Below are 576,716 nucleotides of genomic sequence, written 5' to 3' on the forward strand. Positions count from 1 at the left end.
GGGGGATTAGCTGGGTAAAGATGTGGGGTTGCAGAATTAGGGTCTGGGTGGGATTGTGGTCGGTGCAGACTTGACGGGCCGAATAGCCTCCTCCTGCACTGTAAGGATTCTATGAATTTTAAAGATAGTGTCAAGCAGAACTATATTTATACATCCCAGGAATTTCAGTTTTAATACAGAATCACTTTGAAATAAAAATGAAATCTTTAAGCCATGAGGAAATTAGTGCAACTTTTTTTCTGCTAGTTGTCTGAAGTAGAAACCTAACACTTTCTGTTCATTGTGGCTCAGTTGGTTTAAATTTATTTATTAGTGTCACAATAGGCTTACATTAACAGTGCAATGAAGTTACTGTGAAAATCCCCTAGTCGCCGCACTCCAGTGCCTGTTCAGGTACACTGAGGTAGAGTTTAGCATAGCCAATGCACCTAACCAGCATGTTTTTTGGACTATGGGAGGAAACCAGAACATCCGAAGGAAACCCACGCAACCACGGGGAAAACATGCAAATTCTACAGACGGTGACCTAAGCCGGGAATTGAACCTGGGTCCCTGGCACTGTGAGGCAGTAGTGCTAACCATTGTACCACCATTGGTAGCACTCTCACTTGACTTAGAAGGTTGTGTGTTCAAGTTCTACTCCAGGATGCGAATGCAACAATCAAAGCTGGCATTCTAGTGCAGTACTTGTGTGTGAGATGAGTGTGTATGTGGGGCAGGAGTGGGGAAGGGGTTTTTGAAGGTGCTGTCTTTTCGATGAGCCATCAAACCCTATCAGCACTATTTTGACTAATTGGGAAGTTATTTCTGGTTTTCTGCCTGATACTTATCCTCAGTCAACTTCATCAAAACAGGTCATTTGATTATTATCACATTGCTGCTCCTTCTGATTGGCTCACAAATCAGTTGGGACTCATTTAATTTTTGTCCTGTAGGGAGAAAGTGTCCATTCCAAATTTGGGTTTAAAGTCCTTAAGAAACTTGCTTTGCAGAAATTGGCCGCTGTGTTTCTTACATTATGATGTGGAGATGCCGGTGTTGGACTGGGATAAACACAGTAAGAAGTCTCACAGGTTAAAGTCCAACAGGGTTTTTTCAACCTGGTGTTGTGAGATTTCTTACTTTCTTACATTACAACAGTGACCATGCCTCAGAAGTACTAAAATGACTATCAAAGGCGCTATATAAATATGTGTCTTTTTGTTTTTCTTAAGGACTTTAAAACCAAATTTGGAATGGACATTTTCTCCCTACAGGACAAAAATTAAATGAGTCCCAACTGATTTGTTAGCCAATCAGAAGGAGCAAAGGTACCATGAATTGAGCTGGTGTAGATACCAGAGTATAAACTCTGTCACAGAGGGTGTACCTCAATTACAAGTTGATCTCCCCTCTTGAATTTATAGCCATTCAAACCTCCCCCCACTCCTCGACACTCTTAGATAGTCACTATAGTCGGTCATTGAAAGCCAACACGTTTGCCTGCCAACATTTAGCTTCCTATACACACTCAATGCAACAATGCAGACCCTACATGGAAGAAGCAGATCACTGCCAATTCACAAATAGGACTAGGTTTTACATTTTTCATCTGGGTGAGGGGAAGAGAAATGGAGTGGTCTGCTCACCCCTGACCCCCGCCTTCTCATCTCATCCAATCAAACATTAGATGACCGGGAAGGATGCCTATTAGAAGTGCAAAGTGGCGGGGCCTTCAAACCCAATTGGTATAACAAGTTGAGGCATTGTGAATACAAGTTGCTGTCTAAATCTTTCTTAATTTTATATATGGCCGGCTCCAAAGAATTAAAGAGAAAGAGATGTGAAAAAGCATATAGATATTGCCACCTTTACCAACGGAATTTACTGCCACATTTAATCATGTCCCAATCTCAGGCATTTTCTTCTATCCTAGTGTCACCTCATTACACCTGCCGTAAAACACTTCCCAGACTTCTTTTCACTTCCGACATCCAAGAATGCAATGGGTAATGAAAAACTACAGATGATTAGGTCCATAACTAGCTCAGTAACATTATTTTTTTTGGCTTATTGACAGTTTAAAACATGTACAGGAATAGGAAACCAAGCAAAAAAGTAAGGTTTTACTAATGATTGTGAACAGCTTGTTTGATGCCTCGGTTATGAAGGTTATGAACCTTTGGTTACTGTAGTGATTATCCTTTAAGAATCAATCTGCAGAGTAGATATGACTCCGGGAACCAATGAATACCAGGGTAAGTGAGGGCTTCTGTACTCAGAATCATCTCAGGAGCTGATTGTAACGATGAAGCCGCAGGCCTCTGTATAGATTTAACCTGTAAGTAAACAAATTGTGTTTCCCATAAATCTGCGAATGAGCATCTTTACAGTCACTGAGAAAAGTAAAAGAAAATTGTATAGTTTAGAAGCCTGCTCACTTTTTGTAATTTCGGAGACTGGTGTGATGATGTTGTATTACCCACGCAATGTCACCACATTATTTTACCTTCATGTGGGAGGGCAGCCTGTCTAATTTGCAGCCATTACATCCAGTCCAAAGAGTCAGCAGAAGACTCTGATTTCATTTCTGCCAATTAATTAATGTGACACCCAATCTATTCGGCCTTCAACAGATTTCTTGCATTGCAGTTATTAACAGATTGTGAGTTGGAATACTAGTATAATGGCATACTATGTTGCAGCAGTTCCATAGATATATTTCCACTGTCCCCTCACTGATGAATAAATGAACTTGCATAGTTGGACATAACCAGCCAAGCTATTAAAGGGTACAACTGCCAAAAATAACTACTGGTTGTTAAATTTTGAATGGAAATTTATTTCCTTAGAATCTGATTGGGAGTAAACTATACAATTTTCTTTTACTTACCTCAGCAATAAAAGATTCATAACTTTCTTAACCAAGGCTATGACCAAATTGTTCACAATCATTAATAAAATCCTACAATGTTTTGGTTTTTTGCCACTGTGCATGTTTCAGACTGTTAATAATACTAGAAAAATAAAGCTAGAAAATGTCAAATCTAATTTTGCTCACCAGTTTAACCATTCTGGATATTAATACTCAGAACATAATCGAATCACTGAACTGTGATTAGATGTGATTATTTAAATTCTCCTCTGCTCTACTGGAATTGGAATCAATGCAGATTCACATCACAAATGATAAATTACAATTCCTTTTTCCAATTTCTCATCCACATGTTGCCCCGTGGCACCATTATCTGAAAACAAACAGCACCCAACTCTACCTCACCACCATATCTTTAAAATCCCTCCATTGTCTGTATATTGTCAGACTGCTTATCCAAAATCTGGTATTAGAAGAGCAGAATTTTCCTCCAACTAAATAATGAGAAGACTGGAGTGATTGCATTCAACTTCTGCTATAAGTTCCAATCCCTTGTCTCCAACTTCCTCCCTCCCCGACAACTATCTGAGGCTGAATCAGACAGTTCACAACCTTGGTGTCAACTTATTTCACTTTTTCGGATCCCATAATATTGTCCAACTCATATCTGCCTCAATTCAGGGCAGCACTGTGGCACAGTAGTTAGCACTGCTGCCTCACAGTTCCAGGGACCCTGGTTCAATTCTGGCCTTGGGTGACTGTGTGGAGTTTACACAATCTCCCTATGTCTGCATGGGTTTCTTCTGGGTGTTCTGGTTTCCTCCCACAATCCAAAGATGTGTAGGTTAGATGGATTGGCCATGGTAAACATGTGGGGTTACAGGAATAGGGCAGGGTAGAGGGCTAGGGTAAGACACAATATCAGAGATTCAGTGCAGACTCAATGGGCCAAATAGCTTCTTCTGCACTGTAGAAATTCTATGATCTGTTACTGGAATTCTCATACATACCTTTGTAAACTTTTCCAATGTACCCTTAGCTGCCCTCCTACATTCTGCCCTCTGCAAACTTGAGCTTATACAAATCTTCACCATTTATATTCCAACTCACACCAATTCCTGTACCTCCATCATCTTTGTGCTTGCTGATCGAGTCGCTTCTATTCAGTAATACCTTGATTTCAAAATTCTCATTCAGTTTTCAAACCTTCTATGGCCTCACCTCTCTCTATGTAATCTTCTCCAGCTCTATAAGTCTTGAGTTATTAGTACTCCACCATTCTGGGCTCTTGTGAATCCCTGATTTTAATGCTCCACCATTGGCAATCGTGTCCTCAACTGTCTCGACCCCAAGTTCTAGAATTCCCTCCTTAATTTTAACCTTCCTTCTTTAAGATGCTGCTTAAAATTTAGTCCTTTGACCATGCTTTTGCTCATCTGCCATTATCTCTCCTTTTGTGACGTGACGGCAGATTTTATTTGATAACGTTTCTGTGAAGCATTTTGGGATATTTTATGAAGTTAAAGATGCTGTACGAATATAAGTAATCATTGATTTAGCAACTGCTGAGAAAATAGGTTGGATAATTTTCATTTTCCCAGTCTGAAACAACATCTGGAAAATGGGACAAGATAGATAAGAATTCCCAAGGCTCTGGGCACCAAGAACCTACAGGGATCATTCATGCCCTCACTCAATCCCTCGTGATCCATTAAAGCAGAAGGGTGTAGCAAAATGTGTGAAAAAAATGACTCATTGAATATTTACACACTGCATTAATGATAAATCTTTTTTACATTAGTTGTTTTTGTATTTTTATATTTGGTTATCCATAAATAAAATTAAAATGTACGTCATACCTTTGCAAACTTTAAAGGCAAGTGTTGATATTCATATTGAAACAAGTCTGTCTACACTGTCTTGCTCCCTTCTGGTTAGAGTTTTAAATGATGGACTATTCTGATCTAACAGTTGCATGCATCAAGCTGTGTTATCAGAACTCCATATTTGCAAGTATTAGAGCACAGACCTGTAGACTCCTGAATTAATCCTCCCTCTTGTTCCAGTTACTAGTAAAGCATGCTTCTACATTCCCAGACAGTGTAGGAGATAATTAGCCCTGGGATCTCATCAGCAAAGAACAAACAAAGAACAAAGAACAGTACAGCACAGGAAACAGGCCCTTCGGCCCTCCAAGCCTGTGCCGCTCCTTGGTCCAACTAGACCAATCGTTTGTATCCCTCCATTCCCAGGCTGCTCATGTGACTATCCAGGTAAGTCTTAAACGATGTCAGCGTGCCTGCCTCCACCACCCTACTTGGCAGCGCATTCCAGGCCCCCACCACCCTCTGTGTAAAAAACGTCCCTCTGATGTCTGAGTTATACTTCGCCCCTCTCAGCTTGAGCCCGTGACCCCTCGTGATCGTCACCTCCGACCTGGGAAAAAGCTTCCCACTGTTCACCCTATCTATACCCTTCATAATCTTGTATACCTCTATTAGATCTCCCCTCATTCTCCGTCTTTCCAAGGAGAACAACCCCAGTCTACCCAATCTCTCCTCATAGCTAAGACCCTCCATACCAGGCAACATCCTGGTAAACCTTCTCTGCACTCTCTCCAATGCCTCCATGTCCTTCTGGTAGTGCGGCGACCAGAACTGGACGCAGTACTCCAAATGCGGCCTAACCAGCGTTCTATACAGCTGCATCATCAGACTCCAGCTTTTATACTCTATACCCCGTCCTATAAAGGCAAGCATACCATATGCCTTCTTCACCACCTTCTCCACCTGTGTTGCCACCTTCAAGGATTTGTGGACTTGCACACCTAGGTCCCTCTGTGTTTCTATACTCCTGATGACTCTGCCATTTATTGTATAACTCCTCCCGACATTATTTCTTCCAAAATGCATCACTTCGCATTTATCCGGATTAAATTCCATCTGCCACCTCTCCGCCCAATTTTCCAGCCTATCTATATCCTGCTGTATTGCCCGACAATGCTCTTCGCTATCCGCAATTCCAGCCATCTTTGTGTCATCCGCAAACTTGCTGATTACACCAGTTACACCTTCTTCCAAATCATTTATATATATCACAAATAGCAGAGGTCCCAGTACAGAGCCCTGCGGAACACCACTGGTCACAGACCTCCAGCCGGAAAAAGACCCTTCGACCACTACCCTCTGTCTCCTATGGCCAAGCCAGTTCTCCACCCATCGAGCCACTTCTCCTTGTATCCCATGAGCCTTAACCTTCTTAACCAACCTGCCATGTGGGACTTTGTCAAATGCCTTACTGAAATCCATATAGACGACATCCACGGCCCTTCCTTCATCAACCGTTTTTGTCACTTCCTCAAAAAACTCCACCAAATTTGTAAGGCACGACCTCCCTCTTACAAAACCATGCTGTCTGTCACTAATGAGATTGGGTTTAACTTTTATATTGCAGCCATTATGGTCCTCAAGTCCATATCTTTGTCTCATCGATCATTTTAAGAAAAACGTAAGTATTCTTCCTTTCAGATAAGAACCAGAACCTTAAGGAGCTCCTGGATCCCATTTGATCTCTTTCTGCTTACTCTATCTCCCAACTTCCAGCCTCATCTGGAAACTCTGACACGTTTTACCATCCTCACCACCTTCCTTTTTCTGACTGATTAATTTGATCACATCAAAGGCCTTCATTTTTTTTTCTTCTGTGCCCTCACTATATGTGAGATGTGATTGCAGTGACAGTGGAGATTCACCAGGATGTTGCCTGGGATGGAGGACTTGAGCCAAAAGGAAAGACTAGATTGACTTGGATTGTTTTCTTTATAGCAAAGAAGGCTGAGGAGGGGACATGATTGAGGTGTATAAGATTATGAGAGGTATGGATAGAGTAAATAAGAAGCAACTGTTTTCTTTGGTTGAGGGGTCAATCATGAGAGGCTATAGTTTTAGGGTAAAGGGCAGGGGATCCAGAGGAGATTTGTGAAAAAGTATTTTCCACTCAGAGGGTGGTGGGAATCTGGAATGTACTGCCTGGGAAAGTAGTGGAGGCTGAAAATTTACAACCTTTGAAAATATTTGGAAGAGCATTTGAAACATCATAACATTCAAAGATATGGGATGAGTGCTGAAAAATGGGATTACCACGACTTTAGCGGTAGTTATTGTTGGTGCAGATGGGCTGAAAAGCCTTTTCTGTGCTGTACGACTCTATGACTAAAGACTCTATAAGAACATTTCAACTTAACATAACGCTGAACATTTCCACCATCTTTGCCTTGAGGAACCGCACCTCATATTTCAATAGGCACTTCACAAATCAGGTCTAAAACTGAATTCAACACCTTTAGATCATAAACACTACTTCCACGTTCTCAGAGATCAGGTGCTTGCAATGGCTCTACTTGTAGTGTTTACTCTTCTTCTTGACCCAACCTTAGTTCCTATAAGTCCTATTGACACTCAATTATTTCCTCACACAATCAATGTGTTTTCCATTTAATCAGTCCTGACTACTTTCCTGTCACAGATTGTCCCTTAGTTTTTTTGCCTACCCACCCTATTTTCTTAACTTTGTATTCACTTATAATCTGTTAAATCTCGAGCTTCTTTCAATTCTGAAGAGAGATTGTTGGCCTGAAACATTAAATGTCTGGCCTGTTGAGTATTTCTAGTATTTTTGATCTTTCCTTCAAATTTACAGCATCTGTGGCATTTTTGCATTTGCTTCCACCTATTTTGAATGAGAAGATGTAACCAAACCCCAATGTCTCCAGCTCCTGGATCTTTTCCTCTGGCTCTTTATCCCCTCTCAATCTTATTACTTAAAGCTACTGCTGCAATATCAGCCAATTTGACTTTTCCCATTCCTCTTATTTTAATCTAACTCCCTCTGATGCTGTAGTATTACCTTGGTTTCAACTCTGACATTATCTCAAACCTACTTGGGCTGTGAGTGCTATTGTTATATGCCAGAAGGACTGCCATCTGGCTGAGATCAAATGTCAATTATTTGATTTCTCTTATTTCCCTCTGGACCACAATCCCAATACTAAACATTGAACCATAATTCCCTCATGTCACCTCGTCCTGATTTTTTTATTTGACCCACCCAACCCTCTCATTCTCCCCATTACTCTAATCTCTTGGGCTAAATTTTTTTTCCACAGTTCCCAACCTCATTATAGCTTATGTCTAGATCCTCTTCAAAATACTGTACATAAACAGAACTATCCCAGTAGCCATAATGACTCCAATTTTAACTCCTTCTGCCTGCTCCAAATTGGACAGGAGATCAATTAAAATGATCAGGCTGCCTTTCCGCCATGTCCCGATCTTAACTTGTTCTTTTTAGCAGGTGAGCAGGACACCGACAGGAAGGCAGCTGGATCCTCCTTTAAATATACATATCTGTTCAATGATGTCAATTCTAGTTGGAGGTTGAAGTTTGGGAGAAGTGTTGCCCTCACCTTCAGACCATACCTGCTGGGAGCTACAAAATGGTCACAAGAGGTTCAGGTATATCACGCTAAAAAAAATATATTTTAGGTTGTGAGCTATGAGGAACACCCGTGTTGCAAAAGGAAGCCTTCAGCTTTCCATCCCTCTCCTTCCTGTCACAAAAATGATAGGGTCCCATTGCCCTCATCTCCCATCCCACTAGCCTCTGAGTGGGCAGATTAACTTGTGCTATTTCTGCCACCTACAACATCAGCCCATCATTATGATGTGTTTCCTAAGGCTGTCTGCTTTCTCGGACTTTCCATTCAGAACACCTCTGTACGTTCTTCCATTGCCTTGACTGCTGTTTACCTGACACTTTCACGGTCAACTCTAGCAGGGATTCCTGTTCATTCAGTATCTCTGAACACCACCTCCATTTTATCTATACATGCTCCAATCAAGTATGTGGTATTCAATTCCACCCTATGATCTTGCCTACACTGCTTTGACAAATCAATTTTGTTTGCAAGATTCTAACTTCCCTATGTGGCTCTTCACTTCAACAACCCCCTCCCTCCTCTCCCCACTCCCCCCCACTCCCACCATTCATTTCCACTTACAGTATCCTACACCATTGTATCTAAGATCAATGCCAGCTTCAATTTTTCATGGCCATACTTTTAGTATTCTGGTCTGTACACTAATTTCAGACCTTGATTATTCCCCCTATTTTCCTCCCTGTTTCTTTCGTTCAATAGCATCTGTATGCAAAGTAGATTAGCAGTTGGTTGAAGCATTCAGCTCAAATTCTTGCTTCCTAACTGAGGGGAACAAATTGACAATAGGAAAATGAACAGACAATAGGAAAACCCATTGATTAGAAATTAATTAGCACGCCACAAGTCAACAAAACATACAAACATATGAATTAGGAGCAGGAATAGGTCGCTCGACCCTTCGAGCCTACTCCATCATTCACTCAGATCATGGCTGATCTGACTATAACCTCAACTCTACATTCCTGCCTATTCCTGATAACCTTTCACCTCCTTGCTTATCAAGAATCTATCTACCTCTGTCTTAAAATATTCAAAGCCTCTGTTTCCACTGTCTCTTCAGGAAAAGAGTTCCAAAGACTCACGACCCACTCAGAGAAAAAAATTCTGCTTGTCTGTGTCTTAAATGAGCAATCATTTATTTTTAAAGTGACCCTGTAGTCCTAGATTTTCTTGCAAGAGGAAACATCTCTTCCACATCCACCCTGCCAAGACCCCTCAGGATCTTGTATGTTTCAATTAAGTTGCTCCTGACTCCGCTAAACTCCAATAGGTACAAGCCTAGCCTCTCTAACCTTTTCTCCTGAAAAAACTAGCCCATTCCAGATATTAGTCTACTAAACCTCTCTGAATTGCTTCCAGTGCATTTACATTCTTCCTTATATAAGGAGGCCAATATTGTACACAGTATTCCAGATGTGGTCTTACTGATGTCCTGTATAACTGAAGCAATTTTGCTTGCAATAAGCAATAACATCCTATTAGCTTTCCTAATTACTTGCTGTACCTGCACACTAACCTTTTGCAATGCATGCATTTGGACTCCCAAATCCCTCTGCATCTCAGCGCTCTGTAATCTCTATCTATTTAGATAAAATGCTTCTTTATTATTCATCCCGCCAAAACAATTTCACATTTTCCCACATTGTAATCCATTTGCCAAATCTTTGTCTGCACACTTACCCTATCTATTTCCCTTGTAGCCTCCTTATGACTTCTTCACAACTTAATTTCCAACGAAAAAATTGTCTCATCAGAAAATTTAGCAATCATAACTTAGGTCCCTTCATCCAAGTCATTTATAGAAATGATAAAAAGTTGAGGCCCAGCACTGATTCCTGTGGCACACTACTCATTACATCTTGACAACTAAAAAAGTTTCTGAGAGAAATAAATTCTGCTCCTCTGTGTCTTAAATGGGCAATTTTGCACCTACTCACTGTTTCCTGTTAGCTAGCCAATCTTTTATCCATGCCACTACGTTACGCCTCACACCATGAGCTTTCTTCTGCAATCATCTTTGAATGCCTTCTGGAAATCTAAATACAATACATCAACTGGTTTCCCTTTACCCACAACACATGTTACTTCTTCAAAGAACTCCAATAAATTGGTAAACCTGATTTCCCTTTCACAAAAATATGTTGATTGTGCTTGATTATCCTAATTTTTTTCTAAGTGCTGTGCTATAATGTCTTTAATAATAGCTTGTAACATTTTCCCTATGACAGATGTTATGTAACTGGCCTGTAGTTCCTGCTTTCTGTCTCCTTTTTTGAATAAATGAGTTACATTTGCTATTTTCCAACAGAACAGCACTTTCCTGAATCTAGGGAATTTGGAAAATTCAAACTAATAGATGAGATAGCTCACAAGCCACTTCCTTAAAGACCCTAGGATGAAATCACTCTGGACCCGGTGACTTGTCAGCCTGCAGCTCCACCAGTTTGCTCAGTAACACTTCACCGATCATTATCATTTTCTTGAGTTCCATTCTATTTCTTGATTTACAGCTAATTCTGGGAATTTACTTTCTTTCCCCCATAGTGAAGATTGACATTAACCTGTTCAATTCATCTGCCATTTCCTTATTAATTGAAACTGCAGCAATGTGAATTTTGCCACTTTCCAGGCAGTCTCTCTGAGTAAGGTTGATAACTTCAAACCAATTGATGGTGAATTAGGACAATTATGTTGTTCCACAAAGAATAGGTTTGAGGTTGTCCACATTAACCAAGATGTATAGAACTGTTGGGGGACGTTCAGAGCATCATCTATGTGGTTTTCCAGCTAGTTCCAAAAAATTAACTCACCTTCGTTTCTGAATTCTCAGATTTAAAAAATATATAGTGCATTACTTAGTTCTGGTTTCCATCAATTTAGAGTTTTTGTAATTATACTTTCTCTTTTCTTTAGCATTCATACGTGTTATTGTAACGACTAGTAACCTGGATTTTAAAATCAAAATGTAAAGAAATTTAAAAGCTGCTTTAAGAATTGGACAGAGCACAATTTCAATCCCATTGCCCAGAAACAGGCAAGTAAGCCCCCGAATGTCCAGCCAATATATAACCCCTGTGCATTCAGTATCTGCCGGCATAGGAGAGTGGAGTAGCAGGTAATTCCTTGTTGATAGAATCACCTCTGTCTAATGATAAATTCGTATTACTAATCTTGAAACATTTGAAGTAAGGTAGCCTGTCTGAATGTTAATAGTGAAATCACGCAAATTTAACTCACTTTTTTTTCCTAAGATTTTAAACCCTAATATTCTTATTGCAATCCATAAGCTGTTTATTTTAATATAATAAGCTAACATAAAATAAATCATAACAGAATGATAAACCAGCATATGCATAAACTGTTTAATGTAATAAGCTAACTTATAATAAAATAAATCAAAGACGAATGATTTATTGAGAAACCAGCATATCCATAAACTGTTGATTTTAATAAGTTCACTTATATTTTAAAAAATCATAAAATAATGATTTATTGATAAACTAGCATATCAAAGGGAGAAAGTTAAGTATTTGGAGCTGTTTTATTTCTATCACAACATTGCAATGATTGTTGCTCCTTTGAGCTTCTTATTCTATGTGCTGTGAACCGCGGGGATCGTTTGTTCGCACCGGAACCTTTGTGCGTGCGGTTTTACGTGGGCGAACAGTACGGCTGTGGCACGGGAAGATGGAGGTGCCGGAGGAAGAAGCTATTCGCGAGTTCGTGACAGTTACGGGCGTCGAGGAGGAGCGGGCTCGCTTCTACCTGGAGTCCGCGGACTGGGATCTGCAGGTCAGGCCGGTATTTGGGGGGGAAGCCCGAGGGTGGCTCATCCCGCCGGCAGTGGGGCCGCAAGTTTGGGCCTGTGGGTAGTGTCCTGTTAAATGGCGCCGGGTTAGCGCGGTTCCCCCCTCCCCCGGTCCCTACCCCCTTTTTAATAATGTGACCCGGCTCAGGGGCCGCAAAATGCCGGCCCGATTCGGCTCCCCCATTGATCGGGTTGAGTCCCGGGGTGTTTTTTTTATTTTGAATGGTGATTCAGCATTTTCTTTTAGCCGCAGTGCGGGAGCCAGGCCTGCATGAGGGGATGATCTGGGTTCAGTGAGTCAGTGGCCCTGGATGGAGGATAGCTGCAAATGGGGGTGGGGTTGTGATTGTGGACAAAGCTTTGCCCGGTGTTACTATCAAGTTAAAGAACTGTGACCCATGTAGGAACTTGGTGACCAGGCTTTATTGGTAGATTAGCTTATTAAAAAAAATGCTATCTACTGCAGGGAGGGAGGGATTTAGTCTGTAATGACCCCCACACAGCATTTTGAGAGAGAGTCAGCCTTGTCCATTAAAGTCCCTGACACCCAAGATCTTGATCAAAGTGCTGGTCACCAGAAAAGGGAGGCGATGGCCTATTGATATTACCATTAATTGAGAAACTCAGCTGATAATTCTAAGGACCCGGCTTTGAATCCCACCACGGCAGATGGTGGAATTTAGAACATAGAACATTACAGCGCAGTACAGGCCCTTCGGCCCTCGATGTTGCGCCGACCAGTGGAACCAATCTAAAGCCCCTCTAATCTACACTATTCCAATATCATCCATATGTTTATCCAATAACCATTTGAATGCTCTTAATGTTGACGAGTCCACTACTGCTGCAGGCAGGGCATTCCACGCCCTTACTACTCTCTGAGTAAAGAACCTACCTCTAACATCTGTCCTATAATCTCTCACCCCTCAATTTAAAGCTATGTCCCCTCGTGCTAGCCATCACCATCCGAGGAAAAAGGCTCTCACTGTCCACCCTATCTAATCCTCTGATCATCTTGTATGCCTCTATTAAGTCACCTCTTAACCTTCTTCTCTCTAACGAAAACAACCTCAAGCCCCTCAGCCTTTCCTCATACGATTTTCCCACCATACCAGGCAACATCCTGGTAAATCTCCTCTGCACCCTTTCCAACACTTCCACATCTTTCCTATAATACGGCGACCAGAACTGAACGCAATACTCCAAAAGCGGCCGCACCAGAGTTTTGTACAGTTGCAGCATGACCACCTGGCTCCGAAACTCAATCCCTCTACCAATAAAAGCTAACACACCGTACGCCTTCTTAACAACCCTATCAACCTGGGTGCCAACTTTCAGGGATCTATGCACATGGACACCCAGATCCCTCTGTTCATCCACACTACCAAGTATCTTGCCACTAGCCCAGTACTCTGTATTCCTGTTACTTCTTCCAAAGTGAATCACCTCACACTTTTCCGCATTAAACTCCATTTGCTACCTCTCAGCCCAGCTCTGCAGCTTATCTATGTCCCCCTGTAACCTGCCACTTCCCTCTGCACTGTTTACAACTCCACCGACTTTAGTGTCATCCGCAAATTTACTAATCCATCCTTCCACGCCCTCATCCAGGTCATTAATAAAAATGACAAACAGCAGTGGCCCCAAAACAGATCCTTGCGGTACACCACTAGTAACTGAACTCCAGGATGAATATTTCCCATCAACCACCACCCTCTGTTTTCTTACAGTAGCCAATTCCTGATCCAAACCACTAAATCACCCTCAATCCCATGTGTCTGTATTTTCTGCAAAAGCTTACCATGGGGAACCTTATCAAACGCTTTGCTGAAATCCATATACACCACATCAACTGCTTTACCCTCATCCACCTCTTTGGTCACCTTCTCAAAGAAAGGCATGACCGACCCTTCACAAAACCGTGCTGACTATCCCTAATCAAATTATTCCTTTCGAGGTGATTATAAATCCTATCTCTTATAATCCTTTCCAAAACTTTGCCCACAACAGAAGTAAGGCTCACCGGTCTATAATTACCAGGGTTGTCCCTACTCCCCTACTTGAACAAGGGGACAGTATTTGCTATCCTCCAGTCTGGCACTGTTCCTGTAGACAATGACGACACAAAGATCAAAGCCAAAGGTTCTGCAATCTCCTCTCTAGCCTCCCAGAGAATCCTCGGATAAATCCCATCCGGCCCAGCGGACTTATCTATTTTTACCCTTTCCAGAATTGCTAACAACACCTCCTCATGAACATCAATCCCATCCAGTCCAACAGCCTGCATCTCAGTACTCCCCTCGACAACACTGTCCCTCTCCAGTGTGAATACCGATGAAAAATATTCATTTAGTGCCCCTCCTATCTCTTCAGACTCCACGCATAACTTCCCACTACTTTGAATTCAATAAAAATTATCTGGAATTAAGAATCTACTGATGATCATGAAACTATTGCTAATTGTTGGAGAAATCCATCTGGTTTACTAATGTCCTTTACTGGGCGGCATGGTGGCGCAGCAGTGGTTAGCACTGCTGTCTCACAATGCCAAGGACGTGGATTTGATTCCCGGCTTGGGTCACTGTCTGTGTGAAGATTGCACATTCTCCCTGTGTCTGTGTGGATTTCCTCCGGGTGCTCCGATTTCCTCCCACAGTCCAAAGATGTGTGGGTTAGGTGGATTGGCCATGCTAGTGAGGGGGACTAGCTAGGGTAAGAGCATGGGGTAGGTAGGGCCTGGGTGGAATTGTGGTGGGTGCAGACTCGATGGGCCAAATGACTTCCTTCTGCACCGAAGGATTCTTTGAAAAGTCTGGTATCTGGCATTGGATTCGGACAACTAGAACATCAGGGGGATCAGTATTATCACCAATCTGCCTTCTGCCAAGTAAAAGCAGGTGTCAGTAATGACACTTATGAGAAACCAAGGCTTAGGATGGCTTCTATCACATGTTGATAGTTGAATCTCACATGTTCAAACACAACTAGGGTTGGATGCTAACTGTCTAGCAAGCAAAGGCTCAAACTGTCATTGTCTAGTGGCTGTTGAGTGTTTGGGGGGGGGAGAGGGTGGGGTGGGGTGGGGGGGAGAGGGTGGGGGGGTGGAAATGGGCAGACTGTCTAGGGACAACCTGGCTTCAAGGATGATGCCCGTATTGATAATGAAGTAGAACAAATGCATCTCAAATGGCAACTTTGCTAAATCTGATCACTGAATCAGAACGGTCTCCTGAATGACAAGCACTGTTTGTGATCACCGAATTGACTCATTGATGGGAAGCGAATGACTTGTCACTGGAATTAAGATTTGTCTAATTTCACACAGCCCATAAACCCACAAGTAAATGTCTTAATGGATAGACTTGACCTAAGCAGACAAGCAGCTCAAAGTTGGCATAAGCTCTAACTTTTAAAAAAAGATGTATTAAAACTTCCACACCACTTCCCCCTCACTTATTTAGCTACCTGGGCAGGCTTGGCTATTGCCAAGCTTCACCAAAATTCTGAGTTGAAGAAAGATGTGCCCTTTTGGGGAGGGTACGCTCTCTATAATTAGGCAAACAGATATTAAAGGCAGTTGGAGTTCTCAGTTTAATTTGGAGATTAGGTTGGATTAAGCAGCTGCCTGTTACTGGGCTGACTGAAAACCAAAGGGAAAATCTCTAGAAAACTGAGTACATAGGATATGTGGTGCAGAAACAGTCCATGCCTGTTTATGCTCCACTCAAGTGTAAGAATAAAAGTGGACCCTTGTGTTTTTTAAAGTTCTAAGTCATGATCCAATTATACAGATAAAGCTATAATTGAAAAGCTCAAAAATCAGAACTTTTCCACTGAAAAGTTAGGGAGGAATCTTATTGTGGATTTCAAAATTATGATAGGTTTTGAGAGCATATATAGTGCTCTCAAATAGTACATTTTTGGGCTACTTCAGCAAGGAGGCTTAGACTCAGGAATACTGTGGAGAATGAAAGGGGAAATTCAAAGTTTTTCGACTCGGGCATTGATTATTTCATCACAAGTCACTGAGACAAATACCACTTGTTAAAAGACAATGGATAGGTATTCAAATAGAGGAAATTTAAAAATTACAAGGAATGGAAATGGGATAAAAGTTGACAATTCTAGTTATAAAGCCAACACATGTACAATAGAGTAAAAAGCCGACTGCTGTGAATCTCAATAAATGGGAAAGTGAAACAATTGAAGATAAGTTACCTTTAGAGAAAAGCCCCAGGAAGAAGATGAGGAAGCTTAAAAGAGCAAAGAACAAAATGAGAGAAACTGTAGTTAAAGTTTATTTATTAGTCACAAGTAAGGCTCATTTTGTTCTTTGTAGATAAAAAGATTTAGATGGAAGAAAATGTTTTAAAAGCAAAGAGCAATCAAATTATTTTGATGTAGACAATGACTTCCTCGGACCATAGAAATATTTTTCCATTCAGAGTGGAACTTAATTTGACAAACCCCTGCTTCAGTCCTGACCTATCAAGAGTGCTGCTTGGAACTCCGACAGCATCAACTGCCTTCAGTCAAATGACTGTTCTCCATCTGTTAGCCCAGAAATTCAATATTGGTAGGTTATTTGACAAGGAGGTAATGGAGGAGAGCTGTGTCTCATTCTGACTCCATATCAGCACTCTCCAGCAAGAGTTACTGGATACTGAGATCCCTGGTTGAATTTACTCCGAGCTGGCCTAGAACACCGAATCCATTTGTAGCATTCCCCTGCTATCACCATTTGTTGAGGTCAGCTAATTTGCAGACTTTAAATTGATTTGGTGTACTTCTGGTCTGTACGCAGACTAACTTAACATTTGAGGATGAGCAATGTTATATTTTAATCCTTTTTTGATTCATGAGATTTGGTATAGATAATGCACCATGTCCTTGAATTCACTGGTTTAATAAACAAATTCAGATTTGATTGGCTCAGAAAATGCAGTAGAGAATTACTGGCTGCTAAACATTTTCAACAGCCATGAATAGTTACGATATGCTTAACATCAGATTCCTGCTGCATCTTTTCTGAACATCAAATGAAATGCTCATCTTGCATTTCAAGGATGCAACATTGATAATCCAATCATTTTGCCTTCATATGAAATCTCTGAAGCATTCCATGGGGATATAATGGCCTAAAGAAACCAAGAGATCCTGTCAGGACAGGCTATCGTTTTTATATTAAGCCTGAAATGCAAATATTTGTACAACCACAATAAAGTTAACTTGAAGTTTAAGGAAGGGCTTCAGTATTGTATGTTTGGTTGCAGCTCGCCCTGGGCAGCTTTTATGAAGAAGGCGGTGACGATGATGTGATAACTCTTCCACAGCCTGAACCCAGTACAGGTTCAAGGACCATAGCACCAAGGTGAGAGCTTTATGCTTGTGTCAGACTTTGTGCAATTGTTAGTGCTTTCCTATTTCATTATTCTCCTCTACCATCTCATTAGCTTTTGAAACTTGCTGGGCCATTGATCTGCTGTCATATCTGGTTTTGGCCCAAATACCTAATCTTTGTGCTAACTTTAATTTTCCAATGCAGCCCACTGGGTAGTGACTGGAACAGGAGATTTGCAGCTAAGTGACCTGCTAAAACAAAATGCTGTATCTCTGCACCATACACTAAAATGGTTGGGAAATAAGAATATCCCACTGGTGTAGCAAGTAGTGCCTGTCTGAAGATAAAATCAGTGATTGAGATAGAAAGTGTTACGCTCACCATCTAACTCTTGCTGACCTAGGTGCACTCTTTGCCAACAGCGGATGTCAAACAATGAAAAAAGTTCCATTTCCTTTAGCACAGGCATTTTATTGTAATGAGCACTATAAAATAAACACAAAGTCAAGACTTGATGTTCCATCCCACGAACTTGCATTTCACAGCTGTTTGTACTTGCTACCACCAAGGTTAACTTTTAAAACCTGTTCAAGGATATGTAGCTTTTAATTTGAATCCAAATTATATTGTGGTTAATTACATTTTTGAGGCAAAGCTTAACAGTGGAGCTGCCAGGATTTATCTTTAACACTAGCAGTACCAAATCTGTTTGTTTCATTTTTCTGATGGCCAAGAGTACAAAAACTAATTGTAATATAATTGGTTATATATCTTCAACAATTGTTAGTTACTGGAGATATGCAAACCCTGTGAAACTACAAGGGTTGTGAAAAGATTCCCTGATTTGGACACGTGGTGTGTAAGCATATTGGGATAGCTGAGAATGTTGAAGTCATTGATTATTTTATTTACCTTCATCTCTGTTTCCTTTATAACAGCATCCTCTGCCTCAATCCTCATTTATTCCATCTCAGATTTTACTTTTTGCTGCTCTGTTTGCTGGTGTAGTTGAATGATATATCCAGAAATGGCTTAACATTTCTGTTCGTGTGCAACATATAGGCCATGTCGCCTTGCACCTTCTTGAAAAAAATCTTTATCACCAGGCGATGGTCAGTTACCATGCTGAGACCCTTCTGGGACACTGGAATAAATGTTTAGTCATTGTGTGTGTGGGGGGGTGGGGGGGACACGTCAATTAATTTGTGATGAGCAGGGCAGTATGGGTATATGTGAAAAGAGTAACTTAATAATTAATCTTGTACGGGATCAAAAGGGCATTGTTCTGGGGTAGGTAGGTTGTGTTTGCAGTGGGGTTTGTACTTAAAGAGCAGTAGAAAGTGGCCAATATTGCAGAAAAATGAGACATGTCAGAGCTTTTCATTTTGCACTCATCAGGACACTATGCAAGATATCAATGTACGGTGAAATAGCAATTCATACTGTATGAGAAGAGCATGCTAATCAGTTGGCAAGTGGACTCCGGTGGAGGTGTTGCCATGGACATTGCATCAGGTGATGGTGACCAACAGTTAACTGCCAAGCATTGTTTAAAATTTAATCCAAGCAGCTCGACCCTGATTGGTCAAGCTTGCATGATGAGCAAATGGCTTGGGTCGTATTTACAAGGTTGACAATAAGACCGATCTTATAATGTGTGCAAACATGTAAGCTTAATGCTGAAATACGGTGCATCAAAGGCACCTTGCAGGATAATGGCTACGCTGATAGATTTGCTCTGTATATCGCACAAACCCACTAACAAGCCCAACACCATCCCCAAAAAGTATGCAGTCTACCTCAGATTACCTTGGAAGAGCAAGGTATCTCAAATTTGAGGAACAGATGAAGCTTGCACTGCTACTGTGTAGTAGTGGTATTGACCACTAATAGGATGCTGTCATCAAGAAACAAGTAATGTGGTATATGAATTTCAGTGCCAGTGTGATGGTAGGTATATAGGCCATATGTCCCAAAGACTGTACCCAACCAGTCCCTGCTTACAAAACTCAAAACTGTGTCCCAACATTAGATTTGATTCCATGATTGGACAATATTTGCTAAATAATACTCAGTATGCTAGGGATTATGCTGACAGCCAATTTAAGATGTCAGTCAAACTTGCAGTATGGTGCATTTGCGTGTACTGGCAGTAGCATCTATTAATACAGAGAGTCTGGTTCTTTGTTAAATCAGTGAATTCAAGAATATTTACTCACCTTGCATCTGTTTCAGCTAAGCAAAATTACTTGGTCATAAATTTCGAACAATGCTTGGCAGCTAACGGTTGGTCACCATCGTTTGGTTCATTCTCCGTGGCAACGTCTCGAGCAAGCAGAGTCCACTTGCCAACCATTCTCGGATAAATTGTTGTTTTTGCCTTGTATTAGTATTGTTGCATAGTGCCCTGATGAGTGCCAGACCAAAAGCTTCGACATGTGTTTTTTTTCAGCAATACTCAAGTTCTGTACTGACAAACAAATATTATAAAGCATCCAGTGTTGTAAATACAGATGTCGTTCATCAGTCTTGATGACAGCATCATAATCATGTAATGTGTTTTGCTAAGTAGCACATTATTTAACAGCGCACTCCTGCTATATTTTGATGCCGATTTGTGTCAGATAAAATCTATTTATTGATTCTTGCTTTCATTTCTATCTGGCTCTAGCTCAGTTTTTAACATATCATCAGATCATTCTTCATAAGCCAGTTTTCTATGCCTAGCTGCCTTCACTTTCGCCTAGTAGAAAGATGAGAATTAATCCTTCTTTAGGAAATGAAGAATATTTTTTGATAAAATGGTAAGTAAATAATCAAGTGAAATATCCTTTACCTAATTATTGTAATGTATCTCCTATATTTAAATTATAGTGATGCCCGAGTAACCTCATTCAGAGATTTATGGCATGAAGAGAAAGACGATGAAGATGACGAGGGCCAAAGGTCTGCAAATCAATCAATTTCTCAACTATAATTTTGTCATTCTCTGTACGTTGCACTGGAGTCGTTTCCCTATCAGAATACCCAATATATCTTTTTCATGTTGTCACTTGCACTATTGCATAAATATCCAAAGGGCAATTAATTGCAGTACTATGGGGAAAGATCATTGGATTAATTGAAAAGTGCATGCATAATGGGCTGAATGGCCTCCTCCTGTTTTGCATTATCCTCTGATTCTAGAGTATAAAATACAGACAGTTGACACAGTTGCGCAGTGTTTCTGCTAAGTTTGCTAGGATTAGCAATGATACGCCCAGCGAAGTGTACACCAGAAAACGTCCTGATAATTTGTTCTAATCCATTACTATCTGATAACTGTATTATGGCCTGTACCTATTTGATTTCCTTCATCTTTGGGGTGGTTGTTGTGGCCAAATTTTACCAACCTGATGGGGATCTGCCCCTTGTTATTTACTAGATGGGAAACTCTCACTTATTTGTAGATTCTTAAATGTTTAGTTCAGATCAATGTGAACGCTTGTACACCTCATTACCCTATCCGTTGCTAATAATACGAGGAGGCAAGTTCAGGTCAGGAATTATGTAGGTGTAGTTGTATATGATTCGACAGACGTTAACCCAAATTGTATTCCGAAACACACAAACAGCACAGTGGTTAGCACTGCTGTCTCTCAGCACCAGGGACCCAGTTTGATTCCCGGCTTGAGTCACTGTCTGTGTGGAGTTTGCACGTTCTCCCCATGTCTGCGTGTGTTTCCTCCGGGTGCTCTGATTTTCTCCCACAGTCTGAAAGACGTGCTGGTCAGGTGCATTGGCCATGCTAAATTCTCCCACAGTGTACCCGAACAGGCGCCGGAGTGTGGCGACTAGGAGAATTTCACAGTAACTTAATTGCAGTGTTAATGTAAGCCTTACTTGTGACTAATAAATAAACTTTACTAAATATAAGTTTGATTAACAATCCTCCTTTTTTTTTATCCCATTCTTTGAGGATATAGTGATTAATCTTCAGGTCACTAAGGTTAATTTGTCCAACAGGATTCAAAATCATAACTATTGTAACTTTATGTATTCTTGAGGAAGCTGAGTACCATTTTTATCTAATTGAAGTTTCAAATCATGTGGGGCTGTTAACTAATGCAGGATTTGGTTTTATTTTATTGCTGTGTTACACTACATATGGATTTAAATGTCTATCGCTTTGTATGCTATTAATTCCAAGATTGCGCAGGTAGAGCTTCTTTGGCTTCTCACAGCTGCATAGATGGAGGTAGATTGCTTGCACCCCCCCCCCCCCCCCCCCCCCCCAAATGTGTTTCTTTGGCCCACTTACTGCTGTGGCTATGGATTAGAGTCGAATGGGTTCAAACTTGTGAAGGATGTCACAATTTGGAAACAAACATCCTTTTGATAGAATATTGTGAGAGTCCTGATCTTAAGTCTGATACTGTGTAAATAAGTTTACTTTTCAGGTTTTTTTTCTAAAACTATTCATTAAACTGCTTTATTGACTTTAAAACCTGCATTTTATATTTTTAGTTTTGAAACTTCATATTTATGTAGTGGAGGAATTACTGTTTAGTATCTGGAAATAGTTCAAAGCTGAAACTTTGTGCTTACTGTGTACTTGTGCAAATGCAGTTTGTGGCAGCATTGGTTAATCCTGTAATAGCAAAAGTAACTATTGCATAATGTCCCTTTGTTAGAAGTTAGGTGAACCGTTATATCTGAAATCTAAAGTATGCCATTGAACAAATTGTACTGAAAGGAAAAAGTTGGAATTGTTTGTTTTATACTATTGAAGTACTATATTCATCAGTATGGTACTGAAAATATGAAGGAGATTGCATGTTCCTTGAGGATGTAGCTGCAAAATGATTATATATAAATATCTATTATTTTAAAGATTTTATGCTGGTGGATCTGAAAGAAGTGGCCAGCAAATTGTTGGTCCTCCAAAAAAGAAGAATTCTAATGAAGTAGTAGAAGATCTGTTTAAAGGGGCAAAAGAACATGGTGCGGTTGCTGTTGAGCGAGCCGGCAAAAGTCCTGGAGAATCCAGCAAATCTAAAGTATGTATGGTATTAAAAGCCAGCAGGCAGAGTTTTAGGGTGGCTTGCAGGCCTGTAACTTCCTTGCCGATCATCACAGTAACTGGACTGATGTTATACAAATGCTGATTCATACTGATAATCAATTGTTCCACAGTGTTGGGTTTATTATAGTCCAGCGTCAAGCGTTTTGCATTTTATTTCCCCACAATTGTTTGTTTTTTCCTGTTCATTCCCAAGTTTCTCCCATTATAATTGGATACGAGCCTGTAACTAGTGATTCAAATTAGTCTGTGATGATTTTTTTAAAATGAGACTTTATCTTCAAATTGTTTATATAGATTACTCTCAATTGTGGGCAGCCATGCCACAAATACTGTACTGGATTCTGATGCAGAATTTGATCAGGAGTGTTGTGTAAATTTGCCTCGAGCTGCCAGACTTCCTACAAGCCTGACTACAAAGCTTTATTGCCGACAAATCAGCAAAGATCTTGGATTTAATTCTATAATGATTTTTGAAGAAGATTTGCATATCTATTCTTTTCTAAATGATTTTTTTTATCACCACTTCCAAAAATAATGCCCGCAGGCTTTCACTTGAGCTAACCTCTCATAGTCTATGCTTCATTCAAAACTCTGCTGTCTGCATTCTAATCCACACTAACACTTATGCCCAATCTCCTTGCAGATCTTCATTACAGAGTATTGCACAGAAACCATTCATTCAGCCCAAAGGGTTGATGTTCGTGCTCCCCCAAACCTCTTCCCATTCTTTATTTAATCCCATTAACAGATCCTTCTGTTCCTTCCTCCCTGATGTTTTTCTGGCTCCTGCTTAAATGCATCGATGCTAGTCACCTCAACCACTTCTAGTAACGAGTTGCACATTCCAACTGCTCACTGGGTAAAGAAATTTCTCCTATCCTCATTGGATTCATTAGTGACTATATTGTATGCATTAATGGCCCCTAGTTCTTATTGTCTGCCCCCCCCCCCACCACCACACACACACACACACACACACACACACACACAGGTAGCAACATCACCTCTATGTCCACCCTATTAAATCCTTTCATAATCTTAAAGATCTCCATTAAGTCACCCCTAAGTCTTTTTCTAAAAGAAAAGGGGTCCCAATTATTCAATTTTGTGATTGGTGTAATCTCCTTAGTTCTGGTATCTTCTCGTAAACATTTTTACTACTACTTCAGTGCATTCAGTTTTTTGAAATATGGAGATTACAAGTACTCATCAACTCCCTTCCAAGTCTCCTGAAAAATCTATGGCTTCAACCTAATCCTACATTTGTAACCTCCTCTTGCCCTTTGTTGTAACCCTTGTTCTTTGGTTGTGTGATTTTTGGAATTCTGTGTATCCTCCATTGGTGGTGCAACCTTTTAGCTATATTCGTTTTGCTCTCGATACCCTGTTTTGCATTTGGTTTTAAAAGGTTTAATGCCATTGAAAGAATGCTCTGTGGTTGTGACATATGCTATATTACTACAAATTAGATCTATCCGTTACTCCTTGACACCTCATTCTGCGGTGCCTTAGAATGCTTCTACGTTAAAGGTTTGTTGGGACATCGTAGGCAAACCTGAGCCTCAAATGTTCATATGTGAACATTTGCCCCAATCAGATTTATTTGGTAGAGAAAAGGAATTGGCATCGTGTATTTCTTTTTATATTTCATTTTCTCTCCTCTTGATCCTGTTCAACCCAACACTGCTGAGGTCGACCATAGCACCCCACTTACAGCTATCTTAATATTGACTGGAATTGAACAATGCTATGCTGGTAGTATGCATTTCCCCACTTAGCACATGCTCTATGTACAACAACTTGATTCCTTGGGTAGCAAATTAATTTTGTTAATATGTTAACTTGCATTTTAGTTGGGTAACTGAGGGAATCTAACCTTTTGATATGACTGCTGTAGTTGCCCTAAACGCAAGAAGGCAGACTTCATATTCAATAAGTTTTCTTTTTACCGAGCTGGGAAACTTTATTTTTTTTTCTCTTTCAAAGCCATTTGGTGGTGGTGGTTACCGTTTGGGAGCAACTGAAGGAGAACAGTCTGCATATGTTACAGGGGAGAGGAGACCAGAGACAGCACAAGATGTGAGTTTTATAAGAAGGTGCTTTCTGGCTTCAGCTTAAAGTCATGAATAAACCATTCAGTTTGAACAATTTTAATTTGTATGGAAAGATTAGAAACATTTTTACATTGTTAATCGACCTGTATTTTATCTAGTGGATGACCCTTTGCATCATGAATCTTCTTTGAAACTTTTTCCTTTCAGTCCAAACACTTGTAGAGTTATGTTAATTTTTTCCCCCCCGAATGTCACAATCATAAGTCTATCCTGCAGTAGTGTAAAGCATATTTCAAAGATGTAAAAGTGTCTCTAATTAGGTTCCTGGCCAGTTTTAAGTACTCTCTCTCCAATTTTAAATTGGCAGGAATTTCCAGTGTTCTCCTTTCTTAATTCTCTAGATGTGGACAACAGATGAGACAGGATTTATTACCTATCCCTAGTTGTTTTGGAGGCATTTATATCAACTGCTCTGGTTTAACTTTGGGTCACATGTAGACCAAACCAGTTAGGAGTGGCAGCTCCCACCAAGAATGAATCAGTTCGATTTTTTTTTTTTTGTCAGCCTAAAAATTCTCAGATTTGAACCCTGAGTTTCTAGTCCATGGCTATAAGCACAAGACTACTGTACCTCTAAAAAGAGGAAAGAAGAAACTTATTAAATGCAGTTCCTTGAAGTGATTTTATTACACTCATAGTGTGACTCATGTTATAGGAAATGTTAATCTTTAGAGCAAAATAGTAAATGACTTATTACGAACATTTAAATTTGAAATTGAGGTGAGCATCAAATTAAACTTGATTTCTTGCTTTGTTTTATTTCCAGTTGTTGTTTCCATTGTTTAATTTAGATCAGATGTTGTTTGGAATGTTGCCGATGTTCAGTTCGTGACCTCGTGCAGGGTTTAGGGCAGTGATGTCACAAGAAACTGAAACTTAGTTATGTGGAATTTTACATCTGTAAATTCTGGCAGTTAGATAAGGAATCAGTTTGCCTGTCAGTCTTAATGTAATTATCTAGATAGCACTGTCTCTTTAAAAGAAAACTGGATTCCATCTCTTTCTGAATGTTGTTCAACAGGTTCATGTCATACTGAAGCTCTGGAAAAGTGGTTTCAGTGTTGATGACGGTGAGCTGAGAAATTACACTGACCCTGCCAATGCCCAATTCCTAGAAGCTATTAGGCGAGGGTAAGTGACCTATTTCACAAGGCTGGTCATACATGGCTATGTTAAAATTCAGTGGTATAAAGGTTGCTCAAGGTGCATTAGAAAAGTTACTCTGGTTATAAATATAAAGTGATTGCTCCTGGATAAGTTCTAGCCGCAGGAGCAAAATGTACTTATCTGACCAATATGTCCAGTTAAAACATGGGGATGCAGCTTTATGTGATGAACTTCCGATCTCAGGATGGTATATACTGGAGGTGCCTTCTAAGATGTACTACAGGAACCCTTGGAAGTCCTGACTACATGTGAATTGTTCAGAAAGTTTGGACTTCCAATGGGCAGTTCCCCTGCATCTGGAACCCTCAGAAAAAATCTCCAACTCTAGAGTCGGAGATTCCAGATGATTCCGACTTGCTTACCTGAATGGTTAACCAGGAAACATTAGGAAAGAAAAGCAATTACAACTCTTGGGTAACTTTACAACTGACCCTCTGATCATTGAACACACTGAACCGTGCCACCCTATCCAGCTGGCATCCTACCATCCCACCACTCTACCCAAATACCTTGCACTCATTCACTAACAGTGTAAACCAATTTGATGTTGCAAAAGTTTTCAGTGCATTAGTGAATGAAGACTTCCAAAATACAGCATGGCTAGGCTTCCCTGCCAATCCTGCAATATGAGGACGGACTCCCAGAGTAGACCATGTCACGTGGGAACAGGAGTGTGGGTCATTCAATCCCTTGAGCCTGTTCTGCCATTGATTGAGGTGATGGCTGATCTGTATCTTCACTCCATTCACTTTTTAGGTTCCATATCTTTTATACCCTCTGTCTAGCAATAATTCCTGCATCTCAGAAATAGATGTATTTACTTGAACTAGCATCTATCACTTTCTGTGGGAGAGTGTTCCAAATTTCTACCACCCTTTGCACGTAGATGTGTTTTCTGATTTCTCCCCAGCATGGACTGGCTCTGATTTGTAAGGCTGTATCCCTCTCTTCTGGACTGTTTCACCAGTGGAAAATACCTCTCTCTCAGTTTCTTTCAAAATCCTAAAAAGCACCATCAAATCGCCCCTTAACTTTCTACGTTCCACTGAATACAAGCCTAAAGCCCAGTTTGTGTATTCTATCCTCATAACCGAGACCGTTGCATTTTGAATATCTTCATGATTCTGAAATGGCATTTTTATTCTTTTTCAAGGTAGCTCGTCCTCCTCTGATGTCATATCTGGTCCATTCTCTTATTGCAGAGGAAAGCAGTTTTAAGGAAATAAAAATGATCAATTCTAGCAAAATATTTTTTCTGACCTTCTCTTCAATCATCATGTTAATGTGGATTAGAATTATAGAATCCCTACAGTGCAGAAGGAGGCCATTCGGCCCATCGAGCCTCCCCCAACAATGATCCCACCCAGGCCCTATCCCTGTAACCCCATATATTTACCCTGCTAATTCCCCTGACACTAATGGATAATTTAGCATGGCCAATCCACCTAACTCGCACATCTTTTGGACTGTGGGAGGAAACCAGAGCACCCGGAGGAAACCCACGTAGACACAGGGAGAATGCACAGACAGTGACCCAAGCCGGGAATCGAACCGGGTCCCTGGCACTGTGAGGCAGCAGTGTTAACCTGTGCCACCGTGCTGCCCTTTATATGCTTTGATTTTTTTTTCTGCCTTGGTTATCATTATTTTAGCAGTCTCCAACATTTACAAATTAAACTAGATAATTTGAAGCTTTCTTGGTGTAAGTAGGGAGTGCTCTTTCATTCACTGCAGATGGTTGGGGGAGTGTCAGTAATGCTGATCAGAGCTCTTATCTGGATCTAGGTTCTTTCGGTCTAGAACATAATAAAGTTTTGGATGATCCAATTTATTCTGGAATGTTTGATACACTATAGGTAATAGAGCAGCTAACAAAATTGAAAATTATTCTATTCTTTGGGCCACTCATTTGAATAAGTATGAAGAATCTCCTGTCAGGGTGTTGCTAACACAGTAAGAAGTCTAACAACACAAGGTTAAAGTCCAACAGGTTTATTTGGTAGCAAACGCCACTAGCTTTTGGAGCGTGCTGCTCCTTCGTCAGGTGGAGTGGGAGATCTGAGATTGAGCAGATCTCCCAGTCCACCTGACGAAGGAGCAGCATGCTCTGAAAGCTAGTGGCGTTTGCTACCAAATAAACCTGTTTGGACTTTAACTTGGTGTTGTCAGACTTACTGTGTTTAGCCCAGTCCAACGCCGGCATCTCCACATCGGGGTGTTGCTAAAGCTAGTTACCATATAATTTCCATATGTCATTGTTTTGTTACACATGCAAGATGAGGTGCATGTGTTAGTACATTGAAAGCTCAGTCAAGTTAGTCTCTCTCGTAACCCTGAGAATTCTCACCTCGCGCTGAGAATTCTCACCTCCTGATTTTGGTGGTATAGCAGTGCAACTCATTTGACTTCAGGAGGAAGTTAAGGTTGCCTGCTTTCAGAACAATTCCAAAATACTTTGCAGAAATTATTTTGTACTTTTTATATGGAGCATTAAACTGTTAAGTTTCAGTTCCTGATGCTGTTTCTTATTTCTTTTATTGAGTGTCCTTCATTCTGCTATTTGCAGTGAGATTCCACTGGAGTTGCGAAGATTGGCCCGAGGTGGACAGGTAAACCTGGACATGGAAGACCACAGAGATCAAGATTTTGTAAAATCAAGGGCTGTGTTTAAGGCATTTGGAGGAGAAGGACAGAAGTTGGGGAGGTAAATGTAGTAACCTTGTACAGGTATTTTTTTTTAAGTCGAAACTTTAAACCACTTTTAACACCTGTATGGGATTCAATTTAAATGTGATTCACTAAATTGCTGCAGTTAATCAGTGTGAAACAGTGGTAATTGGGAATAGTAATGTTGTTGAGTTCAATGTATTTTTTGACTTCTTCAATTTGGTCAATTCCCAGTGGAAGTCTTTCCTCAATAGGTGTGAAGGTTCAGGTGAAATTGGTTGAGAATTCGTTGCGTTTATCTACCCAAAATGAAGAATGAAACAGTTGGCCCTCTACTGATTGGTTTTACAGGAGGATGGGAATTGATATGTCATCAACTTTTGATTTGATTTATTATTGTCGCGTGTTTTAGTATACAGTGAAAAGTATTGTTTCTTGTGCGCTATGCAGACAAAGCATACCGTTCATAGAGAAGGAAAGGCGAGAGTGCAGAATATAGTGTTACAGTCATAGCTAGGGTGTAGAGAAAGATCGACTTAATGCATGGTAGGTCCATTCAGAAGTCTGATGGCAGCAGGAAAGAAGCTGTTCTTGAGTCAGTTGGTACATGACCTCAGACCTTTGTATTCTTTTCCCAACAGAAGAAAGTGGAAGAGAGAATGTCTGGGGTGTGTGGGGTCCTTAATTATGCTGGCTGCTTTGCCAAGGCAGCAGGAAGCGTAGACAGTATTAGTGGATGGGAGGTTGGTTTGCATGATGGATTGGGCTACATTCACGACCTTTTGTAGTTTCTTGCGGTCTTGGGCAGAGCAGGAGCCATACCAAGCTGTAATACAACCAGAAAAAATGCTTTCTATGGTGCATCTGTAAACGTTGGTGAGAGTCATAGCTGACATGCCAAATTTCCTTAGTTTTCTGAGAAAGTAGAGGTGTTGGTGGGCTTTCTTAACTGTAGTGTCAGCAGAGGGGGACCAAGACAGGTTGTTGGTGATCTGGGCACCTTAAATCTCTCGACCATTTCTACTTCGTCCCTGTTGATGTAGACAGGGGCATATTCTCCACTACGTTTCTTGAAGTCAATGAAAATCTCCTTTGTTTTGTTGACATTGAGGGAGAGATTATTGTCACTGCAGCAGTTCACCAGATTCTCTATCTCATTCCTGTTCTCTGTCTTATCATTGTTTGAGATCCGACCCACTACAGTGGTGTCATCAGCAAACTTGAAAATCGAGTTGGTGGGGCATCTGACCACACAGTCTTAGGTGTCTAAGGAGTATAGTAGGGAGCTGAGAACACAGCCTTGTGGGGCACCAGTGTTGAGGATGATCGTGGAGGAGGTGTTGTTGCCTATCCTTACTAATTGTGGTCTGTGGGTTAGGAAGTTCAGGATCCAGTCACAGAGGGAGGTGCCGAGCCCAGGCCATGAAGTTTGGAGATGCTTTTAGATTTATTCAGTTTTTTTCACATTCTTGGATGTGTCCCAAATTTCTGACCTTTATCATTGGTTAGCCAAACAAATGTCCCTGATAAGTAATCACAACATGGACGCATCCATCATGCCATCTGGTGAGGATGAGAAATGCAGAATCAAACTCTGCAAAGAGTCAGACTTTCCCATAGGGAGGGAAGTTCAATCCTTCTGGGGCTTGCTAAGAACTCTGGTGGTGACGGTGGTAGTAGTATGAACATAAGGATTAGGAGTAGGCCCCTCGAGCCTGCTCCACCATTCAATAAGATCATGGCTGAACTGATTATAACCTCAACTCCACATTGCTGCCTACCTCCAATAACCTGCAATTGAAATACATTAATATGTTGAGGTGTAAATAGTGGGTTGGCAGTGTAGAACCTGGTTATTGCTGAAGAAAGACATTTTTTTTGTCAAAGCCTTTTTTTTCTTGCACTCATCAGGACAATTCACAATAACACCAATGTAAGGGAAACCACAAATGTATACTGTATAAGACAAGTGCTGATTGATTGTTGGTAGAGCATTCTGTTAGTGGAGATACCACATGTGTTCCTACTGCATAGTAACAACGTGAAACAGCTAACTTCACTTGTTGCTCAAATTTTTGACACCTTTCCTTTCTAGGGTAATCTGAGCAACAGGTGAAGCCAACTGTTACACGCTGCTACTCTGCAGCACAAGTGATATGCATCACTAACAGGATGCTGCTGTCAAGCCAAAAAGATGTTCTGCCATCTATCACACAAACGAGTAACATAATATATGAATTTCAGTGCTGCTGTGATGCTAGATATGTAGGCTGTATGTCCCAAAGACTGGGCGGATCATAGAAACATAGAAACCCTACAGTGCAGAAGGAGGCCATTCGGCCCATCGAGTCCGCACCGACCACAATCCCACCCAGGCCCTACCCCCACACATTTTACCCGCTAATCCCTCCAACCTACGCATCCCAGGACTCTAAGGGACAATCTTTAACCTGGCCAATCAACCTAACCCGCACATCTTTGGACTGTGGGAGGAAACCGGAGCACCCGGAGGAAACCCACGCAGACACGAGGAGAATGTGCAAACTCCACACAGACAGTGACCCGAGCCGGGAATCGAACCCGGGACCCTGGAGCTGTGAAGCAGCAGTGCTAACCACTGTGCTACCGTGCCGCCCCAATCATGTGAAACAACATGTCCATTGCAAACAGCAGAAGGGACATGGTACAGGCCACAACCATAATCAATCAGCTCATGCTTGCAAAAGTCAAACACAGTATCCAGCATGGGTGGCACAGTGGTTAGCACTGCTGCCTCACAGTGCCAAGGACCTGGATTCAATTCTGGCCTCTGGTGATTGTGTGGAGTTTGCACATTCTCCCCATGTCTGTGTGGGTTTCCTCCCACAGTCCAAAAGATGTGTGGATTAGGTTGATTGTGGGATTGTTGACGGTGATGGCCTAATGGGCCGAATGGTTTTCTGTATTGGCACTGTATTGATTCTATGATTATATGTGACCCTGCGATTGGACAACCTTTGCTATATGATCCTTAGTGTACTAAGAATTACGTTGACGACCCATTTAAGTTTCAGTCAGGCTGGCAGGGTTGCACACTTGTGTGTTCTAGAAGCTATGTATATTAATAAACCGGGCCCAGTTCTATGCAGACAAATAGAACATGTACACGCGTTGTGTCTGTTTCAGCTAAACAGAATAAGTGGCAGCCATTTGCTGATTTATTTCTCAAGGTAGCACCTTGATCAATCAAAGTCAAGCTGTTGGTTAAATTTCAAAATGCTTGGCAGTTAACTGTCTGTCACCATGAACTGTTGCATTCTCCATGGCAACACCCCAACCAACCAGAGTTCATTTATCAACCAATTCGCACTCATACCAGTATAAATTTGTTTCCCTTACCTTGGTATTCTTGTGAATTGTCCTGATGGGCACAAGGCAAAAAGCTTTCCACAATACTGATGAGGTGTGTGGGAAAAGGTGTAAGAGTTAAAATAAAATCCAGAGGATGTGGGGGATTCTCAATTTTTTTATTCTTTCAATGGATTTGGATGTTTCTGGCAAGGCCCTTGCGAAGGTGGTGGTGAGCTGCCTCCTTGAACTGCTGTAGTCCATGTAGCATACCTACAGTTATGTTAGAGGGAGTCCCAAGATTTTGTTCCTGGAACAGGGAAGGAATGGCAATATAGGTCCAAGTCAGCATGATTTCTGGCTTGAAGGGGAACCTGCAGTTGATGGGGTTCTGATGGAAGTTGCTGCTGAAATAGCTGTGGTGAGTTGTTTCAATGCATCTTTATTTGGGGCAGCACGGTGGCATTGTGGTTAGCAGTGCTGCCTCACAGCACCAGGGACCTGGGTTCAATTCCGACCTCGGGTGACTGTCTGTATGGAGTTTGCACATTCTCCCCATGTCTATGTGGATTTTCTCTGGTTTCCTCCCACGGTCTAAAGGTGTGCGGGTTAGGCTGATTAGTCATGCTAAATTGCCCCTTAGTGTCAGGGTGACTAGCAGGGTAAATACATGGTGTTACGGGGATAGGGCCTAAGTGCGATTGTTGGTGCAGGCTCGAAGGGCCAAATGGAGGCCTCCTACACTGTAGGAATTCTACGGTACACACTGCGGCCACTGAACGCCAGGAGTGGTGGGAATGAATGTTTAAGGTGGTGGATAGAGTGCCAATCAAGTGGGCTGCTTTGTCTTGGATGGTATCAAGCTCCTTGAGTGTTGTTGGAGCTGCATTCATACAGGCAAGTGGAGAGTATTCCATTTACACTCTTGACTTGTGCCTTGTAGATAGTGGACAGACTTTGTGGAGTCAGGATGTGACTTACCCTCGTGTTACTGAACCAGCAATAGCTAGTACAGAACTAGCAGAATAACTAGAAGAACAATGAGAATATCAAACAATCCTTGATGTGTTTTGTACATTGAGCAGCAATTAGGTTGCAAATTTACTTTTTATTTCATTGTACCATTTTGGGAAATGTAGCCACAGTGGATACACTAAGGATTGAAAATCTACAGTATAATGTTTTAACATCACTACAGTTCTGTTGTGCCATCTTTTGAGAGTTGTGAAATCTGCTCAAACTTTGACAAGGGCTACTTTCCACTGTTAGAAACATAAGTGAGAATAAAACTAGTTTTCACAGGAAGATTAACAAAGGAAGCATTGCTCCCAATTTTCGCTCTGACTTCTGTTTTTTTTGTGCTTGGCCAACTTGTTGCACTCCATGATCCCCTTAAGAATGATGTGCGACCATGCATGCACAGATCTTGAAAGAATCATTTCTGTTTGTTTCCTTTGTGGCATATTCCCAATTGCTGGTCCGTCTTGCACCCCTACAGCTTAGAGGGAATATTGTTTGATTGACATATCATACGTGGATCACTTGTGTTTCTGTAGTCAGCAGCAGTCATCATATTGCAGTGCCCATAAAATCAAAAACATTTTCCAAATCCAATTTCTCCGCTACATTTGATGGTTTGCCAGTTTATACAAAAATAATAATAATTCCATACAAAATGCCACTTACAGCAAAAAGAAATAATCTGTTTTGTTATCAGGCTGTTGCATTTCTTTTAAGTTTCTTGGCAGTTTCCCTTTTGTGGGGTTGGGAGGGGTAAGCTTGTATACAAAAGGACACTGACAGTGCTCTAATGCTGTGACTGGCAGTGCTCTATTATGGTAATGAAACTGTTCTTTTGTACCATTGTTTATTGGTTGTGTTATGAATGGGGACCGGCAAGGTGGGTGGTTGCAACATTGCCCCCTTCTTTCATACAGCAAAGGAGGGACAAAGAAAATAGCGCAGAGACCACAGAGAAATAAATGGTGCCTCATAAGGGTTCCAGAGTCTAAAATAAAAGTCCAATGAGATATTCATTTACTGAGGTCAGCAGGTTGAAAACTGATGCTGTATAATTCAATTTTCCTGTGGTGTTGACTTCACACGATGAGAGAGGCATGCAGCGGGTCTTGCAGGTGATGGTACAAACTTCCAGTAGAAACAGTGTAGATGAGGCCAGGCATTCAACGTGGGCGGACTCCCTTTTCTGCGATGTTGCTGGTTAGATGGTAAAATGGCAGACTGAGCTTGCGGTTCCACAAGGCAATATTACTTGTTTCACAAGCAAGAGATCCATGTCCCATGATACTCGCCTCTCCACATTGTCTTTAATGTGTATTCCTCATCTGGGTCCTCAAGATTCTTAAATGCCCCAACCATTGAGAATTGAAAGGATAGTCGTGGGACCCTTTGCCCTCGCAGATGAGTAGACTGTGGTTGGTCAAGCTGGGTTATGAAATGCAGATTACCTTTGTACAGTTCTTTGAATTTGGTCTTTGCAACCCACAAGGGGGTCATTGGTGTTTCTTCAGGGAAAATAAGGTGCACATTTCTTCGAAACTGCCAGGCAGCCCCTTTTGTTCGAGGGTCACATACAGGCATAGATTCAGCCATTTTAAAAGATCTTTGTCCGGTTCTTAATATTGAAATAGCCGTGAGGATATCTATTTATATTTTATAAAACTATACAGTGAGATCTTTGTCCCCTCACAGTTGGTATTATGTATTATCAACTGTATATAAATGTGGCTAAATTATATTGAGAAATAATCATAAGTAAGTTTACTTTTACAAGCTAGCATTGGCAATACTTTCATTCCTCCCCCCCCCCCCTTCTGCTCTCATGGATTCTTTCCTCTACACTCTGACCAGTTGCATAGTCTGAACCTGGTCTGCTGCTTATATCTTTCAATCTTGCTCAAAATTAAAATTGCATTCTATCCTCACCAATGCTACTTGAGTTTCCATAGCACCACCCAACTACCTCTAGCCCTACATTACAAAGAACAAAGAAAATTACAGCACAAGAACAGGCCCTTCAGCCCTCCAAGCCTGTACCGACCATGCTGTCCGACTGAACTAAAACCCCCTACTCTCCCGGGGACCATATCACTCTATTCCCATCCTATTCACCGTATTTGTCAAGATGCCCCTTAAAAGTTACTATCGTATCTACTTCCACTACCTCCCCTGGCAGCGAGTTCCAGGCACCCACCACCCTCTGTGTAAAAAAAATAAATAAATTGCCGAGTACATCTTTTAAACCTTGCCCCTCGCACCTTAAACCAATGCCTCCTAGTAATTGACTCTTCCACCCTGGGGAAAAAGCTTCTGACTATTCACTCTGTCCATGCCACTCATAATCTTGTAGACTTTTATCAGGTCACCCCTCGACCTCCGTCGTTCCTGTGAGAACAAACCAAGTTTCTCCAACCTCTCCTTATAGCTAATACTCTCCAAACCAGGTAACATCCGACTAAATTTTTTCTGCACCCACTCCAAAGCCTCCACATCCTTCTGGTAGTGTGGCGACCAGAATTGAACACTATATTCCAAAGGCGGCCTAACTAAAGTTCTATAAAGCTGCAACAAGACTTGTCAATTTTTAAGCTCAATGTCCCAGCCAATGAAGGCAAGCATGCTGTATGCCTTCTTGACTACCTTCTCCACCTGCGTTGCCACTTTCAGTGACCTGTGTACATGTACACCCAAATCCTTCTGCCAATCAATACTCTTAAGGGTTCTGCCATTTACTGCTTATTTCCCATCTGTATTAGATCTTCCAAAATGCATTACCTCACATTTGTCCAGATTAAATTCCATTTGCCATCTCTCCGCCCAAGTCTCCAACTGTTCTATAATCCTGCTGTATTCTCTGATGGTCCTCATCGCTATCCCCAATTCCACCAAACTTTCTATCGTCCGCAAACTTACTAATCAAACCAGTTACATTTTCCTCAAATCATTTAGATTACTGCAACCTTTAAATCAGCCCTCACCTTCCCAAGACTTAACTATTTGAGTGCTCTCCTTGCTGATTTCCTATTCTTTCCGCTTTAGAAACTAAATCTAGCCACTTGTATTCTGCTTTGATTATTCTTCCCTATCCTTGCTGATCTATATTTGTTTACTGACCCTCAACACATTTATATTTAAAATCTTTGTCTATTAATTTCTTCATAATTGTGCCCCATTCTTATCTCTGATCTGCTTTGGGCTTGTTCGTTTCTGGAACAGTCCATTCTTACTCTGAACTCTTGTGCTTTTACCAATGTTGATGGCAAAGTCTTGAACTGTCTCAGCCCTTCTATCTGGAGCTCATTTCCTGAATCTCTAATGTTCATTTATCTTTATACAAATCTCAAATATCTTTATCTAAATTGCTTATCACTTCCCCTGAAGCTCCCATCCTAGACTGTCATCGATCTGCTTCCATCTATTTATGAATTGCCAAATTGTTGTCACTGCTTGCCTCCCTTTTTCTCATCCTGCCGAAATGAGTTGTTTCCACATGGCTCCCACAGGAAGTGCAGCTGATCAGTGTCTCTATTGTTAACTCAGTACCAGCTTTTGCAGCAACAACTTCCTTTTGGAGCCTCTTTGGACTCAAATAGTTTTTGTGTTAATAGTATCCCATCTATTGCGATCAGTATATGTACCTCAGAACATGTCCCTATAACATGGTCCTGTTCTATGCCATCTTTACACTTTTGTATTCCTTGCGCACCTTCCTGTCTTGGAGATTTGCTTGTGTTCATCTTGGGCCAAAGAATTTATCTATTTTATTCTTCTACCTACTGCACTGTTGTCCTTACCCCAGGTGATATACTGATCGCAATAGATTTATTTCATGACAACACAGAGGATATTATTCTATTAATACTTCACATGCAATCTTCCCTGCTAACCAGCTTTACATTTAATCTTCCCTGCTAACCAGTTTTACTTTTCCAGTGCGTAGAAAAGTAAAACTGGTTAACAGGGAAGATTAAACGTAAAGCTGGTTAGAGGGAAGATTGCATGTGAAGTATTAATGGAATAATATCCTCTGTGTTGTCATGAAATAAGACAGTGAGGATCTAGGTAAATGAGTAGTAGAGAGAGACGAGACAGAGCAGGGAAGAATCTTTTTTTTTCTCTTTTGATTGCACCCACTCATTTGCACGGCAGGCGTTTCTGTTCTGTAGTTCAAGACAAGAGAAGCCTTTTGACTTGCGCTCGTTTCCCCCCCCCAAAGCCACCCAAAAAAAGTCACTGCATCTAACTTGCTGATTAAATGATTCTGGAGTCTTTGCCTCCAGAACTCTACTGATAAAAGACCATTGCAGTCGTTAGTTGAACTATGTGGGGAAATGCTTCCTTAAGTCCTAAATCACCATTTAACAGTTTGTACATATATCTCAGAAAGAAGTCTCACAACACCAGGTTAAAATTCAACAAGTTTATTTGGAATCACGAGCTTTCGGAGCGCTGCTCCTTCACCAGGTGAGTGTTAATAGTATCCCATCTATTGCGATCCATATATGTACCACTCGCCTGATAAAGGAGCAGCACGCCGAAAGCTCGTGATTCCAAATAAACCTGTTGGACTTTAATCTGGTGTTGTGAGACTTCTTACTGTGCCCACCCCAGTCCAATATCTCCTTCACCTGCAGTCTTCATATGACTTGAAATACTGCCTTTGATTTGACTTAACCTTTTCTGTTCAGTCAAATGTATGAGGTCGCTTTGCATTTGTCTTCTTTTAAATTGGCAAAGGAATCTTTTTAAGCTTTCCATGTAGCATAATGTTTTGAATCGGCTTCTTGGCCCCTCTCTACATTACTTCCATTGATTGGATGTTTCATTTGTGCCTTACCAAGGGAGGCAATGTTGCAGTGGTATTGTAACTGGACTAGTAATCCAGAGACCCAGGGTAATGCTCTGGAGACCTGGGTTAGAATCTGACCACGGTGATGGTGAAATTTGAATCCAGTAAAAAAAAACTTGAACGCATCTGGTTCACTAAAGTCCTTTTAAGGAAGGAAATCTGCTGTCTGCCCTACATGTGGCTCCACATCTAAAACATGGTTGACTCTTAAAAATGCCTTCTGAAATGACCTGAGATGGGCAATAACTGATGCCCACCCACATCCCAATGAATTAATATATATATTTCGGTTCAAAATTTGTATTTCTGTTTCATCAAAGTTTCAAATTCTGGTATAAATTTATAAGACACAAGACGTTTTAGTGGACCTTGTATTTTTTTTCCCCCGACGGTTGTGTGTGATGCTTCTTGTAATCACTCTGAAGTTGATTTGCTCAACAAAATGCACCAGTACTACTCGTTCTCGTCTGAGGATTGCTTTATCCCAAATCATGTTAAATTTAATTATGTCATGGTTTATGTCACCGTGGATTTATTTTAAAAAAAATCATTTTACATGATGTGGGCGTCACTGGCTACACCAGTGTTTAATGCCCATCCCTAGTTGCCCTTCAGAAGGTGGTGGTGAGCTGCCACCTTAAACCGCTGCAATGCTACTTTTTCTGTTGTTGTTATGCGTCACTTACTATTACCAAATAAAAGTGCCTTTCCTGGAAGCCAGTCATGCGTTACATGATGTTTATCGCCTCAGATTCTTCTTTGGAAAATCTCAGTTTATAATGGGTTGGTAAAAATTCCCCTGAATTTTCTGTTTTGAATTGATTTATCTTCTCTCTGCATACAATGCCCTTCCCTTTTCACTTTAATGCTTTGTTGCATACTTGCAGCTATTTTCACTCCAGATGTACTATATATTTCCAATCAGAATTTGTTGGGAAAGATATTCTCTACCAGTGATGGGGCTCCCTGATGTGTTGAATCACTTTGTCTTCATGCCTGTCTGTTTATATGTATAACTGTAAGAGATTAAACCTAGTCATTAAAACATGCCTTTTCTTGCTTTCCTGCCAGTAACTGCTGCTATTTGTTAATGTTAGGGGACTACAATCTGACCTTGTTTGAGATTAAACTTTTGAACCATATAAGGTTGTTTCATATTTTGGATCACATGCATTTGCAGTTGATTTTGTTCACTCCGCACACCCTTACCTTTTCTGCTCACTGTATTGGTGTTTGAGTTGTTAAAGGACCTTGAGAACAATTTGGGGAAACAGACCCTTTTTTTTATTTCATAGTGCCACACCCCAGCTAGTCAGTACAACCTCTCCAGCACAACAAGCAGAAAATGAAGCAAAGGCAAGTTCTTCTGTTAATGTAAATGAACTACAGCCCACCACTAGTATCCAGATACGGCTTGCGGATGGAGGACGCCTCGTTCAGAAGTTTAATCACACGCATAGGTAAGATAATGATATACAGCATTTTCAAGCTCATTCCCTATTTTCAGAAGAGAATTGACATCGCTAATTGTCTTAGTGGCCTGTGTGTGCAAAGTCACCCAGCTATGCAATGTTGGACATTTTGTTTTGTTTCCCATGTCCCGGCAATAGCTGCTGCATTATAGCTCGAGTGCTATAAAAATGTTTACACTGATCTGGCTTCCATGCCGCATAGAAATCCTTGCAATAATGATAAAATGTGAAAGAAAATGTCGTATTTCTCCAGTTTCTCAAAGGTGATGACTTTTCATAAAATACTAGAATCCCTACAGTGCAGAAGGAGGCCATTCAGCCCATCGAGACTGCACGAGCTTTCCAACAGAGCATCTTACTCGGGCCCTATCCCTGTAACCACATTTTTCCCGCTAATTCCCCGAACCTATACATCTTTAGACGCGAAGGGACAATTTAGTGTGTCCAATCAACCTAACCTGAACGTCTTTGGACTGTGGGAGGAAACCCACACAGACACGGAAAAAATGTGCAAACTCCACACAGTCACCCAAGGCTGGGATTGAACCCAAGTCCCTGGCACCGTGAGGCAGCAGTGCTAACTACTGTGGCACAGTGTCGCTTCAATTCATTTTTACTGAAGTTCAAGGTACGTCTTTCAGTACCTCATTTCAGGCATATAATTTAGTGTGAATCTAGGCATGAATGTTGAGCTATTTCACCAAGGATATCATTTGATCATTCCCTCCTGAGGTCAATTCAGAATACACCACAATATGTTTTCTGCTCTGTCCCTTGAGGTCTGAGGCTGGTATGGAACACCTATCAGCATCTGAGCTAGCTAACACATCTCAGAAAATATATTGTACTTTTGGCCATTTTAGTCTATGTGCCCAGTCCATGCATTTCCCAAGCTTCAGCAAAACAGTATAACTCTTTGGCCTATTATTGGGTTGAACTTTCAGCAACTGTCCCTTCCCCTTTGCTAAATATCATTTGAGAATTGGAAAGGTAATTGACCAAAACTAATTGTAAAATACTGTACGAAGTATTCTCAAGAGGTTGGCTTTTCATGTTTGGTTTCCAATGAAAGAATCACAACTGAGTTTCTAAACATGACAGTAATGCATTTATTTCTCTGGATCTTAATCCAAGTTTTAAAATACTCACTTTAAAATTTTTATTCTTGTTTTCAAATTGCTCCATGTCCTGGCCCCACTGTAAACTCTTCCATTCTACAATCCTCAGATGTCTGCACTTCTCTAATTCTGGCATCTCAAGCATTCCTAATTGGTAATCACACCTTTAGTTGTCTAGGCCCTGAATTCCAGAATCCCTTCCTTGAACCCTTCTGCCCCTCCATCTCGCTTTCCTCCTTTAAAACGCCCTTTTAAAAACAAATTCTTTGAACAAGCTTTTAGTCACCTGCCTTAATATCTCCTAACATGACTTGGTGTCATCTTTTGTTTTATAATGCTTTTGTGAAGTACCTTGATGTCTTATTATGCTATGGGTGCTATATAAATCGAAGTTGTTTTGAAATACAGCGACTCTTTCATGACAGCCATTTGTACAAGCAACAGCTCTCAAATTTTCCATATTCCCATGAGGTAAATTATGAGCAAACCTTGTTCCCGTGATATCTACTGTGAGTACACTAATGGAGTTTTTAGCTTCCGCTTAAAAGCACTGGAATAATTCCCTCATTTTAGTATCTCACAAAATAACTTTACCTGAACAATTTAGCACGTGCAATAGTGCACTGTAGCGTCAGCTTAGATTGTGTGCTTGCACCTGACACTGTTTTCCAATACCTCCCCAGTTGATCATTCTTTATGTCTTGAGTGTTAGAGAATGAATATTTGCAGCCAATTCAACCATTCTGCAAAGGTATTCGAACTGAACTCTTATCAATATCCTCACCCAACAACCAAAGAACTCCACTTTTCCAGCAGTAGACACTGGAAAACAGTCAGAAGAAACCAACTTCTCCTGCCACTTTATTTGAAATCAGCTAACAATGTATAAATCCTGATTTTTGTCTAAGTAAGTCAGTCACTCCTTGGATTAAACTCATTGAGCCATCAAGTGAGCAAATCCATTGGAAAAGAAACAAGTGCCTGATTTAGACCAAATTTTGGACTTATTGACAGTATCATAAACTATATCAGGAAGAGGTTGATCATTCTCGCATCCTCTCTTTTTAAAAATTTTAAGGAATTCAATCTGTGCAGAAAACCTGGAATTTGTTTTGAACATTTTTGAGGAAAAGTAACTTTTTTTTTCTTCTACAGTGTTGAGGATATTCGACATTTTATTATTGATGCCCGACCAGCTCTGGCATATACTTCTTTTGTGCTGATGACCACTTTCCCTAGTAAAGAGCTGACAAACGAGAATGAGACCCTGAAAGATGCCAATCTGCTGAATGCTGTAATAGTACAGAGGCTGAAATGAATGCACCGCTCCATCAAACCTCATGTTTGTGGAGTATTTGAACTGTTCGGACTTTGTTAGTTTAACTCACTGGTTGTGATAAATTGAAGAAACTGCTTTTAAATGAAACTGTTCACCCTTAGAGAGTTATTCAAGTAATAACATGTGAGCATTCAGTTACACAGCTTTAAGCGTGACTTTGTGATATAAACCTTAATTGCGTATTCTGATTTGTAATTTTTTTTGCGATTTTTAAGTGAAAATATTATACATTAAAGTTCCAATCCACAAATATAAGTTGATGCAATCCTACTAACTTCTATTTTCTTGTGACTGCTGTTGTACTGGGGATGGGACTGTAGCTTGATTGAATTGCATTCTAAAATTAATTTCAAACTTAAAACATTCTATGTTGTGAGATGGGCCATGTACCCAGCATTGTTCATTTTGTACATTACTGCATCAAATGAATAATCTGAGCAGAGTGTTACTGTGAGTTTTATTTTCAGCCTGGATAATGACTTTCTTTGCTGCATGGTGGAACAGTTTCCAAAAGTGTTTTTTTTTAGAACATTGCCTATTGTCCATCAAAGTTACTAGGAATTCAATATCAGCAAATAGTTAGAAAGCTTCTCCTTGTTCTCCTGTATCTATAATTAGCTCATACCAGAGAAACCAGCTACTTGTCTCATCAAGATTCTTTGTCTTTCTCCATGTGTCACATTCCACTTTGCTTTTAGATTCCCAGTACCATTGTAATTTTTTTCAAAACTCCCTTTTAAAAATAACCGGGAATGCTATTTTAATCTGTTTTATATTCCAGTCACATTCCAAAGAATTTTCTTTCTCATTGCCTCTTTATCATAAATGTTTGCCTTCTCTCTAAAGGTCAATTGAATAACCAAGTAACCCTTCATAATCTTAAACATCTTGAGTGGAATTGTGAACAGAATAGGTGACCAAAGTATCAGTTTTACACTGTCTAAAGCTCCCTCCAACACAACTGAGATTTTGGAGGATGTGAGATTTGTCTGCATGTTCCACAGTTTGGTGTTATTGCTTTATTGTTGAAAAGTGCCTTGATCTCTGAAGCATGTATGGCAATCTTTACTGCATCTGTCCATTTCTGATTAGAGAACAAAAACATCATTTACTGTGATCTGTTGTATTAAGCAGTGTGTGTGTTGGCTAAAAGAGTCCTACTTTATTTTGATGCGCACAACAGTAACAATTTACAAATTATAACACTTGGTAATACCCAAGGTATTTGTAGAGTGGTATCACAAAGCAGGACAGCACAGAATGGAGATGCACTTCATAGTGGGACTTTAAAGGAATTCGGGAAGAATTGGTGTCGCTGAGGTAGTTGAAGATTTTGGCAGAGAGTTTAATTTTAATTTTCAAAGGGATAGAGTTTCTGCTGGTTTGTACTTGTATTACCAGTGCTAAATAGGCAAAGTCAGCCAAGTTATTGGAAAAGTTCAGGGAATTTTTTGATTTACATGTTTTTCCAGATTGGCCCGTTCCCATTAAAATTAACCAGAGCCCCAGATTGAAGTAAGAAGATGGTGAGGTTCTTTTTGCTAATTACGCCCATTTGCAACTATTTGAGACAGCTCTTCAAATTGAGATTTTTAAAGCCCATAGACCTAAGTGTATGTGTTTAAGGTTTTTACATTTAAAAAAAATACTAAGACTGATGAGTGTGCACCAATGAAACTAGTAAAATATTCAGTATAGTTTTTTTAGACGTTTGTAGGGATTTAAAATCTGATCACTCAGATGGAGGATTGGACATTTATTTAAAAATTCTTATTTTTTGTGATAAACCCATTTATTGCAGTACTTTAAAAAATATATCAAATAGTTTTAAAGATACAGAACTACCCTGACTTGCACTGGTTCATAGCGTTTACATTTGTGACTATGTGAAGGCAAAACTTAAACCATAACTTCACCGGAAAACAGTACTATTGAATGTGCAAGTTATGCTTATTTTACCATTTGTGCCCAAAGCTGAAACTATTTCAATGATTTTTTTATCCATTCTGGAGCTGCAAAGTTTATAAATGTAGCTAATTAGCAACTGTTTGTTACAGGTACTGTAGGCAATACCTCAACAGAGTAACTTTGTTTCATTTCTGATTTGTTTTCCTGATTTTTACTATTTGAAAAGTTACCCTTCTGAATCGCTTCTCGGCCTTTTGGCTAAGATCAAGTGTAGTATGGAGAGGATGCTGCACTTGGTTGAGGTCATTGGGTTGCATTGAGGTTTCATATGAAGCAATTTTTAAAAGCGGCATCTCGGCCTTTAGGCTAAGATGCAAATGAGCCCAAGTCTTGGAGGAGGAACCTCCCCCTTCTCCAATCAGCTTGGCTCATGTAGATCGGGCCCAGGACAGGGTGGTTTGGTCACTTGCCCTGTCCTGTCAGCCTGGATCTGAAATGTCTCAACTTGTTGAGACTCTGAATTGGATTTGATTTGATTGAATTGGAAAAGTATTTTAAAAAAAGAAACTTGAATATATATAGTGCCTGATCACACAGGAAGTCCTAAACTAATTTACATTTTTAAAAGCAATTCATTCAGATATAATTACTGTTTTGTAAGCAAACCTGACAGCTAATTCAATAGCTTCAAGAATAGCAACGATGAGCTGTGTGTTGAAACATTTGGTAATGATTATCGGGCCATGCACCTCAAGGAAGATTCCTAAAAGGCAACTTTAAATCCTAGTGAATGTGCCCATATTAGCTCTGCTCAGTCATGCTGTTCATTTTATTTAGTCGAAGGGAAATTGTTGCATAACTAACCCTTAATACCTCAAAAGTAATGAAGCAGAACTCGTGTATATACATCAACTCACTTAGTGCAAAGGGGGTTAGGGAGGGAGGAGGATTTTCTTGCAAGCCTGCTCCTGGACTTGGCCAAGTTGGCCATCAACAGGTCCAGGGAGTCCTCCAACCTGACTGTCTGCCTCTCTACTATTATTATATTTGAGGCTGGGCAGCCCTGGGGAAGGAGCATGTAGTGTCCAGCAGTACCCTCCAGGTCTTTTATGATCAGTTGGGGGCGCTGGGGCTGGAGTGCATCATCACCCCCAGAAATGGCATTTTTGTTTAGTTTTAAGTTTCCTTTGAGGTTTTGATTTTGTTTTGTTAGTGGCCCACCAGGAGTTTTTACCTTTCTATCATTTTGATTTATTGATATCTTAAAAAGAGTATATGATTTGAAAATGAACCCCAGAGATAACATGAGGAAATTTTTCTTGCACAAATGATCGTGAAAGCATCCATCTGGAAGGATTTGGAAATTAAACAGTTTGAGATATCATAATTGTAGCATAGGATGGGGAGAAACATGTGACTGTAGACATGGTTCCAAAAGTTTTTAACCATGGGTTTTCTTTGTGTCTGAATCTGTTGTCGACTGATCATTATTAGTCAACAATTCAATTTTATGTTGACTATCAAGATGGTAGAGGCAAAATATATGGGACTTCATCTAGCAATTCCCATGTTCTTGACGCAATTATTCATGGGCAGTATTCAGATGAAAATATATTATCAATAACAATTCTAAATATCAAAAATAGGAATGCTTCTCTTTGTGTGGCCTTTCTATATTCATTCGAAACCTCAGTTCACTTTTTAAATGGGTGGTTGTGAATTTAAATCATTGCATGGAAAGATGTGGTCATTTTCTGGCGCTAGCCCACAAATTAGAGTGATATAGCACGAGAGATGGCCTGCTTTTTGGGCACTGTTCATAGGCAGACGCCTTAGTAAAGCTATCCAATTAGTCTGACTCCCCTGCTATTTCCCATGACCCTGTAATTATTAAGTACTTATCCAAATCACTTTTGAATGTTACTGTTGAATTGGCTAACAAACACTTTCAGCTAGTTTGTTTTCAAGGTCATAACTTGCTGTGTTTTTAAAAAAAAATTTCTTATGCGAATCACCGTAAATCTGTGTCCCCTGGCCACTCTGGCGCTAAATAAGTAAGAAATTAACAGACTTGAGGGGTAGAATTTTCAGGATGGCAAGCAGTCAGCACTCACCATCCTGAGAGTCGGCGCCTAATGCACAGCTGTTGACTCTTGCACTCCAGCTGCCATTTCACGCTCAAGTGACCATTGATTGGCAGTGTGAAGGACTTCCATCCACCATTGGAAGGAAGTCCTGATTGGCCAACAGCTCTTCAACCTGGTCAGGCACAGCACTGCAGTGGCCAGAAGTGGTACTGCAGCATTCTGCCTGGGACGAAGTCCCAAGAGGGGAGGGGGTGCAGAGAGAGGGACCTAGAGCTCCAATGTCCCAGAAGAGAGGGCGTCCCAAATCTTGAGAGGGCCTTCAGAGTGAGCCTCCCTCCTGCCCGAGATGGGGAAAGCTGGAAATGTATGTTTCCCACCTTGTACCTGTCGGCCTAAACATTGACTTAATAGCCACTGAGAGCCTTAATAGATGGATGGGTGGGTTTAATTCTCTCTCTCCCCCCCGGTGTGAAATTGCATCTAGGTTCGGGCAGATGGGTTTCTGGAGGGAATCCTGTCCATTAAATTTTATGTTCCCACCTCCTGAGAACCCACCTTGAGAATGTAAAATTCTGCCCAAGGAATCTATGGGAAGACTGGAAAAATGGGCAAAAACATAGCAGATGAAAGTTAATGCAGAAAAGTATGAAGTGATACATTTTAAATGGTGTAATATACAGGAGATGCAGGAACAGAGACACCTGGTGGCGTATGTGACAATATAATAAAAGCAAAATACTGCAGATGCTGGAATCTGAAACAATTAGAAAATGCTAGAAATTCTCAGCAGGTCTGACAGCATCTGTGGGGAGAGAATAGAGCCAATGTTTCGAGTCTAGATGACCCTTCAGAGCTGAGAGCAAAGAGAATAAATTCTATTGGAGCGAAGAGCAGTACTTTTTCAGGATAGACATTCCTAGAAGAGAAGTGGCAGTGAGTTAAACACTAAGATGAAAACAAAATACTGCAGGTGCTGGGACCTGAAACAAAAACAGAAAATGCTGGAAAATCTGCTGTCAGACCTGCTGAGATTTTCCAGCATTTTCTGTTTTTGTTTCAGATTCCAGCATCCGCAGTATTTTGCTTTTATCTTAGTAAAGTAAAGTTTATTTATTAGTCACAAGTAAGGCTTACATTAACACTGCAATGAAGTTACTGTGACATTCCTCTTGTCGCCACAGTCTGGCGCCTGTTCGGGTCAATGCACCTAACCAGCACATCTTTCAGAACGTGGGAGGAAACTGGAGCACTCGGAGGAAACCCACGCAGATGTAGGGAGAACATGCAAACTCCACACAGGCAGTGACCCAAGCTGGGAATCGAGCCCAGGTCCCTGGCGCTGTGAGGCAGTAGTGCTAACCACTGTGCTGCCGTGCTGCCTGTTTAACTCTGCCACTTCTCTTCTAGGAATGCTTTCCCTGAAGAAGTACTGCTCTTCTCTCTGACAGAATTTATTCACTTTGCTCTCAGCTCTGACGAAGGGTCATCTAGACTCAAAATGTTGGCTCTATTCTGCCACCATAGATCTGGTGTATAACAAATTCTTTTAGGTGGCAACACAAGTATTTAAAAAAACATGGGATCCTTGCCTTTATTTACAAAAAACAAGGAAGTAACACCAAACCTTTATAAAACACTTCTGGACACTGGTTAGGAGTGATTTTAAAATTTTGATGAATGTCCAAAAGAGATATATTAGAAATTAGAATTGGCAATTTAATTAATTCGTGGGACGAGGGCATCACTGGCTGGCCAGCATTTATTGTCCATCCCCTGTTGCCCTTGAGAAGGTGGTGGTGAGCTGCCTTCTCGAATCGCTGCAGTCCATGTGCTGTGGGTTGACCCACAATGCCGTTAGGGAGGGAATTCCAGAATGTGGGATATCAGTTATGTAGAGACTGGAGAAGCCGAAGTTGTTTTCCTTTGAGCAGAAAGATTTAGGGGATATTTGAAACGAGTGTTCAAAATCATGAATCGTTCTGATATAAGTTTTCCAATGCTGGAACCAGAGGAAACAGGTTTAAGGTGATTTGCAAAACAACCGGAGGTGACACAAGGAAACTTTTACACAGTAAGTTATGATCATAAAAGCGCCACCTGAAAGTGTTTGAAAGCCGATTCAACAGTCACATTAGTAGGGAAATAAATTGCAGGGTTATGGAGAAGCAAGAGGGAAGTGGGACTTATTTGATAGCGTTACCAAGAAATCTTACTGTACTATATCATCCTATGGTTCTATTTAGTAATTTGTGGGCTAGGACCAGAAAATGACCATGATGGTGACTGGTTCTGGTCTCTTGTTATCATAAATTTTAATTGGTTCACCAATGACAACTATGCTATCAGGTGCCCTGGTCACAACCTCTGGAATTCCTTTTGTAAATCTCTCTACCCCTCCTCCTTTAAGGTGCTCTTTAAAATCTATTTTTGAATTTTGTGAGGTGTTGTATTTTGGAAAGTCAAATCCAGGTAGGACTTTCACGGCGAATGGTAGAACCTTAGGGAGTATCGTGGAACAGAGGGACCTTGGAGTTCAGGTGCACAGTTCTCTAAAGGTGGAGTCACAGGGAGATCAGACAGTGAAGAAGGCTTTCGGCATGTCAGCCTTCATCAGGGCATTGAGTATACAAGTTAGGAAGTTATATTGCAGTTGTACAGAACGCTGGTGAGGTTGCATCTGGTGTATTGTGTTCAGTTTTGGTCGCCTTGCTATAGGAAAGATTTTATTAAACTGGAGAGAGTACAGAAGAGATTTACATGGATGTTGCCAGGACTCAAGGGACTGAATTATAGGAAGAGATTGGACAGGCTAGGACTTTTTTCTTTGGAGCTTAGAAGACTGAGGGGTGATCTTATAGAGGTGCATAAGATCATGAGAGGCATGGATAGGGTGAATGCACTCAGTCTTTTTTCCAGGGTTGGGGAATTGAGAACTAGAGAGCATAGGTTTAAGTTAAGAGGGGAAAGAATTAATGGGAACCTGATGTGCAATTTTTTTACACAGAGGGTGGTACGTATGTGGAGTGAGCTGCCGGAGGAAGTGGTTGAGGCAGGGACATTGACAACATTTAAAAGGCATTTGGACAGATACATGGATAGGAAAGGTTTACAGGGATATGGACCAAATGCAGAAAAATGGGATTAGCTCAGATGGGCATTTTGGTCGGCATGTGCCAGTTTGGGCCGAAGGGCCTGTCTCCGTGCCGTAGATTCTATGATTCTATGACCAAGCTTTGGTGATTGTTATATCTCCATAAGTCGTAGAAGCAGAAATAGGCCATTCAATCCATTGAGTATGCTCTGCCATTCAATGAGATCATGACTGATCTGATAATCTTCAACTCCACTTTCCTGCCTTATCCCCATGACCCCTGATTCCCTTACTTATTAAAAATCTTTTCATCTCAGCCTTGAACATATTTAATGATTCAGCCTCTACAATTCTCTGCAGTAAAGGATTCCACGGATTCACTACCCTCTGAGATCAGAAATTCCCATTGAATGGGCAACCCCTTACTCTGAGATGATGTTCTCTGGTCCTTGAGTCTCGATGTGGAGATGCCGGCGTTGGACTGGGGTAAACACAGTAAGAAGTTTAACAACACCAGGTTAAAGTCCAACAGGTTTATTTGGTAGCAAAGTGGCTTTTGCTACCAAATAAACCTGTTGGACTTTAACCTGGTGTTGTTAAACTTCTTACCTTGAGTCTCCCACAAGGGGAAACAATCTCTCAGCATTTACCCTGTCAAGTCCCTGAGAATCCTATATGTCTCAGGAAGTCACCTCTCATTCTTCTAAACTCCAATGAGTACAAGCCTACCTCTCAACTTCTCCTCAGAAGAAAATTCCTCCATACCTGGAATCAACCTAGTGAACCTTCTCTGGGCTGCTTCCAATACCAGCATATCTTTCTTCAGATAAGGAGACCAAAACTGTTCACAGTATTCCAAGTGTGGTCTAACTAATGCCTTGAATAGTTTAAGCAAGAGTTCCTTATTTTTACACTCCATTCCCAAGGCCAACGTTCCATTTGCCTTCTCAATTACCTGCTGAACTTGCATTCTAGCTTTTTGTGATGCATGCACGTGGACCCCCAAATCCGTCCATGCTGTAGCTTTCTGCAGTCATTATTTAAATATTCAGCTCCTTTATTCTTCCTACCAAAGTGCATAACTTCACATTTTCCTCTGTTATATTCTATCTGCCAAGTTTTTGCCCATTCACCCAACCTGTCTATATCCCTCTGTAGGCTCTTTGTGTCATTGTCACCACTTGTCTTCCATCAATTTTTGTGTCATCCACAAACTTGCCAATAGTACATCTCCTTACGTGGCTCGGTTTGAAAAACCCCTGGTGAAACATCTTGGAATGTTTTACTATGTTAAAGACTCAATATAAATGCAAGTTTTTGTTGTAGTAGTAGGCACTGTGGGACATTTGCTGCATAATCAATGGAGGTGCTGGATTATTAATTTTGGGACCTTTGTTTGGAGTGGATCTTTCATCCTCCTTTTGACGGCCCTTGTGATAGTTTGTTCTGGTGCCACTGCATAAACTCTGTTACTTTATTGGTCTAATTGAAACATGTCCTATCCCAGGATCAAGCAAAACCACTAAGATACCAGTCGGTCCAAGTAAAGAACAATTTAACATCACACTGGTGTAACTGGTTGACGCTAAACTAACCGTACATTGTGAGCACACTATAGTACATTCATAGAAACAAGAAGCAGGAGTAGGCCATCCGGCCCTTCGAGCCTGCTCCGCCATTCATTTTTATCATGGCTGATCATCAAATTCAATATCCTAATCCTGCCTTCCCCACCCCTCCCATCCCTTGATCCGTTTAGCTCCAAGAGCAATATTTAACTTGAAATCACACAATGTTTTGGTCTCAACTACATTCTACGGTAGTGAATTCTACAGATTCGCCACCCTCTGGGTGAAGAAATGTCTCCTCACCTCCCCTTATCCTCAAACTATGACCCCTGGGTCTGGACTCTCCCACCATTGGGATAAAGATACAAAAGTCTGAAGTCACATACCAACCGACTTAAGAACAGCTTCTTCCCTGCTGCCATCAGACTTTTGAATGGATCTACCTTGTATTAAGTTGATCTTTCCTTTCTCTACATCCTAGTTATTGGCTGTAACACTACATTCTGCACTCCTTTCCTTCTCGATGAACGGTATACTTTGTACAGCGTGCAAGAAACAATACCTTTCACTGTAAACTAATACATGTGACAATAATAAATCAAATCATGGGGAACATTCTTTCTGAATCTAACTTAACTTATAAAACCCTGTTAGAATTTTATAAATTTCTATGAGATCTCGTCTCTAGTGAATATAATCCTAACCGATTTAGTCTCTCCTCAGGTTCTCTGTATTAAATTGGTGCTTTGGTATGTGCTAGTTGAAATCTTCATATTTGGAAGTACTCGGTAAATGAATGGGGCTCATCAGGAATCCTCGGATTGTAATAAATGGAACAGCCGACCAGAGGCGCAGTTGCACTGTGTATTTAAAATGACAAATTAAAAGCTGTTGTACATTGTTAATATCAACATTCAAACGAAACGCGCAAAATGTTCGACTGGTATCTTTTTATTAAAATGTACTTTTCTAGTTGGTGTGTAAAATAAACTTGAGCAAGACTTTAAAGAGAAAGTTGGACCTGAAGCTACTGTCTGATAGGGGATCTGGAGCAAGTGGGGTGTCTCAGCTCCACCCTTGATGCGTGGGACAGACAAAAAAAACAAAAACATCCATCCGGACTGGAGGGCAGTAGCGGAGCCGCTCTAAGCCCCGGGTTCGCCAGCACCAACTCGGAGGGTGGGCTTTGCTTCCCCCACCCCCCTGGCGGCTCGGTGACGCTGCTCTGGTCGCGGCTCGATCACAATCCTCAGCCGTGTGACGAGGCGACGCCTGTGCCTGAAGCCGCTGGGAGGAGACGAGCCAGTCCTCTCGGCTGCGGGATGGGGTCTGAAGAGCGGAGCCTGGTCGATAAGTTGCTGGAGAGGGAGAGGGAGGAGGAGGAAGACGAGGACCAGGACCACCCCCCTCAACCCGGGGGCTCAGTGCGTGTCCTGCAGGTGAGAGAGAAAGAGGAAAAAACATGTTAACATAACCAGCTCCTGTATTAGAGTGAAAAGCGGAACTGAAAATTTAAACCGAGAAAATCCATGCAAATGCCCATCTTCTAAGAGAGATAATAGATAGCTGACCTTCCACAGTGCAGGGGTTTTGTGCTAATTCAAGCCCCTTCAGTGTTAATCCAGAAAAATTTAATTCATTTCAGAAAATTAAGCTGAGCAGCTGAAGCTTTGAAACAAGACATCAGGTCAGTGTGAGCAGTAACTAGAGCAACAGGTGATACAATTTGCTTAAGTATTTCCTTAGGGCAGTGTGCATGAGTTGACTTGGAGTGAGACCAGGAACAGACTTGACTCTGTGAAGCATTCCATAATGAAACAGTGACAAGCCTCACAACACTAGGTGAAAGTCCAACAGGTTTATGAGGGGACGCAAGTTAAAAGTGAGGGATGGGAGGTTTAGGAGGGATTTGAGGAAAACCTTTTTTACCCAGAAGGTGGTGACGGTCTGGAATGTGCTGCCTGGGAGGGTGGTGCTGGCAGAGTACCTCACATCCTTTAAGAAGTATCTGGGTGAGTACTTGGCACGCCATAACATTCAAGGCTGTGGGCCAGGTGCTGGCAAGTGGGATTAGATGGGCAGGTTAGATGGGCATTTCATGTGTTGGTGCAGACTCGATGGGCCGAAGGGTCTCTTCTGCGCTGTAGTGTTCCGTGATTTGGAATCACGAGCTTTTGGAGCATTGCTCCTTCGTCAGGTGGAGTCTCACTCCATCTGATGAAGGAGCAGCGCTCCGAAAGCTCGTGATACCAAATAAACGTGTTGGACTTTAACCTGGTGTTTGTTGTGAAACTTCTTACCGTGCCTACCTCAGTCCAATTCAGGCATCGCCACATCATAGTGAAATAGCCCAGTGTTTGTCAAACTTAGTTTTGTTTGTAGGACCCTTAGGATTTCAACTTGATTAGTAATTAAGGACTCTTCCCACTCTTCTCCTGCCCTCCAAACATTACAATCTTCAAATCTTGTAAATGTAAAGAATAATTTAATAATACTCTTTTGAACCAAGATGAACTCACCTGCTCCCTTGATATTAATGGGTCTGCCTGGTTATTTTTGTGTTCCTCCTGATGCTCCTAAACACACGTTCCCCCGGTCCACGAGCCCACTGTGGTGAATATGTGGCAGCTGGACTTTACGCCCTATCTCCCTGCACCAGGGCTCACGCTGAAGCTGCTGCTGACCATCCTTGACTGCAATACCTGACCATGGTGCACTTTTCACTCCTACCCACCTGTAGGACCATAAGACACAAGAGCAGAATTAGGCCACTTGGCCCATCGAGTCTGCTCCACCATTCAATCATGGCTGATATTTTTCTCATCCTCATTGTCCTGCCTTTTCCCCATAACCCCTGATCCCCTTATTAATCAAGAACCTATCTATCTCTGTCTTAAAGACACTCAATGACTTGGCCTCCACAGACTTCAGCGGCAAAGAGTTCCACAGATTCACCACTCCCTGGCTGAAGAAATTCTTCCTCATCTCTGTTTTAAAAGATTGCCCCTTTAGCCTGAGGTGGTGCCCTCTGGTTCTAGTTTTTCCTACTAGTGGAAACATCCTCTCCACGTCCACTCTATCCAGGCCTTGCAGTATCCTATAAGTTTAAATAAGATCCCCCCCCCCCCCATCCTTCTAAACTCCAATGAGTACAGACCCAGAGTCCTAACCGTTCCTCATACGACAAGCTCTTCATTCCAGGGATCATTCTTGTGAACCTCCTCTGGACCCTTTCCAAAGCCAGCACATCCTTCCTTAGATATGGGGCCCAAAACTGCTCACAATACTCCAAATGGGGATAGATCAGAGCCTTCTACAGTCTCAGAAGTACATCCCTGCTATTGTATTCTCGCCCTCTCGACATGAATGCTAACATTGCATTTGCCTTCTTAACTGCCAACTGAACCTGCACGTTAACCTGAAGAGAATCTTGAACGATGACTCCCAAGTCCCTTTGTGTTTCTGATTTCCCAAGCATTTTCCCATTTAGAAAATAGGCTATGCCTCCATTCCTCCTTCCAAAGTGCATAACCTCACACTTTTCCACATTGTATTCCATCTGCCATTTTTTGCCCACTCTCCCAACCTGTCCAAGTCTTTCTGCAGCCCCCCTGCTTCCTCAATACCACCTGTCCCTCTACATATCTTTGTATCATCTGCAAACTTAGCAACAGTGCCTTCAGTTCCTTCCTCCAAATCGTTAATGTATATTGTGAAAAGTTGTGACCCCAGCACTGACCCCTGAAGCACACCACTAGTCACCAGCTGTCATCCTGAAAAAGATCTCTTTATCCCCACTCTCTGTCTTCTGCCAGTCAACCTATCCTCTATCCATAGCAGGACCTTACCCTTAACACCATGGGGACTTATTTAACAGTCTCCGATGCAGCACCTTGTCAAAGGCCTTCTGGAAATCTAAATAAATCACGTCCACTGGTTCTCCTTTATCTAACTTCCATGTTACCTTCTCAAAGAAAGTAGGGTCAGCACTGCTCAATCAGTGTTTTATATGATTTACAGACCTTTTGGAACATGTCTGTGGGTCTCAAGGGGTCTGTGGCCCACTGTTTCAGAACTACTGAGACAATTAACCTTACTGTTTCTCTCTGAGCGCTACCGAACAAGAATGGTTATCTGGGCAATGTACCAAAATGTTGTTGGTGATTGTGGAACAAGATCCTCCCAGTAAGAGTCAGTACCTTTGCAATAGCAGGAAGAATAGAAAGGGAAATTAACATTATGCCTAGGATAACTTGATCTTCATTCTAACCCTCTGTTTGATTCTATTTCTTAAGAGAACTCCTTTGCCCTCCCTCCCAGACCTTTAACTCTTTTTCTCTGTCCTCTCTCCACAGAAGGGCAATGGACGAGCACTTCCATTCTGCCGGAAGCTCTGTTTTGCTGTGGGAGGTGCACCATATCAAATGACAGGAAATGCTATTGGCTTCTTCCTCCAGATCTTCCTGCTGGATGTGGTTCAGGTAAGATCCATTCTCACAAATTATTCCAGTCCATTTCCAGGTTTGTAGTCATCTCTTCAGTGATGTCATGAACTAGAGTCATAGAGATATACAGCCGGGACGCAGGCCCTTCGGTCCAACTCATCTTTGCTGGTCAGGTTTCCTATACTGAACTAATCCCATTTGCATATATTTGGCCCACAACAATGTAAACCTTTCCTATTCATGTACCTGTTCAAATATATTTTAAATGTTGTAATTGTATCCACCTCTATCACCTCCTCTGGCAGCTCATCCCATTTGTGCATCACCCTCTGTGTGGAAAAAGTTCCCCCGCAGGTCCTTTTTATATCTTTCACGTTGGCACAGTGGTTAGCACTGCTGCCTCACAGTGCCAGGGACCCAGGTTTGATTCCCGATTTGGGTCACTGTCTGTGTGGAGAATGCACATTTGTCCTGTGTGTGCGTGGGTTTCCTCTGGGTGCTCCGGTTTCCTCCCACAGTGCGAAAGACATGCTGGTTAGGTGCATTGGCCATGCTAAATTCACCCTCAGTGTACTCGAACAGGTGTCGGAGTGTGGCGACTGGGGGATTTTCACAGTGACTTCATTGCAGTGTTAATGTAAGCCTACTTGTCACACTAATAAACTTTAAACTCACCTCAAACTTATGCCCTCTAGTTTTGGACTTCCCTACCCTGGGGAAAAGACCTTGGCTATTCACCTTATCTATGCCCCTCATGATTTTATAAACCTTTATAAGGTCACCCCTCATCCTCCTATGCTCCAGGGAAATAAGTCCCAGCCTATCCAGCCTCTCTTTATAATTTTAGCCCTCCAGTCCCAGTAACATCCTTGTAAATCGTTTTTGCATCCTTTCCAGTTTATCCTTCCTATAGTAGGACGAGCAGAATTGTACACACTACTCCAAATGTAGCTTTAACTAGTGACTAGAATATTTTGTGACAAATTAGGAAATAAAATTCACTAAATTTATTCAAATCTGTGAAATTGTAGTTAAAGTCTCAACTAGTTCCCCAGTGTCCTTCAGGAATGGGAACTGGCCACCTCTAACCAGTTTGGTCTATTTGTGATTCTAATCCAGTAGGATGTGGTTGACCCTTAATACCCTCTGAAGTGGCTTAACAAACCTGAGAGTTCTACACCACTGTAATATAATCTTTTATTATATCTAATATATATCTGACACATCACGTTGGTTGGTGGGAAATGGAAAAGGAAAAGCAAATGACCCTTCTCGGCCTACACCTGATATGCCTACCAAATAGGAGCAGGAGTGGGTCATATGCCACTTGAACTCCTCCGCCAATCAATAAGATCAAGACTGAACTTTGACCTCAACTTCACTTTCTTGCTCAATTTCCATTCCATCAATTAGTGTTCAAAGCTATTATTGATCTCAGTCTTAAACATAGTCAACAACTGACAATCCACAGTCCTGTGGGTTAGAGAATTCCAAAGATTTACAACCCTCTGAGTGAAGACGTTTGTCCTCATCTCAGTCCAAAATTAGCATCTCCTCAACCTGGTGCTGTGCTCCCTAGTTCTGGACTCCCCAACGAGTGGCAACAGCCACTTAGCGTCAACTGTGCCAAACTGTTTCAGGATCTTGAGTTCCAATGAGATCATCCCCGTGATCCAGAGAATACAGGCTCACTCTATCCAATTGTTCCTCCTAAGTCAGCCCCCTCATCCCAGGAATCAAGAATCTGCTTTGAAACTTCTGAAGTAAATATATCCTTCCATGGGTACAGAGATCAAAACTGTACACAGTGCTCCAGATTCTCACAAAACCATGTACAATTGCAGCAAGACTTCCTTACTTTTGCCCTCCAGCCCCCTTGCAATAAAAGCCAACGTATCGTTTGCCTTCCTAATTGCTTGTTGAACCTGTTTGTTAACAATGTGTTTCACATATCAGGAACACCAAATCAAACAGAGCATCACATTTCATAATTTCTCACAAAAATCAGAAAATTAAAGAATGCTTTTTTTTTATTCTTCCAAACAAAATGAATAAGCTCTTATTTTCCCATATTATACTCCACTTGCCACCACCTTGTCCACTCGCTTAATGTTCCTCACATCTTGCTTTCCCATCTAGCTTTGTATCACGAGCAAACTTTGGGTATATTACACTCTGTTCCTTTATCTAAGTCATTAATATGGATTGCAAATAGCTGAGACCTTAGCACTGATCCCTGTGGCACCCCATTAGTAACCTCACTAACCTGCCAACTTAAATTACCCAATTATTCATAGTCTCTGTTTATTTTCTGATTTTTAACACATCCTCTATCCTTCCGAATATATTATCCGAACCCATAAGCCTTTATCTTCCTTTCAAGTGCCACCTTACTGAATTCTTTTGGAAATCCAAGTGTACTGTATCTAATGGATCTCTGCTACCCTGCTAGTTACGTACACAAATAACTCTCATTTGTTAAATACAGTTTTCTTTTCATATAACCATGTTGACTTTGTCTAATCATATTTTTGGCCTTGTGATTTTTAAAATTGTGCTGTTACCACTTCCTGTTACCTTTCTGTAACAGCAGTATATACAGGATACATTGCAGCAACTCACCAGACTTTAATCATTAAACATTTTTTTAACTAGATGCATGTGTCGGATATTGCTAAAGTTCAAGTTTGTGGTTTATCTTAGACTTCTACATTGGCTAACACTATAATATGCAATAACAGGACAGAACGTACTTCAGTTAAATGTTGCAACCTGTATTTTCTTCTATGCTGTCATAAGGTTAATCCTTGTTTCCCATTTCCTCTGTTCCACTTTTGATACAGTAAGAAGTTTAACAACACCAGGTTAAAGTCCAACAGGTTTATTTGGTAGCAAATGCCACTAGCTTTCGGAGCGCTGCCCCTTCGTCAGGTGGAGTGGAGAAATGCTCACAAACAGGGCATACAGAGACACAAACTCAATTTACAGAATAATGATTGGAATGCAGTCTTTACAGATAATCAAGTCTTAAAGGTATAAACAATGTGAATGGAGGGAGCATTAAGCACAGGCTAAAGAGATGTGTATTGTCTCCAGACAGGACAGCCAGTGAGATTCTGCAAGTCCAGACAAGCTGTGGGGGTTACAGATAGTGTGACATGAACCCAAGATCCCGGTTGAGGCTGTCCTCATGTGTGCGGAACTTGGCTATCAGTTTCTGCTCAGCGACTCTGCGCTGTCGTGTGTCATGAAGGCCACCTTGGAGAACACTTACGCGAAGATCAGAGGCCGAATGCCCGTGACCGCTGAAGTGCTCCCCAACAGTAAGAGAACAGTCTTGCCTGGTAATTGTCGAGCGGTGTTCATTCATCCGTTGTCGTAGCGTCTGCATGGTTTGCCCAATGTACCATGCCTCGGGACATCCTTTCCTGCAGCGTATCAGGTAGACAACGTTGGCCAAGTTGCAAGAGTATGTACCGTGTATCTGGTGGATGGTGTTCTCACGTGAGATGATGACATCCGTGTCGATGATCCGACATGTCTTGCAGAGGTTGCTGTGGCAGGGTTGTGTGGTGTCGTGGTCACTGTTCTCCTGAAGGCTGGGTAGTTTGCTGCGGACAATGGTCTATTTGAGGTTGTGCGGTTGTTTGAAGGCAAGAAGTGGGGGTGTGGGGATTCCTAAGCATCTCCTCCGGAGCCTTCAACATATCATTGATGAAGACGAACATCTCGCCAAGGCCATCTCCACATCATCTCACGTGAGAACACCATCCACCAGATACACGGTACATACTCTTGCAACTCGGCCAGCGTTGTCTAACTGATACGCTGCAGGAAAGGATGTCCCGAGGCATGGTACATTGGGGAAACCATGCAGACGCTACGACAACGGATGAATGAACACCGCTCAACAATCACCAGGCAAGACTGTTCTCTTCCTGTTGGGGAGCACTTCAGCGGTCACGGGCATTCGACCTCTGATCTTCGCGTAAGCGTTCTCCAAGGCGGCCTTCACGACACACGACAGCGCAGAGTTGCTGAGCAGAAACCGATAGCGAAGTTCCGCACACATGAGGACAGCCTCAACCGGGATCTTGGGTTCATGTCACACTATCTGTAACCCCCACAGCTTGTCTGGACTTGCAGAATCTCACTGGCTGTCCTGTCTGGAGACAATACACATCTCTTTAACCTGTGCTTAATGCTCCCTCCATTCACATTGTTTGTACCTTTAAGACTTGATTATCAGTAAAGACTGCATTCCAATCATTATTCTGTAAATTGAGTTTGTGTCTCTGTATGCTCTGTTTGTGAGCATTTCTCCACTCCACCTGACGAAGGGACAGCCTGTTCCGAAAGCTAGTGGCATTTGCTACCAAATAAACCTGTTGGACTTTAACCTGGTGTTGTTAAACTTCTTACTGTGTTTACCCCAGTCCAACGTCGGCATCTCCACATCACCACTTTTGATAACCAGACTTTCAGCCACTTATTACCCTTTCCCATTGGAAATGAATCACTGAATCATCCACTTTAATGTCTTCTGTTTCTCAAAGTCTTCATCACAATTCTTCTGATTACATTTCCTTTTGTCACTTGTCCTATTTCTTATACTTTCCCTTTTCCCCCTCTAGATGGATATCCACTGATTCTCACCTTTCCTGCGAAGCATTTTGAGCTGCCTTTGGCGTCCCACCTTCTCTCCGGGGTCACTTCCATACCTACTTCTCTGACCTCTTCCAGTCCGATAACCATCTGAGATCTCTGCGCTCGTACTCCGACCTCTTGTGATTTTTAATCATGGCACCATTGGGAACCCTACCTTCAGCTGCCTATTCCCTATTCTGGAATCCCTTCTCTAAATCGGCGGCATGGTGGCACCGTAGTTAACACTGCTGCTTCACAACACCAGGGACCTGGGTTCAATTCTGGCCTCAGGTGACTGTGTGGAGTTTGCATGTTCTTTCCATGTCTGCGTGGGTTTCCTCCCACAGTCCAAAGATGTGCAGGTTAGGTTGATTAGCCATGCTAAACTGCCCGTAGTGTATCGGTTGGGAGGATTGGCTATGCTAAATGTTTACCAGGATGTTGCCTGATCTATTAGCTATGAGGAGAGGTTGGATAAACTCAGTTTGTTCTCACTGGAACGGCAGAGCTTGAAGGGTGACCTGATAGAGATTTATAAGATTATGAGTGGCATGGAGAGTGGATAGTCAGATGCTCTTTCCTTGGGTAGAAAAATCAAGTACTAGGGGACATGGGTTTAAGATGGGTGGGGAAAAGTTTAGAGGAGATGTGCGAGGCAAGTTTTTTTTACACAGGGCAGTGAATGTCTGGAACACGCTGCCCAGGAGGTGGTGGGAGCAGGTATGATAGAGGCATCTAGACAGATACATGAATAGGATGGGAATGGAAGGGTCTGGACTCCGTAAGTGCATACGGTTTTAGTTTAGGCAGGCATCATGATCGGTGCAGTTGGAGGGCCGAAGGGCCTGTTCTGTGCTGTACTATTCTTTACTCAATTTTCTTTGTTGATAAATTGCCCCTTGGTGTCAAGGGGATTAGAAGTGTAAATTCATGGGGTTACGGGATAGGGCCTGGGTGAGATTGTTGTCAGTGCAGGCTTGATCGGTCGAATGGCCTCCTTCTGCACTGTAGGGATTCTATGAAATCCCTTTATCTCTCCCGCTGCCTTCAGGCTGCCCCTTCAAATCCACTTTTCTCTTTTTATCATTGTCCTTAAATACAGAATTTATAGTTAGTCTTTCAACAAAAGACTTTAACAAAATCAAAACTTCCCACACTGGAAGAAGCTATGTAAAGCAAAAACAGGCCTGGGAGTAGAAATACAGATAACTGTCAAACGGCTAGCCTTGTGACGACCTTATGGTCATAGTGTGTGAAAGTCTAATTGAGATTTGTCTTCTCCCAAGTTGAAAAGGCAGCTTTACATCTGATGGACTCAACATATTTCAAGGAATCAGGAATCTCTTTTCTTGAAATCTGCCTGCTGTAATTTTAGCATCCATCATCAACGAAAAAGCTTCCTAACTACCAGGAAAATGTCCTTGTTTAGGATCAGTGTTTTGCAGCAGTACAATAATTGTTTCATCCTTGAGTTTACATTTGTGTGATGGTTCATCCATTTGGAGTTAGACTGTCTAGAAACATGGAGCATATAGACTGTTATAATTTTATTGTCTGTAGTATCAAAGCTTATGTATTTTAATTTACCTGACAGCCTTTCTAGAGCTTTCATGTTCTAATCTGGCAAATCTTCATTTTTTCGCACAAAATATAGCTTTTGAATAATTTGTATCAAAGAATTCTCCTCACTATTTTGCCACACTTAACAAATTCTCATCATTTCATCAACCCTCTCCATCTCATTCCATCCCCATCCTGCTCTTGGCATCCACATCAATCTCACCTTATGGAAACAATCTCTCCAATTAGGGTAACTTTGTTGCTGGGCTCCCCTTACTTTCTGCTATTTTTGTTCTCCGCCACTCTGCTACTGCCTCCACCAACTGTTGGCAACTGCTTGTATATGACATGGCTCCAGTCTTTCACACACCTCATGCGCCTCTGCATAATGCTGCCCATCAAATAAATCCATCAACATCCACACCCCTTTAAATTATCAATTTATTATTATCACATGTAATAACATACAGTGAAAAGTATTGTTTCTTGCGCGCTATATAGACAAAACATACTGTTCGTAGAGAAGGAAATGAGAGAGTGCAGAATGTAGTGTTACAGTCCTAGCTAGGGTGTAGAGAAAGATCAACTTAATGCAAGGTAGGTCCATTCAAAAGTCTGACAGCAGCAGGGAAGAGGCTGTTCTTGAGTTGGTTGGTACGTGACCTCAGACTTTTGTATCTTTTTCCCGAAGGAAGAAGGTGAAAGAGAGAGTGTCCAGGGTTTGTGGGGTCCTTAATTATGCTGGCTGCTTTGCCAAGGCAGTGGGAAGTGTAGACATAGTCAATGGATGGGAGGCTGGTTTGCATGATGGATTGGGCTACATTCACGGCCTTTTGTAGTTTCTTGCGGTCTTGGGAAGAGCAGGAGCCATACCAAGCTGCGATACAACCAGAAAGAATGCTTTCTATGCTGCATCTGTAAAAGTTGGTGAGAGTCGTAGCTGACATGCCAAATTTCCTTAGTCTTCTGAGAAAGTAGAAGCGTTGGTGGGCTTTCTTAACTATAGTGTCAGCATGGGGGGGACCAGGACAGGTTGTTGTCGGACAGGCAAAAGCTATTCTCAATATAGCTTTGCATTTTGTATCGAATTAAACGATTGAAGGGTTTGTGATGACTTTTGGGTCCTTCAGTACTATTGCAGTTGAGAGTTTGAATCACTGACTGCTCACCACAGTGCAGGGTCCACATGTATATGATGACACTTATTTTGTGCATTTATGAATCTTCTCTCTCTTTCAGATGGAGGCTTTCTATGCATCTCTGATTTTATTCATTGGTCGAGTTTGGGATGCTTTCACTGATCCCATTGTTGGATTCCTCGTCAGCAAAAGCAGGAGAACAAGATTTGGCAAGTTGCTTCCTTGGTGAGGATATCTTGCATGGGGTTTATTATGGTATCTAGTGGAATACAAGAAGCAGTACATCTGCAGCTGATCTCTTGATGTTACAGGCTGCTTACTAAAGTAATTATTTAAAGAAGCATCAACTATTAATTGAAACAAGTCCTCTAATTCTCTCTTGCGGCTTTAAGCTCTGTACTTTTAAATTGAAAGACTGCTGAGTTATTAGACTGAGGACAACCATCTGATAATGTCAAATCAAGCAGCTACTTCAGTTTAAAATAATTGGATCCATAGTCTTTAATGATGCAAAGAACTGACTTAAAGACCTGTGACTATCTGATTCTCCATCATTTATCCTTTTAAAGGAATTATAAATGTATATTGTTGAAAATGTTTTTTAGCTCCTCATCAATACCATCTATAATCTGCCTTTTTACCTTTTATTAATACTAACTCTACTTTGATTTAACTAACTTTTAAACTATTTCCAGTCCCCTTGACCATTTAAGTTTGAAAATCTTTCAAAACATGTATTCTTTCAGATCTTGTGGTTAATTATTTCTTCGATCCAATTTCAAAAACACATCCAGAATACCGTGTTTACTACTGTTTGTTTAGAAAATTTCATACCCAAGATTTACTACTTGATCTGCTCGTTCAGATTGTTATCAAACTGTGTACACGGGGGAGAAGTATTTTTGGTAGAACAAAACTGGACTGCAATGAGAACTATTTATTGAAACACAAATTGAAGATGGAATAAATGTGGCTGGAAAGTTGTGCTGAACTTTCACCAACCGATATTCTGAACAATATTGGTGCATCAACAAAACCAAACAGCAGTCATTCGGTGATGGGACTAATAATTTGTGAATTAATCGCTAGTAAATGCACAACTGTGAGAACTCACAAACAACATTGTATCGTGGAGCACTGGATCTGGGGATTGATAAGTGAACAGTAATGGACTCTGGATGAAATGACACTGCAACTAAAAATTTGGAACTAAATTTTATAAGCATACCATTTGCTGTGAATAACTCCCTTCTCATCTGTCTCTTTCTCTAGGATATTGTTTTCCATGCCGTTTGGAGTTGCTTCTTATTTCCTGTTATGGTTCAGTCCTTCTTACACAATGTCCTGGAAATACAGCTTCTTCTGGTATCTTATGACCTACTGCGCATTTCATACCTGCATGAGTGTAAGTTTTACACCCCGAAGCCAATAAGACATTTGCATCCACCCAGCAGTTATGGGAATGTGACTGGTTGATGTTTCCATATCTAAGAATCAGGCAGCCAGCATATCTCTTTGCACCTGGACATTGGGATCCAGCTCCCTCTTGAATGCCTCAATTGAACCTGCTTCCATCACACTGTCTGGCAGTATATTCCAGGTCCTAATCATTTGCTGTGTGCAAAGGATTTTCCTCATGTTGCCATTGCTTCTTTTGCTAATTCCCTTAAATCTGTGGCGTCTTGTTCTTGATCCTTATACCAAGGGACTAGCATTTCCCTATTTACTTTATCCAGACCCCTCATGATTTTGAAAACCACTATCAAACCTCATCTCAACCTTCTCTTCAAAGAAAATAGCCTTAAGTTCTCCAATCCATCCATGCATCTGAAGTGCCTCATCCATTCTCATGATTTTTTTTCTGCATTCACTCTAATATCTTGACATCTTTGCTAAAGTGTGGCGGCTGAACTGGAAGCAATACATCAGTTGAGACCAAACCAGTATTCTATACACATTTAACATAACTTCCTTGCACTTATACTCTACATCCAGCCCTATTAATAAATCTTAGGATGCTGTCTGCTTTATTGACTGCACACTCCACCTGTTCCACCACCCTCAATGATTTTTGCACATATACATCCAAGTACCTCTGCCTCTGAATCCTCTTTAGAATTGTACCTTCTGTTTTATATTGTCTTTCTGCATTCTTCCTACAAAATGAATCATTTCACACTTCTCAGCATTAAATATAACCTGCTGCTCTTCCAGCCTGCCACATCCTTTTTTGAAGTTCTACATTATCGTCCTCACAGTTCACAATGGTTGCAAGTTTTGTATCATGCACGCATTTTGAAATTGTGCCAAGGTCTAGATCATTAATATATATCAGAAAGAGCAGAGGTCCCGACACTGGCCCTGGAGAACTCCCCTACAAACTTGCTCCAGTCCAAAAATCATTCACCAATCATGACTCCAATTCCTGTTGCTCAGCCAGTTTCATATCCATACGATTCCTATTTGTTCCATAAGCTCTAATTTTGTTCAAGTCTCTTTTGCAGCACTTTATCAAATGACTTCTTGAAGTCACATACACCACATCAACAGCTTTACCCTCATTGACCTCTGTTACCTCATCAAAAAAACTGCTAGCAAGTTAGTCAAACATGATTTGCCCTTAACAAATCCATACTGGCTTTTTTAAAATTAACCTGCATTTGCCCAAGTGATTATTAATTTTGTCCCAAATTATTATTTCTAGAAGTTTGCACCAAAATTAAACTGACCTGCAGTTAATGAGTTTATCTTTACACCCTTTTTTAGCAAAGATATAACACTTGCATTCCTCCAGTCCTCTGGCACATTCCTGAGTCTAGTTAAGAAAGACTGGAAAATAATGGCCAGTGCCTCTGCAATTTCCGCTCTCTCTTTGTAACTTTTGTTGCATTCTGTCTATTCTCGGAGCCTTATCAACTGTAAATGCCATCCTATATCCTATCCATGATCACCTTTTCAATGTTAAACTCTTCACACATCTGAATTACCTCCTCTTTCACCATGACCTGTGCAGCATCTTGTTCCTTGATCTCTGCCTTCATGCTTGCATCACCTTTTTTGGCCCTTAATTCACCCTACTCCTCCTCCCACCATCCTTTTATTATTTATAGGCCTCTAGAAAACATTTGGATTCTCTTTTATATTTGCTGCTGGTCTCTTTTCGTAATCTCTCTTTGCTTCTCTTATTTGATTTTTCACTTCACCTGTGAACTTTCTATCTTCAGCCTGGTTCATGGTTGTACGGTGCACCTGACATCTGTCATAAACACACTTTTTCTTCTTCATCTTAATCTCGACCTCTTTTGTTCATGGAGCTCTGGATCCATTTGCCCTGCCTTCCCTCTTCCTGGAAATATATCTTGCCTGTGCCCAAACTCTCTCCTCTAAAGGCAGCCCATTGTCTGGATACGATTTTGCCAACCTTTGATACCAATTGATCAGGCCAGATCTATTGTCAAATTGATCAGGCCAGATCCATTGTCAAATTGATCAGGCCAGATCCATTGTCAAATTGATCAGGCCAGATCCATTGTCAAATTGATCAGGCCAGATCCATTGTCAAAACAAAGGTGCAACAACATTGCCCAGTGTCATTTATAGGCCATCAACCATTGGGAAGGATGCAGAGGAACAAATTTGCAAGGAACTTACAGAGGAACTAGAATTATAGAGTAGTTATAATGGGAGACTTTAATTATCTGAGCATAGGCTGAGATAGGGATAGTGTAAAAGGCAGAGGGGGGGGCAAGAGTTTACTTGAATGTTCAGGAAAACTTTCTACAGCAGCATTTCCTGTCCAATGAGAAAGGAGGCATTGCTTGGGAATAAGGTGGGCTAAGTGGATCCAATGTCAGTAGGGGAGCAGTTTGTGGACTGTGGACATTGTATCATAAGGTTTAAGTTGGCTATGGAAAAGGGGCAAGAGAAAATTCAGAGAATGCATCTACCGCATGAGTTATATGCAAAAGACTACTTTCTCTACACGGTCCCATCGACATTAAATCGGGTTTGGATGCAAAGTAAAGCTGCTTTTGCACTGTGCCATCAAATATTTCCAGATTGCCTAACAATGTGTCTTATCGGTATTAAGATGGACACTGATGCTATTTTAATAATTTTTTAGTATCCATTCATGGGATGTGGGCACCACTGGCAAGACCAGCATTAATATCCCATCACTAATTGCCCCTGAGAAGATGGCCTGAGCTGCCTTCTTAAACCACTGCAGTCCAAGTGGCATAGGTATTACCATAGTGCTGTTAGGAAGGGAGTTGAGCATGAGTTCACTCTCCACACCATCCATGCAGATTGCCACTTTTGAGAGGTTTCTTGCAGTTGACTCTTACCATAGTTGTCACTTTGTCCACGTCTAAACTCTTCTGGCTGATGTCTCCATTTGCAACTGAAAATCAGTGGATTCAAGTTTCCCATGCAGTTTTCTAGAGAGCACTCTCTTTTGAAGTCACCATTCACAGCTCAGCTAAATTTCTAACAAGTGTTCTGCAGTGAGATTTGACAGTCACGCTTAGCAGTCGGGGCAGCATGGTGGCACAGTGATTAACACTGCTGCCTCACAGCCAGGGACCTGAGTTCAATTTCTGGATGGGGTCACTGTCTGTGCAGAGTCTGCACGTTCTCCCCGTATCTGCTTGGGTTTCCCCTGGGTGCTCTGGTTTCCTCCCACAGTCCAAAAGACATGCTGGTTAGGTACATTGGCCATGTTAAATTCTCCCTCAATGTACTCGAACAGGCGCTGGAGTATGATGAATAGGAGATTTTCCCAGTAACTTCATTGCAGTGCTAATGTAAGCCTACTTGTGACATTAATAAATAAACTTAACTTTAGTACAGGAGAGATCAAAACAACTAGCACAGGAGCTATTCTTTTCCTGGCCCAATAGGTATGCCAGATGTGTCGCTGAGGTAATTGACAGAAAAACCAAAAACAAAATTAATTGAGCTGAAGCATTGTTGAGGAAATTATTAATGCTATGATGCTACTTACAATTATTGCTTTTGCAACAACACAAGTAGAGTGAGTCATATAAAACCCATCACCGAGATGGTTGAGATCACTTAATATACCTCACGATTGATTATATCTCTGTTTACTTTGACTGAAACTGAGAGTGAAGGATGACTCCAGCATTTGTCATCTCCCCACAGCATCGATATATCTATGTAGTGTCTTTCTTCTTCAAGACCAGTTGCAAGTTCTTTTTTTTTTGGAGCCATGAGTTAATATAATAACTGCCTTTATTTTTAGAGTTTCTGTACTTGCTTACTTGCCAGGGTGTGCAAATGCAATAAGAGTGTGGCCAGCGTTTGAGGGGAGATGATGTATTTAACTTGTGTTATATAAATAATCTTCTGGACATTGTGAAAACAATCATCTGAATATTAGGTTTTTAAAAGTAAACGATTGAACAGAAGGCCACTTAGAAACTTGAATTGGAAAAGATTTGTTAAGATTTGTGTGTGATTCTTCATCAAGCCTTCTGATTTTAGGATTAAAAGCCACTGTGGGTCTGGTATGATACAGGAAACGTCTCTTCCTATATCGGTAGGTAGTTTCAGTGTTTGGTGCAGCGTCAGACCTGTGCCATCAGCTAAGGAAGCAACAACTGGCACCTTTAACAGGGATGAACCTCCCAAGGTGTCACTGAGAGGGAAGATCAGGAAAAAAATGGATGTTGTGCAGGAACGGATCTTAAGAGTGGCAATGAAAAGGCATTTTTCGATGGTTGTTCAAAGTGGAGAGGGAGATGAAGAAGCAGTGAGTTCCAGAGCTTGGCCCCAAGTTTTGATATAGCCGTTAATAGTGCAGTAAATGGGGAAAATGCACAAAGCGATGGGCAATAAATGTGGCCTTGTCAGTGCGACCACATCCAAGAGCAAATATTTTTCACGCAGAGTGTGGTGGGTGCCTGGAACATGGTGCCCGAGGAGCTGGTGGAAGCAGGCACATTAGTGACATTTCAGAGGCGTCTGGATGGGTACATGACTAGAGGGATGCAGACATTTTTTTTTAGTTTAGTTAGGGCATCATGTTTAGCACAGGCTTGGAGGGCCAAAGGGCCTGTTCTTGTGCTGTACTTTACTTTGTTCTTTGAACAGCTTTATAGCATTTTAGAAATATGTCAGTTGAACGTCTAAAGTTTGGTGAGCTGTGTCCAGAGGGCTTTTGGGGCGGGAGGCCATGAGTTAAAGAAGCCTAGTATCTATCCACTTGCAAGGTCAGACGTTATGTCAGTCTAACATCTTGTCTGAAAAACGATACGTCTGACAGTACAGCACTCCCTCAATTCTGGTCATGTCCCGCTCAAGTCTTGCAGCTGGGCCTGAACCCTCAACCTTCTGACTCTGAGGCAAGAGCACTATCAAGTGAGTCATGGCTGAATATGATGATGGATTATCAATTTCTAATTGTGTTTTGAGGAATTGTTCTGAATTCTTATGTCTCTGTAGTGTTTCCATGTGCCCTATTCTGCTCTAACCATGTTTCTCGGCGGTAACCAGCGTGACAGAGATTCAGCGACTGCATACAGTAAGTACTGATTTTCCCTTCAGTTGGAATTTAAAATATTCCAATCTTTCCACTGCTGAGAATTTCATAAGACCGTAAGACACAGGAGCAGAAATAGGCCATTCAGCCCATCGAGTCTGTTTTGCCATTCAGTGAGATCATGACAGATCTGATATAATAATTCTCAACTCCACTTTCCTGTCTTATCCTCATACTCTTGATTCCCTGACTGATTAAAAATTGTTCATCTCAGCCTTGAATATGCTTAACGACCAGTGTCTATAACTCTCTGTGGTAAAGAATACCACAGATTCACTACCGTCTGAAAGGAGAAATTCCTCCTCATCTCTGTTTTAAATGGGTAACCCCTTATTCTGAGATTATGACCCTAGACCATCCCTCGAGGGGAAACTACCTCTCAGTATCTATCCTGTCAAGCCCCCTGAGAATCTTGTATATAAGGTCACCTCTCATTCTTCTAAACCCCATTGAGTATAGGCTCAACCTCTCCTCATAAGAAAATTCCTCAATTTCTGGGATCAACCTCCCCTTCATAGTGTAGGACATTTAGACTTGCATCCCCGCAAGAGTTTTTTAAAAAGTGCAAAGATATGTGTTCAAAGTGTGAAGCAAAAGATATTTTCATCCCACTAGATTATCTTGATATAGACTTGTGAAAAAGATATAGGCTCCTGAAAAATGTAAAAACCAAGCGGTGAGAAGTTGTAAAGCTAAGGGGTTATTATCAAACTGTTACTAGTTAGGAGACAGCTAAGTGATGAACCATTTATGTGTGGGTGTCTGTCTCCTTTCAGGGATGGGAGTGGAGGTTCTCGCAACCCTGGCTGGAGCTGCTATTCAGGGTCAAATTGTGGGTGCATATCACACGCAAACTGCAGAAACATGTCGCATGATGCAGAATGGAACAGCACTCAACAACACCTCTCCATTGGTAAACAGCCTCAATAACACGGTCAGTACTGCTCACATTACTATCTTTGGTGTATTGCAAGTTATTTTGACTTGGCTATGTTCTGAGATGGAAGGACATCACGTCGTGCCACGTTCACCGCTGAAATATGTTCAGAATAAATCAGCATCTCACTTCTTCTTTAATGAACAATTTGCATTTATGTGCAGTGCCTTTTAATGTCGGAGAATGCCCCAGGTATGTAACAAAAGCAGAGTAAGACAGAAATGGACCCTGCAGGAGACTGTGGGCCCGATTTTACCATTGCGTCGCGCCTGTTTTCGGGCGCAAAAACGTGGTAAAGTTGGGTGTGATGGCCACTTTACCGAGACCCGGGAATGGCCGCGATCCGATTCGTACCCGAAACGGGCGCAACGGCGATTTAAATGCATTTGCATGCATTTCAATTGAATTAATGAACTGCCCGCCCAACTTTATCAATATTTCCCCCTTTACCACCGTGTTCGCCGATCCGGAATCGAGCCGAAATGGACCTGCTGAATAATAGTCTGGTTCGGGCACTCCAGCTGTTGAAGAGGCGAGTTCAGAGCTTCCAACGGCTCTCTGACTCAGATCAGTGGTCGGGGGCGGGGGGGGGTGGGTGGGTCAGATCATTCTCTGGGGGGGGGGAGGGAGGTGGGCCCGATCATTCTCTGGTGGAGAGGAGGAAGGCCCGATCGTTGGGGGGGAGGAGTGGGGAGGAGGAGGATGGCAGGTGTACCTCAGGTGGGGGGGGGGGGGGGAGTGAGGCCAGATCGTTCTGGGATGCGGGTAAGATGTATCGCTGGTTGCGGAGGTGGGGGGGAGGTCAGATGGTTCTCTGGTGGGGGGGGGGGGGTGGGCAGGGGTGTCTGCTGCCACTCTGCGGGCGATCGGTGGGAGGAGAACGGGGCAGGGGGTCGCGATCAGTCTGGATGGCGGGGGGGGGTGTTGGGTGGATAAGGGGGACAGTGATGTCTGTGGGGACCATTGCTCCCGTTTTTCGCTCCTGGGCCGCTTTCTCCGCTTTCTGCGGCCCTGGAGCGATCTGACACGGGCGTGCTTTTTCAAATTTTCTTTCTAACTGCGCATGTGCAGTTCAGAGCTCCGATCGTTCTGGGTGCACTAAGCCCCGCCCACAACACGATTCAGACCCGCGATTTATTTTTCAGGTTGAGTGCGTATGGGGGCGCCTGAAAGCAGATTTCAAAGTCTGACCTGAATTACGCCCAGATTCAGCACTTAGAATGAAAATGGTAAAATCAGGCCCTGTGTGTTTGAATTCTAGCAGAGTCAACAACCTACCTGCATATAAAATTTGTACATTGAATTTCTTCTTGTGCTGCCATTTGGAATGTTCTCTGATATAACAAAATCTAAGAAAAGGATGCTGCATCCTGTTGCAGAATGCTTTATTCACATTCAAATCCCAGGTCCAACGTGTTGGGTTTGGCGCAGATCCCCTTGAATGTCATAGAAACATAGAAGATAGGAGCAGGAGGAGGCCATCTGGCCCTTCGAGCCTGCTCCGTCATTCATTACGATCATGGCTGATCATCCAACTCAATAGCCTAATCCTGCTTTTTTCCCATTCACCCCAAGTGCTACATCCAGCTACCTCTTGAATACATTCAATGTTTTGGCATCAACTACTTCCTGTGATAATGAATTCCACAGGCTCACCACTCTTTGGGTGAAGAAATGTCTCCTCACCTCCATCCTAAATGGTCTACCCTGAATCCTCAGACTGTGAGCATCAAACTGTTTCCTACTTGGAGCTCAAAGTTTGGCATTATAGGAAGAGAAGTTCTTTGCAACATTAAAACCTTTTTAAAAAAAATTAACACAACCCGTAATTTCATGAGTGAGCCACAGATGGGTCTGTCTTAGAGTTTTGTTTTCTCAATAGAATGTATTTTTTATTGAACATTTGAATTGTTTGAAATCTTTCCCATGTTTTATTTATCACCATACCTTTTAGTGTATTTATGTAGTCAACCTTAGCCAGTTTTCCCCTCTGGAACTGGCTTTGTTTAAACTTAATATGACATTCAAAGGCATTACGATGACTATATACCAGTGGATCTTTTACTATGACTAATTAACCCTGCCTCATTACACCAATACTAGATTTAAGATAGCTTTATCCCTAGTCGGTTCCACAACATAATGCTGTCAATGGCAAAGTGATGTGACCCGGTATAAGTAGAAAGCAGATGGGGATGTTGGGGAGATTGTGTGACCCAGAGCGTGGCCCAATTGTTGTGCAATGAAGTTTCTTTATTGAACCTTTTTCTTTGATTTACTTTGTGAAGTTAGTTATTTTATTGTTTGCAACTGAAGTATCCGTACTGCCGATGAACATAATATTTCAGAGAGGCCGACAGAATGGCAGAGGAAGGGGGTTAGCCCTGATAGTAAAGGATGAGATCAGGACATTAGTGAGAAAAAAATCTGGCCACAGAAGATGTTGAGATAGAATCAGTATGGGTAGAGTAAGAAGTCTCACAGCACCAGGTTAACTTCCAACAGGTTTATTTGGAATCATGAGCTTTCGGAGCACTGCTCCTTCATCAGGTGACTCACGAAAACTCGTGATTCCAAATAATCCTGTTGGACTTTAACCGGGTGTTGAGATTTCTTACTGTGCCCATCCCAGTCCAACACCGGCATCTCCACAGTATGGGTAGAAATTAAGAATAGCAAAAAGTCAGAAAATTCTGACTAACTGTAATTATGCCATTTGAAAGAGCATTAAACAAGAAATTATTGAAGTTCATAGCAAAGGCAATGTAACAAGTGTGAGGAACTTTAATCTCCTTATGACTGGCTGGGACAATGAAATTGGCAAAGGTAGTTTACTAAATGAGTTTTCATGACAGCAATATGTTGTGGAACTGACTAGGGATAAAGCTATTTTAAATCTAGTTATTGGTGTAATGAGGCAGGGTTAATTAGTCATAGTAAAAGATCCACTGGCATATAGGATCATAATGCCATTGAATTTCATATTAAGTTTAAACAAAGCCAGTTCCAGAGGGGACAATTGGCTAAGGTTGACTACATAAATGCACTAAAAGGTATGGTGATAAATAAAACATGGGTAAGATTTACAACAAAAACTCTAAGAAAGACGCATCTGTAGCTCACTCGTGAAATTATGGGTTGTGTTAATTTTTTTTAAAAGGAGGCTTTAATGTTGCAAAGAATAGTAGCAAGTCTGAGGATTGAGAGTGTTCTAGAAACCAGCAAAGGGCCACCAAAAAGTTGATTAAACAGGAAAAAATAAAATATGAGTAAACTAGCCAGAAATATAAAAACAGACTGTAAGAGCTTTTATAAGTATGTAAAAAAGAAGAGTAGCTAAAGTAAACATTGGTCGCTAAGAGGCAGAGACAGGAGAAAATATCACGGGGAATGAGGAAATGGCAGATCTAGAAATGGATGGTAATCTAGAGGTTACCTCAGGGAAATTGAGGTAATTAATATCAGCAAAGAAAAAATTTTGCAGAAACTTAAGGAACTAAAAACCAACAATTCCCAGGACCTGATGACCTATACTCTGGGATTCTAAAAGTGATAATTGCAAGATAGAGGATGCATTTGCTATGATTTTCCAAAATTCTTTAGAATCTGTGTTAGAATCTATCATTAAGGATATTATAAATGCACTTAAAAATGATAGTATGATTAGAACAAGTCAACAAATAGAAATCCTGTTTGACAAATTTATTAGAGTTTTTGAGGATGTTATAGTCGGGTAGATAAAGGGGAACCGGTACATGTATACCTAAATTTCCAAAATGCATTTGATATCATGCCACAGAAAAGGTTAATAAACAAGATCAGAGCTCAAAGAGTAGGGGGTAATATATTAGCAAAGTTAGAGTTAATGGATAGGAGGCAAAGAGTGGACATAAGTATGCCTTTTTCAAATTGGCAGAGTGTCGCTGGAACCTCAGATATTTGCAATCTATATTAATTAAATTACTCTCTGGCTCTTTATCTAAGTTTGCTGATAATATAAAGCAAGGTGGAAAGATGCACTGTGAAGAGAACAGGACAAGGTTGCAAAGAGATGATTTAGACAGGTTAAGTGAGTTTGGCAACAAGCAGGCAGATGGAGTTTAATGTGGGGGAGTTTGAAGTCATTCACTTTGGTCATAAGAGTAGAAAAGCTGAATATTTTTTAAAGGTTGTGAAATTTGTAAATGATTATGTTTTAAAGAGATTTGAGTTTGCTCATACAAGGAAAGCAGAAAGTTGGTATGCAGGGTAACCAAAAGGCGTTTGATAAGGTGCCCCATAAAAGGCTGCTGAAGAAGATTAGGGCACACGGAGTTGGGGGTAGTGTGTTAAAGTGGATTGGGGACTGGCTATCCGACAGGAAGCAAAGAGTCGGAATAAATGGGTGTTTTTCCGGTTGGAGGAAGGTAACTAGTGGCGTGCCGCAGGGATCGGTACTCGGGCCGCAACTATTTACCATTTATATAGATGATCTGGAGGAGGGGACGGAGTGTAGGGTAACGAAGTTTGCAGACGACACAAAGATAAGTGGAAAAGTGAATCGTGTGGAGGACGGAGAAGATCTGCAGAGAGATTTGGACAGGCTGAGTGAGTGGGCGAGGATATGGCAAATGGAGTATAACGTTGATAAATGCGAGGTTATACACTTTGGAGGAAATAATAACAAATGGGATTACTATCTCAATGGAAACAAATTTAAACATGCTACCGTGCAAAGGGACCTGGGGGTCCTTGTGCATGAGACGCAAAAGCCCAGTCTGCAGGTACAACAGGTGATCAAGAAGGCAAATGGGATGTTGGCCTATATTGCGAGGGGGATAGAATATAAAAGCAGGGATGTCTTGATGCACCTGTACAGGGCATTGGTGAGGCCGCAGCTGGAATACTGTGTGCAGTATTGGTCCCCTTATATGAGGAAAGATATATTGGCATTGGAGGGAGTGCAGAGAAGGTTCACCAGGTTGATACCGGAGATGAGGGGTTTGGATTATGAGGAGAGGCTGAGGAGATTGGGTTTGTACTCGTTGGAGTTTAGAAGGATGAGGGGGGATCTTATGGAGACTTATAAGATAATGCGGGGGCTGGATAGGGTGGAGGCGGAGAGATTCTTTCCACTTAGTAAGGAAGTTAAAACTAGAGGACACAGCCTCAAAATAAAGGGGGGTCGGTTTAAGACAGAGTTGAGGAGGAACTTCTTCTCCCAGAGGGTGGTGAATCTCTGGAATTCTCTGCCCACTGAGGTGGTGGAGGCTACCTCGCTGAATATGTTTAAAGCGCGGATGGATGGATTCCTGATCGGTAAGGGAATTAAGGGTTATGGGGATCAGGCGGGTAAGTGGTACTGATCCACGTCAGATCAGCCATGATCTTATTGAATGGCGGGGCAGGCTCGAGGGGCTAGATGGCCTACTCCTGCTCCTATTTCTTATGTTCTTATGTTCTTATGTAACAGCAAGCAATTAGGAAGACAAATGGCATATAAAAAAACCAAAAATGCTGGAAAGACTCCAAGTGTGACCGCATCTGCGGAGAGAGAAACAGACTTAATGTTTGGATCGAGTCCGTATGACTCTTTTTCCACTCGGGTGACCTGCTGAGATTTTCCAGCATTATCTGTTTTTATTTCAGGTTTCCAGCATCTGCAGTATTTTGTTTTAATTTTAGGGTAAATGGAGTTTTGGGCTTTATTGTAAGAGATTGGAGTACAAGAATAAAGATGACTTGCTACAATTATACAGGGCTTTGGTGAGATCACAGTTAGATTACCATGTGTGGTGTTAGGCATTTTTGGGAAGGGTATCCTTGTACTGGAGGTGGCACAGGGAAGGTTCGCTAAATTGGTTCCTAAGATGAGGAGGATGGGAGGCTGAGTGATATCAGCCCGATCTAGAATCACAAAATCCCTACAGTGCAGAAGGAGGCCTTTCAGTCCATTGAGCCTACACCAACAATAGTCCCACCTAGGCCCTATCTCCAGTGCCAGGGAGAACATGCAAATTCCACACTGAAATTTACCTGAGGCTGGAATCGAACCCAGGTCCCTGGCGCTGTGAGACAGCAGTGCTAACCACTGTGCCACGTGCTGCCCACATATTCTTTGGAGTTTAGAAAAATGCGAGGCAATCTCATTGAAACATGCAAGATTGTCCCTCCTGGTGTCTAGTCCCTTGGTTATAGACACTTGCTGTTTCCGATCCTCCTGCTATTGTTTGCACCATTCTTATTGCCCTTGCATCTATTTAGGTCCCAAACATGGTTTAGGGAAGAGTTGAGGAATGATCCTTGGAGTTAGGTGATATGAGGAGAGACTGAAGAAAGTTGCATTTTTCAGCTTTAAAGGAGGTAAATGCAAAATGATGTGTGAAAAGTGGATATGATAGTAAATTTTATAAAAAAAGAGAATACAGTAAACAACCACAACCATAGCACATTTGGGACTCATTAAAACACTTCTTCACACAGCGAGTGATCAGTAAATGGAATGGCCACCTGGTTAAGATGGTGGAGCCAAAAATCATCTGTTCAGTTGATTGAGATTTGAGTAGCTGAGGTTTTGTGGGAGGGTATCTGTGGGGATATTGTGGATAGTTAAACCAGACTGCACTGAGGGGCTTTTCCTTTTGTTTTTGAAACTTGTGAGCATTAGGGGCATCCCTGTAAGAAATGTATTTTCCTCTTTTTCCATAGAAGTGGGCCTACATGCTGGCAGCCATGGTGATCGGGAGCCTTTACTTTCTCTGTTCGTTGATTCTGTTACTTGGAGTAAAGGAGCACACGGGTAAGTGGCTGGGCTGAGATTGATGGACTTGGATGTGGAAATGGCAGGCATGCAAATCAAGTTCATCCACCATCATGCTAAAACTCTTAACTGCCAGCTGGAGTCTGGTGATGTGGAGCTTTGTTCCCCTTTTAGTTTTGTTTCTTGTCATCAAATGTTTCTCTCTTTCCTTTCTCTCCATCAGGCACCGGCTCCTACTGGGCTCCACAGCCTTCTATTACTTTATCCAAGTGTCCATTCTTCATGTGTGAACTCAGCAAGTGAATGCAGCCTGGGGTTTTGATTGTGGAGAGTGCCACAGCCAAGCTTACGGTGGCATAATTTGACGTCCATACAGCTGAACTTTCTTGTTGGGATAGTGATCAGGAACAGAAAACTGGTTGAATTTTCCAGTTTGTTGCTCCAGGAAGCTGGGCAGTTCTTTTTTTAAAAATATTTTGCAAGACTAGGTATCCCTGGCCGGGCCAATGATTATTGCCCTTGAAAAGGTTGTTGATGGGCTGCCTTCTTGAATCGATGAAGCCCAACAAAAGTTAATGTTCTAACTTGTGCCCCAGCTGAGATCAGCTGCCTCAACAGACACCTATTCCAAATGTTCACAGTCCTTAGCCAGATTTTTTACTTTTTATATTGGTTTGCTCTAGTCCCTTTCTCCCCTCTACACCCTTCACATGCGTATGTCTCCATTGATCCCAAGCACCAATTCTCAACAAGAAGCCAGGAAAGCAGACCTACTCCCTGCTAGATAGTCGTTCCTGTACTATTTTCATTACACAAATACTCTCCTAAAATGAGAGAGCCTGATTCAGTTTCAAACAATCGCCATGATGGTGATGACAATCAAGCTCCTATCTTCTTTGCGTATTTTCCTAACAAGATAACTGGTTGTCTCACGAATAGGATGATATCAGTTATATTGTAAATCTGGATGTCAAATGGATGGTTCCTGCAAATAGGCCACATGCTCCAAGTTGTAAGTCCTTTATGTTCACTACAAGATTTTGACAGATATATTGAGTGATCTCAAATCGCTGATCAATTGCAATGTTAAAATATTTTTTTGAATATAACTATAAATTGAAAATGGATAATGTGACCTGTTGCAGAATTCTAGCATGAGATTGGCCAGGTTTGCACATTGTGTAATTCAAATATCTTCAGATGTTTGACTGTGCTCATGTGTGTATTGATTGGCTGTTTTGTGATTATTACAGGTTGCTTTGCTCCTAAAGAACATTTCCGCGTTTCATACATAACGGGCCTGAAACTGGTTATGAGTCACAAGCCGTACCTGAGCCTCACCTTTGGCTTTCTGTTTATCTCACTGGCTTTTCAGGTACTGAGAAAGAATATATTTGTTGGTCATCTGGACTTTCATATCATTTCTGAATATAAGAACATAGAAAACTTATTATCCAATGTTTCTGAAACATGACTATTATAAAGAAAATCAAGGAAACTAAAACGCTTCCAAATAAATTTGACAGTCTTTAATTTCTCTGGCCGTAATCTTAGCACCCTTCACGCCGGTGGGATTTTTCCATCCCGTTGCAGTGAACGGAGATTTGGCTGGCTGCCAAATTCCCTGACTTTGCTGCAGCGGGAGCGTGGCATGAACGGCAGGTAAGATCGCACCCTCAGAGTTTGGTCATAAATCCACCATGTAGTCTGGTGCTACACAATTCTTAGGGATGCTTGAGGGCTATTCACAAGGGTGGGTGTGGAGTGAATGTTTTCTCTTGGAGAAACTAGAATTAGGGCTCACTGTTTAAAAATAAGAGGTCACTCCCTAAAGACGGCGATGCGGAGAAATTATTTCTGAGGGTTGTGAGTCTCTTGAACTCTCTTCCTCAAAAGTCAGTGGAAGCAGAATCTTTGAAGGTTTTGCAGGCAGAGCTGGATACGTTCTTGACTGGCAAGAGGGTGAAAGGTTATCAGGGGTAGGCAGGAATGTGGGCTCGAGCCACGATCATATTGAATGGCAGAGCAGACTCGAGGGGCCAAGTGGCCTACTCCTGCTCCTAATTCATATGTTCATGATGCATACAAAGAAAGCTCTAAGTTCCACCTGTGCTGAATTAACTGATCTCCAAGGTGGTACTAGGAGCACTAGTATCCTGAGGTTAAGAAGATGACAATGATCTGGTGCTTTCCTTTCCTGAATACTACCTCGTGACCTTTGCAGGAAGGTGCATTTGTCAACTGAATGAGGACAGAGTTGAATTCAGCTGTGATGCAAGACTTTTTTCACCACCATCACCTGCGGGGGTCCCCCCCACTCCCCACCCCCTCCCGGCCCCACATACATACACACGCACACATACACACACACCTCTTCCCTTTGAACCTATAGCCCACTGACCTTCTGTCGAGGCTCATGAAAAAATGACTATTTTGCAAGGCTTTGGAGGGTAGATGGTACTAGTCTGCTCTAAACAGTTTATGCTAGGGTAAAAGTCAAATGTGATTTCTGTATTAAGCTGGGGTGTTGAAAATTCCCCCCACTGGAACTTGAGTGTTTGCAGTTAGGCTGTGAGTTCAATGAGGAAAAGAGCCTGCATGAGTCTAGTAAGTGCGGTTTACTTTACATCAAAATCTCATGAGTCCAAAGATGTGCGGGTAAGGTGGATTGGCCATGCTAAATTTCCCCTTAGTGTCAGGGGGACTCGCTAGGGTAAATGCATGGGGTTATGAGGAGAGGGCCTGGGTAGGATTGTGGTCGATGCAGACTCGATGGGCTGAATGGCCTCCTTCTGCACTGTAGGATTCTATGATTCTAATGTAATATTTCTCCACTTTGCTTCACCATACAGCTCGTCCAGAATAATTTTGCTTTGTTTTGCACCCATGCTGCCAATTTGGGCAACCACTTTCAGCACATCATCTTTGTGATTCTGGTAGGTAAAGATTTCCTTGCATCATCATTTCTTAAGGAACCATTGTGACCAATTTATTAAATGCATTTCAGTTAAAATATATTTAAACGCCATCTGTTTTGTGCCAATGGTACAGTGGCTTTACTTGTTTGCTTACATTATATGGGTACTCATTTGTTATTTGACTTGGACATTTTTCAATGTCCTATACATCTATTGCATGGTTACAATGTGTGAGCATCAAAACCCATATCAATTCAGTCCCCATTTATCTAAGAATCATCCACTTCTATATTGGATTTATAGAAATTTACAGTTATGTTATATGTCAGTTAAATTTCTTGAATTAGTTGGGGATTTGTTGCTTATCATCATCCACTCAGTAACCTTCCACTTCAATTGCTTGAAAGCAATTTGTAGAGCCTTTTATTGGTACTTTATTCCTAATCAAAAAAGCCAATTAAGTCTATTCAGAGTCCCCACATGAGGGACAAACCAGATCCAAGCTGACAGGACAAGGAGATATATCTCATCTTGAGCTTGATCAAAGCAAGATCCAAGCTGACGGGATGAGGCATTACACTCCCTCACGGCTCGATCTAATGTTTCATCTTAGCCAAAAGGCCAAGATGGCTTTAAAATATGGCATCAGGTGAAGCCTCAGTTTAGCCTCATTGGCTACCCTGACCGCTTACACTTGATCTTAGCCAAATGGCTGAGAAGAATTTGTAGAGTCTTGAGGGCAGATAATCTCATCAGTTTTAAATTTTCCAACACAAAAACAAAAAGTGCTGGAAAATCTCAGCAGGTCCGACAGCATCTGTGGAGAGAGAATAGAACCAACGTTTCAAGTCTAAATGACCCTTTGTCAGAGCTCTGAAGGGTCATTTTAGAGTCAGACCTGCTGAGATTTTCCAGCATTTTCAGTTTTTGTTTCAGATTCCAGCATCTGCAGTATTTTGCTTTTATCTTAAATTTTCCAAAGCTATTTCTCTACAGCGATTGTGAAATGATCAGATTAGTCACTCTGAAAGGCACCAATTTTGCGCAATTAGAAAAAAAGAATTGGGCAAAATCATGATCTAGATAAAAACACTCATCATACAAAATATCAAGTCATAACTGTTATTGCATAAGGTTATTTGTTGGTTTTTGGGGTAAATTTGCCACCTCCTTGTCATTCAGTCTCACCTTAGTGGATTCTGCACCATTGCAAGTGTTATCTGAATGCATGTCAAAGCGTAGTATTTAATTTTTAAAAGGATTTTCCATTTAATGTATTTAAATCTGCACATGCACAAGAATAGACCCGAATAAGAGAAAGGAGTTGTATACAATTGCTGCTGAGTTTTAGTATAACGGTTATAAGTAGTTGCCATTTTAATGGGATAAATTGGACAGCAACTTCTGCAGTATGCGCATGCAGGAAGACCTCAACTTTACAACCTTTGAGTTATGATGAACTGTACATTTATATATGCGTCTTAACATTCTGTGCCACCCCATCTATATGGCTAGACAGGTCATACCATCTATATTAAGTTGGAAACAAGTATTTTATTCTTTCAAATTTTTTTAACACAACTGACATGATTTTATACATTTGCATTGTTTTAAATATGCACTCAGACTCACAGTAGTTCAAGGTTATCAGCCAACTGATAGTAATTGACAGCTTCATTATATCCCCCATACTAACCTTGAATGCAACTTTTTGTAGTGGAGAAGTTCAAAATCTTCCAAAGGAACATGATTTTGAGCATTACCAGAAAAGCGGAATTTGGAGAAGGGAACATAGCTCAGGGCAAAAACAATTCTAAATTTGTTGTCTAAGGCCCTTGCTATACTAGCTTCCTGCCTTCACTGCAGTATCTAAGATAACTTCCACTTCCTGAGGTTGCAGTGTTAAATGTAGGAGTTTCAATTGTGAACCAACTCTTTTGAATGTAACTTCTTAGCTTATCTCACATTATTTAGTGTTGTTACTCTTTAAAGAGTCTGGCAACCTTCAGTACGGAATAGTTTGTTAGAAGTTGTACAACAATGTGCAGTTTACAAGAGTCCCTTTGAATTCAACCAGTTAACACCAAAATCTGCCAAACCCATTTTGTTAAGATAGCCCATTTGAATTGGTCCCTGTCAAAACTTCTACACTTTTACATCTTAGTTACTCAGCATCATAATGTGCTGATAGGTACAGCAAATGTCACTGGACGTTTGGATAGGGCTTGAAACCAATTTGTATCTCATCCTCTGTCATAGAACATCGCAGAGGTGAAGTCTTGTTTACCACTGTGACTCACCAGAGAAATGCAATGTTAATACTGGTTTAGTGTTCTTATCCCGATATAAAAAACAGGAATATCCATCCAATTGGTCTGTTATTTGTTAACAAAACACCAAGAATATCCATCACCAAGCAATGTATAGCTACCTGGTGGTAGAATGTTTCACCAGGTTATTTAACAATCCCAGCCTCATCCTTTCCATCATGTATTTACTTTTCATTCTAATATGCAGACTTTTTAAAATTCTGGCTTTATGATGTATTAATGACTCACTCCTCTGTTTTTGGCACTGTGGCAATTATATGCTTTCTTCCTAAAGGCAGCAAATTTTCAGTTCTTTGAGGAACAATATCTTGTGATGTTACCTCCTCTTCCCCGCTGGTGATGGTCAATTTCAGTTGTGTATGAAACAGGAATTGAACTAAAAATGCTGAGTATACTAAAGGTCAACAATTTAAGGAAGACAGCATCGTGTTTTGTTTTATTTTTATCTCTATTCAGCAAAAGTCATCCTCTAACTGTTTGATGCTGCTGAAATTACTACTTGTCATATCCCAAAGATCCCTTTGCTCTATTTCTAATTTAAAAGAATGAGCTGTTATTTTTTTTCCTTTTGTTTTCCTGTAGATCTCTGCAACTGTCATGGTTCCATTCTGGCAGTGGGTCTTGGTAAAGTTTGGAAAGAAAATAGCGTTGTTTGTGGGACTGATCGTGAGTTAATTTGTTCATTGACCAGAGTTAAATTCTTTCTCGTTTTTTCTGTCTGCCTTAGAAAACATGAGAATGAGACACATGTTTCTGGCTCTACTGTCTGTGCAGTAGTCTGCTTTAACCCGTGGGCCACTGTGTAACGGCTGAGTCACTGCTGAGAATTTCTGATTATTTTGTTATTTATTTGTTTTGCTATTGTGTGTGTTTGTGTCTGTGCGTTTATGTGTGCTCTTTTTTATAGACACACACTGATAACTTCATCTGGGGACGCAACAGAGGGGACAATTTTATGTTTGAATTAATCATTAATTAACCCAGTGAAAATCTGCGTGGTGAATTTAGTTGAGATTTTTTTTTAGTGCGTGTTCAGTACATTTGCAAGTTATTTTGATAAAGTCATCAGCACTTGCTGGTTCTCAGGAGAGAAACTATTATAAGTATTATTTTAAAAAAGGGACAAAGCCCATAAGAGTTCTCCTTGTAAAGAAATACATCCCTGCAGAGCGAGCATTTTCAATGTACCAAAGTCATTTATAAATCTCTCAATTTAAATGTTTATTTGTGTCATTCATTGCACTGATCTGCTCCTGTGCAAAGGTTGGTTTGCATGGTTTTAGATATCCTAATGCTGACCTGGGAAAACCCTTGTGTTAATTCCAGCTGATATTGAACACATTTATTATTGCATTCGCCACCTGCAGCAATGTAATATTTTGCTACGGTATTTCACTGTATTTCTAATTCTATGAGAAGAGAATGTCTCAGTGCAGTACAAGAGCTGATGAGACAAATGGTATTCACTAAAAGAAAGTTCCTGTCAATTATTTGTCAGAGCTTCATTACCTTCAGACTAAATGAATACAGTGTTGCTTGGTACCTAACCATCAGCACATTCTGATTGTTGGGAGAGAAAATATTCTAAGTATTTTTTTGATGAAGAGGCAATGCCCCCAAGAGTTCTCCTTGTAAAGAAATACATCCCTGCAGAGCGAGCAATTTCAATGTACCAAAGTCATTTAAAAATCTCTCAATTTAAATGGTTATTTATGCCATTCAATGCATTGATCTGCTCCTGTGCAAGGCTTGGTTTGCATGGTTTTAGATATCCTAATGCTGACCTGGAAAAACCCTCATGTTAATTCCAGATGACATGGAACACATTTATTATTGCATTCGCCACCTGCAGTGATGCCTACACCTGTGTGTAGGGGTGTGTGTGTGCGTGGGTTGGTGTGTGATCTTTGAAAAATATAATATAAGATGAAGGTACAAGGTACTACATCCTTAGCAAATCCCACCAGAATGCATCGTTTTATCTTAAAATTCTGCCGGTTTCTGTTCATTCACATTTGGGCTTGGGTGCATATTAACCTCTATGTGAAATATCCTTCATGTTAATTATGTAATCTATTCACTGTACTGGCTGTTAATATTTTATTTTGATCAGTAATTCTTAAATTTATTCATTAGTAAGAAATGTAATTTGTGATCTCCCCATTAAAAATGAGATGCTTTGGCACACTGCAGCTTCTGTGAAAGTATCACTATAACATTGCCAGTTTTAGCTGGAGGCATTCGGTGTTTGTCCATGTTAGCAATTAGTCCACAAAGGAGGATGAATAGCAATGTTACAGATAAGGAGGGACCATCATTGTCAATTGTGGGGTAACTGCTGCTCAGTTTGAGTGACATTATACATTGGTGGGTTCCTCAAAGTGCAGTCCATGCTCCATTCCCTTAGCTGAGGTAAAGGTTTGAAGTTTATTAGTCACAAGTAAGGCTTACATTAGCACTGCAATGAAGTTGCTGTGAAATTCCCCTAGTTGCCACAGTCCAGTGCCTGTTCAGGACAATACACTTAACCTAAGGTACTTGGAAATTCGGGGACCAAAGGAAGTAAGTCAATTCTACAGTTTTCCAAAGAGAAGAATTGTGGTGATAGAAAAGGTCGATTGAGGCCACTACTTAACCCCTATTGCTCCAAAGCCAATTCTAACCTTAGAACCTAAAGGTCAAACCTTGCGATGAACCTCATATTTGACCTAAATATTTTTTGATAAAATTAACACTTTTACATTAGGCACAAACCATTTTGTCAGTAGTAGTGTTGAAAAAATGCCTACACCACTGGTAATAGTGTTTGGTGTGTGTACGTGTACACGTGTATGATATTTATCAATACCAGGAGATGGGAATGCAAGACACGCCACCAGACTGCACAGTTGTATCGTTGGGATCGAGTGTATATTAACTTCTTTCTGAACTATCCTTCATGTTACTAATATAATCTATTCAATGTATTGACTGTTACTATTTTGTTTTCATCAGTAATTCTTACATTTCTCACTAATGAATAAGTTTAACTTGTGATCTCACCACTAAAAATGGGATGCTATTCACAACACTGATCCCTGTCTTCTCTTTTCTCTCTCTGTCTCTTGCTCTCAGTGGTATATTCCACCTTTGATCGTCATCGCTACAGTTAATGGTAATCTGCCAGTTATTATAGTCATGGCCATCGCTGCTGGTGCTAGCCTTGCCGTTGCTTTCTTGTTACCATGGTAAGTTTGTGCAATCACTGATGTTGTGCTTTAGATTGAACCTTTGATCCAAAGGGGCTCAAATAATGAGTTGAATAACCGAATGACTGTTGCACAGATTCCTGTTTCTCCTCTTGAATTGGAAAAGACAAGTAGAGCATAAAAGAAATGAGGGATTTTGTACTTCTGACCATGTTACCATGCTGTAGGGTGACACTGTGGTTAGCACTGCTGCCTCACAGTGCCGGGGTTCAATTCCGGCCTTGGGAGACAGTCTATCTGTGTGGAGTTTGCATGTTCTCCCCATGTCTGCAAGGGCTTCCTCAAGGTGCTCCGGTTTCCGCCCACAGTCCAAAGATTTGCAGGTTAGGAGAATTGGCTGTGCTAAATTGTATCTGAAGATGTGCAGGTGAGGGGGATTAGTGGGGTAAATATGTGGGGTTGCTGGGATAGGACCTGGGTAAGATGGGCTTTCAAAGAGTTGGTGTAGACTTGATGGGCCAAATGGCCTCCGTCTGCACTGTAGGGATTCTATGACAGGTTATATTCTATTCACCAGCCTCATGTACATCTATCATTACAGGTCAAGTGTCAAGTATGAAATCTGAAACCACTGTATTTCAGATAATTTCCGTTTTGAAACTTGTATTACAATAGACGAGGCTAGTCACAGTCTAAAGTAAATAAAATGACTGGAAAAGTAAGATGTACCTCTGAATAATAAATACAGGGGACCTGAAAATTTCTTTTTGACATGTTCGCCACAAAAATAGCAAGTGCAGGCAAACAACTAGTCTCAAACGTTCCTGCTGCTACTTTTTGTGTAATGATTTTACTTGAAAATAAATTGTGCTGTGGGTTTACTATGGTCTGACAGCATGGTGTTCTTCATATTTTAGAGTGGGAAGGGGAGTGGTGGGCAACCCAGAAATCTCCAGTGTAAAATACCAAGATACAATCATAGAAAATCCCTGCATAAGGAAGCCATTTGACTCATCGAGCCTGCAGTGACAACAATTCCATCCAGGCCCTATCCCTGTAACCCTACGCATTTACTCTGCTAGTCCCCCTTACACTAAGGGGCAATTTAGCATGGCCAATCATCCTAACATAGAAACCCTACAGTACAGAAAGAGGCCATTCGGTCCATCGAGTCTGCACCGACCACAATCCCACCCAGGCCCTACCCCCATATCCCTACATATTTACCCACTAACCCCTCTAACCTACGCATCTCAGGACACTAAGGGCAATTTTTAGCATGGCCAATCAACCTAACCCGCACATTTTTGGACTGTGGGAGGAAACAGGAGCACCCGGAGGAAACCCACACAAACACGAGGAGAATGTGCAAACTCCACACACAGTGACCTGAGCCAGGAATCAAACCCAGGTCCCTGGAGCTGTGAAACAGTAATGCTAACCACTGTGCTTCTGTGCCGCCCACCTGCACGTCTTTGGACTGCGGGAGGAAATCGGAGCACCCGCAGGAAACCCACACAATGTGTAAACTCCACACAAACCAGTGACCCGAGGCCAGAATTGAACCCAGGTTCCGGTGCTGTGAGACAGCAGTGCTAACCACTGTGCCATCCCAGATAAAAGGATAGCAGCACGCTGGTGAATTTGTATGGTGTGTAAGAGACCAGTAAGAACCTATTTATAGGAATCACTGGTCTGTTTATGGAGAGGTCCATCTGCAATAGCATCAGTGCCGATTCACATTTGGCAAATAGGAACTTCATTTGTATTTGCACCGTGCCTTTCTCCTTTGCCTGTCCGTCATGTGTCCCAGACAAGAAGGATATCTGATTATTCTGAATTTTTTCTCCAGGTCGATGCTGCCAGATGTAGTGGATGATTTCAGAGTGAAGAACCCTCATTGCGTAGACCTGGAACCATTGTTCTATTCCTTCTATGTGTTCTTCACTAAATTTGCTGCTGGGGCTTCCCTTGGATTTTCTACCTTATGTTTGCAGTACGTGAGCATTTTATATTTTCATACATTAATTTGATTCTATGCCTTTTTACTGTGTTTAAGCTTTGTTTCTTTCATAATTCTGGGTGCTATTCACGAATTAGGTCCTGAAGTTCTCAGTAACTATTGGCATGTTTAGTAATAGTGTTTAGTCATTTGTACAGTTTTCCTTTCATTTTTTTGAATGGTTGCATTCTCGGCATTGAAATTGAGCCTGCCTAGGGAGTTGAGATGTCATAGGTGATGATAATAGAGTGTGGTCATCAAAGTAGACCAATGCTCACCTACCTGAGAGCTATAAATGCCAAACATGCAATGACGTAGCTGTTAAATAGATTGTGATAATGGCAAAGAAGAATCATAGAATCCCTACAGTGCAGAAGGACGCCATTTGGCACATTGAGTCGGCACCGACCCTCTGAAGAGCATCCCACCCAGGCCCACCCCCTTGCCTCATCCCCGCAATCCAGGATATTCACCACAGCTAATCCACCTAACATACACATTAGGGACAATTTAGCATGGCCACTTCACCTAACCTGTACATCTTTCGGACTGTGGAAGGAAACCGGAGCACCCGGAAAAAAACTCATGCAGGCACTGAGAGAACGTGCAAACTTCACAGAGACAGTGACGCAATGCCGAACAAAGAACAATACACCACAGGAACAGGCCCTTCGGCCCTCCAAGTCCGCGCCGCTCCCCGGTCCAGGATTGAATCCAGAATCCAGGATCCCCGCCCAATTTTCCAGCCTATCTACATCCTAATATCCTATCCACCGAGCTGTCCCTCACAGATACGATGCTTTGTTCATCACAACACAACCGAAATCAAACCTGGGTCCCTGGAGCTGTGAGGCAGCAGTGCTAACCACCATGCCACCCTTCAGAATATAATCGATCGATCATTTAGAACGTTTCCATTTCAAAAAGGGATGGTCTCGGACCAAAAAATAATTTGGTCAAGTGAACCAAAACACTCAAGATCAGTAAATAAAGCATCATTGTGCTCCAAAGGCAAAAATGTGACACCATTTGTTTTCAAACACACAGCAAGATGGACTGACAAGGTTCTGAATTGGGTAAAATTCAAAGACAGCTTGAGTAGGAAGCAGTGTCAGCTCTGAATATTGCCGGATTAAATAGGATTGGTTAATTGAATGGTTTCCAAGTTTACAGAGGGGACCACAAGTGTATGCACGAGTCTGATGATGTGCAGAACACACGGACAGTGCCTTTTTTTAGTTAAAACTTCCTGGAATCCCATTCAACATCTGGCCACGATCACTACCTCACTGCTTGGCGAGGGTGAGAACCTAGCTATATCCGGGGTCTTTGGGAACAGTACCTGGAGCAGTTATAGGGGGGTTATCACAGCGCGCAATCAGAAGGCTGGAGATACTTGACCGTATCTGGCTAGTTAGCTCTTTACATTGTGGGTGCACTGCCAGGCTTCAGACAGTGCGGATCTCCTCTTGACCTGATGCTAAGATTACATTGGGGCACCAAATTACATCATCAGACCATTTTAAATAGTTGCCTGTCTGCTTTTTAATGGATATCTGTGAACTGAATCACTGACAATAATAACAGGCAGGAATCCAATTGGTTGGAGGAACCATTTTTATTCTCAAGAGCCCCAGAGGCAGAGGGGAATGATTAAAATCGAGTTCCAAAGTCACTGATTGTTGAACTGAGACTAGCCAGATTTAGGGGTGAGGGATTTAGGACAAATTGAATAGGATTATTTAGCTACAGGGTGATTGTTGGGGAGAAAAATAAGGTTGGTTAATTTTAATGTTGGTCCCCACCAATCGGGTGGTTGTTAGGGTCCTCGTACATTTTTAACTGAGTATAATACTTCCACCGACTTCTCGCCCTTGTATCAGCGAGTACGCGTGCATCATCTATCATAATTACCTCATACGGTCCACACCACTGCAATTGGAAACCGCTGTGCTCTGGACTATTACCCTTTCACCGTATTGTGGTACTTTTTATTTTTTAAGTTACAGATCTTTCTCTAAATCCTGCACTGCCTGTCAATCTAACATTTTTGCTTACAATGCTGTCTTACTCCTTCACATCTTGTCTCATTTATTATTTTTGATCACTACTTTATCTTTAGCTCTTAAGTGGGATGATCTGTGCACCAGGAAAATCCACTACTCCTTTTTAGACTCCTGCTTCATAGAACATAGAACATTACAGTGCAGTACAGGCCCTTCGGCCCTCGATGTTGCGCCGACCAGTGGTACCAATCTAAAGCCCCTCTAATCTACACTATTCCAATATCATCCATATGTTTATCCAATAACCACTTGAATGCTCTCAACGTTGACGAGTCCACCACTGCTGCAGGCAGGGCATTCCACGCCTTTACTACTCTCTGAGTAAAGAACCTACCTCTAACATCTGTCCTATATCTCTCACCCCTCAATTTAAAGCTATGTCCCCTCGTGCTAGCCAACACCATCCGAGGAAAAAGGCTCTCACTATCCACCCTATCTAATCCTCTGATCATCTTGTATGCCTCTATTAAGTCACCTCTTAACCTTCTTCTCTCTAACGAAAACAACCTCAAGCCCCTCAGCCTTTCCTCATACGATTTTCCCACCATACCAGGCAACATCCTGGTAAATCTCCTCTGCACCCTTTCCAACACTCCCACATCTTTCCTATAATACGGCGACCAGAACTGAACGCAATACTCCAAAAGCGGCCGCACCAGAGTTTTGTACAGTTGCAGCATGACCTCCTGGCTCCGAAACGCAATCCCTCTACCAATAAAAGCTAACACACCGTACGCCTTCTTAACAACCCTATCAACCTGGGTGCCAACTTTCAGGGATCTATGCACATGGACACCCAGATCCCTCTGTTCATCCACACTACCAAGTATCTTACCATTAGCCCAGTACTCTGTATTCCTGTTACTCCTTCCAAAGTGAATCACCTCACACTTTTCCGCATTAAACTCCATTTGCCACCTCTCAGCCCAGCTCTGCAGCTTATCTATGTCCTCTGTAACCTGCTACTTCCCTCCGCACTGTCTACAACTCCACCGACTTTAGTGTCATCCGCAAATTTACTAATCCATCCTTCCACGCCCTCATCCAAGTCATTAATAAAAATGACAAACAGCAGTGGCCCCAAAACAGATCCTTGCGGTACACCACGAGTAACTGAACTCCAGGATGAATATTTCCCATCAACCACCACCCTCTGTTTTCTTACAGTAGCCAATTCCTGATCCAAACCACTAAATCACCCTCAATCCCATGTGTCCGTATTTTCTGCAAAAGCTTACCATGGGGAACCTTATCAAACGCTTTGCTGAAATCCATATACACCACATCAACCGCTTTACCTTCATCCACCTCTTTGGTCACCTTCTCAAAGAACTCAATCAGGTTTGTGAGGCACGACCTACCCTTCACAAAACCGTGCTGACTATCCCTAATCAAATTATTCCTTTCGAGGTGATTATAAATCCTATCTCTTATAATCCTTTCCAATACTTTGCCCACAACAGAAGTAAGGCTCACCAGTCTATAATTACCAGGGTTGTCCCTACTCCCCTTCTTGAACAAGGAGACAACATTTGCTATCCTCCAGTCTTCTGGCACTGTTCCTGTAGACAATGACGACACAAAGATCAAAGCCAAAGGCTCTGCAATCTCCTCTCTAGCCTCCCAGAGAATCCTAGGATAAATCCCATCTGGCCCAGGGGACTTATCTATTTTTACCCTTTCCAGAATTGCTAACACCTCCTTATGAACATCAATCCCACCCAGTCCAACAGTCTGCATCTCAGTACTCCTCTCAACAACACTGTCCCTCTCCAGCGTGAATACTGACGAAAAATATTCATTTAGTGCCTCTCCTATCTCTTCAGACTCCATGCACAACTTCCCACTCCTGTCCTTGACTGGCCCTAATCTTACCCTAGCCATTCTTTTACTCCTGACATACCTATAGAAAACTTTAGGGTTTTCCTTGATCCTATCCGCCAAAGACTTCTCATGTCCCCTCCTGGCTCTTCTTAACTCTTTCTTTAGGTCCTTCCTGGCTAACTTGTAACTCCCAAGCGCCCTAACTGAGCCTTCATGTCTCATCTTAACATAAGTCTCCTTCTTCCTCTTCACAAGAGATTCAACCTCCTTAGTAAACCGCGGTTCCCTCACACGTCTGCTTCCTCCCTGCCTGACAGGTACATATTTATCAAGGACGTGTAGTAGCTGTTCCTTGAACAAGTTCCACATTACAATTGTGCCCATCCCCTGCAGTTTCCTTCCCCAACCTATTCCAGCTAAATCTCGCCTAATCGCATCATAATTTCCTTTCCCCCAGCTATAACTTTTGCCCTTTGGTATATACCTATCCTTTTCCATTGCTAAAGTAAACGTAATCGAATTGTGGTCACTGTCACCAAAGTGCTCACCTACCTCCAAATCTAACACCTGGCCTGGTTCATTACCCAGTACCAAATCCAATGTGGCCTCGCCTCTTGTTGGTCTATCTACATACTGCGTCAGGAAGCCTTCCTGCACACACTGGACAAAAACCGACCCCTCTAAAGTACTCAAACTATAGCTTTTCCGGTCAATATTTGTAAAGTTAAAGTCCCCCAGTACAACTACCCTGTTACTCCTCTTATAATTTAAAGTTTATTAATACATTAACACTGCAATGAAGTCACTGTGAAAATCCCCTAGTGGTCACACTCTGGCGCCTGTTTGGGTACACTGAGGGAGAACTTAGCATGGCCAATGCACCTAACCAGCACGTCTTTCAAACTGTGGGAGGAAACCGGAGCATATGGAGGAAACTGTGCAGACTGGGGGAGAATGTGCAAACTCCACACAGTGACCCGAGCTGGGAATCGAACCCGGGTCCCTAGCATTGAGGCAGCAGTGCTAACCACTGTGCTACCTTGCTGCTGCCAAATTTGTGTTAAGTATTAAATATTAACTTGAATATGATCTCTGAATGATTAGATCGATGCTGCCTTCTCCCTGTCATTCCCGACCTGCCAACCACTTCACTCAAAATCATTCCAAATGACATCATACTTAAAATATTCTCCAGTTCTCTTTTTATCCATCTTATGGATATTCCTCATCAGGTACCTTGCCACTAGACCTTTAATAGTTCCCATCCAAATTAATTCCCCTTTGTTTTTTAACACGTACTGATGTGTTTAATTCTGTCCCAATTGGTTTGAAATCAGTTTCTCTATGGAGATTGTGCCAGTGTCTTGTTCACTGTGGCCCCATTAACCATTTCATGCCATATTGTCAAGTAGTGTGCATGTCTGAGACCTGCTCTTCAATGTATAATTGAAATATCATGCCAACACCTTCTTGACTCTCGGGCGACTTATCAAAAGATTTTGAAGTCTTCGCTCGTCTCTCCACGTATGGTCGAGGGGCCTCAGGTGGCGGTCAGAGTATCAAATTCTGTTGTCTTAAAAAAACATAGACAAAGACGCAAATATCACCAAGAGAAAGCTATCCATTTACTAGCCCATCTATAGCTTCCTTTCACTAGAATATACATCACTGCCAGATCAAAATATTCCATTGAATTGAATTGCACTCAATATCCCAATTCCCATTTGCTGTTTAATTTCTGGTCCCTATCTTCTACCCATGATTACTTGTGCTTCGTAATATCTTTAAAACAGAAATCAATCATTTCTATTTGATTCCAGGTTGCTTGTTCTTTGCCCTAAATAGAACTTGCTAACAGCACAATTTTTCCTATGTCAAACTTTTTCCAAATTCTAACAACAGTGTCATTAGCTTTCAAATGTCCACTAATGCCCACCTCATCTCTTCTTGAACAGAAACTTTGTTCTTAATTCCATAGAGACCACCTAAACTGCTTGTATGTCATCTTTTTCTTAGAATCCCTTTAAATGTCTTTTTAGTCACCAGTGTCGTTCTTGTTATCCATCAAGTAATTCCATTCTACCCTGTTCAACTAGTGCCCACCCTGTTCTTGGCTCTCCATTCACTCTACTGTAACCCAAAGACAAACAGGGTCACATCAGCACCATTCCCTAATGGCTCTTCTATTACCCTGTTCACTTTCTCATCTGCACATCACATACATGGTCCTTTCCTTCAATGTTCATCTATCGCACTGGGCTATTCCCCTGGTCCCTAACTATTGTAATCCTCCCATTTATGGTGCACAGTAAATTTTTCCTTTGAAAAGTTGTTTAACAGTGGTGAATGCAAATCTTGCACTTCCCCCATCAATTCTATATTTTGTAACTCCTTTATAGATGTCCTCTCCCCTTTTTCTAGATTTGGAATAGGGCTGACTATTGCTGCAATGCTGGAACTCTGCAAACAAATTCTCAAATGCCTTGAAGCTATTGCAAATATTATTCCATTTGCAGTTGGCTGCCACAAAAAATCCATTCTGCTTGGAGCAGAATGGATTAATTCATCTAAACATACCTGACAATTGCATACTTTAAAATCTTGTAATTCCCAATTCTTGCAAAAATACATACACCTTCAGCTGTCAGTGGCTAGAGTTAATTCTCTGCAAGCTTGAAAAGGGGTGGAGTAAAAGTTCTCAAATTGACGTCATTACATCATCACTCGTCTGTTTTTTTATCTCTAACAAGTACTCGGGACCCAGGACTGATTCCATTTCTCAGATATAGATATAACTTCTCTGGGGGTTTGGTCTGTATGGGGAACTGATCTCGCCTTTTAAATTCCATTCCTCAGAATTCAATTCTAGAATTTTTCTTTTCATTGTACCAAATTGTATCGAGAATATATCTTTTGACCTGACAAGTTTTCACCCAAAATCAATCCAACACAGGATTTGCCATAATCATCTTAACTATCCCAAATTTTGATTAACCCTACCAAATTAAAACTACCACATTCTCACACTTATTTCAAATTCCTCCAGCCTACGCTTAAAATGTCCACATTTCATTGCTTCCCATAAATCTGCCATTACAAATTAACATAGACACATGAGTTTCCAGGCAATTTAGAAACAAATAAACTGTAGACTGTAATAATTAACTTTTCTACAAAACTTTAAAGGCTGCGGAGTGAGCCAAGAAAACACACAGTTGCGTCACTTCACGTCATTAAAAAAAACCTCTAACCACACAGAACAAAATTGATTTTTTTTAACCTTATTCATTTTGTTATGCTCCTCAACAATTTTTTAAAATCAGCTTTGGTTAGGGATAGGTAACTCCTGTAATATCCCCAGTCTCCCTGACGTAGTAAAAGGCGTCCTTATGACATTCCTTGTCTGGGTCTGTTCGCGCTGTGCCTTCATCACCCTTTGATAAGGGGCCATCCATACCATGGGTATGGGACCACTTATACAGAGCTGGATGGCCCCTTTTTCCCAATTCTCTCATTGTTCTTGGCATTCGGCTGCTGTAAGTCCAGATAAGCCACAGTGGCAGTCTCAGTTGTTATCACTTATTTGAGCCTCACAGCACTTTTTACTGCGCAGTGCATTTTGCCAATTAATTTGCAATCTTTCCGGCTGAGGCAGAGTGATATTATTCCTTTTCCTCCCCATTCAGTAACTATAACTCAAGTTCTGCCTGCTTGGATTCAGCTTTTCCTGGTTTCAACATGTCTATTTGATTTAAGGTATCAAAACAGTTATAAAAGACAAACAAAAGTTCTAAAAGGTTTGCGCAAAATAGTGACCCCCCCCCCCCCCCCACCACAGAAAACCTCACAGTACTTTGTTTCCCTGCACCCGCTCAGAAGGAGTTAGTGACTAACTGCACTCTGTACCCTCCCACCCCCTCAGGAGCATAGCTTCTCAAAATGTACTTTGCTATCTCCAGCCCTAGGAGCATAACTTCACAAAACGTAGTTCACTGTCTCCAGCCCTCTACTGCAGAGCTCTTCCTGACGCTCCAGAAAGGAACTTCACATTGATGTAATTCATTCCCTTTGGAGTCCTGAGAGAGGAACTTCACAATGATGTACTCCACTCCTCTAACACACACCCTTAATATGATCTGGTTTTACTCTGAATCCGGATCTGCCTGTTTGTCAGCTAAACTCCAGCCAGGAGTATAATCAAAGATAATACTCACCAAACTGAGGTGCTGCCATTGCATCCAGCCAGAGCAACCATCCTCTTTGTTAGGGAGAAACATGCAGTTATTCAGCTATAGTGTACTTCACACTCTCACTCTCCATCCAGTCATTTATAGTTGAGATCTTGTTACAAGAAATTCCATTATCAAGAAATTTGGTAACCAAAGGATACAGATTTAAAATGGTTGGCGAAAGAAATAGAGGGGAGTTTTTATTTTGATTTTTGTTTTTTGATGCAATGAGCTAAGGTGATCTGGAATTCTCTGCCTGAAACAAAGGTAGAAGCAGATTAATGGTAACTTTGTAAATCTGAAAAGGAGCATGTCTGCAGAGCTTTGTGGAAAGTGCAGGGAGGTTGGATTAACCCAGTTGCTGTGTCAAAGAGCCGGCGCGTGCATAATGAACTGAACAGGCACCTTCTGTGCTGTACAAGGAGGGAATTTTAACATGGGTAAGGTGAGTGTGAGGGATTTGTTGCAGATGGGGAGTTAAAGTGGAGAGTGAAAACAAATTCATGCTAGTCAGGAACCTGACTCCCAATCTGCTGACTTTTGGGTTTTACGGAAATGAGACAAGCGGCAAGTAGCTAACCAGCTCCCAGACGGTACAAGGCATTTAAAATATGATAAAGAGGCTAAAAGCCTCATTTAATGAGTCTGTAGGCTGGAGTGAGTGGGGCCAGATTGCCAAGGCATTGGGAAAACCCAGCAGCTGAAACAAAGTGAGGGAAGAATTGGGGAAAGTTTAAATCAAGTTCCTTCACACCACTGCTTATGGGACAAGCATTAATGCTTCCCTCAAGGGGATATAACTGAGTTAACAGATCAGTGAATTTTTATCAGAATGTGCCACGTTTCTGTGACAATTTATTTCTCACATCCTGTCTCTTCCCTTTATCTCTATTTTATCTCTGATCTCACGATATTATTAAATTACTTCCAAATCGGCGCGCTAATATTTTGACCTTTTGTGAGGAGCCTCATACAATACCTTATAGAAGTCCATATTGACAATATTTAGAGACTCTTCTACTCACTGGATCTCAAAAAAAATGCAACAAACATAAAATCATAGAATTCTACAGGGCAGAAGCTGGCCATTCGGTCCATCGAGTCTGCACCGACCACAATCCCACCCAGCCCTATCCCTACAAACCCCATGCATTTACCGTAGCTAGTCCCTCCGACACTAAGGGGCAATTTAGCATGGCCAATCCACCAAACCTGCACATCTTTGGACTGTGGGAGGAAACCGGAGCACCCAGAGGAAACCCACGCAGACACTGGGAGAACGTGCAAACTCCACACAGACAGTGACCCAAGCCGGGAATCGAACCCGGGTCCCTGATGCTGTGAGGCAGCTGTGCTAACCACTGTGCCATAGACATGACCTACTCTTCACAAAGTGAAGTTGGTGAGTTGCTTTGATCTGCTTACTCACCCTGTCTTCGTCGATTTAGCTTAATATCAATTGTGGAGAAGTTAATAGAATCTGACAAGCCTGTAGTTACCTGGTTTATCCCTCCCTTCTTAAATTGTTGTGAGGCATTTGCAACTTTCCAATCCAAACCTGAATCTATCATTTCTAATGCACCTGCAGTTTGTCTCCTCCATATACTTTATATTCTGCGAGAAGCTATTCCATAAGAGGACCTACTTGTGTCAACACAAGTCAGGAAGGGAAGTCCAGAGACGAATTCTTGGTCATAGTGCGATCCAAGTGTGGCAAACTTAGTGTTAACAGAAGTAAGCTGGTCGGTCTTAAGGCCTTAGGAGGAACTGAAACAGGGTTCAAGCCCAGTTATGATGAATTCGAACTCTGCTTCGAGCTCATCAAGATAGGATTATCAGTGAATGAAAGGAAGTCAACCTACATGGTTCTAAGCAATGTAAGTCTCCATGTGCAATACCAGCTGGTTAATGTCTCGGCATTTTTTTTGGACTGGACTGTTGCTGCAATAGAATTATTGAATCCCTACAGCACAGAAGGAGGCCATTCAGCCCATTGTGCCTGCACCAACAACAATCCCACTCGAGCTCTATCCCCGTAACCCCATGTATTTAGCCTGCTAATCCCCCTGGCAATAAATGATAATTTACCAGGCCAATCAACCTAACCTGCACATCTTTGGTCTGTGGGAGAAAACTGGAGCACCCGGAGGAAACCCATGCAGATACGGGAAGAGCATGCAAACTCCATACAGACAGTGACCCAAGGCCAGAATTGAACCTAGGTCCTTGGAGCTGTGAGTCAGCAGTGCTAACCACGGTGTCACCCTGCTGCCCTGCAATCTCCTGTCAATTTTTTTGCTGTAGAATAATCACAACCCATTTTATACTTTCCTATCTGGTTCTAAGGCAGTAAATCAGGCAAATTTCACAGGAGCCTCTACTGTACATTGTCAACAGTCATAATAAGTACCGACTAAACGCAACACATCTTGAACTCCGTTTGGAGCTTTTATGAATAAAGCATTGTGACACTGTTTGCTGATGATGAATAATATTGAATAGCCCATATGATTAGCGATGGGGCGGCACAGTGGTTAGCACTACTGCCTCACAGCGCCAGGGACCCAGGTTCAATTCCCGGCTTGGGTCACTGTCTGTCTGGAGTCTGCACGTTCTCCCCGTGTCTGCATGGGTTTCCTCTGGGTGCTCTGGTTTCCTCACACAGTCCAAAGATGTACTGGGTAGGTGGATTGGCCATGCTTAATTGCCCCTTAGTGTACCTGAACAGGTGCCGGAGTGTGGCGACTAGGGATTTTCACAGTAACTTCATTGCAATGTGAATGTAAGCCTACTTATGACAATTAAATAAATGGTATATTAGTTTATCCCAGAACTAATGAGCTTGTAATCTTTTAAGATTTATTGATTTCTTTTTCGGAAAGAAGAATACTAGAAGCATTACTAAAAGAGCTAAATGAAGATTAAAACAGCAATTATAATTTAACCTAACTGAGAAAATATGAGCTGTGAATCACTTGCTATCCCTCTAATCACTTTTGGTGCTAATTGTCTATCAGCTGGTAGACGATGAAGATAAACAACATTATTCCTGCAAGGGAAAATCTAATCCACTCCAATGAGCTTCCCATGTGCTTACAGGTCTTGGGAAAGGGTTGAGGCCCATGGATCCTGACACCATGCCCTGGGTTTTCAATCTCTAATCCAAGAAGGCCTGGATTATTTTCGGATCCCGGCCCTGCGCTACATCAGTGTCACTGACGTGACGGGATTTTGATATGCAAAGCCTCTAATTGAGTTTTTTCTTTAATTCATTTGTGGGACATGGGTGTCGCTGGCCGGCCAGCATTTATTGCTCATCCTTAGTTGCCCTTGAGAAGGTGGTGGTGAATCGCTGCAGTCCATGTGCTGTGGGTTGCCGTTAGGGAGGGAATTCCAGGATTTTGACCCAGCAACTGCGAAGGAATGGTGAAATATTTCCAAGTCAGGATGGTGAGTGGCTTGGAGGGGAATTTGCGGGTGGTAGTGTTCCCATTTACCTGCTGCCGTTGTCCTTCTAAATGGAAGTGGTCGTGGGTTTGGAAGGTGCTGTCTAAGGATCTTTGATGAATTGTTGCAGTGTATCTTGTAGATAGTTCAGAGCTCAATTAATGGTTCTGGGTGTTGCCTAGAAGCACTAACTGACACTGAAGGCGATTCTCAAAAGCACACAGCAGCTAAGACCAGGTTTGCCATTGCCTTGCAGAATGGAGCAGGCAAGAGCGCAGAGGGCCATCAACCTCAATCTAAACAGGTACCCAAAGACTCACTGATCAGGAAATGGATCTGCTCGGCTTAAATGATGGCATCCCTGTCATAGCACTTGAGCACCTCAGTTTGAATTTTGCCTTTCTTTTTCAAGGCTTTCAATCAGCAGCAACAATAAATAATGGCTCCCGCTCTGCTGCTGACTGCTGCATACTAACCAGTCCCAGATCATTCGCTGCTCTTGTTCTCGGCTTGGAAAATTTGATTCTGTTCATCTCCAGCCGGCCATCAAGCTCTTAATGAGCTTAATGGTGAGTTAAATTGAGACACTGGGGTTGCCAGCTGCCCTACCTCTTGGTCCTCACTTTGAAAATTGCAGCATGTTCTGGAGGTATTAGAAGGTTGACACGCCATGTGAGAATGCCACTTTCAAAGCGTGCCTCCACTTGGTGTTTGAAAAGCCATCAACATGTGTCTTAGTGTCACTCTGTTAGCACAAACAGACATGTACCACACCTCATGCCACCTCAGGGCAGCACGGTGGCACAGTGGTTAGCGCTGCCTCACAGCGCCAGGGATCCGAGTTCGATTCCCGGCTTGGGTCACTGTCTGTGTGGATGCACACTCTCCCTGTGTCTGGGTTTCCCCTGGGTGCTCCAGTTTCCTCCTACAGTCCAAAGATGTGCGGGTTAGGTGGATTGGCCATGCTAAATTGCCTCTTTCTATCAGGGGGACTAGCTAGGCTAAATGCATGGTGTTACGGGGATTGGGCCTGGTGGGATTATGGTCGGTGCAGACTCAATGGGCCGAATGGCCGCCTCCTCCACTGTAGGATTTTGTATTTCCATAGAACATGATGCAAACTGGCTGAACTCCAGCAGTGTGATGAGGGTGTTGTCTGGAGGATGCTTCCCACTTGAACTGAATGTTGCGTTGACAAGCAAATGAATCTAAGCTGCCATTCATTTTAAATTTATTCATTGATATTCGTGTAAGGGAGATGTACAAAGGTGGGTGCTGATTCATTGTAATGTGCAGTGTTCTAGAATAACACAGATACTTCAGTGCAGGGTGGGAAGGGGGGTGGTGCAAAGAGTAAATACTGACTTGGGGCTGGATTTTTGCCACTGACACAGGTAGGTCAAGTTCAGAAACTTCCCCACTCACTAGACCTGCTTCAGTAAAAAGGACTTCGAAACATGGCATTTTGTCTGGAGGAACAGGATAGAATAGAGCCAATCGGAGCATGGTTGTGGGCTTCTAACCAATGTGGGCTGGTTAGAAACTCACCTCTCTGGGACTTTGTTCGAGTTGTTTTATAAATTGTTAGGCCCTCTAGCCTTTGTTCCTCATACTTATCATGCCAACTGATTCCCACCCCTCTCTCATGGTCCTTCATGCCCTCCAGGCTTACTCAACAACCAACTTGCTCAATATCCACCATTGACAGACCTCAGGAGCCATGTGGAGATGAGAAAAATAATCCAAACAATCAAAGGTATCTCCTCCCTTACACACTTGATAGTGAAAAAAACCCCATTCATAGAATTCATGCACTGTCCCTAAATCTCCTCAAGTGGTTAATCTTTTATAAAACTAAGCAAAATTCTGTTCAGTGCCAACATCAAAGACAGCTAATCCTTTAATAGCTTCTTTAAGCTGCCAGTCAAACTGTGAACTCAGAAACACGGGCTGATATAATTGTAGCTTTTTAAAACTCAGCCAAACATTCATGATGACGTATTGATAGCCCTTGTGGAAATGTCAATGGAGAGCTATATTGAAACTGCACGACTAGATGCAACTATTTTCTATCCTGTACCTGTCAATCTGCACTGTAGGGATTCTATGATTCTAAACAAGCTGTCCAGCAGAGGGATTTTAACTTTAACAGTCACAGCCTGTTTTTTTTTTAAGTTTAAAAAATGGGGCATTTAAGTAACTTAAGATTTGTTTAACTGTAATGATCTGATCAGGAGTACTTGGATCTACTCTACTAATTTGTAATCCCCATCCTGTGGGTTATGGCCCTGATGAGTTCAGGTTTCCTGCTCTGTTCCCTTTCCCTTGCTAGAAAATATTAGATCCGTGGGAAATTGGAGTGGGACTTCTGCATTTCAGTCCCCCCCCGCTGCCATTTTTTTAAGGATCCGTGGAGTTTACCAGACTTTGAAAAATTCCATCCCAAATGTCTTATTGCATCATCTAGTCCTTTCATGAGTTTGTATGTTCTTCGTCATGTATGTAATGGTATACAGTATCATTGTTTGTGCATAGAGCCTTTCATAATATATGCCATATTACAAACACCAGGAGCTCATCGGAGTTCTATTATTTGTGTCTGCTCAGTTTTTCAGGTTACAGACCAGGTTCCTGTACATACATTGCAGCTGTGGCAATGACACTGAAGATGCTGATAGCTCCAGTCCCAATAACCCTGCTACTGATCGGTTTAGTAATATTTTATTTTTATCCAATAAATGAAGCACGAAGAAAAGAGTTAAAGGTGGAGCTTGAAGGAGTTGTGTAAGTGTCTGGTATATAATCTCTCTAAATCTTTCAGTTTTCTACATGTTGGAGAGTAGAAATGAATGAAACAGTGATTTGGCTCAAGCCTAGTTCAAACGGGTTCCATTTATTGTGAAGCTTTATTGACATTTCACCGTATAGTAGCACTCTCTTTACATACATTATCTTCAGTCGGAAAGAGGGAATAACTAATAAACATGCCGTTAACTGAGACTGTGCTCATGTTAAAAGTAGCAACTGCCTGGGATTATCTCACAAGAAAATAACAGAACAAAAGTTATCCATTCCACCTCAAACCTCTTTTCAAAATACGTGCCATATTAGCGACCCCTCATCTATCTAACCCCTCTGAGGGAATGTTTTCATTCCCCGATTCTCAAAGGTAAATGTGCAAAATTCCATCCTCAAATCTCCATTTTTCTTTTAAACACAAACTGATGTTGCAGTTGGATAACATTTCAATATGTGTCGCTGATTTATTTTTCCTGAAGCATTGTCAGAACATTTGAGTGTTTCCATTACCTATGAGATTGTTGGGAGTTGTGACCGTAGAATAAGATCAGATACTTCCACTCAATCTGAGCAGAAAATGGGAGAATTGCACAATGCACTGTATAGTCTGATCGTGTTCTGTCACGTATATGATACAGGGCGAGTGCTGGGCAGGTTTCTAAGGCAAAGAGTTTGTGGTTTTTTTGGATGAAAGAATTATCCTTGGCCAAAATGTAGCACGAGTGTCCAATTTGGATGTGCGGAAATGAAGTAAGTGTTTTAACATCTTCGCAGAAGAGTAAGTTGGAGAATAATTTAGTTGCTAACTTATCTGTAGTTTGGAATTTGGGGCTAGTTAGTAAATGGGTTTTTGCAAATGTCCCATAGTAGCAGCCTCTTTTGTAGCAAAAAAGAATTAAAGTAAGAAAATGTATTCAATTCCACAGAATTTGAAAGAGAATGAAAATGGAAATTACATTTCCTTGCCAAATCTGAAATTAAAAGTGCCCCAAATTGGTTTTAAAGTATTGTTTTGGTGTAACTAGCTGGATATGAAGATGAGCTAATGTAAGAATTATTTTTCAATCGCTTATCCTTTCTCACTTTTTGAATATAATTTCATTTCTGCGAACTCTCAGTTCTCTCCCTCCAGTGCTCTCAGCTGAACTGCTTGAGTTTCTGTGAGTTTTTGTCAAGGTTCCAGCCTGTCCCTCCTCCAAAGAGCTGGTGTGCGGGTTAAACAGCAGCTTTATATGCAGTTGGGAAATCACATGATTTCTGTGGGTGTAGAGAATTAAGTATGCTTTACAAAAGGGAAACATTACATTGACAGCTGGCAATTTATTTTATCTTGAGTCCAGTGTTGTGGAGGTTTTTTTTTCCATGTGTCCCTTATGCCATTGCTTAACCAGAGAATCTCTACATCGCAGAGAGAGGTCATTTGGCCCTTCGAGTCTGCACCAATTTTCTGAAGGAGCAGTCCATAGCCCCACATATTTACCCAACCAACACATCTTTGGACACTAAAGGGCAATTTAGCATGGCCAATGCACCTAACCAGCACATCTTTGGACTGTGGGAAGAACACCCGGAGTAAACCCACGCAGACATGGGAAGAACATGCAAACTCCACACACCCCAATTGTACCCGGGTCCCTGGCACTGTGTCGCCCTGAATAGTTTGATTGAATTGAAGGTGAAAAGATTAGAATCGAATATTCTATATGTGTTGCAAGATATATTTGGTTATGTCTCCCTGTAATATTGCTCTTTATTTTTGTCCTCTGGACCATTACTCCCTTTGGGGCAGAGGCAAAGGAACTGCTTTCCTATGGCCAATCCTGCTGTTTACCCAGCTGCCAGGATGCAAGAAGCTGTGCCCAGTGAGAACTATGTTTCCATTCACTGTAGCACAGTGGTTAGCACTGCTGTCTCATGGTGCCAGGGACCCGGGTTCAGTTCCGGCCTCAGGTGACTGTGTGGAGTTTGTATGTTCTCCCCATGTCTGCGTGGGTTTCCTTCAGGTGCTCTGGTTTCCTCCTCCACTCGGGTTAGATTGACTGGCCATTGTAAATTGCCCCTTTGTGTGAGAGGGATTAGCAGGGTAAATATGCGGGGTTACAGGGATATATGGTGCCTGGGTGGGATTGTTGTCAGTGCAGGCCCGATGGACCGAATGGCCTCCTTTTGCACTGTAGTGATTCAATGATTCTAGTTACTGTCTTTCCGAAGCAATATGGCTAAAAGTCAGCAGAGTTGGGAGTAAAGTGGAGGGAGAATTAATCATGCACTTGCAGAACTATATCACTGTTCTAATACACTATGCCAGTGAACCCTGAAGCTAACTTCTGGTACACATTGAGGAGCTATTCAGAGCTCATGGCGGTAACTATTTTTAAAAAGTTGTAAGTTACACTATTACTTTGGAAATTACAGTCTCCAAACACAAAGGCAATTGAAGGACCTGAAAAGATCCGAGAGAAAACTTATTTCTCGAGGAATTAAGGGCTATGGGGAAAGAGCGGGTAAATGGAGTTGAAATCAACCATGATTGAATGGTGGAGTGGACTCGATGGGCCGAATGGCCTTACTTCCGCTCCTATTTCTTATGGTCTTATGGTCTAAAACCTTTGTGCTGGTGGCCTGAATCGTACTGTTAGTTATTGTGTAATTTTATAAATGATGATTTTGTCTCTTTGCCGCGCAGAAAAAACTGGGAAATGGAACTGGAGGAAAATACGCTTTAATAACAAGTGCATCCATTGTATCAACTGTGACCTTTGTGGATTCTGGCTTCAGTTGGATTGAGATGCAGAATTCTTGGAATGCAGATGTGTGGGTTCGTGGTCACCAGATTGCGTCTCCTTGTGTAAATAACCAAATGTGGCTCGTTATGGAGCTGTCGCATAGAAGGCAGCACCAAAATGGAGGCTGAAGAGGACCTCCTCAACCCAGACATTATCTCTTTACCCACCACAGCTATCCCACAAGCTGAAACCAAAATAAAGGGAGTTTATATCTTTAGTTTTTTACTTTAAGAAAGAAAACGTTTCCCAGTTTGTATCAAACCGCACGCTAAACTCAACCCTCTGCAGGACAACTTCCTGACGAGAGCTGTGCAAACTCTGGTGCTTGAACTGAGGTGTGCGTGTCTTGTTTCTCTTCTGCCTCACCCCTTCATCACAAGATGTGCTTTACCTCATAATTCAGGTCACTGGTTTGTGCCTTTTACTGAAAATGAACAGAATGCGGAATGTGATCCCACTTTCTGGTTACACGTTCACCGTCTCGTGTAATAAAAACAATTCGACTTATTCAGTTAATCAGCTGCCCAAGTAATAAATGGATGAAATTATAGAATGCTATCTGCACCAAAACAAACAATTTAAAAGCAAAATAATTACACGTAACAAACAAACTGCATTGTCTTTTCAGCTACTGTAAACCGATAGTTAAAAGGCCTTGATTGTTAGCAGATTGGTTCCTCCAGTCACACTGACCAACACAGGAACAGGATTAACTGCATTTTGCAGCAAACTTTAACTCCTTTTAACCAAAGATATTCATAATACTCATAAGTGCTGCCATAAACAACACTCGAGCATAGGAATCAAACTGTGTGGGAGAGGCCTGGCTCAAATCAATGCTGTAATCATTGCCTAGGAACCAAACCCTCTTTTGCATTTTAGTTTCTGCATTGAGCCATTGCCTATTGTGACTTGTGTGACAACAAAGCCATATCACACTGAGGTTAATAGCGATTTGTTTTTAAAAATAAAATTAAATCGGTACACTTGAGACAAAGGTTGATAGATTCTCGTTGTTTCTAGGGGGACAATGTAAAGTTTCAACTTGTGAATCAAAATGAAAATGATATAAAATATATAGTTATAGGAGTAAGGATTTTGCCGTGGGATGTGTAAATATTGGATTGTTACTTTGGCAATGTTACAGGATTTTAAAAAGAAATTTGAAGATAACTTGAACTCTTGATTTAAGGATGATTCATTCTGTTGTTTTTTTTAACCTTGCTGCACAGTTGGTGGTAATTCTGAAAATATTCTCTTGCTATTGGAATTCTTTTTAGAGCATTGATGTAATCTGTGTTCTAAGCAGCTTCTTGGGCAGGAAGCTAAACACGACCACTTCCTGCCCATATTCATGAATCAGATTTGCTGACAGTAAAAAGAATTGAGCCGAGTGTCTGCATTGGACACAAAAGGACATTGGACAATGGGTAACCTTTCAGTGCTGACCCAAAGAACCAATTGGATTGTTAATGTTTTTCGTCACAGAGTAGGTGTGAAATATAGCTGAAGACAAATTAAAGATGTAATTTAGAGAACGTAGTCAGGTATTCATTTACATTAGACAGTGAAGAGACTTGCAAAAATGGGAGCAAGTCCAATGAGCAAAATGGTTTTATTCGGTCAGGCAACCCAAGCCAGTGGTTGTAACCAATAACAAATGTAATCACTCAAATAGGAGGGTGAAGGAGGCAAGATTATGTTGATGAATAAATACCTCTCTTTAAAGCAACAAAGGAAAATTTCCAGGACAAGAACCAAAGCAAGCCAGTTTAATATTGACCAGACTATTACTGTATAGGAAGCATAATCCCAGACACAATTTGTATCATGGTATTTCTACTCATTCTTTATGTCTATTGTATATGTTTAGGAAATAATTGATAATTTATTGTAACTATTTCTGAAAGCTTGGTTCTGTAAAAGAATTTGCTGAAAGTTTATATTTTGTATTCTGCAGTCTCCAGGTGGGGGTATGATGTACACTTTCTGTGCACAATATTTATATATTAAAAAAAAGTCACTTTTGTTGCTTCTTAACTATTTTAACTTCAACTTGTACTATGAGTAGGTGGGCCTGCAGATTTACATAGATTTCAAATTGATTTCATGTTTTCACTTAAACAATAATTCCAAGTTTTCATACACAACCCTACAGCTTTGAGCTAGAAATGTACAACAGCTTATTCTTTAAATATAGTGCACCTCTAATTTTTGAAAGTTTACCAATCCCATATGCTTTCAAGCCAAAGAGCATGTCATTCAGCTCATTCAATGGCAAGAATATACTTTTTATTCATAAAATTTCTGCAAGAGTATTACAAACATCCATCACACACAGTGCAATAGTTCTCTACATACATCATGTTGCACTGTGAGGTGCTTCAATACGGGCAAAGAAACATTGCAGACGTTTCAACATGGTCATTACCCATGATGCAAAAGTACTTAAGTTGTCAACATTCAGTGGCTTGTATTTGTATTACTGCTACTACCTTGTTGAAGGGACCTGTGAAAACCCATTCCAACTGTTCCACATCTTAGGCTTACTTTAGAATCATAGAATCCCTATAGTGCAGAAGAAGGCCATTCAGCCCACTGCATAGACAACAATCCCACCCAGGCCGTAACCCCGTACCTTTAACCTGTTAGTCCCTCTGACACTAAGGGCAATTTAGCATAGGCTATCCACCTAACCTGCACATCTTTGGAGTGTGGGAGGAAATGGGAGCACCCGGAGGAAACCCACGCAGACATGGGGAGAATGTGTGGACTCCACACGGGCAGTGACCCAAGGCCAGAATGGAACCTGGATCTCTGGCCCTGTGAGGCAGCAGTGCCACTGTGCCGCCCCCTTACTTTAACAAAGCCTCTGTGAAGAATCTTTGTGTAGTGATTTACAGTGTACCACTTTTACTAAGTATAAAAGAAAATAAGATTACAACCCGATAGCGCTTTTCACTTCCTTCAAAGCAACATCCTCCACACACAATTACTTTCCATCAGTAAATGTAAATTATGCAGACTCCATTATTTTTGTTACCTTGACCTTGAGGAAGAATTAATTTTATGTAAACTTGAAAAAGGTTCATGGTGATCAATAATTCGAATGGACTTTGAGTAGTGATGGCAAAATAACCTTGAACCATTTAAGAAACAATTAGAGATAGCACTCAGCAGCTGACCTAGATGCAGGAAGTAAGATGACTAACATTTCTCATTTACCAATCCACCTTTCTCACCTCCAGAGCGAACTGCAGATTATATTTTAATGAGGTTTGAAGCAAGTCCAATACACTGAATTGCACTTCATCATAGAATCGCTACAGTGCAGAGGAAGGCCATTCGGCCCATCGAGTCTGCACCGACACTCTGAAAGAGCATCTTACCCAGGCCCACCCCATCCCTGTAACCCCACTAATTCTCCTAGTCTACACATCTTAGGACACGAAGGGGCAATTTAGCATAGCCAACCCACCTAACCTAACCACATCTTTGGACTGTGGGAGGAAACCAGAGCACCCGGAAGAAACCCATGCAGACACGGGGAGAACATACAAACACCACACAGGCAGTCACCCAAGGCTGAAATTGAACCCAGGTCCTTGGCATTGTGAGACAGCAGTGCTAACCACTGTGCCACTTACAGCAAAACTTCAGGCACTTTCCAAATAATGTTTTTACTCTGATTCACTAAACTCCTCACTATGTATTGGATATGTAGATCCATCAGAAACTCATGGACATGTACTATTTCAATGAAATTAATGACTTTTCATGGACCTTCGGAAAGGGGGATGAAAATATAAACGTATAAAATATATTGGGCCAGATTCTCCGACCTCGGCCACAGCTGGGATTCTCCGGTCCCGCTGGAGTGAACAGAGATTTGGCTGAGCACCCATTCTCGCTGACAGCAGCGGTGGAGCACGAACGACCAGAGAATTCTTGTCACGTCCCAATCTGTTTTAGTTTTTAAACAACTTGAATGTATATAATATAAAAACAGATATTCTCACCAGGTCAGGCAGCATCTGTGAAGAGAGAAAAAGAGAGATCACATCGCGGGTTAATGACCCGTCTAATCTGCTTCATTCTTCCTATTCCCGCAGAGGAAACTTACCAATTTGAATCATATCACAGTTGATTGTTTTAATGGTTCCTTTGTTGTAAGAATATAGGGCAAGAAGTATTGCCTCTTAACTAAACTGGCAATCCCACTCAGTGGGGCCACCTGATAGCCAGTGTGGGAAATGGGTCACAATGACATTTAACTTGATTTCAATGAGTCATTTGGCTTCTTATCTCTTGCTTCACTGCACACTTGTGCCACGTGCGTAAGAAAGATCATAACCTGGCACTGGCTGTCTGATGAAGCAATGACTGAGTTAGCACAGTGGAGGCTTGTGGTGGGAGTTGGGAAATGTGAGGGAGTTTTGTAACACATCTTGCGCAAGTAGTGGCTAGTGCACTCTGAGAGAGTGGGAGCAAATTGTATACTTACAGTTACCATAATTACGGATCATCTTCAACCAATGCCCAATGGGTTCAACTGTATTCAATGGCACAGTGGTAGCCCCCCTGCTGCTGGACCAGAAGCTCTGCATTTGAGTCCAATGCAAGGACTTGTTGGCCATGGAAAGGGTGTTCATAATGCAGTTCAGCAGCTGATAATCAGCTCTAGAATCCTTCCCCCATTATTCCCCAAAAGGAAAAACAGTGTGGCTGTGGAGATACACTTTTAATAAAATGGTGCACCATTGTTTGTCACTATACTATGACAGGAAACTTTGTCCCCCATAGCATGTAATTTGATTTTAATCTTCCATTTCTGAAGCAAATTATTTCTTCCAAATTTGACCTGTTGACCAGAAAAGGAAATACTATGATTTTGCCACATTTTAGCAAAGCCTTTGACAAGGCCCCACATGGGAGATTGATTGAGAAAGTTGAAGCACATGCAATTCAGGGAAATTTGGAGAAATGGATCTGAACCTGGCTTAGTAATGGGACACAAAGGATGCTGGTAGAAGGCTGTTTGAGTGATTGGAGACCAATCTCCAGTGGCGTACCACAAGGTTCAATGCTGGTCCCACATTGTTTTGTGTATACAGAAATGATATAGATGAGAATGTGAGGGGAATGATAAGTAAGTTTGCAGATTACACCAAGATTGGTAGGGTGATTAATAGTGAAGAAGTAGGCCGTAGGTTACAGGCAGATATAGATGGGTTGGTCAGATAGGTAGGACAGTGGCAGATGGTATTTAACCCTGAAAAATGGAAAAAGTAACAAGACAAGAGAGTATTTAATGAATGGCAGGACATTAGGAAGCTCAGAGGAACAGATGGTTCTTGGGGTATTTATTCACAGATCCTTGAAGGCGGCAGTGAAGGAAAAATAGGGAAATTAAGAAGGCATATGGGACACTTGCTTTTATCAGCCATTGTCAGAGTATAAGAGTAATGAGGTTATGCTGGAGCTGTGCAGAACATTAGTTAGGCCACAGCTGGAGTAGTGTGTGCAGTTCTGGTCACCTCATTTTAGGAAGAATGTGATTGCACGAGAGGGGATACAGAGGAGATTCACCAGGATGTTGCCTGGGATGGAGCATCTGACCTGTAAGGAGAGATTGAATAGGCATGGATTGTTTTCTTTAGAGCAGCAAAGCCCAAGAGCGGACATGATTGAGATGTGTAAAATTATAAGGGGAATGGACAGGGTGAATAGGAAGCAATTGTTCCCTTTGTTTGAGGGGTCAATCACGAGGGGGCATAGTTTTAGGGTGAGGGGTAGGAGATTCAGACGGGATTTGAAAAAAAAGAATTTCCACTCAGAGGGTGGTAAGAATCTGAAATGCATTGCCCGGGAAAGTGGCGGAGGCCAGAAACGTTACAACCTTAAAGAAGTATTTGGATGAGCACTTGGAATATCATAACAAAGAACAAAGAACAGTACAGCACAGGAAACAGGCCCTTCAGCACTCCAAGCCTGTGCTGCTCCTTGGTCCAACTAGACCATTCGTTTGTATCCCTCCATTCCCAGACTGCTCCTGTGACTATCCAGGTAAGTCTTAAACAATGTCAGCGTGTCTGCCTCCACCACCCTACTTGGCAGCGCATTCCAGGCCCCCACCACTCTCTGTGTAAAAAACGTCCCTCTGATATCTGAGTTATACCTCGCCCCTCTCACCTTGAGCCCGTGACCTCTCATGATCGTCACCTCCGACCTGGGAAAAAGCTTCCCACTGTTCACCCTATCTATACCCTTCATAATTTTGTACACCTCTATTAGGTCTCCCCTCATTCTCTGTCTTTCCAGGGAGAACAAGCCCAGTTTACCCAATCTCTCCTCATAGCTAAGACCCTCCATACCAGGCAACATCCTGGTAAACCTTCTCTGCACTCTCTCTAAAGCCTCCACATCCTTCTGGTAGTGCGGCGACTAGAACTGGACGCAGTACTCCAAATGTGGCCTAACCAGCGTTCTATACAGCTGCAACATCAGACTCCAGCTTTTATACTCTATACCCCGTCCTATAAGGCAAGCATACCATATGCCTTCTTCACCACCTTCTCCACCTGTGCTGCCACCTTCAAGGATTTGTGGACTTGCACACCTAGGTCCCTCTGTGTTTCTATACTCTTGATGGCTCTGCCATTTATTGTATAACTCCCCCCTACATTAGTTCTTCCAAAATGCATCACTTCGCATTTATCTGGATTAAATTCCATCTGCCATTTCTCCGCCCGATTTTCCAGCCTATCTATATCCTGCTGTATTGTCCGACAATGTTCATCGCTATCCGCAAGTCTAGCCATCTTCGTGTCATCCGCAAACTTGCTGATAACACCAGTTACACCTTCCAAATCATTTCTATATATCACAAATAGCAGAGGTCCCAGTACAGAGCCCTGCGGAACATCACTGGTCACAGACCTCCAGCCAGAAAAAGACCCTTCGACTGTTACCCTCTGTCTCCTGTGGCCAAGCCAGTTTTCTACCCATCTAGCCACCTCTCCTTGTATCCCATGAGCCTTAACCTTCTTAACCAACCTGCCATGAGGGACTTTGTCAAATGCCTTACTGAAATCCATATTGACGACATCCACGGCCCTTCCTTCATCAACCGTTTTTGTCACTTCCTCAAAAAACTCCACCAAATTTGTAAGGCACGACCTCCCTCTTACAAAACCATGCTGTCTGTCACTAATGAGATTGTTCTGTTCTAAATGCGCATACATCCTGTCTCTAAGAATCCTTTCCAACAACTTCCCTACCATGGACGTCAAGCTCACTGGCCTATAATTTCCTGGGTTATCCCTGATACCCTTCTTAAATAACGGTACTACATTCGCTATCCTCAAATCCTCAGGGACCTCACCTGTGTCCAATGAAGAGACAAAGATTTCCGTCAGAGGCCCAGCAATTACATCTCTTGTCTCCCTGAGCAGTCTAGGATAGATGCCATCAGGCCCTGGGGATTTGTCAGTTTTAATGTTACCTAAAAAACCTAACACTTACTCCCTTGTAATAGAGATTCTCTCTAACAGGTCAACACCTCCCTCTGAGACACTCCCAGTCAACAAGTCCCTCTCCTTTGTGAATACCGATGCAAAGTATTCATTTAGGATCTCCCCTATTCCCTTGGATTCTAAGCATAATTCCCCTCCTTTGTCCCTGAGAGGTCCGACTTTTCCCCTGACAACTCTTTTGTTCCTAACATATGAACAAAATGCCTTAGGATTCTCCTTAATGCTATCTGCCAAGAACCTTTCGTGACCTCTTTTTGCCCTTCTAACTCCCCGTTTGAGTTCTTTCCTACTCTCTCTGTATTCCTCCAGAGCTCCATCTGTTTTCAGTTGCCTGGACCTAACGTACGCCTCTCTTTTCTTTTTGATCAGATCCTCAATTTCCCTGGTTATCCACGGCTCTCGAATCCTACCTTTCCTATCCTTCCTTTTTACAGGCACATGCCTGTCCTGCAGCCCTATCAACTGTTCCTTAAAAGACTCCCACATGCCAGACGTGGACTTACCCCCGAACAGTCTCTCCCAATCAACGGCCACCAATTCCTGCCTAATCTGGCTATAGTTAGCCTTCCCCCAATTTAGCACCCTACCCTTAGGACAACACTCGTCCTTGTCCATTACTATCCTAAAGTTAACAGAGTTGTGGTCACTATAACATTCAAGGATACGGGACAAGAGCTTGAAAATGGGATTAGCATGGCTTTAGTGGCAGTTAGTAGGCTCAATGGGCCGAAGGGCCTTTTCTGCACTGTACAACTCTGTGACCCTCACACACCCGCCCCCCCCTCGCCCCCGTGAGTCAGGTGCAGCAACTTTAGCGTGAGACTGAAAGTTATTTACAAACGCCATCAAGTGAACAAATGAAGAATTACATAAGCTGGCGTGCAATGAAAAATAAATTTTGGGGAGCGCTGCTTGAAACTGTTGCAGAATGGCTCAGACATTTCTCTGGGGTTTTCAGTTCGTAAGTAACCTGCACTGTAGCTATTGGAAGCCTCTTCTGCAGCTTGTAAAGTTCAAATGTGAAATAAACTGGGGAAACTCAATTCTGCCTTGGTGTGAGGCCCCAGCACAAAACCGCTCCTAATTTGGCAATATACCAATTTGGACCCAGCGTGAAAATGGAAACTTTCACACTCACGGAATACGAACACTCCTAGGAAACTAGACTGACAGCATTTTCTTGGTATAGCATAGAAAAGTTACCAGACTGCCTCTTGCGATGAATGTAGCATCACAGTCAAATCAAATTAATCAACCCCGTGCCAATATCACTGAAGGCAATATGGTCCAAATCTATTTTTTAAAAAGAAACTGGCTTAGAGACAGCACTAACAGATCCAGGCACCTTCGGGAAGATTTTATTTTGCCTCATATGCATTATTTACCTGATGAGAGGACACAGGGAGGATGACCAACAATGGGCAGGTTATTGTCGTGTAGCAGCTAACGATTTCATCATAGAATCCTTACAGAGCAGAAGGAGATCATTCGGCCCATAGCGCCTGCACCGACAACAATCCCCACCCAGCCCCTATCCCCACAACCCCACGTATTTACCCTGCTAATCCCCCTGATCTACACATCTTGGGACACTAAGGGGCAATTTAGCATGGCCAATCAACCTAACCCACACATCTTTGAATTGTGAGAGGAAATTGGAGCACCCGGAGGAAACCCAAGCAGACACGGGGAGAATGTGAAAACTCTATGCAGTCACCCGAGGCCAGAATTGAACCGGGTCCCTGGCGCTGTGAGGCAGCAGTGCTAACCACTGTGCAGCCGTGCTGCCCCCAAACTCTTCTGCTAATTTTAGTGGTGAGCACCAATGGCAGGTGGTATTGACGCAAGTGGCCTATGTACGAAACACAAATGTCAAAGGATTCCTTGTGAACGGCCACTAAATTTCCTTCCCTGCCAGATTTATGAGTCTTCATTTCACAACAAAGATACAACACCAACAGAACAAAAACACTTATCAAATAATGTCACCAGTGACAAACCTTTAGTGTTTGTTCCTTCATGTCTCCTCATTGTCCTAGCCTCGTACTTTTATTATTTTCCCACAGTTGTTGGCCTCCCTGTTTCTCTAGAGACAACGGGTGTGCACCAATGGCGCATGCCTGGGGGGAATATATGGGGGTTTTGGGTTGCCCTGTTGTCAGAATCCCCCCATCCCCCCAGCCTTGCCAATGGAGTCCAAAGAAGTGCAAAGCATGATGTTTGGCACCAGTTTGGCTTCAGGAGCTAACGGAACATGCTCCATTACAATGCACACATTCACACACACAGACGGCAATTTACTGTAGCCAATCCACCTCACCTGCACCTCTTTGGATAGAAGGCTATTGTACTTTCATGAGGATCTTTCAGATGACTGTGTGGCAGTTGATCTTAATCAGTCCTGAGCCTCCAGGACCAAGCTGGAGAGTGCAGCATCTGAGTGTGAGCTGTCATCTGGTTCAGCTGCCTGTGTGGCACCAACAAGGCACTGGCAAAAGGTTTTATGGGGGAGTAGGTGTGCTGTCACCCTAAAGATGTGTCTCGCCCATGGGGTCCAGAAAAACTCTCCTCGGACACTGTATATGTTAACAGAGTGTAGGAGTAATGTAATGCTCTTACTTGCAACAGTGGCCCCCTAAATCAGGTTGGTAGCTATAAACTGTCCAATACAGTGTAGTGAGCTGTCATGGAAGCTACCATAGCTATCAGCAGATGCGCCACCGTGATACGTCACTGCATTGCTCAATCCGATCATATTGGATGGAGGGTGAGGTCACTGATTGTATCTGAGTCCTCTGCAGCAGAAACTATCTTCAAGAGTCCAGCCTACTGAAAAAGTCTGATGGTCACCGATCAGGAAATGCTAAGTGCAGTGGACAGCCTGCCAGCAAGCCTGCACATAATGCTGTGGAACATGGAAGAGTACGACTCCAACTTGTCTCCAGGTTCTGCGATGAAGGGGGTCGTAAAGGGAATGGAGAATGAAAGGGGTCATGGGGGGGCATGAAGGGGCTACGAAGGGGGTGGAGCATGAAGGAGTCATGGGGGGCATGAAGAGGGTGAACATGAAGGGGAACCCAGGCATACACGTTTCCATCTTCTTTTGGCAAAAAGATGCAAACGTTTGAGGTCACGTACCAACCAACTCAAGAACAGCTTCTTCCCTGCTGCTATCAGACTTTTGAATGGACTTACCTTATATTAAATTGATCTTTCTCTACATCCAAGCTATGACTGCAACGCTACATTCTGCAACCTCTCCTTTCCTTCTCTATGAACGGTATGCTTTGCCTGTATAGAGCGCAAGAAACAATACTTTTCATTGTATACTACATGTGACAATAATAAATCAAATCAAATCGAGTTGAAGAAAAGGGCATGGGGGGTTGAAAGGGGTCATGAAGTGGGGCGGGGTGGGGGCATGAAGAGGGACCCATTGGGATGGCCCCAATGCCGGCGATCTATGCTTGGGGGGGTGGTGGAGAAACATGTCTTCAATGAGGGGAGGGGGTCCCAAAGACAGTGGGGGAGTCTTCATTTTCACTTTGAGATTAGAGCACCCTTTAAAAATCATTGTGAAGTTGGGCTTGCCGGTGTGTTTAGGCCCTGTCCCTCTCAGAATTGGTGCAAAACTCGCCCCTCTCCCAAAAAATGACTAAGGGTGGGAAAATTGTGGTGATGGTTTTTTCATCCAAAATTACACTTAGTAAGTTTTTTGGGAAAGTACACCCTTGGTAAAGTGGGCTGCAATGATTGTAGAAGTATGATGGGAAGTGGGGTGGAAAGCTTTGTGATTGTTGTACATAACAAAGCTGCGATTGGTACAGTTACGATCAGAGAGTATCAGAGCAGTCTTCTGAATCTCATCAACCCTTGTGAGATCATTAACTTTGTTGCAGTATTACTGAACTGCCCTAAAGACAATGACCCTGGCATTGACAAGCTCTGCTATTGCTTTCCACTGGTTGGTTGAGTAGATGCCTAGAGAGATTTCTGTCCTCCGCAGGGGGAAGAGGGTCTCTCACCTCCTCGCGGCTTCTTCCACCAGTGCCTCCAACGCAGCATGGAATAACATCAATACCTGCTTATTTCTCCATCAGTGATTTTTCGGCAGAAGTTACATCCTGGTGCCTGCAAGTTGTTTTAACCTTCTCTCTAAAATGCGCTGTCTGCCTTTAAATGTCTTCATAGACAATCAATATTGTCTCTTTATCCAATTGACTTACAAGCAGTGTGGAAAATGCTCGCTGTGCATCAGCATCATTACAAACAGCTGGTCATAAAAATACTGTGTACCATGCACAGCTCACTTTCAATTGGATTCTAAGCCCATTAACATTTACCTTTACACACAAGGGTAGAAAATCATGCAGCCCTTCCCACTGATTGTGAATTTAGGGTTCCCCAGGGCTAATTCTAATGGTTCCTTGCTTTTTCCTCCTCTAAGTAATTATCTGGTAGCTTTGTAAATACTTTCACCAATTTAATATTGAATGACACTCATGAAAACAAATTCTACATCCTCTAACTTTCATTGTGCTTTTTCCTTTATTCAGCATTTATTAGATTATGACCTTTTGATGTTGATTTGCCTATCAATGGAAATGATCTACTTAAAATGAAAAATCATCATTTCCATTTCTTCTGTCAACCATCACCCCCCATCTTCTCAGTTCAAGAAAATATTTGTTCTAGTTCTCTTTATGAATATCCATGGCCTTTATCTGACTCCCATACACATTACCTATTAAGCACCCTCATTACTGAATGTCTGTGCCCATTACTAATAGGTATACTGGTTACATAATGCCTGTACCCATTACCTAATATGTATGCTCATTCCTAACATCCATATGCATTATCTCATGTCCATGCTCATTAAATAATGGCAGTATTTAGTAATGTCCACACCCATAATAATTACAATGTCCATTATCTCATCCCATATTCATTCCCAGTGGCCATGTTGAAATTACAATATTCATACCCATAAATAAAAGTGCATACAATTCTCTGAATATGGCCTAACCAATGCTTTGTATAATTTATTATTCTTTACTCTTGGACACTGTGCCTCAAGTTATAAAACCCAAAATGATATTAGACATTTTTACATCTTTTTCCTACCAGTACTTGCAAGAATCAAATTTCTATTCACAGTATGCATTCCCGCATACATATATATACATATACCACACACATTCATTTTTGCAATCTTGTGGAGATTTTATAGATAACCTTTGAAAACCTAATTGCACTATAACTATTTGATTGCCTTCAAAGGTTAGAGAGGTTTTTCTCAATTTCTAATATCCAGTGAGCAGGGTCTATGGGCAGATGCAAACAGGAGTATCTTCACCTCCTGCCCAGTCCTGTGGCCCCATAGACATTTAACATCCATTATTGATTATCTCGAGAAGAAACAACCACTCACATCTGGGGTGGATGCTGCACCTTCAACAGCTGTTGACCAATCGGATCTTTGCTTCCAGCAGTGCCATCAGGAACAATGGCCGCAACTGGAACGCCACTCAGTCCCCCAGCAACATTCATCGCTAGGCAAGTGAGGCTGGGGGTGTGAGGGAGGGGGGGTGGGGGAGGGAGGGGGGGTGGGGGAGGGCAATTGCCAGGACCAGGCAGCCAGGCTCAAGTGAGGGGAAGGGGGCAAGCAGCATTGGAAGCCATGGTTAAATATGTGGCCTGCTACTGAGACTAATAATAAACCATGAGGTCAGTGGTAGTCATGTAACTGGAACAGTTTATTAACATGTCTTAATCCCATCACAGTCAGCTTAAAACTGACAAGGCGAGGTCCACCCAGGGTGGAGCTCGAGTCCTAGGTCACCTGGCCCATTCTCTTAAAGGGGCATGCCCCCAACATACAGAACAGACAGGAAAAGGGGAGGAGAAAAGCTGAAGTGTTTGGAGCTTGGGGAATGAGGCCTTCTATCGCAGCAGCATCCAGTAAAGAAGGCACCCCACCCTCCTTTTCCTGCCCAAAGCCAAAAGGGTGTTAACTGCCAGGTTTTCCACCTGTTGCTGGCCTCAGCTTGGTGCCTGTGAAATAGTGGCATTAATTAGAACCATAGAAACTCAACAGTGTAGAATGAAGCAATTGGGCCCATCAAATCTGTACTGACTCTCTGAAAGAGCATCTTACCCAGGCCAACCACCCCACCCTATCCCTGGCCACTTGAGGGCAGCAATCAGCACAAGGGTGGTCAGTTTGTCCAACAGTTCAACCGCTGCTCATAACATTGTGGCAACGCAGGCAGGTAGGCATCAGGGAGGCCTCTTATGGCATTTTATGGCTCCCTCCCACTTGCAAATCCACCTCTTTGGAAGAGTAAAATTTTGCCTCATGTCTATTTGAACCTCCACTGCTTCTACTGTCAACTGTGCGTAGGGGCTAGCTCATTTTATTCCATCTGGTCTTCAGGGAGAAGTACTGATCAGAGAGAATGAGACATTGGTCCAATATGCTTATAATTTGCTTACATCAGTATTTTTTTGAAACCCATTTCAGTTACAAGTGTACATCTGGGTGCATCACTTTTTAAAAATAGTTTCAAAATATAGTTGCCGCTTTTGTAGTAATTTATACTCACCAACGTAAGTAATTATGGTTAATTTGCAGTCGGCTATTTCTCCATTTGGGTCCCAATGTTCTTAGCAGGAATATTTCAATGCTAAATCACAGGTCTGCAGAACACTCAGACCTTAATATCATTTGATCAAAGTTTCATCTCCTTTTTGGGTTTGCAGGTCAGTGCCAATTATCTTCATCTCGACTCACTATCCTAGTCTGTCATTTTCTGTATCTCTATTTAAATGTTTCCCAGAAAAGAAGAAAACATCAGCCTCTACCACATATACGCCTATAATAGTCAATCTGATATATATTCAAATAATGGTCAATCTCATATCTACTCGAGTAATGGTAAGAAATGGCACCTACACAGCCAGGTTCAAACTTGTCATTGAAATTGCAGAACAGAGAAATAATTGTGCAGCAGCTAGAGAGGTTGGGATATCAGAGAAGAACATTAGCAATTGGAGGAAGCTCTCTACACAGATTAGACAAGAGTACACATGCAAACAGTTCTTGCTTTGGCACATTCTATGATCTGACACAAAGGATGGTGTTTTATGCTCTGGTCCAGATCTTGTTTGGAGGCAGGAGGGGATTTAATTGGTTGGGATAGCGGTGGTTGGGGATACTACTACCTTGCTGATTGAATCTCTGATGGGAAGGCGTGTGAACAGCCTTCACACCTTACTGCCAATTAAGGCCCTTAAATGAACGATTAATGCACACTTCAGGACATTTTCTTCCCACCATTGCTATTAACCAGTGGCTGGGTGGGCCTGTCACCACACGGGAGCGTGATGAGCGACCTGTGTAAGATTATTTGTGGTCTCTTGGGGGGCTTTGCTCAAAGGCACTCATTGCCTAATTGAGGGAACTGGTATTGCCCACTCCACTGCGAAACTGACCCGCAAACCGCCCCCCACCCCGGCATCTCTTAACTTTGGCCTGAGTCACTCCACGACCCAGGACCTCCGGTGAGTGTTTTTCCCACAGTTGCAACCACTTCTTCAGTGACACTGCTGAATGAAAAAGCTGTCGGCTTCACTCCTGGGGTCCCAATTCCATGATAGATCCACTTCTCAACAGCCCAATTGGCTCATAATACAGAGGCTGTTCCCACAAAGAGGCAGCATCAACTCCCCTGTCCACAGAGCTCAGACTACCATCCCTTCCATAAAATTCCCCAAAATAAACCCATGCAGATATTCCATTTTCAATTTGAGTGGTAACATCGTGCGGTTTTATTAATACTGCTACAATGTGGTTACCACAAAAAATTAAAACAATTTCTAATGTGTCTAGTCTACCATCAGTGAGCAACCTGATTTTAAATAACTTAAAATGGCTTTAAAATCAATTGTTAGTTTCATGGTGCACAGAAATCAGTTTCTATACATATTTAAAAGCTTTAAAAGTTAGTCACTTCAGCTTAAATGTAAGAGTCTCCTTGAAGGACCCCAAATGGGAGCAATTAGTGGAAAGGTGCGATGATAATGAATTCAATCTGGGGACACAGCTGCTTTTGTGGGCAGAGGTAGCTTTCAGTTCATTGTCTTAAACAGGATGACCAACTACGCATATTTTAAGGGATTGTCCCTTGTTTTCACTGTTTATTCTCTGGGGGCCATCTTGGTCCTGTGGTAATTTAAACAGGACCTAGTTTTAAGGCTGATAAAATTGGATATCCTAAATTAAAGAATTGGGCATATTAAAATCAAACACAGTCAAACCTCGGGCAGGCCAATTGTACAAATACACAAACATGTCTGGGCCTGACCCATCAAAGGTCATTGTAGTCTACTGATACTTAGCAGGAGATCATTGCACCCCATTGAAATGCACCAGCCTATTGTTAGAAGCCCAGATCGGGCCAGACTTTCTGTCACCAAGAGTTCCTGCAGTTACCTCATCTGATAACAGGTTACATGTAAGCAACAGCATGGAGATGGACACCTTGGGACAGACCCTGGTGTCCTGTCAGGCAGACATCAAGAAACCCACTGGGTTTTGGAACTCCCTCCTGGGACCTCATTGGCTGGAAGCCAGAGAAGTTTCCGGAAAGGCAAGCAGGCAGGGGGATAAAGGGACACATTTCAGACACACCAGGAGTGAAGCCTCGACGAGGGAGGTGACCTTGACCATCCGGAAGACTGACCAGAGAAGGAAGGAAGGAAGGAAGAACCTGCCATCGAGGTTCACCTTCGTGATGACGGACCAGAGGGACTCAGAGAATCGAGCCTGCAGTTTAACCAAACCATCTTTACGGGTAGTATACTTGAATCTGGGGTATCCTCTTGTTTTATGTGGGTAATTTAAGGGTTAATAGTGTTATTATTAATAAACTTGTTGAACCTTTACTTGTGTTTACTCTTTGTCCATCTTGCAAATAAGGGCACCGGGGTAAAACCTTGGAGCAAGTAAACTGGTCGAAAGTATCTGAGAATTAACAGGTACAACAGTCCCTTATTTCTAGAACAACACGTGGGAGTCTTGGGTTCGAGCGTTCTGAACGGGATTGCAAGCGAGTTATCCAGCAGAGAAATGATAATGTTTGTGACCCAATAAGATATGTTGTAAGTTTTAGTTGATTTTAACTCCTCTTCCTCGCCATTATGGTCTCAAGGCCCACCTCCCCCACCAAGCCACTTCCATAATCACCAGCTAGCATCCTCCACCCGTGCGTGAAGTTTCCCTGATTTTATTTCATAAGAGTTGGTTGCCCTGATCTAAATTCTATTTGCATTGAATGTGTCAAGTGCTTGAAATGATTCAAATCTTTTGCACTAGTTTTTAAAAAATTCATTCACACGATGTGGGTGTGGCTGGCTGGGTCAACATTTATTGCCCATTCTTAATTGCCATTCAATTGAATGGCTTGCCAGGGCACTTCAGAATCAACCACATTGCTATGGATCTGGAGTCACATGTAGGCCAGACCAGGTAAAGACACCAGAATTTCCTCCCCTAAAGGACATTAGTGAACCAGATGGGTTTTTAAATGACAATTTCATGGTCATCATTAGACATTTAATTCCAAACCTTAGGATGAAGAATTCATGGAAATAGCAGTGCAACCTAATAGGAACTCTTCCCCAGAAGGTACAGAGCAGCATGGTGTCAAAAGATGTTTTGGAACACAAGGCATTTTTAAAATGTTTTAATTACTAGCAGATGTCAAAAATTCAACTTTAAAAAAAGCATATGACAGAAATCAGTCAAATAACTAAGTAGGCAATTATTTTTGTAAGTTATTGTTTATTCTTTACATCTAGCACCTTAAGATGTATTTCTTGGAAAATAATTTAGTTGCCGTAAAAAGAACTCAGTCAATGATGTCCATTTTGCGTGCTTAAATTTTGGCATAACATCTTTGTGTTTGAATTATTTTGCAGTGCCCATAGTTTGCTAACATGTTCCTGAAATCCTCATCTAGCTCATCATAAGTCTTCAAGTCATTCAGCTGATATTCAGAACTATTGAAAATGAACACCACAGGTTGATGATGGTGGGGATTACTCGCATCTGAAACATGTCGAACCAAGTCACTGAGGCAAGCAAATAAATCAGTAATGCTAGAGATTAAAATGGAAACTTTAACATGCGCAGCTTCCTTCAGACTTGGGTGATGCCAGAGCCTTTGTCAGTCAGGGAGGGTAGGCTGGGTAGAGCTGTCAACAGTTCTGAACACCTCCCGAATGCTACACTTTCCCCACACATTCCTTCATTTTCGCAATGAATATGGGGGTTTGTCCCTTTGAGTTCAACGGGCAATATTTCAACTTTTAACCTTTGAAGTGCTACAGAAATAAGTCTTTTCACATCAGTCAAAAAGCACAATTACAATTTTTAAAAAAGTTCAAGAATGCAAGGAACTGAGAAACATTCTGCAGTTCTCTCTAAATCTACTTTGGGATATTTTACACCACAAATGCACAGAAAATCATTTCATAAAGAGTACATGATAAGATACATAGAATGCAGACAACTGTTTAGTACTCAGAAGTTAATATTAAAGAGAAATAATTTAAAAAATAGAAAGGAAAGGGAATAATAGTCAAAATGTCTTTTTCAAACTGATACTGACATTTCTCCTTACTCTTAAGTGTGCTTAACGCTGCTTGATTCCACAGTCTACTGTAAACAGAACAGCGAGCTTTAAGACTAATATTCTTAAAGGTTATAGACAAATATTTATTGAAGACACAGTAAAATTTTAATAACATCTTTAAAAAAGGTTTCAGTCTTGTAACTGATGTCTATAGTAGAGCTTGATTTCATCAGTGCTAAGGTGACAGACAGTTTCAACACCATTGCAAGAAAGTTACATTTACAAAAACAAATATTCAGTTCTTGTTTGAAATATTTGTAAGAATCAATATATCATTAATACACAAGCTTAGCCAGACAAACACTTATAATGATAACAATTTACTTGCAACAATGTTCCTCAAAAAACATTTTACGTCCATAAAAATGTTAAGAGATAAATGTTTGCAATATATTGTTGGGTAAGTTCAGTAATTCCTGCTCCTACAGGGGCCAGCACACAAAGGTGCTGTGGATTGGAGGGCGACAATATTTTCTAGTCACTTGGTAGTATAGAACTTCAGTATGGCCAAAACAAAAGACATGTTATCAAAGCTTTTTGTCTTGCACTCATCAGGACAGTTTGCAAGAATACCAATAGCAAAGAAAACCACATTTTATACTGCGTGAGAAAAGTGTGCTGATTGATTGGCAAGTGGTAGAGGCATTGCCATGGAGAATGCATCAGGGAACAGTTAACTGCCAGGTTTTTGTGCAAAGTCAAACCAAACAGATTGACTGCGGTCGGTCAACTTATTGCCATGGGGAATGAACCACGGAATGGCTGTCCCCCAAGCTTTTGTTTAGTTGAGAAAAGTTGCAATGTGTGGACATGCTCCTTCTGTCCGCAAGGGACTGGCCCGAGTGTGTGATTATATGTAGCTCCGAGCACGCATAAGTGAGCCACACTGTGAGCCCGACTGATAATCTTAAATAGGTTTTCAGTGCAATTCTTAACAATCAAGATTGTTGAGTAAGTGTTTTCCAATGTTGGCATCACATCTAATGTTGGAGATTGTGTTGAGTTTTGCAAGTACGACTGGTTGGGTATGGTCAGTACTTTGCCTGTTGTGAGCAGCTAAAGGGATGTATTATTTGATTCAGTTCCATGCGATTGCCCTTATTGGCAACCTCGTAAATAGGGCCTGAGCCATTTGCTGACTGTGCAAGCTTGACACTGAAAAAGGGCACACCAAGGCCGTCCTGTGTGACTATGGCTACCCTAATCAGATCATTGCTTGCTGTAAGTTGTGCAAACTCATGAATGTGTTTAATGTTACCACTTGGTCCTGAAAACTGACCGCTCAATCTCAGAAATTTGAATAATACATGAAAATAGCAGTTTCATGCTATTACAACACTGCAGCAACACAAGTGGTTTCCTTCACTAGCAGGATGCTGCCCTCAAGCTAAAAAGATGATCTGCCTATCACTCAAATTAGTAATGTGGTTTATTAATTTCAGTGCCAATATGAATCGAATAGGAATGTAAGCCAAATGTCACAAAGACTGGTGAATCACATCAAACAGCATGTCCCTTTTGCTGTTCACAACAGGCAAAGTACAAACCATCCCAATCAACCCATGCTTGAGAAAGTCAACATAGTGTACAACATGACATTTGATCCCACGGTTGGACAGCACTTGCTAATCAATCCTATGAGACCATAATCCTATAAGAACATTGTCAGAGAATACAGCAAGATATAGATAGGCTGGAACATTGGGCAGAGTAATGGCAGATGGAATTTAATCCAGATAAATGCGAAGTGATGCATTTCAGTAGATCTAATGTAAGGGGAAGCTATACAATAAATGGCAGAACCATCAGGAGTATAGACACACAGAGGGACCTGGGTGTACAAGTCCACAGATCCTTAAAGGTGACAGCACAGGTGGAGAGGGTGGTGAAGAAGGCATATGGCATGCTTGCCTTTATCGGACGGGGCATAGAATATAAAAGTTGGCATATGATGTTGCAGCTGTATAGAACGATGGTTAGGCCACATTTGGAATACTGCGTCCAGTTCTGGTCGCCGCACTACCAGAAGGACGTGGAGGCTTTGGAGAGAGTACAGAGAAGGTTTACCAGGATGTTGCCTGGCATGGAGGGTCTTAGCTATGAGGAGAGATTGGGTAAACTGGGGTTGTTCTCCCTGGAAAGACGGAGGATGAGGGGCGACCTAATAGAGGTGTATAAAATTATGATGGGCATAGATAGAGTGAACAGTGGAAAGCTTTTTCCCAGGTTGGAGGTGACGAACACAAGGGGTCACAGGTTCAAGGTGAGGGGGGGGCAAGGTTCAACACAGGTGTCTCGAGGACGTATTTTACACAGAGGGTGGTGGGGGCCTGGAATGCACTGCCAAGCAAGGTGATTCAGGCGGACACGCTGGGATCATTTAAGACTTATCTAGATAACCACATGAACAGACTGGGAATAGAAGGATACAAAAGAATGGTCTAGTGGGCACATGAGCGGCGCAGGCTTGGAGGGCCGAAGGGCCTGTTCCTGTGCTGTATTGTTCTTTGTTCTATAAGACATAGGAGCAGAATTAGGCCCATCGAGTCTGCTCCGCCATTCAATCATGGCTGATTTTTTTTCTCATCCCCATTCTCCTGCCTTTTCCCCATAACCCCTGATCGCCTTATTAATCAAGAACCTATCTATCTCTGTCCCAAAGACACTCAATGACCTGGCATTCACAGCCTTCTGCGGCAAAGAGTTCCGCAGATTCAACACTCTTTGGCTGAAGAAATGCCTCCTCATCTGTTTTAAAGGATCATCCCTTTAGCCTCAGGTTGTGCCCTCTGGTTCTAGTTTTTCTTACTAGTGGAAACATCCTCTCCACGTCCACTCTATCCAGGCCTCGTAGTATCCTGAAAGTTTCAATAAGATCCCCCTCATCCTTCTAAACTTCAACGAGTACAGACCCAGAGTCCTCAACCGCTCCTCACACAACAAGCTCTTCATTCCAGGGATTATTCTTGTGAACCTCCTCTGGACCCCTTCCAAGGCCAGCACATCCTTCCTTAGATATGGGTCCCTGATTGTGCTAAGGAGGACGCTGGCAACCAATGTAAGATCATCAGTTGGGCTCACAGTGTGACTCACTTATGCATGCTAGAAGTTATATATATTCGCACACAGGGTCTTGTCCTTTGCAGTCAGCAGAAGCATATCCATGCATTGTGCCTTTTTCAACTAAGCAAAAGCTCGAAGGACAGCCATTCGATGGTCCATTCCTCATGGCAATGTCTTGATCAATCGGAGTCAACCGGTTTGGTTTGAATTTGAACAAAAACTTGGTAGTTAACTGTTTTTGGTGCATTCCTCATGGCAATGTATCTACCACTTAAGTCCACTTACCAAGCAATCAGCACTCTCTTTGCATGCAAAATAAATTGTTAAAGGCAAAGTACTGAAACAAAAACAGAAAATGCTGGAGAAGCTCATCAGGCCTGACATCATCTGTGGAGGGCTAATAGAGCCAACATCTCGAGTCTGGATGATCCTTCATCAGAGAGGATGAAGGGTCATCCAGACTCGAAATACTGGCTCTATTCTCTCTCCACAGATTCTGTCAGACCTGCTGAGTTTCTTCAGCATTTTCAATATAAATCATTGTTCCCTTCACTATTGCTACTCCTGTGAACTGTTCTGATGAATGCAAGCTGAAAAACTTCAAAAGCATGTAGCTATTCCAACAACACAATATTTTAGCTCTATCGTTACTCCTTTCAAAGATTCAGATCAGAGCAGGAATTATTCAATTTACTCTTCAGAATTTAAACTATTTATTTATAATGTGTTCCAGTAGTAGCTACTAGAATGACATGACTTTTTAAAATCTCAAACAACATTACAATTAGTGCATGTCTACTAACTAGGTACATGGTTAAAAAAGTAACTTCTTACAATCTAGAATGACCAACCAACTGATGAATAGTTCTGCTTGTACATGTCAGAAAATGTTCTTTAAAAAGAATCAAGTATTTTAGTTTTAAGAAGTTGTAAAACATGCCACAAACAGCTTTGTCTGTGCTTCAATGTTGAGAGTTTCTTAAAAATAACTTTTCGATTCTTCTAGTCTGCTAGAAGTTTTGACTTTCTTCATCTTTAGACCAGATGTTTGGCAGACATGTATGCCCAGTTACTAACAACCTGGAATATCACATTCAGACAGACCCAATCTCCTACTCACCCAAAATTCATCTCAGATTAACCCACATATCGCAAACACAAATGATTTTATACAAAAATAAAATACTATGCATGGTGGAAATCTGATGTAAAAGCAGAAAAATGCTGGAAATATTCAGCAAGTCTGGCAAAACTTGGAGAGAGAGGAACCAAGTTACCGTTTCAGGTCTGTGGCCTTTCATCAGAACTGAAATGTTAGAAACATAATAGGCTTTGAGCAGGCTAAAGGAGGGAGGGTGGGAAAAGGAACTTCGGGATGATGTCACTAAACGTCAAAAGGTTTATTGGTGCCAAGGCCAAAGTGTGCGGTACTGGGACAAATAAAGAAATTTTAAAAAGGTGAGACTGGAAGAAATGCGAATGTCCAGATCCTGAATAGTTATCATCCAAAAGGAAAGAAAAGAGAAACAAAGCAGCAGAAAAAAAATGGAAACAAAATGGTTGAGATTTAAAATTGTTGAACTTAAATGTTGAATTTGGAACACTGTTAAGTGCTGAATTGAAAGCTGAGTTGCTGTTCCCCAAGATTGTGTTGAGCTTCACTGGAAGACTGCAGCAATTTGAGGGGCAGAAAGGTCAGAGTTGGAGCGATGGAGAGAATTAAAATACTGCAATAGGAGGCTGGAAGATTGGGGTCAGCTTTCTGAACTCAACAAAAATGTCCCACCAAGCGGCCACTCAGCCTGTGTTCAGGCTCCCCCATGTGGAGGAGACCACATTGTGAGCAGTGAATACTCAGTGTACTCCATTGAAAACAAAAGCAAATCGCTGTTTAATCTGGAAGGGGTGTTTGGGGCCTTGGACATTGGGAAGGGAGGGGACAAAAGGGTCGGAGTACTCTTCTGAGTTTGCATGAAAAGGTGCCATTGAAAGGGGAAGGGTTTTGATGGGGGTGACCAGGGCCTCGCAGCTTGGGGGACAGCCATTCTCTGGTTCATTCCCCAAGACAATTTACAGAGGGAATTGTCTCTTAAGACTGCTGAAAGGGGAGAAGATGTCACTGGTAGTGGCATCAGGCAGGAGGTGGCTGAAGTGGCAGAGGATGATCTGATATTGTGGAGCCTGGTGGGTAGAAGGTGAGGACAATGGGAACACTATTGCGGCTCAAGGTCGGGGGGAGGGGGGTCGGGAAGGGATGACAGCAGAATTGTCTGAAATAGAATGGACACAGTCCATGGTCCCAGCAACCACTGAGGTATGAGAAGAGGTTGGGTGGTGGGGGGAATCCTCAGTTGAGGAATAAAGTAAACATATCAGATGTGCTAGAATAGAACAGATGCAAATTTGTTTATACAAAGTGAAGAAATTATTTTTAATAAATTTATATTAAAATTAAGACAATTTCAAAGATGACGGGTGGATTCTCTGGCCATTCATGCCGGTGGGATTCTCTAGCCCCGCCGCAGTGAATGGAGATTTGGCTGAGTGTCAAATCCTCCATCCTTGCTGGCATCAGGGCGTGGATGGCCGGAGAATTCCAGCCAGTTTCCAGGTCCCAATTTTATCAATGAGTTTAAAGTCACTTCAGCCGATCTTCCAGTCAAATTAATCAGAGTGAACAAATCAGCAAGAAAGAAGATTTTAAAGTGTATTAACAATTAGGTGGATCAATTGGTGAAGTTTCAATAATGGCTGCTTTCCTGACCTCCCTTCATGTAGCATTCCAGTTTGTACTGACTTAAATTCTAAACCACTCGAATCAACTTCATTGATGGACAGAAAAGTAGTGAATATTTACAAGATATAATTCTACGTATTATACAGAAGCTGGTCTTTCTCGATCATGTGTATCTCAAAGCTGTCTAGAAATAATGGTGCCAGAGGCTGGACAGACATGCAAGTCCTTGAAACAAAGCAGTATCCTCAGAATAGGGCTGGTTATCGATGAAATCATCACTCTCTATTAAATATTAATTCACTTCCCTCCCATTTCAAACAAGGCCTTATTCTATAAAGGTCTTCGCCAGTCAATTCATCCCTTCCAATTACATTCTTTTACGGTTATTTCCCTTGCATTGGTGCTCCAGTATTACAAATTTTCTTTCACCCTGCTTTTCATTTTCCAAACTAATTGCCAGTGGCTGAATCTTGCATGGGGTTATCAGCAAACTAAAACTTGCTTTGATAACGGAAATGTTCTGAAATCCAGGTGCTTCATCAAAAAAAAATGCACCTTGTTCCTCTGCTAGAATCAGTCAGTTCCTGTATTTCAAGAGCACTGCATTCCAAAATGACGTCTTGTGGACAAAGTGAGGCATTGCTTTGAGTTACAGTAGATAGTCTAATAACCAGTGGAAGAGGTTCTCCACTCTCATTTACATAAGTGATCCTTGATAGTTTACTTTTCTGTTAAAATTCCCCAACAGTGCAAAACATTCTATCTACATCAGCCTTATTCAGTCTTGAAGGCTAAAATTGAAATCCGGTCGATAATCATACAGGTTTTCACCTTGCGCGCGCGCACAAAGTTTCAAGTTGTTGCCATATGATGCTGCTGCTGAAGTCAGCCTTTTTCCAGAAGTCTAGCCTTCCCATCCTTCCCAGAGTTGTCCTCTGAAATAAAACATAAAAACAGGCTCAAAACAATAAACAAATAGATTTCAAAACACTAACTGGCCTCAACCATTCTTTTCCACATTAAATTTAGAATCGAGGCTGATGGTATCTCGAGACAAAATGTACTACATAAAGTCCGACCAAGGAAAGGGTTCTTTTTTTAATGAATGAAGGAATGATGGTTTCAGTTTGGACAGAATGATATATCACTGCTTGCCTTACCTTGAGGAACATGAATGTATTGCTTCAATTTTAGAAAGGATAAAATAAAAGTGAGGACAAGAATCCCAAGCGCGCCCCTTAATTGAAATTGTGATTTTTGGTAACCCATTTCTAATGTTCCGGTATTCCAATCGGGAGATAAGTCCATCTTGCGGCCAAAAAAAGGCTGGAATCCTCCCACTCCACCCACCACTGGAATTTTAGCGGGTGGGGTTGCGGAGAATGTGAAACGCCGTTGACGGTCGGGCGGGAATTTCCGGCTTTGAGACCAGCACAGCCAGAGAATTCCGCCCACAAAATTTCTAGAATGACTATTCTGTAAGCTAGTCTATGTCAGCTTGAAATTCTAAGGCAAATTTCGCTTTTGAACCTTACTTAAATGCTGCCGGCAAGTTTAATTGGCAAAGCCTGCTGGCGGGTGGATGCGCCTTTAAAGGTTCATCAATAGTCTGCTAGATTTTTGTTTGCTCAGAATTTTTACTTTCACTCGCACAAAACCTACCTCTTCCAACACTTTCTTTCCTAAATCCATTTGAGCTTGCATCTGGAGTTGGATTAGCACCACTTCGAAATAATTTACAACTGAATTGGACCTGACAATGAAAGCTGGCTCCACAGACACATACATGCAGTAGATAACACTCCACAGTTGCCAGCAACCTTGAGATATCTCGCTCAAATGGCCATTCTTCAGGTTTGAGTCTTGGTAATGTTGATGGGCTACATAATTGAGAGAGTAACTCTGCTTCTATTGATCTCACATTCCTAAATACAAACTTACCTGTTTGCTTCTCTAGTGCACAAACTAACCTTCAATGCTGTTAAGTGCATTGCATGATCAAGCCAGTACTCTGTTGAAATAGAAAATGTGGTCCTGCATACATTACAGGACACTGATTTGAATTTTAAATGTGTGCTCACAACACTCTGGTGGGCATTCTGACACCTAGTGATAGTCACAGCGGCTTTGGGAACAGGACAGTAAGTCATTCACCACCATCTCCGAGGCACTATAGTCCTGTTTCTGCCACAGTGCAGGCGTTACCCCAATATTGAAGAATGCAGAGAAAGAAAACCATGCAAGTTCCAACACAATAAGGCAAGTAAATGAGTGAAGCTTACCTGTTTCCAGCAACCGCCAGCAAGCACCTTAAGGACTGTTGCTTAGGCTGCTCTAGACCCTGAGAAACTGAGTACAACCTACTCTACCGAGATTTTGCTAAATTTGATATTAGGTTCTTAAAACAGGTGCTAGGTCCTGATGAGCATTGTCCAGGGGCCTTTTGCCTGTTTCAGGCAGGCACCCCGGACATTGGGAAGCTGCCAGCAAATAGCTTGGCAGAGGTTGTGCTCATACTTCTCCCTGGAAATTGGGAATGATGGTGGATTAAACCCCCCTCCACCCCACGCCACAAGTGACGCTGCATCTTAAAAATAAAAAAAAACTCAACACAACGGAAACAATGGAGGGAAATTAAATGTGTAATATGAAAGGTGGTTAGTAAAGGTTGCCACACCAACAGCAGTTCAAATAAAACAGAAACAAACTCACAAACTTTATAAATGCATGCAGTGTTTTAGCAGGCTAATCCAGCAGAAGAGAAATAAAGAATGTTTTGAGTTCTGCTTCACTGAGAAATTAGTGCTGGTGAAAAAAAAAGGTAAAAAGATAGTTGTTAGGATTATGGAATCATAAAGTGAAACAGTTACCACACATTCCACAGTACAATGTAAATCAGTGTATTTTTGGTTTAATTCATGAAAGGTCTTGCATGCTGTCGCACACTTCCTGTTACAATTCAATGCCAGGCAAGTTAAAAAGAATTCTCGGAGCCCTGAGCACCAAGGAATTTTTGGGGTCTGCCACATATTGCATAAACCGCATTCCGCCACCATCCTCCGCCCCAGCGCCCCCACCCCGCAGCAATCCTGCTTCCCGTGATGCATGGTGAAATGGATGAAACAACAGCCCCATAGAATGGTCACAACCATAAAACAAATGGCATCACAATATATATGGATGGCACGGTGGCACAGTGGTTAGCACTGCTGCCTCACAGCGCCAAAGACCCGGGTTCAATTCTAGCCTCGGGTGGAGTTCTATTCCACTCGGGTGAAATTCTAGTCTGTGTGGAGTTTGCACTTTCTCCCAGTGTCTGCGAACGTTTCCTCCCACAGTCCAAAGATGTGTGAGTTAGGTTGATTGGCCATGCTAAATTGACCCTCGTGTCAGGGATTAGTAGGGCAAATGTGTGGGGTTACAGGAATAGGGCCTGGTGGGATTGTGATTGGTGCCGACTCGATGGGCTGAATGGCTTCCTTCTGCACTGTAGGGATTCTATGATTAAACAAAGGGAACTGATCTAACAGTTAGGTGCAGCTTTTCTGTATTATGATGAGTTTACCTGGCCTCGGATGTGGCTGGACCCCCCAAGGACACTGCAATAATCATCCCTTGCTTTAGTATAAAATTATCCCCAGTACTTCCACTCGTAACACTTAATGGGTGGGCAAAATTATTCAAGACAAATTTAATCAGCTCATCTATTCAATCATGTCTAACTGGATCATTCTTGGCTGTGGTTAACTTCCATTCTTGGCATGATTTCTCAAAAATGTCAGCAAGACACATTATTGTTAACTCTGGCTGGACAGTTTCCAGATTTCATCACACCACCTTTCATCTCCCACCAGTCTGACCAGTCAAACAACCTTGATTCTTGCATGTTCAATATTGTTCATGACCAATAAATAAAATTGTTCACAGAAACTTAAAAAAATACTTTTTCTTGATCCCATCGTCAGTTTTCTGCAAGAAAATATTGAAGATGGATCTTTAGTTCATGGAGACTACCGGAGAAAGATGGAAGTTTATATTATATCCACTCGAACCAACAATACCATCCATACATCTTCAGTAATGTTAATTGACTTCTTTCCCAGACTGCCATACCCAATCTGTACAATCCGTGTTGGTCCTCTAATATTTTAGATTCTGCAAGTTAACACCCCTTCCCCCGCCCCCCAACTTTAAAACAGTGGGACCCCATCCCAGAGTTCCTATATCCCTATATTCCCCTCCTCATCCCTTTCAACATGTCTTCTCCTCATGGCAGCACAAGGCTGGGACCTGTTGCATTGGGATCTCAGCTTAAGTTTAGGCATTCCTAGTGGACACCTATTGAACCTACAGAGCAGCAGTAGGCTGGGGCACCATGGATTTTTAGGACTGTGTACTGTCAATTAACTGGTGGCCCTACATTGTCTGGAGTGGTTCCATTCTCTTCCTTGCTTGCTCTTGTATTGGAAGCAGCTTGCAGCCCACTTATTTAGTTGTCATTACCACTTGTTCATTTATTGGTTGGTTTCCTATCTGTTCAGTTGTGAATATGTTGCTGTTTTACAAAAAATGGTGTTTCAGCAAATCAAATGCAAGTGTGATGCTTTCAACCGCAGCACTTTGAATTTGACAGATGCTAAGGCAAATCTAAGATCTAAATTTAAGTAGATAAATGTAAGTCATGTGTGAGTAACTGTTTCTTTGAGTAGTCCATCCAAGTACATATTTTATAGCACACTAAATCTAGGAAGGATTTATTAATTTGAAATAAAATAGAGAAAGTGCAACATCAGTCCATGCTGAGGTCAGGCTTTGCATGCAAAAAAAAAAGTTAGCAAGCAACTTGCTGTAGCAGTAGAGTTGTAGACAAATCTATTGGAGCATTTCTCACACAACTCACAGGGATTTGGTGTTTGGTCTCTTCGTTTTGGGCCATTTCCGACGCTGATATTGCCTGGTGTTTAAGCAGCAAAGACAAAGAAAAGCTTAGCATCTCAAAATACAAACTCAAAAGGGAAACAGTCATGGAAGTGCTGATGAATGTAACCTTCTTGGTGACATTATGGACCTCTGAGATACCAGTTTCCATATTAAGATCTGGGATGCAAATTCAACCCACCCAGACAAAGAATCAACTGAGAAGAATCATCTTAAAAATAGAATGTTTTCAATACTTACTGATAACAGTCTTTAGCTAACGTCTTATCATACCACATGATCTCCCACATTGATAGCTCCATGCTTATGCAGAAAGGATGCTTGCAACTCTGGATGGAGCGATTGTGGAAGACAAGTAGTTTGGAACAATGATGCTTATTCTGAGCAATAAAATTGTCCCCAAAATACATTTGTAGGTGTAGAAGCATTGGTTATTAACAAGATAGATTGATTATTTACTACTTTCGCGACATGGACACAGTGAAGTACATGCTCACGTGGAAACAGTGTGAAATTATTTGTAAAACAGGATATGAGTGAACTTCTTTTTTTGTGAACACTGAAAAGTGTAGCGCCATCTGAGAACCTGTTTTTAAGTATTAAGAAACGTGCATAATGTTGATGATAATGGAAGGCCAGTCATATACTGAACAAAACAATTTACAATTTGGAAGCCTAAATCTTCAACTGTCCAATTTTACTTGGAATGTCCAATTTTGTGAATGCATTTCAATTCTGCTCTGTGAATTGACATCCCTGATATTTGACGCCGTGGATCCCAAGATTTCCATTTACAATTAGGAGTGGCGGGGGCGGGGGGGGAGGGGGGAATCATGCAAGTCTGAAATATTGAATGTGTTTTTGTTTCCTTCTCAGGAATTGTATTTTGTTTTAAGGATTAAATTAACCTGGACACAAGTTGGGCTAAAACTATAAATCTATTTACAAGGAACACATTCACAATTTTGCAACGCACGAAAAGCAGACATTTTCTCCCAAAATGTTAATCTTGTTATCTTCATTAGCGTGAAAAAACATTTACTGGGCCCTTAATTTGCATTTTGAAGATTAAAGTCATTAGAAGAACAAGTATTGGCATAAAACAGAATATTGGGTAAATTCATGGGCTACTCATAATGAAATGAACTGTCCCCAATTTTAAGGGCATCTATTTCTGTTGGCAGGTAGGGAGATATAAGAATATATTGGCCAGAAATTTACCATTCCACCTGCCATGAAAATTGGAGCGGGCAAGGGGCGGACCATGGAAAGGTTCAAGGACCCCCGGCAGGATTTTACAGTTCGGGATGAGCAAGGCGATAAAATTCTGCTCATTGTCTCACAGAATATGATTGTTATGCCTGTGCTTTCCTTTTCTTGAAGATTGGTTGGCGCCAATGGTTATGATAGGTTAGAAATTATGGTTAGAGGTACTTGGACAAAGGCTTACCATACCCATATGTTATCCCTTTGTCTATTGTTTTAATGGGGGTATTAAGCCAGGTTTCAAATAGTGAACAGAAGAATATTATATTAAACGCTTTTCCACTGAATTCAGCAATCATTTTCAGTCTGATGTTAACTGGAATTAAGATGGGAAGCAAATCATAAACTCACCAGAAATTGCATTATTTGGAAGTGTAACACCAGAAAGAGGATGTCTAGATTTATTTACATAATGAGAACTTAATTCTTGAGAACATATATGTTAAAGGATTCCAATTAATTTGGGCATCAAGGTGGAATTCAATGAAGGAAGGAAGGGAGAAGGTGTTTAAAGCGGGGAAATCAAGGCTTGGATTATGCTCTGAGGTGTAAGGAACCTGCAAATGTTGGGGGTGAGCTCATCTTTGATTGGCCCGCTAGTTCTGCTTTAATTTTTGAGGAGGGATCTCCACTCCTCAGAAACCTGCCAGCCAATCAGTGACTGGCAGCTCTGTAGTACCAGCATCTGGTGGCTACTGTCGGTACTGCAGGAGACGCAGGAAGAAGAGAAGCCACAAATTCTCCAAACCCTGGGTAATTCAAGGTCATGATGTGGAGATGCCGGCGTTGGGCTGGGGTGAACACAGTAAGAGTTTTAACAACACCAGGTTAAATCCCAACAGGTTTATTTGGTAGCAAATACCATTAGCTTTCGGAGCGCTGCTCCTTTCCACTCCATCTGATGAAGGAGCAGCGCTCCGAAAGCTAATGGTATTTGCTACCAAATGAACCTGTTGGACTTTAACCTGGTGTTGTTAAAACTCTTACTGTATCCAAGGTCACACCAGAGCCAGGCTGGCAGGGCTTGGTCAGGTGGTTGGGGGCACGCTGGGCAAGGCAGGGTGTGGAGATGGGAGTTGCATGTGGGGAGGGTAACTCTGGGGTGAGAGGCCTCTGATAGGTGTGTGTATAAAATATAAGTGAGCTGGTTAACCAACTGACATCATGCTTATGTTAATAACTCACATTTGGTTATGATAGGTTAGAAATTATGGTTAGAGGTATTTGGACAAAGGCTTACCATACCCATAGGTTATCCCTTTGTCTATTGTTTTAATGGGGGTATTAAGCCAGGTTTCAAATAATGAACAGAAGAATATTATATTAAACGCTTTTCCACTGAATTCAACAATCATTTTCAGTCTGATGTTAACTGGAATTAAGATGGGAAGCAAATCATAAACTCACCGGAAATTGTATTATTTGGAAGTGTGACAAATGTGATAGTTTCCAAATATTGAGTGGAAACCTAAGGCCTGGATGAGGGCAAATCGAAGACCTGGGAGAAGACCACTGGAGGCTTGGATGGGTGAAGAGGTCAGAGGATTGTGGGGAGAGATTCGTGGCCTGAGGGTGTGGGGAGATTGAAGGGCTGGGGGAGTGTGTTCAAAGATCTCTGGGGTTGGGTAGAAATTAGTGGCCTAAGGGATTAGTCAGTGGGGTTGGGGGGAGGATAATCAAAGGCCTTGGCGAGGTGAAGGGCATATTGGTGTCTGATTGTGGGAATTGACAAGATAGGTCTGCTGAATCCAGCAGGTAAATGGAAAGGCATTTACCTCATGATCCAGCAGTCACTTGCCTCAATATAGCTTTCAGTTTTCCCGAGACTTTGGAAACCTGGCCGGTCAGGGTTAAATTTCAAATAGTGAATAGAAATAAGGCAACAGTCTCATTGCAGCATTTAAAGTGCAACCCATATCCTGCTGCTTCCCATCTTGCCTCAATTGGGACCTGGGTTCTTGCCCAGGGACCTGGGTTCAATTCCAGTCTTGGGTCACTGTCTGTGTGGAGTTTGCACATTCTCCCAGTGTCTGTGTGGGTTTCCTCCGGGTGCTCTGGTTTCCTCCCACATTCCAAAGATGTGCAGATTAGGTGGACTGGCCATGCAAAATTGACCCTAGTGTCGGGAGATTAACGGGGTAAAAAAAAAAGTGGGGTTACGGGAATAGGGCCTGGGTGAGATTGTGGTTGGTGCACACACGATGGGCCGAGTGGCCTCCTTCTGCACTGTAGGGATTCTAAATCAAGAAGTTGACAGGTTGGAAGGCATTGGGGTGGGGGGGGGGATTCAGATTTCTAACATGATAGACCTGGGGCCCAACCCAAACCTGACCATTTCTGAGACTTAAAATTCCACAAATACCGTGGCTGGAATTTTCTGGCTGTTCATGTCTCGCCACCACTGCAAGCGGGAACGGAGAATTTGCCACTCAGCCAAATCTCCGTTGACTACTCACCGGCGTGAACGGCCAGAAAATTCCAGCCTCCACCATTGATTGCAAATAGGCAGAAATATTCGTCAGTAAAAATAAAACTCTATTAGATGAAAAGAAGCGAGAATCCTTTAGATTAAACAAAGTTACCTGTACTGATTGAAGTTTTCTTCATCTTTTCCTCCTACACAGGGAAACACAGCAATTTTGAGAACAATTAAGAGATCACCAACCATGCTTACATTTAAACAGTGACATGTTGCTTCACACAGAATGGACACAAATGCCTAGACTTTCACTATGGTTAAGATCCCATCGTGGAAAATCATAAATCCACCCCTGAACATTGCACTTTCCATTCTCGTAGGGGTGGGGCACATTTCATATATACTTATTTTATGGAGGTAGCTGTACATTTAAGTCACAAGCTGCCTCCACTCTCATTGGATTTTGGTAGCCTAGGAGTATGGATCCCCAAGTATGTAAACATGTTGTGGGTTCATTTATTGAGATTAGGCACATGAGAATAGATATACATTGGTATAAAGCTTAAATACATTAGAGGCATATGTGTGTGTGTGTTGTACTCAAAGGAAAAGTGAAACTAAGACTGAATCACATAATCTCATGCAGATACCCCTAATAGGCATATTACAACACTGTTCTGGACCCCTTCTGCCAAAGCCTGAAGGTCCTGCTTAGAAAAACATGGGGCAGCTGGACCCATCCTTTTCCAAGTGTCTCCTCGGTGTGACTTTCTGTGCATTCAAATGTAAAGTGAAAAGGGACGTCAGCCATTTAGATGACAATGCTCTCATTTACATCTGTGTGCTTTCATACACTCACAATTTTCACCACACCATCCATGATTACTAGTAAGGTTTGTTGGTGAAAATGGTTCTACCACACGCTTGTTACCATGCATGTTATGGCTATGACTCCAATTGGCATGCGGTATTCTGTGACCACTGACAGCCCCTACTAGTCCCCCCCCCCCCCCCCCCCCCCCCCCGCTTAGTCACTGTTTTGCTGTGACAGAGTGGTCAAGGGTCAACCTGATAGATGGGTGGCAAGAGGGCAAGTGGATCGGATAATGAGCATGGCACTGTTCATCATTTATCCGCCCACTTGAGTCTTGGCAGCTAACTGCATGATTGCATAATATTTGTATCAGGTAGTAATAGGCAAGATGTTGCCATCTCCATGGCTGTGTCTTGAGAATCCACTCTGTGTTTTCACTGGTTCAGTGGAGTACACTTTGATTAGGCAGCAACAATGACAATTCTCCCACATGGAAAGCCCAGGATGGGCCATTTGTTCCAGGGTCAGTTAACAGTTGGACATTTTTAAAGGTCAGGTTCAAAGCTGTCTCCGCGCATCTGATCTGGGAGCAGACATCTGGGCCAAAGTAAACCAAGAAAGAAAACAGAATTGGGAATAATTAATATGAGCTTGGAAGCATTGATTTTCTCACATATTTTCAGCTTCTAGGTTCAAATAGAATGATCTATTGCTCCAAACATTTAGCTAGTTCACTGAAAGAGTGCTGAGATTTATAACAAACTATTTCGCCCTTTGGCTGGTTTAATCCCTGTGGAAGTTAATATTGATGTGATATGGGAAATGAACTCCACGTCTAGTTAATTATTCTGTCAGTGTCATCCATAAATTTTAATAAGGGCATTAACTTCTGAATCACTTGTACCACCAAGTTAACAGCTCCCTGATGTAATTACCATAATTAATTTGCACTCAACTACAATATTTTAACTGAACTATTAACCAGCCTTTCATTTTCTACAGTGTGTTCCATAAATTACAAACTTAAAGACCATGAATAATTAATTCTTCTCACCTGTTCAGAAGTAAAATAATTAATTTTAAGTATAAAATCTCCAAGATGTGGTAGCCATCAATGCATGCACCATAATGAGAATATCAAAAAGTATCTGTACCTGTGTTCATATTCCTGGTCCGTGGGTTACACTGTTTAAAGCCACGGCAGGTTCGTAATTCCATAAGTTGTACATGTAACTGGTTCAAAACATCTCGATCCAATGTGTTCACTGCATTCATCAGCTAAAAATGGAAAATATGAACTTTGATTAAAGGGAACGGCAATTATTTCTGCATTAAAATAATTTAATTTGGACTGCACCACCGGGGTTGACACATCAGGATCCCATTATGTATTGGAGGGCACATGCAGTCCACCCTGGTAAATGCTCATTTCCCTGGCTTAAAGGATTACTATTGTATTAGCCACAGTTCAGTGCTGGCGTAATTTTTCAAGAAGCAGTTTGGGAGACTTCACCGACATTGTGAAACAGGTCTCATATTCATAGAATCCTACAGTGCAGAGGGAGGCCATTCGGCCCATCGAGTCCGCACCCACCACAATCCCACCTAGGTCCAATCCCCGTAACCCCATGCATTTAACCCAGCTAGTCCCCTGACACCAAGGGGCAATTTAGCATGACCAATCCACCTAACTCATACATCTTTGGACTGTGGGAGGAAACCGGAGCACCCGGAGGAAACCCACGGAGACATGGGGAGAACGTGCAAACTCCACACAGACAGTCACCCAAGCCGGGAACTGAACTGAGGTCCCTGGCGCTGTGAGGCAGCAGTGCTAAGCACTGTGCCACCATGCCGCCCGAATATTATTCAGTAATTAAGGTGTATCAGAACCCATTTACAAGTTAGTTCGTTTGGAGGATGTCTGTCCATGTTAGCTTCATTCACAAAATCTGTCCACAGGGGTGGACAGAGGCTGTTGGTTTGCTCATGTTTTCAAATCTGTTTTCCAGGCAGCATTGATCAAGTTTGTGCAATTATAACTTCGGAAAGGTTCTTCAAGGTGAAAATTCTTTTAACAGGATCAGTATTTTTGCCATTTAAAGCTCTGTCCAAGACTGCAAGAAACTACAAAGGGTTGTGAATGTACATTACACAAACCAGCCTCCCATCTATTGACTCCATCTACATTTCCTGCTACCTCAGGGAAGCAGCCAGCATAATCAAGGACCCCACGCACCCCTGACATTCTCTCTTTCACCTTCTGCCATTGGGAAAAAGATACAAAAGTCTGAGGTCACATACCAACCGACTCAAGAACAGCTTCTTCCCTGCTGCTGTCAGACTTGTACCTTGGGCTGATCTTTCTCTTCACCCTACCTGTAACTGCAACACTATATTCTGCACCCTATCTTTTCCTGCCCTTCTCCCCATGTACTCTATGAACGGTAGCTTTTGTCTGTACAGTAAGCAAGAATCAATATTTTTCACTGTATCCCAATACATGTGACAATAATAAACCAAATAAAATCAAGTAGATACAGCAATACAGACAGTGCCAAGGGTTGTGAGGATTGGAATAAAAGTGTTGAATTTTTATTTACTTGTAAGGGGTGGGGGGAATCCAAATGGCAGAGGGAATTTGGCAATCAGGACCACTGGAACTCCACTGTGTGCACCCACGTGCATGGTGTTACCAATGTGTTCCCTGCTGAAGGGCCAGTCTTGCTTAAAAGGTTGGCCACCAGTTGGAGTGCGGTTAGAGAGGAATGTGGGGAGGGGTGCATGGAGATTGTGAGCAAAGGCCATATGGAGATGGAATAGATATATTGGTCAGAGGTCTGAGGGAGAGATTTGGAATTCTGCGAGGATAGGTCAGATTATCAGAGGCCTTGGGATGGGGGGTAGATGGGGGCAGAGTTGGGGAGTGGTCATCAGAAGCCTTGAGGAAGTCAGGACCCTGAGGGGGATGCTTGAAGCCACAGCTGCAGTCCAAGTCAGCGGTTGGAGAATAGCCCTTCACGTGTCTGTGATTTAACTAAGACCTACCATCTGTGTTCTTAGCAAACAAATTCTGCAGTCCATAAATTTCCTGTAGGTAAATACCTATTTCTGAAGTCTCAATGATAGCAGTCACAGAGCTTGTGATTAAACATTGTTTTGGACTTGGTCCCTCACTTCTTTGCAATACCCCTGCAGAGACATGTGAACATTCCCACTCACTTCATGGCTCTTTGTGTACAAGTAGACATGGCAACGAGTTGTATGAATTACTGCGTCTGTATCAAGCATGAGTCAGAACATTATTAAGCATTCCCAACACTGAAATAGGTTTGCCCAACAAGTCCATTCCAGTGTTCATGATCCACATTAGCTTCCGCCCACCCATCTTCATCTAACCCCATCAATATATACTTATATTACTTCCTCCCTCATGTGCTTATCTAACCTCCCCTTGAATGTATCTATATACCTTTACTCCCTACGATAGCGATTTCCGCATTCTATCAATACACAGGATAGAATTTTTCTTTTCCTGATTTTCCTAAATTTATTACCGACTATCATATATTTACAAGCTCTGGTTTTCACCCTGGTTTCACCTGCAAGTGGTAACATTTTCCCCACATCTAACCTCTCAAACCATCTCATAATCTTGAATATTTTGATTAGGTCACTTCTCAGTTCTCTCTTTTCTGGAGAAAATAGCCCAGGCCTCTTAAATCTTTTCTACTAGGTTATAACCTTTCAGATACCCTCTGTTGTCATCCTGGTAAAACATTTTTAGATCTTCTCCAGTACATCTATATCCTTTTTATAATATGGAGACCAGAACGGTTCACAATACACCATGTATTAATACTCAAGTATTATAAGCATTAAGCTGATCTTTTGCTACACCCTAGCTATGACTGTAACACTTCATTCTGCACTCTCTCCTTTCCTTCCCTATGTACTGTATGCTTTGGCATGTACAGCGCACAAGAAACAATACTTTTCACTGTATACTAATACATGTGACAATAATAAATCTAATCAAATCAAAAAAGTGTGGTGTAACCAAGGCTACAGTACTAACTCCCCAGTGCAGGCAATTAGTAACTTTTAGTAAGGGGCACCGGGTGATATTCGTAACTGAAAGGGAGCAAGTGAACGGGAGAGGATGCCACAAACAAGGGATTGGTATCCACTGGGCCTGTCTTTAGATGAAAGTTGATAGACAAGCACAAGGTATTAGGTTCAACCTAAGTGTCACTATGAGCAACCTGCAGAAGGTTTGTGCAGCAGACCACCTCGAACATCACTGTGTCCTGTTGGAGGGATTTGCTGAAATGCAGAGTACCATTAATCTAGTGTCAATTCATGGAGCAATAATTATTTTCATTCAAAACAGCTGCTTAGCCCCCGCACAGATTTTGCTGCAAGTTGCCAGCTTTTGCGAAAATCCGAAAATTAAGCACCAATACTGGGAGGTGACTTGGGTTGTTTTCATTCAATGCCATTACCCTGGACAGCCAAAGTCGTTGCAACATTTCAGATAGTGTCAGTGGAGCTGATGATCCATTTTACCTGGTAAGGATCCGTGTTGAGGTCAAAGTACTCCAGGAAACCTGTGGCAAACTCACAGAACAGGAAATTGTGGGTCTCATTGTAGGTCCTCAAGCACCAGTAAGTGTTGTTATTTGCACTGGTACAAGCACAGAATGGTCCCACTAAAACAGGAGATAAGTTTGATAAAGAAATAAAATGTCAGTTCCAGATATGTGATGATGGCACGCACCTCCTCTTTAGTACTTCCATTTCTTTCAGACTAATACCCAATATCAGCTTGTGAATGAACCAATATTTCCTGACATTGAAGATCTAAGTCAGATCTAAGATTCAGCTCCTGCCAAAATCCTTACTCTTGTCACCTCACTCAAATTGAATTTGTTTAAACTTTAAACTCCACTCAAGTTGAATTTGATGATAGGTAACCTGGCTCTTCTGCTTTGATGATGTGGAGATGCCGGCGTTGGACTGGGGTAAACTCGGCAAGAGTTTTATCAACACCAGGTTAAAGTCCAACAGGTTTATTTGGTAGCAAATGCCATTAGCTTTCGGAGCGCTGCTCCTTCGTCAGGTAAGTGGGAGTTCTGTTCACAAACAGGGCATATAAAGACACAAACTCAATTTACAAAATAATGGTTGGAATGCAAATCTTTACAGGTAATCAAGTCTTAAAGGTACAGACAATGTGAGTGGAGAGAGCGTTAAGCACAGGTTAAAGAGATGTGTATTGCCTCCAGACCGGACAGTTAGTGAGATTTTGCAAGCCCAGGCAAGTCGTGGGGGTTACAGATAGTGAGACATGAACCCAAGATCCCAGTTGAGGCTGTCCTCATGTGTGCAGAACTTGGCTATCAGTCTCTGCTCAGCAACTCTGCGCTGTCGTGTGTCGTGAAGGTCGCCTTGGAGAACGCGTGCCTGGGCTTGCAAAATCCCACCAACTGTCCTGTCCGGAGACAACACACATCCCCCCAACCCGTGCCCAACGCTCCCCCCACCACACCGCCAAGACCCGACTACCTGCAAAGACTTGCACTCCAACCACCACCCCGCAAATTGAGTCTGCGTCTCCACATGCCCTGCCTTGTGTACCTTTAAGACTTGATTACCTGTAAAGATTTGCATTCCAACCATTATTTTGTAAATTGAGTTTGTGTCTTTATATGCCCTGTTTGTGAACAGAACTCCCACTTACCTGACGAAGGAGCAGCGCTCCGAAAGCTAATGGCATTTGCTACCAAATAAACCTGTTGGACTTTAACCTGGTGTTGTTAATACTCTTACTGTCTTCTGCTTTCAGCCAGAGCTGAGCTCCAAACCTCATATTCCCCCCATCAAAAGTATTTCCTTCCATCAATGTCTTCCAACTGTCTCCACTGTTATTGAAGCACTTATCCATGTTATTCATAGAATCCCTACAGTGCAGAAGGAGGCCATTCAGCCCATCGAGTTGTTCTTGGCTTTACATTGGAATTAATTAATTCTCTCCTTGATGTATCCCTAAGTTGTATCCTGCAGAAAGCACAATTTGATTAAAACTCCTCATTTTATTTGCCCCGAATCCTACATGTCTATCAACCTTATCCTTGCTAACATTCACCCATCTTCACCCTGACAGTCATTTTAAGCTCTTCATTTATAAATTCCTTCGACAACTCATCTTCCTCTATCCCCAAAACCTTCTTCAATCTTATATATTTTCCTGTGTCTTAAGTCCTCCAACTTTTCCTTCCGTGCACCTATCCTTACTCTATTTCATTCTCAGTGGCAAGGGCATCATTCACCTCAGCATGACAGGGAGGCGATGGCCTAGTGGTATTATCGCTAGACTATTAATCGAGAAACTCAGCTAACATTCCGCGGACCGGGGTTCGAATCCCACTACGGCAGATGGTGGAATTTGAATTCAGTAAAAAAATATCTGGAATTAAGAATCTACCGATGACCATGAAACCATCGTCAATTGTCGGAAAAACCAATCTGGTTCACTAATATCCTTCAGGGAAAGAAATCTGCTGTCCTTACCTGATCTGGCTTACATGTAACTTTAAAGCCACAGCGATGTTGTTGCCTCTCAACTGCCCTGGGGCAACTAGGGATGGGCAATAAATGCTGGCCAGCTAGCGATGCCCATGTCCCAAGACCGAATTTAAAAAATGACTCTGGAACTCATCTCGAAACCTCCTATTTTGCAACCCCTCTCCCCATCTTTAGTGGTCTTCTTGAAGCTTATTCATTTGAGTATGATTTAGGTCCATTCTCCTCATGCTTTCACTACACTTCAGCATCAGTTTAATCCCATGTGAAATCCCTTGGACCATTTTCTCCTTTAAAGGTGCATGTAAATGTAAGTGATTCTTGTTCTCTTCTGGGTTTACTATTGGAGCTGCTTTATGCAAGTCTGATTTAGGTCAGCCTGGTTCACTACAGCTCAGTTTAGATTGCAATCTGCTGACCTCTAATTTTCTGCCCTGTGAGCTTACATGTCCAATATGGGGGCGTCTGCCAGTGTTGGTTGTCGTGTGTGAAACAGGTGAGGCCAGGCATGCTGCATGTATCGTTATTTCTCAGCCTCTTCAGCATTTTTCGCAGCTTCTTTCTTTTTCTCTCATCCTTAAACATCCAGACATTTTCGTTCTTATCCTGGTTTCCTTTCCTACAGTTAAGAGCAGAAGAAGGAACAGAAAGTTAGAATACGCGAATCACTTTGACCTATGCTTTTAGACACTCCTTTCTAATTGAGGGATGTGGTGGGCAGCTTTAATGTTATTTAGTCTTTTACTTCTTGTACTCATTAACCAGTGTTAATACTTTTGGATATTCTCAAGATCTGATAAGTTATGTTAACTGCACGCTAATTTAAATGGTAACTCAAAATATCTTCTACCAATGTGTAATAGTAAGCAGATATTAGGAGGTGGGGTGGCCCTATTCGGGACAAAGAAAGTGCTATATATTTAGAGGGGCAGGGTGAGGTCAGAATACTTGATGTGTATTTTGTATCGGGGTTTACCAAGGAACAGGATGCTGACAACAATATCAGTGGAAGTGAGGCTGGGGCGAAAATAGATATAAAAGGATGTGGGAGGTTACTGAAGGTTGTGGGAGTGGAGATAGCAGAAGGGCTTGCCATAATTTTCCAATCTTTTCTGGATACAGGGAGAGATGCCAGATTGGAAAATTGATGATGATAAACCCTTGTTCAAGAAAGGGCTTAGACCATTCCTAGTAACTGCAGGCCACTCAGTTTAAGATCTGACTGTGGGTAGGAAACAATAATCTGGGGGAAAAAAGAGCAGGCATTTGGAGAAGTTTCAATTAATTAAGGAGAGCCAGCATAAATTCTGGTAAATTCTGCTAGCCTATCCTGTTGACATCAATTGGTTTGTCACATCTCGAGGTTTGGCTCTCATCAGCAAATTTAGAAAACAGTGGTCCATGCATTGATCCTTGGGAAACACCTTGGGTAGCATCCTTTCTTCTGAAAAGCAACTGATAAAGGGTAGTACAGAACTCCTGGTATAAAGGTCCTTGTTTTTAATTTATTATAGTAAGTAGACTAGGTTAAGGAGAAGATTACAAATCCTTATATATAGAATAAGGATTCAAATTGTGCCTAATACAATATATGCAAAGGTATTATCTATTAATCACATATAATCATTAATAATGAATTTTTAAACAAGTATTGTAACTAAAATGTAGTTTTAAATGTGTTTGTGAGTCTTGGCCAAACAATGATCCATTTGCTCAGCATGGTGGGAAGTAGACAGCAGCAGACATGCCACATTCTTTGAGACAATGAAGCATAGTGAGCAGTTCATTCTTATCAGCATGGGTTAGGCATCTGCAAGTTAATCAGGGGTCAGGAATGAATGGGAGTATATTCACAGCTGGTTAGCAAGAGACTGGTGCTGTCTCTTGGGCTGCTAAGAAGGGGCTGGATTTAAGCAAGAGAACTAACTCCTGTACCAGTTAAAATATGCAGATGTTAACAGTAGCCTTGAACATACTGGATTTACGTAGTTAGGCTTTCTAGTAACGAGGGAAGGATTTTCAGGTACAATGGACTAGTAAGCTCCTATTCCTGCTGACAGGTGGAACATTATTGACTAAGGTAATACTGTGTAATATTGTAATTAGGCCCTCCAGTTTGGATGACAGGCTGGGTGGGGAATTGAAGTGTTCAGAAGAGTACATCAATCTCACATTTGTATTGTTACAACAGAGAGGATAGTCAGAACTGACGGTCTTCTCTCCTGATGCATGCATTAGTAATAAACGTATTTTCATTTTTTAACTACATGCTGTCTTTTATAGTCTTTGTATTGGTTGAATGAGACCAGCTGAGTACAAGACACGCTAGTGAGACACCTCAGAAAATTCCTCTTACAACAACCATTTACTGTGTGACTCACCAATACCTGTTATTAAGCCTACTTTTATCCAAGCTGACACTGACCCTCCAATTCAATAGTCTCAATTTTGTTAGCTAACCTTTCATGTGGTACTTTGTCAATTGCTTTCTTAAAATCCATAAAGACATTATTCGCTGCATTTATTTAATCAGCTTTCGCTGTTCCTTTATCAAAACTTAAATTAGTCAAAAATGATCTGCCTTTTATAAACTCTAGACATGGAACTTGGTTCTAGACAGACTGCAGACATACTCCAATATCTAATTTATACTTGTTCATTAGTACTACATCTAAACAGGTTACAGAGAAGGCACATTGTCCCTAGGCATGATTTAAACCTCTCTTTCTCAAGAGTCTCACACATGACTGACTAATGTCAGTGGTACACCATCATCCACATCATACATTAGCATTTCCCATCTATCAATCGTTTAGACATTTGAAGGTGGCAGGGCATGTTGAGGGAGTAGTCAGCAAAGAATATGGGATCTTGGGCTTCATAAAAAGAGGTATGGAGTACAAAAGCAGGGAAGTTATGCTGAACTTGTATAAAGCTCTGGTTAGGCCACAACAAGAGTACTGCATCTCATTCTGAGCACCACATTTTAGGAAGAATACAAGAGTCGTCGGGAGAGTTCAGAGATTTGTTCGAATGATTCTGGGGATGAGTGAATTAAGCTACAAGTTTACGTTGGAGGAGCTGCAGTTAATCTTCTTGGAGTAACAGGAGCTTCAGGGGAGATTTGAGAGAGCTATACAAGATTAAGACCGATCATGAGAGCTATACAAAATAAAATAGACAAAGAAATCTGTTCCCAAAAGCTGATGGTACAATGGCAAGGGGTCATAGATTACAGGCTTTGGACAAGAGATGCAGGGAATGCGAGAAAGAAATATTTTGCACAATGAATGATAACAACCCCAAACTCATTGCATAGGAGGGCAGTGGAAACAGGCAATGAATGATTTCAAAAGGAAACTGGATAGGCATTTGAGGAAAGTAAATTTGCAGGGGTACATGGATAATGGAACTGACTGGACTATGCTACAGAGAGTCGGCATGGCCTCAGTGGGCCAAATGGCCTCCTTCTGTGCCATAATGATTCTATTATATGAACATCTCAGGTTTTCAATTGCTTAAATAGTTCGAACTCATTTGCAATGTAACCAAACCAGTTTGTACAATAAAGGTTTACTGAATGGGGTTGACAACTTTGTTTAGCTTCAATATTTTGCATAAAATTCTTTGAAAACGTTCTGAAGTAATTGGTGTTTATTTTTCTGGTTTCATTTACAAACAAGATGATTTTGCAAGATTGGAAATCTAAAACAACGATTTAAATGTTTGTATTATTTTAACGCAATAGGCTTCTCATAGTCATCAAGCCAAATGTTTATGGCTAATTTGTGACTCTATTCCTGGAGAACAGCTGGTGGAAGCAGCATTGAGGTTTGAGAGACAATTTTTAATGGCATATTTGTGTCGCTCTAAAAATTGAGCATAATAATAATCATCATAATTATCTAAGTATATATAATCTTCTTAGATTTAATGTTGTTGAATGGGACAGGAAATTTCAGGCATTTGGGGATAGATTCTTAACTTGCACTGACGTAAAACCCATAGTTAGAGAATGACTGCCAGTTTTACATCTGGGAGGCAGACTGTAGAACAATCCCATCGACAGGCGGGAATTGGTCACTTTATTAACAATCACAGATTTCATCCTCCGTGACAGAGAAGCTTTAAGCATTTTTCAGCTTCACTGGACAACATATTGTGCAATTGGTTTTCTGATCAATAGCTCATAAACACATCCTTTTAAAACCCTCTATCAAGTGTCACCACATCTTGCCTGCAGGTCCTCCCATCTTACAACACCAGAAAAAAAAGGGCGAGTGATCAAGTCTGAGGAGGACGAGTGGAACGTATCCTGCACCAAAAAAAAGGAAATTAGGGGCGGCGCAGCGGTTAGCACTGCTACCTCACAGCGCCAGGGATCCCCGGGTTCAATTCCAGCCTCGGGGTGTTAGTGTGGAGTTTACATGTTCTCCCCATGCTTTCATGGGTTTCCTCCAGATGGTCTGGTTTCCTCCCACAGTCCAAAGATGTCCAGGTTAGGTTGATTGGCTATGTGAAAGAGCTCCTTAGTATCAGGGGGGCTAGAAAGGTAAATAGGTGGGGTTATGGGGATAGAGGCTGGGTGGGATTGTTGTCAGTGCAGGTTCGATGGGCCAAATGGACTGTAGGGATTCAATAAATTTTTTGAAGTTATCGTCAAGACCCACGTGGGTACACATAGCAATACCTTTTACTTGGAGGAAGTAATTGGAGTTAAGAGAAGTTGTTCAATGTGAGAAAAGATGGAGGATAGTGAATGGAGAATTTTTGCTGGATTAAAGGAAGTAGTGGGGCACCATCAGACGGCACAGACAGAGGGTGGAGGTGAGGATAGGTTAGATGTCCACGGTGAAGACCAGAAAGTTAGTTCCCGCTCACCTTCTTGCCTCAACAACTTCAGAGCATGAACTCTCCCCTCCATCTTCATCCCATTTCCACTTATTTTATTTCATTCTCTTTCTTCTTTTCATCTCATTCATCCATTTTTATCATCCTTCTTTCTCGTTTCCATATTTCCACTTCTCCATTCCCGCTCTACTTCTTGCATCCCCGCCCCCCCCCCCGAAACAACCCCCCACCCCTCTCCCTTCATGCCAACTGTCTTAACCATCTGTACCTCTGATCTGCCATTCACACATTCTGATCCCTTAATAGACACTTTTAGCACCCTTTTATCCTTGGGCAGTGCCAGCCTAGCCCCCTGGCACTGCCCATGGGGGAAACTGGCAATGCCCAAGGCACAGTTTGGCACTGCCCACTGGGCATTGGGCAGTGCCAAGGGGGCAAGCCAGAGGGGGTAGGAACTAATAGGGGCAGGAATGGTGGGGCCCAGCTGCCACTCTGCCAGAAGATTGCAGGCAGAGGGAGGGAAGGGACAATTGGGGCTGGCCATCCAGGTTAGAGGGAGGAATCGGGCTGTCAGGGTGGTCGGGAACACCAGAGATTGGGAGTCAGGACTGCGGGGGTGGGGAGCGGTTGGGGAGATTGGAGCTGGCAAGGTGGCGGGGCGGACATTGGGGCTTTCCTGGAGATGTTCGGGAGGCCAGCGATCGGGGAGTGGTGGGGGTCAGAGGGGCAACGATGTGGGGGTCACAGGGCTGGCCAGTGATTGGGAAGCTGGCAGTGTGGGCCACTGTGAGTGCGCCGATCTCCACTCTGACAGATTGATGCATGCGCAGTGGCCCGCTCAGCGCTATGCTGCTGGCCCCTCGGGCCGGAGTAGGCCCCACCCCTGGATTTTCAGAGTGAATCTCGCTAGGGCACTCTGCAGTGCTGAGACTGTGGAAGATTCATCCTGAAAATCATGCTAAAAAAAATCAGTTGGATTTACTCCACTTTTCACGTGAATTTCGCACTTGGAATTTTTTGGGGAGAATCACCCGCAAAGTCTTTGATCACAGGGAGGAAAAATCTGCATTACAGTTCATTTATTTATGTCACACTCAAATTACATCCTCACATTTTTCCAATGCAATTATAAACCATTACCATTTTCAGGCTAATCTGCAGCAAAGATAGTTGTTGAAAGGAATCTTTTTATAGGCAATTAGGATCTCTATAAAGATACATCACAGATTGTAGTTCATTAATGGTCTCATCCATACATCTCATTGAATCATAGAATAATACAGTGCAGAAGGAGGACATTAGGTCCATCAAGTCTGCACCGACCACAATCCCAACCAGTCCCCCAGCCCCACAACCCCATGTATTTATCCTGCCATTCCCCCTGAGACTAAGAGGCAATTTAGCATGACCAATCCACCTAACCCACACATCTTTGGCGATTGGGAGGAAACCGGGGCACCTGGAGGAAGCCCACGCAGACACAGGGAGAATGTGCAAACTCCACACAGTGACCCGAGGCCAGAATTGAACCTGGGGTCTCTGGTGCTGTGAGACAGCAGTGCTACCCACTGTGCTACTGTGCCGCCCCCACTGAGGCTTGATAGAACAGTGCCCAGAACTGCATGACCACGCAACTGCCCACTGCAGGACCATCCATCGCAGCCCTATTGTTTTCATTTCCTAACCCTACTTAAAAAGCTTTGTTGGTAACTGGACAATTGAAAATCTCAGAAGACATTGCATTCGCTGTCTCGCAGCCCAGAGGCCTTGCTGGAGAAGTGGAAGTCAGGAGAACATGTCTCTGTCCTCCTGACTCCTTAAAACAGGTTTAAGTAACCTGTAAAGGTGTTGATTGGTAAAGACAAATTTGTTGGACTACTGAATAATAAGATGTGTGTTTAAATGTTTGATTAACAAGATTACTTAGTTGGATATCAAAGAATTGATTTATTTACCCTTTATGTAGTCTAAAATATATCTGCCCTAAGGACTTGAAAATTCCATTTCAAACTTTTTTTCCCAAAGTCTTAAACAGCCTATTGATATTTTGGCTCATGGTGCGTGACACATGACATTCCCTATGACAGGACAGCAGATCATTAGGAGTGGAAACATATTTTATTTTAAACTCAGTGCTCTGGTGAATATTTCTAATTTTCTTAAAATTTTGCCCAGTTCTGTTACAGACTAAAATCATTGTTGTCAACAATAGTGGACAAAAGTATTTATGGGAGGCTTCTCTCATTATTATTATTCACAGTAATTTTTAATCTCACGTGCTATAGGAATAATTGAAATGATGCAGTGGCTTCTTTAGTAGCAAAAACATTATTCCACACATGATGGCAGTTTAACTTTAAAGCACTTTAAAAACTTTAACTTTAAAGGTTTTAAGTGTTAGCATGTAGTCAAGCATCACAGAAGCAACAAGATATTTTCTGCTTAATATTTAGATGAGGACTTCAGATCATTTGCAAATAAACAACTCCAAAGCAGCAAACAATTCCAACCACCACGTTTAATAATGGATTTAATTTTCAACAAATCTGATTGTGAAGCTATGCCATTTAACTGCGTCATTTCTGTGGGTTACTTGATCAAAGCAGAAGCTAATAAAAACAATTGCTAAGGTTTGGATTCAATTGTTCGTGGTGATTAGACAAACGGTCCTGGTCCCCCCATGCCGACACTATAGTTAAGAAAGCTCACCAACACCTCTAATTTCTCAGAAGATTAAGGAAATTTGGCATGTCAGCTACGACTCTCACCAACTTTTACAGATGCACCATAGAAAGCATTCTTTCTGGTTGTATCACAGCTGGGTATGGCTCCTGCTCTGCCCAAGACCGCAAGGATCTACAAAAGGTCATGAATGTAGCCCAATCCATTAAGCGAACCAGCCTCCCATCCATTGACTCTGTCTACACTTCCTGCTGCCTCGGCAAAGCAGCCAGCAAAATTAAGGACCCCACGCACCCTGGACATTCTCTCTTCCACCTGTTCCTTCAGGTGGTCACGTACCAATCGACTCAAGAACAGCTTCTTCCCTGCTGCTGTCAGACTTTTGAATGGACTTACCTTGCATTAAGTTGATCTTTCTCTACACCCTAACTATGACTGTAACACTCTGCACTGTCTCGTTTCCTTCTCTATGAACGGTATGTTTTGTCTGTATAGCGCGCAAGAAACAATACTTTTCACTGTATGATAATACATGTGACAATAATAAATCAAATCAAATCAAATCAAACCAAGAGGGTGACCCTCCTCAAGCCAATGCACACCCTGCTTGCAAAAGGTCAGAGAAGGTTAAAGTGGGATGGAGAGCTACGGTTTGTGAAATATTTAGATCCATGGTAAATTGGAGCTTTGAGGTATAAAATTGAAGTACAAAGGAGCTGATCTTATGGAAAATATCACTGGACATTTGGGACCTCTACAATAGCATATTACTTAGTTATCAAAGTTAATAAGGAACTTACTTGAAGGGATGATTAGCTCCTTTATGCTTGAGCTTTCCTTTCATTCCCTTATGTTTGGAGGGAAAACTACAACAAAGAACACAAAGAGAATGGCACAAACATATTTTGTATGCAATGTAAATAGCTGCGTGAATGGTTAATCACATGGTTCATCATTATTATTGACTTCTTATCCCATGTAAAGCATACGTTAAGAGTACATGGCAAAAGTTATGGATGCTATTGAAAGCTATCTGTTGCTGTGACCTATAGCTCTACAGCATGCCATTCTTTAAGAAATGATTGAATATTACGAATGACCTTCCACCAAGTTACCACATCCCAGGCCCCATCTCCAAGATTACATTTTTAAATATTGATTTTACCAGAAAGCATTGTTGTACACATGGGTACCAGTAATGGACTGGTTGTGAGTATACCTGTTGCTACAGGATTCTGCAAATGTCAATTATACCTGTATTTTTTGAAGTCACCACCATCACCAGATTAAAACACAAAGACATAAGAAATAGGGGCAGAAGAAAGTTACTTGAGCCTGTTTCACCATTCAGTATGATTATGGCTAGACATCTACCTCCAATCCATTATCCTGCCTGGTCCTCGATCTCTCAATTCCCCAGAGAGATTGAGACTGAGGTTGATAGATTTTTGAAAATACTCAACGATGGAGTATCCACATTTATCTGTGGTTGATAAGTCCAAATATTCACAGCTTCTCGGTCCAAAGTGACCTGAGGCTATGCGTTCATGTTCTAGATTCCTCAGCCAGGGAAAACAACCTCTCAGTGTCAACCTTCTCAAGCCCCTTCAGAATCTTCTGTTTCAATGAGATCACCTCTGCACACAGAGGTGAGGTATGACCTCACCCAAGCACTGTATAATTGTAGCAAAACGTCCTTATTCTTGTACTCCCATTCCCTTGTAATAAAGAACAATATGCAATTTGCCTTCCGAACTGCTTGTGGTACATGCGTGCTAACTTTGCATTCCTTGTATGAGCACACTCAAGTCTCAATGAACACCAACATTACAACTTTTAAAATATTCTGTTTATCTATTCTTATGACCAGAGTGAATATCCTCACACTTCTCCACATTATACTGCAACTGACACCTTTTTTCACACTTACTTAGCCTGTCTCATCTCTTTTCATCCTCTTTGAGTCCTCTTCAAAGTTTATAATCCCACCTAATTTTGTATTATGAGCAGATTTAGATACATTACTTAGTTTCTCTGTCAAAGTCATTAATATAGATGGTAAATATCTGAGGCCCAGCCCTGATCCTTGAGGTACTCCACTTATTGCAGCCTGCCAACTTGGAAATGCCCCACTTCTCCTACTCTTTGTTTCTGTCCATTGACCAATCCTTCAGTCATGTTAATATATTACCTCCAACTCCTTGAGCCCTCATCTTGCATATTAACCTTATTGTATGACACCTTATCAAACGACTTTTACAAAACCAAGTCTATTAACTACTGTTTCCCATTTATCTATTCTACTTGTTACATCCACGAAAAACGTTTGTCAATCACAGTTTCTCATTCATACAATCACGTTGTTTGTGTCTAATCATTCAATGATTTGCTAAGTGCATTATCGATTCCTGTATGCTCTGCCTGAAGCCAGGTCCTTGGCTCATTGTCTGCTGATGCTTCATCCTGACCTGTTTTCTTGGCAGTTTTTGTCAATGGCCTTCCACTCTCGGGGAAAGGACAAGAAGACAGGTTCCAAGTCCTACCTCAGCCAGAATGGGAATCAAACCCATGCTGTTGATGTTATTCTGAACCACACATCAACCATTTAGCCAACTGAGTTAGCAAGCCCCCAAATGCATAATTAGGCTTTAATACATTCCAGCATTTTCCTGATGACTGATGTCAGGCTAACTGGTCTTTAGTTTCCTGTTTGCCCGTTCTCTCCTCTGAACAGTGCTATTATATTTAATATCCTTCAAACCACCGGAACCACTTTAGAAAGCAAGGACTTTTGGAAAATCATTACCAGTGCATCCATTACCTCTGCAGGTACCTCTTTTAGAACCCTAGATGAAGGCCATAAGGTCCCAATGGATTTGGTGGCTTTCAGTCCCTTAAGTTTCTACAATACTTTTTCTTTGCTGATATTGATTGCCTCAAGTTCCTCACTCTTATTGGACCCTTGACTATTGCCTATTTGTGGTATGAAATTTGTGTCTCCTACTGGGAAGACAGACAGACACAAATACCGGAATTTTACCGGCACGCCCGCCCTAATTCTGAGGCTCGCAGAACGGAATTCTCCCTTGACCTCGGGCGGGATTTTACAAGCCTAGCCTGAGCGAGTTTGTAAAATCCCAGCATCAAAGCGGGATGTTACGGCCTCACTCATCTCAAACCCATAAAATCCCACTCGAAGTCAACGGATCTTTCCATGGTCTGCCCCTCACCCGCACCTCTTTCCATGGCGGGCAGGATGTACTGTTTATTAATTGCTGTACACTTTAGTCCATTCACCTGATCAACCTTAGGCAGCTCTTTCCTCATACCTATGTAAATGGGTTTTGCTTAAGATTTTTTGGGGGGATTAGAGTATGTCACTTTCAAACTTAATTGGCAGGACTTTTAGCCCCAGGTGGGTACAAGCCCAGTTGGCTATGGAAATTTGCATTGCTGGCCAACCTGATGATTTCCTAAAATTATTCCAGCCCGAGGCCATTTTCTGGGCTGGCGTGAATGGAGCCCAGTAAGTGTGGCTTTTGCTAGCAAATAAACCTGTTGGACTTTAACCTGGTGTTGTTAAACTTCTTACTGTGTTTACCCCAGTCCAACGCCGGCATCTCCACATCGTGAATGAAGCCAGCAGGCCTACTCCCCTAAAAGTGACGGGTAGCTAATAAAGCTAGCTAACAGCCTATTAAGACAATTTTTCAGTTGGCCTCTGGGCCCTGGAGGCACTGGGGAAAGGTCCAGCCTCCGCAATAATGACCTGGCTGCTGATTGTATTTTTTATTTAAAAGTTGAAAATGTTGGAGAGAGGGTGCCTCCATCTTAAGGTGCCCTGTCCTCCTCTTACCTGAAAAAGGTAGCGCTTCTTCTTCAGTACTTCAGGGCCTCCTTTTAGCCCTCCAACTTTGAGGGCTTGCCCACCATCCTTTATTTGATGGAGGGCCATCTCTCTGACCACTAACTGGCCAATTCACGAAAAATCATGGTAGGTGACTGTACCCCAAAGAGTTCAAGCTCTTGACCCCCATGAAGAAAATCTTGTTCAATATGGAATTTGACAGGAATATAAAACAATCAGAAACACAAATTTATTTTTTTTACCCTTCTTGCTTTTATGGAAAAAATGCATTCATAAACACGGTCCAGGGTTGAAAATGTCCAGAACTATTTCACCAATAAAGTGTATTATAGCGACCACTGGTTAACCCTGCTCCTTACCACGTATAAGCATGTGGGGTGAGGGGAGGTGGCCTCATCAGTACATGCTGGGCTCTAATATTTTTGGTGCCAGTTTGCAAAGATAGGGATGAGAATGCAGGAAAAGAGGAACAGGCCAGCAACAAGTGCGTCCAGCTCAGTCAGAATTTCATTAGGCTCCATCTGTTCAAACAATGGTTGATTTAAAGCATAGACAGGTAAATTTTATGAGGAATGTGGGCCTGTTGCACTGTTACGAAAATGATCTACCAAACACACAGAAAGCTGTGTCAAGAGGCTGGAATTAAATTCCGACATGTCAACCCGTGGGAACACCCATTCTGAGCAGGTTTGAGAGGACTGAGGATCTGCCTGAAGCAGGCTCTGGCCACGTCAGAATCCAGTGTATGCAGGTCCCAGACAATTTTCCACCTCCTCCATTGCACACCTGGTAGACGTACACTGGGCGTAGGCTGTTGCATCCTGCAGGAATTAGGATCTGAGTAATAACTCACTGTACCATCCGGTGGTATAAATGTACATTCATGATGTGAGTTTATCAGGGAAGGACGAGACAGAAAGTAACCCAGACAACACTTAGGCACTTCCTAGGGTTTTGTTACACAACAGCTTTGGCTGTCACATTAGTTCAGCTCACCCTGTCTACTCTTGGTGTGGGGCACGCTAGACAGAACCAAACCAAACCAATAGGGAAAAAAAGTACCAGTAAAATGGAATGGTGATGGGAAGGGGAAGAGAAAATTATTAATTAGCCATGTTATCATTTTTAATGATAAGTGGTAATGTCAATCCATTGTTCAAAATGTCTTATTACATTGAATATATTTGGGAAATCCGTATGAAAATTAATATATCTAAAGACAACTATCCCAATGGAGGAAGGTGCAATTTCAAAACGAACCTCATCTTCGAACAGTCACAATCTTCAGGTCTTTTTTTCTTTAAGTGACCCCTGACCTCTCGTAAATTCTTTATTTTAGTTTGAAGGGTTTCAATCTAAGGACAGAGGCAAAGGGACAATTACCTACTTATAGAATTCAACCACCGCAAGCAAGCTTTTGTGTGGTGCACATAGTACAAAACAAACCTCTATTCATTACATTTGCAACAATGTTCCACTCCCTGAATAAATAAGATAACTTGAAACAACCCAGCAAATCCGCAGTTACTGACAGACTACGCTGAACTTGCCCTGATGTGTACCCTGTCCAAGTTATTTATTTAATTGAGAGCAGAAATAGCTAGAGGGTGTAACAAAGAGGAAATAATATAGAAAATTCTTCCCCGAAGCCCAAGGACAATCAAGCAAAAACCCTAAGACATCAGTTTAATAAATACAATCTACATAACTCAACACTGATTGACTGCAATTCACAGGCACCATTCCACTGACCCCAATACGATTAGGTTAATATGGTTCCAGACAGTATTTTATCATCCTCATCAATACTTATAACCTTTATCCAGTTCTGTACAAGTATTCATCTAGCTCCTTTTTCTAAATGTGTAACTGACGTAGCATTAACTGCTGGGAGCTTACTGCATATATCTACTGCTCTGTGGGGAAAAAGACACTGCTAATCTGAAGTCTTGCTTGAGGCTTGTTCACTTTATACTTGTCTCCTCTATTTTTCTGGTCCTGTTAAAGCTATCTGTTTGATCAGAAAACAACCATTTTGAAGTATGGTATTTTTCATTGAAACAATTTAGTCTATTAATTCATAAGAGTTATTAAAATAATTTACAGAATTCAATGATACCTTATAACATAAATTTTTTGAGTCAACACAGAAATTAATCTCAACTACAAATCAGCTAATTATCTTGGCCTGAAAGTAAGATTTGCAATTTAGGCATTTAGCAAATTCAATGAAAATGTTCGAATGAATTATGAATTAAAAATATTTTTACACAAAAATATTCCAAACTATACATTATGCATGGCAAGAATAATTTGGCATTAATAATTTATTTTGAGGTTCCTGAAATTATTTACATTTTTCACTTGTCTGATAAATATCCATGCGAAAAATACTATTATAATTATTTCTCTGTACTAACCTCATGATCAATGTGCAGTTTATGATCCTTCCATGCTTGGAGTGATTTGTATAGATCTCTGTCACAGTGAACAGTCTCATTGGCCAATATGTAGCACCTATAATAATAACAAAACAAAATTGTGTAGTTGCTTGCTGTTATTCAACACATTCACTGTATTCTGTAGTATTGTGATAGTCAGTAGCACTGCATCATGACAACATTGTATAAGACCATAAGATATAGGAGCAGAATTAGGCCATATGGCCCATCAAGTCTGCTCCGCCATTCAATCCTGGCTCTTATGATCCTCATCTCCATTCTCCTGTCTTCTCCCCGTAACCCTTGATCCCCTTATTGATCAAGAACCTATCTATATATCTGTCTTAAAGCAATATAGCACTCCAAGGTGTTTCACTAAAGCGTTAGAAAGCAAAATTTTAAATCAAGCCATGTAAGGTGACATTAGGACAGATGGTCAAAAGTTTGCTTAAAGAGGTAGGTATTACAGAGCATCTTAAAGAAGGAAAGAGCAGTAGAGAGGTAGACTTACTGAGGGAATACAGAGCTTAGGGCTTTAGCACTTGAAGGACAGTCACCAATGCTGGAGCAACCAAAATGGGCATGCTCAAGAGGCCAGAATTAAAGGAGGTTGTATAGCATGGCGATACAGTGGTTAGTACTGCTTCCTCACAGTGCCAGGGACCCAGGTTCAATTCTGGCCTTGGGTCATTGTCTGTGTGGAATTTGCACGTCCCCCCCATGTCTGCTTGGGTTTCCTCTGTTTGATTGGCCATGCTAAATTGCCCCTTAATGTCATGGGGACTAGCAGGGTAAGTATGTGGGTTACAGGGATAGGGGCTGAGTGGGATTGTTTTCGGTGCAGGCTTGATGGGTTGAATGGCCTCTGTACTGTAGGGATTCTATGATTTTAACTGGAGAAGATTACAGAGAAAAGTAAGAGAAAGTCAATGAGGAGAATTGGAAACAAGGCTGGAAAGTTTAAGAGCGAGGTGTTGCTCAACTGGGAGCCACTGTAGGTCAGTGAGCACATGGGTGATAGGTGATTGGGACCTTGGTGCAAGTTAAGACAGATGTAGCGGAGTTTTGGATAACCTCAAGGGTGGATATTTGGAGGCCATGATGTGGGGATGCCGGCGTTGGACTGGGGTAAACACAGTAAGAGTTTTAACAACACCAGGTTAAAGTCCAACAGGTTTATTTGGCAGCAAATGCCATTAGCTTTCGGAGCACTGCTCCTTCGTCAGATGGAGTGGAAATCTGCTCTCAAACAGGGCACAGAGACAAAATCAAGTTATGGAATACTGATTAGAATGCGAATCTCTTCAGCCAACCAGGTCTTAAAGATACAGACAATGTGAGTGGAGGGAGCATTAAGCACAGGTTAAAGAGATGTGTATTGTCTCCAGACAGGACAGCCACTGAGATTCTGCAAGTCCAGGAGACAAGCTGTGGGGGTTACAGATAGTGTGACATAAACCCAACATCCCGGTTTAGGCCGTCCTCATGTGTGCGGAACTTGGCTATCAGTTTCTGCTCAGCGAATCTGCACTGTCGTGTGTTGTGAAGGCCACCTTGGAGAATGCTTACCCGAAGATCAGAGGCTGAATGCACGGGGGGGGGGGGCTGCCAGTCTGCGGCCGATTGGTGGGGAGGGAGGGGGCAGGGGGATCTGCCGCCACTCTGAGGGCGATCCCTCCTCCCCACCGGAGGAACGAATCCCTCCTGCCAGAGTGGACGTGCGGCCATGCCATCCCACAAAACCTTCAGGGTGAAGCGATTCCTCACTAAGAAGATGAAGCAGAACCGGCCGATTCCACAGTGGATCCACATGAAAACCGGCTACAAGATCAGTACAAGTCCAAGAGGAGACAGTGGAGAAGGACTAAGCTGCGCCTGTAAAGGGATACACCATCACTGGTACACTACCAGCCACAGATTACTCTTCCCTGCAGGGGCAAGAGAGCGGGAGAGATGGCTGTGGCTGATAGTGTACCAGTGATGCAGAGTTGGGCGCGTGGTTCATTAAGTCAATTTCAATGCATGCAAATGCATTTAAATCGTCGGGCCGCCCAATTCGGGCTCGGGCCGGACCCGTGCCCAAATCGGAAGTCGGTAAAGCCGCAACCTGTTTGGAATCGGGTGCGGATCGCGGTATAGGCCCGACGCCCAGCTTTACCGCGATTTCGCGCCTGGAAATGGGTGCGAAGCTTTGGTAAAATCGGGCCCATACATTGTAATACTCAAGTCTAGTGGTAACAAAACCATGAATAAGGTTTTCTGCAGCAGATGAATTGAGACAGGAGCAAAGCCAAGTAATGTTACAGAGATGGAAATAGATGGTCTTAGTGATGGTGTGGATAGATGGTTGGAACGTCATCTCTGGGTAAAATATGACACCAAGGTTGCGAATACCCTGATTTATCTTCAGAAAGTTGCCAGGGCGAGGGATGGAACCGGTAGCTCGGGAACTTAATATTTAACTGAAGGAAAATTCTACTTATCCAGTACTGGATATCAGACAAGCAATCCGATAATTTCGTGATAGTGGTGGAGTTGAGAGAGATGGTGGTTAGGTAGAAGTGGGTGTTGTCACTGTACATGTGAAAACTGACACTGTATTTCCAGACAATGTGGCCAAGGAGCAACGAGAAACAGGACAGGGCCATGGATAGATAGATAGTCAACATCTTTTCCCAAAGGTAGGGGAGTCTAAAACTAGACGGCATAGGTTTAAGGTGAGAGGGGAGAGATACAAAAGGGTCCACAGAGGGTAGTGAGTGTCTGGAACAAGCTGCCAGAGGTAGTAGTAGAGGCAGGTGCAATTTTGTCTTTAAAAAGCATTCAGACAGGAACATGGATAAGATGGGTATGGAGGGATATTGTCCAAATGCAGGCAATTGGGGCAAGTTTAGTGGTTTAAAAAAAAGGGTGGCATGGACAAGTTGGGCCAAAGGGCCTGTTTCCATGCTGTAAACCTCTATGACTCTATGATAGATCCTTGAAAAACATCAAAAGTAACAATGCAGGAGCTGATGCTTGCAGGTGATTGTATGGCTATGATTAGATGGTTCAGAATGGAAGGAAGCCAGTGCAGCTATGTAATATCACAGAACATAAGGCCCATAAAGGAGTACATAGATCAAGCTTCTTGGCTTCTGTGCTGGTGATTGGTATATGAATGATATCAGGTGCGGATGAAGGAATGGATTTTGGGGAATAATAGCTCGTTTGAATAAACAGGGAAAATTGTTGGCAACTTACTTATGTGTGACTTTAATTGAACTTGGTACAATTAATTCATTACTATTGCCAATGCCACTGCTTTCAGCCATGTTCTCTTCTTCCTCGTCAGCTACATCGTGTCGTTTAGTGAAGTTCTTTGGCACAACTGGGTCAAATCCCTCGTCCAGATCCAGATCATACACTTCTCCCTCAAGTTCAATGGATACTGAACGGATGGACCTGTTCCTTATGTAGCTTTGCTTAAACTCTGAAAGTAAACACAGAAGTATTAATTGATAAGAGTTGACAAATGAAGCTAAGAAATTCACTGTTGAATGTGGTAATGACCAGATATCAGACTTTGAGACATTGTGATCACAGACTGCGGAGGATGTGATGAGATGGCAGTGGGGTATACAAAGGAGGATTCACTGCTTAGGTTCATTCTTTTACCATACACTTCCTCAGTGTAAACACTTGCCTGGTCATGTTTTGTTGACACCGCACCTACTGTTACAAGATCCTTTGAATCACGATGAACAATGCCATGGGAAATATGCTAGCAATATTTTTATAAACAGGGAGGCAGGATTTTCTGCTGCCATTACGCCCAATGTTGGGCTTATTTGGGGTCAGCAAGGGTGAAAAGCCCAACAGCTCTGATGAGGGGTCATCCTGACTCGAAACATTGGCTCTATTCTCTCTCCACAGATGCTGTCAGACCTGCTGAGTTTTTCCAGCATTATCTGTTTTTGTTTCAGATTCTAGCATCCGCAGTATTTTGCCTTTTTGAACAACATCATTGCTGGTCATCAACACTTAGAATTATAAAAATCCTACGGTGCAGAAAGAGGCCATTCAGCCCATCGTGTCTGCACCGACCACAATCCTACACAGGCCCTATCCCCAAAACCCCATGCATTTATCCCAGCTAGTCCCCCTGACAATAAGGGGCAATTTAGCATGGCCAATCCACCTAACCCACATACCTTTGGACAGTGGGAGGAAACCGGAGCACCCGGAGGAAACCCAGGCAGACACGGGGGAAACGTGCAAACTCCACACAGACAGTGACCCAAGCCGGGAATTGAACCTGGGTTCACAGCACTGTGAGGCAGCAGTGCTAACCACACCGTAACCATCAGTGATGGGAGTGGTTGAATTCATCCTCCCAGGTATGGGCATGGCTATTAAATGTGGGTGATAATGGTGGAACAACATCGGGTATTCCTTTTCCGGTGTTTGTTTGTCACCATGGCGATGCAGTCGGTATTGCTCTGGGTAGAAAAATGGAATAAAAAATGTAAACAGAGGGAGCCATGATGCATTATGGGACAACAAGAGGCGAGGCCACATTGGATTTGGTACTGGGTAATGAACCAGGCCAGGTGTTAGATTTGGAGGTAAGTGAGCACTTTGGTGACAGTGACCACAATTCGATTACGTTTACCTTAGCAATGGAAAAGGATAGGTATATACCAAAGGGCAAGAGTTATAGCTGGGGGAAAGGAAATTATGATGCGATTAGGCGAGATTTCGCTGGCATAGGTTGGGGAAGGAAACTGCAGGGGATGGGCACAATTATAATGTGGAACTTGTTCAAGGAACAGCTACTACGCGTCCTTGATAAATATGTACCCGTCAGGCAGGGAGGAAGCAGACGTGTGAGGGAACCGCGGTTTACTAAGGAGGTTGAATCTCTTGTGAAGAGGAAGAAGGAGACTTATGTTAAGATGAGACGTGAAGGCTCAGTTAGGGCACTTGAGAGTTACAAGTTAGCCAGGAAGGACCTAAAGAAAGAGTTAAGAAGAGCCAGGAGGGGACATGAGAAGTCCTTGGCAGGTAGGATCAAGGAAAACCCTAAAGCTTTCTATAGGTATGTCAGGAGTAAAAGAATGACTAGGGTAAGATTAGGGCCAGTCAAGGACAGGAGTGAGAAGTTGTGCGTGGAGTCTGAAGAGATAGGAGAGGCACTAAATGAATATTTTTCGTCGGTATTCACACTGGAGAGGGACAGTGTTGTCGAGGGGAGTACTGAGATGCAGGCTGTTGGACTGGGTGGGATTGATGTTCATAAGGAGGTGGTGTTAGCAATTCTGGAAAGGGTAAAAATAGATAAGTCCCCTGGGCCGGATGGAATTTATCCTAGGATTCTCTGGGAGGCTAGAGAGGAGATTGCAGAGCCTTTGGCTTTGATCTTTGTGTCGTCATTGTCTACAGGAACAGTGCCAGAAGACTGGAGGATAGCAAATGTTGTCCCCTTGTTCAAGAAGGGGAGTAGGGACAACCCTGGTAATTATAGACCGGTGAGCCTTGCTTCTGTTGTGGGCAAAGTATTGGAAAGGATTATAAGAGATAGGATTTATAATCACCTCGAAAGGAATAATTTGATTAGGGATAGTCAGCACGGTTTTGTGAAGGGTAGGTCGTGCCTCACAAACCTTATTGAGTTCTTTGAGAAGGTGACCAAAGAGGTGGATGAGGGTAAAGCGGTTGATGTGGTGTATATGGATTTCAGCAAAGTGTTTGATAAGGTTCCCCATGGTAAGCTTTAGCAGAAAATACGGACACATGGGATTGAGGGTGATTTAGTGGTTTGGATCAGGAATTGGCTAGCTGTAAGAAAACAGAGGGTGGTGGTTGATGGGAAATATTCATCCTGGAGTTCAGTTACTAGTGGTGTACCGCAAGGATCTGTTTTGGGGCCACTGCTGTTTGTCATTTTTATTAATGACCTGGATGAGGGCGTGGAAGGCTGGATTAGTAAATTTGGGAATGACACTAAAGTCGGTGCAGTTGTAGACAGTGCGGAGGGAAGTGGCAGGTTACAGAGGGACATAGATAAGCTGCAGAGCTGGGCTGAGAGGTGGCAAATGGAGTTTAATGCGGAAAAGTGTGAGGTGATTCACTTTGGAAGGAGTAACAGGAATACAGAGTACTGGGCTAATGGCAAGATACTTGGTAGTGTGGATGAACAGAGGGATCTGGGTGTCCATGTGCATAGATCCCTGAAAGTTGGCACCCAGGTTGATAGGGTTGTTAAGAAGGCGTACGGTGTGTTAGCTTTTATTGGTAGAGGGATTGAGTTTCGGAGCCAGGAGGTCATGCTGCAACTGTACAAGACTCTGGTGCGGCCGCATTTGGAGTATTGCGTTCAGTTCTGGTCGCCATATTATAGGAAAGATGTGGAAGTGTTGGAAAGGGTGCAGAGGAGATTTACCAGGATGTTGCCTGGTATGGTGGGAAAATCGTATGAGGAAAGGCTGAGGGGCTTGAGGTTGTTTTCGTCAGAGAGAAGAAGGTTAAGAGGTGACTTAATAGAGGCATACAAGATGATCAGAGGATTAGATAGGGTGGATAGTGAGAGCCTTTTTCCTTGGATGGTGATGGCTAGCACGAGGGGACATAGCTTTAAATTGAGGGGTGAGAGATATAGGACAGATGTTAGAGATACGTTCTTTACTCAGAGAGTAGTAAGGGCGTGGAATGCCCTGCCTGCAACAGTAGTGGACTCGTCAACATTTAGAGCATTCAAATGGTCATTGGATAAACATATGGATGATATTGGAATAGTGTAGATTAGAGGGGCTTTAGATTGGTTCCACTGGTCGGCGCAACATCGAGGGCCGAAGGGCCTGTACTGCGCTGTAATGATCTATGTTCTATTATACTCCTTTCTCCCTGAATCTTAAAATCTGAAAAATTGTGCTCCTCTTACCAGCCAGATTCTCCTTTTGCACCACCCCCCCTCCCCCCCCTCCCCCCCCCCGCCCCAGAACAAAGGACTAAAATCATGATTGGGAATGACAGAATGGCAAAAGAAAAGTTAAAGCTATGATGGAAACAAGGAAGCTAATATTGGAAATGTATTCTGAAAGTCGATGCTTCCTAATATAGGCCATGTGCAGAATGTGCTGCATTCTAGAAGTGTCATAGAATCCCTACAGTGCAGAGGAAGCTATTCAGTCCATCGAGTCTGCACCGACCTTACAGCAGAGCATCTTACCCAGGCCCACCCCCCTTCCCAAATCTGTAACCACATGTATTTACCCCACTAATCCCCCTAACCTACACATTTTGAGACAATAAGGGGCAATTTTAGCATGGCCAAACCACCTAACCTGCATATCTTTGGAATGTGGGAGGAAACTGGAGCACCCGGGGGAACCCCATGCAGATACTGGGAGAATGTACAAACTCCACACAGACAGTCGCCCAAGGCCGGAATTGAACCCGGGTCCTTGGCGCTGTGAGGCAGCAGTGCTAACCACTGTGCTGCACGATCAACTCACCAATTGAACTAAACCAGTTTTATTTTAAGCTTAAGAACTTTATACAGTTGGGTCTTCAGCTACCGTCTTTGGCACAGTAAGGAAGAGAACTGAACCACTATGGGAAAATACAATAACATGGAAATCCAGCTGGAGGAAGGAGCAAAGAAAGGCTAAAGGAAACTAAAATATAAAATATGATAGAAGGGTCAAAAGTAGGTTAGACATTGAAAAATAAATGGGGATGAGAGGAGTTTGAAAAAAGATTAATACGACTAGTTGTACATGAGCTAGCTGGGACAAAACATTTACTAAAAGTAACAGAATAACGTGAACAAAACACTGGAAGGTAAGAAGAGAATTGAAGGAAAGGGAACCAATGTTTGTCTTTCACTTTTTGAAGATAATGTTACAGTTCTACTGCTTCTCCAAGGGATAAATATGTCTCAAGATTCTGTGTCTTGATTCCAGTCCAATATTGACCTGAGCTACCATTGCCATTGCATAAAATAACCCCTAGGTGTCACTAGAAGACAGCAAAACTGAGCCAAGGGAAGGGCTTCTCGTCTCTTGCTTCCCCAGGAATTGCCAGTTAGATAGAATAATGCATTCACATCCTGCAATATGAAATAAGCAGAACATTTTACGTTATTAAACACAGTTATACAAGGGAAGTTGCAAGCTGCTCTGAACATTTGCGGTAGGAGGTGGAAATTGAGGGTTCAGAAGCCGAGATAGGTGGCACACCACCTGCCCCATTCTTTACCCCACAACCTCCACTCCAGAGCATGAGACTCGGTAAGATTTTAATTTCTGGGCCTCAGTTGAATGTTCAGCACTGACTCTCACCCAGTACCAGTTGACAGGAGTCAGAATTCACTGGGGATACAGGGGTGGTTGTGGTAGTGCTGTGAGGTTGCTGCTGAGGTTCACTGAAATATTCAATGACAAGAAATGTGAGGAAGGTCCATGGTTGTGGGAGGGTGACAGGATTAGAGAAATAATGTGAGAGGCCTAAGACTTTGGTTGGAGCCAGGAAGGGCACTCCTGCTACAAGGGACCTATAAAAAGTTTTAAAAAATTATTTGGTCCTTTTGTGGGCACGATATTCATAGAATCATACAAGCCCTACAGTGCAGAAGGAGGCCATTCTGCTCATCGAGCCTGCACTGACAGCAATCCCACCCAGGCCCTATACCTGTAAACCCACATATTTACCTCACTAATCCCTCTTTACACAAAGGGGCAATTGAGCATGGCCAATCAACCTAACCTGCACATCTTTGGACTGTGCAAGGAAACTGGAGCACCGAGTGGAAATCCATGCAGGCATGGAGAGAACATGCAAACTCCACACAGTCACCTGAGGCTGGAATCAAACCTGGGTCCCTGACGCTGTGAGGCAGCAGTGCAAACCACTGTGCCACCCTTCCTTTACAGCCTGGTCTGAGACAGCATGCCCCTTGGTCTGGTCCACAATTAAAATGGTGCGCATCCTATGATGTCACTCCTTTGGGGCGTGTGGCCTTTCCATGCTGAATTCAGCAAGTTACAGGGTGGCAAAGAGGCAGGAATATATTAGCCACACAGCACAAACACCTCTGCCATTTTAATTCCCTGCTGATACCATGGTCAGGGACAGTCGGTTAAAAATCTGGCCTTGAATAAGCTCATGTTTCATTTTGAGTAAATCTCTAATTTTCATGATTTATAACTGCAAGCGATTAATCATTGTAATGATTCAATAACATGGCTGTACTGTTTGCTGTGTTTAATAGATTGAATAATCAACAATCAAGATATGAATAGATAATTTCCTACTCTTGACACACAAGAATCCAACATGGATATTTTAACAATGTTTTGGCAGCTGTAGGAATAAGCCATTTTATTTGTATTATAGTTTTTTAGGTTGGTTTTAAATGTTGTGGCATTTAATATATATATTTTTTAGTAAAGCACATGCCTCAAAGTGGGATCATTAATATAGTTTTCCCAAACTGCGCACTCTCGTGCTTAATTTAACCTTGCAGCAGCAAGTCACCAACATATAGGCTTGTAAGTGGATATGCTATCCTAATGCTTTATTTTTAAACAGTACAAGCACATGGGTAGCACAGTGGTTAGCACTGCTGCCTCACAGCATCAGAGACCTGGGTTCGATTCCCGGCTTGGGTCACTGTCTGTGCGGAGTTTGCACGTTTTCCCCATGTCTGCGTGGGTTTCCTCTGGGTGCTCCGGTTTCCTCCCACTGTCCGAAAGACATGCTGGTTAGGTGCACTGGCCATGTTAAATGCTCCCTCAGTGTACCCGAACAGGTGCCAGAGTGTGGCGACTAGGGGAGTTTCACAGTAATGTCATTGCAGTGCTAATGTAAAGCCAACTTACGACACTAATAAATAAACTTTAAGAAAATCAATTGCTTACTTCTCTTGGAGAAAAGTGTCTGTTTCTGTCGCGGTGCTGGGCTCATTTTGGATCCATTTTCTTCACAATCACAGTCTCCTTCATCAGTATTGTAATACTTGGACTGGAAACGGCTAGATCTCTTCTTGTCAGAAGCTGCCATGACAGCCATTCCTTTGCACTTATGAAGTCGGAGCTTTCCTGTGGAATCCTCCACGCACTGCCATTTCTACAATAACAATCACTTTGTTAGATTGTAGTAAATGACCTAGGTTGCTAAGCAGCATGGATTTTGATTTGATTTATTATTGTCACATGTATTAACATACAGTGAAAAGTATTGTTTCTTACACGCTATACAGATAAAGCATACCGTTCATAGAGAAGGAAACGAGGGAGTGCAGAATGTGTTACAGTCATAGTTAGGGTGTAGAGAAAGATCAACTTAATGCAAGGTAAGTCCATTCAAAAGTCTGACAACAGCAAGGAAAAAGCTGTTCTTGAGTCAGTTGGTACGTGACCTCAGACTTTTGTATTTTGGATTTTTTAATTTAAGAAAAATTCATTAAAACGTTGAGCTCCATCGAGTACTGGCTTAGTTTTCACAGGAATAGGGAGGAATGAGAAAATAAAATCAAGTTTCTTGTTTTCTATCCAGCAAACCTTGCTGGAAACAGGGAGGTTAAGTGGGGTGTGGTCTAATCTCCTCTCTAATTAAATAGATAAATAGCTAGCTGGTAATTATGTCTGGGTTCTCATATGAAGAATAATGACTGGGGTAAACTACCTGATGATTGCTACGCCCATGGAGAAGTGTTTGTGGTTACCCTGAAGTGGGAGAGAAAAAATTGGGAGGAGAGTGTTAATTCCAGGTTGACATGTGGCAACCCACTGCACTGTGCCACGGGGCAGCCCACTGCACTGTGCCACGGGGCAACCCACTGCACTGTGCCACGGGGCAACCCACTGCACTGCGCCACGGGGCAACCCACTGCACTGCGCCACGGGGCAACCCACTGCACTGCGCCACGGGGCAGCCCACTGCACTGCGCCACGGGGAAGCCCACTGCACTGCGCCACGGGGAAGCCCACTGCACTGCGCCACGGGGCAGCCCACTGCACTGCGCCACGGGGCAGCCCACTGCACTGCGCCACGGGGCAGCCCACTGCACTGCGCCACGGGGCAGCCCACTGCACTGCGCCACGGGGCAGCCCACTGCACTGCGCCACGGGGCAGCCCACTGCACTGCGCCACGGGGCAGCCCACTGCACTGCGCCACGGGGCAGCCCACTGCACTGCGCCACGGGGCAGCCCACTGCACTGCGCCACGGGGCAGCCCACTGCACTGCGCCACGGGGCAGCCCACTGCACTGCGCCACGGGGCAGCCCACTGCACTGCGCCACGGGGCAGCCCACTGCACTGCGCCACGGGGCAGCCCACTGCACTGCGCCACGGGGCAGCCCACTGCACTGCGTCACGGGGCAACCCACTGCACTGTGCCACAGGGGATCAAGATGAATGCATACGGGGGAGTCAATTTAGAACAGAGTTGAGGAGGAACTTCTTCTCCCAGAGGGTAGTGAATCTTTGGAATTCTCTGCCCAATGAAGCAGTAGAGGCTACCGCGTTAAATGTGTTTAAGTCACAGATAGTTAGATTTTTAACCAATCAGGGAATTAAGGGTTATGGGGAGCGGGCGGGTCAGTGGAACTGAACCCACTATCAGATCAGTCATGATCTTATTGAATGGCGGAGCAGGCTTGAGGGGCTAGATGGCCTACTCCTGCTCCTATTTCTTATGTTCTTATGTGTCAACAATTCACACAAAAGTCTCATTCATATCATAAAAGGGACAAGGGGTTAAAATTGAAGCCACTCCGAGTTACTTTGACGCACTGCAGTTATCAGGGATACTGGAAAAGTGTTGCTAAGTAAGTGACTGTGGGGCAGTGTCACTCATCAGTGAGCAAGTCTCTGTCCAACTGGAGAATCATTACCACCAGAAAGGTGGAAAGATAATTTCAAATATAAAACAGAGTTCTTCAAACAAAACCCTTTGAAAAATCAAAGATTTAAAACCGGAAATGATAATGAATGCATCCTGTTCAGAAAGGCATTTATATCGAGGTGCAGGCTTCATGACATGGTGGGGTTATGAGGCAGAGTTAAAAGCCAATGCAGGAGACTAAAGCAATCATTACATTATTATGACTGAACGTATTTGTGGTGCAGCTTTTAATCCATTTACACTCAGAAAATTTGCATTCCGCTTACCCAGTGCTTTGCATTGTGAGGCTTACCATTCTACCTTTTGGTCTAATACTCTTCTAACTGCAAGTACACCGGGGGGGCTAAATTGAATCCACCCCCAAAAAGGGGCGCCAGGACCATGATGCACAATAACTGCCCATCGATTCCAATGCAGGCAGCACAGCAACTTGGTTCTGCCTGCTCATTTGAATGAAGACAGTGAACTCTAAGTTGCATGGACATTGTGCTGGAGCTTTTGGTGGAGTAGATGGAAAAGCGGAAGGATGCCTTGTTTCTTCAGAGGAAAAGGCTGCACTCTGGACACACGATCTAAAGGCAGTGAGAACAGATCGTACTGGACAGCGATGTCAAGAGTCAAGCTGCGTATTCCAGCCAAGTAGCCTCATCCATATCCCATTTCACCACTCCCCCATCTTTAATCTCACGACAATCTCCATCATTCACAACTGATAGTTAACATGCATATGTTTCACCTCACACTCATACACTCAGCACTGTCGAGAGCCTCATACCCACATCTCACATGTTGCAAACACTACCAGCTATTCAACCATGACAGACACACCAGCCAAACAAATTGCATGACATTCGATGACACACCTTGCTCTCGTTTGCAGGGTGAGGTGGCGCACAAACAGGGGCAGCAAGAGCTCAGTGGAGCAAGATGGGCAATGCCCATTTGTCCATCATCCATTGAGGGGACAGATGCTGGCCAATGGTGGGGTTGAAACTGACGTACCTAATCCTCCTCCTCACATTCCACTTGCCCTCCACCCCCATCCCCTGGTTTACAAGCTGCGTTTAGTGTAAACATATCACTCTTATTTTCTCCCCACACCACAAGCATCTGCTGTGCAATTCAGATTGCTGCCAGCATGGCTGTAGATTCCAGTGTTCAAAGGAGCTTTTTCAAGTTTTCACAGATATTCAACAATCTGTCCTTCAACAAATTACCAGGGTTGCTGAGGCATTGCCAGTAACTCCATGAAGCATGAGCGTGCTGCGCTCCCTAAGGAAGACAGAATTCTTCTTCCCACAGCTGCCATGTATTCCTCCAGTGCCCCTGCTGCTGCCTGTCAGCCAGCCAGTCCAGACTGCTGTCACCCATACTGAGATGGTGCAATGTGTAGGGAGGTACTGTAGGCTCAGAGCAGCTCAAGCTTGTGCTCTAAGGTAATCTGCCACAAACTATTATAGTTAACCCTTTATGGGACTTTGTCTAACATACTCCATTACACTACAGTTCCCCCCTCCAACTCTCTGTTCTGACTTTAACATTCTCCAATTTCCCTGGAAACCCAAAGCTTCAGTCTCCTAGTCATTCGGAACGTTTCATTGTTTTGAAGTCTTCTGGGAAATGTAGGTTGTGATTTTCCAGCCACGTTGTTCCAGGTGCAGAATGTATTAGAGCGGAGAGGGGCTGGAGATTCGCGGCTGAGTGGTTTGGTGCATTCTGCACTGGTGTGAAACCTCATCGTTATCTTTCCACCCACCACCCCCAGAAGTAATCTAATCAGCAGATTTAAACGAGTATTTTAATATACTGGGTGCGATCTTCCCAACACCATTCTGGCGTAACTAGTGGCTCGTTGAGCTCTGTAGAGTTGTTTTTAGAAATTTTGCCAATTGATTCACCATTCCCCTGAAGCTTTGTAACTCTGTAATGTTCTGTGGAGCAGGAAATTCCTTTATGATTCTGGTCTTTATTCCTGATGTACTCACTACGCGACCAAGAAGCCTCAGCTTGAGTAGACCTGTGTATCAATACATCATCCATATGACAAATAACTCTATGTAAGCCCTCTATCACCAATTATGTGCTTATATATAATTTCTCCAACAAAATTGAAAGGATTTTGAACTTGCCGACATCTTAAATTACAAAGCCCACATGACCACTTATTTACCCAAGAGAAGGCTATTTTTGAAGTGTTAGAAAGAAAGAATATAGATATCTATAGGGGTTTAATGATCTCAGGATATCCTAAAGTGCTTTCTCGTCAACAAAGTGTTTTGAAGTCACTGTTGAAATATATCCATCATCATAGAATCCCTACAGTGCAGAAGGAGGCCATTCAGCCCATTGAATCTGCACCGACCACAATCCCAACCAGGCCCTATTCCTGTAACCGCACGCATTTACCCTGCTAATCCTCCTGACACTAGGGTCAATTTAGCATGGCCAATCAACCTAACCCGCACATCTTTGGCTGTGGGAGGAAACCGGAACACCCGGAGGAAACCCACGCACACACGCGGAGAATGTGCAAACTCCACACAGTGACCCGAGGCCGGAATTGAACCCAGATCCCTGGCACTGTGAGGCAGCAGTGCTAACCACTGTGCCACCCTCATGGTGGAGGTTGTGGCAGAGTTTATTTTAAAAAGCTGTTGGTAATGCTTTTGTTGCTTTACTAAGTTAGCATGAGAAAGACTTTAATGGTAAACCTGCCTTCTCAGAAGGATAAGAAAGATCCTCAGGCACTATCCAAAGAGGAGAGGAGTTCTAATGGCCTGTTCAACATTTACCCTTCAACAAAAATCACTAAAATGGATTATCTGCTCATGATCACATTGCATGTGGGACCTTGCTATGGGCAAATTGGCACCCAGGTTCCTTGTATTACAACATTTCTGTGCTTCAATGGCCGAGGTCATAAACACCATTATATAAATGCAACTATTTTCTTTTTCTTTAGACTTCCTGAAAAAAATCCACATGGGAGGCTATTGCTTAAAACTGTGGGTGAGTTAAATAAGACTCTGAGATGCATAGTGAATTTGTCGAAAATGAGAAAGGAACTGGTATGAGGTATGGAAATTATGTTGGATGGGGACTTGCGTTGGCAGGGGGTGGGGGGGGGGGCGCGGAAGGGGTGCCTCCAGTAGTGATGCCGGAATCCCTACTGCTTCCAGTTTACTTAATCAACCATCACAACTTCAAACGTGCAATGCAAGTTGATTGGATTTGTAGATGATACTGAACAATAGATAGTTGAATCTAATGAGTTGCACATACAAAGTGATATTTACAGTGTAGGGCAGGGCAGTGGAAGTAATCAGATGCAGTAACAGGAGACCAAAGGCATCCATGGGAAGAGGAGTGAGATATGTCAAACGGTCTCTATCACTGGTACCTAACTTTGTGAAATGAATTGTGAATTATGTTGATCTATGGGTGGGCGGCACAGTGGCACAGTGATTAGCAGTGCCGCCTCACAACGCCAAGGACCCAGGTTCAATTCCAGCCTCGGGCGACTGAGCGGAATTTGTACGTTCTCTGTGTCTGCGTGGGTTTCCTCTGGGTACTCTGGTCTCCCACAGTCCAAAAGATGTACGGGTTAGGTTGATAGGCCTTGCTAAATTACCCCTCAGTGTCAGGGGGATTAGCAGGGTAAATGTGTGAGGTTAGAGGAATAGGGCCTGGGTGGTTGGTACAGACTCGATGGGCTGAATGGCCTCCTTCTGTACTGTAGGGGTTTTATGATTCCATCTCAGCAAAGTTTGGATTGTCAGATTGACAGCACCATGCATTAAGGATTGAGCTGATGCAGCTTTATCTGTGTCTGATAGCAAAATGCTGGTTATGTTGTGCTTGGATTAGAAGTTCTGAGCTATAGGAGTGATTGGGAAAGTTGACTGGTTTGCTGGAAAAATATCGTGGAAGCTACTGCGTGTGAAGATCATCATTGCCATCAACATCTACACCCACACTAAACAGCAAAAGATTCAATCATTTTGCTTGGCTTCTGGACATCTGACATTCTCCACTCCAATCAAACAAATAAATGACAGCCTATATCAGATTTTAAGTTTTTCAGTGCTTGCAGCATTTTTATTGAATGCATTTCACATTGCCCCTTGTGTGCTGTGGACTTGTTGGCTTTGCTTGTGGTTTCCTACTAAATGTCTCCCAGGTGACAGAGTAGCTCTGATGGATTGCTGCAGAGCCAGCTGATGAGCTACAGGAAATACATATATATGTGCTTAATCCTGATGTACCCCACGTCAGTGCTCAGGGCTTTGTCTGCTGCAGTCAGTCCCTGTGCATTCAATGTTTCAGAGCTGGTGCCTTCTATCACACTGCCACAAACTACCACTGACATGAATACTAACTTGCAGGTCCTGCGCTGCTAAGCCGTGGCTCATCTGCTACTACTTCTAGAGACCATGTACAGTCTGAGTTCACCAGAATGATTCCAGGGTCAGGAAACTATAGTTAGGACCAGTGATTTGAGATACTTAGGACCATTTCCACAAGAGCAGTGAGGCCAAGGGGAAATCTGAATTGCCCCTCAGTGTCCCGGGATATGTAGGTTAGCGGGATTAGCGGGATAAATATGTGGGGATAGGGCTTAGGTCGGATTGTTGTTGGTGCAGACTCGATGGTCCAAATGGCCTCCTTCTGCACTGTAGGGATTTTATGAAATAGAAATTTTAACCTTATGAGCGGGTGAAGGGGAAATGATTATTTCTACTGGTTGGAGAGTAATTGATGTGAAATTTAGTAAAGGTCTCAAAGTGAGTGAGCATATCGTATGTTTATGAGTAGATAACATACTTACTCATCTGGTGTTACACTCTCCTTTTCTGCACTATAGTGCACCTGTATACAATCTGTGTATTTTCACACACTGATGGCACATGTTGTGCAAGTCACTGGATGGATATATGACTAATAGGGCACATAACACCAGTCCCATCTCTGTGATTTCAACGCCTTCCAGGTTTCTCTTCCCCATGGAGGATAGTTATTTTCGGTCATGTCAGTCAGCACCTGCTACAACAATTTATATTCATCGAACAATCCTCATTGATGCAAAACAGGGATTAGGGCTAAAAATAATGAGGTAAAGTGTTAGTCAGGTTTTAGGAGTAGCTATGACAAGGGGAAAGAGAGAGACAAAAAGAACTTTGGAATATGGACTGTGATGGCTGAAACCTCTGTCACTAATGAGGGGGCAGGGGAGAGAGAGGTGCCTCATGGGTTTGAGTCAGAGATTGAAGTGTGTGGAGCTGGGGCAAGGGGCTGCAGGAATGGTGCAGTAAGGTCACAAGGATTTGAAAATGATGATTTTAAAAATGGATGTAGTGGGAGCATAACAGCACTGGAAAGAATAGGAAAAAAATAAATGCACAGTGCTTCATGTGGAAGATGATATGAAGCTTGCAGTTCTGGAAAAGTTAGACATTCAGTGCTTATGGCCCCAGCAATTACACTTATGCAGATGGATCAGATCAATCTCCAACCTGATAGGATAAATGTTGCCGTTTTCATTTCCAATATCTATATCATTCTTATCTGTGTTAACATTTTAATGCTTTAGTAAAACACAACATAATAGCTGAAAGCAAAATACTGCAGATGCTGGAAGCTGAAACAAAAACAGAAACTGCTGGAAAATCTCAGCAGGTCTGACAGCATCCGTGGAGAGAGAATAGTGCCAATGTTTCGGCTCAGGATGACCCTTCATCAGAGCAAACTTACAGCTATTACTTCCTTTAATACGGTGGCACGATGGATCAGTGGTTAGAACTGCTGCCTCACAGCGCCAGGGACCCGGGTTCAATTCCAGCCTCAGATCACTGTCTGTGTGGAGTTTGCACGTTCTCCCCGTGTCTGCATGAGTTTCCTCCGGGTGCTCCGGTTTCCTCCCACACTCTAAAAGATGTGCAGATTAGGTTGATTGGTCATGCTAAATTGCCCCTTACTGTCAGGGGACTAGCAGGGCAAATACATGGGGTTATGGAGATAGGGCCTGGGTGGGATTGTTGTCGGTGCAGGCTCAATGGGCCGAATGGCCTCCTTCTGTACTGTAGGGATTCTATGATTTTAATGTTCACATGTACCTTGTATTGCTACCCTATAGCAATATTTAGCATTATTTATACTTTACCTTTCTTTTGCTTTTCATTAGTGCCTGTTAATCTTTCTGATCCTCCTGCTTTTTGATTTGCCTCTTTAGGTGACAAAAGAAAATCAAACTTCTTGCTCTGTCGCATGCCCAGGACTGAATTCTTATGCCAATACTCTGATTATGATATTCCATTATAGATGTAGCCTGAACATGTTGGGTCTGATCTGTAAATCTGATCTGATTGTTTGAACTTGCTGATCCATTTCTCTCCACACTTTGGCACTGCAGAATATTTACTCCAATTAAGCGATCATTAACTCCTTGGCAGGGGTTGAAGGGTCATTACCGCAGGTGCATTGTAACTGGCCATTTTTCATTACAGCTGACACAATAATACTTTCCAGAATTGCATGTTTCAAATCCACATTAGCAATTATTGAGTAATTTTGTCAGGTGATGAGTTATGATTTTTTTTAAATAAAGAGAAAATCTAATCAGTAGAGTTAGCTGAAAAGGAAAATTATTAGAATTTAAAACATATATTTTCTAAGTATTTTCCTGTTTGCTTTTTATATCTCCCCCGATTAATTCTTTCAAATGGTTCACTAAGTAGCCATGATTTACTTTAGCTAATTAGAAATATATTTTTGAGAGCTGAAAATGGAGAGAAACGTATTTGGATCTAATCCATCTTCTTAACTTTGAGTTGTCATTACGATTCTTATTCATGTCTCACAGAATAATGGAATTTAGTGAAGGAGAAATTACAGGGAACTGTGAAGTTATCTATGATGCAGTTAAAGAGAAACTAGACAAACATATGAGAGAAAAGGGAATAGAGGATTGTGCTGATATATTTAGACAATGAAAGATGGGAAGATGTTTGAGTGGGCATGAACTGGTTGGGCAGAGTGGCCTGTTTCTATGCTATATACCCTTTGTAATGCTATGGGGTTTTTGAAAAACCACACATGATGTGGAGTGTATCTTGTCAATAGCTGGCTAAATTATATGCAGACATTTTGGGTGACCCGGTGGGAAAGTGGTTAGCAGTGCTGCCTCACAATATCAGGGACCCAGGTTCGATTCTGGCCTTAGGTGACTGTATGGAGCGTGCGTGTTCTCCCTGTGTCTGTGTGGGTTTCCTCCCACAGTCCAAAGATGTGCAGGCTAGGTGGATTGGCCATGGTAAATTGTCCCTTAGTGTCCCAAGATGTGTAGGTTAGTTGGGTTAGCCATGGTAAATGTGTGGAGTTGCAGGGATAGGGCGAGTGAGAGGGTTTGTGTAAGATACTCTGTCAGAGAGTAGGTGCAGACTCAATGGGCTGAATGGCCTCTTCTGCATTGTAGGGATTCTATGATTTTACGCAGATGTCATTTACTCTGCAAAATGTCTCGATCAGTGACCAAGAATCAGTTTGTTACCTCATTTCACAACCCATAGAACATTTCAAATAATTATTAGTACTAATTAACCATTTTGAGAAAGATGGTGTAATCTGACAATTTACCAACAGAAATGTAATTGTTATTAGCACAACATTCCTTCATTTATTCACATCTGAAATCAAAACTAAAAATTTTTATATCAATAGTTGCTACACTTCATTTAAGCAAAATTAAAACCTAGAGTCCGAGAATATTAGCAAATCAAGGTTGGTTTTCCACAATATGCCAGGAAAAGGTAATTGTGAAGAAAACATAATTTATTTTTGAATATGCTTTTACACAGGTGCATAAATCTGAAATATAAATAGAAACTAAATTAAAACAACAACTTACATTTATATAGCACCCTTAAGGTAGAAGAGAGAGGAGGGAGGCAACAAGTAGAGGGGTTGAGAAAGGGAATTAGAGAGCCTCAGAGTGCCACTGAAACGGAGTCAATGGAGCAGGTAATTGGGTGAGATGAGCACAAGAGAGGGCTTTGAGTTTCTCTAGGGTTTCAGCCCACCTTTTGCTGAAGTTACAGCAGGACACCAGAAGAAGTGCCAGGTAATTGACTCTGCCTTGGTGATAAGAATTTGCTAATCCTCCAGTGCTGTTCCTGGAGGCGAAAGTAGAGGGTGCAGGAGATAAAGGGTAAAGGAGGGAGTTGGTCGTGGAGAAGGGAAGCCTACAGGTACCTTCACGCTCCAGGCCAATCTTAGATTAGTAGCAGTTTCAGTAGAGAAAAGGCTTGATACAATCCAAGGCTTGCATGTTGGCTAGCTGAAGGAATATGCGGCAGATACGCTCAAGTAGAAATATTCCAGATTACCAATCAAATCCTCAGAGGATTTTTTTTAAAGCCAGATATACGATTGCTCTGAAATTCCTACTGCACAATAATTCAGCACGGAAACTTTGCTTTGGGAACTTCCTTGGAACTGTTCCCAATTTACCACTGCAACCTCACTGGATGTGCAATGTGTGTGTATAACAAGGCTCACTTTCAGTGAAGTTACAGTTGTGGGGTAGCAGCAGCTCCAAGGAAATTCCTGGTCTTTGCCTTGCAGTGAATGCTTTATCTGCCTGAAATTTGGGAAGTGCTGCAAGGTTTCTGTGTTCTGAAATATATTTGATCTCATTGTAGCCTTCTCTATTCCACAAGAAGGTGTTATAATATCCAAATCTATCCTCATAAATAGTTTCCCATCCCTGACCTCATACTGGTCAATTTATGCTGTTAGTTTACAATTATAGAAAGAGTATTAATATTTCATGCAGTGAGTTTCCTTCCTCTACTATGAAGGTGGGATGCTGAAGCCATTAACATGTCCTACTGCACATGGCTCCCACTACGAATGCTCCTCAGAATGTGTTGAAGAGTACCTTAAAATGTGTGTGAAAAATAATATATGTGGGCAGAAGCAGACTTCCAACAAAACAAACTGTGGATAGGCACGGGACCCCACTAATAGCGAGGGCCCCAAACTGGCCAGTAGCTGTCAGGGTTCCAATCAGACCTTGATAGCTCTATATTTGCTGCTAGGCTCATCTTGAGCCTATCAACAGGCAATGCAGAGCAACATTAGGCGCCAGTCAAGTTCCTTTCGAAGGGGAAACACCGATTTGAAGTCGCTGAGGTGACTTCGTTCGCGACAAGTGCCTTTGTGATCTGAGCTCATTGTTCCATGGTGGAAAGGGAAGCACTGTTCAAAGCCATATCAGTCAAACAGCGCAACACCCACCCTTAAGTGTGTGAGCGGCCAGTAAGAAACGCTAATCTGTCCCACCAGTGCTTTGAGGCTGGTAAATGCACATACACAGTAGGAGTTAATGCCTCCTCACTCAAAATTAGTTTTGGGAAGGGAGAAAACCAGTTTAAACCGCAAAACTTTCGTTTGGAAATGGTATTGCAGCATTTAATTACTGACGCGAGCAACATTCAATTAGGGAACTGCTGCAAAGTGCTGTGTTTTCAGTCACATTTTACATTTCCACATCCAATGATGCAGCAGGAGATGAATGTGGTCACTGTAGGTGTTTCTGCGGAGAAGCTCATTTAAACCAGGCTTCACATAAATAGTTTAAGGCTTTTTAATGAGACGTGTTTAGATCTGTTTGTAGCCCGTCAAATGCTATTGATAAGGACATATGTATGTATGTAAGAGAGAAAGGTTGGGAGATGTGTGTGTATGTGTTTTTATATAATCTCAATTGATTGTGGTCTAATGTGTGTACAAACACTGCTTCAAGTTCTGGATTGAATTTTTAAAAAATACATGGCCAAAGTCCAAGCCAACAGCACCACTGCCCAGGTAACAATGTGGTTAAACAAAACGGTGGTGGTGGGGAGGAAACATGGCTTGGTAGCAAAAGTAGAGTGTGGTCTGGTTTGAAATGTTTCAGGGGGTTATCCTAGTTTTCAATTTCACTTGCAAGCAATGAAAGATTATTTTAAGTCTACATTGACTTGTAATGCTAAAATTGGCCTTAGCGTGAGGGTGAATAGAAACTGAGCAGCATTTTGATTTTCCTCGAACTCTATGTATTGTAATTCTCGGGGATTAGTGTTTGTGCCACAGAGGAAAGAATCAGCGAATTATTTATTATTATGAGGGGGCACTTTGCGCCAATCTCGTTACTTTCAGGGCAAGCTGAGTAAGTGAGGGGCTACCTGTGGCTTTAAGTGTTCTCTGTTGATATCTCGAACTCACTCCCACTGCTGATTATGTAACTGAGCTGAAAAAGTCAGGAAGTACCACGTTAGCAGATAAATACTGAAAGGATGAGTTCAAAACTGCCTGCAGGTTTGTGTGGGTTCACAATGTTATTTACTGTCTCATGAAATGAGATGGGTTCGATCAATGTTGTTTTGTTTATAAAAATTAAAAAAAACTTTATCAAGGGCATGTATTGAATTCTCTTTTAATATCCCGGCATAATTTGTTCACCAAAAGATTGGCCAGAGGGGTGTGACATCATTGCAGGCGGGACATCATGTCATTGGGGGTGTCATTGGGGGGAGGGCCCAGAAATTAAGGTGCGCTTGGGGCCCCAGGAAGTGTAAGTTCACCACTGTATGTGGGGCTAGGAGAAGCAGCAGTGTAGAATAGCCTCTGCCATTGGCATTCTGGAATCACCATGCTAATAAACACAATCCTCCCTCTGCCCTCACCACACTACCCACCACTGATACACAACCTTACCCGCCCCCCCCCTCAACATCCCTACACTGCACAAGCACAGCTCCTCCGGCCAGAACCCATTTGCAGTCAGCTGAATGGCCTCCAGATTGCTCAATCGTTGTGAATGTAGCCCAGTCCATCACGCAAACCAGCTTCCCATCCATTGACTCTCGACACTTCCCGCCTCGGAAAAGCAGCCAGCATAATTGAAGACCCCACGCACCCCAGATATACTCTCTTCCACCTTCTTCCGCCGGGAAAAAGATAAAAAAAAGTTTGAGGTCATGTATCAACAGACTCGAGAACAGCTTCTTCCTTGTTGCCATCAGACCTTTGAATGGACCTACCTCGCACTAAGATGATCTTTCTCTACATTATGACTATAACACTACATTCTGCACTCTCTTGTTTCCTTCTCTATGAACAGTATGCTTTGTCTGTATAGCATGCAAGAATCAATACTTCCCACTGTATAGTAATACATGTGACAATGATAAATCAAATCAAAATCAATATTGCACCAGTTGCATCATTACACCCGTTTAGAACAAACAGTTGGCTAGTTCTAATTAAATGAGTCCCAGACTTTGAAATGGATAAGAATTCCTGATGCACCTCACATTTATATTGCCAACCATCGAGCTAAAAGGATGATAGATTGCAATCGGGTGCGAATCTACGAATAAAAGAGTAATTTCTAGCTTTAGATCAAAACTATGTGGAATATGGCCACCACTATACGCACACACAGTGGGACTGTAGGTTATCAGTCCTGCATTAAGCGTACTGAATATATATATAACTAAATTGGAGCAGCCTGATCCTCTCTGCGTCTTTCAGCTCTACCACAAAATTGAATTCATGCAAATGAAGGCCTGCAGCAGCAACATTAACGCACCATACTCTCTGCAGCACACTTTGCATAATAATCCACATTATGGTTGTAAATTATTCTTTGCAGCCACAATGTTAACATTTAATTACGTTTAAAAGGTAATTTTCAACTCTCTTGGGATTCTGATCTTTAACGTAGCAATGTCAGTGATAGTTTGTTAAAATTTGTGTTATAAAGTCTGACAAAGGAATTGCTTTGGCCATCTGTGATACAATTACTGGGATGAATGTAATGTTGCACTTCATTGGTAGGCCAAGACTGCTCTTTCCCCGCTCAGGGGATCGCACTTAACATGCTGCAGCTAAACCAGAAGCTTTACTGAAATTATTTCAAATGGATTTGAAATAAACCCTGTAGATGTTCTGAATTCTTAGCTAGCAGGTTGCAGAATTCTAACTTCAGTCTCAGTAAAAAAAGGCATTTATTACACAAATCTTTTACGTGTGTTTAAACACAAATCAGTAATCTAGAAATGTAATATTTCTATGAGAAATACATTTTATATATATATATATATATATATATATATGGCACTGGAGCACAGTGGTTATCACTGCTGCCTCAGTGCCAGCGACCTGAGTTCAATTTCTGGCTCGGGTCACTGTCTGTGCGGAGTCTGCACGTTCTCCCCGTGTCTGCGTGGGTTTCCTTCGGGTGCTCCGGTTTCCTCTCACAGTCCGAAAGATGTGCTGATTAGGTGCATTGGCCATGCTAAATTCTCCCTCAGTGTACCCGAACAGTGTGGCAACCAGGGGATATTCTCAGTAACTTAATTGCACTGTTAATGTTAGCCTGCTTGTGACACTAATAAATAAATAATTACATATACGTACAGATTTGGCTCACTGGGTAATTGCATTGCATGTTGTGATGTTTTAAACAGAACAGGACGATCCTAGATCTGCTCTGTACTGAAGAGTCTGGTTTCAATGGAACAGGATGAGTAGTGTGCTGCCACTCTGTCATTGACAAGACTATAAAGGGGGGGGGGGGAGAAGAGTTGCGCGTTTGGGGGTGGGGCGGGGGGGTAGGGAGAATGGTGTTAAGTCAGTTTCCTCAGGCCTGATTGCAATCAGTACTCCCTCGTTGATGATAGGCTGAATTTGGGTCTTGAGAGAACTGTGATGCATTTAACCTTTAAGTGTGCACATCAATAATGGTCAGTTGGCAAGGCAGCAGAGGGAAATAAATGCACTCAATAGTGAGATAAAATAGCGGAGGTAAAAGAAGTGGATCCTATGGAAACAAGGAGGTAACATGCATAAGTATTGTGGATAGAAATCTTCACTGTGAAAAAAAAATCCAAGCTAACTCTGGAAGTATATAATAAAACAATAGAAAAGCAGAACAGTTTGCTCGATTAAGATAAACCAAAACAAAAAGGTATCCGAGAACAGGAATTTACTTGAATGGGAGGCACCAACCAAAGTAAAAGTGATTGAGCTTAGAGTCAGAGTTGATTAATATATGGGTTAGCTGCTTTGAGAATTCGTTTGTAAAGGAAGCCACAAGAGACAATGCTCATCTTGACCTAGTAATCATAAATGATGCTGATGATATGCAGGAAATGTAAAGTTGCAGCATTCCTACAAGCGTGATCAAGTTTAATGTGATCAGGGATTTAGGTTTACAAAAGGGCAGGAGCAAGATTTAGAACTTTAAATACAAAGCAATGAGGGTAGAATTAAAATAAACGGATTGGGAAGGAACTGTCTTCAATTTTTCAAGTAGAAGAAGAAATGTCAACAAAGCCAATGGAATATTAAACTATACAGCGAGTACAAACGAGAAGGAATTGCGACCAAATTATACAAGCGCTCCGCAAGTTTTCTTGGAGGTCAATGGAATCAAAAATCAGAAGGTGGCGATATGATCAGCTAATACCCCATTTGCCCTACTGCCAAGAGTTCAGTTACTTCCAAGGAATGATTAGAGCTTTCAAAGAACTTCCAGTGTTGGAAGGTTGGGTGTTGGGGGTGGGGTGGAGGGGGCATTAATATAAGACAGCCATTAACTTATCAAATAACAAATTATTTACACTACAGGTGCTGAGACGACAAAATTCACAGTCACATGGCACTGGATTATACGCTAATGCTCCCTGCACCACAAGGTAAATTTCTGGGGCAAACTCACCTCCGTTTGGCTGGTTTGCCCCTGTAATTTCTTTGGGGGGAGGGGGGGGGGCAATGGCCTTTCTATTAACATGTAGCAGGACTTTTGTTGGTTTCCAGAGAAAGCCCTCTTTCACAGAGCTGCTGGCCAATTGGAGGTCAGTAGCCCTACCCCAATAAACGATAGCAGGGATTGCAATGCACAATTGACTTCCAGCTGCATTCAAATGTCATGCTGTATGCTAACTTAAATGATTGTAGCATGCAGCCCGACGCTGATCACGCTGCTAAGCTACTGCACCACACAGCAGGGAACCCAGGTTTTTGTGAGGCCAGCATAATTTTACAGCTATCAGAAAGCTTTTAAAAGGGAAGGTGCATTCCAGCTCAGCAGATACTAGAATGGCTGGCAATGTTTGAGCTGCAAGAGTGATTAACAATGCAACACGAGAGAGAGAATCCTCAAAGATTCTTTAATGTTACCGAAGGTGGAGTGGAGAAGAACGAAGGACAAAGAACAGTACAGCACAGGAAACAGGCCCTTCGGCCCTCCAAGCCTGTGCCACTCCTTGGTCCAACTAGACCAATCGTTTGTATCCCTCCATTCCCAGGCTGCTCATGTGACTATCCAGGTAAGTCTTAAATGATGTCAGCGTGTCTGCCTCCACCACCCTACTTGGCAGCGCATTCCAGGCCCCCACCACCCTCTGTGTAAAAAACATCCCTCTAATATCTGAGTTATACTTCACCCCTCTCACCTTGAGCCCGTGACCCCTCGTGATCGTCACTTCTGATCTGGGAAAAAGCTTCCCACCGTTCACACTATCTATCCCCTTCATAATCCTGTACACCTCTATTAGATCTCCCCTCATTCTCCGTCTTTCCAGGGAGAACAACCCCAGTTTACCCAATCTCTCCTCATAGCTAAGACCCTCCATACCAGGCAACATCCTGGTAAACCTTTTCTGCACTCTCTCTAACACTCTAACACATCCACGTCCTTCTGGTAGTGCGGCGACCAGAACTGGACGCAGTACTCCAAATGTGGCCTAACCAGCGTTCTATACAGCTGCATCATCAGACTCCAGCTTTTATACTCTATGCCCCGTCCTATAAAGGCAAGCATACCATATGCCTTCTTCACCACCTTCTCCACCTGTGTTGCCACCTTCAAGGATTTGTGGACTTGCACACCTAGGTCTCTATACTCTTGATGACTCTGCCATTTATTGTATAACTCCTCCCTACATTATTTCTTCCAAAATGCATCACTTCGCATTTATCCGGATTAAATTCCATCTGGATAGAGATGTCCTCTATTCAAAGGGAGACAGGTAGTCCTCCAAAAATACATTACAAAAGGTATTGAGAATAGATATTCACTGCAATTAATGCCAACAGTGCAGCCCAGATAACCTGGATGCAGTTGGGTAAAAGATCAGTGATGTCACTTAAGTGGTCAAGGTTAATGAACCCGTTTTAAAATGCCATATCCTACCAACTGCACCACCATCACTCAATGTATCCAGTCACTCAGCTCCCAACAATCACTATCTATTACGACTCATACCTCACATTCATACTTTCACCTCACCTTCAGCTGAACACTGCTCACACATACATCTCACAGCGTTTTTTTATTCATTCATGGGACATGGGCGTCGCTCGCTAGCCAGCATTTATTGCCCATACCTAGTTGCTCGAGGGCAGTTGAGAGTCCACATTACTGTGGCTCTGGAGTCACATGTAGGCCAGACTAGTAAGGATGGCAGATTTCCTTCTCTACAGGACATTATGGATTGTTTTTCCAACAATCAACAATGGTTTCATGGTCATCAATAAATTCTTAATTCCAGATTTTTTTATTGAATTCAAATTCCACCATTTGCTATGGTGGGATTCGATTCTGGGTCCCCAGAATATTAGCCGAGTTTCTGGATTAATAGTCTAATGATAATACCACTAGGCCATCACCTCCCCTTGTGCACAGTGCCAGCTATTCAATCATGATAGCCAAAAACACCCAAACACCTTCACTAACCCACTTCCCTCTTTCTTGCAGGACAGGGTGGCAAAAAGCTAAAGACAGCAGCACTTAAACAATTGGGGACAAGCATTGTTACAGGTCCTCAACCTGATGGAGACAATGTATCACATCATTATCTGTAGACTTCAGCATCATTAAACAACTTATCTTTATGTTTCTCTATGCTTGGATGTTACTGATTGATAACTGTTGCATTCTTGTGAACTTTACAATTTATGTTCCATTGAGTTCAAAACCAATCCAGACAGATTAAATGAAGTGTGTCTCATTCAATCTGACAGCTGTTAAAAGCTTGAAATGAGATGAGCCAGGATAGGTTCAGGGCAGCCTCAAGTGGGAGAGAGCCTACAACACAAAATTGCCTTTGAATTCATTACTAATAGGCATCACTACATGACTAAGTACAATTTACTCTTCAGATTTTCTGGCTGCAATCATTATTCATAATTCTTAATTAACGGATTGAAAACCAAGTTTCATTTTTTAAAAAGGTTAATGTAAATTGACAGAATAAAATGTCAATAATTCTAATTTCCATAGAATTCACACAATTTTTTAACTTAAATCTTGGTGTTATTATTCCTACTTAGAGAATACTAATCCTTTCTGGGGGCACTACCATTCTTCTCTTTATCCGCCAAGCTATGTCCATTGATGGTTTTCATTCCCTACCACGCATCCAGACTGTGCTAGTTACGTGTTATGGGTCTTTCAATGTAAATGCACGTAATCACGGTAAATGATGTGCAATTACATACGAGCCTCTATTAAAGAATTAACCAAGATTCTTGACAGTTCCTTTGAAGACACTTGCATGTATGATCAGTTTTACAGCTTTGTCATGCAATTCACCAGCTTCAGTGATGGGATGCACTTACCTGACCAAATTGCTCACAAGGTGTCTGGTATTCTGCTTTCTGGCAAAGATCTTTTACTCTTTCATATTTAGGTAGAAAATTTTCCTCCTGCGTGTTCTTACTCTCGTCTCTCTTGTGCAGAAGTTTACTAACAAAACAAAACACCGCTGCTCTAGTATTTGCCATCACAATGATGAAAAGAATAACTTGAAAATCCTGCAATTATGTTCAAAAAATCCTTTTAACAACATACCCTCTTTCCACAAGAAAAGAATCTCGCCAAATCTTTGTCTTCTTGTTGGAGTTGAACCTGAAAATATATTTATAGTTACATTATTGAACTGAATTCATGTTTATATGTTCTATTAATGCAACTGAAACCTGTGTGTAATTGGCATTCCTGTTTTAGACACAGTATAATATCAACAATCAAAGCAGAGACCTGACTGAAATTAATCTGCTTTAGTGAAGGCTGGGTTACTGCTAGCTACATTTAATCTATAGCCTCATGGAAATTATAGAACAATTAACATTACCACTGATCTAAAAACCACCGAGCTATAAGAACAAACTTCCATGTTTTAAAAAGCAAAATACTTTGAATGTTGGAAATCTGAAGCAAGAGTGCCGAAAATAGTCAGCAGGTCAGGCAGCATCTGCAGAGAAAGAAACAGAGTTAGCGAGAGGTCATCAGCCTGAAACTTTAACTCGGAGTGGAATCTCAACACTTTGGTTCCTGCCAGAAGAGCAGCACCACTTTCAGTTTGGAACCTGAATCTCTGATCAGCATGCCCAGTAATTGCTCTTGACGAGAGAAGATCAATTGTAATCTTCCCGCCAGGCTCCCCAATCCAATCTCATCAGTCACTAGCAATGCATGCCCACCTGCTCCACTAGAAAGGAGGTTGTTTTCCAAGAGGCAGCAGATATCAGCATAGCGAGCCGAGCCGATTCTCTGTCTGTAGGCTCTCGGTTGGATCTCAGTGTCCATCCCCTTTGCTCTGGTTGAAATGAGGAGAAGACAGTTGCTGTCACGGGTGTGCCCTTGCTAATGGTGATGTTGCTTCTGCTTGCCGCTCAACAGATGTGTAAAGTACAGCTGCTAAAGTTTCCCACATGCTGTGGTGAAGGGTAGCAGCAAGGAAGTGCAGCTGAAGGTGAGGAAAGTGCCATACAGATTGAGTGCCTTCCAAGAACTTGGCAATCGTTTGTCAAGAAGTGAAAATACTGTCTCTGAGAAGTGCTTTGAGCAGCAGTAGCTCAATGATCGTGGCTGCAGTTCTTCAGATTCACTGGTCAAAGCCTTCCCAGCTTATCCGTTTCACTGAGGAAGCTCCTACTACTGTGCATGTGCCTCGGTGACCCCGGTGGTTAACTGACAAGTTGGGAAACATGTTCCCTGGCTGGGAAATCCAGGATTCAGGGTTGAAGCTTCTCATAATTGGCTTGACAACCTCAAACATGTCTTAGGCTACTTGTCCAATGGACCCAGGAAGATTGCCGGCTCCCTTCAATCATCTTCCATGTAAAGTTGGAAGCGGGTGGGATCATGATTGGATCCCGACCCAATGTCCTCGGATATTCTCACTTTGCTCACCCCTGAATGGGCTGGGACAATTCTGGCGTCTGTTTGTTTCTCTATAGATGCTGCCAGATCTGCAGAATACTTCTAACATTATCAGCTTACGTATCGTGCTAGCTCAGAAAAAGCTGCACTGTTTTTTGGAGCTGAGAGTTATGATCATCCTGTAGTGTAACTGGTTAGTTACATGCTGTGCCATTACACTGGCTATTTAATTAGTTCCCATAATGATGCAAGTGACAACATCAATGCATATGGCCACATAATGGAAAATATTCAGACTAATGATTTGACAGGCAAAGTAGCAAAACCGACCCGCACAGTAGAACAATTGTGAAAAATAAACAAGCATTTCATGGCTTTGAAAATATAGAATTTAAACAAATGATGAGGTATTAAAATAGACCCCTTTAAAAGACAGGTGGAATTTTCCCATCCTGCAGGAATTGTAGCAGGTGGGACATGAACCATGCAAAGGTCCATTGACCTCAGGCGGGATTTTCCAGTCTTGAGGCGAATGGGGTCGGAAAATCCCACCCAATAATTATTCCGCTTGAATGCTACATCTCACATAATTTATCTCCTTAAAAAGGAGAGGAGGTGTTCGAAACTTTTATTCCTCTTTGGAGTTTGGCCTTTCTCTGCTACTAATATTAAAGTTAAAGTTTTATTTATTAGTCACAAGTAAGCTCACATTCACACTGCAATGAAGTTACTGTGAAAATCCCCGAGTCGCCATACCTGCCTGTTTGGGTACACAGAGGGGGAATTTAGCATGGCCAATACAACGAACCAGCATGTCTTTCAGACTGTGGGAGGAAACCGGAGCACCCGGAGGAAACCCACGCAGACACGGGGAGACTCCGCACAGACAGTGACCCAAGCAGGGAACTAACCACTGTGCCACCCAATTCTTGTTTCTCCTACTAGAGTTTCTGGAGCTGGATTCCCCAAGTACCTTGAAAACAGTAACTCGGAAAAACGGGAAATTTACCACCTTCCTCAAAATAACCAGTATTGAGCTTGTTTTCAGGTAGTTGATGTAGAAGCCAATGGAGGTAGATTGTTGGCCATCATCTGTGTATCAAACAATTGCTACCGAACAGCCACTCACTATAGAAATTCCATAACTTTTACATTTATTTTCAATGCAAACGGAATTCCGACATTTTCAGGAAATGATGCTTAGTACTAAACCCCAGTTTTTAAACTATTTGATATGCCCAAAACAATGCATAGACTATACAGTTTCCTTCACACAGCTCCCCATTCAAATACACTTTGCTTCGTCAGTTCTTTCCCCTATTATATTCATGATGATTGATTAGAATAACTTTGGGAGTTGCGGCTGAAGGCCATGACTGTGCATTCAAAAATATAAATGCTTAAAGTTGTCTGGTAAATACTCTTCCTTTGATCAAGTTTTCATTATTCTTTCTTATTGATCAGATGTTTGCCTGACATAACAGCAAAGACAATAACTCAATAGTATACACAGCATCTCTATAAAGTTCAGATTCATGTGTTTAAGTTTTCCTTGGCAAAGTGGACAGAACTGTGCAATGGGATCCCTAGAACAAAGGAAAAATCCTGACGAATCTAGTCGTTCCATGTAGTAAACTGGAATTTAATTAATTCAGCCAGTTACTATACCCTAATGGCGTTCATGATAAACAGGCCCAGAATATGATTGAAAACTGCAATTAAAAATCTCATTCTTCATAATAGGAGCAGAATTTGGCTTAATTAGTATGTATAAAACTACATATATTAATACGCAAGGCACTTTGCAGACAGAAAAAAATACGTGCACACACCAGCCAGAATTTTACCGCCCCATCCACCACGGGAATTGGAGTCGGTGAGGGGTGGACAATGGGAAGGTCTGTTGACCTCAGGGGGGGATTTTACGTTTTCAGGGTGAGCGAGGCCATAAAATCCCATCCATTGTGCCTGTTTCAGCTAAACAAAATAAGTGAGAGCCATTCACTGGTTTATTCCCCAGGGCAATGCCTTGATTAAACAGTGTCAAATTATCTGGTTTAAATTTCAAACAATGCTTGGTAGTTAATTGTTGGTCATCGTCACCTAGTGCATTCTCCTTTGCAACATCTCTGCTGATCAGAGTCCACTTGCCAACCAATCAGCACTCTCCCCTCATACAGTGTAAGTTATTGTTTTCCCCTTATAGTGGTATTCTTGCGAGGTGTCCAGATGAGTACAAGACAAAAAGCTTTGACATGTCTCTTTTTTCAGCAATATTCTAGCATAAAACTGTCGTCCACTTACCTGTTGACAGGTTTTTCAGTGTCGAGAAGCTTCAAAATAGATTTGCCATCCATGTCAGCTGGAATGTCTAGGCCTGCAATGTCTAAAATTGTTGGGGCAAGATCTATGTTTAGAACGAGTTGAGGAATTCTGGAAATAAAGAACAAAAAAAAAACTTTACGCTTCGGAACTGATTGTTATACTTCAACATTCAGAAGGTCCTGACTAACCTGCTAGAACAGCTAAAGTTGCTTACAGTAATCATGGGATTAACCAAGTAAGATTCTCTCAGGACATTACAATGCTGTAACCTCCGCTCCTTCAGTCTAAAGCACAATGAGGTAGGAAATCGTTGCATACTTGCAAGTCACCAGTAAGTTGAAAATTGAATGAATAATTGACTGAAATTGAATCTAGTCAATTAAAGTGGGAAAGAATTTAAGGCATTGTCACAGTACCCGAATTCAAATGGCTATGCTGGACCATTTGCTGGTATAGTCGATGAATCCATCTGATTCTGGTCATATGTGCACACTTAATATAACAGCATTATGGCCAGTTGAGAGGAGAAATGTTGTTTTACTTTTTCTCCATAAACACAGCAGTAACAACCAACTGAAGCACTCCACTGCCACTGCACTGAAGATTTATTAGCTGACTGGGATTAAAGCTGGAGCTTCCCTGGACTATACAGATCAGCTACTAAGCCTCTGGGGAAACTCATAGTCTCATGAAAATGAGCTAAAATCATTATAATCAACTTTAATATCCTGTTTTTTTCCCCTCTAGATATGTTTCGCTTTTTCTCAAGCACTCACTGATAATGAGCTCATAGAAACTACCGTAATTGGGATAACTCTTAAATTATATGTATGACTTTAGTCATTCTGCTATTAACTCAAAGAGTTCTTGTTTATCCTAGGGTCTCCTTGGTATAAGAAATACTTTCCATAAGTAGCTAATGGCAGAAATCTTTCACTCTCATACCATCAGGGGCTAGTGACTTGCCTCATTTACTATCACTTGTTCTACACAGCAATTTGTTTCATTAACACCAATGTGATGTCACATTATGTGAGTCAGAAATGATTTAAACTGAAGCGGCACGGTGGCACAATGGTTAGCACTGCTGCCTCAAGCGCCAGGGACCTGGATTCAATTCCGGCCTTGGGTCACTGTCTGTGTGGCGTTTACGCGTTCTCCCGGTGTTTGCGTGGGTTTCCTCCGAGTGCTCTGGTTTACTCCCACGCTCCAAAGATGTGCGGGTTAGGTTTATTGGCCATGTCAAATTGCCCCTTAGTATCAGGGGGACTAGCAGGGTAAATATGTGGGGTTAGAAGGATAGGGCCTGGGTGGGATTGTTGTCGGTGCAGGCTTGATGGGTCAAATAGTCTCCTTCTGCATTGTACGGCTTCTATGATTCTATGAACATCCTATACAAAAAGTTTGCTTCATGCATTATCTACCTTCAAACACAAGGGTTTGGGCAAATCTCTGTCCCACTGTTGCCCATGGTTTTCAGGACAGCACAGTAAGAAGTTTAACAACACCAGGTTAAAGTCCAACAGGTTTATTTGGTAGCAAAAGCCACAAGCTTTCGGAGCCTTAAATTCCTTCTTCAGGTGAGTGGGAATTCTGTTTTCTTTTCAGGAGAGCCACAGTGAATCTTTAATAATTCAGCAGTTCTGGTTTCATTTCAGCTTCAGAAAATGCATAAAATTGTATTATTATTAGATGTTGGCATTGAACATGCAATCTGCACTCCACCATTTTCCATTATTGTTGTACTATTAAACTGGGATGAAGCTTGCTTTTTTTTAATATCTAACAATTCCAATCCTCCTTATTGCATACACAAAGAAAAGCCAATTAAATATACAATTTGCATTTGCCCAGAAATAAAGAAACAATCTAGCTGCTAAAACATTTCAGGTCAGTTCGATCATACTGCATCTATTTCAGGTGATTATTATGACTTTGTGTGATTTACACAATACTGCAGCGAAAATCCAAAGGACAGGATTTTTATCCTTGAGGCAGTCGGGAGCGTTGGAAAATTTCCTGGCTCAGACCACCCACCTCGAGGGAACGTGCTTGCGCATACCCACCCCCTTAATTGCTGGGGGTGAGTGTGCACTGGGGTCAGGTCAGACGACCTAGGTATAAATGTGGAGGCAGCCATAGGGGAGCGGGGGAAAGGCCCACCTTGCTGCTGCAGGACTTTTCCCCAGTGAAAAAGAAAACACAAAGGCCATCTATCCCTCACCCACACCATCCAAACAATTCCTACATCCCATTCATGCCACCTCAAGCTCCCTTTCCATACTCTATGTCTCCTTATGCTCTCTTGCCAAGCTCAGCCCTTCCACCCACTTCCTATATCCCCTCTGGCTCCCTATGCCAAGCTCTGCCTATCCATCCACTCACTGTGCCTCCTCTTGTTCCTTATTATGTATACTGGGCTGGGAGCCTAGACAGCCATTTTAATAATGGAACACATTCTCCAGAGGAAATATTGTTTGATTGACAGCTGAGACATTTGATCTCTGCTGTCAATTTTACAATGTTTGTTAACAAAACATAAATTATTTCAAGGGCTTGTGGCTTCTGAAACTTCAAAGGGTTTGGAGTTTGGTCCAGACTTATTTTTTCAAGTGTAGGAAAATGTTATCAATGGATTACTATTTTTCAAGGCTATTTTTTGGCAAATCCAACTATACACTATAGTGTTCATTGGTTCTAGTAAGTGTACAGTGGATCAATGGGCCTGAAAGTGGAGTGTTGGCATGGGGGCATGAGGGGACATAATGGGTGGGTGGAAGGGCAGAACTTGGCATGGGAGCATGAGGGGCCTTGGAGCATGAAGGGTGGGTGGAAGGACAGAGCTTGGAATAAGGGGAATGAGGGAGACCTTATCAAATTCCTTTTAAAAGGTTCTGTCATGTAGATTAAGGTTCACAATTCCTCTAAGAGACTGTTATCCAAGACTCTTTGAAATCTTGCCCAATACTCCATGAAAATTGTGGAGGAGTAGGAGATGCCTATCTCTACAATGAAGCCGGCCATGTCAGAAGTGCTGGATAAAGTCACTCCCGAAAATTAGGCAGCTCAGGAATGGGGTCGGGGATCCTGGAATCGGAACTCACCCATTATTTTGAGGTTGACTTGGTTAAAATCCAAATCAAAGACTATGCTGGCAAAATTTTATCATGTACAAACTTTTCAAAATGCCTTATATTTAACTAATTACGGCAGTACAGAGGCTGTTGTTTCGACAAACACTGCAGAATTCTGCTATGTACGATAAAAAGCTGAGGCCAGTGACTCTGTTTTCGTTTGGGAAATACTAGTTTAATCTCTCTAGTGTACTTTGAATAGTGTGCTGTGATCTTTAGCATCTATCTGAATCACTGGAGACCAAGATAAGGTTTGTTGCTTCCACTAGCATTTACTTAGTGTTACAGTGGATTGTTCATCAGCTTAGACTATGTACACTAAACATCCTCTGATTCAGGAATTGCTGCCAAATTAGCCAAACTGTTCCACAGCTAAATTGAAGCATGGTTAATAAAAATATCAAATTAAGTTTCTGTTTTATATGTAAAAATAACACGATGTCTAAAATTAACATCACAAAAGCATAGAATAGAATAGAATCCCTACAGGAAGTGGCTATTCGGCCCATCGAATCTGCACTGACAACATTCCCACCTCGGCCCTATCCCCGTAACCCCAAGTATTTATCCTGCTAATCCCCCTGGCACCAAGAGGTGTGGCCAATCCACCTAATCTGCACATCTTTGAAGTGTGGGAGGAAACCATAGCACTTGAAGGAAACTCACGCAGACACGGGGAGAACGTGCAAACTCCACACAGTGACCCAAGCCAGAAATTGAATCCAGCTGTGAGGTAGCAGTGCTAACCACTGAGCCACCGTGCCGTCCAAAATGGGCTGGATTTGCCCAACGTGGTGGCAAACATGGCAACTGGGCCCACTTAATTGTGGGAGAGGTCCTACATTAGCCTCCCAGCAGTGGCAACAAATGGTGGAATGGGCTGGTGTGGGATTCCTGGCCACTGATAGCCGGATGTCAATTATGCTCATTAATAAACCAACCAATTGATGCCCATTGTCCCTGCACCCACCATAATTTAGCAGTGGCTCAGGAATTAAGTAGGGGCCGCAAGGCTTTACCAAGGCTGCCCAGCGAGCAGAGTTGGGTTTTTGCCAGTGGCCTGCAGGGACTAAATGGAGATCACTCATTATTTGGGGGTGTCGGTCCGACTGGGGTACTTAGTATCGGGCAGGGGAAAGCCACTGAAATCCAACTCCCCTGCCCGTGCCTCCAATCCTCTCCCCACCACCAGCCTTTCCTTCGACCCCCTGCATCTTGCCTTCACTTTCTTCTGGAGTTCCAAAATGATCCTGGGCTTTTGGTGGGTGTGTTACTGCCGGCAGCTACCCCTGCTGGTGCTGGCAGCATAAGAAGCTGCCGGTCTCTGACTGATGTTTGATTCTATCAGGCCTGCTGCACAGAATTGATAGGGCTTCCCTGCCAGTTCCCTGACTGGTCGCTGAGACCCCTACTGATCAGACAAACCCCCAGCCGCTGATATCAACAGAAGTCATTGTACATTTAAACCAATTGGTTGCTGTGATCAAAATAGGTGTCCTCAGAAGTGAACACATGGAGTTTCTACTGTCCAACTGATGGACTTTTAGTTCCAAGACCTACTCCAACTAATATGCAGGTACAATTATTTAATAATATCTTACATTGATCCTGCCTCCACATTTGGACCTCGCATGAAAAATGGCACTCGGATGTCAATCTCATATGGCATCGATTTTCCTTTCACAAGGCCAAATTGTCCGATGTGATAGCCGTGGTCTGCTGTGTAAATGATGTATGTGTTGTCCACTTCTCCTGTCTCAATGAGCATGTTATAGAGCTGAAAGATCAATGTAAACAGTTAGTGGAACTAATGTACAATTTAACCTCTTCTGCGCCATCTTTTTCCAGGTACTGCTACATATTCATTGTTACTCTACTTTACTCAAATGTAACCTTTAATTCTAAGAAGTATTTTGTTATCTTTTAATTGTACTAGCTTGCTCTGTGCTATTAATAGAATCCAGGGAGCAATTGATCCATCAGCGCTTCCACTGACTTGCTGAGCTTACTCACCTAATTAGCAGTAAGAAGCCTCACTGCATTCACAGTCCTTATTATGTCCTTCACCATTCCCTTCCTTCTGTATTAAATTCTATATCAGTGACATCCTGCCAGTGTAAACTAACTAGCTCTAATGAAGAGAGATCAAACACCAAACTCTCAGATGTTTAAAAAGTGATGCATATATTTATAGGTTGTAGATTGACATAAAATCTCTTGATACCCTCTGCTGATTGGGCATTCCCTCAATCTGTCATTCCCGCAGTGGCTTCAGGTGAGTTCATGGAAGGTTGCTATCGCTCATTTGTGGCTGGGTGTTTGAGCCCCAGAGGTCTGGCTGCAGATTGCTATGTTTCAGCTTGCGGGCACTGTACTGGCTGATGGAGTGGCATTGGAACAAGCATGCTGATATGGTGAGAGAGGTCAGTACGTTCCAATTCCGTCGTCCCACTGCCTCACATCACCACGCCCCTCATGGGGTTGGAGTTCATTTATAATCTGTGGGAGGGAAGGCAGCAGAGAATTAATGACTCCCTAGAATTCCCTATCCACTTGCTCCAGTAATCCGTCCAAGGTGGTCCTCTGCCTCCCCAAGCTTGGGCTTGAGCCTAAGTTCTGTATGGAAATCATTTGAGCTTCCAAAGCTGCACAGTGTCCAATCACCGAGTTCTGTTGCTGGTGTGCTCCACTGGGGTTGCCAATCTTTCCAAGATAGAATGCAGAAGGCATGCGAGATGATATCACACACGCTTTCATGTGAGACCAGCAATTCTCCTTTAATTTCTGGACCTTTGAAGTCCTCAACAAACCTGGTAGAGGACCTAACCCTCTGGTTAATTATCTCTTGGGATGTTCAAACCATTATTATCTGCTCCTGGAAGTGGTGTGACATGTGCTCAAGATGTTTTTGCTGACTTCAAGATTTCTGAACAAACCCATTTCTCCTAGACATGGGCATGCTAGTCGGCATCCCCTTGGAACACTGTGTGGCTTGGAGAATGGACAGAGGCCATGCAGAACAAGACAAGCTACTGGAAGAGGAAGGAGGAGGGGAGAAAGGCTTTCATTGAGAGGCCATATCCACCCAGGATGCTCAGGGAGCAAGTGTCCTGCCTAAACCTCAGCAGGAAAACATTTGTGAAAATGCTATCGTCTCTTTTTGAACATTCCGAGTGAAATTTGCCACTACTACAGCCACAATCACATCCTCAGAGCAAAATAAAGATGACAGTGCCTGTGGCTGTGGAAGTGACCAGGGCCATGAACATGTCTGTGTTTGGCTTCTTCCGGGTGAGAGTTGGAGATGTTTGCAACATTTTTAAGTTTGCCATTTATTATTCCATAAGTGAGTTTACTGAGACTTCACTCAATACGGGCAAACAATATTTCATTGGTGGTCGCCAAAGAGAAACAGACAGAGTAAGTATACAACTTCACTAGCATTGCAGGTTTTCACATGTTGCAGGGTGCCAGTGACTGCAAACACATCATTTGGAAGGCACTTCATACCAAGTCTTCCCTATACCAGACCAAAAGAGTTTTCACTTCCTAACATCCAACTGGCGAGTGACCATAGACAGGGGGTCATACAGATCAATGCTTAGTATTCTGGCAACAATCGCAATGTCTTCACTCTTCAGTCTGATGTGGCTGTTGCATTTGAGTCACTCGGGCAAACTAAAGAGTTACTCGGTGAAAAGGGCTATCTACTATTGATATGGCTGATGGTTCTGTATTGCAACCCATGTGTGCATGTACAGCACAATACAAGCTAAGCTGCCATGGAATTTAAAATACCATTGAAATAATACTTCTGCTGCTATAGACCCTCTGGAGTTGCCCTGCAGGACTCAACTGATGTGTGTTAAGACTCATGATGGTCTGCCACATACTGTATCGACTCACCATCACAAGGGTTTACCGTCACATACCGCAGCCAGCTATATGGTGAGCAGCTAAGGGAAGGATAAGGGTGAGAACAAGGGTAGGGAGAGCAGTCAGTATCAAGTTGTAAAGGGAACGTCATGAAATCTTTTGAGGACGTAACACAGAGAGTGGGATTTTACGGTCTCCCTCGATTGAAGACCGGAAAATCCCGCCCGAGGTCAATGGACATTTCCATTGTCCACCCCTTGCCCGCTCTGATTCTGTGGTGGGCGGGGCGGTAGAATTCCAGTGTGAGTGTCAATAAGAGTACTGTATTTGAGGTAGTCTACCTGGATTTTATCAAAGCTTTTGACAAGGTGCCACATGGCGGACTGGTCAGAAAACTAAAAGCCCATGAGATTCAAGGAAAAGTGGCAAGTCAGATCCACTTGTCAAAGGGCAATAGTATTTTTCTGTCAGAAAGACTGTTTGCAGCTTAGGTGAGCACCTCAATGTCTGGTATTTTATCCTGCTATCAGAAGCTTCAGAACAGGGGAAAGTGGTTGATCATCTGAGCATGATCCTGGTGCACGGTCTCAATCTCGCATGCACAGAGAAAAGCAGGCAAGGCTGTTGCTCCAAAGACTTTCAGTTTGGTAGGTGGACTTACTCCTCTTCATTCCCAGACCGATATCGGAAAACACCAGGTGCTCACCCCAGCTGGCATGTCAAACATCCACATCACATTGGCACAGTAACAACTGAGTTAGGCTGGTCAAGTAGCTAGAACGCCTGACACTCACTCACCAAAGCAAACCTTCAATGGCAAGCTTGATTTTGGGGTGCACTGTCACAGAAGTCAAAGGAAGCATTAAAAAAGACATTCCGAAGACTTAAATTAGGGGTTTCAATATTGACTTTAAGTGCTGGCAGAAGCTCGTCCAAGAGAGGGTACAAAGCAGCTTTACAAGGATGTAGTCAGGACTGGAAATTTCAGTTATTTGGAAAGAGTTGGGTTATATTCTTTAGACAGAGGAAGCTGAAGGTATATTATTGAGGAATATAAAATTATGAGATGAGGTGAATGTGAAGCGAAGATGCATTCAATGACTTTGACCACTTATGTGAGGTCATTGAACTTCATGCAACACTATATCCAGGTGCTCAGGGATTGAATCCCAGCGTGGATCTCCACAGCCATCTGCTCCCATTGACTTCTGAATGTGCCTGGTGGATCTTACCAACCCTTGCAGATACAGGGCATTGCTCCTTCTTCACCAAGGACTCCAGGGATTATCCCACGTTGAACTATTCTTCAATGTTTCCCAGATACGAGTCACTTTCTGTGCAACTGCTAGCATCTGCACCAGTCGCAATGCACCCCGTCATTAAGGAGGTGCAGATCACTGAGAGGCTGGTTTTAATTGGTGCAAGACACTCAATATTGCTGTTGATGCATCCAACAGTACAGTCAGCACTGAATGGGCGCGGAGATAGGTAAGCAGTGCGAAGATGGTGACTGCCATCGCACTTCCCATGACCATTTTCAAGGGATATCAAATTTAACCCCCATCTTTTCTAATCAATCAAGGGTATTGACCGTTTCCAGTGTAAACTCATTTATTTGTATTATTGAATGCTATGCTTACAAAAGTATTTTCGCTGTGGCTTTTGCTGATGGCATTATTCACTTGTTAAAAGAAGTCATTTTGGTAGCACAGATGGGCATACGCAGCAAACAATGTATGTAAAGCATCTGATTATTACATTAGGTTTCCAAATACATGGTTAACAAATTAAATTGCAAAATGAAAACAGAAAAGCTAGAAGCGCACAGCAGGACAAACAGCAGCTATGGGGAGCAGACAGTCTGGGTTTCAGGTACATAGCATCTGCCAGAGCTGCTGAGTGGAGACAGCCATATGATGCCAGTTGGAGTTTTTGTCTGGTCCCTTAGGTTGCGGCAGGCATTGGAATCCTGCAGCCGTTTCCCACACTCCGTCAGTTGGGAAAGCACAATACTGTGATACCACCGGGCGCCTGCCTCAGACAGTTAAATTAAGCTGGCCCTGAAAACTTGCCAAATCAACGCTGAATCCATCGGTCAGGCAATTCACTAAATTCCGGCTGGAAACTTCACTGGCAACAAAAATCTGACCATTTTTCTTAGCTTGCTTCATAAGAGTTACATTATGGTTGATGCCACGTTGTGTGGGGTCACCTGATCCACATCCAACTGAACAGTTCAGTTTTATTCCTCTCACGTTTGATAATGCTAACCACAATTGTTTTTTTTTCCTGCTCTATCTCTTGGAAACACATCACAGTGGGGATAGGACTCGTGCTATCCTGTGCACAAAATGCTTGCCCGATGGTGATGCTTAATAAAGTGGTGATAACAATACAAAGTGCTCTAAATGCATGTTACTTACAGGCAGAGTCTCTTACTGGAATGATTTGTCTCAGCAGTACAGTATTATGCTGGATGATTCTTTTTTCCCCAAATGAGTCATCAGGAAAAAAATGCTTTTATAAATCGTTTAAGGGGAGTGGAGATTATTTAAGTAAACCTGTTGAAAGGGAACTCAGCTCTCTACAAACCCATTGATGTAAAGTGATACCAAAGTAATAATACTGCTTTTAGGGCAGCACGGTGGCACAGTGGTTAGCACTGCTGCCTCACAGCGCCAGAGACCTGGGCTCAATTCCGGCTTTGGATCAGTGTGTGTGTGGAGTTTGCACATTCTCCCCATGTCGGCATGGGTTTCCTCCAGGTGCTCCGGTTTCCTCCCACAGTCCAAAGATGCTCGGGTTAGGTTGATTGGCCATGCTAAATTGCCCCTTGGTGTCAGGGGGACAAGCAGGGTAAATACGTGGAGTTACGGGATAGAGCCTAGGTGAGATTGTTGTCAGTGCAGGCTCGATGGGCTGAATGGCCTCCTTCTGCATTGAAGGATTCTATGATTCTTTTTTGAACATGGTCAGTTTCATTATTCAATTATGGAATGAAATGTTGGGTTGACTAGCAAGCAAGATGATCTCAACCTGGGGAAGAGAAGTGACATGATGGGTCACTTGATCTACTTTTGCGTAATGTTTATTGGGAAGCTCTCTTTCACACTGTTATACCGTAATGGTGCACCAATCTACCTTGTGTCATAACAGTGACAGTGCTTGTTAGAGGGCGAGTAAACACAATATCTCGCCCCTTGCCTGAGGTGTGGTGATCCTCAGGTTAAATTACTACCGACCAAGCTCTCCCCCTCAAAGGGGAGAGCAACCTCTGGTCATCTGGGACGATGGCAACTCTAGCTTTTTTACTTATTGTTTGAATTGGCAATTTGCCGAATACCTGTATGGTCAAAAAATAAAAACATTTTAATATTAAGCATTTGTAGTTGTCCTGTAAACGTACCTTTTCCATCGATTCATCCACGGACATTAAAGTTTGCAGCCGCTTCCTCTGCAGCATGTTGGTGAACTCCATGTGGATGGGTTTCATTGGGCCAGTATATCTCATGATCCAGTGCTTGTCTGGATTGGGTGCATAATTATAGCTGGGGGTGCTGCAGATGTAATTTTAAAAATACATTAATCATAAAGATTTCTACAGACTGGGATTTGATAAGCAGATAGATATAGATTATCAGCTAGATCCCTTCTTTCTGGTCATAAGAAGAACAAAGAACAAAGAAACTTACAGCACAGGAACAGGCCCTTCGGCCCTCCAAGCCTGCACCGACCATGCTGCCCGACTGAACTAAAACCCCCTACCCTTCCGGGGACCATATCCCTCTTTTCCCATCCTATTCATGTATTTGTCAAGACGTCCCTTAAAAGTCACTACTGTATCCACTTCCACTACCTCCCCTGGCAACGAGTTCCAGGCACCCACCACCCTCTGTGTAAAAAATCTGCCTCGTACATCTCCTTTAAACCTTGCCCCTCGCACCTTAAACCTGTGCCCCTAGTAATTGACTCTTCCACCCTGGGAAAAAGCTATCCACTCTGTCCATGCCTCTCATAATCTTGTAGACTTCTATCAGGTCGCCCCTCAACCTCCGTCGTTCAGTGAGAACAAACCAAGTTTCTCCAACCTCTCCTCATAGCTAATGCCCTCCATACCAGCCAACATCATAGTAAATCTTTTCTGTACCCTCTCCAAAGCCTCCACATTCTCCTAGTAGTGTGGCAACCAGAATTGAACACTATATTCCAAGTGCGGCCTAACTAAGGTTCTATAAAGCTGCAACATGACTTGCCAATTTTTAAACTCAATACCCCGGCCGATGAAGGCAAGAATGTCATATGCCTTCTTGACTACCTTCCCCACCTGCATTGCCACTTTCAGTGACCTGTGTAACTGTACACTCAGATCCCTTTGCCTATCAATACTCGTAAGGGTTTTGCCATTTACTGTATATTTCCTATCTGTATTAGACCTTCCAAAATGCATCTTTAATGTCATCTTTAATCTTAGCTCTCCTGTTTTTAAGATCACCTCTAGATTTCTGTTCCTCCACTTTCTTCATATACTTCACTTTCAGAATTTGCTCCTCCACCCCTTCACTGCTCTTTTCCCCCAAATTAACATTATGGGTGGGATTCTCTGGCCGCGCTCACCCCAAAACTGGAGAATCCCACCCGAGGTCAATGGACCTTTGTGTGCTCCACCCCCTCACCCCCACCCGCTATGATTCCCATGGCGGGCGGGACGGGAAAATTCACCCCCACATATTTCCTTGCAGTTCAGGGAACTGTATGTGCTGCCTGCTCTGCTAACCTGTCCATGCCCTAGCTGCATTCGCTTGCATTATTTCTTTAGAGTTTGCCATGACAACTAATTTAGTATCTTCTAAAAACTTGTGCCTATGCCTAAATTATTTACATAACGAGAGAATAACAGAGGTTCTAGCACAAATCTCAATGGGACACCACTATTTACATCCTGCCAATTCAAATCCATTTATTTACTCCTACTGCGTTTTCTGTGTTCTAGCATTCACTGTGTTTGTTTAGTTACATTCTCTTTTACACCATATGCATCAGTTTTCACCATCTTTTATGTGTCTTCTGAAAATTCATTTTTCTAACATTAACTGAATCGCATATATCTATTTTCTGCAAATAATTCAACAATAATCTACTCTAGCTTGCCTTCTACAAATCCATCCTGTCCATCCCTAATTAACCTGTGCATTTGAGTGTCTTCACTAATTTCCCCCGCATATGGAATGTAGAATTTTACCCAACCAATTTAAGATTAGAGTCCCAATACTAACACAGGGCAGGAATCAGGAATCCAGGACCTGTACAACAGCTCATTTAACTCTCACCCAAAGCTAACAAGGTTGATGTCAAGGCACATGAGGGTGACTATTTAATGGGATTAGACATTAATGACGAGCTGTGGAAATGGTTCTGAGCCAAGATGCGGCTGCAGAGTTTGAGACATGACCGCCATTTAAATTACAGCCCAGCTGCTATGTGATGGGAAATCTTCCTTTGGCTAAATTCAGGCAGGTTAAGATGATGGTGGTGGTGGTGCTGGTAGGAATGTGTTGGAAACATATTCTGAACTCACCCTGCTGTCAGGTTAGCCGTCAGTCTGCTCCATTCCTGATGTGGAGATGCCGGCGTTAGACTGGGGTGGGCACAGTAAGAAGTCTCTCAACACCAGGTTAAAATCCAACAGGTTTATTTAGTAGCATGAGCTTTCGGAGCGCTGCTCCTTCATCACTCACCTGATAAAGGAGCAGTGTTCCAAAAGCTCGTGATACCAAATAAACCTGTTGGACTTTAACCTGGTATTGTGAGACTTCTTACTGTGCTCCATTCCTGCCATTTGAGGGGGGGGGGGGTTAAAATCAGGCCTTAAATTTCCCTGTAATGTAGTTTAACTATCATTTTTGATCTAATTCCTGTATGTCAATTTGTAGGCCCCCAATTCACTTACAGGCGGGATAGGTTGACATAAGAATAAATACATTCATAGACAGTAACAGAGAGATGCTTTGGTACATAAAAACATGTGGCTAGAGTGAATAGAGAAGTACCTAGTTATAGACAGACAGGCAACGAGAGATTGATAGTTAAACATGCAAAGTTAGATAGTGAGGTACATAAATAGTTAGAGAGTTAGGCAGAGTGGGATAGATAATGAGATATAAAGGTAGAGGAATAGTAATTTATAGCAAATATAGATAGACAGACAGAGTACTGTATTTGTATCAGGCTAGAGAATGCTGCATGTCGATGATTGATATTTGTGAATATATGTGTCTCTGAAACAATCAATGAAATGTAAAGAAATGACCAGTTGCAATGATAGACTATCAAAGGAGCACAGCTATGACAAAGACAGACAGCTATGTGACAGCCTATTGAAAATTAACTCAGGTTTCTGACACACAATAAGGCAGGATCAATACCCGTCTTCATAACATCAAAAAATATTAACAAAGATATTCTAAAAAGCAGAACCACATTAAGTTTACTGTAAGACATACAAAATAATGAAATCAAGAACACAAAAGAAAATGTAGACTGAGAAAATATATTTATCCATCACTCCTTTTCCATTTAAAGTCAATATCTAATTACTTCAGCAGTCACTTTCACAACACTTACTGAAATGTTACTTTAATGAAACATCATTTCTTTTGCACATTGCTGGGAGAAAATTACTTGAGCATTGTTAATACCTAGCACTCCAACTTTTTACTTAGAACATATTGATCGAGCTTCTCTTAAGTGTCCATTGATGTAAAGTCATCAGCTATATGAACATATGAAATTGGAGCAGGAGCAAGCCATTCGGCCCCTTGAACCTTCTCCACTATTCAATAAGATCATGGCTGATCTGTTTGTGTTTCAAGTTCCACATTCCCATCTACCCCCGATAACGTTAGATTTGGAATCAATCTACTTCCACCTTAAAAATATTCAATGATCCCACCTCCACTTTCTTCTGAAGCAGAGTTCCAAAGTCGCACAATCCCCTGACAGAATAAAAAAATCCCCTCATTTCTGTCCTGTTAGGGCAACCCCTAATTATAAAACATTGCCTCCTAGTTCTGGGCGCACCCATAAGAGGAAAGATCCTTTCCACGTCCACCTTGTCAATACCATTCAGGATTTTATATACTTTATTAAAGTCACTCACGATTCTAAACTCCAGTGGAAATAAGCCCAGGCTGTCAAACCTTTTCTGCCTCCTATCTCCTCAAGCTGTTTCCAGACAACTCTCCTCTAAAGGTAAATAAACCATAGGCCAGAATTTTACGATCTCACCACGGCGTGTCTCCCACCGGCAGATGCGATGGGCCGTTTAAAATGCCGTTTCCTTCGGTGAGACTGTAATTTCCAGCTGGGTGTGAGGGGGCCATAAAACCTGGCCATAATTTTGGAATAATTGCACGAGGTCTTGTGCATTTTCTTTGCTTGTACTCCAGACCCATGCTTATGGTTAAAGAGAAATAGTGTGTTGAATGTATTTTTATCATTATTATGAAATCACTACCAAGTCCCTTTCAGTTTTTCTCCAGTAACAGTGAGTTCAATTGGCCTCATCATTGATCTGTGCATTGTCAAAATAACTTTGACATCTTGTAATCCAATGGCTTCAAGATGCACGCTGTTCTTTTTTAAAAAACTATTAATTACCTCACAATGACAGAATGCTTTTGAAGTATGGTCAATAATTGCTCCAAAAATCTTTTGCTTTTCAACTTCCAGCAATGGAAATTCTTCTTGTCTTATATGCATTATAACATCTTGTCCGCATGGGATTTTTGGTTAAGTTAAATTGGGCCAGAATTTACCTTGAAAACAATAGGGAGGCTAATAGTGCTCATGTGCAAATCAGATTCAATTCACCGTACTAATTTACAGTTCCTGCTTCAGACTTGGTGTTGATCCTTAGCAATCTTCAATGTGATTTGTTAAGGAAACACATCTGGTTCACTAATGTCCTTTAGAGAAGGAAAGCTGCTACTCTAATTGGTATGGCCTACTTATGACTCCAGACCCTTGACAATGTGGGCAACTCTTAACTACTCTCTGAAATAGCCGAACAACTCACCCATGTCAAGGGCAATTAGGGTTGGGCCATATCCCATACAATAATAAACTACAAAATAATTTGGGAAGAACAGAGAAGACATCGGAAATCTGGATTTTGGCCATTCATATTCGTTTTCAGATAATGGAATTTATCAAGCACATTTCAAGATTTTATGTTTAAATTATTTTTATTCTAGGAGTGGGATTTATCTAAATCTAAAATTTAGTTGCTATAGACTACAGAAAGATTGGGGGGGGGGTGGTGGGAACATGGGAAGGGTGTTTGTTGCAAATGATTCAAAGCTATAGCTTTGATTAACAATTTGATCAGCCAATCATTGAATAATAGAACTGAGAGAAAAGTAAGAGGTCATTCTATATCTATCGCTTTCTTAAGTAGGCAGTCTGTTGGGAATATGAAACAATCAGTGACAGATAGAGAGTTCTCTTTCTAAGGTCAATGAGACAGAGACCATTAACTGGTGATATATTTAACCCTTCACAGTCAGGGGCATTTATTTATTAACAGGGCGGCACGATGGCACAGTGGTTTGCTCTGCTGACCTCACAGCACCAGGGACCCAGGTTCAATTCCAGCCTCGGCCACTATCTGAGTGGAGTTTGCACATTTTCCCCATGTCTGCGTGGGTTTCCTCCAGATGCTCCAGTTTCCAATCACAGTCCAAAGGTGTGTGGATTAGGTTGATTGGCCATGCTAAATTGACCCTAGTGTGGGGTCACAGGAATAGGGCCTGGGTGGGATTGTGGTCGGTCCAGACTCGGTGGGCCGAATGGCCTCCTTCCCTATTGTAGGGATTCTATGATTTAACTTCCTGATGTTACGTATAGTAGGAAAATAGGCCTTCCACAAAAAGACTAATTTCTAGTTATCCTTCAGTTTCCAAGTAAAATAAACCAGTTTATTGGTTTATAATTGGCTTCATGTCACTAAAGTGCTTTCAGTCACTTATAAACAGCAGCATGCAGTGGTATTTACAGGGGTGGAATATTAATGATCCCCATGTCATTAATTCAAAATTAGACCTTCCCTGCTTCCTCGCTCTGTTCCCCACGAGACGTTGTAGGGTTGTCAGTCCCCTCCCTCAGTCCATTCCCTTTCACAGCTGACACCCGATCTCAATGCATCAATCCCCATCGTTCAACAAAGCTCCTTTACATGATCAGTTCAAATTCATCAGGAAGCTTACCTTGTCTACTACAAGGTAATCTTGTAGTTACCTTTATTTACCCAGTTGTGAATCTGAAGGCTTATTTCTTGCTTGCCTCATATTTAATACCAAAGTTACAGTGTAATCTGGTCAAGCTGTGTTTTATTGACTATGCATGACATGCTGGTGTAGTAAAAAGCTGTCCCTGCCACTGACAGAAAGTTGACATTTTGTCTTCACTCCATCAAGTGTCCCCCCGCCTACCCTATTCCCTGTCTCGGGATGTTCACAAGATTCTATCCGCAGTATGTGGGAACTGGTGGACAACAGGACAGCCCTGGAATGCTACATCTGCAGGAAATGTCTCCGCATTGAGTCCCTCCAATTGTTCAATTGGAGATCAGTTAGAGACAATCTGATACACAATGCAGAGGGAGAAGGTTTTGAACTTTTTTCTTCAGTGTATAGTCAAACCTCAGAGCAATGCTCTTGTGCAGTGGGATGTGAGACAGGGGGAATATCAGTTAGCAGGTTAGGGAGATCTAGTGGAGGTGCAGATGAAAGTCCTGCTGACATTTTTCTTATCCAACAGATACTACGTAGCTGCTGCCTATGAAGAAAACAATGAAGGCTGTTTGTTTTCATGTTTCTTCTAATCCTCTTATTAACCCACTGCAGTCTGGCTGTGCTTGTTTTAGTAAAAATGGAATATATCTTCCATCTTTTAGAACAGACATTTACCCATTCTATTTGCCTGTTGTTTTAATTTTAAGAATGGCTTGACAATCATATTGTGCAAGGCTATTCTCAAGTTTATTTATTCTCATAGTTCCAAAATTTGCTTTTACAAATACCTGTACTATCAAATTATTGTTAGCCTTCATTTGGACTCAATATTAATGTCTTCTTCCCAGGGTAGGGGAATCCAAAACTAGACAGCAGAGGTTTAAGGTGTGAGGGGAAAGGTTTAAAAGGGACCTGAAGGACAACTTGTTCACACAGAGGGTAGTGCGCATATGGAACGAGCTGCCAGAGGAAGTGGTAGAGGCAAGTACATTAACAACATTTAAAATACATTTGGACAGGTACATGGATGGGAAAGGTTTAGAGGGATTTGGGCCAAATGGAGGCAAATGAGACTAGTTCAATATAGGAAACCTGCTCATCATGGACAAGTTGAGTCGAAGGGCCTGTTTCCATGCTGTATATTTCTATAACTCTATAAGAGGTGACAACACAATTCAAGCTGAGCTGACCCCCATTATCATGTTATATTGACTCCAGTTCTGCCTCTCTTTATCTCACAGAGGGAGGTATTGGGGTGCAATAGGCAGCATCCTTGCCTCTGAGCCAGAAGCCCCAGGTCAAACTTTCACTCCATAACTGGACAGTCAAGGAAGGTGCGTTCATAATATGTTCAAACGGTTTCAAACGATTATGAACCTGCCAATCCTTCCAACTCACACCAATGGCAGGCAGTAAAAAGGGGAGAGCTTCCTGGTCAGCTATGCAATGGAAAGAAAGTGGGAGCCTCTACCATGACTATCCAGGCCACAACATGCATGTAAGAAGTGCTTGTTGCCACAGCAAGTCAGACTCCCTGAGTGATCTGTAACACGTCACGTCCACTTCACAGAGATTAAGTAATACTTTGATGAATTAAAACCATAAAATAAAAACTGAGTATCCCTAATGGCCTGGAAAATTTAACCAGTTAATAGCTGAACCATAAAGACTAGGAAGGTCCAGATTTGATTTCTAGTTTCTGCTTAGTTAACTGTTCTCAGTTGGGTGGCATTATGGACGTTAAATTTGTCATCAATGCCTGAGTATGGGATGGGAGCATTGGTCAGCCTTTTCGCTTCTTTAGTAAAACATCAAACCCGAGCTAAAATTTGTATGTTTTGTCACAGAGAAGCTGCGTCACGCTGTTGTTCAATGATCCTAATCTAGTATTGGATAACTTGCTGAAACTCACTGTCTGGGCTTCATAACAGTAGTCACTCAAGTTTTTACTGAGAGTGAGTGGCACTCATAAAACCAGACTTCAGCTGAATGCCTTCAGAGGAGATATTCAGCAACCAAAAAAGTATACATGATCAGAATTAATTCCACCTTGGCACTGACATAAACAAGGCTCACCTCAATGGTAAATCTAACACTGGTACAGATTGAAACAAGTGGATGCCTGCCAGGATAAATTGCTTCTTCCTACCACCCGTCACTTTCCTCATCTCCCCAGCAGGTAGTATGTTCAACAAATCTGTCTGCCTGCACGTGGAACATTTACTGTGCTCACAGATGTAGCAAAGGCACTTTTGTTCCAAACACAAACATGAGCATTCGTGAAGTGTCTCGGCAATATAAGCAGGGCAGTCCCACTAAATTGGCATGTATCCATGCATGGACTTTCACTTGGCAGTAACACTGAAAAACCAGCACTCCAATGTCAGTTTCTTACTGGCATCCAAAAGCTCAGTTCAGAGCCATCCAGGCAGTATTATTGTGCCAGCTTTTCTGCTGCCCTGTCATCTCCGCTACTGGACTCCTCGGATAACTTGGTGCATATTATGATACGCAGATGACAACCTAATTTCTGCCTTGAATGCATGGTTCTGACACATGGATGTAGATTTAATACAAGGATCTATTTGCACTGACATTTCTAAGCATATCAGACAGAACAAAAATGTGGCTTAAGTTCAGGCTGTATTACAAAAACTGATCTATCCAAGATGCTGCTAACAGACAAAGGATTTTGTTAGCTTACAGAACTGGCATGATGGTGACAGATGCAGTGCTTAGAATCAGAAACAAATTGCTATGCGACACATAATCCCCTTTCACTTAGTAAGTGACTTGCATGCCATAACCTTGGGTTTGATGCCGACATGACAGGCAGGATAGGTAGCTCAATCATACAGTGCAGAAGAGGCCATTCAGCCTATTGAGGCTGCGCTGACTGTCGGAAAGAGCATCCCACCCAGACCCAACCCCGCCCTATCCCTGAATAATGCACGTTTACCACGGCCAATCCACCTAACCTACACATCTTTGGACACTAAGGGGCAATTTAGCATGGCCAATTCACCCAACCTGCACACTAGTTAAATATGAGGAACATGCCTCCAATACGTTGTACAAACACCTACTGTCTTTTTTATGGTGCAGATATCATGGTGTGTAACTGTCCCACTCTGAAGAGAGAGGCCATTGCATTAACATATTTAAGTTCAACTCCCACTGCGCAATTCACTGTTTCAACATGGGTTTCCCTGGGGTTGGAAAATCTGGGAATGAAATGAAAGCAGGCACTGAACTCTCGTCCTCAAAAGGCAGTGGAAGCAGAGCCTTTGAATATTTTTAAGACAGAGCTGGATAAATTATTGATTAACAAAGGGGTGAAAGGTTATTGGGGAATGTACGGTTGAGGTTACAATCAGATCAGCTACGATTTTATTGAATGCAGGAGCAGGCTTGAGGGGCCAAGTGGCCTACTCCTGCTCCTGTGTTCTTTTGTAGATCTAGTGCCAGCTCTCCAAGGTAAGTGCCTTTTCCAGAACTACAAACAGGGCAGAAGGAGCAGGAATGCTCTGTGGGAGAGTTCAGCCTTCTTCCTGTTGCTCACAGTCACTCTCTCCCTCCTGCCATGATTGGTGGCCTCCCCCACTTCAGCACCAATGATTAATCTCTCTCCTGCTCCCCATTAACCTCCAACTTGCCAGCTTCTTCAGCTATTTCAGCCTTTCCCATCTTGCTCCATATTGACCTGCACTCTCCACTCTCCACTATCTGCTCAGGTACACTGAAGGAGAATTTAGCTTGGCCAATGTATCTAACCAGCTTGTCTTTCGGACTGTGGGAGGAAACCAGAGCACCTGGAAGAACCCATGCAGACACGGCAACATTTCCGAAGTTCTTTGTCCAGAGAGTGTCATCACCATGCCCCGTGTTGCCTTGGTAACTGTTGTTATTCCATTTTGGTTGTTGGGGACTAATAGACCTCTGTGATTGATGGTAGTTCTGTACTGAGTACAGCTGGTGAGATCCCTTGTCCCCCACCGCCCAAATATTGTGAAGGAGCTGATTAATTAGTTGAACACATATGTCTGTAGTTGTATATCTGAGATTTTTTCAACACCACCCTCGAGTTGCCAACTGTACAATTGTGGGTCATTCTTTCGTCCTGGTACCTGTAAGTTTTAGGGCAAATCCTCCATGATTAAAAAACCCAGGGATAAGGAAAATGGCCGACTGGTTGTCAGGAACCTTTACAGCCACATGAATATGCAAGAGGCTGGGAATAACGAGAAGGTCGAGACAGGGATAATCTAATCAACAGGAAACAAAGGAGAAACCATGGCCAGCAGACAAGGAGTAAATAGCCCAGCAGCAAGACAATGAGAACAGAGATCATTCCATCCACAGACAACATCAATGACTCAGCTCGCTGATGGGATTCCAATCAGGATGACTCAGAGAACATTTAAAAGACATTAAAATGTCAATTAAGGGCGGTCCCGACAGTTCCGGCCCTTTTTGTCCCAGTCAATCAAAACTACCAATGATCAGAAACTGTTTTGTGTGAGAGAATCACTGGTTCAGGTTTTAAAAAGGGACAAGCAAGCTCTGGCTCTCCTCTCTCCACTCTCTTCTCCTGTTCCTGGCCTCCTCTCATTTGTCTCCAGCACGCAGCCCGAAGCCCACTGAGCAATTTAAACTAGGATTGTGAGTATCCTCCGGTAATTCGCGAAGTTCCCGAGATCATCATAGTGGATGAGGCTTTGGGGAAAGGGGGGGGGGGGGGCTTTTGCATGCACCTGTCATAGTTTAAGACACTGGTAAACTTGTGTAAAGTAAGCATTCTCGTTGTGTCCGTTTTAGTATTCCTTCCATAGCTATAGTCTTATAGAGCATAAGGCATTGTGTGTTGTTTTCCTGGTGTTTGGTGATCTTGACCTTGATGTTTTAACAAATATATATATATCTTTGACTTCCATTGGAGTCCGTTTTGATCTTTTCAATTTCTCACCAACGATCTCTGACCAAGTCACAATATTAAATATCCCTTACCATAATTCCGGAGTCTAGAACTGAGGGTACTCTGGGCGCTTCGAAACCACCCACTCAGGAAAGGCTGCCAGGTAGTGGATAGGCAGCAGTTTCCTTTTCTCTCTCTTGGGAGCGCTACTCTGGTGAAGTAGACGCAAGGTGGCCGTTGTTCCTTCGGCGAGAGAGAGAATCACTCGGGCATTGGTGGGGTTTGGGTAACGGAGAACCAAACCTAAAATAAGCCCAGTGGAGTTAAAAAGAGGGATCCCACTACATACCTGAAATTTGTTTGGTCGGATCTTGCACAGTTTGGTTCACTGAAGGCTTCAGTTTATTGTGTGTTTTCAAGGTGTGGACTCAACTGGAATCTCGCCCTTCAATTCAGCTCTAATATGAAAATTTTCCTGTAGAACACTGACCCTTGGATCATGCATGTCATTGCACTGATGTGGTCGAAAATCCTCTTGTGGTTTATTTGAATATCATCTCCCTTTCTCTGGCATCTTCTGTATCTCTCTTTCTGAGGTCTTTGTCTGCCCTCCCTCTGGAGTCTTTTTGTTGCCAATTCTCTGTTTGCACATTCAGCCCAAGCTTTAGACTTGCTCCAGTTGACAGGAGTGGCTGTTGCATCTCATTTAGATCTGGAACTCAAGATTTTCCTTCTTGCCATAGCATTGGGCCACCAGAAAAAAATATCCTCTCAGTATGAGTCTTGTGCAATCACATAGCCTTAATCTTACTTCTAGGGGCTTTATTTTCAGATTGCTATGTTCAGCCACTTTGCACAGGACGTTACTGAGAAAGAGCAGCGCGGTGGCAAAGTGGTTAGAACTGCTGCCACACAGCGGTAGGGACCCGGGTTCAATTTCGGCTTTGGATGACTGTGTGGCGTATGCAAGTTCTCCCCGTGTCTGCGTGGGTTTCCTCCAGTGCTTTGGTTTTCTCCCACAGTCACAAAGATCTGTAGGTTAGATGGATTGGCGATGCTAAATTGCCCCTTAGGGTCCCAAGATGTGTAGGCCTGAGTAAGATGCTCTGTCAGAGTCAGTGCACTGTAAGGGTTCAACGGGCAGGATTTTATGGCCTCGATCAAGTGAGACTGAGAATTTCTGTCCAAGGTCAACGGACATTTCCGTTGTCTGTTCTTCGCCCGTTCCAATTATATGAAGAGCTATTTATAAAAATAAGCCAAATTGTTCTTTTGACATCAGTTAAACAGATATGAACAACATTTTAAACTCATCTGAAATAATTTATTGTTTCAAATAGCTGTTTGCCCTTAATATTTCCGCTAATCTTTTTCCTTTTATCGCTTCCTTTCTGTGGTTAGCTTCCCATTCTTGGAGCATTTTATCACAAGTAGGAGTGGCTCCTTCAAAACCTCATCCAAATTAAATTCTTCTTGCAAAACCCAGGCAGGGTGCTGTGGGATATTATGCCATGAGGGCTAACCCAATTGTTTGTACCTGTTCCATGTGGTTTTCATGCAGGTATGCGTCCAGAAGAAATCACTGGTTTCAAAGAAAGATCTTTTCTCAGCTAAATTATCCCCATGGCTTTTTACAAGGATATTCTGCAGGGAGAATAAGGTGATTTGCTGAATTCCCTGTCACATCACAGCAGAAGTGACTGGCTAACTCAGCAACTTTGCGGATGAACCTGGGGGTCTTGCTGGTCTACATTGCTCAATACCACAGCATAAAATAAACTCTACTTCCTCAATTAACCACATAAGAGAACCAGTCTTAGCATTAATCTACAATGGACTGCTTGTACGTTGCTTAAAGGTCTAAATAATAGAAGTACAGGGTGGGATTTTACAACCTCATTCGTCCCAAAATCATAAAATAATCCCGCCCAAGGTCAACGGATCTTTCCATGGTCCGCCCCTCGCCAGCTCCGATTCCCGTGGTGGGCGGGACAGTAAAATTCAGGCCATGATGTCTACTGCATCTCATGGATTGTTACAAGACTGAATTATAACATTGTTAACACTCACATGTGCTGGGAAGCATTGGGGAAGAGGTTGGAGAATTGTGGAGCTGAGTCCTCTGGCCCATGGGGTGCTGCATGACTGATCAACATCATAACCGGTCTGTGTGGATAAATCTTCTTGGATAATTTAAAGTAATCGATGCTGTCATTTGTCATCAAATCCGTCAGGTAATCCTATCAAAACAGAAATATAATGCATTAAGAGTTAAATTTGCGAAGAAATATTTTTTGAACAAAGCACAATAAGAAAATTCTCAGTTTCAAAGCTTTTCCTTCCATACTGTTGAGACTCTCTTCATTGCTCAAACTAGGGAAGGATTTTTGGGTCCCAACTCTATACCACATCTGCATCAACCACCCAACACTTTCTCCATAATTAGATCTCCTAATTTGGCCGGTGTGTTTCCCGGCACCCAGTTACTGGTAAGGAGATGGCGGGAAAACTCAAGGATAGAATTTCAGAGGTTGTCCCAAGGTGGCTGCAGGAGCGGTCACTATTGAGAAAGGCAGGTAAACAGTACTGAGGCAAAAACATGTTTTATGGGTTTAGACCAGAGGAGAAATTTGGAGATATTTGGTAGTTGAAAAAGATGGAGAATTTGAGTTTTTAATAGCCTATTTAAAATAAACAGGATGATACCTGCGTTAAAATAGTAAACAGAGGACTGATATATAAGTATTGAGCAGAATACTCCGAGATCAGTACCCCGATGTCAGGTGCATTTTTGGGTCCTGGCCTTGCGTTTCTGTTAGCATTTTACACCCAACATGATTGTGGACATATGTTCAGTTAGTTGCCAGTGTCTTCGCTCACCATTCAACCAAGGTGGGCAGGTGGGCTCCGAAGGGTGGAAGGCCAATAGAAGGTCCTTCAGCACAGAGAGGAGCAACCCCACCAAAGGTACTCACTACTGAAGGGTGTAAGAGGTAAAGGGAGCACCTCAAGGTGGAGACATTCCCCCAAATTTTAAAACATTTCTTCAATAGAACTGGCCACAACTGCTAGGGAGCCACCATGGAGGAGGAACCCCTTCAGAGGGCAGCCTGTGGCTGCAACTGCGGCCATTTATCAGCTGCAACTTCTCAGGGAAGGTGTGGGGCAAGGCTTCCTTTAAAAAGTCAACCAGAGTGTTGTCCCCACCACCCCCGAATCTGATGCCAGGAGGCTGCACCTATCTGTGGCCAGGTTTCCACTCCATCTGACGAAGGAGCAGCGCTCCGAAAGCTAATGGTGTTTGCTACCAAATAAACCTGTTGGACTTTAACCTGGTGTTGTTAAAACTCTTACCAGGTTCCAACTACCATGGGAAGCTCATCTGGGAAATTCCAATTGGTGATGAGAGGGGAGCATTATAAAGTTCAGTAATATGCCTGATTGGCTACTTACTGCTAATGGATAAGCAGTCGTTTCCCACTGGAACTGTGTCCCAAATTAGCAGGAAAATGCCGACAGCTGCCGGCCAGGGTCGGGAAGTTATGGGCATGACAGTCACTGATCCCATCTCCTCCCAAGCTCAAAAATTCTGCCATTAAAAGTTAATCTGTTCATATTGGCAACATTAATTTCTAGGCTAATTTTTCAATGATCTAACATCTTAATAAGTAGAGAAGGTCAGAAGGCTATCGCTTCAGGGGGAGCTTTTATATTCTACACATAAGAATATTAAAATGGGCACTGGAGTGTATTTTTAGATGAATAATCAAGATAAGGCCAGATGTTTTTTCTGGAGCAGTGACTCCAGGGAATACTTTGAAAGACTTTTGAAGCCTCCCTAAACTTTCCTCAAGAACACATGAATGATATGACCTGTCAAGCCTGCTCTGCTATTCAATGTCATCGATGATCTTGGGTTTCAAGTTCATTTTCTCACCTGCTCCCCATATCCCTTAATTCCTTAGAGACCAAAGATCTGTCTATCCCAGCCTTAAATGTAATCATCCACAACCCTCAGGGTTAGAAAATTCCAAAGGTTCACAAGCATTTGAGTGAAGTAATTTCTCCTCATGTCAGTCATAACTGATTGATCCCTTATCACGAAACTGCAGGAACGTGAAGTGTTTCCCGCTGTAGAAGCTGGCGGGACAACATGCCAAATCTTCCAGCCCAGACCTAAATTAATTATGCACAGCATATTCAGTGGTGGGGCGGGCCTGGATGGTCTGCCATAGTGTCTGGGCGCCAGATTGAAAAGATGCACAACATCACTGACCCACTATTGAAGAAAGAAGGTGGACCTCCCAGAAATGAAGATGGATCTCCAGCAACATTCTGAAACTGGAAGATGGAGCCCCTCCAGAACACCAAATCTGGAAATTCCACCTGCAGATGTTTCCTTGACCCGCTGCTGCAGTAGTCCAGGGTCCAGGGTTGCGGGCAGCCTCCATCCTAAACTCTGGGGGTAGCTCCAGGCATTGCTCAGGTGAGTATCAACATTCACATGCCATGTTGTTCCAAACATGATCATGCTGGCATGTTCTCTTGCCGGCACTGCGGATCATTGAGCGGGGCTGGGCGGGGGAGGGGGGTCAGGCCTTCATCTGCGCTCCGTTAATGGGATACAAATGAGGTTCACGCCAGCCTCCAGCTGGTTTTCTCACCCACCATGGAGGGCACCAACGGCAGATCCTGCTGCAAATTCAGGCTAGCATGAAACGGATTTCTGGACCTCCAACCAGATTCTTCCCTCCAACCAGATTCTTTCCCCCCTCCCCCCCATGCGTCCCATCGAACCTACCAGTAAGGGCAATGGGAGAATTCCGCTTGAAGTTTCCAAAGAGCGACAAGCAGATGAGGAAGATTACTATCAAGTTTTAGGAGAAAAGCGGTGATTTAGTTTCTTGCTTTCATTCTCCTCCTCACACATCAACCAGATGAGAAAATTGTAAATGGAAGACAATCTTGTCCATCAAATAATGTTAAGAAAACTTTTGCTTGCACCATAAATTGTATCAAAAAGTAATTTAATACCTTCTTCATGAATCCACACACCTTTAAAGACATGACTTCAATCGTTTATCTATGTTCTAACAGTTAATTTGAACTGAAGGAACCTACCATTTGAATGTTTTCCTGCAGATTATTAACAAGACCGCGTATGCATCTGTGCTAAATAATGCAGCAGTTACTTTGCTGACCTATATTCTAGTGCTGAAATGTAGGGCATTAATCATTTTCCTACACACCCACTGTAGTTCTGAAAATCTGCAGTACAAATTAAATTGCGGCTAAAGTAGTTGTTAGGTGTAATGCCACACAGGATAAGAGTAGAGTTATTGGTGTGGTTATCAGGTGGAATCTCTGCAACAAGTGTCGGCCAGACTCTCAATGGCCATATTGCAATTTGATTCCAGTGTGTGTCAAAGTCAAGTGAGCAAAATGCCTTTCAGGAGGCTTTTGCTTGGGTTACATACCATGTGAAATATAACCTGAGTCAAATGTGAAGTAAGGTTTGTAAAATCTTCAGGTCATCTGTTGGGAGTCTTGGTACTTCAATTTAGCCCTGAGTTTTTAATATGAAGAAGATTTAGACAGTGCCATCTGTAATCTGGTATGATTAAGATATACATGCATGCACTACCTGATGGTCAATTGCATGATCACAATATAGCTAGTCTCTGATGTGCCTGGAACTCTACATCTACCAGTTTCATGATATAATGTTAATCTTTAAATCGAGTTGAATAACCTCAATATATATCTATATTCAAGCACATGTATTCGCACACTGGTATGTACACAGTAATTTCTGAAAACATAATTATGTTTAATCACTGTGGTGTTCTGTATACATGACTGAATCAACCAGTAAGAGAAGAATGACTTGAGGGTTCTGTTCTCTAGATGCTCGATGGTTGATATTCATAGAATCATTCAGCACGGAAGAGGCCCTTCAGGCTATCAAGTCCGCACTGACACATTAGAAACACCTGAAGTCCCACCTAATCCCATCTGCCAGCATTTGGCCCATAGCCCTGAATGTTATGATGTGCCAGGTGCTCATCCAGATACTTTTTAAAGGATGTGAGGCAATCCGCCTCCACCACCTTCCCAGGCAGCGCATTCCAGACCATCACCACCCTCTGGGTAAAAAAGTTTTTCCTCACATCTCCCTTAAACATCCTGCCCCTCAGCTTGAACCTATGTTCCCTTGTGACTGACCCTTCAACTAAGGGGAATAGCTGCTCCTGATTCACTCTGTCCATGCCTCTCATAATCTTGTACGCCATGATCAGGTCACCCCTCAATCTTCTCTGCTTCAACAAAAACAACCCAAGCCTATCCAACCTCGTTTCATAACTTAAATGTTCCATCCCAGGTAGATATTGGCCCAAGATTTTCCTACAATCCTGAGATCTACGACTTTGACTGTAACTGCAGCCAACTGTGTGTTCTTCCATATTTTCTGACATACAGAGAAAGAATATTGAATAGCAGTTGTCATTTCCCCCCAGTAATCCATGCATTAACTGCATGGTAATGTTGGGCCTGATTTTACCATTTTGATTCTAAGTGCTGAATCTGGGCGTGATTCAGATCCAACTTGTAAACCCTATTCTCCGGCGCCCCTATACGCACTCAGCCTGAAAAAAAAAGCAGTGATTCTGAATCGGGCTGCATAAGCCTCTAGGCGGGGCTTATCTTGCCCGAAACACTGCTGCTCCGATCGGAGTCTTCAACTGCGCACGCACAGTGAAAATAATTTGAAAAACACTCCCCTGCCACATCGCTCCTGGGTCGGAAAAAGCAGGAGCGATGGCCCCACAGACATTGTCCCATCCCCACAACATAACTATCCCCCTTATCCATCCACCCACCCCGCTATCCAGATCGATCGCAACCCCCTGTCCCACTTCCCCCCCCCCGATCGCCCGCAGAGCGGCAGGGGACTCCCCCGCCCCCCCCCCCGCACTGATCGCCCGCAGAGTGGCAGTGGACCCCACTGCCCCAGTCTCCCCCTCTCCCCCCCCAACCAGAGATCCATCTGGCCCACCTCCCTCCTTCTCTCTCCCCCCCCACCACAGAACAATCAGGCCTCCCTCCTCCTTCTTCCCCCACCAGAGATCCATCTGGCCCGCCTCCCTCCTCACCCCCCCGCCCACCAGAGAGCGATCAAACTCGCCTCCCTCCCCCTCCACACCACCACCGATCTGAGTCAGAGAGCCGCTGGAAGCTCTGAACTTACCTCCTCAGAAGCTGGAGCATCCGAAACAGACTTTTTGATGAGCATGTCTGTTTCGTGCTGATTCTGAATGAGCAAACGCAGTGGTGAAGAGGGGAGTGCTGGCAAGGTTGGGCGTCCAGCTCATTAAGTCAATTTAAATGCATGCATATGCAATTAAATGGCCGTCGCACCCGTTTCGGGCACGGTCCCGATCACGTCCATTTTCGGGCTTTGGTAAAGGGGGAATCAGCGCGGACCCGGGCGCAGATCGGGCTATTCATCTCACGCGCGACTTTACTAAGTTTTAGCGCCCAAAAATGGGCACAACACAATGGTAAAATTGGGCACGTTAGGTGTTAAAATTGTCTTTTAATCCAAATCTCAAGTGCGCCACCCCCACCAGGTCAATGGCTTGCTGATGAAACTGCTCACCCGGCTTCCATTTAAAGCATGTTATCAAACTGAGTGCAGACACTCCACGGGTTTGCTCAGCATGTTCTTTCTAGTCTTGGACCAAGTTTCAGGTTTTTATTTGTTTCAGACATACAAATTAGGCCATTCGATCCTGGTCCACCTTTCAATAAGAACATGGCTGATCTGATTGTAACTTCAACCCCACACTCTTGCCTACCCCCAATAACCTTTAACCTCCTGGGTTCATCAAGAATCTTATCGCGCTCAGTCTTAAAAATATTCAAAGCCACTGCCTCCACTACCTTTTGAGGAAGAGTTCCAGAGATTCACGACCCTCTGAGAGGAAACATTTCTCCTCATCTCTGTCTTAAATGAGTGACCCCTAGTTTTTCAACAGTCAGTCCTGTTCTAGATTCTCTGACACGAGGAAACATCCTCTCCACATCCACCCTGGCAATACCCCTCAGGATTTGAAAAGTTTTAATCGAGTCACCTCTTATTCTTCTGAACTCTAGTGGATACAAACCCAGCCTCTCCAACTTTCCTCATAAGGCAACCAAACCATTTCTGGTATTAATCTAGTAAACCTTGTCTGAACTGCTTTGAATGCACTTAACATCATTCCTTAAATAAGGAGACCAATACTGTACACGATACTCCAGATGTGGTCTCACCAATGCCCTGTGCAACTGAAGCATAACCTCCCTACTTTGCAATCAATTGCCCTCACTATAAATGATAACATTCTATTATCTTTCCTAATTGATTGCTGTACCTATACACTCACCTTTCGTGATTCATGCACTCGGACAATCAGATCCCACTGCACCTCAGAGCTTTGCAATCTCTCACCATTTAGATAATAAGCTTCATTTTTATTCTTCCTGCCAAAATGCACAATTGTCTATGTTATACTCCATTTGCCAGACTTTTGCCCAAACACTTAACCTATATATGTCTTTTTGCCGCCTCCTTACGTCCTCTCTGCAATTTACTTTCCTATCTATCTTTGGATTTTCAGCAGATTTATCTTCAGCCCCTTCATCAAAGTCAGCTATATAAATTGAAAAATTGGAGGCCCCAGCACTAATCCCTGTGGCACACCACTTGTCACAAACTACCAACCAGAAAAAGATCAATATATGTTAACGCTGTTTCCTGTTAGTTAGCCAATCATCAATCCATGCCACTATGATAGAATACACCATGAGCTTTTATTTTAAACAAGAATCTTTGAAGTGGCAGCTTATCAAATACCTTCTGGAAATCTAAGTACAATACATCCACTGGTTCCCCTTTATCCACAACACATCTGAAATCTTCAAAGAGCTTATCCATTAACTATATACTTACTAATTACTATATACTTAATAATAACTATATACTATACAATTACTAAGGTCAGCAGTGCTATTGTCCTCGAGTCTAAATGTTAACAGCTTCAAACATGGTGAAAATAAAGTGAAATCATGATTATCGTATAAGATATGTGGAAAAAGGTTTAATTTTATTTGAGAAGTCCATCTATAGAATCCTACAGTGTAGAAAGAGGTCATTTGGCCCATCGAGTCTGCACTGATCACAATTCCGCCGAGGCCCTATCCCCATAACCCCATGCTTAACTAGAGTTAATCTCCCGACACTAAGGAGCAATTTGGCATGGCCAATCCACCTAACCCGCACATCTTTGGACTGTGGGGGAAAACTGGAGCATCCAGAGGAAATTCATGCAGACACGGGGAGCATGTGCAAATTCTACAGAGACAGTGACCCAAGCCAGAAATCGAACCCGGGTCCCTGGTGCTGTGAGGCAGCAGTGCTAACCACAGTGCTATCGTGCCACCCCGTATGCAGGAAAGGAGAAAATGTAAGGCTGCCAGTGTTGTATACATAAATGTGCTGAGCAAGTACTGTGCGCATAAATGATAGAAAAATATAAAAAGGTTGATTACTTTGAGTTTATGAAATTGCAAATGAGAGAAATGCCTGATGGATTTTTATTTTCCCCCTGATCAGATTAAGGTTGCCCTCTTGGGTTAAAAATCATATTTAAATATACCATTATTCAAACTGTTTTTGCATCTCTGGCTTCATTGCCAAGAAATTTGGCTTTATGCTGCTTCTAATCTTATGGTGCTATCAGACTATTTTGTTAGCATTACACAGGTGTGCGGCAGTAATTAGACAAGTAAATCAATGAAAAAGCATGCTTGTGAGGAGGGAAAGCACGTGATAAATGAGAGAACTTGTGCTGAAAGGAAAATATGATTTTGACTTCACTCATGTTGGGTGGCACAGTGGTTCGCACTGGTGCCTCACAGTGCCAGGGACCTGGGTTCAATTCCGGCTTCGGGTCACTGTCTGAGTGGAGTTTGCGCATTCTCCCCTGTGTCTGCGTGGGTTTCCCCTAGGTGCTCCAGTTTCCTCCCACAGTCCAAAGATGTGTGGGTTAGGTGGATTGGCCATGCTAAATTGCCCATTAGTGTCAGGAGGACTAGCAGGGTGAATCCATGGGGTTGCGGGGATGGAGCCTGGGTGGGATTGTTGTCGGTGCAGACTCGATGGGCCGGGTGGTCTCCTTCTGCACTGTAGGGATTCTATGATTCTATGAAATACAGAGGTCAGTTCAATCTGGAAAAACAAGTGACACATTCCTGCCTATTATTTTACATGGGAACTTCATGGCATTTTAACAGATGAGATATATAAAGTGAGATAAAAGACACATCCAGCGAGTCTTTTGTAGAATTTATGGAAGAATTTTGTAATAATGTGGTCCCACTGTATTCAAAGAAATCTACCTCATGTTTGGAGGTGGGACAGTAACACTGTCCCAAATTTGTGGCAGCACTGGTCCCATTTGAGTTTATTTTTAAATTTTTTCTTTAATAATGGGGTCACTGTATAACTACAAAGACACTTGTGGCTGAGTGTCAGCAATTTTAATAAGAACAAGAAGGAAAGCTTATCTTAGCTGTCTAAAGCAAGAGCATTTGTTGGGCAGTTAATTATTTAAATTTCATTTATTGAAAATTATGTAGACATTATGCTTCCAGTATGAATATCTCATGGTGTTTACCAAATATAACACACAGCCATTTTATTAATCTCAGCCACATGCTGTGACGTTTAGTTAAAACTAAATATTTTGTATTTAGCTGCTTCTACTTCTTAAACAGTTTGATGCTGAAGCTCTTCAAGAGGGCTTTAGGGTTATGACCACAGAATCTCTACAGTGCCGACAGAGGCCATTCGGCCCATCAAGTCTGCATCGACTCTCCAAAAGTGCATCCCACCCAGGCCCTCACCTGCACCCTATCCCTGTAACCCTGTGCATTTATCGTGGCTAATCCACCTAACCCGCACGTCTTTGGAGCGTGGGAGGAAACTGGAGCACCCGGAGGAAACCCACACAGACATGGGGAGAACGTGCAAACTCCACCCAGACAGACAGTCACCCGAGGCCAGGATTGAACCCCGGTCCCTGGCGCTGTGAGGCAGCAGTGCCAACCACTGTGCCACCCCAACTAGGACAGAACAGAATTTCTCTCTGCCCCATTCCAGAAGTCAGAGTCGGGGCATCATCAACTTTTCAGTGAGTGCCCAAGACGTTATTGGCACAACTTTCCGCAACGCAAGTAAGACAGCTGTGTAAGGTCTTAAAAACTATTTCAAATCTCTCATTTTGTATATGCTGATTTGTCAATGGGAAATTGATTGTCCTGTGCAGAAAAACTGATCTTTGCAAATTTTCAGCAGGATCAGATCCTAGCAAGCAATTACACTGGCTTTACATTGGAAAACATTTTGCCGGGGTTAATGGAAATGGAAATGACAACAATTCCAATGGAAATCATTCTGCGAATCGTGCCTTTTTCTGTGATTTTAAGATGATGGTTATTACAAAGTGCCCATCCCAATTTCAGAACCAGATTAACATCTGCAGAAGAGTGGTGATTGGGTAAACACCAAACCTTCTCTTTAAGTCAGCCTGTTTCAAGACGTTTCCTTTTAATGTTGTTTATTTTTTTGGGGACTGATTTTCCAATTTGCGTTGCCATTTTTGCTTGAATGTTCTTTGGTCCTACCCCTCCCCTCTGCTGCGTTCTGGGCAAGTTGCCACCATGGTCTGATGCCAGGGCCAACATCAAGGCTGTGGGGGGAGATCGAGGCCCCAGACCCTGGGGCAGGTGTGCAGGGCAGGGAACCTGACTTAAAAGCTCAGTCAGTACAGTCACTGTCTCCTGGAGAGATTTCATGGCAGCTTGGAATGGGGAGCTGCCGACTGGGCTGTGCAGCATGAGTAACCCGAGTGGGTGTGGGTGAGTGTGTGGAGGGAGTGTGGCCCCTTACTCAATCTCTGGGAAAGGAGGGAGAGAACGAGTAGGAAAGGGAAGAAAGCAGAAAGGAGAGAGAGAGAGAGAGAAGCAGAGTGGGAATGGAGAGAGAAAGACAGGGTGAAGAAAGAGGGTGTGTGGGTAACGAGCAAAAGAGAAAGAGAGTGGAAAGGAGAGAGAGAGACAGGGTGGAAAATGAGACGGAAAAAAAGGTGGAAAAGAGAAAGAGAGAAAAAGGGAGTGGGAATGGAGGGACAGATTGGGAAAGGAGAGAGAGAGAGACACACACACACAGAGTGAGAAATGAGAGTGACAGAAAGGGAAAGGGAAGGAAAAGAGAGAGAGAGAGACAGACAGACAGACAGAATGGGAAATAAGAAAGAGAGACTGAGGGCAGAAAATTTTTGGCCATGTTCTGCCCAAAACCAGAAAATCCCACCCGAGATCAACGGACCTCTGCTTGGTTCCCCCCCCCCCCCCCACCCAACCCCTACAATTCCCATGTGGGCGAGATGGGAAAACTCCCCCCTTTGCAAGGAGAGAGACAGAGTGAAAGCAAATAAATGGTTGAATGAATATTCAGGAGTGCTGCGGATGAGACACAGAAGCTATGTTACTTGTGTGGGAAATTTAAAGTACGCTTACTTTAAATTTATAAAGTATTTCTATTATATTCAGTGATTTATTTTATTTTGCAAGCTATTCTAGCTAGGAGTGCACAGTGCTGCATGTTTACGATACACTACGTTAACTTGTATGTTTGTTTTTCCAGGTGAGAAATGTCCGATTCCTATGGGAACAATGATTCACTTTAAGTTCTGATTTTCAGGAACATAACCATAACTTTGTGAGGACTTAAGTCCCTCCCAAACTCCTCCCTTGTTAATCCAGACAATGGGGTTCACTTCCCGCTAGAAAGGAGAGCTTTCAGGATTTATGTACTTGAATAGAAAAGCATGATTTAAAGGGAATTGCAGCATTTTGGGTAAAAGAGCAAGAGAAAAAGTAATTCCTCTCCAATTTATCAAGAATTGCACTCATGAATATTTACTTTCTCAATGCTGAACTTTGCCTCAGATCTTTTAGGGGAATTAGAATTTCTGTATGTGTTGTGTGTGTGCTATGTAAAGGTACTGTATCAGCATTGACCTACATGTGAAATTTTGTTGCAACATAAATCCCAGTATTCGTCGAGAATCCAGCTGGAAATACTGAATTCTATAAACTGTACAGCATTTGTAACAACTCACAAGACTGTTAAATAGCTGGTAAGTGGGATACAACAACTTTCTAGGTGCCCAGATCCACCAACAACCTGTTCTGGTCCCTCCACACCGACGCCAAAGTTAAGAAAGCCCACCAATGCCTCTACCTCCTCAGGACCCTCACCAACTTTTCCAGATACACCATTGAAAGCATCCTTTCCGGCTGGAACGAAGCCCAATCCATCACAGAAACCAGCATCCCATCCATTGGCTCTGTCTATATTTCCCACTGCCTCGGAAAAGCAGCCAGCATAATCTAGGACCCCCATGCACCCCGGACATTCACTCTTCCACCTTCTTCCGTCGGGATAAAGGTACAAAAGTCTGAGGTCACGTACCAACCAACTCAAGAACAACTTCTTCCCTGCTGCCATCAGACTTTTGAATGGACCTACCTCATATTAAGTTGATCTTTCTCTACACCCTAGCTATGAATGTAACACTACATTCTGCATCCTCTCCTTTCCCTCGCTATGAACGGTATGCTTTGTCTGTATAGCGCGCAAGAACTAATACTTTTCACTGTATATCAATACATGTGATAATAATAAATCAAATCAATGCTATGGTTAGCAGAACTATAACTTTTGTACCAGGTGCATTACTGAGCCGAGCATTGTCTGAGAGTCGTTGCTTGAACATGGCAAAAATGCAATAGACAAGTACCTTTGAGTAGTCAAATCCATGCTTCTCCTTTACACCGTTTCTATTGAGCGTGTAATTGTAAAACCGCGAATTCTTTACTAATCCAACCCACTCACGCCAACCAGGTGGAATGTAGCTGCCATTGTACTCATTCAGATACTTCCCAAAGAAAGCTGGAATACAAAAGGAGGAAATTAAATATCATCTAGTTCCAACAGCTGTGCATTTAGCCTGCTGCATTCAACAGATCCCATTAACAGATTAGCAAATGCAGGGTGCCGAACAGTTCATTTTCAGAGATCTGCATCAAAAGGTCTCGAGTTGTTCCCAAGTCTCTGTTGACGTCATGCAGTTACCAGCTGCCAGGAGGTATATGCAGTTGACCTCGTAGAGCAGAAATTGCTTGGTTGATCCTATCTGGCCTGGTATAAATTTCACTGGAATTATCTCAAACCAATCCGGGAACCTGCCGAAGTGTCTAGTTTCTAGAATGGCCTTGAGATTTGCATTTCCCTACACTCAGCACTCACTCCTTGGCCTCACAAAAATCGAGCATAAGGTTGGAGGCTGAAATGACCAGTGGGAAGAGCCTCCCAGTAGCCTGATTGATGACCAATGGGTGAGAGGGAATTGTGGGTTGGGAGGGGAGGGGTCCCAGACCGAGATTGTAAAGAGAGCTTTTTTTTTAACTAACTGGTTTATTTATAGATTTGACTCATTTGCAATGGATTATTGTTGAAAGTCAATTTCTGTGTTCTGGGAGGTGGAGGTCGCCAGGCTGGACAGAGCAGGAATGCCAATTTCCTGGCCGATTGGGCCTGGTGAGTAGACAAGATGTGCTTGTAATTGTGCAGGGTTTGAACCAGCAAATTGAGTGCCATCCCCCTAACTCTGCAAAGTTTGGAAGGATCGATGTTTGAGGGAACAAACAAGCAGATTTCCAGTGAGTACCAGGATCATGGCTCATGGAAATTCATCCTGTTTGATTTGTACAGTAACCTCTTGTCCTATCCTGAGAGGAGTGCCCCATCTCCATTCAGCATCTCTGCAGAGAACAGAAAACACGAGGTGTGAACATTAAAAGATCACCAAATGAGATGTAGCCAACCTTTACTCTTCAAATCCTGAATGTTTAATAATTACAGCCCTAGCAAAGAATCATGATTTGCAAACAAATAATTTGTCAACTATGGTACTTAGGGCGGTACTCTTGGTTTAATCTTAGCAGTATCCTCTCCAAGTCAAAGGTTGAGAGTTCAATGTCCGTTCCAGAAACTAGGAAGGACGGCACAGTGGTTAGCACTGCTGTCTCACAGCACTAGGGACCCGGGTTCAATTCCAGCCTTGGGTGACTGTGTGGAGTTTGCATGTTCATAGAATCATAGAAACACTACAGTGCAGAAAGAGGCCATTCGGCCCATCGAGTCTGCACCGACAACAATCCCACCCTATCCCCAGCACCCCACATATTTACCCCATTAATCCCTCTAACCTACGCATCCCGGGACACTAAGGGGCAATTTAGTATGGCCAATCAACCTAAATGCACATCTTTGGACTGTGGGAGGAAACCGGAGCACCTGGAGGAAACCCACGCAAACACGGGGAGAATGTGCAAATTCCACACAAGGAGTGACCCAAACCGGGAATCGAACCCAGGTCCCTGGAGCTCTGAGGCAGCAGTGCTAACCACCGTGCCACTATGCCGCTGTGTTCTCCCCGTGTCTGCATGGGCTTTCTCCAGGTGTCCTGTTTCCTCCCACAATCCAAAGATATGTAGGGTAGATGGATTGGCAATGCTGAATTGCCTCTTAATGTCCAACAATGTGTAGGATTAGCCGTGGTAAATGTGCTGGGTTACAGTGATAGGATTTGGGGCGGGCTTAGGTAAAATGCTCTTTCAGAGAGTTGGTGTTGACCCAATGGGCCAAATGGCCTCCTTTTGCACCGTAGGGATTCTATGGCTCTATAATCTTGGTTGACACTTCAATGGAGTATTGAGAGGGATGTTGATCCAAGTTAGATTTAGAAAAACTTTTTATTTATCACTTCGAGCTCTGACCCCTTTGCAAAGGATGTCTGTATTCATGTGCAGGGGGGGAGGGTACATACTTGCAGAAATACCAGATTTCTGGGCAGTTTGTATTAACTTGGCAATCCTACACAAATTGAAGAGTGTTCAATGTCTGCTGTCATTTCTGGTGGAAGAAAGCTGGAACTTAGAACAAGCTGCTAATCCAATTTCTCTATCCCACCCACCCAATACTGGAGGCACACTGGACAAAATCTGAGCTGCATTGCTTCAACACAGCTGGTATCACTGGAAAGTAGAGCAAATTATGTTAGTAAAAACATCGAAAATTAGATTTTAAAGAGAAATTAACTATTCAATATAGGATATATTTTTAAATAAAAGTGGTTAAAATCATCAAACAGAAAGGAATATGTGCAGTAAAATGGCAGATATATCTTATGTAGTTTTGTATTACAGGTCAAAATCATTACAGGACAACTATGTTGGATATCAAAAGTTAAGAAATGACAATATTTGGGCTCGTCTCAGTATCATACTTTGTGAGTTGAAAATTAGGAGAAAATATCAATCCTGGGAGCATGAAATTTCTAAAACTGTATGCACCACTTAGAAACATAGAAACTAGAAGCAGGAGTAGGCCATTGGGCCTTCGAGCCTGCTCCGCCATTCATTATGATCATGGCTGATCATCAAATTCAATATCCTGATCCTGCCTTCCCCCCATTTCCCTTGATCCATTTAGCCCTAAGAGCTACTAAAAGTTTCTTTTTGAAATATTGAAATCACTTGGGGTTACGACGTGACAAAATAATGCAAAAACTATTAGCTTCAATCCACTAATGGCTAAAGAGTGGACAAAGTCAGTCCAAAACCCTACAATCTCACTGGAATATAATTTGTTTCCAGTTAATCAAAAGGCACAAAGTTTGTTTTCTCTTTGAGAAATTTCATGTGGGAGTGTCTTACTTTTCTGTAGCTCTCAAAATAGTTATCCATTTTGTGTCCCGGATCATATATTAAATTATTTTCAACATTTTGAAGGATGTATGTTGCATGGTACAGTTGAATGGAAGCACAAGTGCACAGAAGATATCATCAACATTATCTTCCGTATGAACTGAACACGAATCTTATTTGATGTGCTGTAAGTGAAAATTTCTGACCATTAGACAAGACGTGCATTGTGGGCTGATTTGACTGGACCTCACTGGTTGATTTCAAAATGCAGTCTTTAGTGCTTTTGTGTGTATGCCAAAAACAAACTAGGTTTTGTGAATAGCTTAATTGAAAACAGATTCTTGATTCGAGATGGAGCCCTGATCCCAATTCCATTAAAACCACAGGTGGTATGTAATTTTACAAAGCAAAGGTTCATAGAATGTCACAGCAGGGTAGGGTGTTGGGCCATCATTCTCAATTTTGAGTTTCTGAAAGAGTTATTTAGTGCCAATAACGTGTCCTTTTTTAAATTCATTTACGGGACATGGGTGTCGCTGGCTGACTAGCATTTATTGCCTCCCCCTAGTTGCCCGAGGGCAGTTGAGAGTCAATCACATTGCTGTGGCTCTGGAGTCACATGTAGGCCAGACTGGGTAAGGACGGCAGATTTCCACCCCTAAAGGACATTAGTGAACCAGATGGGTTTTTCCGACCATCGACAATGGTTTTCACGGTCATCATTAGATTTTTAATTCCAGATATTTTTATTGAATTCAAATTCCACGCATCTGCCATGGCGGGATTCAAACCTGGGTCCCCAGAACATTAGCTGAGTTTCTGGATTAATACTCTAGCGATTATACCACCAGGCCATCGCCTTCCCTTTTCCCATAACCATTTAATATTTTCTTTCTGTAGTGCTTACCTTTTAAAACCTATTATGCACTAGCTTTCACTAGTTGTTGCTGCTATTTTCTAACAAATTTTAGGCTAGAATTTTAACAGGGACAGAATTCCCACCATTGGGGCTAAGGAGACCTTGCTTTGGCAGATGGCAGAATTTTGTTCACAGCACCAATTCGCAGTTGCCACTGGGACTGCAACCATTATTAAGGAGCGCGGCTCCCAAGAATACTTATCCACTTAGCTTTAAAAACCTATTATAGATTTTATTTTCACCAATTACTGCTAAAGTATTTACTTTCAAACAAATTTTAGGCCAGTGGACTGGAAGCTCAGCAGCGCCATTTGCTCGTGGTGGTCATTGCTGGAGCTGCACATGCAGGATAAGAGGTGTCATCCTTAATGTATACGAGCTTGAGAACAGAAGCCATTTCATGCACCGTTTGGAATACGGTGTCAGTAATATTTCATTGAAATCGGGTGGAGCTTGATACCTGTAAGAAAGCCATTCACTGTAAGAAACAGCAGTGAATAAGTAAAACTTCAGTCTGCAACTTTGTACTGGACATTGATCACAGGGCGAGTCATCATTGCTTTGAATATTCAAATGCCATCTCCTATGGAGATGAAGGGAGATGTGAAAATAACCTGGAAGTTCTTCCAGTTGCAATGGTGGAATTATGAAATTGCCAGTTAGACAAGAAAAGTGGATAAGTTAGCAACTCTTATCAGTGGTGAGGAAAGAGCACAACAAGCTGTTTTGCATTCTAGACCTCCGTTTGGGGCTGAAAAGCCAGTCTTGAGAAATTTGAGGGGCCCAGAACACCTACTTTGACCCCTACACTAATGTTATTTCTGAACATTTGATTTGATTTATTATTGTCACATGTATTGGTATACAGTGAAAAGTATGGTTTCTTGCTCATTATAGAGACAAAGCATACCGTTCATAGTGAAGGAAACGAGAGAGTGCAGAATGTACTGTTACAGTCTTAACTAGGGTGTAGAGAAGAATCAACTTAATGGCAAGGTAGGTCCATTCAAAAGTCTGACAGCAGCAGGGAAGAAGCTGTTCTTGAGTCTGTTGGTACGTGACCTCAGACTTTTGTATCTTTTTCCTGACAGAAGAAGGTGGAAGAGGGAATGTCCAGGGTGCGTGGGGTCCTTAATTATGCTGGCTGCTTTGCCGAGGCAGGGGAAGTGTAGACAGAGTCAAATGATGGGAGGCTGGTTTGCATGATGGATTGGGCTACATTCATGACCTTTTGTAGTTTCTTACGGTCTTGGGCAGAACAGGAGCCATACCAAGCTGTGATTCAACCAGAAAGAATGCTTTCTATGATGCATCTGTGAAAGTTGGTGAAAGTTGTAGCTGACATGCCAAAGTTCCTTAGTCTTCTGAGAAAGTAGAGGCGTTGGTGGACTTTCTTAACTATAACGTTGACATGGGGGACCAGGACAGGTTGTTGGTGATCTGGACACTTAAAAACTTGAAGCTCTCGACCCTTTCTACTTCGTCCCCGTTGATGTAGACAAAAGCATGTTCTCCACTACGCTTCCTAAAGTCGATGACAATCGCCTTCATTTTGTTGACATTGAGGGAGAGATTATTGTTGCCGCACCAGTTCACCAGATTCTCTATCTCATTCCTGTACTCTGTCTCGTCATTGTTTGAGATCCGACCCACTACAGTGGTGTCGTCAGCAAACTTGAAAATCGAGTTGGAGCGGAAATTGGCCACACTGTCATAGGTGTATAAGGGGTATAATGGGGGCTGAGAACACAGCCTTGTGGGGCACCAGTTTTGAGGATGATTGTGGAGGTGTTGTTGCCTGTCCTTACTGATTATGGTCTTTGGGTTAAGAAGTTCAGGATCCAATCGCAGAAGGAGGGGCCGAGGCCCAGGCCACGGAGCTTAGAGATGAGTTTCATAGGAATAATGGTGTTGAAGGCTGAGCTGTAGTCAATAAATAGGAGTCTGACTTCGGTGTCTTTGTTATCTAGGTGTTCCAGAGCTGAGTGCAGGGCCAGGGAGATGGCATCTGCTGTGGACCTGTTGCAGTGGTAGGCGAACCGTAGTGGATCCAGGCAGTCCGGGAGGCTGGAATTGATTTGTGTCATGACTAACCTTTCAAAGCACTTCATAATGATGGATGTCAGAGCCACCGGGCGATAGTCGTTAAGGCACGCTGACTGGCTTTTCAGCCATTTCATCCAATCCTTTTCTCATGTTCACCACCAGAACTCAGGAAGAGGGGAAAAGTATTGGTCTGTACGTGACTGCACTAAGACGTCAGGCTGAATCTCGTGAGTTTGAGCAACTGAAGGATAATCTGATCAGAGATAGATAGGATATCATAGGAGCAAAAGATCCCGCTGTGAAAGCATATTTGCTGACAGAAGAGAACCTTACATGCAAGAAAACTATTGACATATACAGAAGCTCTGAGGTTATTAATCATCAACTGGAGAATATTAACAGAGAAACAAATGACGCTGTGTATTATGCTGAGATGCAGTCTAGGATTTACAAGTGTAAGACAAGGGAGAAGTGGAAGAAATATTTACAGGAGTACCAGCAAAAGTATCGAGGCAGATTATAGGGTGCAAGTATTGTGAAGGACACCACACAAAAGAAAAGGAAACATGTCCAGCCCAGGGAAAACAGTTCTCTAAGTGCAAGAATCTGAATCACTTTGCACGCAAGTGCTTTCATAGAAACCCTACAGTGCAGAAGGAGGCCATTCGGCCCATCGAGTCTGCACCGACCACAATCCCACCCAGGCCCTACCCCCACATATTTTACCCACTAAGCCCCCTAACCTACACATCCCAGGATTCTAAGGGGCAATTTTTTTTTTAACCTGGCCAATCAACCTAACCTGCACATCTTTGGACTGTGGGAGGAAACTGGAGCACCCGGAGGAAACCCACGCAGACACGAGGAGAATGTGCAAACTCCACACAGATAGTGACCCGAGCCGGGAATCGAACTCGGGACCCTGGAGCTGTGAAGCAGCAGTGCTAACCACTGCGCTACCGTGCCGCCCTGGAAAGAAGTAAAGCAAGCCCAAGGTCAGCTGCTGAAGCAATATCGGATGATGATTTCAATGAATCTACACCTCAGAACAGATTGGCACCACCATGTCTCAAGGTAACAAATGATTTAATGATGACTGTAAAAGGAGTTAATGTAAAGCATCAGACAGACACTGTGTTATGCCCAATATCATGAACTTCACAAACTTGTCTGAAGTTGCTCAAGATGGCAAGGTGGATTGGCCATGCTAAATTGCCCCTTAGTATCCCAAGATGTGTAGGTTAGATAGATTCAGTAAGAAGTTTAACAACACCAGGTTAAAGTCCAACAGGTTTATTTGGTAGCAAAAGCCACACAAGCTTTCGAGGCTCTGAGCCCCTTCTTCAGGTGAGTGGGAATTCTGTTCACAAACAGAACTTATAAGACACAGACTCAATTTACATGAATAATGGTTGGAATGCGAATACTTACAACTAATCCAGTCTTTAAGAAACAAAACAATGGGAGTGGAGAGAGCATCAAGACAGGCTAAAAAGATGTGTATTGTCTCCAGACAAGACAGCCAGTGAAACTCTGCAGGTCCACGCAACTGTGGGAGTTACAAATAGTGTGACATAAATTCTGATTCTAGGATCGCATGATAAAGACTCAGGAGGAAAAAAGCAGAAATATTTATGTGAAATAGTGTGACATAAACCCAATATCCCGGTTGAGGCCGTCCTTGTGTGTGCGGAACCTGGCTATCAGTTTCTGCTCCGCGACTCTGCGCTGTCGTGTGTCGCGAAGGCCGCCTTGGAGAACGCTTACCCGAATATCAGAGGCCGAATGCCCGTGACCGCTGAAGTGCTCCCCAACAGGAAGAGAACAGTCTTGCCTGGTGATTGTCGAGCGGTGTTCATTCATCCGTTGTCGCAGCGTCTGCATAGTTTCCCCAATGTACCATGCCTCGGGACATCCTTTCTTGCAGCGTATCAGGTAGACAACGTTGGCCGAGTTGCAAGAGTATGTACCGTGTACCTGGTGGATGGTGTTCTCACGTGAGATGATGGCATCTGTGTCGATGATCCGGCACGTCTTGCAGAGGTTGCTGTGGCAGGGTTGTGTGGTGTCTTGGTCACTGTTCTCCTGAAGGCTGGGTAGTTTGCTGCGGACAATGGTCTGTTTGAGGTTGTGCGGTTGTTTGAAGGCAAGAAGTGGGGGTGTGGGGATGGCCTTGGCGAGATGTTCGTCTTCATCAATGACATGTTGAAGGCTCCGGAGGAGATGCCGTAGCTTCTCCGCTCCGGGGAAGTACTGGACAACGAAGGGTACTCTGTCCACTGTGTCCCGTGTTTGTCTTCTGAGGAGGTCGGTGCGGTTTTTCGCTGTGGCGCGTTGGAACTGTTGATCAATGAGTCTAGCGCCATATCCTGTTCTTATGAGGGCATCTTTCAGCGTCTGGAGGTGTCTGTTGCGATCCTCCTCATCCGAGCAGATCCTGTGTATACGGAGGGCTTGTCCGTAGGGGATGGCTTCTTTAACGTGTTTAGGGTGGAAGCTGGAGAAGTGGAGCATCGTGAGGTTATCCGTGGGCTTGCGGTACAGTGAGGTGCTGAGGTGACCGTCCTTAATGGAGATGCGCGTGTCCAAGAATGCAACCGATTCCGGAGAGTAGTCTATGGTGAGCCTGATGGTGGGATGGAACTTGTTGATGTCATCATAGAGTTGTTTCAGTGATTGTTCACCATGAGTCCAAAGGAAGAAAATGTCATCGATGTATCTAGTGTATAGCACCGGTTGAAGGTCCCGTGCGGTGAAGAAGTCTTGTTCGAACCTGTGCATGAAGATGTTGGCATATTGAGGTGCAAATTTGGTCCCCATGGCTGTTCCGTGTGTCTGGATGAAGAACTGGTTGTTGAAGGTGAAGATATTGTGGTCCAGGATGATTGTGGTCCAGGATGATAGATTAGCCATGGGGAATGTGTAGGATTACGGGGAAAGGACGGGGGAAGAGGGACTGGGTAAGATATTCCGTCAGGGAGTCAGTGCAGACTTGACAGGCCAAATGGCCTCTTCTGCACTGTAGGGATTTGATGATTCTATGATTTTATGATTCTATGACAACCCAAAAATGATGCCACTGAACATAAAATTGAGGCTATATAATGGAATGATGCTTATCCTGAGAGGACAGACTGAGCTGAGAGCCTGATGTAATGAGAAGAGAGAAGAAATACAATTCCAAATAAAATTCTCTTATCTCAGTGGAAACAAGTCAAATGCTTAGACAGCTAGCCCTCCAGAGCAGGTCTGTAATGTTTTGCACAGCACAAAGCCATGAAAAAATGCTAGAGAATTACAAAGATGTTCGTGAGTCCTGGATGCCTTCCTCATGAATATCATCTTAAAGTAAATGAGAGCATGCAAATAACATAGCATCTTCCAAGGAGAGTTCCAGCTGTCCTCAAGTCTAGCTTGAAAGATAAAGGAGCGTGAAAAGATGGGAGTAAATAAGAAAATGAGAATCCTACAGGCTGGATCAGCAGCAGTGACAAATACTGGAAAGCTGAGAGTGGGCATAGATCCAAAGGACCTCAATAAAGCTTTGAAGAGATCTCGCTACTCCATGCCAACTATTAAAGAAATTCTGTCTTAATTTGCTGAGGCAAAGGTCTTAACTACTCTAGATGTGAAGGATGAATGCAGGCAAGTGGAGTTGGATGAAAGCAGCAGTTTCCTGACCAAGTTCTGGATGCCATTAAGGAGGTACAGATGGTTGTGCATGCTGTTTGACATTTCTATTGCTCTGGAAGTGTATCAATACTGACAGCATGAGACAGTCAATGATCTTCCAGGAGTGGAAGCAATTGTAGATGATCTGCTAGTCTATACATATGGAGATAGGATGGAAGAAGCCATCACAGATCATGATCAGAGTCTAGTGACTCTGTTATCGAGAGCTCACCAGATGAAACAAAAGCTGAAGAAGAAGAAACCCCTGCAACTAAGATGACTGAAGTCAAGTACATAGATCGTGCACTGACAATAAAATGAGTTTGCCCTGATCCTGATAAAGTGAGAGCAGTAGCAGAGTTACAGCAACCAACAGATGTGAAGACAATGCAATGACTTTTGGATTTGTGAACTGCCGAGCTAGGTTCTTATCCAATTTGTCATCAGAGTGTGGACCTCTACACAAGCCCACTGCAAAGGATGTTCAGTGGTATTGGGCACAGAGCAAGAAGCAGCTTTCACCTGTATTAAACAACGAGTGATGGCAATGCCAGTGATGAGGTACAACAATGTTAACAATGAAATCACCCTGTAATGTGATGCCAACAAGAGAGGACTTGGAGTAACCCTCAGGAGAGAGAAAGTGATATACAGGTTTAACCATAAGCAACTTCAAAGTGGCTTTCTCAAACCACTTCTACTGGCTCTAAAACATCTGCAAGGGATGTTACTTTGTTTGCAGAGACATCATTTGGAAGTGAAGTACAAGCAAGGGAAGCGGATGTACATTGTTGACATACTGTCCACAGCTCCACACCCTTTGAAAAAAATTGATGATGCTACTAGAGTGTGAAATCTTCCAGATCCACTCAGAAGCAGCAGCATGACATGTTCTGGAGGTCATCAACCCAGCAGAGACAAATATGAAAGACAAGGATCTTGCTCAGATCAAGCAAAAGACACAATGTGATGCAACTCTCCAAGGGCTGCAGGAGGTGGTGATGCAAGACCACATGTGTTGTGAGAAGAGAGCATTGGGAATACAGGAGTGAAGTTATGTTTGTACAAAACAAGTAGAGTCATCATTCCTTAAGGAAATGAGGAAAGAGATGTTGAAACACATTCAAGCAAGCCATCAAGGAATCGGGTCTAGACTGAAGTAAGCAAAAGAAGTGCTTACTGGCCAAACATGAACAATGAGATTAAGGACCACAGCAGCCAGTGCAGTGCTTGTAATGAACATCAAGCTCAGTAAGCTAAAGAGCTGCTCATGACGTCCCAGACAGACCATGGATGGAGCTTGGAATAGATTTCTTCACTTTCTTTGGAACCAAGTATCTCATCACCGCCAACTACTCTTCAGACCACTGGGAATGAGGAAAGCTGATGTCAATGACCACCAGTGAGATCTTAGAATGCTCAAAAGCACATTCCAGTCGTTATGGTTTCTGACATCGTGATGAGTGACAATGGTACTCAGTTCATGAGTGAAGAATTCATGCGCTTTGTAAATGATTGGGAAATTCAGCACCACTCATCATCTCCACACCACCCCCTGTCAATTGCAAAGGCAGTGAAGCAGTGAAATTGGCAAAGGTATTGGCAAAGAATAGAGTTGATCTAGCACAAACGTGTACAAGCTCATTCTACAATGGAGAAACACACTTGTTCAAGGCATGGATGATAGTCCAGTTCAGCAACTAATGTCATGCCAAACCCAAACTACTCTTCCAATGGCTTAAAAAAAAGCTACTCAAGTTCGAAGTTGTAACAAGAGTCAGCGACAAAATCAAAGTGAAATTACAGAAAGCTAATTTTCACTATGATAAAGCTGCCAATTAGTTTGAGAATCCAAGAGCCAGAGCACAAACATTCAATGATCTCAACAAAAGTCAGCTCACTTGGCAACTTGGGATCCGTATAGAGAGGTTGTCACCTCGATTGTACACGGTGAATGTGAACGATCAGATCTGTCACCATAATCTCAGACATGTACATGGAACTGAAGAAGCTGCTTCTTCACAGTAGCTGATGAAGAAGCAGTGAGTTCACCAAACACACAGGAACTGAACACCTATCAGTCCCAGAGGTCAACTGTTCCTCAACAGAGGGAATGGGTCAGCAGCAACATCTACCACAGCAGCAACACTCGCCATGGCAGTGAAATTCCCCAGAGAGGCAACACCACCCCAGCAACGAGCACACACCAGACAAACAACCAATAAAAACCTGCACCCACACAACTGGAAGATCAGCATAAGCTAAACATTGTGACTGTGTAGGAACAAATAAAGGTGGGTAATCTAGAGTGACCCGTACATGCATGATGATTTTCATTGTAGACCCATTGCTGGAATTTTACCACCTCGCCCGCCCTGGCGAGGCTCGCAGAACGGCATTCTCCATTGGCCTCGGGCGGGATCTTACAAGCCTCGGGCAGGCGAGGCGGTAAAATTCCAGCACATATATGTGCCGGACTTGCAACTGCAAATGATAGTGTATGCAAGCTGTTTATTTCTTTTTTGTGGAAAGGGGGATATTTGGAAAAGCGCCTTTGTACAATGGGCCTTGGTATAGTCTTACCATAGTTTGTGACCTCGGAAGCCATTCTTGGTGTATAAAGGCTTCAAAGGAGGAGCCATTTCATCCACCACTTGGGACATGGTAAGTGGGGTAAGAAATAACAGGGACCAGTCAGGCTGGGCTGGATGACCAAGATGCAGAGGTGTTCGTGGTCAACAGTTATTGCCATTGTGGAGGGTTTGACCATTGCAGCTGGGAACTCCTCTTGGGTCATAGAGTGAGTGACTTTACCCCCACATGGTAATGTCCCTCCACCCACTGGCAAAATAACCCTGGAGATGTGAAGTGTCTCTTAATTGGTCACTTATCTTTCCCGCCACTGGGAAAATGGCAAGGTGGCCGGAAGATGTCGGCCATGCCACCCGATACCTTCCTGAGCCATGTTGCCACCCTTTTTGTCTCTCAGCCCATCCTCCAAATGGCTGATAAAATTCAACCAATAATGTGAAAACATTTCTCCTCCCTCTCCTTTTATCCTTTAGATGAGGGACTTTACCCTCCAGTTCCAAATCATCAACCTGTGGAAATAATTTTATCCTATTTCCCTTGTTAAAATTCCACATAACTTTGCACAGGTGGAACCTATTTTTGAACCTGTTCAAAATATTTGTAGTTTCTCTTGTATATTCTGAAAAGGATAGTGATTGTTGAGTGTCTTAGAAGGGGCTATTCATGATCGTAATGTATAGATACTCCTGGAGGCAAGGATGTTGCTAACCTCCACCTTTTATTTGACATACTAACTATGTACATTACAGACTTAGTATGAGACTACATAAAACTTCCTCCACGTTCAGTTGAAGTGATCTTACATCACTGATCACGTAGAATATTTATTTACATATTCAATATTAACCCATTACATACTAGTTCAGATTCTTATAAATATATTATCCTACATCTTGCCCTAAAGTTTCTGTCTTCATCAGCAGGTTGCAGAGATAAATGTTGAGGTTTCACCAATCTCCCCAACCTTATTCTCAGCTGCGGACTGTATAGGAATCAAGTTCTCTATCTTCCTCTCAAACTCTGTAGAGTAGTATGTGAATCATCAGAGACTATTGGTTATCTGTCCAGGTTGTTTTCCTGATCAAATGGGTAGTTAGTCCATTCCATTGATGGTTCTCTTCCCCTGGTTACATGTATGCTGCTGCTTATCCTCACTATCTCATTTTCAGTCTCCACGAGATAAGATCTCCGATTTTGTATCTTTTCACGTGGCCGTCTCAATTCTGCTCTCTAATCCAGATTGATTCATCTGATTGGAATTTAGGTAAATCATGCATTCTGTGGCATTGATTGTAATTTCTGGTTTGATTTGCATGATATTTCTCCTCCTCCCCTACTCTCTTTACATCTGCTATTTTGAGACATGGCATGAGTGTATGTGGAAGAATAGGATGTTGAGTGCTCCTTCCCATCAGGAATCTGATGGTGCCAAGCAGTCCTGAAGCGTTACGGAATGGTAACTCAATGCGGCTAAGTTGATATCATCAATCTTTTTGAACAAAGATTTTATCATTCACAAGCCTGTTTCAGAACCCCCCCCCAAACCCCAATTTGCCTGTGGGCACCTGGGTGAGCTCGTTGTGCAGACAAATCCGCAGTCTGTCATCAATTTCTCAAACTATTTGTTTGCCAAATGTGGGCCATTGTCTAAAATGACAAGATCAGGAATGCCATATGTGGCAAAAGATTCTTTTAGCGAATTAATAACATCTTGAGCAGTTGAAGATTTTTAATCTCAATTCATCTGGGGTAATAGTAAACAACTGTATGAATGTCTTCCTCTTCAGCTTGAAAAGGAACATTCCGAGACATCCCACGGTCTGCCTGGAAATGAATATACCATCAGTGGTTCTTTTTGCTCTTGGCAATGGATTGTACTGTGATATAGCTCAAAATTATTTTGTCAAATGACTTTGAGATCTCTAGCCACTGGACTAACTTCCGAGCACTAGTACAATACCTCGTAGTGCCTGGATGTCCCTGGTGTATTCTTTGAAGAAACCTGAGACCGAGGACTCTTGGTATGATCAAACTCTCGACGACACTGAGATGCCTTCACTGCTCAAACTTTTATTTCAGGATAGAGGGTTTGGAACAGATCGTGGCCATCCATTTGTATAGTATTTTCTAATTTTAGCACATTCTTCACTTGCTGTTTGTTTTTGCTCAGATTCCATTCAGCCTCTGTGCTGCTGCTGGTAGGAATGTTGTCATTAATGAGGTATATGAATCTATGTCCTCAATGAAATTTACGTCCTCCTATTTAGGTTTCTCAACACAAATGTGTGACAATGCATTTTATGTTTGCCTTGGACATATTCATCTATCGATTTTTTGCTTAATACAAGCTGTTCTTCCATGTAATGGTTTTGTGGTCCCTTCAGCTGCTATCTCTGGAAAATCTTCTGCCTTGTTTTCTCTATGTTGTCACATAGTTCGATTAGGTGTTGGTTCTCCTGCTTCTGTCTTCACAAGAACTCCAAATAGTTTTGGGAATTCTCTCCTGAATTCTGTTGACTTTTCTGGGCTGCCCAATTCATCATCTTTACATATGAGTGCAAACATTTGGATTTAACAATGAATATTCTGAGTTGTGGATCACATACAGAATTTTTGTGATTGCTTTTCCTTTCTATTGGAGTTTAGCAGTCAACTGCCCCTTGACCTTCAGCTGAGTGCCTCCTGTGCCTTAAAGTCTTATGCTAAATTGAAACTCCGGTGTCCAAATTAAAATTTGTATTGCAGCTGTTGACCATTATATCTGTGCTCCAATAGTTCCGATCTGATCCCATAATTTCTCCTAAGAATGGCACTTCATTATCTATTTCATTTTTGACCTCTTGAATTGTAGGTGATTTTAATTGTTTCTCTTTTAATTTTTGTGTTAGGAGCATTTTTCTGTGGCATACCATTTTAAAATAGCCTCTCTTCTTGCAGTAATAGCACTGCACAATTTTGGTGGGACATTTTTTGTGCCCGTACAGTCTTTTCCCATCACACTGAGAACACTGAATAATGCTCGCTACCGTGTGCTCTTTTCTGATTTTGGATTCAGTGTGCTGTTACTTCTAACACAAAAATTAAAAGAGAAACAATTAAAATCACCTACAATTCAAGAGGTCAAAAATGAAATAGATTTTCCTCCAAATTGCACTGTGTCAGCTGTTTTTCTCCATAGGATTTCTCTCTTGTGTCAAATAAAAATCTGGCTATGCTTTCACGCCTCTGCACAGCTTTCAATAGGATCAAATCATTCTTTGACTGTCAAAAATCTGATAACTTCTCTTCTAAGATTCCTATGACAATGGGATCCTGAATTAATCTGTCTTTCAGGGCTTCGCTGGCATGTTTGATGGCAGACATGGTGGGAGGATATGGTGGGAGGGCCAGAAATCAGTTGCTCGCTGGCATGAATTTACTGCAGGATCTCCCACTGGTGCCCACCATGATGGGCATCTGCGGAATCTACCTAAAATCTACCTCGTCCCTCTTCCTATCTATGTTGTTGATACCTATATGGATAATGACCACCTGCTGTCAAACCTACCCCGCCTCCCCCCCCTCAGCCGGCAAAGAGCCCTGCAGGTGCTCAGTGCCATTAAAATTTAAGTTTATTTATTTGTGTCACAAGTAGGTTTACATTAACACTGCAATGAAGTGACTGTGAAAATCCCCTGGTCGCCACGCTCTGGAGCCTGTTTGGGTACACTGAGGGAGAATAAGCATGGCCAATGCACCTAACCAGCACGTCTTTTGGACTGTGGGAGGAAACAGGAGCACCTGGAGGAAATCCACGCAGACTCAGGGAGGACGTGCAGACTCCGCACAGACAGTGACCGAAGCTGGGAATCAAACCCAGGACTCCGGTGCTGTGAGACAGCAGTGCTAACCACTGTGCCACCGTGCTGCCCCAAATGAATGGCACCAGACAGGCAAGATTTGCCATCCTTGATTCATATTTGTGATCACAGAAACACCTGTCTGCTCTCCTAATCATAAAATTCTCTATCATGATTACTTTTCAATCCTCCTCCCTACCCCCCTTGTACAGCTAAGCCAGCCATGGTGCTACAGATCTAGCAGTGGCTGCACTCCCCAGAGAAACCCTCACTTGTTCCAATCTTATAGGATTTTGATAAATGATATGAAAAACCTACAGCTGGTACACCTCAATGCACACTCTAATAACTCGTTTACTTACTGACATTCAGCTATCTGACTCAAATTGTGAATGTGGTTAACAATTTTATGTTGAAGCAGAAAAAGAAGTGGTTTCAGTAAAGTTATTTAGCTAGCCTTTCACCTGTGTCTTTTTTTCAGGACCAGCAACTGGCAACTTTGAGGTTATTGCTATTATTAAATCAAAACTTTAGTAAGGCAGAAATAAGTTATTTAAAGTGGTCGTCTCTGAATAACAAAGCAAACATGCCCCCGGCTATTTTTTGTTTAAGCAGAGAGTGTTTCAGTAATTGTCAGACTAAGTTCCTAAGCATTATTTTAGGCAAATTCAGTAGCTCAAGAGAGAACTTTTAACAATTTTAATGATGGCAAAATGACTAAACACTTTAATGGTATATTCTCAGTGCAAATCAAATACTCCATGCATGGAATCAATAGAGACATCAGCAGGAGCCCAATAAAAACATCATGAAGGAAGTGGGTATGATACAAAGTATAACTCAATATCAGCAGGATATCTGGTAAAAAAAAATAATCCGCATGGAAATAACTCCAAAATTAATTTCTCTCGTTTGAAAACGACAAAAAAAGCATCTTGTCCCAATATTTATAGAGCCGCAGAAAATGACCTCCACTTAAACTAACATTTTCAACATTACCAATAACAGTTATTTCCCTGACAGCAATGATTGTTATTTGTTTAGAAGACCAGTATCTGTTTTGTAACTGCCCATAAGCTCAGTAGTTATATTAGAACACAACGTTCAAGACTCTGCTTATCCCAGTTATTTTGAGAAGTTTAAGGTTTTGCATTGTCCAGTCTCAGATTAGGGGAAGAGCTTGATTTTTGTGAGTGATCGCAGCGTTAAATAAAGTTATATGGTATTGTTAAGAACTGGTGGCTGAAGCGAACCAGGTGAGTTAGGGGAAGAGAAATTTCTCATTGAAACATTGGGGGCGATTCTCCCATCCCGACCTGCAACTTTTCTGGCGGACCGGGGTTGGAGATGCGCGTGGCTGGCCTTGTTCCGGAATTTGCACATGCGCCGGGAACGCATGCGCATCTCCCAGAGCTGGAGGACGGTCACAGGCCAGACCATGCTGGAAACCGGCGGGAAGGCAGGTAAATAATTTGAATCTTTTTTTAATATGCAGTTCACAGAGTGGGGAGGTTCAAGTGAGAAGGCGAACTGACAAAACAGTCGTGATCTAGAACAATGAAGGGTCTACCACTATTTACATCAGCAGCCTGTCCCTCTCAGCGCAAGAGTGATCCTTACCCTTCAAAGAGTGGTAAGAACGTGGAACTCACTACCACAGGGAATAATTTTGATCCTCTGTCTGATAACTTGTATCTTGTGCCATAAGAGATCGTTATTTACAACTGATATCAATTTGGCTGAAAGCCAATAAAGTCATGTTTTTTAACCTTGGTTTAAAATTAGAAAGTTTGGGTGCTCACTGCATATTTACAGGGACTAAATTGTACCGCAATTGCTGTCTAGACATGAAACATCTGCCAATGCCCATCTTCATTTAAGCAACACTAAAATGTCCATATGGTACAGTATTTACAGACTGATTTTAGTGACTAACATTCTTCAGAAAGTTTCATGAGAGCTAAATTAACTGAACATCTGTGTATGATGAGAGTACCAAGCAATGTTCTGTGGACACTGAAAATAACATAAGCTTGACCATTTTTCATAATTGTATTTATGAATGCTGTGTTTTGTAATTTTAGAGAAGCTTAATATCACCTTCATGACTCGATCAAACTCCGTGAGGTATGAATATGGCTGTGTCCGCTATACTCTAATTTTAATCAGAAAATCTTGGAGCTTCCTGGTTTGTATGGTTCAGTTACTCACCATGAAAACTTGCTAGGATTTCAGGAAAGATGCATAATTATTTTTCTTTAACTTTTGCAGGTTTACACTCCCCACTTCTATCAAGGTAGAATATAGCGACAATTGGAAAAGATTGCACCAATTCACCTGTGGTCAGTGTTAACTTTTAGTGCTGAAATCAGTGAGTTATATGGCATAGAAGGAGGCCATTTAGCTCATTGAGTTCATGATAGTTCTCCATGCAGCAATCCCCTCACACCCATTCCCCCACTCTATTCCTGTAGCTCTGAGGTTCACTTCTCTCATGTGCCTATCCAATTTCAATTTGAAATTTGGTTGCTTCCTCCACTCTTGTGGGCAGAGGGTTCCAGGTCATTGCCACTTGCTGCATCAAAATGTTCTTTGTGCATCTCTTGCACAAAAATTTAAATCTGTATCTCTAGGTTCTTGTATCATCAGCTAATGAGAACAACTTATCTAAACTTGCCATAACCTATTACACCTGCAGCAGACCTCCTCTCAACCTCCTTTGCTCCGATGAGAGCAACCCCAGTTTCTCCCATCTAAATTTGTAGCTAATTTTCTTGATCCCTGAAACCATTCTGGTAATCACCTTGGCAACTTCTCCAGGACTCTCACATCCATTCTAAAACATGGTGGCTAGAACTGGATACAATACTCTCGTCAATATATATATGTGGTGGTTCTAGCATTAATGCTTGGGGAACACCATTTTCTACCATCTCTCAGTTTGAAAAACAACCATTTACCATCACTCGCTGTTTTCTGACCTTCAGCTATTTTTAAAAATCCAATCTGACCCTCCGATTCTATAGCCATTAATTTTATTAATCCAAACTGACCCTATGATTCTATAGCTATTAATTTTATTAGCCCCACCAATGGGAAACCCACACTGGGGGTATGCTATCAGCAGGACCAAGGATCTGTCTCAGAGTGATACTTAAGAAGAGTGACAGAGCAACCATCCGTTCTTCATTGTCTAACAATGGCTCTTAACTTAGAATAATTTATGTCAGCAATGGAAGAATTGATTTTGTGTTCATATGACCGAAATTAACTTCAGATCAGAAATCTTAATCCAAGAACCAAGGAGAAATAAGACAGTCTGGAAACAAATAGAACAGAAGACCCATGTGTGGGCTTTCCTCTCTCCACCTATTTTTACAAGCTTGAACCCTGTCTGTTATTAGGGTTAGGGTTGCAGGCAGGGATTTTAAAAGAATTCAGTTCAACAGCTGCTGTCTCTGGAAGAACAGATAAAGCCTTCACCTACATCTTTAAACCATGTTGATACTAAAACCAGAAGGACCACCAAGCTCATCCTAGACCTATCAAAGTCATCAATCTATGTAAGCAGTACCGGTTGTGCGCGTGTGCGTACATGTTACAATAAATATCATCGTTTTATTTTCAGAAAAACTCATAAAAACATGTCCGTTTGTATCTTTTACAGTCACAGTACACAAATAGTTGAACACACACTGCATTAAGGGGCATACCCTTTCAAAAACAAAACCTGCTGTGGTCAAATGAGGAGTGGCAGAAAAATCAACCATTTCACCTCCCCTGACCTGATCATAACAATGGCCATGTTACTCAGCTGCTGGGGTTTTACGAAACTTGGAATGGTGTCCCTGTTGAAATTGTAGTTTCATTAAGCCTTGGACATCATCTAGTTGATAACATGGTGCTCATAATTAGTGCCATTGGACACAGTAAACTAAAGTAGCTTAACGTTATATATAAAGCTGTTCATAAAGTTGATGGCTTTACATAAGCCTTTAACTACATCATAGCAATTATATAAGATTATTTTGTAAATTACAACTGTACCAGTGGAGCAGCCCACTCTAATCCCATTTCCGTACTTTTCACATATATCGATTTACCAATGATAAAAAAGATGAGAAAACTTTCAGCTATCTTCTAAAATGCTTTTGAGATTTTTATTGGAATGATACACTTTCTGACACCCATTATTTAGTTACTAACATTGCTAATTAGAGCTGTCAACGTGCATTCGATAACAGGGCAGCATGATAGCACAGTGGTTAGCACTGCTGCCTCACAGCGCCAAGGGCCCAGGTTCGATTCCTGGCTTGGGTCACTGTCTATGTGGAGTTTGCACATTCTCCGTGTCAGGATGGGTTTCCTCCGGGTGCTCCGGTTTCCTCCCACAGTCCAAAGATGTGCGGGTTAGGTGGATTGGCCATGTTAAATTGCCCCTTAGTGTCGCGGGATTAGCAGGGTAAATGCATGGAGTTGTGAGGATAGGGCCTGGGTGGGATTGCGGTTGGTGCAGACTTGATGGGCCGAATGGCCTCCTTCTGCACTGTCGGGATTCTATGATTCTATGAACATTATGTTTTTGTTTGAATGAGAAGAGGGCTTCTTTTCCTCATAAATATTCAGATTATTTAAGATTTATCATGAAATACCATGAAGGAGTTGCAAATTCCTTGGATAACATACCTGTCCTATAACCAGTGCTGTTCAGATACACAGCAAATGTCCGCTGCTCATGTGTGGCCTGCCAGGAGGAAGATGAGCAGTTCTCATTGTTTGTGTAGGTATTGTGGTTGTGGACATATTTCCCTGTCAACATGGAAGATCTTGAAGGGCAGCACATGGGTGTTGTCACAAACGCATTTGTGAAGTGGGCCCCTCCTTGTTCCATGATCTTCCTGGTCTTGTTCATCACTTCCAAAGATCCTAGAAACATAAAAAATTGATATCACAATTACAGAATTAAAGTTTTCAACATCAACAACAAAAATTAAGCTTGGTTTTTCTGTGAAGAAAAAAACTCCTGGTGTCTGATTTTGCCTTGGAGTAATAGTGTAAAACATTCAGAGGGCTCATAACGGGCAGCTGACTCATTATCTCCCATTTTACATTCTCACCCAAAGTTAAAATTACCCCACTTTGTAACAGATTGCATTTCTTTCGTACCTCTAAATAGCACTTTCATAGAATTTGCCATTATCAAGGAAGCAATTACGAGTTGCCATGGCCATAATCATATCCACAACTCTACCTCCAATACTGAATGTAACTTCAGAGTCTACAGATCACTAGACCAAAACCAGACTTGCAGTTTTCCCCAGACACAGATAAGTACCACTGCCCTCTAATCTGTGCTGTCCATATTTTCCTTTAAGTTCTTAACTTTTTCAGTAATTACATTTTCTCGATTGCAGAGTTTTGTTTTGCTATTCCTGGATAAGATTGTCTCAACATCAACCAGGCTCTCTGGACGCATGCCTGGCTGAACCATTTCTTATCTATCTGCCCTCTTGAAGTCTAGGAAGGCCAGTCTAAGTCTTGACCCCCAATATTTCCTTCACCTATTCCCAATTCCAAAGATCCTCAGGCCCATCCTGCTCTTTAATTCAGCCTATTGCTTGATCATCATCCACTTGCTTAAGACCATAGGACATAGGAGCAGAATTAGGCCACTCGGCCCATTGAGTCTGCTCCGCCATTCAATCATGGTTGATACTTTTCTCATCCCCATTCTCCTGCCCTTTCCCCATAATCCCTGATCCCCTTATTAATCAAAGAACAAAGAACAGCACAGCACAGGAAACAGGCCCTTCGGCCCTCCAAGCCTGTGCTGCTCCTTGGTCCAACTAGACCAATCGTTTGTATCCCTCCATTCCCAGGCTGCTCATGTGACTATCCAGGTAAGTCTTAAACGATGTCAGCATGCCTGCCTCCACCACCCTACTTGGCAGTGCATTCCAGGCCCCCACCACCTTCTGTGTAAAAAACGTCCCTCTGATATCTGAGTTATACTTCGCCCCTCTCACCTTGAGCCCATGACCCCTCATGATCGTCACCTCCGACCTGGGAAAAAGCTTCCCACTGTTCACCCTATCTATACCCTTCATAATCTTGTACACCTCTATTAGATCTCCCCTCATTCTCTGTCTTTCCAGGGAGAACAACCCCAGTTTACCCAATCTCTCCTCATAGCTAAGACCCTCCATACCAGGCAACATCCTGGTAAACCTTCTCTGCACTCTCTCCAACGCCTCCACGTCTTTCTGGTAGTGCGGCGACCAGAACTGGACGCAGTACTCCAAATGTGGCCTAACCAGCGTTCTATACAGCTGCATCATCAGACTCCAGCTTTTATACTCTATACCCCGTCCTATAAAGGCAAGCATACCATATGCCTTCCTCACCACCTTCTCCACCTGTGTTGCCACCTTCAAGGATTTGTGGACTTGCACACCGAGGTCCCTCTGTGTTTCTATACTCCTGATGACTCTGCCATTTATTGTATAACTCCTCCCTACATTATTTCTTCCAAAATGCATCACTTCGCATTTATCCGGATTAACCTCCATCTGCCACCTCTCCGCCCAATTTTCCAGCCTATCTATATCCTGCTGTATTGCCCGACAATGCTCTTCGCTATCCGCAAGTCCAGCCATCTTCGTGCATCCGCAAACTTGCTGATTACACCAGTTACACCTTCTTCCAAATCATTTATATATATCACAAATAGCAGAGGTCCCAGTACAGAGCCCTGCGGAACACCACTGGTCACAGACCTCCAGCCAGAAAAAGACCCTTCGACCACTACCCTCTGTCTCCTATGGCCAAGCCAGTTCTCCACCCATCTAGCCACTTCTCCTTGTATCCCATGAGCCTTAACCTTCTTAACCAACCTGCCATGTGGGACTTTGTCAAATGCCTATCTAATGTCATCAAGAACCTATCTATCTCTGTCTTAAAGACACTCAATGACCTGGCCTCCACTGCCTTCTGTGGCAAAGAGTTCCACAGATTAACCATTCTCTGGCTGAAGAAATTCCTCCTCATCTCTGCTTAGTGACTTTATCACTGGTCCGTCCCAACTGCTCTGCAATTTAATAATACTGTTTATTGGAGCATTTATTTATGCCTTCACATTGTGAATATATATGTCAACAGGAATTTTTATTGGAATCTACTGTCAGTATTGAGTATCTAAGAATATTAAATGATGGTAGCATTGAAACTAAGATCTATGGAATCTGAAAAATTTCTAACTGCCACTGGATTCACATTTCTTTTAAATCAGTTGTTATTTTTTAAATTCCTGCCTGCATCATCATCATTCTCTTTACTGCAACACACCTTCCACCTCGACCCACTGCTTGCTTTATGCCATCTGCTCCCTCCCCACACTCTTTGATTTCATTCCACCTAAAGACTACATTTTGTCTTGATTATCTCAACTCAAGTGTAAATTCACAGTAGATTGTCAGATTATAAAGATGCAGCCATGCCCACATTTGCTTTCACCTGTCACATTCACATCACACTTTTCTGATATATATAATTAGTGAAACTAAGTCTAGGCAAATATATTACAATGATTGACATCAATGTAAATTTCTTTCCAAAACCCTTTCCAAGTTAAAGAATGATGGTAAGAAAAGAAGAATTTTTCCCAAGAGAAAATAATTTATCGGCACAGGAGTTAGAATATTTACAACTTAAAAAATACCCTTTGCAATAGATTTGAGGAAAAAGCAAGGAAATCAAACAATTCATCCTCGGTCCTCAATTGCAGCTTGGAGAGGAATTCAATCGTGAGTGATCTCAACCTGCATGGTCCCCTCCTAAAGCAATTAAACTCTGATAGTTAGAGGCTATGTCTACTCAACAATGATTAGACTCATGTCCTTAAACAATGAAAGTTCACTTCAACAGCCTGACAATACATTGTGCATCATGTGCCATAACCTCTGCTCCTACAAAACAATATATCACCTGACTACTGTGTGCATCCCTGCAGCAGATACACAGAGTGGCACGCTGACACAGTGGTTAGCACTGCTGTCTCTCAGCGCCAGTGATTCGGGTTCAATTCCCAGGTTGGGTCACTGTCTGTGCAGAGTTGGTACGTTCTCCCCATGTCTGCGTGGGTTTCCTCCAGGTGCTCCAGTTTCCCTCCCACAGTCCGGAAGACATGCTGGTTAGGTGCATTGGCCATGCTAAATTCTCCCTCAGTGCACCCGAGCAGGCGCCGGAGTGTGGTGACTGGGGGATTTTCACAGTAACTTCATTGCAGTGTTAATGTAACCCTACTTATGACACTAATAAATAAATAAACTTAAACTTTTAAAAGTGACATACCAGCATACAGGAGATTCTACACTCTAGATGTTACGTTTTTTAAAAATAAATTTTTAGTGACCCAATTTTAAGTTGTTGGATGCTTCCGATCTCCACTTGTAACCTCCCGCATTGAACGTACAAGTACCTTCTGATTTGTAAAGTCCTCTAACCAAGCAACAGTTAACCTCCCAAATGACATAGCCTCTGCTTAATAATAAGTAGCCAAAACTAGCCTTAAATCAACACAAGGCACAATTTTAACCCAGTCAGAGCATATTCACTTACACAGAGTTATAATCACCAAGTAGAATATTAATATTATTTTCCTCATGAACACATATCATCCAACTTAAACACAAACCCAATAAATTTCAAAATTTAGGTGCACTTGCAAATTTTTTATGCCATAGTTAAGAAAAAGAGAACTGCACTGGAAAGCCTTTCCTTCATCAGAAAATAGAATCTGACTGACCCCAAGAATAAAGTCGGACATTAGATTTAAAAGAGATATACGAGGTAAGTTTTTTTTTAACAGAGGATGGTGGGCGCCTGGAACTCGCTGCCGGAGGAGGTAGTGGAAGCAGAAACGGTAGTGATTTTTAAGGGGCGTCTTGACAAATATATAAATAGGATGGGAATAGAGGAATATGGTCCCAGGAAGGGTAGGGGGTTTTAGTTCAGACGGGCAGCATTGTCGGTGCAGGCTTGGAGGGCCGAAGGGCCTGTTCCTGTGCTGTAATTTTCTTTGTTCTTTGACTGCTAGGATTTTCCTGAAAAGAAATCCTCCAATAATTGATTCAGGGAGGTCACATAATTATACTTTGTGGCCTAAAGATGGTACAAAGTTGCACATAGCTAGACTTCAGTAGCCAAATAATACATGCATTATTAGTGTATAATGCACTTATAATGCTTTCTTCCTTATAGAGTATTCCTTGCTTATTGTAAGAAGTTAGCATATAACATATTATGAACATATATTCATGATCCAAATATTCACATGACACTGGATACCAAATGACACACTTCATATTCATTTTAAAAAGATGAAATCCCAGTTAGAAGGAAAGAAAGGGAGACTTTTATTTAAAATTACATCTCTTAAGTCTCTCAAAATTATCTCCCAGCACTTCACATTTTGTAAATCGTTTTGCGTGCAGGCATTATTGTTATGCAGTGAAATGTGACAGTCATTTTATGCAGAGCATTATCACTAAATAGCAATCAGATGAATAACTGATCCATGTGTTTTTTGATGTTGTTAATGTGGGCTAGGAACCCTGGAGACCTCACTCCTCTTCTCTGAATAGTGCCATGGGATTTTTAATGTCATCCTGTATCACCAGAATTGGTTTAATGTCTCAGCTGAAGGACAGCAGCTCTGACAATATAGCACCCCAACATTACAATAATGGAGTTTCAGCCTTGATTATGTGCTCAAGCCCTGGGGAACGGGTTATTTGTTTCAATCTTCACTGACAGGAAATACTGCTTTTCAAATGCTAAAGGTTCAATTTGTGCAGCATAGAGCCCATTATTGGCTTCAGAATGAAAATCATAGAACAAAGGCCACAGCTCTTTCACACAAAAAAAATGACACTAACCTTGCTCCAAATATTTGTCCAATTTATCACATTTAATAATTGAAACAATGTTGAGAATTTCTGATTCAAATACCTGCTCTTGGGAGCAAATGGAGAGGAAATATACTGGGCTTTTAAAAGTTCACTAACAAGCAACAGGCGTACAGTCACCACATGTACAGAAACTCCCATAAGACAGGTCATAGAAGTGGTTAAGGTTCTCTCCTGCAACTGCTTGACAAACGTTCGCTTCTCTGCCCAATCTTTGGCAATGCCCCTTTTCAGGGCAAGGTTATGCATGGTGCATTTAGTTGCAATCATCTTGAAAGAGGAACAAACATGGAGCCAAATTTCCAGTGCCCATTTTATACAGGTAGAATTTGTACACTCAACTCACACCAGAGGGTGACCACCTTGTTAACATTTTTAGACCTCAATATAACTGGAAGTCTATCGATCCTCCATGCAATAATTATTCCAAAAAATTGCATTGTAGCATAAAAACTTAAAACATGTGTATTAACTAAAACTCAGTAAGTTTAATGTGTATTTATTAGTGTCACAAGTAGGCTTACATTTACACCATAATGAAGTTACTGTGAAAATCCCCCAGTCGCCACACTCCGGTGCCTGTTCAGGTTCACTGAGGGAAAATTTAGCATGGCCAATGCACCTAACCAGCACGTCTTTCGGACTGTGGGAGGAAACCCACGCAGACACAGGGAGAATGTGCAGACTCTGCACAGACAGTAACCCAAGCTGGGAATGAAACCCAGGTCCCTGGTTGTGGTGAACCATCGTTGGTTCCCACCAGGTAGCACTGAGCCAGGGTCTGGCCAGTACTATGAGTCTGTATATATGTTGCTGTTGGGGTTAGGGTTGGGTTGTTCTACTTGTTACTGTTGGGGTTAGGGTTGGGCTGTTCTACCTGTATTATAGTTATTATGGTACATCCCAGTCGGGCTCCGCCTCCTGGGAGAGGTATAAAGGTCACTGCTCTGTCTGGGACCCTTCAGTCTGGGATTGTGTATTATATATGGTAGCTCCATTGTAATAGTAAATAAAAGCCTTTATTTCCTCGAGCATCTCTAGCCTCATGAGTTATATCGCGCTTCACTGGTGCTGCGAGGCAGCAGCGCTAACCATTGTGCCACCGTGCGGCCCCAACAGGGATCCTGACTCAAAGCACAGGCAGCATTCCATATTCCAGCTTTATTGTGCTGAATAAAAGTCTTTGTCTCCAGAAATGTAATTCTTTTGCTTTCAGCGTTTTCCACATTGTGTTTTACTTATGCATGCCCATGTGAATAGCTCTGGTTTCTTGTTCACCAACCTTCGGATGCTGACCATGCCAGTACCCGAGTAACCTGACCTCACACTATAAAATAAGATTAGTTAAATTCAATGTTTTTCAGGGATCTCCCAGTGCAACATTGTGACAGCATCACAAGAATTTGAGGCTAATGTCTGATATTTGGAGCCAAAAAATAGCCATAAATTTGTAAAGTACTTACAGCACAGGAACAAGCCATTTAGCCTAACAGGCCCTTGTCAGAGGTTATGATCCACATGAGCCTTCCCCCAGCCTCTATCATCTCGATTTATAAACCTCTCTCTCTCTATTGCCTTCTCCCTCCCGCACTTACCCTGCTTCCTCCGAAAGCATATGTTCTTTTTGTCTCAACTTGTGGTTAACAAGTTCGATATTCTAATCACTCTCAGGGTCAAGAGTTTTCTCCTGAATTCTCCATAGAATTTAATAGAAACTATCTCATAGTCAGGGCTCCAATTTCTGATCCACAAATGAAGATCTCTATCAGCTTACCCCCCTCAGACTTTTCTTCTCCGGAGAAAAGAGCCCCAGGCAGCACAATCTTTCCTGAAAGTATAACATCTATTTGAGCTAAGTGCACAAATTGTGCATCTGGCTGCAATCATCTCTCAAAAGAGAAAAATACATGGGGAGAGATTTTCCCAGACATCAGTAGAGGCTTTCTCTGCTGTACTGTCCGGGACTTAGAAAAACAACTTCAATGAGTGGGTCCCACGACCTATCGTTGGCGGGGCGGCCTCTGATTCACCCACTCCGAAAGCAACTTCATCAGCCGAGAGTCAGGGCATCATTTCTAAAAGCTGCCCCAGGGCAGGGAGAGCAAAGGAGTTCGCCCAGCAGTGCCTGGGAGCAGTGCCAGGGGGCAATGCCTGGGCAGTGACCCTCTCCCCGCTGAGCGCGGCACTTACCTGAGCTCCCCTAGGACATCCACTCACCAACTCTCCAACGCAGCATCTCATGCAGGCCCTTCCTCCTGCCCTATTCCCATAACCTCATGTATTCACCCCGCTAATCTCCCTAATCCACATATGATTGGACACTAAGGGGCAATTTAGCAAGGCCAATCCACCTAACCTGCACATCTTTGGAATGTGGGAAAAAACCGACACACCGGGATGAAACCCACGCAGACACGTGGAGAACTGCAAATTCCACACAGACAGTTACTCAAGGCCAAAATCGAACCCAGGTCCCTGGCACTGTGAGGTAGCAGTGCTAACCACTGTGCCACCATGACACCCACGTGCACGTCTTGGGAGACCAGTCGTGATTCACGCCATTTTGCTTCCACGCTAACGTAGATGGATTTTCTGATGGACGAGGGCGATGTAAGATGTAGGGCCTGATAATTATTCTAATACATTTTCTGCTCCCATCGTTGAACCGGACGTGATTATGAGCAGGAAATCCCGGGCATGGAGTTGGATTCCCAATGCCCTGTGTCACATAGGCAGAGTCCATGCACCCGGCACAACTGCCTTTCATGTGCCTTATGCAGCATCAGTCGGATTTGACCAATCATCTCCCACAGCATGGTGGCACAGTGGCCAGCACTGCTACCTCACAGTGCCAGGGACCTGGGTTCGATTTTGGCCTTGGGGGACTGTCTGTGTGGAGTTTGCACGTTCTCCCCGTGTCTGTGTGGGTTTCATCTGGGTGTATCGGTTTTTTCCCACATTCCAAAGATGTGCAGGTGAGCTGGATTGGCCATGCTAAATTGTCCTTTAGTGTCCAATGTAGGTTAGGGAGGTTAGCGGGGTGAATATGAGAGGTTATGGGAATAGGGCCTGCGTGAGATGCTCTGTCAGAGAGTTGGTGCAGACTTGATGGGCTGAATGGCCTCCTTCTGCTCTTTAGGGATTCTATAAAGCATCATTTTGTCACTTGCCCATTGATACCTCCTTTAGAAAGGCTTATGAATAGTTAATAAATATTTTTGGATTAAGAAATACTTAACCATTTGCCCCAAAATGCAGCCACTCACTTTTGTGTGACCTGTTCTTTAAATTTTCACAACAGTCCTTCAAGGGTAGCTCAGCTATGCTCCCTGTGCCTGGGCAAAGATTGACAGATAATAAATCCCAATGATAGAAATGAGCTGAAGATGCAAGGCCAGCTGTCTGTACTGCTTATATGACATACACATAACACATTTGCAATCCTGTCAACACTGTGACAAGACCACAAATACACAGTGCACCAGATTCTCAGTAAAGGTCTGTTACTTTACAGAAAGCTCTCCCTCATGTATAATTTGTGTGAGAATGAGATCAAATTGATGGCATTTTCATTGCTCTGGGACTAACCGAATGAATCTGGAGGAGGACCCATTATAGATTTAGTAATAAAATGTGAATGAGTTGGTTAATATTCTTGCAGTGTTTCAAAACCAGTGCAACAGCAATAAAATGTAAGGTCCATTTTTAACATTTAGTCAAAATATATTACTGTGATTGAAGAGATCTTCTTTCAGTGTGAGATGGGTTCAAGTCAGTTGACGCCATTAAAGTGAAATAAATGAACGTATTGCATTACACTGAAAAAGGGCAGAATTTTGTTCGGATCTAAAGTGGTTATTTAAAATGGATATAAATGGAACTGTAGATTATATGTATTGTGCTGGTAATACTGGGAGCAATGATTTGGCTTTCTCAGCATATTAACTGATGTTTATTCAAAAATACTTGCTAATTGCTGACTTTAATACTGGGGCTGACTAACTAGAAGTAGGTTTTCAGGATGAGGTTATGAAAGTGGAAAGTACAGTTCATAGTTGCGAAGGAAGCAATGCCTGGCTGATTTTAACAGCTGGATCCCATTTACATGGAAATTGTTGGCCTCCTACCCAAACCCAGCTGAACCCACTACTTGGCCAACAGGTAGGAGCGAGATTTCAGGCAACCACACGCCATGGCTAGGGACCAGCATGAATAGTGCCCAATACCAAAGTAGCATAATCGGTGAGGTTGGCATACAATCATAGTCAGGGTGGTGGGACAGAGCGGTTGGAGGCCCAGGATGGGGGTTTCATTGTGGAGCTCAAATGAAACATGTCTCCTCCTGGGTCTTCTGGAACCTCTTCAGGTCCTCTCCTAGCTCGTTGGCTTGGTGGGGAATCTAACACGACTCACTTGGTCAGGTCTCAGATTCAGACAAGAACCAGGTCGTAGTGATTTAATCAGAAGCTGATTTGTGTAGATAAAGAAAGACCTCAGCAGCTTCATGCTATTGCTGTGTCACAGACAAGGATGAGAGAGAACTGAAACCCCAATTCTCATTCCCTTTTTATCCACAATCAGTGCGCTTTTTGAAAAGGAAGATGTGTATGCTACTCAGCCCTGGAAGGTGCGATCAATTGGAATAACCAGCAGCAAATTTTTCTGTGCTTAACTAAAGAGGATTATTAATTTACGTATTCAAGCAGAAAGTCTAGTACTACGTCTCACACACATACACTCTCGAGAAACAATACAATTACAGAGGATGGCGCACTTTTACCAATTACAAACAAAGTAACAGTTCATAGTTCACATGCCTGGCTCATTTGAGTAAACACAGTAAAAAGTCTCACAACACCAGGTTAAAGTCCAACAGGTTTATTTGGTAGCAAAAGCCACTAGCTTTCAGAGCGCTGCTCCTTCGTCAGGTGAGTGGGAGATCTATTCACAAACAGGGCATATAAAGACACAAACTCAATTTACAAATTTGAGGTAATATGGGCTGAGGTTAGGAATAGGAAAGGAGCGGTCACGTTGCTAGGAGTTTTCTATAGGCCCCCAAATAGTAATAGAGATGTGGAAGAAGAAATTGCTAAGCAGATTATGGATAGGTGTGGAGGTCACAGAGTAGTTGTCATGGGGGACTTTAACTTTCCGAATATTGATTGGAACCTTAATAGGTCGAATAGTTCGGATGGGGCAGTTTTTGTACAGTGTGTGCAGGAGGGTTTCCTGACACAATATGTGGATAAGTCGACAAGAGGTGGGGCCACATTGGATTTGGTAATGGGAAATGAACCGGCCCAAGTGTTGGATTTGGTTGTGGGAGAGCACTTTGGAGATAGTGACCACAATTCGGTGTCTTTCATTATTGCAATGGAGAGGGATAGGGCCATACGGCAGGGCATAGTTTACAATTGGGGGAGAGGTAATTATGATGCGATTAGGCAGGAATGAGGAAGCATAGGATGGGAACAGAAATTGTCAGGCAAAGGTACTAATGATAAGTGGAACTTTTTCAAGGAACAAATACTGCGTGTCCTCGATAGGTATGTCCCTGTCAGGCAGGGAGGAAATGGCCGAGTGAGGGAGCCATGGTTCACAAAAGAGGTTGAATGTCTTGTCAAGAGGAAGAAGGAAGCGTATGTAAGGTTGAGAAAACAAGGTTCAGTTGGCTCGATGGAGGGTTACAAGTTAGCAAGAAATGAGCTGAAAAAGGGGCTTAGGAGAGCTAGGAGGGGGCATGAGAAGTCCTTGGCGGGTCGGATCAAGGAAAACCCCAAGGCTTTTTACTCTTATGTGAGGAATAAAAGAATGACCAGGGTGAGGTTGGGGCCGGTCAAGGACGGCAGTGGGAATTTGTGCATGGAGTCAGAAGAGATAGGAGAGGTGATGAATGAATACTTTTCTTCGGTGTTCGCCAAGGAGAGGGGCCATGTTTTTGAGGAAGAGAGGGTGTCACAGGCTGATAGGCTGGAGGAAGTACCTGTTCGGAGGGAAGATATACTAGCAATTTTGAATAAACTGAAGGTTGATAAGTCCCCTGGGCCTGATGAAATATACCCTAGGAAACTTTGGGAGGCAAGGATAGCAGAGCCTTTGGCATTGATCTTTGGGTCCTCACTGTCCACGGGGATGGTGCCAGAGGACTGGAGAGTGGCAAATGTTGTTCCTCTGTTTAAGAAAGGAAATAGAATTGACCCTGGTAATTATAGGCCGGTTAGTCTTACTTCGGTGGTCGGTAGGTTGATGGAAAAGGTCCTTAGGGATAGGATTTATGACCATTTAGAAAGATGCAGCTTAATCCGGGATAGTCAGCACGAATTCGTGAAGGGCAAGTCTTGCCTCACAAATTTGATAGAATTTTTTTGAGGAGGTAACGGAGTGTGTTGATGAAGGTAGTGCAGTTGATGTCATATACATGGATTTTAGTAAGGCATTTGATAAAGTCCCCCATGGTCAGCTTATGAAGTAAGGATGTGTGGGATAGAGGGAAGTTTGGCCGATTGGATAGGTAACTGGCTATCTAACAGAAGACAGAGGGTGGTGGTGGATGGAAAATTTTCAGACTGGAAATTGGTTACCAGTGGAGTGCCACAAGGATCAGTGCTTGGTCCTCTGCCATTTGTAATTTTTATTAATGACTTGGAGGAAGGGGCTGAAGGGTGGATCAGTAAATTTGCTGATGACACCAAAATTGGAGGAGTAGTGGATGAGGTGGAGGGCTGTTGTAGGCTGCAGAGAGATATAGATAGGATGCAAAGCTGGGCTGAAAAATGGCAAATGGAGTTTAACCCTGATAAATGCGAGGTGATTCATTTTGGTAGGACAAATTTGAATGTGGATTACAGGGTCAAAGGTAGGGTTCTGAAGAATGTGGAGGAACAGAGAGATCTTGGGGTTCATATCCACAGATCTCTGAAGGTTGCCACTCAAGTGGATAGAGCCGTGAAGAAGGCCCATAGTGTGTTGGCGTTCATTAACAGGGGGTTTGAGTTTAAGAGCCGTGGGGTTATGCTGCAACTGTATAGCACCTTGGTGAGACCACATTTGGAATATTGCGTGCAGTTCTGGTCACCTCACTATAAGGAGGATGTGGAGACACTGGAAAGAGTGCAAAGGAGATTTACCAGGATCCTGTCTGGTTTGGACAGTAGGTCTTATGAGGAAAGGTTGAGGGAACTTGGGCTTTTCTCTTTGGAGTGGAGGAGGTTGACAGGAGACTTGATAGAGGTTTGTAAGATGATGAGGGGGATAGATAGAGTGAACGTTCAAAGACTATTTCCTCGGGTGAATGGAACGGTAACTAGGGGGCATAACTATAGGGTTCATGGTGGGAGATATAGGAAGGATGTCCGAGGTAGGTTCTTTAATCAGAGAGTGGTTGGGGTGTGGAATGGACTGCCTGCAGGGATAGTGGAGTCAGAAACTTTAGGAACATTTAAGAAGCTTTTGGATAGGCACATGGAGCACTTCGGGATGATAGGTAGGAAATAGCTTGATCTGGGTTGCAGACAAAGCTCGGCACAACGTCGTGGGCTGAAGGGCCTGTTCTGTGCTGTACTGCTCTATGTTCTATGTTGTGAGACTTCTTACTGTGTTTACCCCAGTCCAACGCCGGCATCTCCACATTATCTGAGTAAAGCAGCATACATTGCAGGCTCAGTGAAAAAGGCATTTTCACTCCTGAAGGGTTGTCTAGATGGATTCAAATGACAGAAGTCACACATCAGGATTATTGTAGGATCTCCTCAAAGCAATAGTTTGTTGAGCAGGTCACCAAGTGAGTTACTTATAGTTGTCTTACCAGGAGGTCAAATTTCCATACTGGTGGACTTGAAAAGGAACAGTGTGGAAGACTTAAAGATGTTGCAGTCTCTAGGTTTTAAAGGTGTAGATGTTAATGCTTTTTTTCTGAAGCTACTGCTATTTCTTGCAATGTTATTTGCAGACTGATTGGTTTCTCCCTGGTTTTTGGGGTAATAAGATTTGTTATCTGTGAATAGCTTTAGTCACGTGATCAATATTTCTACTCTCCTTCCCCCCCCTGAATAATTTTGAGTTAGAATCTAGTGCAATGAAATGGAGAATGAGTGGTGCCATTCACATTACTTCTGATGAATTGGTTCCTCTAAAACTATCTTTGCTAAGTTTAGGATTCGGAGTCAGGAACTTTGAAGTACATTGATCTTAAGTTTCCGACAAGTCCACAAAAAATAGTAGGTGTGAATTCCACAGATGGGTTCATTTTGGCATGTCCATTTGGGGGAGGCACTCCACCCATAGTCATGCAACTAGGAACTTTCCAGAGAGTTAAAGTAGTCTGTGCTGAAACTGCAAAAGCCATCTGAACCTAAGCAGCCACATTAACCTGCTTTAATATCCATTTTTAAAAGAAAAGGCAGTTGCAAATATTCTATACTGAATACAGTGCATGATTAACGATATGACTATGATATTATCATAGAATCCCTACAATGTAGAATGAGGCCATTTGGCCTATTGCGTATGCACTGATTCTCTGACAAAGCATCTCACCCAGGATCACCCCTTGCCCTATCCTTGTAACCCCATGCATTTACCCCCCCCAATCCCCCTAACCTACACATTTTGGGATACCAAGGGGCAATTTAGCATGGCCAATCCACCTAACCTGCTCATCTTTGGACTGTGGGAGGAAACCAGAGCATCCGGAAGATACCCATACAGACATGGGGAGAACATGCATGGTGGCACAGTAGTTAGCACTGCTACCTCACAGTGCCAGGGACCCGGGTTGGATTCCCGGCTTGGGTCACTGTCTGAGTGGAGTTTGCACGTTCTCCTTGTGTTTGCGTGGGTTTCCTCCGGGTGCTTCGGTTTCCTCCCACAGTCCAAAGATGTGCAGGTTAGGTGGATTGGCCATGCTAAATTGCCCCTGAGCGTCAGGGGGGCTAGCTAGGGTAAATACATGGGGTTATGGGGATAGGGCCAGGAAGGGATTGTGGTCGGTTCAGACTCGATGGGTCGAATGGCCTCTTTCTGCACTGTAGGATTTTATGGATTCTATGGAACATGCAAACTCTGCACAATCACCCAAAGGGCAGAATTTAACCTGGGTCCCTGGTTTTGTGAGGCAACAGTGCTAACCACCGTGCCATCATGCCGTCCCTTTATTGGGCATGACAGCTGCCTCCAATTTTGAATTGAAGTTGGCCAGATCAGGGCTTAAATCCCCAATTCCATTTTAACTAATCGCTAAACTCCATTTCTGCCAAGTGAATTAGAGTTAAAACTCTTCAGCTCTTTTTCAGGTTTTCCCTTCCACTGCAGTGAACAGAGCTTTGGCTGAGCGCCAAATTCTCCGTCTTCTCTGGCAGCAGCAGTGGGACGTGAACTGCTGGAGAATTCCAGCCAATGTATTTTTCTCCACCTGTGCAGCTAGCCAGTCCCATTCACCTCTCCCATTTGCGTTGGAGGGATGGGTGAGGAAGGGGCAGAGAACAGCAGCAGAGTGTCTCAGTTATCAACATGGCCTCCTTGTGGTTTAACTAAGCCTTTGCTTGCTATCATTTCCTCATGGCCCATCTTTTGAATAGAAAGCTTGCCTCTCTGCCAATTGGACTGAATAACCTGCTGTTCTTAGCAAGGTACTGGCTGCTGTGACATTATCTCGAGAGCTTGCTTTGCTTCCTAGTTGGCTGAAGTTAGCATTTTATTTGCACTTTCATCTTTGTTGTCTCCGAAATGTCACTAACTGCACAAAATTATTTCCAGAACTATTTCAAAGAGAAGACAGAAATGTGTGATCACCTAGAAAAAGAGAAAGATAGCTTTGCAGGTATGTCTTCAGAGAGCAACGTTGAAATGATATTTAACAATGAATACTTGTGAGAATGAAAACAACTCAAAGGAGAAAGATAGACTTGGATTTACAAAGCACGTTTCATGACCTCAGAAACACCCAAAGCACTTTACAGCCACTGACATACTTTCAAATTGTAATCTCCGATTCCCTGTAGGAAGCCTGACAGCCAATTTGTGCACAATAAGATCCTCCAAATAGCATGATGATAACAGCCAGATAAACTGCCGAGGTACTTGTTATTTGAGGGATAATTATTGGGCTGGATACTGGAGAGAACTTGTGCGTTCTTCTTTGCAATTAAATCTTATCCATCCACCTAAGGACAAAGTTTCACACTTTAGCTGAGAGAACTCCCTTTCAAGAGTGCCACCCTGTCAGCTAACCTATCAGCTTAGATTTTGTGCTCAGGACTCTCTGGGACTTAAGCCCGTAACCTTTGGACACGGAGGCAAATGGTGTGACCAACTGAGCCACAGCTGACACACATGCGCAGAAATAGTTGCCTAGCAACTTGTTAACCACTTCTGCAATTGCAGCTGAGAGTGTACAGACTCCCTGATGTTAGGGTGAGGGATATAAATGGAATGTTTGCAAACATTTTGGAGATGGAAGAGGAAAAGGCTTATCGAATTTAGGTTCTGCAAGACATCTCTCAGCAATTCGGAATTTTCCATTTTGGAGGCGGGATTTGTGGCAATTTTCCTGTTGCTCTTCAGATGGGGTTCCCACGCCTAACCTTCTGTTTAAGACCTTATTAATTATGCAGGGAAAGGTTGCTTGCTGAATCACATGGCAGGAAGGACACTGATCCATCTGCCCACCATCACCTCATGGGAACAATATCCAGGACTGACAAGTGGCAAGTGACATTTTCCCCACACAAAAAAGTGCCACACAATGATAATCTCCAACAAGAGACAACCTTCACACCTTATAACATTCATGTACAGTATCATCGCTGAATCCTCCACTACCAACAACCTTTGACCCATGCCATGCCAATTGAAAAAAGTACCTTACAATGGTCATGTGGCAGATACCCAGCAGCTGTGCTTGGCTGCACCTTCCACTCTCACCTTTCTCTCTGTTAATGCTCAGATTGATCCACATTATTGTGACCCGAGTGAGTTCTGCAGTCTCATGTTAAAGTACTCCAAACGTTAGTGGTTCCAGTTGCACCTTCTCTAAATACTCTGACAGACTTCTGTCAGCTCAGAGTTCATTTCAGTGTTGTTACTCGAAACAGTGTGAGGGTTTTCCCTGTGCTGGTCCCCAAGATGTGGAGATGCCGGCGTTGGACTGGGGTGAACACAGTAAGAAGTCTCACAACACCAGGTTAAAGTCCAACAGGTTTATTTGGTAGCAAATACCATAAGCTTTCGGAGCGCTGCTCCTTCGTCAGATGGAGTGGAAATGTGCTCTCAAACAGTGCAGAGACACAAAATCAAGTTACAGAATACTGATTAGAATGCGAATCCCTACAACCAACCAGATCTTAAAGATACAGACAATGTGGGTGGAGGGAGCATTAAACACAGGTTAAAGAGATGTGTATTGTCTCCAGACAGAACAGCTAGTGAGATTCTGCAAGCCCAGGAGGCAAGCTGTGGGGGTTACTGATAATGTGACATAAATCCAATGGTGATGGTGGGCAGTTGGATTTATGTCACATTATCAGTAACCCCCACAGCTTGCCTCCTGGGCTTGCAGAATCTCACTAGCTGTTCTGTCTGGAGACAATACACATCTCTTTAACCTGTGTTTAATGCTCCCTCCACCCACATTGTCTGTGTCTTTAAGACCTGGCTGGCTGTAGGGATTCGCATTCTAATCAGTATTCTGTAACTTGATTTTGTGTCTCTGTGCACTGTTTGAGAGCACATTTCCACTCCATCTGACAAAAGAGCAGCGCTCCGAAAGCTTATGGTATTTGCTACCAAATAAACCTGTTGGACTTTAACCTGGTGTTGTGAGACTTCTTACTGGTCCCCAAGTCCAGCTCTGGGCTCAGCCCACACTGCCTCAGACCCCTCCCAGTCAAATTCTTTTCCAGCTTCAATATTAAATTGAATAATCACTTTGGGCTTTCAAGATGGTGCTGCTGCGTTTTTATTTTGAAACCAGCTTCGACCCTCTCCCGGACAGTATTCAGGTCCCTCTTACTGGCACCTCACAATTTGCAGGTAGAGTTCCTTCCAGTTATTCTCCAGCTTCCCAGAGTAAGCCTGGATCCTATTGTCATTGTAGTGGACATTCTGGCCCTCCCAAATGAATGCATCACAGTTGATGCCCCATGTGGATCTCACCCCTCCCAGCTTGATTGTGTGTGCATGGTCATAGTTATGTGGCCCTTCCCCCACCCCAGTATTACCTTTTCACATTTTACAGGCTGCAATTGCCTCCCCCAAACATGACCCCCCCAATTTGAGACTATGATCATGCCAAACTGTGTCTGATCCCCATTAAGCACACAGGCCTCACCCTCCATGGAATGGGAAGACAATGTGTGTGCCATGTAAAGCCCTGTAACATGGTTTGCAAAGCCCCAGGACTGTCTTAATGTTGGACCCTGACTAAGTGGTCTACAGAGTTTCAGGACTTCCTTTAATGTCTAAACTTGACCTCTTTGCCCCAGTTCAGGGATGATGCCTGTCTTTCATTTAGCTCTCCGATTCCTTCAGCACTGGGCATACCATTTCCCCTTCACAAGTCTCTGTGCAACCCATCGATCTTGAGCAAGCCTTCCCTCACATGCCACACTTACCGGCCCTACTTCCTGCTCCAGAGTCCACACGTAGCCTCTCCTATTCATGCAATCCAAACCCCTTCCACTCCCTCTTCTGTGTCTTTCTTGCAGTATTCCATATACGGCTCTAGCTTCCCCAACCCCAATTTTCCCTCTGCCTGCCATTGTGCTCCCCCTGTCTCCAACCCCATCATACCCCCTTCACTCTCATGTGTCCATCATTCACCTCCCGCCCTCCGCCCCACCCACTCTCTGCCCAACTCGTCGGTCCCTATTTTAGAGTGCAAACCAGCCCTGCTGGAGGCCTCCAGCACACAATACTGTGATCCTGGAGTAGCCCAGCACCCGCCGTAAGCAGACCAGCTCAACACCCGTGACCGGTCACTCGCGGCCGATGCAAACACCCTAACCAGTGTGGGCTAACACAGGCATCGCAGAGGGTGCGGAGCAGCACTGTTGCAGGTTGGCTCCAAATGTTGTACCCGCCTTGAAGTCACAAGTGAAGTGAGGGGAGGGTTGATCGCTGCACACCTTTTATATCTGGTCGTGACTGAGACTGGTCTAATTTCCCTTGGTGTGGCAGGTCATTCAAAGGGACTACATGACTCTGGCAAAGTTGCTTTTTTAATGAGTATTTATGGCTGGATAATACATGCAGATCGGTTGAGAAGATTTGTCTATTAAGAGTAACTAGAAAAAAAGCGAGACTACAACATTTGGCTGTGTAGCACAGTGGTGCTGGTGTTATGGGAGCCGGTCGAATTGATAAATAATAGGCAGATCCCCTACTGATCACCTCTGACATGGCATCAGAGGGAGATGGGTTAGATGCAGCAGAGAAGCTAAACTAATCACTGAGGGAAGAGGAACAAGAGCAGAAGGCCTTACCCACCTAGAGTCTTCATGGAACACTGCTCTAGCCTGCAACTAAGCTGGGAGCAATGTGTTCACTGGCCACGTTTCATCAAGGAGATGGTCACAGAAATATGCCACCTCTTGGAATCATTCCTGCAGCCTCAAAGCAGGAAGAGTGCTGCTCTGGGTCATCGAAATGATCATGAAACAGGCGATATCCAAGCACATTGTAGTTTGTTGTATGTGGCTACATTCACAGAACACTTCTGGGAGAAGCAGGTGGAACGAGCTTATTTGCAAGCTCAGTGGCCTTCCCATGTACAGAAAGCCATTGATTGCATTCACTTGGCCTTTTCCAAATACCATACCTCACTGGGGATATGTACTGAAACTACAAGGGTACCAGTCACTCAAATGTGTGCGAGTACAGCCAGAACAGCACGCTGACAAATGCCCGCTATCCTGGGTTATTCATAATGTTTGTATCCCGTGCCAGTCAACCATTACAGCAATCTTTCAGTCACCATGTCGAAGCTGACGGTAGCTACCGAGGAACAAGTGCTATATGTAGTACAACCAGTTGATAACTCCACTCTGCAATCCCAGCACATCTGATCAACACTCATGCAATGAAAGCCAGGTTGCGACTGGATGTGGCATTAATTAGACGATCAGTGATCTAAAGCAATTGTTTCACTGCCTGGACCACTTGTAGGGAGCAAGCCAGGTGCACATTCCAATTCATGGTAGTTTGCTGCATCAAAGGACAATGAACAAAGAACAGCACAGCACAGGAACAGGCCCTTCGGCCCTCCAAGCCTGCGTTGATCATGATGCCTGCCTAAACTAAAACCGTATGCACTCAAGAGTCCGTATCCTTCCATTCCCATCCTATTCATGCATTTGTCTAGTTGCCCCTTAAATGCTGCTATCATACCTGCTCCCACCACTTCCCCAAGCAGCGTGTTCCAGACATTCACCACCCTCTGTGTAAAAAAACTTGCCTCGCACATCTCCTCTAAACTTTTCCCCACGCACCTTAAACCGATGTCCCCTCGTACTTGACTTTTCTAACCAAGGAAAGAGCATCTGACTATCCACTCTGTCCATGTCATTCATAATCTTGTAAATCTCTATCAGGTCACTCCTCAATCGCCATCATTCCACTGAGAACAAACCGAGTTTATCCAACTTCTCCTTATAGCTAATACCTTCCAGACCAGGAACATCCTGGTAAACCTCTTCTGTACCCTCTCCAAAGCATCTACATCCTTCTGGTAGTGTGACGACCAGAATTGTACACAATATTCTAAATGAGGCCTAACTAAGATTCGGTACACCCCAGCATACTTTGCAACCTGGCATTAGGGTACAGCTGTTGCCACCAGGTGATTGATGACCATCTCAGGAGAAGAAGGAGGAAGAGGAGAATGAGGAACTGTAAGAAGAATGGATAAGGTCACCAAGTTCCAAACTGGAAATTCGAGAGTATATCACTGGACTCAGTTCCCTTGAATAAACCCTCAGGTTTCCATTGATTAACATTTCCCCACCTTGCCATCCCTCTTACAGACCTTCAAAATGTTGGCATTAGCTGTCATGGCCACCTTGTTCAATGCCTTCTGGACAATTGTCTGGAGGTCTTCCTGATCTCAAGAGAATACCAACTCTCCTTTCTGATCCACCCCCAGCATGACACCCCAATACCTGGGGGCATGCTTTTTTGTCTGTGGCACCATTTTGGGGTCTTCCTGAAGTTTTTTTCCATTGTTGGAGAGGTGATGGCCTAGTGGTATTATTGCAAGACTAAGAAACTCAGTTAATGCTCTGGGACCCTGGGCTCAAATCATGCCATGGCAGATCGTGAAATTCAAATTCAATAAATAAAACATCTGGAATTAAGAATCTGTTGATAGCCATGAAACTGTTGTTGATTGTCGGAAAAACCCATCTGGTTCAATAATGTCCTTTAGGGAAGGAAATCTGCCGTCCTCACCCAGTCCGTGACTCCAGACCCATGGCAACGTGGTTGACTCTCAACTGCCCTCCAATGAGCAATTAGGGATGGACAATAAATGCTGGCCAGCTAGTGACACCCATGTTCTACAAATAAAAAATGCTTTAGCCCCTGTTGCAGCCAGAATGACCTCACTTTCAAGATATTTTAAAATTTATTTATTAGTCACAAGTAATGCTTATATTAACACTGCAATGAAGTTCCAGTGAAATTCCCCTAGTTGCCACAGTCCAGCGCCTGATTGGGTCAATGCACCTAACCAGCACAGGCTTTCAGAATGTGGGAGGAAACCGGAGCAGCCGGAGGAAACCCACACAGACACGGGGAGAACGTGCAAGCGCCACACAGTGACCCAAGCCGGGAATTGAACCCGGGTCCATGGCACTGTGAAGCAGCAGTGCCAACAACTGTGCTACCGTGTCGTCCCGTGCTGTGCCGAGATGTGGTTTGGCCTTTAGTGCATGAACTTGGGCACCCTGTGGAAGTATGCAGCCACTCAGCAGTGCATTCAGAGATCAGCTACAAGCCACAATCAGGAAAATCATGTCGGCAGCATAAAGTTTATATCATTTCAGACAGGCACAGGATAATCATGAACTCTGTGTCAAAATTCAAAAGCTGTCCAATTTAGTCCCCTAATATTGTTTTCCTGCAAGTATTATGAGAGATTCTGATAAGATAAAGGAGGGAAATTATTTTCAATGTTCAAATAGAAGGCATACATTTAAAATCATGACCCAAAGAATAACAGGTTATTTTCTTTTTGATGCAGGAAGATTGTTAAAATATGGAATTCCCTGACAAAACATTGATGGCAATGGAATCCAAAATTACTTTTAAAACTGAAGTGTATAAATTCTTTAAACAAATTAACAGAGGGGGGCAACAACATGGGGCTAAGTGGATAACGTATTTGGAGAGCTGGAGTTAATGTGATGGATAAAATGTTCTCCTACGTTGGGGAAGTATATGATTTTATTATTCCTATGTGGCCTCGAATAATAATATATTGCCTGCTGTTACTATAGTAACAAAGCAGCAAAGCAGTAATGTATTCTCTAAACACTCCAGCCATCGCAAGCAAGGCTATTAGTTTGCACTTTCATGGTAAAAATCTTGGTCTATCATCCAAGAATTCCAGAATATCTGTAATAAGAGACTTTGATTTATCTAGTTGGCATAAACCATGGCCTCTTCATGGGTTTGCAAGTTGGCACAGGCCAAAACTCTGCCACGCTCACTGGGTATGTGAAGCATCGCTTTGCGCCGAGTTCGGTCTTGGGTGCAGAGAAACGGGAACTGAGATTTATCACAAAATTCGAATCCTGAGTCATCATGGAAGTGTTTAATTATGCTTACCGAGTTCCACGTCCTGGTCATCTGTGTAAATGAGAATGATGTTTGGCCTGATATTCCTGCGGTCTCGCTGAAATCGACCTTTCAGTCGCTGAGAAAGGACAGCTAACCCAGGGCTCACGAAAGTGACAACACCCAGCACAATCAATCCAAGGGTAAGTCTTGACTGCAACATTTCGTCTCACTCGAGGTCTCTGTCCTTCCAGCGAAGGTGAACAATTCTTTCCTTTGTTTACTTTCAGTTCTGCAATTTAAAAAGTAAACAGTAATGTGCATCTGATAAGACGTACAACATTTGGCCATTCTCTGACCTCAGAGCTGAGGAAACCAGCTCAATACATTGGGGACAATAGTGTTTCCTTCTCTTACTTAATGCTTGCTTTTAGATTAGTACAAATACTCAGAATATTCTTACATTCTTGGGATGGAAATTGAGCTGACCCACTTTCAGTCAACAAAGAAGCCAAAGGAAGACCCCATGGGCTTTATCTCAATAATTTAGGTGACTTGAAAGTGCCTGTTGTATCTCCTCAAACAGGTTGCTGGTTTCAGCTGATAAATTTCAGGCTGTTACCTCATTGGCAGTGATCCTCTGGAACGTCCCCAAGGGAAATTGGGCAGAGAAAAGAGGGCAACAGGAGCGTGGGGGACGAGGAGGTGCGTGGAGGTGGTTGATTGAGAGTTGGCAATGGATCGAGTGGGTATGGAGCCAGGAGGAACATGCTTACATTTCCTAACTCCTTTCTTTTTTTAAGTTTTAAAGCTTAAAGTTTAAGTTTATTTATTAATGTCACAAGTCGGCTTACATTAACGCTGCAATGAAGTAACTGTGAAAATCCAGCGCCTGTTTGGGTACACTGAGGGAGAATTTAGCATGGCCAATGCACCTAGCCAGTAGGTCTTTTGAAGTGTGGGAGGAAACCGGAGCACCCGGAGGAAACCCGCACAAACACAGGGGGGACATGAGGTCTCCGCACAGGCAGTCACCCAAGCCAGGAATCAAACCCAAGTCCCTGGCACTGTGAGGCAGCAATGCTAACCACTGTGCCACTCATTTATGGTGGTGACCATTTACTGGGCTAAACTGGAAAACCTAAGTGGAGAAGGAACAATTCTTTTCCATCAGGTGGTGATCTGCAGGCATTAGATGCCTCGTTATCTATGCAAGGGGGCCTAATGCCTATTTTAGGTGGCTGCCAGATGTCGGAAAATCATCCAAGCCCAATTTGGTGTTGGATAGTATGTAGGACAAACAGGTCAGTTTTGACCTGACTTCCTACTGGAACGTAGGTTCAACAATGATTAATTTCTATCCGATGAGACTGTAATGCTACAAGACATTATAAGTTAGCAATTGGAGAAATACTGTAGCACATCACCACATCAAGTGAACCATAAGAGAGGAAATGGCAAAACCCATGTCGAAAACAAGCAATTAATACATGCATAATGGTGCATTTCAAACAATTATTGCAATATCTAATAAGGATTAAAATTGCTACTTTGTACCAGGAAAAATAAGGCATGCAAGTTTAATTAAATTATGGTACAATGGACAGCTAGGGGAATGCATTCTGTGGGTTGGCATGTTAGTGAGTGTTTCGACAGTAGGGAATATGTGATGCTGGATAATCTTTGACCTGGTTATACACACAATTTGATGTTCATTATTCAACAGATGACACGCTGCTCTTTTCTCCCAAAACAATGTCAACTTGGACAGGCATCAAAGCGAGTTCAAACAATAGCAGTGACTAGTGACTGTGTCCACAGCATTAGAATTTTATACAGAGCGCAGAGATGGCACATGAATTTAAAATCATGAATAACAATATGTGGACTTTATAATGCTGTGATAGCCAACTGTAACACAGGTATTTCTTTAAACAAGAGAATTTGGATGTTCAAGAGATGTACACAACGTCATAAATAAAAACAGAAAATGCTGAAAAAAAAATACTCAACAGGCCAGGCATCAGTGAAGAAACAGTTGGAGCTTTCAGATCAATGAACATTTGAAGAAGCAAAGGATACATTGATCTGGAACATTGGGCGGAATCTTCTGACTCCCCTTGTGGCGAGGATGGTGGGAGAGGGTTCATTTAATTGGGTGGGAGGGTGATGGTTGGGGGTTGTACCACCTCCTTTGCCTCCACCCCAAGTAAGTCCTTGGCAGGAAGGCCCAGCCACCAATTGGGGCCGTTAACTGGTCAATTAATGTTCACGTCAGGCCCTTACCCCGCCACCGCTGGTATTAACCCAGCAGTGAGTAGGAGGCTTATCATGCAAGAAGCAGACACGCAAACCCTGGTTTTGGGGCGGGGGGGGGGGGGGGGGGGGGGGGCTTGTTCAAAGGAGCTCGAGGGACCAGACATTGGGAAGGGAGGGTCCATTGACAGCCAGTTCCTGCCCATGCCCCCATCCTTCACCCTTCCTGTGACCCCCTTCTCACCACCATTCACCTGTGTTTGTGTCCCTCCTTGATCAGTGGCCTCAGATTGGCTGGCACACCACAGCAGTTACTGCTTCCCTAGTGGTGCTTCTGAGTACAGTAGAGTTGCCAGCTTTCTGCCCCTTCAAGCTCCTTATCCAAGGGGAAATCCCATCACTGACCTATAAGGTGCCTGGATGATACAAGATATGATGGGCTTTCCTTAAAGGAGGCGAAAAGGTATTCTCGCCAGCTTTGCTGCCAATGGCTGAAAACGCCATTGCCTGGACAAGACTCCATTCTCCACAGACGCTGCCTGACTTGCTGAGTATTCCCAAACTTTTCTTTCAGATTTCAAGTAGCCAAATAACAGCACTGCTTAAGGATCTTTCCGCACACACTGGGACTTGGGTATATTTTGTTATTATTTCCTCTGCCTGCTTTTCTATCCAAAAAAGTAGAATAAAGAATGAGCAAGAATGGGAATTAGTACCTGGAATTCATGGAATCCCTACAGTGCAGGCGGCGGCCATTTAGCCCATAGAGCCTGCACCAACAACAATCCCACCCAGGCCCTATTCCCGTAACCCCACTTATTTACCCTGCTAATCCCCTGACACTAGGGTCAATTTAGCATGGCTAATCTACCTAACCCGCACATCTTTAGACTGTGGGAGGAAACTGGAGCACCCGGAGGAAACTCACGCAGACATGGGGAGAACGGGATTCATAGAATCCCTACAACGTAGAAGTAGGCCATTCGGCCCATTGAATCTGCACTGACTCTCCGACAGAGCATCCCACCCAGGCTCTATCTCTATTCTCCACATATTTACCCTGCTAACCCCTCTAATCTACATATCTTGGGATACTAAGGCGCAGTTTACCTTGGCCGAACAATCTAACCTGCACATCTTTGGACTGTGAGAGGAAACCTGAGCACCCGGAGGAACCCCATACAGAGATGGGAAGAACGTGCAAACTCTACACAGACAGTCACCCAAGGCTGGGATTGAACTCGGGCCCCTGGTGCTGTAAAGCAACACTGTGCCACCCAAATTGAAGTGACCACGAGTCTCCTGGAACTAAATTTCCCCAACACCATCAACATCGAGTGTTGTAGATCAACCTGCAGAAAGATCAGTGGGCATCTTATTTTTAGTTCATAGCTAAATTTACAGTTGGACACCATAGGACAAGAAGGTGTCATCAAATTCTTGCAAAGTTTTTGCAAAGTGTAGGGCAATTTTAGCTTTGTCGATGACATTATTTTCTGAAAAATCTTTTTCGTATAGGCTTGGATTTTGCAGTTGCAACGATAGCGAAACTCTCAACAATTGCTGTGGTGGAACCTCTGGCATTCGCAGATGCAACAATCCAGAAGTGGCTCTCAATAATTCCCTACTCCTCCAGTGTGTGCTGCTGAAGTCCTGCAGATGAAGATCTTACAAATCACTTGAATTGACGTGGAATTGATGATAATGCTATTATCATCTTCATCATAAAATACTCATGGAAAAGTTCTGTCTATGAGGAGTAACTGTTTTTAATAGTTTACTATACTGTAATTACTGCTGACAACCTCTCTGGTTCTGAAAAAGTAATTATATATTTGTCAAATGTCTCCATAATAATTAAATTTATGTGGCTTTTTTTAAATGTTTAGCTGGTGCTGGAATGAAACCCAGAGCACAGAGATTGCAGAATCTGTGTGGGCAGCTTTCTCAGAGGTTAATAGCAAGCATTGTCAATTTGCCACTGCCCGCACAATCTGGTTCATTGTATAAGTCAGGTGTTACAGCCCAAACTGATTACAAAGTGAAGCACATGAACCTTATTCCACATTATTCCAGTATCTCAGGTGTAGACTTTGAACTCCGGGTCCATTTGTGTTATAACCTCTGTGTTGATTCAATATAAACCCAATCTATTGTAAATGGAGGATCATTTAGAGAGGATTGCAGAGTGGAAAAATCGTACATGTAATTCTATAAATAATGATATTTCTTATATAAAACATTTACTGTTGCATTTTCTGCATCACACCTTCCTTCCCATGGGGAAGCAGCCACATGTTCTCTTCCAAGAACCCTACCAATGATTTCCCAAGTAACTACTGACTATGTAAGAGCAAGTGGGAACTCATTTTCCCTCTTTCCTTTTCTGTAATAGATTGATTAATTGCAGGGAGTCATCACCTCAGAGATTACCTGCCATGTAACACTAAATGTCACAGAATGTTACAGTACAATACCAATTTACCAGTCCCCATCTACATCTTATACCCTCTTTAATACACTGGTCCAGGCATTTTCACACCCACTTTATATACTTGGACCTTTTATTCTACTCTGCCCAGGTCATTACCTTACCAATTGCTGTTGTGCTAAAGTCGCTATAGTCCCAGGTGACCGTAGGCTGCTATTCCCTTTGAGGAGGGGAGAGCTGACTGGTGGTGATTTAACCTCACCTCAGGCAAGGGGCAAGGCTGAGGAGACGGGGCTTTCATGAATCTCAGCCAGTACGGGAATTGAACCCATGCTGTTGGCTTTGCATCATGAACCAGCCACCCAGCCAACTGACAATGATGTACCCATCCCAAATCCACCCCCCCCCTCCTTTTGGGTCATATAACATGGGGCAAGATTTTACGTTGCTTAGGGTTCCTGATCCTCACCCCCAGTGAAAAAGTCAGTGCTGAATCTTCTCCATTCTCCAGTGGGTTGCCCTCAGAATTTAGTGCTCATCAGGGCAGTGATTGGCTCAGAGTAAGGCTTCCACCTCATTTGTGGAGGAAAGGCCCCCACTAAGAGCTGATTGCCATTCAACGAGCTGGCAGCTCTCTGGTCTCATCAGTGCTCCCAGGAGCAATGGACACTGTTGGGATCGCATCCAGTCTCCAATAGAGATATTTACTGCAGCCAGATGAGCAGACCAGTTGGAGAGGAAGGGTGTATTTTGGAAAAGCCAGACTAGGAGCTCTAAGTGAGGCCTGGAGTGCACAGGCTGAGGGGTGGAGGCGAGGTGAAACTTGGGAGGGGAGGAAGGATGCCCCCCATCCCCCTCCCCGTTCCTCCCGGCCCCCTTTACTGCTAACAGCCCAAGGAGTGAGGCCTAATGGTTTCAAACCTGGCACTGGCCTTCACCCGCTGTGCAAAAATTGTGGTGGGTGCAGAAAGAGACCCCTAAGTTGTCATTAATTTGGCTCTTAAAGGAGTCCCAATTGGCCCAAGGGCAGGTGGGATACCAGACTCCTGGCCACCCTGCATAAAATTGTGGTGGGACTGTAAGCTGCCAGAGAGGCACTGAGAATCGTGTCCATGGTATAATGTCCAAGTTTAATGTCCCACCCATCTGCCAACCTGTCCTTCAGAGAGAATATATGCATAAAGTGAACCCATTATAATATGAAGGTGCATACTCAATAAAATAGGAAAAAGTCCAGCATAGATGTATATAGTGCCTATTACCCTTCTTCACTCCACAGCATTGAGCAACTTAAACTGAGTCTTTATTCACAATGAGCACATCTAACCATACTTCAAATAAAACTATATTATACTTGCATGCGGAATGTTAATAAAGCGGTAGGTGTTACATATGCAGGAACACAAAGTACTAATGAGTATTAAATTCTGGCATTTAAGTTAATTCATATATTTTTGTTTTAATTGTGCTTTTAATAGTTTCTTGCTACTTGTCCTATATATTACATATCTACTGAGCTAATAACAGGTAATGACCTCTCTGAGAACTCCAGATAACGTTAGTCTGGAAGCTTTAATGATTTTCTGTTTTTCTCATTATCACTACTTTTTCATTAATCTTTATAAGTACGATACAATAAACAGCTATCATATGAAATTATTTACTTCAAGGGAGTGAGAGAATAAACCTCTAAGGTAATATGACTGATCATTACCCTTCAGTGTCTCAGCAGTGTCTTTTGTTAGCTCCAGTACATTGATGCAAACTGTATGAAGCTATTTTCTTGAATGTATTCATTATCACTACATCAACATCCAGCTGGGGGCAGAAACATAGTGACCCTTCCTCATTAAACGGTCGACATTTCGAAGCATTATCTTCTTACCTCATCTGTTGAGTCCTTTCTACCGCTTCTATCTCCAGACCTCTCAGTGCAGCCTCTCGGTGCCTTTTCAGATGCTGTCAGTCAGTCACATGAGCTCAATATCCCTGGCCCTTGCAAATGTACTGACTTAATTTCGCCGTTTTAGCTCCTATACATCCCGTTGCAGCAACTGAAACTGGAGGTCATGCTCTGCAATTTACCACCATGTGGCCGTTCTATCTTGCAGTTAAGCTGAGATTTATTTTGAATATATACACTGCACTAGGGATTTAAATGCTGAGTAACAATAAAACATCCTGTCATCTATATTAGACTAGTCTTTAATCCTCGGAGAGCAGTGAAGACATTGGTGCAGCCTTTATGTTAAAGCAGGTCAGTACTGTATTTCATTGGTCAAATACTTTCAACACTGCTTTTATAGGCAATCGTTTTTTTCACAAAGCAGATCTTTGAATGTAAGCATTTCTTAATTAACAAAATGATAAAACACTATAAAAATATTTAAATTATTTACAAAATTATGGCTGTAAACATTGAACCCCATCAAGATTCTGCAACTGATTGAGTTTACATCTAACGATCCTTTGGGCAGCATGGTGGTTAGCACTGCTGCCTCACAGCTCTAGGGACCTGGGTTCGATTCCTTGCTTGGGTCACTGTCTGTGCGGAGTCTGCACATTCTCCCCGTGTCTGCGTGGGTTTCCTCCGAGTGCTCCAATTTCCTCCCACAAACCAAAGGTGTGTGGGTTAGGTGCATTGGCTCTGCTAAATTGCTCCTTAGTGTCCTGGGATGCGTAGGTTGGAGGAATTGGCGGAGTGAATGTGTGGGGTTACGGGGATAGAGCCTGGGTGGGATTGTTGTCGGTGCAGACTCGATGGGCCGAATGGCCTCTTTCTGCACTGTAGGGATTCTATGAATTCAGAACTGTCCAGTTGTACTACCATTGCTCTCACATCAATAGTAACATTAAAATGTTGCATTTTTAAAATCTCCTACAACAATTAAAACCTAAATGAATGAAAGTGCACACTTCATTTTCAGTGTCATAGAGGTTGACTAGAAGTAATTAATTGTCAATATATTATTTAAAGGGTAATCGTATTGTTAAAACAGTAATTACTCTGAATTGGGCAAGGGCTGCCTTCCTGCGGTGTGTTTAATCCATACCTACTATGCAAATACGGCAACTTTATGGCATTCATTGTATTATAATAATGAGGCAGGCAGCAAATTGCTGTGATTGTGGAGTGGTGAAACTAGCGGGTTACAAACACAAAGACAGCATCTGATCTGAGCAATTATGTTTCTAACAATGACCATTCAAGGTGCACAAGTCAGACAAAGGCACAGAAAAGAAATTGTACATGGGTTGTAATTTGCTTAAAAGTAATAGTGAGGTTAATATCACTCATCATTACTTATATGCAACTTCAGGTGATGAGCAAATGTGTGGTCAAACTCAAACATCCAAATGTTTCTGCCCAAGTTGCATCCCTCCTGTCTGGCTCATACAAATTACAAGCAGGATTAGACCATTCAGCCCCTCGAGCCTGCTTCACCATTCAATACAAAGTCTCACAACACCTGATAAAGGAGCAGAGCTCTGAAAGCTCGTGATTCCAAATAAACCTGTTGGACTTTAACCTGGTGTTGTGAGACTTCTTACTGTGCCCATCCCAGTCCAACGCTGGCATCTCCACATCATGGCTACCATTCAATAAGTTCATGGCTGATCCAATTGTAACCTTAACTCCCACCTACACCCAATGATCTTTCAGCCCCTGCTTATCAAGAATCTACCTACCTCTGCCTTAAAAAAAAACTCTGCTTCTGGCACCATTTCGGGAAGAGAGTTCCAAAGACGCTTTGAGAGAAAATGATTCTCCTGGTCTGTATTAAATGAGCCACCCCTTATTTTTAAGCAGTGACCCCGGTTCTAATATTCTACCACAAGAGGGAATATAATTTCTGTATCCATACTACCAAGACCCCTCAGGATCTTGTATGTTTCGATCAAGTCAGCTCTTACTCTTCTAAACTCCTGTCTACAAATTATCAACAGGCTTAGGCCATTCAGCCCCTCAAGCCTGCTTCACCATTCAATACATAGTTTCACAACACCTGATGAAGGAGCAGCGCACCGAAAGCTCGTGATTCCAAATGAGCCTGTTGGACTTTAACCTGGTGTTGTGAGACTTCTTACTCTGCCTAGCCTGTCCAATCTTTCCTTAGAAGACAACCCACTCATTCCAGGTATTAGTCTAGTTAACCTTGTCTGAACTGCTCCTAATGCATTTGCACCCTTCCATAAATAAGGAGACCAACACTGTGCACAGTTCTCCAGGTGTGGTTTGAACAATGCCCTGTATAACTGAAGCATTACCTTCCTACTTTTGTATTTAATTCATTTTGCAACATTCTATTAGCTTTCCTAATTACTTTATGTACCTATATACTAACCTTTTGAAACTCCGACACCTGGATTGCTCTGCATTCCGGAGGTCTGCAATTTCTCACCATTTAGATCATCTGCTTTTATTTATTCTTCCTGCCAAAGTTGACTATCATATTTTCTTCATCTGCCAAATCTTTGCCCACTCATTCCCTAAGGCACCTTCATAAATTATTTTCCTACCCATGTTATGTAACCAGCAAATGAAGAGTCATGTGATCTGCTGTGATTTCTGCCTGACAATAAGCCTTTGTACATTGGTTACTCTGGAGTGGGCAGGAGAGACTATTGAAATGTATGTGTCATATTTCACAACGAAAACAAAGGCAAGAGTAGCTGGGCTAACTGTGGGCAGACTTTCAATCTCCGAGTTTTTGGGTCAGAGGTCTGTCAGAGAACAAAAGGTTGCACCAGAGTGGTCCACGGAAAGGAATATGCTGCTTTTCTGTGGACTACCAGGCAGAATGCCAGAAACAACACAGTCTCTGCTTGAAGAGATGCAATTTGAAGACTCCAGAAGATTCATTCTGGTGTGGCCAGGGAAAGGAGTCACCTAGAGTAGATCTTACTGCTGGTAGTCTGTTTGGGAATTCTCAGGAAATTGGGAAGCACCTTTTGGCAGTCACGTGATGTTACGACATGGCTAAATGGTGAGAAGCAGATCTGTAGGAAGCTGGGAGTGATGCTTGACCCTGACTATACTCTTTATACACCTATAACTGTGCGGCCAAATTCCCCTCCAACTTGATTTTCAAGTTTGCTCATGACACCACTATAGTGGGTCAGATCTCAAACAATGACGAGAGAGTTCAGGAAAGAGATAGAGAATCTGGTGAACAGGTGTGACAACAATAATCTCTCCCTCAACATCAACAAAACGAAGGAGATAGTCATCGACTTCAGGAAGCATAGTGGAGGACATGCCCGTTTACATCAAGGGGGGCGAAGTAGAAATGGTCGAGAGCTTCAAGTTTCTAGGTGTCCAGATCACCAACAACCTGTCCCGGTCCTTCCACGCCATTGCACCAACGCCTCTACTTTCTCAGGAGGCTAAGGAAATTTGGCATGTCCGCTACGACTCTCACCAACTTTTATGCGTCATAGAAAGAATTTTTTCTGATTGCATCACAGCTTGGTATGGCCCCTGCTCTGTCTAAGACCACAAAAAACTACAAAGGGTCGTGAACGATACCCAGTCCATCATGCAAACCAGCCTTCCATTCATCGACTCTGTCAACACTTCCTGTTGCCTCAGAAAAGCAGCCAGCATAATCAAGGACTCCATGCTCCCCAGACATACTCTCTTCCATCTTCTTCCATCAGGAAATAGATACAAAAGTCTGAGGACACATACCGACCAACTCAAGAACAGTTTCTTCCCTGCTGCCATCAGACTTTTGAATGGACCTACCTCATATTAAGTTGGTCTTTCTCGGCACCCTAGCAATGACTGTAACGCTACATTCTGCACTCTCTCCTTTCCTTCTCTAATATGATATGCTTTGTCTGTATACAGTGCAAGAAACAATACTTTTCACCGTATACTAATACATGTGACAATAATAAATCAAATCAAAAGACTGGTTCCTGTAAAATTTGCAATTCTACGGCGAGTGGGCAGCGAATCAGAATTGTGGGGTGGGGTTTTCAGTAATGTAAAATTTAAAGGAGGATATCTTTTCTGTAGACCAGAGTAATCCTCTCCTAAGAAATGTTTAGTAAATTTTAGTAAAAAACATTTTTAAAAATGTTTTGATCCCCGAGAACCGTAACAACTCTAACTTAAACCTCATAATTCATTGCACTGTTAATTTCCAAATCTTTAAATCTAGTTATGTGGAGATGCTGACATTGGACCGGGGTGGGCACAGTAAGAAGTCTTACAACACCAGGTTAAAGTCTAACAGGTTTATTGGAATCATGTGCTTTCGGACGCACCTGATGAAGGAGCAGCGCTCCGAAAGCTCATGATTCCAATAAACCTGTTGGACTTTAACCTAGCTTTAATCTAGTTGGTTAAGATCGCTTTCCCTGCTTGCTTAGGGCTGAGACCCCCTGTTTTGGTCACTGTAATATAATCGGGTTACTGATTTATAACTTGCCACGTCAAAATTTTAAATCCTAAGAATGCGAGAGGAAGCCTAACCAACAGCAGACAGTGTTAAATGTTTTACCCAGATGTAAGGTATCGGTTTTGAATTGTTGGTGGATTGGATAACAGATGCATAACCTGGAAAAAGAGATAAAACTGAAACTTAAGTGAAATGTTTTAGTTTACTTAGGGTACTAAAAGAAATGGTAAAGATTGTATGTTCTGCTCTGGTAAATATTTTCAACAGCTCAGTTAGAAATGGGCTCATAAGGGATGCTGGAAGGAAGCTATATGTTGTGCCATCGTTGAAAGAAAGATTAACATTGCAACAAAACAGCTATATGCTATATTGCTTGAAGGATCTTGCAACCACAATGAGTTAATCTATTTTTATGATTTTGGTTCAGGAAGATATGGTATTCAGGGCATTTCTCTTCAAATAATGTGAGAACATCCACTTAAATCAACAAAGTAGACTAATAGAACCTCAGTTTAACGTTTCATCCCAAGTACAGCACTGGGCTGTCTTCCTGGAAGTAGCCAGGATATAATCATATGTCTCGACATATGTCAGATAAAAGAATTCTAGAGTCATAGAACCAATACACAACATGATAGATTTGGTTCAACATATATATGGGTATGAAAATCAATATGAAAATTACATGAAGTTAATGCTCAGTGCAGACTCACAATTAATACAAATCATTACTTTATTAGTCTCTAGACTACGGAAGAATTATACCAAACAGAGACAGAAAGGGAGATACTGAGGGATAGGTATAGATGGACACAAAAGAGATTAAATAGAGTGTGGATAGAGAAAGTTTGCAGATATTTTAGTTGTGTATGAAAATAGAGTAACATGGGAATGTTAATTATTTAACTCAACACGATTCAATGACACACTGGCACTGCAAGTTAAAATCCACCATCAGCACATAATACAGTACAGTATCTCAAAGTGCTAGGCACTGCGTCAGCTTGGAGTGGCGCCTGACCACTTATACCTTTCACTGAAATAAAAACTGAAAATGCTGGATAAACCCAGCAGGTCTGGCAGCATCAGACTTCTTTTGGAAATCATACAGACTTGAAATGTTAACTCTGTTTCTCTCTTCACAGATACCACCAGACCTGCTGAATTTATCCAGAATTTTCTGCTTTTATTGCAGATTTCCAATATCCAGAGTATTTTGCTTTTAGGCCCTTCGCTGCTTGCACGCTGGCCCGTTCCCAAACCCTGAGCAACACTCCACCTCACCCGAACCTGCTTGACCTGAACCATCCATGGTTCGAACTGCCCAACTTGAAATCTGGCAAGATTTGAAATCTGGCATGCCTTCGGTTCCAAAGTTATCTGTTTTGAGATACTTGTATACCTATAGCATAGAGTTTACAGACTAATCCAAAACCCAAATACTGTGGATGCTGAAAATCTGAAATAAAAACAAAAATGTTTGGAAGAAAAAGCGGGTCAGGCAGCATCTGTGGAGAGAAACAGAGTAATGTTTCGGGTCAAGCGACCTTTGTCAGAACTGAAGAAAAAACTCCAAACCAATTGGAGATGCTTCATATCCTTGATCAGTCATTCACAGCCCAACAAGAATTGTTGTTATGCCCAGCAAGAATTAAGGAGCCCTTCAAATTTCAGCTGCAGTTGCATGTTATTTCCCACTCTGCTGATCTAGAACTCTGCTTCATTCAAATGTGGCCAACCTTGTGAAACCTGTTGAGGTCATCCCAACAATACTTTAGCGAGTCCAAAACTCACTTTGCTTAATTCCAGCCCTATTGTTTCCTCAACTGTCTGAGAAAAGTGTACCCAATTTAAACAAATGTTGTGTAGCAGAAAATGTGAGCATTAAGAAAGTAATATAGAGCACTGAAGGGTTAAGGAGGGAATGAAACTAAACTGCCAATTTGCTGTAGAGGGATTGTCACTAAAGGTATCGGGTTGTGCTTCATACTATTGCTATACAGTGAGAAATTTTCATTAAACCCAGTGAGGAGCAACCTCATTAGATAAATCGAACCTTGCATAAGAAATTAGCCAAACCTAAATCAGATCTAATCAATCACATAATGATTCATCTCTTAACCAAAAAAGGAAAAATTTAGTCAAGTGCTTAGAAAGCAAAGTACGGCTGATTTCTGCATAATTGGTTGCTAACATAACAAATGGAGAGCAGTAGGGCACAGCTGCAAATTCACATAAACAAATGTAGGTTTAATGAACCTTCGGTGTTCCAGGTGACTACAGGAGGGAACACCATCGCGTTGATTGATAAAGGTGCTATACTTGAGAACCTCAGTTTGGCTGTGAATAATTTTCCGACTCTGGACTGAATTTCTTTAAACGTTCAGCTTGCCATCATGCTATTGGAATAAAGTGTTTCCATCTCCCCCTCTTCAGGATGATTAAATACAACACAAAGATAAATGTATCAAGTGTAAACTTTCTTAAATGCATTATCATGCTGAATTTTTAGATAAATTATATCTATGTTTGGTTTTGGGTGTGTGGGGGGAATGGAACAGCTTGAACACAGGACACAAACGGTGTGTTGTTAAGTTGCATTGACCTTTCTCAATATGTATTTGCTAATTTCAAATCAGTTTCTTTAACCCAAAATCAACTCACTCTTAAATCTTTTTTTGAGCTGTCTCAAAAGTGAGGCTAATCATTACTAAAATCTTAACAACGGAAAAAGATTTTTGATTGCAACAATTAGATGTACTAAGAGCAAATTTTAATCATGTGCCTATTATCTACAGCATTGCTCCAACTGGCCCAAAATCGATACCTGCCATTCAACCAATTTTTTTTATCCAAGTCAATAACTTGACACCAAGTTCACACACTTCATGAAGGACTTTATCAAATGTCTTCTGGAATAATATTGTAGGCATCACCGTGACATCTGTTCAAAAATTTCAGTCAGATTCATCTAGCGTGACTTATCCTTTACAGATCCATGCCGGTATTCTCTATTCAGCTGAAAAAATTCAAGGTGTTCAATCACCCTAGGCTTAATTACAGGGGCAAGTAATTTCCCAACAACAGATATTAGGCTAACCGTTCTTTGATTCCATGGTTCCCTTCTCTCAACTACCTTAAATAGTAGAATGACTAACATAATCAAATTGAGAGAAATTCGGAAGATTATAATTAAGGGCTGGAATTCTCCGATCTTGAGTGCCCCACTACCGCTGCCAGTGAGAAAAGAATATTTGGCGTTCAGCCAAATCTCTAGTCACAGCTGCGGGACCGGAGAATCCCAGCCGCAGGCCAGGCCGAAGAATTCCAACCAAGCTATCTGCAATATTCTCACCTACTTTCTTTAAAACTCTGGGACAGGTCACAGCACTGTCATACTTCATGTGCCATTATTTCCTAATTACTGCTATTTTGCTTATGTTAATTTTGCTCATTGAATATTAGTTTCCTTGGATTTATTTTGTTAGTGTCACAAGTAGGCTTCCATTAACACTGAAATAAAGTTCCTAATCGCCACACTCCGGTGCCTGTTTGGGTACATTGAGGGAGAGTTTAACATGGCCAACACACCTAACCAGCACATCTTTGAGACTGTGGGAGGAAACTGGAGCACTTGGAAGAAATCCATGCAGACCTCCATGCAGACCCAGGGGGAATGTGCAGACTGCGCACAGATATTGACCCAAGCCAGAAATTGAACCCGGATCCCTGGTACTGTGAGGCAGCAGTGCTAAGCACTGTGCCACCATGCCTTGTTTTCACTGACAATATCATTATTACTAGCTTTCAGGAGGTCCACATTGCTCTTGACAACTCTCTTTTTCCTAATGCAATTTGTCAAATTTTAAATTAAAAACTTCTGGTTACTAATGACCCCAGGATATTGATAATGGGGAATGTCTAGCAGAAGTGGTTAGGTTTTCTTCTATAGATATTATCGTTGTCTGACACTTTTATGGCATTGATATTATTTGCTATTTATCAGTTTAAGTGTGTCCATGATTATCCAATTTGTGCTGGCTGCATGATAGGCTCTGCTCCAATCCTCACAAAATTGACCTCCAATGTATTTGCAAACATAAATAGATTTTCCACATAGACAATTTCTTCAAAAGCGTTACACCTTGCAGCACTGTGTTCAATATCAAAGGAAATTAGTTTAAAATTGCTCTTTATTATGGAAACGACTTTGTTCATTTCTTCAAACAGTCACATTTAGTGGTCTGGAGTCAGGTATGGACAAATAGTCCAGAGCCAATTAATAAGTCTCATCCCCCTTTGGAGCACAATTACAATAAATATTCTAAATTTTTTTGCCTACAACAGGACGGCCTAAGTTATTTTCTATCTGACAAGCAGGCCAGGAGCTTGGAAAATTTAGGCTGCAAAATGAAAAATGGAAAACAAACGTGCAAGTTCAGGGGCTACTGAGCATAGATAAAACACGGTTGCAGCTCACAGGCAGCGTAGTTCCAATATTTCATTTAGTCAAAGTTGAAGACTTGTGTGATTAATATTTTCCCAGCTGAAACACTACACTATTAAAACACTACATTATTAGGTTAATGCAGAGATTTGAATAATTTATAGGTTGCGGAGGTTATTGCAGATACCGGATGCTATGTTTATGTCACTAGCAGCAGTTTAGCAACATGAAAGATACCTTGCCATTTATAAACCTTTCCAGTTGTATGAAATAATATGGCCTGGAACAATTGCACAGGATTAAACCTCAAGTAGGAGTAGTTTGTCTCCAGGATTACTTTGTAAAAGAATAATTAATTTGGTGAAAGGAATCAAAAACCTGCAAACAGCTGATCTGTAAACCAATCAAATTCACATTCATACACACATACATTTCCGAAAGTATTTCATTCCATTTTGTTTTGCACCAATTCCCGTTAAGCAATTAACCCATTTCCAGCTCCAGCTCTCCCATCCAGTCCACATGCAGTCTGAAGGTGGTGAGCGCAAGGTTCATCCACATCTGTCACTGGAACTCACTCTGCAATGCATGGTGACAGAAGAGATTATCTCACGATCAGGCCCAGCTGGGGTTTGACCTCTGTGGCACAGGGATCCAGCTGTGTTCTGACAGCACTCATTTGGAGCAGTAAAGTTGTATATTTTATCTTATGCCTTCTGCTCTTCTCGCAATTGGGCCACGCCAGTACTCAAAGTTGCTGGTTATAGTTGGGAGTAGGCAACAGAAAAATGGCCCGAATTTTATCTTCCGAGGTCAGCAACAAAAGCATGTAAAGTTACGCAAACTGATGACAGGCACCTGTCTCAATGTCATTACACATGCGTGCAATATTGAGGCCAGTGGGCACGCGTGAGAGTCAGAACCATGCCCGCTCCGAATTAAAGTCCAACAATGTGCAGGTAAGGTGGATTGGCCATACTAAATTGCCCCTCAGGTGTCAGGAAGACTAGCTGGGTAAATACATGAGGATAGGGCCTGGGTGGGATTGTGGTCGCTGCAGACTCGATGGGCCGAATGGCCTCCTTCTGCACTGTAAGGACTCTATGATTCTCATTCCATGATTCTAAAGGGCCAATTAAAGCCATTAAAAAATCTATCAACACAGATTCTACATTGCCCATTCTGCACTCATCGCACAGGCAAAAAAGGGGCAGGTGAGCATTATATTTTCCTCCATTTGTAATCCAAGGGTGGGATTAAAGGCCTGCTGAGCACAAGCGCTTTCATTTTGTGTGTGATTTTGCTGTTGTCATATTTCTGGGTTTTGCCAGATTTCCTTTTGCTTGCGTTAGCTTTCTAAACTGGTTCACCTACAAATCTGTGCCAGAGTTTGAACAAAATAGATCAGTCTGTACAAGCCATGGGAAACGCTGGTGTTTACCAAAGATATTGGCTTCAAAAATTATGCCATTTGGCATATTGCCACTGTCAGCATATGGGGATGTTGCGGGGTGGGGGATGGGGAGAGGGGAATGGTGGTTTAGAGTAGAGGCTCTCTGAATACCAGATCACCCATGACCCAGCATTCAGATACCGTAAGTTTTCCACTGGAGGTGTCCCAACTGACCCAGCAGTAGATACAGAATTAGATCAGATTTCTGCATAATTAAAAATAATTTTTTAAAAAGGATTCATAGGCAAGGCTACCCTACCGGCAAGTGGTGGGTAGTCAATTGAGCTAATTAAAAGCCCATTGTTGGAGTATGACTCGGAGTTAGGGCTGGCCTTTAGTTCCTCCCAGGCAGTGGGGGACTGTTTAGCTGCTGGAGATGGCCTCCTGAGGGCAGGCTATGTGTCCAGCACTCCAAGCAGGCTTAGAGGCCCTACCTGCTTACCAAGCTTCATCAGCTGCAAGCCTCATTGCAGAGGGCTCCCCCCAACTCATTCCCCACACAAGTGGTGGCCCCGTATTTTTGCTTTACAATTAAAAAGGTTGGAAAGAGGGCACCTCCATTTTGAGGTCCTCTCATTTACTTGGCATCCTGCTGCTGCTTGCAAGCTCAAGGGTCGCAATTTGACTTTTCAGCTTTAAGAGTCCATCCTCATCTGGTTGGTGACCCCAACCACTGGCCGTGAGTCGGTCAATTCAGGGGAAATCACACTGCGTGAACGTCATCTACACAGTGTGGCATTCGGATCCATGTTTAAGCCGGATGGTGGGGTTGGGAAGCCTGCAGAGAAAATCCTACCCAATGTCACCAATCGATTCTCCAACTGGAAGCCAGCTTGATTGACAGGGTGAATTCCAGTGAATTTGGCGCGGGCTTGGAGGGCCGAAGGGCCTGTTCCTGTGCTGTATTGTTCTTTGAAAAAGAGGACCCTTTAGTGAAGGCTGCAGGACCAGGTTGTCTGAGGTGGGGGAAGGGGGCAATCTCAGAGGGAGGAAAGGGGTCACAATTGGAGACCTTGGGGAGAAATCGAAGGCCAGGAGTAGGGTAAGTAAAGGTTTAAGGGGACTGGGCAATCAGTGGCTCGTGCTGAAGATTAGTGGGGGAGGGTTGCCTCAGGTGGGAACCTGGACCTGGGGCGGGCAATTGCAAGACCACTCAGCTCCTGGATCTGCCAGATCTTCACATGGAATTAGCTTTCCGGAGGCAGGGAAAACTCAGCTGAGAAGAATTTGAGCTGAAAACCTGAATAGCGGTGAGGCTCGCTCGATTCATTATCATATTTAAAGGTCAGGATTTTCAAATCCTGCCTATGGCGGCAATCATTGCAGGCGGGATGGACAAATTGATGGACCTGCCGAAGGTCCCTTGACTTCAGGCAGGATTTTCCACCTGAAAATCCTAGCCAAAGTCTGCCAATCTGCCTTTTTGGACCCAAACCCTGCTGGGTTTTTTTGAGTGAAGATTCCATCTACCCACCACCCATTGTGTGTGATTTGAACAAATTTTGTTTTTGAAATATTTTGCTTTGTACTAAATGTTTCACAAAAATCTTCTCATGTTGGCAAATACTACAGCAGATCACAGCTTGTTTTCACCTAAGCTGATTATTATTCAGAATATCTTAAATGAACATGGCTTCTGGTGAAAGCAGCCCACAGATTTAAAAGGACCATCGGCTTATATATTTTTTCCTCACAGGAGAACGATTAGTGATGTTCCTAAGGGGAGTGCGGCAAAAATCACTCAGTGGCTGACCCTAAAGAACACAGGCACAAATCTATATTTAGATTTACAGTGTCATCTCAGTGTCTTTCTGCTATTGATTCTATTTTGCAAAGCTTGGTTTCTCAGCTGTGAAATTAAACAACTTGAGCATGAAAAACCCACTTCTGTTAAATTGCTGACACATTGATCTTTATCATATCCAATTTCCAATAACTATTTGTGCTAATGCTTACTTATGACACCTGACCTAAATTTCACAGTCCTCTTCCACCGATTATTTTTTAATGGATCTGGGGTATACGGATGAGGGTTGAAAATGTTCTTGCGGCCATGATCTGTTGCGCCCCACACCTCAGCGCGTTTCCCTTCAATTTTGTGACTTGGCAGTTAAGTGCATTTAAAGTGTGTGCACATTAGGCTGATGTGTTCTTCACATTTTACGCTAATTAAACAGCGGCCACAAGGGATGCTTGTTAGGCCCGGGTGTTTAGTGTTGAGGTTGACAGACGGAAACAGGAAATGGTTCCAAAACCGTTGTCTCTGCAAGTGCCCACAGAACAATGCCTTGCAAAGGGCCAGCCACAAAGTCTGAACTTCATTTCAAGGAAGGCAATGGCCTAGAGGCATTATCACTAGACTATTAATCCAGCTAATGCTCTGGGGACCCAGGTTCGAATCCGGTCACGGCAGATGGTGGAATGTGAATTCAATAAAATATTTCTGGAATTAAGATGATGATGAAACCATTGTCGATTATTGGAAAAACCCATCTGGTTCACTAATATCCTTTAGGGGAGGAAATCTGCTGTCATTACCTGGTCTGGCCTACATGTGACTCCAGATCCACAGCAATGTGGTTGACTCTTAAATACCCCCTTAAATGGTAACTCGGGATGGGCAATAAATGCTGGCCAGGCACGACACCCATGTCCAACAAATGAATTTTTAAAAAAATTGTTGTTCTGTGTTTCAGAGCCTTTGAGCACTTTGGCGTAAAAATTGGAGTGCTTGGAATTTCTCTCTCCAATTTAGTTTCTAATGGTCAGGGAAGATGCTACCAGGACAATCAATATATGGCAACACCACCTCTACTGTCCCCCACACCCCCCCCCCCCCCCCCCCCCCGCATCCTCCCTACCTACTAATTCGAATTCTGCCAGACACCTACAAGAGAAAGACGTACTGCTGAATCCTGAAGAAACCAATTGTGATGTGGTAATTTCAACCCCCAATGAACACAACTCCCCCTGAAGAATTGGAAAACCTTCCTTCAGATGATAATCATTGTGAGGCCTGAGTATTAGCCTAAGTTAGAGGCACTTTTCTGTGGTAAATGAAATTCTATTCGATCGGTGAGGACTGGAAAATCTGGATTATACTGGGACGCGGGTGAAGTGATTCAACGCAATTCCAGTTGGATCCCAGGCCAGCCTCAGCTTAAGTGCTTCAGAGGTGCAAATCTGGCTGTGGATTGAATGTTCAACGAGACTCATATCTTCACCAACACAAAAGCAAAACATTGCAGATGTTGGAAATCTGAAATAAGAATTTTTTTTAAAAGCTGGAAAAATTCCGTAGGTATTTTAAAGTTTATTTATTAGTGTCACAAGTAGGCTTACATTAACACTGCAATGATGTTACTGCGAAAATTCAGATCTTGCCTGAACATCAACATTTTATCAACAACTCAGTGACATGAACATTTTTGCACTAATAATTGAAGTGACTGTCAAACCAATGGTTCGGAAGCAGATCCCTTCCCCAAGTATATCAGGCAGGCTTGGTGAGAGCCGTTAGGTATCCTGATAGTATCATTACTGATAGAGGATCAGATTGCAAAAGGAAATTTAGTTTTTAAATGCTCGTGGAGCTAGAACAAAGCAAACTGCAGTGGCAATCAGCAACCATGCACATCCTTCTAGTATAATTCCCATAAATGAACTTGACTTCATAACCAAGATGTGCCAAAATTACACACCATCTTTCTTTCCATGCAATGCGCACAAATTGTATTTCACACCCCAACTATTTTGCCAATACCATATTTGTATACCATTTCCCAAGCAGCTTTAGACTAGATGAGATGCGTAAATAAAGAAACAAATTTTAAAAAGATGAGCTAGCAACAGGAACGTGGGAACAGCCAGATCAGTGGCAATCATTTGTGTAAGAGTGCAATTGTATAGAATCACAGAAATTAATAGCATAGGGGACATTCAGCCCGCTCTGGCTGGTACCAATTCTATTTCTTAGAATCCCTACAGTGCAGAAGGAGGCCATTTGTCCCATTGAGCCTGCACAGACAACAATTCCACCCAGGCCCAATCCCCGTAACCCCACGCATTTACCCTGCTAATCCCCCTTACACTAAGGGGCAATTTAGCATGGCCAATCAATCCTAACCCGCATATCTTTGAAGTGTGGGAGGAAACCAGAGCATCCAGAGGAAACTGACACAGACACAGGGAGAATAGGCATGTTTCAAACAGACAGTGACCCGAGGCTGGAATGGAATTGAACCCGGGTCCCTGGCACTGTGAGGCTGCAGTGCTAACCTCTGTGCCACCGTGCTTCCCATTAAACTATCTAGTCTAATGCTACTTTGCTGCCCTTTCCCCATGTTTATGTTATTTAAGATTTGCTCTTTTGGACACAAAGCAATTTCATAAACTAGCAGAACAACGGATGTCAAGATTTGAATGCAGGTGCTTATGCAGCTGGCATCAGTTTCAAATGGTACAGCAGGGTGGGCATATACAGTGTTGGAGCAGAGTCGTACCTGACAGTCAGGGAGCTCGACAAGTGTTGATCCACATGATCCGTGTAATGTAACCAGACCATTTTCAGGTTATTGGATTGGATTATTTGGACATCATTGAAAATCAACTGTTTGAGTTTAAAACTATTAAAACAGAATACATTTGTCCCTAATGCTTCAAGGCTCACCGATTACTGTGTACCCATATTTTAAAATTGATCATGTTTTTCCTCACAGCCTTCCCCACCTGAGATGCCACCTTCAAAAGGTTTGTCACACACGCACCACAAATAGGCAAGATGAGAAGAGACTCGAGTGGAGCATAAACTCTGACATTGACTGGTTGGGCTGTATACCTTATTTAGTCCTATATCACCCCATGTAACCACCGATCTCTCTGTTCCAGCACCCTCTTTAATATTATACCGTTTAGTCCAAAAGGGCTTTCCTCACCAAAATATATCACTTCACGCTTCCCTGCATTAAATTTCAGCTCCCACATATCTGCCCATTCTGCTTCTCCTGTCCTTTTTATTGTTGACCATATTTCTAAGTTGCCCATCATCAGCGCATTTTGAAATGATGCCCTGTGAATCCAGGTCATTGCTATATCTCAAAAACAGCAGTGGCCCTAAAAGCAAACCCCGGAGCCCATCACTGAATACTTCCCTCCAGTTTGAAAAGCAACTACTAACCACCGCTTTCTGTCTCTTAGGCAGTTTTGTGTCTATGCTGCCTCTGCCTCCATTAATGCCATGGACTTTAACCTTGCTAACAAGTCTTTTATGTGGTACTTTGTCAAACGCCTTTTGACTAGATTAGATGTTCTGTCAAATGCCTTGAACTGGACCGGATGAGTTTTCCACTTTGAGGACTGCCAACCTTTTAAGTGGCTCCTTTTTATCTATTTTTATTCTATTCAATATTGTTACTGTCTGCTCCTTTAGTGCTACATCAGCAGCATTCTCTTCTCTTGTGAAGAGAAATGCCAAATATTCATTTAGTTCTTGAGATTTAATACTGTAAGATCCTGAGGGGTCTTGACAGGGTGAATACGGAGAGGAAGTTTACTCTTGTGGGAGAAGCTAGAACTAGGGGTCACTGTCGGATTGCTCATTTAAGACAGAGATGAGGAGAATTTCTCTCTCAGAGGATTGAGAATCTTTGGAACTCTCTTTCTCGAAAGGCAGTGGAAACAGGTGCCAGAATTTTATGCATAAAGTTCAGGTGCGTGCCCAACCAGGAAGTGGATAAAGTCACGCGAGAAAACACTGGGCAGGCACCCGACACCATCGTGGTCTCAAGCGATATTTTGGTCAGTGAGTGCGTGAAAGAGTCAGAAGCACAGCCGCTAACAATCAAGAAGCTAATTTAAAATAATTAAACCACAATTGATGGGGTTTTTATGTTGCCTGTCTGCCTATATGGTTGGTGGGTGGGTCAATTGGCGAGGCGGCCTTTATGCTTAAACTACAAACTTGATCCAGGACCAAATGAAAGGTTAGGGCTCAAATATCTACTGACCTTCAAGTACGGTAGCACAGTGGTTAGCACGGTAGCACAGTGGTTAGCACTGCTGCTTCACAGCTCCAGGGACCTGGGTTCGATTCCCGGCTCGGGTCACTGTCTGTGCGGAGTTTGCACATTCTCCTCGTGTCTGCGTGGGTTTCCTCCGGGTGCTCCGGTTTCCTCCCACAGTCCAAAGATGTGCGGGTTAGGTTGATTGGCCATGCTAAAATTGCCCCTTAGTGTCTTGAGATGGGTAGGTTAGAGGGATTAGCGGGTAAATATGTAGGGATATGGGGGTAGGGCCTGGGTGGGATTGTGGTCGGTGTAGACTCGATGGGCCGAATGGCCTCTTTCTACACTGTAGGGTTTCTATGTTCTATGTCTATGTCTCTGATGAACTGAAGCTCGCCAGATTCACACCACTTGTACAGAGTTGGGAAACATTGTATTCTAATTATCCACAAGGCCTTTTAAGGAGCATTCATGAGATGCACATGAAGTTCCGAACATAGACCAGTGGGAAACACAACCCACCTTTAACCTGCCATCAAAGACAGGAGAACAAAATTCCAAACTAATTTTCCTCCAGCAGGGAACAGAGTTTTTCCAATCATACCAAATTTAATGGCCCCGTCCACGATTCTCGCCAGTGGTTGGAATGGAAAGTTCCACCCCACTGTTGTTTAACGTGATCTCAAACTTCTCAAGTAACACAATCTTTGTCTTGCATTAAAAGCAGCATAACGTGTCTACCCGAAAATGCCAATACACCTTGAAAATGTTATTGTCCTTTTTTGCCGGTGCGTAGACAATAACATTTATTAGCAGAATTACTTCCTCAAAATACCAGCAGCTAACATTTCAACAGATGATGATGAAAAGGCTATTTAAGGCAATGTTAAATGTCATCCCGGTCAATAATCTCACCCATCTACCATGATTGAGCAACTAAAGAACAGTTTTTAAAAATAGTCAGCAATTGGGCTAATCAAGAAGGGACGACTGGAAAAGGGCAGTTATGGCTTGATATTAAACCGAAGGTTGAAAAGAGATTGCTTGCACCCTTTCCCACAGAATTGTTAAGCACAATTTGGCTATGATTGGCATGTCAATTATATTCGCAGCTTTTAAGAGCCAGACCACAGAAATCTCAGACAATTTACTGCCTCCATTGTAACACTTCACAGCCAGACTGAATCCTCCTCCCAGACGCCTTCCCCTTACAAACACAACCACATTGTCTCCAAAATCGGTTCCCAATCTGGAGTTTCAGACATCAACGCCCGTATTCCATCAAAGTAGCAAGTTCGATCCAAAACAAGGTTATAATCTTTTAGCTTGTAATGATCACCGCTGAATCTCAAATTGTTGCTCCAAAAAAGATAATTCAGGACGCATAGGTCAGTAACACACCCATATTTTCTATATGTCATCTTTTCAAAGGACCAAAATGTAGTCCAAAATGTAATGCTTGTGACACTGAAGTACAAAACAGGTTTTCCACTTAGTAGGTTACACTGCTATTCCAACATAAACATTATGGAATTTTTCAAAAAAGGCAATAATTTATCATGAGTGGCTTCTGAGGAATGGAGAAGGCAGCAACATTGTTTAAAAGAGGATTGGATAAATACTCAGGAAGAAATATTATTAAAGGATGAAGGAAAAGTAGATAGTCCACAGTTGAAGGATTAGCACCAGCACAGCTCGAAGGGCTGAATGGCTTTCTTCTGGTTTGATTTACTATTGTCACATGTATTAGTATACAGTGAAAAGTATTGTTTCTTGCACGCTATATAGACAAAGCATACCGTTCATAGAGAAGGAAAGGAGAGAGTGCAGAATGTGGTGTTACAGTCATAGCTAGGGTGTAGAGAAAGATCAACTTAATGTGAGGTAGGTCCATTCAAAAGTCTCTTGGTAGCAGGGAAGAAGCTGTTCTTGAGTCGGTTGGTATGTGTCCTCAGACTTTTGTATCTTTTTCCGAATGGAAGAAGGTGGAAGAGAGAATGTCCGGGGTGCATGGGGTCCTTAATTATGTTGGCTGCTTTGCCGAGGCAGCGGGTAGTGTAGAGAGAGTCAATGGAGGAGGCTGGTTTGCGTGATGGATTGGTCTACATTCACAACCTTTTGTAGTTTCTTGTGGTCTTGGGCAGAGCAGGAGCCATACCAAGCTGTGATACAACCAGAAATAATGCTTTCTATCTGCTGATGCTTTCTGGGTGCAATTTTAATTAATCCGTGATTCAGTTCAGCAATTTACGCAGTTTGCAAAAGGAAAGGAGATAGAATCAGAGAGCCACAGAATCCCTACAGTGCAGAAGGAGGCCATTCAGCCCACCGAGCTTGCTCCAACAACAATCCCACACAGGCTCTATTCCTGTAACCTCACGAACTAAGGGACAATTTAGCATGGTGAAGAAACCCAACTAGCACGACTTTTGGACAGTGGGAGGAAACCGGAGCCCCCGGAGAAAACTTACACAGACATGGGGAGAACGTGCAAACTCCACACAGTCATCTAAGGCCGGAATCGAACCCGAGTGCTGCGAGGCAACTGTGCTAACCACTGTGCCACCGTGTCGCCCTAAATCTTTAATGCTTAAGATTTCTTTCAGATTTGCAACAAAATCAATAACGGGAGCAGTGAGAAACAGATATCAGTTCTTTAACTATAAAACCATGCACAGTCTTGTACATTTGGTTTAATGCCAAGATGCATATTTAAGATAGCCAGCATTTTCATAGTTGCTCAATAGTCATTTGAAAGGGTTTTCAAATATTAAAATGCTTTAATCAAATTAAGCTTGCAGCAAACATTACTTATCATTCAGCCCTGAGTGCTGGAATTTAAAATCCAGAAAAAATAGAATTTTATTCCTTTTTCTTCTGAACTCTGGTCTTGTACAACGCTCCGAGTCCCAGGAAATTCCAATATTAACCTGATTTATAGACAGAATAAATATTTTTATACACTGTGGCTGGAAGCAATAAAAATTCATCTTGTTAGTGAAGAATGTCATCAAGTACCATTCCGTTCTCTCAGCTAAGGGCTACTGTGCGATGTGCGATGGTCCATTTTCTGAAATTCTTTATATACTAAACCAATTAGGTTGTATCACTAAGAGCATCCAAATAGATAAATCCATTGGATCACTCTATCACTGTCAACTGAATGGCTCAAATTGTAATATGGGAAACTTTGATTTCTGTGGGTTTATTGCTCAATGCAGTACATCCCCTGTATATATTTTACATATATTACAGACCCCTTTGTTATATCAAAGATATTTGCATTGTTAAATTCTAATTCAAATCTTTGAGGGGACGGGGGGGGGGGCAATTCTGACTTTGTGTAATATAAAATGTGTGAGAGTGAAGTGGGAGCCCACTTACATCTCTCCCAAGTTTTACTTACCAAGAGCACTGAGACACAGGCTGCTGGTTTGCTAGCACCTATTTCACACTACCAAATTATCCCCCTTTTCATTTCCTTCACACAGCTGTCATTTTGTTCTTGGAACTCCAGGAGGATTCCTCGTGTCAGCTGTGGCTCAGTTGGTAACACGTGTGCCGCTAAGTAAACTCAAAAATCAAAGCTGACGTTCCACTCTGAGGGACCTCCACACTGTCAGAGGTGCTGTCTTTTGGATGAAACATTAAACTGAGGCAGTGCCTGGCCTCCCAAGCAGATGTTCAAAAGGTCTTGTGGCACTGTTTTGAAGAAGAGCAGGAGAGTTATTCCTGATGTCCTGGCAATATTTGTCCTTTGATAAAAACTCACCGAAACAGAGTTTTTGGAGGCGGGTAGGGGTGTGAGGCTCTGTGTGGTTTGACCAGGGGGACCCATCTCCTTCCTGCTCCCCACAAAACCACATAGAAGCTGCCAGGTTAGAACACCAGCAGTCATGGGAAGAAGCCCATAAATGGCTCTTAATTGGCCACAAGGGCATCAATTGGCCTAAGTGCAGGAAGGCTGTCTGTCACCCACCCTGTACCAGTAAAATGTCACAAGCAGCAGAAAGTGAGGACATATTACCCCATTATTCCACCTGATTTTGCAGACACTCCTACCAGCTGTCTATCAGCACACTTTCTGGAGCCCCATAAAATACTGGCCTTTGCCTCTATGAAGGGCCATATGCATTTTTCTGTGTGAAGGACGCTATATAAATGTGAGTTGCTGTTGATGTAGAACTCATTACCATCACCTTAGCATCGGTGTTAACATGGTCGGTGTTGGTAGCATGTGGTATCATTGAAATAGCAGGCAGGATTCTCCGATCTCTGCCATCCTGCCAAGTACAGAGAATTTGATGCTCAGCCAAAACTCCATTTACTGCAGGGGCACCTGTGAATCCCAGCCGCGGTGAGGCTGGAGGCTTTCGGCAAGTTTTTCTGTTGTTCTTTATGTCCACCTCACCGCACACTATGCTAAGGCATAGAAATCAGCGGCCGCTGCCAGATTCTGACAATACAGCGAAGGGATTAAGTTGCATTGTTCACATGCTGCCTTTGCCACATATTAGGGTGTAAATCAAGTGTGTAATGCTTTTCAGCTCCTTTTATTACTACCATTTATTTATGTGGTAAAATGCTGTGATGTGGACTGCTCTGTAATATCTAAAACATTTGTTTCCCAGGAACAATTCCAATGGGGGTTGACTGTATTGCATGGCTATAACCTACGTTGACTTACAAGCTTAATAGAGTGGATGCGCTCCTCACCCAAAACAACAGAACACTACTTACTGAATGTGCATAAATATATTTTGAGAAAATACAATAGGTAATATAACACATGGATTGTACATATTATTAGAAAGTCAAAATAATGAATCGCATAAATAATATGGTAATAAATAAAAGCAAAACACTGAATGCTGGAATTCTTAAATAGGAACAGAAAATGCTAGAAATACCAAGCAGATCTAGGAGTATCTGTAGAGAGAAAAATGGAGTTCATAGGCTGAATCTTCACTCAGGGTCCAGATGACTCAGGAGTCCTTTAAAAATGGCTGGCTTGTCCCAATTCCAGGATTCCCAGCCATCTTCACGAGCTGTCTGATTTTCAGGAGTGCCTTAACAGGCTAGTTCCTGCCACAAGCCCACATTTAGTGCTCCAGACCTGGCTGCTCCATTGTGGACATACTGCATAAATCATATGCCAATACTTGCATGATCAATGACCCACTCTACACTGTTTAGAGGGCAGCATTGTGGCACAGTGGTTAGCACTGCTGCCTCACAGTGCCAGGGGACCCGAGTTCAATTCCGGCCTCGGGTGCCAGCCTGTGTGGAGTTTTCACGTTCTCTCAGCGTCTGAGTGGGTTTCCTCTGAGTGCTCCGGTTTCCTCCCACGGTCCAAGTTTGTGTGGGTTAGATGAATTGGCCATGCTAAATTGCCCCTTAGGTGTCCCAAGATGTATAGTTTAGGGGGATTAGTGGGGTAAATATGTGGAGTTACAGAGATAGGGCCTGGGGGTGGGATACTCTGTTGGAGAGTTGGTGCAGACTCAATGGGCCAAATGACCTCTTTCTACACTGCAGGGATTCTATGAATAAAACCTATAGTAACAGTAGGATCTGTAAAAATAAAACCCTTAAAAAAAGTAGTTCATTCCTAACTTTCTACTACATTATAAAATTCATTTCACTAGATGGCAATAAGAGTATCATCCAAACCCTTTGAAGTATCAATAACAAAAAACTACAAGCCTTTAAAATCATTTAACCTTGTGCATATAAATATTGTGAAATTAGCCACAGAGGTCAGAAAGTATGAGTTGAATGAACTGAGTGACATTTCAGGTCTGTGACATTTCGCCAGAAACAGAAAATTTAGAAACAAAATAGATTCTGAACAAGTGAAAGGGGGGATATGGGAAAAAGAACAATACGGAAGGTCTGTGATAGGATGGACTGCATGGGGAGATTAAATGACAGAAGTGTTCATGGTACAAGCAAAAGGAAGTGGTATTTGGGCAAGTGAGGAAATAATGGGGTGGCACAGTGATTAGCATTGCTGCCTCACAGCGCCAGGGACCCTGGTTTGATTCCCGGCTTGGGTCACAGTCTGTGCGGATTCTGCACGTTCTCCCAGTGTCTGTGTGGTTTTCCTCTGCGTGCTCCAGTTTCCTCCCAAAAGACATGGTGGTTAGGTGCATTGGCCATGCTAAATTCGCCCTCAGTGAACCCCAACAGACACCAGAGTGTGGCAACTAGGGGATTTTCACAGTAACTTCATTGCAGTGTTAATGTAAGCCTACTTGTGACACTAATGAATAAACTTAAACTTAATTGATGTAGCTAGAGGAAGTTGAATGGCAGTGTCCGGAATAGCTGCCTTTTGAAAACACAGGGGGAAAAAATGGAAAGAGAGAGAAACAAAGAGGAAGAGAACAAACTAACAAACCACTAAAGAAAAAGAAAAAATATGGGGGCAGAGATCACAGTTGATATTGTAACCAGACAGGAAGATCTCAGAATGGAACCCTGTCTCAAAATATCGAAAAAGCCCAAAGCCTTTGGTGGGATCAGAAGATCCTGCTAGCTGCCAATGACTCACTGCATCAGCCACTGGAAAACCTGCCGCAGGGGGCTGGAAAATTCTGGCCTGCGCTGTTCACATTAACCTGCTCTGTTCTGGTTGATGGAGCTCAGGCTGCCGCCCTTGTGGCTTCAAGTTCTAACATCTCCTCCAGCTTGCATGCCATGAATCGCATCACCCTTTACATTCTGCTTTTGCTCAGAGGAGTGGGAGTGTCGAGGCATGTCCATACAAATGTATAAATGGCTCCATAGAGGGGTAAATATCATGTCTTCTCAGATGGACAGGAAGCCAACTCCCCCAATCAGCCTTTCAACTAGTGCTCATGTTCACACTGACCGATAGCTGGGCTCGACATCTTTGCTGTCACAGGATGCTGTTATCTGTAGCTGGGCCCTTTAACATTCACATCATGAGGTCACCCACCTTGGCCTTTTTAAATGACCTCAGCATGTGATCAGGTCCATTTCACCTCATATGTCGAAGCCACTGTGATAGTACCCTGTAGGAACACTAAATTTACACTTGGAATTTTCATAAGGGTAACCTTTCATTTTCTAAGTAGTTTGATATTGGCATGTTATGTAAAATTGGCACGCTTTGTAAAATTGTGACTTTATAAATTTACTGGCTGGACCAACTAATTGAATATTTAAAAAGGCTAAATGCACATTCCAATCACACTTAGCGATTGCCATACACTTGCATTACTCTACTTTCTACATTCCAATGCCATTGAAATGGAAACAACCCATTTACAACCCTCCCTAGGAACAAGTGCTTTGAATAAGTATGGACTGGGGCTATTTCCTATCCCATTAGCAAAGCTTCCACACAATTACCTGGATAAAGACAATCCATTAGATATAATCACTTGGACAATGGGACTCTGGTTATGAAAGAAATTTGCCCAGACATAATCTAACCATGTAAACCAGGCAACTGGAATCCACTAGCAATGACCATATTCGAATCACTGGGCAGTTTGAGAAAGAGGGTCATGTGACAAATCTTTGTGTGGTAAAGCACATCTTTTCCCTCCAGATCAGTACAAGCAAATGTGATTCTGGAGAAGCGAGATCCCTGTTTGGGTCTCTCTCTTTTGCTACCTATTTCTACAAGTTTGAATCATCTCTGCCATTTTTTGACTCTCTATGTGTTGCAGACATTTTTTTAAAAAGCTAAGTGCGGAACCTGCTATTTGCAAAAGAACAGATAAATCCTCCATCTATCTTAGAAATCCTACAGCACAGAAAGAGGCCATTCGGCCCATCGAGTCTGCACCGACCACAATCCCACCCAGGCCCTACCCCCATATCCCTACATATTTACCAACTAATCCCTCTAACCTACGCATCCCGGGACACTAAGGGGCAATTTTAGCATGGCCAATCAACCTAACCCGCACATCTTTGGACTGTGGGAGGAAACCGGAGCACCCGGAGGAAACCCACGCAGACACGAGGAGAATGTGCAAACTCCACACAGACAGTGACCCAAGCCGGGAATCGAACCCAGGTCCCTGGAGCTGTGAAGCAGCGGTGCTAACCACTGTGCTACCGTGCTGCCCTTTACTACTTCTTTAAACCACCTCAACACTGATCCAAAAGGGCCTCCAAGCCACGCCTGAAGCCAGGCAAATCACCAACCTTCAAGAGACTTATACCAGTTCACATTACTGGACTTCAAATTCCTTAATCCATCTTCGCATTTTGTACCCTATTTGTGTGTGTGTGAACATCGAGTATATGCACGTGAAAGTTTGAGAAAGTTTTTATTATTTTTCATAGCTGGGCTGGGTACAATAAATATTCTCTTTTCTTTTAAGGAGACAAGGAAACTTGTTTCTTTGTGTCTTTTATAATCACAGCACATAAACAGTTAAACACTCCCTAAATTAGCATGTCACATTTGTTAAAAAAAAACTGTTGTGGTCAAACAAGTAGTGGAAAAAGAGTGACGCCATCCTATCCCTGCTCACCTGATTGTAACATGCTAAATTCATGAATTTCTCTCCAGAGAGGTCAATAAATATAAGTGTATTGATGAAGGGTATTGATGTAAATTGTTTACCTGTTCAATGGCATACAATAAATGTAAACTCTGCTTTAGTCAGTGTGTCTGTTATTGTGGGAGTGGTGTCCAAATTGTCAATTACTGAAGTTGATCTTATCCTGGGAAATGATCTAGCTGAGGGCCATGCTGGCTCCAGACATTTCCACAAAATCAATTAGAGTGGATAAAGATAAGAATGTATCATCCAGATCAGTGAACTTTGAAAATACATATACTTGTCTCTGAAACTGTTGTAAAATACAATGGTTTGACTTAAAAAGGTTCCTAAGAAGATCAAAAGTTCAAACTTCTGAAATATAGAAGACATCAAAGCCTCGAATTAATAGTAAAGAGTTAAAACTAACTGGCAATAGAATCCCTACAGTGCAGAAAATACCATTTGGCCCAGCCATTCACCGACAACAATCCCACCCAGGGCCTATCCCTGTAACCCCATGTACTTACCCTGCTAATCCCCATGACACTAAGCGACAATTTGGAATGGCCAATCAACCTAACCAGCACATCTTTGGAGTGTGGGGGGAAACCAGAGCACCCGGAGAAAACCCACACCAACATGGGGAGAACATGCAATCACCACACAGGCAGTCACCCGAGACTGGAATTGAACCCTAGGTCCCTGGCACCACGAGGCAGCAGTGCTAACCACTATGCCGCCAATATAAGTTGAACCTGACTGTAGACCCCAAGCCCAGGTGTCCAAACAGAATACAGCAGCAGAATTCTCGGCTAATGGACAAAAAGAGACAAAATGATTTTGTTCTAACTAATGGTGTGGAGTTACAGGGATGGATTTGAGTCCTCGAGTGAAAAATAGAACTTCAATATGAAGCTGTGGCTCTTGCTCAGAAGGAATTGAACAAAGCTCATGGTGAATGAGAAGAGAATGTAAAAGCTGATTGAAAAAGAATACGGGGAGTTTTATTGCAACATTGACGTAATCGCAAATAAATTCTTAAAGCAGTGAAGTAAAGCTATAAACCTGTATTGAAATGACTCAGATGTTTGGCAGGTTGAGACTTTTTTTTCAGAATTGGACATTTAGGTACCTATATCTCTGAAAGAGAACATTGCTCCAAAGATTCATTTAAAATATCAACACCCTGATGACAGCTAAGATCTGGGTTTAAAGTAGAACTGAAGGAGAGACTGAATCCAAAAGGTTAAAAATCATTACAGGGAATTTCTTCTGGCTCTACAATTTACACCTGCTAGTATTCAAAAGCCAGAGGGACAATCAGAAATCAGTAATATTGTCCTTGACATGGTTAATCAAATCAGACCAAGGATTTGATTAACCATGGAAGAAAAGTGAACTTCAATCATCAGGAGGAAGATTTACTACAATGCATTTTAAAGGCAACACCAGCAAAACAACTGTCATATATATGAGAAGAAGAACTTTTAAAACTGATATAAAGTGGATTTTTGAATTCTTAACTGTTATATATAATCGGGTTGTTGCTGCCAAGGTGGACTGTTTAATAGAAAACATGACAGCATGGAGTGGGTGGGTCGAATGGAAAATATTACTTTCACTGTGTATAGTGAGTTAGTTGTTAAACTATTGCGTGCAGTTCTGGTTGCCACACAACCAGAAGGATGTGGAAGCTTTGGACAGATTGCAAAGAAGGTTCACCAGGATGTTGTCTGGTCTCGAGGGCATTGGCTATGAGGACAGATTGAATAAACTAGGATTGTTTTCACTGGAAAGATGGAGGCTGAGGGGAGACCAGATAGAGGTCTACAAAATTATGAGAGGGATAGACAAGTTGGATAGTCAGAGGCTTTTTCCCAGGGTGGAAGGGTCAAATACAAGAGAGCACAGGTTCAAGGTGAGAGGGGGAATGTTTAAGGGAGATGTGCAGGGGACTTCCCAAAAATATCACTGAATATCACAGACAGGTGGGTTGGTCTGCCACAGTCTGGGAGAGAAAAAGTAGCAAGTTTTGATGGTTCACTGCATCCAAATGCAGGTAGGAAAGAACAAATGCATGGGGTGTTAAAAGGTTGGAAGATTTGCCCAGCTTTAGCTAAAGGGAGATGTTTCCAAATCAGACTGGGAAAGGAAAAGTTTGAAGTAAACCCTTGAGAGCTATTCATCATACTGCTACATATCAGCCATATTAATTCTGTGAGAATTTAATGTCTAATTAAAGGACAATGTAAAGTATATCTGTAAAGTCTTATCCATTGTGCTAAAAGTGAAAATGGAAAAAGGAAAAGCTCTGTTCTGAAGTTTAAAAGATAGGTTACCTACAAAAATTGTGTTCAATCAATAATGCTTTTAGTTTGGTGTTACAGTAAAAGTCTTCAATGTGAAATCTTGTTATGTTATCCTTTCAGCTATGAACAAAAAATGCAATTTTAAAAAAACGTTATCAGTCCTTACAAGGATCATAACAATACAGGGACCTAGATATAATGGGCATGGCAGGTATAATACATAAAGTCAATTTTGGAGTTGCTTTCCTTGCATGCAAATGCAATAGTCAGGCAGCATGAAAACATTTTCTTCCATTCTGTGTAGCTTGCTGGTTTTGCAAAAGACAGAAGAAGATCCTTAGCTAGATTTCTATCAGGAGGCAGGAAACAGAAGGCTGCAAACAGTAAATCTCTCAGCATGAAGACAATTACGACCAATCTGACAGAGAAGCCCATCTGCCAGGTGCAGAGGGAAAGGAATAAACCATTTCTTTCTAATGCAATCTCTTTAAGGAAAAAAAATGAAGTTTAGTTGAAATTTAACAATTAAAAATCTTGGCGCTAATAAGTATCAACCCAGGGAATGTTAGAATATTTGTTTCATTAATAAGTTTTGGCAACATGCACCATTTTGCATTGAAGAATGGGTCTGAAATGCTAGCATATGCAATTTAGGTGCCCATTTTCACCAATGCAGCCCTTGAAGTTTGTATCTTTTGGGATGTGCTGTTTGATATGGGAAAGTGGTATAGAATCCAAATATGTATTTTTTGTAGATGCACATTATAAGCTAAATTACATAGCTTGAGGAAATTAGGTGGAATGCTTCAGAATTGAGAAGATCTAACCGCTTGACTTGAGCACTTCCCACTGTGCATTCTTCAATGTAGCATTGCTGCCGGAAGTTCTGGCACAGACAGTGGCCAATTAAAATGTAAGTTTTGTTAGCTTGGAGTAATGGCACAAAAATGTACTATCACACTCAGCCAGGGAACACAGATTGGCACTTACGTACCGAACACAGTGAAATGCTGAATTCGGCAGATCATTAATAGGAAATACAAAAAAAAACCCAAACAAAAGAAAAAAACAAGGAAATATTAGAAAAATACATAAAATAGGCTAAACTATAATAGACTTCATTTTCTACTCCTCTGAACCACAATATTCCAATCTTCAGGTTCCCCAAGATGTGCCGTTTGAGCCAAGAGGATAGAATGAGTTGAGTTAAGGACCTAACCTCAGGCGCCAGCATTACTGCACTCTTGGAACAAGACTTTAATTGCTCTGTTGTCCAATTTCACATGGGTTTCCAACGTTTGTCCTCAAGGGAAATGGAATCTGTCCTCCTTCTGCTGTTCTACCACTGTTTTACTCACATCTACTTTTTTTAACGACAGTTTCATGAGAAAAGGAAAATCTGACACTATTCACTTTTAATCGCCCATTAAGTATTATTTTTTCTGCTTTGGGCAAACTCCCCCACAGTCCTTCACAAAGATTGAATTATAAGTTTATCTGGTCTTTCATTCATCCTCATTCAGAGGTTTGCATTATGAACAATCTGTCTCCATTGATTTCTATTCTCTGCTGCCTGTCCCACAGAGAGAGCCAGTCTACATTCTGATAGTATTCATCCATGCCATCTCGGGACTTGTGCACATTTTCTTGGTGTTTTGCCTTACATTTACCAACCTAAAACACCAGGAAATTATGTTAACTATAAGTAATTGAATTGAATCTCATGGGTCACTGAGATAATAATGCACCAAATGATGAAATGTTTTCTCCCATCTACATTGTACTTTTTAAACAGTGAAGTTGGCCAATTGATGTGTATTTTTTTTCCTTTTGACAAGACATTACGTTAATTATAATATTCTGAGTGAACATTTGCATGTTGTGCTTACAATATTTTGATTACAACTTTACATTATTCAAATCTGTAGTGTGATCATCATTTGGTGCAGGTTCCCAAATACTATAAGAAACATAAACATATGTTTAAATATTAAAACATCATGCAGGAAAGATGTTAATGGCCTCAGAAGAGTATATATTTCATCTGCATCAATGGATAACTGAGGGGGCAAAATATTTCAATATTTTAAGGACGGAACTGGAGCTAATTGAAAACACTTAAAAAAAATTTAATAGTCTGGATTTCACTTTTGATTGCTATTAGTAGGACAAACGCTTAACACATTCAGCTGACATTTCTCTCTCCTCTATTTTCAGAAAAGCGTTTACCCCATCGGGTTGACACGTCAATATTAAAACACTGAACAGAGTACTGCCGTATTGAAGCAATACATATTTATCTGCTTATATCAGACAGCACTCAGTTCCCAGCTACTTCAATCTTGATGAAAAGCATCACTAACAACTGGGTCGCTCACAGCTATTCCCCATATGTTTATATTTCAGATAATTGAGTGACAAACGTGAAGAAATCATTATTATCCTTCCCAGTGAATCTATTGGATTTTTCCAACATTATATTGAAGTTTATACAGGTGAGAACAGGGCGATAATTTAAACTAATTTCCCTTTTGAATGTTTATGGATTACACTTTAGAATATTCTGCTGGAGTGCAAAATGCTTTGTGTGTCCCTAAGCTTCCTATAATTATTGTTACTTAACAGGTAATTTAATTTTACATCAGAATTTGGAGTAAGTAACTTCATTGCAGTGTTAATGTAAGCCTTGCTTGTGACTAATAAATAAACTTCAACTTTACTTTAAGTGGTTAACAAGTGAAAAGCTCAGAATATAAACAGAAGAATTAATACCTGTGAATGTTTTGGATGTCTCCATGTCTTAAAGTAATTTGCAATGTCCATCAAGTCAACATGTGAAATTAAATACTGGAATACAATGCTACTTTAATGGGGGTGCTTATTCCATTATTGCTGTCCAGGCTTCAATGCTCTTAATGAACATCCTTATTCACTTGATCGTTAGCCCCTAGTTAAAAATCAGAGAGGCTTCCCCATGATGTTCTCTCAATTAAAATATCAAATTTATCAGTGGTTTAGTGTGGAAATGCACCTGGAATGACAGTTCTCAATCTTAGTTTGCTTTGACTATAAAATCATCCAACACTTTTCATCTTAACCAGAGACTGTGCTCAAAAGAAAATATACATAGGTATTAATGTGAGAGCAAGATGTGATGTTGTCCAATAAAATAGCTTGATTGCCTGCACTGAGCTCTTACAGACAGAATGACCACTTGGGTAACAAATGCTGGCCAAATGTGCAAGGGAACAATTCCCTACATAAATCAGAATGGAAAATAAAGTAAAAGGAACGGTAGTTAGTTAGATGATGTGAAACACATGGGCAGGTTTTTCATGACTTGGCTGTTATTTAAAAATGGTGGCAAGACCTGGATGCAGAGGTCCAAGAATTTTTTTTAGTAAATCTCATTTTTACTGGTGGGGAATGAGGAGGCAATACATCACAAAGGCACAAGGCACAAATCTACTGGTGTTGAATTTAAACAGACTCCATTTTCGCTGTTCCAAGGGACACAATTTTATGGAGAAGACATAAACATTTATGAGGATGGATTTAAGATCTGTCTAAGTGTCATGACCTGAAGGGATTTAAATTCCCAGCCCTTTAAAATTGAAAAAAAAAAGTCTGCAGTTTTCACTTGGGACAATAAAGGAGCAGAGACCCACTACTGGAGTGTATTGTTTTATAGGCAATCTGGTAGAACCTACAAACTCTAATATTATGAACTCCAATATTATAGAATTTTATATCTACCAAGTTGTTACTCATCGACATCACAAACTCCTATGCCTATCATTCAGGGAATGACTAACACTTTATCACTATGAATGGATGTGAATCTGAAAATAAAAAAAGGCAGGAATAGAAAGAACAGATCATTGCCAACAGGGTCCCCACTTCCTGAGATTTAAAGAAAAGGTATAATGTATTTAACTGTATTGTGTGTCATTTAAACATTGTACAAGACGTCAATGTCAAAAAAATCCATTTGCATTACTAAAATATTGGAACTTAACTCTTCTAATTGAGTAGCCACAAGTTAATGAGTTATGGTCTGAATGGCATCAATGTGCTCACCATGGTCTTGTGTCTCTCATTTCTGGCGCTAGGTTATTGATAACACATCCTTTCAAAAGCTTGCAGCCTCTTAATGACGGCATGAATTAATAATGTACATCTGCATTTCCTTTGGAAAATTCTAATGGCTGTAATTTGCTACATTACTTTAACTACCATGTAACCTATACTATTTTACGTGTTAAGATTGGCAGATCAAACAGAAGGCTAACAATTAAACAGCACAGATTAAATTTTAATGCGTGGTCTGGAGTTCAGAATGTAACTCAAGGTGACGTATAAGTTAATCTGGAAAGAAAGTTATAAAAAGTTTAATCACTGGGTTTAACAAAGTGAATATCTGCTCGAATAGTGGTGGAGCTTCAGATTTTGCTTTATAGTCAAGCTTATAATTGTATTCTATATTAAGGGTCATCATTTTTTCTGGGTAGGCCATAAACCAACATTATGGATTACGGAGTGTAATGCTTCTGTCAAATTTAGCAAAGCTTTGAAATTAGGTCAATAGCAAATGTTTCAGGTAGTATGCCATATTCGTTTTAGCTTTCTCTATTCTACAACCTTGATTCTGTCTTCCTCATCATTTACAATGCTAACACTTCACCAAACATCCCTTAGAGTAGCTCCATACCATCTGGAATATCAGTAAAACCAACATCTCCCTCCTACTTCTATAACCATCCTTCATATCTGCACTTGCTTTCATTGTTACCAATGCAATTGGTTGGCACCACAATGCTGCTCTCTAAGCCAAACTGCAAGGATTGGACAGTTGCTTGGAATGCTAGCTCCATGGTCCAGAATTAGTGCCAGGTGGAACTCAGAGAGGTTTGGCTTTGTGCAAGGAGAGGGGGACAGTACCAGCAGCCGAATGAATGGTCAGTATCTTAACAACAAAGGAACCCATAACCTCCAAGCATTTGTTGCTGAACATGGGAGTGGAGGGGGAAGGGGACAGGTGCTTAAGGAACAGGTTGGTAGTGAATAGATAAAGCCAAGTTTATATTTTCATTCCAGAATGATCCTGGAATAGTGAACAGTTTTGGCAGAGGAAAACTTCGTCCTTATAGTACTTGATATGGTGGAGCCAAATCTGGCAACGATTGACAGCAGTATGTCAGATATGTTAGGTTCTGCACCCCTTGACATGAGGAGGTTGCAACTGAGGAACAACCAGGGTGGAAGACAAATCGGAAGGATTTTCCGATCTCACCGTCGCATGTTTTCTGGCGGAGAATGCGGCCTGCCATTGGCCGCAAGCAGGAAGTCTACGGTGTTTTGTGTGGCTCGCCTGCCCCATTGCCAGGAAACCGACCATGGCGGGGATGGGGGGCACCTTCAGTGGAAGCATAAGATCCTGCCAGCAGGAAGGACTAGAAAATCCCACCCAGTATGTTTTACTGGAGGCTAGGGCATCAGAGGCAGAGGTGAAGGAGCGATTGAGTGGACAGACAGCTGCAGAGGTATTGTGGCAAACGGACAGCTAAAGGTTAGAGAGAGTCAAAAGTTTGAAAGTGCATCCACTAGATCAATTTATGGGTTCTCAAAATCTTTATACAAATACATGCCCAATCGCAGTAGTTATCTGTTGAGTGTACTGATATCTTCTTAGATCTACATGATCTAGATCATGATGAGACAGGGGAAAATGTAACAGTAAAATCAAATTCCCCAAATCTAACACCTTAAGGATTTTAAATTACTGAGTGTCTAATCATATTCTCTTTACTACTTTGTGTCACTGAGCCAAATTTAATGAAAAACAGTAATTATTCATTGGAAATAATTCAGCAAAATGCTGTGTAATTGCAGTAAATGCAACAATTTTACGACACTGCAAATAGGAATCTGACTTGAACAGAATACATAGACATTGTTATTACATTTAATAAAACAAAACAAATAACCAGAAATATACTCCCTCCTCAGAAATAGACAATACTTCAATTTTAACATAATTTAAATTAAACATTGCCCTTTCTTTAATAACCCATGCACCACTTCCCTGTTAACTGTATACTTGTTACATGTTTGCATATTTTTAACCTGATTTCTTAGCCTATATATGGATTTTTCAAAGTAAATCATACTCCAATTCAGCCTTCAGGCTGCAAAAGTGTTTCTTGAATAAAACATAATTTTGAATAATATATATTTATCTCTTAGGACAGAAAAACTGTTTGATTATTTCAACAATACTTTTAAGCATTGTGCAATATATTTCTGCCTTGGAAGTCGAATTCTGTTCCTTCAAATTAATATTTGATGTTACATTTTGACTTTCATCATAAACATAGCTGCAGTCACTGTAACACTGAGATCCATGACATTATTCCTTACGAAGTAGGTCAGAGGTTATTACCGATGACTGAACAAATAAAAACTACCCAAATGTGGATCCGGATTAAATGCCACTGTTGTATAGGTGCTCATAGTTCATGAATGACAAGGTCGCTTGTGACAAAGAAAAAACTAAATCGCGGAATCGATTCAGAACGATATTATTAAATAGAGTTTTGGCACAGTGGGATTACATTGGAGGAACTTGGGTATGGAGGTCAGCTGGACCCACAAGATTCATGCTATGAACCTACCACTTTCTGTTTACTTCTCTAAAGTTTATTAAAGTTAAAGTTTATATATTAGTGTCAACAGTAGGCTTACATTAACACTGCAATGAAGTTACTGTAAAAATCCCCTAGTCGCCACACTCCGGCGCTGTTCGGGTACATGGAAGGCGAATTGAGCATGGCCAATGCATCTAACCAGACGTCTTTCGGACTGAGAGGGGAAACCGGAGCATCCGGAGGAAACCCACGAAGGAGAACACACAGACTCCGCACAGACAGTGACCCTAGCTGGGAATCGAACCCGGGACCCTGGCACTGTGAGGCAGCACTACTAAACACTGTGCTACCGTGCAGTATAATTAGAGAAAATAATACTGAAAATTTTATCGAAATACATGCAACAACACTTTAGATGTAAATTTAAACTGACATAATATGGTAGCCTGTATCCAAACTTAGGTCTGTATTTTGTATTCACTGTGACATTTGTGCTCTGCACGCATTCCTTCAAACCTGTACTCATTGATCTGTACTCTGCACCCACATCTCCACAGCTGCACTTGCATCAATGCCCCTCATAATTTCTCAATGTGCACATATATATCTTTCTACTGTGCAAGCACACTAAAATTATTCTGAAATATAACTGATGGACTAATTCTCAGAAAGGTCAATATTTTTCAATCATTGCTATTATAATGTAATATCCAGCATTGTACAGGAGTGCAGGTTTGTTTTACTGCATTAAAATTTGAACAAGTCCGAAAAGCAAGGGTACAAAAATGAAGATTTCGCTTGTATTTAATCTTGAACATTCAGCTTCAATTAGTGCCAAAACAGCCCTGGTGAGTTAAAATTCATGTTGAATGCATAATTTCACCTGTATTATTGTCCAAGCTGCCAACGTTTGAAGAAAGCATTGCTCATGACATTATTTACGGTAGACAAAACACGAACTTTATCATCGTCATAAAGTTGGAATGGAACAGAATCAAAGTAAGGTCTTCTTTACTGTGATTTGTAAAGTAGCTGCTATCTCTCAGCCTCCAGGCGCCTGTAATGATCTTGTGTAACGGTAAAGCCTTTAGACAGTCTCTGGTGAATAGTTCCTCAGATCATATCCTTCATACCAAGCCCAACGTTAATCATTTGGCGCCGTACACTACCAATGGGATTCTTCAAATTGACTGCCAATAAGCTGCAGCTGATTATTCTGCAAAAAGAAAAAATCATCTTTCCCCATAAACTCTCGCATTGTGAACAGTGAAAGAATGCAATAAGCATCTGCGTGCTCTGTAAAAAAGTTTGAATTATTCAGAAGGACTTCAAAGAAATGATCAAAGTCAATTCCAAAAAAAAAATGTATGGGTAATCTGGCCATTCAGCTGTGTTATTTCCTGGGGTGGAAGTGAGTGCATGCACCTGCAGCAGAGGAAGCTACCAAAAACGGGACGCAAACACTTGCAAAAACAAAAATTCAAAGAATTGTGGACGCTGGAAGTCTGAAATAAAAGAAAACAAATTGCTGGAAGCACTCAGCAGGTAAAGCAGCATCAATAAGGAAGAGAAAAAACAAACCCAATGTACTAACTGTTTTGCATGTGTGGATTATAATCAATATAGGGATAAGTTAATTCAGGGATAAGTTGATTAATATAAGGACAGTTTTAGATGCAAAGCCACTGATGGACACGATACATTTTTAACATTAAAGATGAATTGGACAATTTCAAGGTTTTCCTTTAAAATCAGTCCTGTGAAACTAGCCAAACATCTGTTGATTGTAACATTTTAAAAAGGCTGCTTATTCCATTACCATCTTACATTCCCTGAAGGAATTGCAACTGAGAAATTCCTATTCTAGATCTTTAGATGTTCTTCACAATAAATATAACTTGTGTCCAATTTTACCTCACCCCAGTGAGCAGGAAGAAAAAAATGCATCAAGGTGAGATCAACACTATTCTCCTAAGTTTTTTTGGTCACCCACTCCTTGGCTCAGAGTACTTACGGGAGAATCACCACACAACTTTCTGTTCTTGCACAGCTATAAGAGTTGGATCAAATCAAAGTTCCATAATTCAAATTTATAATGATCTTTCACACTTTTTATCCATAGCATAGTACTCATAGCAAATCATATACGAGACAATTCAGTTGAGGTTACCTCATTGAATGTTTTTAAGGCAAGGATAGATAAATTTTTGAACAGTAAAGGAATTAAGGGCTATGGTGAGTGGGCGGGTAAGTGGAGCTGAGTCCGTGAAAAGATCAGCCGTGATTTTATTGAATGGCGGAGCAGGCTCGAGGGGCCAGATGGTCTACTCCTGCTCCTAGTTCTTATGTTCTTATATCCCAGCACAGACCCTGCAGTTCAGCAATGCCTCCCTGGAGGTTCTCCCCCAGACCTTCCGGCAATGGCGAGAGGTTCTGTTTCAGTATGACAGCTTGAGCGAGGTGACTGGATAGAGGTGATGGCTGGTGTTAGAAGCTGTGGGGTCCACAAGTGAGACACGGTCTAATGGTGGTTAGCACTGCTGCCTCACAGTGTGAAGGTCCTGGGTTCAATTCCGGCCTCGGGTGACTGTGTGGAGTTTGCATTTTCTCCCCGTGTCTGCACGGGTTTCCTCCGGGTGCTCTGGTTTCCTCCCACAGTCCAAAGATGTGTGGGTTAGGTTGATTGGTCATGATAAATTGACCCTAATGTCAGGGGGGTTAGCAGGGTAAATGTGTGGGGTTATGGGATTAGGGCTTGGGTGGGATGTGGCTGGCACAAACTCGATGGGCCGATTCTATGAAAGTGAAGTTTTCAACCTGGTTGAGGACTGGACAAACAGGAGATATGTGCGATACATCGTGGGGAAGAGATTGTGCAAAACCACAAGCTAACTCTGTGTGTTTGTGTGTTCCCCACTGCAGGTCCTCACAGAGAGGAGAAACAACTGAGCCAGTCTGCAGCAATCCTGACCTCTACCTCGGAGGACGATTGCACTGAACACTCAGAGGATGCACTGCCACATCATTGCCCCGCACCCTCCACCAGCGCAGAGACAATCATCGCGATGGGTACACATTTATGATTAGGCTGGGGGGTTGCAACCTGGTGAGTACATCAGACACATCCCTGCAGCTGATGCAAGTTGTGACATCCAAATTTCCTGACAGTCAAGCACTATAGGAGACCAAATGGAGGCTAAGCCCCATGCTGATGGTGTCTTTCTGTTAACGGCCATAAACCTGATGGAGATACAGAGACAGGCATGGGAACATCTGGTGGAAATGTCAGAGGCCATGCACAAACTTGAGAGAAAGTTATAGAGTAGTGTGTCCAGGTTTAGAGTGTGCTGTCATGGTTCCAACATCTGAGTGCTTGGCTTCCTTCATGGAAAGGTTGGCAATAGCCATGGAGAATCAGATCCAACTCTCAATGGTGGTCTTTCCACTGCTCTGCTCATGGTCTATATACAATGGTGGCTAGGCAAGAGGAACACAAAGCAACCTCCTTCTAAGTACCTCTTTTCCTCCTGGCTTCAAGGAGGTGCCAACACACAGGGAGGAGGAGTCAGCAAGCCTCCCAGGGGCATCACCTCAGAATGCGACAAGGTTAAACTGCTGCTCATCCTCCCCTCTGCCAGTGACCCTGGTGCCTCCAGCAGAAGCAGCCAAGGAGCATGAAGGAGTTCCTCAGCAGGCCAGAGTTCCCTAGGCCTTGGATCACCTGAGCCAGCAGCCACTGACATGTTGGGCAACGGGGCGTGGCACTTGAACAGACTGCCTCCACCTCAACCGCAGATGCACCAAAACTTCGTGGAAGAAATCACAGACTTAAAAAATGATAATAGTTTAAAAGCGGCACAGGCATCTAACCATTTCATGGATGTGTTCAGTTATGTTTAAATATATAATTTGAAGCACTTCATTGGATGTTCATGATTTTTTGGAGCTTTGTTAACTGATGGGAGCTTTTCAGGGGTGGGACCTCATTAATGATGAGTGACGTGGGATCCGGGAACATCATTTATTGTGAGGACTCAGAAGTACTGACACCTTGGAGTCTCTTGACATGGTAATTTTCTATCTTTGTCACCGCTTATTGGTTCAGATGTTTGGTACCTGGCTGGCCAATCAGCATGTGGTGCTCAAGCCCTTACTACCCATTAATGACTGTTGTCTCATCATCATCTGCAGTTAAAGCATTCCATTCACTGCAGGTTGCGCCCAGACCAAATTTCATCCTGCCGTCAGGAAACTGACATTTTGGCTCTTGCCTAATTAAGCCCTCCTGGCTACCACATTTTCCATTAAATTCTGCCCGTGTATACTTCAGATGGAAAGTATGCAGGATGCCATCTTGGTGAAGGAGTTCACAAGGACACACCATGCAACAATCAGCTGCGTGCAGGGTGGGCAGATTATGATGCCAGTTGGCATGCAAGGCTGAACTCAGGAATAAATGAAGGATTCTGTGCCAGAGCTATTTAAACCGGTCATGAACTAGTTACAGGTTAGTTGCTAGATTATTTCTTTTGGCTACTAGTGCAATTATCACTGTTTCTGGAGCTTTCCTGTACTTGTCTAAAGTTCTAATAGCTACAGACAGCAGTCTGGTTGGTGCTAAAAACTTCGCTGTTCATGTAAAATCATGTGCTGTTGCTTCCAAAAATCAATGGCCTGGTAGGCTTTCCTCTGGGAACCGAGCATAACTGGGAGAATGAAGAGAGACCACGTGATGCAGGACAAATTGTGACAAGAGGGATGAACAGGAGGGGGAAGAGCAGCTCTCAGCAGAAACCCATGTCTACAAAACATCTTTAGGGAGCAATTCTCTTCCTTTAACTTCAGCGAGGGCTAACATATGAGATGTCTTCACTTCAAAAGAAGTTTTGACTGTGCCAATTGCTACAGCCTTGACTGCAACCTTAAAGCAAGACTAGGAGGGCACTGGAGGTGGCTGTCGTGGTTAACTAGATGCCAGTATATCCAATGGGGATTATGGAGGCGTGACGAGCATCAGTGCGAAGTGTGTGAGGTTGAGGGAACATATGAACTGAAGGGTCAAGTACTTTGTTGATAGGTGATGGGACATAGTGAAGTGAGCAATGGGTAAGGCTATGCCAGTTGGCTTGACAACTCATGTCACATGTTTAAACTTCTTGCATTGCATCCTGGTTCTTGGAACAACACCCTTGCCATTAAATTGCACTGATATTTCTTTTCAATTATTCTAAGCAACTGGCTGAAGGTCTTTGTAACGATCCCCTCAGCTTCCCCCCGACACTCGACCCCTACGGATACAAGGTGCCTCTCCAGATTTCCAAGATTTGCACCAAAACCTCCAATACATTGCCAGAAATCCTTGACGCTTGAACTCGCCCATGTTCAGCCATTCCCCAAAGTATCATAAGCCAGATTCACTGCTCAAAAAAATTGCCACAATACACCATCCCTTTAAGCGGTGCACGCTGGCTTTCAGAAGTGCAATGCACTTGCGGTACAAGCAGCCAAAAAACAGCACAAGTAGTGCTGGCTGCATGCAGAACTCATTTAGAAAAGCAGCCAACACTAAAAAACATGCTGTGTTGCAAAAGAATGAACAGAATGGATTAATACCACACCACAATCCCTGGGACTGCTTTTGGAATTAGTCAATTTAAATCCTGGTATTTCTACAGAAGGTTCACAAATGTATCAGTGAGCGACCAATTCTATTTCCTCAGTAACTTTAATGTTGAGCCCTTCAAATTTGTGCGGAAAAGCAATCATCTCTGATGTCATCAAAGAAGTTATTCATTCATGGGGCATGGGCGTCGCTCACTGGCTAGCATTTATTGCCCATCCCTAGTTGCCCTTGAACTGAGTAACTTGCTAGGCCATTTGAGTGTCAACTACATTGCTGTAGCTCTGGAGTCACATGTAGGCCAGACCAGGTAAGGACGACAGATTTCCTTCCTGAAAAGACGTTAGTGAACCAGATGGATTTTCCCGACAATCGACAATGGTTTCATGGTCATCATTAGATTCTTAATTCTAGATTTGTTAAAAAATTTCAAATTCCACCATCTGCTGTGGCGGGATTCGAACAAGGTCCCCTAGAGCATTAGTTAAATTTCTGGATTAATAGCCTAGCAATAATACCACTAGGCCATCGCCTCCCCATGAGGTTCAAATTGAAGACTATGGGCGGGATTTTACGGCCTCACTCAAGCAAGATCGGAAATTCCTGCCCAAGGTCAACGCACATTTCTGTTGTCCACTCCGCGTCTGCTCTGATTCCGTGGCAGCCGGGCGGCAGAATTGCAGCGTACAAGAAGAAAGAGGGATCTTTTTGAGATTTTAACACTGTTAGCCCAAATTATTCTGGACAGGCATGGTCAAAATAACTCCTTGTGCTCGAGTATAGGTTTAATGTAGCTATGTATTGAAATTAATTTATGAAGTGACCTCTTGAGCCTGAGCAACTTCACAGACTATGATCTCAAGTTATTTCCTATTATAATCATAATACAAATAAAGTTGTACAATTCTCCCATTGAGCAAAAAAATCTATATTTTTAAAATGTGTCATATTAGCAAGGAACCGTTACACATTTTGGAATTACAAAACAACCTGCTTAAAGTCTTTCAATCAAGAAACAATGACTTACTCTGTTGTTGTCTACAGTATGTTCATTACTCTCACTGTACTGCCTGTGATCTAGATACTTTCCACTATCGCCAGGAAGTTCAGTATCAATCAGGAATCAACCTTAAGTCACATCTCACTCCCAGATATCAGAATCATAAATAATTCACAAAACAGCACTGATTTGCATATTATAATTAAACCAAACTCACCAATAAAACAAAACAATGCATAAACCTATTTGTAACTAGTATCATGATGAAGGAAAAGCCCTAAATTATGTACAGACAGACTGAACTTTTAAATGGATACAGAAACAAAGATGGCTGAGGTTGTAAAGTCAGTCACTAGCTAAATTGCTGGTGGGTGATAGTAAGAGAGAGACAATGGAATCACATCCTGTTTCCAGACAAGAATACACCAAAGTCACAAAAGCCATATAAGTAATAACTGCCATCTCTTATGGAGTTAATGGGAGCTGATTTATCATCTCAGCAGGAATTATATCTGTGAGCAATGTTTGTGGATTTTCACCTTCCAGGATTATATAAAGACTTGGATAAAAGCTGCAAAACTTGGTCAGCGTCGACTAGTGCTAGGTGTGTCAGCATGTGACACAGGAGGAAAGACAGCAGCAGACTTTCTCTTGGATTGTTGAAGCAAGCCAAGTCAGCAAAGCCGCAGCTAAAATGGAAACAGGGCAGCTTCTGAGCTAACTGCAGAATGCGGGAATCTCAAATCTGACTATTCACCTGCTGTAGCCTACGTTACTGGAATCATGAATCGCAATGGCCGCAATGTTTCACTGTCTACTCCTCGTGGACAAGTCAAAGACTGATTCGTATTTTTATTTAAACTTACATTTTTACTAAATTTGCAATCCTCATTTCTAATCAATGTGAATGTGTATGCATATGGTTAATCATTTTCCTCACATTTAGTAGCTAATAAGCCCACACTTTAACTCAAAATGCCTGGTTAAATTGATTCCTATTCAAACATAAATATTGGGTCTGGAAAACGGAAGGGATCTTTTTAAAATTAATCTTGTTGCAATCATCTGAGGGGATTGGTTAAAGAAAAGGAGTCCATTCATCCCTCCTCATCTGGGTTAACAAATTTGGGGAGCTTCACCTGATCGTAACACTAGTAATATAGACATAGCAATGTAGTTATTCCTGTCTTGTTTATTTGTGGCTTCATTATGTGGAGCTAAATTTGCTTTGTTTTGTTAGTTATACTTTTTACATTGTTGAATTTTGACAGAACTTAACATTTCCCAAATGATATCCTGTTATCACTAACCCTTTTAGACACAACAGCTGCATATTTACAATGAGCCACACAGAGTGTCTTGCATGTTGTCTTGTAACATTGTTAAGAGTAACAGCTTCCTGCAGATCTTCTCCTGTTGCTGTTAAGTAATTGAGATGTAAAAAATGATGAGGGAAGATAATTAATAAAGGAACATACCAGTGAGCAGAGGAATTATTAGGCTTTTCTAACACTATAGTTAACATCCATCACATGTTTAAACCCAATCATTAATTATGGCTGTCACTCAAATCTTACTTTCTTCAACAAACAATTTTCTCCACTTTGTTGTGCAGTATTTTGTAAATCAAAAATATACAAATTGAAGTGCAAAATTATAGACATAAATACACATATTAAATAACAAAAATTCTTCCCTAAATCATTATTGTTTTGAAATGAAAGGTTATTTGGGGTGGTCTAAATCACTAATGGTTTCCATCAACATTATAAAAAAGTGAAATCTCTAAAACACACACACATATATATATATATAAAATCCTGTCTGAGCACAGATTATTAAAATCCGAGTGTTAAGCTGTGGTGTCTCAGTGTGTACAAGTGATCCTACAACAGTCAACCAAATGCTGGAAGTGTGCCAAAGACTGAAACAGGAACCTGCTGTTCGTTTCCATTAGTAATCGAAGAATGGTACAGATGGATATTGTAGCATTTCTAATGCAGTATAAGGAACAAAAATAAGTGCTATAGGGCACTGCAACAAAACCACAGCATGGCAAGGTCAGCAGTGACAAGTCCTTTAAGGGTCTTAAACCAGCAATGCATCTACTCATTATCAAAGCAATTTCATATTGTAAGATAAAAGTGGATACTCTGAAATAAAAACCAAAAATGCTGGAAACACTCCGCAGGTCAGGCAGCGGCTACAGAGAAATAAACCTTTGACCAGACCTGGAAAATGCTAAGCTTATTGGACAAGTCTGGCTATGCGGGGAGGCGGTGGCATAATGGTATTTTCACTGGACCTAGTAATCCAGAGACCCAAGGAGATGCTCTGGGGAACAGGGTTCAAATCCCACTAGGGCAGATAGTGAGATCCGAATTCAAGAAAAAACTGGAATTAAAAGTCTAATGATGACCATGGCAATCACAAAAAACCATCCGGTTCACTAATGCCCCTTTAGGGAAGAAAATCTGCCATCCTTACCTGGTCTGACCTATGTGCGACTCCAGACCCACAGAGATGTGGCTGATTCTCAAATGCTCTGTGAAATGGCCTAGCAATTCAGGTCAAGGACAATTAGGGATGGACAATAAATGCTTGCCCAGCTAACGACACGCAAATCATCCAGAACAATTTATTAAGAATGTTAGCTTGCTGACACTGCCTGTTTCTTAAATGTTGTGGTGCGGCAGCACTATGTTTCCCTCACCTATCTGGCTAACTTCTTTCCTTTCTGTAGGCAATTCATTACTATAGCCCACTAACCAAATCTTAAATCAAGCTGCAATTACTGCTCTTATTAGAGTAAGGCACCCAGGCCGGAATTTTCCAGCCGTCCATGCTAGCGGGATTTTCCCATCCCACTAGAGTGAACAAAAATTTGGCTGGGCGCCAAATTCTCCGGCTTCATTGCAGCGGGAGCATGGCGTGAACAGCCGGTAAGATTGCGCCCCCAATGTTTTCCAAGTCAACTCAACAATAATAGAAGCACACTTTTTGCAAATGCAGGTATGATAAATTCAGGACTGATAGAACTGCAGATACCCAGTTATCAATGTATCTATTCCACCCAAAAATACTCCAAAATGTCTGATTTGAATTAAAAGATCTTTCCTTAACAGTAATTTTATTCACATAGCTAACTATATACAAGCTTACAGAATATCAGGACACAGCTACATCTCCTCTCTCAGATTCTTCTCACTCTTCTGTCTCTGAGTGACATAATTATGACACAGCTATTTATGCACATGCTCAGTAGCTATTATTTAGAGTAACATTCAAGTTAACTCTTTACTCAGCAGGGCTGTGTTAATGTTGTTCGTTTACCTTCTGGAAGACACACTCAAACTACACAAACGAGTAAAAAGTCATATCGCATGAAATATGAAGGGAAAACAGAACCTGATAAGTGATATTTATCAAAAGTAAAAGCTGGTATACTTTAACTCGGTCTCAACAGAAACTACAGATATAAGTCTTCTATAATCACTCATGATATTTTTTCATTTTCAACCTCACCAACAATTCTACATACTCTATTTATTACAATATACCTTACCAAAAAAGGATTTGCAAAGTCACTATTTATTGATCCAATTTTGGTGTTTAAAAAAAAAGTTTAATCTGGGGAATCCTGCAGTGAAGTACTATTCCTGTGACATTCTTATTGCACGTTGTTGGAATAAAAATGTCGAAATCGGTATTTAAGCGTGATTTCTTTGAACCATCCTCAGTAGGTCCCGAGGACCAAGATGAACAACTCTGAAGGGAGTGTGCAACCATGAAGAAAAAAAGAATTCAACAACTATTGTGCTACAGCTGTTATCTGTATCAAAACCTGCAATGAGTGTGCAGAGTCCAAACTGATTTGAATTCCCAACCATTTTTAAAAACGGAAATCCAAAGTAAGCTGAAATAACATTACAAAGGAGTGTCGTTACAGCTTAGTCTTAGTGAGTCTTTAGTACGGAATGAGTTACTCAAGAAATACATTGTTGGTGAAGTCTGGATAATAATTATACTTTCTCAATATCACAAACTTACCTCATTATTCTAAAGCAGTAGCAGAACATAACAGCGCACGTGTGTAAATTCTACCTTAAATTCTACCATCCAGCACAATACATTCCATTAAGTCCAACTGTATTGTGTGCAAGCAAACTTGAAATGTGCTATGACAATCAGACAGAGACAGAGTAGGAAAACACTGCAAAGTAATTAACACCTATAATTAAACTGTTCCCTGTGGATAGTAATTACACGGTACAAAGATCATTTGCTAACTTTTTTGGGAGAAAAGATATTTGTTTAAAATATCAGGGGATATTTTAATCTATTGATTGTAGTTTTGGAAGTTATGTTTCAAAATGTAACCTGTGACATGTCATGAATGGGACCAAGGGTTATAAAATTGCCAGTGTAGAGACAGAGTCTATGGTTTACTAGTAAATGTACAATATTCAGTTCCAGTCCCACTGCAAAAAAAAGTGTTGGAATTTCAATAGTACAGCCTTAATAGTGCAGCCACCATCTTGAACTTAATTAAATCCACGAGGCAAAAAATAATAAGGTGTGGCATGATTATGACTTTGTAATCATCGCTTAGATCAGGATTGTTGAATCTACAATACAATTGTAACACTGGTCTTATTATCCAGCAACAAGTTGGGCAACATCAAGAAGAGGGGAACAACAGGCAGAACTTAATATCCTCCCCAAGCAGCATGATAAGCAAAGATAGTTGGGGTTGTTTGCAGGCTCTCGGATGTTAACTATTTGTGACACTGTTCGGAGAAGAATAAACAAGTTTGCCTCGTGTTCTGGCCAATATTTATCCCCCAACCAAAATCATCAAAGCGGATGTTCTGGTTACGACTTCATTAAAAGTTGTGTGACTTTGCGATGTGCAAATTGGTTGCCAATACTATAATGACTGCACTTCCAAAAGCGGGAAGTGCTTTGGGATATCCTGCGGTCACAAAAGAACATGCAAGTTTTTGTTTCCTTTCTATTATTGACTTAGTCAATTCTACCTGCATTATTATATGGGCACAAGAGCAAGTTTGGTCATGAGTTCTTGGAGTTTGAGTTCAGACCAGAAGGTAAGAGTTTACAGTAACAGAATACCCAGTGCTTGCAGTGTGACGGAGAATCCAGAGCCCAGGATGGTTAAGAGGTAGCAGAGGGAAGGCTGGGAACAGGGTGCTGGCCTCAGGCTGCTGCTGCTGCTGTCTGTCTGTCTGAGTGACGTTGCAGCAGCAGCACCACAGTAACCCTCCTGTACATCTCCCTGGCTGTAAAATACAAACCTTACAATTCCTGCAAACAGTTTTCTCATGAACAGGCATTCCAGGGTGCTTAAAGATCAAAGTTCCTGGGATGGAAAACAGCATCAATATCCCCAAACACTCTTGTGTTTGTGTACTGAACATTAATTCCTTGACTATAAAGGCCCAAGTTAAAGTTAAAATTTATTTATTAGTCACAAGGCGGCTTACATTCACACTGTGATGAAGATACTGTGAAAATCCCTTAGTCGCCACACTCCGGTGCCTGTTTGGGTACACTGAGGGAGAATTTCAGCATGGCCAATTCACCTAACCTCACATTATGAGGACCATATCAATACAGGTTGTTTTCATTTAAGATATAAAGGGCAAAATCTTTGTGCCTTGAATGATGTTTGACCCATCCATATTGGAATTTTTAAATAATATATATATCTCCCATTTTACTTGGTGTTGCCACAATACTGCTTGATCGCTCTTCTCCCTCTCATGTAAGTCAACCATTCATCTTCCAATCCCATTATATTTAAGTCTCTTGCCTCCATATCTTTCCATTTTGTCATTAGGCCTTGCTCAAGGAAGAAAGATGCTGAAGGTTACCCTGATAGTGCGATCACTAAAGGTGGGAGGAGGCTTGTGTGGGATATAAATACCAGCATAGATGAGGTGGGCCAAATGGACTGTTTCTGACCTGTAACTTTCATATAGTGCAGTCAGCAGGGAATACAAACACTACTACATTTCACAAACTCAGGCAGCACGGTAGTACAGTGGTTAGCACTGCTACCTCACAGTGCCAGGGACCTGGGTTCGAGCCCCAGCTTGGGTTAAAGTTTATTTATTAGTCACAAGAAGGCTTGCATTAACACTGCAATGAAGTTACGGTGAAAATCCCCTAGTCGCCACACTCTGGCACCTGTTTGGGTACACTGAGCGAGAATTTAGTGTGGGCAGTTCACCTAACCTGCACATCTTTGGACTATGGGGGAAACCGGAGCACCTGGAGGAAACCCATGCAGACATGGGGGGAATGTGCAAACTCCACACAGACAGTCGGGAGCTCCGGTTTCCTCCCACAGTCCAAAGATGTGCAGGTTAGGTGAACTGCCCACACTAAATTCTCGCTCAGTGTACCCAAACAGGTGCCAGAGTGTGGCAACTAGGGGATTTTCACCGTAACTTCATTGCAGTGTTAATGCAAGCCTTCTTGTGACTAATAAATAAACTTTAACCCAAGCTGGGGCTCGAACCCAGGTCCCTGGCACTGTGAGGTAGCAGTGCTAACCACTGTACTACCGTGCTGCCTGAGTTTGTGAAATGTAGTAGTGTTTGTATTCCCTGCTGACTGCACTATATGAAAGTTACAGGTCAGAAACAGTCCATTTGGCCCACCTCATCTATGCTGGTATTTATATCCCACACAAGCCTCCTCCCACCTTTAGTGATCGCACTATCAGGGTAACCTTCAGCATCTTTCTTCCTTGAGCAAGGCCTAATGACAAAATGGAAAGATATGGAGGCAAGAGACTTAAATATAATGGGATTGGAAGATGAATGGTTGACTTACATGAGAGGGAGAAGAGCGATCAAGCAGTATTGTGGCAACACCAAGTAAAATGGGAGATATATATATTATTTAAAAATTCCAATAAGGATGGGTCAAACATCATTCAAGGCACAAAGATTTTGCCCTTTATAATGAAAACAACCTGTATTGATATGGTCCTCATAATGTGAAAAATGCACAATTATTGCAAAAACAGGAAATGGCATGAATCACCATAATAATGTTCCAGGACGTAAGCATGCACTCCAAACAGAGATTCTTGTGCAACACTAGATGAGGCATTAAACCCTTTCAGAGTGGATGTTAACTATTTTGTGACATTATTTGGAGAAGATTAAGGGAGTTTGCCTCATGTTCTGGCCAATGTTTATCCCCCAAACAACATCACTAAAACGGATGTTCTTGTTATTATCACATTACAGGTTGTGAGATTTTGCGATGTGCAAATTGCTTGCCGATACCATAAAGACTGCAATTCCAAAAGTATATAGTGGCTGGAAAGTGTTTGGGTTATCTTGCAGTCACAAAAGAACATGCAAATTTGTGTTTCCGTTCATAGATTCAAGGTGAGGGGGGGGGGGGGAAGGTTTAACACGGATATCAGAAGGACGTATTTTACACAGAGGGTGGTGGGGGCCTGGAATGCGCTGCCGGGCAAGGTGGTGGAGGCGGACACACTGGTAACGTTTAAGACTTATCTAGATAGCCGCATGAACAGAGTGGGAATGGAGGGATACCCAAAAGAATGGTCTAGTTTGGACCAGGGAGCGGCGCGGGCTTGGAGGGCCTGTTCCTGTGCTGTATTGTTCTTTGTTCTATGATTGACTTCTTTTTATTTGCTTAAATGAGCGTGAGCTGTGGTTTAATTTGCCCGCACTCTCAGCACTGAGTCACAAGGTTGGGTTCAAGACTGGCTACAGGGCTTGAATACAAAAATCAAGGCTGAAAACCCAATGTAGAATGTAATGGCTTCAATAAGGCCCATGAGGTTGGCCTCTTGGAGTATGACCTCCCTGATTGAGGCCATAATTGCCTGCCCAACCAGGGAGTCTCACCTGTGTCTAAAAATGGGAGCGTCAGATCTTCTGGCACTCCGGATTCTGATTGTGTACCAGAAGCACTTGTGAGTGGAATGAAGTTTGTAAATAAAGGGAATATGGTGAAGGGACACTGGCCTCTGAGGAGTTATTTCACAGAATTGAAGGAATGCTGCACTGTTGGAGGTGACACCTTCTGAATGAGACAATCAGCCGGAGACTCGTATACCTGCTTAGCTGGATGCAAAAGATCACACGGCGCTACTTCGAAGAAGAAAAGGGAAATTATCCTGTGTGCATGACTACACTTCAAAAAGTAATTTATCAAATATGAGATCCTTGATGGCCATTCTCAGACATCTTAAATTACCATATCAGATGGGGGGGGGGGGGGGAGGGGGGCTTACTATTCTATTACTGTGATGATTTGCTGTTGATTTCAGAGACATCATTTGTAATAAAATGTTTATATAATTGTGACAAGGTTGCATTTTGTGCCCATTAGTGATATCAATGATAACATTTTCCTTATGTTTGAGCAAGATCAGATCACATTGCACTGTACTTTTTGATTTTTCACCTAAAGGACAAGCAAGGATAATAATTTGCTTCAAACACAACAGTTCAAAAAATATATTTTAAATATGTTTATTTTCCAATTGAAGCCAGCAATATTTGTGGTGCAGTGGGTCGCACTCCTGCCTCTCCTTCTGCAGTTCTGGGTTCAAGTCTGACTGGTGGTCAATGAAGTTGTGTACATAACATGGCCAAACAGGCTGCATTTTAGCCAGCCAATCCTTTCAATGCCCAGCAATGTCAGGCAGTAAAAGTGGGAGAGATTCCTGGTCAGCTACGTGCTAGAATCATACCATGGGATCACTACAGTGCAGAAGGAGGCCATTTGGCCCATCATGCCTGCACCGACAACAATCTCACCCAAGCCTTATTCCCGTAACCCCATGTATTTACCCTGCTAATTCTCCTGACAGTAGGGGGAAATTTAGCATGGCCAATCTGCCTAACCAGCACGTCTTTTGGACTGTGGGAGAAAACCGGAGCACCTGGAGGAAACCCTGCAGACACGAGGAGAACGTGTAGACTGCACACAGTCAAACACACAAGGCTGGAATTGAACCTGGGTCCCTGGCACAGTGAGGCAGCAGTGGTAACCACTGTGCCACCCTTAATGGAAAGAATGTTGCCCCCTCTAACATTACTATCAATATCTACAGACGGCAATATGCATGTAAAGGTGCATGTTGCAACAGCAAGCCCTATACAAACTGTAACACACCAATAAACTTTGTTTTTCAGAAAAAAGTTTTGAATTTTCTCCCAGCTTTGTGTCCATCTTTTTTAAGGCTTCCGGACATGGTCATTATAGCAAAGGAAAGCACCAAACCCAGCTGATGCTAGGTACAAAATTTAGTATGCGGTCCTGGTAACCTTGCCCTCTCTCCAATAATGTTCATTTACTGACACACATCAGTGTGTTACAGGGAGAAAAATACAAGTCATGCTCAAATTAGTCCAGAGGGGATTCTATTATGCATGAGAGAATCAATAATTTATGAATACAGAAATATATAATGTAAATGCTATATATGGTACATGCTGCATTAAAATGGAGGCACTGTTATATTCAGCACTGTGTGAGGGAAAATCACCTTTCTGTCTCTACTCATCAGGAATGAGTCAATCACTCTTGCATTTGTGAAAAGCTGTGAAAAAGCGAAAATAATCTCCATTAATTTGATTTCAGTGAACATTAGACATACAGATTGGAAGGATGTAAAGGCAATGGAAAAGATGTACCAAGCATGAGGAGTTAAAGTTAAGAGAGAATCGTAGAGTCACTACAGTGCAGAAGGAGGCCATTTGGCCCTTCGAGTCAGCACTGACAACAATCCCACCCAGACCCGTAACCCCACATACTTACTCTGTTAATCCCCCTGACACTAAGGGACAATTTACATGGCCAATCAACCTAACCTGCACACCATTGGACTGTGCGAGGAAACCGGAGCACACAGAGGAAACCCACGCAGACACGGGAAGGATGTGTAAGCTCCACACAGATGGCGGCTCAGACCAGGATTGAACTCAGATCCCTGGCGCTGTGAGGCAGCAGTGCTAACCACTGTGCCAGCCGTAAACATAGTAATTTTTTTCACTTACACTCATAAGGGTCAAGAGTCATCAGGATTATGATACTATAAACAGTAATAAGATTGTCTCCATTTATCAGTGATATTGTCACAGAAAGCAAACATTCAAGTAATGGCAAAAATATTTAAATAGAGGTCACTGTTTAAAAATAAGGGGTCATTCATTTAAGGTGGAGAAGGGGAGGATTTTTTTCTCAGAGGGTTGAGAGTCTCTGGAACTCTGTTCCTCAAAAGGCAGCGGAAGCAGATCCTTTGGGTATTTTTAAGGCAGAGCAAGATAAATTTCTGTTTAACAAGGGTATGAAAGGTTATCAGGGGTTGGCAGGAATGTGGGGTCAAGATTACAATTAGATCAGCCATGATTTTATTGAACGGTGGAGGAGGAGTGGGATGCCGAGTGGCCTACTCTGCTCCTAATTCATATGTTCATATGTTCCTACATACATTTGTATGTTCTTACATATGTTTGTTTATTCTTAAAGTGCAGAATCCTAGCATAAACTGTCGTTGGAGCAAAACTCCTAATTTCTTTTTGAATGAAATGATGTTTGAAAAAGGGAAGTATTAACAGGCAAGAGAGTGGATTTTGCATAAATGATTTATGTGAAACAAAAACACCAGCAAATACTCGATGGGCCCTAGCTGTCTCTACTCTGTAAAATTGAGAGCCCGTGTTCGTCAGCAACAGTTCGAATCAAACTGATGAAAGCAGTCAAGGGTTTCATTGCAATCAATTTCTCTCTAGTTCAGGACTAAAACTACCAACCAATAATCTGTGAGAATACAACTCTGCTTGACAAATAAATTATGTGGGAAAATTTGTACTGCTATAGTTTGCAATTACCAGTGTAAATTGCATACAGTATGGATGTGTGTTTAGATTCATTTTGACTGTGGCAATCCCAAAATGTAATGTATCATAAAACTGTTCCTGGAATTTCAACAATCTATTGCAAATCACTATGGGGAGGCAATGGCCTAGTGGCATTATCGCTAGACTATTAATCCAGAAACTCAGCTAATGTTCTGGGAACACGGGTTGGAATCCTGGCATGGCAGGTGGTGAAATTTGAATTCAATAAAAAAAATCTGGAATTAAGAATCTACTGATGACCATGAAACCATTGTCGATTGTCGGAAAAACCCAACTGGTTCACTAATATCCTTTAGAGAAGGAAATCTGCCGTCATTACCTGGTCTGGTCCACATGTCCCAGAGTATTCAATATTTAGGAAGGACAGGCATACAGGCATAAAGGAAAAGGTGGTGGAGTGGCACTGCTGGTTAAAGAAGGAATTAACACAATAGTGAGAAAGGATATTAGCTCTGTCAATGTGGAGTATGTATGGGTAAAGTTGAGAAAGGGGCAAAAAACATTAGTGGGTGTCATACATAGACCCCAAAACTGCAGTGGTGATGTTGGGAATGGCATTCAACATGAAATTAGTGATGCATGTGATAAGGGAATATCGGTGACCATGGGTGATTTTAATCTGCACATAGATTGGGAAAATCAAATGCCATAGAGGAGGAATTCTTGGAATGTATATGGGATAGTTTTCGTGACCAATATTTGGAGGAACCAACTAGAGAGCAGGCCATCTTAGACTGGGTACTGTGTAATGAGAAGGGAATCATTGCCAATCTAGCTGTACAAGACCCCTCGGGGCTGAGCAACCATAACATGATAAAATTTTTTATCAAGATGGAGAATGAAGTAGTTGATTCGGAGATTGGGGTGCTGAATCTTAATAAAGGAAACTATGAGGAGATGAGTGAGGCGTGAGTTGTCCTTGATAGATTGGGGAGAGTTACTTAAAGGAATGACAGTGGATAGACAATGGCAAACATTCAAGGAACGTATGGGGGAACTGCAGCAACTGTTTATTCCTGTCTGGCACAAAAGCAAAATGGGTAAGAGGGCCAAATCATGGCTTACAAAGGAAATTAGAGAGAGTATCCAATCTAAGGAAGAAACATACAGATTGGCCAAGAAAATAATAGGTCTGAGGATTGGGAGCAGTTTAGAATTCAGCAAAGAACCACCAAGGGATTGATTAAGAAGGGGAAAATACAGTACAAAAGTAAGCTTGCAGGGAACATAAAGACTGACACTAAGAGTTTCTATAGATACGTGAAGAGAAAGAGGTTGGTGAAGACAAACGTAGGTCCCCGACAGACAGAAACGGGGGAATGTATAATAGGGGACAAAAAAAATGGCCGAGCAACTGAATACATGCTTTGGTTCTGTCTTCACAAAAGAGGACACAAATTAGATGCCAGAAATGTTGGAGAATGCAAGATTTAATGAGAGGGAAGAACTGAGGGAGATCAATATTAGTAGAGAAATGGTACTAGGAAAGTTGATGGGATTGAAGGCAGATAAATCCCCAAGGCCTGATGATTTACATCCCAGAGTACTTAAGGAAGTGGCTCTAGAAATAGTGGATGCATTGGTGGACATCTTCCAGGATTCTATGGACTCTGGAACAGTCCCTGCAGATTGGAGAGTAGCGAATGTCACTCCAATATTCAAAAAGGGAGGTAGAGAGAAAATAGGGAATTATAGACCAATAAGCTTAACATGAGTAGGGAAAATTCTTGAATCCATTATCAAGGACTTTATCGCAGAGCATTTAGAAAGCAGTGGCAGGATCAGACAGAGTCAGCATGGATTTATGAAGGGGAAATCATGCTTGACAAATCTGTTGGAATTCTTTGAAGATGTAACTAGTAGAGTTGACAAGGGGGAACCAGTAGATGTGGTATATTTGGACTTTCAGAAACGTTTGACAAAGTCCCGCACAAGAGATTATCGTGCAAGATTAAAGCGCATGGGATTGGGGGGGCGGGGGGGGAGACTGGTTGGCAGAGAGAAAACAAAGAGTAGGAATTAATGGGTGTTCTTTAAATTGGCAGGCAGTAACTAGTGGGGTGCCACAGGGCTCGGTGCTGGGACCCCAGCTATTCACAATATATATTAATGATTTGGATGAGGGAACAAAATGTAACATCTCAAAGTTAACAGATGATGGGTGGGAGGGTGAACTGTGACGAGGATGCAGAGATCCTTCAGAATGATCTGGACAGGTTGGCTGAATGGGCTAATCAATGGCAGATGCAGAATAATTTGGATAAGGTGTGAGGTTATTCACTTTGGAAGCAAAAACAAGGCGGCAGATTATGCCTGAATGGCTGTAAATTGGGAGATGGCAGTATGCAGCAGGACCTGGGTGTCCTTGTGCACCAGTCACTGAAGGCAAGCATGCAGGTGCAACAGGCGGTAAAGAAGGCAAATGGTATGTTGGCCTTCATTGCGAGAGGTTTCCAGTGCAGGAGCAGGGATGTGTTGTTGCAATTATACAGGGCCTTGGTGAGGCCACATCAAGAGTATTGAGTGCAGTTTTGGTCTCTTTTTCTGAGGAAGGATATTCTTGCTCTCGAGGGAGTGCAATGAAGGTTTACCAGGCTGATTCCAGGAATGGCGGGACTGATGTACGAGGAGAGATTGACTAGGTTAGGATTGTTTTCGCTGGAGTTCAGAAGAATGAGGGGGGATCTCATAGAGACTTATAAAATTCTAACAGGTCTAGACAGGGTAGATTCAGGGAGGATGTTCCCGATGGTGGTGGAGTCCAGAACCACGGGTCACAGTCTGAGGATTCAGGGTGGACCATTTAGAATGGAGGTGAGGTGACATTTCTTCACCCAAAGAGTGGAATTCATTACCACAGGAAGTAGTTGATGCCAAAACATTGAATGCATTCAAGTGGCGGCTGGATATAGCACTTGAGGCATTTGGGATCAAAGGTTATGGGGAAAAAGCAGGATTAGGCTATTGAGTTGGATGATCAGCCATGATCTTAATGAATGGTGGAGCAAGCTCAAAGGGCCAAATGGCCTCCCCCTGCTCCTATCTTCTATCTATGTCTATCTATGTGACTCCAGATCCATAGCAATGTGGTTGACTCGCAACTGACTTTGAGCAACCAGCGATGTCCATGTCCCATGAATGCATAAAAAAAAGACTAGCAATGGGGCTAAGGAGCAAAAGCCTAACTCCTTCAAACTAGCCAAGGCATACGCGCCACCCATCCTCCACCTTCAGGTACCATGCACTAAGAGGGCATTGGCAAGCATGGGTTTCCATTGGTTTGGTCCATAATTATGCTTGACGCTCAGCCAAATCTCCGATCACTGCAGCAGGATCAGAGAATCCCGCCGGCGTGAATGGCTGGAAAATTTCGACCCATGTCATTTTGAAGTTGAGAAAAAAAAAATCACAATTCAAATGACTGAATATGGATAAATGTAAAATTCTATATTTTGGCACTTAACTGCTATGTTTATTATAACAACTGGTTTCAGGCCGGTAGTTGTGGGAGTGCCGTGCACATCTGGCTGAAGGGAATTTCGGTGCAGACGGTGCTTTGCTTCCGATTGGACTGAAGAGCTGTGTGCAAACTTGAAACAATGAAAAACAAATTTACTCCCAACCCCCCACCTCTCACTCAAAGGCACTTTATTTAATGTTAGCAGAACCTCTGCACTCGACTAAGATTTAAAACATTGTAAAAAGTCGGAAGAGTATTTTAAAACGGAGCCTTGGCGGGGCTGCAATCCTATCAAAACCAGCACACAATCTAACATGTGAGACAAACCTCCTGAAGAGGGTTTCACATCACAGAGCTTGACTGCACTCAGGAGTTACATTAGCACTTGACTTAAATTACACTGCCACTTTGATGTGTGTCCATAACAACTTCACATTGATCTGAAAACAGTCAGCAAGAACGATGTCAATTCACGGCTCATCAGCCCACTAGCCTGCCCTGGGTCTCCAAGTTATCCATTTAGTCACAATTCCTTTGCCCTTTCAACAGACCCGCCTGCAGATTTCTTTCTGAGGTATTTACCGACTCCTGTTTAGGAAAGTGATTACGGATTCTGATTCAATTGCCAAAAAAACCCCACACAGAATCTAACCTTTTCCTCTGTTCTTTTACCGGTCCTGTATCAGTCTTGGATCTGAATACTTTGTGGCTCCAAAGTCAATGCAGAAGGAAACTATGTGGATGTTGTTCTGAAAACTATTTGGTCGGCTTTAGTCCAAAACCACTGTTCGCATCATTCATTTTGAAGGTAGCCAGACCACGCTCTATTGCTGTTTCTAAAATTCTAGAATAATTTTCTGCGTAAGGAACTGCACCCACCGACTATAATCACAATTCTCCTTGAAGCATTTCACGACCTTAATGCCTTGCAGAAAGCTACATTGGACGCAGTTAGTAATTCTGCCCAGTCTGTATCCTGCCTTCTAAAGCGATCTGTCGGAAAGCTCAGTGAATAAAGGCTTTACACAATTGCGCTGTGATTATATTTTATCTAATAATGTAAATGCAATCAGGTCTGCTTCAATATGTAATACTGTAATGTGTGCTGCCATTGAAACAGTACACTTTTCCAACATGAACCATTATTCACGCAATTATTAACTTCAGAAATCCTGCAAAATCTTTAATTTCTCTCTTTGTTAATCATATTGGGGGGGGGGTGGAATTTGAAAGTGGACACAGTTTCTGGAAGGAGAATCGCCAACGAAATGGAAATACTTCATATTTTGTATCAGGAAATTCCTGGGAGATTTGCCAGAAACAGCAAGAACATCAGCTGGTGCTGCAGTCCATACTACTCAATACATGATTCATTCAGACATCGCTTCCAATAAATTATTTAGTTGGGAGTAATTTTAAACAGAATTTGTGGCAGCAGGTTCCAGCATGTTAGTGTTCCAGCTTGGCTTCGCCATCTTTTTATAAGCTGGGACTTTATTGATTCTATGAAATCAGATTGGGACGTAAGGACATTGGGAGCAGTTAGTCTTTTCATGAGTAGATTGTGAAATGAATCGGTTGCATGACTTGAAAAGAATGCACTATCACTCTCTCTCACACTTGCACCCATCGCATTATCTGCTTTCAATCTGACACTTTATAATTATTCAGTTCGAATGAGTGAGCTTTTGTCGAATCTGTATAGTGTTCTAATTCAGCTTTGAATACATTCATTGCTGTTCCAACTGCACCTCCAAATGAAACACCAGGTGGCACCATGGCTGCAGTTAAGGAAGGTCTCTCATGGCTCAGGATATGTGAAGAGCCAGAATAATGACCTGGTTTGAAATTCTTTGGGCAGAATTTTCCCATAATTTGTCAGAGGGCGGGACTTTCCGGCTGCGCTCGCCCCAAGACTAGAAAATCCCACCCACCCGAGGTCAACGGACCTTTGCATGGTCGACGAGAATCGTGTTTCCCAACTTGTGTGACATTTGGCACCTGCATCGCTGTTTTTGCTGACTATGAATGCAGGCGCAAAATCATCCCCATGTCACCATTTTGATCCAGTTGAGAAACCCCATTGCAATACACATTTAAACCACATCAAAATAGATATCAATTGCTCATGAACATTCATACTGCGCAATACTGGAATGTTATAATGATTGTCAGCTCTTCTATCATGAATTTACATTGTCCAGTTTGAAAAAACAATATTAGTTCCTTTCCAATGTCGCTCGCACATGCAAGGAAAGCTATGGCCGGCGCTGGCCTGTGGTTTTCAATGTGAAGTCATAGAATCCATAGAATCATAGAATCCCTACAATGCAGAAGAAGGCCATTCGGCCCATTGAGTCTGCACCGACCACGATCCCACCCAGGCCCTGTTGCCGCAACCCCACATATTTATCCTGCTAATCCCCCTGACTCTACGGTCAATTTACCATGGCCAATCAACTTCACCTGCACACCTTTGGACTGTGGGAGGAAACCAGAGCACCCGGAGGAAACCCACGCAGACACAGGGAGAATGTTCAAACTCCTCACAGACTGTGGCCAGAGTTGAACCCGGCGCTGTGAAGCAGCAGTGCTAACCACTGTGCCACCGTGCTGCCCAGGAGAAGCACCCGTGCTGCTCCTTTTTCCCCCCATAATAAGGTAAGTAAAACACTTAGCTTTTGGGTGGCAGCTCCCGGCAGTCCCTTTGAGGACTGTCTGTTTGGTTGTTGAGTACCTGAACGGGAGCACATTTAAAGCTGCAAGCACAAACCTTACAGTCTACTTTCGTAAAGGGGCTGTAGGCATTAGGCCATTGATCCACACCAGTTTCAGGCATGCACCTCAGACACCTATATGGGAGCCCTAATCAACATGGCAGGTGGCACAGTTTGCTTGCAGAATGAGTGTGCGCACATTGTTCCTCATGGTGACCATGGTGTTCCTCATGGTGGGTGGCATGGTAGCACAGTGGTTAGCACTGCTGCCTCAACGTCAGGGACCCGGCTTTGATCCCTGGCTTGGGTCACTGCCTATGTGGAGTTTGCACATTCTCCCCATGTGATGCGTGGGTTTCCTTCGGGTGATCCGGTTTCCTCCCACAGTCCAAAGATGTGCGGGTAAGGTGGATTGGCAATGCTAAATTGCCCCTTAGTGTCAGGGGGACTAGCTAGGGTAAATATGTGGGGTTACCGGGGTAGGGCCTGGGTGGGATTGTGGTCAGTGCAGACGCGATGGGCCAAATGGTCTCCTTCTGCACTGGGAGGGGTTGGGGGGGGGGGGGGGGGGGGGGATGGGGGGCGGGCAGCATGATCCATTTTCTAAGACTGTAACTGTTAATGTTGCATAAACAAGGTAGTTCCACTGATTCTGACTTTTTATATGTATTCCATGAATCAAAGTGTTTGAATATTGAGCTCATATTACATCTTCAGAACTCAGTGTAAATATACTGTAGGGGAAACAATTGAACACAGATCTTGGAAGGCAGTTTTCACTTACTGTCGCAGCACTCAAAGATTAAGTGAAGATAGCGTTTCCTGAGGATTTATTTCAAATACATCTGCTTCAGATCTATTCTCTTGTTTTTCACGGGATAGCGTGTGTGTGTGTGTGTGTGTGTGTGAGAGAGAGTAAGAGAGAGAGAGAGAGAGACAGAAAGATGCGAGTTTCGAGATGAAAGCTTTTTTATAAATGGAGGGCCTGACTTTTCAAGTGTACCTTTGTTCTACTCCCTCTCTGAATACATTTTACAAATACTGTCAGAGGTCTTCCAGGTTAAACTTGCACAGATGACCTGCACCTCTGGTACAGCAATACACTGAGTTGGAGGCGGCCATTCGGCCCATCAAATCTGCACCAACCACAATTCCATCCAGGCCGTATCCCCATGCATTTACCCTAGCTCGTCCCCCTGGCACTAAGGGGCAATTTAGCATGGTCAATCTACCTAGCCACACATTTTAGGACTGTGGGAGGAAACCCATGCAGACAGCAGACACAGGGAGAATGTGCAAACTCCACACAGACAGTGAACTAGGGCCGGAATTGAACCATGGTCCCTGGCGCTGTGAGGCAGTAGTGCTAACCACTGTGACACTGTGCCGCCCTTACTTGAAATCAAGCAAGAGAGATCAGTGGTTGGCAGTGATTCCCTAGTGTCAGTTACAGAAATTAATTGTTCAATCTTAACCATTTTTTCAATGGGTCATCTGTCTAAAAATCACATTCACAGGCATGAAATGGGGGAGGAATGAATGCATCAGGGAAGAATGAATTATTCCTGAAACTGTACAATGTACCATATGAAGCAGAAAAAACACATTTTATGAATTAGGTCATTCAGAGCCAACTATGTCATGATTGTACCTTAATAATAATTAATTTAGTCCCACTCCTGCTACTTTTTCTGAATACTCCTGCAACTTTTTCTTCTTCAAGTATTTATCCAATTCCCTTTTGTAAAACAGGAAATATCACAGAAAAACAAAACAGAAGTCAAGCAAAATGCCTTAATCTATTCTTGGGAACTGAGCTAAGCATGGTTAGATTTCAGCTTACGCAACTTAATAAGGGAAGGGGAGTTGTTACACCTACTTAGGAAGGCAGACAGGTCCTTTCAAGGTGGCAGCACACCCCCAGTACAGCATTGAAGCATCAGGCTGGTTTATGTATTGAAGTGTTTCGAAGAGGGTTTCAACCCTTTTAGCTTTCTGACAGAGATGAGTGTGTCACCACAGAGCCAAGGCAGACACCTAATGGCCGGCATGGTGGCACAGTGGTTAGCACTGCTGCCTCACAGCAGCAGGGACCCGGGTTCAATTCCGGGTCACTGTGTGTGTGGAGTTTGCACATTCTCCCCGTGTCTAGGTGGGCTTCCTCCGGGAGCTCCAGTTTCCTCCCACAGTTCAAAGATGTGCAGGTTAGGTTGATTAGCCATGCTAAATTGACCCTTAGTGTCAGGGGGACTAGCTAGGGTAAATACGTGGGGTTAGGGGGATAGAGCCTGGGTGTGATTGTGGTTGGTGCAGACTCGAGGGGCCGAAAGGCCTCCTTCTGCACTGTAGAGATTCTATGATTTAATTACTTCCTTGAGGCTTTTTCTTTTCACACCAACATGGAAATTTGAATGTGATCCTTGAATTGTGATTCAGACATTTGAAGGAAAGAGAAATACACAAAACGTACCAGGCTAAACATTTCTGTATTTTTTGGCGAAGGAGTCACTTTTTGTGAGCTACCTACGTTAATTCTGTTGGATGTGCGCACCAATGCAAATTCACTGCTCTCACCTCACCACCACAATGGTAGTGTGGAGTTGGGAGTCTTCCTCACTATGGGCTTCTTCTTTGCACTGTGAATTGCGCCTCTACTCAGCAGGGAGCCATTCAGTATTTGGCTGAGAGCACATGGTGCAGCTAGCACTCAACAACAGCTTCTATTTATGTAGCACCTTTAATGTAATCAAATGTTGCAAGGTGCTTCCTGGAGCCTTATAAAGCAAAATATAACACTGAACCAGAGAAGAAGATATTAGCTCAGATGACCTGGTCAAAGAGGTAAGTTTTAAGGAGTCTATTAAAAGAGAAAAGCAAGATGGAGAGGTGTAGGGAGTGAACTGAGAGTTTAGGATTTAAGGCCATTGAAGGCACAGCCACCAAGGGTGTAGCGGTTAAAATCAGAGATGCACGAGAGACGAAAGTCAGCGCTGATGTCGCCGAGGCCTACAGGGCTGGAGGAGATTACAGAGGTAGGGAGAGGTGAGGCCATGGAGGCATTTGAAAAGATGGCTGAGAGTATTAAAACTCAAATTGTTGCTTAACTCAGAGGTAATGCAGGTCAGTAAGTACGGGCATGATCGGAGAACAGGGCTTGGTGTACATGAAGACCAGGGCAGCAAAGTGTTGGGTACCACCCCCCACGATACAGAGTGTAGAAAATGGAAGACCAGTGAGCTGTGTATTGTAATAGTCAAGTCTAAAGATAATAAATGCATGAAGGAGGGTTTCATCAGCATATGAGCTGAGACAGAGGTGAAGTCAGGTGACGTAATGAAGGTGTAAATAGACAGGCTTGTTGATGATGTAAATAGACAGGCTTGGCGGTGGCATGAACGCGTGGTTGAAAGCTTATTTTGAGACCAAATGTGACACCAAGGTCAAGAACAAACTGATTTAGTCACAGGCTGTTGCCAGAGAGAGGATTTGGAGTCAGTAGCTGGGTACTGAAATTTGGACTGTTCTTAAAGGTAGTCTGTCCCTCTTAAAGTGAAGCTGTAGTGTACAATGTTTTTGGAATTTAAATCATGGAAAATGGAGCACCGGGGCAGAGAGAAAGCTCTGGAGTGATTGATGTGATAATGGAGGCACTAGTCATCTAGGTGCGCAGGAAGATTTGGGGAACATAGCAGGAACCTCTTCAAGAAGCACCCTCAGAAAGGAGTGGGAGCAGGTGGCCAGGATGGTCAATGCCCAGTATCTGGACTTGAGGAACTGGCAGTAGTGCCATGAGAAATTAAATAATCTCAGGAGCAAGGTCAAGGTCAGTGAATGCACCTTCACGTGACCTCTCCGATTCACTCCACCAGCAACTTTTCAAGCTGCCCAAAGCACCACACAAATGTCAGTTACCCATCGGGACAACCTGGTAATCAAGACTCGCACATAACATCGAGATACTCTACCTCACTCTCAGACCCACTTCACACTGCTCCTATATACCTCCAGCTATTCAGTTATGGCGTGCACATCACCTTAACACAGAGAAATCACTGACGTTCTGCCCTTTCTCCTGCGTAGAAGGGAATAAAGCGAAAGTGGTGGACCACAAAGATGCTTACATTGCCTTAGCCCTACGAGGTGGCTGCTCTCAGCAGGATGGGGTCAGCTCTGCCAAAGACTCATGGCATCTGGCACTGCTGAGAACTTTAAGAGTGATGGTACGTTCTTGTCTTCTGTCTCTTCTCAGTTCCCAGCGCACCCTCAATCCTCCTTTGTTGTGACCATTGTCTCCTGTTTCCTATTGCATCTCCATTCCCTCACAACGACATTCCCCTCTTGACTTAGGATGTCTTATTCCATTAGATGTGATATATAAATACAAGTAGTTGTTGTTGTAAAGCCATGCAGTTCTGAGTCCTCTGGTTTTAGCCATGTGACTCAAACTGGTGAGGACAAAATCACAATGAGCAGGGTTCTTGTTTTCATTAATAGTTATTTTTGTGCTTTCATTATTTTTGTATATAGTGAACTTCCAGCAAGAGAGGTGGAAAAAAGCAGAATAATACCTACGCTAGGTGTCAACCTGATGACATCGTCAGAGGGGAAGATCTCATTCTGAGATCTCCTTGGCACCAATCCCTTTATCATAGAAACCCTACAGTGCAGAAGGAGGCCATTTGGCCCATCGAGTCGGCACTGACAAAAATCCCACTTGGGCCTTATCCCCATAACCCCACATATTTACCCCGCTAAACCTTCTAACCTACTCATCCCGGGACACTAAGGGGAAATTTAGCATGGCCAATGCACCTAATCCGCACATCTTTGGACTATGGGAGGAAACCGGAGCACCCGGAGGAAACCCACGCAGACACAGGGAGAATGTGCAAACTCCACACAGACTGTGACCCAAGCTGGGAATCAAACCCGGGTCCCTGGCGCTATGAAGCAGCAGTGCTAACCACTTGTGGCCTGTAAGTCATTGTGACTCGTAAGTCATCTTACTCTGTTTTCTAATCTTATATGAGTCATAGAATCCCTACAGTGCAGAAGGAGGCTATTCAGATCATCGAGTCTGCACCGCCTCTCTGACAGAGCATCTTACCCAGGCCGGAATCGAACCCAGGACCCTGGTGTTGTGAGACAGTAGTGCTAACCACTGTACCACCATGCTGCCTTTATGGCCCTCTCACAAGAGTTTCCGTCCATAATGGGATATACGCCTGCATCAAGCAAGGCCAGAAAATTGCCCCCATAGTCTTCTGGTGCCAGAACTAGAGGAAACAACCCCACATTTTTCAAAATACCTCAAGGCAACTCTAAAATTGGAAATTTATAATAGCTACATTCCACACAATTTCTGGCGGCTTGTTTTTGCTGGTTTGGTGTTTTACTGAGAATGCATGTTCTGTTCAGGTTCAGAAATCCTCTTTGTTATTGTTTGATGATGAGAGAATCCCTCAAGAACAAGTATCTTATTAAAATCTTAATTCAAAACAGAGTAATTTGCTGTTTTCTAAACAATGGAAAATGCCAACTTCCCACTTCCAACTGGAGATATAATGCAAGACTGTGACTCATCAAGATTCTCGTATTCCAATGTTGAACAGTTCAGGGAAATGAAAGGTCAGCGTGTCTGTTGCAATCTTCAAAGAATGCATTACAACAGTTTGAAAAATGTCACTTCATGTAAAGGAGAAACAAGTCTATGATTGTTTCCATTTTAAAAAACGGCACTGAATGCCATAACTGGATGCTATTAATGATCATCATTGTTGTATGCAATTATTGGACACAAGTAACTTCAATATCACGCTGTATAGTAAACACCAATTTTGGATATGGTGAATGAAGGTCATACTGAATTCAGTTATTGGATGCCATTACTGGTGCATTATAAAACATGTTACGAGATTCCATCATGAATGACATTACTGAATATAATAACTCCAGGAGTCAGCTGGAAAGGAACAGTGCTTCATCATACAAAATAAAGCAAAACAAAACCACAAACCTGTGGTGAACACAAACAGGTCTCAATCAGGACAATACAACAATGGAACCACTCAGAGGCCTGCTTTTATCAAGGGTTCGGTTATACGAGCTCCACCTGGTAAGGTAATTACCAATCACCAGGGAGCTCATATTTTACGAGTCCTCCAGAGAGGTCAATCAGTGATTCCCCATGCAAGGCTTGGGGGGTTATCACACCGAACACCATTATAATGTTCCTATTGAAACTTGTTGCAGGGAAGTTGTATCGGAGTTGGCAACTCAACATGACGAGTTCGAACCAGCACAGGTATGATAGGTCAAATGAACTGTACTGTTAAATCTACAATTCTCTTTTTGGATGCCAATACTGTAGTTCATTAGTCGGCACTATCAAAAAGTTTATTTATTAGTTGCAAGTAAGTACATTAACACTGCAATGAAGCTAACATGAAATTCCCCTAGTCACCACACTCTGTTTGGGTCAATGCACCTAACCAGCGCGTCTTTCAGAATGTGGGAGGAAACTGGAGCATCCGGAGGAAATCCTCGCAGACACGGGGAGAATGTGCAGACTCCACACAGACAGTGACCCAAGCTGGGAATCGAACCCGGTCCCTGGCGCTGTGAGGCAGCAGTGCTAACCACTGTGCCACCGTGCTGCCCCACTATCGAAGATTATTTGATACCATTAGAGTAGCCAATAGTGGACATGTGTCCATCAGTTCCAGAAAAATAACTTTTTGTAAATATGAATTTGAAGAAGCATTGTTTTTTGAAGCATTAGAAACAAACCATCCAGTCTGTTAAGCGGGGGCCGTTTTTGTCTGAATTTTTATGTCTCGAGCATAATCCCACTCTTCCATTCGATCACCATAATCATTTTAACATTTCTCTTTTTCAACCAGCTGTCTCATTCTGATTAACCAGAATTTATGGATTCTCTTCAACAGTGAGTCATCGCAGAGAATTCCAAATTCTAACCATTTTTCTCAGTGAAGGGAAGGATGATTTTTCTAATTTCCCCCTTAATTTATTTGTAATTATTTAATATTTACATTATTTAATAGTCAAATCCTCATGTCAGTAGCTCAAAGATCAACAACTTCATTAGTGTTTCCATCACAACTTTCTAAGATACTCATCAGGCCACCCTGCATCTTCTGTATTTTGTGGCTTGTTGCCAAAACAATGAAAATACACATTGGCGTGAAAGCTAGAATCTCATCGAAATTGCTTCCGACATGAATTGCAGCACCATTCAATGCATAAATCTGTTAATAATATGTACAACATGGTTCATCAGCTGTCCCACCCACTGGAAATGGGTGCACCATGGAAACGTATAATACAACTTTTTCAATCAGCCAAACACTAAGCAACTTGCCATCTCTGCCCTGCCCCTGAGCCCTACCCTGCAGGCTGGGCAAGTCAATATGGAAGTAAAACAAGAGAAAGAGGGGGGAAATAAAAATGTCCACAGTTAAAAAATATTTTGTTTGTGCAAAGAAAATTAGTTTTCCTGGAAACCGAACCTACAAGATCACAGAATCATCGCAGAATGCATTAGTTCAGCAAAGGCATCCAAGAAAGATTCAAGTCAGTGATTACAAACAAAAAGCAATACTGCCTTGTGTCACATAAAAAATCCACCACATCAGTACTTGTACATAATTTGGCACAGCACTCTGGCGGTGCTTGAGGGATTTTCTGTCAACCTACTTTTGAAAATCTATTTTAACAAAGCACCAAGTAATTGCCTGCCAACTTCAGCTGTCGAGCCAAAGTCTTGAATAGCAAACTAAATCCTCGAGCCCCCTACCACTCTATCAGATAACTGCTTATAAATGCTACACCTCAATAGAATCAGGGTACATGTTACAAAGAATGAGTTCTCCCCCCGCCCAATATATTTCAAGGTGCAGTAAAGTGTTAAAGGAGAATTGTTCTTTCTATGCATTGTTTGTTGCAGTTTTGCATTTTATTCAGTGTATTTGTTTAATGAAGAAAGTTAACATTATATAACGAAGCCTAAAATTTCAAGGCTGAATAGCTAAATTTAAAGAATATTTAAAACTATATTTAAGTCTACAAGGTTATGAGGGGCATGGAGAGAGTGGATAGTCAGAAGCTTTTTCCCAGGGTGGAAGAGTCAATTACTAGAGGGCATAGGTTTAATGTGTGAGGGGCAAGGTTTAAAGGAGATGTATGAGGCAGGTTTTTTTTACATAGAGGGGGGTGGGTGTCTGGACCTCGTTGCCGGGAGAGGTAGTGGAAGTAGATACGATAGTGACTTTTAAGAGGCATCTTGACAAGCACATGAATAGGATGGGAATAGAGGGCTATGGTCACCGGAAGAGTAGGGGGTTTAGTTTAGTTGGGCAGCATGGTCGGTGCAGGCTTGAAGGGCCGAAGGGCCTGTTTCTGTGCTGTAATTTTCTTTGTTCTTTGTATATTATAACAGTATAAATTTGGAGACTGTATTCCTTTCACCTATTCTGATATTAAACTGAGAATGTAGGTTGACACATTGTCAGTGTAAAATTCCAATTCAATTTCCATAAATAGAAAATTCTTAGGACACAACTACTTAGAATCATAGAATCCCTACAGTGCAGAAGGCGGCCATTTGGCCATTGAATCTGCACTGACTCTCTGACAGAGTATCCTAACTAGGCCCAGCACCTTGCTCTATCCCCAAAATCCCACACGTGGCTAATCCGTCTAATTTACATATCTTGGGAAACTAAGGGACAATATACCATAGCCAATCCACATAACCTGCACATCTTTGGACTATGGGAGGAAACTGGAGCACCCGGAGGAAACCTGCACAGACACAGAGAGAATGTGCAAACTCTGCACAGACAGTGACCCGAGGCCGGAATGGAACACAGATCTCTAGTGCTGTGAGGCAGCAGTGCTAACCACTGTGCCACCTTAAGTTTTCTAACTTAGAAATAAGTTAGAAAATTCTGGAAATATGTCACAGGTCAAACAGCATCTATGTATAAAAATAAGAGTTAATATTTCAGGTCAATAACCTTTGATCAGAACTGTTGAGTATTTCCAGCAATTAGTTTAGATTTCCAACATCTACATTATTTTCCTTTTATATTCGATGTAATTGTCTTTTGGCCTATGCTAGAAACTTTGAACCCTTGTCACTGATCAAAGACACCTACTTCAATCTCCATAATGTTGCCCATGTCTGCTTTAGCCCGCTCTCAGCCATGCCTTTAGTATCTCCAAACTCAACTAGTCTGACATTCTCCTGGTTGAACACCCATTTTAACATTCTTAAAAATGAACATCAATTCATCTAAAACTCTGCTGACTCAATCCTACCCTGCATCAGGTCCTGCTTACCCGTCACTGCTGTCCTTGTTGGTCAATGATTCCTGATTCTCTTCCCAACATGGCCAACTTCAAAGTCCAATTCTCTTGTTTAATTCTCTGTTTCTGTAACTTCCTTTAGCTCTGGGGCACGCTTTCAGAGCTTTCCATTCCCATCGCTATGGCTACCTGCACACCCCTTTAATCGTTTGCACCCCCCACTCTCCACCCCATCATTGGCAGCCATGCTTACAGCTGTTGAAATGTCATCCTCTGGAATTGCTTTCCTCACCCTTCAAAAACAGATGACTTCATTGCAAGCTGTGACTGGTTCTTTCATCACCTGGGATGACATGATGGCACAGTGGTTAGCACTGCTGCCTCACAGCATGAGGGACCCAGGTTCAATTCCAGCCTTGGGTCACTGTCTGTGTGGTGTTTGCGCATTCTCCTTGTGTCTGTGTGGGTTTCCTTTGCGTGCCCCTGTTTCCTCCCACAGCCGAAAAATGTGCGGGTTAGGTGGATTGGCCATGTTAAATTAACCCTAGTGTCAGGGGATTAGCAGGGTAAATAAGTGGGGTAACAGGAATAGGGCCTGGGTGGGATTGTGGTCAGTGCAGGTTTGATGGGACGAATGGCCTCCTTCTGCACTGTAGGGATTCTATGATTATTGAGGTTGTATATGGAAATTTATTATAAATCACTAGCTTTCAAATATGGAACTCAAACCATCTATCCACTTATTCCATGAGGAACCTTTCATGTGACAGTAACAGCCTGATTCGATGTTCACAATATCAGAGCATCTTTCCCCTTTTGAAACTTTGATCAATATGGAATAAACATATTTCAATAGTTCAAAAATTGTCTATATGGAGATTACCGACTTCTAAAGTAAAACATGAAGAGCCTAATATACAGTATGGTGACAATATCAACACAGAATATAAAAGCAACAGACTATTTACTCCATGAAGTCAGTGCCAAGTTTTTTTCCCATAAGTCACCTAATCTAACCTCACTCTCCGATAGCTCACTTTGTTCTTCAACTTTTTTTTTTAAGTACAGTGCATTATTGTGATCTGGAATGCACTGCCTGAAAAATAACTTCATTTGTGATTTTCAAAAAGGAATCAGATAAATACTTGAAGGGGTAAAAAAATGCAGGGTTATGGGGAAACAGCAGGGGAGTGTGCCGAATCAGATAGTTCTAATGCCTTCCTGTGCTATATCATTCTATGATTCTACGATTCCTCTTTTTCAAGAGCATCTGTGAACGCTACTTCAACAAGCCTTTTTCTAAGCTTTAGTTTATTATCTCAAGTTGTGCCCTTGTGCTACTATCTTTGACCAGTGGAGACAAATCTGTCACTGTTACTTGACACAAACATCGCCGCCTTGGTAACATAACAATGACAAATATGATCAACTGGTGGCTGGAATTTCAAGGGACTTTTGGAATTGGGCTCAGAGATGGAAAGACTGGCTAAATGGTGTGGGGCGGAGTCAACTGGTGTAACCAACGCTTGCCATTTTGCCGGCGGCATAACAAAAAGATGGCAAATGGCCCACACACCTGCAATCTTTTAGAGCCACTTAATCACCAATTAAGTGTCTTTCCCAACCTCCTCTTGCATTTTGCCAGTGGTGGGGAGCCTTCTTTGGTCCATTAAGGGGCAGCAATGGCCATTCTCTCACCCCACCCCAATGACAACAAGGCCAACTTCCCTCAGCAATCCTCCTCCCCCCCCCCACCCCCACCCCACCCCACCCCCCAACTACCTACCCAGGGGTCTGCCTGCTGGTCCTGGCACCTCCAGATCCCATCTACATTACTTTGAGGATGCACAGCCATCAATGCACTCTCATCTTCCAGGTGAAGCCCCCTCAGTGGCATCCACTTCCATTGATGCTGGTAAGACTGTTCAGCTGCTGGTCTTCTGATTGGGTGGCCAGCTCCTCAGGGCATTGTGTGATCCTCAATGGGATGGCAGCTCTGGTTGTAGCCACTCAATTGGGTGCCACCCATACAATGTGGTCTCTTCTCTTGCTGCCCACCAATTCAGAGTTGCTCCCCATTTTCTGTTCCTGCAGAGGGATCACTGCTGCCTCTAAAAAAAAGTCCCAACCAGCATCAGTGAATAAATGAGTCTGTCGCACAAGGTGACCTTTAGGTATGGTGTTCACTATTTAGAGAGTTAAACATGACCAGTATGGTAGTTCAGGAATAGGAGGATGCTTGCATTTACATAACGCCTTTCATGACCACAGGCACTTTACAGCCAATGAAGTACGTACTTCTGAATTTTAATCACTGTTGAAGGACATACGGCAGCCAATTTGCACCCAGCAAACTCCCATGAGCAGCGATACAATAAAGGCCAGATAAGGGGTGAGATTTTCCAGTCCAGCCCGCTGCCAGGATTGCTCAGTCCTGCTAAAAGTTAATGGAGTGTGGCTGGGCCACCGCATCCCCGACGGCAGGTCCTGCCACGATCGGCCAGTACATTTGTTTTGTTCTGTGATGTTTATTGAAGGATAAATATTGACACCAGGGATAACTCCCCTGCTTTACTTTGGAATAATGCCAGGGTATTTTTAAGTTCGCGTGAGAGGGCAGGAAAGGCCCTGGTTTAACGGTGCTTCCAAAAGTAGCACCTCCAACAGTTCCTGAATTGAAATGACAGTCTTGGCTTTTGTGCCCAGGTCCTCAAGTAGGACTTGAACTCACAACCTCACAAACTCAGAGGTGAGATTGCGACCAACTGAGCCATAACTGAAACAGAGCAGAGAATAAAGTTCAGGATAATCATCAGATGAGGTCTCTATCAGCTTACTTACACTTGTTTGGGTGTAGTTTCTGTTTTATTCTTGAAAATAGGTGATGACTTCATAAAGAAGTATTGGTTCAGATTTTATTTGAAGATTGAGATGGATCAGTTACTCCCAATTACTTCACAGACAAGTCATATCTCAGGATCCATTTTGGAAAACTTATCAACAAAAAAAAGGTCAAATACATCTTCGTAAATTTAACGTCCCTTAAAACCATCTTGTTTGGAAGTGATGATATTCAGTATTCCTGTCTGTTCTGCATTGAATTAAATGGGGAATGTCATTCTTGACAATATGATAAAGGCAACACAATAGTTAATTATGATCTTGTGACAAAATCTTAAAGAATCTTGAAGGGTGGCATGGTGGCACAGTGGTTAGTGCCGCTGCCTCACAGCGTCAGGGACCCGGGTTCAATTCCAGCCACGGGTCATTGTCTGTGTGGAGTTTTCTCCAAGTGCTCTGGTTTCCTCCCACACTCCAAAAATGTGCTAGTTAGGTGGATTAGCCATGCTAAATTGCCCCTTATTGTCCAAAGATGCGCAGGTTAGATGGATTAGCCATAGGGACTGTGTGGGGTTACAGGGCTAGGGAGGAGTAAAGAGCCTGGGTAAGATGCCCTGTCAGAGAGTCAGTGCAGATTTGATGGATTGAATGCCCTCGTCTGTGGTGTCGGGATCCAAATGTTCAGCTGAGGTAATTGCTTAATAAAACAGCCACCAATGGGAGCATTTATTGTCCACTTAAACAGCTGTGTGTCATTCTTTATTGGTGCTGCTTAAAGACAATATACCTTGTTATAAACAATGATAGAACTCGATCTTTAAAACCCTGGGGATATAAGCAGGATATATTTGAACTTACACAGGCAGTGTCTCAATAATGGCAATTTACTGAGATGTGCCTATTTGTACTTCCATTGGGAAGCTTAAGCATTCATTTCCAATGATCTAATCTTCTTCCAACCTCTAGACAACTGAGTGGACAACACTACTGTTTACACTACGATAAATAAAATCGGAAGATGCTAAAATAAATAAGAGTGATGTATCATTGGTTGAGTGTGTGATCTGATGGGTTTCTTGAACAAAATTAGCTGACATGGTACAATGCATGAAATCTGTACATTGTATTTGTGATAGCACATTTTGAATACCATGTGGAAGTTTGATTGCCAAGTGTGTTCATAGTACCAACCAAGAGTGTAGGTTGGGCAAGACAGAGGCATTGGTTTGATGAAAGGATATAATTTTTGCCGGCAGTATGGAGGGGCGTGTCATTAGCCCACCCAACATCGCGAGCACTGACCCAACATTGTTCAGGTTCATTTGACCCCAGAAACTATGAGGGCTGTGAGGAAATGTCACTCAAAGGGAATGCCCATATTTCGGGTTAGAAGTTGATATATTGCAGTAGGATTTACGTATCTCCAATAGTTTAAAAGATCTGATAGAATCAAAAATATTGCTGCACACCAGCAGGTTCATTGGTGAAAAGCAAACATTTGCAGATGATAAAATGCTGCCGCAAGTGGATTGTGGTGATTGTCCCTTTAAGGGCCACATGACACAGGATCAAGTTGCGGGTTCACCCCAATGAGCAGGGATTTCTGTTCCAGAACCATCTCGGGTCCTGGCGACAGCCACGAGGCTGCAAGCCTCTGTATGACCTTTACCTGTAAATAAATATGTTGTTGTTTTTCCCTAAACTGGTGAACAAGAATTATTATAAAGTTACAGACAGGAGGAAGGCACAATTTTTACCATTGACCAAGATGTCCAATGTCTGTATGGTGATCAGTCGATTAAGTGCTAACACAACCATTGTCACTCATTGAAGAAATACATTTAATAGCATTATTGAATAAGAACATAACATAGTCCAAGGGACTGCTTAGAGTCAGTAGACTAGTCAGTATTTGAAAGTTCTGCAACCAAACTGAACGTGTATGCCACAATAGTAACTGACTTTATTAGAAAGTGTGTAGAAGACTGTGTGCCAAAGAAGCAAATCCGCATGCTTCCCAAACAGGGATATCCACTGCTTGCTGAAATCCAGGTCTGAGGCGTTCAAGTCAGGCAACCCTGACCTATACAAGAAAGCCAGATATGATCCAAGGAGATCCATCAAAGTTGCCGAAAGACGGTAGACTATGGCAAGGCCTGCAAGACATAACAGGCTACTAGATGAAGGCATGTAAAATCACCGGTGTCAATGCCCCCCTTCCTGATGAGTTCTATGCCCATTTTGAGCAAGAGGTCAGCGAGAACATGCCTTCCACCCTAGAAGCCACGGATGAACCTGTATCTGGGGTCACCACTGCAGATATCAGAGCAGCCTTCGTGAAGGTCAACCCACGGAAAGCAACTGGCCCAGATGGGGTACCCAGCTGAGCACTCAGATACTGCTCGGACCAATTCGCAGACACCTTCAACCTCTCTTTACAACAATCTGAGATCTCTATCTGCTTCAAGAAGACAACCATCATCCTGGTACCAAAATAAAGTCAGGCCGAGTGCCTTAATGACTATCCCCAATGGTTCTGACATCCATCATTATGAAGTGCTTCGAAAGATTAATTATGGCACAAATTAATTCCAGCCTCCCAGATTGTCTGGATCCACTACAGTTTGCCTACCGCTGCAACATGTCCACAGCAGACGTCATTTCCCAGGCCCTGCACTCAACCCTGGAATACCTAGATAACAAAGGCACCCATGAATCGACTACAGTTCAGCCTTTGACACTATTATTCTTACAAAACTCAACTCCAAACACCGTGGCCTGGGGCTCGGCTCCTCCCTCTGCGACTGGATCCTGAACTTCCTAACCCACAGACCGCAATCAGTAAGGATAGGCAACAACACCTCCTCCATGATCATCCTCAACACCGGTGCCCCACAAGGCTGTGTCCTCAGCCCCTTACTATACTCCTTATATACCTATGACTGTGTGGCCAAATTCCCTTTGATTTTCAAGTTTGCTGATGACACCACCATAGTGGGTTGGATCTCAAACAATGAGATGGAGTACAGGAAAGAAGTAGAAAATCTGGTGAACTGGTGCGATGACAATAATCTCTCCCTCAATGTCAACAAAATGAAGGAGATTGTCATCGACTTCAGGAAGCGTAGTGGAGGACATGCCCCTGTCTACCTCAATGGAGATGAAGTAGAAATGGTCCAGAGCTTCATGTTTTTAGGTGTCCAGTTCACCAATAACCTGTCCTGATCCCTCCATGCTGATGCTATAGTTAAGCCAGCCCATCAACGCCTCTACTTTCTCAGAAGACTAAGGAAATTCGGTATGTCCGCTACGACTCTCACCAACGTTTACAGATGCACCATAGAAAGCATTCTTTCTGGTTGTATCACAGCTTGGTACGGTTCCTGTTCTTTCCAAGACCACAAGAAACTACAAAGGGTCGTGTGGGCAGCACGGTGGCACAGTGGTTAGCATTGCTGCCTCACAGCAAGAAGTCTCACAACACCAGGTTAAAGTCCAACAGGTTTATTTGGTAGCAAATACCATAAGCTTTCGGAGCACTGCTCCTTCGTCAGATGGAGTGGAAATGTGCTCTCAAACAGTGCAAACAAACACAAAATCAAGTTGCAGAATACTGATTAGAATGCAAATCCCTACAGCCAGCCAGGTCTTAAAGGTACTTCTGTGTTCTGTGTTCACCCCAGTCCAACGCCGGCATCTCCACATCATGCCTCACAGCACCAGGAACCTGGGTTCGACTCCAGCCTTAGGTCACTGTCTGTGTGGAGTTTGCACATTCTCCCTGTGTCTGCGTGGGTTTCCTCTGGGTGCTCCGGTTTCCTCCCGCAGTCTAAAGAAGTGCGGGTTAGATGGATTGGCCATGATAAATTGCCCCTTAGTGTCAGGGGGACTAGCTAGGGTAAATGCATGGGGAAATGGGGAAAGGGCCTAGGTGGGATTGTGATTGATGCAGACTTGATGGGCTGAATGGCCTCCTTCTGCACTGTAGGATTCTATGATTCTATGGGAACAAAGCTCAGTCCATCACTCAAACCAGTCTCCCATCTACTGACACTGTCTACACTTCACGCTGCCTCAGAAAAGCAGCCAGAATAATTAAGGACCCCATGCACCCCGGACATACTCTCTTCCATCGGGAAAATGTACAAACGTCCCAGGACACATACCAACCGATTCAAGAATAGCTTCTTCCCTGCTGCCATCAGACTTCTAAATGGACTGACCTCGCATTAAGTTGATCTTTCTCTATATCCTAGCTATGACAGTAACATCACTTTTTGCACTCTCTCCTTTCCTTCTCTATGCATGGTATGCTTTGTCTGTATAGCGCGCCAGAAACAATACTTTTCACTGTATATTAATACATGTGACAATGATAAACCATATCAAATCATAGGTAGATAAGAACAAGGAGCAGGAGTAGGTAATTCAGCCCCTTGAGCCTGCTCCGCCATTCAATACAATCATGGCTGATCTCATCTCAGCCTCAACTCCACTTTCCTGCCATTCCACATAACCGTTCAAGCCACGACTAATTAAAAATCTAACTCCTCCTGGCATCTATCACACTTGGGGGAGTGAATTCCACAGATTCACAACCCTTTGAGAGAAGTAATTTCTCCTCACCTCTGTTTTAAATCTGTTGCCCCTCATCCTAAAACTGAGCTCTCATTCTAGATTGCCCCACAAGAGGAGACATCCTCTCTATGTCTACCCTGTCAATCCCCTTTATGAACTCATATACTTCAATAAGATCACCTCTCATCCTTCTAAACTCGAGAGCATAGGCTTAAACTGCTCAATCTCTCCTCATAAGACAAATCCCTCATCTCTGGAATCAATCTAGTGAACATTCTCTGAGCCACTTCCAATGCAACTACATCGCTCCATAAGTAAGGGGACCAAATCTGTGCACAATACTCCATGTGTGGTCTCACGAATGCCTTGTACAGTTGCAGCAACACGTCCCTACATGTAGCAATAAGTGCCAAAGTTCCATTTGCTTTCCTTATAACCTGCTGTACCTGCATACAAGCTTTCTGCGATTCATGCACAAGGGCACTCAGATCCCTCTGCATCGAACCACTCTGACGTTTCTCTCCATTTAGATAAGCTGCCTTTTTATTTTTCGTAGCAAAATGAATAACCTCACATGGATCCACATTAAACTCCATCTGCCAAATTTTGGCCCATTTACCTAATCTATCCATATCCATTTGTAAATTTCTTATTTCCTCATTGCAACTTATTATCCCACCTTTTTTGGTGTTACTTGCAAATTTGGCTACAATGCCTTCTAGCCCTGCACCCAAGTCGTTAATATCGATTGTAAATAGTTGAGGTAAATAGTTAGGAAGAGCCAACCAAACCAAATAACTGCACCAAGCATGTTTGCCACTTATAATAGCACCCAAATGGTGATAGTGTATAGTACATATAGTGTCAGTACTGTTCAAATGTGGGTTAATCTCAGATGTTGGCTGATAGAGTCCTTTGACAGGGCTTTGAGTTCACCTACAACATTTCAATTCCTTCCCGAGAGTGATCTTGGACAATGTCCTTTACAAAGCTGAGTCTGCAAATCCAGCCATGTCTTGCAAAGGGGAGAGTGAAACACTGGGAAAAGAAACACACATCTTCAATAAAAAGTGAATGCAAAGAACACTAAACATTGTCTCTTCCACAATAAAGGAAATTCTCTAACTCCCTTGTCACCATCAGTGCGTGCTAACCATGAGGCATGCCAGTACATTTAGCTCTGACTAAACTAGTCTCAGCAGATAATAATAATATAACCATGAATAAAGTGAGACCAATGCAAATCTTATGTTAATGGCACTGGAGATGGGCAGGAAAGTTATAAGGAAGGCAAATGGAATTTTGGTATTCATTACTAAATGTAGGGACATGTTGCAGTGAATGCAAAAAAGCATTACTGAGACCACACTTAGAATATCATGTACAGCTTTCTTTCCCTTGCTTGAGGAGGGATGTAGTTGCATTGGAGGGGGCTCAGCGGAAGTTCACTACATTGATTCCAAAGATGAAGGGTTGTCTTATGAAGAAAGATTGAGCAGTTTAGGCCTATTACCCCTGGAGTTTAGAAGAATGAGAGGAGATCTAATTGAGGTACACAAGATGATAAGGGGGATTGACAAAGTAGACATGAAGAGGATACTTCCTCTTGCAGGGCAATCTAGAACAAAAGGTCATCATTTTAGGATAAGGGGTGGCAGATTTAAAACAGAGATGAGCAGCAATTATTCTCTCAAAGGGTTGTGCGTCTGTGGAATTCACTTCCTCAGAGCGTGGTGGATGCCAGGACTTTGAATAAATTTAAGGAAGAGATGGACAGGTTTTTAATTAGTAATGGGTTGAAGGGTTATGGAGAAGATGCAGGAAATTGGAGTTGAAGGCGAGATGAGATCAGCAACGATCGTATAAATGGCGAAGCAGGTTTGAGGGGCTAAATTGACTACTCCGGCTTCTAGTTCTTATGATCTTTGAAAACTTTTAACAAAATACTAGTGTACCAAGGCAGGCCGACTGTCCAACCTGCCTCTGCAACCCAGTAACCTCTGCACTTGTTCTGAGGTTGCCCTATCTGACTCTGAGAGAATGCTGCCACCCTGAACCAAAAATGCTACCTCCAGGACACTTTCTCCTGGGTCAGGCTTGCAGAGACCAGAAATGTCCCGACTCTGCTTTCCTGACCAAATCTTCGGGCCTATGTGTTTGATATTGGTGGCGTGATGGAAGGCAAATTGGCAATTGTTCTCAGGAGGTTTAATAAAGGCCAACATCAACCTTCCTGCCAGTTAGGTTGGCTTCTGGGTCACTCAATCTTGTGCTGGCCTGGAGCTGGTGAGCTACAGTAGCACTCTCGGGTGGGTATGCAGCTCACAGGCAGCATGGTACTGGGGCTCTGCCCATGAAATAGATTGAATCTGGCACCCAAGGGATACAGCACCAATCTGATAATTAAAGTTCACACTTGTATGTCTTTAAATAATGGTACTTAGGTGTAATCCTGAAGATCTAGACTCGATTATTCCAACACGCTCCTGGTTAATCTCCCACGTTCTGCACTTCAGAAATTTGAGGTAATCCAAATCTCAGCTGCCCATGTCATAACTTGCAGCAAGTCCTGATACTCTTTGATCCCCATGCTCGCTGACGTACACTGGCTTCTGATCAAGCAATGCCTTGACCTAAAATCCTCATCCTTGTTTTCAATCCCTCCATGACCTTGACCCTCCCTCTCTCAGTAATCTCCTCCAGCCCCACAACCCCTCCCAAGTAATGTACAAATGTACACTCCTCTAATTCTGGCCTCTTCTGCATCCCCGACTTTAACCTCTCCACCACTGAATGTTGTGTCTTTAGTTTCCTTGCCCCCAGGCTCTGGAATTCTCTCCCCACACCTCTCCTCCTGTATACCTCACTTTCTTTGTTTTAGTCATCTGGCCCTAATGGGCTGGATTTTACTGCCTCACTCAACCCGAGACCGGAAAACCCGATGTCAACGGGCCTTCCCATTGTCAGCCCCTTGCCTGCTCCGATTCCTGTGGTGGGAGGGGCGGTAGAATTCTAGCAAATATCTCCTTGTGTGGCTCTGTAGCATACTTTGTTTTATCATGCTCCTGTAAAGTGCCTTGGGGGCATTTCATTGAGGTGTTTCATAAATATAAGTTGCTGTTTAAAGCAATGATACCTCAATGTGTGCTTATAAATCATTGGGGTTAAGTGTGTTTGCACTGACATTCAGTTTAGACTATTTATTAAATTTAGATTAGAACAAATATTCAACTAGCAAATCTTACAGGCTTCCCTGGTGGCTAAATCCTGTATTCGTAAAGGAAGCTGATTTTAACAGGTGGAGAAAACACTGTTTTCAATGTTCCAAGGATGTGTCAGTTAAATTGACCCTTGGTGTGAGGGAGGGTAGCAGGGTAAATACGTTGCGTTACGGGGATAGAGTCTGGGTGGGACTGTTGTCGGAGCAGACTCGATGGGCCAAATGGCCTCCTTCTGCACTGCTGGGATTCTATGAATGTAGAATCATCTGAGTCAAACTGACACAAAAGGGGGAATTTTCCCATCCCACCCACGGCCGGAAAATCCCACCCAAACTCAAATAGTCATAAAATACCATGGCTAAAATAAGGCAAAATCTGGATTACAGTCATACGAACTGAGTTAAAGTAAAACAGATTAAAGACTTAAATTACTTCTTTAAATTGATGGTGTCAAATGAAATGAATTGCATGACGTACAGTGCTAGTTCAATGGCTTTTATCTGAAGGCAGTAAGACTTGCATACTGAAATTGTGAGGTATTCTAAATGTAGGGCAATACTCAAGCACCTTTTCACTCACAGAATGGTAAGTTTCCATTTTCAAAAGAGCAACAAGGCAGCTCATATTCTGGTAGATTTTAACAATGTGTTCAACAACAAATATCATGCATAGCGAGTATTAATAAAACTGGGCTTGGCACTTGGCACAGATAACACCACACCCTCAACAGAAAATCAATGGGAAACAAGTGGGTTTAAGCATTGATAAGGAAATAAATACTTCACAGGCGCCTCCAGAACAGCATCATCACCATGTACACTTGGCAATCAAAAACATTTCTTTGTTTGACATCAGAAACTATACAGACTCAAAGGAGTGGTTTGGTTTGGTGAGAACTGTTATAAAAATACATGAGTGTTATTCATCCTCAGAACCTTTTGTGCTTCATAAGTGCCGCTGCGAAATTAAGTTCACAGGCTAAGACAAAAGTATAAATATGCGGTTAACTAAAAGAAAGGCTACTGATGTTCCTTCGCTGAATACCCCTTGAGCTATCATTGTACCTTCTATTTTATTCCTGGGTTGCCAAGAGAGAAAATAGGAGGCGAGACCCCCGCCTCCTATGGGCAAGGTCTGCAAGACATAAGCTACAAGATGAAGGCATGGAAAATCACCGGCACCAACGCATCCCTCCCTGATGAGCTCAATGCATTCTATGCCCGTTTTGAGCAAGAGATCAGAGAGCATGCCCTCCAATCTGGGAGCCTCAGACGAACCTGTATCTGAGGTCATCATTGCAGACGTCAGAGCAAGTTCAACTCACGGAAAGCGACTGACCCAGATGTGGCAGCCGGACAAGAACTTAGATCCTGCACAGGCCAGCTGGTGGGGGTATTCACATACACCTTCAACCTCTCTCTACAACAATCTGAGGTCCCTATCTGCTTCAAGACGACCTTCATCATGGTTCCAAAGAAAAGCCAAGCAGCATGCCTTAATGACTATTGTCTGGTGGCTTTGACATCCATCATTAAGTGTTTCAAAAGGTTAGCCATGGCACAAATGAATTCCAGCCTCCCAGATTGCCTGGATCCACTACAGTTCGCCTACCGCGGCAACAGGTCCACAGCAGACGCCACCTCCCTGGCCCTGCATTCAACCCTGGTTGTATCACAGCTTGGTATGGCTCCTGCTCTGTCCAAGACCACAAGAAACTACAAAGAGCCGTGAACAAAGCCCAGTCCATCCCTCAAACCAGCCTCCCACCCATTGACCCTTCCACACTTCCTGCTGCCTCGGAAAAGCAGCCAGCATAATTATGCACCCCGCACACACTCTCTGACATCTTCTTCCATCGGGAAAAAGATACAAAAGTCTGAGGACATGTACCAACCCACTCAAGAACAACTACTTCCCTGCTGTGATCAGACTTTTGAATGGACCTCCCTCGCATTAAGTTGATCTTTCTCTACAGTCTAGCTATGACTGTAACACTATATTCTGCACTCTCTCCTTTCATTCTCTATGTAAGGTATGTTTTGTCTGTATAGCAAGAAGTCTCACAACACCAGGTCAAAGTCCAACAGGTTTATTTGGTATCACAAGCTTTCAGAGCGCTGCTCCTTCATCAGGTGCATCGAAGGAGCAGTGCTCGGAAAGCTTGTGATACCAAATAAACCTTTTGGACTTTAACCTGGTGTTGTGCGACTTCTTACTGTGCCCACTCCAGACCAACACTGGCATCTCCACATCTTGTCTGTATAGCACGCAAGAAACAATGCTTTTCACTGTATACTAACACGTGACAATAATAAATCAAATCAAATAACAACAAGCCTTTGTACAGTTGTCGCTCATTTCCTGGGATATACCAGACATTCACAGGTAGCTTCTAAGTGAAATGAATGATAAACCTGCATTTTCTGGAGAACCACTCATTGAAACTGGGCATTCCAGCTTATGGGTTGTGAAGGGGCAGCTACTAACTTCCACACATTGGAGCAGCAGGATCAACAGGCCTTACTGCTTGAGTAATGGCAATTTGGCTACATCTTCTGATAGCAGAGCAAACAGACCACCAGCATGGCTTTCCAGTCTTGGGGCGAGCGTGGCCGGAAAATCCTGCCCACTGACTCTATGAGATGAAATTCAATAGGGAGAAGTGTGACATGATGCATTTTGTATGCAGAACATGGACAGACAATATAAAATAAGTGGTAACATTCTTAAGGGGATGCAGGAGCAGAGGAACCTTGGTGATTGTGTGCATAGATCATTGAAGGTGGCAGGGCAGGTGGAGAGAGCAGTTAATAAAGCATATAGTATTCTGGACTTTATTAATGGGGCATAGAATACAACAGCAAGGAGGAAGAGGTTGACATGCCCGGTTTGAATATGAACAAAGCTGAGCAGTTAACTGTTCCATGCTGCATGTTCCATTCCAAATCCTCCACCAATCAGAATCAATCTACCAACCAATCAGCACTCACTTCTCATGCAGTATGAATTGTTGGTCTCCCATTACAGTTGGTAATTTCTAGTGAGCTGTCCTGATGAGTCCAGGAGGAAAAGCTTTAAAAGCATGTCTCTTTGTTTAGCAAGACTCAAGTTCTGTATCATCATGTAACTATGTGTGCTCCCAAGAAGAAAATTATGGTGAAATACAGGATAACAGCAAGGTATCTCCCTCTGATGTAGAACTGCTGCCAGTGTTGGCATAATAACGGCTTCTGCTGTGCCTAAAATTGTGAGTGGGCACATGAATTTGGAATGAGGGGTACAGAAGAAAATACCCAGAGTCAGGAATTGTAGTTTGGATAATAAAGTCAAAGTATGGAATTTACTGTAGATGGAATTTTGCCCTTATTATTAGAAGCATTAGAAGTCTGGTCCTTGATTGATGGAAAAATAATGATACCAGTACATAATGGGTTAGCCAAGGGGCTTGTCATCTTCCCCTATTAAAGCATTAATTATTCTTTGTGACAACATACTTACTACTGTAGAGCAAAGGTTTGTGTCAGTTTGACATAAATCCTTTTAATGTACATCTTCTAAAAATCTAAGAGAAAGGTTAGACATTTATCTGATTCTAAGCAATATTTATCAACAACACACCCTTGATCTGTTTAATTTTGTTTAAAAGGTCACTGGCAAGTAATAGCAACTAACTAGCTTTCCTGAAATAGATCATGGTATTAGAAAGTCAGAAAAAAAACAAGTCATTAAATAGACAATGGTACTCTAAAATCAGGGGGAAAATGTCATTGCAAGAAACAAGCACTCCTTGTATTGTAGCTGCCTTGAACCTTACTGCAGTTCTTTCAGACTGCAGAAAATTAATTAGCTGCACAAAGCCGACAGAGATCATGACAAAAATACCAAATCGAAAGGCCTTTGCATTGCTCAGAAGACCCATGTTTCTGTTTCATCCGCACTGAAATCTCACCAAGCCAAAAAAGCACCAGTGATTTGATTCATGGACAAAAGGCTTCACATTTTCATGCCTGTGAGATGTGAAAGGATAGCATGCCATCGTTCATTGGCTCTGTGGGGAATGGAGGAAACTGTCAAGTTTTCTCGCCGAAACGACAAAAGTGTGATGTTTTACATGCAACATTTTTCAAATCACATTCAGCATTAGCCAAATTAAGACCCACAAAATATTATTGACCAATGGACACCCCAAGGGGAAAAGAAATGTTTTCTTTAAATACAAAACACGATGAATGCATCTTCTTATTAACATTCCTAGAAGGAGAATATTTTCAGTTATTGATCGGAAATAATCTATTTAATCTATACAGCTATTCATGATCATATGTAAGTTGCACTGCAGCATTTTTCAACCAACGCACCATGGCATTTAGACTGAGCAATATCTGCAGTGAATCCTAGGCCTAAAAATTGAATGTAAAGCTCCCTTGAAGAAAAATAGGCATTTAAAAAAAAATTAAATCTTTCATAGAATCCTTACAGTGCAGAAGGAGGCCATTCGGCCCATCAAGTCTGCACTGACCACAATCCCACCCAGGTCCTATTCCCATAACCCCACATATTTACATTGCTAATCCCCTGATACTAAGCGTCAATTTAGCATGGCCAATCAACCTAACCAGCACACCTTTGGACTGTGGGAGGAAACTGGAGGAAACCCACATAGACACAGGGAGAATGTGCAAACTCCACACAGACAGTGACCCGAGGCTGGAATTGAACCCGGGTCCCTAGCACTGTGAGGCAGCAGTGCTAACCACTGTGTCACTGTACCACCCCATTATGCTCTGTTAATGTGCAATGCTTTAATCAATATTCCAGGCAACTTGTCCTACAAGGTGAGAACCAGAACAGGCAAATAAGAATATTTTATATCAGAAAAAAACAGGGTTAATTCCAAAATCCTAATAAGCGTAGGACAAAGATAAGGCACTGTAACTTGATTCTCTGACCCGTGCATCTGAAAGCATGGGTCCTTGCTGAATTGCAAAATTAGCCTTGCAGTTTCACAGAAGATAAAGTTGCTTTGTTCAACTTGTTCAGGCCAGACGTCAGGCAAATATCACTGCACCGGTAATGTTCGGTATTTCGCCAGGCGTTTTTAAGCAATTACCAGATGAATGTTGAGGTGCCAATTTTCTGAATGAGTGCTGTCAGCTGTCTTGCCCGGTAACAGCACACATTGGGAAATTCAAAGCATGCTTCTATGATTTTTCCATCCAATGTGAACAGAACAGGTATGGAGAATGCACCTGCCATTTCACAAAATGTATTCCCCAGCAGGCAAAGCTACCCACTGTGCTGTTCATATTCAAAAAAATTAGCACTCAAGTCTAATTGCAGGATCACAAAATAGATTAAACATATTTAATAGGTTCCTGGTCTCAAATGCTCCATTTCACAATCCTGTTGTAGATGTTGATTACATTCAATGTCTGCAACAGGATTCATGAGTTCGCCTCTTGCAAACCTGAGAGAAAAGCTACATGATTTTTTTCATTTGGTATGAAGACCTAGGTTGAGGTTGTGGAAGATTCCAGTGAAGCAAAGAGGAATGAGCATATTTAGCTCAATTATTTTACTTGTTTAGGTATTGTTTAGTTTTCTTTGTACACTTTCTGTATACACATTTTCTTTGGATTTATAGAATCCCTACAGTGCAGAAAGAGGCCATTCGGCCCATCAAACCTGCACCGACAACAATCCCATCAGACCCTATCCCCATAATCCCATGTATTTAACCTGCTACTCCCCTGACAAAGGGCAATTTAGCATGGCCAATCAACCTAACCCACATGCACATCTTTGGATGGTGGGAGGAAACTGGAGCACCCAGGGAAAACCAATGCAGACATGGGGAGAACGTGCAAACTCCACGCAGACAGTCACCCAAGGTCTGAATTGAACCTGGGTCCCTAGCACTGTGAGGCAGCAGATCTAACCACTGGGCCATCATCCCTCCCCTTGTATTAAATTAACTTTGACAATATACATGTAATTGCTGATTGAACAACGAACATCATCTACACGTTTCCCCTGTACCTGAATTTTTAATTTGGTATTGGGGAGCAAATGGAGAATGACTATTTATCTCAAACCTGTCCCATGATGCTCTGCCACAATATGCCAGGAAGAACCCAATGCTGACATCATTCTTATTATTTCTTCAAGCATTGGTCAATTCTGGAAATTAGATTGACTTGAAGTTCCTGTTTGTTAACAGCCATTGGTTTATCCAGTAAAGTGTTTTAATTGAAATGGATAAGGGTTTTTTTTTTAATATCCTGTGCTGAGACTGTTCTTTAAATACTGATGCTTGTAGAGTTTTTCTGTCCTGCAGTCATGGGAAGACTTAGATTGCAATTAAGCAGAGGTGAGAAATTTGTTTTTAGACCTGAAGGGAAGGTGTTGGCCTCGTGGTCTTATCGCTAGACTATTAATCCAGGAACTCAGCTAATGTCCTGGAGGACTCAGGTTCGAATCCTACCACGACAAACTGAATTGAAAGCTAGTCTTGGTAACTTTGACTTATTATGGGTGGGATTGTTGCCGGTGCAGGCTCGATGGGCCAAATGGCCTCCTTCTGCACTGTAGGGATTCTATGAGATTCCCTATGGAAAATTCTTTGTCTTCCTACAAAAAAACATCAGATTTCTCAAGTTCTTGATGGAATCGGATTGTGATGGATCAGAAATGTTGTATGCTGCTACAAAGAAGGGATGGTGACAGGATGAGGAGTGCTTTTGGTGTCTTTGGGCCAGTTCCACAATTGAAAATAAGATTTGATGCTATAATCAGTGCTTGGTTTGGAAATTGTCTGAGAGTCATCGTTAATGAATAATATAGAATCAGATGCTGCACTGAGCACTCACCAGATTATGTTATATAAAATACAGATCATTCTACATTAGTGTATTATCTTAACACACATACAGAGCCAGCCAGTGCACTGCACTATATTAACTTGTTCAACAGTAGTTTTGTCAATATTGAACATGGCCATTCTTTCCTCTAGATGTAACATGGTGGTTTTAAGCAAGAACATTTCTAAAGGTGATCTCCACAGGCAAAGAAGCTACCATGTGGTACAGTGGTTAGCACTGCTGCCTCACAGTGCCAAGAAACTGGGTTCAATTCCTGGCTTGCATCACTGGCTGTGTGAAGTTTGCACATTTTTCCTGGGTTTCCTCCGGATGCTCCAGTTTCCTCCCACATTCCGAAGATGTGCGGGGTTGGATGGATTGACCATGTTAAATTGCCCCTTCGTGTCAGGGGGACTAGCTAGGGTAAATGCATGGGGTCGTAGGCTTGGGCCCTGGGTGGGATTGTGGTTGGTGTAGACTCGATGGGCCGAATGGTCTTTCTGCAGTGTAGGATTCTATAACATTTGGCAAACCATTTTTGTTGTGTGAAGGAGCTGAAAATTAAAGATATGTCATGTTCATTGTCTCGATCTTGTACCAGTGAGTGAACAATGCATTCAATGTAAATCAAGATACCTGGATGTAAATCAAGTATGAACCCCAAATAGCGATTCAAATGGGGAAAAGATTCTGCCTTGTTGACATTCTGTAGACTATGGAAAGATAGGATGTACCTCTACTTTCAGAATGTATTTGACAAAAGTTCTCACAAAAGACAAGGTTAAGTGCAGCATGATGGCACAGTGGTTAACACTACTGCCTCACAGCGCCAGGGACCCAGGTTCAATTCCAGCCTCTGGTCACTATCTATGTGGAGTTTGCACTTTCTCCCTGTGTCTGCGTGGGTTTCCTCTGGGTGCTCCGGTTTCCTCCCACAATCCAAAGATGTGCGGGCTAGGTTGATTGGCCATGCTAAATTGACCTTATTGTCAGATGGATTTGCAGGTGTGAGGTTACGGGAATAGGGTCTGGGTGGGATTGTGGTCGGTACAGACATGATGGTCCGAATGGCCTCCTTCTGTGCTGTAGGGATTCTATGAAGTGGTGGGAATGGATTAAGTGATATGAAATCTAAGAGTGGATAAGGCTTTGGCTGAGAAGTAGGAGATGTTTGTTGGAAGAGCTATGCTAGATGGAAGTACTGAGTTTAAAACCTCTAGAATGGATTTTGAGGCCCCTGCTGTGAAAATTACATTAACAACTTGGATTCAGAGGCTCAATGCAGTCAAACGTGCAAACAATACCAGCTGAAAGAGATGAGGTTGAATTTGAGGAGACACCAGGGACTTACATATTTTATGTAACTCATTCAGTAAGTGGGCATGATAATAACTATGAAATTTAATATCAACAATTATGTGGTATCGCATAGGAGGAGAAAATAGTAATACAACTATTCCATAATAGGTGTCAAAATAGTTCAGGATGAAGCTTTAAACTATTTAGGGAATTCTGGCAGATGAAAAATTTGCCTGTCACTGCAAAGCAGTAATCAATAAGAGGAGGGCACCAGAGTCAATGGCATACCTCTGGCACACTGTGTTAACTTAATGTTATTATAATCATGCAGCTCTTCCCTGAGGCTCGTTCCTGGCTGGTTGATGCTCTGTAACCACACAGCTGAAAAAATCCAGCTTTTTATTCAAAGTTTCCACCTCATTGTGGAGGCTTCTAGCGAATCTGTATGAAACAATCTGCTCTGTAAACTCTGCTCACATTTTGACAGTTGTGAAAAATTGCACCACAGCTGCCGAGACAATCCACAACATTTTTTTAAAAAGTCATTTTATTCCTATCTCTCAATGTTACTGCATCTTTTTAAAAAATCCTAGGATCTGGAATTAACCAAAAAAAAAATCAGTTCTTCCTTGGATTATTCCCCAGATGCATACTGAGTTTCATTGAAATCAGTCAATTAGCTTTTGAGGTATATTAATTATAGTCAAAAAGAGTAACCGGGGTAAAAACATTCCCTCTACCCACCTTCAGTCACAGAGGTAGCAAGGCATAAAATGCAGAATGATATCGTTAAAAGTTATATTATATCATATCAAAACACCAAAGTACTCTGTTTAGCCCTTTCCTTGAATATTATATTTATGTCAAGTCACCAAGGCATAGGTTAGGATATTCATGCCCAGAGAATGAATCAAAGATAAAACTGATTCTGAACTTCAAAAAACTAAGCATGTGGAAAAATTATGGATACATTTGAGGTTCTTGTCTTCAAGGGAGATGACATTGTGGAGCTTTAGACCGGTAAATACAGAATACTATTTGAAATGAAACCATAACAGTGAGACAAGAGGCTCAGGTTTATTCTAGTAAAAGACGAATATCAAGAAATTATTCTTCATGTGAAGGGTGATCAGCACGTGAACTGGATTTCCAAGTAGGGTAATGGAGGTGAACACCCGAGTTATAGTCCGCCCCCTTCTGCACCGCACTGTCTCTATATTAGCGAAGATAGGACATGTGACCTTCGTCATCTGTATTTATCTTGAGATTTTGAAGTAAATGCCTCTGGTTTACAAAGACAAAATAACTCAAATTCCATTTATCAGGCGGTTATGGGATTAAATCTCACTACAGGGCTTGAGAGAAGAGTTCTCTCTAAATTGCATGAGTGCGTGGCTGCTCCACAATTGGTAATGTGCCACCCAGGGGACAAAAAGGCTATGCACCAAGCAACAGCCTCCAAGATGTACATGTTTGCATCAGTCTTAAAGTGACTGCACAGTGCAAACACACAGCAAAAGAATGTTTCTTGAAAGTGTATAGTGCAAGCTGGATTCTTTTTAAAGTGTGAAACTTAAAAATGTTGACATTCAGACTGACTTAGGCATGCGCTAACAAGGAATACAAAGTTAGCATGCAGGTGCAGCAAGCAACTGGGAAGGCTAATAGCAAGGGGATTGGAATATAACAATATGGACATCTTTCTTCAATTGAACAGGGTTTTCGTGAGACCACACTTGGGAGCAGTGTGTGCAGTATTGCTCTTCATATCTAAGGAATGATCTGCTTACCTTGGAGATGGTGCAGTGAAGATTTACTAGATTGGTTCCTGGGAGGAGAAAACTGTCTTATAATGCAAGGGTGAATATATTTTCCAGAGTTTAGAAGAATAAGTAATCTTACCAAAATATACAAATATTCTGAAGGATCTTAACAGGATAGACACAGAGGTTGTTTTCTCCGTCTTGTCTCATGATAAAGATCAATCATTGAACTCAGAAAATAAATTGCTTCAATCAGAGGGTTGTGAAATGTTGGAATTCTTTATCCCAGAGGGCTGTGAATACTCTAGCATAGAGTATATTCGAGGCCAAGATAGGTAACTTCAGCATCCCTCTGAGAATCAAGGAATATGGGGAGTGGGTGGGAAATTGGAACTGAACCAATTGATCTGGTAGAGCAGGTTCAAGGGATACATGGTCTACTCCTCGAAGTCCTTAACTTATTTCATGGTACTTCAATGTTGCACTATACGACAGTTTTCTCATCACAGGAACCAATCTAGTAAATCTTCACTGCACCCATCTCCAAGGTAAGCAGATGATTTCCTCAGACATGAAGAACAATACTGCACACACCACACCCAAGTGTGGTCTCACAAAAAGCCTGTTCAATTGAAGAAAGATTTCCATATTCTTACATTCCAATCCCCTTGCTATTAGCTTTCCCATTTGCTTGCTGCACCTGCATACTAACTTTGTATTCCTTGTTAGAGACTACAGTATTGTTCCAATTGTTGTCCTTGCAATTAGATATTCATATGAACATTGGAGATCACAAGGCAATATTTTAAGTAAATCATAGAATTCTCCCAACTTTTTGACCAATACTTTTCCGTCAAACAACATTACCAAAACTAAAACCTGGCAGATATGAATCTCATTACTATTGTGCAGAATATGACTGCTGCACTTAAAATAATTTGTTAGAGAAGATGCTTTGAGATTTATTCTTTAAGATGTATTCAAACACTATGTAAACAACTGTTTTCCTTTTTATTACAGTGTTCTGACCCAGTTTGGGGATTTTGATCCAGTTGTAACTGAGAACATTGGTTTATGATGGTTGAATAAGTAAAAGTCTATTTTGTTTGTGCCATTTTCTTTCAAGGATTGCACCTTGTAATTTCATCATCTTTGCAAAAAACCTTCAAACCATTGATCTTGTTTAGCAGCTGTACAAAGGCCATAATGGTTGTATCACCTTCCTTGAAGGCCCCTAACCTAATTTCAGAAATGTCACTCACCCCCACCCCAATATAGATTTGACATTCTATTTTCCACAAATTTCCCCCATGTCTATGAGATATTCACACTGGTGATATTTCACTTGCATCTTTATTTTTCCACTGGTGGTTCTGTTATTGCCAGGTTCATTCCCAAGGGAAACATACTAATCCCCAATGAAGCATGCTTGCATGCAATCCTGGTACCGATGGCAGCCGGTTATCATGAACTCAGGGGAAAGGTTAATCCTGTCAGCGAGGAAACCAAGTGAGACCACAAACAATCATGGGGTGATTTGCTTTATGTTTTACATCAATGGGCATAGGACGAGTTAAAAGGTGGCCTTATCGCTACCATGATTGGAACATTCTATTGTGAATGCTACACTACTTTACTTAGGGATTTAAACTGAGAAACATCAAATTACTCATAACAGAAGTATTGACTATTCTCTCAGCAGTGACAGGCAAAGATAATAATGGCATAAGGTGGCAATTATGTTTGTGACAGGTTTGCATATCTAAATTTCAAGTACCTGCAGCAGGAAATATAATTGCTGAATGTTGGTGTAAAGCTACTAAGAGTGGTCTTAAATTAGATACAAGGGGTTATTTTGGTGAAAGGGTGAAAACAGGCACTAAATGAAAGTCTGCTTGTAGCACGTAATTTTTGTTCTAATTGCTGATTAGCATAATTTGAACTTGCCTGGAGAAGCTTAAACAGAAACACCTGCAGGCTTAGCACTCAAGCATTGATTAGATGCAAATTTCATGGAGCAGTGTATATGGACTTCATTCACTTCACTTCTGCTGAGTGCATGAAGTGGGCTGCCTGAGAACACAATGGAACTTTCCAGGCTCGCTCAGGAAATGAGTGAAAGGTTCTCAGAGGTGACATGGGAGAAGGTCCAGAGGACAAGAGGGAAGATGTCCATATAATTTTCCTGTCCCCTACACCTACAAAAGTTCTAAGAAGGAACAAACAGTAAAGCTTGGGCTTCTATATCTTAAAATGGAATTGTAGTTTGGACCAGTACTGGTCATTCCCCAATTTTTACCATTTTGTTTTACTGTAGCTCGGCCTGATCTCGTATCCTTCTCCCTTTCCTTGTACAGACCGAGGGGAACCCCCAGCAAGGCCCCAATGTCCAAACATGCCCTTTCTCCTGGTGATTGCTATCCGCTATCCAATGAGACAGAGTAACGCAGCATTTACTTCTTTGAGGTGAAGTCCTTGGAGAATTTCTACAATAAATATTGACCGTGTTGGTGAAATCTTGACTAAGTGTCCTAGAAAGTTTTCCAATGTGTTTCAAAAGTCCTCATCAAAACTCCAGCAACAGATGAACAGATAATAACACCTGAAAACCTCTGCTATAACTAATTTACCCCTAATCAACTAGTCATTATTTAAGAGGGGAGTAGATAGAGTGCTATCCTCCAAAATACCATGCGGCCTTGGTAATGAGCACCAGCAGCTAATTTAAGTGCGGGCATCGTGTTAAATTGATGTTTCAGTCTAAGGGTCTGCCTTGACCATTTTGGAGGCTTTTTAGAGCATAAAGTTTCTGGACAAAATTGCCCCCACAGTCTCCACAAAATCCACAAGGGTAAAGTTTCAATGCTGAACTATGGGCATTCTTGTACCTAAAATCTTGGAGCAGTTGAGTTCAGACTCCATTCGTTCAAGGTGCTTAGAGCAAATGAAACAAACGTTCTGCCAACTGGATCAGTACTGCAGTCCTGTTCTCATTATGTGCGAAATCCAAGCACTCCACTCCTCCTCTCAGGTTTAATGGTTTCATATCATTTTGACTGACACAAGCAGAAAAGTTATTTTGTGTGAATCAATATTCCTGATTCGCAACTTCTTTTCTGTGGAATTGCCCAACATACAAATATCCGTATTGTATAAAGGATGTCACCGTTGTGGCCTAATATTAGGAGTTTAGACTACCTGTGGCTCCCACATCGTTTCCAGTGCCTTCTAAGCTAGGGTCAAACATGAGTTAACAGTTCAGTTTTGTATCACAATTGTATTCTCTTGCACTGCATACTATTATTCTTATTTTTTCATTGTCACCAATTTCTGCCTCTAATATTGTTTCTTTCCCAAGGGAGGATGTAACACTTAAGGCTTTGGGACTGGCCTTATCAGTTTTCAATGGCTTTGTTGTTGCACAATATAATTGAGTAGCTCAGCCAAGAATCAGTGAAACGCGGTCAATGGGGGTGCATATCATTAAAAATCACTCATGGGCGGCATGTAAACTTGTTGCCCTTTTTCATGAGTTTCACTGTTATTACCAAACTATACAAACTTTAAATACATAAATGTAATGGCAATTTTATTTTAGAATTCCAATCAGTTTGCATCTTTTAGCAATGTTTGGACAGTGTTCATTTTTGCCAGAAGAATAAAGCAGATTTGTTTGCTGATAAATGATTAGTTGTCCATCTTCTTTTCAGCAAACCATGAGTATCAGTAAGTAGTGTCTATACTGAATTCATCCAATAGAATCTAGTAAAACAATTCAAGCTACGTGAGATACAGCCAACAACCTGAAAAAGTAAAGGGAGCTAAGAAAATATAATTACAGAAAACAATTACAATTGCAGAAAATGAGCTTCGAAACATTTCTTATCCTTCTGGCTTATGTCAATGATCAAGCCTCATTGCCACGAATTTACTCACCAAACCCTTGAACTTGACAGGATTCAGCATTAGGGCTGGTACCATGAGTGGGACTTTGGTGGCAGGAGGTTTGTGGTGTGGAAGAAGCTGTGGATGTGATCTAGGGGTGGGATAGTGGGGGAGTGGCGGGGTGGAAGGGGTGAGGCGATGCACACTGCATGTGGGGTAGTTGGGAGGAAACCTAAATCTTATTACTGATCTGCATGGCCCTCTATTGGCCACAATCCATCTTCCAGCAGGTCTGGCCTGAAGTGAAAGCAAAAATTGACTAAAATCCTGACTGCCCTCATTTTAATGTTCCCCCACCCAGTTTCTGCCAGGATGGAGGGCGTAGTTGATGATGAGAAGTTAAAATTGAACACAAAGTGTTTATTTACAGGGTCCAGTGTACAACATGATTAATTTCACATTGTTTGCATTCAGCAATATTTCAGGCATAAGTCGCACTGGGACCTATCAGAATGATAAATGATAGCTTCAACAGGAAGCGGCTGTAAATTACAAAGAATTGTTACAGAACAAACTATATTAAAGTATACATCCTTCACCTGACAACTGCAAGATAATTGCGCAGATAGGTGATGCAAAGAACCAGTGGATTCCCAGCATGGCTAAGTTTATGATTAAGCACAAGCAACAATTTGCATGTATTATTGGACAAATGTGGAGCATCAAACTCTACAGAAATGAACCATCTGCAGTTTCTGGACAATAACTTATTTTGTTATAATGGTTAAAGCTGCACTACATTCATGGGAAGCAACGTATCACATCTTGGGTTTTTTGGAGCAATTTTCCGAATAAAAGATTTTAAGGGGTGAAGCAAAGTTTATTTTCACAGGCTAAAGCAGCTCTGAGGTGAGAAAGGTTTCAAATACTACTGGGTTCAGCTTTTATATTAACTAAAAACAGAAACTGGTACTCAGCAGGTCAGGCAGCTTCAGAGGCAGAGAAACAAAGTTAATGTTTTGGGTTCATCAAATTTCATGAGAACTGGAAAAAGTTAGAGATGCAAAGTGGGATTTGATGGCCTTGCTCGTCACAAAACCATAATATCCCGCCCAAAGTCAACGGACCTTCCCATTGTCCGCTCCAATTCCTGTGGCAGCCGGGGTGGTAGAATTCTGGCTGTAAAGTTTTCAAACAAGTACAGAGACAGATAAAGGGAGGAGAGGAGGGATGAACAAAAGATAGATCTCTGATAGGTGAGATTAGTTGATAAAATGGATGAGAGTGTAAGGCAATAGGAGACGGCAACGAGTCAAGAATAAAATGAGAACAAAGTTGGTCATTATTCTGCCATTCCGACATTATAGGTGGAATTTTCCCATCTTGCCTGCCACGGGAATCATAGAGAACGGGACAGAAAAGTTGGTGGACTATGCAAAGGTTCGTTGACCTTGGGTGGGAATTTCCAGTCTTGGGGCGAGCACTGCTGGAAAATCCCACCCTAGTTGTTTTACTTGTGTGGTGTGGCATGGTGGCACAGTGGTTAGCACTGCTGCCTCACAGCACCAGGAACTCGGGTTTGATTCCGGCCTTTGGTGACTGTCAGTGTGGAGTTTGCACAATCTCCCTGTGTCCGCGTGAGTTTCCCCTGGGTGTTCCAGGTTCCTCCCACGGTCTAAAGATGTGCGGGTTAGGTGGATTAGCCATGGTAAATGTGTGGGGTTAGGGGGATAGGGTGGAGGGGAGGGCCTTGGTAAAATGCTGTTTTGGAGAATGGTGCAGACTTGATGGGTTGAATAGAATGAGATTCTAAGAATACCATCTCCAGCTATGCTTGGAAACATGGGATTGGAAAACTAGAGAGGCACCACTTTGGGGGCAGGCAGCCAATTAATCTGATTACAAATGCAATTAGATCAAATTTTGCTCCTGGTTGTTGCATGTGGAGACCGCCATCTCCATGAAGGCTGGCTCCTCACGGCAGTATTGGAGCTGAAGGTTCCATGTGACAAAGAGGGGACCAGAGGCAGGAAAAGCCACTCCTGCAGCCCAAACAATATACCTGAGAAGGGGTTTCCCCTCCACTTCTAGGGGGTTAACTCACTGCATCCATGTTTAGGTGCCCTTGTGTTCTCCAGCTTCCCTTAGCAACACCCATCTCTGCTGAGAATTCTGACTGAGACACTAGAGCTGCTGACCCTCTGAGTGGACGGACAACATCGAGAGCCCGAAGGACAGCAAGCATGGAGATGGGCAATCAGAAGACAACTCTGGGAAAATTGTGCAGGTATGCGGAGCTTGGGATTCCCCCATTTTGTCCTGAGGCTGGAATCCCGAAGCCTGAGAGAAAATCTAACTTTGCAGCTTTGTTTCTCACTTCACAGATGCTGCCTGACCTGGTGAGTATTTCCAGAATATTCTGTTTTTATTTTGGATTTCCAGAATTCACAATAGTTGCTTTATGTATACGTTTTGATGTTGTTTTCTCTAGAGTGTTTTGATAATTCATTAACACTGAACAAAGAAAACTTACACTCAAGAATTCACAGCACTGTCCACAAGGTCACAGATGGTTCAAAGTGCTTGAACCCAAGAGGAGAAAAAAAAGATTGCATCTTGATTTGGACACAATGGGAGAATAGTCCCACACCTGATATGTGTTCATTCTTATAGATAAATGCCTGTGGATAGGACTAGATGCACATGCCGCTCTTGGGATTTAAATGTAATTCATTGAACATAAATTATAAACATACACAACCAACACTGAGGTCTTGCATTTCAGGTAAATAGAGTACAACGATAGAAATTCTAAAGAGGACAATTCAGTATAAAACTCAGAAATTATAGTATAATTGTACAAAACTTTAGTTAGGCCTCGTCTACATGTACGTTCAGTTTAGTTTCTTGATGTAATGGATGTTATAGAGGCCCTGGAAAAGTTTCAAAGAAGGTTCACTACAATCATCCCTAGCCAAAAGCTCTTAAGTTGTCACAATTTGTTTGAGATTCTCAGTCTTTCTACACCTGGAAAGTATGCATGCATTTACACCTCTTCCATCATCCCACACAGAGTTTATTTCCATGGAATAGCAAAAATAGGGTCTGTTTGAACTCCCCACTAATTTCAAATGGCCCTGCTGAGTTTGTGTTTCACACCTATGGCTTGTCCCCTCCCCCTCCTGACAAAAAAATGGGATCTTTTGGAAATGAAACAGGGCTTCCGCATCCAGGACCTTACCGACTTTTATAAAGGCCTGTCAGGTCAGCCCAACTTTGGGAAAATCCGACCCGGCCTCTTTGACTTTCTCTGTTTATAAACCCAATTAACCCATGTGATTTTTTTTTAATAGCACCCTATAAAAGTGTCCCAATACCTTTAAGAATGTGTGCAGTTGGACACCAAGATCCTGCTGCTTACATACATTTTTGCCAAATTGTGCCATTTATAGTATAATTTAGAAAAATGCTTTTACTTAATTCATTACAATGTCAGAATTGTACCTAATGCGGGGTCAGAACAGTGAAAATAATATTTACCAGATAATATTACAAGAAAATTTTACAAGATATAGCTAGATACAAATTCTAGTCAAATTACATTTTGTCATTGGAAAACATCTTAATAAATATGCTAAGTAGAAAATGTGATGAGCTTCAGTGAGAGGTTACAGGTAAAAGATGACTGACCCAAGGTACTGATGACTATTTATCAAGAGGAAACTTAAACTGAGAGAACAACAATAAAAGATATAAAAATAAATCCTTTCTGAATAATGTAATTATTCACCGGGGCGTTAAAATCTCATAGATAAAACAAACTTAGGCAACCGAGATTCACCTATCAAATATATAAAGGTTTGCCCACTTTCCTGAACATGGTTTCCATTCACATCTGCAAACATGTTATTCATATTTCTAGATTAGGCCAAGGGCAGGTATTGAAAGAGAATTCCAGAAGATAGGCTATGCTCTGATCAAATAAATTATATTACCTGGAGACTTTTCCCTTGATTCAGTGGATATGGTCGGTATCAGAAAATCTCTGCTAGTCGCGGAACAAAGCACACTCCTGGGCTTTTGAACATCCACACATGTAGTTTACCTTTAATTACACAGAACAGAATTTATAAGAGTGCTGAGCATTCCGGAGTAGCTCAAATCAATCCATTTATGGTCAAGCTCTCAGTAACAATGCAGAATACTGTAGAGAAACCAACATACATATTGGTAAGGGCATTGTATCCAATCATTACTCAGTATATAGAAATGGAAAAGGTACAACCAAGACTGATCATAACATGAAACTGCAACAAAAAATTAGCAGCTTTAAAAACAAACAATAGATGGTGTGAGAAAGGGAGGGGGGTGTTTTGCATTGAGGTTTACCCTTTTCCACTCCTCCATCACACCCAACTCCCCACCCCCTTTCGTTGGCACCTTCCCTCGCAATCGTAAGGTGCAACACCTGCCCCTTTACCTCCACCCTCTTCCCTGTTCAAGGCCCCAAATGCTCCTTCAGGTTAAGCAACATTTCACTTGCATTTCCTTCAATTTGGCTTATTGTATTCGCTGCTCTCAATGCGGTCTCCGCTACATTGGGGAGACTAAACGCAGACTGGATGACCACTTAGTGGAATACCTTTACTCAGTCTGCAAGCCTGACCCCAGCCTTCCTGTTGCTGGCTATTTTAACTCAGCACCTTGCTCTCATGTCCGCATGCCCATCCTCAGCCTGCTGCAATGCTCCAGTGAAGCCTGGCACAAACTGGAGGAGCAGCATCTTTTTAAAGTGAAGTTTATACATTAGTCACAAGTAAGGCTTACATTAACACTGCAGTGAAGTTACTGTGAAATTCAGATTGGGTATGTTGCAACACTTGGGACTCAACATTGAATTGGGCAACTTTAGATCTTGACCTGTTGTCCTCCATCTTTAACCCCCTTTTTAAAAAATATTCCATACATGGAATATTTTTACATCAATGCAAAAGACTCCCCTCACACCAGGCTGTTGTTCGTTCTTAAAGTTGCTACTTTATGTTGCAGTTTCTTTAGCTCTAACTCATTCTCCCTCTTTTCAGTTCTGAAGAGTCTGCTAATTCAAAATGTCGGCTTCGCTGGTATGAAACCGTAAAATCCCACCCGAGGTCAACGGACCTTTCCATGGTCTGCCCCTCGCCCGCTCCGATTGCCGTGTTGGGCGGGATGGTAAAATTCTGGCTGTTAACTCTGTTTCTCTCTGGACAGATGCTGGCAGACCTGCTGAGTTTTTAATGTCTCCTGTTCTTGTTTCAGATTCCAGCATCCACAGTATTTTTTAAAAAATCTCATCATGATTAGTATTAACCACGTAGACCTGATTTTCTGCTGTTCATTCATGTTTTAATAGCATCAATGGGGCAGGTGGGGTTGGGAATTGGACAGACATCATTAGCATTAGATTTCCTCCCATTTTATAGCCTGATAGATTTTCTGTCAGAAGCGATGTAGGTCTAAGTTAACAAGTTGAAATGAAATAGTAATGATGAGGTGAAGTCATATGTCACATCTTCCAGTGTTACTATTTCATTTATATGAGTCGTAATTACTGGTTGTATAAAAGAAGCATCTAGTGTTGCTAAGCATTGTAAAACGCACAAGTGACTTTGAAGTTTCAGATCAGGTAGAAGTTCTGTGAATTCTCCAACATGTTATTGAAGCTTTTCCTTTTGCGCTCATCAGAATAGATTTAGCAGAATACCAATTCTAAAGGGAACAACAATTCATACTGCAGGATAACAGAATATGGATTGGTTGGCAAGTGGACTCTGATTGCCATGGAGAATGCACCAGGGAACAGTTAACCACCAAGCTTTTGTTTAAATTCAAACAGGCAGGTTGACTCTGACTGGTCAAAGTATTGCCATTGGGAAGGAACCCGGGAATGGCTGTGTACCAAGCTTTTGTTTGGTGGAAAAAGGCGCAATGCATGGACATGCTCTTTCTGTTTATAAAGGACAGAGCCTGGTGTGTGAATAATTGTAGTTTCTAACATGCACAAGTGAGCCACACTGCAAGCCCAATTGATAATCTCAAATTACCCAGTTCTCCTTCCACATCAGAATATAGAGACCAACATATTCTATCAAAAGTGATGAAATTGGCTCCAGACAGACTAGAATAAAAAGATAACTGATTCTCACCTCATGGTTGAGAAACTATCTGCATATCTGAGCCATAAAGACAATAGATGAAGAGAGCGCCAAGCAACTCTTGAGCTATACACTGCATAGCAACTGCCCCAAAGGTATGACTCCCATGAAAGGGATAATAAAAATGGCAAACAGAACGTGCTGGAAATAATCAGTAGGTCTGGCTGCACCTCTGTAGAGAGAAATGTTCCATGTTGATGACCTTTTGTCCAAAACCAGGGAATTTTGAAAGATGTAATGGGTTTTAAGCAAATACAGAGATAGGGAAAAGGGGGCTGGGGGGTGGGGGGGGGGGGGGGGAGGAGGAGAAAGAGAGGAAAATAATAAAAGGCAAGGTCTCTGGTAGAAAGCAGGACAGAATAAAATACAGAAAGAATGATGCTGTTAGGCAAAAGGAATCTGTAATGGGACTAGTAAGGAAGTGAAAGATGTGCTTGGAGGAGGCGTAGATGGGAATAGCAGAGTCATCCCCAACACCACCATCTAAAAAACAAAATAAAATACTAAAAGAGAAAATGCTTGGAGGCTTTTGATATGAAATTGTTGAATTCATTGTTGAATCCAAAAGATTTGAAGCCTAATTGAAAGGTGAGATACTATTACTTGAGCTAATGCTGAGCTTCCTTGGGACAATGCAGGAGGTTAAGGATAGAGTAGTCAGGATGGGAGTGGAGCAGAAAATTATAAGCAAAGCTTGGAGCCACGTCTGCAGACTGAACCAAGGTGTGCCACACAGCAGTCACCCAATCTGTATTTGTTCTCCCCGTTGTAGAAGAGACAACATCGTGAGTAGCAGATACAATATGCTAAATCGAAAAGAGTACAAGTTGTCGCTGTTTCACTTGGAAGGGCCCTGGTCAATAAGAGAGGAGGTAAAAGAATAAATGTTATATCTCTACTCAATTAGTACTTGTTATATCTCTAGCTTTTCACAATTCCAATAAAAGGTTATTGGCCTGAGAAGTTAACTTTGTTTTTCTCTCCACAGATGTTGCCAGACCCGCTGAGTATTTCTAGTTTTTCCTGTTTTTGATTTCAGATTTCAAGCATCTGCAGTATTTTGCTTTTCAATGATAAACTACAATGTGGTGGAAGCCTGCTGGATCTCACAACTTCCTCCAGACCATTTCCTGCACTGCCAACCTGGGCCTGAGAAAGTAACATATACAGAACTGCCCATGGGCATCGAGACATCTCGAAGGCATCAACACACCTTAAAGCCTGAGCCAACCCCAAGTTGATGTAAATTTTTCAAGTAGTTAGGCTATTTTGTCTAATGGAGTATGCACTTTGATTTCATATGTTTTTCAGTTTTTTGTTCAAGCCCTTCCAGATTAATTGTAGATACAGTTTAACTTGAGGTTGATCTTTGGTATATAAATATTTATTTTAAAGCCATGGTTTATTTCTTATTAGGATAAAGAATCCATGAAATTGAAATTGTCTGGAGATAAAAATGGCATTTCCCCAAATTAAAGATTAAAATTAAATTGCATCTTTGCTTCCCAAGGTACATGCAGCTTTTCTTATCTTGCCTGACCTGGTCAAATCATTGAACTTCTTACATTGAGTCCCAGCACTGCATAAGTTGGAGTGAACCAATAAGCATCCTCTATTTTAACTGTGTATCAATTGTGTTTAATTAAATACAGGTGGAGGACATTAATTGGCATTTCACTTGTGCATATGTAAAAGGACATGCACTGAAACTGTGATGTGGTTGAAGTTAGAGGTTATGGCTTGTTACATTTCACTCTGTAAATAAAGAGGAGCCAGAGTAAAGTTTAACTCCAATATCAACCTTCACAAACTGGGTTTCTGAACAAGGACACCCTATAGTGTTCAGGCAGTCACAGAGCTTGCTCTCCTTTCCAAACTCTCAAACAGTACATTTCTCCCATGCCTCATCTTCTGCAGAACGGCAGGAGATAATCTGGTGGCATGCCAGCCTGTGACTGCCCTCGCTACCCTTTTGAACAAGCTTGTACTTGTTTCAAATTCAAGGTCTCTTGAAGATTGATGGCACCTTAAAATGTAGCAGGTGTGGAAATTTTATAGCAGCATGCCATTTCTTCACCCTCCAGGGGCAAGTTGCAATTAAAAGCAGGAAATTTACTGGCAACCAACCCAAATATTGTAATTAAGCTGATCCCAGGAATTTCACAAGGTCAATGGTACATTTGGTTGGTGGCCTAACGTCCTTCTCCACTAATCTAACACCAGTGTAGCCACGTGTCTCAGGAGTATGGAGGTTGGCCTATTCTTAATTGGCCCAAAACCTGATGCAGACAATATCAGATCCAAGGGAAGTGGCAGCTTTCTATATTTTCCCAGCTTATTCTTTTCTTTTTTAAGCATGTGCGACAGAGAGTGAACAACCAATATAAAATACTTAATGCTAGATGATGATTGTACAGTAATTGGATTCTCTAATTCTTCTCTCTAGGAAATGCCTCATAAATGTTGATATGATCACTCCTTCTGCATCCTTCAAATTACTCAATCAAGATCAACAACTCATAGTTTAATGAAATCTCACCCCACCAAATTATGTTACCTCAAATGGCCATCTTTTAGCTGCCATATACCAGGATTGACAAGGAAGCAGATATTTTTTTCATTCATTCGTGGGACATGGGCATCGCTGGTTGGCCAGCATTTATTGCCCATCTCTAGTTGCTCTTGTTCAGAGGGCAGTTGAGAGTCAACCACATTGCTGTGGCTCTGGAATCACATGTAGGCCAGACCAGGTAAGGAATACAGATTTCCTTCCCCAAAAGGACACTACTGAACTAGAATGGTTTTTCTGACAATTGACAATGGTTTCGTGGTCATCTTAATTCCAGATATTTGTTATTGAATTCAAATTCCACCATCTGCCATGTGGGATTCAAACCCAGGTCCCCCAGAACATTTGCTGTGTTTCTGGATTAATAATCATTGGCCACATAGTTGCAGGAGTGAGCAAATTGTTTACTTGTACACATTAATGATTACTGTAATTCATAAGAAACAATTCCTGTGGTAGTTCCCTATTATTGGCATTAGGATCTTGGAGAAATCAAAACCAAAGCAAAAAATTAAGCTGTTGCTAATGGTATTACTTTTTTGGCCATCAGCAACAGGAAATTACATCATTTATCCTTTGAAAATATTAGGAAACTTGACACTGTACAAATTTTAATTCTATGATCCAATTGTTGAATTAAAATACGAACTAAAGTAACTTTTCACCACACCTCATTACAGAATTGAGCACTTGACCCTTTGCTCCCCATTGGGTAGGAGTATCTACTTTGAAAAATGTAGCCGCTTTCTTGTAAGCCAAAACTAAATGTCAATAAACTTTGTAACAGGCAACATAAAAGCATTCAAGTTGATTTTTTATACCTTGGGGAAAACCCTTGACATCAATGCTGCCCTTTAAACAGTGCAAAAAGAAATGCATCCTCCTTGGTAGCTCTGACAGTGAAGACAAAAATGTAGCTGTGGTACACAGACTAGGAGGAGATGTATGTATTTGATCCCAGAATGGCTGTTTTTATGAGATGGTGGGCAGAATTCTCATATCTGGGAATAAATCCCGCGGGGGGGGGGGGGAGAAATGGGTTGGGTCATATTTCCTGCAGGAGTGGTCGATGGGAGACCACGCATATCATCCGGCCCTGACCTCATTAATTGTTCATCAGGGGGTTTTTGCACCATATTCTGTGGCAGGGCAGGCTTGATTGCACATGTCCCACCGTCATATCTGGGTGCTGCATTTAAAAGGTGCCCTACATCACTGATTCACCATTGAAAAATGATGAAGAAGCCTCTGAACAAAGAAGATGGATCTTCAGGAGAAGGAGTGAGGTTGCAAGATGGACCTACTCAATGACACTGAAGCTAAAGCATCCATCTGTAGATACTCCCCCCATCCACTGCTGCTGTGGTGCTCTGGGGTCTAGAGTCACTGGTGGCCTCCATCCTGACCTCTGGAGACAGCCCCAAGCATTGTACAGGTATTCCCCTCTTCAGCATGCCAGCATGTGGCAGCACGTGTTCCCACTGGCATAATGGAGACTCGGGGGGGGGGATGGGGGAAAGAGGGGATGGAGGTAAGGATTCCGGTCGGTCTTCATCTGCATTGACATACATGGCTTATGTAGTATGGGAAGCAGAACATATTTTGCAGTCAAAATAAGCGGAGGCCGTGTAGGAGGCTTCTTGCTGTGCGCCACGGCACGGAGCTGAATAAATTATGGAGATACTGATTTCAATATCATTAGCGGGCCTGGGACTGAAGTCTCTGGGCCCACTAGAGTTTCTCCCCCACAGGAGTTTACAATGGCTCCCTGCTGATGGAGGGCTGGTAGCCCGGCTGCGCTGGAGTGAACGGAGGCCATGGAGGTCTGAGGTAAGAGAGGGGGGGGTTGTCCCCTGAGCATTGCCAGCACCGGCCTGGCCCATTGGCCTTGCCCAAGGGGCAAAGTGGCAATGCGCAGGGAGGGGAGGAGGTCGGGGGAGTCACGCTGCCACTCTGCACTCGGCGGTGACAAAGGAAGGGAGGAAAGAGATTGGGGCTGGCCATCAGGGTCGGGGGTCAGGACTACCAAGGGGATGGGAAATCGAGGCGGGCCAGGGAGGAGGGTTGAAGCTGGCCCGGACGCATCTGGGAGGCCAGCGGTTGGGTCGTGGGGGGGGCTGGATGCAGGGTTGGCTAGCGATTGGGGCCGGGGGCGGCCAACACTGCACGGCTAATGTGCATGCTCCAATCCGATAGATCGGCGTCTGCGCACTGGCCCGCTCAGCACTATGCTGCCAGCCTCTCCAGCGGGAATAGGCCCAGCCCATTGATTTTTAATGAGATGGGCCAAATGGTCTCCTTCTACACTGTAGGGTTCTATGATTCACATCAGTGCACACTGCAGTGCATAGAGTGTGGGAGATTCATTTTGAAAAGCCCACTGAAAAAAACCAGCAGGATTTACTCCATTTTCTATGCAAATTCGACACTTAGAATTGTTTTGGGAGAATCCCACCCAAAAACTTTATTGCGGGTGCTGTTATTAATGTGCAAATCATTCAGCAACTGGTGGCAAGGAAGATAAATGTGAACTGAAATTTGTGTAGCTTGGTTTCATGAAAAATAATGGCTCACCTTTTCCCCCCATCCGAGTTTCAAGAATTTATTGTATTTGCACTATAACTGCTGATTTTAACTCTGCATGGAACATTACAACACAAGTACCGTTCTAATGATGAGACGCAGTCCCTCATTCCTGAATGACAGCATCAGCCTAGGTTTTGCCCTTGATCCCTGGAATAGGACTTGAAACTGAAGAATTCCGACAGGGTGATGGGAATGCTCGAACTTCACCACAGCTGTCAGTAAACTGAAAGGTTTATTTTATGTCTCCTCAATTTTATTCCTGAACAGTTTAAATTAAATATTGGACAATTTTGTTAGGTTTTACAGAAAGATAAATAAAGAGAGGGAAAGAAAGATTGGATTACGAAAGGGAATAAAATGGGAGAAAAAAAGAAAGGAAAAATAAACAAAAGATGTTTACATTTTTATCACCTTCGAGAACAATTTACCAACTGAGGGAAGGAGATTTCAGTTTAACTTGCTCAGTTTCCAGCTGCGAATAAGAATGGCTACAGGAGAGTTGAAGATCTGGAAGAACATACATAAAGGGTGCATCGCGTCAGAGAGTGACCGCCAATGTCCTCTGATGCAACACCAGAGGCCTCAGTGCAAGAGATGTACCCAGGAGAAGAGGGGTTCTCATCACTCCAAAAGTCAGGAGGCGATGCAAACAGAGAGGACAGTGGGAGCAGGTTACTAATGCAGCCAATGTCAGCTGCTACAACCTGAGGACTTGAATGCAGCCCCAAAAGAAATTCAATTACCTTAAAGGATCAGTAAATTCAGTGAATGCATCATCAACTGCTCCACAAATGTCATACACTGCTCCATCCATAGAAAACTTACAGTACAGAATGGGAGCCATTGTTTCTGTATTGGTGAAAAAGGTTACCTTGCCTAATTTCATTTTCCAGCACTTGGTCCATAAAGCATATCTAGCCATTTTTTGTTTACCTGCAACATTTCTATTTTATGCCATCTTCACACATCCAGAGCAGCTTGTCTGCAACCACTCTGATGTCCAATATCCAACTACACAGGTCAATTCCTCGTTCTGCTGCCCTCCATTTTACCCTCTAGAAGAGATCTCTGTCGCTTTTTAGCTCTAATAAAATGCCAAATATTGACATTTTATTTTCTGGATGTCACTTTTAGAGTTCTTTTTGCTCTTGCAATTTCAAGTATTTCCCCATTTATCTTATTGTCTGTATATGGAATTTTAAACGTATGCCTTAGTACGCACATTTCAAAAGCCTCTATTTTCTTCCACTTGCTATCCAGGTTTCTGAGGCGCCTGGGCAAGTGGATAGAATGTAACATTGTGCAAGTATTTTCCTTGTTACAAGCTTGAGTTTTCTTGTCATTAACACATTTGCCATTTTCACAATTATTTTTGGCTCTCGCTATCCTTCTTCTAATTTATGCACAACAATTGCCATCTTCTGTTATCATTTGTCTTAAGTAGACAAACATATCTGCTAATTCCAATATGGCACCATCGACTTCTATCTTTAGTCTAGTTCCTTCTAATGCATTATTTTTGTCCATATGGTGTGATGCGCGTTATCAAACACGAGGCTAGATGCTCGGGAAATAAAGGCTTTTATTTACTGTAATGAAGCAGCCAATAATTATATACACAATCCCAGACTGAAGGGGTCCCAGCCAGAGCAGGGACTTTTATACCTCTCCCAGGAGGCGGAGCCCGACTGGGATGTACCACAACACTACAGTACAAAGGTGTAACAACCCCACCCTAACCCCAACAGCAACAAGTAGCACAACCCAACAGTAACATATGTACATCCTTGTAGTACTGGCCAGACCCTGGCTCAGTACTATCCACTGGGAACCAACGATGGTTCACCACATGGTGTTCATATGCAATCCATATTCTAAATCTTGAAATTTTATTTAATCTACGATATTTTATGGGGCTCTTCTGATTCGAAGTAGCGCTGCATTGTCAGCACACTGCAAGTTTATGTTCTTGCTTCCAATTTTATCATGAGATGTACACCTAATTCTCTGAATATTTGTTCTGTGTACAGATTGAATAATTTTGCCTAGTCTCTTCACTTGAAAGATATCAGATTGTCCATCTTCTAGCCTGATACTTGCTAGCTGGTCTCAAAATAGGCTCTGGACATATATTACATCTTTACTGTCAATGCCGCATTTCAGCAATACATTAACTATTGCTGATAAACATGTTCAAACACTTCTTCATAGTCTATGAAGCATATGTAAATGTTCTTGTTTACTTGTAGATATTTAGCAAAACATTTTTAAAGTTAAATATTCCCTCTCTTCTTCCTGCCCCAGGTCTAAATCCAGACTGCATTTCACCAATTTCAACTTTGAATATGTCATTATTTCTTTCTAATATGATTTTCACGATCATTTTATGAGATGACTCGTTAAGCTTATACTTGTAAAATGATTGCACCCCTTTGCTTTAGGTTTCTTAAGTAAATTAACGGATAATGAATGTCTGAAGTCACTAAACATGCATCCTTTGGTATATATTTGATGACAAATTTCTGTTATCACTTTTTACTTTGTTTCTCCAAGGACATTTAGATGTTTTGTTATAACTTCATCTAGGCCTGGAACTTTTCCTGCACACAACAATTTCTGGGTCTTTATCTCCGATATTTTAATATTTAGTCTATCAGTTACCACTAACTCTTGATGATTTCCTCGATTTAGATCATTGTCCAATCTGCTTGTATATACTGTCCATCTTTTTGCGACTTCATCCTTTCAAATAATATTTTATCACCTCTGTCTTTTATGCATCCGCTATCTGTTGTTACCTCTTTTTTCCTATCTGTCAAAGAACTCATCTACTGATGCATCACTCTCATTTTATGATTTCTTTCCGGCTCCAATACTTCATCACACATCTCATTTTACCATTTCTCTTTAGCCTCCCGACACGCACTCTTTATTTTCTTTTCAATTTCATCATATTCCGGTGCGTTTCCTTTCTTTCCTCTATCATCATTTCTAGTATATCATGTCATCCACTGTCTTTTTCTTTTCTGTTCTGGTGATATTTAATTTGCAGCATGTTGTAAACTCTCTTCCATGTTTTCCACTTAATTTCTACTCTTGTTCTGAGGCCTATGTTTATTCTGATTCCTCAATACTGAAGCATTCATAGTCGCCCTATACTTTTAACAGTGAATGTCTCTCGAATGTTCTCGCCCTTCAACATGTCAAGATCTAAATCTTTTTATTTTTTGGTATTTTCAGTTTCATCTGAATTTTTGTCATAAGGAGACAATCTGAAATTATATATACATGGGGATACATATGAATGTTTTTCATTTCACCATCATATAAATCCATTCGAATTCTAAACTATAATGAAGACAAAATACTGCAGATGCTGGAATCTGAAACAAAACAGAAATGTTGGTAAATCTCAGCAGGTCTGATGGCATCTGTGGAGAGAGAATAGAGCTAATGTTTCGAGTCTGGATGGCCCTTCGTCAGAGCTCTGACGTTGACTCTATTCTCACTCCACGATTTTTATACACATTGTTTGGACTTCTGCAAATGTACTGTCATCTTTTTAGTTGCTTAAAGGTGGTGCATGCCAACATCAGATCATTTTCTGGACAAAATTGTATCAGTCTGTTTCATCTTTCATTTCTCAATTTAAGACCTATTGACTTTCATGCATTCCTGGTGCTCCTTCATCAATTTTAGCGTTTAAGTCACCCATTACAATTACCACATCAGTCAATCTAACTTGATCATAACACTTGAGAATGTCACCATAAAATGGTTCTATTTCCTGCTCACTGGGTCAAGGGCAGTAAACTTGCATGACAATCAAACAATCGGATCAAAAGGCTTTCCTTTGATCTTAATCATGATCACTAAGATTGGCCGGTGACTTTGAACTGATCTCTTGTTCCTGATGTTTACTAGGATTCCTACTCCATTCCTGTTTTCTTTTTAACCTCCTGTAAAGCCCAAGAATCAAAACTTTGTGAAAGGAGTGGATTTCCATGACCTGTGAAGATTGAATAGTGTAAAGGAAACAGAATCAATTTTCGAAAGGTTAATTTCATTAGACATGGTGGCACAGTGGTTAGTACTGCTGCCTCACAGCGTCAGGGACCTGGGTTCGATTCTCGGCTTGGGTCACTGTCTGCAGAGTTTGCCCGTTCTCCCCGTGTCTGCGTGGGTTTCCTCTGGGTGCTCCGGTTTCCCCTCTCGGTCTGAAAGACGTGCTGATTAGGTGCATTGGCCATGTTAAATTCTCCCTCAGTGTACCCAAAATAGGCACCGGTGTGTGGCGACTCGGGGATTTTCACTAACTTCATCACAGTGTTAATGTGACTTGTGACACTAATAAATAAACTTGAAACTAGACACCAGAGTGTTCCATATTTCAATAAATGTTTCTCATGTAATCAATTCGAATGTCTTTAGAAATGCATGTCTGTGTGAAAGGAGACTACTGTAAAGCATATTCAGCATTTGTCCTACCCCAGGGTTTGTACAAAGAACTGGTTTGAATAGGTGATTAATTACCTACTTGGACACAGTTTAATTTCAAACTGAAATATGAGCCCAATCAAAGTTCCAACCTTCTCTTAAATGGAAGGGCAACAATGCTGACCAATTTGAGGACAGAACGCAATAGTCAGCCAGCATCTAGGGACAAGCACAAGTTCAAATTACATTTTTTTTGGAGTATGAAGGGAAATAAATAGATTTAATGTCCACAGAACAAGGTCAACCCAACTTTTTCATTTGCAGCAGTTTTTTTTTAAAACCAATCTTCTCAGAAAATACTCAGTCACGGAAGAACGAGGAGTGTATGGAACTGTAATCATGAAACTCATCCGTAAAATGGAACTACAGTTGCAGAAGTTCACATATGGACAACTGTGCTTTCATGAGGCCTTGGAAATACCAGACACTTTGAGCAATAAGAGGCTTAAATATAAATCAGATTTCCATAGAATTGAAGTGAAAATGATTGGAAATAAAGTATTCACAATAATACATCGGTTATAATCCCCTCGCTGCATTTCTTGTCATTTTCAGGTCATACCTAATTCTTATAACTTGCTATCGTGACATTGATAATCTCACTTCATGTCTGCTGTGTTCAAACTCATCCTTGTAATGAAGTAGGTAGCTTTCATATAGCACTTTTCCTGACCTCCCAAATGTTTCAAAGCATTTCACAGTTACTTGTACCTCCTTTATTGAAAATATTCAGTTTACACCTATATTTCCCCAGGTGAAATTTTGGTGTGCATGTAACAACAGGGTAACTGAAAGGATTATCTCACACCACTTACTGCCAAAGATATTGACTTGTTCAGAGACAACACTCAATAGGATAACTGAAAGGATTATCTCAGGCTGCTAACTGCCAAAGGTGTTTACTCAATTTGAAAATCAGATTTCAAAGGCGACACTTCAGTTTCTTTTCTGCTAGTCTTTAATAAAGTCACTCAGATATAAAATAATTGTAAATTTAATATCCCTGGTATCCGTGTTTATTAGCTTGTATATAAGGGTTTCAATCATACTGACACGCTAACCTTTTGCACAGAGGTAACGTTTGAGTTAACTTTTCCTGAGGCTGTAGTTGGTTGCTTCTTCTGGAACTGATGCCAGAAAACTGTCCTCTTTGGAACTTAGTCATTTGTTATCTACAACAATCTTTCTTCAAATATTTTAAAATTCCCAGAATCACCAAGAATACATGTAATCTCATAAATATTTAAGAGGTTCTGGTATGGCAATAAATCCAAATATACAGAAGCTACCTTGGAGGAGAAACAGAAAAGAATTGAAGAAATATAATTGTGTCCATGATTCATAGAAAGCAAGGGACAGCAGTCAATGAATCAATCAACCCCTCTTACCATTCTGCAATTCAGTTAGCTTATGGCTGACATGTATCTTAACTCTATCAACCCATCTTGGCTCAATTACCTTTGATAGCCTTGCCGGACTGAAAAAAACTTTACAGTTACAGCCTGTCTTGCCCTGCATTTTTAACATTATTTTCTTTTTTTCATTAATAGACAAAGCTCAGTTTGGGCAAAGTCATTGAAACTCTCACCATGTCCAAACTCAACCATCCACATGCTCTCCAAAATGGCTTCCAACCTCCCATTCTTCATAAACTTAAAGCATCAAAAAACTGCTGTCCGTATTCTAAATCACACCAACTCCCATTCACTGACCACTCCGAAGCTCTCTGACTGACACCGGGCTCCGCTTTCCAAACGCCTGTATGTTTAAATTTAGTGTTCAAATCTCTCCACTGCCTCACCATTCCCCAGATCTGTAACCTCCTGCATCCCTTCAACGCTTCAATGAAGCCAGCTGAGTCACCATACTGCACAGTGTATACTCATTTACTTTTTAAAACTATTTTACTTAGATCGGTTTAAGTATAGTTAAGCTAACTCTTTCTTTGGTAAACTCAAGGAAACCTGTACTATTGATTCTTCCATGATCACATATATAAACCTTATGCATATTCACTGAATAGGCAAGCATTTTCTTTTCACATAAAAAAAACATGTTTGCAGACAAACAGGAGAGAGCAAAGTGGAGGGCCATTCAACCCTCTCTAAACTGGTTATAACAGGATTTAGAAAACATATGATGTAGATTTACTTGAACGCTGTCAGGTGTGAGGAAATAAAGATCTGAAAATCTATTCCATTGAAACAACACAGGTAATTGAACACTGGTAATAGAGAAATGCAAAAATGTTATTTAAAATTACAATATGCTGGGACAAGGTACATAGAAGTAGACTTTTTCCAGAGATCCAGAATGAGAGTCCATTAACATGATATTAAATACAAAATGAAATGCAATAGATTCAGGAACCAATAGCAGAAGAAACATCTTCAAACAGAGTCCAGATACTTTGGAATTCATGGACAAGTCGTGTCAGAAATTTTATAAAGATTCAAGATTACATTTGATTGCATAAGTGGATAGAGCAACGGGAGTTAAAGGAATTTGGGGCCAGAATGGAGACAATTGTGTCAACCATGACTTAGTTGGCAACATTCCCACCTCTGAATCAGAAGGTTGAGAGATAAAGCACAGAAAATCTATGCTGACACTCCAGTGCGGTGCTGACAGGGTGCCACCCCATTGGGAATGCCATCTTTCAGATAAGGTGTCAAATCAAGATCCCATCTGGCCTTTAAGGCGGTTGTAAAAGATTCCACGGCGCTATTTCAAAGAAGAGCAGGGGAGGTAACCAGAGTGTAACAGTCATCCCTCGGTAAACATTATTTAAAAAAAACAAGATTACCTCGCACTGGTCATTAATCACATTGCTGTTTGTGTGAATTTGTTGTGCGCAAGTTGACTGCTACATTCCCTGCATTAGAACAGTGGCCATACTGAGAAAAAGTACTTTATTGTCTGGAAAGCACTTTTGGAAAGTGAGATTGTGGAAGGTCAGAAATACATGCAAGTCTTTTTTTCTGAGTGTCATTATTTGCTCACGCTGAGGCTAAACACCAACATAGACAGCTCGGGGTCAATGGTCTCTGTTATTTACATTGTCACTTCGATGAATTTCTATGTATTTTACTGGAGTAAAGTTTCGTGAACTCATGTTACCTTCTGAAACCTCTCCAAAAGGGAGGGTTATTTTACCACAGGGGAAATGATGACCATGTCAAACCCTGCCCTCACCCAACATTCACAGATGCTACATACAGCAAACATTAAAGCCATCACGACCAAAACCCCCAGTGGATGGTCAATCCACCAGTGCGGGTTAGGCGGATTGACCGTGATAAATTGCCCCTTAGTATTAGGGGGACTAGCTAGGGTAAACACATGGAGTTGTAGGGATAGGCCCTGGGTGGGATTGTGGTTGATGTAGACTCGATGGGCCAAATAGTCATTCTATACTGTAGGATTCTATAACATTTGGCAAACCATTTTGGGGCAGCACGGTGGCACAGTGGTTAGCACTGCTGCCTCACAGCACTAGGGCCCGGGTTCAATTCCCGGCTCGGGTCACTGTCTGTGAGGAGTTTGCACATTCTCCCTGTGTCTGCATGGGTTTCCTCTGGGTGCTCCGGTTTCCTCCTACAGTCCAAAAATGTGCAGTTTAGGTGGATTGGCCATGCTAAATTGCCCCTAGGGGGACCAGCTAGTGTAAATGTATGGAGTTATGGGGGTAGGGCCTGGGTGGGATTGTGGTTGACGCAGACTCGGTGGGCAAAATGGCCTCCTTCTGCACTGTAGGAGTCTATGATTCTATGGATTTACGACTATCAGTCTAAATTATCATAGAATCCCTACAGTTTCTTCCCTGCTGCCATCAGACTTTTTAATGACCTACCTTGCATTAAGTTGATCTTTTACTATACCCTAGCTATGACTGTAACACTACATTCTACACTCTCTTGTTTCCTTCTCTATGAACAGTATGCTTTGTTTGGATAGAGCACAAGAAACAATACTTTTCATTGTATACTAATACATGTGACAATAATAAATCAAATCGGTGCAGAGGAGATCATTCGGCCCATCGAAAAATTGTGTGCATTAAAATTATAGCCTAAAATCAATAACTAATTCAAGTATTGCAAGAATCATTACTGCTATGAACAATAATTTTTTAACAAAACTGGGATTTGGTAAAATGAAAGGATTGTATCAACATAATCTGCTAAAAAATAAAGAAAATCTGAAAGATCAAATGCATTGAATCTTTATGAAAATCACACAGATTACATCTTGCTGAAGATTCCAGTCTGTTGAACATATTGTTTGAAAATGTGAATGGGAAGGGGGAAATAGTCAATCATATTTCTAGCCAAGACTGGAAGCCAGGTATTTCAGGAATCAATTAAGCCACATTTACTCTCGTTATAAAGGCAGCAAAGACAAAAAGAAACAACTCTACTGCAAAGTGAATCCATGCTTAATCCCATAGGCACAATACAGTTTGAGCTAATGAGCCATTGAATCCAAGAACAGCTGCACACAGTCCGTTCAAAACATTGCAGTAAACATCTGTAAGATGACATTCTGAATCACTAAACGGTGTTCAGATGTGCTTCTTTTTACAATGAAAACAAGCCGTGGTGTAGCAAGACTCAGTTGCCTAGCACTTGTACTTCCAGCAGCATGGGTACTGATGTGAGTCCAAAATTGCATCTGCATCATACTACACACTTCTGCTGCCAGCTGTGACAGACACCATTTTGGGTAGACCATGGATGTGGGTGCTGGGAGCAGGAGGAGCAGACAATAATGACTTTAGGCAGCGTATAATGATGATTGACTCTCCAGGCACCATTTTGTGACTGGAATGCTTCAGCCAGTGCCTTCTTTTAACCTAGAAAGATTTGAACATTCATACATGCGTGACACAATTCATCATGGCCTGCTCTACCCTGCACACCCTTGCCATCTTAGGACCACAGCTTTTGCCACATGTACAAGAAGAAGCTGGGGAGGAGGAAAAAGAAAGGAAGGAAGGAAGGAGGCAACCCCTTTCTGGGCAGGCTGTCCATGATCAACTCATCCAACCACAGTACCAAATTCAGCCTCAAAACTCTATTCAATAACAGTTCCGTACCATATTTTCACTCTGTCATTGCAGGTTCTGCTTAGCCACAATGCTGAAATAAAAGCCAACTCAAAATAAACATTCCAAACCAAATTTATAAATTAAATCATGCCATGTTGCTCACAACAGTTAACTCATCACCATTCTACATTCCTCTGGTGCCTGTCTTCCCTGTGCCTTTGCCTGTCCCAGTGCTCTGAGCCCTGTGCTTGCAGCAAGGCTGGTGAAAGGCCACTGGCTTTCAGTTGTGTAGACTGTTCGTGGCCCTGCGGGGTGCCCTCTAGCAGCTCTGGCCTGGGGCTTCAGATTGAACCATCTCAACATGGAGGAGGGCAGTCTAGCTGGCTGGATGACATGCAGCAGCAAGGATGGGCTCCAGGTTCCACACAAAACCAGTTGGTGCCAGACTCAACGATGCTTCTCAGCAGTGACAACAATTTTTCCAGCAGGTCTGTCGATGCACCAAGCATTCCTCCGTTCATAACCATCAGCCTTTTTCTGTATCCAACCCCACTGAAGTCCTTATCCAAGTCACCTAGAGCAGAGCTTGTATGTGATCTCAACCTCTAGTGAGTTGATGCCTGCCCTTTCCTTCTGCTGTGAATGCAGGCCACTCTTATCTGTGTGCAGATCTTACCTAAGCTATTTCCTCAATTACGCAAAGTGACAATATGTCTGAGCTGGCAGCTGAGTGTGTGAGGGCGAGTGCAAGGTTTTCTTCATTGGCACCTCTTCTGTCTCTTCTACTTCAAAACTTTGCACCATTGCCAGGCCAGAAAGCAGGAAGGCATAAGGGTAGGACTGTGGTGGGGGAAGGGGGAAAGCAAGAGGATGGGTATAAGAGGGAATGCTCCAGCTAGTGCCTTCTTTTAATCTGGAAACATCTGAACATTCATGCATGCGTGCCACAGTTCATCATGGCTTGCTTTACCCTGCACACCCTTGCCATCTTGAAGCCACAGCCTTCGCCACATATACAATAAGAAGCTGGGGAGGAGGAAGGGAGGAGGCAACCAATACAACCGCTTTCTAGGCAGGCTGTCCTTGATCGACTCATCCAACCACAGTACCAAACTCAGCCTCAAAACACTATTCAACAACAGTTCCATATCATGGGGGCGATTCTCCCGGCCCACTGCGCTGCTCGAGTAGGGGGGCCCTGTAGCGGGAGTCGTGACCGGCGTCTAACATCTTATCTCCATCTGCAACTTGTATATCAGAAGAGACTATGGGAAGTGGTGGAAATTAGATGCGAGGAGGAGGAGGAGGATTAGGTACGAGTATATGATCATCACTATTGCTCTCAGCCCTGCAGCTGGCCACAACTTTATTCATGGTGAGCATCAGTGTGGAGTGATGCAACATGTCTGTCCCACACTGATAGGTGCACTGCCTGTGATTATTCACTGCCTTGTTTTGCGGGAGAAAGTGGAGTTTGTCAGAGAGCTGGTGCAATGTGATGTGGCTCCCATGGTTTGTATAGCTGGCAGTATACGCAAACTATGAGATGCAGTTCCAAGACTGCAACAGGGGCAATTGTGAGAGGATGAGATGAAGGTACGATTGATAGAGATTGTCATTTGTGTAGTGATGGAGTAGAGATACAGTGGACAGTGTGTGAGGCTTGGCGGTGCAGTTAGTGGGATAGGGCATTTGAAGATGCTTTCATTGGCCTTGACCACTCATGGAAGTTCAGAAAACATCTTGTAGCATCTTATTTAGGTCCTTGGGCGACCTGGCACCAACTATGACAGCTATCCACTCCCACTGCCTTCAGCATGGATAGAGCACCTTTCTCTTCCCCGCTTATCCAAATCCTTCATCAAGGACTCCCGTTCCATGCTGGAGAACCTTTTGCCACTCTTTACACTTTCCCAGGTCAAACTTATATCCAGAATGATTTCCAGAACCTCCCCTTTAAGAGGTGCAGGCTAACTCAGATGTGAAAGCTATCCTAAACTTATGCTAGCCGCTCTCAATTTAGCGTCTCTTGCTCAGGTATGCAGCCACTCACAGCATACTTAGTGATGGTGTAAATGAGTGGACAGCACAAAGTTTATGTGCTGTCTGCATTGGATGCAACAGGTACAGTTTAATCTCGGATTGTGATTCCCATGCACATTTACAAACCTTATCAAATTTTGCGGTGGAATATACAAATGAAAATCTGTGTCAAAAGTATTTACATTTAAATTTGGTTGGAATTTTAATACCCTTCTCATTCACAACTGGAGATGAGGAGAGCTTTACGAAACAGAGAGGAATTCGTCCTTTCCGTTATTCCAAGTAAATTGATTTGGACTCCTTTTCTCACTCATCTATTTGACCTCAATGGTGATTACCATTGCTTCCTTGTGATCCTGAGAATCTTACAGGAAATGGATTTTGTCAACTTCAACCCAGTGTCCAACTGGTGAAGGTTCATAGCACAAAGCTTCACAATTCGGCATTAATCTAAAATACAATCCATAAATTCACAAAAGTGACAGGATAGACTATGTGGGTGTCACATTAGACGTCTTTGAAGTCTGGGATTAAGACCAATAACGTAGACTGAGCAGATTGTGTTTCATCCTGACATGAACTAATCATTTGGAAAAGCTTAATTCCAACTGCCAATATTAATAACCTTTTTTTAAAAACAGCTGAATGGTTACAGAAATATATTTTGTAAATTTAATTTAGAAATAGTGAAGTAGATGCTCCACGGTGACCATGGAACTTGACAGCATGCACTTTTCACCCATTTGCGTAGCACATGGCTGACCTCGATGTATCTCCCAGGGCTTGTTCTACTTATGTTACTGGCAAGCGATTGGGAAGCTTGCTCAATTGCCTGAAGGAGCTGAAGAAGAATTCTCCAGAGTTTTTCCCCAGTTGACCATAAATTTTTATTTCCTCGGGTTTTTTAGTCTTTCCCAGAAGAATTTGTAGGTTGTGAGTGGAATAATGGTGTGCAAGGTTATTTGGCTGTCTGAATGGGGCAGCCTTGATGGAGATGATGCTTTTTTTCTCCAATGTTGAAGAAACCTTAATAAAAGGTAGAATTTTTTTTTCTTTTGCAAACATTGTTGGGGCATTTTGAGGTATGTTTAGTTATAACATACAGTAACAATACCCAGTTACAGGCAGAACAATTGAAATACTGTTGTGGGGTAAGAAAGATGACCCTGGGGCACACACAATGTAAAGGTGATTCTGGAAGGGAATGTTAAAATTTATCAGTGTGGTCTCCGAGAAGGATTGGTGTCAAATTTATACTTTATTAGATACACGAAATCAGGCAAGACGGGGCTACCTACCAATAATTTATACAAAGTAGGTTAGAAAAATATGCACGTTACACCCCATTACATTTGGATGGCTGTTTATATAAAACAATCTGGCAACCTTCCAGTCTCTGAATGTTTACAATATATAACACTTTATTATACAATTCTGCATGGTCAGAGCAAATGTTCAGTTTTGCCACATAGCCTGGTGGACCAAATAACCCACCCATGGTATTCCACTGACATCAATAGCACATCCGGATTCTATAAAGGTTGTACAATCTCCTCTGACCAGCTGCTGTTAACTGTATAAAGTATCTAAAGGTGGCAGGGGGGTGATAATGGCCTTCCCACATAAGAGACACTTTTTGACACTGGGGTAACTGGTTGGAGCGCTAGGAGCTATATATCTGTGATGGCTCACTTTGTGAATAAATTATAAACATAGTAAAGATACTGGCCAACTGGGATATAGGTTTCATAGAATAGAATAGAACAGAATCCTGACAGTGCAGAAGTTCAACAGCTTTGGGATTTCAAAAGCTAAGTCCTCGAAATAAAATATTTAAGTATTCTCATGTTCAAGATGGATTACAAGAATGACACTTAGACTTAATTTCCTCTTGACACATCCAATTTTTCAACACTGCTTCTCTGCTCCATGACATGGTCATGATGTGGAGATGCCGATGTTGGACTGGGGTAAATACAGTAAGAAGTCTCTCAACACTAGGTTAAAGTCCAACAGGTTTATTTGGTAGCAAAATCCACAAGCTTTCGGAGCACTGCTCCTTCGTCAGGTGAGTGGGAGTTCTGTTCACAAACAGGGCATATAAAGACACAAACTCAATTTACAAAATAATGGTTGGAATGCGAGTCTTTACAGGTAACCAAGTCTCAAAGGTACAGAATGCGAGTGGAGAGAGCGTCAAGCACAGGCTAAAGAGATGTGCATTGTCTCCAGACAGGACAGTTAGTGAGATTTTGCAAGCCCAGGCAAGTCATGGGGGTTACAGATAGTGTGACATGAACCCAAGATCCTGATTGAGGCCGTCCTCATGTGTGTGGAACTTGGCTATCAGTTCCAAGTTAGCCAAGTTCCGCATACATGAGGACATCCTCAACTGGGATCTTGGGTTCATGTCACACTATCTGTAACCCCCATGACTTGCCTGGGCTTGCAAAAATCTCACTAACTGTCCTGTCTGGAGACAATACACATCTCTTTAGCCTGTGCTTAACCCTCTTTCCACTCACGTTGTCTGTACCTTTGAGACTTGATTACCTGTAAAGACCCGCATTCCAACCATTATTTTGTAAATTGAGTTTGTGTCTTTATATGCCCTGTTTGTGAATAGAACTCCCACTCAGCTGACGAAGGAGCTGTGCTCCGAAAGCTAGTGGATTTTGCTACCTAATAAACCTGTTGGACTTTAACCTGGTGTTGAGAGACTTCTTACCATGACATGGTAGCAGATCATTTCAGGAATGACTTGCTTTCGAGTACATTTCAACTTTTCATTGAGAGACTGGGGAATATGAAGCATTGTACAGGCTAGTTTCATCCTTCTTGTGTCATCTCTACTTGGCGCACCAACTCTCACGCTCTTTGTCATAGAGGCATGTGCTTGATTGTAGCATTGTGATGCAAAGTTTATTGCCATGTAATTAACAGTCGCAGCAATTAAATTATGTTCCTTTTCTACTTTCATAGGCATGCTCGTGAATCAGACAAAGCTTCCCAATGCTATCACAGAATCCTACATCATTTACTCCACCCACTGCAGCACCAACACAAGTGTTCACTGCTGCCTGACAGCGCCAAGGACCCAAGTTCAATTCTGGCCGTGGGTGACGGTGTGGAGTTTCCTCATTCTCCTGCGTCTGTTTGGTTTCCACCAGGTGCTCCAGTTTCCTGCCACAGCCCAAAGATGTGCAGGTTAGGTTGATTGGTCATAGTAAATTGCCCCCTAGTGTCCCAAGATGTGTAGGTTAGGGAGATTAATGTGGTAAATATGCGGGGTTACAGGGATAGGGCCTGGGTAAGATGCCCTGTTTCAGAGTTGGTGCAGGCTCAATGGGCTGAATGGCCTCCTTCTGCACTGTAGGGATTCTCTTATCTATGATAATTACCTGGAAATAAAAGGAGGGTATAACAGCATGCAAGTTGCGAGAAGAGAATTGGAATAACAGTGCAAGAATAAAAACAGATGGCATAGGAATTTGTTTGCCAGAGTGCGATTGCACGTCCTTCCTTAGCTGGAGGGTCTAGGCATTGAATTTCAGATCCTGCACTGAAGATAAGTTGCTATCTGAGAATACATATTTTTCAGCTGAGTGTGAAACACATCGCAAAAGGTCTGGTGCTGTATGTGGAACAACACACTTCTTAGTTGTGTAAAACCACTAATCTGAAGTCCAGCATGGAATATTCTACACCTCCAGGCACACCTGCATCAGAAGACCTAGTGACCCGAGAGCCCTTTGCAGAGTATATTTTTTCAAGATGCTCAGGTTGCTGCTATGGAACACTTGGTCTTGAATCTCTGAGGTTCTTTCCACTGAATATAAGATTACAGAGATTTACTGTTGCCCAAACAACAAAGATTTTTTTTAAATGAAGAGAATTCTGCCAATCCCTTGCACCCCTCCAAAGAAATCTACAATTACCTGTCTCTTAAATGGTACTAGATTTTCTGCTTCCAAGACCACACCCAGAAAACCATTCCAGATATTAAGCACTCTGTGTGGAGAGATGTTTCCCGACATAAATTCTGAACTTGCCATTTAACAGTTAGTACCTGTGGTAAACCACTGTTAGCTCATTACCTGTATATGTGACATGCCTGTACACATCCCTGCCGGCCCTACCCGAGACTCCTCCCCCCCCAGTCCAGATATAAAGGCGACTGCTCCCCACCCCTCTGCCTCAGTCTGGACCAGTTCATCGGCATGGGTGTGCTCCAAGTCTTTTGCCAATAAAAGCCTATTTGTTCTTGCATACAAACTAGTCTTTGCTCGATTGATGGTGCATCAGTACCCATGTCCCTTTAACATAGAGTCATGGTTTAGCTGGGCCACTCATGTGACATTAATATTCCCTTGGGTTTTGCGGGTCTTGTCAGCCTGAAGAATTGCGGCAGCCCCTCGTTCTGATATTTCCTTCCCAAAGCAAATGTGTTTATCCTGTGAATAAAACATCAGTGGCTTGCTTAGTATATCATGGCACTGTGGATTTGTCTTATGGCGGCACAATGGTTAGCACTGCTGCCTCACAGCACCAAGGATCCAGTTTCGATCCTGGCCTTGGGTGACTGTGTGGAATTTGCATGTTCCTCCTCCCCGTGTCTGCATTGGGTTTCCGCCGGGTGCTCCGGTTTCCTCCCACAGTCCAAAGATGTGTAAGTTAGGGTTGATTAGCTATGCTAAATTTTCCCTTAGTGTCCCAAGATACACAGGTTAGGGGGATTAGCGGAGTAAATACGTGGGGGTGCAGGGTAAGCCTGGATAAGGGTTAGTGCAGACTCAATGGGCCAAATGGCCTCTTTCTGCACTGTAGTGATTTTATGATTGCTCATAGTGAGTCTGTAACATAGAAATTGATGGCAAGTGCATCATTAACTGGCACTCATCTGCAGATCAGCTTGCAGTTCATGGTATAACTCAAACACTACTTGCTTAGACTGTGAAAAAGATTATTCTAACGCATTCAGTTGGTTGTGCTGGAGAATTTAAGCGTGGGTCCATGGATAATGGTTTGTGTTGAGAGACTGTTCGGTGCAGACTAACTTCTGGGCGGCATGGTAGCACAGTGGTTAGCACTGCTGCTTCACAGCTCCAGGGACCTGGGTTCGATTCCCGGCTTGGGTCACTGTCTGTGTGGAGTTTGCACATTCTCCTCGTGTCTGCGTGGGTTTCCTCCGGGTGCTCCGGTTTCCTCCCACAGTCCAAAGATGTGCGGGTTAGGATGATTGGCCATGCTAAAATTGCCCCTTAGTGTCCTGGGATGCGTAGATTAGAGGGATTAGTGGGTAAAATATGTAGGGATATGGGGGTAGGGCCTGGGTGGGATTGTGGTCGGTGCAGGCTCGATGGGCCGAATGGCCTCTTTCTGTACTGTAGAGTTTCTATGATGATTTTCTATGATTTCATTGCTCTCCATCCATTCTTCTTCTTCCCCGCCTCAAAATGACAACAGGAATACAGGAGTTGCTGAGTTCAGTGTGGTAATCAAAATCTCAGCAGGTCAGCTTTAAGAATATTGTTCCCGGAAAGTCAGGACATTACCTACCCACATAAAATAAGTTAAAACACAGCAAAGTGCAAGTTGAAGACAGCTATTAGATGGTGTTTCTTATTATGCAGGGTGATTCACCAGCTGAAGCAGGTGTCAGATGATTGAGCCAAAGACTGCTCAAATGGAGTGAACAACATTTTCTATCCAAATTGATTATTTGGTTTACCACAGTGATAATTTCCGACTGCAAGATTTAAACTGGAATTTTCAAAATCTCGCAGCAATCGCTTTGTATCCTTACTGCTAAGTGGCAAATTATTGCTGGCTGTGTCAACACACTGACTGGAAGGAGCGGGAAACACACTTAAAAGTTCAGGACTTACCAGTAAGTAGCACTGCAATCACCTCTCGAACTTCCAATTCTGAGTACGAACATCAGAAATAAGAGCAGGCGTTTGACCCGCCATTCCCGCTCTCCCCCATTCAATATGATCATGGCAGATCCTCTGCCTAAACTCCACTTTCCTGCCTGCTCCCCATACTCCTTAATTCCTGGAGAGACAGAATTCTTCCTCATGGGAAAGAAAGTCTGAGTGTGTTCAACGGCGTACCAAAAAACTGGAGCCAGAATTTTCTGGCTGTTCACACTCCACCGGAGATGACGGAAAATTTGGTGCTCAGCTAAATCTCCGTTCCCTGCACGAGACGCGAGAATCCCGCTGGCGGGAATGGCCAGAGAATCCTGTCCTGGGTTTTTCCTGCTGTTTACATAATGAACCCCTTCCCATCTCCATTCATCTAACTATTATTAACATACCCTTCTAATCTTTTATCCCACATGTGCTTTTCCAGCTTCACTTTAAATGCACCTATCCTTGGTTCAACTGTTCCTTGTGATGACGCATTCCACATTCTTGGGTTACAATATTTCTCCTGAATTCCCAGTTGTATTTATTAATGACTATCTTTTGTTTATGGTCATTAAGCCTGCTCTCACACAAATGGAAATATCTTCTCTACCCTATTATCTTCAAGACCTCTGTCTGGTTACTCCTTCGACTTTTTCCAGCAAGAGTGTGTGTTCTTGTATGATCCTTGTCAATCCTTTTTACGCCTTCTCAAATGATTCTATATGGTTCTTATAATTTGGAGACTAGAACCATGCAAAGTATTCAGTGTGTGGCATGACCAATAATCTATCCAAGTGTAACAAAACTTCCCTGCTTCTCAATTCTGTTCCTCTGGAAATGAACCTCAGTTCTTGGTTTGCTTCCATTGGCCTTATTAGTCCTTTTCTCTCTTTTCAGTGAGTTGTGTAACTGTTTTTAATATTTTGTGAATCTGTATTCGTGATTTTTGAATTTGTATGGGAAAGAAGGGGAGGGGATAAACTAATGGGACGGTTAAAGCCAAGTTTCTTCGACACTTTTGAAGGAAATGAGAGCAAGTGTGGAACAACATGAAGCAGAAGTGTCATTTCGGGCGAGAAAACTGGTGTAGCCGATGCGAATCTGATTGTGATCTTGTCATTTTTTGGGGGAGTGGGGATTGCACTGCTTTGGAGAGCGGCAGGGCCTAAACATACAGGCAAGCCTGGTAGAACACCATCCTAATCACCCCTTTCACCACCCCCAAATGTAGATTGCCGGCCTGGTCTCCCCCACGAACATAGGTTGCCAGCATCAAGGCATCCCCAATGGGTCCCCCTTGTTCCCCGGCCCCTTCATGTCCCTCACCCTTTGGGCCCCAACCCTTTGGCAGTGCCAACCTGGCAGTGTTTGGGACTGCCAAGTTGGCACTGCCAGTGTGCCAGGAGGCAGTATCAGGGCACTACCCAGCCATTTCCCTGTTCACCTGGGGGCTCCAAGGCCTCCGAGCCGCTCATATTTGGAAACCAGTAGTGAACTACACCGGGTTCCCGCTGCACCCGAGGTTGGAGAATCCTGCGAGCACGGAGAATGCAGCTCAAAACTGACCAAGCATATTTAAATCAATATTAAAAAAAACTAAACTTACATTTCTTTTTTGCAAACTAATTTTTGAAAACATCTGACTTTCACAGAAAGCATCAATAAAATCAAATAAGAAAATAGACGTTAGTGTTTGAAAGGAAACTTCCTGTTGTTTGTGTTCAATCCCGAAGTTTCCCCTCGACTACAAGTCAAGAGGTAGAAAGCAGGGGTTGGAGAAACGGCACAATATTCACAATATTTTACTTGCTGGAACAGACCAGGTGCAAGTCTCCCCCTCATTTTCTCATGCTCTCTGTGAAAAAGTATTTGGCCTCGAGTATTTGGCACTTCTAACAGCATTGGTGCTGAAATGAATAGTTCAGTTATTTGAGGGAATTAATATTGTATTCCGTTATCCCATGTTGCCCAGTAATACAGCTTCTATAGCACGTGTCATTCGAAACTTAAATTCTAATAAATCTTCTCATTCTATTTCCGAATTCCATTCACACAATATGGTCATTAAATACAAGTGCCCTCTCCCATTATATGTCCCTTACCTTCTGCTTCAGTATTTTGAACCTTGAGTGGGGAGCATGGGGTGATGGAACCAGTCACAGCTTAGCTGTTCATGTGCCATAAAAGATGCGTGTCCACCTGTAACAGCAAACATGAAGTCAGATTTCAATATTCTGCAGAGATCACTTGTAAATAGAAGGTGAGACCAAAGTTGGATTATGCAATAGGTTATATTCCATAAGCGTAATTGGACAGCAGATTTTGGTTGCTGTTAGCTTAACAAATCACAGCATGATTCTCCCAAGTTAAGATTCATGTGCTAACGTAGAATCCCTACAGTGCAGGAGGACAACATTTGGCCCATTGAGCCTGCAGCAACAACAATCCCACCTACGTCCTATCCCCGTAATCCCACGTATTTACCCTGCTAATCCCCCTGACATTAAGGGGCAATTTAGCATGGGCAATCAACCTAACCTGCACATCTTTGGAGTGTGGGAGGAAACCAGAACACCCAGAGGAAACCCATGCAGACATAAGGTGAATGTGCAGACTCCACACAGACAGTTACCTGAGGTTGGAATTGAACCCGGGTCCCTGGCACTGTGAGGCAGAATGCTAACCATTGTGCACCAAGACATAACTAACACGATGGTTCCTAAATTAACACTAAGGATTCCATCACTTTCCACAGGAATGAATTAGAACATTCATTCTCATGGAAATGGTGACCAGTTGTAGGGCAGAATTGATAGAAAGTGGAAGGTCAGTTCAGGAGTAACTGCACTCATATTCCAGCACCACTTATAAAGAATTAGCCAGCTACTCTCTCCAGTTTGTGAAGGATCACAGGAGTTAGGGGACCACGGCTTCTATTACTGCCACACTCCCTGTGTCAACCCTCTGGGGCTAAGAAATTTAGGCACGTGTGTAGGATACCATTTTAAAACTACAGTTGAAGGCTAAAAATAAAACAATGTAAACCCAAGCAGAACTTCCATTTTCTTTCACCTCATCAATAAACCTTTGGTGGTTGGCTCGTTGGTCTAGGGGTATGATTTTTGCTTAGGGTAGCATTAGCATGCGAGAGGTCCCGGGTTCAAATCCCGGCCAAGCCCAGGGATTTTTTTTTTTAAGTGTGACACGGTGCACACTGCTGCCTCACAGCTCCAGGGACCTGGGTTCAATTCCAGGCTAGTGCTGTCTGTCTGTATGGAGTTTGCATGTTCTCCCACATGTCTGTGTGGGCTTCCTCCGGGTGCTTCGGTTTCCTCCCACAGTCGAAAGACGTGCAGGTTAGGTTGATTGGCCATGCTAAATTGCCCCTTAGTGTCCCGGGATGCGTAGGTTAGAGGAATTGGCAGGGTAAATGTGGGGTTGCGGGGAGGGGGCCTGGGTGGGATTGTTGTCGTTGCGACTCGATGGGCCGAATGGCCTCATTCTGCTCTGTAGGGATTCTATGATAAACATAAACATAATTTGTTTTTGGGCCAGGTTAGTGATTTCACAATCCTAAGGATTTATGGTTTACACCTTTCTGGGAAAATAGCAAGAGACACAATTTTTTAAAAAATCAGTTCAAAACATGCCCATTATGTTCCATAAGGAGCCACACACCCAAAGAATGAACATGTTTCACAAGGATGGACCATTCCAGACATTTTTTCCTTTCATACCATTTTAACTGATACCTTTCGCTTCCACTCATTAATGGATTTTCATACTCAGTAAAGCTTTTTAATGCATTGGAATGAGTGCCATAAAAAGGTTTTAGTTTATTTTGAACTATAAAGAGATTAAAAACTGTCAATATCTAACAACTCACAGACTAAGAACCTAGACCTGTAAGCACTTCTTTTGATAAATGGAGGCTTGTCAAAAGTGCAAACGCCAATGCTGCACAGAATCCTGATCAGCTAGTTACTTTCGAATAAATCTCTGCTCTCTGCATAAGGGATGATGTGGAGATGCCGGCGTTGGATTGGGGTAAACACAGTAAGAAGTTTAACCTGGTGTTGTGAGACTTCTTACTCTGCATAGGGGCTCAGACTAGATAGAAAAATGTGCATGTCAAAGACCAAAATGAGCCCGACGTCTCGATGCTGACTGTCACATATTGCCAAGTATATGGAATAGAAGAGAATCCCTTAAACATAAACTGTAAACAAGCTAAACTTACCAATAAAACGTTGATCTTGAGAGGGAATGATTGAGTGAAGCTATATTCAAGATAGATTCTGGAGTCCTCTGCAGTACATTTTTTCATGCAATTTTTATACCATGTTGTACCGCATGGAAAACCAAATAGCTGTGAAATTGCAAAAGTTCCTCATGAACTATAACACTGCAAGCTCTTTCTCTGCGACAAACTGGCACAAAAGAAATCAACATTCTTTCTTGGTTTCCAGCTGGCTTACCCTAAAACTATTTTCAAGAAATCTGCAACCCAGCTTTTATTCAAAATTGTGCTGGAAATATGTTTCTCTGTCTGTTACATGTAGTGATATCATATGACATTGGGTAAAACTGTTCCCTGGAAGGAGATTGATGCTAGTGGGCAAGATAAACAGTCTAATTTACAGAATAGTTAGAATAACAGTGTCCCCAAAAGCTGTCAATCCAGTCGGGACCCCTCAATGTGTCACCTTCCGGCTGGGATAGCCCACCCCACATTGTTACAAAACAGGGTGAGGAGAGATGACAATATATAGACATGTCTATATTCAACCCACCCTCTGCTGGGAACAAGGAGGTTTAATCTAACAAGGTTCCTTTTCCCTTGGATACCTTTTCCAAACCCAGCGGTTATGTTCAAAAAGGAGTATAATTAATAAGTCTTTCTTGAGTTAAGATCATTTATAGGTTTATTAATTACCAAAAGAGTAAGGATGAAACACATGCATCTACATTCATATGTATTAGAAGAAAGAATTGAGTCCAGTACTAAGCAAATATATGTTAAAAAGGTTGTACAGAACAGTCCTTAAGTTGCGAGGAGTAGATGATGAAGCGTTGTGGCCAATACAAATTCATTCCAGTGTAGTTTGACTTCTGCAGGTGAGTAGCTGATTCTTTGATTCAGGTGGTCTGCGGTTTGGTAGAGATATTTTGGTTCTCTTTTTCATCTGAGACATTTTTTTGCTAGCTGGCTGACTTCCACAGTCAGAGAGTGAGTTTTTTAAAAAAAAGATATTGCCACAGAAGTAGTTATTTCTTTCTTTGAGGGGCACTGCTTCTGCTACTGCATCTCACACCTTCAGTGTGGAAATCTTCCACCTGCTTTTTCTCACATCACACACACACACAAATGGGCAAGTAGGGAGGCAGGTAAAAGCACCCGACAGCTCTCTCAGCTAGCTTTTAAAAAAACCCTTTGTTGTCTATTCCAAGATGAAACTAGAATACACTAGTCAGTCTGGAAATTATTCCCGGGATTGTCAAGATGGGATGGCCATTATGTTCCTTCGTCTTTTTCAGAGTTGGTAATCAGTCTTTGAATGCTTTTAGAGGTACCTTGTCTGGAAATACAGAGGAGTTCCATTGTCCCTTAGAGAAACACCCTGCATTCTTGTTAGTGGCTCACTGTAGCTTCTCAGCTATCTTCAGGATTTGTGTCCACATCAAAATATAGAACTCGGGTCTTTTTAAAGTCTAACATTTCTGGTACTTTCTTCCATCATCATAACACCAGGACCTGATTTTGAATTTCCAAAAAAAAGTGACATCTTGTGGGGTACTTTGGAAGGGAAATTAAGCAGATGTCCATTATAAGTCCATTAGAAACGAAAGGAAATAAGAGATTGGCCAAAATTCTCCCCTCTCGCCCACTGCAGGAATTGTAACAGGCGGGAATTTCCAGTCTTGGAGTGCACAAGGCCAGAGAATCCCACTCGATTTGTTTAATCAAATTGTTATGTCAATGAAGAAGACAGGGAGATTAAGAGGCATTAAGAGAATTTAAGATCGGATAGTGCAGGCTATATTAAGAGCAACCATTCCACATAGAACAGTAAAGGTCTGTTACTCTACAATACCATGGTGCGTTATTGTTATTATTCACATAGGTGATTTGCAAAGGCAATAAATATCATTCCAATCAGTGTGCAGAACAGCTTTGATTAATATAACTGTCCACATGAATGACTCAGATCACCTACAAGGGGAATAGATGAAAGCCCTAGACAGTACACAAAATCATTATCAGTGAGAGAAAGACTAAACACACTGTTAAAAATAAAGCTTTCTTGAAGGCCATTGGGAAAGCAGCAAGAATAATAATGAGAAAATGTCACTTTGGAAGAGAATTTTGGAGAGTTGAGTGACAGGAGGACTTGTTGCGCAGTAGTAATGTAGCTACCCCAGGGCCAAAGGTTCTGGGTTCAAGTCCCACTTCGGGACTTGATGACAGTGGAAGATGTATTCATGATGTAGCCATACGGGTCGATTATCAGCCTGTAAATCCTTCCAATATCAGAGCAGGAGAGTTTCCTGGTCAGCTGTTCTGCTGAAGGCGTTGGTAAACCAACGTCGTACTTTACCAAACATAATCATGGAGCAATTCAATGGAAGTCTTTGCTTGGCAATATCCTCTTGGGGCCTGGTACCTGATGGAGGAGAGGCATAGAGGATCTTGAGCCCACAGCCACTTTTCATTCTTGTAGGCGAGAACACGATTTCAGGTCTTCCACGTCTATTGTCGGTGACTTAATTTATTTGAATATATTTAAATGTTATTAACACGCCTCCTCACCAGATATTGACCCTCCCACTTTTATACGGATATCGCGCTGATGTGACGTTGACAGATGTGAACCTGTTGTGAGGGACTCGCTGGGGTGTAAAGGCAAGTGTAGCCCCAGGAGGTGAGGGACAAGGCCAGTTTATTCCCTGACAATGCCTTCTGCCTTAGCACAGGTTGGCACCATGCCAAGTTGTAGGTGCCGGCTCAGACTGTGTGTGGTATGTGTGTATGTGTGGTGGGGGGGGGGGGGGGGGGGGGAGGGGGGGGGGGGGGAGGGGGGGGATGATTGAGATTGGGATTGGGAGAATGGGCCAACTCCAATCAGGGTCAGGGTGGGGAGGGCGCCCCTGAAACCTCTATGGTGGCCTGGGGGGAGGTTTATTCCTGTTATGATTGGGGTGTCCTTCACAGATGGCACCCCGATCTCAGTGCAGCCAGGTTTTGCCGATGTGTTGAGGCCCTGATCCCCTGTATGGTGGCATGAAACATGCCCCTTGATCTTTTTTGGGCAGAGTGTGGTAGAGAAAACTGACCAGTTTGTCTGGAGGTAAACATATGGGACTGCTGGCCAGGAACAACACTCTGCCATTTTTTGGTAGGATTTAGCCCATAGGTATTGTAAAAATAGAAACTCTCAAAAATATTTTGTTGAATTAATCTTGAATATTGTGACTAAATGTCTGGAATGAATTTGGCATCATGTTTTTAAAAGTTATCAAAATCATTGGGCATCAATTTTGAGACTGCTGCTGAAATTGCACTCTAGATTACAAGCACATTCATCTGAAATACCCACCTCTGATAATTAGTGAAAGTGTTATATCATTTAAAATTAAAAGCTGCAAGGGGAGTTATAGACAAATGGATTACTATTCACATAACAGCATTCCATTGTAAAATTTCAGTTCCAAAATATACTTCCCAAACCTGAAGGTTTGTCCAGCAATATACAAGGATGTGGGGTTACAGGGATATTGGGATTGTGGTCAATGCCTTCCTTCTGCACTGGAGGGATTCTATGATTGAGAGTTGTTTCTTCAGAGACTTTCAGATTCCTTGGCTTAGAAATTGGATCATGTCAAAATTGGAGTGGGATCCTAATGCAGTGCATGCTACACGCTAATGAGGCCAGCGACAGAACAATTGCAAATTGCATTAGCATAGTACCAAGAGAGCAGTGAGATTGGCCAGCATGCATATTGGCAGACGGCCTCAGGAGAGGCTGCAGGAAAACAATCAGGATGGCTGTCAATTGTCACAGTTTTAATGTGGAATTAGAAGAAGTGCTTCTATTCCTCTTATTTGCACAATAATAGATACACTCAACTAACCTCTTGGGTGGCTTTCCCCAGCAGTTCCGTCAACTGCTGCTGGTCTGGCTGCTGACTGCCTGATAAACTGACCACAGTATGCTGCAGCATTCACAGACCAATTTGGCAAAAGGTCAAAGCAAATTAGCAGTTTCAGGCAGGTAGTCCGCACACTGACTGCTCGTAACTAATACGGAGGGCAAAGAACTTTCATCACAAGATAAGTGCATGCACATCGCCCATCAAATTGAACACATAAGCACCTTTTTTACAACTGTGAAGTGGACACACTGCCATCAACTTTCCAGGCTCTCATTTCATTCATAGAGCCTTTGTTCACCATTAGAAACATTACAACAGAACACAAAGGATTTCACAAGATCTTATTAACTTAAATGCAGTCTCAGTCTATGCACGGGCTCAAGCTGAGAGGGGCGAGGTATAACTCAGACATCAGAGGGACGTTTTTTACACAGAGGGTGGTGGGGGCCTGGAATGCGCTGCCAAGTAGGGTGGTGGAGGCAGGCACGCTGACATCGTTTAAGACTTACCTGGATAGTCACATGAGCAGCCTGGGAATGGAGGGATACAAACGATTGGTCTAGTTGGACCAAGGAGCGGCACAGGCTTGGAGGGCCGAAGGGCCTGTTTCCTGTGCTGTACTGTTCTTTGTTCTTTGTTCTTTATGCCACAGTAATAATTGTGTCCGAATCCACCCTACCAGAATAACTTCATCCCTACAGTGCAGAAGCAGGCCATTTGGCCCATCAAGTCTGCTCCAGCCCTCCAACAGGTTAGGAATGGGCTAACTGCAACCTTTCACTTTAGACCTAATTTGTATGTTAATTGTTTAATAGTACTCACCAGGATATATAAAGGGGTTACAGGTGGCACGGGGTGTTGGGTGCGTATGTGAAGTGGTAAAGAGAATGAAGTGTGTTTGTGGAGAAGCTGGACTTGCATCGTCTTTTATTACTGGACTGTAATTGAGAGGCTTAACACAACAGAGCATCTTACGCAGGTCCTACCCAACTAATCCCTCTAACCTACACATTTTGGGACACTAAGGTGCAATTTACCAAGGTCAATCAACCAAACCTGCACATCTTTGGACAATGGGAGGAAACTGGGGCATCAGAGGAAACCCACGCACACACAGGGAGAACGGGGAGAAACTCCACACAGTCACCCAAAGCCGGAACTAAATCTGGGTCCCTGGTGCTGTGAGGCAGCAGTGTTAACCACTGTGCCACCCTCCAGTTAGATGCAAAACAAGAGCAGAGCTGATCAGAGAATGGTTGCAGGACAGAAGGAGGCCGTGCAGCTCATCACATCCTTATTGGATCTCTACGCGTTACTCTGCTAGTCCCACTCATCCGCCTTCTCCTTGCGGCCCTACAAACTTTCTTTCTCAGGTATTAGTCCAATTGTGTTTAAAAGACTACAATTGAATCCACCTCCACACCCCATCAGGCAGTGCAATCCAGATCTTAATCACTTGCTGCATGAAAAAAATTTCCTCATGTCAGTGTTGCTTCTTTTGCCAATCACCTGATATTAGTGTTGTGGGTTCTCAACCCTTCTACCAATAATTGTACATTTGAAGGGCTTCTTCAGCTCACAAAAGTGTGTGTGAAGTTCATCATTCCTACAATTATTTGAAGGAGGAAAACAATTTCCAGGATTTAATTGTAAAATAGATAAGCAGATGGCAAATTGAAGGGGTCAGGGATCTCAGGCTGACAACCCAAGTTTTAATTGAAGCATATATAGGACTTCAGAAGTCTCCCATGTCTAATAGCTTTAGTTTACAATTCTTCACCTGTATGCTAATTGCCTCGTGGTAGTGAGATTTTCACCTCAGGAATCACTTATGCTGGGGAAACCTACCAAGGATAGCTGTTTTCAATTAACCTAAAGCAGTAATTGTAGTGGCCAAGTAGCATTCTACTGCTCAGAAGATCAGGGTGGTGGTGGGAGAGAGAGAGAGAGAGAGAGAGAGCGAGGGTAAGCACTAAATTACCTCAATCTAAACATGAGGAACCATAATCACTCGATCGAAACTATTTTTCAAAGTTGCTCATTGAATTGGATAGTGCATTGACCCAGATGAGTGAGGCAATTGCTAGGTGCTGCAGGTTGTTTTGAAGAGCAAGTGTTAAAATGTTAAAATAGTCATCGGGGTGTGTAAGGATTATATTTTCAGACTTCTTTAATTTCATTATGGAGGCATAATAACAGTAAACAGAAATATAAAAACCCAGATATTTTTAATTTATAGGGTACAAGACCTGAAAGCTTGGTCAAACCTAATTTCAGTTGCTATCTCTTTGCCTCTAGACAGACAACAGGCATTTGCTCCCACACATGAAGCTTTGGTTCTTGTTTTTCCTGCCATTCATTTGACCTCTCATAGACCCTCTTTTCATCCTTCCTTCCCATCCTAATCAGGAATGCATGGCTAAGTGCCATCATCTTTTACTGCAGCGTTCTAGAGAAACAACATGTCACTCCCATGAAAAGAACCAATTCCATTCTTTATTTGACTGCAACAATATTCCCTAGAAAATTAGTATTTTTTTTATGATCTGCCACAATCGTAGCAGCCTCTGGCATGAGATGATTACTGAGGTAAATCATGTGAAAGGAAGGAGGTGTTCATAATGTAAATGACCTGAAACAGCTTGTATGTTTTCACTCCAAGTCTCACTCACTGGATTATTAGAACATTCTGCATGTATAATCAATGACTTCTTCAAGCTGCTGTAGTGACCCAATCCAGAGTTCAAAAGGGAAAAAGGATTTTCAAACAGCACAGCTTAATTAATTTTCCCTATCAGGTCAACATCTGCCATTTTTACTTCCCAGCTGTGCATGTAAAGGAATTGAATAAAGAAAACTTCTTGGCAAACTGGTTAGGGAATAAATTAAAGAAAAAAGAAAATTTGACAATGATTATTTTCCACGTCGGTGCAGTCTGCTCCAGTAAAAACACACAAAATCATTCACTTTTAATGCTTCCCACAAGTTTCCCCCTATCATCCTTTCCCTTCTCCTTCCACACACAACAATCAACAAACACACTGCTTTCGGGCAGGTTTTGTGGTAGATTACAATTTGGTTCCAAACAATGCCATTATGGGATTGGCAACTGTTGCTTTTACACTGTGCTTCACCTCCAGACCTGCTCATTTTATTGCCAACATTTGTAGTGACTGGCAGCCATGGGACTGCAACCTGCAAGTGGCAATTTATTGCTGCTGTATTCATAAGATTAAGTGCTTGCAGACCATTCTATTTGTCTTATTTAGCTTTCATGGTCAATTTATGTGTGTATTATTCAACCGTCTTAATTATTCACTGAGTGAATACACTATTACTTAAAAGTTTAACTGCTCAGTGGCAGATCTGAGTTTAAGTATTTCTTGTTATTTGCACTTGGCAACCAGTCAGTGTTTCAGTGGTGCTCTCTTGGCTGTATTGCATTACTAAAATAACATTAGTGTGCTGGGAGGGCCCAAACAAGAGTGACAGAAGAGTTCAAATGAGCATTACCACACACCCAAAGACAAATTCATAGCTTGTTCTTGAAATTAATATTTTGAGGAAATATCAAAGGCTAAGACAGCAAGCGGATGTGAAAATCTCATAATATTCAAAGATAATCAAGGGCTCGATCTAGGTATCTTGGCTAATATTCATCCAATAACCAACATCACCAGTCACAATTATTTAGTCCTTTATCTCATTGTTGTTTGTGGGCTCACGTTGGGAATTGCTGTTGCGAATTTGCACACACTGGGGGCGATCTTGAGACAGTGTTCACTGTCCACACGAATGCCGGCGGGGGCTCAAGAATCGGAAGTCAGAGCTTTCGCTGGCAAGAATGCAATTTTGGATATTCCCCACCCCTCGCTGGCAACATAGTCAGGTTCACACCCATAACACGCATAAACTGCTTTGCACTGACTTGAATATTAACCTGCCCCTTGCCAAATATTGAACCCCTGCCATGTATTGACACTGCACCGACATGACATGTCTTTGGTGTGGTTTACAACAGGCTGTCACAGATGTGAACCTGTCATGGTCGGGCGGGGGGGGGGGGGGGGTCTCCTCCAGGGCACAAGAGTAAGTATCACCCCCACGGGTGAGGGACATGGCCAAGCAGTGACCTAGCAATGCCTCCTGGCATTGCACCTTGGCATAGATTGGCATCTGGCAGTGTCAAGTTATGCCCAGGGGCAGGCCCCAGCGGGAGCCTCGGCGGTGGGGGGGGGGGATTCATTTAGATGTGGTGGTGGCCAGGAGTGGATGGAGGAGCTGGATATGCCAGCGATGGCCGTTGGAGGGGATGGGTGGGAGAGTTGGATGCCAACTCAGATTGTGGAGCCAGGGAGGGGCCAATGTCTCCACAGGGGGTGGGGGAAGGGAGCGCCTGAGACCTCTGCAATGAGCTAGTGTGGAGGGGAAGTGAGGATTTTTTTTAAAAAACAGGTAACAATTGGGGTGCCCTTTAAAGATGGCGCCCAGATCTCTCTGTATCCGGGCTTTGCTGGTGTGTTTAGGCCCCACCCCCCTTTGTCACAGCGCGAAACACACCCCTTGCTATTTTTGAGCAGAATGCTGTAAGATCTGGAGAGGAAAATGATCAGTTTCTCTGGAGAGAAACTAGTCGGTTTTCTCGCCGGAAACAACACTCTGCCATTTTTGGATAAGATTTAGCCCAATGTTACAAAGATGACTCATAATATCCACAGCATTAGCAGCTTACTTTCAGGTTCCCCTTTGGAGTTCCTGGAGTCATCCCTGGATTTAATGCTGCAGGCTATAATCATAGAATTCCAATAGTGCACAAGGAGGCCATTTGGCCCATCGAGTCTGCACCGACCACAATCCCACCCAGGCCCTATTCCCGTAACCCCACATATTTACCCTTCTAATCCCCCTGACACTAGGGTCAATTTAGCATGGCCAATCAACCTAACCCACACATCTTTGGAGTGTGGGAGGAAACTGGAGCACCCAGCGGAAACCCACACAGACACAGGGGAGAACGTGCAAACTCCACACAGACAGTGATCCGAAGCCGGAATCGAACCTGGGTCCCTGGCGTGGCGAGGCAGCAGTGCTAACCATTGTGCCACCATGCCGCCCACCAATGTGCCACCATATATGGACCTGCAGAAAAATATTATTCCTGGCTGGGGAGAGGAAGAGGTCAATTTCCAAGAGCAAACACGCACAGCTGGAAGTTGCAGAGAAGGTGTAACACTCAGTGTGGTCCCATGATCATGGGTACAGTGTTGAAAAGTTTTAATGATCACATTAGGGCAGGAAAGGTGAATACTTCTTTCAAGTGCCGCCTTCTTCACATCGACTGATCCAGTTTTCTCCTCAGGCCATCACATATTCCTCTCTCTTCAGGCTCATCCACCTGGCACCATCTGAACTGCTAATACACTCATTTTTGTGCTATCTCACACCCATCCCGCAGTCACCCTCCACAAAAGTTGGCATTTCATGTCTCTCTCACTCACTTTCCTTGCAGGAAAAGAGAGCACGCAACTTACAGAAGCCTGGGGTGGGGTGGGGGGGGGGGGGGGGGGGGGGAGGGTAGCTTTCCAATTCCTGACAGCTACAGAGGCTGTGGCCATGGAGATCAGCAGTGGCAGAGAGCATGGCTATTGGAAAATGAAGGATCTTCCACATATCTGTTGCGTCAGGTTTCACGCACATGGAACACAGCAGCACTCGTGCTAAGTTGGAATCACCAGTTACTAAAATATGATCCTCTGCACAATGATGACTTTGAACCCTTTACCCTTGCCAGCTCTGATTCACAGTTTTCGTCTCCCAGGGGCCCACAAAGCACAACATACCAACTGATGCAGCAGATGTCCTGGAGGTGAAACAGGTCACATACCGTGACGAAGCACCATCACATGACTCATGCACACCCTCCAGCATCTAGACAGGCTCAGCAACAGGTAGCTGATTTGTCACAAGTGAGCGGCATCAGGTAGGGACAGCGGTGGACAGCCCCAGTCAGAGAGCACTGGCATCATCAACAGAGAGCACTGGAACAGCAGCAGAAAATGTTGAGAGGCTCTGTCAGCATTTCCAAAGGCTCTGCACACCATTGGAGAGAGATTGGAGAAGTCTGGTTCTCCCATGGAGTACCATGTTGTCTTAGGCCTTTGCCCTGATCAAATGGAAGGAGTGCCTGCTGGCATTCACCAATGGCATGTGCACTCTCTGCCACTCTGGATGAGCAAAAGCCTTTCCTATGCCATCTCTAACACCTCAGTGAATTACAGAACGTGCTATTTATCTATCTATGCAGGGGCAAAACGAATGGGCCATGAGAGGGAGGATGGAAAAGGACACAAGGAAACTGGGACCCTAGTCAGGATGTTTCCACTTCTCATCCCTTGCCCCACACCCCCTGTTAGAGCTCCACATGCTGCCTCCTGCCCCAAAGGCCAAGTCTGCCCCCTGCTCAGGTGCAAGTGGGGCAATCTTTGAACCGGCCCTCGCATGGCATCTAAAAATACAGAAGACATCAGCCACTGGCATCTGGATTGTCAGAGCAGGAAAGGTGCAGTATAAGCTTTGCTGAAACCTCGCACCGTTTGGGGGGCGGGAGGACGCGCAGGAAAAGGAAGAAAAGTAATTTGTAGTTCCATAAGGACAAATCACTTCGATGTCTAAAAGTCTGTCATTGTATTCACTGAGTTGTTCATGTTATGTACCATCGATTTTGATTTAGGGCCTGCCAGGGGCGCACATCACCACGAAAGCTAATAAAAAAAAGAGTTGCAGAAGTTGCTCCCATGCTGATATGAACGCTGAAAGCAGGAAATGCTAATCAAAGTTAAAAAAAAGTCCAAGATAGCAGTAACGACCTCCAAACTCTTGAAAATCACCTCCGCAGCAGTGAAAGCCCTGTGAGCAAGAGCCCGAACCTTGGAAGGAGCTGTCCTGGTTCAGTATTTATTGGCTTCCCAGCCGAGGTCATTTTCTCCATCAATCTCCGCTTAAACTCTCGCCAGGGTGACCCCAGCCAGTCCCAGACAGCCCAAGAAAACAGCACACGGTTAAAGCTAGAATCTCGGGTTCGATCTTCAGTCAGTTGGCTCACTGCAGTTGGCTTTATTTTTTGCACATTTAAATCGCAGAACCGATCGTTCCAGTGGTTTCCTGTTCATTCTGAAATGTAGCAGTCAGCGGCTCCCTAACACGCCAGTATTATTTTGATGTTGTAACCTTTCCATCATCCCGTGGAGACTGACACCCACCACTGCAAGTTAAATCTCCCCCTGCCCCCTCGCCCACAGACCCTCCACCACCCATTGTTATTCTTGACAAGAACAATCTACAAAATGCCTGCAAGGCTTTTGCAGTGAAACAATGGTATAAAACTTAAATCAAAGCTTGCTTCGTGATTATTAGTGTCTAAAGGGCAGGTTAAACTACAATACATGTTGTAGCCTTCTCAATGACAGTTATCCTTTGTTAAATCAGGACTGGTGCTGCAAGGTAAGTGAGCCGGTGCCATATGCACTTGTGGTAGCAAAGACTTTAGCTGCATGCAAAAGGGGTGATGTTATTGATTTTTATTGTGCAGAGAACCACATCAAAAGCTGTTTGTTTTCCCTCAGGCTGCCAGAGCAGACGCACAAACAGCACCAATCTATACTTTTGAATACGTAGGCAGTTTTCAGTGTGAACCGCACAGCAGTGTTGCTTCCTTGACTTGGGCTATTCCAGCTGTACGCTCGAGATGGACCTACTGAACGGTTATACAATCAATCTGTGTCTCCAAGCAGCATGCTTTTCTTCTGTTGTTCAATGTTTTAACAATAACGTTTCTTGAATTCTCTTTCAAGGGACAGCCTAAAAATTAATTACTGGATGCCGCTGTGGCTGGTGTAGCACTTCATCAAAATGTGGCCCTATGAAATTCCTGAGACCAGATACAGTGCACTAACAAAGCCAGCATCAATGTGGAGCTCACATGGATGCAGACTACGTTACGCATTTCAGGTACAAATTCATCGAATGGTCACTATGATGTGGAGATGCCGGCGTTGGACTGGGGTGGGCACAGTAAGCAGTCTCACAACACCAGGTTTATTTAGTAGCACGAGCTTTTGGAGCGTTGCCCCTTCATCACTCCATTTTTAGAGGCAAAACAAATATTCCACCAGGTCGATTCAACTTCTTATATTTCGTGTTCTTAGGCATCTTTTTGCATGTTGTGACAGTACCGTGCCTTTAAGAAATGTATTTTAATCGTGCTTCTCTGCAAGGCGTTCCAAGCAGGCCCTAGTATTCTATTGGTGCTATGTTGTCTGTAACCGGTATCCATCATTACAGCTGAGGCAACATAAATGACATCATGTTTATTCTTAATGCAGGGTCCTGTGGTTTTTAGTGTCCCTTGGGATTCAAAGAATCATAGAATCCCTACAGTACAGAAGGAGGCCATTTGGCCCTTCGAGTCTGTACCGATCACAATCCCACACAGGCCTTATTCCCGTAACCCTCATTTACCCTGCTAATCCCCCTGACACTAGGGCCAATTTAGCATGGCCAATCAACCTAACCCACACATCTTTGGACTGTGGGAGGAAACCAGAGTGCCCAGAGGAAACCCACGCGGACACGGGTAGGAAAGTGCAAACTCCACACAGACAGTGACCCGAGGCTGGAATTAAACCTGGGTCCCTGAGGCTGTGAGGCAGCAGTGCTAACCACTGCACCACCATGCCACCCTGGATTGCTGAGTGGAGCTTGATTGATGAGGATTGACAGGTCAGGTGATATGCTTGGGGACAGCTGTTTTTTTTTCCCCCAGAGCATTCCAAGTTTTTAGTTTTGTTTCAATTGCTGCTAGAAACTGGTGGAAGAAATGTCTGTCTGTCTCTCTCTCCAGAGGTTTTCTGAAAATTCCAGGACTAAGGAGTCTCGGAGAATTGGTCCAACATTCAAAAGGACTAATCCACAGCAGGTGTTAAAAAGCTGCAAACCCAGCATTACGTGTGCATACTTGTTTCTGTGCCAAGTCTGAAGAAGGTGGTATGTCTGAGGGATGGTGTTAACTTGGAACAGCAGTGATAGCTAGCTATTAGGAATTATACCATATCACGTTTAAGTTTTGTAATTGGTTAAAGTTATGCTAATTCTTTTGTTATGTTTTAACTGTGTTCTTAAATAAACTTTGTTTGATTGATAAACGCTTCCTAGTGGATCACTTGAATCATACCTGGAGTGAGACACCTTATACTCACCCAAACCAAAATCATATGTAAAACTTAGAGGCTAGGCGAACTTCAAAAAACACCTTGGAGTTTCTGGCTTGGGTCTTAATGCAAAATGGTTTTATTATCTGGTGATAATTTTCTTATTCTGTTGAAGCAAGTTGTCTGGTTCCAATCAATACTACAGCTCCAATAATGGTGGGCATTGTCACTGGTGGGACTGGAAAATCCTGGCCTATACACATGCAGTTCCTAGTGTGAAATATTAAATTATAGGAACACCGATGCCTTAAATTAAATTGTATAAAGAAATTCAGATTATTTTTAAGAATTCTTTCATGGGGCGTGTTCATCTCTAGCAAGGCCAACATTTGTTGCTCAACCCTAATTGTCCTTAAGTGGTGATGAGCTGCCATTTTTAATTGCTGCAGTCCATGTAATGTAGGTACACGCCCTGTGTGGTTTGGAAGGGAGTTCCAGGATTTTGACGAGACAGGGAAAGAACATTGGTTCTATTTCCAAGTCAGGGTGCTGTGAGACTTGGAGGGGAACATGCAGATGGTGGTCTTCCCATGCACCACCTGACCTTGTCCTCCTAGATGGTCAGGGTCATGTGTAAGGCTGAGCCCCCTGAATATCATCCCAACATCACACCATTCACTGGAGCTGCACATGTGCATGTGATATTGCAGCCACAGCTTGTGGTCCGAAGCAATTGTCTCTCCCTGTTGCCAGCTGTTTTCTAATAGCTATTGCTGCAGAGAGAAAGTGAATTGGCCAATTGTGCAGCACTTTCAATGCAGGCTGTGGGAGTCAGCTGGCTGAGGCTGGTAAGTCAATACAGGAAAGTAGGACAGAATACTTCAGCCCTTGAAATGTGGCAGACCTGGAGGATTGATAAAAGGCTGCACACTAGTTGGTGAAAAGTCACCACTCTGGGAATGTGATCAGTTGAGTTTGCAGAGAAGGGTTTTGGCCGAAGCTCAGGGATCAAAGAATCTGATAGCCCTCATCTGGCTTGCAGGTTGTCTCTTCTGTAACACTAAGCAGTTAATGAATTGAAGGATGCAGCTTTATCATGCAAGGTTTATAAAATTACTCAGGGCTTGTAGTTCATTAGTGGGATACCAATAAGTGAAAGTTTTGCACCTTCATATGAAGTTCCTTTCTCTGCTCAAATAAATGAGTCCTTCTAAAATAATTAAGAGGAACTAGTGCTGATTGCATTCAGCATTCGTCTGCTGTTATTCTACAGAGTAATTTTCAGAACTACAACATTTATGGTCAAAGTTTGATGTCATGGACTGACTAAATTTTGATTACAATTTTTAAATGTAATCCCATGCTGACCATAAATAATGAAATGACAAGCAGGTTTCATGGTATCCTGTTTGATGTCAAACATCCACATGTTGCCATCTTTTCAGCTTCTTTTACGCTAATGCAGCCCTGATGTGCAGAATAGATAAGTAGCATATTTCATGTATGAATAATGTCTTGCATTTTGTACACGTGTTGCCATCAAGGGTCAGTCTCATCACATATGCAAATTTGTCACACTTGCGACCAAACGGCTTATAATTCGCAATCTTACAGCTCCTAGTCATAACTCAACTGGTAGATTATATCACCCAGTCATAACTTAACAGGTAGATAATATCACCAATGAAAAACAACAATTGAATCGGAAACAAAACCCCAGAAAATGCTGGAAAATTTCAGCAGGTCCGACAGCATCAGTGGAACGTGAATGGAGCCAATATTTCGAGTCTAGATGAGTCTTCTCAGAGCTGAAGACAATAGAAAATAGGATGAGATTTATACTGTTAGGGTGTGGGGGTTTGGGTTGCAAAAATGCAATAGACAAAAGGACAAAAGGGAATGTAAATGGTGGTGACCATGGCTAAGAAGGATGCTGACGCTCTTTTCAGATGAAGCAGTGCTACATGTGCACCTCCTTTAAACTGGTCTATTGCATTTGCTGCTCCCAATGTGGTCTACTCTTCATCATAGATTCATCGAATTCCTTCAGTGCAGGAGGCGGCCATTTGGCCCATTGAGTCTACATCGACACTGTCCCACCCATGCCCTCTCCCCTGCCCCATCCCCATAATCCTGCACATTCACCATGGCTAATCCATCTAACTGACATATCTTGGGACGCAAAGGGAAATTTAACATGGCCAATCCACCTAACCTGCACAACTTTGGACAGTGGGAGGAAACCAGAGCACTCGGAGGAAACTCATGCAGACACAGGGAGATTGTGCAAACTCCACACATTCAGCCAACCAAGGCCAGAATTGAACCCGGGTCCCTGGCGCTATGTGAGGCAGTAATGCTAACCAGTGTGCCACCCTATCAGAGACAGCTTTGCAGAACACCTTCACTCCATATGAGACACATTCCTGTCGCTTCCCATTTCAACACGCCAGCCTGATCTCATATCCATATGTCTATCCTTGGCCTGTTGCAATGTTCCAGTTAAGCCCAACGCAAACTGGAGGAACAGCATCTGATCTTCCGATTAGGTACTTTTACAGCCTTCCGGTCTGATCATTGAGTTCAACAACTTCAGAGCATGAACTCTCCCTTCCAACTGGACTCCATTTCCATTTATTTCATTTCATTTGTTTAAATTTTCCTGCTTTTTAAAAATCTCGCTTTACACCTTTTTTCCCCCCCACCACGGTCTTCCCTCCCCCATCGCACTAGGGCCATCTGCTTCAGGTTAGAACATAGAACAGTACAGCACAGAACAGGCCCTTCGGCCCACGATGTTGTGCCGAGCTTTATCTGAAACCAAGATCAAGCTATCCCACTCCCTATCATCCTGGTGTGCTCCATGTGCCTATCCAATAACCGCTAAAATGTTCCTAAAGTGTCTGACTCCACTATCACTGCAGGCAGTCCATTCCACACCCCAACCATCTGCGTAAAGAACCTACCTCTGATATCCTTCCTGTATCTCCCACCGTGAACCCTATAGTTATGCCCCCTTGTAATAGCTCCATCCACCCGAGGAAATAGTCTTTGAACGTTCACTCGATCTATCCCCTTCATCATTTTATAAACCTCTATTAAGTCTCCCCTCAGCCTCCTCCGCTCCAGAGAGAACAGCCCTAGCTCCCTCAACCTTTCCTCATAAGACCTACCCTCCAAACCAGGCACAATCCAGGTAAATCTCCACTGCACTCTTTCCAGCGCTTCCACATCCTTCTTATAGTGAGGTGACCAGAACTGCACACAATATTCCAAATGTGGTCTCACCAAGGTCCTGTACAGTTGCAGCATAACCCCACGGCTCTTAAACTCCAAACCCCTGTTAATAAAAGCTAACACACTATAGGCCTTCTTCACAGCTCTATCCACTTGAGTGGCAAACTTTAGAGATCTGTGGATATGGACCCCAAGATCTCTCTGTTCCTCCACAGTCTTCAGAACCCTACCTTTGACCTTGTAATCCACATTTAAATTAGTCCTACCAAAATGAATCACCTCACATTTATCAGGGTTAAACTCCATTTGCCATTTTTCAGCCCAGCTTTGCATCCTATCTATGTCTCTTTGCAGCCTACAACAGCCCTCCACCTCATCCACTACTCCACCAATCTTGGTGTCATCAGCAAATTTACTGATCCACCCTTCAGCCCCCTCCTCTAAGTCATTAATAATAATCACAAAGAGGAGAGGACCAAGCACTGATCCCTGTGGCACTCCGCTAGCAACCTGCCTCCAGTCCGAAAATTTTCCATCCACCACCACCCTCTGTCTTCGATCAGATAGCCAGTTACCTATCCAATCGGCCAACTTTCCCTCTATCCCACACCTCCTTACTTTCATCATAAGCCGACCATGGGGGACCTTATCAAACGCCTTACTAAAATCCATGTATATGACATCAACTGCCCTACCTTCATCAACACACTTAGTTACCTCCTCAAAAAATTCAATCAAATTTATGAGGCACGACTTGCCCTTCACGAATCTGTGCTGACTATCCTGGATTAATCCGCATCTTTCTAAATGGTCGTAAATCCCATCCCTAAGGACCTTTTCCATCAATTTACCAACCACCGAAGTAAGACTAACCGATCTATAATTACCAGGGTCATTTCTATTCCCTATTCCCAGGGTCATTTCTATTCAAAGGTTGTCCTTTGACACACTGCTTACCTTTCGTCTGCCATTTACACATTCTAATCTCTTAACGGGCCACTATCAGCGCCCTTCTTCGCCATGATCACAGCCATTTAATGCCCACTGTCAGGTGGGCACTGCCCAGCCATGTCCCTGGCCACCCAGCTTCAATGACCTCCGGGCCTCTACCCCAGCATGGCCATCACACCTGGTCTCCATTTGTGGAGACCAGGAGTGATTCTCGCTGGGTTAATGCTGCGCCCGGCGGTCGGAGAATCCTGGGAGCAGGGATTCCTGCTCCCTTACTGGGCGGGAACCTGATTACGTCTGGGAGTGGTGGCTGGGAGGATTCCAACAGGGTTTTGCACCAGCGGAGAATGAGCTAAAAACCTCACCTGCAATGCTCCAGCCCTGCTCCACTCAAACGCGATATGCGCCAGGCACAATGTGGCCAGAAAAACACGGCCCATGTGTTTCCAGAACTTTATTAGAATTGGATGTACAAAATAATGTTCACAATCATTAACCTGCAATCTCATGGTTGAGAATAACAGAGTTAACATCAAATCGACTTCATTAACTTATTGCCTTTCAATTTACTTCATTATTGGATGAAGAATTGAGACTGAAGTACTAACTTTCTGATCTACTCCATCTATGTTTGCGGTTTCATTCCAGGAATGCTTAATCCTCCCCCCCCATAATTTAACTGTAATGTATTTTAAAAATTTCATTTCTATTCATCTCTTGAATGTGCCACCTGACTGCCTATTGTTACATTCAGTGCCATTTGCAAATCCTCAGACAGTGAAGCAATCTTTTGCAATGCAGCAAGAGCTAGACAGGATTCAGGCTTGGGATGATAAGTGGCATGTAACATTCACACCCTACAAGTAATGACCATCTCCAACTGGGGTTGCCATTGACTAGAAACTTAACTTGACCAGTCATATAAATATTGTGGCTACAAGAGCAGGTCAAAGGCTGAGGACTCTGCAGTGAGTAACTCACCCCCTAAATCCCCAAAGCCTTCATACCATCTACAAGGTACAAGTCAGGAGCGTGATGGAATGCTTCCACTTACAGGGATGAATGCAGCTCCAACAATACTCAAGAAGCTCGACACCAACCAGAACAAAGCAGCTTGATTGATTGGCATCCCATCCATCTTAATATTCGCTTCCTCCACCACCGTTGGACAGTGGGCAGCAGTGTGTACCATCTACAAGATGCACTGCAGTAACTTGCCATACCCTCTTCAACAGAATCCTCCAAATCCATGATCTCTACCACTTTGAAGTACAAGGGTAGCAAATGCATGGGAATGGGACCACCTGCAAGATCCCCTCCAAGCCTCACAATAATCCTGAAGTAAGTAATTGCTGTTCCTTCACTGTTGCTGGGTCAAAAACTTGAAAATTCCTCCTATGGTTGTAGCAATTGCTGCAGTCCATGTGGTGTTGCTACAATCACTATGGTTGTAGCAACACCACAGACTGCAGCAATTCAAGGCAGCAGTTCAACACTGCCTTCGAGGGGAATTAGAAATGGGAATAAATAATGGCCTCACCAGCAATGCTCACATCCCATGAATGAATTTTAAAAATCATTATCAGTATACAACTATACATCTGGAGACTTGGTTCAATTACAGTTCCCACAGTACTTCCCAATGAAAATATAAAAAAATTGACTGAATCCATGACTTTAAACTGGGAATAGAATTACAAGTCTGAAATATTTCTTCCCCTCTAAAATTCTTTGCCTGAAAACGACACTTGGATTTGACTCTCCCTGTTCAATACCAAAAGTAGACAAACGACTACATATAATTTATCACACATAATCCATCATATATAATCTATCATCAATAGCCTATTATATAAAATCCATCAGACATAACCTATCATAAATAATCCGCACTGCATAATCTATAATGGGATGACAAAATAATACCAGGGTTGAGAAATTATAGCATTGAAGAGCAACTTGATATATTGGAACTATTTACACTGGAACAGAGAAAAGGAGATTTAAAATGATGAAGGGGTAAGGTAGGGCAAATAGGGAAAGACCATTTTCTCCCACTGGGAGGTTAGTACGAAAGGGATCATTAATCTGAAACTGTGACTAAGGTAGCGATGTTAGGATGAAGTTTCTTTGCACAGAGGGAGTACTTGAGTTTGAGGAGACCATATTTTAAGGGAAAACAATCAGAATTTGAAGCAGGGATGATAGGGGGATATATGAACCGTGTAAGATAGGAAGATTAGTTTTGCATTGTTCCAACAGGCAGATACAGTGGGACAACTAGCCAACTTCTGTGCTGTACATTGCTAAAAGGATGGTGCACCATTAAAAATTGATGTTTTTATCTGCATCACAATGGGTCAATTTGTTTGTGATGTTTTACTTTCTGCTGAATTTCTCCCAACATAATTATTTTACCCTGCCTTTGCTGCTTAAATATTAAGTGATGTCACTGGTAACAATTAGCTATATTTTTGTGATAATAATTTGTAATACATGTGCATTTGTAATGGTTGTGAATTTACTAGCGTTGCATCCCTGTGAATTTAAATGAACTATTTACAGATACAATATCCTGTACAATATACATACACTGCTAGATATCAGAGATATCCCAAACCCACTATTTAGTTACAGTTAGTATTCCTTTGATGCACCAATTTAACTCCATAGAATCATACAATCCTACAGTACAGAAGGAGGCCTTTTGGCCCATCGAGTCCGCATCGACAACAATCCCACTCACGCGCGATCCCCATTTACCCTAGCTAGTCCCCCTGATACTAAGGGGCAAGTTAGCATGTCCCATCAACCTAACCCGCACATCTTTGGACTGTGGGAGGAAACCGGAGCACCCGGAGGAAACCCATGCAGACACAGGGAGAATGCTCAAACTCCACACAGACAGTAACCCAAGCCGGGAATCAAACACTGGTCCCTGGTGCTGTGAGGCAGCAGTGCTAACCACTGTGCCACCCCAAACCTGTACCTAATGACAATAAGTATTTGCGGGATTCTCTGGTTTCATCCGTGGCGGGACAAGTTTCAAGCACGAACATAAAATTTGGCGTTTCAGCCAAAACTCCATTCACTTTCAGCGAGCAAGGGTGGAATATTTTGGCCTGTATGTCACGTAGAATAAATTCATGCCTACTCTCACAATTAGTTATAGAGTCACTGTATTGTACAGTGCCAGAATTTTTGAACTCACAATGAATACGAGTGCGAAAATGTGTTTTTTTTCAGCTTACTGGAAAATGTCATTCACACACCAAAGATAGGGAGATTTTGTAAGGATACGCCCTCTATTTAACAATGGGTGGAATTTAATGTCCTCCTGAAGGTTAGTTTGATGGTGGGGTATTTACTCAGGTGGGAGTGTGGCAGGTGGGTGTGCAACTGCCTTCCCGCTGTGAAGTCCATGGCAGATAGCCTCACGGGCAACCTTCCCACCCCACCAGCAAATATGAAGCCTTTGAATGGACAATTAATGCACACTTAGGGCCTCATCCCAACGCCTCTGGTATTACCATAGCAGCGAGCTTGCCATAGGGATACATGAGAAACAAAACCTGTTGGGGTCACTTGCGGGATTCCAGAGGATTTTTTTGTTTAAAGGCACTCTGACTGATCGAGGGACCTGCCCTTGCTGCTGACCCCTCTCATCCTGCCATACAATCCCCTCCCGCCTTCATTCTCCAGTCATCAGGATCCAGTGATGGTCATCGACCTTGGGTCAGTCTTGCACTGGGAGCAGACAACAGCTACCTGGTAGTGCTGCCACTCTGAGTCACCCACCTCTAATTGGCTGGCAGCTCTTGGTGAATGGGACCTCTGCACTTGCAGTCTTTGGGAAGGCCCTCTATTGTCCAATTAATTGCCTGAGTGGCACTTAATACGGTAGGCCTTCCCAAAAAGAGGTGACATGGGGCTGTCACCAGATATCCAGCCAATGGCTGAGGCCCCAGTCGCGTCCAATATTGCCCTATGTTTCAGGTTATAAATTAAGTACATCGGTTTAACATTAACAGGCAAATGAACAATACTCAGACAAATAGTGAATCATAAAATCATAGAATCCCTACAATGCAGAAGGGAGCTATTCGGCCCATCGAGTCTGCATCAACTCTGAGCAACCCACCAGGCTCTATTCCCATAGCCCTAAGTATTTAACCTGCTAATCCACCTAACCTACACATCTTGGGACACTAATGGGCAATTTAGGATGGCCAATCCACTTAACTTGCACATCTTTGGCTTCGTGCATTTACAATGAATATAAACTTCACTGTTCTTCTTCAAATATCAAGACCTCTCAATATAAAATTCATCCTTGGAACATGGGGGAAATCGCCGTGGGCAGAACGGAAAATTTAAGAGTCTGGCAAATGGCCCATGGACGTCGGGCAGGAATTTCTGGGTGGGACTGGAAAATTCCATCCAAGCTCGCTGCCCATAGAGCCACCAAATTCGTTTAGTCTCCATTTGATTTCAGATTGACTGCTAACCAACAGAAACAAATAAAAGGCATTAGACAATTGCTTCGCACATAATCACATTAGGCATGGAGGGGCAAATGGTCAAATTCACCTCTACTCTTCCAAAGGTTTAAGAAAAAAAAGCAATCCATTCAGATTCTTTTCATTTTTAATGTAAATTCCACATTAATTATATATCGGTAGACGCCTAAACAACACGACCCCAACATCAGTGATAATCTTAGCAACAAAATAAGCGATCAAATGTCAGAGAAAGTAGAAGCAGATCAATTTTCTGTGTTTAATGATAACCTGAGCATTTCCACTCATCAATAAAAAGCAAAACAGGTCAATTTAACCTTGTTAAATCCATGGTAAGAACATATTTTTCTGCAGCTGTGGGCACATAAAAAAAAAAAATGAATATTTTGTTCAAAGTCAAACCAAAATTCCTCTGGGTTTCACTGGTGTCCCATTAAATCTGGCAGAGGACAGCAGAAAATCTTTCTAAAACAAAGGAGGCCTCTCCTTGCCCTTTGAAGAAAAAGGCAAGACATGCACTTGACTATGCCGCAGGATCCTTTAGACTCGACAACAACCCAACATAGCAGTGGAGTCCACCGGGCTAAGGGAGATGGGGCAAACTGACATCCAGAATGGTGAATCTGGGTTCTACTATAGGTCACAGGCTTTGGAAACACTAATTCTAAAGGAAATATTATTTTCTTTGGAAAAAGTCATACGAGGCCATGTTGAGACTGTAATGTTTTGAGAAAGGGGGCCTTAGAAGCCTTAAGGAATCAGTAGATACCATCACTTCTGGCTACAAGATGCAGGCACGCACCAGGAATGTATCCAAAATGGACCTCACACCAAGCAGTTCCCTCCCTACAGACCACAGAAACTCTGATGATCTCAGCACGAGAGCTTTGTGGTCAGCCACTTTAAAAGTACCGTGCCATTGATGAAATGTTTGGAGCCCGAAAGAATATCTATCTTGCTATGAAATAGAATCAGAACAGTAACGACAGCGAGACAGTAGGTATGCAAAATTTTCACATACTCCACAATCATTGAGCTGCTATTTGTCACTGTCTAGGGTGTGTCAGTTGTATCAGGCCAATATTGCAAAGGTTGATGCTAAGACTGGAGCCAGGATTCACTGGCCCCGTTGTGGTGGGACCCATTGCAGGGGTTTTGGCCATCCAGCCAAAAATCCAGTGACTTTCGGCGGGACTGGACAATCTCGTCTTGGGTCTTAGCATTCTGGATCTCCTTTAAGTACACAGGCAACATTGCACTAGTGTACAAGGCGGCAAGGATTCTTCAATATGGTCTTGACACTGTATCACTGTACCACTAATGTCTAGGCCTCCACCCTGGACAAGCCCACACAACATGGACTGCAGCGATTCAAGGCGGCGGCTCACCACCACCTTCGAGGGCAAATAGGGATGGGCAATAAATGCTGGACAGCCAGTGACACCCATGTCCCACGAATGAATAAAAAAGCTGACACTTAATGCAGCCCACCAGTATTGCTTCCTAATCAGTGTTCGAAGCCTCACTATGGGTGAGATTTTCCAGTCCCGCCGCCCACTGCTAGGCTCATCCAGTCCTGCTGAAATTCAATGGACTTTTGGCGGGGCCGCCAAATCTCTTGCAATGTGTCCCGTCATGATGGGGCGAGAAATTCCTGGCCTATACTGCTCGATCAGCCCGAGCTAATTCATTTACATTGCATGAAATGAAAGTGATAGCAAATAGTTCAGTTTTACAGTGCTGCATTTTTCTTGTGCTGCAGCTTCCATAATGGTGAGTACACAAGCACACATATTTATGGCAAAAGAGAGGGGGGAGGAGAGATGGTATTGGTTAATGGAAGAGGTGGATGAGATGATGGAATTGGAATTGGTTAAGTGCTGCAAGGTGGCAGGGTCAATTCTTGAGGCAGCTTATTCTTCAAAAGCTTTCTTTGTGCTAAAAATGAAGGTTCAATAGATACGAATAAAATAGTTCTACAAAGTGGTCAGGTGAATTAAAATAACCTATCAGCATTAATTCTATAAAAAGGATAACACATCAGGCTTGAATTTTTAGGATCCAAAGAGTCGATGGAGACTCCAGCAGTCCTGGTGCCTTATCACAAAGTCACCGGGCCTTAAGGCAGGGTGCCCTGACTCAGATTACCCCCTTCCACCCCAAGATCAAACTTTGTTTTATTTCTAGCCTCCCCCCTCTCACCGAATCATCATCCGCTTACCAGCCTAAAAATTGAGACTGAGCGGGAAGGCCATAAAAGGTGGCCACTTATGGGCCTTAATTGGGGAAAGTATGGACTTCCCATCCAAGTCTCGCCATCCCAACATAAAATCGTAACCAGGCCAGAGTGGGTATAAGCCTGGACAGATCCCATACATGCAATTTCATGCTTTCCTGCCTCAGAACACACTGGGTGGGGGGGTGGGGGGCAGGGCAACATGTTGTCCCCAGAGTTTCTACACACCTTCAATGGACATGAAACTGTACGAACCTACACAAGAAATTATGCTGGAAAACTTGAATTCTAAACAAGGACTTGTCATGGAACAAAATTGGTGGCTATAGGAAGCTGTTTCCTTTAATAAGAAAATAGAGTGCTTATTCCTCAAGTAATACTGAGCCCAATGTGTTACTATCACATTCGCGCTCTGGGTGTCTTCGAAAGAGAGGTGGAAACCACACGGTTCTAAAAGTAGTGAACATTTATTGACTGCGTACACCATTGACAAAGACAGGCTTTAGCAGGAGTCCATGAGAACCTTCTTCCCTCAAGTTCCATTCACCTGTGAGCTGACATCAGCTCACATCACTGATGATACACTGTAGCTATTAGCATAATCGCTAGTAACCTCTATACTACTGTAAACCCACCTTTCAATTCAGAAGAAAAAACGGTTCTCAATTTGACTTTCACATGACTATATACAAGTCACAATTAAAGGCCACGCAGGCAGTTGGACAAATTTTGTATTTATATTTCTGGGCAGCTTATTGTACCTTTTCCAGAGTGAGTATTCATTCTGGGAAAAATCTTTGACAAAAGAAAATAATTCCTATATTTGAAAAAGTAGCAATAAAGATAATAATTTGACTGCAAGTACTTTACAGCTCTCTGCTAGTGTTTTAAACTACTTTCCACATGCCCAAAATTACTTTCTGATACATCTTAGACATAGGCGTAGGAATCCTACCGCCCTGCCTGGGAATTGTAGCGGGTGAGGGGCGGACCATGGAAAGGTCCATTGACCTTGGGCGGGATTTTCTGGTCTCAGGTTGAATGAGGCTGTAAAATCCCATCCAGGATGTCAAAAATTAAAGTAGTTCCTTTACTGGCATGTATGAGAAACTGAATATCATTTATTGAATTTTGATACCAATTACTTTCTTCCATCATCTGGCATCAACACTTTCAAAAATGTTAAATATCATAATTAACAGTTTATTGATTAGTTTCTCACCGTAGGACTACCAAATCTATTCAAATTAAGCCAGTGCAGACAGATTGTAATGATCCAGTCTGTCTTTGTTGCACTCATTGTAAATCTCATTTTTATTCTGCTCGAATTGTAAAATCCAACAAAATGCTATGAATGAGGGTTGTGTGTAGCATTTGGATTGATACCAAAGTAGATTTTAAATCAGTAATATGTAGGATAGAATAGGGGGAGGTGATGGCCTAGTGGTATTATCGCTAGATTTTTAATCCAAAAACTCAGCTAATGTTCTGGGGACCCGGGTTCGAATCCCGCCACAGCAGATAGTGGAATTTGAGTTCAATAAAAAAAAAAATGGAATTAAGAATCTACTAATGAAATGATAATGAAACCATTATCAATGTCGTAAAAACTCATCTGGTTCACTGGTGTCCTTTAAGGAAGGAAAGCTGCTGTCCTTTCCCGGTCTGGCCTAGATGTAACTCCAGAGCCACAGCAATGTGGTTGACTCTCAACTGCCCTCTAAGGGCAACTAGAGATGGGCAATAAATACTGGCCAGCCAGCGATGCCCATGTCCCACAAATGAATAAATCAACTGATTTCATTCCTTGACTGTCTTCCTTTTTGAGTATTTTGAAATCCTGAATACCTCAGAGAAGGTTGACCATTTATTTAGTATGCTGTTTCAAAAAACAAATCTCCTTGCATTACTGATGAGCTGTCAACTTCCTTGAAAAGGAAACTAGAAGCACAGTTTCAAATATCGAATTCCCCCATCAAGTTCAAGGATAGATGTCTGTTTCCTATTTGTCAATTTCAGGCCGACTGCATTAAATTCAAATCGGGGTAATAAAGGACCAGCATGTGTGTTTTTCAGGTGATATTTTAATGAGTAAGAGATGGATATTGAAAAGAAGACCATCTTACAAGTTTCCAAAAAAGCATGCACATTTCTGAAAAAGCAGTTTTTGCTTCTGAAAAGAAATTACATGAATAACGTTCACATATGAACAGATGAATTTGGAGCAGGAGTAGGTCATTCAGCCCTCAAGCCTGCTCTACCATTCAATAAGATCATGGTTGATCCGATTGTGACTTTGACTCAATTTTCCTGTCTACCCACCTTGACTCCCTTCAATCAATTTAAATCACATCTTCCGTGACACTCATTTGGAACCGTCTCTACTGCAGTCTGCTAAGTGAAATACAGGTGAAAGTATATTGCTATCCACACCATACAAAGGCACACTGTTGTTTTCTTTAAAAATGCTCTGCATGTTGTCAATGATTTTCTCAATGCAAACAAATCGAAGTGCTCATTTCACACCTGTAACTACCAGGGGTTAGTGAACCTCAGAGCTCAGTTAGTAACTGCAACTAAAATCTCAACAGAACTACTTGAAGCAGTTACTGGAAACCACACATGTTCAGTCACAGCGTTAACAATTACGTTTAATCCACGGTTGGCGACAGGTTTGAATAGATGTGAAATATATTTAATGCAGTAATAGATGTAACAGGTGCAAAAATCCACTACAGTTATTTATTACCAGCATGATTTTTTGCTTATTCGAATGACTAAAATCGTTCCAACTGACACCACTCTGTTCCCACCAACTGGCTCATTGCAGGATGTTAAAGCAGGCCATCTACACATCCCAATCTACAGTAAACAAAGGCCTTAAGCAGGTATCCAGTGCCCTGGTGGCACAGTGGTTAGCACTGCTGCCTCACCGCGCCAGGGACCCCGGTTCGATTCCCAGCTGGGGTCACTGTCTGTGCAGAGTCTGCACGTCCTCCCCGCATCTGCTCGAGTTTCCTTCGAATACTCTGCTTTCCTCCCACAATCCAAAAGACGTGCTGGTTAGATGCACTGGCCATGCTAAATTCTCCCTCAGTGTACCTGAACAGGCGCCGGAGTGCGGCGAAGGAATTTTCACAGTAACTTCATTGCAGTGTTAATGTAAGCCTACTTGTGACACTAATAAAAACTTTAAAAATAAACTTATTTGAAAGGAATAAGTGGTACATGGGAGGGAGCTCATGGATTTGCAGCTGTAGCTAGCATATATTGGGTCCAAATATAATCACAGACTTCACACATGTTGTAATAAGGATCAAGCAGCTGTCTTTGTAAATAGAAAGGACTATCACACATATAACACACAGCTCATCTCTGATCCGAAACAGAATAATACTGGTTTGTGCAAGGTTCCCAATCAAATGCCAGATTGCTTCTATCCTATTGTCTCCTCAACTATTCGCCTAACATTTGACAGCTCCAGCAATGTGACAGGTTGGCTGCTTTGATCCTGCAGAACCTTATCATACAGAGAGGCATGCCTTGGGAGGAGACACATCTGCCATAACCTTAATCAAACAAGGAAGACCAAAGTGTAGGTGAAGGAGAGTTTCCTCCGTGCCTCGCAAACAACAATGCCAGGGAGGAGTTAATTGCATAGCGATCCCAGTGACCTGCTCATTTCCTTGCTCTGAAAACATACACAAATCCCCTCTGCACGAACAACCCTTGTTACATCCTTCATCACTCACTTAACCCTGCAGCAAAGAACAGTAAAACCATTGTGCCAATTTCTATGGCATTTTGACAACACAGACTCAGGCTGCCGTAAATCCACACCGCAGATCAAGATGCCAAATGTAATAGAGGCTATCATTTAATGTCAAAACATAATGTTTGCCTTGACTTCATTTCTTACCCAAGTGTCAATCTATTCCACCCTTCCTACGAGAGGTTTTCTCAAGTCCATTACTCTTATTGGATGCCACCCTGCAAGCCTCAGCAATGTTGATGGATGGCTGTCCATGACTCTTCAAATGCTGTTGTTTGATGACGTGTGTGCGCTTGGACTTAGCATGAGAACCTGGTGACAGACTGCTGAATCTAAGCTACTACCAGACCTGCTTGCACCGTGGTGGTTACTGGTTGACAGGGTAGAAGGTAGAAATGTGATGTGATCCAGAGAGAAGGCAACACATTCTGCTCCAATTGCTTCACTGACATTTCCATAGAGCTGGGCGCATACTTCTATTGCTCCTATCCAATTACTCCACAGCGAAATTCCGTATCTCCATGAAGGAGACCAGAGTCCTCACGGAAGCCATTTGAATATTTAATAAAGCTACAAAAAAAAAAGTGATATCGGCACTTTTTGTTTGACCTTGGTTAGAGTATCCCTGGAGGAAGCCACACTTTTCAGGATAGACTGTGGAAAGCTGGTGTCATGCAAGATGATGCCATGCAAGCAGGAAAGTAACTCATCCTTTCTACTTTCAGCCAAAGCTTATCATCTTGTCTCTGTCCTGCTCGGCACATTTGGGAGAAGACCTCAACCTTCAATGAGCTCCCACCTGGGATCTCCTCATCCCTAGGATGCTCAGTGTTGCTGGGTGTTTCACCACAAGTAGACTCCTTTAGCTCAGAGTGGGTGCCAGTCTCTGTGCTATGTTAAATGTGACTCTATAACCCTCAAGGACTGCTCCCTCTAAGATGTCCTCTGCATGGTCTAAGTGCTCAGCAAGGACTAGAGGAAGGAAAGAGACATCTTCATTATCAGCCCACCTAATTCCCCCTGGATGAAAACTGGACTTTACGATCAGTATCAAGCACTTCATATTATGGGCGGGAGATAAGAGGCGGACAGGACCACATACAGTGTAGTATGTAATCTTATCAAACACAAGTATAGGTTTGATCAGGACAAGTTAGATAGTAAATTACTAGCAATAGTTATAGTTTTATACTGCAATATAGCTACATCAAACACAGAAACAACATTATTATAGCATCATAGAATCCTACAGTGCAGAAGGAGGCCATTCCGCCCATTGAGTCTGTACAGACCACAATCCCACCCAAGCCCTATCCCCACAACCTCATGTATTTACCCTAGCTAGTCCCCCTGACAATTTAGCACGGCTAATCCACCTAACCCACACACCTTTGGACTGTGGAAGGATACCGGGGCACCTGGAAGAAACCCATGCAGACACAGCGAGAATGTGTGAACTCCACACAGACAGTGACCCAAGCCAGGAATTGAACCCAGTTCCCTGGCGCTGTGAGGCAACAGTGCTAATCACTGTGCTGCATCACTAACATCAAAAATGTTTAATATTGAGCTAAAGGAGATATTAGGGCATCCGAATAAAAGCTTCATTAAGGAATGTGGACAGCTGAAGATTTAGCCACCTCTAATGGAATGAAAGGAGAGTGGGTGCACACGAAGCAAAAGTTTGAGGAATGGCAAGTTCCTGGAAAGGAATTTTAGAGATGGAGGAGATTATTGTGGTAAGGAGAGATGAAGCTATGCAGTGATTTAAATCACAAGCATTATATTTTTCAATTTGTTACATTGGGGTACCAAAAGCCATGGTGTTATTATAATGATATAGAACCTTGAGTTTATTTACTGTAGCAGACAGTAGACACCAATCATTAAGGGACTGGGAAACACATTGAGAGTTCACTGATTGAGACTAGGCACATGAGAACAGTTATACTTGGGTATAAAGCTTGAAGACACAGCTGTGTATGCGTGCTCTGCTCAAAGCAAAAGTGAAACAAAGACTGGATCGCATGATACACATCCCTTCTAATAATATCATGCTGCTATCTCTTAAAGGCATATTACAACAAAAACCAACGTAGGTCAGAAATGACAGAGGTGATGGACAAGTAGAATGTGATGTAGAGTAGGATACAACAGCATGAAACAAAAGTTCACAGACCTTGGAAGGAAGACATGCCAAGAGGACATTGGAATATGGACAGTGTGGAGGTGACAAAGGCATAGATGAGGATTTCAGTGCTCGGCAGGTTAAGATGGGGTGGAAACAGGTAATGGAGGCAAAACTATACTGTCTTTATGATGCAGAGCTTTGGAGCAAAATTTTATTGAAATATATCAGTTCACAGCAGGTATATACAGGGTAAATATTTAGGTAAACTAAATGCAGGTCACATATGTCAGATAAGCAATCTGATAGTACCAGGCAAGTGAATCAGCGGCAGAGAGGTGGAGCAGGATGTCACCACCATACATGGGAATGCTGCGCCCATGTTTGCAGATGTTATGAATGGGTGTTGTGTAAATGAGGAAGAAATACCAGTCACGTATAAATCCTTAGGAAGTTTAGAGGCAATGTCGCAGCTCGTGGAAGAGAGGCTATTGTTAGACTTTCCCTGATTATGATATGATAAAAATGGAAGGACTGACAATGCTTGGGCTCTGACCCTGGCAATTATACTGCCCATTGTGACATCCAAGCATTGGAATAGTTAGTGCCAAAGAGACATAACCTTATTTAAAAAAGGGAAAGCAGGTATCTAATACAATAGAGGGACACAACATTATGGACACATTTCTGATGCCTTGCTATCAGCCCTCAAGCCAGCTTTTTTCAGTCCCCACTGGACTTTTTATAAACATTTCACATAATTAGGTCTGCGGAAACAAGGTGGCTTCTCAAGCTTGTACCCTCAGCTTGTCCTCCACATTCACTTAAGAAACCAAGTACACATATTTCATTGAGTACACACTGCCCAACCTCACAAGGGCATCAACTCCACTTTCCAAGCCTTCCCTGGGACTTGTAAAGGAGTGAGCAAAAGCGCTGACCCTTACAAGACCAAATAGTGTAAACTCAGAAGCTAGTGTATCCAAGTCGCAGTGTGAGTTTACAGGCATTCCACCAGTTTCTCATGGTTACAGTGAGAGCCTGTTGAATTTGCTAAGGAATTTAGGACGTTCAAACGCCCTCCACTTTGTCTCAATAATGTTCTTAGCCAAAGTAGAGTGGTCAACACCCCAGGCACCAAACTACATCAGCACAATATTGTTCAGTTTCCCACAATAGCCACTTGAGGACTTCCTTAACAAAATTGAGAGCTTTGGAAAATCAATGCCAGTCAAGTCTAGTTTTTTTTGCTGTGAGCTCACACCAAAGATGATTTGGATATAGGTTATTCACATCCAATTGCTCAAGTTTTACAAGTCATTTTCATAAACACAACTAAAATCATAATTATAAACATCTCTATTAAATGTGTGTGCTTTAGGAGAGATATTACCCTCCTGCATAAAGTCAAAATCAAATCCACTGTTTTTTCTTTTTTGTGCTTTTGTACCCATAGATGAATATTGTGAGATCATGACTTCACATTGCTATAAAGGATTAACAGTCTGAGAGTTGAATACAAATTGATGAGATTCAAATTTCTCTGCTGGCTTTTAGCCTCACATATGAAATGATTTGGACAGTTGCAGCTTAGTTCCTAGTTGATTTATAAATAACAGGACAAAAGCACAAACAAACAATCAGGGCAGCATGGTGGCCAGCACAGCTGCCTCACAGTTCCAGGGACCTGGGTTCAATTCCGGCCTTGGGTGAGTGTGTGTGTGGAGTTTGCATGTTCCTCCAGGTCTGTGCGGGTTTCCTCCCACATCTAAAGATGGGCATGTTAGATGGATTGGCCATGCTAAATTTACCCTCAAGTGTCCAAAGTAGTGTAGGTTAGATGGATTAGTCATGGGAAATGTGTGGGAATGGGGTGAGGGAGAGGTTTGGATAAGATTCTCTGTCATTAGAGTTGGTGGAAACTTAATGGGCCAAATGGCCTGTTCTGCACTGTAGGGATTCTATGATTCTACGAACACCAGATCTGCATCACCGAAGATAGATGATAGTCAGATATTGGGGTTGGTACAAAGTGATGAAGCCGGGACCAAGGGGCTTTACTCTGCAGTAAGAAGTCTCACAACACCAGGTTAAAGTCAGACAGGTTTATTTGGTAGCAAAAGCCACTAGCTTTCGGAGCACTGCTCCTTCATCAGGTAAAGTAACTGACGAAGGAGCAGCGCTCCGAAAGCTAGTGGCTTTTGCTACCAAATAAACCTGTCGGACTTTAACCTGGCGTTGAGAGACTTCTTACTGCGTTTACCCCAGTCCAACGCTGGCATCTCCACATCTTTACTCTGCAGCCAGACAAACAATCCAACTTTATGGGTGTCAGCAGTTTGACGCTGACACTATGAGCTAAAAGTGGGACATGTTCCCTTTGCCAAATAGCTCTAGTTAAACATTTGACACAAGCTGAGGGGGCTCTTACTGTGCTGTCATTTCTATGATTCAGTATCACCCTTACCTTGACCAACAGTAATATCATTTTTATTCCCAACTCCCTTGCTAAATATACTGGCACAATTCCCAAGTGAAGTTTGAGGGCTGCTTATTCCAAGTTCTAACATCCTTCCATAAATGAAATGAAGCTGATGCTACACAGCCAATAATGCACCATTTTCAATTGTACCTTTAAATCTAAAACAATACAGCATTTGTATGTGTGAGTTAGTGAGAGGAATAATGCTAATTTTGGCAATTCCCACTGCCAGATGGTCTGGGATCACCCATACTCTTGGCATCAGTATGGGTTCAACTCGTCATGTGATGGGGGTTACCAGTGTCATTTGCGTGCTTATGATTTTGTTATTTTCACTGGTATAAAAAGTAGTAAAAACCATTTCACTGAAACACCCCAATTACAAAGAATGGGAAAGTCTAACAGTTCCCTTTCAGCAACAAAATATGTTGAGATGGACTAGATAGTGCATTATTTAGGGCAGGTATTAAGAGACAGGCAGTTCATCAGCTGCATATTTACCAATGCTGCCAGACAGTGGATCAAATGGGAGAAACCAAACATTTATTGAAAATCATTTCAGTCGCAACACCAAACAAAGATAAAGCAACCCGTTTGATTGCTACCCATTCCGCAAACATTCAATCCTTCCACCACTGATGAACAGGGGCAGCAGTACCTGCACGGCAGGAACTCATCAAGGTTCCTTAGGCAGTATCTTGCAAACCCACGATCACTTCCATCTAGAAGGACAAGAATAGCAGATACCCGGGAACACCACCACCTGGAGGTTCCCTTCAAGTCACTCGCCATCCTGACTTAGAAATATATCACTGTTGCTGGGTCAAAATCCTGGAATTCCCTCCCCAGCAGCACTGTGGGTCCCCTCGGAGACAGCAACAGTTCAAGGCGGCAGCTCATCACCACTTTTCGGTCCGGTTGTTGGCACTGCTGCCTCAGTGCCATGGGTTCGATTCCTGGCTTGGGTCACTGTCTGTGCAGAGTCTGCACGTTCTCCCCATATCTGCACGAGTTTCCTCCGGGTGCTCCGGTTTCCTCCCACAGTCCGAAAGACATGCTGGTTAAGTGCATTGGCCATGCTAAATTCTCTCTCCATGTACCCAAACAGGCGCCGGGGTGTGGCAACCAGGGAATTTTCACAGTAACTTCATTGTGGTGTTAATGTACGCCTACTTGTGAGACTAATAAATAAATTTTAAAAATGAAGGGCAACTAGGGATAGGCAATAAACTGCTGTCCTAGCCAGTGACGCCCACACATCCTGTAAACGAACAAAGGAAAATACAGTATCATTGAATTAAGTTAATTTTGATTCTTATTTTCATTGTTTAAAGCTTTCGCTGATCATGTTGCCTGTTCAATTTTCTTCTGGTTCAAATTGTTTTGTATTTTGGCCCAGAGATTGAGCAATAAGAAGGGGATGTGTAATCTGCAGCTGATCAGCAGAACCTGAGCACTTTTCTGGCCACCGCCTATGTTGATGTAAGAGAAGATATGAAGAATTACATCAACGCAGAGCCCAAATTTTAACAAGAATTAAAAAAACACTGAAATATGGCCCATAAGTAACATTCCCTCAAGAAGAACACTTCATCAGGAGTTATTGGAATATTTAGTAAGTTATTATTCATGAATAAAGAAAAGCATTTTAACAAAAGGACTGTAATGCAGCTAATCAAAAGTGCAAGTATATTTATCTACCTATTAAGTGTTATCTGCTAAGGCAGGCCAGGCACACACTTTCCAACCTAACAATACACTTAGGGCCATATCCCCTAATGATTCCTTCACTATCAATTATTATTATATACATATGGAGAACAGAATCTTATCCCAATTTTTTTCTTGTCAGTAAACAGACTTATTTTAAAATAAAGGCATTAAGTTTGATTATATATATAGACAAATAACCTGCTGAATTTACTCCCATCATACCCCAGCTAGCAGCACATGACTGATCAGCACAGCTCCACCACAGAATCTCTACATGGTTGATCCAATGCATCAAACACTGGAATTACAAATGATAGCTGGCTGGCAAGCTGATTGAAACGGAATATTACATACCAGCAACACAAAAGCGAAATACTTCAAATGCTGGAACTCTGAAATAAAAACAGAAAATGCTGGAAATATTCAGGTCAGAATCATCATTGACCTAAAACATCAACATTGTTTCTCTTCATGTTGTCTGACCTGCTGAGTATTTCCAACACTTTGCCTTTACCACGTTGTATTCAGCCCTTAGTAAGCTTCCACTATCAGTTAATAATCACAATCTGTTTTACTACTACAAGGCTTTGGTATAGTTTTACATAGGGTGCAAAGGGAATGGAATGCAAGCCTGTTGGTGACAAGTTATTTTTTTGCTTTGATTTACTGTCACATGTATTGGGATACACTGAAAAGTATTGTTTCTGGCACGCTATACAGACAAAGCATACCGTTCATAGAGTGCATAGGGGAGAAGGAAAGGAGACAGTGCAGAGTGTAGTGTTACAGTCATAGTTAGAGTGTAGAGAAAGATCAACTTAACATACGGTAAGTCCATTCAAAAGTTTGATGACAGCAGGGAAGAAGCTGTTCCTCAGTCAGTTGCTCTCAAACTTTTGTATCTTTTTCCCAACAGAAGGTGGTAGGAGAGAACATGTCCGAGGTGCGTGGGGTCCTTGATTATGCTGGCTGCCTTTGAGGCAATGAGAAGTGTAGACAGAATCAATGGATGGGAGGGGGTTTTTTTTTATTACGAAAGGATGTTAATATTCTAAAGGTCCAAAATCTAATTTTTATTAAGCTGTCATAGCTCACGTGACACATTATGGGCAGCACAGTGGCTAGCACTGCTGCCTCAGAGCCCCCGGTTCGATTCTCAGCTTGGGTCACTGTCTGTGTGGAGTTTGCACATTCTCCTCGTATCTGCGTGGGTTTCCTCCGGGTGCTCTGGTTTCCTCTCAGTCCAAAGATGTGTGGGTTATGTTGATTGGCCGTGCTAAATTGACCCTTAATGTCACGGGGACTAGCAGGAGAAATAAGTGGAGATACGGGGATAGGGGTTGGGTGGGATTGTCGCTGGTGCAGTCTCGATGGGCAAAACAGCCTGCTTGTGCACTATAGGGTTTCTATGATTTTGTTCCACTGTATATGAAGCATTACAGCAAAATTTGTCATTGTACAACAAATAACTTACTCCCTTACAAATCGTTATGCAGCTGTATAAAAAAATATATAGAAAAGATGCATGCAAAAACCTAAAAGTGCAAACTTGAGCAAACTCAGCCACTTAAGTAAATGTATTACCCTTCAAGTATTGGCTCAGCATTCGTTCGGAATGGCCCATTTCCTTTCCTTATATTATGACTAATATTGAATCAGGGATGATACATAAGACAAGCCTGTGGAGCAGATAAATAATATCTTCCAAGATAACGACCTTCTGAAAGTCTGGATCTAATTACCGTCAGGGAAAGGAGAAGTAATTGCAAGTTTTAGCCAATCTCCGATTAGGCAGTATTGGACTATTGCAGCTTAGTTGGTCCCATTGGGCTGGCAATTATAATTAAATTGCATAATTGGCTGATTTTATCCAGTGGTAAAATAAGTCCACATGGCTGGTTACGGTCTTGTTTCATGATTTTGTTTTGGCTTTATTTGGTGTGTATCACTGTGTGGTTGTGGGAAACAACCTATAGCTTGTAAAGCACAATGTCGTAGTGAGAAATATTGTTGGGTAAGAAAGTTAGTGACATTTCTGTGATAAGAAAGTAGCCAGTTTACGTCTATATTCAAATCTCATTAATGAAGGCAGCATTACTGCACCACTGCTATTAATTACAGGTCCTAAAGTTAGAAATGGGAGGGGGAGAAAAGGGGATGGCATGGTGGTTCAGTGGTTAACACTGCTGTTTTTTTAGCACCAGGGACCTGGCTTCAATTCCGGTCTCGGGTGACTGTCTGTGTGGAGTTTGCACGTTCTCATGTTTGCATGGGTTTTCACCAGGTGCTCCAGTTTCCTCCCACAGATGAGTGGGTTAGGTTGATTGGCCATGCTAAATTGCCCAATAGTGTCAGGGAGACTAGCTAGGGTAAATATGTGGGGTTAAGGCGATAGGGCCTAGGTGGGGTTGTGGTCGGCGCAGACTTGATGGGCCAAATGGCCTCCTTCTGCACTGTGGGGATTCTATGATTTTATGGAAAGGGCATCAAATCCAAACATCTTTGCAATTTTGACTAATTGGTAAAGGTAAGCAAATGACAAGCCTCAACTCACAGTAACTAATGGTAGAAATGATCGTTGACAGCTACTTGCCAGTTTCAGCCATGGAATCTGTATTGACTTCACAATCTAAGTCTTGAGAGACTAATTGGATTATGCTGAAGCAGACTTAATACTTTATCTTGACAGAATACCTTAAGGGGGGTGGGAGGAAAACAGGATAATTGTAAGGGAAGCAGTCACATTCTCAGCTGGAACAATGACCTGTGGATCAGACCAGTTGTCAGACTGATGAAAAATTAGATTACATAAGAACGGGCAGAGTAAAGAAAATGCTAGATATTTCTGCAACTGTCACATTAAATATTGGTATAAGCAATCCGAATTATTTACATAAAATCTCGGGAGGAGATTTTTATTACCAGTGAGGGTGATTTTTCTTTAACGAGCAGGAAATATGAAAAAACATATACCAGCGTCAGCCAAAACCAAGTCAAAGTCATAAAATCATGAGATTTTTGCCTTAAAATGGAATTTGAACTAATTTTATTTGCTTACTCCACTTCCATTCCAAATGCTGGGATTCAACTCCTAAAGAAACCATTTACCCCAGCACTGGTCACACAGGTAGATCACATTACTGTACATCACGCCAACAAAAGGACCACACTAAAGAGACAAAATTTTGCCCATAAATACCTTTTTTCCAATTTAACAAATAATACATATTCAATCATGCAACTTACTTTTTAAAAGCATCACTGTCTTACTTGGGGGAGGGGGGGGGGGGGGGAGGGGAATGTCAATAAATTATTGCATTTTTAAAATTCTCCCTCTGAAAATGGCAGGGATTTGATTTTAAATAAATCCAACAAAATGAATTATTGATTAATTATTTTCAGGATTAACTTGCCGTAAGGAAAGTAACTTTCTTTTAAAACCGCAATGCGCTGGGATAGGCTTCACTGGGACAGGCTGTTCACATTAAACTGCATTCATTCTTGATAACTGCTTCAATGAGGGCAATGCTTCATTTTAACGGCACGGTAGCACAGTGGTTAGCACTGCTGCTTCACAGCTCCAGGGACCTGGGTTCGATTCCCGGCTTGGGTCACTGTCTGTGTGGAGTTTGCACATTCTCCTCGTGTCTGCGTGGGTTTCCTCCGGGTGCTCCGGTTTCCTCCCACAGTCCAAAGATGTGCGGGTTAGGTTGATTGGCCAAGCTAAAATTGCCCTTAGTGTCCTAAGATGCGTAGGTTAGAGGGATTAGTGGGTGGATATGGGGGTAGGGCCTGGGTGGGATTGTGGTCGGTGCAGACTCGATGGGCCGAATGGCCTCTTTCTGTGCTGTAGTGTTTCTATGATTTCTTTCTATTTCTATGATAATACATTCTAACCTTTCTACGTTACAATTTTGCACATATAAAAAGAAAAACTGTTGCTGCATGCAAAGCTGTGGTGATTGACTATGTATATTGGGCTAGAATGCACAGAAGTTCAAACCAGAATAGTTGTCTTCCACAATTGATCTGCTTCCTACTAAATTTAATGACGGTCAATTTATCATAAATTTGCATGTCTGCCTGCACCACTTATCAGCAGGAGGACTGCAGTGACATGTTGCTATTTTGCAGTCTAAGTAGAAGATCACGGCATTGAATTGTGGGCAGGTTGTGCTTTTTATCTCAGCGCCTGAAATTAGCCAAAACACCACAAATGATCAAGGAATCACAAATGCAAATTCTATCCAGCACAAGTTGAGCTTTTCACATAAATGAACTTAGGCTCCTTCAGAACAAAATTAACAATGCTGAATTTTATGCACTCCCTGCACCACATCCCCCAACCACTCCAAAGAGAGTTGGAGTTGTCAGGTGGCGCACCTATCAGTGGAACACTTGAGGGTCTTAAGTTTTTTTTTTATTCATTCGTGGGACATGTGTCGCTGGCTGGCCAGCATTTATTGCCCATCCCTAGCTGCCCTTGTTCAGAGGCCAGTTGAGAGTCAACTACATTGCTGTGGCTCTGGAGTCACATGTAGGCCAGACCAGGTAAGGATGGCAGATTTCCTTCCCTAAAGAACATTAGTGAACCAGATGGGTTTTTTCAACAATTGACAATGGTTTCATGGTCATCAGTAGATTGATTCCAGATGTTTTTTTATTGAATTCAAATTCCACCATCTGCCATGGCAGGATTTGAACCTGGGTCCCCAGAACATTAGCTGAGTTTCTGGATTAATAGTTTAGCGATTAATACCACTAGGCCATCACCTCCCCAAGGTGACCTTAAGTGGTCAATTAATGGCCTCTTCTTGCTGCTCTAGCCAACATACGATGGCTAGAGGTCGATGCCGAGCACGAAGCCAGTAACTTTCACTACTCAACCTGTTGGCAGACAAGGGAAAGAGTGTCCCCACGTTGTGGTCCCCGATGGCCCATTGCAGGATGTCTCCCTCAAGTTGTTCATCCCCATCCAGATGTTTCTCCAATCCCGTGGCCTGTTCACACTAGCAATGTACTTCTTCACCGGGGGCCCATCAGTCTGGCCTTTGCAATAAACCCCATCACATCCCCATTGGATTTACTCCTTTGCATCAGGCTCAAGTGGCAAATCACTAGTGGCCACTGCTGGGATTAAAGAGTTACTAGCCATTTGATTGGCCGACAGCCCGTAGAGAAAGGACTTCTTCCCCACAGGAGACAAGTCTCACTTCAAGCCAATTAGCGGCCCATTGGGAGGGTTTGCCCCCGACATTTACGCCAGGGTGGCAGACACTGGCCTGACATAAAATACAGGCCAATGTTTCAGATCACAACAACAAATTGCACTTATACGGTGACCTCATCTTGGAAAATGTCAAATTGTGCTTTACAGAAGGGAATGAGAAAATAAATCTATACAGATGAAATAACACATTCAAGCACGGTGAGAGGATTAGGACAGATGATTGAATGTTTGATTGAAAGGAATGTTTTCAAAAGTGGAGAGAGAAGCATAGTGGCAGGAGTATTTATGGTGGAGAATTTCACAGAATAGGGTTGAGGCAGCTGAAGGCTCTGCCAAGATTGATAGAGAATATGGATTGGGGGGATAATAAAAAGCCAGGCTTAAAGGATCGAGATGTATGGAAGGTAATACAAAGGCTGGAGGAGGTTGCAAAGATGCAAGGTTAAGAGATAGTTCTGAAGACAGGGATGAAGATTTTAAATTCAGTCTATTGGGAAACAGGGAATTAAACGTCAGTTTGCAATGACAAAGTTGAAAGGTGGGCAGCGTTTATTGCGGAACAGAATAGAGACGGTTGCATTTTGCACAGGGTGGTTCTACACAGGGTAGAATTCATGGTGAATGAAAAATAGACGGCTTGCAGGAAAGACATTGGAGAACTTGGTCTGGGTTTAATGAAGGAGGCAGCGGCCTTGCCATGCTGGCTGGAGAGCTGGTCAGAGCCCTGTATCAGCTCCTTTAGGGATGTCACGCCAAACTATGTGCCACTCAGGTATAGGGGAAGGAAGGAGGTCAACAGCAAAGCCACCCCCACCACAGGGGAGGGCAGTCATTTCCATCCCCCGATTCCAGACCGGAGAAAACCGTTAATATGGATTTCCGCATCAGTTGAGGAAGTAAGCAGTCCTGTTAATGGATAGGTACAACGTTCTGTTCTGAATCAAACAGGGCTAATTTCTCCAAAGACTTCTCTCAGAAGGTCGTAAATCTGCGGAATTCTTTACCACAGGCAGCTGTAGACGCTGGGCCATTAAGTATGCTCAAGGTTTAGATAGGCAGATTTGTAATCAGAATGGAATCAAGGGTTAAGGGGATAAGACGGGATAGCGGATTTGAGGATTATCACATCAGATTAGTCATGATCTCATTGAGCGGCGTAGCAGACTCGATGGGCCGAATGGCCTACTTCTGCTCCTATGCATTATGGTCTAACCAGATGTAAATAAAGGATTGTTATTTATTTTAACCAAGTTGAGGCAAAACTGAAGCCGGTTTCATTTTGCACCTTTCATCTATTCCCATACTGAATTCTTTGAATATTTCTCAAAAGACTTCAACTAAATATTTTATGTTGCAGTGATAATGTATAAGCACCACAAAGTAATTGCAAATTATTAAGCTGGCAAAACAATATGATATGGGGACTGGTAGAAATGAATGTGTATTGATCCATCATAAGCCATCCCCGTTTGTCTTGGTGGGAGAGTCAATCTCATCTTTTCACCTGTTGACCAGGCAATGCGCATGGGGGCTGGAGTTTCTGCTTGGAGCAACATTATTGTTCACCAATGAAAATGAAACTAAAAGCAAAGAGGATTTAATTCCTCCGTCCTATAAAACAGATCAGGAGCACCTAAAATTATGACATTAATAAAATTAATTCTGTTAATGGTTATAGTTACATTGTATACAGGAGTTGGGACATCTTGAAGTTGTACAAGACATTGGTAAGGCCACACTTGGAATACTGTGTACAGTTCTGTCGCCCTATTATAGAAAGGATACTATTAAACTAGAAAGAGTGCAGAAAACATTTACTAGGATGCTACCGGGACTTGATGGTTTGAGTTATAAAGGGGAGGCTGGATAGACTGGGACTTTTTTCTCTGGAACGTAGAAGGCCGAGGGGTGATCGTATAGAGGTCTATAAAATAATGAGGGGCATAGATCAGCTAGATAGTCAATATCTTTTCCCAAAGGTAGGGGAGTCTAAAACTAGAGGGCATAGGTTTAAGGTGAGAGGGGAGGGGTACAAAAGCGTCCAGAGGGACAATTATTTCACACAGAAGGTGGTGAGTGTCTGGAACAAGTTGCCAGAGGTAGTAGTAGAGGGGGGTACAATTTTGTCTTTTAAAAAGTGTTTAGACAATTACATGGGTAAGATAGGTATAGAGGGATATGGGCCAAATGCAGGCAATTGGGATTAGCTTAGGGGTTTAAAAAAAAAGGACACATGGACAAGTTGGGCCGAAGGGCCTGTTTCCATGCTGTAAACCTCTATGACTCTATAGTGAAACTGGGATTTCCTTTTTCTCTTAATTCTGAGAATGATTTACAGTAACCAATGTTACTTAAGCATACGACATCAGAGCTTTTTCTTTAAAGAATAACCACCCTATACAGCAGTTTAGTTTGTGACCGGGGCAGTCAAAAAACATTGCAAGATCTATTTGTGCAAGCTTGCCCGATAGAGCCCTACCTCATACTCACCCCCGCCCCCCAAACACCACCCATTCAAGAGCTTGTACTACAATACATACCACAGCTACCATGTCATAAATTGCATCATGTGGCTCTTAGGTCAGCTCCAAACAGAGTTTGTTCAGCAAAAGATATCCGAGTCCCAGTATCTTATAGGTAGACACATATTTAAACAATGCAGAGGCTGCACCAGCACAGGCACAAATGGGCCAAATGGTCTTCTGAGCAGTCGTTGCTGTGATAATTCCCCAAAGTGTTTGCGTGATCAATAAGTAATGCACTGATGTGATGGATGCTATTTGTGCTCTTATTCTGAGGCATCAATCTCAGGTTGGTGTGAAACGCACAAAATATTAATGAAAAATGTACCTCAGCACCAACCGGTCGGCTGAAAGGGATCTAATTGAACTGAATTTTCACAGTTGTCAGCCCATATCCTACTGGGAACAGGCTCAACAGCACAATATACAACTGAATTTGCAATTTCTCAGAAAAAAACTGCTGGGATGGGAAACAGAATTCATCACACTGGGTGACAGGGGTGAGACACATTTGGAGGAGAGCAGTGGAAGTTTTACTCTGCGTCTAGCCAGACCATGTCATTGGCTAATTGAAGTGAATGTGCATTCTCCCAATATCCGTTTGGAAAGCAGAATAATCCGTCTTAAGATGTAGCCTGGCAAAGTGAACAAAATTCTGAGATTTCCAAAAGATCCTCAATGGGGTAAATATTTTTATACTAAAAACTCATCTTCCTGGATTTTAATGTATGACACAAAAGTTGACGTCTCAACAACAACCTGTATTTTTATAGCACCAAATGTCCCAAGACCCTTCACAGGAGGATAATAAAACAAAAAACTAAATACATCCACATAAAGAGATCTTGGGTGCAAGCTTTTGGAGGTGATGGGGGGTCTCAGCCGTCAGCTAGAAAGCCAGTGAGACCCCCGCCCCCCCCAACTCAAAGGAGTGAACGTGGGAAGCCTACCAACTCTTGTCCCACATTTGACAGGCCAATGGCAGGACTCCCCCCAGGAATAAGAATCCTGGGAAGTGTAAGTCCCACTTACCGAGGGATGCTGGCCAGAGTCTGCTGATTCTTCTGTATGCGGGGAGGTGCTGGCTGCTGATGGTCAGTGAGAGGTTTATCCGGCAGTAAGAATGCTCCAGCAACAAGCAATAATAAACAAAAAAGCCAACTTCACAAAGTCAATCCAAAGTAAAGGTTTGATAAAGACCCTTCATTACACATCCACTCGGGCCACAAATGTCTCCTCCAATCCCAATCTGCTTCCTATTTCTACCAGGTCAGCTGACCACCACAGCATGTTGCCATTGGTTACATTGTAACACATGACACCCACCTGAGGCCTTAGATTGAGGAGGGACTTGGGTACAAGTTTGGGTCTGAAGCAACTGAACGCATCGCCACCAATGGTGGAGCCATTAATATAGGGGACACACAAGAGGCCAAAATTAGTGGAGCACCGATGTGTCGGAAGATTGAGAGGCTGGAGGAAAGGTGATGGTGGTGGGAGGGATTCACTAGCAATGGAGTTTTCAGCTCCCCCCACCCCCTTTCCCAACTCCCACCCAGTGCTGGGCTCCATGATAGAAAATTGATCATCTTTGAATGAGGGGGACAGCACTCCCATCAGAAGTCTGCAAGAAACTCACCAGGGTGTTATCCCAGCTGGATGAGCCACTTAAGTGGACATTAATTGCTACTTTAAGGGCCTCAATTGGCAGCGGGGTGGGAAGGCTGTCTGCAAGTCATCCCACCCCCGATGTAATTGGGGTGGAGGCAGGAAAATGGCAGGGTCAGCACCCCTCCAACCTGCCGCCCTATTAAATGCCCCCCTCTCCACCAAACCCTGCCATGGAGGGAGAGAAAATGTGATTCCATCCATTTGGTTAGAATTTGCAGGAAGGCGGAGTGGAGTAGGGAGGGAAAATCAGAGTTTGGGGCTAAGACAACTGATGGCACTGCCACCAATAGTGGAGCCATTAAAATTGGGGACACACAAGAGGCCAGAATTCATAGAGCACCGATGTGTCGGAAGGTTGTGGGGGTGGAAGAGATCACAGAGATAGGAAGGAGCCAGAAAGCAATGGAGGGATTTGAAGACAAGGATGGGAATTTTCCAATCAGACTTTTGCTTCACCAGGAACAATGTAGATATCATCTATCATTGTGTCCTGTAACATGTAGCTGTAGCCATGTACTGTCTCAGCATTATCACAGTTAATGTCAACTTCAAATAGTTATTCTGTTTCACCGCAACATCTTGTTAATTTGTGTGGTGAAATTTGAACACATTTCACAAATTTTCTCATACAGTTTAGAAAGGAATAGAGAAAGCTATACATTCCATAGAATTATGTTGCAATAGATGATTCTCAACTTTCAGTGTTTCACTGCTCTATGATGAACACCAGGCACAAAGAGAAAAGGGCACTTTTGGAACAATACAGCTTCTTTACAACTTGAGCCACACTTACCCTGTCAGATTCAATCAGTGGATTATACACTAAGATGCTTTTGCATGAACAGATTTGCAGGTAATTCCAGTAACAGTGCTGCTTCCACCTCTGTTACTTGTAAATGCAGCAAGAAGCCTCACAACACCAGGTTAAAGTCCAACAGGTTTATTTAGTAGCAAAAGCCACACAAGCTTTCGGAGCTCCAAGCCCCTTCTTCAGGTGAGGAAGGGGCTTGGAGCTCCGAAAGCTTGTGTGGCTTTTGCTACCAAATAAACCTGTTTGACTTTAACCTGGTGTTGTGAGACCTCTTACTGTGTTTAACTCCAGTCCAACGCCAGCATCTCCACATCAGGACTTGTAAATGCACCAGGAGGCATAATTGACTCCTGGCCTACTCTATTAATTCATGACTCCCACACTGCGGTTAAGGCCCTTGCAACAGCCAAAATGCTGTCTGTTTGGACTCAGCACCGAGTTAAAATTCTCCTGCTCATTTCAGGTTCCCTCACGTGTGAATCACGTCCCACCTCTTTCCCCTATCGGCAAAAACTGGATTCGTCAGAAATGGGAGTGGGACCTCCACATCCAAGTCCCGCTCGCCATTTTTGAAGGTCTACGGAATCTTCCTGACTCCACTAAATTACAGCCCTACACGAGAATTCAGTGAATAACCACAAAATCTGAATGTGTATGTTCTGGGAACATCCTTCTTTTCAGATGTGGACTGAACACGAGTTCGTAGTTTTTTTTAAATACTTTTCCAATTCAATCAAATCAAATCCAATTCAGAGTCTCAACAAGTTGAGACATTTCAGATCCAGGCTGACAAGACAGGACGGGAGACCAAAACCACCCTGTCCTGGGCCTGATCTACATGAGTCAAGCTGATTGGAGAAGGGGGAGGATCCTCCTCCAAGACTTGAGCTCATTTGCATCTTAGCCAAAAGGCCGAGATGCCGCTTTTAAAAATTGCTTCATATGAAACATATGAAGCCTCAGCGTAACCTAATGACCTCAACCAAGTGCAGGCGATCCATACTACACTTGATCTTAGCCAAAAGGACTGAACACGAGTTCGTAGTGCCTCAGACAGACAATGAAGCAGCTACCAGGAAGAGGAGATTCTACGAACGTCCCTGTTTTATATTGGAGAGTGTAAGAATAACACAAGCTCAATTGCTGAACAACCTCATTAACGCCTCCGCATCAGAGGACAATATAACAAAATCCTCAGATCTTGCAATAGATTACACTCCCTCTTCACTTTAAAATGTAAATTGGGACATGCAAGGGATAAAATATGACTAAACCAATGTTAACGATACCTCAAATTTAACAGGTCGGGTTGCACAATTGTTTTCACTGTAATCACAACATAAGGCTGATACTGCCAAAGTAATTTACATGTCAATAGTCTTTTCTTACACCAGTATGTGATTAACAAAAATATCATGACAAGAAATAATGTAAAGGACAACTGATGTATTATTGCTGGAAAAAAAGATATCAAAGCTTTTCATTTTGCCCTCGTCAAGACATTTCGCAAGAATACCAAATGCAAAGGGAATAGCAATTTATACTTCATGAGAAGAGAGCAGTGATTGGTTGGCAAAGTAGACAACAGCCATTCTCTGGTTCATTCCCCAGGGCAATGCCTTGACTACAGTCAATCTGCCAGGTTTGCATTTAAACGAGGCTTGGCAGTTAACTATCAGTCATCAATTAACTGGTACTATCTCCATGGTAACACCTCTACTGGAGTCCACTTGTCAACCAATCAGCATTCTTTTCTCAAGTATAAATTGTTCTTACGTTGACATTTGGTATTCTTGCAAATTATCCTGAAGAGTGGAGGACAAAAGCTTCAACAGCATGTGTTTTTTTTCAGCAATACCCAAGTTCTGTACAACCAAATGACAATTTATTTTCCCTTCCTGTATATTTTCTATCAACCTATATGGGTTCTGTCTCTTTCTATTTGGTCATTTCGTTCCACTTCTACTAGTTTGATTCTGCTCTCTTAACATCCCTGACTGTGTCAAACCAAAACTTAATGGATTGGAATATAGCATTAATTGATTTGTCTTCATCAAAGAACCTGACTTACTTTGCTCTGTAAGGAGTCTAACAACACCAGGTTAAAGTCCAGCAGGTTTATTTGGTAGCAAACGCCACTAGACTTTAACCTGGTGTTGTTAGACTCCTTACTGTGTTTACCCCAGTCCAACGCTGGCATCTCCACATCATTACTTTGTTCTACCAGTGGATTCGGTGATGCTGGCAAAATTTCAGTTTTGTTTTGACGTCCACTTTCTTCCTTACTTTCACTATGGGTTGTAGGAGGAATTTGGATGAAAGGTTTCTCATGCCCTTTGTTAGATTTCCTCTTTGAAGCAAATGATCTACATGACACTGACAAAGTCTCTTTCCAGTCGGCACCAGATGCGTGAATGCACCCAATCTCCTTACTGCAGCTCCAATCACATACTTCTCCTTATCATGTCAGTGTTATTTCACCATGACCTTTTGGCCAACACTGAATATTCTAATTTCATGCCTGGTATATCATGACTCATCTTCACTTTGTCTTCCTTCTCTCTTACTTTGCCATTGATGTTAAGCTTAAGCAAACTAAACCTTGCTCTGGAGGGTGTTTCACCATTAACTCATAAGGTGAGCAATGTGTTATAACTTGAATTATTCTTTGAATGAACGGGAAATTGTTTAGCCTAGAGAAGCATGGAAATTGCTATTGAATATGTCACCTAGAAAATATTTCTACAAAGACCTCTTCACAATCTGTACACTTCTTTCTGCAGCACCATTGCATGATATGGTGGCATCAGATTATGTTTGACTTCATTCTTACTCAAATATTTCAAATTTTTCTGGTATAAGCTGTTGTTAAGAGAACATCTGATGTTAAACACTAGGGTATTCTCAATCCCAGAAGGGAAGCTTAGAATGCCGACTCTCAACTGAATTTTGAAATTTGGTATAATGTGAGGAAAGATGTAAAGATCAGTGAAGGATGTCTCAGACATTTTTGTGATGATTTTAAACAAAATGTTTATTAAACAAAATACACAAGGAAGCCAACTAGAAATACACATATCTACCTTAATGGCCATATACAGTGTATTTAAAATGTACCCAGTTTCAAAGTCCCTAATTTCAGAGCTAAACCTCCCCAAACAACAGTCCATAGGTTTTAAAACTATAGGCAAAATCCATCAATTGTTACCACACCAGGCACGGATATCTTTCAGGGTTGACTTGGGATAGAGCATCTGATTTCTCAGGCAGGCTTTTCCCCAAGCATAGCTTGTTGGGTGTTGACACAGCTTCCTGTGACGGGCTGAATTCTCAAAAACAGCTAGCTTGCATAGAGTGAACTTGCCTCTGATAGACTGGTTTCCCTTTTGATCTTCCCTAATCTGAGCTAACCTTCTAAGAAGTCACTCTTAATTACCTTCATTTTCTGAGCTCACCTTTTAGGATGCAATTGTGAAATTCACACTTTACCACATCCTTTGAACTTCTAGCACCTTTACTTAAACCTTTGACATTTTATCCTCCATTGTTACCAACTTGCCTCAGGTAAACATATTTTTAGTGTGGCTAGGCTTATCATTATGTCAAAATACCAGTTCCACCAACCCAGCCAACCTGTCTCTACAGTTTCCATTTTTAAATAGTTTTTAAAAAACATACAACAACCAGAACATATTCCCAATTACTGGATTTTATCATGATTTCCTAACACTGCGGACCATTATCTGACAGCAACACCTCTGGAAACCCATAAATTCCAAACCAACTTCTCAAAACCTCAATAGTTTTAGCACTCTGCGCATGGAATCAACATTTATCCATTTGCTTTAGCTATTAACTAAAGCAAGGTATGCTTTCCCTTCCACTTCAAAGAAATCAACATGTATTTGTTCCTAAGATTTTTTTGTGTTTGACCATGGAATGAAAGGAATCTTGGTTGGATCATTTCTCACTCGAGGCACAATTTTTCACCAACTCTTCAATATCTCACTATCTTTGGATGTCAAAAATAACTTCTTGCTGCTGCTTCTCTGGACGATTCCAGTGTGCCTTTGATAAAGTTCCTCTAACAATCTCTCTAAACCTTGGCTGCATAATAACTCAAACCCAAAGGAGACAGCCAGATTAACACTCAGTTCATCTCCATGTGTGTTGATCATCAGGGAATATCAACTTCTATTTCCACATCTATCATAGTTTGCGTTTGAGGAATTCCAGACTCCTGTACTATTTTAGATCTATCAGAACCTCAATCTGGTGCAAGGACAATATAATGAAATGCTTAGATCTTGCAATCTCCATGCTGAAGATGGCAGAGTCCAGCAAGTGAGGGCAAAATACAAAGCTAAAGAGTTTGGAGCCATCTTTAACCAAAGGAAATGAGTGGATGATCTCTCTTGGCCTTCTCCAGAGGTCCCAGTATAACAGTTTTCAGTTAATTCAATTGACTCCACAAGAAACAGTTAAGCACACTGGGTGCAGCAAAACACAATGAGCTTTGATGACATCCTGGATGTTGCAGCACTCAAGACCCATTTTCCAAAACTAGCCGCACCTCAAGCTATCGTAGTACAGCTGGAATAGGGGAATGCTGTGATGTAGCGGGAATGTCACCGAACTAGTAATCCCAAGGCCCAAGACACAGGTTCAAATCTCACCATGGCAGCTGATGGATTTAAATTTGATTAATAAATTTGAAATTAAAGGTTTATTGTTAATAGTGACCATGTCGATTGTCGGAAAACCCATCTGGTTCACTAATGTCCTTTTGGGAAGGAAATCTACTATCATTACCTGGTCTGGCCTATATATGACCCCAGATCCAGACAAATGGGGGTGACTCTTAAATACCCTCTGAGATGGCGTAGCAAGCCATTCAACTGTATCAAAACTATTATAAAGTCTATGGGAATGAAACTAGATGGATTGCGGGGAGGCGATGGCTAAGTGGTATTATTGCTTGACTATTAATCCAGAAACTCAGCTAATGTTCTGAGGACCTGGGTTCAAATTCTGCCACCTCAGATGGTGGAATTTGAATTCAATAAAAAATATCTGGAATTAAGAATCTACTGATGACCATGAAACCATTGTCAATTGTCAGAAAAACCCATCTGATTCACTGATGTCCTTTAGGGAAGGAAATCAGCCATCCTTACCTGGTCTGGCCTACATGTGATTCCAGAGCCACAGCAACGTGCTTGACTCCATAAATACTGGCCAGCCAGCAACGCCGATGTCCCACGAATGAATAACCAAAAAAAAATTATTTCCTAGCACTCTGGACTGCAGTGGTTCAAGAATGCGACTTGCCACCTTTAAGGGCAGATAAGAATGCTGAACTATCCAGTGATGCCCAATTCCCATGAAAGAATTTAATAAAGACATTGGCAACTACTCAATGATATCTGTCCAGATATGTCCTGTCTACGAAAAACAAGACAAATCCAAGCTGGCCATTTTCAATCATTAGTAAAGTAATGGAAGAAATCATCAGCAATTGTGGGTGGAATATTATTTGGGGAGAGGGGCAGTCAGCTAGCTCCCTGGAAATAATGTTGGTGTGGATCCAACTCATTCGATTTCACCCCACCCTACAGCAAAAAAGCTAGTGTGCTAAATAGGAGCAACGTGGGACTTCTGTTCCTCACTGGGGAGGAAGTTCCGTCTTCAGGAACTACTGGCTGATCAGATTATTTGGCAGCTCCAACAGTCCTGGCAGTGTCAAAAGAGCAATAATTGAAAGTTGCTGGGACTGTAACGAGGAGGGAGGAAGGAGGACGAATGGATCCAGGAGACAGTATGTCCAGGGTCATGGGGGTGGGGGCTATACAATGTTTAATGCAGCAAGTGGGTAGGAAGAAAGGGCAGATTCTCTCTTAGGAACTCTGCCCTACAATCCACAAAGGGCAGGCCTCAAAGATGGTATCCTCCTCCCCTCCCTTCCTCCTAAAGAAAACAGTCAGGCTCCCACTCCTGCCTGACTGCCAACATTGACCGTTTTATGGTGTATTGTCTGCTAACAAGCTCGAGCGGCCCTTGCTTATTTACTTAAACATGGCGGGCAGGCTGTCAATATTGGTGCCCGCCCATCCCCTTTATTATGGAAGTGAGCTCGGGATTGGTGGGAGGGTGCAGGATAGGTCCTCACCTCATTTTATGCACCCCCCCCCAAAATACAGTAAGGACACATAAAACGAACGCAGCCGGTTATCAAACAGCAATTATTCACACCTGCTCAATGCTGCTCAGTTTGAGTTCCACCAAGAGCAAGAATGGTAATATTATTTTAATTGAAATTTGCGATTGAAACTTGTGAGGCTAAGTCGGGAACATCAAATAGTTTGAATGAAAAAGACAGAGAGCTCCGCTATATGCGGGGAATAACAGTGACAGAATGGTTTCATCCATCACTGATTGCAAAAGGATGGTCGATGACACTCAACTGCTGTGGAATGCTTTGCAAGAAGGATAAAACATTGTAAAATGAATCAGAACGAATAAAGAAACACGTTTAAAAGCTATGCTTTGCTTTGGTGTCAAGTCAAAACTTCAGAGAAGCTTTATATTCACAAAAACCTGGAGACATATCCTGAAAACACAAAGATAAGGGATTTGTATGTTTTTAAATGCTAATTCAGTTGGTTTTAAGTGTTCTGAGGGCTGTGCGCAAGAGTACAAACTGACACTGATTGACCACATCTTCTTTTGAAGTGCAGAGAAGTGAGCAGACATGTTTCGGTTATCTTCTTTATCAGGTGAATTTTATTTGAATTCTCGAAACAACAGTTTTTAAGGAGTCAGATACTTAAGACACTCGAATTGTTTTATTTTCTTACGACCAGGCAAGAAATATCAATAAAGATCTTGAAACAACCATGAGAAATGGGAAATTACTGGAGAGGATTTTCAACATATCTTTATTGTCAAGAAGTGTGTAATAATGCAGAGTTACAATCCCAGTTGATGTTAATACTGGACCCAACTCAGGTCCCACAGTGAACTCTACAATTCCAAGTGTAATGACTTCAAATCAGGCCATTGAGGTTGGTCTATTGAAATATGAACTCCCTGATTAAGAATCCAATTGATGGGCCAATCAGGGAGTCTTTGCAATGTATTTATCTGGGAGCATCAGTTCCTCTGGCTCTCCAGAGATACAGTAAGAGTTTTAACAACACCAGGTTAAAGTCCAACAGGTTTATTCGCTAGCAAATACCATTAGCTATCTCCAGAGATAGGCTGCGAACTGATAGCACCCCATGTACTGCTATTAGAGTTGTAAATAAAGGGATTTTGATGAAGGGACTTCTGCCTCCTCCGACTTATTACACTATGATTGCTGGCTTGATAAATCCCAACTTCTATTGTCTCTTTAGAAACAGTGAAGCTAAGTTATTCAACAAATGCATTCAGGAATCTGCTGATGAACGTTTAACATAAAGAAAAGATTCATTAAACAAGAAAAGTTAACTGAATTACACTAGCCAAAAAGGTTGGAAAGGTCTCAATACAAGCACAAGAAAATGATTCAAGTATTCATTTTCCTTCACCCTAGCACATTCAAATTTGGCAAGATGAAACAATTTACCATATCTATCTTATACTCCAATATTCAGGGTAAATATGCTGTATATGTGAGACAACTGGCAAACTGTGGACAGACACACCACACTCCAAAGCAAATGACAGTTGCGACCAAAGCAGATTCTACGGATTTCCCAACAACCCATCCAGAAACTTGTCGCACTCCGAGTCAACCGGTCTTACTGAGACAGCCTCTCTCACAAAGGCTTCCAATCTCCACATTTGCAGTTACTCCCACTTGGACAATTTCATCAAGAATCCACCTCCGGGGTTTCAATCTCACCTCTGAAATTCCTTTTCTCCTCAATCTTAAGCTTTAACTTCCTAGCACCATTTCTGATCTTCAGCCAGGCCAAGCAGAACACTATTGCTCCAAAAGGGTACCTTTGCCCTTTCGGCCTACAGAACGGAGTCACCAACCTTTGGCTGCCTCCTCGGATCTTCAGGGCTTTCCTCATGTCCACTTTGCTTCGGTTCTGTTCTCCGCAGCCTATTGCTCGGCTCCTTTCTCGCGACTTTTTTTAAAAAACAGAATCTGTTTCTGATATCTGTCCCTGTCCCTGCACTGTTTTCTGGGACCTGTATTGCCCAACTTCTTGTTTTGGGAACTCTCCATCCCCCTCCCCGGTGTCCAATTCCCTGGGATATCTTCACTCAAATGGTGTTCCTCCGAGTCACCTAACCTAGAGTTTGTGCTGTTTCACTTTTCTTCTGTGCACGTGAGCAGGCTCAGTCCCCAGCCTGAAGACAGTGAAGTCAATACACTACGCACGTGCGGCCATTCTCTGACCAGTATGCACGCAGAAAATACAAAAAAGGGAAAAAGACTTCAGCTGCGTATTTGTGGCCATTCCCTGTCAGATGCATGCACACTAAGCCTGAGGCCCAGTGGAAACCGTAGTTCCAAATTACGCTAGTATTTCTGGGTTTCCTAACAGTGATTTGAATAAAGATTTGGACAATTGTAGCTTGCACCCTATTTCAATAGAACAATATGATCTTGTCAATGAAACATCCTGCCACCTTGGAAGGAAGGGCATAAAGATCATTGCAGAAAGGTGATTTGGTGCTTAGCCAAAGCAGTTTGCTTAGTTGCCAGAAGGAACAATTGGCAGGAAGTTGACCAGTCGCTGTTGACCGGACGTCTGATTTCTTGCAACATATTTGTGACTAATGGGTATATTGCTAACAGTTACATTGTGATGGGTAAATAGAACTGTTAATGTGTATTCTTACTGAATCTGGTAAAGATGTTAATATTTAAATTTCAGCTTTGAATGTTGTTTCTTTATTTCTTGCGATTCTTGTTGAGAATTATAGTTCAAACTGTAGAAAGACCTGTAATGGGGAGGCAGTGGGGTAGTGGTATTGTCACTGGGCTAATAATTCTGAGACCCAGGGTAAAACTCTGGGGACCCGGGTTTGAATCTCACCACAGCTGATAGTGAAATTTGAATTCAATAAAAATCTGGAATTAAAAGTCTGATGATGACCATGAAACCATTGTCGATTGTTGTAAAATCCCATTTGGTTCACCAACGTCTTTTAGGGAAGGAAATCTGTTGTCCATACCCGGTCCGGCCTACATGTGACCCCAGACCCACAGCAATGTGGTTGACTCTTAAATGCCCTCAGGGATGGACAATAAAAGCTGGCCCAGCCAGCGATGCCCACGTCCCATGAATGAATAATAAAAGGATGGGTAAAAGGTTACTTCTTACACAAGACCACTTGGTTCCTGATCTCATTATAGGTCTTGGCCCAAACTAAGACTTAAGAACTGAATTCCAGAAATGAGTGACTGCCCTTGATAACAAGGCAGCGTTCAACCAAGTGCGACATTAATGAGTGCTGGTAAAACTAAAATTGATGGGATCAGGGGAAAACGTTTCTACTGGGTATGACTCCAGCCAAGGAAGATGGTTGTGGCTGTCGGAGGCCGATCAGCTCAACCCAGGACATTGCTGCCGGAGTTTCTCCAGATAGTTTCCTCGGCCCAACTGTCTTCAGCTGTTTCATGATCGACATTTATAAAGGTCCTACATGTTGTTTGTCAAATGGCCGACTTTAGTGTCTTCATTGAATATGTGAGATCAAGTGTGAGAGTGAGAGTAAGATGCTGCGTGTGTTTATATAGATACATCCACACATACATTTATATGAAATAGGTTTACATCTTGCCCCAGTCAGAAGCCCCCAGGGCTCGTTAGCTAATTTCTATTAAGTAACATGCAGCCGGCACAATAAACACTGGTTGCACAATTCTAAAGCTCTGCCACCTTTGAGAAAACAAACCTCTGGTTCCCAGGACACCCGTAGTCAGACAATTGCCAAAGGTTAACAAGGTCATAAACAGAATCTCAATAAAGGTCACTGCAGCTTTAACCCTACTCTTTCAAACACAGGATCAGATACACCCATCATCCCTCTCACTAGGGGTGACAAGGGATTTCAATGCCACAAGTGTGTCAGTTTATTATGCGCCTATTGCCAATATCAGCACACCCTGCTGGAATACTAACCGACGTGACTGGCTCAGGTTCAGAATCCTATTCCACAAAGTAGCTTAGGGCGAAGTGCCAGTGAATGAACACAGGCTGGGGCAGCCAGAAGGAATTCCGAAAAAGGCTTCTTGTCTGTCTAGCTCCTTCTGTGTTTTTTTTTTGAAAACCAAGGAGACATTCATAGCACTGCTGAGGTTGTAGACAGCATTTAACACAATCCCTTACTTCATTTCGTCATGAATATTCATTCACGCGACGCATTTGCTGCTTACAGTAGAGGCTTGTTGAAAAGGGGCTGCCTTGCAGAAGTGAAAGCTCATGGTTTATTTAGCCTGGTTAATAACTGGAATACTGATTGGCAGTGCTGGAAGTTTCAAATTGGGCATTAATAATGCATCACACGTAGCGAAAAAGTGAATCATTAATGAAGGCGAGAAATGGACACAGTGGCTTTGTAGTCAATTTATAAATATCTCATGGTTTAAAACCTAAAATTTCTGATGAGGGAATCGCAGTATCCATATTCAAAAGTGATTGAAGGATATTTTAGAACTTTTAAAACATTCGGAAATATCAAGGGAATTTAAGTCTTTATGATTTAATTCAGCTTCTATTTATTGCCGGTTTAGAGAAGCATTTCTGCAGTTTCAGTCCCAGTTCTATTTCTTTGCGTACTGGGCTTGCGCTGAATTTTCCAGTCTTCGATGACAGAATCTGAAGGGATTGCATTTACTTTGAACAGATGTGCTATCGAGAAAATAACCAGAGCAGAGGTTTCCTCGTGTGATCATAAATCTTTTTACTGGACACTGCCTGAAGAATGCCTGTTTACTGTAGGTCCTGATTATGTATCAATAAGGGAAAAACATTAGGAGACACACACTTCAAATTTCAAAGGCTGGATTTTTAATCCGGGATGTGGAGATGCCGGCGTTGGACTGGGGTAAACACAGTAAGAAGTTCAACAACACCAGGTTAAAGTCCAACAGGTTTCCCACTCACCTGAAGAAGGGGCTTAGAGCCTCGAAAGCTTGTGTGGCTTTTGCTACCAAATAAACCTGTTGGACTTTAACCTGGTGTTGTTAAACTTCTTACTGTTTTTAATCCGGGGTCAGGGATACAACGTCTGGATCGCTTCCAGGTCCTGACCTCATGTCGCATCTGCGTCAGTGATGCAACATGATTTAAAACTTTTAAAGGGTCTAACTGGCACAGGGGTGGGTTCAGCCTCCAATCAACATCTTTGGAAGTGACCTTGGAGGCGGGACCCAGTAACCAAGGGCAAAAACCAAAAAAGGTGATTGGCAGCCATGACTGGGGTTGTCATTTGCCGAGGGAATGGCACAGGAGCGTGCTCAGCTGGCATTGGCAGGCACCCACAGGCAGCACCAAGGTTCTCACAAACCTCTCCTGAGGTGTTATCCAAGGCAGCTACTGGGAGGGGAGAGATAGTGTGTGGCAGAAGAAATTTGCCCAGAGACACCAAGTGGGTCGAGGTACGGGTGGCAATGGAGATCAGTAGTTGGGGACGGACCACGAGGGTGTGGGTCCAGTGTGGAAAAGATTCAACGACCTGATGAAGTCTGCGAAGGCAAGTTATACCCGGGTGACAGGCCTCTAATGCTATGCAGCAGTGTGCGCCCGAGCTGAGCAGATTGAACAGTCATACTTCACCCAAACATTGACAGAGTCATTGCCCAAACTGAATCACAGATGTCAGTCACTCTCACTTATGGGGCACAATTGAGAAGGTGACGTTACTGTGCCACACAGATCATGTCAATGCCATGCTAGCCTAGGCGAGGGAGTGTGACCTACTCATACATCTTTGCCGTTCATCCTGCAAGGAAAAGAATCCACACAACCCCCGCAAAATGTCTTGAATGGAGAGGTGGTGTGGCACACCTACACAATCTGACACCCACAGAGGCAGCGGCAGCACTGGACAATGCAGGGGTGCTGGCGTGTCAGGTCATGGGCAACAGTGGGATGGGAGGCCATGAGAGTTCTATCTTCAGGTGAAGAACGTGGAGTAAATTCCTGCCTAATGCATGTGGCTCTTTGATTGCTGACATCAAAGGCATTGACTGTGTTGATGCATCTGCCGAGTAGCCTGGTTCCCATCACCACCATCTTGTGTTTCCCACGGGGCCTATGGGGGAGGGGGGGGTGTTGGGGGGCAGAGTATCCCTGAACAGTTAATGCCAGCCGCCTCATTGAGGGGAGACTTCAGCGTCTGCGACGTCACATTGCAGCGCCGCACTATCCAACAGCAAAGAAACACCTCAGTTAGGCCTGAATCAAGATTAGAACAGGGGACACAGGACAAGCAAGCTGGAGCTGAGATTCTCCCTCACATTCTCCACAAAAATCCTGGAGATGGTGAACACCGTAAAATGCCTTTGAATAAGGCAGGTGAACAACGCAAGTTACATTGGAATAAGCCAGATGCCCATGCAGAAATTGCAAACCAAACAAGACAGACAAAATGACTGCTATTAAGCTGGAGGAAGCAGCATAAAAACACCACAGGGTCAGCAGGGAGCAGGACAAGGAAAGTGAGGGAGAGTCAGCCGTGGACAGACACAGCTATGCTTTGCTGGGTGAAGTGGCTGGGCCTCAGGTGTTACACAAAGAGGGTTTTCCTTGAATATCCGTCAGAGGCAGCTGAGCTCCTGAATGTCGATATCCCTGAGGCATTGCGAAGACATGGGCAGACGTGCTCCCTCTTGGCTCAGGGATTTGGTGTGTGTGAGATCCTCCATCGAGAAGAGGGAGTGGTCACACTCTTGGAGAGTCACATGCAGCATCACTCCAAGTGGATGCAGAGGCAGTGCGCTGACAGCTACAGAAGGGCGAGACTCTTTGTAGCAGTAATTGCTCAGTGTCACTGATGGAGCAAAGTCTGTTTGGAGGGGATGCCAGCTGCGTCCAGCCAATGGCCTCATCCAGTATGCAAGGGCACTGCGGAAAGGATGGGGAAGTCGAAGAGACTGATGATGGAGCTACTCCAGAGGAGACATCACCATCATCCTTCACCTCCCCAGCCCCTCTAACTCGACCTATTGATGCCGCAAGACCCTGTGACAGAGGCGGTCCCTGAAATGCGAAAGCCCATTGAACAACCCCCCCCCCCACACACCTCAGAAACAAGGATGGAAGACCACATGTATCCCAGCCAGATACAGATAACGGAGCAGGCTGCCTCCACTTCCTCCTCAACCCCAGAGGGAGCACACGGTGGATTTGAACATGAACGGAGGATGCCACATGTCAGTCACATCTTTTTGGGTCTGGGGTAGCTCTTCTCCCCTCCCACAGGCCTCTGCTGTTCTCTCCAATCCTCTCTGGGCCAGGGGGATGAAGTCGCAGGAGCTCATGCTTATTAGTCTGTCCAATGTCAGAGCAACATGCTCCCATCTCAACTCCCTCAGCTGGCACGGGTCTGATCACCAGGACTTCCTTCACTGACCTCCGCTGTAACAGCAGTGAGCTCACACCCCTCTCAGGAGTCCAAACTCTTACTGTTCACAAATACTAATCTCTCAGCTGTAGCGGTGGCTGCGCCACTGGTTGAACAGCTGAGCATTATTCATTGCTTCTTAAATATGTTGAGAAGTCCAGAAGGCGCACGCTGTGTCCATGACACTGACGTGACCCCAGACAGTGCGTGTTCCCCGTCCTCCCAGCTGAAAATTTAAAACTGATTCTTTGAAGCTGTTCAATGAACTCAAAGATTTCAACAGTCAGTTAATTAGAGTCATGAGGGTTCTAGGGTCTCCTCCTGCCTCCACCCTCAAAATAATGTATTCTGAAGGCAATGAGATCTAGTACTCCCTTCTGGGAACCTGGTGTGAGGGGTGGGCATTGTGGGGCTGGAAATTCCCAGCCTCTACGTGGGCCGGACCAGTGTTTGCCTCCACAAGTCATTGAAAATCTAGCCGCAGGTTTGGAAAATTGAATCCAGGATGGGGTGTGAGCAGGAAGAGGAATCACTGGAAGAACAATTCAACCATCGAGAAAAATAACCTATCCCACCAGCAGTTACTTCGATGCAGAAGAAATGGAAACAGCAGGATTTCCACTTTCCCTCAGCGACCCCACTAACTAGAGACATGGACACTTGTGTTGAAGACAGCTGGGACGATTCTCCCAACAAAATTCTAAGTGTCGAATTAGTGTAAAAACTGGAATAAACGAGTTTTCTTTTCCAGCAGGAGCTTAGAAAAGAATCTCCCCACACTCTGCACTGTAGAGTGCACCAGTGTGAATCATGTTAAAGATCAATGGGCGGGGCCTGTCATCATTGGAGAGGTAGGCAGCACGGCTGAACGGGCCACTGTGCATGCGCCGATCTGTCAGCGCCCAGATCAGCGCATGCGCAGTGACCCGTCTGTGACCTCCCGATCACGATGTGGAGACGCCGGCGTTGGACTGGGGTAAGCACAGTAGGAAATCTCACAACCCCAGGTTAAAGTCCAACAGGTTTAATTGGCAGCACTAGCTTTCGGAGCCTCAAGCTCCTTCTTCAGGCAAGAAGGAGCTTGAGGCTCCGAAAGCTAGTGCTGCCAAATAAATCTGTTGGACTTTAACCTGGTGTTGTGAGACTTCTTACTGTGCTCCCGACCACTGACCAGCCCCGTGATCCCCACGACGCTGGCCGTGCGACCCCTCTCCCCCACGGCCCGAATTCTGGCCTCCTGGGTCAGCACCCCCCCCCCCCGAACAACCTCAATCTCCTGCTGTGTAAACACGAGTTTTGATGATCACTTTACTGATGGAGTGTAGACTGATGGCCTGTAAATTGATTTGTTGGACTTGTCCTGCTCTTTGTGAACAGTACATACTTGGGTTATTTTCCACATTGCCAGGTAAATACCAGTGTTGCAGATGTACTGGAACAGCCTGGTTAGGGGGTGCAGCTAGTTCTGAAGCACAAGTCATCAGTATTATCATGAGAATATTGTCAGGGCCCATGGCCTGTGGAATATCCAGTGAATTCAGCCATTTCTTGCTATCATGTGGAAGGAATCAAATTGGTTGAAGACAGGTATTTGTGATGGCAGGGACCTCATGAGGAGGCCACGATCCACCCACTAATAGCACACCAGGCTTGAGAGTTTGTGGAGAAAATAGAAAACCTGCCAAGGAGTCTGGAACATTCTGAAAGGCAAGTATAAATTTTCAGGTCATTAAATGTCACCGTTAGGTGCTGTGTAATGGACGGCAGTGGTTCACGGCAGCAGCTCACCGCCACCTTCTCAAGGGCAGTAAATGATGGCTATGCCAGCCATTCCACATCCCAGGAAAGAAGAAAAGAAAAGTTGATGTATTTTTAATGCAGTGATCCATAGGGATCGGTTTTTGAAAGATATCTTGACAACCTTGCATATTTGTTCACATGGACTATAGTACTTTTCCAATGGAGAAAGCAGCATAATGCAGTGAAAAATGTTACGAAATGTGCTGTCATCTTTTCTATTGTACTTTAAGTAGCTCTGGCTGATTAAAAATAACAGGTATTGACAATTGAGAAAATCTAACAATCTGCTCTGTTGCATTGATTGACAAGCACTCTGCTTTGAAATTGAAATGAATGCGTTCTGTTCTTTCCTTCCGAGAGAACAGGCTATTGTTAAGACAGCTGTGGCCATTATCAGTGCTTGGCTGAGTTTAAAGCACTAATGTATTTTAGCACAGTAGGTGTTCCATTCACCCGCGAATTAATGACAGTTTCAAGAAGACACTTGATGTGGTTTCTGATTTGTTGACAGATTTGTGGGATTACAAGTATTACAATATAAATAAAAGCAAATTACTGCAGATGCTGGAATTTGAAACCAAAAGGGAAAACGCTGGAAAATCTCAGCAGATCTGGCAACATATGCAAGGAGAGTTGAGGAGGAACTTCTTCTCCCAGAGGGTGGTGAATCTCTGGAATTCTCTGCCCACCTGAGGTGGTGGAGGCTACCTCGCTGATTATGTTTAAAGCGCGGATGGATGGATTCCTGATCGGTAAGGGAATTAAGGGTTATGGGGATCAGGCGGGTAAGTGGTACTGATCCACGTCAGATCAGCCATGATCTTATTGAATGGCGGGGCAGGCTCAAGGGGCTAGATGGCCTACTCCTGCTCCTATTTCTTATGTTCTTATGTTCTTATGAGAGAAAAGATCTGACGTTGAGTCCAGATGACCCCTTGTCAAAGCATTACAAGGTTTCTACACATGGCAGAAGCATTTATTCTCCATATAATTATATTATAGAGACTTTTATTGGATAGTGATGTTTCCATTGACATTGCATGAAATCTGAGGACTATATGTAGCATATTGGGCAAGTAGCTATGGAGGGTACATGGGTGGGGGGGGGGGGGGAAAGAGGGGTGTGGGCACGGTACAGAAACAATGTCACAGCAAAATCGATGCTGAGGCACTCAAAGTGTGTGTGAGGGGGAGAGGGGGAGAGGGGGAGAGGGGGAGAGGGGGAGAGGGGGAGAGGGGGAGAGGGGGAGAGGGGGAGAGGGGGAGAGGGGGAGAGGGGGAGAGGGGGAGAGGGGGAGAGGGGGAGAGGGGGAGAGGGGGAGAGGGGGAGAGGGGGAGAGGGGGAGAGGGGGAGAGGGGGAGAGGGGGAGAGGGGGAGAGGGGGAGAGGGGGGGGGAGGAGGGGGAGAGGGGGAGAGGGGGAGAGGGGGGGGAGGGGGGGGGGGAGAGGGGGGAGGAGAGGGGGAGAGGGGGGGAGAGAGGGGGAGAGAGGGGGAGAGAGGGGGAGAGAGGGGGAGAGAGGGGGAGAGAGAGGGAGAGAGAGGGAGAGAGAGGGAGAGAGAGGGAGAGAGAGGGAGAGAGAGGGAGAGAGAGGGAGAGAGAGACGTATTCAGCCAATGCCTCACTGCCAACCTAATGACTCCGGGTGACCCAGAGATGCAGAGTGTTCACACAACCTGGTCTGATCTCAAGGTCTTCGTAAGCAGCACCTGCGAACAGATGCTTAGTCACTTGACCAGGAAACACCAAGACTGGTTTGATGAGAATGACCAGGAGATCCAGGAGCTGATAAACCAGAAGCTCAAGGCTCTTCTGAACCTGAAGCAGCAACCCAACTCGAGAGCAAGAAAGCAAGACGGCTGAGGTCCACCAACAAGCCCACGAGCTAAGAAACAGATGCTGGCTGGAGAAAGCGCAGGTGATCCAACAGTTAGCCAACAACGCTGACAAGGTTTTATAGCGCAGTGAAGACCACCTGTAACCCAAGCAACCAAGGCCAAACCCCACTGCTAGCCAAGAATGGAGAGGTGCTCATCAAGAACAAAGGCAGACAGCGCCTGCTGGAAGGAGCAATTCGAAGACCTCAACAGAGACGCTGCCTTCAATGCGAGTGTCCTTGACTCCATGCTTCCTGCCACCATCCCAGCACAACCGACACGAGAAAGACGAGGTAATTTGACAGCGAAAGAGCAACAAGGCATCAGGAATAGATGGATTCCCCGCTGAAACACTAAAACATGGAGAAGCACTATTGGTGCAAATATATGACCTAACTTCCCTTATCAGGAGGGAGGAGAATATACCAGGAGATCCCAAAGATACCATAATCATGACCATCTTCAAAAAAAAGGTTACAAGTCTGACTGCAGTAATTACAGAGGAATTTCCCTGCTGTCAGCCACAGGAAGGTCTTCGCAAGAGCCCTCCTTAAACGCCTTCTCCCCGTGGCTGAAGAGCTCCTCCCAGAATTCGCAATGTGGACTCCGCTCACCAAGGAGCGCAATGGACGTGACCTTCACCACACGGCAACTACAAGAGAAATGCAGGGAACAGCACCAGCCTTGTACATGGCTGCCTTGGACCTCACAAAGGCCTTTGACACTGTCAACCATGCGAGATTATGGAGCATCCCCTAAAGTTTGTCACCTTCCTCTGCCTGCTCCATGATGACATGCAAGCTGTGATCCTGACTAACGGATCCACCACAGACCCAATTCACATTCGGACTTGGGTCAAGCAAGGTTGTGTCACCACACCGGCACCCCTCTTGATCTTCCTTACTGCAATGCTCCATCTTGCCTTCAGCAAGCTCCCTGGAGTGGCATTAAACAACAGAACAGGAATCTCCACTGCCTGCAGACCCAATTCCAGGTTTGCCCATTGTCTGTCAGTGAACTACAGTATTCAGGCAATGCTTGCGTCTGTCCAAACTCGGAAGCCAAGATCCAAGCCATCGTCAACACATTCACCGAGGTGTACGAGAGCATGGGCCTTACACTAAGCATCTGTAAAACAAACGACCTCCACCAACATGCCCTCACGACATGTCACTACAGCCCCACTGGTATTCAAAATCCATGATGAGGTCTTGGACAATCTGGACTATTTTCCGTACTGTTCATTCTGTCAACAAGGATAGATATTGATGACGAGGTTCAACACTGCCTTCAGTGTGCCAGCGCAGCCTTTGGTCTCCTGAGGAAGAGTGTTTGAAGACCAGGCCCTCAGACCTTGCTCCAAACTCATGGTCTACAGAGCAGCAGTGAATACCCGCCCTCCTATATGGCTCAAAGACATGGACTATGTACAACAGGGACCTCAAACCCTGTAGAAGTACTACCTGTGCTGCCTCAGTAAGATTCTGCAAATCCATTGACAGGATAAACACAGCAATATTCTCACTCAAGCCAACAACCCCAACATCGAAGCACTAACCATGTTAGGGTGACACAGTGGTTAGCACTGCTGCCTCAATGCCAGGGACTCAGGTTTGATTCCCGGTTTGGGTCACTGTCTGTGCAGAGTCTGCATGTTCTCCCCGTGTCTGAGTGGGTTTCCTTCGGGTGCTTCAGTTTCCTCCCACAGTCCAAAAGATGTGCTGGTAAGATGCATTGGCCATGCTAAATTCTCCCTCAGTGTACCCGAGCACACACCAGAGTCTGGCGACTAGGGGATTTTCACAGCAAAATCCCGCCCATAGACTTGTATCTCAGTTTCATGCATTACATTAGTCTATAATCAATACTCTTAACTGGGAGCGAATAGTCACAAAATTACCCATGTAAAGTTACTGGACTATTTACTAAGAACCTCCCATCTGAAGACAAACAAGACAATGAGGGAATGGGCTGTACCAAAAAATGATTTGCGTCTATATAGCACCATTCATGACTCCAGGATGTCCCAAAGCACTGTAAAGCTAATGAGATAACTTTTCAAAACTGCTGTAAAGGAGGAAATCCAATTTGCGCACAGCAAGGTCCCACAAGCAATGTGATAACATCCAGATAATCTGTTCTTCGTGATGTTGATCGAGGAATTATTTTAAAACACCAGAATACTACAGAGAACCCCTCCGGCCTTATTCGAAAGAACACCATGGGAGTTAATAAAGTCAACCCGAGACAACAATTACCATCACTTCAAATCTTCACGAAAAGGAAAAACAAAAGCAGCGACATGCCACGTAAACAGGAGAACATCAGTGAGTGGTTGGTTGAGCTGAGGTTGCTTAAGGTTAGCATCATGAAGTGGAGTAAAGAGGAAATCCATGTTTGTGAAAGCTTACATGACAGTCATGCTGATAGCAAGACTTCCTGTTTTCAGTGACATTTGCTACTCACATATTAGACTGATCTTATCAGGTTTTGACTATACAAACACCCAGTTTATTTCTTTTGAAATCTTCACAAGGTTCGAGTGCGGTAAGTAAACTTGAAGAAAAATATCTGATTTCACACTGATATACAGTAAAGCATTGTCTGCATTGCTGGGCAATATTTGGCAAATATTAAAACCATGGAAAGATACAGTTGTAGGCATAACATCCAGACTGGACACATGAAAAATTCAATAGCATTTTTTTCTTAAAAACCATATTTGCCTGTAACTGCCGCAGGGATTTTCCACACATCCTTTTGTAACTTTGGCAGAAGATCTGTAGGATCCCTTGAGAAATTCCAAAGCGGTTGTTTAAATTGAGAACTGTTGATCTTCCACTGAAGGCATGCTGGAAATTTTATTTAAGGTAAAGGGTGTCCTTCAGTCTATCTGACAGCAACCCTGGGTGATTTGATTATTAGCGATTAAAGAGGACCCAAGATTGTTTTACTGGCAAGAAGTTTCAAAGTGTTTATGCTTGGAAACAATGACAGCAGCCCATGTGTTAATAGCAGATAGACTGTGGGCGCAATCTTACCTACCGTTCACGCCAGGCTCCCACTGCAGCATGAACAGAGTATTTGGTGGCCAGCCAAATCTTTGTACACTGCAACAGGTTGGGAAAATCCCATCAGCATGAACGTTGGTAAGGTTGCAAAGTAAAGCCTGGGAGTCCCCAGAGTCCCAGAAAAGTGTTGAGAATGTCGGCTTGTAAACAGTTGTGTTTTAAACTGTCTATTTACTTCCAAAATAATAGAAAGTTGGGGTCTCAAGGATAGCTAATCAGCATTTCTAATTGGATACAAGGCCCACACGATTCATGTTGCCATGGGAATGGGCTTTGAGAAGAGAAATGTCTAAGATATCCCTTAAAATTCACAGATTCACAGGGAGATTAGCCTTCCAGAAGCTAGGAGAGAGAGAGTAGCTAGAAGTCAAAAATCTTTGTGGTTTACTGCATAATAAAGCAGGTGTGAACTCATACATGGATTGAAAAGACTAAATTCATGAGGATTTGAAGCAAAGCTAGAAGATACACCAAGCTTGTGCAGGAGGGAAAATTGCCAGGAAAAACCCTCACCGTGAAAAGTAGTTCTGGGTTAGAAGTTACCAGGTTAAACAAGGAAAGCAATGGAAGTAAGCCCTTGGAAACCAAGAATCACTTTGGACTGGGTCCCGGAAAATTGAATGACTACCTAGGGGACAGTCCCTGTGAAGTGGGCTTTTGATCATGTTAAAAGTAAAAAGGGAAACTTCTGTTCTGTAGTTTAAAGTATAAATTACCTCCAAAAAAATAAAGTTTAGCTGAAAGTGTTTTAGTCTGTTAATTACAGTAAAAGTCTTGTCATCTTTCCAGTTATTAACTGGAAGTTTGAATACCATTTTCAAAGTTATCAGCCTGTACAGTTATCGTAAACAGAAAAAGGAAGTCCTCTTCAAGCTGAACACTTCTGGAATTTGTAGTAATCTTAACCATATTATTGGGGCTCTGTTTACATATGCCTGTATCAGCCTTAAATAGTGGCTCTCCTGAGCTTCTTTTCTCCAAGGTAAGCATTCACAAGTTCATAGTTCAGGGCCGGAATTCTCTGATCTCGTTCGCCCCGCTGCCGCTGCCATTGAGAACTGAGAATTTGGCGCTCAGCCAAAACTCCATTCACTGCAGCAGGACTGGAGAATCCCAGCCGCAGGTGGAGTCAGAGAATTCCAGCCCCGATGTCTTAAAGCAGCTTGATTATTATTTTCTGTACGGCTTCAGTTGATTGGACATCTTTACTTTATGCTTCAGGGACTAGAATTTTCATATCACCTCAGGTCTGACCACATACAAACTCATTTAATCGCCTCCTGGAACTTGCGCTTTCTAATTTTGGCTATACACCACGAGATCAAGTCAGCTAACCTTGTTGCTGTTACACAATAGACTTTTAGTTTCAGTGTTCCTATCCACTATTGCTCCAAATACCTATCTGGTGTTTCCTAATCGCATTAGTTTGTAAGTGTCAACATTAAATATCAAGTTCACCTTTCCGACCTATTCAAATCTTCTTCTTACCTTCTCACTATTTCTCCAACCCAACACAAATCTAATACCATCTATGAACCGGAGACAAGTTTATTTCTGTCCAAAGTTTCAAATCATTTATTTACACTGTAAACAGTTATGGCCCCAATACAGACCTTTGTGGCACTCCGCCAGTGACCCCCACTTACCATTCAACGCAGTTCCATTCATAACCACCTTTCGCTGGCTTGGCCAATTTTCAATTCGGCTCAGAAACCTAGCTCCTATTTCTTGTGGACTGAATGTTTCTGTGACAGAGTGTCAAAAGCCTCGCTAAAATCTAATTATATCACACCCACAGAATTCTTGTTGTCGACAAGACCCTTTTCTTCCTCAAAGAACTGAAGTAATTTGCTAAGCAGAAACTATTGCCAATAAATTCATTCACACTTCCCCTTAGCATATTACATCTATTCAGGTGTTTCAATATCCCATCTCTCAGAATACCCTCTAATATTTCAATTCTAGGATATGTAATGCTCAGTGGTTTCCCAGCCTATCCTAGTGCCAGTTGGAGCAGAAATTCATTACTTACCATTGCCAAGGTACATTTTATAATCTTTTCCTAGAGATTAGAATCATAGAATTCCTACAGTGCAGAAGGAGGCCATTCAGCCATTAGATTTGTGTTGGGTTGGAGAAGTAATCAAGCCTGCACCAGGCCCCATCCCCGTAACCTCACGTATTTCCCCGGCTAGTCCCGCTGACACTAATGCCAATTCATCTAACCCTTCGGACTGAGAGAGAACCTAGCATGGCCAATGCACCCAACCAGCACATCTTTCAGACTGTGGGAGGAAACCGGAGCACCCGGAGTAAACCCACGCAGATATGGGGAGATCATGCAGATTCCACACAGAGTGAACCAAGCCAGGAATCAAACCCGGATCCTAGCACTGTGAGGTAGCAGTGCTAACCACTGTGCCGCCATGCCACTATGACTGCTACGACATAAGAGGGAATCATACTGCCATGTGAAGGCAGTACAAAAATAGAGCAGAAGAGACCCCAAAAAGATCCGTTTGAATTTATATTTGTTGGGGTCACATGAAGCAGGTAACCACATTGAGTATTTATGGTATTGTTTGAAAAAAGGAATAAATTCATGTTTGGTTTGGTGTCTCCTTTTAGCAGAGTTTTGAGGGTTAAAATCCAGACCGCTGCGAAGTCAACTGCATCCGCATCAAGAAATTTACTCTAAGGTCTTAACCATGGATGTGGCCAATGGCCATTATGATTGGTCAACAGGAAGTGATCGAGGATAACTGTACCGTTAGGACAACAGAGTAATGTAACAAATGGCTCCCTCTAGTGGTCAAGTCAAGTTCCAGAAAATTCACACCAGAGATTTTTTGCCTGCCTATACAAGTAATGAAATAGAAGAAAAATCAAAATACAGAATCAGTATCACACTATACGTTCCCTTCTTTTACCACAACGATCAAAGTCCATTTTATTCAGAGATACGCATTTGGGGATATAGTGGTCAATCCCCAATGTGCGCAGAATTCTAATTTTGGCTTTGTGCAAATCATGCACTATTCAAATTGCCTCATTAATATTTAAATCAATTCTATGTGCAACCTGACTACTGTAAGAGCCATTGATGTAACATGCACAGAGGATCGAAGGGCTCCCCCAGCAGGTAAGGGTCCATCTTCCAACAGAAGACATGGATTAAATGTTTTGCATGATCCAATCTAGAGGAGGATCAGTGCCTATCCATCTCAATTTGCCTCAAAATTGTGTTGCATTTTCAAACAAATCACAATTCTTTACATCCACAACGAGTTCACATTACATTGGATGTTCACCTGGATCTAATCTGCACATACAATAAGTCTTTGTATATATGCTGGGGAAAACTAGTCTCATTTCATCATTCGAGTAGGTCCCGCATGCATCCCAATCGATACAGGCACAATGTGGGCACTAATGTTGTCTGCGTCCATGGGTAAATACATCAGCAAGAATAAAATGCATTTCTCAAATATAGTTAAGTTGTATGTGGAAGTCTTGGTGCATTAATGAAAAAAAAAAGACTGCCCAGTGTTTCTGGCACTGTATTCAGATTGGATTCAGTCCATAGATCAATGGCAGCTTAGTTATTAAACAAAACCAGACCAAATCCCTGCACAATCACAGGCATTCTGAGAGATGTGATCTGTACCTTGGGACACAGGCATTCAAGGCAGAAGTCAGACCTTGTACTTCAAGAGAGTGTGAAAAAAAAAACTGGAATGCAAGATTGAGAGATTATTTTTTGCTTTGCAACCAACTTCAAATCAATGATGCTTACAATTTCTTTCAAAATGCTCAAATATCTTGCTCAAAACTGCTAAAAGGAGGCACCAAACCAAACACGAGTTTTTTTCCTTTGCATCTTTTGTTCCTAAAAATACTATAAATACTCAATGCAGTTACTTTATGTTTCTTCATACATTCACAATTGTTTGATTGTCCAATGCACCTCATAAAGGTCTGCTGATAGTGTGACAGGCAATTATAAGATAAAGTAATTGTTGTCCCTTACTACACTAATGTATTTTGGTCATGCCAAGTCCTCACTGAACTCTCCTTTCTCTTACACAAATAATAAAGACAGATTCTATATTACTAGCCCGAGATGAATTGCATAGTCTAAAAAAAAAACAAATGAAGATTTGTGCTGAGAAGCAGAAATAGGATTGCATGATCATCAAATATTAGAAGTTCCTTTAAAAACACAAACATTTCACCTTTGCTAAAGGACTCCCATTTGGAAAGCTTGCTTAAAAATTGAATTTCAAGATTAAGAAACACACAATTACTACTGACAAATATCTGCCTTTAAACAAGTTTTTGAGCCACGAATTAAAAGGAAACATACTCCTTAGGTTCACACACACTGAAGCAAATTAATTGAATACAGCAGCAGAATACACGGTGTAAATTGGGCTTATATGGAATTATGCAGTCTGAATACATATTTGCATACAACAGACTGAAGGAAAGAATGACAGGTTGAGAGAGATTTGGAAAGGTTAACATTGTTCCTCAATGTCACAGATTTGATCGATTGCACTTCTCATTAATTTGACTTTTATAAGAAATTAAGTTTTAAAAACTCACAAAATGAATTTATAAAAAAAGCAAGTTCTCTCACTATCCAGAACTATATCTTGAACTGTTCTGTCACTACAACCAAATAACTACCCAGAATTTCAGTCCATAATTAACAATTCACTACCAAGGGAGCTAAATATACTATTTATGTAGAATCACAATATACAGGAACAGTAAATTATAAGCTTTACCAACTCAATTCATTCATTTTGGTTACTGTTATATCAGGCTGGGGTTCCATACGTCATGAGGTAAAGTAATAGCAGTGAAAACATTGTAAAAAAAAAGAGAAAAGAAACACAGAGCATTGGCTCCGTATAGGGCTGACTTAAAACTTTCATTACAAAACGATTATTTTCATAAATTGACACTACCTTACTTTCAGCGTGGTATAAGCTTACTGTAAGTGTAACCAGCCTGGTACACAGCACTGATACAGAGCACAGGCTCACAAAGTAAAGCATGAAACTGCAGCAGTTCACACTACCTTTATCAGTCAGTCTTCTCTCATTTCTGGGACACGGGGTTTCTCAGACAGGACCTTCTTAACAATGCCAGCAAGCTCTGAGACCACACAGCTCCGAAAAGGAGCTCTCAATGGCTTCGCCTCTCAACCTCATTCAACTGCAATGACTGAATTAGGCCAGCTCTAACCATCTGTTGAAACACGCCAGGATTAGTCACTGTACTCTGTTTGCACCCAGTTGTAAGCTGCAGGCTGGGTGTTTCCTTGAAGCAGAGGCGGGGCATAGATTGCCATCTAAAACACTCTAGAATTCTATGATTGGTACCTTGCACGGCTAATCGGTGCATGAGCTATGTAAGGTGGGGAAAGTTATTCGGTGGATCGGCTGTGTTTAAGCAGCACCCAAGCTGCCGGTGTTTTAAGGACCTTGCTGATTCTTGGCTGAATACATTTCTGCATTCACAATACATCTGTAGCAGACATTTCCGTCGCATCAGCTGCTTTTTATGGACACAGAGGGGGGAAAAAAGGTTTACTTTATTCACCAGGAAACAGCTGGCTTAATTGGTTCCAGCAGCAATCTATTGAATTCGCCCCTAATTTAGGAAATAAGGCATTCATTTCTGGAAATCATATCCATGAAAGGGGAAAAAAATGAGTCGTTAAATGTACAGGTGAATTAATATGCTTCGCGTCTTGCTTTCTAAATCCCTAGCAGCAACGCAGAGCATTAATCTGTTAATGAATCATGCATCAATTATATTGCTTTTTAAATGACTATTCAGGAAGAATGTGGTTCACACAAATAAACTTTCAGTTAGGACTCACGGCATGTAGTTTGTTTGAATACAGATGATTAGATTTTTGCTGCACAAAGGATCTTTTCAATCAATTTCACAGGGATTTTAAGACAGGTGTGTTTCCTTTATTAAAGCAAAAGACAGAACCATTGGGGTGAACTTGATCCTCAGTTTTAACACAAAGTGAGCTACTGAATATTGACTGCCTGCTTTGCAACAGAACATTGGACAGGGCTTAAAACGGGCAGTGAAAACACTATTGCCAGTTTGTCACTATTGATGAAGAGCAATTGTGCCCACAATAACTCCTGCAGGACTGCAACAGCTTTTATGGGTGGCACGGTGGCACAGTGGTTAGCACTGCTGCCTCACACCATCAGGGACCCGGGTTCGATTCCTGGCTTTGGTCACTGTGTGTGTGTGGAGTTTGCACGTTCTCCCCGTGGCTGCGTGGGTTTCCTTCGGGTCCTTCGGTTTCCTCCCACAGTGATTAGGTGCATTTCCATGCTAAATTCTCCCTTGGTGTACCCGAACAGGCGCCAGAGTGTGGCGACTAGGGGATTTTCATTGCAGTGAAAACTGACTTGTGACATAAATAAAAAGAAGTATATGGTTTAATGGAAATATTGCAACAATCAGGTTTTGCTGCAGTATATCAAACAGTTTTGCTTCATTGTAAACATTGGCCGGAATTCTCCAAAGTCGTACCCCCCTCCCCTCCCCAGCCCACCACTGCTGACAGCGGGAGTGGAGAATTTGGCACTCAGCCAAATCTCCATTCACAGCAGCGGGACTGGAGAATCCCAGCTGTGGGCGAGGTCAGAGAATTGCGGCCACTTGAGCGGTTCTGACAAATTTCTCAAAATCTGCTGAACGATCTTCGTGCAATAAAATGCATTTACTGGCTTTCGCAGCTGTACAACAAAAGAACACACATCAGCTTTCAAAGCTGTCTGGGAGATTCAATGTTCAAAGAATAGGGTATTAAAAGGAATGTCTGCAGTCACTCAGAAAGATGCTGTATATTTGCTTCTCTTCCTCTAGATATTTTCCTGTGGGTGTAATTAATAATCTCACTAACCACTCACCTGTCTGAAACTCTCTGGGAGCAAAACAAAAATCAAAAATTTCCATTCCCATGCGTGACATCAACATATTCTGGTGTATCGCTTAAGGAATTCACACCATCCAGTTGGGATTTTTCTTAAACCTTTAGGTATAACATTCCTAAAGATGTGCAGACAATTTCACTCATATTAACCACTTATTAAAATGGTTCTTAGTGATTATTTTCCAGAAACGCATTTGAACTTTTGCTTAGGGGATATAAATTCTAGACAGCTTCATTAGTATATGTTACCTGAATCAACTTGTGTTACACCAGGACATAAAAGTGCCATAAAATGAATCTTATTTCAGGGGAAGAAAAAATCTAGCTATAATACAATGTAAATGGTTCATATAACTCAAATGCCTTGGCAGTATTTATAAGAAGTGCTTACACTAATTATACACAAGCTACTCTATCTCACTGTTCCCTGGGAGACGAGATGCAATGCAACCCTCTCAGTGCTACAATTGCAATATTACTGATTTAGGAGCTCTTCTATATGCATCACGACAGATCCATCTCCCCCATCCAACCTCAAGCTCTTATTATGGCATGTAAAATTCTGAGTTACTGTTACCTGAGCCTGAGTTCATACTGCATTGTGTAACAGCCTATGCTTCCATTACCCTGTCAATCCATCTTATATTACCATTCTACATCATCATTACCCTAACCTCTCCTTATTGTAACATTCTACATTATCATTACTTGAATGTTGCATTTCCTGTAGTGTGCAATGCACTGCTTTATCGCTACCCTAACCTCAGCCTGTCTGATGATATTTGAGCATTCTATGTTATTGTTGAGCAGATGTATTTTCAGAAAATAGATACCTGACCGAAAATTTCACAAAACCATCCCAGGGCATTTAAAGGGCAATTTTAATATTGCTATTTGACAGGAACAGTGCGGCGGTTGGAGTGGGTGGGGTGAGGCACTGGTTTTGGGGTGGTTTGGGGTGGGGTGGAGGGGGGAAGGTTGAAATCAGTGTTGAGTCCTTACCGCCACAATCTACTGTTTAACCCGTACAGATTCTTTAATCAGCTGAGGTGACCCCCAGACCTTAGCTGGGATTTTCTCTTTTGTGGGATGTAGGGATTGCTGATAAGGCCAGAATTTATCACCCATCCCTAATCGGAATTTGGAAGTTGGTGGTGAGCCACTTTCTCAAACATTTGCAATTCATGAAATGCAGGTACACCAAAAGTGCTTTCAGAGTGGGAATTCCAGAATTCTGACTCAACAACAGTGAAGGAACAGCAATTTTTGGCCAAGAGAGGGTGGCGCACGACTTGAATGGGAACTAGCAGGGTGGTGATCTTCTGGTTCCCATAAGTTAGAAATAACCACACCCTAGACTCAAAGTGTTGGAGCTTCATCAAATGTATTTCTTGCTCTTCTCCATGTGACTGGTCAATTGACACATTGCTACTCAGCACATGACTGCAGTGCAACAGTGAAAGTGGCACCCCAGGATAATTATTCACATAACAATTAGTTCCTAGCTCTTCAAGATTGACATAAAAATATAAAAGGTGAGGCAGAATTTTAACTGCGGCACGCCATTCCCGAGGGCAGAACAGGAAGTGGGGGCCACTTTCACTCATATGGTTTTTTTTTGCTAATTTCCATGTGATTCCAATTAAAATTTAAAGTGCTGATCAAGAAGCAGCGAGATCTTTTTAGTGGTGAAAGCCCCAATCAGCAATGCAACAAGTATGGGCAGTCGATAAAAGACCCCCCTGAACAAACTGCCTCTTCATCACAGCATAAACTTTCCAGCCCAACTTAATTGCCGTTAACATAATGGGGAGGCGATGGCCTCCTGGTATTATCACTAGACTATTAATCCAAAAACTCAGCTAATGTTCTGGCGACCCGGGTTCGAATCCCACCACGGCAGATGGTGGAATTTGAATTAAATAAAAAATATCTGGAATTAAGGATCTACTGATGACCATGAAACCATTGTCAATTGCCAGAAAAAACCCATCTGGTTCACTAATGTCCTTTAGGGAAGGGAATCTGCCATCCTTACCTGGTCTGGCCTACATGTGACTCCAGAGCCACAGCAATATGGTTGACTCTCAACTCCCTTGGGCAATAAATGCTGCCCAGCCAGCAACACCAATGTCCCACAAATGAAAAAACAAGGATTATTGAGAGCACAAAGATGGCACAGGTGTTATTTAAATTTCACATCTAAATATTTCACTTTACATTGGTTTCACTTTATTCATGAGTATATTATTATCACTTGTTGAGACTAGCCTAGTGTCAGAGAGCTAAATGCACTGGCACACTTCAAGTTTGGTATCCTTTGATGATTACATGGGAATTAGGGACATTTCTTTATCATTGAAGAAACAATGTTGTGTTTTTGCATTCACTCTTTGTTGACTGTTCATATCCAGTATTGTACTTGACATGCTGTGGGACATGAACTTGCAGGCTCAATGGGCCCTCCCATCTGTACATCATAAAGGACATTGTTTGAGATCACTCTCGGCAGGGATAATTGAGATGATTTGGTGAGTTTAAAGCTCCGAAAGGACTCTGCCAGCCACATAGGAATATGGGAATTAGGAGCAGAAGTGGGCAAATTCAGCCTTTCAATCAGACCATGGCTGATCTCCCCCTGGTCTCAAATCCACCTCCCCACAAATGGCCAGTATTGACACCACTCTTTAGGTCTCTAAGTTTCTTACTTTTACTGCCTTTCCCACTAGCCCCAAACCCCCACCAAACCTGGATGCCAGACCTTTCCCACTTCATTCCTCTCTCCTCCGTGTCCCTGACACCATTCCACATGCTCTTCCGCACAAATCTCCCTCCCCACCCCCCCACCCTCCCATCACCACCCCACCATCACTGATTCACACTTGTCGGTCTGAACCTGTATGCAAGCTGCCATTCTCTTGCCCTCGTCCCTTGTGCCTAAGGATTCAACAAGGAAATCTGCTGACCTCAGACACAACTGCACAAAGCTGACTGTTACACTTCCCTTTAAATGAATGGGAATCAGGTACCATGAAATTCTCGTGCATCACTGACCTTATTTTGAAGGTAGGATATAATATTTTTTAAATCTTACACTAATGAGCATTCATTGCATGCAAATTTATTACAAGTGGGAACCTACCACAGACTGACATGCCACGAATGTGCCGCTGGCTTCATCTCTGCATCTTGACCTGCTGTCAAAAAAATCAAGCTTTCGGCTCTCGCTTAATTCAGTCACCCCAAACGCAATGTATCCATTTTTTACAGGCTCTACAAAATCCCTCCCATAGTGTTCCCATGTGTCTATTCTTCTAGCTGGTGGAGGTTGTATTTTGGAAGGTTCTGACAAAGGTGCCGAGGTCTGTTGCTGCAGCGCATCTTGTCGGTCGGTAATATTGCTGACAATGTGTGTCTGTGGTGGAGGGAATTAATGTTTAATGCGTTGGATGGGGTCCCAACCAAGCAGGCCGCTTTGTCCTGGATGGCATTAAGCTTCTTGAGTGTTGGAACTGCACTTATCCAGGAAAGTGCAGAGTATTCCTTCGGATAGCGAATAACTTTGGGGAGTCAATGAGTTATTCACCACAGAACTCCCGGCCTTTAAACTGTTCTTATTGCCACTGTATTTATGTAGCTGGTCCAGTTAAGTTCTTGGTCAATGGTAACCCCCAACATATTGATGGTGTAAGATTCTGTGATGGTAATGCCATAGAACATCAAGGGATGATGGGTAGATTCTCTTTATTTGGGAAGATTCATTGCCTGGCACTTGTGTGGTGTGAATATTACTTGCAACTTACCAGCCCAAACCAGAATATTGTCCAGGTCTTGCTGCATTGCAGACACTGACTGCTCCAGTATCTAAGGAACTGTAAATGGTACTAAACATCCTTAATCATCAGTGAATATCTCATTTCTGACTTCCTGATGAGAGCCAGATTGATGGAGCAGCTGAAGATGGGTGAGCCTCAGACCAAACCGGGAGGAACTCCTGCAGTGGTATTTTGGGTCTGAGATAATTGGCCTCCAACAACCACAACCATCCTCCTTTATGTGAGGTATGACTCCAACCAATGGAGAGAGTCCCCCCAACTCCCCTCATTGATTTCAATTTTATCAGGACCCCTTAATGTCACACTCGGCCAAGGACAGTCACTCTCATTTCATCTCTTGAATTCTGCTCCTTTGAGCATGTCTATCTGTTTATCCAGGTTGGCACTTGAGGGCAGTTCTGAAGGAGCGTTGCGCTGCTGCCTTTTGGATAAGCCATTCAATCAAGACCTCATCCTCTCAGGACAATGTAAAAGATTTCGCTGCACTATTAGAAAAGCAGGACGGTGATTGTCCTGACCTACATTTATCCCTGAAGAAACAGAAAAGCTGACAGTCTTTATTGCTGTTTGGGAGACTTTGCTGTGCTCAAACAGACTGTCTTGCCATTACAACGCTTCAAAGTTACTTTTTTTTTTCTTTTAAATGCTTTAGGATGCCCTGAACTCATGAAAAACACTATGGATTTTTTTTCACCAGGACGTTAAAAGAGGCATCAGAAAAAACTGGAGCAGCATTTTGCAATCCATTCCCAAGACCCTCTCCTTGCAAAAATATAACAGCATATTTCTGATAGTAAAGAATTCAACCTTCCTTTAAAGCTAAATTCCTGCTTTAGATAAATCGATGACCTGTCATAAATTATAGAAAAATGGGCGGGCTCCTCCTTGTCCAATGCAAATGGGTGGGGAGCAATCAATCATATTAAAAGGAGGCCTTTAAGTTAAAATTTCCTAGGCCTCACAGTCAACATCTTGGTCCTCAAACTTCTCCCAGTCAGCCTAATTCATGCCCTGCATTAAAGTTGAGGCTTTCCTTTCTAAACAGGCCAAAAGAAACCAGTGAAAACCTTGGAATATTTTACTTTGATGAGAATGTGTATATTTTTTCCGAAGGTTGCCCATCTAGCAATGGTTGCCTTATCTCGGAGACCTGGAACAATCGCTGAATCCATCTGAGGCTGTGCCAGCAATAGGTACAGCAACATTTATAGTTTGTTTAGAAGATGGCACAGTGCAAAGTGTGTGATTCAATCCAGATTCTAGAGTATAAGAATGGGAATATAAGATCAGCTACCAATCACTGGAAACAAAAACGTGGAATGGAATGGATATCAGTGCTGAAAGAGTTAATGCATGAACCAGATTTAAATTTTACAGCTTCTGACACTAAGTTAAAATCAATAGTGATCAGAAAGTCAGCTGGTGCAGCTCAAAGCATTGTTTGCTTTATTTAATAGAGGCTTTTTACTAACCTCTAGCAGGTCACTATAGTACAAGGTCCATGTGGGGCACTAGAGGCAAGGCTTCCTAATCTGATAACCCACTGTCCTGCTTTGTCTGTCTTACAAACAAACAAAGGAAACACAATATTCATGCATTCACATGAATCAGCAGTGCTCATAATCAGGGCAGACTGACATCCATGACCCCATATTAACTTATTGTTCTGAAAATCATGCAACCGTGGACAGAGCGTGTAACAAGGGCAGAATGCAAATAAGAGTCTTCCTGAAAGCGTTTGTGCCAATTTGTTAGAGAGCCTTTGGGCGGGATTTTCCAGCTGTTCCCACGGGCAGGATCTTCTGGTCCCACAGACTCCCAGCCGTGGATTCCCCAATGTCAGAAAGGGGGCAAACGACAGGAAACTCCATTGACAGCAGCGGAACCAGAAGATCTCATTGCTGGCTAATGGTGGGCTTCCTCCTCCACTGTGAGATGGGAGGAGGTGGGGAGAGGGGGGTTGGTTGGGGGGGGGGGGGGGGGCGGATGGGGGGGTTGGTGGAATCCAGTCTTTTATCCTCTCAGGTAAAATCACAAGTAGCAATTTTCTGAACACGTTTCTATTTTACACACATTGAATTGTGCTGTCTCTTAATGGCCAGCATATTTGTGTCAATTTGCGTTACCATCAAGATGCACCGTTTGCTGATTTCGCTCAGAGTTTGACAGTTAGCTGCAGCCCACATTCACGCCCACCCACCTTGATGTTTTACTCATTTCGGGCGGAATCTTATCAGAAGATTTGGAGACAGGAGAGGAGGGCATTTAAAAAAAAAATAATCTGAGTGCCAGGTCTTCTGCTTAACACATTAGTTCACCTCCAAGCGACCTTGCTGGAGGCGAGGTGATACTGGCATCAGTTAACTGCATAGCAGCAATGGGGAGCTAATTATGAGCCATTAGCTGCCCACTTAGGGGCAAATTGGTGATACTGCTGGGATCTTACCAGCAGTGGATGCACCCCGCACTCAGATCAAAAGCCTGGTAGGTGCCTAGAGGCAGCCTTCTGGCAGCTGGCCATGGGGCCAGTGATGTCTCATTTAATCCCACCCTTCCCAGACCCTTTGTATCTTCAATTCCTGGCATCAGATTTTATGATGCAGTTTGACATTCTTTTATCAATGCTGGGATTTGCACTTTAAGTTCACACTTTCATGCACTATTGGACAGCGAACAGAACTCCACTGCCATTATTCACCTCTTTATTTGCTGAGTTATCACTTTATGGTGAAATGCTTTTATTTGACTTGCAAGTACTTTCAGCATCTTGCGTACATTATGGAGTTCTATTTCAGTCTCCTACAGATAAAGAACAGATGCTCTTTTGATCACTTCAGACCGAAAGCATTTTCTGGCAATCGACTGGTCGCATATTATTTTGCCAGCTGTGCAGTTGTTCAGTGGCAAATGTTGCATTTTCCTTAGTTGATGCCAACGGTGGCAGATGTTGAATGGCAGACACACCAGTGCTCCCTAAAAAATTCTGTTGTGTTTTGTTTGTCCTGGTGCGAGGGAGAATTAGTGGATTAGGAGTTGGCAGTGCAGGCACAATAATCAGCTAATTTATTGTTTCCTCACAGGGCAAAAGAAAACAGAGGGAAAGGGCACACCTCAGACCATCATCAATTCTTAAAGAAAATATAAGTGAAATATGGAAAATCGCTTCTTGGGCTTGGAATTTCCAAGGAACACAGTGGAGCTGGACAGACGCTCATATTCAGGGTAGTTTAAAGCCAGAATCGTACTCCTGAATGGTGATTCTCTATGACAGGGAGAGAAATGCAGTCTGTAGCAATGACAAGGTTATGGCAGGTTTCAGGCCCACAGCACAGAATTGTGTGTGAGAGAGAGAGAGTGAGAAACTGGAAGCACAAGTAAAGAATTCAAACAGCAGGAGAAGGGGCAACATCAAAAGCGGCTGCAGTTACCAGTCTCAAGATCCTCAGAAACTGCTACGGAGAGCTGCAGCAAATAGAAACACGAGGAAAGGTTTTTTTTTAGAGCTTTTTAGCACCCAAGACGGGAAGCCAGGTGACTGGCAAACAAAGCTGTGAGGCTTCCTGCTGGGTGCAGAGCTTGTAGGCTGTGTTATGGAGCAGTGAGCAGAGCCTGAGGTGGCATCAGCTAACACCACAGCATTCAGATGAGGTAGGTACAAGCATTTTGCACATTCGCATTGAGATGGGCAAAGGGCACAGGCAGTTCACAAATCTGAACCTGCATTCCCAAAAAAAACAGGGCGAATAAATTTCTAACTCACAATCGCCACATAAATAAAAATATCTGGTATCAGTAAAACATGAAAATGAAGTTATTGGGTTATCATAAAATCACAAATTACTATTACCCTATAAAGAAGAAACATTGCTGTGTTTACTTAGTCTGACACAATGATATAGACAACTTTGGAATACCTTTGCACCATTTGTAAGGATCATTTTGAAATGCCTATAATGTTTCATAGAAGATGGGTTGAAGTGTGTCTACTTCAATGCAAGGAGCATCCGGAACAAGGTGGATGAACTTGGGGCGTGGATTGCTACTTGGGACTACGATGTTGTGGCCATTACGGAGACATGGGTAGAACAAGGACAGGAATGGTTGTTGGACGTTCCGGGGTATAGATGTTTCAGTAAGTGTAGGGAAGCTGGTAAAAGAGGTGGAGGAGTAGCATTGTTAATCAAGGATAGTTTAACGGCTGCGGAAAAGCACTTTGAGGGGGATATGCACACTGAGGTAATATGGGCTGCAGTTAGAAACAGGAAAGGAGCGGTCACGTTGCTAGGAGTTTACTATAGGCCCCCAAATAGTAATAGAGATGTGGAGGAAGAAATTGCAAAGCAGATTATGGATACGTGTGGGGGTCACAGGGTAGTTGTCATGGGGGACTTTAACTTTCCAAACATTGATTGGAACCTTTGTAGGTCAAATAGTTTGGATGGGGCACTTTTTGTGCAGTGTGTGCAGGAGGGTTTCCTGACACAATATGTGGATAGGCCGACAAGGGGTGAGGCCACATTGGATTTGGTACTGGGAAATGAACCGGGCCAAGTGTTAGATTTGGTTGTGGGAGAGAACTTTGGAGATAGTGACCACAATTCGGTGTCTTTTGTTATTGCAATGGAGAGGGATAGGGCCGGACGGCAGGGCAAGGCTTACAATTGGGGGAGAGGTAATTATGATGCGATTAGGCAAGAATTAGGGGGCATAAGATGGGAACAGAAACTGTCAGGGAAAGGCACTGATGAAAAGTGGAACTTTTTCAAGGAACAAATACTGGGTGTCCTTGATAGGTATGTCCCTGTCAGGCAGGGAGGAAATGGCCGAGTGAGGGTACCGTGGTTCACAAAAGAGGTGGAATGTCTTGTGAAAAGGAAGAGGGAAGCTTATGTAGGGATGAGGAAACAAGGTTCAGATGGCTCGATTGAGGGTTACAAGTTAGCAAGGAATGAGCTGAAAAAGGGGCTGAGGAGAGCTAGGAGGGGACATGAGAAGTCCTTGGCGGGTCGGATCAAGGAAAACCCCAAGGCTTTTTACTCTTATGTGAGGAATAAAAGAATGACCAGGGTGAGGTTAGGGCCGGTCAAGGACAGTGGTGGGAACTTGTGTATGGAATCAGTAGAGATAGGCGAGGTGATGAATGAATACTTTTCTTCAGTGTTCACCAAGGAGAGGGGCCATGTTTTTCAGGAAGAGAAGGTGTTACAGGCTAATAGGCTGGAGGAAATAGATGTTCGGAGGGAGGATGTATTGGCAGTTTTGAATAAACTGAAGGTCGATAAGTCCCCTGGGCCTGATGAAATGTATCCTAGGATTCTTTGGGAGGCGAGGGATGAGATTGCAGAGCCTTTGGCTTTGATCTTTGGGTCCTCGCTGTCCACGGGGATGGTGCCAGAGGACTGGAGAGTGGCAAATGTTGTTCCTCTGTTTAAGAAAGGGAATAGAAATGACCCTGGTAATTATAGACCGGTTAGTCTGACTTCGGTGGTTGGTAAATTGATGGAAAAGGTCCTTAGGGATGGGATTTACGACCATTTAGAAAGATGCGGATTAATCCGGGATAGTCAGCACGGATTTGTGAAGGGCAAATCGTGCCTCACAAATTTGATAGAATTTTTTGAGGAGGTAACTAGGTGTGTTGATGAAGGTAGGGCGGTTGATGTCATATACATGGATTTTAGTAAGGCGTTTGATAAGGTCCCCCATGGTCGGCTTATGATGAAAGTAAGGAGGTGTGGGATAGAGGGAAAGTTGGCCGATTGGATAGGTAACTGGCTATCTGATCGAAGACAGAGGGTGGTGGTGGATGGAAAATTTTCGGACTGGAGGCAGGTTGCTAGCGGAGTGCCGCAGGGATCGGTGCTTGGTCCTCTGCTCTTTGTGATTTTTATTAATGACTTAGAGGAGGGGGCTGAAGGGTGGATCAGTAAATTTGCTGATGACACCAAGATTGGTGGAGTAGTGGATGAGGTGGAGGGCTGTTGTAGGCTGCAAAGAGACATAGATAGGATGCAAAGCTGGGCTGAAAAATGGCAAATGGAGTTTAACCCTGATAAATGTGAGGTGATTCATTTTGGTAGGACTAATTTAAATGTGGATTACAGGGTCAAAGGTAGGGTTCTGAAGACTGTGGAGGAACAGAGAGATCTTGGGGTCCATATCCACAGATCTCTAAAGGTTGCCACTCAAGTGGATAGAGCTGTGAAGAAGGCATATAGTGTGTTAGCTTTTATTAACAGGGGGTTGGAGTTTAAGAGCCGTGGGGTTATGCTGCAACTGTACAGGACCTTGGTGAGACCGCATTTGGAATATTGCGTGCAGTTCTGGTCACCTCACTATAAGAAGGATGTGGAAGCGCTGGAAAGAGTGCAGAGGAGATTTACCAGGATGCTGCCTGGTTTGGAGTGTCGGTCTTATGAGGAAAGGTTGAGGGAGCTGGGGCTGTTCTCTCTGGAGCGGAGGAGATTGAGGGGAGACTTAATAGAGGTTTATAAAATGATGAAGGGGATAGATCGAGTGAACGTTCAAAGACTATTTCCTCGGGTGGATGGAGCTATTACAAGGGGGCATAACTATAGGGTTCATGGTGGGAGATATAGGAAGGATATCAGAGGTAGGTTCTTCACGCAGAGAGTGGTTGGGGTGTGGAATGGACTGCCTGCAGTGATAGTGGAGTCAGACACTTTAGGAACATTTAAGCGGTTATTGGATAGGCACATGGAGCACACCAGGATGGTAGGGAGTGGGATAGCTTGATCTTGGTTTCAGATGAAGGTCGGCACAACATCGTGGGCCGAAGGGCCTGTTCTGTGCTGTAATGTTCTATGTTCTATGTTCTAATAATAGAATCCCATACAATGCATTCAGCCTATCAAGCCTGCATCGACAACAATCCCACCCAGCCGCCATCCCCGTAACCCCACATCTTTACCCTGCTAATCCCCCTAACCTACACATCTTGGGACACTAAGAGGCAATTTAGCATGGCCAATCAACCTAACCCGCACACCTTTGGACTGTGGGAGGAAATCAGAGCCCCTGGAGGAAATCCACGCAGACACGGGGAGAACATGCAAACTCCGCACAGACAGACGCCCGAGGCCGGGAATCGAAACCAGGTCCCTGGTACTGTGAGGCAGCAATACTAACCACTGTGCTGCTGTTTCATTGACCATATTGAAGAATCTCAGAGAGTAATAGGATAAAATTGTTTCCCTTGGTGGAGAATTCTAGAACCAAGGTACATAGATTCAAGATAAATGGCAGTAGGTGCAGAGGGGATGTGAGGAAGAACTCTTTTTGCGCAGCGGGTGGTGGATGTCTGGAATTCGCTACCTGAATTGATGGTGGAGGCAGAGACCCAAACTCTTTTCAAAAGTACCTGGATCTGCACCTGAGGTGATGTGACCTAGAGGGTTTGGAAGTGGGTGCAGGGAGGTGTGATTAGAAAGGGTACCTAGGTGTCCTCAGGCTGGCATGGACGAAGATGGGCTGAATAGCCTCCTTCTGGGCTGTAACATTTCTATATAAAGAACCTGAATATTATTGCACTTAGTGTGATGGCCATTTTGGAATGTCTGTAATTTTATTTGAGATATTCGATGAATAAAGTATATTTTTGCCAAAAAAAGAGAGTCTGGCTTAATGATGCCAGTCACACACCAGTGTGGTTGACTCTTAATTACTCTCTAAAGTGGTCTGACAAGTGACGCTGTTCTATTAATCTGCTACAAAAAATAGCAAGACCGTACTGCATGAATGTACAGCGATTCACAAAAAAAATGTCTCAGCCACTTTCACAGGGGAAGGAAGGGTAAGCAATAATTGTCAATGTTGCCCATGATCCCCACATTACAAGAATGAATATTTAAAACAAGTGGAGATAATTTGCCCAACTCAGTCCCTTTCCAAAACCAGTGGACTTTCATGGTGTGCTCTTAGATGTCACCGCTTCCCATAATAATGACAATATGACTGCATCAATGAGGCCCATGATGGAAGATTTTTCCCAGGCCCATTGAACATGAGAAGCAGATCCTCGGAGGATATCAGCGTCACTAAGATGAATGCTCTCCCTTTCCTTAAATTTACCTTTATACAGTCCAGAAATGAACCTAACAAATGCCTGAAACTGAGGTAACTCCACATACAAATGAAAAGCTAGGTTCACAAATAAGAATAGACAAAAGACATTCAAAAGAATGAATCAATAGATGTGGAAATCTTCAAAAAAATCTTTGCAGAATCTCTGGATTTATATTTTTATAATCAACCTTCATTTCTCTTTATTTATTGATTGAAATTTATAAGTGCCCTTTCCCTGAAAAGATATGTGGAGTGTGTCCCAGCTTTGAGGGATGGTGAATAGTGAGTGCTGCAAAGTCTTTTTACCTATTCTCATGTGCTGCTAGCCATGAGTTGTCTTGTCCCACCATCTCCTCTCTCTTGGGTGCTTTTATTATGATCAAGGGAGTGGTTACCTCTGTCTTTTTCCTCTTCATCTTCTACGAATGGAAGATTCCCAGCTGCCACTATAGCACAAGACACACCAAGATCTATCAAGTTATCCAGGGAACTTCAGAATTCCAGTGTCTGTTCAAGAATGATTCTTGTAACATACAAGGCTGAATTGAACCAGCTGTATCCTCCTCAGATAGGAGTCTAACAACACCAGGTTAAAGTCCAACAGGTTTATTTGGTAGCAAACGCCATGGTGGACTTTAGCCTGGTGTTTTTAGACTCCTTATTGTGTTTACCCCAGTCCAACGCCGGCATCTCCACATCCTCCTCAGATACCAAAGTTCCATTAGGAGATTAGGAATTGCCTAGTCCTTGAGGGGAGAGTGCCCCCAGTCAGAAGGGGGCTTCTGATAGAGGCACACCTCCCATCCCCCGCAACACCTTCCCATCCGAGATTTAGGATTTAAAATGTTTCTACCCTACCCCCTGATTAATCTGATGCCCACTAGCCTAAGGGCCTTGATTGGATCTTGGGCGGAATTCTTGCCCAAGGCACAAGCCATCCCACCATAAAATTACTTCCAGATCAGGGTGGGTGAGGTCCCAGAGGGAATCCCCTTCATGCAATTTCTCGCTCCCCTGACACCTCAAAGCACGCTGCAGGGGCATTAGGGGAGCGTAAAATTCAGGCTGTAGTGATATAAGAATTCAGAGCTGCTGTTAGTTTTCTCACCAGCTGACAAGGCTGGGCCTCTGATAGAAAGTGTCTGTCGGTACAATGCCAAAAGTAGCATAACTTACTGCATCCAGAGGAAGTTCCTTCTCATGCAACACCATTAAAAAAAATCTGTAACTGACCTCTTTGGTCTTCAGGCTGATATGCGTATCTATGGCTTCAGAGCTTTCTGCATACATAATGCCAGACACTCCTGCCTTCCTTTCCCCCACCCCCTCCATGTCCTCATCCTCTTTTGTGAAACATATTATCAACATGCTTCACAAAGGAAAGGCATGAAAATTAACATATTTTTTTAAAACTGTGCAGAATGTAGTAACTATTTCAAGTGGCAGTCACTTTTAAATTTTAATGTTCCAGTACAGATTGCTAATAAGTGTCAGTGATGCCCTCCACTATGCTTTCCCATATTCTGGATAATTACTAGTCCTTAAAAACATTTCCTTGATGGTGCTGTTATTTTCTGAGTGTTGAAATTTCATGAAAATTCCACAGAGAAGATTACACGTCCACCTTCATTTATATGCAGCTAGTGGCACTGACAGTTAGGGCACCGGGGGAAAATTGTGATGGACAATTTTTGGGACAGGTTTAAGCTGAAGGCAAGGGAAAATACCCCAGATGCTGGATCTGTCATTAAAAAGGAACAGTGCTGAAAATACTCAACAGGTCTGGCGGAACCTGTGGACAGAGAAACAGAGTTAACGAGCAAAATTTTCCTGGCCCCAGGGTGGTGGGCTTGGAAGTTGGGGGCTGCTTTGGGATGGTTCCTTGGATATTCCCACTGCCAGGAATGTTTCCCAGGAATATGGGTCAGCTGTTTGTACCACAGAGGTGAGCAACTCAGTTTAAATAATAAAAATTTCCCCTCAGTCCTGACTTGAAAATATATCACCGTTCCTTCGCAGTTGCTGGGTCAAAATCCTGGAATTTCCTCCCTAACGATATTGTGGGTCAACCCACAGAATATGGACTGCAGTGATTCAAGAAGGCAGCTCACCACCACCTTCTCAAGGGCAACTATGGATGGGCAATAAATGCTGGCCTGCCAGTGACGCCAATGTTCCACGAATGAATATAAAAAAATTAAGGCCCCAATTAGGGATGATTTAAGGGACCCCACTGGCATTTTGCTCAGAGTCACCCCTTTCTGTCTGTAGGGACCACCAGCTCCATGGAGGCAATCTCCCTGCAATGGACTGGAATGCCATTGGAGCTGGAATCTTCAACCCCCAAAGAGGGGGCTGCCAGCAGCAAAGATCACAATTGCAACCTAAATGCTATCGCCAGGGGAATCGCAAAGGGGCTGCCTATCTGGCCTGTCTCAAATTTTATTTCCATGCCTCTGAGGATGCCTAAAAATGGAGGCACCCTCGAGGTCACCCACCTGTTTCAAAAATATAATCTTATCCAGTGGAGTTGCCCAAGGCTGTGAGTGGGCCATCAGCATCGAGAGTCTGCCTACCATCTTTAATAGGACAGCAAGCAGGGATCAGTGCTTGGTCCTCTGCTATTTGTCATTTTTATAAATGACTTGGAGGAGGGGGCTGAAGGGTGGATCAGTAAATTTGCTGATGACACCAAGATTGGTGGAGTAGTGGATGAGGTGGAGGGCTGTTGTAGGCTGCAAAGAGATATAAATAGGATGCAGAGCTGGGCTGAAAAATGGCAAATGGAGTTTAACCCTGACAAATGCGAGGTGATTCATTTTGGTAGGACAAATTTAAATGTGGATTACAGGGTCAAAGGTAGGGTTCTGAAGAATGTGGAGGAACAGAGAGATCTTGGGGTTCATATCCATAGATCTCTGAAGGTTGCCACTCAAGTGGATAGAGCCGTGAAGAAGGCCTACAGTGTGTTGGCGTTCATTAACAGGGGGTTTGAGTTTAAGAGCCGTGGGGTTATGCTGCAACTGTACAGGACCTTGGTGAGACCACATTTGGAATATTGTGTGCAGTTCTGGTCACCTCACTACAAGAAGGATGTGGAGACACTGGAAAGAGTGCAAAGGAGATTTACCAGGATGCTGCCTGGTTTGGAGTGTCGGTCTTATGAGGAAAGGTTGAGGGAACTTGGGCTTTTCTCTTTGGAGCGGAGGAGGTTGAGAGGAGACTTGATAGAGGTTTATAAGATGATGAGGGGGATAGATAGAGTGAACGTTCAAAGACTATTTCCTCGGTTGAATGGAGCGGTAACTAGGGGGCATAACTATAGGGTTCATGGTGGGAGATATAGGAAGGATATCCGAGGTAGGTTTTTTACTCAGAGAGTGGTTGGGGTGTGGAATGGACTGCCTGCAGGGATAGTGGAGTCAGAAACTTTAGGAACATTTAAGAAGCTATTGGATAGTCACATGGAGTACTTCGGGATGATAGGGAGGAAATAGCTTGGTCTGGGTTTCAGACAAAGCTCGGCTCAACATTGTGGGCCGAAGGGCCTGTTCTGTGCTGTACTGTTCTATGTTCTATGTAAGCATGGAGGTGACTGATTATGAGGCTGGCCTCCAGGAAGATAACTCCCCCATTTTGGCTTGGCGGCAGGGGTGGTTGGGGGGGTGGTGGGCGGTTTGGTCCCATATTGGGGACCCGAAGCCAGTGGGAAAATTCTGCTTAATGTTTCAGGTCGATAGACTTTCATCAGAACTGGAAAAGTTTGAGATGTAACAGGTTCTAAGCAAGTACAGCAGAGGAGGGAAAGGTGGAAGGGGAAATAGAACAAAAGGGAAGGTCTGTGATAGGCTGGAAGGCTGGAGAGATTGGGCCCAATTTAACTCTGTGTAAGTGGGTAGTTTTTGAATGAATTAAAAACTTGCCTAAGACAACTAAGGTTTAATGGTGTGAACACAGAACTTGTTTTCGGATAGCAGCTGTTCATAATTGTGGCATTCACGCCTCCTCCAGACCAATGGTTCCCAATTGGTGTACCATGGCACACTGGTGTGCTGTGACGGCTCCTTAAGTGCACTGCGAAAAAGGATTCAAAATGATAAAAAAAGTCATGTAATGAAAAACTAATCTTCATCCTCAACTCTTTAATTGACACCTCCAAGACCCGATGAACCTCAGCACATGCGCTGGCCAGGAAAGAACCGCGTGTGCCCAGTTCTGATTTTTTTTACATTGATCAGGCCCAACTCGACTGATGGAACTTGGAGCTGAAGTCGAAGGGCCCCATGTGTCCACACAGAAACACAAAAAGCGCGCAAAAACCCTGGGGCAAATGAGAGAGACAGAGAAGTAAAAAAGGGAAAGGTTAAAATTAAGTTCCCAGTATCATAGAATCATAGAATCCCTACGGTGCAGAAGGAGGTCATTTGGTCTGTCTACCAGCAACGATCCCACCCAGGCCCTATCCCCGTAACCCCACGTATTTACCCTGCTAATCCCCCTGACACGAAAGGGCAATTTAGCACGGCCAATCAACCTATCCCACATATCTCTGTGGTGTGGGAGGAAACCGGAGCAGCCAAAGGGAACCCGCGCAGACACGAGAAGAACGTGCAAACTCCACACAGCTACCCGAGGCCGGAATTGAACCCAGGTTCCTGGCACTCTCAACAAAGAAGACAGAGATGCGTAACAGGAACCAATCAAAATGAAGAAAAGGAGAAACAGCCTCCAATTAAATAATGTGCTGCAGGGAGCAAATCTTAAGCGGAATGGGTTCTGGAGATCGCAGGCAGAAAATCGCTCCAAAAAATCTTTTGCTTCAGAGAAAATAGGAGGAGTGCCTCAATATATTTTTTTAAATATTGAGTTGTGCCGTGACATTTAAAAGATTAGGAACCACAGCTCTAGTCTCATCTCTGTTTCTCTACTTGTCCTATTACTACTTCCTCTTGCCTTGCACCATCAGTGTTTTATTTTCATTTAATCTTCCCTGCTTCAGAGACCTTTCGTTTCCTTTTGTTCTTCCCCTACCCCCTCCCCCATTCGCTGGCTCTGTATTTTCTTAAAAGCTGTTGCTTTCTAACTTCACCAGTTCTAATGGAAAGGTCATCAATCTGAAATGTCAACTTTGTTTCTCTCTCCGCTGAATGCTGCCAAACTGCCTTTCCAACATTTCCTGCTTTTATTTTAATTGAAGGCAACCCAAAGCCTTTTCCTTTCCTTGCTTCCTCCGTCACACTCATGGGCTGAATTCTCCCATCTGCCTTGGCTGTGATGTGCCCCCAATAGAATAGTTGTCTGGATTCGCACAGGACAAATGGCCACTTTGAATTAGGTTTCAAAGGACACCCCTGATCAATGAAGCTGTGAAGCTGTACTAAAGCAAGGAGCCAGCACAGTCAGAAAAGGAACCAGTGCAGAAAAAATTGGAATGAAATTTCATAAAAGGAGTTGAACATCACATGGTTACCTTACCGCAAGAAAATAATCCCAGTTACAATAGTTCCAGAAGGGGTTTGCCAATGATATGACTGTGATGTAGCTGATTTCATCCTAAGGTATTAAACTGTTACGAAGGATTATTTGAAATTTTGACTGCTTATTATATATGGGCAAGGCAAAGGACATTGACCATATTTTCATAAGTTCATACGATATAGGAGCAGAATTAGGCCATTCGGCCCATTGAGTCCACTCTGCCATTTGATCATGGCTGATATGCTCCTCATCCCCATTTTCCTGCTTTCTCCCCATAATCCTTCAACCCATTAACAATTAAAAATCTGTCTAACTCCTTAAATTTATTCACTATCCCAGCAAATTCCACAGATTCACAGCCCTTTGGGAGTAGTTGTTTCTCCTCAACTCTGTTTTAAATTTGCTACCCCTTATCCCCATTCCTCCTTATTTTGAACCATAACCAGAGCAAATTATATGCAGTCCTGCAAACTGCAGCTTACAAAGGCTGGTGTTTTTGTGTTGAAGCATCAACTCCCATATTTATCAATGCTTGTAGGATATGTCACATATAAACCATCTCCACAGTGACTAGTATCAAAATAACAAGGATCTAATTGCAATGTATAAAACCTTATCAGATACATACTGCCAACCATGATACCTGGTGTTCATTTGTCAGTGTTTGCTAACAATAATCAGTCTGACCTGAGTTCGACTTGAAATTACCTGCCAAAAAGATCTTCCAGACCCATGTGGCATCCAACCCAGACTTTGGGGTGGACCTCATCCTTTGCCTATTCCTTGGCTTCAGAGTTACATAATCTGATTGAAAGTTTAGCAATTGGTGGCAAAAAATTGGTTCCACGCCTCCAAATTAAAAGTCTCATCCTTCTGTTTAAAACTCTTCATAGTTTTTTTCATTTGCTCATGGGTTGTGGGCATCACTGGGTGGGCCAGCATTTATTGCCCATCCCTCAGGGTAATTAAGAGTCAACCACATTGCTGGGGATCTGGAGTCACATGTAGGCCAGACCAGACCTAAAGGACATTAGTAAACCAGATAGGTTTTTACACCAGTCAACAATGGTCATTATGAGACTTTTAATTTCAGATTTTTATTGAATTCAAATTTCACTATCTGCCGTGATGTGATTACTTTGGGTCTCTGGATTACTAGTCCAGTAACAATAACACTATGCCAAATAGTCTTGCCTTTCCCTAACTCTGTAACATCCTATAACCCTACTGTACCCATGGCACTCTCCATTCCTGACTCTAGTGTTGTGTACATTTCCCCTTCTTTTGTCTCCACCATGATGTCTATGTCTTTCGCTACCTGAGCTCCACACTCTAGAATTCCCTTTCGCTGCTTCTCTGATTTCAACTCCCCCATTAAGAACATGCCATCCCCTCATTGACCAAGGCTTTGCTCATGACTCTTAACAGTTTTTGTTCACCTTTGAACATGGTTTAGTGAGCCAACTTGGAATATTTGTCTACATTAGAGGTAGCATTTAATGGAAATTGTCATTGCTGACAATGTAAAAGACACTTCAAGGAGCCGTGTTTAGCAGAGATTTAGTTGTACATGAGTTTTTGGAACAAGTACTTGTATTATATTGTAAATAAATGTTTCAGTTGAGTTTTGCATGGTTTAATTTCTGTTTTACCAAGAAAGTTTAAAATCAACGACTGTCTCCTTGACGTTCTTGATCAATAGTTTAGTCACAATTTCACACATCTACACACTTATAAGATTTACATCATGAGGTGTGGGACTTCTCGGAGATTAGGAATTCATTGAATGCACATCATTCACGCCGTCTTAATTCAATCTTTCCCAACTTGAAACCAAGCTAAGCTAATGTCATCACTGGATTTTCATAACAACACACAGCATAGCGAAGTATAAAATGTCATCATGGGTCAAATAATGGTGTCTTTATTAATGTCAAGGGAACTGCCCTGGAAGAGGGATCAACTAGCTGAGATCAACCCGCCTGGTTAAACTAACCAGGAAAAACTGGCTTCCAACCAGTAAAGACAGCCAGGAATACTCAGGTTTCAACTGTCCCAAAGCACAGTTGGCTACTGGTCTGGAACTGTTTATTTCTTCAGGGTAAAGAGTGGAAAGGGAAAATCTACACTGTTAAAATGCTCTGACTGGAGGTTTAGAATGCAAACAGAACTAAAATAACACAAGGGGCAGGATTTTCCATCCGGGGGAAAAGAAACAAAGACCAGGGCTGTTTCCGGGTCCCAAACCTGCCCCCAACTCCCTACCCATGGGAAAACAGTCACAAGCTCCTAGTTTCATGGGAGCAGAACATTAATTGATTGGGAAATGGTGTGCTGTATAATTATGGGTGTCAGATGGGCTCTCACAGTTAGAGAGTCAATCAGAGACTTTTCAGGTGAAGGAGCACCAACAGAGGGTAAATGAGGGAGAGGGCATTTCAAGATGGAGGAATCTCTAATGGGTCTTGCAGCCAGACCAACAGTGTTTTGTGGTGAGCTGGGGTGTTAGCAGGGCAGGGCGTGCGAGAGGTGTGGGGTAAACACCTCTACCGGTGAAACTACTCCTGTATCCAAAGAGGCAGGGAGTGTCCTCTAGGTCTGCCTGGAGCATAGGCCCTCAAAGCATTTGAGATGTGTTTGCCATTTGTATAATGTGTAAACCATAGGGTTATATATGCAAACATATACATGCTATGATATATAGGTGATGGATATATATGATGTGCAGGTTGTAAACGTATACAATGCAAAGATTATGCAGATATAAATATTGTATGTGAGACCAACATAAATACATGTTATTTCTTTATTCTTCCATAGAATGTGGGCAATGCTGGCAAGGCCAGCCTTTGTTACCCATCCCTAATTGTTACAACAATCAATGAAAGCTTCATAATCACCATTAATGAGACGAGCTTTATATTCCAGATTTATTTAACCGAATTCAAATTTCACCAGCTGCCATGGTGAGATTTGAAACCATGTCCCAAGAGCGATAGCCTGGGTCTCTGGATTACTCGCCCAATGACACTATGCTACCATCTCATATATACATATGAATGAATGGGTACAATGTACAAATTATTGAGAGCTGTGATATATAATTATGTATAAATACAATTTACCGGTATTCACAGGTTATATACAATATCATAAGTGAGCAAACAATTATGCAGGTACAACATAATGCTTATACATGTGTATGAAGTAAAGTTATACATGGGTACAATTTAAAAGTAAAGTGTGGCATGATATACTAGTTAAGCATTGATTGGCATAGTTGTTCCATATGATAATGACGAGTGGGCTATAAACTGATAAAATGTAATTTTAAAAAATGTCTTCATAGTATGTGGGTGTTGTTGGCAAGGCCAGCATTTATTGCCCTAATATAAAAGCAAAATACTGCTGATGCTGGTAATCTGAAATGAAAGTAGAAAATACTGCAAACACTCAGCAGGTCAGGTAGCACTGAGAGAGCGGCATTGGGCTGGATGTTCAGTTGCTGCCAGGGCTGGGATTGGGGTCAGCAGAGCTACTTGCCCTCAAATGGGGGATATTACATGCATGGATGTTTGGCCCCAGCAGTGCTGAATTCAAAATTAATTTAATCTTACTCATGGACTCTGAAAATACACAATTCAATCGAGTGTCCTCCAAACGGACTCCCGCTGGAATTTACAGGGTTAATATAGTGTACCCAAAGTCCCCCCCCCCTAGAATCCCCCTTCAGTCATGAATCTTCATGTAAGAAGATGAGAGGAAGCTCCCAGGCACCTAACCTGGTCCCCACCATCTGTGGAACCCTGGAGACCAATTGGAAAATACTTTAATTAGCCTAAAACATGCATCAACTACGTGCAATGCGCAGGCTGGTAGCCCTGCCACCCTCCTATTCCCTAACCCAGCTCTGCAAAAGTATCCTGGAAGTGCAATGCTGTCAGGTTTAGTGGGAAACCAGCACACTGGCCAGTGGGGCCATTATCCTTTCCACTACCTCCAATCTTGACTCCAACATGGACTTTGTATCCTGCCTAAGGAGTTGCTAAAATCACCAATTCAGACTAAAACTTAAACACATATGGAGAACAAGGGAAACCAGCAAATTATATTAATGGGAAAATTCAACCAGCCAAACGCAATTTAGAATTGCACAGCCGGCAGGGACCCCGAAATTATAAATATAATGCGGGGTTATTTCATAATCTAGTACATCAGGAAGACCACAAGAGGAAGTCTCAGCTTGTTTGGTAATGATATATGGTATAAAGAAAGCAGAATGTGTGGTACCTTGGGTTATAATGACTACACGCATGACTGAATTTCCTTGGCAGTTCCTTTGGACGCCTGCCATAACTCTGGTGGGAGTCTAGCAGGACTAAATGCTTGGAAGGGATAATGATGCCTCTTTTTCCCATTGGGGTTCCAAGCCTGAAGATCAGGTATTTCAAAAAATAAATAAATGTTATAACTCATCCTCTGACATGAGGATTCATAACTGTATGGGGATTCTAGCAGGGCTTTGAGTACACTACAGCGAACCTATAAATTCCAGTGAGAGTTAGTCTGGAAGACACAGGATTGAATTGTGTACCATGTATTTTCAGAGTCCATGAGTAAGATTAAATTAATTTTGAATTCAGCGCTGCTGGGGCCAAACATCCATACGTACAATTGCTAAAGGAAAAGTAACTTCAAGTAGGAGAGAACGTGCAAACTGTGTGGAGTTTGCATGTTCTCCCTGTGTCTGCGTGGGTTTCCTCCGGGTGCTCTGGTTTCCACGCACAGTCTGAAAGATGTGCTGCTGAGGTGCATTGACCCAAACAAGTGCCATAGTGTGGCAACTAGGGAATTTCACAGTAACTTTATTGCAGTGTTAATGTAAGCCTTATTTGTGACTAATGAATAAACTTTAACTTCATCAGGGCGAAACAAACTAATAGGTGAAGACAGGAAGTTACCAATCAAAAACCTCTTCAAATTGGGTTAGCTCTAAATCACAGAAATCGTACAGTGCAGAAGGAGGCCATTCAGCCCATTGAGTCTGCACCGACTCTCCGGCAGAGCATCTTATCCAGGTTCACCCCCCCGTCCTATCTCCGTAACCCCACTAATCCCCCTAACCTACACATCTCGGGACACTAAGGGACAATTTAGTATGGCCAATCCATCTAAACTGCACATTTTCGGACTTTGTCCCCATTCTGGTAAAAGGTCATTCTTCGGCTGGCTTTTCCCTCTGGGGCTGGACCATTTCTGGGTGTTGAACCCAGCCTGGAGGAAGTAAACACTCACTGGGATTTTCAAAGGGTTTTCCCTCAATTGTCACAGAGATAAATTAATCATCTTTAATTAGCTCGATTAGACCCTTACAGAGCTGGATTGGTTAACCCCCATGTGAAGATAGGTAGCTCTGCTGACCCCAATCTCAGCCCTTTAAAGGTTATTTTATTAATCACAACTAAGGCTTACATTAACACTGCAATGAAGTTACTGTGAAATTCCCCTAGTCATCACACTCCAGCGCCTGTTTGGGTCAATGCATCTAGCCAGCACACCTTTCGGCTCGTGGGAGGAAACCGGAGCACCCGGAGGAAACCCACGCAGACACAGGGAGAATGTGCAAACTCCACACAGACAGTGACCCAAGCCGGGAATCAAATCCGGGCCCTGGCGCTGTGAGGCAGCAGTGCTAACTACTGTGCCGCCGTGCCAGGTTATATACGATATCATAAGTGTGGTGACTGGGGAATTTTCACAGTAACTTCATTGCAGTGTTAATATAAGCCTACTTGTGACACTAATAAATAAACTTTAAATAACCTGTAAATACCATGTTAGGATACCAGATCAGAAACCCTGAGGTATATTATCCATCTGACGAAGGGGCAGCGCTCCGAAAGCTTATGGTATTTGCTACCAAATAAACCTGTTGGACTTTAACCTGGTGTTGTGAGACTTCTTACTGTATATTATGAAGTCAGACCAGACACTGACAATTTTTCGATTTTGGCATTATGAGGATTGGATGTTTCATTCCAGGCGTGATTCTACTGACAAACCCAGGGAGCCTTTATCATAACACTTTATTTAACATCACAGTTTAACTATAACAAATGAATTAGCTTAATTTTTTACAATTGAACAATACTTAAACATGGAAAGGTACAATTTTTAATTTCTAACCTATCACTATTAGTTCCAATCAAAAAATATTTCCCTATAGACTAAACTCTTCTAATTGCTTTGACTTAGGTTAACAGTCTTGGAGCTTTCAGAAAATCTCTGGAGAGAGACAGAGAGACACTTCTTTCTTCAACCAGCTCCAGGCAGTGATTCCCCTGTATTTCAAAATGAAATTGAAATTGTTCTTTCCTGCAAGCTTAGCTCCTCCCATTAACCATATGACTCTACATGCCTCATCTGAAATCCCAGGAGAACTTGAATAAAAGGTCCATTAACTCTACAAAGTAACACATTCCTAGCTAAAGTCAGTTGTTGTCCTGCATTCTTAGCATTTGCTGCATATTTCTCAAACAAATTGACTCTTGTAACTAAATACTTAAAGCAGTTTACAGAAATATAAAATACATCAAAATACCACAGTATCATCAAAACCTGTACATTGTATTTATACATAATCATATATCACAACTCTGAATAATCTTTACATTGTACCCATTCATTCAGATATATATTTATATATAAGATGGTAACATAGTGGTAATGTCACTGGGCTAGTAATCCAGAGACCCAGGCAACGCTGCGGGGACATGGGTTCAAATCCCACCATGGCAGCTGGTGGAATTTGAATTCAGTTAAATAAATCTGGAATATAAAGCTAGTCTCAGAAATGGTGACTATGAAGCTATCGTTGATTACCGTAACAACAATTAGGGATGGGCAACAAATGTTGGCCTTGCCAGCAATTCCCATATCCCATGGAAGAAGAAATACAAACTCACATACAATATTTATCTTTACATAATCTTTGCATTGTATATGTTTACAATATGTACGTCATACATATCCATCACCTATATATCATACAATGTATATGTATGAATATATAACCCTATGGTTTACAGATTATACAATTGGCAAACACAACTCAAATGCCTTTGCCACAAGATTAGAGCACGAGTTGAACGAATAGATTTAATGGCCGTACATTAGGTCAAGGCTACATTTTAGGGGGAGTTTTAACTGGAGGTGGAATATGGGTCGGGGTGGGATGGGGGAGTCTGGTGGGAGGCAAGTGCTAAATGTAAATGTTATCAGTATGAGACCTGAGTTCATTTTAACTCCTGAGCCTCATTTGAATAGGATTAACTTGCTGGCCACTACAATAGCAGAAGGAAATGAGTCGAGGAATAGTTCATTCATTGTTGCAGAACCATTTCCAACAGGCCTTGGTAAAGCAGGAATACATTTCTTATTGGAAAATGATGTCAGAATTAGTGTTGATAGACCATTGTCAGAATGAGTCAGATTGCCACTCACAGGTTTTCTGGTGCCTTCCTAGAGGTCTTGAGGAAGTAGCTTAGGGGAAGGATGGAGGCACTCATTCTCAATACTCCTAGAATGTTCCTTGCAGTGACAGTGGCTGGGCACTGCCCTCCTTCCTATTTACCCTGAAGACAAAAAAGAAAGTGGAAAGAAAAGAAATGTTTGAACAAATTATTCAGAAATCAATGTCACCCTCATGTTAGGGGAGATTTTCATTCCTACAGGAAGAGACATGATGCTAAAGGTTAAATTATTGGGTAGGAGTCAGTTATTAGTCACTGAGGAATAACATTCTTCTCACTTCTATAGCTGGCTTGTATGTTGTGGATATTTCCAACATTAACATGAACTGGGTGTGACAAGCACTTGCAAAACTTCAAATGAAGAGAGTACTTAAAGAAATGAAAAGCAGGAAGTAGGATAACTCACCACAAAGGTATCTACAGCACAATCTGAATCCAAGAGCGGAATCTTGTTGAGACATCAAGGGTCTTGCTTAATGGCTAGAGAGTCAGCAAGAGGCCCAGGGTGCCTCACTTGGGAAGGTTCTGCTGAATCATATAGCAATCAGGCAGTAGCAAGACTTCCATTGGAGTGGACCATTCACCTGAAGAAGGAACAACACTCCGAAAGCTCGTGATTCCAAATAAACCTGTTGGTCTTTAACCTGGTGTTGTGAGACTTCTTACTATGCCCATCCCAGTCCAATGCTGGCATCTCCATCTCATGTTTTCCAGTGGCAGAGGCGATTTGCCATTGGCCGCCGGCAATATCTCCCGGTCCCACCAATATCTACAGTACTTTGTGTGGCTAGCATGTCCCACAGCCATTGAACCCACCATAGGTGGTGGCGGAGGTGGGGGTCATCTTCAGAGGGATCAGCAGGAAGGGCTGGAAAATCCCATTGTGTGCATATATGTGTGAGTAAAGATTGGATAGAATGGGCCTTTATTCTTCAGGGTTGAAAAGAATGAGAGGTGATCTCATTGAAATCAATAAATTTCTCAAAGGACTTGACTGGGTAGATAGTATCAGGAGACAGAATTAGCCGCTTGAGATAAGGAGAAAATCATTCATTCAGTGTGGTGATTGTCCCTCTGATAAACAGGAGCTTCATCTCAGGAGCTGATTGCAGCCACAAGAATTTGTAGTTTTAAAGTTTATTTATTTGTCACAAGTAGGCTTACATTAACACTGCAATGAAGTTACTGTGAAAATCCACCAGTCGCCACACTCCAGCGCCTTTTGGGTATACCAAGGGAGAATTTATGGCCACTGTAACTAACCAGCATGCCTTTTGGACTGTGGGAAGAAACTGGAGCAGCCGAAGGAATGGACGTGCAGACTCCACACAGACAACGACCCAAGCCAGGAATAGAACCCGGGACCCTGGCGCTGCGAGGCAGCAGTGCTAACCAGTTTTGTTTACGAGTTGTGTTTTCCCTAAACTGGTGTATGAACATCTTTGCAGTCAGATAATTGTCAATGTTTGGAATCCTCTACCTCAGAGGCTTGTGAATACTTAGTTGTTGAGTTTATTCAAGTTGGAGATCGACAGTCGTTGAACACTAATTAGCAATCAAAGGATATGGGGATAGGACAGTCAAGTGGAGTTGAGATAGAATATCAGCTATGATCTGAATGAATGATGAAACAGATTTGAGGGACTGTATGGCCTATTCCTGCTTCTATTTCTTACTCTCATATTATTAAATTGAGTGCAGACATCATCATCTTAATTCCCAGAAGCAAGGCCTTTCTAACAATGAGCTCACTGTTATCTGTCTTCAATTTTGTCCAGCGAGTCTGTTTGGTAAGGCAAAATCTTCAAATTGGTATTATTAATTGGCCAAATGCCAGGAAGTTTCTTGAAGATTGACTGTTTTGTTTCCAGAATCAACTCTTTGAGACTTTCTCCATTTCTTCTGCTTACTCCATAATTGCATAGCTTGGGGCCACCTTGGTTTGAATGTGCCTTGGAATTACTCATTTCCATTTATTTAGGTTAGCATTATATTAAGAGCCTTCCCTCTGCTCCAGCCATGACTATTTATACCAGCAATTTTCTCTGACCTGCACAATAGAGATGCAGTATGTGGGACATATTTTGTGCTAACGTTTGCATCCTTGTGTTCAGGGATACAAATAGTGTGTAAAAGTATATGCTCGTCACCATGCGAGAGGCTGGAATGGAAATACCCATCAAATTACAGTATTTCCTGGCACCAATTTAATTTGAATTGTGTATTGGTGCAAATACTGGCTGCGTACACTGTAAAAGGATAGCAATTTTTTGTAGGGCAAGTTTCTGCATATTCTAAAAGATATTTGACCAAAATAGGCTAATTGAAACAAGTTTTTTTTGCTTTATCAATTAAACTTCAGTTTGCTCCAAAAAGAGCGTCTGACAAAGTGAATACCAAACAGGAAGTGAATGCCAAACAGGAAGATGAAACTACATGTCCACGCTTTACATCAGTACTGGAAACAGAGTCTGTCTACACCAATGAACAAGGCATGACAGAGAATGGCGAGCAATTAGTTTTACCTCCATATGCTGGACAGTGGCCCAGTGAAAAAGATCAACCCATTGATTAGAACACACCCAAACATACATTTTGTTGAAAGCAATGCGTGTAAATTGGCAATGTTCTACAAAGCGCAGGGCATTTGCCAGATTATCACTCAGGTGATGACTGCTAAAAATTGCTCCATAATTTTTGAATACAAAGAAGAGAACAAAGTAAAGTACAGCACAGGAACAGGCCCTTCGGCCCTCCAAGCCTGCGCTGATCATGATGCCTGCCTAAACTAAAGCTGTATGCACTTATGGAGTCCAGATCCTTCCATTCCCATCCTATTCATGTATTTGTCTAGTTGCCCCTTAAATGCCGCTAACGTACCTGCCCTCACCGCCTCTCCAGGCAGCGCGTTCCATTCAGCACCCTCTGTGTAAAAAACTTGCCTCACACATCTCCTCTAAACTTTTCCCCATGGACCTTAAACCTATGTCCCCCAGTACTTGACCTTTCTACTCTAGGAAAGAGCATCTGACTATCCATTTTGTCCATGCCACTCAATCTTGTAAACCTCTAGCAGGTCACCCCTCAATCTCCATCGTTCCAGTGAGAACAAACTGAGTTTATCCAGCCTCTCCTCATGGCTAATACACTTCAGGTTTTCACTGAAGTGATTTTAGCGATCTCAGTTGATTTGCTCTTTTGGGAAAATAATTTAGTTTTTTTTTGCAATGTTGAATAACTTCATGTGCACAACATTGAATCATTTGAGCACAAAGGTACAATTTTTTTTGCTTTTCTCTGAAATATCTGATCATTCCCACTGAAAATAATTCATGGGGCCTACCTACCTTGTTTCTATGCAACCTGACCTCCAGACTACCAATGTCAAAATACACTGAATATTGAACTTTGTGAATAGCCTGAGATAAGTAAAAAGGAAAGTTATGGATATTTGACATTCAGCCAATATTGAAGTGTTTGCCAACAAAAAGGGAACTCTTGATAAAAAAAAACAGGACTTTGATCTGAGATGTAGGTCACTTTAGGAGGCAAACGAACACTCAAGAGATGGCTAATCTCGACTCTTACAGATTGAAAGTCTAAAATATGGCATCAAGTAAAGAGATTAAACATACAATGCTTTGGCCAGCAAGACTATACGTTTCACATCAGGTGACGTTAAGAATGATACTGTGACAACTGTTTACTTTGGGCATATTGAGCCCATGTCTTCTCCACGAACAGCAATTGGAACTGTTACAAACTGCGCCCCTCCTCCATTACCTTGGAAAAATCGATACGTTATTGATGCACTATTAATCAAGCAAAGACTAGTTTGTATGCAAGAACAAATAGGCTTTTATTAGCAAAAGACTTGGAGCACAGCCATGCCGATGAACTGGTCCAGAGACTGAGGCAGGGGGGTGGGGAGCAGTCACCTTTATACCTGGACCAGGGGGGGAGGAGTCTCAGGCAGGGCCGGCAGGGACGTGTCCAGGCATGTCACACACACACAGGCAATAAGCTAACAGTGGTTTACCACAGTTATTTAAATCTAGACAGGAGTATAATTGCCCTTGGGAAAATGTCTTTTTATGAATTCCATTTGAGAAAAATGAGACAGATGATTTAAAGTGAAACTAAAAGCCAAACATTTCTTGGAATAATTTGTAGAGGTAGTGAAAGTTATGCATTGTAATAACTCGAGGCAACTTGATGTGACAAACAATTAACGAAAGAATTTATTGATAGGTGAATTATATACATCAGGGTTCAACAGCACTACTGACACAGGTCTACTTAAAATGCCTGGGTAGAATTTTCCCGTCCTGCCTGCCACGGGAATCTTAGCAGGAGGGACACAAACTATACAAAGGTCCATTGACCTCGGACGGGAATTTCTGGCATTTGGGCGAGCGTGACCGGAAAATCCCACCCTTGACTACAACTGAAGCCCTCCAGCCTTGATCCAGCCTCCCGAGTGGGGAGAGAGTGTGGATACAAGATTAACACAAAGAAGGCATTGTAATAGAAGAAGCTCCACAACCAAAATCTTATAGAATTGAGACGGAGCAGGGAAATGTCAGGAGGAACCAAAAAGTCTTGATATCATGAAAGAGGAAACCAATGGAACCTTGGACATATTATTTAGATGCAGATGGAGACAAGGAACCAGAAACTCAAATTGAATGACAAGAGAGGCAGTTCACCCTCAACCTCAAAGTGAAGTCAGGACCAGACTAGGGAGATTGGTCAAGGCACCACAGAGATGAACCCTGTGAAGTCTGACACTTCGGGGAGATTTGCAGGAGTATGTATAAAGTTGAGATAAAGACTTGAGGGGCGATGTAAAGTAAAGGGTGATGGGCGACTAAATCACTTGGGAGGCTGGATCGTACCCGGGAAATAAAGGCTTTTATTAGTAACAAGAATGGAACATACTATATATCAATACAATCCCAGACTAAAGGGTCACCCGGCAGTGCAGTGACCTTTATACTCCTACAGGTAGGCGGAGCCAACCGGAGTGTACCACAGAACAATACCAACAGGTAGAACACCCCAACCCTAACCCCAACAGTGACAACAGTAACATATGTACAAGTACCCATAGTGCTAACCATCAGTACCCATAGTGGTAACCATCTATGGTTCACCACAAAGGGTAAAATAGCTCCTCAGAAGCGTGTGACCCTTTACCAGATTTTCTTTATTTACAAACCTATCTCCACTAGAAGAGTGCTTCAGGTACAAAGCCAGAACCTGGAGTATCAGTAGACCTGACACTCCTCAATATATATCCAGATGAAACTCCCTGATTGCCTGCCCAATCATTACCTCAATCAGGGAGCTCATACTCCAAGGGGCCAATCTCATGGGCCTCGTTGAGGTTTTTATGAAGGGTTAACATCAGGAGTACTGATATAACAACTGATGTAACTATCATGCAATGTCACATAACTAAGCGACTGAGATCTGATGTACAGCAGAGGTACATCTTCGCTTAGAGTACTGAGATGTACCTAGATCTGTAAATAGATAAGAAAAGTTTACTATGAATAACAGTTCATAGTAGCATTTGTAGGGTAACAGGCAAAGCTATAAAAACCTCATCTAGACCACAAACCCAAGGCAAAACTCATAGGTGCAAAGCCTATAAAAGACCAAAAGCTTTGTTAAAGAGGTTAACATTTTTTGAACATCTTAAATGAAGCCAGGTAGAGAAGCAGAGAGGTATAGGAAAGGTAGGGAGCCATTTGTCTGGTTTTATATTGGACAATCTAGCTTTTAGTTGGTCTGTCCATTTTCTGATACCTTTATGTCCTGTATTCTTATTTTGGAGTCACTCAATGGAAACAGTCACTGCAGGATAATCCTTATGCTGGACACTTGGTGCTCTGCCACAGGGAAGCACTGGCAGTGACCTGTGCTCATTTCTTTCCTTGTTGATTGCATGCTACTTGTTAGTTGTGGACTACACACAGGCTTGTGAAGGGGAGGCCTGTGATGACATCATCTCTGTGCGACAGTGATGATGGCTTCCCTGTGCCACAGCGGTGTCTGGTATTCTTGGCTTCGAGCAATGGCCACCATAATTTCAGAGCCTGGGGTTTATAGGCAGCTGATGGTGCAGCCATCAATGGTAGAGCAATTAAAATAATCAAAAGATGAATGATAAGATTTTTTAGAATCTTATTTTAAAGGATTTTTAATTGTCGACACTTCCTTTTAAAGGCTGTGCAGGGCTTTTAACAAAGGCCACAAAAATAAGTGTTCAAGGATTGAAAAGTAGGGTGGAATCTTCCATTCTTGATGGGTGTCTCACACGCTTCTGGTAAAAGCATCAACTCTGAGGAGGAAGGCCCACCGTACTACCTTCCCATTAGGCAGTTCAGTGTTCACCTGTGGGCCTTTCTCCAGACTGAGGACCCTGGAAGACATATTCCCATCCAAAAGGACCTGCCAACCAGAGGCTCTTACACTCAGCAATGCCGTGAAGAACGGGCACCCATCCCATTCCTCAGAAATCCCTGGATTACGCAGCAACCCAGGGAAAAAAAGGTATGTATTGTTGTTGGAAGGGTGAGTAACAGCGTGCTGTCAATGGTCACCTCCCTGTCCTATGTCCATGCCCTCCATCATGCACACATTAGTACAGATTGAAGGACACTCTCTCCTTGCTCCCACCCCACACCTCCTCCAGTTGACAGGCACAGTTTCACCCAGTTGTGTGGGCTGCATGTCAGTAGGCCCACTTGAAGCTGGGAAAACTGCAGTGGAGGCAGGAAAATTTCTCTGCCTATATATGCCGTGTTCGTGAACCTACCTCCGCTCACCTGATGAAGGAGTAGTGCTCCGAAAGCTCGTGATTCCAACTAAACCTGTTGGACTTTAATCTGGTGTTGTGAGACTTCTTACAAGGCAGGAAAAGACACTTAAGCGGTCCTTAATTGGCCACTTAAAGGGCTCAAGTCAAGGCAGTGCAGGAAGGTGGAGCATGGGCTCTCCCGCACAGACCTTACTTCCAGTGGAGGCAGGAAGACGTTGGGTATCGGTCCTGATGCCAACGTGCCAGGTTTTCAGGCCCGCTCACCTACATCCTTGCTTCCGGCCTTTGTGTGGGTGCAGAGGTGGAAAAACACCTCAGCTGCAGCATTGACCTCTCAAAGCCACATGATGTGGCAGGCCTGTAGGTAGGCAAGCAGCTACCATCCCGAAACATGTGCAGCTCCACTGCAAATCAGAGTCCTACATTGATTGAAGATGCAAATTTAACCAACTTCCAGCCGACAGCGGAGTACGATTATTACAATGGTTACAGAATTCTCCCACAGTTCCACCAGGTGGAGCGTTGGGTTTCTGGGGGAAATTTATTTTCTTTTTTTTGGGGAGTATTTGCTGCCGGTTCAGACTTTCTGCTGAATATTTCTTTGGGCAGTAAGACTATCGGCGTAATGTTGCAATCCACCCATTCAGCTGACTCCGACAGGGCGGATCCCTCCAAACTTTCAAGCTGTCACAATTTTTCATCTTTATTGCTGTATTTTTGCCAGGGGCGAACTGAAATTTAAAAACAGTTCATTAGACAAAGTGAAACTCCCATTTGGTTTTGAAATTGAACATTACAATTTGATACAGAGTTGTCTCTGCCAAAAGCAATAATTGTATCATTGAAGTTACCTTAACATTAAACTGGTGACCCCAGAGTGCACTGTGAAAAAAAAAGTTTATTCATTAGTCACAAGTAGGCTTACATTCACACTGCAATGAAGTTACTGTAAAAATCCCCTAGTCGCCACAATCCAGCGTCTGTTCGGGTACACTGAGGGAGAATTTAGCATGGCCAATTCACCCAACCTGCATGTCTTTCCGGGAAGAAACCGGAGCACCTGGAGGAAACCCACGCCGACACGGGAAGAATGTGCAAGCTCCACACAGAGAGTGACCCAAGCTGGGAATCGAACCCAGATCCCTGGGGCTGTGAGGCAGCAGTGCTAACCACTGTGCCGCCCTGGAAATGGTTATATTTCACAGTTTAAATCTTACTAATAACACAATGTGAAGCATTACATATCAACAAAGGTTTGATATTTTCCCACACTTTTGCAGTTTTTCTAGTTAAGAATTCTGCAAAGTGTCGGAGTTTCCATTGACTTGGGATAACAGGTTGACTGTAAGCGACTTTGCATTTATTTGGATCTTTCTGATGTCCCTAGCTCTCCTGCTGCTTAATGTGAGAAGGCAATTTTGAACTAGACACAACTGGATCAGAACTTGGTGCTGGCTCATCCTGCGTGCTGGTGAAATGGAAGTAATTATAATGATTAGGCAAATCCGGAAAAAAAAAAGCAGACAGGGCAGAGAGCCAGGTTAGTCCTTGCTAACAGGAGTTGTCAACTCTCCTAGATTTGCTCAGGAATGGAAGGCTGATTCACGGGTTCTGCTGCCCGCACCTTTAGGAAAACCTATTCGTGATGTGTGCCTACATGCCTGTGTACTTTCGTTTACTTGAACTCAAAAGTGGAGCTCGTTGCTACTCCAACATCCTGTCAAACAACAAGCTCCACTTGGAGATTGTGCAGGCCAACGCTGACATCTGCTTCCAGCTTTTGCTGCAAGAAGTGGTCAATGGACTTTGAGCACAGTGGTTAGCACTGCTGCCTCACAGCACCAGGGACCCAGGTTCGATTCCTGGCTTGGGTCAGTATCTGTGCGGAGTTTGCACATTCTCCCCATATCTGCGTGGGTTTCCTCCGGGTGTCCAGTTTCCTCCCACAGTCCGAAAGACATACTGGTTAGGTGCATTGGCCATGCTAAATTCTCCCTCAGTGTACCCGAACAGACACCAGTGTGGCGATTAGGGGATGATCATAGTAACTTCATCGTGCTGTTAATGTATACCTACTTGTGACTAATAAATAAACTTTAAATCCAGTAATAAGGCTACACGCCAACGCTCTACTGTTTCGTCAATGAGCAGATGTGGCTCGTGGGTTTTGACCTGATCAATAATACTGCTCGCATTAGGAAGCCATTCCAGAACTCCACTAAGAAAGTGCTCGAGAGAGTGTGACCGATGCTGGCCTTCCACCTAATTTTATGTGGACCAAGAATGTGCTTGTGCACTGTTTAATCGATGAAAGGGAGGAAAGAACCGTTCAAATCAGTGAGTTTAAGCTCCTGGCAAATTGATTCACACCAAACGCTGCAAAAGTCAGCTGAAGAATACCTCTTAAAAAGGAACTTGCTTTGTAAACAACCCAAAATTCAAGCTGATATTCTTCCTCTCCAATATGTAGGCCGGAACTCTACCATGTAACCCAGCGTGGGATCAGCGCGGGCGAGGGTCCGATGACACGAATCTCCGTTGACCTCGGGCGGGAATTTCTGGTCTTGCCTGAGCGAGGCCATAAAATCCCTCCCATAATCTTTCCTGCTGAGACCATCCTTGTTTTCTTGTCTTTTCTGACTGGAGATCTGTGACCAGTGGTGTTCCGCAGGGATCTGTGCTGTTTGTAATATATATATGTATAAACGATTTGGAGGAGAATGTAGGTGGTCTGATTAGTAAGTTTGTCAATGACACAAAGTTATGGGGGGGAAGCTACAGATAGCGAGGAGGATTGCCAGAGGATACAGCCGAATATAGATAGGCTGGAGACTTGGGCGGAGAAATGGCAGATGGCAATTTAATCCGGTCAAACGCGAGGTGATACATTTGGAAGGTCTAATGCAGGAGGGAAGTACACAGTAAATGGCAGAACCCTTAGAAGCATTAAGATACAGAAGGATCTAGACGTACAGATCCACAGTTCTCTCAATGTGGCAACACAAGTGGATAAGGTGGTCAAGAAAGCATATGGCATGCTTGCCTTCATCGGTCAGGGCATAGTATGTAAAAATTGGTAAGTCATGTTGCAATTGTATGGAACTTTGGTTAGGCCACATTTGGAATATTGTGGACAATTCTGGTCACTACAATACCAGGAGGAGCCTTTGGAGAGGGTATAGAAAAGGTTTACCAGGGTGTTGCCTGGTTTGGAAGGTATTAGCTATGAACAGAGATTGGGCCAACTTGGTTTGTTTTCACCTAAATGTCAGAGGCCGAGGGGCGACCTGATAGAAGTTTACAAGATTATGGACAGAATGGATAGTTGAAGTCTTTTTCCCAGGGTAGAAATGTCAATTTGGAGGGGACATAGGTTTAAGGTAAAAGGGGGAAAGTTTAAAGAGATGTGAGAGGTAAGTTCTTTTTTAGACAGAGGGTGGTAAGTGACTGGAATGCGCTGCCAGAGGTAGAAGCAGATACAATAGCAAAGTTTAAGAGGCATCTTGACACAAACAGGAATAGAGGGATATGGACCATGGAGAGGCAAAAACGTCATTAGTTTAAGATGGCGTCATGTGTTGGCACAGGCTTGATGGGCAGTAGGACCTGCTGCTGTGCTGTACTGTTTTTGTTCTTTTCAAAATTTATCCCCTCCTGCCAGCATGAGAGTTATCCTAACATTAGCACTCATTGGAGGACAGTCACGCCCCCGCGGCGCTGCCTCTCGGCGGGGTGCAGCCACCCCCCCCTCCCCGCCGCTGCCTCTCGGCGGGGTGCTGGCCCCCCCCCTCGCCGCTGGCTCTCAGCGGGGTACAGCCCCGCCCCCAGCACTGACTCTCAGTGGGGTACAGCCCCACCCCCAGCACTGGCTCTCAGTGGGGTACAGCCCCACTCCCAGCACTGGCTCTCAGTGGGGTACAGCCCCACCCCCAGCACTGGCTCTCAGTGGGGTACAGCCCCACCCCCAGCACTGGCTCTCAGTGGGGTACAGCCCCACCCCCAGCACGGGCTCTCAGTGGGGTACAGCCCCACCCCCAGCACTGGCTCTCAGTGGGGTACAGCCCCACCCCCAGCACTGGCTCTCAGTGGGGTACAGTTCCCCCGACACAGGCTGTCAGTGAGGTGCAGCCCCCCCCCCCCCCCCCCTGCCCCCCACCCCCATCACTGGCTCTCAGTGAGGTACAGCCCCACTGGCGCTGGCTCTCATTGGGGTACAGCCCCCACCCCACCAGCGGCGCTGGCTCTCAGTGAGACACAGCCCCCCGGCGCTAGCTATCAGTGGGGTACAGCCCCACCCCGCGCTGGTTCTTAGTGGGGTACAGCACCCCCAGGCTCAGGCTCTCAGTGGTGTACAGATCCCCCCCCCTGCCACCAAGCTAGGTCTCACCGGGGTACAGAACACCAGCGCTCGATCTCACTGGGGTGCAGTCCCCCCCTCCGGTGCTGACTCTCAGTGGGGTACAGACCCCTCCCCAGTGCTGGCTCTCACTGGGGTACAATACCCCGGCACTGGCTTGCCCTGGTGTACAGATTCTCTGATGCTGGCTCTTGCTGAGGTGCAGACCGCTTCCCCACCCCCACTCCCCCTCCCCCCTCCCAATGCTGGCTCTTGCTGGGGTATAGCCCCCTGGTACAAGAACTCACCGGGGTACAGACCCGCACTCCACCAGTGCTGGCTCTCACTGGGGTACAGGCACCCGGCACTGGCTCTCACTTGGTTACAGACCGCCCGGTACTGGCTGTCACTGGTGTGCAGTCCCCTTGGCCCTGCCTCTTGCTGGGGTATAGACCCCCCTGCATTGGGTCTCACTGGGGAACAGACTCCGCCCCACCTCACTCCCCTGCCACTGGCTCTCACTGGGGTGCAGTCCCCTCCCCAGCGCTGGCCCCTACTGGGTTACAGTCCTCAACTGCCCTGGCTCTTGCTGGGGTACAGACCCCTTGGCCCTGGCTCTTGCTGGGGTACAGAACCAGCGGTGGCTCTTGCTGGGGCACAGTCCCCTTGGCCCTGTCTCTTGCTGGGGTACAGACTCCCTCAGCGCTGGCTCTTACTGGGGTACAGTGCCCCGGCCCAGGCTCTTGCTGAGGTACAAACCCCCTGCGCTGGGTCTCACTGGGGTACAGACCCACCCAGCGCTGGCTCTCACTGAGGTATAGTGCCCCTGGCCTTGGCTGTCACTCGGGCACAGTACCCCTGGTGCTGGCTCATCCTGGGGTACAGTGCCCCCCGCACTGGCTCATGCTGGGGTACAGTGTCCCCAGAGCTGGCTCTCACTGGGGTACAGTGCCACTGGCACTTATTGGGTACAGCCCCCCCCCCCACCCCCCCCCCCCCAGCCGCCAGCATTGGCTCATGCTGGAGTACAGCCCCTCCGATACAAACTCTCACTGGAGTACAGTTCCACAGGCAGCATGTGTCTGTGGGAGGCTGTTTCCCTCTGTGTAAGGCAGTGCAGTGGTTGTCTACAGAATACAGCCAAACTAAATATGTTTGGCACCTGACCACCTCCCTGCATGCTGCTTTAAGCAGGGAATTAGGAGCAGGAACCCTGCCTGATAATTCCTTGCCCGAACCCAAGGGGGACAAAACTCTATCACTCTTTGACTGCCACCCTGGCCGAGCAAAGTAATTGCAGTAAGTGTTTGAGTGGAGAGCAAACTAGACCTACTGGTTGACGGACTCAGTTCATTTTGCATATTCACACTGATTGTCTCTATTTTGAGTTTGCGGGAATTTAATTAAGTTTTTGCTTCAATAGCACGGGCCCGGAGGTGTTCATGTGATCAACTAGTTAAATGTCAGGTGATCAAATCTGCAGGAAAATTTGCAGAGTTAGTAACTCTAATACTCTCAGACATAGGGGTTCTGCCAATGTCCACGGTTAAATACAAGGTCCCATACCAATCAGGGATCACCAACAATTTGATTTACCTAAAGTGGGGATGATTTTAACTCAACCTACCCAAATCAGCAGGATGACAGCAATCTCGAAATGGTGTTGGTTTGATACTCACCAATATATGCTGGTGATACAACTAATGCTATTTGGAATCCAAAGCAATTTTAATGGGAAATAGTGGGTGGCATGGTGGCACAGTGCTTAGCACTGCTGCCTCACAGCACTAGGGACCTGGGTTCAATTCCGGCCTCGGATCACTGTCTGTGTGGAGTCTGCACATTCTCCCCGTGTCTGCGTGGGTTTCCTCCAGGTGCTCCGGTTTCCTCCCACAGTCCAAAGATGTGCGGGTTAGGTTGATTGGCCATGATAAATTGCCCCTTAATGTCAGGGGGATTAGGAGGGTAAATATGTGGGGTTACAGGGACAGGACAGGACCTGGGTGGGATTATTGTCGGTGCAGGCTTGATGGGCCAAATGGTCTCCTTCTGGACTGTAGATTCTATGTGCTGTTGAGTGCAACACCTGAAAAGTGCCCGTTCCAACTATTTGGAGTGCTGTTTAAAGAGGCACTTGAATAAATCTAGGTGTAAAGCAGTTTGGCTTGGTTCACAGCATTATCAGATTTGAAGATCTCCGGAGGCTTGTGCAGTTTGAAGAATGTGAGTGGTTCTGTGACACCAATAGAGGAACACAAAAGTAATAAGTCCAAGAACTGAAGGCCCAGACACCATGACCAAGGTAGGAGTTGGTGAGGCGTGGGTGCAATATGAAAGTGAGGCTACCAACTGCACAGGGTGTATAAAATCAGAATCAGCGAGCTTGAATTCAATGAGGAGCAATGTCCGAGCTGACAAAAAAGGTTATGACCGCTCTTGCGACCAGTTGTAGTAAAATCTTGAGCGTGTGCAAGGCTACAGTGTGCTATCGTTCTTAGAGAGGAGAGCATACCCTAATGCCCCGGTACCTATGCAACTTCCATGACGCTGATGCTCAGCACACACACTGATCTTTGAGTGGACAGCTCAATGGAGCTAGCAAAGTCCCAGCCCATGTCAACCCCATACTCCCCCAGGCATTCCAGGTTACTAAAGAGGATGGAGATCGGAGCCTGAATGGCATCAGTTTTGAGCTCCAGTTAAGCTGAAGTCGCTGGTACCACAAGTTGTAAAGTGAGGGGCTCTACTGCAGCATATGGAGGAACCTGCATGTCTCATGGTACATTGTAGAGTACTCATGTGTTGCACCATAATGTTGCAAGTGCTCCAGACGGACTCTTCCATATCATTCAACATGGCACAGTTGCCCCTTGCCAGGCTATCTATACCTCAAGTATTTTCTCATGCACCTACAATATCTTTCTGTTAACTGTTAGGCCAATAATGTCTTCTGCTCCACCATCTTAAATAGAGCTCATACCTGGGCTTGTCCTCTTCCCAGCTGTGTCTATTGCTATCCCTTCCATGACTGTCAGCTGCTTCACGCCAAAAATGAGAGATTCACTCTGTGCAGACTCATCCCATTCTCCCGCCAACAGTGCTGATTATTGAGAAAGATAGAATAAATTATGGTGCATCTTTGTTTCCGTTGCCCTCTTTGTCAGCAGACCCAAGAGACGGGAGGGAAAATGGTCAGCGGGTAAAAGGTCAGGTGCAGCAGATACTTGACTGTGAAATGTAGATAAAGGAAAGAAACCCATATTCTCCTCATTTGGAACTAACTATTCCAGTACATCTGTTTCTGTTTGTGATTAGCACGTCAGTCAAATTGATGGGTCCTCCCTGGATTTCCTCTGGTTGGATTTGTGTCCCCTCAATTCACAGCAACTGGTCAATGATTGTACCTTTCATACTTTTCAAGCATTATAACAATCTGTTTGATCACCTGGTTGACTGGGCAGGCCACGCAGATATGCAACTGTATAAGGAATCAGAATATATGAGAGCAATGGTTCCTTAAAGCATTCACAAACACTGATTTTCTGATTACGGTCTCACTGTCCTTGATCAGATACTCGAGAAACAAGTTAAGGGGGCAATTCTCCCAGCCCGTTATGCTGCTCATCATCAGCTCTGCGCTGGAAATAGGCACGGGGCTGATTTGAATATTAAAATTATAATTATAATTTGAATATTAAAATTATAATTTAAATCTTATTAGTGGGCCCGGGACTGAAACCTCTGGGCCCGCTCGCCATCACCCCCCCACCCCCCCACCCCCATGCCTGGAGGTCCAGGAATAAGGGCGGGTGCCCCATGGGCATTGCCAGCCTGGTCCCCGGCACTGGCCAAGGGGGAAAATGGCAATGCCCAAGGGACACCATGGCACTGCCCACCAGGCATCAGGCAGTCCCAATAAGGCAGTCCTAACCTAATCACCACAATTTCACTGGATAAAAGCAAATTACTGCGGAAGCTGGAATCTGAAACCAAGAGAGAAAATGCTGTAAAATCTCAGCAGGTCTGGCAGCATCTGTAAGGAGCGAAAAAAGCCGACGTTTCGAGTCCAGATGACCTTTGACCATCTTTTGGAACCACACTTGCACTCTGTTCCTATTGATAAGAACACAAGTGAATCACAAGTCAATGCCCATCACTTAAACACAATTAATATGCGATTAACCATGATGAATTAGCAAAATGTGCTAATGCGCTCAGAGACGTAGCTTCTGATCACTTCAAAAATTACAGTCCAAGAACTAATGAGGTACAGCCAGAACCAGTGTAGATGATGCGGAGCAGCACAAGACACCTGTAGGGAGTAATATCCCAAAGTAGCACAATATGCTAGGCCAGCAATATATTAGTGCAGCATAGGCCACAAGTACAGTGTAATATTTCAAAGCAGCATAATATTGTATAATGCAGTGTTCCAGTATGGCACAAGATGCCAAAATAGCATGACATACCAGAACAACAAACAGGTACACCAGAGTTTTCAACATTACCACTTGTATAAGGGACCAGTCTGGATCTAAATGATTGCACTGGAGGGGGTGCAGAGGAGATTCACCAGGATGCTGCCTGGGATGGAACATTTAAGTTATGAAGAGAGGTTGGGTAAGCTTGGGTTGTTTTCGTTGGGAGCAGAGAAGACTGAGGGGCGACCTGATCAAGGTGTACAAGATTATGAGGGACATGGACAGAATGGATAGGGAACATCTGTTCCCCTTAGTTGAAGAGTAAGTCACAAGGGGACATAGGTTCAAGGTGAGGGGCATGTAACGAATTATTTTTTTTACCCAGAGGGTGGTGAAGGTCTGGAATGCACTGCCTGGGAGAGTGGTAGAGGCAGGTTGCCTCACATCCTTTAAAAAGTAGTTAGATGAGCACTTGGCATGTCACAACATTCAAGGCTATGGGCCAAGTGCTGGCAGATAGGATTAGATGGGAGTTCAGATGTTTCTCCTGTGTCGGTGCAGACTCAACGGGCAAAAGGGCCTCTGCTGCACTGTATGATTCTAAATCTCTTGGCTCCAAGTGTGGTGAATGGCAGGACAACCATTGGATGTTGCACTACACAGTGATGAGCATGGGTCGAAGAGATGGGGACTGACCAAGTGCAGAATTGGAGCCATTGTGCTGGTCAGTTAGGTTGGAATGCTCAGTCTTCCTGATTTCATTCTGAAAGATGATTAAACACATGGACATTGACCTCATATCTCTGCAATGTAAAATATGGACAGTTGGCTGATACAGAACCAGTGTGTCTGGTTTGAGCTAGCAAATATTGCTCTTACAATCAAAAGAGGACCTCATAGCTCTGCAATGTATAATATGGCTGATACAGAACTAGTATGTCTGGTTTGAGCTAGTAAATATTGCTATTTCAATCAAAAGTGGTCCAAGCTGTATAAACAGCAGATAATGGTGAATTCCAAGGATCTATTGTGAAACTTCATTCATTTTGATGTATGCATAATTGATTTATGAGTCCAAGTGCTCCTCTTCTTATTTCAATGATATAATATTTACCATACCGACTCAATGTAGTTCTTGTTAAAGCCTCGGCAGTAAAGAATGGTGAAGGGTGATAAGTAATTGTTTTCTAGGACATATTGGTACATTAGTGTAAAGTGCATGATCTTGTGAGTCATCATTATTGGAGAATATTATGATAATCTTTTAGGATTGTGCTGACAATGAGGGACTTTTCCACTATCAGCACATACTCTAAAATGGCCCTTTGTAATAACAATGAAGGACAGCATGGTTTGTTTAAAGGACACATTGATTGAGAATAAAAACTTCCAGCAGAAGTTTGCCACATATGTTTTATTATGCTGAGAGAGTTTGGTTTATCCAGCATTGAAAATATCGGCATCTCATATACTGCATTGCAGTTCCATTATGTCAGGTGCAATTGGAGCACAATGGTATGACTGACTGCAAGACTAATGTACGAGTGTGGGAGTTGGATTGGAAATGAAATTGGAAAATAGCCACTGAGGTAAGTTGCTTTTGTATTGGTTTCAGGCTGCCAGCTCCCAGATTGTGGATATTGATCAGCTGGCGTCAAAATGATGAAATTGGGTCATGAGGTCTTTCCCAATGCTGCGGTTCTCCCTGGAACAGTAAATATTGTGCTTTGGCAGTAAGCTTCATTGGAGACATCATGTCATCACAGATGCACACTGTACCAAAGTCAAGACAAAAGGTATTCATTCCATAACATTTTTGTATTTGTATTCTCAAACCATCAATGACATCAACACGTTCCATCCCACCATCAGACTCACCATGGACTACTCTCCAGAATCGTTGCATTCTTGGACACACGCATCTCCATCAAGGATGGTCACCTCAGCACTTCACTATACCGCAAGCCCACGGATAACCTCACGATGCTCCACTTCTCCAGCTTCCACCCACGTTAAAAAAGCCATCCCCTATGGACAAGCCCTCCGTATACACAGGATCTGCTCAGATGAGGAGGATCGCAACAGACACCTACAGACGCTGAGAGACACCCTCATAAGAACAGGATATGGCACTCGACTCATCGATCGACAGTTCCAACACGCCATAGCAAAAAACCGCACCGACCTCTTCAGAAGACAAACATGGGACATGGCAGACAGAGTACCCTTTGTCATCCAGTGCTTCCCCGGAGCCAAGAAGCTACAATAGCTTCTCCAGAACCTTCAACATGTCATCGATGAAGATGAACATCTCACCAACGCCATTTCCAGACTCCCACTATTACCTTCAAACAACCGTGCAACCTCAAACAGACCATTGTCCGCAGCAAACTACCCAGCCTTCAGGAGAACAGTGACCACGACACCACACAACCCTGCCAGAGCAACCTCTGCAAGGCGTGCCGGATCATCGACACGGATGTCATCATCTCACATGAGAACACTATTCGCCAGGTACACAGTACATACCTTTGCGACTTGGCTAATGTTGTCTCCCTGACATGCTGCAGGAAAGAGTGTCCCGAGGCATGGTACATTGGCGAGACCATGTACACGCTATGACAATGGATGAATGGACACCGCTCGACAATCACCAGGCAGGAGTGTTTCCTTCCTGTTGAGGAACACTTCAGCAGTCAAGAGCATTCAGCCTCCGATCTTCAGGTAAGCCTTCTCCAAGGCGGCCTTCAAGATACACAACAACACAGAATCGTCGAGCAGAAACTGATAGCCAAGTTCTGCACACATGAGGACGGCCTCAACTGGGATCTTGGGTTCATATCACACTATCTGTAACCCCCATGACTTGCCTGGAGTTGCAAAATCTCACTAACTGTCCTGGCTTGAGACAATTCATACCTCTTTAACCTGCAGTTAACCCTCTCTCAATTCGCATTGTCTGCACCTGTAAAGACTTGATTACCAGCTAAGACTCGCATTCCAACCATTATCTTGTAAATTGAGTCTATATATGCCCTATTTGTGAATCCAATCCTTCACTCACCTAATGAAGGGGCAGCGTTCCGAAAGCTTGTACTACCAAATAAACCTGTTAGACTTTAAACTGGTGTTGTGAGACTTCTTACTGTGCAAACCATCATAATGCAGATCCCTGTTGTGAAAGGGTTCTTTAGATGTCACAATAGTGAGATTTTGAGACTTATACATTTAAACATTAATCATTTATTGTTAAACTGTAACTATTTATAGATCCTGCACGGTGCTATTTCTCCCATTCTGGCTGCTTTCAGAGTGTCCTCTACTGAGTTAATTACCATGTGACTCTATACATCATACATTCTCCAGTTCCACGTTAACCCTTGCTCTGCCAAGCACCTTTGCATTACAATGGCAGGCAAGCACATACAGTATCCTACAACAATACCTCACTCTTTCAGCACACAGGCAAACAGTTTTAGACAGCTTCACCTCCACTTGTATTAGCATCAACATTAATTTGACAAGAATATTATCCACTTGGAATTGTTTCTAGCAATTGTTACGAAACAAAAATGCTCATAATGCATATTGTGAATGAGAGAGAATCTAGTGAACTGGTGCGACGGCAATAATCTCTCCCTCAATGTCAACAAAATGAAGGAGATTGTCATCGATTTCAGGAAGCGTAGAGGAGAACATACCCATCTACATCAACGGGCGTGAAGTAGAAATGGTTGAGAGCTTCAAGTTTTTAGGTTTCCAGATCACCAACAACCTGTCCTGGTTCCCCATGCCGACACTACAGTTAAGAAAGCCCACCAACGCCTCTACTTTCTCAGAAGACTAAGGAAATGTGGCATGTCAGCTACGACTCTCAACAACTTTTATAGGTGCACCATAGAAAGCATTCTTTCTGCTTGCATAACATCTTGGTATGGCTCCTGTTCTGCCCAAGACTGCAAGAAACTACAAAAGGTTGTGAATGTAGCCCAATCCATCACGCAAACCAGCCTCCCATCCATTGACTCTGTCTACATTCCCGTTGCCTTGGCAAAGCAGCCAGCATAATTAAGGACCCCATGCACCCCGGACATTCTCTCTTCCACTGGGAAAAAGAAACAAAATGTCTGAGGTCACGTACCAACCGATTCAAGGACAGCTTCTTCTCTGCTGCCATCAGACCATTGAATGGACCTACCTTGCACTAAGTTGATCTTTCTCTTCACCCTAGCTATTACTGTAACACTACATTCTGCACTGTCTCATTTCATTCTCTATGAACAGTATGTTTTGTTTAGCACACAAGAAACAATACTTTTCACTGTATACTATTACATGTGACAAGATTTTTTTTATTCATTCATGGGACATGGGCATCGCACTCTGGTCAGCAATTATTGCCCATCCCTGGTTGCCCGAGGGCAGTTGGGAATCAACCACATTGCTGTGGCTCTGGAGTCACATGTAGGCCAGACCAGGTAAGGGTGGCAGATTTCCTTCCCTAAAAAGGACATTAGTGAACCAGATGCATTTTTCTGACAATCGACAATGGTTTCATGGTCATCAGTAGATTCTTAATTCTAGATATTTTTTATTGAATTCAAATTTCACCATCTGTCGTGGTGGGATTCGAACCCGGGTCCCCAAAACATTAGCTGAGTTTCTGGATTTATAGTCTCGTGATAATACCACTAGGCCATTGCCTCCTCTAATCTAATCAAATCAAATCGTGATGTTAGTGTACCTTTAAGAGGTTTTTAAAAAAAATCATGGTCAGACTTGGATGATGTCATTGCTGAAGGAGGGGAAAAAACTATGGGCAGGTCAGGTGACTGAAGCTTTTCAGCTTTCAGCTTCGTTTTGGCTGCAGTGTCAGAGGCAGTCTTAGAAGCAAGTTGGAAAAGAAGTCTCTTTCTCTGTTTTTCTTTGAAAATTTTACCAGTTAGCAGAAAGAAAGGCTTGTTGCCATGCTGTAGTAAAGAATCTGTGCTTTGGTGCAGTATATTGTTATGCTTCAAGTTGGGGAGCTGATCTGACTACTCTGAGTTTTCAAGATCATTTGAAATCAGCATTCAACCCAGGGAACTGGATTCCAGTATCTTGTAAGCTTTAGTCTGTGCAGTGTTAAATATGCTTAAAGGGTTTTGTGTATTGGATATTAGTTTTGATTGGAATACCCGATATATATTAGTTAAAAGGTTATACATTATTGTGGTTGCTTTGTTTTCACTTGTAATTGATCAAAGTTATTACTAATTTTCATTCTGTATATGTTAACTATATTCTTAAATAAACTTTGCTTGATAAAAGCTCCCTTCTGGGTCTTTTGAATCACACCTGAGGTGGAACATATCATGCTTATCCTAGCCAAATTCAAGATGCAAAACTTATGATTCAGGTGAGCTTCATAAAACATTTTGGAGTTTCTAACTTGAAGCATAACAATCTTTGTCTCATCACTGGACGCAGGTGAGGTCCCAGAGGATTGGAGGATAGCTAATGTGGTCCCATTATTTAAGAAGGGTAGGAAGGATAACCCGGGTAATTATAGGATGGTGAGCTTGACGTCCGTGGTGGGGAAGTTGTTGGAGAAGATTATTAGAGATAGGATGTATGCGCATTTAGAAAGGAATAAACTCATTAACGATAGTCAGCATGGTTTTGTGAGAGGGAGGTCATGCCTCACTAACCTGGTGGAGTTTTTTGAAGAAGTGACCAGAATGGTTGACGAGGGAAGGGCCGTGGATGTCGTCTATATGGACTTTAGTAAAGCGTTTGACAAAGTCCCTCATGGTAGGCTGGTGAAAAAGGTTGGATCTCATGGGATAAAGGGGGAGGTGACTAGATGGGTGGAGAACTGGCTTGGTCACAGAAGACAGAGGGTGGTAGTGGAAGGGTCTTTTTCCGGCTGGAGGCCTGTGACTAGTGGTGTTCCGCAGGGCTCTGTACTGGGACCTCTGCTGTTTGTGATTTATATAAACGATCTGGAAGAAGGTGTAACTGGGGTGATCAGTAAGTTTGCGGACGACACAAAATTGGCAGGACTTGCAGATAGTGAGGAACATTGTCAGAAGCTACAGAAGGATATAGATAGACTGGAAATATGGGCAAAGAAATGGCAGATGGAGTTCAATCCTGATAAATGCGAAGTGATGCATTTTGGTAGAAATAATGTAGGGAGGAGCTATACGATAAATGGCAGAACCATAAAGGGTGTAGATACGCAGAGGGACCTGGGTGTGCAAGTCCACAGATCCTTGAAGGTGACGTCACAGGTGGAGAAGGTGGTGAAGAAGGCATATGGCATGCTTGCCTTTATAGGATGGGGCATAGAGTATAAAAGTTGGGGTCTGATGTTGCAGATGTATAGAACGTTGGTTCGGCCGCATTTGGAATACTGCGTCCAGTTCTGGTCGCCACACTACCAGAAGGACGTGGAGGCTTTGGAGAGAGTACAGAGGAGGTTTACCAGGATGTTGCCTGGTATGGAGGGGCTTAGTTATGAGGAGAGATTGGGTAAACTGGGGTTGTTCTCCCTGGAAAGATGGAGGATGAGGGGAGACTTAATAGAGGTGTATAAAATTATGAAAGGCATAGATAGGGCGAACGGTGGGAAGCTTTTCCCCAGGTCGGTGGTGACGTTCACGAGGGGTCATAGGTTCAAGGTGAAGGGGGGGAGGTTTAACACAGATATCAGAAGGACATATTTTACACAGAGGGTGGTGGGGGCCTGGAATGCGCTGCCAGGCAAGGTGGTGGAGGCGGACACACTGGGAACGTTTAAGACTTATCTAGACAGCCATATGAACGGAATGGGAATGGAGGGATACAAAAGAATGGTCTAGTTTGGACCAGGGAGCGGTGCGGGCTTGGAGGGCCGAAGGGCCTGTTCCTGTGCTGTATTGTTCTTTGGTAATATACTCATCAATTAAGAATTAACAAGGCAAAGCAAGATTTAACTTCTCTCAACTATATTACTTAAAAATAAAAATTGATGCTGGTTTAACAGCACAAGGAAAGCCTAGGCCAGGAGGTGTGATTATCCATTTTTGGATAATAACTGAAGAAATGTGAGGAAAAATAAATTTATGTAGTGAGTTGTTTTAATATGATTTACAATATCTGAAAGAGGAGGGGAAACACTTTTGATAGTAACTTTCAAAAAGGGAATTTTCAATAAGTACAATAATAAGGTTACAGAAGTGAAGGAGGCCATTCAGCCCATCTTGTCCATGACAGCCCGAGATCACCCAGGTGCCCTTTCAAAACCCACCTTCTTGCACCTGGCCCATAGCCCTGTTGCTTACAGCATTTAAAGTCCAGATCCAGGTATTTCTTTTTAAAAAGAGTTCAGCATTTCTGCCTCCATCACCAACTTGGGCAGTGAATTTCAAACACCCATTACCCTCTGTGTAAAAATGTTCTTCCTCATGTCCCCTCTATACCTTCTGCCACCTATCTTGAATCTATGTCCCCTGGTTCTAGAATCTTCCATCAATGGAAACAATTTTATCCTGACCACTCTATCTCTTCCCCTCATAATTTGTACACCTCAATCAAATCACCCCTCAGCCTTCTTTGTTCCAAGGAAAATAACCCCAACCTATCCAATCTCTCCTCATAGCTACAGGTTTCTAGCCCTGGCAACATTCCTGTAAACCTCCTCTGCACTCTCTCCAGAGCAGTTACATCTTCCCTGCAACGTGGTGACCAGAACAGCACACAATACTCCAGTTGTAGCCTCACTAGTGTTTTGTACAATTCCAATGTTACGGGAGCGATTCTCCCATCCTGCTGTGTTGTTTTTGTAGCACAGCGGGCCAGAAGACTCGAGCGGAGGCAGTTTTGCGGGTTCCCCGCTGGGCGCCATGGCCTCCACGAATCTCCAGCAGCTGGATTTCTGCTGTAGTCAGCTTCGCACCAAACGTCAGTGCGGAGCTGCATACATCATTTAAATCCTCATCTCAATCTATTTTAAGTATCATTAGTGGGCCCAGGTCTGAAATCTCCGGACCTGCTAGCCTCTCCACCTCCGCCAGGTGTATTTCATTCGAGCAGGGTTTAGTATAGCTCCCCACTTGTGGGGAGCTGGCTGCCTGACCCCGTTGTGAAGGTGGTGGGGGAGGGGGCAATTGAAGCCCCACAGAGGGTCGGGTGCCGGGGCGTGCCCAGGTGGGCACTGGGATGGGCATTGGTACTTTGCCCCTTGGGTACTGCCGGGGGCCCAGGCTGGCCCTGCCAAGATGACAATGCCCAGGGGCACCTTGGCACTGCCCCCATTGGGCAATGGCAAGGGGGTGGGGCTTAATGGGGAAGGGTCTCTGGGGGCAATTGGTGGGGGCAGGGGTTCCCGTTGCCACTCTGCACTTGGGCTGAGTGACAGAGGATGGGAGGCCAGCGATCGGCGGGGTGCGGGGTGGGGGGGTGGGGGTTGGTATCGGGAGATCAGGCCTGCAGGGGGAGAACATCAAGGTGGCCTGAGGGTTGGGGGGGGAGGGTTGGGGGGCCCAGGCATGTTCGGGGGGGCCAGCCATCGGGCCCTGGGCCGATATGTAAAATCCATCTGCAGTGTCACGCGGCTGGCGATGCAGGGGTCACGGAGCTGGCCAGCGATCGGGAGGCTGGCAATGTGGGGCCACTGCGCATGCTGATCTCAGCGCTGATAGATTGGTGCATGCACAGTGGCCACTCAGCATGATGCTGCCGGCCTCTCCAGCAGGAATAGGTCCTGCCCACTGATTTTCAGCGTGATTAACGCTGAGGCAGTCTGCAGTGCACAGAGTGTGGGAGATTCATTTTGAAACTCCCGCTGAAAAAACCAATGTGATTTACTCCAGTTTTTACCCAAATTCAACACTTAGAATTTTTGTTGGGAGAATCGTCCCCTATATCCTTACTTTTATATTCTATGCCTCTGCCAATGAAGGAGGGCATTCAGTTGCCCTTGTACGCTTCAGCTACCTCTCTTAGTATATTCCCATTTATTGTTTATTCCCTATAATTGTTTGACCTCCCTAAATGCACGGCCTCACACTTCTCTATATAAAATCCATCTGTCACTTTATCTCCCACGTCACCAACATGTCTATATAATTTGGGAGATTATAGTGATCCTCTGCACTATCCACTGCTCGGCCAATCTTTGTCGCATCTGCAAATTTTCTAATCATCCCCCCCCCCCCCGCATTCATGTCCAAATCATTAATACATAACTTAAACAGGAAAGATCCCAGGGGAGGGCGTACAGAGAAGGTTCACCACGTTGATTCCGGAGATGAGGGGGTTAGCTTATGAGGAGAGATTGAGTAGACTGGGCCTGTACTCATTGGAGTCTAGAAGGTTGAGGGGAGATCTTATAGAGACATAAGATAATGAAGGGGCTAGACAGGGTAGAAGCAGCGAGGTTATTTCCACTTAAAATGGAAACAAGAACTAGGGGCCATAGCCTCAAAATACGGGGGAGTCAATTTAGAACAGAGTTGAGGAGGAACTTCTTCTCCCAGAGGGTCGTGAATCTTTGGAATTCTCTGCCCAATGAAGCAGTAGAGGCTACCTCGTTAAATGTGTTTAAGTCACAGATAGATAGATTTTTAACCATTAAGGGAATTAAGGGTTATGGGGAGCGGGAGGTAAGTGGAACTGAACCCACTATCAGATCAGCCATGATCTAATTGAATGGCGGAGCAGGCTTGAGGGGCTAGATGGCCTACTCCTGCTCCTATTTCTTATGTTCTTACCAAGCCCTGTGAAACATCACTTGAAAAAACTTTCTACTCACAAGGGCATCAATTACCCTTTGTTTGTCTTTACTAAGCCAACTTTTTATCCAGATTGCCACATTACCCTGTTTCCCATGCTTTTTTACGTTTTTGACTAATCTGCTATGTGGGATCTTGTCAAATGTCTTGCTAAAATGTACACAACATCCACTGCACTACTTTCACCAGCCCTTCTTGTTACTTCCTCAAAAAATTTCAATCAAGTTTCTGAGACAAGACTTCCTTTAACAAGTCCACACTGATCATCCTTGACTAGTCCATGCCTTTCGATGTGACAGTTAATCCTATCTCTCAGGATTGATTCTACTAATTTGCCCACTACTGATGTATGACTAATTGGCTTACAATTGTTTGGCATTTCCTTCAATCCCTTTTATAAACAATGGAATTATGTTTGCCCTCTGGTACCTCCCCTGTATTGAGTGAGGATTGGAAAATCATCCTCAGAAGATCTATTATCTCCTCGCTGACCTCTTTCAGTAGCCTCAGAAACAATCCATCTGGCCCTGGTGACTAGTCAACATTCAAGGATTCAAACCCTTTGAGTAGTTCCTCTCTCTTTATGATTGTCCCATCCATTATCCCATAGAGTTCCCCCTCAACTATTAAATCTGCATCATCCCTTTCCTTTGTAAAGACAAAATGTTCATTTAAAACTCTTTCCACAGCCACTGCATCTACACACAAATTCCCTTCTTCATCTTTGATAGGTCCCAGTTTTTCCTTAACTAACCTTTTACCATTAATAGGTTGGTAAAACATCGTTGGGTTTTCTTTAACTTTACTTGCTAATCTTTTTTCATGCCCTCTCTTTGATCTCATTTCCTTTTTCACTTTGTCTCTGCACTTCCTATATTCGTCTTGGCTATGTGCAGTGCTTAGGTTATTGTGCCTATCGCATGCTTTCTTTTTCTGTTTGATCTTTCCCTGTATTCCTCTAGACAACCGGGGGCATCTAGATTTGGTAATACCACTCTTATTTTTGGAGGGGACATGTCTACTCTGTACATATAGGATCTCACTTTTTAGTGCTTCTCACTGGTTTTCCACTGATTTATCCTCTAGCAGTCCACCTCAGTCAAGTCCCTCCTCATTCCTGCAAAATTTGCCTTCCCCCAGTTCAAATCTTTTATGACTGCTTTATGTCTATCCTTTTCCAGGGTGATTCTAAGTCTAACTGAATTGTGATCACTATCCCTGATATCGTCGCCAACTGTCACTTCACCCACTTGCCTTTCTTCATTCCCCAACATGAGGTCTAAAATTTTGCTTCTCCTCTCATTGGGGTTGTCACAAACTGGTTGAAAAAAATTTCCTGGAGATTGCATGAAGTTTTTTCCCTCAGTGCCCCTTATATTGTTTGAATCCCAGTTGATATTGGGATAGTTAAAGTCTCCTACTTTATTGCCCTCTTATTTTTGAAGCAGAAATTTGCCTACATATCTCCCTTTCGCTCTTTGGGGGTCTGTGGTATACGCCCAGTAGTGTGACTGTCCCTTTTTTTCTTTCTAAGCTCATCACAATAAGCCTTGTTTCTTGACCTGTTTAGTGTATCATCCCTTCTCACAACTGGAATTGATTCTTTAACTTTAAAAAAAAACCATTAGTGCTAGTCCCCCTCCTTTTTTCTTTATTCTCACTCTATCATGTCTGAAGACTCTATAACCAAGGATATTGAGCTGCCAATTTTGCCACACGTTTAGCCAGGTTTCTATTATAGCAATGAGATCCTGCTGCCATGTGTCTATCTGTGTCCTTAACTCATCTACCTTGTTTGTAAGACTCTCCTTGCATTGAAGTATAAACAGTTTCCCCCTTACTTGAAGGGGAAACATTTCTGGGGCTATGCAGAAAGTGCAGGGGAGTGGAACTAATTGTTTAGCTCTTTCAAATAGCTGGTACATGCATGATGAGCTGAATGACTCCTTCCCTGATGGATCATTCTACAAAAATCAAGAATACATAAATCATAGAAACCCTACAGTGCAGAAGAAGGCCATTCGGCCCATCGAGTCTGCACCGACCACAATCCCACCCAGGCCCTACCCCCACATATTTACCCGCTAATCCCTCTAACTACGCATCTCAGGGACAATTTTTAACCTGGCCAATCAACCTAACCCGCACATCTTTGGACTGTGGGAGGAAACCGGAGCACCCGGAGGAAACCCACGCAGACACGAGGAGAATGTGCAAACTCCACACAGACAGTGACCCGAGCCGGGAATTGAACCCAGGACCCTGGAGCTGTGAAGCAGCAGTGCTAACCACTGTGCTACCGTGCCGCCCAAGGACTATCCAAAGCCTGTACATGACAGCTAAAGGTGGCAAAGGTGTAAGCTTCCGTTAACAAATATCAGAAAAGCAAGAGTGGAATTTGTTCCCTAAAAAAATTACTGACTGCTGAAAAACAGGATGTGGTCAAAATAATTAACCCGACAAGTAAGAAGGAGATCGACCTGAGTATTATATAGTCTGGTATGTTTTTCATAATGACTACTATATAAGTCTACATAAGGATATCAACCATTTAGTGATATGACATAGATATCAAGGATCTATTACGAAGCATATAAAATATTTACAGCATTCCTTGCAACTATTAGCGGTGCTTCACAAAGTTTCAGATGCTGAAATTAGCACAGTGTCTTAACCTGCAGATAAATATCCCCTGCTGACATGTTGCAATAGTCTAAAGTCTCAAACAGGCACACAAATCTTACCTTATCTATACAAATGAATTATCCACATTTTCTAACAGATCTGAAGATAGAAACAGTTACATCCATGAGTGTTATGGTGCACAAAGAACATCAAGATTTGGAGGAACATGTAGGTTGGCTTATTTTAAGCAAGACAACACACTGATAATTGATTTAGTGAGGATTGTAACTATTGTGACAGCAATTTATTCTGTGTATATTTAACTGTTAAACTATGTGAGATAATTAAAATTACAGACATGTTTATTGCTAGACCAATTACTCCAATATAAGTTGTAAGTAATGATCAATATATAATATTAACAAAGACAGGAAAATCCCTGTACTAACTACTTGTTTCTTAAAGTAGAGTTTAGCAACATTGCCTGAACTATATAGTATGAACCAAATGCCTCCCAGACATTTCAAATATATTCAATTGCACAAACAGATAATATTTACATAGTCTGCGATGGTAAGGAAAACATTAACTTTGTTAAGAAACTACTGACTGTTGTTACATCTTGGTTCTACAAAAGAGAGCAAGATCACGTGACATTGCATCATTTCCTGAGCTGATGTATACACTGTCTCATTAGCAAATCACAGAGTTAGAATTGACCCCTTGAACTGCACCCCTCCCCCCTCCCATTTCTGATTCTCACCATTATAGTACTCCTCCCCCAAGTCTCAAACTGATATTTTTCTTTACTGGGACAACTGCTGTGGTGATTTCTACCTGAATGCATCCCCCACCCCTTTGGATGAATTTGGGGATTTAAGTGTTGTGGGTGATCTCTCTGAATCTGCTGTGCAGAAGGAGCTTTAATGAATGAATCAGGTTCACTAGTATGGAAGTCATCTGGATTGGTAGATGAATGTAATATCTCCAGTCGCTTTGGCATGACAGATGATTGTTCCTACTGTGTAGAAGATTGTTCCTGTAAAACAGTGGACATCTGTCCCATTTCACTGTACCATGGATGAGGTAGAATCCTGGATGTGGTTTCTGTTCAACCACTTGTCCGTAGCAAGCTTGCTCTCAAATCCAAACTCTTCCCGAGAGGATCCTTGGCAACATTCATGAGAGAGAAGATATCGATGACATTGTGATGCCTTTCTTGTCACGGGCATTCGGCCTCTGATATTCGGGTAAGCGTTCTCCAAGGCGGCCTTCACGACACACGACGGCGCAGAGTCGCTGAGCAGAAACTGATAGCCAAGTTCCGCACACACGAGGACGGCCTCAACCGGGATATTGGGTTCATGTCACACTATTTGTAACCCCCACAGCCTGCCTGGACCTGCAGAGTTTCACTGGCTGTCTTGTCTGGAGACAATACACATCTTTTTAGCCTGTCTTGATGCTCTCTCCACTCACGTTGTTTGTATCTTAAAGACTTGATTAGCTGTAAGTATTCGCATTCCAACCATTATTCATGTAAATTGAGTCTGTGTCTTTATATGCCCTGTTTGTGAACAGAATTCCCACTCACCTGAAGAAGGGGCTTGGAGCTCCAAAAGCTTGTGTGGCTTTTGCTACCAAATAAACCTGTTGGACTTTAACCTGGTGTTGTTAAACCTCTTACTGTGTTTACCCCAGTCCAACGCCGGCATCTCCACATCAGTTGATCTCCCCAGCTTTGCAGTTCCTCGACTGTGCAAGTCAGGTTTAATCTGATGCAAGCTTTCCTGCTTAACAATGAACAACTCTGCTTCAGATAAGATCTCAGTGATTTTTCTCTCTCTGTATTGAAGAGTTGCCTTCAGTTGTTCTGTGATTTTGAGTTCTATGCCTCTTGGTCCATGTAGTTTTTTGCATGGTGGCTGAAGATAACTTTTCTCCAACCTTGGTTCAGCATCAGAAAGAACTAAAACTGCTGCACCTGTGTCTAACTTAAAGCACGTCTTATTCCCCTCCACTTGGTTAGCAGTCGTCCAGCAGGTTCTGCTTGCTTCTTGGATCTCCAAAGAAAGGCATCACAATGTCATTGATATCTTCTCTCTCATGAATCTTGCCACCTTTCGAAGGTTTCCCTTTTACCTTATTCTGTACGTTGTCTTGGTGCAACACGCTGCCTGAAAGTAACACTTCTTTCTGAAAAAAATGGCATTCAGGCCTCCTTGGCGGGACAATTTTCACACCTGTGTTTTTTCACCCTGAATACAGTTAGCTGGGGTGGTTGATGGATGCTCTTCCTGCCTTCCCTATAGCCACTTCTCTACTTTTGACTTTAACATCCTCAACTGAATCAATCATTTTGGGATATGGTTCTCCCCTGCCACCCCGAATCATCAATCGATCCTGCTTCCTGACCTCACCTTGTCTGTTCAGCCTTCATTAAGGCTAAATCATCTCTTGACTTTAAGCTACCATATTCATTGCTCTCTACAAGTCTATAGAGATCATTGATAAAGATATCAATACTTTCCCTTTTGTTGGGTACACCTGTTAAATTTTGCCTGCTCGACAATGGTATTCTTCCATGGATTCAGGAAGGTATCAAGTTCTTCTATTAAAAATGTAACTGTTTCTTCTTCAATCCATAGCCTGACTAGAATATCGCCTGCACAGCCACCTGTCACATATTAGAACATTGCCGATCTGCCCACTGGTCTTTCACTCGCTGCCACCATGTAATATTCTTGGTCTCATTGTGCCAACATAAAATATTTACAGTCTACTGAGGTAAGGAAAATACTAACTTTGATAAGAAACAACTCACTGTGGCTTCATCTTGCCCTGAGCCTCTACAAGAGAGAGCAAGATCATGAGACATTGCATCAGGTCCTGTGATGATGTATATTTTGCCTCATTAGTACATTGCGCAGTTGGAATGAGCGCCTTATAGTACAGGAGGAAGCTGAAAGGAAAGTGGGACAATCCGCCATGTTTGCTTATGAAATCACCACTGAAAGTTATAGAGAAGCAATTTGCCATTGAATAGGAGGAAATTCTGAATTTAAATAGTATTTAATATTGTTGTGAATCATAGTCTTTCCCAATTTGTGAATGAAATAAGGTAACTGATTAAATGTCTCTAATTTGAACTTTTGTTTTCCTTCATTGCTTTGTATAAACTTTCATTTTTGCAAACAGTCATTTTCATAAGTCAAAGGTAGGTAAGTAAATTTTACAATGTGGTGATAATAAAATGTTCAAACAAATGCCAGACATTCCAACCTGTAAAACAAAATAGCAATGTCAGTAATATAACAACTGTTGATATCAACATTTATTGCTTCAAATCTGGTGTTGAGATTTTTTTTGATGCAATTCCTAACCGTGTCCCTGCCAAACAATGTGAGTCAATAGTTCCATAGCATTGTATGTCATAAAGTATATCTATTACTCTCTTGGTTCCCACATCTTTGGCATGCAACAAATCAAGTGGCATAGTTCACGTATCCCCAAAACGAAAAATATGCTGGCAACATGTAACAGCCAGCAGATATCCGGGGACAGAACAGAGATCAAGGAATCACAGGATTGTTACAGCGTAGAAGAAGGCCATTTGGCCCACTGTATCCCTGCTAACTCTCCTCAGAAGCAATTCATGTACTGCGCCTCTGCCATCCTCTCCCCGCACATTCCTCCTGATCAGATATTTGCAAAACTTATAAAATGGATAGATTTATAATGTTTAGAAAAACCCATAATAATACCTTTAGAGTCATTCCAGAACTTCCTGTTTTTGGTTCAGATTTTCATTCCTTGCCTTTTCCTTTTGCTTTTTTAAAATTTGTTTTATGGCATGTGGGCATCGCTGGCAAGGCCAACATTTGTGGTCCATCCCTAATTTCCATTAAACTTAACTTGATTCCTAGACCATTTCAGAGAATCAACCACATTGTTGTGGTCTGGAGTCACATATAGGCCAGACCAGGTGAGGATGGCAAATTTCCTTCCCTACAGGATATTAGTGAACCAGACTTTTTTTTAAACAATGGATGATAGTTGTCATGGTCACCGTTAACAAGACTAGCTGTATATTCTAGATTTTTAAATTGAATTTAAATTCCACTAGCTACTATCGGTGGAATTTGAATCCATGTCCTCAGAGCATTAGCCTGGATTTATAGAATCATAGAATCCCAACAGTGCTGAAGGAGGTCATTCAGTCCATTGAACCTGCACCAACTACAATCCCACCCAGGCCCTATCCCTTTAATCCCATGTATTTACACTAGTCCCCCTGACACTAAGGGGCAATTTAGCATGGCCAGTCAACCTAACCCACACATCTTTGGACTGTGGGAGGAAACCGGAGCACCTGGAGGAAACCCATGCAAACACGGGGAGAATGTGCAAACTGCACATAGACAGTAACCCGAGACTGGAATTGAACCTGGGTCCCGAGTGCTGTGAGGCAGCAGTGCTAGCCACCGTGCCACCGTGCCGACCTCTAGATTACTAATTTAGTAACACTACCAGTATGCCACCATGCCCACCCTAATTACATATCCCCAATTTGCAGTAAACTCACCTAAACATCTATTTTATTTGTTAGATATTAAAAATGGTAAGTGATTTCCAAAATACCAAAGGTACTGCCAGTAAGACAGCACCATGAACTTAACAATATGTGGCTAATTGATTGAAGAGGCAGCACCAAAATTTTTATGACATCTCTTTTACTCATCCATTGTAAATCTCAATTTGTTCCCTTCAGATAAAGACAAATTACCTCATCACTCAGACACTTGCAAGTGAGCAGAACAATGTTATAAAATATAAAAACATATAAAAAGCGTTTGCTGTCAAACGGTATTGAAACGGAGATCACGGAAGTGAATATTGGCCATCAAAAATCCATCAGTTTGTCAGCTGAAATGTGGTATGGAAAGATAAGCAGTTAATCATTGATAAGATGAAAGAGCTATTGGAAGCAATAAATAACTTACAGTAAATGCATTACTCATCACTTTACCCCAAAGGGCAAAGAATAATGATAGGAAAGTACAAACTGGGCCAAGAACCTGTTAGCTGTTGACACTTGCCCCTGTTTTCCTCCCGCATCAATGGGAAGATTTATTTCCTAGTTATTCTTGATGTGGGCATCACTGGCAAGGCCAGCATTTGTTTCCCATCCCTAATAGGCCTTGAGTCGGTAGCATTGAGCCGCCTTCTTAAACTGCTGCAGTCCGCCTGATTCATCGCTTACACAAACACAAATAGGGACTCGTAAAGAAGCAGAAAAATAGCGTGCAAGAGCAACCACAGCCAATCTCCAGAATATTGCAAACAAGCACCCCACCCTACAGTAAGCCAGTATGGTGTGGGCCATTGCTAGACCTTCCTACCCTCAATGCTGAAAATAGATCGCCAACACCTTTACCACAAAGCATAATTTATATCTTGCGCAGTTTTGCTCCACCAAGCTGAACAGAGATTGTTGTCAGCCTCAGTCCCATTTCACAGCGTGAAGGTTTTAGCTCTCCCCCTCACTTTACTGAGCAATGACTCTGGCATTTGTAATCCCCCAGAGATTAAAAATTAGAATGGTCAGGGATGGGTTAAAGGGAGGTGTCTTTGATAGCAGGAATGGGTTAAAGGGAGGTGTCATTGATAACAGGAATGGGTTAAAGGGAGCCATCTTTGATAAGAGGAATGGGTTAAAGGGAGGCATCTTTGATAACAGGAATGGGCAAACTGAAACAATAATCAACCCACTTGCTTGTGAACCAAGATAAACAATAGGAAAATCACAGGCGCTTAATGTGAATGGGGATTTCCTCTGTACTTGCTTGCACTGCACAGGTATCACATGGTCTTCAATACCACAGACCACCACAAACCTCTTTCAGCAAAAAAGAATGACTGCTATCTGAACGGGAATCTTAACACTTATTCCCATATGCTCCCACTGACCAGAAATCAGAGCAGCCTACTCCCTCTCTGAGCTGAAATCAGGTTACCCATATCCCACACATAAACAGAAATGACCCCTGCTCTCTCCCCATTCAGAAATTATTTTATCACCCCTCCTCTCACAGCTGAACAAAAACACAGATCACAACCTCACCGCTGAGTTTAAACTCTTCCCTCTTTCTCCTGAGTTCTAGCTTGCACCCCCACAAAACTAATTCAGGCACATTCCTACCCACCCACTACTTGGAACTGTAACTCACCGCTCACCCACCTCCTTCCAGCCCTTTACCCAGAAGCAGCTCAGCACCACCCTGATCTATGAGCCAAAAACCTGCCTCCATCCCCGACGGAAAAAGAAAAATACTCTTCTCTACCCACAGTCATGAAGGTGAAATTAGGCCTTTGTCCAGAATTTCTTCCTCCTGCTGAAATTCAGATTGGCCTAGATCTAATACCACCCAACCCTTAGGTGGATTGGCCATGCTAAATTGCTCCTTAATGTCAGGGGGACTAGCTGGGGTAAAAGCATGGGGTTGTGAGGATAGAGCCGAGGTGGGAGTGTGATCCGCACTGACCTGAAGGGCCAAATGGCCTCCTTCTGCACTGAAGGATTCTATGATTCTTCCAGTTTAACAACACCCTGACTTCTCACATTCCCTTTCCTTGCCTAGCATCCACCTCCTCCACACCTCTCCTTCTCCACCAGTCTCTCCCTCTTGCCCCGTTTCCCTCTGCTTTCCCCAAAGCCATTGTATGGGTTCAGTTAGCTTATCCATTCCGAACCTGTCTGATCCCAGTCCTTGACCTAGTCTTGACTTCCCGTGTGCAATTCCACAGGACATTGCTGAGTGCATCCATACATATAAATATACAGTGTAATGCTGGTTTAAAGCTGGTTATAAATCAGTTTGATTTGAACAAATAAAAGCAAAATGCTGCAGATGCTGGAAATCTGAAATGAATGATTTGAATAAGATTGATTTGAATTCCTAATCATTCTTGTACTCAGAGAAGCAAGATGTGATGCAATGTGGCTCATATAGGACAAATGCTTTAAGATTAACAGTCAAAGTTAAAAAAAAGTTTATTTGCCACAAGTTGGCTTACATTAACACTGAAATGAAATCCCCTAGTTGCCACACTCTGCTGCCTGTTCGGGTACACTGAGGAAGAATTTAGCATGGCGAATGCACCTAACCAGCACATCTTTCAGACTGTGGGAGGAAACCCGGCCACTCGGAGGAAACCCACGCAGACATTGGGAAAATGTACAAACTCCACATAGGCAGTGACCCGAGGTGGGAATCGAACCCGGGTCCCTGGCACTGTGAGGCAGCAGTGCTAACCACTGTGCCACCATACTGCCCAATTACCGAATGGCTAAGTGAATTGGAGAACAGCCCAATGGTCTCTGAAACCTAAGTTCAAATATATGATGAAGTGAAACAACAAGAGCTTGCGTAATGTAATACAACTTTTATGACAAACTAGCTTTGAATAGGTCCATCATTCTAATGGTGCACTTGTGCTACTTGTAGTGATAGGTAGTTTCACCAGCCAGCTCATAGAAGTGATGGATAGAACACACAATGGTTTCCCGTCTGATCAAACCTTCCCATTGCTTCTCATCAGTTGGGCCATTTTACTGCTGCCCATCTTTCTATTTATTGTCACTGCTGTAAGTTGTGGTTGTGGGAAAGAGAAGCCAATCTTTATCAACACCATAAACAATTCAGCTTTGAACTTGGATTTCATTTCAACCTTGTTAATGGCTAACTTGTTTCAAACTACTTATAGCCGAAAATGGAAGCAAAATGATGCATCTCCTGTTTACTAATCTAAATAAGCCAACTGTTGAAATGAAATTGAATTGCTTCAACCCAGTATTGTAAAACATTTGACACCAGACACTCATCCCAGGCAGGTGTCCACCATTTTGAGTGCAAAATGTTGATCTAAGGATGCATTTATTAAATACGAGTCAGCTATCCCTGTCATTGCAAATGGGGAATTAAGACCAAGTGTATGTGATTTTCAAATTAAGTAAGGTGAGAGGGTGGGGGATACTTGGACCATTGTACGCAGTTAATTCAGACTCCATTTTGAAGCCACCATATCAGTCCTTAATTTTATATCATAGTTTGACAAATCTGACGGCAGTTTCATTGAGAGAGAAGTCAGGACTATTTTAATTGGTATGGGTGGGGGGAGATGTTGATGCGTGCAGGGGGTTTATGATGAAAAAATTCCTGCGTGTCCGAAACCCAATGTCACATGATTGATTTTGGATTGAACCTGTGCATAACTTGCGATGATTTGGAAACCTTTGTGGATGAGGCGGGTGGATGATTATCAGAAGCAAAGTTGCAATGGATTGAAAATTTAACCCGGTATTTTGGCTTTAACAGTCAATGCATGGGTTTCCCCAAGCTGTTTGAAAATTGCTGAGATAGCCCTGCTGATGACCCTTTCCATCACTTTGTGGATGATCGAGAGTGGACTGATGGGGTGGTAAATAATTGCCATGCTGGATTTCTCATGCTTCTTGTGTACAGTGTATAAGACGTACCTGGGCAATTTTCAAGATTGTGATTGTATGCACCACCCCCCTCCCCCCCTCCCCCCACCCTCCCCCACCCCCTCCCCCCACCCTCCCCCACCCCCTCCCCCTCTCCCCCCCACTCCCCCCCCCCCCCCCCCCCCCCCCCCCCCCAGCTGCAAAGTGGGACTAAATGCAATAATTCTGCCTGTAGATCTGGCTGGAGTATAAAGACTTCTTTGCACTACAGGCTGAGAAGCTGAGTGTTACCTACATGTATAGTGCCACCACTGTTAGGACTGTGTAAACAGAGTGTGGCATATTTACACAGGCACTTTTCATTATATATGTGCATGCAGGAATTTGGAACAGAGAAAGGCGATACAGAGAGTGTATGCAAATAAATGATCTTAATATACAGATAGATGTTATGTTATACAGAGAGTATTGAGTCATCAAATAGCTACATTGAACCTGGCTGGAAAGGGAACACATATAAAGGAAACAGGGTTTTTGACTCAAGAATTTCCCTGGAGTTCACAGATCCTAGTCAACTGAAAAATAAGAAATGGTTGAATTCAAATAATGCATTACTATGTAGAAACATCTCACCAACTCAAAGTGCTTCATACAATTAATCGTGTTTTGGAGGGGTGTAACAGTTGCCATAAATTGGATTAATGGGCCAGATTTTATTGGAGCAGGACATAGATTCATGCAGCATGGATTCATGAAGGGAAAGTCGTGTTTGACGAATCTACTGGACTTTTATGAAGGTGTCACTAGTGCTGTTGACAGAGGGAACCGGTGGATGTGGTGTTTTTAGATTTCCAGAAGGCGTTTGATAAGGTGCCTCACAAAAGGTTGCTGCAGAAGATTGGGGTACACGGAGTTAGGGGTAAGGTGTTGGCGTGGATTGGGGATTGGCTATCTAACAGGAAGCAGAGAGTTGGGATAAATGGGTGCTTTTTCTGGTTGGCAGTTGGTGACCAGTGGCGTGCCGCAGGGATCGGTGCTGGGGCCTCAATTGTTTACCATTTACATAGATGATCTGGAGGAGGGGACTGAATCTAGGGTATTCAAGTTTGCTGATGACACGAAGGTGAGTGGGAAAGCGAATTGCGTGGAGGACGCGGAAAGTCTGCAGAGAGATTTGGATAGGCTGAGCGAGTGGGCGAGGATCTGGCAGATGGAATATAACATTAGCAAATGTGAGGTTATCCACTTTGGAAGAAATAATAGTAAATTGGAATATTATTTAAATGGAGAAAAATTACATTGTGCGACTGTGCAGAGGGACCTGGGGGTCCTTGTGCACGAATCGCAAAAACTCAGTCTGCAGGTGCAGCAGGTGATCAAGAAGGTGAATGGAATGTTGGCCTTTATCACGAGGGGGATAGAATATAAAAGCAGGGAGGTCTTGCTGCAACTGTACAAGGCACTGGTGAGGCCGCAACTGGAGTACTGTGTGCAGTTTTGGTCCCCTTATTTGTGAAAGGATATATTGGCCTTGGAGGGAGTGCAGAGAAGGTTCACCAGGTTGATACCGGAGATGAGGGGTGTAGCTTATGAGGAGAGATTAAACAGATTGGGTCTGTACTCGTTGGAGTTTAGAAGGATGAGGGGTGATCTTATAGAGACATATAAGATAATGAAGGGGTTGGATAGGGTAGAGGTGGAGAGATTCTTTCCACTCAGAAGGGAAACCAGAACTAGAGGGCACAGCCTCAAAATAAGGGGGGGCCGGTTCAGAACAGAGTTGAGGGGGAACTTCTTCTCTCAGAGGGTAGTGAATCTCTGGAATTCTCTGCCCATTGAAGTGGTGGAGGCTTCCTTGTTGAATATGTTTAAATCATGGGTAGATAGTTTTCTGATTGATAAGGGAATTAGGGGATATGGGGAGCAGGCGGGTAAGTGGAACTGATTCGCTTCAGATCAGCCATGATCTTGTTGAATGGCGGGGCAGGCTCGAAGGGCCAGATGGCCAACTCCTGCTCCTATTTCTTATGTTCTTATGTTCTTATAGTGTGACATGCTCAGTTTTTCTTGCATCAGCTCTAAATGTTTTCTCCCTATGTGTTACAGAAGTGTGAGGGCAAACAGGCACCTGGAACTGTGATGTACGATGGGAGAGACAATGTGGGTGGAATCCTCCCATGCCACTGCCGGCGGGTTCAATGGCGGGTGGGGGGAGGGAGGGGGGGGGTTGGAAGAATTCAGCAGGTGGCCCAAAAATCAGTATTATGCCGATGTGAATTTCCCGAGAAATATTCTGCTGGTGCCAACCATGGTGGATCAGGAAACGTGCTGGAACTGGTAATGGGATTCAGATGACCACCTACACCCAATTCTCTGCAGCGCCAGTGGGAAAGCACGCCGGTATGAAACATGTTTAGAACAACATGGTGTGCAGATGTCGGGACTCACTCGAACAATGTTTGGGTCAACCTCTGGAGTTCAGGATGAAGGGCACCAGTAATTCTGGTCCCTGGAACACCATAGCAGTGGGTGGAGGGAACATCTGCAGCTAGACCTTCCAGATTCAGTGCTCCAGAGGGGGGGTCCATCTTCAAGCATCGGAATGTTCCTGGAGATCCATCTTCATCTTGAGGAGGTCCAACTTCTTTCTTCAATAGTAAGTCAGTGATGTTTGGTGCCTTTTCAACAGATAGGACAGCAGACTTCACACCATCAGGCCTGCCCCACCATGGAATACAGCGCAAAACACCCAGTTCCATTATTAATGAGGTCGGCGCCCGAAGATTTAACATATTTTCCCACTTGTCTCTGTGCGGGAAACAGTTCTCATTCCCACCCCTCGTCGGGACTTAATCCCAAAATCTGAGAATTCCACTTTCTTTCCTTAAAAAAAAGGGGGGGGGATTCTCCAGCCTGGCCTCCTGGTGCTGACCAAGGGGCAAGGTGGCAATGCCCAAGGAGCATTGGGCAGTGCCAAGGAGGTGGGGCTAGAGGAGGGTGAGGCCCACTGGGGACAGGGCCTATGGGGGAGAGATCAGTGGGGGTACCCGCTGCCAAGCTGCAGGGGGGATCAGTGGCAGATCAGGACTGGGTCGGGTAGTGCTGCGGGGATGGAGCGGGGGGAGCTGGGTATCGGGGCTGCTGGGGGGATGGAGTCAGGACTGCCCAGGGGAGGTGGAGGAGGGGGACCATGGCTACTGTGCATGCGGCAGGCTCTATTGTTCCTCGGGAAATCCTGATCAGATCATTCTTCAGTTGCCCAAACTCAAGGTCAGCTTGACGTCTCAGTGACATACTGATCAATATTTCCTCCGCTCTTCCTGATCCCTGGTGTTGAACATTTAGGGCGGAATTCTCCCAAAAAAATTCTCAGTGTCAAATTAATGTGAAAACTGGAGTAATTCATGCTGGCTTTTTCAGTGGGAATTCAGAGAAGAATCTCCCAGACTCTGTGGGAGCTGAGCAGGCCACAGCGCATGCACTGAGCTGTCAGCACCGAGCTCGGCGCATGTGCAGTGGCCCCTGTCTGCCAGCCTCCTGATTGCTGGCCAGCTCGATCACTGGCCAACCCGTGACCCCCGCAGCGTCGGCTCTCTAACCCCCGTAACTGGGCCCGATAGCTGGCCCCCCAAGCCCATGCATGCCATGGCTAGCCTCGGCTCCCCCCGCAGCCCCGATCTCCTGCCCTCACCCACCCCCCGAAACCCCCCTGCCTACTGGCAGTCCTGAACCCTCTCCCCACAGTCCCGACCCCCATCTGCAGTCCACGACCCCCCCCATGGGTCTGCACTCCCCCCACCCCGCCCCCCCCACCCTTCCCCACACCCCCCACCCCCCCCACCCCCCCAACCCCCCCACCCCCCCCCACCCCCCCCAACCCCCCACCCCCCCCACCCCCCCCACCCCCCCCACCCCCCCCCCACCCCCCCCCACCCCCCCCACCCCCCCACCCCCCCCCACCCCCCCCCACCCCCCCCACCCCCCACCCCCCCCACACACCCCCCCTCACACACCCCCCTCACACACCCCCCCACATACCCAACCCCACACACACACCCCCACACACCCCCCCACACACCCCCCCCACACACCCCCCTCACACACCCCCCCCACATACACAACCCCACACACACACCCCCACACACCCCCCCCCCCACACCCCCCCCACACACCCCCCCACACCCCCCCCCCCCACACACCCCCCCCCCACACACACACACCCCACACACACGCCCCCAACACCCCCCCACACCCCCCCCCACACACACACACCCCCACACGCACGCCCCCCAACACCCCCCCCACACCCCCCCTCCACACACCCCCTCCATACCGCCACCCCCCCCACCGCCCCCCCACCCCCCACCCCCCAACCCCAATGCCCAGCTCTGATCGCTGGCCTCCCTCCCTCTGCTCGATTCCAAAATGCAGAGTGGCAGTGGGACCTCCTACCCCCACGTTCATCAGATGAGTCAGCTGATGAAGGAGCAGCACTCCAAAAGCTTGTGATTCTAAATAAACCTGTTGGACTTTAACCTGGTGCTGAGACTTCTTACTGTGCCCACCCCAGTCCAACACCAGCATCTCCACATCATAAATAACATTATTAGAGGGTTCAGAATAGGTCTTCAAGGCCCCCAAAATTTCACAAGACTGACTTTACTGCTCCTTACTGAGATCTACTGAATGATGAAGAAAAAATAAATTAGTATAAATTTATTTACTTGTGTCACAGGTAGGCTTACATTAAAACTGCAATGAAGTTACAGTGAAAGTCCCCTACTCATCATGATGGTGATGGCCTAGTGGTATTATCACTAGACTATTAATCCAGAAACTCACCTAATGTGCTTGGGACCCAGGTTTGAATCCCGCCACGGCAGATGGTGGAATTTGAATTCAATAAAAAATATCTGGAATTAAAAATCTACTGATGCCCATGAAAGCATTGTCAATTGTCGGAAAAGCCCATCTAGCTCACTAACATTCTTTAGGGAAGGAAATCTGCCGTCCTTACTTGGTCTGGCCTACATAAAACTCCAGAGCCACAGCAATGTGGTTGACTCTCAACTGCCCTCCAAGGGCAGTTAGGGATGGGCAAGAAATGCTGGCCAGCAAGCAACACCCATGTCCCACAAATGAATGAAAAAAAAATTCAGCACCTGTTCGAGAACATTGACAGAGAATTTAGCGTGACCAATGGATCTAACCAGCACGTCTTTCGGACTGTGGGAGGAAATCGGAGCACACAGAGGAAACCCATGCAGACATGGGGAGAATGTGCAAACTCCGCACATACAGTGACCCAAGCCGGGATTGAACCTGGCGTTGTGAGGCAGCAGTGCCACAATGCAGTATCTTCTAAAATTATAATTCATATAATGTGTTCTTGAGGAACTGAGCTCTTGAATGTGCACTTCTTCATTAAAAATATACCTTCCTCATTTCTATAGCAACCTCCTTCTGCGAACTGTAGCTGTCGTTTGCATCTTGTGTTCTGGTTCAGCATATTCATTCTTGTCATTACAAATGCTGCTGTTAATTATTCATCTCATCCACTGCATATGTTTGAGATAGTCAGCCGATGATAATTAAAGATTTTCAGTGTATGATTGGGTGTTTATGTAGCTTGAATGTGGCTAAGTATAAAATTAGGATGTAATTTACAGCCAACTATAAAACAAGATTGTAATTTACCATCTGAAAAATCAAGTCTGATAAAGTGGGACACAGCTGGACGACATTAGCAATCGTATTTTTTTGTATCTAGACCAGTAATAAATTGTCGCTCATAAATAATCAATTACAAATGTGTTCATTAGTTACAATCCTAGTCCTCCCCTGTGCTGTTTTTTTCCTTATTTCCATGGTTGGTTAAGCGTTTTATATCTTCCCTTTCGCATAATTTTGTAAAAAAAATTAAGCTCACACACTTTATGAGGCTTACCATTCTTATTTTGTTTCGCCGAATTAAACTTTCCAACTCAGTTTACAAAATACTGCATTCTTGCCTGTGTCATTATTATAAATAGTAAATGTTTATACTATAATAATGATGGATCATCTTACTTCCTAATTGGAATTACTAAATCAGTGACTGACAGTTCAAGGATGTATATCATTCACCTTCTTCAGCTGGCATCTCATTCCTGGAATTACTTGTTAACTAATTAAACATCTATCAATTATCGCCCTAATTGCCATCCGGACATTGCCAGCCTAATCCGTTGTCCTTCATAATTGTCAGTAACCTAATACTTAGTGATGACAATGCAGCAGGTCCAGTCCTGTGCCTCCCCCAATATCTGTTGGGGGAATTTCCAGCATGGATCACTGCAGGGTGACCAAGAGCAGGGTTCCCTGGCACTATGGCTGTCTATGTTTCTGTTCCCACTGCCTCGGATGAGTTCACAAAAGACCCACAAAAGACCCATTAATAACTAAAAATAACCGAACGTCAAACCCTTTTTCATATTGCCTTAGACCATGTGCTAGTTCATCATGACATTGCTCATCCTACTGATTGATAAATTTAGAAGGTAACAAGGTAAAATGACAAGATTCTAAATCAGGTAATAAGGTAAAAGTTACACAATATCATTTTCATGGACAAATCAATTATCCGTGGCAATGCACATGCTGAGTCACAAGATATGATCCTTCTCTTCATCGACATCTTCATAATGCTATTTATGTCTCAGTTTTTCTGTTTCTGTCTCTCTATATTTGTCTGCCATTCCCTGCTGCTTCTCTGTTGCTGATGAGCCTCGACTGCTCTGTTTGTGCCAACGTGGTGAAGTCTGAAGTTGGGCCTTAGGATCCATGCTGTGAGACGTCTTCCTGCAAGGCCTCCTGTAGTCCCCCCTTCAAAAAGGAATTGCAGCCTTCCACCTGCCATGCTGCAGCTACTGGGATTGCACTGTATAGGAACACTAGTAAGAAGTCGCACAACACCAAGTTAAAGTCCAACAGGTTTATTTGGCAGCACTAGCTTTCGGAGTCTCGCTCCTTCTTCAGATTTTTCCTCACTCACCTGAAGAAGCGAGACTCCGAAAGCTTGTGCTGCCAAATAAATCTGTTGGACTTTAACCTGGTGTTGTGAGACTTCTTACTGTGCTTACCCCAGTCCAACGCCGGCACCTCCACATCATAGGAACACTAGGATAGGCAGAAGCACACAGAAGACATACATTAAGATATGAACATTTAAAATAGGAGTAGGCCATTTAGACCCTCCGCCCCAAAGCCTGCTTTGCCATTCAACAATATCATGTCTGATCTGTTTGTGTTTCGACTTCCACATTCCCCATCTACTCCCAATAACCTTTGATTCCCTTGCCTAACAAGAATCTATCTGCCTTCAAAATATTCAGTGACCCCACTTCCATCACCTTCTCAGGTAGAGAGTTCCAAAGTCGCACAACTCTCTGAGAGAAAAAGATTCTCCTCATCTCGGTCCTAAAACCACGACCACTAATTTTAAAAGTGTCTCCTGGTTCTGGACTCACCCACAAGACGAAATGTCCTTTCAATGTCACCAATTGTCAAGACCATTCAGGATCTTATAGAATTCAGTCAGGTCATCTCTCATTCTTCTAAACTCCAATGGAAACATGCCCAGCCTGTCTAACCTTTCCTGATAAGACAACCTGCTCAGTCCAGGTATCTATTTAGGAAACCTCCTCTGAACTGCATTCAATGCATCCTTCTTTAAATAAGGAGACCAAAACCACGCCCAGTATTTGAGATGCAGTCATACAGAATCCCTCCAGTGCAGAAGGAGGCCATTCAGCCCATCAAGTCTGCACCAATAGTCTCACCAATGTCCTGCTTAACTGAAGCATAACATCCTTAGTTCAATGTTCAATTTCTCTTATGATAAAGGATGCCATTCCACATTCCATTAGCCTGTTGATTACATGCTGTATTGCATACTAACAGTTTGTAACTCATGCACGAGAACACCTCGATCATTCTGAACCTCTGAATTCTGCAGTCATTCTCCATTTCAGTAATACTTTTTATTCTTCCTGCCAAAGCGGACAACATTTTCCAACATTATGCTCAATCTTCCAGATTTTTGCCCACTCATTCAACCTTTCTATATCCATCTGCAAACTCCCCATGTCTTCTTCATAACATGCGTTCCTTCTTATCTTTGTGTCATCTGAAAATTTAGCTACCATATGTTCCCTCCCCTCATCAAAGACATTGATGTAAATTGTGGAAAGTTGAAGCCCCAGCACAAACCCCTGTGGACGCCACTCATCACATCCTGCTAGTCAGACAAAGGCCCAATTATGTGTACTCTGCTGTCTGCCAACCAACCAGCCTACCTTCTAATATATTACCCACTACACCACCAGCTTTTGTATTCCGCAATAATCTTTTATGTAGCACCTTATCAAATGCCTTCTGGAAATCCAAGTACAGTACATCTAAAGACTCCCCGTTATCCACAGCACATGTTACTTCTTCAAAGAACTCCAATAAATTGATTAAACATGATGTGTCTTTCACAAAATCATGCTGAGTCTTCCCAATAAATTGGGTTTTTCTAAGTGCCCAGCTATAACCTCTTTAATGATCCTAACACTTACCCCACAATAGACATCAAGCTACCTGGCCTAAAGTTTTCTGCTTTCTGGCACCCTCCCTTCTTGGATGGAAGGGTTATATTTGCTACATTTAAGTCTGATGAAACCTTACCAGAATCTAGTGAATTTTAGAAAATGAATGCTGTCTCATTAGCTGCCTCTTTAAAGATCCTAGGAAATCCACTTGGTACAGAGACTTGTCGGCCTCTAGGCAATGTACAAGCATGCTTATTTAATTTTTGTATGCCATATGGCATGATTTGATGTATAAATTTTGTTTGGAATGTTTTTAATGATTTTTGTTTTTGCTTGTGGCCATTGATGTCTAACAGAGGGAATGGAAACAATGGGATTGTAGATCAGATGGAAAATAAAGTTCTGCTTACTGATATTCCAGTTGATATTGTATGTATCATGACACCCCTGGGCTGACGGTCTTCCAGAGTAGTCCAATCACTGGAAAAACTGTTTAAGTATCTCAAAGGGCTGCTCTATCACATTTTTTTGTTCATTCATGAGGCATGAGGGTCGCTGTCTGGCCAGCATTTATTGATGTGACTAGAATTAGAACACCCACTCACCTGACGAAGGAGCAGCGCTCCGAAAGCTAGTGGCTTTTGCTACCAAATAAATCTGTTGGACTTTAACCTGGTGTTGTGAAACTTCTTACAGCATTTATTGCCCATCCCTAGTTGCCTTTGAGAAGGTGGTGGTGAGCTGCCTTCCTGAAAAGTTGCAGCCCACATGCTGTGGGTTGACCCACAATGCCGTTAGGGAGGGAATTCCAGGATCTTGACCCAGTGACAGCAAAGGAACAGCGATATATTTCCAAGTCAGGATGGTGAGTGGCTTGGAGGGGAACTTGCAGGTGGTGGTGTTCCCATATATCTGCTGCCCTTGTCCTTCTAGATGGAAGTGGTCACGCGGTGGGAAAGTGCTGTCTAAGGATCTTTGGTGAACTTATGCAGTGCATATTGTAGATAATACACATTGCTGCTACTGAGCTTCAGTGGTGGAGGGAGAGGATATTTGTAGATGTGGTGCCAATCAAGTGGGCTGCTTTGTCCTGGATGGTGTTAAGCTTCTTGAGTGTTATTGGAGCTGCACCCATCCAGGCAAGTGGGAAGTATCCCATCACACTCCTGACATGTGCCTTGTTGATGGTAGACAGGCTTTGGGGAGTCAGGAGATGAGTTATTCACCACAGTATTCCTAGCCTCTGACCCACTCTTGTAGCCACAATGTTTATGTGGCGAGTGCTGCTGAGTTTCTGGTTAATGGAAACCCCAAGCATGTTGACAGTATATTTTGGTAGCAGCATGTCTTTCACTCTATGTTTGCTGCCACACGTGTAAGAATTATGCACCAGAGTCATGAACCATATCATCACAGGATAGCCCTTGCTGCTCTGATGTCAGCCTCTGGTTTCTCAGTGCAGCACAAATGCAGAGGGTACAATGGATTACTGCGTAATTAAGACATCTTCACTGCTATCAGGATACTGGACAGTGACTTGCACTATATATTGTGTACAGTTGCACGCCAGCTGGATTTTGAAGAATAGAATAGTCCTCTTTGATTTCATGGGCGGCACGGTGTCACAGTGGTTAGCAGGGACCCGGTTCGATTCCCAGCTTGGGTCACTGTCTGTGCGGAGTCTGTATGTTCTCCCCATGTCTGCATGGGTTTCGTCTGGGTTTCCTCCCACGGTCCAAAAGTGCTGGTTAGGTGCATCAGCCATGTTAAATTCTCCCTCAGTGTACCCGAACAGGCACCGGAGTGTGGCGACTAGGAGATTTTCACAGTAATTTCATTGCAGTGTTAATGTAAGCCTACTTGTGACACAAATAAATAAACTTTAAATCTTTAAACTATATTGCAGAATTGAAAAGTGATATACATGAATTAATGGCACTTTGCATCTTGGATAATCTTGAAATCTTCACGGAGCACTGTGATTACCTCTCCTGCTTCTCTCTGGTAAGGCCTCCCTTATTCAACAGTGGATTGCAAAGTAGAAAATGGTGCCAATATCACCTACAAATATTACCTGTTGTGTAAATGCTCATGGCCACAGTCACAGGCTAGGCTGTCCTCATCCTGCTCTGAGGCTGTAATTGTGGCTGCACCAAGTGGTAGATTTCACTGAAGAAATCCTTAATGAACCAGAGACATCAGACATATTGTCAGATATGTCATTAGCATTCAGATAGGAGAATTATTCCTGAATATCCTGATCGAATATGGCCCCTTCCTGAAAACCCTTTCCCCCTTTTTCCTCCTTCCTCTTTTAACAGCTTGCCTTCTTCTGTGTCACCTCTGCTCATTCTCCCTGTCACCTTTTATTCCAAGGTAGATGCAGTACTGCATCTATTTCCAGGAGCAGATGGTTTGGGCAGAATCCTTGAAGTCAGGAGAAATTCCTTCAGCATCTCCCACACCACTCTCTGTACACTTTAGTAACTTTAAACAAACTACCAAGTCCCTCCCACAGTCCCAGCAACAGCTAGTGGAAATCAATCCTCAACTAACCTGAAAGTAAAGTAGCTTGATGATTGCTTTAATTATCACCCACGAGAGATCTTCCCTTTTATTGAACACATGTTCAGATATGCGAGGATGAGAGAGGAGTTAAACTGAAGCATGGAACTCCAAGGTGGTAGAGCTGGCATCATATCAGCATTACTTCCTACTCTGCATTCTTCAGCAAACACTTCCTATATATGTTAACATCCTCAGCAAAATGACACTCTAAGGGCTCACACCAGAAGTGTTTCCTGGATGCTATTTTGGGGGCAAAACAGCACACATGAAAACGGACGCTAAGTAGATGTTTGTCGTGGCCACAATGTTTAAATCACCTCCAGGTGCATGAAATTCCATCCGTCCATCCATCAACTCTACTCATTTACCACCGTTAAGTTTTCAGGCTCCCTGACATCTGTATTAGCATCTAGCACAAATCGAACTGAAGCGTCTGGGCTTCAGTGGGTGCTTTACAAAGGCTCAAGGGTCCCACATGGGTCATAGGTTCGACATCCATGTCATAAGTTACAGGAAACATATATCAGCAGAGTAATATAGATAAATCAACAGGACTAAAATGTCAATAGATTTACAGAGCGGCAAGATTTGACCACAACTCATTTCATGATTTGCAGAAATGATTTTACCAGTAAAGAAACAAATCACAAACTTTACCATGGTGGCAGGGGGTGGGGGGCATGCTAGAATAGCCTACATCTCCCCATCTCCCAAGAACCCAATGTCCTATTATGAGATAAGCAATGTCAATAACATCAGTGAGGTGACGAAATTAAATGGTTTGCTGATGACACAAAACTAGGTGGGATGTGAGTGGTGAGGAGGATGTAAAGAAGCTTCTAGTTGATATTGACAAGTTAAGTGAATGGGCAAATAAGATGCAGTGTAACATGGGAAAGTGTGAGATTATCCAGTTCAGTAGGAAAAACAGAATTGCAGAGTATTATTTAAATTGTGATAGATTGAGAAATGTTGATATACAAAAGGACCTGGGTGTCCTTGTACACCAGTCACTGAAAGCAAACATGAAGGTGCAACTAGCAGTTACATTGCAAAAGGATTTGAGTACACAAGTAAGGATGTCTTATTGCAGCTGTACAGGGCCTCTTGGTGAGACAACACCTGGAGTATTGTGTACAACTTTGGTCTCCTTAGCTAAGAAAGGATAACTTGCCATACAAGTAATGCAGCGACCGTTCACCAGACTGATTCACCAGACAGGATTGTCGTGTGAGAAAAGATTGAATCAACTAAGCCTGTATTCACTGGAATTTAGAAGAATGAGAGGGGATCTCATTGGAGCATATAAAATTCTGACAGCGCGGGACAGACTGGATGCTGGGATGATGTGTCCCCACTGATTGGGGAGGGTCTAGAACAATGAGTCACAGTCTCAGGATATGGAGTAAGCCATTTAGGACTGACATGAGGTGAAAGTTCTTTACACAGAGGATGGTAAAACTGTGGAATTCCCTACCATAGAAAGCTGTGAAGGTCAGATCACTGAATATATTTAAAAAGGAAATAGATGATTTCTAGACACTAAGGTGTCAAGCGATATGGGAAGAGAGCGAGAATATAGCATTGAGATGAAGGTCAGCCATGATCATATTGCATGGCAGAACAGGCTCGAGAGGTCAAAGGGTGGACTCCTGCTCCTATTTTCTCCGTTTCTATGTCTGTCTGCCATTATAATACAGTAAGAAGTTTAACAACACCAGGTTAAAGTCCAACAGGTTTATTTGGTAGCAAAAGCCACACAAGCTTTCAGAGCTCCAAGCCCCTTCTTCAGGTGAGTGGGAATTCTGTTCACAAACAGCCCATTCACTTAACTTGTCAATATCAACTAGAAGCTTCTTTATATCCTCCTCACCACTCACATCCCACCTAGTTTTGTGTCATCAGCAAACCATTTAATTTCGTCACCCCACTGATGTTATTGACATTGCTTCGCTCATAGTAGGACATTGGGTTCTTGGGAGATGGGGAGATGTAGGCTATTCTTGCACGCCCCCACCCCCTGCCACCATGGTAAAGTTTGTGATTTGTTTCTTTACTGGTAAAATCATGTGAACAGAATTCCCACTCACCTGAAGAAGGGGCTTGGAGCTCCAAAAGCTTGTGTGGCTTTTGCTACCAAATAAACCTGTTGGACTTTAACCTGGTGTTGTTAAACTTCTTGCTGTGTTTACCCCAGTCCAACGCCGGCATCTCCACATCATGCCATTATAATCACATTTGTCTCTGTAATTCCCACTCACCGTATGTGTGCTACCCCACCTTGCTCTCCAAGCTATTCAAAACTTCCATTCAAATCACTTCACTCAATCATCGGATTAAATATTGATATCTTTTGCAGCATGAGACCCATCTACTTAAGAAACTGCACTGCGTAAAAATTTTAATTGGACCTAAATATCAAGCGGAATGCTAATCGAAAAGGAGACTCATTTGCATTCAGAATAGAATATTTTACAACCAAAATCTGTAGTCAGTAGAGGACAAATGTTATTCATCCAGAGGGTACAGTTAATTTAAATAGCAACAATCTACCTCAAGACTTGATTGGTCTCTCTATACATTCTCTGTGTTCCATTGACATCATATGATCCCTTGATATCCATCTGCTTAGGAACAAAGATAATTAATTCAATTCTTCATGAGCAAGGAGAAATGTAATCCTGATCATTGGGCTTTCGATGGTTTTTACAAAAGGAAAAGGGGGCTTTTTGATATTGTGATCAAATTTGTTGCTGGAAAATCTAACAACAAAAGAAAAAAAACAAGAGAAGGCTCCTGGTGGAGGTCTTTGTGCTTTCATTCATTTCTACACCACTGACTTTGTGTACCCAAGAGATACAAGATGAAGTAAGGTCACGTTTCCTGATAGCGACTGTCACGGGTAAATTGATTCTGGCAGTTGTGGACAAAAGGACTCTCAGAAACTGCTTTTAACATTGCTGCGTTAGCTCACTGAAAGTCGAGCTAATAATGTTTACATCGGTCCTTGTGGCCGCTGCTGAGAAAATTTATCGCGATGATGCTGTTACCTCAATTTAAAAGCAGAACCCGTGAACAACACTGGTGAGACTGTGTGACCCTAATTACTCTGCTGCTTTAAATAGTTGTCAGACGAGACAGTGGCTGAATTTTACAAACTCCTGGGAGTGAGTTGGGAGGTGGAGATTGGCGGGGGGGGGGGAGAGGGGGGGTTGCGTTGGGGATGGAGGCTGGGGAGGGGAGCTACATCCTTCGCCTCCCCATCTCCACTGATATTACCAGCAGCACTGCAAGTGATTAGTGACCCTTCAGAGGATAATTAAGATGCCCTGAATGGCCTCTTCCCACCACCAGTGGTTAAGGCCAGTGACATCCTGCAGGCTCAGGGGACTTCCCTCCCAATCGGGTACCCTGTGTTCCACGTGCCCCCTCCCCACCCTTTTTCCCCCAGCAACAAGTGCCACTATTACTTTAAGACCGACCCCCGCCACCCCACTCGGATGGTTGACCCACCCTCACCCCCTGACAGGGCCCATCTGATAGGCTCCAGCAAGCTGCAAGTAAGCGGCAAGCCGGGCCGGACCGCCTCTCCTGAGGGGACGCCACCGCACACTGACCCGGGGACATGGCACCAACCCAAAACTTCCCAACCCCGGGTTTTTCACGCCTCTTTTACCCCTCACCGAACTCCTCACCACAAAGCAGCCCCTCAAATCCCCCAGAAACCACTCAGACCCCACTTGGCATCTGTTCTCCAGGTCATGACCCTGAGATGCCCTTTTGGTTTCGGCCCCTTCACCTGATCAGGTGCCAACTGCGGTGGTGGTTGGAGGAACGACTGCTCGTTTCCAGGGCCGGGTGCTGAACTGGATCTCTCTCAATGTCCCGCAGTGTTTGTTTTCAAGATACAATTTGGTACATCTGGTGATTTGTCACTTTGTCAAAAACCAGGGCGGCACGGTAGCACAGTGGTTAGCACTGCGGCTTCACAGCTCCAGGGACCTGGGTTCGATTCCCACTCGGGTCACTGTCTGTGTGGAGTTTGCACATTCTCCTCGTGTCTGCATGGGTTTCCTCCGGGTGCTCCGGTTTCCTCCCACAGTCCAAAGATGTGCGGGTTAGGTTGATTGGCTGTGCTAAAATTGCCCCTTAGTGTCCTGAGATGAGTAGGTTAGAGGGATTAGTGGGTAAAATATGTAGGGATATGGGGGTAGGGCCTGGGTGGGATTGTGGTCGGTGCAGACTCGATGGGCCGAATGGCCTCTTTCTGCACTGTAGGGTTCTATGATCTTCTATGATCTAAGCTGTGAGGGCATGGAGACCCTGCCTCATGAGGATGGAAACCATGACTTCAGGCAACTATTTGCCTGAATCATGTAAAATAGAGACCAGAATTTTACCGGCACGCCCCCCCCTGAATCCGGGGCAGGCAAGGCTCGCAAAACAGAATTCTCCGTTGGCCTCGGATGGGATTTTACAAGCCCCACCCGAGTGAGGTTGTACAATCCCGGCAAGAGTCAAGTGTTCCAGGGCCTGTGGAAGCTGTACAGCCCAGACTGGTAGGCAGGGCTGGCACCTCAGTATTAAATCTCTGACAGTACTTTTTCTATTTATTCTGCCAATAGTTCACAGAATTTGATCAAAGTGACTCCTTTTACTCCATTTTTTCGAAGAATAACATTTCAAAATTTCAACAATTTACAATCTGTGGGTATAAGATTCCATAGTTTAAATGTGGTTCTCTCTTGGCCTGGAGAATTTGTTTAGGCATTTCATGAACATTCATTTCCTCATTAGAAAGAAGACATGAGGTACTATCTTTAACTTGCTGTGGTGAGTTTAATGAGTAATTAATATGCAAATACAGCATGGAACTCATGGGAAGGTTAAGGGCAAGCTGCCAGCTTTGTGAAGCTGATGGTTGTGGGGCACTTGTAATCCAACAACGGTTGCCATTTCAGCACGTATCTTTTCCATTTTACAGATTGCTAGACGTTACGGGGAGATGGTAATGTCACTGGACTAGTAATCGAGGGGCCCAAGCTCTGGTGATATGGGTTCAAATCCCACCACATGGGATTAAATTCATTAACATAATGCAGAATTAAAAACTAGCCTCATGAAAAGTGACTGTCAAATTACTATTGATTGTCGTCAAAACCCATCTGGTTCACTTATGTCCTTTAGGGAAGGAAATCTGCTGCCCTTACCTGGTCTGGCCTACGTGTGACACACAGCAATGTGGTTAACTCTGAAGTGTCCTCTGAAATGGCCCAGTAAGATGCACAGTTCAAGGGCAATTAGAGACGAGCAACAAATGCTCATATCCAGCATGGGACAGCATGGTAGCACTGCTGCCTCACAGTGCCAGGGACCTGGGTTTGATTCCTGGCTTGGGTCACTGTCTGTGCAAACCCTGCATGTTCTGCCCGTGACTGTATGGGTTTCCTCTGGGTGCTCTGGTTTCCTCCCACAGTCCGAAAGATGTGATGGTTAGGCGCATTGGCAATGCTAAGTTCTCCCTCAGTGTACCCGAACAGGTGCCTGAATGTGGCGCCTCGGGGATTTTCACAGTAACTTCATTGCAGTGTTAATGTAAGCCTACTTGTGACACTAATAAATAAATTTTAAAACTTTATCCCATGGAAAAATAATATCATTAAAAAATATGAATGTCATTAAACTCACCATTATTTAAACCATTGTCTTATTGAATAGAAAGGAAAGGTAAACATAGTCCAACGAATGCTGCTGTCAATAGTCAGCTCCTTCCTTCGTAGCCCTGTTCCCCAATCTGCCGAGTTTGCGGTTCCTTTTCCTGATATGATTAAAATTAAACTTGAAACGAATGTGTGTTGTGCAAGGAATTGCTCACATTTCCCCTTTATTTTACTTTCAGTTTAAATGTATTGGGGTGGAGCAGGAGCGTACAGTTTGGAAAGTGATTTAAACATGTGGTATTCATCTCTACTTAAACAAAACATTTATCCAGAGCTTAGGTTAAAATATAATTCAGACTGTAATGGAATATTTCACTGGTGAAGGTGAATTGCAGGTTTTGTTTTGATATTACGAAAGACCGCACAATGCGTGACTAGCAGAAATCATTGGGCTGGATTTTCATCCATTTGGGACTTGGGAAGTTTCCTTGCTCGGCCTTCCCACCTCTGGAGAAAGTGCTTCCAAAGCAGAATTCTCATTTTGGGTGGAGGGATTGATGCGCGTTATCAAACACGAGGCTAGATGCTCGGGAAATAAAGGCTTTTATTTACTGTAATGAAGCAGCCAATAATTATATACACGATCCCAGACTGAGGGGTCCCAGCCAGAGCAGGGACCTTTATACCTCTCCCAGGAGGCGGAGCCCGACTGGGATGTACCACAACACTACAGCACAAAGGTGTAACAATCCCACCCTAACCCCAACAGCAACAAGTAGCACAACCCAACAGTAACATATGTACATCCTTGTAGTACTGGCCAGACCCTGGCTCAGTACTATCCAGTGGGAACCAACGATGGTTCACCACAGGGATGTTAATGGGAGTCAGGCAGTTGTCCACAGAAACAGTCCAGAGGCAGCCACAGCAGTTGCCAGGTACTGGAGCAGGCTGTTTAAAAGGCATACCTCAGTGCTTGGGACTTCAATAAACAATAGAAACAATAAAACAAAAGAAGCATTCTAGTCCTCACCCGTCACACCTCCCTCACCCTCCACACATTTCCCATGCCCATCCATGCCACCTCATGATGCCCACCCAACCCCATGTCCCTCCAATTTTCATGGAGTTGGACCAACGTTTCTAGGACTTGTGGTTCATGGCCCCTCAGAGGGGTCATGAATCATGCTCTGGATGAGGGAACATTTTGAAATGTCAAACCGTAAGTTTTTACCAATGCACCTCGTGCCAACCTATGCTCCTGCAACACCATCCATGATCCTTCATGCTTTCCATGCCAAAAACTTATCTTCCACCTACCCACTATGGCCCCTCATAACCTCCGTGACCAGACTATGGCACGTCCATGCCCAATCTCCCAGTATACACTCTGTGCAGAACCAATTAAGCACACATGCCAGAACTTTACCACCACACCCGCCATGGAATCGGAGTGGGCGAGGGTCTGACAATGGAAATCTCTGCTGACTTTCGGCGAGAATTTCCAGTCTCGCCCAAGCGAGGCTGTAAAATCCCGCCTATAGTAACAATAACGTGTCGAAAAGCTCTATTGAGAACCCAGACATCCTTTAGTATGTTGAAACAGCTTTACCCCATGAATGCATTGTTGATTGGCAGTTCTCTCTTTGTGATTCATTTCTTAATTGCACAATATTTATTTACATAAGATAGAGGTGTCAAATGCTTGCAGTTTCTGCTATTGATACTCTAAAGGGGCTGCATGATTGGCACTTTTATTGGGCTGTAGTAAAAACATATTTTTACGAACGAATTATTAAATGTTTTTAAAGCTTTTCCACACATGCTATTGTCACTATAAGGTTCATTTTTTTCTTTACATGATATAGTGCATACTGGGAGAATTGATATGAGGGTGTCATAGCTTGGCTTGGATGGTATGAGGGGTCATGGTGGGCAGATGGAGGTGCATAGCTTGGCATGAAGGGCATGGGTAAAGCCTTTTGAATTTATCATTCAAAAGGTTCCCTCATCCAGTCTATGGTTTGTGACACCTACAAGGGTCCATGTACCATGTGTTGTAGAAAAGCTGGCCTGACTCTGTGAGTTTTGAGGAGGGTGCTAAGAGATGCCAATATCTACAATGGAGCCAGCTGTCTTGGGAGTGCAGGGTCCAGAACTGCGATCCGCGCTGGCCTGCTCGAGTGAAAATTGGTAGTACCAGGGATAGAACCAGGAATCCTGGAATTCAGCCCCTGCCACGCTTCTTAAAGGTCTGCAGAATCTCCCTAACTCTGCGAAGATTGAATCCATTGACTCCCATTTAGTGAAGCATAGACAAGGACAACAGAGAAGGACCCCATTACGTCCGCATTGAATTTTTTGAAGCGTATTCTAATTATTCCCACTCCCTTACTCTTTCCCCATATCTTTGCAAATTTTTTTTCCTTCAAATATTTATCCAAATTTCTTTGGGAGGCTGCTATTGAAACTCCACTCTTCCAAATCCTAACCACTCATTGGGTAAAAGATGTTTTCCTCCTGTTGTCCCAGGTTCTTTTGCCATCTACCTTAAACTTTGTGTTATTGATCCTTCAGCCAGTTTCTCTTTATTTTCTCTGTCTAAATGCTTTACAATGTTAAAACCTTCTGTCAAATTTTTGTTTCTCTGGAATCAAATCAACGAACAAATATAATTGGTGATATCGATGTTATTGGTGAAAACTGACATATCAATAGGAGGTGTTGATAGAATCTGACACATGCATCAGTCCAGTAATGGAAATTGACATCTACACAGTGTCCAGTAATGGAAACTGACACATATATCATGGAAACTGACACCTACACAAAGACTAATAATGGAAACCGATAGCTACATAAAAGCTACTAACACAAACTGGTACCTATGGATGAGCTCAGGCATGGAAACTGAAACCTAAGTAGGAGCTAATAATGAAAACCTACATGAGGACCAGTACTGTAAATGGAAATCTACATAAGGGCTGGAGATGAAAACTGATACCTACGTGGACAATTCGGGTTGGAAATCTGCACCTACATTGCAGCTAATAAAGAAATCAACACAGGTCCAGTAAAACAAACTGATATATGTTGATGAATCACAATTGAAGAATAGTAATGGAACTTGATGGGAATATTAATGCTAATTAATTATGCTTCAAAGTATACTGGGCAGGTGCATTGAATAAATTGATGTACCTATAGATTTGGAATAACCGGGCACTTGCACTAGATTAAGAGGTGAATTTTACAGTGAGATCTTAAATCATAAGACTTCCATCATTCTTGTTCACCAATCATGTCTGCACAAAATTTAATATGATCATAGATACATTTAGTTCATCATATAACCTGGCTAAATTTAAGACATATTTAGAACCCCCTGGTTTAATTGAATAATGGTCCCATTCATTAGAATTGGTGCTCTAAAGAGAGTAGTGGAGATGCAAATCCAGAAATGTATATTTTTTTGAACTGCATTCTTGAGATTTTAGGCTCTTGCTCATTTGGAACGTGCTGAATACCTTTCATCATTCGTAACTATCTTGTGACCATGCCTCTTCCAAGTTTCACCCCATTGCCCCTGTGTTGTTTTTAGAATAGGCACTTCATATAATATAATGCAGCTGGCCTGCAACAAAGATTTTATTCTACCTGATTTTTAAAATTCTACCTTTGACTAATACTGCCAATATTTGCATTCACCATACAAATTACCTAAGGAATAGTGAACCAATAAAATGTTTCCACATTTTATACCATCATAATTGGCATACAATCCTACAATGTCTATGATCAAATGATCATATCATTGTTCCATCAACAGCAACTTACACTTGTATAAACAAAGTTGACTGAGTAAGACACCTCAAGGCAAGAGATCAGGTAAAAATTCAGACACCAAGCAGTGAATGCTAGAACCACTGGAGGAAGCTGTCAAAGATGAGGTTGAAGCCATCAAGCCAAATGATGGGGTTCTGGAAGAGAATTCCAATGAACAGGCCCATATTGCTGGATTTCAGGGAGGCAGCTCAGGCTAAATGGTGCATACAATCTGTGGCATTGTGCAGGAGGAGGCTATGGGGAGATACTTTGAAACAAGGTCATGAAGAGATTTTTCTTTGAGCTATAGTTCTCAAACTTCTTCCGAATTGAAGCATCACCTTTCAAAGGAATTAATAATCACAGACCCCACTACACCCACACCCATCCAACTTTCTGACACTGTATAATAATCATCAAAGGGCAGCTTGTAAAGAATGTTTTAAATGCTGTTTTTTTTAAGAAAGCAGATGTTTACCTATTAGTCAGATGGGCGTGTCTGCTTCTCACTGCAGAGTTTGTCTATTCTTGGCAGGAGCATGGGGAGGTCAGGAACCCAGAGCGATCAGAACATGGAGAGCAAAGGAGCAGGAGATAGCAGAGCTTTGTGAAAGCACTTGGGCAATTGCTGGGAGTGCAGGACAAGATGGAGCAGAGCAAGATCATGGACAGAACAAGAGTGTGGTGAAGCAGGGCATGGAAAAGCATGAGCATATCATAGGAAGAGCAGAAATAGTGGCACAGTGGTTAGCACTCTGCCTCACAGCGCCTCGGATGTGGGTTCAATTCCGGCCTCAGGTCACTGTCTGTGCGGAGTTTGCATGTTCTCCCCATGCCTGGGTGGGCTTCCTTCGGGTGCTCTGGTTTCCTCTCACACTCCAAAGATGTGCAGGTTAGGTTGATTGGCCATTTTAAATTGCCCCTTCATGTCAGGGGGACTAGAAGGGTAAAAATGTGGGGTTACAGGGATAGGACCTGGGTGGGATTGTTGTCGGTGTAGGCTCGATGGGTCAAATGGCCTCCTTCTGTACTGTAGGGATTTATGAGAAACAAATGGGAGGAGCAGAGCAAACCATTCATTTGATTATTCTTGAATAGGGAACCCTGGAAATTCACCCACATCACCCATCCATAAGGTTGGTCCTGAAAAGAACCACGAAACATCTCTGGCAAATCCCAGGGGTGTGTGGACCCCGGTTTGAGAACCACTGTTCTAATGAGGTTGGAGAGTTTGTAGTTGATATATTGGAGATGAGGGAACCAACAGAAGGTGACAAGGGCAGGTGTGATATGAGAGTGGGATTCAAAAGAAAAAATGATTTTATTTATGTGATTCATTTATCCTAAGGACGTCACAAAATGTCTCACAACCAATTCATTCCTGGTGAAGTATTATTATGGTTAGGTATACAAACACAGCAGCCGAGTTCTGCACAGCAAGATCCACTACAGCAAATATGATGAACAATGTATTATTGGTTCTATAAGGGTGAAAGGAGAAAAGTTTAAAGGGAATATTAGGGGGGGCTTCTTCACGCAGAGAGTGGTGGGAGTGTGGAATGAGCTGCCGGATAAAGTGGTAAATGCGGGGTCACTTTTAACATTTAAGAAAAACTTGGACGGGTTCATGGATGAGAGGGGTGTGGAGGGATATGGTCCAAGTGCAGGTCAGTGGGACTAGGCATAAAATGGTTCGGCACAGACAAGAAGGGCCAAAAGGCCTGTTTCTGAGCTGTAATTTTCTATGGTTCTATGGTTCTATGGTGTACTAATTGAAGAATGAATATTCAGGTAGTGCCAATGGATCTATTTTATTTACCTGTGCAATGCTTCCTCAGTACTGCACGGAATTATCATTTTAGATTGTTCAAGTGCCAGAATCGAGTTGGAACCCATGAATTTATGATTGTGATGTGCCTTTAAGGAGTGCATTTTAAGCATGTTCTCTGCAGTTATAAGCAGTCACCGAGTAGTCTGTCCTTAAATTGTTGCTAGGGTCATATAATAGGCATTTTGTTTATTTTTAATTTGGTCTAAGGCACTGTCCTGGAGTGTACAACCCTTTTAAATCATTGGGGGATAAATTATTGACAGATCAGGTGGGACAATTTTTTTCACAGGAGAACTTTATTTTCAGTTTTGTGAGTTAGAAGCTGTTCGAACTCCAGACTGATAACAGTGTTTTTGTCTCTCTCTCTCTTTCTGGCATTGCAGGTTCTGCTGGCTAGGCGGAAGCTGTTGGACTCCGGACTGCAAGCAGCGTGTTTCTGGGTCTCTCCCTGGTATTGGAAATTTAGCTCTTGGTGGCTGGCCACCAAGTAACTAAAGGCAAGGAATGCCTCTGTGTCTTTAAGTGGTTTGCTGACTAATAGCTAGAGGTCAGCAGTGGCTCTATTTCTACCTCGAGGGGTGCTGGGAGCCCCAGGACAGGGAAGTCAGAGTTTCAATTCTCCATCCAAAGGGCTAATTCACAGCAGGTGTTGCAAAGTTGCAAGATCCAGCATCACGTGAGCATACTTATTTTCGAAACTGGGGTGCATGTTTGTAAGAATGTTTGTTGTGTTGGAGCAGCACATTTAGCTGTGAAGGCATATACAATATCATGATTGTTTTTCTCTTGTATGTAGTTTTGAAAATGTATTGCTAATTTTCTTTCTATGCGTTAACTATATTCTTAAATTAACTTTGTTTGATAAAAGCTCCTAGTGGGTCATTTGAATCATACCTGAGTGATACATCTTATGCTTAAACGTGCCAAACTTCGAAGTGCAAAACTTATGATCTAGGCTGACACCTTGGAGTTTCTGACCTGGATTATAATGTGATTCAGAGGCAAAAGTGCTACTACTGGATCAACATGACATTTAATGCAAGTTAGGATTTCAGCATAGAAGCCCTGAAGATTCTGTAAGGTGTAGCTCAAAAGACTGAACGGAACAGTATGAAAATGCTAAAGGAACTGATAAGGATTTCAGTTGTGATGGTGGATGAGTAGGAATGTGAAGATGACAACTAGCTGATCTGAGCACTAGACCAGATATGAGATTTCTAACAGTTTAGATCTAAAAAGGGTATGTATGCACTTACACTTAACTTGAGTGAACAACTGAAGAATGGGGTCATGTAAGAAACTGGGACAGGGAGAGATTCAAACATAATGGTCATGATTTTTCAACCAATATTCAGTTGGACAACAACATGTTCATTCAAATTTGATGCAAACGTTCTGGGGTAAAGATGTTAAACAAAACATCAAAGGCATCTCTATGCATGCTGATTTTGCATACTTATGGTTGATACTTCCAAGAATTAACACATATGAGGACTGGGAAACAGCCATGGATAGAAGTGACCATAGAAACATAGAAAATCGGAGCGGGAGTTGGCCATTTGACTCTTCGAGACTGCTCCACCATTCATTATGATCATTGCTGATCGCCTAAACTGTTCCCGATTTCCCCCCATATCCTTTGATCCCATTAGGCCTAAGATTATACCTAACTCCTTGAAAACATAGGAGGCATGACCTTACCTGCTGTTCACGCCATGCTCCCACTGCAGCGAAGTCAGCAAATTTGGTGGCCAGCCAAATCTCTGTTCACTGCGGTGGGATGGGAAAATCCCATGGGGTGAACAGTGGTAAGATTCCGCATACAATGTTTTGCCCTCAACTGCTTTCTGTGGTAACAAATTCCATAGGTTTACTACTCTCTGGGTGAAGAAATTTCTCTTCCCCCAATCTTAAATGGTTTACCCTGTATCCTTAGACTATGACCCCTGGTTCTGGACTCCCCTGCTATCAGAGCTGTGATGAAAGGTCATCCAGACTCAAAACACTGCCTCTATTCTCTCTCCATAAATGCTGTCAGACCTGCTGTGTTTCTCCAGCATTTTCTGTTTTTGTTGCTAATCAGAGGGGTCTTGTGTCAATGGCCAGTATCCACCCAACAGGTCATGAAACAGAGATTGGAGAGAGGGAGAGGGGCAGCAAAAAGTAATTTTAGATCTTAAAGAAGAAAAGTTTTGAAATAAGTTTATCAATAGGGGAGGACAAAGTGTGGAATGATTACCAATCATGCCTTTAATTATTCCCCATTGAAATGGTTTACATGTTGAAAAAGTTGCTGTTTCTTCTTGTGTCAACAAATTCCATTCTGTTGCAAGTAAAATATTTTTGTTCTTGTTGATTCCTGCAATGATATCTTTCACAATCATATGGTGGGAACAAAATATTAGGTCCCAGAGGGCAAGATGCATTAAGTATGAAAAGATTGCGTGCAACAAGCTGAAATTCTCATTTCAACATGACTGCCAAGACCCAACCATCTGTAAGATATTCACAGCAAACATAACACTGGCTAAAGTTTTGTCAGACTTAAAAAGCACAGATAAGGCAGCACAATAACCTTTAACAGTTATAGGGAAAAATACATTAAAGGTAATTACACAATCATTGGTGATATTGTCATATCATATTTCAAGTAGATGTACAACTTGTTTCTGCCTGTTAGTACTAGCATCAATGGACAGAACTTTGCAGAACAAATCTTAATGATCTGATCATTGAACTGAAGTGTTGAAGCAGATTGAAGGCTATCATGTCTGGTTGGGGATAGCTTCTCTGGAATCTTGTCTACGTGAGGGGTGATTTTAACCACCAGCAAAGTTCAAGCAGGTAGAGCCCACAGCTTGTTGGCATGAGGCACAAGCCATTCAATGGTCCAAGTTTCACATCCACTCTGTTGACACTCAGTTAAAACCATGGAGGGGATGAAAGAGCAGTCCGCTCCAGAAATGCTTCTTGCACATGCCAAAAGAAGTACTTTTTTCCTAAGGAGCCCAAAAAGAAGCATTTCTTGATTTATTCTCTGGATTATGTTTCCATAGGTACTGCCATCTTAACTACTTGGCCAGTCTTTACATGAGGACTTTAACAATAAGTGCTGACAATTTTACTTAGAATCCATAGAATCCCTACAGTGCAGAAGGAGGCCATTCGGCCCATCAAGTCTGCATCGACCACAATCCCACCCAGGCCCTGTCCCCATAACCCTACTTATTTACCCCACTAACCCCCTGATGCGCGATTAAATCACTCGGGAGGCTGGATCGTACCCGGGAAATAAAGGCTTTTATTAGTAACAAGAATGGAGCATACTATATAACAATACAATCCAAGACTAAAGGGTCACCAGGCAGTGCAGTGACCTTTATACTCCTTTATACAGGTAGGCGGAGCCAACCGGAGTGTACCACAGAACAATACCAACAGGTAGAACACCCCAACCCTAACCCCAACAGTGACAACAGTAACATATGTACAAGTACCCATAGTGCTAACCATCTATGGTTCAGTACCCATAGTGGTAACCATCTATGGTTCACCACACCCCCTAAGACCAGGAGGCAATTTAGCATGGCCAATCAACCTAACCTGCACATCTTTGGAGTGTGGGAGGAAACCGGAGCACCCGGAGGAAACCCACACAGACACGAGGAGAATGTGCAAACTCCACTCTGACAGTCACCCAATCTGGGAATTGAACCCGGGTCCCTGGCGCTGTGAGGCAGCAGTGCCAACCACTGTGCAGCTGTGCCGCCATGATTATGAAGAAATCAGAACTGCCATCATCTTGTTGTCCCTATAGGAGTGATTCCCTCCAGCCACTATCTTGTAGTATCATGAACAAATGCATGAAAATTCGCCTTGGTTGACATTTTTACAGAAATCCCAAACACATTCAAAGTTCTGAACAATGTCTATCGTTGCATATTTGCTGCAGATGCTACCTGAAAGTTTCAGGAGTAAAAAGTCTGGTCAAGTTTTCCTCTCCTTAGTCTATAAACACTGAGGCTGGGTCCAATGAGCTAGGGATTAAATCCGGGACTTTTCAATCTGCATGGCTCCACATCAAAGCAGTTTAACTCTCTGATGCGCGATATAACTCACGAGGCTAGAGATGCTCGGGGAAATAAAGGCTTTTATTGACTATTACAATAGAGCTACCATATATAATACACGATCCCAGACTAAAGGGTCCCAGACAGAGCAGTGACCTTTATACCTCTCCCAGGAGGCGGATGTACCATAAGAACTATATTACAGGTAGAACAGCCCAACCCTAACCCCAACAGTAACATATATACAGACTCATAGTACTGGCCAGACCCTGGCTCAGCACTAACCTGGTGGGAACCAACGATGGTTCACCACATTCACCCCTCCTTTGAAAACAAAGGCCGGCGGGGTACAAAAACACAGAACAATTGGTCATCAGTATATAAGTTCAGACGGTCTGGGGGACCGCACCGTCGTTGTGACCTCCTCAACACCGGCGATGACACCGGTGTAGGCACTCGCGGTGGCGTTCTCCCCAAGGCGGTGTCCAACGGCTCCTCCAATGTCTCACAGGCCGGTAGACCCCGAGGTGGTGACAATCCGCTGAACTCGGACACGCCTTGAAGTGGCGACCATCTCCTGGACTCAGGCAAGCTGTACACGGGAGTGAAAGGGTTAAGTGATGGTCCCGATGCTGCCCGCGCCGTGTCAGGAGGGGAAACAATAATAGGGGGGTCTCTAACAGGAGGTATGGGAGCGACAGGGGTTTCCAAGCCCCCTGCTGGCGCCAGGTCTCGAATCGAGACCGTGTCCTCTCGCCCATCAGGGTATGCCACATAGGCATACTGAGGGTTGGCGTGGAGGAGATGGACCTGTTCAACCAAAGGGTCGGACTTGCGGGTCCTAACATGTCGCCGCAGGAGGACAGGTCCTGAGTACGTCAACCAAGACGGTAATGAGGTCCCAGAGGAAGACTTCCGAGGGAATGAAAACAGTCTCTCATGGGGAGTAGCATTGGTTGCCGTACACAGGAGTGAGCGTATGGAGTGGAGCGCATCAGAGAGCACCTCTTGCCAACGGGAGACTGGAAGGCCTTTTGACTTCAACGCCAGTAAGACAGCCTTCCAGACTGTAGCATTCTCACGTTCAACCTGTCCGTTACCCCGAGGGTTGTAGCTCGTGGTTCAACTAGAGGCAATCCCGTATGAGAGCAGGTATTGCCTCAAGTCATCGCTCATGAACGACGAGCCCCTATCGCTGTGGATGTAACAGGGGTAACCGAACAGGGTGAAAAGATCACGAAATGCCTTGATAACCGTGGCAGCGGTCATATCAGAACAGGGAATGACAAAAGGGAATCGTGAGTACTCATCAACCACATTGAGGAAGTACACATTCCGATCTGTCGAGGGAAGGGGGCCCTTAAAATCCACACTCAGTCTTTCGAAGGGACGAGTGGCCTTAACGGGTTGTGCCCTGTCAGGTCGGTAAAAGTGCGGTTTGCATTCCGCGCATACCCGGCAGCTTCTGGTTATGGACCTGACATCCTCCACCGAGTAGGGTAGATTCTGGGCTTTTATGAAGTGGTAGAGCCGAGTGACCCCTGGATGGCAGAGGTCATTGTGGAGAGCCTGCAATCGATTCTCCTGCATACTGGCGCATGTTCCACGCGACAGGGCATCCGAGGGCTCGTTGAGTTTCCCTGGACGATACATGATGTCGTAATTATAGGTGGAGAGTTCGATTCTCCACCTCAAGATCTTATCGTTCTTGATCTTGCCCCGTAACGTGTTATTGAACATGAACGCCACGGACCGCTGGTCCATGAGCAGGGAGAACCGTTTTCCCGCCAAGTAATGGCGCCAATGCCGGACGGCCTCCACAATGGCCTGGGCCTCCTTTTCCACCGCCGAATGTCGAATTTCGGGGCCTTGGAGGGTGCGAGAGAAAAAGGCGATGGGCCTGCCCGCCTGGTTAAGTGTGGCGGCCAGGGCGAAATCAGATGCATCGCTCTCCACCTGGAAGAGGATGGACTCATCGATAGCGTGCATCGTGGCTTTCGCGATGTCGGCTTTTAGTTTTTCAAAGGCCAAACGAGCCTCTGGTGCTAGGGGAAAAGAGGTAGACTTGATGAGCGGACGGGCTTTGTCCGCGTAATTGGGAGCCCACTGTGCATAGTAAGAGAAGAAGCCTAAGCATCTTCTTAGTGCTTTTACGCTAGTGGGCAGGGGAAGTTCGAGGAGGGGACGCATACGGTCTGGATCAGGGCCAATGACCCCGTTTTCCACCACGTATCCAAGGATGGCTAGGCGGCGCGTGCGAAATACACACTTCTCCCTGTTGTAGGTCAGATTCAGGCGAGATGCAGTGCGTAGGAATCTAAGAAGGTTGGTATCGTGGTCCTGCTGGTCATGGCCACAGATGGTGACGTTATCCAGGTACGGGAAGGTAGCCCGCAGTCCGTTATGGTCCACCATTCGGTCCATAGCACGCTGGAAGACCGAGACCCCATTGGTGACACCAAAAGGAACCCTTAGAAAATGGTACAAGCGACCATCCGCCTCAAAAGCCGTGTATTGTCGGTCCTCTGGGTCAATGGGGAGCTGGTGGTAGGCAGACTTTAGGTTGATGGTGGAGAACAACCGGTACTGCACAATCTGGTTGACCATGTCAGATATGCGCGAGAGGGGATACGCATCCAGCTGCATGTATCTGTTAATGGTCTGACTATAGTCTATGGCCATCCGGGGTTTGTTCCCACTCTTGACCACCACGACCTGCGCTCTCCAAGGACTAGCGCTAGGTTGTATGATCCCTTCCTTGAGGAGCCGCTGAACCTCAGATCGAATGAAGATCCGATCCTCAGCACTGTAACGCCTACTCTTAGTCGCGATGGGCTTGCAGCCTGGCACGAGATTCTGGAATAAGGAGGGTGTGGTAATCCTAAGCGTCGAGAGGCTACAGGTGGAGCGCGTTGGGAAATTTAGAGGCTGCGAGTCTCCCACTGAAAGCGGAGGGAGTGGCCCACCGTACTGTAGGGTTACACTCTTCAAGTGGACCATGAAATTTAGTCCGAGGAGTATTGGCGCGCAAAGGTGCGGTAACACCAAGAGCTTGAAGCTCTCATAAACCGTGCCCTGCACCGTTAGATTTACCACGCAACTCCCTAGCACGGTGACAGACTGGGACCTTGACGCCATCGAAATTGTCTGCTTGACAGGCTGGATCTGGAGGCCACACCGCTTCACGGTGTCTGGGTGAATAAAGCTCACCGTGCTCCCACTGTCAAACAGACAATAAATCGTGCGTTTGTTTACCTGTATGTCCATCATGGACTTGTCGAGTCTGTGAGGCTTTGCCTGGTCCAGGAGGATCGATGCCACCGTTGGTTCGTGGGCGCCACTGCAGGCAGCTGAGATGGATGATGACGACCCCTGCTGGTCATTCGCGGTCGGTGCTGACCAAAATGGCTGCTCCCATAGGTCGCACGTGGGCGATGGCGCCAAAATCAGCGACCCCTGATGGTCACGCGTCTCTTGCGACTCCTTCGTCTGGAATGGCGATGTCCTGGCCTCGCACGTGGAAGAAGCCCCTGACGATGCCGATGACGAAGAAACCGGCTCCAGGGAGTCACACGCCGCACTGCTGTTCCTGGATGGAAGTTTGGATCGACATACCTTCGAATAATGCCCCTTCTTGCTGCAGGCGGAGCACAACACCGCTTTAGCAGGACATCGCTGCCGAGTGTGCTTCACTCCCCCACAGCAGTAACACCGTGGGCCGCCTGGAGCTGCTGCCGTCGTCAGGCCCGAGGGTAGGGACGCAATCACGCAGCTTTTCGGTCCCGCTGGATGAAGTGGGGTCTGTGTCTGCCCCTGCCACGCTGTCTCCACGTGGTCGTCGGGATACATCGCCAGCCTTTTGGAGGCCGTTTCTAGCGCATCCGCTAGCTCTATAGACTTCGTGAGATCGCGATTACCTTGCTCCAACAGCCGAAGTCGGATATAAGACGATCCGATTCCCGCCACAAACGCATCTCGAGCGAGGTCGTTCATGTTCTGGTCTGCCGACACTGCTTTGCAGTTACAGCCCCTGGCTAGCTGTAGGAGCTCGCATGCGTACTGTTCCGTCGTTTCGCCGGGCTGCCATCGTCGAGTGGCTAAGAGATATCGAGCATGCATCTCGTTTGGCGGTTTAATGTAGCGCTTCTTAAGAAGCTCGAGGGCCCCTTTGTAGTTGGTGGCCCCACGGATCACTAAATATACAGCGTCGCTTACCCTCGCGTGGAGGACCCGGAGTCTGTCGTCGTCGGTGGTGACCGCTGCGGAGGCTTCGAGGTAATCCTGAAAACATTTCAACCAGTGGTCGAAGGTGTTGGAGGCGCCTGCCGCACGTGGGTCCAGCGTAAGCCGTTCGGGTTTAAGCATTTGCTCCATGCTCTCTGTGTCGTTTTCTTTTTTTTTCAACGACGAGTGTTCAATTAATAGTCGATAAAATTGATGCGCGATATAACTCATGAGGCTAGAGATGCTCGAGGAAATAAAGGCTTTTATTGACTATTACAATAGAGCTACCATATATAATACACGATCCCAGACTGAAGGGTCCCAGACAGAGCAGTGACCTTTATCCCTCTCCCAGGAGGCGGAGCCCGACTGGGATGTACCATAAGAACTATATTACAGGTAGAACAGCCCAACCCTAACCCCAACAGTAACATATATACAGACTCATAGTACTGGCCAGACCCTGGCTCAGCACTACCTGGTGGGAACCAACGATGGTTCACCACACTCTCCCCTCTCATGTTCACTCCCCACGCCCCCCCCCCCCCCCAGCCCTCTCACTTAGTCTTTCAGTTCTAGATGGCCGAGGGTCATTATACACAATGTATTTAATCATTGAGTGCCCAGGGATGCTGATCATTTATTTTCTGCTGCTTTTGCATTGACTTTGTGCTGAACCTGTGCCATATGCCCATGAAAACTGTTGTTCTGCAACCAGTGGCAACCCTAAAGTGATAGATTCACTAAGGCTGGCCAAAACAAAGAGGCTTTTCCAGTCTTCCTGGTAGCTGGCTTCCAGTCAGCTTACTGTGAGCTCTTGATTAGGAGCCAGTGGCACTAAGCGCAACTCAAAATCAACATAGAAACAACTTCAGAAACAACTTCAGAAAAAGAACTTCCTGGTCCCAGCTACTCAGAACATCGAAAATTCCCATGTCCTGATTCTACGATTGCTAAGACACAGCAGGATAATATGCAAAAAGACGTAAAGCAACAGATGACACGAGGAAGGGGCTGACTGAGAGAAGATCATTTCTGAGCACAGTCTCATATCACTCTCCACTTACATCCCCCTTCCCTCTACAAACCCAGCATCATTCTGTGCCACCCCTGGAAAAATTCTGATTTGATTTACAACTGCACTTTCAAAATCTCAACTGTCTTTCCATACCCAACAGCCACTTATGGGCCTCATTGCACCCCCTGATATTTTGCCCGCAGCAAGGGGAGGTCCACACCATGCGGGAAGCCCAGCAGCTTGAGCTGAAAGAGCTGGTGTCGGGCAAGTAGGAGGAGACTTCCTTTGCTTGGGCCCATCACCAGCATTCCTCCTTCTACCAAAGCCACCCCAGCCTTTCAAACCAGGCTCCCTGCACTCCTCCCTCGATGGAGCCTGCCAGCTTGACCTCAGCAAAATTACCCTCCCACACCCTCCCCACACACACACACACACCTAACATCTTCTTTGGGGACAGGATGCAGGCCCAGCTGTGACCACTGCTCCCTGGCACTGTTAGCACTATGGATCTGCCAGCCATCCCATTGACTGGCAGCTCTTTGAGGCAGGTCTTCTACTTCTACTCTGGGTCTGTACTTGTTGGAGTTTAGAAGGTAGAGAGGGGAATCTTATTGAAACTTACTAGATACTGCGAGGCCTGGATAGAGTGGACATGGAGAGAATGTTTCCACTAGTAGGAGAAACTAGAACCAGAGGGCACAACCTCAGGCTAAAGGAACGATCCTTTTAAAACAGAGATGAGGAGGAATTTCTTCAGCTAGAGAGTGGTGTATCTGTGGAACTCTTTGCTGCAGAAGGCTGTGGAAGCCAGTTCATTGAGTGTCTTTAAGACAGAGATAGATAAGTTCTTGATTAATAAGGGGATCAGGAGTTATGGGAAAAAAGCAGGGGAATGGGGATGAGAAAAATATCAGCCATGATTGAATGACGGAGCAGACTCAATGGGCTGAGTGGCCTAATTCTGCTCCTATGTCTTATGGTCTGCCTCTGAGATAGGGCAGAGATTTCATCTTGAAGAAATTAACATTGCTCCCACTGTTAAATTGTGTTGGGATAGCTGTCAGGTTAATGGGTGGGCTTGCCAATGACATGTTAGCTGAGGAGGGGTCAGGGACCAGCCCATTGTCAGCTTAGACTGACAACACCCAGCTGTGTCTCACCACCACCTCTTTACACGCCTCCGCTGTCTCCACACTGTTCATCTGCTTGTTGGGCATAGAGTTCTTCATGATCAAACAATTCCTCCAACTAAATATTAGAAAGACCAAAGCCATTATCTTCCACGAATTCTGTTCCCTAGTCACTGACTGCATCTCTTTCCCCAGCATGTGTCTGAGTCTGACCAAGATGAGCTGCCAAGCATATAAATATATATAGTATATATTATATATACAACATCATTAAGACTGCCGATCTCCATAACATTGCCCAGATCTATTCCTGCCTCAGCTCATCTGTTGCTGAAACTCTTATCCTCAAGGTTTATCTATTCCAATACATCCTCAATGGCTTGACATCTTCCATCCTTTCTAAACTTAAGATAATCTAAAACTCTGGTGCCCATGCTCTCACTTGCGCGAAGTCCCATTTACCCATGATTCCTGTGTCATCGTCTCCCCATCATACCTTGGTTCCCACTTAAGCAATGCCTGGATTTTAAAATTCTCATTCTTGTATCAAATCCCTTCATGGGGACCCCCTCCCTGTCCCAGTAACTCCCTCCAGCCCTACAAGCACTTCTCCAATTCAGGCCTATTGCTTATTTCTCCTGCTATGGCTACGTCCTCAGCAGGCAAGGTCGTGAGCTCTGGAATTTCCTCTACCTATCCTTCTTTAAGATGCTCGTTAAAACTCAATTATTTGACCAAGCTTTCGATCTTCTGCTCTAATGCCTCCTTTTGTGGTACAGTCTTTATTGCTTCAATGCACCTGTAGAGTGTCTTGACTTTTTTGCTACTTGAAGGGTGTTGTTGAAATACATGTTGATGGCCTTAACATGTGGTCTTATCTTTATATCAACAAAATAATAATTTTGTAAAAGCTGTACAGAACTACAATGTTAAATTTACTGGAACCTGTTTGCAAAAAGTCGGGAAATGTTTATCTAAGTATGTGTGTTAATTATTATCCCATGACCCAGCAAATTCTAAGCGTGCCATTACCATACCCCAAATTGTGAAAGTATTATTTGGTGATCATTATAGGAACCGTCAGAGTGAAAGCCGAATGTTCTGCTGAAATGAGTTGATAGTTAAGAACACTCATTGAAACTCCCAGCAACAGCCACCTCACGATTATTTCCGCTGAAGTGTTGGATGACTTATGAAAAAGAAAATTCAAAATTGTAGAGGATATTGTAACAATGTCAGTTTTTGTGCTTAGCCTGAGTTGTGCCAAATATAACAGTAACTGGAGGTGAAAAAGCTGGGTGCAGTGCAGTCTCTCTTCCACCTTCTTTCTTTGGGAAAAAGATACAAAAGTCTGAGGTCACATACCAACTGACTCAAGAACAGCTTCTTCCCTGCTGCTGTCAGACATTTGAATGGACTTACCTTGCATTAAGTTGATCTTTCTCTACACCCTAGCTATGACCGTAACACTACCTTCTGCACTCTCTCGTTTCCTTCTCTATGAAAGGTATGTTTTGTCTGTAAGAAACAATACTTTTCACTGTATGTTAGTAATGTGACAATAATAAATCAAGTCAAATCAAATCAAACTACCAAGAATGCGCATCTGTAATTTGCAAGCCATATGTTAAACTCTATTGTAATAAATTTGCCAGGCTATGTCCAGAGATTACCTGCAGGTTGTGTATGTGGGGAAAATTACCTGTAAACTGCGATGTGTAGTGGGTGAATAGTTCTTTCCCCCTTTAGAGAGTCATAGAGTCATAGCAATATACAGCACAGAAACAGACCCTTCAGCCCAACTGGTCCATGCCGACCAGATTTCCTAAACTGAACAAGTCCCATTTGCCTGCATTTGGTCCATATCCCTCTAAAGATTTCCTATCCATGTACCTGTTCAAATGTCTTGTAAATGTTGTAATTGTACCCGGCTCCATCTCCTCCACTGGCAGCTCATTCTATATACACATCACCCTTTGTGTGAAAAAGTTGTCCCTCAGATCCCTTTTAAACCTTTCTCTTCTCATCTTAAACCTATACCCTTTAGCTTTGGACTCCCCTACCCTGGGGAAAAGACTTTGGCTATTCACTGTATCTATGCCCCTCATGATTTTATAAACGTCTATAAGGTCACCCCTCATCCTCCTACACTCCAGGGAAAAAAGTCCCAGCTTATCCAGCTTCTCCTTATAATTCAAACCTTCCAGTCTTCCAAATGTGTTCCGAGATATGGGTGAATCCTAGCCAATTAAATATATCTCATTTGGAAATTGGGCATGTGAAAAACATCACATTTAAATCATACCATACAATTTAACCTCTTAATTAATATAAAAAGATTAATTCAGGAAAATAGACCTGTTTTATAAATGGACTGGCAATTTGAAACTGCTATGGGTCACAGAACATACGTGCATGACTCAAGTAGCTGAACAATAAACTGCTCTGTCTTCATATTGGATGTAATCCAAAACTTTGCATTTCAAATAAAAAGCATTCTTATTATTCAACATCAATAAATAAACAATCAATCTTTGGGGCAACTACTCCCTTAATGGAGAAAGCATTGTGGAAAACTCTTTGAAGTGGTGTAGATAGTATTCCAGAGTGAGGGTGGTCTAATAAAGCTTCAAATGCAAAGTTACATTTGTGGTCAGAACGATAAATCAAACATTTAATCTTATCCAATCATTGTTAAGCTTGTTTGTAAATGATATAAAGCCGGAATCTGTGAACTTTCTGTTGGTGTTTATATTTTATATTAACTAGGCTTTTTGAACGTGTTAATATAAAAGGCTGAGGAAGTCAACCACCGACACATGCAGAGCAATCCCAAGACATTCAAAGTGATTCAGTAGCAGTTACCATGATAGAGTCCACATCCCAAGGCACAATGGAAAACATCCATGGGCTTGTCAGATTGAAGTCCAAAGGGTTTTCTGAACATTCATTTGGAGCATGTTAGTTGGATATTGCAAAATGATTCAGGGCATCAGGCCAAAGACTTTCCCAAGCATCTGTTACGATGTTTGCTCTTGGTCCAAGATACCACGTTTTTTAAAAATAGCGTGTGTGTGAATATATTTGATGCATCATTTGAATAAATAGATTAAGCAATTTATAATGAAACGTATTTACAATGTGTTATGACCAGTGTTATAGTTCAGGTAGAAACCCCAAGAGTTTTATTAAGCCTGCCTGGATCATAGGTTTTGCATCTTGAATTTGGTTAGGATAAGCATGATATGTTTCACCTCGGGTACGATTCAAATGACCCACTAGGGAGCTTTTATCAAACAAAATTTATTTAAGAATATAGTTAACATGTATAATATGAAAATTAGCAAGAATTTTTATCAATTACAAACAAGAAACAAAACAACCGCCATAATGTATAACCCTTAACAAATATAGCTAATGCTTTCCAATCAAACCAATCCCATAGACAAAAGACCCTTTCACAGGTTTAATACAGCAAAGACTAATGCTCACGTGATACTGAACTTGAGTCCTTTGGAGAAATGCTGTGGGTCTCCTGACACTCAGCACAGTTTGAAGTCAGAACAACAGGGAGAGACTCTGGTCAAACCACCAACTGCAGATTCTCCCCTTCAGAAAGGCATTCAGATAACCAGCAGATTTTCCAAACAAAACAGAGAGAGACAGAAACACTTCTTTTCAGCCTGCTGTCCCTTCTAAAAACGCAACTCTAACTGCAGCCAAACAGAAAAATTAAATCTTAAACTCACTGGAAAGGAAAGAAAAACTGTCCAAAAACGCATGACTGTCCTCCTAAACAATGCATGATCTTAACACAACCCAAAGTTAAAATAATCAGACCCCATTTAAGCTATTGAAGTAGACAACTTGGTAGCAATGAAACCAAACTGAAAAGTGTCTGCTTACAACTGCAGAGAACAGGATTTTTAAAAAAACCTTTCTAAAAGGTACACGAACATCACACCAGATGAGGAGGAGGGAACTGACTCCTGTCTATTCTACCATCTCAGCTGGTTGCAACAAAGGTTTCTAAGTTACGACCCCCCCAACCCCTGCTTCCCCCATGCACAGCCCCCCCCCCCCCCCCGCCCACCGGATGCATTTTCAAATCCAAATGTATTTTTTACTACCGATGCAGTGAACAGTAAGGAGCCAATCACACACTTTTCCTGAGTCACAGAAAGAACAAGTTCAATAGCCAATAAACCCGAGAAGAAAAATAATAAAAGACACAATATCGCACAGAGGTGTCAGAATTAAAGAAAGTTAGGGCGGAATTTTCCATTTTTTTAACACAGGCAAGAAAAGTGATGTGTAGCCCACCATAGTTTTTGTCACTAGGTGAAGATAAATCCCAGCAGACATTTCAAATTGCCCCGATCTAAACATGAGTAAAATGCAACCCTTCCCCCATCCCCATGGACATGGGTCTGTGCCCTCCCCCTAAGCGAATCACCCCACCCCACAACACCTCCCCGCCCCAGTAGACACAGGGAACTCCCCTCCCACCCCACCTCCACTGGAAGCCATCTTCCCTGACACTGCACTCTGGCAGTGTCCCCTCTACCTCCAGGGGCAGTACTTAGCTGTGCACACCGGATGGATTGTCTTCATCAAGTCTCCGTTTGTCAAAAGCTGTTGTAAACTCCACTGATTGTGACATGGCAGTCAGCTGAGGGGGTGGGGTGGCTATTATCTAATGTGAGTGGATAATAGAGTGGGGGAGCCCGCTAATGATATTATGATGTATGGTAACAGGCTTCCCAACCTTTCATGGCCGGAACCCCATTACATCATTGATGGGAGGGGGATGGGGGGGGGGGCATAATCGGAACAGGAAATCCCAACGGCGTAAAAGGTGTTTTGATAATTCTGCATCCCCAATGCCAGCTCTCTGCCCATTAAATAATAAACTGTCAGAAGTCCTTTAGCTTGTCTTTGAGACTTAGATTGTTAAATGTTGCGGCCGATTAGGTTATCCAATTCCTTAGTGCAGGCAGATGAGGAACATGCTGCAAGATCTTTGTTATACTGATTTCTTGAACTGGGTGCTGCGCTTATTTCTGGGATAGAGAGAAAGTTATGGTTTATCTGCTCCTTACTTTCTATGTTATTCTTCGGTGGCAAGGTGGCACAATGGTTAGCACTGCTTTCTCATAGCACCAGGAACCCGTGTTCAATTCTGGCTTTGAGTGACTGTGTGTGAAGTTTGCACATTCTCCCCGTGTCTGTATAGATTTCCTCCAGGTGCTCCAGTTTCCTCATACAGTCCAAAGATATGCAGGTTAGTTTGATAGGCCATGATAAGTTGCCCATTAGTGTCCCAAGATGTGTGGTTAGTTCAGGTGATTAGTGGGGTGAATACATACATATGGGGGTAGGGCCTCGGTGCAATTCCCTTCAACCAGAGGGTGGTGAATCTGTGGAACCCATTGCCACAGAAGGCTGTGGAGGCCAGGTCATTGAGTGTCATTAAGACAGAGATAGATAGTTTCTTGATCAATAAGACGATTAAGGGTTCCGGGGAGAAGGCAGTAGAATGGGGATGAGAATCATATCAGCCATGATTGAATGGTGGAGAAGATTCAATGGGCCGAATGGCCTAATTCTGCTCCTATATCTTATGGTCTTATGGTCTCTGTTAGAGAGTCGGTGCAGTCCTGATGGCCGAATGGCCTTCTTCTGCACTATTGGGATTCTCCGATCAGTCTGTTTCCCCGCTGAAATCTTTTCCCAAGATCTCTCTGATGGTCTCCCTTACCTTTGTAAAACTCAATTCTTAAAGCCCCGCGGCAGGTGTATATTCCAAAGGAATTTGATGACCAGGTCTGCTGCAGTCATTTTGATGTTTCAACTCACAAATACTTGACACATTTCAAGTAGGAACCAACATGAGATAACATTCTTCCATCCATCCACTAGGGACCATGTTTGCTTTTCTCACCTTCACCTTGGAGGGTGGTCTCACATTTTTAAGAAGTGTTGTGGTGTTGTGAGGCTTCTTATTGTGCCCACCCCTGTCCAACGCCGACAACTCCACGTCATTGTTAAAGCAGTTTGTGCAGCCTCACTTCAAATTACAGAGTTTCAGTTGAAGGTGTTTTTTTAAAAAAGTAATTTTTTAAAAAAAGCTGTGATTTCATGACAAATGTTCATCCATGTACTATTGATATTATGCTTCCACTGACCTGCTCCACCCTACCTCAATTCAATGATGCCTCCTCTATACCGTGGGCAGTCATTGCTGTTTCCCCGGGTTATACTGTGCAGAAGTGCTGGAAAATCACCCCCATTCAGTACCTCAGTCTATCATCTTTTTCTGCAGTCACAGCAAACTGCCAGCTTGTTTCAGTGGTTGTACAGTGACAAAGTCGTGATTCAAGACTAACTCAAGAGCACACATTCTACTCTGACATATCATTTGTGCTGGATGGATACTGACAGATCCTTGCTGTACTGTTGGGTGAGCCATTAAACTGTCTGTTCAGATAGACATCAAAGAATCTTGGCACTTCCAGAGAAGAGGAAAGTTCTCCTGGTGTCGCAGTCAACATTTATGTTTCAATTAGCACTACTAAATAAAGCAGATTTTCTGGTCATTTATCTTATTAGTGTTTATGTGGAATTGTCAGTAAACTAAATTTTAATTAATAAACAATAAAGAGAATTTAATTTAGAAATTGTCAGTATTGACAAATCAGCACTCTCCAAATGGCTAGAGTTGAGTTACGTTCAATAAAACAATGGCTTCGAGGTTGATTGTGAAGAGAAGTGAGTTATCTATAAAATCAATCACAACTAGTTAAGGCCAATAATAGAGGTTCTTTCTCTGGTCATGGTTTCTGTTGACATTACTTAAGACCCAAATTTAACCTTCCAGTAAATCTTATTCCACAAGTTTCCACCTAAAGTGTTGCTATTGAATGTAGCAGGGAGGCAGCTTCACAATTGGTTTTGTGAAGATTGTAAGAGTTTTAACAACACCAGGTTAAAGTCCCAACAGGTTTATTTGGTGTTGTGAAGATTGCCATTGAGATAGAATGATGAATGTTATAATGTAATGTACATAAATGTATAATAAATGCATAATAAATATAATAAATGTATGTAAATGTTATAAAAATGATACAGTGGGAATCAGATTTGAAAGGCGTATCTCAGTCATACTCTCAGGCTGTTTCTTCTCCACTTTTTCACCCTATCCTTAAAAACCTTCTCAAAAATGAGTATTTTTTACCAAGTATTCTTTTGTCTCCCCAAACTTTCCAGTCATGGTTCAGCCCCACTTCCTGTATCTTACTTCATTTATTTAACAATTGCTCTGCATGCTAGAAAATAACAAAGTTTCACTGTGGCTTCATCTCACTGAAGTGTAAATCATCTACTTACTGAAAAATTGTAGAAGCATTGGGAAAGAAGCATTGAAAAATGTCAAGGGGTTGCACTCTCATCCCCTGACCTAGGCTATCAAATATGTAGAATTGGGCAATGGAAGTAATTTTGGGTGTGACATGCTATTTATTTACAGGAGAATTCAACACCACTGAACCAGCAAGTGTGACATACCTAGATCCCTAATCAGCTGCTGGACAGACAGATACAAAACAACATTCCTTTTGCTCTGCATAATCCCAACTGACTGACTAGCACAAGCTTCAACTCATTTGCAAAAATGAAGTCTTGTTCTAATCCTGGGCTAACTTTGGAGATATTTTAGCCCCGAAAGTATCTGGGGAATTTGCTGCCTTGGTGTCAATTCATGTCAAAATCTGAACTGATTAACTCTTCCCAATTAAATTAATCTGGAACATTTGCAGGGATGCCTCATTCAAGCAAATGTACAGCAACCAGAACAAACACAAAAATGACTTAACTAACTCGTTTAGGGCTGATGGTTAGTTTCCTCATGTCATTCTGAGGCTCTAAGCGACTGTAACTGCTGTGCCAATCTTACTGTGGGATAATTGTAGCTGTAGTAACCTCGCCAAGGCCAGTCTTCCATCTCCATCACCTTTCATATACAACATGCATAAAGTACCACTTCTGCGGCTACAGGGTGCAGGTCAGCCCTGGAGTCCTTTGACTGCCGGTCTGAGTGGAACAAGTTGGTTTTAAACCCCCCACCACCCCCGTTGCAAGTCTGTACTCACTTAATAGCTCGTACTCTACCGGGCTCATGGGAAGATCTATTGACGATCCCCGTGGTCATCATAACATCCATCCCACCTCAAGTCCATTTCTTCCCCAGCACCCCTGCTATGGGAGGGCATTTATGACCACTTGGCAATCGGCCTGGGGTTGATCGAAGGCAGGACTGGATCAGGGGGTGTGAAGTGCATTGGAGACCTTCTGAAGGAAGCGCTGGAGGGAGGGGTTTTTTTGCTTCTCCTGGCATGACTCACTCTGTCTGACCAAATTGGTAGTGATGATGTGGAGATGCTGGCGTTGGACTGGGGTAAACACAGTAAGAAGTCTCACAACGCCAGGTTAAAGTCCAACAGGTTTATTTGGCAGCACAAGCTTTCGGAGTCTCGCTCCTTCATCAGGTGAGTTAGGACTTGTGTTCACAAACAGGGCATATACAGACACAAACTCAATTTACAAGATAATGGTTGGAATGCATGTCTTTACAGGTAATCAAGTCTTAAAGGTACAGACAATGTGAGTGGAGAGAGGGCCAAACACACAAATTGGTAGTGTCAGATTCAAGAACAGGTCACCGTACATGGCTCCTAGCTAGCAGGGTGGCCATGGTGTAAGTCCATAAGTTTCAGATCTTGCAATGGGCAAGAAACAACTATGCGCGAACCCAAAGGATGATGTTATCCCCAACACGAAGCTCATCCTTCTTCATCAAGTAGTTGTCATTTCATCTGAGGGCTGTCCTCTGAATCCCACATGTATAATGTTTCTTTAATTTAGACAGGACTGGGTCCTTTTGCTTCAAGGCCTTGATTTGCCTTGCAGACACCAGCAAAGTGTCCACAAAATTGAGGGTTAACACGACCTCTTCCACAACTTGTAACAAAGCCGGGCCTATGGGCGACAGCAGATGACTCTGCATCGGTGTTAGCTATCCGGGTCCGGGGGCAGTTTTTTGGGAGGTATTCATAATCCGCCAATAACAAGGATCAATGCTGCATCCAGACAGAGGCAAGGGAGCATACTTCCTTTTCTTCTTCAAAAAGTCAAGCAGTGATTTATGATCAGTTAGTATGATGAAGCATCTACCAAAGACATATTGATGGAATTTTTTAACGCTGAAGACAACTACCAATTCCTCTTTCTTGATTTGGGAATACCTCTGTTCAGCGTCCAAAATGGTCCTAGATGTGTACTCAATAGACTTCACTGTTCCAGTGCTGTGCCAATACTGCCCCAACCTTATAAGGGGATGAATCGCATGTCAGGATGAGGTCCTCTTTGGGACCAAAATGGACCAATAAATTAGATAGTGGAAGTTTTTGTTTAATGCTGTTGAAAGCCTCCAGCTGCGGGGCCCCAAGACCACCTTTGATGTTTCCATAGTGGGGCATGCAAGGAAGAAAAGAAGCCAAATTTGGAATAAACTTCCCGTAATAATTCACTAACCTCAGGAAGGACTCAATTTCTGTGGGTTCCTTGGAGTTGGTGCCTCTTTAATGGCTCTCACCTTGTTGTCCGCTGGATGATGGCCCTTGTCATCCATTACATAGCCCAAATAGGTCATGGCACTTGCTTGGAAGACATATTTTTCCCTTTTCAGTTGTATCCCGGCCTCTGCGAATTGCTGGAAGACCTCTTCCAGTTTGCTAAGTGTCCGCAATCCAAAGTTCCTGTCTATAAAGCACTGCATGGTGGCTACAGCGTACAGGTCAAGCTCCAGGATCCTTTGACTGCCAGCCTGAATGGAGCCAGCTGGCTTTAAACCTCCCACTGTTCTTTCCTTATTGGTTGAGCCTCCACTCGCTTAATGGGGGAACTTGTACTATACGAGGCCCACAGAGAGATCTACTGACAATCCCCCATAGCCATCCAAACAGTAGCTTTCCATTCAGATTAAAATGGAAGAACTGCAATGTTTTGTTCATTCACATATAGAACATTCTGCATCCAATGCCCACAGGAATAAAAGTCTGGCTATGATTAAAGCCCAGCTGTGTTGACTTGACCTCAGAATATTGGTGAATGTAGAGAAAAGCAGGTCAAGCATTGAGTAAATTAAACAAACCTTTTGAAGAAAACCAGGCTTCTTCAAATCAGAAATCTTTCTTCTCATCCTATGTTATATGAATTCTTCTTCTCCATCTTCTTTTCCTTACTCCTTGTTAACATGGAGTGTTCAAAAACGGGAACTAAGACTGTTCATTTTTGGAAAAGGGGGCGTCAGAGATCTTATCAGAATAGTGGCAATTGCCCTGATGTCTGTCAGCTGCCTTGGCTTTTGTCCCTAGCCAGGTTTGTTTGTCCTATACATCTCTAAGTCAGATCTATTCAATATATGACTGATCTTGATGTATTAGGGAGCCTCACATTGAGCAGATTTAACTTTCAGGACCATTCATTTTGCAGCATCCTGTAACCATCTATTTAATTATTAATTAAACATTACGGTGTGAATTTTGTTTGTGGGTACAGCTGGTGGTGATGCTTTGGAAGCCTTGTGCCCACCCAGGGGGTGCATAGAATCACAAAATCATAGAATCCCAACAGTGCAGAAAGAAGCCATTCAGCCCATCGAGCCTGTACCACCAAAATGCCCTATCCCCGTAACGCCATGTATTCACACTGCTAATCCCCCTGACACTAAGGGGCAATTTAGCATGGCCAATCAACCTAACCAGCCCATCTTTGGACTGTGGGAGGAAACTGGAGCACCCAGACGAAACCCACGCAGACTCAGGGAGAATGTGTAAACTCCACACAGTCAGTCACCCGAGGCCGGAATTGAACCCAGGTCCCTGGCACTGTGAGGCAGCAGTGCTAACCACTGTGCCACCATGCCGCCCACATGTTGCACCATCAGCTCCAGTGCAACCCAGAAGACGATCTGTGACTAAGAAGGCAGACTAATCAGCATAAATGTGGGGAGTGAAAGCAGTGCACAATCTGGCATTAAGGATGCAAATCGCCAAGACTGAGATCATCTGTGGTTTACTTCCTGCAGACTTTTATCACGGATAATGCTGATGGTGAAGAAGTGGCTGCCGTGCTTTCCTCCAGCCATCTCATACCTCTGCCCCCTCTCAGCCCACTCATCTCAGCAGCGCTTTCACTACAGAATCTGTGGGTGCGATCTTACCGGCCATTCATGCTGTGCTCCCACTGCAGCGAGGTCGGAGAATTTGGCGGCCTGACAAATCTCTGTTCACTGCAGCAGGGATGGAAATATCCCGCTGGCATGAATGGTGGCAACATTCCAGCTGATGAAAGCCATCTGCTACCCTTGCAATTGATGTGAGCTGAATCACCCTCCTGCCTCCCGCCGCTCGCCATCCTTAACTGGACGGCCATCACAGAG

General features: G+C 42.9%; 3 protein-coding genes and 1 pseudogene across 5 annotated transcripts; 3 read left to right on the forward strand and 1 right to left on the reverse strand.

Annotated features, from left to right (window-relative positions):
• The first annotated feature begins 11,427 nt into the window (after window positions 1-11,427).
• On the forward strand, window positions 11,428-42,081 carry nsfl1c (NSFL1 (p97) cofactor (p47)). The gene is made up of 10 exons (XM_078236516.1): window positions 11,428-11,466; window positions 11,935-12,143; window positions 17,433-17,530; window positions 20,375-20,446; window positions 22,374-22,539; window positions 24,552-24,644; window positions 25,701-25,810; window positions 28,413-28,550; window positions 39,005-39,169; window positions 41,455-42,081. The coding sequence occupies exons 2-10, from the start codon at window positions 11,946-11,948 to the stop codon at window positions 41,615-41,617; spliced, it is 1,203 nt and encodes a 400-aa protein (XP_078092642.1). The 5' UTR covers window positions 11,428-11,466; window positions 11,935-11,945; the 3' UTR covers window positions 41,618-42,081.
• A 1,703-nt stretch (window positions 42,082-43,784) lies between these two features.
• LOC144508806 (U2 spliceosomal RNA) lies at window positions 43,785-43,985 on the forward strand (annotated as a pseudogene).
• Window positions 43,986-51,385: 7,400 nt separating this feature from the next.
• On the forward strand, window positions 51,386-105,960 carry LOC144508527 (sodium-dependent lysophosphatidylcholine symporter 1-like). 2 transcript variants are annotated; one of them, XM_078236517.1, is made up of 15 exons: window positions 51,514-51,731; window positions 54,648-54,773; window positions 62,184-62,308; window positions 63,356-63,488; window positions 68,552-68,630; window positions 69,425-69,582; window positions 76,273-76,363; window positions 77,578-77,699; window positions 79,177-79,260; window positions 82,155-82,238; window positions 84,687-84,799; window positions 86,613-86,756; window positions 100,936-101,112; window positions 101,766-101,877; window positions 103,814-103,938. In XM_078236517.1, exons 1-14 carry the CDS (start codon window positions 51,615-51,617, stop codon window positions 101,842-101,844), a joined length of 1,632 nt encoding a protein of 543 aa, XP_078092643.1. In that variant the 5' UTR covers window positions 51,514-51,614; the 3' UTR covers window positions 101,845-101,877; window positions 103,814-103,938. The 2 variants fall into 2 exon arrangements, with proteins under 2 accessions (XP_078092645.1, XP_078092643.1); XM_078236519.1 differs by lacking the exon at window positions 101,766-101,877 and having other exon boundaries at window positions 51,386-51,731; window positions 103,814-105,960.
• A 15,235-nt stretch (window positions 105,961-121,195) lies between these two features.
• On the reverse strand, window positions 121,196-469,171 carry LOC144508528 (extracellular sulfatase Sulf-2-like). 2 transcript variants are annotated; one of them, XM_078236520.1, is made up of 23 exons: window positions 469,040-469,171; window positions 397,101-397,197; window positions 370,140-370,249; window positions 268,196-268,436; window positions 246,093-246,332; window positions 225,368-225,519; window positions 213,528-213,697; window positions 200,659-200,809; window positions 194,978-195,153; window positions 190,222-190,350; window positions 186,604-186,660; window positions 186,372-186,498; window positions 167,715-167,922; window positions 161,056-161,284; window positions 157,792-157,888; window positions 156,632-156,726; window positions 152,304-152,369; window positions 144,417-144,589; window positions 141,955-142,097; window positions 138,540-138,663; window positions 136,735-136,768; window positions 132,849-132,902; window positions 121,196-128,883 (listed from the first exon to the last, which is right to left on the reverse strand). In XM_078236520.1, exons 4-23 carry the CDS (start codon window positions 268,365-268,367, stop codon window positions 128,853-128,855), a joined length of 2,628 nt encoding a protein of 875 aa, XP_078092646.1. In that variant the 5' UTR covers window positions 268,368-268,436; window positions 370,140-370,249; window positions 397,101-397,197; window positions 469,040-469,171; the 3' UTR covers window positions 121,196-128,852. The 2 variants fall into 2 exon arrangements, with proteins under 2 accessions (XP_078092646.1, XP_078092647.1); XM_078236521.1 differs by lacking the exon at window positions 132,849-132,902.
• Between the last annotated feature and the right edge of the window lie 107,545 nt (window positions 469,172-576,716).

Source organism: Mustelus asterias, chromosome 20 (genome assembly GCF_964213995.1).
Source record: "Mustelus asterias chromosome 20, sMusAst1.hap1.1, whole genome shotgun sequence".
NCBI classification, from domain to species: domain Eukaryota; kingdom Metazoa; phylum Chordata; class Chondrichthyes; order Carcharhiniformes; family Triakidae; genus Mustelus; species Mustelus asterias.

Bases quoted from the DNA above. Each gene is read 5' to 3' on its own strand.
- nsfl1c (XM_078236516.1), top strand. From the start codon at position 11,946: ATGTGCTGTGAACCGCGGGGATCGTTTGTTCGCACCGGAACCTTTGTG. The intron at 20,447-22,373 runs GTCTGCAAATCA...ATTATTTTAAAG, and splicing joins GAAGATGACGAGGGCCAAAG to ATTTTATGCTGGTGGATCTG. The intron at 25,811-28,412 runs GTAAGTGACCTA...TGCTATTTGCAG, and splicing joins CTAGAAGCTATTAGGCGAGG to TGAGATTCCACTGGAGTTGC.
- LOC144508527 (XM_078236517.1), top strand. From the start codon at position 51,615: ATGGGGTCTGAAGAGCGGAGCCTGGTCGATAAGTTGCTGGAGAGGGAG. The intron at 68,631-69,424 runs GTAAGTACTGAT...GTCTCCTTTCAG, and splicing joins AGATTCAGCGACTGCATACA to GGATGGGAGTGGAGGTTCTC. The intron at 84,800-86,612 runs GTAAGTTTGTGC...TTTTTTCTCCAG, and splicing joins GTTGCTTTCTTGTTACCATG to GTCGATGCTGCCAGATGTAG.
- LOC144508528 (XM_078236520.1), bottom strand. From the start codon at position 268,367: ATGTTGCAGTCAAGACTTACCCTTGGATTGATTGTGCTGGGTGTTGTC. The intron at 186,661-190,221 runs GTAAGTGGACGA...ATATATTTTCAG, and splicing joins ACTGAAAAACCTGTCAACAG to GTTCAACTCCAACAAGAAGA. The intron at 144,590-152,303 runs GTAAGTTCCTTA...TCTTAACTGTAG, and splicing joins GGAGCTAATCATCCCTTCAA to GAAAGGAAACCAGGATAAGA.